We start from the raw sequence: 566,335 nt of genomic DNA on the forward strand, positions 1-566,335 counted from the left end.
CCAAGGCCTACTTTAAAGCCATATTAATCAATGAAACGTCGTATTGGTGACACAATGGCCATATAGCTCAATGGAATGGAAAAGTGTCCAGAAATGGGCCCCCATGTATTTGGTCAATTGATTTTCAACAAAAGTCCCAAGGCAATTGGATGGGGGAAAGAAAGTCTTTTCAACAAATGATAACTGGAAAAACTGAATATCTGTATGGGAAAAATGAAGATAAAAAATAAATCATCATGCCATAAATAAAAATTAACTTGAAATAGATCCCAGACCTGAATGTAAAAGCTAAAGCTACAAAAAGTCTAAAACATAGGATAAAATCTTTGTGACAATGGAAGTAGGCTAGTGTTTCTTTGTCATGTTTTGAAAAGCAACAAACACAAATGAAAAAATTGATGTTTGTCTTCATCAAAATTCAAAACTTCTGCTCAAAAAAGGATACTTGCAAGGATATCCATAAGCAAACCACAGACTGAGGAAAAAAACTTCAAAACATATTACCTGATAAAGGACTGGTATACAGGATATCAAAACAACTCGAACAACTCAGTAATAAAAAGGCAAATAATCCATTTTTCAAATGGGAAATATTTAAAAAGAAGATCTATGATTGACCATAAGTGCATGAAGAACTACTTCACAGCATTAGTCATCAGGGAAATTGTGGTTGTCATCTCAAAAAATTTTATATGTCAACTTGGACAGGCTACAATGCCAGATTATTTAAATGCTAATCTAGTGTTACTGTGAAGGTATCATGTAGATGTGATTGCAGTTTATAATCAGTTGACTATAAATAAGAGAGATTATCGTAGATAATCTGGGTGGGCTTGGTTCCATCCGTTGAAAGGCCTTAGGAACAGATCTGAGGCTTCCCTGATGAAGAAGAAATTCCCCCTGTGGACAGCAGCTCCTGCCCATGCCCAGGAGTCCCGGTCTGCCCTTCCTGACAGTCTGCCCCACACATTTCAGGCTGGCTCGGCTGGAGAGTGCGAAGGTGAAGGGTAGGAAGAATGTCATCTGGCAGCCTTCAGGAACCCCTACAGGAGACAGCTGACTCCATCTGAAGAATGCTGTACTGCTGCTCTCATGTGGGTCTCCTGGCACATTAGGGTCACTGTATTCCAAAGGAGGGACTACATGGGGCCATGTAAGGAGCAGGGAATATTCTGAGGCTCCATGGCCAATGTCAGATGTTTGCCTACTTTCCATTTTCAGCAACCAGCCTAAATAAGGGGCTGTGTTCCTTTACTTTCCCAAGGGCTAGGATTTATCCAGAGGATGGTGGTCCAGGGACTTTAGAATCCTGGGACTGCTCTGGGAGGTTAATTGAATAATGCTCTCCCTCTCCATTCTTTTCCACGTCTCTTCTCTTTATTAATATTTTTATCCTGCACCTCATGCCCCTTAGAGAAACACCTTGTTTGCTGTTTTGCTATGAGATCCTGAAAAACATGTCAAGTTCCACCAACACTCAATTCCTAAGGCACATCTCATGTCTCAGCTCCCTGGGCACTGATCTGCCTTCAGTCTACTTTCTGTATGAATTATCTGTGTTCATGTTTTAATTGTTCCAGACACCTCTGGAGAGGCCTCTATGGTTTCTACTCACTCCCCGTCAAATCTTGGAAGCCTAGGCAAGGTGGCATTTAATCAGGAGTCTGCTTTAGGTGAGCCTTCTCTGAACTTTGCAAGAGTGTATTACTGCAAAAGCTTTGTTTCTGATGCAAAGGCTGGGTGCCTCATGCCCCCTGAGTTGCCCCTTTTTCACTTTTTTCTAATTATGATAAAAAATGCCCAACAAAATTTATGATTTTTAAGTGTACAGTTCAATAGTGGTAAGTATATTCCCGTTGTGTAATTTCACTTTTGTTTTAAAAACAACTCTACCATCATGTGGATTTACACACGGTCTGCTGGAGAGTGTCATAAGGTCTTAAACCTTTCTCTGGGACTTTTTGGAGGTACAATATAACAAACTTATCCACATTATCAGAAGCCTCCATGTATGTCTCTTTGCTCTCAGGATATATTTGAATATAAATGATTCACCTCCTGCCAGGAATCCAAATGATATTCCTTACACATGAGTCTTCCCAATACTCCATCTGTACCTGTAGAACAAAATATAAACTGTCCCAGGTGGCAATTACTCCCTACAGCGCAGGTGTGCAACTTTAATATGCTCATACATTGCCTCGTTAACAGTGCAGAATCCCAGGCCCCCTTCCCAGAGATTTGAATTTAGTGGGTCTGGTGTGGTACCTGGCAGTCTGTATTTTTCACAAGCTCCTGAGCAGGATGTCAGCAAATCCTATTTGGGGAACCCAAACCTAAGCAAGTGCTCAGAGAGGAGGTACACCTGCCCACTCTGTTTCTTCCCTCTCAGGTCTGAGCCTCAAGCATCCTCCAAGTGATCTCGTGGGTCCCAGGAGAGGTCAAGGGGCTCCTAGACCCAGAATCTGTTTTATTAATACTTCTTGATTTGCAGGCTTGTGATCTGACAGAAGATCCTCTAGGCACCCCTGTGAGAACCGTGCCTGCCTCACAGGACTGTCATGAGGAAAAAATGGATAGAGAGCTTAAAACAGGGCATGGCACACAATGAGAACTCAATAAATGTTAGCTACTGCTCTACACATGATCACTGTCACTGCGTGTGCCATGACTAACACTCCTGCGGAAAGATGGCAGGGAAAGCCTCCTAAATGCCTCCTCTTCCCTCGTACCACGTGAGGAAGAGGGCACCACTCTGAGCAGCAGGAGCCAAGCAGAACAAATCCTAGTCATGGTTCCAGCATCAGCGCCACACCCCTTCCTCCTGGTGCCCCTCACACTGGGAGACCTTCCCAGGGCTCTCGCCTCTGCAGGGGCAGACCAAGCAGCCCCACCCAGCAGGAACCATCATCCACTGAGAGGACAGTATCTCCTTGTTGCCTCCTCAAGACTGTTTTCTTCCCACGTGCCACTGCAATCCCAAATCCCCTTTCTGTCATCCCAGACACACGCAATGACCTCACCCTGATCCAATTCCCTCCATCATCAAGTGGAGGCCCTCACCAAGCCCCCTTTTGGAGTCAAAGTACCCCAAGACATCAGTGACTGTGTTGAACTTTACCCACTTCCTAGAGTTTTCAAATCCATCCTTCAAGCCAGGGAACACATGGCTGTGTGATGCATGATCTTCAGGCTCCCCTGTCTGTGCACAGAGTAGGAAGTCTTTCTCAGAATGTGATGAAGTGGGCATACTGTACAGAGAGTCAAGCACATAGTAGGTGCTCAATACATATTTGTGGAATTTTAAGCAACCTTGCTTGTGGGCTTCAGAATTCTCCGACGGCAGCATGTGTACTCCAGAGAAGTAACTCACTCTAGGTGTCAGCAATGGCCAGCCTGCCCCATCAGTGCATCTGAGAAGGAATGGGGAGTTGAGAGGAAAATCTACAGGGAGCCTGCGGGAAGACCCTCCCCTGTTAATTCTGATTTGGCCTTGGGTAAAGAGTCACATGTACCATGGCCTGGCCATACACGTCCCATTACAAGATCTATAGTCACCAGCCGCTTGTCCCCTAATGGATGGCATTTTGCATATTATGCCCAATATCCTATGGCTAATATGACAAGTACAGAAGGGCGAGATGCTACAGTCAGGAACAAACTGGGGGACCCCATTCTTGGAGAGTGTGGCCAGGGAATACTGTAAATGTGCCCACCCAAAAGGAAGACATCCAATCAAGTCCTCAGCAATTCACAGCTGATTGCTGTTTGGAGGCAACCAATGGGATAAGGCAGGACATCTCAACTTCATTCACAGTGGGGAGATGAGCATCAGGGATTCCTTAGTAGTTAACCCATCTGAAAGCTGGTCATTTCGGATAAGGTCAAACTGATCATGCGCCCTCATTTCTCTCAACCTGTTAACTTTTTCAGGCCAGAGTGTGTCTAACCCTGCAAGCAGGTTTGGATGGACCAAGGACTTCACAGCCACATCAACACCCTTTTTTGTGGCTGAGAGCTCACATTCTGCTGGGTGTCTGGTGAAGGATTCCAAGTCCTAGAAGGGCTTGGAGGCCCAGCTTCCTGGTGTGAGAGAGACTGCAAGGACATAGTTTAAATGTGCGGTTAAGAACCCACTCTGTGATGGTGGGCACCTCAACTGTGCCTCAGTTTCCCCTCATGTTGTTATGAAAATTATTATAAATGAATTAACTTAAAAGTTTTTTTTGCAAATGTTTGAGGGATGGTCACACTTGAAGCTCTGACTCGGGGGCAGGGGGATGGCATGGGCAATATACGTAACCTTAACATTTGTACCCCCATAATATGCTGAAATTTAAAAGTGTTTTGCACAGTGTGTGGCACAGAGTTAAGTGCTATGGACTTGTTGACTATTATCACCACCAGTGCTCATGTTTTCTCAGCATCTCTCTAAAGTAACAAACAGCTTTCATCCCTGTAGGATTGTTACAAGCAATTTTCTATGAAACAGTCAATGCCTTAGCGCTTCAAAAATCACAAAGCTGTCAGTCCATGTGATAGTCCTGCAAAAACCTGTGCTTGCCTTTTAATAAATTGGAGGCATAATCCAAACCTATTGGGCTCACCATCTCCTGACACAACATCAGGGGACATGTAGGGCAGGAGACCCAGCTAGAGAGAGAGTCAGGACCTGCTTACAAAAGGCAGCCATTGGTGAATAGCAAATCAAATTCATTGCTTAACATTGATCTGGTCAGTTCCTACTCCAAGTCTCTGTTTTCCCATCCTACAGTGGGTAGGTTTGAGAAATAGGTCAGATGTGTGCAAGGAGACCTATTGCAGCCAGTGACCCCAAAAGAACCTCCAAGTCTACCTCCTATGAACCCTCTCCCCATTCTTCTTTGACAACCTAAACAAGCATCAACAGCAACCGTGGAGCCCATGCAATACGCGAGAGTGTGAGCTCATACGAGGCAGGAGGACATGGTGATGATGTCCTCCCCCAAAGGTAGGTGGAAGCCTTGGCAGGGACAGGGTGGTGTGTTGTGGGGGGAGCAGAGAGGAAGGAGCAATGAAAAGGAGTGAGAGAAAGGAGGAAGCAAGGATAAATATTGAAACGTGGAAGGAATGGAAGAAGGAAGGAGAGAGAAAGGCAGAAAAAAAAAAGATAATTCTTTTTTTTGAGACAGAGTCTCACTCTGTTACCCAGGCTAGAGTGCCGTGGCATCAGCCTAGCTCACAGCAACCTCAAACTCCTGGGCTCAAGCGATCCTTCTGCCTCAGCCTCCTGAGTAGCTGGGACTACAGGCATGCGCCACCATGCCTGGCTAATTTTTTTCTGTATATTTTTAGTTGGCCAATTAATTTCTATTTTTAGTAGAGACAGAGTCTTGCTCTTGCTCAGGCTGGTTTTGAACTCCTGAGCTCAAATGATCCACCCACCTTGGCCTCCCAGAGTGCTAAGATTACAGGTGTGAACCAACGCACCCGGCCAAGACAAATTCTTCTATGTATCCACTTGGTAAGAAATAAGAATTCAAATAGAGAAGGAAAATTCAAAGGCTGCACTTCACAAAGAGTCAAATGGAAATGTAAAATACGTTTGTCTCCTCTAAAATATATTATTCATTGCTCCATGTCACTGCAAATGTGTGTGCTGTATCCACTCACAGATAAGCAGAATTCATTTGCATGATTTAAATGTCACCTAGATCGTGTGAATAATAAACTATGTGAGCCATTCCAGAGGGTCTGAATCTTGTTCCCTGATGTCCTCAATCAGCTAAGCCCCCATGCTGGAGTTTGTAGTTCTGGGTGCCCACGACTTGGTGTTGTGCTATCTCATTACTCATGAAGGCAGCAAGGCAAAACAAACTGTTGTCCTTATCAGTAGCTTTCAAACACCCACTGTACATGGGGCCACCTCATCATAATATCAACTAAGTTAGACATAGTCCCTGTGCCCCAGGGAATTTTACCATCCAGCGTTGAAAGAGGCATGACAACAAAGATCTGCAGGAAGAGAAACAAACTAGGTAGTTATGCATGGGCAGGGGAAAATGATGGTCTTTTTCCAGAGTAGCATTCACTGAAATTTGATTACTGTTTTATGATTTTCAAGGCATTTGGACATGTGTCATTTCCATTATCCATGTAATGGGGAAAAACTTCTCCCTCCACTTGCTTTCCTGGAGGTTGGTATCCAGAGCTGGAATTCTCATATTTGGCAAGTATTTCTGGAGTTACTACTATGTGCTGACTTTATTCCAGGCACTAGGAGGTGTAATAATAAACAGGGGAGACAAAAATCTCTGTCCTGGTCGTGCTTACAGCCTAGTGGGGGGAGATAGAAAATAAACAAATAAAATATGTAGAACATCAGATGGAGATAAGTGCCATGGAGAAAAATAAATCAGAAAAGGGAGCTGGAAAGAGCAGGTGGGATGGGAGAGGGGTCTTGACCTTGTGAGCAGGGTGTACAGGAAATGCCTTTGTGAGAAAATGATATATGAGCAAAGGTGAAGGAAGTGAGGGGAGGGAGCCACAGGGATGGTGGGCCAGGCAGAAGGAAAAGCCAGTGAGGTGCAAAAGCCTTGAGGCAGAGGCACACCTGGGGTTGGAGGCCGCTAGTGAAGGGGGGAGGGGTGGAAGCCAGTAGTGGGATCACTTAGTAGGAGATTGCAGTGATCCAGGCCAGACATGAGGACGACTTGGACAAAAAGGGTAACAATGGAGGCAGCAAGAAGTGGTCTGAGTCTAGATTTATTTTGAAGGTGGAACAAGTGAGACATGCCACTAGAGTGGAAAAGAAATAGAGGAGTCAGAGATGACTCTAAGGTTTTAGGTCTGAGCTGTCTGAAAGTTGGCACTGCCATAACAGGAAGGTCGTTAGCAGTACAGTTTAAATAGGAGGAGGCCACGACTCTTGCAGCATGATAACACTTCTGGGAAGGGAGCTGTGGGAGAGGGAGAGGTTGAGACCTGACTCTGGGGATGAATTTCCACCCTTCTTCAGCCATAGGTACCAAAGACACCCCAAAACCCCATTTTCACCCCACCTCTTTCCCCTTTTTAGTGGACATGATTTTTTTTAATATTTAATACAATTTTTAAATGAAGTATATCTAATTTACTTTCAATATAAGCCATGACTCTTTTAGGTGCTCAGTTCAATGAGTTTTGACAGTCATATACACCTCTGACACCAACACCCCATAGCAGATATAGAATATTGCCTTCACCCCAGAAAGGTCTTTCTTTCCAGCCCTGTTGCAATCAGCCCCCATCCTGACCCCCAGGCAATCAATGTTCTGATTTTTTCCCACCCTATTCTAGAACTTCATATAAATGCAATCACACTATGTGCACTCTTCTCTGTCTGGCTTATTTGACTCAACATAATGTTTTTGAGAATGATCCCGGTTGTTGCCTGTATCCGTAGTCCTTTCTTCTTGGTACTGAGAATACCAATTCCATGTTTGAATAAGTCACAATCTGCTTATCCATTCATCTATCAGTGGTCATTTGGATCATTTCCAGTTCGGGCAATTATAAATAAAGCTTCTGTGAACATTTGTGTACAAACCATTTTGATGACATATGTTTTCATTTCTCTTAGGAAAATACCTAGGAGTGGAAATGCTGATTCATGTGTTAAGTGTACATCTAACTTCATGAGAAAGTTCCAAATAGTTTTCCAAATTGGTTGTACCTTTTTACATTCCCATCAGCAAGGTATGTGTTGCTCCACATCCTCTGCAAATTTTAGTGCTGTCAGTCTTTTCAACATTAGTCATTCTTGTGGATATGTGTAGTAGGATCTCATTGTGGTTTTAATTTTCATTTCTAATTTGTAGTCAGTATTTCGACTACTGATGACATTGAGTTTTTTCATGTGTATATTTTTCATCCACATATCTTTGGTGAAATGTCTGTTCAAATATTTGTCCCATTTGTAAATTAGGTTTTCTTTTTATTAATCATATTATACATTTTTATATACTTTGAAAATGAGTTCCTTGTTAGATATATGTATTATGAATATTTTCTCTCTATCTGGGGATTATCTATGCATTTCTTTTTAAAAACATTCATTTCTAAGTAATTGAAGACTTCCAGAAAAGTTTCAAAAATAGCCCAAAGGGCCGGGCGAGGTGGCTCATGCCTGTAATCCTAGCACTCTGGGAGGCTGAGGAGGTGGAGAGGATCACTCGAGTTCAGGAGTTCAAAACCAGCCTGAGCAAGAGCAAGACCCGTCTCTACTATAAATAGAAAGAAATTAATTGGCCAACTAATATATATAGAAAAAATTAGCCGAGTATGGTGGCGCATGCCTGTAGTCCCAGCTACTTGGGAGGCTGAGGCAGGAGGATCGCTTGAGCCCAGGAGTTTGAGGTTGCTGTGAGCTAGGCTGACACCACAACACTCACTCTAGCCTGAGGAACAAAGTGAGACTCTGTCTCAAAAAAAAAAAGAAGTCATCCAGGGACCGCATGTTGTAGGTAAGTGGCCAGGATGGAGCATCACCAAACATTCCCACACCTGCATTGTTCACCAACAGTGCAGCTACCAGAAATAGCAGGAGAACCTCCTCCTACTTTGGTGTCACTCCAGCATCCTCAACATTTAACATCATGCTCACTGCAATACCCAAAGAAATCCTGTCCATTCCTGTAGAGCAGGTATTGAAGGGTACTTTTAGAGCTGGAAGACAATGAATTGATTAGCTGACACAGCATAGCTGAGGAATGGGGTTTTCTAAACAAGATGTATTTGACCTACCTAATATTCCATTGGAGATTCTAAAATAAAGGTGAAAAGTGGATTCATTTTTTAATAAGTGAGGAACCTGATTTCCACATTAGATTTAATTTTGTTCACAGTTAAAGAGATTTCAAGTAAAATTGTCTAGACCTTATGTCAAAATAGGCTCAATTGTATTAAAAAGCATTACATTGTATTAAAAATAAAAACATATAAGACTGCTAAAAAAAGAGTAGATAGCATGTATGTAGGAGAATTATGCATGTCTAGGCTCTCAATGAATTGAATGAACCTTAGAGGGAAATGTTTACAAATCTCTAGAATAAATATTGTCAGAACTCAAATAAAAAGGCAAGCAGACTGGGGAAAATATTTTCATAAAATATTAATAGATCAGAAAAAAGTTTCTGTCAGTATTGCATAAAAATCTCATGAAAATTGAAAGGAAAAATACCAAAACGGTAATGTAAATGGACAAAGGACATGAACAGATGATTCACAAAGAGGACACACAAGTAATGAATAGACATAAAATTTTCAACTTTACTACCTCTTATTGAGATGCAAATTAAAACTGTAATGGGGCATAGCTTATGCATTAAATTTGAAAAATAAAATAGGATACTGGTAAAAATAAAACATGGTGGAACTTATAAATGATTGATGGTGGTAGAAATTGCTAAAACTTCTCTTGAATTCAGATGTTCATATCCCTGGAGTAATCCTACTTCTGAGACTATAACTGAAGGAAATAATTACAAAAAATAGGAAAAGATTTTATGCATGTGTTTAATGGAAAGCATTTAAAAGAGTGAAAGAATGGGAAGTAATTGAAATGTACATAAAAAGGTCAACAACTGTGTAAATCATGCTACTAATTATGTAACTATGATCATGGCCAGGTAAATGATTTGGCTATGACCAAAAATCATTGGAAATTAATGCAGCACAATAGGCTATATCTCAAGCTGTAATGCCTAATTTAAGCAGAATAGCAAAGTTATATTTACATCACTTTCATTATCACTGTGAAAGAGAATATGTGTATGTGAAGAAAAACTAGAAAGTAACAAAAAAAATGTACAATTGACTTATTAGATTGATTTTTAAAGTCCTGTTATTACTAATATAAGGTTGCTTATGCAACTCTTTTTTAATGGGGCAACTAAAATGAAAATAATCCAGGCACATCGACAAGAGCAGAGCTGAGCAAGGCTTACCTCTTTCTACATGATACACTTCTATTGAGTTGGCCTTATTTCTCGTTTGCTTTTTGCCAATTTTTGTGGAGACACATCAACCCAAGGCCTCACATCATACTGAGAGAGGTTTCCTAAGCCACATCTCCTCTTCCTGTACTTGGGTGGCTGATTTTTGGACCCTGGTGTAGAACCTTTCATTTGTTCCTGTTAACGTCTTTTCTTGGTCTATATATTTGGCCCATTGTTGAAGGCTCTCAAGATTTTTCTGGATCCTGTTTACATCTGTTATTCGGCATATTCCCTGAGTACATGCTTGTTAGTCATACATTCTATCCATATTAAAATATACAAGAAACACAGTATGTTTAACCTAGTCCCCAATGACAGTATTGAACTGAGCAGGACTGAGCCCAGAGCACATCACATCTATAACCAACACTTTGATGACATTCACTTTATAATCCACTAAAACAGCCTGGCAGCTTGTGCCAGCTTTAACAGGCAGCAAAAGTGATTGTCCTCCTTTTGTGGGTGGAAAATGAAGGTTTTAGGCTTACACGAAAGCACAGGTGGTTTTCCTAGGGCAGGGTCAGGCTTGTCCTCCTGTTCAGTGTCCATTATCTGAGCCCTTGCCCCCTATCCTACCCAACCCCTGCCATGGCATCCACTCCAGGCCACCCTCCTTGGTCTACAGGATCATCAAACGCTCTTCTCAAATTTTCCTACCACAACTTTTTGATTCAATATCCACACTCTTATCTCCTGGAGTTATTTGCATTTTAAAAGGGATCAAAGTTTGAAAATAGAAAGATGACATTCCAACAGTGGGATTTCAGACACTTATGGTCAGATAGTGGAGATTTGGATGGAGTGGGGAGGCTGGCATTAGGGTCTTTCAGGCAACCCTTACCTATCCACTGTCTGCAAGGCTGACCTGAAAGTAGGAGGTGGGTCCCCAGGGGACAAGGTAGATTAGATCCCACGGCCCCCAGTCCTCCTCAGGCTCTTAATGGTATTTGGATAGACCTTTTAACTCTTCAAATCTCATTCATTAATTTAATTTTATTTTCCTTCTGTTCTTCCAACTGCTAGGGAAGTAAGGGAAATAGATGCCATCACCTCTGTTGCCTGAGAAGGAAGCAGGCAAAGTGGGCCTTAAAGACTGAAACAACTGCTTCTCCCTACTTTGGGGCCTTTTCCCCCCAATCATCTTTGCACTCACTGAGAGAATTCCTGCAGGAGAAATTGATACATCTTTGCTTCTCATGTGAACCTTGCCTGCCTCCTGATAACTATTTTATTTACCAAAAGCCATTCCTACAAATTGCCTTATCATTTGCCAAAGATCTAGACCACCTGCCGAAGCAAGCCCATACACCCTCCCTTACTGATAACTGGGTTTATCTGTTTGCATTTCTGCTTATCGTCTATTAGTCTGGCTTATCTACTTATCAGGTTGTGTGTTCTTTAATACACTGGGCACCATATGGCCCTAGCTGTTCTGTTGCCCGCCCGTGGGAAAAATATTATATGTGCCTTTCAACACTAACCTTTAAATATCAGGTCCCCAGTACATCTAAAATTTGTTTGAACTGAGATTTTACATAATTTATAGCTAAAATTCAGTTACCCTGGACCCCATTTTTTAAAACAACATGTATAATATGCATGCAGAATAAATAACAAATTGCATATTTACATGGTGGAACTGAATGAACTAAAGATATAAGCACCATCACTCAAACATACTAACCTGATATTGATTGACAAAAGCAATTCCCAAAAGACTATATAGACCATCACACTATTTCTATGTTTCAAAAATAATTAAAATTAAATATCACTGGGGAGTCCCCTAAGCCACACATGTGCGTGCTCATACTCAGACGCAATCCTTCTGGCACAGCACCTAACTCACAGGTGGGTAGAGTCTGTCTCACCAGGTTTCCTGGCTTCAGCCTTCCTCAGCTCCTGATGGCTGGGTGCCACTCACTTCCCCACAGACCCCTTCCCATTTCCTAAGTGTGCCCTGACTGAGGCTGAAGCAATTTAGGGTCCACCTGATCCCCACCCCTCCATCCCAATCTCACCTGCCCTGTCAGAAAGAGGAAGTGATACCTTCTCCCTTCTCCATAGTGCTGTGGTTTCCTTATTCTGGCATAAGACTTTGAGTTTCTGTGGATTGCTCTCCTGGATCTTTTGGTGCCATGGGTTTGTTTGGGCATCCCACTAATTCATCTGGGATTGCCTGGTGCTGGTTGTGTCCTGCATCTTGACAAAACATTGCTGACTCTTCCAACTGTGCCATTCTTCAATTGAAACTTGAGCAATAGGATAGGTCCCCAGAAGCCACCCCACTGAGTGGGTCTTGGGCCAAATCTGGACTCTCCATCCTGGTAGCCTAGTATCTTACAGCTGGATGCTTTTTGCAGGCAAATTCACAGATATATCCCCTTCAGGCCCTTCTCTACTCATTCTGTTGTGTATTTCCATTATGTGTTTCTACCTTTCAGGTACCCAAGTTCTTCAGTGATAACTATTGAACACACATCATTTCCTAAGGGCCAAGTATATGCCCAATACTGTGCTAAATGACCTATCTCATCAGCCTCAATGACTTCTTCATTTTATGATTAATTTTGTAAGGTCCTGTTTTCTCCCTCAAATCTTAGAAATCGTGTGCATTTCAGAAACAAAGTCTAGAGGGATTTTTCATTTTTCAGAATGATGCCTTAAAATTATCTCATGATAAGAATTACTTTCTCCAAAATCAGCATTAAAGATTCTTTTGAAACTTTGAAATGTTCCCAGACAACAGAACAGAATCATCTGCTTCTGGTCTTCCCTCAGGACAAGCCAGCAGGAAACAGCTTTGACTTGTAGTATAAATTACAGGGATTAGAGGGAAGAAAGCATTTCCTGACAAAAAAAAAAAAAAAAAATTGCACATGGTAACTGAGGTATGTTGTAGATTCCCTGGAATAAGGACACTAAAGTCCTTGATGAAGCTCAGTCTCATAAATTATGTTTTCTCTTGTACTAAATTAATTTCAGATTCCTTCCAGAAGCCCAGATAACAAAACAAGAATTCACCTCTCCTTCAATTTCTGTGGCTTCAGCTTCATTTTGTTGATTCACCTCTTCCATTTATTTGCTCTCTCACTCCCAGAATCCCTTGAATCTGAACAATTAAACCTAACTTTTCTCTGAGGAAAATTTTTCTTGGTTTTATTTCCCTTCTTTAAGATGAGTGTATGTGTGTGCATGCGAGTGTGTACATGCACCATCCTAATTTCTCCATTGAATAGTATACACTTCACCTCTCCCATCAAGTGTTGCATGAACTCAAAGATTTACAACTTCCGAAGATAATCTGTTCCCAAAACAGACAAGTTGATAGGTATGTTCAAGAAGGGCCATGAGCTCCAAATCCTCAGAGAAGCTCCAATTGGCTGGCTGCTGTGGGATCTGCTTTTGTGGTATTTCTTCCCAAGAGGGTGTCAGCCTTGAGAACCTGGAACCGGAGAGAGTGTCCAGGCCTTAGCCCAGCCAAGAAGGCTCAGATTTCTCCTGGGACCTGCTCCCACCCTCCAGAACCAGAGAGTGCCAGTGAGCATGACGGTGGGATTAGGTCTCCATTCTTCATGGAGCTGTGTGTCCGTGGAGTATACCTTCTGTGGGGAAATTGAGTTTGGAGACATGTGGAGGTTTCATTATATAAAATTATTTTCTCCAAAAAAAGTTTAAATTCTTTTGGCCTCAGTAGAGGGTAGTGAATACTAGTTGGATTGGTGCGTTTTACTTTTTATGACGGTTCAGAGAGTCTGGTGTTGCCTGCTGTGACAGAAGGAAACAAAAACTCTCCAAGGGAAATGCACATTACCCCAAAGGCAAAAACTTGTTTCTAAAATCTTCTATAAAGTTGTTAACAGGTTTCAGAAACATACACTTAAACTTCAAAGTCCCTGATCTTTGCTGTGTCCTCATCCATTCCGTGTGGATTATACCACTGGTGAAACATCCCAAGGAGTCCGAGGTGGCCGCCCGCCCGGGGTTAGGCGAGAATCCAGAGGTGACAGAAGGACTTGGCTGCTTGCTTGCTCCTGACTCACCCGCTCTTCCTTTGAAGGGGATGGGGGCATGAGTGAGAGGCTTCTACCTCTTTCAGACCGCCTCTGAGGCTCCAGAGCCTCACCTGACTTTCCCAGAGAGGGTGGCAACAGGCTCCTTCCGCCGTCCCCAGAGGAGAGACCGGGCCGGGCGTGGGGGAGGGAGCCAGCTCGAGCTGCTGCCCAGCGCAAGAAGGAGCGACGAGGAGAGGCTGTGCCAGACGGAGGCGCGCCCGCGGAGAAACCAAACTTTGGCAGGGTAAGGATTTTAGGGTTTTGAAGTAGGAGTTCTTGGGACGCTGGGAGGTGTGCTGGGGACGCAGACTCCGGCCAGGGGCTGGGTTAAAGAACTACACGCCAGGGAGTGGGGCGGTGGCGCGCAAGGGCGGGAGGGCGCTGTCCGCAGCCCCCGGTGCTGAAACGGGACGCGTCTTGGCTGAAGAGAAAAGGGAGAAGTAAGGGCCGGCCCGGCCTCTGCTCCCACCCTGAACCTCTCCTGGCCGGTCAAAGAACAAGGAGGCGTCCTCCATGCTCCCCAAGCCTACGGCATCCCCTTTTACTCACGTCCGAGCCGCCCTGGGCGGAGCCCGCTGAGCCGTCGGGGGCGAAAGGCAGAAGAAGCGGGGCTGGCTCCTGCTTGGGACAGAAAGGGTGTCCAGCTGCGATCCCTCCACACTCAATGACACCTCCCCCAGACACATTGTACCCGGAGGTCGCGGCCCGCGCCTTCACTGTCTGCAGTCCAGGAGGGGGCTTCCCGGCCGCCTCGCTCCTTGCTCCAGGTGTGGGGGTGGGGTGCAGAGTCTCCCCAAGTCTGTGCCACGCGGGGCAGCGGGGAACAAGTTGTGTCTGCGGCTTGGAAGGAGCATGGACCCAGGGGAAGCAGCGAGCTGGGGGCGCAGGGCTGCGTCCGGCCCACTCAGCCTGGGGATCCGAAGAGACTGGTGGACTGAGGAGGGCAAGGAATGAAAATTCTTTTGAGGAGTGACCAGCTACTTTTTGTTGTTGTTGTTGTTGTTGTTAATGATAAAACCATACCCCAGTCTTGGCCTCTCCTGGCCTCTGGGCTTAGTGCTAGGGTAGCGCAGAGAAGGGGCGGCGGGCCCTCTGAGCCTTCGCAATCCCCTAACCGGATAAAGGCGCAGGCTTGGGTTCTCAGGCTTTTCTTCAAAGCTCAGCCCCCCCACCCTCCCCGACGCCCCCAGGGGGCTGGGTCTCCTGGCGCCTGTGCTGCGACCACCCCAGGCTGCAGCTGGGGCACTGGGGGCGGAGAGGGTTGTTTCATTTTCTCCCCTTGCAATCTCGCTACTTTATGCTGCTGTTGGGACTTTAAACTGTCACTCTGAGGTGAGCATCTCTGGCTAGACGTGGCCCGTGGCCTAGGGTGGAGGCCTATTGACACGCTAGAGCAGAGAGGACCTGGCCCGCGACTCAGCACTCTCCCCACGGCTCTGGGGGCGCAGCCGCCCGCCGCGAATCCCAGAAGCTGGAAGGCGGATGCTCCCAGCCAGATCTCCTGGAGGGGCGAGGCCCCGTCGGTGTCGCGTTCCCTGGTGCTTCAAACCCTTAGGGAGTGACCCCCGCCCTGGGTTCGGACTCCGTTCCGGAGTGGACAGCTCAGTCCCCTCCAACCTTCTCTATCTGCCCCTTCACACACTTTCATTCACAAAAAAACGAGCAACAACGTAGTTGTCTGGGCGTGGCGGTCACAATTTGCTGCGTGCTTTCGGACACCCCCTAAGTGAGAGCTCATGGGGGGCGCGGAGCCGGGACGGCGGAACGTTGCGAAACAGGGGAGATGGTCACTCTGGCGTGCTATAGCCAAACCAGGTCTTCTATGCCAAAGTCTCGGTTGTAGAAAAGTCTACTGGATCTCAGGACCCAGCTGGGATTTCACCGAGTTGGTGGGAGCTTCTTGGGCGGGGGTAGGACATGAACTGTCCCTTGCTTCACACGAATGCACAGACACACACACACACACACTTCTTCAGCCTCTGTTCAGCCACAGAGGGGTCCTCACCGGCGCGGCTGCCGGGAGGGGGTGAATGGCAGCTCTCAGAGTAACTCACTGGTCAGCGTAGAATCTCAATCACTTTAGCAGGGACTTTGGCCATGACTGCGCGTGGCCCTTGCCTTTGATGCTTCTGTTTTAATGCCTTTTCTGTCCTCATTCACTGTCTGCCAGTGATCACTGCGTCTGGTTAATAATGGGGTTGCCATGGTGATCAGTCTCTCCAGTCACCATGGTACCCAGGAGGTAAACAGTTGGAAGCTGCCAGGCTCTTCTCTGGCTCTCCGTGATTGCCTGTCGCTGGTTTCCCGCTGGAGGGAGGAGGAGTGGCCAGGACTAGAGTTCAGAGCCTTTCTCCAGGCCTACACCCCTCTGCCTCCCCAAGGGTCCTGCTCACCTGAAACCCTCTCTAATCCCACACCACCACCCAACAACACCGTGGCCTCAAGGTTGAGATGGGTCAAGTTTTTTTTCTCCAACCCCCATTATATACACTGAGGCCAGAGGGTAAATAGTTTTCCCTCTGATCTATTTCATTTCAGTTGCACACTGACTGCTCCTGAGTACAAAGCACAAGGCTAACTCCAGTAGGAGAAACAGAGTTAAATTAATTAAACAGACACAATCCTTGCCCTCTGGGACCTCACGGTGTGGTGTGGGAGATAAACCCTCCTACAACCTACCAGCCTGCCTGTGCTCTGGTTGGAAATGGAGGTGATAACAGAGCCTTTCTCTACTGATAGAGGTGGGAGTGATTGGTTCCTGGTCAGGGAGTGCCTCCCAGGGGAAGTCATGTTGGAGTTGAAACTTGAAACCAGCTGGCCAGAAAGAGGGAAAAAGTCTATCTAGACAGAGGGCCCAGTGGGAGCAAAGATGTGTGGATTAGCTGGGAGAGCAGGCCATGCTGTGGTAGCAGAGACCCGAACATCTTGCATCTTAGCCCATCGCTTACGCAAAGTCTGAGATGATGAGGTTTTGCAGGTTCTGCATCAAGGAGGAGTCCACTGGCTAGAGCCTGTCATTCAGCCCTTACCTGGCCCAAAAGCGGGGCTGGGGAAAACAGGAGGCACAGGCTGAGCTTTGGGGAGCACCGTCTCTGCCAACAGGTGGGGCAGGAAAATCAATGAGACACATAAGGAAAGGGTAAGGAATTTGGTGTAGATGGAGCATCCTGTTTAGGCTGATTGGATCCAGGTTATAAAAAGTCTTGAATGTCAGGCTAAGAAATGGGGACAGTGTGCTCGAGAAAATAGGCAACCTCTGAAAGTTTCTGAGAAGAATGACATGATTAGAATTACCTTTTAGAAAGACCCTGTGGACACTCTGAAAGGTTCATTCATTCACTCATTCGTTCATTCCACACCCATTGAACACCTCCTAAGTACCAGGCACTGAATGGATTGCAGAAGTGAGAGACTGAAGATGGGAGATGAGCAAAGAATCATTTCAACAATCCTGGGGAGGGAGACAGGGCCTAGACAAAGGTAGAAACAGCACTCGAAGAGGCCAGTAACTGCTTCTCTCTGGTTCAGCCCTGTACACCCACTGCCCAGCAGAGACCCTGGCACATGGTTAGTGCTCATTCCTTTTCTGAATTAGTAAATGAATGGGTGGAAGTGGGCAGGACTTGGTGATGTTGGCTCTGGGGCAGTGAAGGAGAGGGAGGGGTAAGAGCTCTCACAGAATTTTAGCCAAGTGGTCAGTTGGCTCTGGGTGTCATTCATGGCATTAGCCAAGACAGGGGTTGAGGAAGGAAGAGCACACCTCACAGTAGTTGGGGCAGTGCCATTTGGAACAGTTTTGCACCAAAGAAAACTCTTCCCTGGACATGCTGCACCCCTCACACAGTCTGCTCCCAGACCTCTCCTAGTCCCCAGAACACCTCTTTTGTCCTCCTTTGCAGGGTTCATACATTTCACCTTCAATTATAATGCAGTGTAGGGATTAAAGTTAAACAGACGTTCACCCTCTAATTCTGCCACTGGGTGACTCTGAACAAGTTATTTAATCATTCTTAGTCTCAGCTTCTTAATGTATAAATTGGAAGTAATAGTTGTGACACCTGCCACATCGGGTTGTTGAGGGGATTAAATGAACTGAAGTGAATTCTTTAGCACAGTGCCTGACGCATGGCCAGTGCTCAAAATTGGATATGACCATCTTACCACTTCCTATAATGGCAATGTATTACTTTTATAATCATACCACAAAAGTTCATTAAGAAAAATAAAAACCCTCCTGTGCTTGCAGCTAGGCTTGGTGAAGCAGGTCCTTGGAGAAGGAAGGCGATCCTTAGCTTGGCCTTGCTGGCCCAGGTTTTGTGGTGGGGGGAGTGGGTTGGGGAGAGAGTGTCTATAGGACTGGTTACAGAGATCTAGGTTCCCCAGCTCCAATATGATCTGGAAAGTACATTCAAACTCTTGGAATCTCAATCTGAGCAGCTGGATCTTATCACAAAGCATTAATTTCAAAACTGAGTACACTCAGAGCTGAGGAACTCGGAGTCCCATGAATCCTGAATCGCCTCTGCAGATGACCAAGACACTTTCTAGGCATGAGACAGGTTCTTGACTCCTCGTTAAGTAACATAATTGATAACTTTGTTCCAATTTCAGTGAGGCTAAATCCCTTCCTGTTCTTGGGAACAATGTTAATTTTTCTTCTGAGGCAGGAATTGAAAATTTGCAGCTGGCATTTGGAAGCTTCCTTTTGCTTATGTCATAGAAATGCAGAGTTGGGAGGAGAGAGAACTTCACCTTTCAGGCATGAGAAGATTTCTTTGGGAAACAAGACTCAAGTCCCCTAACTCAGACTGATTACTTCCATTTTGGTGCAGGGACATTCTGGGTTTGGGGCATCCTCTAGTCTACTCTGCAGAGAGAGGAGAATGGGATTCTGAACTGCATCTCCCCCCATCACCTCACATCTGGATACACTCTCGTTGTCTAAGGCCTGCACTGTCAGTGGGTCCTTTCTTGGGCAGGTAGAGAAAGCCTGATACCAACTGGTCCCAGAAGTTGGCCTTGTCTCTTGAGAGGCAGGAAATTAAAAGCTTGCAGGCTCTAAAATTAGATTGTATGTTAGAGTCCTGACTGTATGAACTGTGTATCTCTGTTTGCTCATCTGTAAAATGGGGATCGTAATAGTACTTACCTCATGGGGTTATTGTAAGGATAAAGTGAGTTCCTATAGGTAAAAAGCCGTGGATAAGTGACTGGCCTGATGTAAATCCTCAGAAATGTGAATTAATTATTATTAATGTGATATTTTGACATTTCTCCCCTTTATTGCATTTATATTTTGTGAGACTTCCTTGTAGCTGATATTGTGAGTTTTGCATTTTAAAAAGTATTTTTATTTTAGATTTAACATTAATTCTTTTTTTAGGATATAATTAACATTCCATAAAAGTCACCCATATAAAATGTACATTCAGTGGCTTTTAGTATATTCACAGTTGTGCAACCATCACCACAATGTAATTTTAGACGTTTCAACTTCAATACCCCCCAAAGTAACCGGTACCCATTAGCAGTCACTCCCCTCTCTCAATCCCTCCATTTCTGCCCCAAGCAACCTCTAGTCTACTTTCTGTCTCTGTAGATTTGCCTGTTCTGGACATTTCATGTAAATGAAATCATGCAATATGCGGCCCTTTGTGTCTGGCTCCTCCCACTTAACATAACAGCTTCAAGGTCCATCCACATTTAGCATGTATCAATATTTTCTTTTTTTCTGTTGCCAAATAAGATCCCACCTGAATAGTGTTCCATTATGTGGCTCTACCACAGTTTGTTTATTCATTTTTCAGGTGGTAAGCATTTAGATTATTTCCACTGTGAGCTATTATATATAATGCCGCTAGTAACATACATGTACAAGTTTCTGTGTGGACATATGTTTTTATTTCTCTTAGGTATGTGCTTGGCAGCAGAATTGCAGGGTCATGTGGTAACTCTCTCTTTAGCATTTTGAGGAACTGCCAAACAGTTTCCCAAAGTGGCTACACCATTTACATTCCCATCAGCAATGAATGAGGCTTCCAGTTTCTCCACAGCCTCATCATGATGGTTAATTTTATGTGTCAGCTTGACCCAGACATGGGGTGCCCAGATTAAATGCTTTCTGGTGTATTTATGAGGATTTTTAGATGAGATAAGCATTTGAATCGGCAAACTGAGTAAAGCAGATTGCCCTCCCCAGTCTTGGTTGGGCACTGTTCAATCCACTGAGGGCCTGCATAGAACAAAAAGGTAGAGAAAGGGGGAATTCGCTCTCTGCCAGACTGTTTGGGCCAAGACACCATTGGGCTTCTCCTGCCCTCGACTGGGATTTATACCATTGGCCCTCTGGTTCTCAGAACTGCATCACTGGCTTTTCTGCTCTGCAACTTGCAGACAGCAGATCATGGACTTCTCAGCCTCCATAATTATCAGCCTCCAATTCCCTATAATAAATTATATGTATATGTACAGTTGACCCTTGAACAACATAGGGGCTAGGGGTGTTGACCCTCCCATGCAATCGAAATCCACATATAATTTTTGACTCCCCCAAAACTAACTACTAACAGCTTTCTTTTGACCTGAAGCCTTACCAGTAACATACAAAGTTGATTAACACATATTTTGTATGTTATATACATATACCCCAAGTGGTATATGTAATGTATACTGTATTCTTACAATAAAGTAAGCTAGAGAAAGAGTTTTTTCAAATAATTTCAAATCTCAAAAAAATTTTCAATATATTTATTTTAAAAATCCATGTATATACAGGACCTGTGTGATTCAACCTGTGTTGTTCAAGGATCAACTGTATACACACACACACACACACACATATATCCTATTGTCCTATTTCTCTGGAGAACCCTAACGCAATCATCAACACTTGTCATTGTCTGCCTCTTCTATTGCAGTCATCCCAGTCAGTGACAAGTGCAGTCATATGTCAGTACCCATGGAGGATCTGTTCCAGGACCCATCACAAATATCAAAATCCGCACATGTTCCCTTATATAAAATGACATTGTATTACTATCTGCAAATAACCTACATATATCCTCTTGTGTACTGTACTTGAAATCATCTCTAGATTGCTTATAATACCTAATACAATGCAAATGCTATGTAAAAGGTGCTGTTTCACCATTAACTACGGTAGCTGTGGTTTTCCCATAGACCCCCTTTATTAGGTGGAGAAAGTTTCCCTCTACTTCTAGTGCTTTTTAATTTTGTTCATCAGGAAAGCATGTTGGATTTTTGTCAAATGCTTTTTCTATGTCCATGGTTTCTATGTCATGTGGTTTTTGCCCTTAAGCCTGTTAATATGGTATATTTACATTGATTTTGGAAGTTGAATCAACTTTGCATTCTTGGGGTAAATATCAGTTGGCTTTAGCGCAAAATCCTTCTTATGTGCTGCTGGATTCAGTGTGGTAGTATTTTGTTGTGGATTTTTGCATATCATATGGTTTTCAAAGTTCCCTCTCATGTAAGTTCTGACACTCAAATTGTTTTCACTTATATTGTATAATTTCCAAAAAGATATTAATGTTATATTTCTTCTTTCTGTTTTTGAAGCTCTGGAATATTTTTATTTTGTCCACATAGGTTCACATTCACACACAAAATATGAGAGAGGACCCTCAAGTATAATATTTACATTGTAGTATTTTTCTCCATCATGAAACTTCTGGAACACAAGGACCTTTAATAATCAACTGGGTCTATGGTTTTCAACTCTGTTTCACAGAGTTTACGATGTTTTGCATACATTTTAAGTTTTTTAAATGTATACTTAAATATTTAAAAAATTCAAATATATAAAGACAGCACTGACATGGGTCCCATACCAAACTTTAGTATACTGGGTATCATGTTCAAAATTAACTTGTGTCTCCCTGATTATGTTTATAAAAGTTACAAAATACATTTAAATAAAATGCTACAAGTGAATATTTATGCATTAGAGTTCTGTGTAAGGTGTCATTTGCAATGAGGCCATGTCTGTCATTAGATGAAGAAACTAAAGTGCCAGTCACTTACCCAAATGGAGGCTGAGCTGAGAAGAGAATCCATCTCTCCTTTCTCAGTCCAGCACCCTTGACTACTTATCCTGTCTTTCAAATATCATTTGTGTCAAACAAAAGATATTCCACTCAGGGTTTTCCCTCCACACGTACCTACGAGTGCTCAAAATCTCCATGCCTCGTCACTGGGTGTAGTGATGTCTGTCTTATGCCCTGTGTCTGTTCTGGGGACTGGTTCACAGGTCTCAAAGTGATTAAGTGATTCAGTGTTGGAGAATTTCCCTTCCAAATTGCAGTTCTCAGGTGAGATAGAGGAGGAAGGGGAAAGCAATTAGAAGTGTGCTTTAGAAAAGGTTCCAAGGCATGTAGACCCTGTGGGAGTTATGGACTTGACTTTGGAATTTACTTAGACAAAGTGAGACTGTTCAGCCTCACATTTACTGACAATTTGCTGGGTGCATTTGTAAGAGATGATGATGAGAATGTTGAGTTTTGGAGGACTAAAATGGATGAAACCCAGAGAGTGATTACTTCTGAGAAGTAAGATCAAAGACCCCAAGTGGTAAAAGTGACCCATCTCAGCTGGAGAAAACAGTGGCATTGGCAAAGTGTGTCTGTCCCCCAAGACTCTGGGCTCTCCCTTGACTGGGGTTTCCACATGTTTGCCCATGGCTTTGTGTCCAGACTTGGTGCCTCACTTGGACCTTCTAAGCCCTGCTGAATGGGAGTCCCATAACCAAGAACGATGGTAACTCAGAAAGATCCCTTGAGTGGGCTAGCGGTGCACCTATGGTGGGCTGTAGGCTCCTGTCCAGTGTCTCCCCATTGTCAGCCACATTCATGGCTTGACACAAATTGGACCAGGATTAGTTTTCATGTTTAAGTCATGATGGAAAAGAGGACAGAGCAGGGCAGTATTTTATGAGTGTAAGGGGTTAGTCTTCATGAGTGTGAACCAAGATTGTTTTCCCAGAAGCACATTTAATACAGAGCAAAGGGCTGTACATGTTTCGACCTCCTGTGTTGTGTTCTTGATCTCTGCCTCATAAATGCCCATCCTTTTTCAAGTGGGATGGAAATTTTCAGTGTGACTCACTCACATGATTATTGTGAGGATCAAATGAGTTAATAATATATATTTAAAGTTTTTAGAACAGTAACAGGCAAAGAGTAAATGCTTGATAAATATGCCTTTGTTGTCATCAGTGTGACTATGCAGCCATTCCTCCAGTTATGCCACATGTTTTTTGTTATCTACTATGTGTATGTGGTGGGTATTTGCAGAATAAAATATTTTTTAAGCAAAAGGAGATAATTCTTGCCTTCAAGTTTTTTTGGAGTTAGTAGAGGAGCAAGAAGAGTACATGAATAACTGGAATACAGGTGAGCGTATTAAATGCCTGGCTACTCAGGTGTCCAGCCCAACGACCATGGAGAGAGTTAAAGATGATCCCAGAGTGTGAAAGTCACAATCCTTGGCTGGGTGTGGTGGCTCACACCTGTAATCCTAGCACTTTAGGAGGCCGAGGCAGGAGGATCACTTGAGCTCAGGAATTTGAGACCAGCTTGAGCCCTGAGCAGAGTGAGACCCTGTCTCTACTAAAAATAGAAAAAATTAACCAGGTATGGTGGTACACCTAGTCCCAGCTACTCAGGAGGCTGAGGCAGGAGGATCTCTTGAGCCCAGGAGTTTGTGGTTGTCATGAGCTAGGTTCATGCCACTGCACTCTAGCCCAGAGCAAGACTCCGTCTCAAAAAAAAAAAAGTCACAATTCTTTAAGGTACACAGCACAATGGTTAACACATGGTAAATGTCGAAGGGTGTTAAGTAAATATCGTGATTGCTTCTCAGCCGGGAAGCCTCTTCCATAGTCCCTGAAGCAGAATCAGGGGTTCCCTCCCCTATCCGCATTGCACTCCATCATGCTTCTGCCTTTGTTGCAACACCTCTTGCACTCCCCTAGCCCTACTGTTTTATACACCTGTTTCCCCCATGCAATTTTGTGCTCTCAACAGCAGAAACCTGTCTTCATTTTCATAATCCTTAGAGCCAGGTACAGTACCTGGGACATTATTGGCCAGGTCAGTAAGGGGGTATGGGGGACATGTCAAGTTTAGTCATCTTTTTTTTGAAAAAAAATGGAAATTGACTGAAACAGTGTGTTCTTAGTTCCCCAGTCAAGTCCTAGAAAACACACTTTCATCTGGGAGGCGCTCACACACCACTCCTAGACTCACGCCTGAGATCCACTTCAAGGTCACCTTCATAGCTGGCAGAATGCATCTTCTTGCTGCTTTTGAAAATTAAAATTATATGTGTGCATTTCTAATTCCCTGCAGCGGCTGTGATAAACAAAACAAACCGCAACTGGACTTCAGAGTCAGACAGCCCCCAGGCTCCATTCCTCATCTGCAAAGTCACATCACAGTTCCCTCTTGGGGTTTCTGAAGATTAACGAGCAGTGGACGTGGACGTGCCCACGCTCAGGGGCCTCACTGATGGCAGTTCTCATTGTCAGCAGAGCCTCAGGATAACCGACTGGGATTTCATGATCTCGTTTGTGAGTTCTCCTAGGGTATCAGCACCAGGAGATGTGAAAACATGTAGCAGGGTGGGTAAGCTCTTAAGATGTCATGATTCCAAAACTGGTAAATAAAAGGGAAAGAATTAAGTGTTTATTCTGCCTTTCCCGTATGAACTGTACCACTGACCAACCAAATAATGAAGGAGTAAAATTTTCTCTTTTAAAAATGCCTCAGCTACTTGAGGAAAGAACGATAAAATTACCACCAACTTGCAGCCTCTGACCAATCAATGGATTCAGTTAATAATTACCAGCTTCTAAAATCACCCCAAGAAATACAGTCAGATATTATGAGCCTTCTGATGGCAGAGCACAGCACCCCCTATGAAATAGTCTTATTAAAACACAAAGATTGAACCTAAATTTGACCAAGATTCTGGGTATAACTTCCAGAATGTAGGAAACGTTTGTAGAATTGGAATCAGCACAAATCCATCCAGTAGAAAACTCTGTAAGGCAAACAATTAAATCTCTGCCCAACGAGAAAAAAGGAAAATGCATAGAAAACTTTAGATTTAAAGATACCAATGAGATATATCAACAAAGCAAAATATATAGACATTATTTGGATCCTGGTTTTTTTAATTTATTTTTCTAAAAGACAGCCATTTATGAGATAATTGGGGAGAAAAGATCTTATGAGTTGTCTTGAACTTACATTTCTCTTTAATGATACACATTTTCTTCTGCCCAACCGCAATACCATTCTCCTGGTAAAACTCAATACCATTCTCCTGGTAAAGAACACAGAATTGAAAGGAAAATTAAGTCATGCCTAAACCTTGAGAGGCCTGGGCCAAGAGTACAAATATCCCACTTACTGTATGTGTAAATATCTAGAAGTTAAACATGCTCTTAGCTGTGGCTAAGTTGTCTGCACACACACTACCTAACCGCCAAAAACAGAGCCTTGGAGAGGGGACACCATTGTGAGGATTAAGAAAGTGTTACACAGCATCTACCCTGTGCCTGGCACCAAGTGGCCCTTTCCAAGAGGCAGATCTGTGAAGGGACAGAAGTGCTGCCTCCACACAATGAGACCAGGGCCAGGGTTTGTGCCCAGGGCAGTGGATGCAGCTTCAGGGACTGAGAGAAGAGGCACAGGCTGAAGGTAATGTACCTTATTTGGTGCAATTGGCCTGGAAATGTACAAAAAAGAATAATTTGATAGTTTTCCCATAGAGTCCCAAAACTTCTTCTTTAAGACTTGCTCTGCACCTGACTGCACTGTGAGCGCCTTGAAGACAGAGCCGCATATTTCTCTCTGGTAAATCCCCAGCTCCTAGCATTTTACCTGGCACATAGTAAGTGCTCAATGCAAAAGTGTTGAGTAAACAATTTCAAATCAGGTTTATTGCTTTTAATGGAAGACTGTTTCATATGTTGGCTCTAAAGTCTCATAGGCATGTCAAATTGGAATCATTTTCTTCCTCAAACCTGTGCCTCCCCCAGTTCCCTGCATTGGTGGGTGGGCAGCACTGCACCACCCCCACCCCACCCCCTCCCCCAACCCCCCCACCCCCCACCCCACCCCTGTCAAGCCAGCACCTCCTCCTCACCACCCCTTATACCCATTGCCATTTCCTGGTGAGTCCACCCACTTGGTAGCTGTTGAATGTATCTGATTCACTACTGCAGAGCTAGTTCAGGCAGCTGTTCTCTCTCTCTCCTGAGACACTGTGGCAGCCTTCTAGCTGCTCACTTCACACCCACTCATGTTCCCTGAATGCGTCCTCCCCAGTGCAGCAGAGTGACCTTCACACCTTTGGCCGCTTCCCTCCTGGGCTGTACGGTAAGACCCATGCCCCTTGGCACACCCTGCGGGGCCCTGTGGTGTCATCCGCCCTGCTAGACTGTCAGATCCCTGGGAATAGGCTTTGTCTTATTTCTCTTTGTAGCTCCTGCAATCAGCCAGAAACTTACTCATTCCTACATAAATGAAAAAATGTTTAAAAATTTTAAAAATGTTTTTGATCTATTGAGAAAACTGGAAATTTAAACTCATAGACAAACTACCCAACATCAGAGATGAGTCAGGCCAGCTGGCGGTGCCTGGAGTAGCACGTGGTGAGTCGGCCGTGCCAGGCAGGCCCACACACAGGGGCTGCTTTGGTGCCAGGCCTTGGGCTCCTTGCCCTGACCTTCCTTGGTATATGGAATTAATTTACTCCCAGAGTGAGCTGGGCTATTTCTAGAAATAGCCATTTCTAGCCATTTCTAGAAATTGCCATCTTTCTCTGGAGTGATCTCTACTGATATCTGACACACTTAAGACATGTGGCTGCTTGGAGAGCCTGTGCTAGTCTATTTTGGAGAACCTGTCCCCAGGAGTTCATCTTCCAGCTGGAAGAGTTATCCAGAAATCATGGAACTGGCTGATCACACCAGCCCTGCCCACACATAAGCTTTACTTTCTCTTCATTCACAGGGGCACTTTCCAATGTTTGCTGAAGGGAAAGTGTTCATGGCCTGATTTCTGCTACAAGTGTCCTGCCATTGACAGATGTTATCTGTTTGTCTGGTTGGACAATCTACTTAATACCTCTGAGAATCAATTTACTCATCTCTGAATGGGGATAAAAATCATAAAGAGGTTATTGTGAGGATTAAATGAGATGAGTGTGCATTGGGTTTAGCATCCCATTGTAAAGGTTTTCTGAATGCCAAGTATTATTAGTTATTTGTTTACACTTTGTTTTAAAGAAGTATTTGGGGGAGCTACAAAAACATATGGCAAATTATTATAAGATAAAAACAAGGAAATGAGAAAACCAGGGTCAAGAGGGACATTGCATCATCCCAGAAAATTATAAGGGTTTTAGATTCCTTACATCAGATACCTACCTGGCCATTCATGCATTCATTTGCTCATTCAGCTCGCTCAGCTTAACCCTGAGCAGCTTTTCAGCATGGTGATACATACAAAGGAGTGAAAGACCTTGTTTGTGCCTCAGGCTGAGAAGAAGAACCCAGAGATGTCCAACTAAAACACAGCACAGCAGGAACTACAAGAGACGGAGGACAGTGCGGCCGACCAGGACTTGCTGGGAAGCCACGTGGAGCGGCGGTTGTCCATGATGAGCTGGGTTTGTGGTTACTTCCCTGTCCTGATGACATATTTGCCTTGTGTTCACAGTTTAGCAATCATCTTGGAGACTAAATGTGACAACCCAGAAGATGGCCAAGATCAACACCCAATACTCCCACCCCTCCCTGACCCGCCCTGCAGTAAAGGCCTCGGACAGAGATCTCGACTGTGCTGAAAATGGCCTCAGCAGGTAAGACAGCTTTTCATTCTGTGCCAGGCCCGGGTCATTTCCATAGCTGGTCCAGACCGTGGGGAAGAACGCCTCAGGTTGGCCAGCCACAGGTGGGAGGGCAGAGGGTATTATTCACAGAGCTGCCGACTTCCTTTTTCATTTCACTTAATCCTCCCAACTCGGGCAAAGTAGTTTTTATTCTTATTTTAGAGATATGGAAAAAGAGGCTCAAAAAGTTACATAATTGCTAGAAGGCAAGAAAATGAAGATTCAAACGCAGCAGACTAAATTCTGCTGTATAAACTCCCCCAAACTGCCTCACTCTCCTGTGTATACATCAAAAATGTATTGAACTCTGGCTGTGGCCAGGCCAGCGTCCCGGGCACCAAGTGTGTAGTATAAATCCCATGCCCTTCCCTCGCCTCCAGGGGACACGGAGGAGGCAGGCTGTGCTCAGGGCCTGTGTAAGGAGTGGGTCCTGCCTTGCCAGCCAAGCCATCAGCCCCAATAACGACATCCTGACACGGGCCACCATATGGAAACCTGGGGCCTTGAGATCTGGTCACAGATGAAGTCTCCACATAAGACTGATTTAAACAAAAGACTGCAGCACATGCACATAAACATTTTAAAGTTTCAAATTACCATAAGGGGCCAGGGCTGGAGCAATAGTGTTTGGACAAACCATACGTTTTTGCCTTGAAATTCTAGTCCTTTTAGAAAGCTTTCGAGATAAATAATTGAGAACTGTGTACGTAAATATGAATCACACTTTCTCTTCCATGCTGTCCAGAGCCTGCCTTGGGACCCTGTGTGCTGGTGTGGCCCTCTGCTGAGTGTCCCCAGGAAGGAGGAGCCACTATGTCTCTGTCCCCTGAGACATCCTTGCCCTCAGGTTTTTTGCAAAATTGGAGGCCCAGTTTTGTGTTTCTCTCTTTTAAATTATTGGAATTATTTTCACAGTGGAAAGTCAGAAGGAAGGGTGAAAACACTTCATTTGAATGAAAACATTTTTTTTACACCCTGAAATACCAAAAATAAAAATGTCTTGAGTTTTTCTTTTCCACTTAGATCTGTTTAGTTGGCTCAATTATTTAAGAGTTGTCTGGCATATTTTTGAGGATAATGCAATAGAGAAAGATGATTCTCTGCTACAGGGAATTGCAGCTAGGGCCAAGGACACCTCAAATCCCAGATCCGTCTCCTGGTGCAGCTATTTTGAGTGAGCGTTTGGGCATAGGGGTTTGTGTCCTACAGAACAGAGGCCTTCGTGCTACTCCTGGAGAGGATCCCAAAGCAATTATCACCAAAGAAAGCCATTTTCCACCTGCTACTCCAGGACCAAAGCCTTAAAAATGCATTGGCTTCTGTTCCCAGGTCATGTGTGGCCACCGAAAGTGGATTTTGATCATTCAGGTTCCTCAGGGCTTGAAGAGGAAAAGAAAAATAAGGCGTCACCTCCTCCAGTCCAGTGCTAAAAAGTCACCTCTGTTGATTCTCATGTTCCCAAACCCACTGGAGGAAGACACTGGTTCTCGTAGGAACATCTGTCCCCACCTAATGACAGGAAGCCTTCACTTCACCAGCATTAAATCTCTCTACAAATAAACTTAGAAGTTGAGCATCACACGTTGAAATTTATCTCATCTTTCAAAAGTCTCTTCATTGTACTAGTTCTTGTTCTTGCTAATTACCAACTTCAGAGGGGCTCTTCCTTGGAAGGCATCACCCCCACGTTGAATTGGAGGGAAGTTTCTGGGTTGGCCTGGCCTGGTTGGCTCATTTTACAGAGACTGAGGCGCTGCCGAGCCCTTGCCCCAGGCCTCTGAGCCTGGCCCCCAGCCCTCTCTCTGCCTCTCCACATCCTTGGGAGGTCCTGGCTCCCCATTCTTGCATTGGTGGCCAGAAGTCTCTCCCTTTTTCCAGTGTTTATGTCTCCTTGGGGGCTCAGAATGTCACTTCAAACATTCGGCTCATCTCTTCTCTTCCCATCTCCCCTCCATCTGCTTGGTAAAATCAGTTTTTTTGGAGAAGTAGCTAATCGGTTTTACTATTTAAATACCCCAAGGCATTTAACAAGGGTAAAGACTCTGGGGCTAAAAGAAAGACGCTGATTTGGCAGAATTTCAGGCATCAAGAAACAAGTGGGGGCACGGTGGCTCACGCCTGTAATCCTAGCACTCTGGGAGGCCGAGACAGGTGGATTGCTCCAGGTCAGGAGTTCGAAACCAGCCTGAGCAAGAGCGAGACCCCGTCTCTACCATAAATAGAAAGAAATTAATTGGCCAATTAATATATACAGAAAAAATTAGCCGGGCATGGTGGCGCATGCCTGTAGTCCCAGCTACTTGGGAGGCTGAGGCAGGAGGATCGCTTGAGCCCAGGAGTGTGAGGTTTCTGTGAGCTAGGCTGATGCCATGGCACTCACTGTAGCCTGGGCAACAAAGTGAGACTCTGTCTTAAAAAAAAGAAAGAAACAAGTGGGGAGATGCATTGGGAAGAAAAGGCCCTTGAGCCCCTAGTACTTAGGTCGGTCACATAAGGCTCTCCCTGTTCCTCACAGCCAAGTGTGCCTTTCTGGGCATGGGTGTTTGGACAGTACTTAAATCAGCATGAAATGGCCAATTTTTTCTTTATTTCCTTTACAAAGATTGGGAAACATAAGCTAAGAGAGGAAAGTGACTAGCCCACAAAACACCCAGCCAATAGGTGCTGGAATAGGGATTCGAACCTGGGCCTGCCGGCTCCAACTCTGCCGTCTCCCCCTCAAGCGAGCATCATAGATCCAGTCCACAAGCAGTAGCTCTTGGGGCTGCCAGTGCAGGCCTTCTTTGAAATTCCCACCTGCCCACCAGCTCAGATGTCATGGCTATTGATTCCTTTTCTATGAATGCAAATAAATCTGGTCTCAGGGTGTGCCCTCATGTAATTAACAGAGACCAGACTAGGCCAAAATGCTGGGCCAACTGCTTGGTGCCCAGAGCTCCATGCAGACCTGCAGGTGGGGACAGAACACCTCCATCCTTGGGGTTGCCTCCAGATCTTCCAGATTTGCATGCTGTGACAGAGCCTCAGCCCAGCTGTCAGCTTCCACCACCACCACCTGCATGCCAGCTGCTCAGATCCAAGGACGTGAGAGATTAACTCCCTTTTCCCCCTGCCACCTCCTCCCATGTTGTAGTATGGAGAATATTAGCAGGGTAAGGGAATCGTAGCTTCTGAACTACAGCAGGGCCTCTGGCAGGGTCTCTTGTGTGTATATGAATGAGATGTGAGTGGGTCTCTTGTGTGCACAGCGGGAGAATTCAATCCGGTGGTTTGGAAGTAAAGAGCCACGCCCACACAGTGTGGCCACATGGATCAGAGCATTCTCTAGTGACATTCCACATGGCTGAGTCCTCAGCCACATCCTATTAACTTTTGTTTTTATCTGTGCCATATATGAAATTACAAAGGGCCTTCATAGAGTGAGTAAGAACTGGTTTTGAAATGAGATGGAATAACATTGGAATCTCAGCCTCGTCACTTGGCTGGTGACCTCAGCAAAGTTACTTAATCTTTCTGAACTTCCATTTCCTCTCTTATGGGATTTTTATGTGCATGAAATGATAAAATGTATGTGGCTGACATACAGTAAGCAGTCAATAAAACCATGCCAATGTGGTCTGTGTATGCATTTGTGGATAAGATGGTTTCCTGAGGAGAGGGGAGTATGATTCCTCTGCATACCTAGGGTGCTAAAACATCAAGTGACTCAAATAAAGGGGAAGATCCAACACTTAATTCCAAAAAAAAAAAAAATCAATTGCACATGCAAAAGCTAGGGTCGTCTGGCTCAGCTGCAAGCCTGGACTTTGGGTTTTTGCTGATGGTAGCTGGTGACCACCAAAAACACACACACCAACAGTCATCTGAGCTTGGGCTGCACTAACAGTAGGGTGGTCTCAATCTCCCTGCCCAGTCAAGCAAGAACCCAGGTACCTGCTCGCAGGTGAATGATCGTGATGGGAAATAGACTTGAACCCACGGAGGAATGGCTGGTGAGCTGGGGGTTCTGGCCTGGGAAGCCAGGCACAGTGCAGGTCCCCCTGATTGAAGGCACCACAAAAAAGATGACGCTACTTAACTCCATGTGGTTTCAGCAGAAAAGGTAGCCCTGATGAGGGAAAGCTGAGGAAGGGAAGAACCTGCAGGCAGCTGGGGCTGTCCAAAGATGCCCCAAGGGGCCACAGCAGGATAGTGAGCCCCCTGCTGCTGGAGATGGCAGGGGCATTGCAGAAAGGAGGAGGCTGCAGCTCAGCAGCTAGGATTCAACAACACTCCCTTCTAATCACTCACAGGAGAGACTGAAGCTTTCCCTGACGTTCATCCTGCCTCCTGCTTCAGCTGTGTCACCCCCTTGTTAAGAAGGCTGATTAGGTTGGGACAGGCCACGTGGTAGAATTAATTGTCTTGCCCAGGCTCCTCAGCACTTGGAGAATGAAGTGCAAATCCCTAGAGGTCAATGCCTGGATGACTTTTAATCAAGCTGATCAAACATCAGCCCTAGGAATGTTTTTAAAAAAGAAAAGTATTCCCAAACACATTCCTGGTCTTATTCCAGGCAATTCAGTAAACACCAGGCTCTGCTGATGTGACTGGTGTTCGTTTTGAGTTGTGGACACCTGTCCCATCTCTGCTCACACTTTGCACTCTGAATTGCACGAGGGAGGTCACCACCCTTACCTCTGTGTTGTGGGGGGAGAGTCTAGGGTTTGACAAAAGGGCCAAGTGGAAGTGGATTTTTATTTGAATGTACTGTACAAATTATTTGAACTGTATGTGGAGGTCTAGGCCTGTTCTGTACGATATTCTAGAATATTAACCAGTGGGTTCCCAGGAAGGCTGCCAGACAAGCGCACGAATATCTGCTCAGGTAGTGTGACTGCAGCACATGCAGTGGGGAGGGAGCACAGCCTCTAAGGAGCTGGCATTCAATCTGGCCTTAGAAGATGGGATTCCAGTAGGCAGAGATGTGCTGGAACCAAAATCCTTATTCTGAAATCACTTTTCGGAAACAGCTGCTATGGCTTGAGATGACAGGCACTGGGGCCTCCCGCCACCCAGTGCTCTGATGAGGTCATGCCAACATTTGCTGCCACCCTCCCCCCTTCATTTAGCCCATGGACAACAGCTGGACATGAGCTACCTTCCTTGGTCAGACTTGCTCTAAGGGAAAAGCCATATTTATCCCAAAGGCCAGAATCTGCTGGAGGTGAACCAAAATGGGGAACCGCTGAGACGGGGATCGGTGACAGCAGCTTTCCTCATGGAGCGGGGCATCTGGCATCTCACATTTGACTGTGTCCAGGAGGCGCTAACAGTAGGGTGAAATCAATTCAGCACGCTGCATATTTCATTTCCTAGAGCCCACTCGCCGCTGGAAGAGGCGTCGTCAGCACTGCAGACAGGGATCGCCATGGACACCAGAGGACTGGCTGTGGCCAGCCAAAGCCCCTTCACCGGCCAGGGGCCCGCCAGGTAACTGACTGGGCTCAGCCCTCACCTTGGGATGGGAGAGCCCAGGGAAGAAAGAAGGTAGATACATCTCGGAAAGAGGTGCAGGGTAGAGGTGGAGTTGAGGATTTGGAAAAAGATCAGAGCAGCCTGAAATTTGTCAGTGAGTAATTTACTCTTAGGTCAGGTGTTCTGAGCTCAGAAAAGTCTGAGAAAACCTGCCTTTATCTGAAATTGTTTTAATAAAAGCTGACACTGAGATGCTTGCTCAATTCTGGAAGAATTCAGAAAAGAGACAAGTGTTGAGAGCAGCCAGCCATGGGAGACCACCGGGTGGACACGGTGCTCTGCCGCGGGCAATGGCGACGCCAGCTGGCACAGTGCTGGCACGTTCCCACAGGTGCATATCCGGGCTCCGTAGCAGGTGTCCTTGCAAAAGCATTTGAAAGATTAGCCAGACTCCAAGCTTCGTCTCCCTCTGATGATGTCAGTACTCCAGCTTCACCAGCTGCACCACCTGGAGGAAGTCATTTCACCTTTCTAAGCCTCATCTAGAAAGGCCCCTCACAGCACCTGCCCCACAGGTAGCTTGGGGGCTGCCTCAGAGCCAAGTGCACCTGTGGCAGGTGCTCAGCAAACATCGGGCTCATCATTTCCTTCTGCCACATTTTTTTTACTAACACCATGGTTATATATAGTTGTGTCTTCTGTGCTTTTTACTTAATATTGTTGCAAAAAAAATTCACTTTTCTATTTATTCTTCATCCTTTCATCGCAGAAAATACTACTCTATCATTATTTATTTAATTAGTCCATTGTAGCTGGACATTTAAGTGATGTTCACTGTTTTTGTTTTGCTAAGATAATGCTGCCTTAAGGTTCTTTGGTTGCAAGGAAGAGAACATCTTCAAATCAGCTCACATGGGGAGGCCTTGGGGAGGCCAGCATGGGGGAGGGGGGCAGTTGGGAGCCAGCGGTACAGCCCATCTCCTCATGGAAATGGAGCCAACGGGGCTCCAGGGCAGGGAGCTGGGGAGGCCACCGCCTTTTCCCTCTTATTTCCACATGGAGTTTCTCGGTCTTTGTACATTTTTCTGTGTGTCTCCTCCACTCTGGCTTCTCTGCATATTCTCAGGCACAAAGCCAAAAATGGCCTTCACCATGTGATCTTGAGTTGAAACACCCAACCGCATCTTGGAGTGGCTCTTGGTTCAGAGGCTTGAGTGACTCGCTGCGGGTCAGTTGTCCATCCCTGCTCCTATTGCTGAGGCTGGAGGGGGAGCGTGACCTCGGTTCTACCCCGTCAGCAAAGGAAGGGTGTGTGTCCAGAGCAGAGAGGTTGGGCTGGGCAGACCCCTCAAAATATGTCTGCAGCAGCAGCTACAAGTGTCTGTCTACATGGGGCATTTTCTTGCTCCAAGTTATTCCCTTAGGCTAAAGTCACAAGTGTGTGCTTAGGGTCAAGGTATGTGACAATCCATGGCTTAGTTTCAGGTCATCTAGTGCTGACTGTAACAGGGGAAGCCCCGTCAGTGGAGGGCACTGCAGATGCCAAATCAGGGACATGAGAAGCCAAGAAGCAGAGTTGAGTGTCTGTCCTCGTCCCCTGTGGCGGAGGCACGGGCAGTGGCAGGCAAGGCTGAAGGAAGGCCACTCACAGGCAAGCTCAAGCGAGGACGAGCCCCGGGCACTGGGGCTCTGGTCTCAGGTGCCTGAGACTGGGGCACGTTCCTGGTAGGTCTGGCTCCAGGAGAGGGGCCGGGACAAGTGGCAAATGAAATTCTCCACAAACCTGGGGAGAAAACTGGAGTTTGTATAAGAAAAAATTAATAAGTGTGGGAAAAGACTGTATGCTGCATCCGGATGCTTATTCCTTTATACCTTGCTCTACGTTTATCATCATTTGGACACTGTCTTGTTTTACTACCCTGTGCTTAGTGGGCATAACAAATCGCTCTCTGTTGGGCAAGAGGAATGAAGATAGAAGAGCTCACTAATCCCCATTTGAAGGATCATGCCTTAGGCAGAGTCCAAGTTCAAAAGGACAAAGCCATAATAAAGAGAGTGTCCTTTAGGAGGAAGCTCTGCCACAGACTGCAGGGTAGAGGGAGAAGGGGAGAGAGGCCCCCACAGAGTGGAGACGCAAACTGGAACCGCAGCCCCAGCACCCACACCCTGCTGGTCTTCTCTGCTTCTGCCCAGCCCTTCAGGATGAGAGAGAGAGAGAGAGAGAGAGAGAGAGAGAGAGAGAGAGAGAGAGAGAGAGAGAGACACAGAGAGAGAGAGAGAGAGAGAGACACAGAGAGAGAGAGACAGAGAGACAGAGAGACAGAGAGAGAGAGAGAGAAATGAATCTTTCCTCCTTCTTCTACTGCTCAGCGCCTGTCCATGTCCTTCCAGGTTGTCACGCCTCATCGTCTCGCTGCGCACATGGGCCGCCAGGCACTTACATCCTGAGGACCAGAGACCTGACTCTTTTCTGGAGCGTTTCCGTGGAGCCGAGCTCAAGGAGGTGTCCAGCCAAGAAAGTAATGCCCAGGCAAGCATGGGCAGCCAGGAGCCACCAGACAGAGGGACAGGGTAAGGAACGGAAAAGGAGGGTGGGCCTGTGCCAGCCATGATGGCGTGGGAAAAACCTGCTTTGCAGGGTCCTGCTTGGATGCCCCACAGGTGGCCCCAAGCCTGAGCCATTCCTTGGAGGAATGTCTTTTGGCTTGGGGAAAAGCTCTCTTTTGGCCGAATCCTCTAGCTAATGCCAAGATTTATAAGATGGAACAGTGGAAATAAGCATGATTGCTGCAAGACAGACAGTCCTAGATAATTTGCTAGGGAAAATGCCATCTGTTTTGATGTCACTGCAGAGAGGATGGGCTCAGGCTGGGGCTTCTCAGATGGGCACTTGGGGCCCCTGGGGGCGGGTGACAGTGATGGAGCCATAGGGGAGACATGGTAGAGCTTCCTGGAGCTTCCATTTTATTTCCATATGGGGGATATTTTTATATCATAGATTATGTCAGGGATTGCAAAATGTTCAGGCATTTTTAAGATAAAATATGAGAAACCAAGGGCATTTCTTGCCGCTGGCTGCTTTAGGAGATGTAGGTTCGGTCTTCTCTCCCCCTGGGAAAGGTGTGAGAGAGGCCCTCCGGCTAAGATGCGAGGGCCCACTGAGGAGGCATCCCCAGGCCAGAGTTTTCACGTGAACTTGGACTGCAAACTCTCAGGCTCCCTGGGCTGTGGGGAGGAGACTGGGTACTAGCCAGGACAAGGCAGGGCAGCCCCAGGATCCCAGAGCCGACATCCCAGACCCCCATGGGGTGCCGTGAGCGCAAGGCTTGCATGCTGCTCGCTGCTGAGACAGAAAGACAGGAGGGACAGCAGACAGATAAGGAAAAAGAGAGTTTGGAGAAGAGAGGATGGAGAAGGAGGAAGAAGGGAGGAGGAGGAGGGCGGGAGGGAGGAGAAAGAGGTTTCTTAGCAAGCCAGACAGACTGATTCAATTTCTAATGGGCAAGCAAAGACTTCCTTCGCTAAACTGATCAAATTATCTTCCTACATCCTTGGAGATGAATATTAGACTCTTTGTCCATTTCCCAATGTGACTAGATGAGCGGAGAGTTGAGCTAGGATTGCGTCAGGGCAGGCCCGACGACATCACAGATACCCAGTCACTCGCCAGAAGGTTCAGGCGGGCAGATGAATGTGATGGAGTAGGATGGTAGCTGTTCAATCAGTGAGGCTTCCTGGGGGAGGAGGATTTTAAACTTTTGGAGGCTAAGTCCCAACTGCAAAGCAAAGTGTATGCAGAGACAAATCTTAGTTACCGTGTGGGCTCGGCCTTGCAAGATTACAAGGACAAAGGTGTGGTGAACACGGGCCAATGCATCCCCTGGAGCTCAACTTGCCCTCCATCACAATCTCACAGGGATTTTCAGATGTGAAGAGCCAATCCAGAAACAAGCAGTTACAGCCACATCTGAGACAAGGAAGGGAAGGCTGGGAGACAAGCAGAAGTAGCCAAAATGGCATTTAGCTGCATGTCCAGCATCATAGAAGAGACACCCTGAGAGCCAGGCAGGGATGTCACTGGCTGGCCACGAGCTACAGTCCCTGTGGTCTACAGTGACCATGGACAGGCAAGCCACCCTCCAGCTCTAGGAGGCCAACTGGCTTTCTTAATGAAACCAGCCATGTCAAACTTGTACTGACACTTGAGCACTTAGAGATATACCTTTTCTTATAGGGCACCATGAAGTATGCAAAATTCAACTTTAAATAAACATCCAGTTTGTGCCAAACCAACACTGTCTTCTACCAGATTCTCACACAGGTCATGGGTGGCAGGCCCTGAGGTTATAAGATTTTTGCATAGGGCAGGTCAGACAGATTAAAAACTGAAACAATTCTGCCCCTGGTCAATTTTTGGCGCTGTTGATTGGAAGAGGTTACCATGGTTGAACTTTCGGGGGAGTGCACTCTTTGAGAGCCTTTGCGGATGACGGTAGCAAGTTGCTGCTGTGGAATGTGTCTGCCCTGGTGCAGAAGGTGTGAGACCTTCACCTGAGAGGCATGGACGCACCCAGAGGCCATGTCAGGTCCATGTCTGTGCCCCATGTAGTGCCTGTCACCCTGCCCCGCACAGGGCAGAATGGAGTGAAATCAAATGGAATCTGAGGCCGGGCAGCTGGAAGGGATCCAAACGATTAATCCTCATTTACTCAGAAGCCTCGTGTTCATCCTCTCTTCCCTCAAGGCTTTTACCAGAGCTAACTAGTCACAAAAAACATTTGGTCTTGACAAAAACAAAACCCTGTGTTCTTCAAGTTGTGGGCAGAGGGGCCCAGAAGAAGGGGCTAGAGGTACCCAAATAATCACCTGGGGAGAGATGGTCCCACATCATGGAAGCTGAGCTCAGATTGCCATACTGTTCTCTCTACCTCCCCGCAGCACCTGGCCCCTGGCCAAACACAATGCCAACGCCAGCAACAACTCGGAGGAGGAGTAAGTACCCGGCTCCCAGCAGAGCCTCACCTCCCAGTGCCGGGGGCCACCCTCCTCCCTGTAGAAGCCCCAGCTTTGCCTCCCTCCTTAAGTGCCCCTCCTCCCCCCTTCCAAAACACCAGTAGGCCATGCTAGAATCCTGCTCCTTCCCTTGGAAATCCATCCCTGTGGACAGATGGGGGAGAATGGACGAGGTCTATGTGACTTCTTTGAGAAAGTCATTTTATGTCTTTGGCTGTCATTTTTCTCATCTATAAACAAAGAGGTTGGATTAGATAAACGCTTTAAACTTTAACATTCTACATCGCTGTATATTTAAGGGTGTAAAACTGAGTTCCTTTACAGACCAAGGGATATGTTCCTTAATGATGAGAACACATTTTTTTTTTCATTCTACAACCTCAAGTTTCTGTGGGCCAGTGAAATGCCAATTCTTAAGGATAATTCAGGCCAATTTCAAGGGCATAATCAGGACAGTGAAAAGAGGAAATTTAAATATTTGCAGTGAGCAGCCTCTTGAAAGGATGACCTGTTGTAACTACTTTCTATCACCAGATGCTAAACTGAAAGATTAGTTTGATGTGTGATTTTTGCAAATGCCACCCAAGAGCCCGGGGAGTGTGTGGCATGTGTGTGAGATTGCACATGTGCATTAACACACGAGTGTCGTGTGCACACATTTCTCTATTCTCACCACTTTGTGGAATGCTGTGACTGTGAGGTCTCAGTTGGAGGTTAGGGGAAAAACATCAATATCAGCAAGAAATGCCAATTTCTTGACTTCCAATTGACAGAGAAATGTAGCTAGGGTTTTTCTTATTTCCCTCTTTGTTCCTTGTGTGGAACATTTTTCCATTTCTCTCCATGAAGGAATCATGTATTTCATTTACATAAATTTGGACATCAAATCCAGAGACTCAAATACCAGCAATCAAAAAAAGAAAAAAAAAAGTGAAATGATGTCATCTACAAAAGAATAGCTATTGTGATATGTGCTTGATTTAAAGTCAGACCTGAGATTAAAGACCTTTGAAAGTCTAGTATTGAGTCTCTTTGGGGCAGGGAAGGGCTTGGAGCACTGGGAACCATGGACAGAGGTCTTGTGGGTCTCTGGGCTCCTTTGTCCTGCAGCTGTGGTGTGGGCAAGGATAGGGCTGGCTTTGGGTTGGCTTTGTTGGCTGCACCAGGCTCTTAAGTCTTTTCATATACATGGCTCTCTTCATGGATCCACACTGAAGCCAAGGGCAGAGGTACAAAATTGGGAACTGTCCCAAAATGAGGACACCTAGGCACAGAAAATGACTCTTTATGAATGACTTTCCTCCACTCTTCCACCACATTTCTGGCATTTTCACTTAGCCCCATGGGTTCTGAATAATTTTTTCCTCCCCCATCAAACTGTTCCCAGCCAAACTCAGCATCATTTTGCAGCTCTGTGCATGTTCTTTTGGGATAGTGCAGGGTGGACTTAGGTACATGACTGGATGGTGCTTTCCTAGGCCCTCACATGGTAGCCAGAGGAAAGGCCAAGGTCTATAACCCAGGGCCACAAATCCTGGACAAGGCAAGCTGAGCCTGGTATAATTAAACTCCACGCAGGGCTAAGCATGCTCAATAAGCTTGTGGGCAGCGCCCTCTGCTGGTTGGTTGGCATTAATTCTCCAGTGGCAGAAAAGACTCCAGGGTTCTTACCACAATAGATTCAGGAAGACAGAAGATAGGTAACTGTCCTTGCTCTTTTCATGTCACAATTTTAATAATCTTTTATTCTTTTCCACTTTACTGAAATACTCACTGCTAAAAACGTTGAAGACAAGAAAAGACCCTGTGTGCCTACACATTTCATATGAACAGTGGAATTCCACTACCAGAGGTAACCCCTCTAATGTGTTGGCAAATATGCCTCCAACTTTTTTCTAGGCATACATATTGTGTAGATAGACAGATACAATACATTTAATATATATACTTGTTAAGAGCATTTGTATCCCCATTTAGTCACCTGAGAGCTTTGTGACCTTGGGCAAGTTATCTGACTTGTGTCAGTTTCCTGGCTTATAAAACAGGGACTATAATAGTATGTTATTTTCAGGGGGATATGAAAAATAAATGTGGTGATATATATAAAGTTCTTAGAGCACTGTCTAGTATATAGTAGGTGCTCAATAAATATTAACTAGTGTGGTTGACAGAATAGCCCCCCATAAAAATGTCTGCCATCCTAAGCCCTAGAACCTGTAAATAGGTTGTCTTGTATGGCAATGGGGACTTTGCAGATGTGATTAAATTTAAGGTCCTTGAGATTGGGAGATGATCTTAGATTTTCAGGGTGGGCACAATATAATCCATGAGTCCTTAAAAGCAGAAGAGGGAGGTTGGAGAGTGGGTCAGAGAAGTAAGATGGAAGAATAGGACAGAGTCACATTGTGAGAGAAACTCGATCCATGATTGCTGGCTTTGCAGATGGAGGAAGGGGGGCACGAGCTTCAGGAAGCAGCAGCCTCTAAAAGCTGGGAATCGCCCTTCATTTATGGCCAACAAGAAAACAGTGACTTGGGTCCTACAGCTCCAAGGAACTGAATTCTACCAACAGTTCAAATGAGCAGGAAGCAGACACTCCCCTAGAACCTCTAGAAAGGACCGTAGCCCTGCGGACACCTTGATTTTAGTCTGCTGAGACCTGTACTGGACTTCTGGCCTACAGATCTGCAAGATGATAACTCTTGTGTTGTTTTCAGCTGCTAAGTTTGTGATGATTTGTTTTGGCAGCAATAGAGAACTGATATAGCTGTTATTGTGAACTCTTGCAGTCTGCTTTTTAACTTAGCAAAATATTAAGAACAATTTTCCCATGTCACCAGCTATTCTTTGACAACATCATTTTTGATTTTTTGTTTTGCTTTGTGTTGTTTTGAGTTGGGGTCTCGCTATGTTTCCCAGGCTGGCAGGCCTCAAACTCCTGGGCTCAAGTGATTCTTCTGCCTCAGCCTCGTGAATAGCTGGGACTACAGGCACACACCACGATGCCTGACTCACAACTTCATTTTAATCGACCTTGTAGAATTTCATTGTTGATAATGAATCTCCTACTGTTACATGATTAGACTGCTTACGCTTTTCGACTATTATGAACAATGGTAGTGATTACTCCTCTATAAGCACGCTTGTACATATCCTTGATTATTTCTTTTAGGAAGTGCTAGGTAAAAGTGGACTGGTCTTTTTCAATGAGTGTTAATTAGCAGACGTTTATTTCTCACCCCATGCCTTCCTCCAGACTGTGGAAGAGCAGAATCAGAGGGGCCCAAAGGTGGTTCCAAGGGTGCCCCCTTCAGCAGGCAAGGCCTTAACCTTTCACTTTAGTTTCCTCAACTGTTCCATGGGGCATTAACGCCTGCCTTGCAAAACTATTACAACTATTCATTAGGTCACTTTGTAAGAGTACCTACCCTTAAAAACACACATTAAGGAAGAAGAAGCAGAGTAAAGCCATGTGTAGAGGAGACACCTGCCCCAGCAGGCTCTGCACACACAGGCAGAACTGCCTCGCAGCCCAACACGGGATGAACACACGTCCCACCTGGCTGCGCTGCAAGCTTCCAATAATGCTGAGATTTGCCGCAACCTCCATCTCAAACCTGCCTATTTGGATTTTGCTTTCCTTCTGCTGACTGGCTTTCTCACCAAGGCCCAGGTTTTCATTTTGGTCCAGAGACAGGTTTTGAGAGCAGCAGGCAGATGCTTGGCACATGACTTTCAAAACTCTGAGCGACTTTTCTACCCTCGGGATGTGGATTTAGGTTTATTTCCCATGACCACAAAATGTCTCCAGTCTCAGGCTGTTTATGACCTGCCAGGAATTCATGAAAATAGGTCAGAAATTATACAACGTTAACTGAACCACAGGGCAACGTATACTTCGATGGGGTAGTTTACCTCACACATCAGGAATAATAATAATAATGGTAATGAATCAATAACCCCATTTCATCCCAGTGTGCTGAAGTATCCGTTTCCTATGCCATGTCCTCTCTCATGCCACTGCCGCCTTCCCTTTCTACTGTGGTAATGTCCTCGGTATATAAAGTCTGCTGCATGTCACCTGCATCAGCCAATGACGAGGTAAAAAAGGAGGAGCAAGAGAAAAAGGAATAAGAAAGAAAGGAGTGTCTAAAACACTGAGAGAAGCTGCCTGCAAAGAGTGGATCCAATGGTCACAGCAGGCCAGCCCCCTCCCTGTGGGGTCCAGGACTGGGTGTCTTGGAGCAATGCTTCAGTTAGCAACATCCTATGGGGGGAAGGAGCTGGTCCCAGGCCGGAGACCAGGCTTCCTGAGACCATGTGAGGTCTTGTTCTGTAGGCCAAGGCCTCTCCCAGCTCTGGGAACCCAAGGGGATTTCCCATTAAAGAGGGTTGTTTGTCTGCAGCCTTGGGTAGCTGGAGGCTATCTCTGTGAACCTGCTCATGCCCCCCCCCAAGCATTTTGTTTGCCCACACATGTGGGCTGCATAGTCAGGATAAGCCAAGGCCTTCTTTGGGGCACTAGAAGATACTATATTCACAAAACCTGCGTCCAACCCCAAAGACAATGAGAATTGTTGGGGACATTCTAAAGCCCTGACAATGAGTCGTTGATCTTGCACTTGGTGAGTCCAGGCCAAGGCAGGAGGTCACCAAGGTCTCCTCTGGGCCACAGGAGCAGCTCTGCAGGCCTGGGCTAGCGTATAGGGCATATGGAAGGAATGGTGGTGGTGGGGACACATGAACCCCAAGAAAAGGAAGAGTCTCTGGTACTGCCTGTAAACTCGAATCTCAGGAAATCTTGAAAATAAAAGCTAAGCACTCTAAGCAATGCCCTTCATTCAGTGTGGGCCCACGTAACCTGGATTATTCCCAGGGCCATGGCTTTTCATGCAGAGGCAGGATCCAAGTGTTGGAAACGAGCCTTTGAGACATCAGCACAAATGCAGCGCGGATGTGGAGAGGATTCCCAAGGGAATACTCCGGAGCTCCCAAATTCAGTCCAGAGAGGAGCTGCCTCAGAACCGCCTGGGCAAGGTTTAAATGCACATTTCCAGGCCCCAGCCCTGGATGGGGTGTGGGTGGGCCCCGGGAATCGGCATGTTCACAGAGCTCCCCTAGACCTCATTCGACCTCAGTGACATCGCCACACTGTTTTCATCCCCAGCATCCTGAAAGGCATGGATGTTGCCACGGCACATGGGGAAGCCATCACCATGATCCTGTATCCGCTGTGTCTTCCTGGGGAGCTGAGGTGGGAGGGAAGGACCTCCAGAGCTGGCCCCACCTCCCAGCCTGACTTCCCACATAGGGGCACCCCATGTGACCCTCTGAGACTAAGAGGACCCTGCTGATAGGCACTTCTGGAGCTTCAGACTGAAGTGCCCTAGGGTCTCTAAACTAACCCAGGTCTCTAAAGCCCTCCAAAGCTAGAGCGCTTGTGTGTGTCACATCTGCAGGAAGAAGAAGGACCCAGTCATGGTGGACCCTTCCAGCAACATGTACTACCGCTGGCTGACTGTCATTGCCCTGCCCGTCTTCTACAACTGGTGTCTGCTCGTGTGCAGGTAGCGGGGACGGAACAAAGGCACCCATCCCAGGACACAGAATTCTGATTCTCACTCAGGAGGCCTGAGTTCTGGTCTCCTCACAGCCACCCTTTAGCTCTTGTGCCTCAGTTTCTCCATCCATAAAAATAAGAGGTTCTCAAAGAGGACCATCAGGGTGCTCTGGTGGGGAACTGAGCTTGACATGGACAGCGAGGGTTCTGGCATTTGGGGGCCTCCTTGAGCTGGTTATAGGAGGAGGACAAAGGGGCGAACTGCTCCTCTTCCAGTAAGCAGGAGGGGTGTTGAGGGCTCTCTTAGGAGGGTGCTGTTTGTGGATGCAGGGGCGAGATGCTGCTTCTCTGAGGGGAAGCCAGGGGCTTGGGCTTTCCCGAGCAAGCCTACAAGGTACAAGGTTTTCTGAGGGCAAACAAGGCTTCGGAGCATCCCGGACTTGCTGCCAGGCAAGGATGCAGGCGGGCTCCTGCTGCTCTGTGGGCAGGCAGGGGCTTTGGGCATTTCTGAGCACAGCTGCAGAGCCAGGGGCAGGGGTGAGTGGCTACTCTCTTGGGGCCCTTCCTAACCAGGCCTGCAAGACAGGTGTGCAGAGGCAGGTCACTGCCCTCCTGAGAGTTAGCAAGGCCTTTGGGGCTCTCCCAAACCAGCACACAAAAACACAGGGGCGAGTCCTACCCTTCTGAGAGTAGTCAGTGGGCTGTTCCTGAGCAAGCCTGCAAGACAGAGCCACTGCTCCTCGAGGCTGTGCAGTGAGTTATGGGGGATTTCTGATCACTCTGCACGACAGGGATGCAGAGCAGACCTGATGCCATCTGAGCGTGAGCAGAAGCTTTCAGAATGATCTGAGCGAAGGATGACCTCCTGCTCATCTAAGGGTTTGCAGGTCAGGTGGAAAGGGTAAGAACTTGGGGCCTGTCTTAGCAAGTGGTCAAGATGGTGTGCAAAGGCAAGCTGCTGCTCTCTGAGGGGAGCCAGGCCCTGGGAAAGCAGAGGGAGCTGGGCAGGGGACTCTGAGGTTGCTGAGCAGGCTGTGGGTGGGCTGCAGGGTGGGCTACAGGGCGGGCTGCTGCTCTCCTGAGGCTAGCAGGGGAGGCTGGGGGTGTTGTCTGTGTGAGCCTAAAGATGAAAAAGGTCAAATATAGTTACTGGCCTGTTCAATTGTTAATCTCTTAAAAATTCTCCTATTTTTATTGGCATTTGATCCTAGAAAGGGCAAATCCTTAGCCCCTTACCTCACTTCTCCCATGAGGTCTGGGAAACTGCACCTCCTGGGGTTCCGCTCTCTGCTGAGAGGAACAGGGCTGCCCTTTGGGTTCAATCCCAGCTTTTCTTCCCAGGAGCGCTGTGACCATGGGACAGAAAAGCTTCCCAGAGCCTGGGCCTCCTGGTCAGATGCTGGGGTGACTGTGCTGGGGTAGTCACACCGGAGGTAGGGCCGCACCTGGAGGAAATGATCCCATGTTTGCAGCACAGAGCCGGTACCCACACACGGATGGCCCATGCTCCAGATATGTAGCACGCAACCATCCATCTCTCGCTTGGCTTGTTTAGGGCCTGTTTTGATGAGCTTCAGTCTGAGTACCTGATGCTGTGGCTGGTCCTGGACTACTCGGCAGATGTCATCTATGGCTTGGATGTGCTGGTACGAGCCCGGACAGGTGAGTGTGCCCTAGGCCTGAAGTCTTCTCTGGTCCAGGTCATAGACCCTAAGAAGGGGGACATGGGGACCACGGGAGTGTTCAGGGAGATCCAAGGTAGGTTGGACATTACCTGTCTTAGGCCATGAGAGGCCAGCAGGTCTGGGGACTTCCAGCTGTGAGGGTGGGTGGTGCTGCCTCAAGCCCTCTACACCGAGCCCTTGGGTAGGACCCTGAGCATGGATCAGCACACTGGGCTCTGTTCTACCCATGAGCTATGTGACCTTGAGCAAGGCAAGCTGTCTGTATCACCCTGGGCAACAGGTGATATCTGGGCCCCGTTTGTATCACCTGTGAAAATAAGAAGACCAAACTGCAATTTCGAAGACCCCTCCCACTCTGACTACCCAACATCCGAGGGAGTGGCCCGGAGAGCTTGCTCAATCTTGGAGTTTCTCTTCTCAGACATTGAGGGGATCCAAGACATGTTACTCTGTGGCTTTCAGGGGAGTTTTAATATGTGGGAAACTAATCTAAAACCAGGCCTAGGCAGGTATGACTTCCTTCAACTCACCTCTGGTTGGGGTTGGGGAATGACACCCACCCACACCGTAGGCTCCAAGCTGTGCGCCAGCAGGCACCTTTTTCTGATTTGTCCATAAATATCATCTAACCTGGTAAAGGACCTGCTTGTCTCTTCCAAGATTTTTGAACTTAAAACTGTGCATAGTTGTCAATGTAAACACCACCAGCTCACAGCAACCAGCCTTGGCTTGGCCCCATGTGCAAAGCATTTCAAGCACATCTTGCTTTCTCTTTAGAACAGCTGCTTGAGACAGGAAGTGCAGAAATGATTTTATCTCCATCTTGCTGATTTACAAACCTAGGCCAGAGATGATGAGTGACTTGCCCAAAGTCCACAGTCACTACCCAGCCATGCCAGACTGGCACCCAACTGCTTCCACACTGGTGCCCAGCATCATAACTTAGAAGACTTTGAATGCACAGCTTGAGGCTTATGTGGGTGACCCAGCCAGCCCTGGCAGTCTGTCCCTCTGCCATAGTCACGTTAGCCTGTGTAGACATGAGAGCTCCATGAGTGGCCCATTGGGCCAACTGTCCCCTGTCTTAGCCGAGCCCCTTCAGTGGGCCAAGGTGCCCTCACTCAGACATCTATCCCACCCCTTCTTGTGCTTGGGTCCTGTGCTTGTCAACCCAAGATTCAGCAAGAAGCTGAGGGAGAGGGAGACACAGAAACCAAGTGGCCAAGAATCATAGATACCCCACAGAAAAAACTCACTGGAATTGAGGGAAGACATCTTAAAGAAGCAACAAGGAGGCCGCAGGCACAAGGAGGACTACTAAGGATCTAGGCACTCTGTAAACTCACAAGTGACAAAAGAATGCTGTGAGGAATGGAGCTGGAGGCCAGGTGTCCCTTGTATGTAAATCAGAAAACTGATTTCCAATGGTAAAAGACGGGGGCAGTCCTGCCCTCAGTCTAGCCTCAAAGCGTGGCCTGGACTGCAGCAGCCTCTGCTGAAACTTTCGAGAAGCTCCCAGACCAGCTCTGGGAGCGGCTGGGCAGGCACTCTGTTTCACAGAGCCCTCGGGTAATTCTGATGCTCTCTAAAACTTAAAAAACATTCATCATATTATTCTCACCACTGTTGTGCCTGTCTGAAAATATAAACAAAATAAATAAAAAGAACATAGGGCACGGCCTACTTGACTGATTTCAGCAGATGTGACGCCCATCACCCCCAGTGTCCAGTCCCCTTCCAGGCCAGTCTGAGTCTTTGGGGGTGGATCCCAGACTTCGTATGTTTTAAAAGCCTCCTGGGTGATAGTAATGTGCGACCAAGAAGGAGAACCACGTTCCCGCACAGTGTTGTGAAAAGCCAGGTTGTGTCCATTAGTGACCAGTGAGATGAGTTTCGTAGGCCATGCCCTGTGTTTTTAAAATTTCTATTACTAACATTTTGAAACATACAAAAAAAACCAGAGAATAGTATTATGAGTCTCATGTGCCTTTACCCAGCTTCAACAGTTAACAACATTTTGCCCATCTAGTTTCATCCGTCCCCCTACTATCCCCTTTCCCTGGCTGAAATGTTTTCAAGCAAATCCCAGGCAATAATCACTTCAGCGTGTATCTCTAACTTTAAAGGACCTATATATATATATATATATAGTTTCCATTTATCTATTAAAATTTAATAATCATTTCTTGCTATCATCTAATACCCAATCCATATTCAAATTTACCCTGTTGACCTAATAGATTAGAACATCATAGAACAGAAAATATCAGAGTGCATTTCCTGTAGTAATGGTAAGTGTTGGTTTTGGTACTATTTCTATCAGTGTCACTACCTATTGTTTAATCATGATGTAAAATGTCTTTACATGGACATGTAAAATGTCTTTACATTAACAGAAGAGATAATGAGGCTCACACTTTGGAAAGGAAAGCTTTGTTTCTCCTAAAGGGTTGCAGCCTGCGGCGGCCATTCCAACAGACTGGAGAGCAGAGCCCCAGCCAGATGCTGGGAACATGTGCTTCAAGGCAGGGACAATGGGAACGGGAATTTATACTGAGCAGGATGGCCAAATATACATATTTAACAAGCCAAAGGAGGAGTCATGAATATTTATGAAAGGAGAAACATGCACCTGTGCAATTGAGCTTTATCCCCTTTTATGAGGTCCATGTTTGGAAATGGGACCCCCCTCTGCCAAAGAGGTAAAGCCAGGACACAAAACCTCCCTCTGCTCATGCTCTGTAGACTGGTTAAACTCACCTTGTGGTTGGTGGTCTCTTATCAGGAAAGAATGCTGGTCTGGATCACAAGATTGGTTTCTGTTTAGCCCTTAGGAAAATAGCCTGATGGCCATTAGCAAGGGAGAGGGTACAGTGATGCTTGTCTGACCTTCTATCCCATCATGGCTGGAAACTCAGTTTTAAGGTTATTCTGGGGTCCCCTTGGCTGAGAGGGGGTCAGTTCAGTCAGTAGGGAGCTTATGGTTTTATTTTAGTTCACAGGACCATGGTCAAAACAGTTAGCCTCTCTGATGCCCAAGTGACCTCCATCTTCTTCTTTAGGTTTCCTTGAGCAAGGCTTAGTGGTCAGGGATGTTCGCAGGCTGTGGAAGCATTACACAAAGACCTTGCACTTCAAGTTGGACGTGTTGTCCCTGGTACCCACGGACCTGGCTTACTTAAAGCTGGGCATGAACTACCCAGAACTGAGGTTCAACCGCCTACTGAAGATTTCCCGGCTCTTCGAATTCTTTGACCGCACAGAGACAAGGACCAACTACCCCAATGTGTTCAGGATTGGGAACTTGGTCCTGTATATCCTTGTCATCATCCACTGGAATGCTTGCATCTACTTTGCCATTTCCAAGTTTATTGGTTTCGGGACAGACTCCTGGGTCTACCCAAACATCTCAATCCCAGAGTATGGGCGCCTCTCCAGGAAGTATATTTATAGTCTCTATTGGTCCACCTTGACCTTGACCACCATCGGTGAGACCCCACCTCCTGTGAAAGATGAGGAGTATCTCTTTGTGGTCATAGACTTCCTGGTGGGTGTTCTGATTTTTGCCACCATTGTGGGAAATGTGGGCTCCATGATCTCGAATATGAATGCTTCACGGGCAGAATTCCAGGCCAAGATTGACTCCATCAAGCAGTACATGCAGTTCCGCAAGGTGACCAAGGATTTGGAGACACGGGTTATCCGGTGGTTTGACTATCTGTGGGCCAACAGGAAGACAGTGGATGAGAAGGAGGTGCTCAAGAGCCTCCCAGACAAGCTGAAGGCCGAGATCGCCATCAACGTGCACCTGGACACTCTGAAGAAAGTTCGCATCTTCCAGGACTGTGAGGCAGGGCTGCTGGTGGAGCTGGTGCTGAAGCTGCGGCCCACTGTGTTCAGCCCGGGGGATTATATCTGCAAGAAGGGTGACATTGGGAAGGAGATGTACATCATCAAGGAGGGCAAGCTGGCTGTGGTGGCTGATGATGGGATCACTCAGTTTGTAGTCCTCAGTGATGGCAGTTACTTTGGGGAAATCAGCATCTTAAACATCAAAGGGAGCAAGTCAGGGAACCGCAGGACGGCCAACATCAGGAGCATTGGCTACTCGGATCTCTTCTGCCTTTCAAAGGATGACCTGATGGAGGCCCTCACCGAATACCCTGAAGCCAAGAAGGCCCTGGAGGAGAAGGGACGGCAGATCCTGATGAAGGACAACCTGATCGATGAGGAGGTGGCCAAGGCTGGGGAAGATCCCAAGGACATCGAGGAGAAGGTGGAGCACCTGGAGTCCTCCCTGGACACCCTGCAGACCAGGTTTGCGCGGCTCCTGGCTGAGTACAATGCCACCCAGATGAAGGTGAAGCAGCGCCTGAGCCAGCTGGAGAGCCAGGTGAAGAGCTGCAAGAGCGGCCTCCTGTCTGATGGGGAGGCTCCTGTGGAGGCAGCAAAAACAGAGGACAAACAGCAGTGAAAATGCAGTGTCTGTCTCCTGCTTCACAGGGTCAGCTTCAGTATGACGCTCTGTGGCCATAGCTGGGTGGCATGGAAATCCGCCAGGGTTAATTCCAGCTCTCCTCAGCCTTTGAAAGCTGTGTGGCTGCAGGAGAGAGCCGTGGTTTCCTCACCTAGAAAGTGCCAGGTTATCGTGAGGTCCACAGGAAACACTACCGGAGGCAGGGCCATGTAAAGTCCTCAGTATCCCCAATCCAAGGATAGGAAAGTGTGCACACAGGACTCTACTTATTTTTTATGGAGTCCACAAGGAGTTTTTAGGCTTTTTAATCTAATTTTCTTATAAATGGAAGAGTATTTCACCACCCTCCTCCTCGCCAACCCCACTCCACCACCATCTGATAACAGATACAGAACAGGAAGCTGAAGGTTCAAAGTAGTGACTCAAAGTCAACCTTACACAAAGCAGTTGAGGGTGTACTACCACCCAAAGCTGGGCATTTGTATTCCTGAATCTGGTATCTCCTTGTGTGTCCTTTGGGACCCTAGACACCCTGGCCTTTGGTAGTTCCATGGCAAGTAGAAGTTCTGTGGGCTGAAGGAAGACCACCCCACTGGAGGTCACTTCAAGCCCATGAAGCTAATCTAGACTCCCTGCCATGCAGCCGCTGTGAAACCAGCATCTGTTTCCTAGAAAAGAGCAGCTTAGTGAGGAGAAGAGACATCCCCTCCTTCTCATTTGCCAAAGAGATTCAAAGACAGCCTCTACCCTTGCCCTGGAGTCAGGGCCCTGGGGCAACCTATTCTAGCTCAAAGAGAGGAGCTGAGTCTTTTAGGTTGAAGGAAGGAATGATGTCCTAAACCAAAAAGTCTGACAATTAGGACTTTTGGAAGATGAGACCTTTAGGCTGTATCTTTGCAAACTGCCCCTTCACCGGTGAAGAGGAAACCTCAAGCCCCCTTAGAATTACATCCTGAGGCAAAGCTTTTAGCTAGCTGAAAGCTTACAGATTGTAGAAATTAGTTTTCTTTTAAACTCAGTAAATAGAATTCCATTAACAGTTTATAACTGATTTATATTTTTACGTTCCATGATTTTGAATTCTGACCTCATCCTTCTCTTACATACATGTTGCAAATTACACAGTAATAAGTCTTTCTTTCTTTTCTTTTCTCCTTGCTATCTTTCTCTCTCTTTCTTTCTCTTCCTCCTCTTCTTCCCCTTCCTCTTCTGCTTCCACTGCCTCCTCCTCCTTCTTCTTATTCCTCTTCTCATTAGACAAAATGCTCCACTTTTTTTTTTTTTAACAACTTTGACGTCTCTGTGGTCTGATGTTATAACTCATATGTTACACAATTGGGCTTAATGTAGTTCATGCAAAAGGTGCTGCATTTCCAAGTATGTATTTTGGATTTATGTGGGTCTCTTCTTGTTGTTATTGGGGGTCACTTGACCATTTTAACTTTTTTAATGGTCTATTAAAGATCATATATCCGAGCTTATATCATCAGCAAAATGTAATTAGCAATTATTCTCAAAATGTATATATTTTAAAAGCCTTAACTATTAGTCATGACTGCATTTGTATTTGCACAGCAAAAATAAAGACCTGGATTAAAAAATATGAATGACTCTTGCTTCAGCTCTTGCTGTAAGAGAAGATTCAGTCCCAGAGTATGTTTTTAGGGCAATGGCTTCCCTAGAAGGAAGGAATGCTGAGGAACAGAGAATGGCATACACTTCACATGAGAGCATATGCACAACCAGAAGCTGGTGAGACAGTGCACATACGTGTATCCAGAGATAGGTACAAATGTTTACTGCAGCATTGTTTTAATAGCCATAATAACCCCCTAAATATCAGAATATAATGTTTTAAGAGAAATCAAAGATGAAAAGGAGGAATGCTTTAAAAATCAAAAAGATATTACAGGTATATTACATTCTGGCAGAGACAAACTATGGAGAGAGTAAAAAGATCAGTGGTTGCCAGGGTTTAGGGGGAGGGAAGGATGAACAGGTGGAGCACAGAGAATTTTTAGGGCACTGAAAATACTCTGTATGTTACTATAATGGTGTGTACATGTCATTGTACATTTTTCAAAACCCATAGAATATACATCACCAAGCTGTGAGCTCTAACGTAAACTACAGATTTCAGGTGATAATAATATGTCAATGTATGTTCATCGATTGTAACAAATGTGCCACTCTGGTGGGAGATGCTGAGAGTGGGGGAAGAAGGGAGGGGGTATCAGATAGATGGGAACTCTTTGTACTTTCCACTCAATTTTGCTGTGAACCTAAAACTGTTCTAAAAAATAAAGTCTATTTCTTAAAAATCAAAAAGAAATGAAGGAAAAAAATTTGAGAGAAAAGTGATAGATATACAGAATAAATGACAAAGATCTAACATGTTAGTAAGAGTCCCCAAACAAGTAAACCAAAGCATAGGAATAGGAGCAGACAGTAAAACTTACAACTTAAGAAAAGTGTCCTGAATACAAGTTAGCTGGAATATTGAAAAAATATTCTGTGTTCTGGGAAAATTGACCCAGAAAGCTGGCACTGAGACATAGTATAGTAAAACTTACAGACTTCAAAGGAAAAGAAAAAACATTTTAGACATTCAAGCAAAAAGACCAAGTCACTTGTAAGGTGGAAAAATCAGATTGCCACAGACTGTTATGAAATAGCACTTTATGCTTGAAGACAACGAAGTGACACATTTAATATATTCAAAGAGAAAATGTAAGCCACAGATTTTATAGCCAACCTAACTGACCTTGAGGCATAAACGCTGCAGATAAACAGTTACAAACATACAAAAACTCAGAAATATTGTTTTCATGAGCCCTTCCTAACTAATCTACAAGAGAACAACCTCAGAAGATCAAAAGACTGAGAAAATACTGACATAAGGCAGTGTACTCAGCTGGTAGAAAGCTCAAAACAATAAGTTAGTAGCAATAAGTACCCACAGTACAACCATAGAACCAGTTCAGTCTGGTTTAACCTTGTCAGTAACAAAAAGTAACAAAAGAGAAGTTGGTTTTTTTAGTAACAATAGATCCCACTTGCAAGTCACATAACCTGAGCACACCCAGATGAACCAAGTGTGCCCAATTCTTGGCCATAGAGCCAGCCAGAACAAAAAACAAAAGCAACCACAGGTAAACCCGAGTACTTGGGATCAAGGAACAGGGACTTAATAAAGAAGCAAGGGGTGCCTGTTTTGTTGCAGTAGAGACTTAAAAGCCACGGACCTGACACTGCCCCTTTGTGTGACCCAACCAGATCATGCTTCTTTGCATTTCCTATCTCTCTCATGGTTACCCTCTGCCGAGCTGGAGCTCGAGGAGACAGATTTGAGTGTTGCCTCTTGTTTCTTTACCAGTAAACTTGCAATAAAGCCCTTCTGTTCTCAAAAGCCAGTGCCATAGTATTGGCTTCTATCCCTGTCCAGAAGTGAGCCCATTGCTCGGTAACAATAGCACCCAGATCATGGTCTATAAATACAGTTTCACATTTTAAAGAAGCAAGATGAGCCTGAAACATTTTATTTTTGCCAGAAAGCAAAGGAACTATCAAAGACTACTGGTGTTATGTCAGTGGAACATAAGATCCAATTTGAATACACTTCCACTGGCTGAAGATGGGAGAATTTGAACATCACAAGGAAAAATAACTGCAACTACATGAACTAAAGCAAATATATTTTGTAAATTTAATCGTTGGTAATAATACTTAAAAGTAACCCACTGATTACCATGGCTACTTATTCTGAAAGTGGTCAAAGGTAAAGAATCAGGCATTTATGCTGACTTTCCTATAGGAACTATATTTCAGAGTAACATAAACAGTTGAGGAAGAAAAGTTCTTCTTTATGGAAGAATTCTAACTAAAAAGTATCCCCTCATAGAATATTGGATCTAGGCAATGAGATAAAATGGGTGTCAAAACTATTAACTGCAAAGCTGATGGGAACTCTATAATGGAAAGATGAGGCTGACAAACCTGAACTCAGTGATCATTCTCAACATCACTAAGGGGGGGGGGGCAATCAGGTGTATGTAATAAGAAGTACATGTCACTAGCTATGAAATGTTTTCACCAAAAGTGAAAGAAGGCTGGGCGCGGTGGCTCACGCCTGTAATCCTAGCTCTCTGGGAGGCCGAGGCGGGCGGATTGCTCGGGGTCAGGAGTTCAAAACCAGCCTGACCCCGTCTCCACTATAAATAGAAAGAAATTAATTGGCCAACTAATATATACAAAAAATTAGCCAGGCATGGTGGCGAATGCCTGTAGTCCCAGCTACTTGGGAGGCTGAGGCAGGAGGATCGCTTGAGCCCAGGAGTTTGAGGTTGCTGTGAGCTAGGCTGACGCCACGGCACTCACTCTAGCCTGGGCAACAAAGCGAGACTCTGTCTCAAAAAAAAAAAAAAAAAAAGTGAAAGAAAAAAGAATGAATGAATGAAAAAGGGAAGAGAGATGGGGGAGGAAAATGGGAGAGAGAGGGAAGAAAGGAAGAAAGAAACAAATTAAGCCTCTAAATCTAAGGACCAATTTATGAAGGATGGAAGAACAAGGAAAACACACCACAAAGAAGTGATTGGCCAAATCCACAATATGGGACATTCTACAGGAAAAATGGCCTTCAACAAATAAAGAGCATAAAATAAAAAAGACGAGGGAATGGTTATTGATTTAAAGACTTAAGAGTAAATACAAGCAAACAAAAACCCGCACTGTTTAACTCAAGTCACAGGAGCTACCAAAATTATTTACTGGATAGATTTTCCAGGAGAACACTAGATCCAAGCTAGAGTTGATTTGGATTTGGAATAAATAGATCACTCCAGAAAAAAAGTTCTTTCTTGGGTAACTATCCTGAGAAGAGCCACATGGTATGGACTGCAAAGTGAAGGGGGGAGGGGAGAGGAGTGTTTTCAGATGCTATTTGCTCTCCCACATGGGTCATCATTGCTGTTTATTCTAGGTAGGGATGCCGCTTGCTATTCTTTCTTGTTTTTAAGCCCTACAGCCGACCTTTTCTCTGATATAGTATGACTCTTCACCTGGAATGACAACAGCCAATCTCGTAAAAAACAGACAGTATTAGTCTGCTGGCTGAATTTTATAGAAAATAAACTTTTAGCTTATATAATATGAAGACGGCAATTTGATCCGTAGAGTTTATAAAGCAATTTTAGAAAATACACCTGAAACCAACAAGATCACTATTCAGATGAGGCCCCTTTACCAGCAGCATCAGGATCACCTGGAATGATGTTAGAAAAATGCAGAATCTTGGGCAACCCCAGGTTACTTAGTCAGAATTTGCATTTTGACAAGACCTCAGGAGATTCATATTGTCCCTTAAAATGTAAGAGGCACTGGTCTGGAGTACCCAAAACTCTTGTCTGCAAGTACATTGTCTGAATCTTTCCAACTTGCACCTAGATCAATGGTTTGCTGAACTAAAAAAAATTGTTCGAATAGTTAAAATGTAACAGGATAGCAACATTATTCTTAGCCATTCCAGTGCAGAAATGGCATCTTGGAATAGGTACCACTGCTCTGGCTCACCCAGCATGTGGCTCACGGGCTCAGGCTCAGTGGTCACACCGTGATGTGAACTTGTCCTAACATGCTTGTATGTCTGCTGGGTCATGGAAGGTGATTACACTAAAACCACTTTACTCTGTAATTTGAAGTATAATTTCTCACCTGTGATGTACAGTTAGCAGCTACTCTGTGGAAAATTCTTCCAGCCATCAGACTTGTATAATTGTAAGCAGTTCTCACCAGTACCTAGTCAAATGGAATATATGTCAGAAATATACTTGATAACGTAAGGACAATTTTAAGTACCTCACAGTGTTTTTCCTTCTTTGATGAGAATCATGTGAAATTAGTCAGAATTCCTGTGTTTTGAAGTTTGCAAACCTGCAGCAGGTCTATAATAGTGAGCACAGGAAGGGGCAGAGCAAGGTGGCCGAATAGAAACCTCCAGCGAACATCCCTCAGCATGAACACCAAATTCAACAACTGTCCACGCAAGCAAGCACCTTCAGAAGAACCAAAAGTCAGGTGAGTGATCATATTACCTAGTTTTAACATTTTATCAAGGAAAGAGGCACTGAAGAAGGCAGGAAAGACAATCTTGCATTGCCTATACCATCGTTTCCCCATCCCCTGGCAGTGCCACTCCAGTGAGCCAAGTGGAGAGAGAATCTGGGTCCCCAGGGGAAAGAGAGTGAAGTGATTGTGGGGCTTTGAATTGAAACTCAGGGCTGCCCTGGCACAGGGAACACAGCACTGGGCAGAATTCTGTTGGCACCCACGTAGGGAGCATTTTGACCAGCCCAGCCACAGGCAAATCCTTCACCTCAAAATCCAAGTTCCACTTAGCCCCACCACCAGCTGACAAAAAGCAGCCCGGGGCCTGGACTAAATTCATAAGGCAGGTGGGCCACAAAGGCTGCAGTCCTTGGGCAACTCCTGCAGCTGTGCTGGCCCAGAGCCAGTGGACTTGGGGTGCCTATGACCCAGTGAGACACCAATAGTCATGGCCAACTCTGTGTCACACCTCCCCAGACTCCACACGGTGCAGCTCAGGGAGAGTCTACTTCCACTCGGGGAAAGGAAAGGGAAGAGCTCAGAGGACTTTGTTTTGAAACTTGGGCACCAGCTCAGCCACAGTAAAATGAAGCACCAAGCAAACTCCTGAAGCCACTGAATCCAGGTCTTAGTTCCTGGATGGCATTTCTGGACCCACCCTGGGCCAGAAGGAAACATGTCTTCCAGAAGAGAAGGACCCAGTCCTAGAAGGATTCACCGCATGCCTACAAAAGAGCCCTCAGTCTTTGAATAAACATCACAGGTAGCCAGGCAACAGTCAGAGTAGGCTTTGGGTGGGACCAGACTGGCTTCAGGTGAGACCTGGCACTGGTGGCCACAAGAGAAGACCCATGTCACTCCTCCCCCAAATCCAACAGCTCAGCATAGAGAATGAGGGAAGAGAGAGACTTTGCCTGGCAAGCCAGGGAATTCTCTTGTATCTTACCCAAGTCCTCCAAAGTGGTACCACTGGGAGTCTGCAAGAGTCACAGTATTACTGTACTTGGGGCACCCTGAGTGCTGATGTGACTGCAGTGACCAGAGACTTAGATCACAACACTCAATCCCTTCCAATATCTGGGCAGCTTTGTCAAGAAGGATGGGTTCAAACAAGCCTAGAATGCTAAGATTAAATAAATATCTAACTCTTCAATGCCCAGACATTGATGAACACCCACAAGCATCAAGAACATCCAGGAAGACATGACCTGACCAAACGGACCTCACCAAATAAGGTACCAGTGACCAATCCTGGGGTAATGGAAATAGTGACCCTTCAAGCAAATGATTCAAAATAGCTGGCAGTGAAGCTCGATGAACTTCAAGACAACACAGAGAAAGAATTCAGAAGCCTAGCAGAGAATTTAACAAAGAGATTAAAACAAATTGTGTTATAGGCCGGGCGCGGTGGCTCACGCCTGTAATCCTAGCTCTCTGGGAGGCCGAGACGGGCGGATTGCTCAAGGTCAGGAGTTCGAAACCAGCCTGAGCAAGAGTGAGACCTCGTCTCTACTATAAATAGAAAGAAATTAATTGGCCAACTAATATATATAGAAAAAATTAGCCGGGCATGGTGGCGCATGCCTGTAGTCCCAGCTACTCGGGAGGCTGAGGCAGGAGGATTGCTTGAGCCCAGGAGATTGAGGTTGCTGTGAGCTAGGCTGATGCCACGGCACTCATTCTAGCCTGGGCAACAAGTGAGACTCTGTCTCAAAAAAAAAAAAATTGTGTTATAAACCACTTATAGCTTATCTAGGAAGACTAAATGACAAACTTATTAAAAACAGCTACAAGTTTTTGAGAGATGGTATAAAAAGATATGGATGGAAACAAAAAGTTAAAAAGCGGGGAGGGGGGGTTGGAGTTAAAGAGTAGAATTTCTGTTAGATTTCTCTTTCCTTATTTATTTGTTTGTTTGTTTGTAAGCAGAAAAGTATTCCAGGCTTATGGATTGGAGGAATCAATATTGTTAAAATTTCTGTACTACCCAAAACAATCTACAGATTCAATGCAATCCTCATCAAAATACCAATAACATTCTTCACATAAATAGAAAAAATAATCCTAAAATTTATATGGAACCACAAAAAACCAGAATAGCCAAAGCCACCTTGAGTGAAAGGAACAAAACTGGAGGAATCACATTACCTGACTTCAAATTATCCTACAGAGCATTTGTAACCAAAGCAGCATGGGACTGGCATAAAAACAGCCACACAAACCAATGAAATAGAACAGAGACCCCAGAAATAAACCCACAGATCTATAGTGAACTTATCTTCCACAAAGGTGCCAAGAACATACAGTGGGAAAAGGATGAACTCTTTAATTAAAGGTGCCAGGAAACTGGAAATCCATATGCAGAGGAATAAAACTAAACCTTTATCTCTCACTATATACAAAAATCAAATCAAAATGTATTAAAGACTTAAATCTAAGACCTGAAACTATGAAACTACTAAAAGAAAACACTGGGTAAACACTTCAGGACATTGGTCTGGGCAAGGACTTCTTGAGTAATACCCCCCAAAACAGATAACCAAGCAAAATTGGACAAATGGAATCACATCAAGCTAAAAAGCTTCTGCACAGTAAAGGAAACAATCAACAAAGGGAAGAGACAACCCACAGAACAGGAGAAAATATCTGCAAACTACTCATCTGACACAGTATTAATAACTAGGATATATTAAAAGCTTCAACAATTCAATAGGAAAACAATCAAATAATTCAATTAAAAAATAGGCAAAGGATCTAAATAGACACTTCTCAAGAAAACATACAAATGGCCAGCAGGTGAAAAATGTGAAAAAATGTTCAATGACATCATTAATGACTAATGACATCATTAGTCACTAGAGAAATGCAAATCAAAACTACAAGAGATAACATCTCACCCCAGTTAAAATGGCTTTTATCAAAAAGGCAATAATGAATGCCAATGAGGATGTGGAGAAAGAAAAACCCTTGTAATCTGTTAGTGGGAATGTAAATTAGTACAATTATGAAGAATATTGTGGACATTCCTTATAAAAACTAAAAATAGAACAACCATATGACCCAGCAATCCCACTGCTGGATATACATCCAAAGGAGGGGAATTCAGTATATCGAAAAGATATCTTTCCTCCCATGTTTACTGCAGCATTATTCACAATAGCCAAGACTTGGAATCAACATAAGTGTCCATCAACAGATGAATGGATAAAGAAATTGTGGTGCATATACACGATGGAATATTACATAACCATAAAAATGAATGAAATCCTGCCATTTGCAATAACATGTATGGAACTGGAGAACATTATGTTAAGTGAAATAAGCCAAGCACAGAAAGACAAATCTCACATGTTCTCACTCATATGTGGAAGCTAAATATTAAAAATAATTGATCTCACAGAGACAGAGAGTAGAATGATGGTTACCAGAGACTGGGAAGGGTAGCAGGGAAGGGGGGATAAAGTGGGGATGGTTAGTGGGTACAAAAATATAATTAGATAGAATGAATAATATTTGGTAGCACAAGTTTCTATAATCACTAATAAGTTAGGATATACTTTAAAATAACTAAAAAAGTAGAATTGGAATGTTCCTAACACAAATAAATGACAAATGCCTGAGGTGATGGATACCCCAATTACCCTGATTTGATTAATATACATTATATGCCTGTATCAAAACATCACATGTACCCTATAAATATATACAATATTATGTACTCACAATATTTTTTTAATTATGAGTACAGCTGTGCTAGTTCACAGAGGAAAGAAACTTGATGAAGGCTTCCCCAAAGTTAACAGCAATCCTAAAAGTATATATAATTTTACCAATAACAAGTTGTGAAGCTAAAGGAAACCTTTCTAAAATATCAATAATAAAAAAAATCACAACTTTGGATCAACCATTCCAGAGGAAACTTAAAATTGCTTTCCTATTCTTTCTATCCAAAAGTATATGGATTGTTGCTATATAAAGAGGTAATCGGAGGAGACAGCCAAAACATGCAGCAAACATGTTGTATCAGCCAATTGACTAATAATATGGTAAGAAAATTCTAATAAAGTATTTCTGGATTTTGTGATGTTTGTGGCATTTTAAATTTGTAATACATTGTAATTTTTCTCATTCATGGTTTTGAATTTGTGATTTGGTATTCTTTTTCTAAATAGTCTCCCCACAGTGTACAAAATTAAGGCTCTCCAAATCCTGGATCCTGCTTTAATCACTAGTGTGCTCTTCTGTGGTTTTTAGCAGTGAGTTTGTTATAATGAAATTAGATGATGAGCTTTAAATACTGAGGCTAGGTGTCTAGATATTAAAATTAAATGACAGGCAGGCATCTATGTAAGATAGTCACTTTAATGCAATGGTTTCAAATGCTAATACAGGTGAGAAGTTATACTGCAGAGTATATGGTGATCTTAACATAACTATTTGCCATGTCTATTAATCATGAATTTAGAGGTTAGAGATTGAATCAATTAATAACAGTGAAACCTTGCCCTGGCTCCCTAACAATAATGCTAAACCCGAATGAGTAAGCTAGAGAAGTTCCCTAATCAGCGATAAGCAAGGAGAACCTATGCTCTGAGCTCCAAAGGGGCTAGATATCCAGGTAGCAGAATGCAAGCACTTGGACCCATTCATGTGGTGATGTTGACCTAGGATTTCACTGGAATTCACATTTAGATGCAGTGTACTGTGGCACTTCCTCCCCATCACCTCATTCTCTGAAATATGATAATCTTTATAGAGAAGAGAGCTTTGGAGATGTTCCAGGCCCTCACACTCTGTGCTTGAGTCAGGTGAGAGTGAACCTGCAATAATAAGGATCATCAGAGAGAGGCCCGGCCAGGGTGGCCTTTCTGCCACACCCCGTGTACACCGCCACACGTCCCATTCTCCAGAAAGAATGAGGAGCAGAAAGCGGCCCTCCAAATAGCCTGCTCAGGGGTTCACAAAACCGTACTCCCAGGCAATACCTGTGTGGGTTACACTAGTACTTGACTCTGAAATTTGGGAATAGTCCTTTGCCATTTACAGAAGGAAGTAATGCCTCAGTTTTTTCATTTGTCCTTCATAAAGGTTGCTGTAACTTTGCTCCTTGGTGTCCCTACTACTGTGTTTCCCCAAAAATAAGACAGGGTCTTATATTATTTTTCCTCAAGAAGACACCCTAGGGCTTATTTTCAGGGGATGTGTTATTTTCCCCTCAAAGCCTCAGCTTGCAGCACGCACAGGATGGCAGGGACCTGACAGGGGCCCAACCTTATTGGTGGGGCTGCCCACACCTCCGGTCACCTCTGGGATAGTAGTAGCTGTCACGATGGGGCAGATGAGAAGATGCTCGTCTTCTTTACGACTCCACAACAAAATGCACGGGTTGTGCAGATGCGCTGCATAGCCACACCCATCACTAGGTCTTATTTTCGGGGTAGGGCTTATATTGCACAAATGCTTAGAAATCCTGCTAGGGCCTATTTTATGGGCAGGTCTTATTTTCGGGGAAACATGGTAGTCTGCTTCCAGAGGACAAATGCATTACTAGCCAATCGTATTAATCAAGGTAATGCTAGCCACTGTGATGAATAAACTCCCAATGTTTGGTGGCTTGAGGCAATAAAAGTTTCCCCGCTCTGCAACAGTGCAGTGTGGATGTACCGTCCAGCTGGCAGGGATCCGGGCACTATTTTACATCTTTGCCTTCCACTCAGGGCTCAGAGCTCTGCAGGCAGCCTGCAGATAGGGCGGGGAGATGGAGAAGGCACCTCTGCTTCACAATCATCTTAGCCTAGAAGTGGCATATATTATTTATATTGGTGCTGCGGGGCTAGGGTGGGTGGGAATTGGAAAAGGGGGAATGAAATTGTGATCTTTGACTAGGTAGTCACTTCCCAGTGACAACTCTACACTCTGGAAAGGGAGCAAAATCTCTGAATAGACATCTAGTCCATGCAAACTAAAATTGGCTGAGAAAACCATCAAAATTCATGTATTTCAACAGCTTCCTTTCATGTGTTCATGCTTGCTCTCGAATCTGATGCTATTTCGTGTGTGTGTGTGTGTGTGTGTGTGTATGTGTGTAGAGAAAGAGAGAGAGAGTCAGTCATGTTTTCTGCTGACAAAACATGCCAGGGAAACAGAGTCACCCCTTATGTAAGTGCTGGCTAAGGGGAAGATTAAGTATAGTCAAAATTACCCTAGGACAGTGGTCCCCAACCTTTTTGGCACCAGGGCCCGTTTTCATGGAAGACAATTTTTCCATGGACTAAGGAGTGGGGGATGGTTTCAGGATGATTCAAACACATTACATTTATCATGCACTTTATTTCTATTATTATTACATTGTAATATATAATAAATAATTATACAACTCTCTGTGGGTTGGGGACCCCTGCGCCTAGGAAATCTCTTGAATTGTCTTCTGCATATTCAACTATCTATTGCGTCTGGCATAGCTGGCATTCCCTTCAGTGGAACAGATTGTTCATTCTTTGGCTGCAAACCAGAGGAAGGAGTTGGCTTGTTTTTAGTGACCATATCCAGGGCTGCCACATATGGTTGCTCTAGTTGTGCACTGCCCAAAAGGGCCCTTCTAAACAGGCGTCCTACATGGTCTTGCATCGTGGATTTTTTTGTGTGTATATTTATTATGGCAGTTTCCAACAGATGGCAGTAGAGGGTCTTATGCTAATGGTCAGTCTAGCATGACACTTCTGAATAGGGGAGGTAAAGAGTCTTATCTAGACAGGGCTGCTGTGAATTATTCCCTTTCCCTTGGCAGCAGAGACGTGGGTTCTTAATCAGAAGCCATTTTTCTGACTCTCACTGGACTGTCACAGCATACTTGTGGCAATAATTTACTGGGTTCATTTCTGAGTTCTTCAGTATATATTTAACTTTGTCAGTGTCAGTTGCCAAGGGAGAACGTAGCTTCTCAAAATTGAAATTACTTTAAACCTCCTTAGGATTTACAACGTCACAGGAAAAACTGGCAAGTGCAGTGATCATTTCTATAGAAAAAGAGATAATGGGACACATAAGCATTAAAACTGTCAAAGAATTTCATTTCCACAAAAGCAAAATGTATATCTATTTTATAAGCAATTAATATATCCTAGTGATTTTGAGATCCTAACTATGACCAAGAATTCAAAGTTTCTATTTTGTGTTGGATAATATGTTTGGCATAATTTTAAACAATGCCTTTGTGTTTGTTACTGTTGTCCCTATTGAAAAATAAATAATGTATTAATTTAAAAAATAAATAATGTTTGCCCTGGTGCTGGGGTGTTGACTGTCAGTGTGGTGAGCTGCTCACACCCTGAGATACTCTTGGGATCTCTGATCACTTCAGCAGCGGAACAGTGGGCCAAATCCTCACTCTGTTCAGATAACTCCCCTCATGCCTCCCCTCCCACTCAGCCCCAGACTCAGAGAGCTGGATTTGCAGAGGTTAAATGAGCAAGTGGTGCCACGTTTCCAGATGTTTTGTCAGCTAAGGGTACTGTGTTCAGGGCTCTGGGGCTATTGCAGTTGGTCAATATTGCTGCCAATAGGTGACATCAGGACTATTGCATCTCTCTGTGCCTGGGGCAGGGCCAGGGGAGTTGGGTCAGCCAGTCTCCAAGGATTCTCCAGTTCTGCTGAGTCTGATCCTACTAGGAAAGAAGAGGACTCTGGTCCTTGTGTGTTATAGGGAACTCTGGTGGCCACCGGTCCCATGACTGACGTTGCTCTGGAACTTAAAATGGACCCAGTGTTTCCTGAGAACATTAAAAACATGTTCATGACGGGAACTGTAAGTGGTTGGTTCTGAGTGATCACTGCCATGCGTTTTGCAGCTGTCATTTGGGGCAGGGCCTCATTCTACTGAGAACACGGAGCGTCTGGTCTCTCCCCTACACACTAAATGCCGTTAGCACCTGCAGTCACCCTGACAACCCAGCACCCTCTCCACACATTGCCACTACACCTTCACAGCTGGTTGAGAAGTGTAAAGATATGCATTCTAATTTCAGAAATTAATTTGGCTTTTTAAAAGTTATTTTTTTGGGGAAAAATTCTATTTACCTCCCTATTTTAAGTTAGACAAACATTGTGCAATATAGAGTTCTGTCCTTGTGGTTTAGTTTTGTTTTCTATAAGTCATTCAATAATTCTGGCCAGATGCTCTTAAAATTAATACCGTTTTCAGCTGAAAGTCTCACTATTTAGAAATTTTATTCACCCTTAGATCAAGGCCCACTTATTTAGAGCAAAGGACAAATCCTCAGGCTTGGGAGTGGGCAAGAAGGAAGGGGGAGAAGTTGCCAACAGAGGTCACTTGGCGTCCTGTCCTCACGCCCTTGTCTCCACCAAGGCCAAGCTTTGCTCCACATCCCCCTGACTCACAACCCTAATTCAGGACATTTCCTCCTCACCAGTGGCAGAAGGCTTGGGTTGCCACTCTGCCCAAGACCAACAAATGGGCAACGAGCAAGGTGGGAGGGGCATGGCAGGAGCCTGATGGCAGCAGAGGAGAGACAGAGCTTGCTAGAGTAGCTGAATTCTGCTTTTATTTTCTAATAGAAACATTGTTATAATATCAATAAAATAAAAATCTGTAAGCTTGAGATATAGAATCAACCTAAGCATCCATTGGCAGATGAATGGACTTATAAAATGCATTGTGTGTGTGTGTGTGTGTGTGTGTGTGTGTGTGTGTGTGTGTGTGTACCTTCAGAGAATGAAGAGGAACACAAATAGGTTGAAATGTGGCCAAAGTCAAGAAGATGGAAGCTCAAGAAGGAGGATGTGGTCCACATGCCAACATTTTGGGAAAAGTTGAAAAGCGTGCTTTGGATTTGCTAACAGGGAGGACACTGGTGACATTGCATGGGTTCTGGTATAGCCACTGAAGCATATGGACACTCTTCACCAGTTCTTCATGACAGACGGCAGCAGCGCTAAACCCTAGACCCAGATAACAGAGTCTGTTTTGACAAAATGATTGAATTCTTCCATTCATTTCAGGTGGGTATGCAAAATTCATACTGTTAATAGACATTAGTGTTCACAGATTTGATGATAATGTTGAACTCTTTCATGGTTTAAGCACAGCCCACATCTTTCCTAAAATGCATCAGAGGAGAAAAATCTTGTGTGTGTGATTATAGTGTACAAAGTTAGGCTAATAATCAGGGGAGAAGATTCCAAGGGCACTTCTGCTGGTACTTGGAGTGGTTTTCCACTATAAGGGAAGGATTGGGCTGAGCTGTACACATCTTCCCACTCAGTACCTCCCCCTTGTGCAGGGAACATGAGTTAAAGACAGATATAACTGCTTAGAGTGGGAAGCAACAGCTCTTCTCCGTTAGTTCTCAGGGCTGTCAACAAGGCATGGTTTGGTCTTTTTAGCAGATCCTTTTCAGTAATTAAGTCAAGATGCCAAAGTAAGAATGCCCCTGACATCATTTGTAGGATTTCAGACCCAATGACTGATGAGAAATGAACTCCTACGTGTTTTTCCCTCTTGGTGGGTGGGATGGCTTTTGGTGATAGGGTGATGATCGCATCACCTTCTCTCCCTCCCCATCTCTATGGTGAAGCAGTGAGGGAGGTCCTTACCCTCATTGCACCAACATCGTGGCCTCCTCACCTCTCAGCCACCCTTGCAGGTAGATTGGTCAGGCGAGCAGAAATGGTGCAGGTGTCTGAGTGTGCCTGTCTCATGCTCTTCTCCTCATTTTCAGCGACTGTGCAGGCCTTGTGTGAAAGAGCCTAGATCTCTGAGCCACTGCTGCAGCCCACTGGACTGTGATATGAGTAAGAAACAAACCTTCACTTTGTAAAGCCAATGACATTTGGTATTTGTTTATAAATTTTTATAATATCTGCCTTTGATTTCTTTTTGGCAGATATTATAAAAATTTCGTGTAAAAAAGCCAAGGGATACCAGGAAACTTTTGGAGGTGATGGTTATGTTTATTATCTTGATTGTGGTGACAATATCACAGGTATATGCATATGTCCAAACCCATCAAATTGCATACATTAAATATTTGCAGTTTTTGTGTATCAATTGTACCTTGATAAACTGTAAAAAAAAAATCTGTCTTTGAGTATGGAAGGAAGTATGTTCTTTGCCAAGCCAGCAGGTCAGGGTTAAATTTTTATATACGTCATTTCCAAACCTGCCTCCTCAGCCGCAATGCCCCTGACGGTGCTATCTTTGTCCTCAGGCTCCAGTGGTGCACTCTGCCCACCGCTGCACATGATGCCTTGGATCCAGAGGCCTGTCAGTTATCATACCTGTGGGACAGCCAAGGGTGAGCTCAGGCAGGGGAGAGATGTAGGGAGGAGGGATGGATTTTTTCAGATGGGGAACGAGGCTTAACAAGATGAAGCCACTTGTCCAGAACATACAGCTTTGAAATCTCAGGCAGGGATTTCAGAAGCCACGTATTTAACCTCTATGCTAAACTAGGCCAAAAGGAGTTGGGCGAGATGGACAAGTTCAATCAGAATGCGTCCAACTACTTTCCTTGCAAATTTACCACGAGTCTGTGGAAAACATTTTTTTTTTTAAATTGTGGGTTGCAATCCATTATTGAGTCATGAAATCAACCTAATAACAAGTTGTAAGGGAATATGCTAGAAAATAACAGACTGCATTGGCACCGTTCTTAGAAGTATTGCCCCATGAAAATCGCGTTGTTATGCACATATACACGCACGTTTGATTGAGGTGTAACAGCATATCTTGCTACGGATGGCAGTTAACAGAGTCTGAAAGCACTGCAAGAAGAATTAGGCTTTATTTATTTGTAAAGTTAATGGATTTTTTAAAATGTTACATTTGTGGGTAACCTGTGACTCCCAATGGGTCAGCCCTTGAAAATGCCCCACTATTCATCAATCCCAAATGCATGAGGTGAACAAAACTGCTTTATTCACCCTACCTTGAAAGGCACCAATGCCAGTATGCTCTCTGACAATGAGATCTGCTCCATCCCTCCAGCACACAGACCCCAGCATTCCCTTACAACACTTGGATCATTCCCAAGGAATTGGCTATATCAGAAATGGGGGTCATCCTCTCCAAAAGCAAATCCCAAAGACCTCCCATACTGCTGATCCCGCATGTGCCAAGAAATGCTTCTATCTCCCCAAGAGCCAACCACACCTTTCTTCTTCCCACCACACCCAGGGAATTCTCTCCTCACAATCTCATCTCATCCCTCCCTAGTCTCAACCTGCTTTGGACTAGACTGTCCATTTTAGCTGGAGAAGAGAATGTGATATGATACCCTTTTAAAGGAAAGCAAAACAGAGTAAATAAGAAAAGAAATAACATTCACAGTGAGCAAGAAATTTGGCATTTGTGTGATATTTACAGCACTGTTTCTTAGACCTTAATGTGTCCGCAAATCACCTGGGGATCATGTTAAATGCAGAATCTGACTCAGCAGGTTGCGGTGCAGCCCAACATTCCATCCGCCTAAGTTCCCTGGTGATGCTAAAGCCGCTGGTCCTCAGAACATGCTTTAAGTAGGAAGATCCTGTCTACACAATGGCTGGCACAGAGTGGGCACTCAAAAACATTTGCTAAATTGAGTTAAATTGCATTGAATTTGGGTTTTATGCCAGGACACACCATGAAGAACAAGTGTGATAAAGGGAAGCCATCAGTTAAACCAGTGGTTCACAACCCTGGATACACATCATCATCACCCGTAATCCTAGTGCTTAGTTTCCCCCCACCCCTTCAGATGCTGGTTTAATTAGTCTGGGATGAAGCCTGGGCAACCAAAAATTTTTAAAATTCTCTATGTGTGGGCTGGGCATGGTGGCTCATGCCTGTAATCCCAGCATTTGGGGAGGTTGAGGCAGGTGAATCACTTGTGCCCAAGAGTTTGAAGCTACAGTGAGCTATGATTGCACCACTGCACTCCAGCCTGGGTAACAGAGCAAGAGCCTACCTCTAAAAGACAAAAAACAAAAAAAGCCTCTCTAGGTGATCCTAATATGCAGAGCCAGGTTAGAGAACCAGTGAATTCAATAAAACTTTGTCATTGCCTGCTATGCGCCAGGTGTTGTGCTCTTAGAAAGGCATTGGAAGTCTAGAGTTGACAGAGGCCAGGTCCTTGCCCTGAGCAAACTAACAGGGGAAATCAGTCCACACATGACTATAATGTAAAAAGTGCTATAGTATACTTATATAAACTGTTTTGGAGATATAGATGAAGGAGAAACTGATTCAGCCTAGGGGAAGTGGGAGGAAAAAAGGACAGTGACCAAGAATTAAGATATTTGGATCTTAAAGGATGCGTAGGGGTTTGGCAGGCAGATATGGGAAGTGGCTGTTCCAAATCTCTGTTCTTCCATTATTAGCCATAGGTAGATAATGCTTGGCCAGAACCCAGGCTCCCAAATTCTTCACCAGATGCTTACTGCTGCCACAGGATTATGAGGAAGATCTATGCACAGAGAATAAGGTCAATCCAATGCATATCCTTTTTTTACCAGCTGGGGATATTTGTAAGGCCAAGTGTAAGGTGTCAACATGCTGTCTCAATCAGAGTACAGCCAGGAAAACAACCCACATCAGATACTCAATAGAGAGAATTTAATGGAGAACTAGTCACTGGATAGAGTTGCTAAAAATCCACATGGGCAATCATAAGGGCAACCCATAGATGAGAAAATACAGGGTGCCCAAAAGCTCAAGGGATGCAAGGAGGTGGTGGAATTACCAAAACCCAGGGGTCAGAGCTCTCTGGCAGGAGCTAGAATCATAACAAGGACGGCACAGAGATAGCTGGACTGCCCAAGGAGATGAATCCACTGCCAATGATGCAGAGATGACTCCAAGGGAGAGGCCAGAGGGAGATAGCTGCCTTTTCCCTTCCTCCTGCTCTATAGTCTCCCAATAATGCATCCCATTGGCCAAACCAGAACCCAGAAGTTGGCAAAGAAGCCTAGGTGATGTAGTTTTCATGTGTTAGCCTCTGAAGGGTGGGGACTGAATCTGAGCGCTTCTAGGCTTAGCTTACATATTCTGTATTTATGGCACAAGGCATACATTAAAAGCAGGATGAGTAATCTCTCTGTCCTTTTCCTCTGCTCCTAAAACTTTATCGTGGCCCAGAGCAGATGCTCTCAGCTGCTGTACTGGAGACACTTCCCAGACAGGGTCTGGGGAGGCCGGAATCCCCAAGCAGGTTATCTCTAGCTACAAGTGGCTTCTTACCTATACCCCAGTGTGCTAGACAAGTATATATTGTCTGTGTGCCGTGCAGTAATCATATTTCAGAAGCAATGTTATAAGAATAAGCAAAGAAAGAGGGATTGGAGGAAGCCCACACCTAGGATGCTTCTAGAGCAGCATGAGTCTCAACTGTCAACCTGATGAGTTCCAAGGTGAGGCAGTCCAGACTCATCTAATTTACTAGCAAAAAGGAAAGCAATCAAAGAAGGTGGCCGATATTGAAAGAGAGGATTATGGTCAAAATCCATTTTCTTCACAGAATCCTGGTGAAAGAGGACTTGAAATAAAACCAAAATTTCCCCAAGCCTCAGGTTTTGGAAGAAGTAAAAGGATACTATAGAATGTTTTGGATCCTGAGCAATTGTTCTTTTCAGTTCCTATATCCAAAGAAAGAGAAAGTGTGACCCATACATAGGGTGGTGGGACAGGGGGGTTTACAAGCAATGGAAACCACTTAAGAGTGGGCCCAGGTTGAATTTATCAAATACTTTAAATCTCTCATTATAAATATGTTCAAAGCACAAAGGAAAACAGCCTTAAAAAAGTTAAAAAAATTATGACAATGTTTCATCAAACAGACAATAACAATACAGAGACATTATAAAAAAGAAAAAATAAAAATTCTGACATTGAAAAGTATAGCAACTGATGTGAAAAATTCATTAGAAGGGCTCAACTGTAGATGTAAACTGGCAGAAGAAAAGATCAGCAAACATGAAGGTAGATCAATAGAGAGTATGAAATCCAAAAAACAGAGATAATAAAGGATGAAGGAAAATAAATAGAACCTCTGAGAAATATGGGACACTATCAAGCATACCAACATACACTTACTAGGAGAAGCAGAAAGAGAGGAGAAAAGAAAGAAGCAGAAAAATTCACGCATCCAAAACTATCAACCAACCCCAAGTAGGGTTAAAGCAAAGAGATCCATACACAAAACATCTTGGTAAATATGCTAAAAACAAAAGACAAAGGGAAAATATCAAAAGCAGCAAGAGAAAATGACTTGTCACATACAAAGAATCCCTAACAAAATTAATAGCTGACTTATCATAAATAATAGAAGACAGGAAGCAGTGGGATAGCATATTCAAAGTGCTCCAAAAAACAAAAACAAAAAATTGTCAACCAAGAATGTTATATCCAACAAACTGTCTTTTAAAACTAAAGATGAAATAAAAACATTCTGAGAGAAACAAAAAACTGAGAAAATTCATTACTAGCAGACCTTTTCGACAAGAAATACCAAAGCAATTTTTATGCTGAAAGCATTAAAAACACCAGATAGTATTTCATAATAGAAAGAAATTGAGACATTCACAAATATATAAAAATTTTAAAACAAATTCTTAAATAACCAATGGATCACTGAAAAAAATCACAAGTGAAATTATAAAATATTTGAGATGAATGGAAATGTCTGTCCAGAAAGTATCCAGCCATGTAACATGAAAAATAGAGACATTTATTGCAGAGGATACAAGGTATAAGAAACATTGTCTATAGGACAATGACACTTCATTCCCCTTTGAAGTAGGCACCTTGGGACCTCACACAGTTCTCCCACTGGCTCTTAACCTAACCCATCCATGTTCACCATTTTCAGGTATTCTGCTTGTTGCAGGTGTTCTGCTTGTTCCAGAACATGGATCACTTTCAACAGATTCTCGACCATCTTTGTAGCATTTGTGCCACACTTTTATTTGCGCTGCATTCATTACATCGTCCCCAAAAGCCTTCTGAGTCATCCGAATAGTTTCCACAGAGGAACGTCCAAGCTTAATGCAAAATTTGATGCAAATTCATTGCTCTGCTTGCTCAATCATGTTTAATGCGATGGTCACACTGTAGACATGCTCACTCAGTGGGATCTAGCGCCCCACTGACTAGTACAGTGAAGTTGTCATTGTTCAAGCATGTGCATTACAGTTCACTCTCCTTGGCTGCCAGGCCTCATGATGTCATGCAAACCATTCTCATTATATCAACAATGGCTGGGTACTTTCTGGACAGCCCTTGTAAAAACATGAGTCAGCTAATGCAGTGCTTAGAGGGAAGCTTATACTTATAAATGTCTGTATTAAGAGAAGAAGAAGGAAAAACATTTCAAATCAACAGTCTAAACTTCCACTTTCCAAACTGAATAAAAAAGCAAAAACCTAAAGCAAGCAGAAGGAAGGAAATAATGAGTATTAGAGCGGAAATTAATAAAATAGATTACAGAATAACAATAGAAAATTATCATTGAAAATGAAACTAAAAGTTGCTTCTTTGAAATGATCACAACAAATCAGATGGCCTAAATGAAATGAACTTGTTCCTAGAATGATACAAAACTGACTCTAAAATAAATGGAAAATCTGAATACATCTATCATAAGTAAAAACATTGAAATGGAATTTAAACACTACTCAGAAAGAAAAGCCAAAGTATAGATGACTTCACTGGTGAATTCTACCAACTTTTAAAGATGAACTAATATACTCTTCTATAAATTCTTTGAAAAATAGAAGAGGAGAAAACACTTCTCAGCTCATTCTATGAGGCCTGCATTACCCTGATACCATATCCAAACAAGGACACAATAAGAAAATCAATCTTTATGCCAATATCTCTTATGCACATAGATGTAAAAATCATCAACATAATACTAACAGATCAAATCTAGCAATATATAAAAGACAATTTCTATATAAATTTTAGATCAGCTTCCTAATTTCTGCAAAGATGGCAACTGGGATTTAAATAGGGATTGCTTCAAATTTTAGATCAAGCAGGAGAATATTGCCATCTTAAAAATATACAATCTGGCCGGGCGCGGTGGCTCACGCCTGTAATCCTAGCTCTCTGGGAGGCCGAGGCGGGCGGATTGCTCGAGGTCAGGAGTTCGAAACCAGCCTGAGCAAGAGGGAGACCCCGTCTCTACTATAAAATAGAAAGAAATTAATTGGCCAACTAATATATATACAAAAAATTAGCCGGGCATGGTGGCGAATGCCTGTAGTCCCAGCTACTCGGGAGGCTGAGGCAGGAGGATTGCTTGAGCCAGGAGTTTGAGGTTGCTATGAGCTAGGCTGACGCCATGGCACTCACTCTAGCCTGGGCAACAAAGCGAGACTCTGTCTCAAAAAAAAAAAAAAAAAAAAACAAAAACAAAAAAAAATATACAATCTTTTGATTCATTAACACAAGATGTCTTTCTATTTATTTGGGTCTCCTTTAATTTCTTTTAATTAATAATATTTTGTATTTTCAGTGCACAAGTTTTGGGCTTTTTCCTTAAATATATTCCTAAGTATTTTATTCTTTTTGAAACTATTATTAATGGAGTTTTTTCTTAATTCCATGTACAAATTGGTCACTGCTACTTTATAGAAATATTGGTATCCCAACTGAATTGGTTTATTAGTTCTAATAGGTTTTTTTTTTTGGTAAATCTCTTAGGATTTTCCTTATACAAGATCATGTATATAGAATGTATTTATGTACAAGTATCTTATATACATGAGTCTATACACAGGATCATGTAATCTGCAAATAGAGATGGTTTACTTTTATCTTTTCATTATGGATGCTTTTATTTATTTATTTATTTTTTCTTTGCCTACTAGCCTTTGCTAGAACTTCCAATACAATGTTGCATGGAAGTGGCAAGAGGGAATATTCTTATGTTGTTTCTGGTCTTAGAGGTAAAGCCATCAGTCTTTCATCAGTGAGTATAATATTAACTGTGGGTTTTTGTCAGTGTTTTTTTAGTGGATTATTCTTTTTCAGTTTGAGGAAGCTCTCTTCTATTCTAAGTTTGTTGACCCATGGATGCATGGTGAATTTCTGCATATAATTATGTAGTTTTTTGTTTTTTATTTTATTAATATGATGTATTACATTAATTGATTTTCAGATATTAAACTAGCCTGTATGCCTGTGATAATCCCTTTTGGTCATGCTGTATAATCCTTTTCTTGTGTTACCAGGGTCAATTTGGTACTGTTTTTTGGAGGATTTTTATATCTATGTTAATAAGGGCTATTAGTCTATAGCAGGCGTCCTCAAACTACGGCCCACGGGCCACATATGGGCCGCCTAGCACATTTATCCGGCCCGCCAGGTGTTTTTGCAGCTGCTGCCTGTCCTGCTTAGCAGCCGACTCGTCCTGGGCCCACAGTGTGCACTCTCCAACGGTCTGAGGGACAGTGAACTGGCCCCCTGTTTAAAAAGTTTGAGGACTCCTGGTCTATAGTTTTCTTTTATGATGATGTCTATTGTTTTGGTATGAGGATCGTAAATGTCTCATAAGTGAGTTTGGAAGTGTTCTTTTCTCTTCTAATTTTTATAACAGTTTATAAAGGATTCTTTTTTTTTTATTATTTATTTTTTTTTTAGTTCAGTCTCCGTAGAGACTGTCAAAAATTGCCAATGCCGACTATATTTCAAGTCGTCATGGCGGGGTATTGGGAAAAGTTTTCAATTAGCAATAATCGCGCCTCGGATAAACCTCATTGGCTACGATACTGCCACTGCGCAAAGCTTCTTTTTTTTTTTTGAGACAAAGTCTTACTCTCTTGCCCAGGCTAGAGTGCTGTGGTGTCAGCCCAGCTCATAGCACCCTCAAACTCCTGGGCTCAAGAGATCCTTCTGCCTCAGCCTCTGGAGCAACTGGGACTACAGATATGCGCCACCATGCCCAGCTAATTTTTTCTATGAATTTGTAGTCATCCAGCTAATTTCTTTATTATTTTAGTAGAGACAGGGTCTCACTGTTGCTCAGGCTGGTCTCAAACTCCTGAGCTCAAACAATCCATCCACCTCGGCCACCCAGAGTGCTAGGATTACAGGCATGAGCCACCGTGCCCAGCCTAAGGATTCTTAAGTATTTGTTAAAATTCACCAGTAAGGATGTCTGGGTCTGAGTTTTTCTTTATGGGATGTTTTAAAATTACTAATTCAAGTATTTTTTCTTGTTATAAGTCTATTCATATCTTCTGTTTCTTCTTGAGTTGGTTTTGTTAATTTGTTTCTTTCTGGGAATTTCTTCACTTCCTCTAAGTTATATAATTTGTTGACATATGGGTTGTTTAGAGTTTTTCTTTACACTTCTTGTTATTTATATAAGGAGAGTGATGTCTTCTTTCTCAATTCTAATTTCAGTATCTTCTCTCTCCTTTTTTCTTGGTCAGTCTAGCTAAAGATTTGTCAAAATTATTAATATTTTCAAAGAACCAAGTCTTGATTTTGTTGATTTTCTCTGTTATTTTTCTATTCTGTATTTCATTTATTTTCATTCAAATCTTTATTATTTCCTTTCTTCTGCTTGCTTTGAGTTTAATTTCTTATTTTTCTATTTCTTAGAAGTAAGTTTAGATTGCTGATTTTTTTAGATCTTTGTTATTTTTAAATATAGTTTTTTCCAACTATAAATTTCCTTCTGAGCATTGCTTTAGCTGGATCCCAAAAGTTTTGGTATGTTGAGTTTTCATTTTAATTTTTCTCAAAATATTTTCTGATTTCCCTCTTAGTTCTTCTTTGACCTTTGGTTATAGAAGACTGTGTTGTTTAATTTCCATTTACTTGTAAATTTCCTAAATTTCCTTCTGTTGTTTATTCCTATTTTAATTCCATCTGCTCAGAGAACATACTTTGTGTAACTTCAATCCTTTTTTATTTATTTAGGCTTTTTTATGTCCTACCATATAATCTCTCCTGGAGGATGTTTCATGTGCAATTGAACACTACAGTGTGTCCTGCTATTGTTGGGTGGAATATTCTACAGATATGTTAAGTCTAGTTGGCTTATAGTATTGTCCAAGTTTTCTATTTCCTTATTGGTCTTCTACTTCATTGTTTTATTCATTATTTAAAGTGGCATACTGAAATCTTCAATTATTACTATTACATCATCACTTCTCACTTCAATTCTGTCAGTTTTTGCTATGTGTATTTTGGGGCTCTATTGTGGATGCAAATAGATTGAGGAAGATATTTGTGGTTTTTCTCTTTGCTTTTTTTTCTTTGTGTGAATTTGAGTTACTCTCTAGTGTCATTTCATGTCAGCCTAAAGGACTCTCTTTTGTATTTCTTAGAGGGTAGAACAGCTAGCAGTGAATTCTTTCCATTTTTGTTTATCTGGGGATGTCTTAATTTCTCCTCCATTTTTCAAGGAGAGTTTTGCTTAATATAGAATTCTAGGTTTCTGGCCTTTTCCTTTCATTACGTTGAATATGTCATCTCACTGCCTTCTAGTCTCCATGGTTACTGGTGAGAAAACAGCTGTTAATTTTATTGAGGATCCCTTGTACTTGATGAATTGATTCTTTCTTGCTGCTTTCATGATTCTCTCCATATTTGGCTTTTGATAATTTGATTATGATGCATCTAGATGTGGCTCTTTTATTCAGTCCATTCTACTTGGAGTTTGTTGAAATTTTTAGATGCATAGATTAATTTTTTAAGCTAAGTTTGGGAAGTTTTTAGTGATTATTTGTTGAAATATTCTTTCTGCAACTTTATCTCTCCTGTCTCCTTCTGGGACTCTCATTATGTGTATCTTAGTGTACTTGATGGTGTCCACAGAACTCTTAGGTTCTGTTCATTTGTTTTCATTGTTTTTTTCTGTATGTTCCTCAGACTATGCAACATCAATTGACCTATCCTCAAGTTTGCTAATTCTTTCTTCTGCCAGCTCAATCCTGCTATTGTACCCCTCTAATAGAGTTTTCATTTCAGTTATAACTTTGAATGACAGAGTTTCTTTTTTAAATAAAATTCTCATATCGTAATCTATATTCTTGTTTTGGTAAGATATTGTTCTCATACTTTCCTTTAAATTTTGAGACATGGTTTCCATTATTTTATTTTATTTTTTTGAGACAGAGTCTCACTTTGTTGCCCAGGCTAGAGTGAGTGCCATGGCGTCAGCCTAGCTCACAACAACCTCAAACTCCTGAGCTCAAGCAATCCTTCTGCCTCAGCCTCCCAAGTAGCTGGGACTACAGGCATGCGCCACCATGCCCGGCTAATTTTTTCTATATATATTAGTTGGCCAATTAATTTCTTTCTATTTATAGTAGAGACAGGGTCTTGCTCTTGCTCAGGCTAGTTTCGAACTCCTGACCTCGAGCAATCCACCCACCTCGGCTTCCCAGAGTGCTAGGATTACAGACGTGAGCCACTGTGCCTGGCCTCCATTAGTTCTTTGAACATATTTATAATGGTTGGATTAAAGTCTCTGTCTAGTACGGCCAACATGTGTGTATTTTCGAGGATGGTCAATTGACTGCCTTTTAACCTGCGTCCTTTCCTGCTTCTTTATGTGTCTTGAAAATTTTTGTCAAAATCTGGACATTTTAAATAATTTAATATGGCAACTCTAAAAATCATATTTCCCTCCTCCCCAGGGTTTGTTGTTGTTACTGTTTATTGTTTTGCTTTTAGTGCCTCTCTTGGACTAATTTTGTAAAGTCTGTATTCTTTGTCATTTGGATAAAGGTTGTGCAGAGTTGTGTACATGAGCATGTCCTTTTAGATTTCTAGAAATATGTTAAATCATTTTTTTTTTTTTTTTTTTTTTTTTTTTAGTTTTGAGATGGGGTCTTGTTATGTTGTCCAGGCTGGAGTGCAGAGGCTAATCACAGGTGCAATCACAACACTCTACAGCTTCAAACTCCTGGGCTCAAGCAATTCTCCTGCCAGTCTCCCAAGTAGCTGGGACTACAGGTGTGCACCACTGCACCAGCTTATGTTAAACCATTTTAGAAAACCCCTATGGATTTCTCATTCCTAATTTTTTCCTTTCAAGTTTTTCAGTCATCCTCTTGTTAGCTCCAATTGTGTCAACACCTCAGGCAGCTGTAATGTTAAACAATTGTTGCTGATTATTGTCAACAAATGCACTGTGAATAGGGCCATTTGCACACAGCAAACTTAATCATGTCAATGAATGACAAACCCTGAGATTGGAGCTTTTCCAGGAAGGTACTAGATTAAGTAAAATAGTGACAAGACTCTGGGGATAGGGTTCTCCTTTTTACTCCTTCAGTGGCTGCTAGACTGCTGGTTTTTACAGCTACTATGACTACAGGGCAGTTGGATTTCAATGCTGCATATATTCTCTGATGAAACCATATAGTTATCCCTCAGTATCCATGGGGAATTGGTTCCGGGACCCATGGATACAAAAGTCCATTGATGTTCAAGTCCCTTATAAATGGGATGTTTAATATATATATAACATGTGCTATATAAAATGACATAGTTTTTTCATATAACTTATGTACATCCTCCTGTATACTTTAAATTATGTCTAGATTACTTATAATACTGAAAACAATGTAAAAGCTATGTAAACAGTTATGCTGTATTGTTTGTGGAATAATAACAAGAGAAAAAAATTCTGTACTAGTACAAATGCAACTTTTTTCCAGATATTTTTGATCCAAGATTGGTTGAATCCACAGATGTAGAACCCATGGATATGAAGGTAGATGTTTAATGGCCTGAAGAGAAATTCTTGTGTAGGATGGTACTAGTCCTAATCACTGCTCAGCTCTTAATTTTTGTATATAAATTATCTAAATCAGCTTAGTTATTGTATATAGATTATTTAAGTCAGTATGTTCATCAGAATCCCCTCTAGGGCTTGTTAAATCACAGATCACTTGACTCCACTTTCAGTGTTTCTGATTCAGTGCATATGGGGTGGGGTCTGGGAATTTGCATTTCTAGCAAGTACTGAGAAGATGCTGATGCCAATGGTTGGGGACCCACATGTTGAGAACTTCTGAAGGACTGGGATCCTTTACCACCAGCATACTTCTAGGATAATTTCTTCTGTCATGCTGTGATGCTTAGGGAATACGTATAGCATCATATTTACCAACAAACTTGGCTCCCTTTTCACTTGATACTTTTCTTTCCACACTGGAATTTGGGCCTCATTCTTTGCCACCCTGAAAACATGATTGATCTTTTAAGATCATCCATAATTATACATCAATCAAGTGACAAATGTTATTGGAAGCCTGATCCTCATTCAGTGTTTGTTACTGTGCTAAATGAATGGATGTTGAAATTAGACCAATGTCTATTTTTAAATTTTGTGAATTTAAGGCCGGGCGCTGTGGCTCACGCCTGTAATCCTAGCTCTTGGGAGGCCGAGGCGGGCGGATTGCTCAAGGTCAGGAGTTCAAAACCAGCCTGAGCAAGAGCGAGACCCCGTCTCTACTATAAACAGAAAGAAATTAATTGGCCAACTGATATATATATATATATATAAAAAAAAAATTAGCCGGGCATAGTGGCACATGCCTGTAGTCCCAGCTACTGGGGAGGCTGAGGCAGAAGGATCACTCGAGCCCAGGAGTTTGAGGTTGCTGTGAGCTAGGCTGACGCCACGGCACTCACTCTAGCCTGGACAACAAAGTGAGACTCTGTCTCCAAAAAAAAAAAAAAAAAAATTTTGTGAATTTAAATTTGTTTCTTTTTAAAAGCTACTGTTTAAAAACTCTTTTAGCTTGATAATAAATAGCATGGCCATCATATGTACTGTCTGACTAGGAATACTTTTGACAGTGAAAGAGGTTCCTATTAATAATTTTGCTGGAAGCCTGGTATGGTGGTGTGTACTTGTAGTCTCAGGGAATTGGGAGGCTGAGATGAGAGGATTGCTTGAGGCCAGCAGTTCGAGGCTGTAGTGTGCTCTGATTGTGGCTGTGTGAATAGCCACTGTGCTTCAGCCTAGGCAATATAGTGAGACTCCATCTCTAAAAATGAAGAACTAAAAAAAATTCTGCTGGATAAAACATGTAAGCTGGGGCTGTCCCAGGCTTACTCTTGGTCACATTAATTTAAAAAATAAAATATAGAAATATTTTACCTTTCTACAAATTTGTTTGATATTCTTGGCTTTAACTTTGTACTAGGGTCAAAGTTCTGTCAATATTTCCTTTCATTTATCTGAAGAAACAATAAGAGGAAACTATTTTGTTAATAAGTTACTTTTCAGAAGAGAAATAAAATGAGAAGTCAGAAAAGAAATAAAAATTTAAAAATAGTTTTATATGTGTTTATTTTTATTTCAGACTATTGTCTGCATTTGGCTTTTTGGTGACATGGGGAGTATCAGATGTAATTCTAAATAAATTCAGAGAATTTTTGTTTAATTTTCATTTCTAACAGATTATTCACTTCTTTTTAAAGCAAATTACTGGCATAAATGCTTACCTGTTTTTTAAACCTGAGTGTGTGAACTCTGAAAAGTATTCTGGTTTATTGAATTAAAATTGTTTTCATTTAAGAATTCTTAAGGAGAAAGCTTTTTTTTTTTTTTTCTGATAACATGTAAAGGCTCAAAGATAAGGAAAATATTTATGTTCAGTCCAGTACTTACCCTTGCTCAAGCAGACATGTTAAGTTTTAAAGTCAAATTAAAGTGTAAATTTTCTCTTAAAACTTCTAACTGCCTAAATTTTTCCCCTATGGAAAAACAGAATTTTGGGGGAGAGGTGTAAGGAACTGATATTTGCTGGGAGTCTCTTAGTGTGATTTATGTACATATGCCAGAACAGGTATGGAAGGGTATACACTCAGAGGTTAGCAGTCTCTCTTTGTTTTGCAAATTTGTATTTTCCAAGTATTGTAATGTCAATTTTGTGCTTCTTTCTGGTTAGAAATTTTTTGCTTCTTTGTGGTTTTCGCTTCTTTCCTAAGCGTCTTCTAGGGAGTGAGCACACCTGCACTTGGGAGGTGCGCTCACTGGGAGGGCAAATGGCCTGAGAAGGTCACTGGGTTGCGGCTCCTCCACAGAACCCTCCTCCTTGGGGATATGCCAGGGCGTCAGAGGCCTAAGTGTATGTGAAGGTGAAAAATGCTATCGCTCGGTTGAGTACGGAAGTTCAAGAACTCCCTGCAGGTGACGCAGTCAGAGGGGAGGTGTGACCTTGTGGGAACTCAAGAGTAGAGGTCAGCGCTAGCCGCTGAACCACCCGGCTCTGCTGCCGCCCGGGGAGGTGGATCCAGCTGTGGGCGGGGCGCGAGCAGGGCCGGGGCTCGCGCTGTGCGCATGCGCGGCCAGTGGGCGGGGCCGGGGCGGGGCTGCGCGCGGCGTCCAGAGCGGTAGCGGCTGCGGCGGCGGCGGCGGCGTCAAGGTTCGGGCTGTGGCGCGGGCGGCGGGTTCGCAGCCGGGCGGACGCCGCGGGGCCGGGGCAGAAGAACTAGCACCTGAGGCCGGGCCTGCAGCCCGCGACTTCGCGACCAGGCGGCGGCTCTGCTGCTGTGGGGCTCGGGCGCGCGGGCGGGCGGGTCGGAGGACTGCGAGACAGCTGGGCGGCGGGCGCCGCGGGCCGGGCCAGCCAGGTAGGTGGGCTGGGCCGGGCCGGGCTGGGCCGGGCCGGGCCGGGCGGCGGGCGACGCGGCAGCTGCGGGGACCCGGGGACTGGGGTGGGCCGCGGGTGCTGGGGGCGAGTCCCGGTACCCGCTGGGCAGGACAGGGATGGCGCCCGTCGTTGTCATGGAAATTGCACAGCCTAGCGGTTCACCTGCGGTGGCGTCTTTTAAGAACAATCCAAGCTTGGCAGAGCCCTAGCCCCAGGAAGACCTGGCCGCCCCGCGCTGGGGGCAGGTGCCGAGGGGTGGTGGCGGGGAGCCCGGGATGCGGGACTCGGTGCACCGAGCCCAGGTCGCGGTGCTTGCCCGGTGCGTCTCCAGGGCTAGATCTAGTGAGTCCTGAGGCTGAAGGCCTTGCAGTGTTTTGGGTGTAAACATAACCCAGTAAAAGTGAACATGCATTTCAATGCAGGAAATCTGGACTCCTTCCTCACAACTCTTCCCTTTTCTGCCGGCCCATAGCCCCACACAACATTTCTTGCATCTTTGCTTTTTATATTATATTTCTCTATGGCTTTGCTAGTCAATTTATTGAGGCCTGAGGAATTTTAGGGGATCTATGGCTATGTCTTGAAAACCCAGTCCATGAATGGGAAGGCCGTAGAAGACTGAGACACTCAAAATGTCAAAGGTAAATTTATGTCTTTGTGGGCGAAGGAAGGGAGCAGTTGATGGGCTGGCTTCTCTCCTTCTTGTCGCCTGCCCTCTGACATTACATAATGATGTGTTCTTCCTATTCAGAGTTCATCCATAATGACAGATCATGCAAATAATTCCCCTAGATAAGAAAGAAGTATAGGTGGTTGTAAAGCCCATTTTCTTGTCTTTCGCTTTGCCACTGAATGTGTTTTGTGTTGGGAGGCTGCCTAAGAGTAGAATTTGATTTGTCACCTGCCACTTAGGGCATCTGGACCAAGAGAATGGGGGGTGGGGTGGCAGTTTGGATGTTGCAGTGAAATTCTGCCTGGTTTATCTTTTTCACAGTGGGTCGTGTGGACCATGGGGAAGCTAAGTGGGGTTGGGGACAGAGCAGGTTGACCTTGGTGTGAATCCTGGTTTTGTTGCTTGCCAACTCTGGTTCTCAGTGTTCTCATCTCTAAAAGGCAAGAACAGAACCTCCTTTGCTGAGTTTGTTTTGGAATCTAGATGCTGTTGGCATTGGTCAGTGCATATAGGGTAGCTGTAGGTTGTCCTGGAATTAAGCCTAAACATACATACATACATATATATGTGCATATATATGTATGTATGTATGTATGTGTATATATGTATGTTTAGGCTTAATTCCAGGACAACATACAGCTACCCTATATGCATTGACATTCATACATACATACATACATACATACGTACATATATATATATGTTGAAAACAGGCTTTCTTTAACAGGAATTTAATTTTGGATCTAGGCTAGGGCTTTTGTTTTAGGGGTTCTTTGCTGAAAGATTTACTCCAGGAAGATTTAAATCACTGTTTTCTTTGAAGAAGGATGAATGATGAGGTCCATGTTAGAAGGTCTGTGTGGTTTTTCTGTTGGAGGATTGCTGTCAGGAAACCATGATGCTGTCCCAGGGGTGGCGTTGCATGGGAACAGAGCCTCCCAAGGCCTTGTTCCCTGTGATGTCTTGTAAAAATACACCTCTAAAGCCAAAGTTACTAGGAGGGGTTGGCTTGAGAACACAGCTTAAAGGAATGGATGCTAGGCCGGGCGCGGTGGCTCAAGCCTGTAATCCTAGCACTTTGGGAGGCTGAGGCGGGTGGATTGCTCCAGGTCAGGAGTTCGAAACCAGCCTGAGCAAGAGCGAGACCCTGTCTCTACTATAAATAGAAAGAAATTAATTGGCTAACTAATATATATATATAGAAAAAAGATTAGCCGGGCATGGTGGCACAGCCACTCGGGAGGCTGAAGCAGTAGGATTGCTTGAGCCCAGGAGTTTGAGGTTGTTGTGAGCTAGGCTGACGCCATGGCACTCACTCTAGCCTGGGCAACAAAGTGAGACTCTGTCTCAAAAAAAAAAAAAAAAGGAATGGATGCTGGATAAATACAAAGAGAAAGGAGCACTGTATTTCTACCAAGCTCCTTGATAGAATCGTTGTGCTTACCTAGCCACTTCAGTTATGCAGCTGCTTTTTATTTGGCATATTCTGCCTCAGAGTGTTTATTTGCTTAGGTAAGTCTTGTCTCCCAGCTAGACTCGGAGCCAAGGACAGACATTATAGTTTAATCCCATTGTTTTGGAAATTGGTATTATGTAGTATTGCTGTTAAACTGAATATTAGGTTTTTTAAAAATTACTTTAAGGAAAGGATGAAATGAAATAATACATATGAGAGCTTTTTGTAAACCGTAGAATGCACCAGAGAGATGGGATGTGTATGACAGAACTACTAGCCCTGCAAGTCCTGTTAGCCAGTGACTGCCTGGGCACATTCTCAGCCAGCATCTCTGCAAATGCACACACAATGAATGGACTGAAAAGGCACTGTGGAGCAAGTGATCCCTGACCCCCACTCCATGGCTTAACATCTTAAGAATTCAATAAAGCAGAGTAGAAGGAAGGCTTTTGACCATGACTCTTTCATCCTGTTTTTGTATATTAGTGAAAAACTCCTTTTTAAAAGCTTATGTATTCCAGAAAAGTTCTCATAGCATCATCAACTACTCATACTGTCAGGAGGCTTTGACTTTCACTGAGTAAAAAATAGCACAAGTCTTCAATGAAGAAGGCTTGATTATGTTGGTGCTTCTTTTGTAGAACTTGATTAATGAGCTGGTCTTGAGAGATCCTTCAAAACAGCTTTTTTTTTTTAAGTGTCCTGGAACAGGAAGTTTGTGAGGAGAGCATATTTTGGGGAAACCAATATTAACACCTGAGCAGGCTTGCTTCTTTTTGTCTCTCTGTGCTGTTAAGGCAAATGCCATCATGAACCCAATCCCAAGAAATTTACCTGTATTTGTATTAATATGCACACTTTGCTCTCTTTAATTTTTTTTTGTGTGTGTATATATTTTGATATGATTTCAGACTCACAGAAAAGTTGCAAGAATAAGCCAAGGGATTCTCAGGTACGTTTTACCCACATTCTCCAAATGTTGACATTTTGCTACCCTGCTTTAACCATCTCTCATATCCATGTGTGTGATTGTTTTTTTCTGAAGTATTTAATAGTAAATTGCAGACTGGATACCCTTTTACTTCTAAATACTTCAATATGTATTTCCTAAAAAACAAGGACATTCTCTTATATAACAATAGTACAGTTATTAAAAAATCAGGAAATTAATCTTGATACATCACTGTTATTTAGTGTACAGGTCTTGTTTGGGTCTTGCAAATTGCCTCAATATTGTCCTTTCTTACTGGCAAGATAAAATCCTAGATCATTCATTTTGCATTAAGTTGTTCTGACTCTCCTTCAATCTGAAACAGTTCCTGAATCTTTCTTTGTATTTCATGACATTGACAAATTCGAAGACTACTGATTTTTTTAGATAATGTCCCTCAATTTGAGTTTCCTTACGCTTAGATTCAATTTATGCATGTCTGGCAGGAGCAGCACAGTGTTGATGCTGCAGTCTTAGTATGTCCCCTCAGGAGGTACATGCTTTGAGTATCCCATTCACTGGCCTTGTTAACTTTGATTGCTTCATTAAGGTGGTGTGTAACTCTTTGAAAAATTACCATTTTCCCCTTTGTAGTTTAATATGTATCTCATAGGAAGAGAATCTGAGACTATGTAAATATGCTGTTACTCCTCATACTTTCACCTACTAGTTTTAGAATCCATTGGTGCTTCTTACCTGAATCAGTTATTATGATAGTCAACAGATGGTGATTTTCTAATTCCATGTTTCCTCTTATACTTGTTAGTTGGAATTGTACTGAAAGGAAGAACTTTTGTTTCTTATTCATTTTTGCTTTAGATCTCTGGACTCATGAATTATTTGCTTTATTTAATAGATTACGGTCTGTTACTCTTGTTACTCATTTTATTGCTCAAATTGTCCCAGATTTGGCCAGTGGGAGTCTCTTCAAGCTGGCTCTTATGTCCTTTTGACAAGTGGCCATCGTTCTCTGAGGATTTCTTTTCTTTCTAGCACAAAGCTTTCAAGACTTAGCTTGTACTTTCCTTGCCCCAGCCCTGGAATTAGCCATTTCTCCAAAGAACCCTGGTTCCTTTTAGTGGAGAATGATATTAAAAACCAAGATGCGGGCACTAGGCTCATTGTTACTGAGGTAACACTGCTTCTAGATTCTCAGGGGACAGATGCTCTTGTTGTAAATGTAAGTACAGTCACATTACACAAAATTTTCTGTGATTTGCTTTTAAAATTTAATGCTGTATCCTGAAGATTTATATGTACTGACATGAGAAGTTTGCCCTTTTTCTTTTGGTCTATATTCCAGAGTATGGATTTACCATAACTTATTTTACCATTCCTTATTGATGGACATTTAGGTTGTATTTGATTTTTTGCTCTGAAAATAGTGAACTACATCACTTTAAAACTCACAAATATTTTAGTCTTCTAGATCCCTAGAAGTAGAGTTTCTGGGTCAAAGACTAATTTTAAATTGATAGTTTTGCCACATTGCCCCCAAGAGGCTTTATCAGTCTGTACTTCCTCTATTAGTGTGTGAAACTGCTTGTTTCCCTTTAACTTGGCTAACATAGAAGAGAATAAATCTTGTTAATTTTGCCAATCTGATGGACAAAGAAGACAATGCTGTTTTAATTACATTTACAGAATTGCCAAAAAATTGAAAACCTTTTGCTAATTTATATTCTAGCTTCTGTGAGTTCCCTATTCAGATCTTTTGTCCATTTTTTCTTATTAGGCTGTTTTTCTTTATCTTATTGGATTGTGGGTGTTGCTATAACTTTGGAGTTTGTTCTTGGCAGCCTTAGAATGTTCCTTTTTGACACCTTTTTTAATCCTGAAGAAGAAGGAGCCTACCCTTTTCTGAGCACTCCCTGCACACCAGGCCTGGGGCAGCTCTCCCTAGACATCCTCTGAGAGGTGCTGTCAGGAGTGAGCTGTGGTGTTGAGGAGGGTGCTGAGGTGAGGTGTGGTTAGGGCACCCACCTGAAAGTAGTTGGAGGAGGCTCAGCTGGGTTTAAACCCAGGTCTGCTTGGATCTAGTGCCCTTTCCATGAAATCACATAACTTCCTGTATAAGATTTTTAAATAAGTGCTTTACTTTATGTATCAAGGTATGGATGAAAATTAATTACCTGGACTGCCCAATATCAACAATTCATATCTTGAGTATTTTACTTTATAAATCAGGAACTTCTTTTACTAAATCCTGTTTGCTGGGCATACACATCTTTCAAAACCATTTATTTTATTCCTAGAACTATTGTGGACTCTGGAGCTGAACTTCCTGTGAGGCACCAACGATCTGTTTGACTTTGGGCAAGTAGCTTAATCTTTCTGTGCCTTGACTATCTCACCCACAAAGCTGGGCTGATAGTGGTAGCAGCTCCAGAGGCTTATTGGGGGATTAAATGAATTAATACAGGTCAAGTGCTTGGAGCGGTGCCTGGTGCCTAGTGAGCACTCAGGAACATGAACCGTTATGATGAGTTCACATACAGAGCGTGCGCGGTCAGCAGGACTTGGAATTAGACCAGCTTTTCCTCTGTGAGTTTAATCTCTTAACCATCCATTTCATCATCATCTGGCTGGGGATGGGGAAACTGGGGCCCTGGGTGTGGCATGCATGTCTCCTCTTTTGGTCTTTGCATACACCTTCATCATGCCCTGTCAGGCCGTGGGGCCCATGCCCACCCGCCCAGCTGGCCTCTGGTGTTTGCCCACGGCCCCAACCTGGGGCAAATGTGAGACTGTGGGCCTTTTAATATGGAGTCTGTTCAGTGAGAGCCCTGGAAGCAGGAAGGCAAATGTGTGTGATGGGAGCAGTGGGCAGCTCATGCTATAGTGATAAAGATGAGGTGCCCCTTTTCTGAAATAGGGTCAGGAAGACAGAGGGGTATTCCCTGACCTCCAGGAGGAGTGGCAGGACCTCTGAAGGAGAAAAGACTTCACCCTTTCCCAGCTCCCTTCCTGGGACCCCTCCTCTCCCCAACCCTTTCTCTTGGCACCTGCTAGGTTGTTGCAGTGCCCCTCTTGTTTTGTACTTTACTGGGTAGGATTCTGAGGTCTCTTGAAAATCCCCAGCCCACTTCCTAATACCCCCATAGCCCTCACACAGCTGGTATCAGCTGCTGTTATGGAAGCTGTCTGATAAAATTAATTCACTCCAAGATGTGGAATGCCTTTCTCTCCCATGTTGCTTGCATTTTTAAATGGCCTATTCTCTAACCATTCATTTGAATTTTCAAGAAGGATGATCTAGGTATGTAAACTCTGGAAATGTGAAGGCAGCATAGGTAGGTGGTTGTTTTTGGGGAACAGGGTCCTATTAGGAAATAGGGATGCCCAGTCCAAAGGTCTCCCCAGATTATAGGGTGCATCAGTTGGAATGGTTTTGGCTGCCAAGTCAACAATGACATTTATTATTTCAGATAACCAGAGTCTCACTCTATCAGTAGTGTAGCAGTTTCCTCAAGGGTCTAGATTCTTCTCCTCTTTCCAGCCATCACTGCTGCTTTCATCCTAGGATCAGTCTCCTCATGATTGTGAGATGGTTGTTGGGGTCAGTGGGACTGCATGCTTCCTTGTTCCTGTCCAGGAGCAGGGAAGGAGACAAACCAGCTGAGTCCCCGGCCTCAGTGCCCACCAGTCCTTCCCTCTGGTGTGTGGGAGCAGAGGGTCCTGTGGCCTCCGCTGGACCAGTGCCACGAGGCTATGAGTGCTGTGTGCTGATTGGCTTAGGTTAGTGGTTCTTGAGGCTTAGTCCCCAGACCAGCAGCATCAGTGTCACCTGAGAACTTGGAGATTCTTGGGTCCTTCCCAACCTGCTGAATCAGAAGCTCTGGAATGGGGCCCACCAAGCCATGTTTTAACTAGTCTTCCAGGTGATTCTGATGCAGATTTGAGACCTGCTCTCTTTAATCAGTACTAACCCCACTCCCAGCTAGAGATGAGGCTGGCTTTTCCTGAAGAATGAGGAGGAGGATAGGGCCTAGAATAGGAAGAAAGGAGAGTTGATGTTGGGTGGTCAGCCCACAGTGTGAACTGAGTAGCATGGCGAGTGGTTAAGGACATGTAGGGCAGCTTTGATCTCCTTGGTCCCCCTTGTGCCCCAGCTTGTCTGCCCACGTGAGTTTCTTAGCCCCTGTGCCTGCTGCCTCTCCTGCTCCTGTGAGTATGGCCCATACCCTTCCTGTAGGACTCGGTGCTAAAAGCAGCAGCATTGATAATATCCCAGCCCCTGGTGTCCTTCTGGCCCAGCATGGATGGAGTCCACTGGGCTGGAGTCAGGGATCTGGGTTGGTTCTTATGAGTCACACTCTCTGAAGCCATTCCTGAAATGTGTACAGATCTGTAGGGTTTGCATAGTCTGCTACTCTTTGCTCAGAAAAAATAGTAGTACAATTAGTAGGGGCTTGAAAAATATTTAGGGAATTGGTTTGGAGACAGCCCAAGCGACTACTTTCAGTGGTGGTTTATAGCTCTTTGGTTTTGGCTAGTATGACCTGCTTTATGTGCCTATTTTTTTTCAAGTACAGCTCCAGCTTTATGTTTGGGTGAAATCAATAGCCACTTTCATGGTGTAATTTGTGAGACCACAATAGCCCACTGTTCCAGATTTTCCTGAAACTAGTGAATTGAGGTATTTATATTTTCTTGACTTTCTAAGGCTTTAAAGTTTCATCTTAATACATAAAAATACTTTTTACAGTTACTTGAATGCAGTATATTTTGGGCATTGTTACAATGTGAATGTTTCTTATAGTGCGTTTTGTAAAGATGTGTCAAACCCTAGGGTTGAGTGCAGGCAGTTCTAATCTGCAGGGAAGAGGGAGCTGCACTGATGTGTGTACACATGGGGTCTTTCCTTGGGGGCAAGTCATGTGGCTCTCATCAGAACCTGGGGGCCTGTGACTCACCATAGATACAGAGCCATCGGTCTAAAATAAGAGGGGCCTTTCAGGGTGTGGGCCCCTAGAGTGGAGCTGGTCCCAACGGACAGCAGTGAAAAAGCCCTGGCCTTCTGGTCTCACTCTGGTTTGTTGCCTGTGGTATTTGGCCACGTGGGCCAGATTCTCCTGATGATGGTAGGGGTCCTTAGCACAGCCACTCTGAGTGACAGGGCAGACAATGGCAGGGAGTGTGCTGACTTGTCAGAGGCCTTACAAATTCACCTAACCAGGTGGATCAGTATGTGTCTGCCTACAGAGATAGACAGAGAGTCTCCTTGTTTGAGGTTGGCCCCAATGAAACCATTACTGCCTGTGATTCCCTCTGGAGTCCTTTCTGCCTTAACAATGGCAGGAAGATTTCCTAGTCACTTGGGCTGGTTTAGGGTCGGATGTGATATGCGTTATTTAATGCAGGCATTAGCCTGGTTTGCACCACAAAGCTTACATAATAATGTCTTTGGCATATCTATGTCTTTTTGGGTGGGGGCAGGGCGGGGAGCAAGTTGGATCCAAGGAAGAAAAAGTGCTGGACGTGAACCTGAGTCAACTCTCTCATCTGTCAAGTGGGGAAAGTGCTTGCTCACAGTGGGGTGGTGGGGATTAATACTGTAAGTGGGAGAGACCTGTGAACCGTGGTACAATGGGCCGGTGTAGGTGGTCACCAGCTCAACTTGACAGTCTTGGTAACTGCTTTCCTCACAGTGCTTCTATTTTTAAAATGTGTTCAAAGGCCTACAGTACATCCCATCTCTGATTCCTACTCAGGGCACCTCTGAGGGGAAATATTGCAAAAGAAGGAGGTGCTTAGAGGCAGGGAAGGGCCGGCAGAGGTCAAAGGGGAAGGATGTGGGCAGAGTAGAAGAAGGAAGTGGGAGAGGCCTGGACGCCATAATCTCTCAGTCAGGTGGTCATTGACCCAGCTGAGTCTTCTACTGACACTTTTTTTTTTTTTTTAAAAACACAGAAGGACCTGTGATTGTATGTGATGAATTGTTGAGTATTTTCACATTTCTCATTCCTTGTTTTGACTGTGTTCTTTATATACAAATGTAAAACAAAATGATCACATTACATAATTGGGTAATAATCAAAAAGCAATTAAATAGAATGATTGATGGAGGCCAAATAGGATAGGGCTAGGTGCCAAGAAATATAAAGATACCCTAGAATCTTCCAGACATTGTTACTCCAAACTGTAGAAGAAGTAGAGAGTGGGTGAATGGATTGGTCTTAGGGGAGACACCTTGCTTGTAGGCTGGACTCACCTCAGGTGCAAGGGACGGGTTAGCAGTTTCATTTGGGTTTTGTCCCCATCTTGCCAGTGACTTGGGGAAGTCATACCTGAATCTCACCCTCCTCCTCCTTCATTCATCTAGTGAAGGTGATTCCCTTTGTTTCTCCCCCAACCCCCATCGTTTCCTACAGTGGAATGGAAGTTGCTGTAGTGCCTGAGGGCTGCATGGATGAAGTGATGTGTGTTCTTGATTTAGTTGGCATTGGGCTGAGACACACATACGTACACAGTGTCTATTTAGGGAAGTACTTCTTTAGTCTGTTGCCTTGGAAATCATGTCTCTTTATTCTTTCACTTTCTCTCCTCTCTACAGTGATTCAGCAGTAGCTTTCTAGAGTAGAAGAAACTACTTAGTGTCAGAGACCCTGGAATATCCAGTGTATGTCGATGTAGATTGAAGCAGCCTGTGTGTCACTCAGACCAAACTCTTCCTGATCCAACTGGAGCATCCAGTGCCTTCCCCTGACTCCTCCAGCTGCTCCCATCCCTCCTTCTGAGGCCCTTTGCAGATAGTCCCCCAGTACAGCTACTTGTTTTATGGCAGAGACCACTCTACTCTGCACAGTATACCTTGATAATTTATGCACACTTGTGTTCTGCTTAGGTCTGGACTATGTTTCCCTTTCTGGCTTGACATCCTTCCCTGATTTTTCCACCCACCTCTCTCTCACATGTGTTTATCTTATTTTTGACCTGTTTTATTTTCTGTTAGCCATTCCTGACCTGTTGCAAAAAGGATATATGGGTTTAAAGTTGCTAGGTAAAGCATAAAGTGAATAAAAAGAGTTTCAGATGTATACAATTATATGAGTGCTACCCTTCAAGAAGAGAAGGGGCAGCACTGAAGCTGTGAACACATTTCAGGGATGTTGTCATTGCTAAAAGCTTTTCTGTCCTTCATTTGTATACCTTTCTCCTTAAAACACTGCAGAGGCTACGAGAACAGGAGCCTGTCTTACTTGAGAGTGCAAGACTTTGCAAATAGTCATTGTTCAACCAGCAATTGCCCAAACACGTGTTCTGGGATTATTGTTATAGATGCCATTGAAATGTATGGTATTTTGAATAACTTCATTGAAGGGAGAAAGATCTTTGTGTTTTGAGTCAACTTAATTATTTAATCATTCCTTAATTAGCCAAATATCTTTACAGAGCTGAGTATTAAACACTTTCATCAAAGAGAGAAGAAAAGCCAGTGGATGGGTTGTGAAGTAGTGAGGACTTTTGTGTGGGTGGGTTGACTGGCTCAAAGAGAAAGGATGTTTCCGTGACATCAGAGTCACTGAAAATGACTCTTATACTGCTGGGTTTTTAAGAAGCATCCAGGTTTTAAGGTTAATCTCAGTCACTTTCTCCTACATGATGACGCTGGCCTTTTGTATTGGGAATTTGACTCTTGGGCTCATCCCTATGGGTGCCAGCCACACCAGTCAGGGGGTAGTGCTGGCCTCCTTGTCTGATGTGCAGGTCCATCCTTGTTATGGTGGCCAGTGCAGCCTCAGCCCTGTCTAGAGCAAAGACGGTTCTAAGCTGTAGTGGGTGTGACTCATTTCAAACAGAATGAGGTGAGATGTGACTGAATTCCAGGGCAGTAATCACTGTGTTGCTCCTTGGGAACTGGGCATCACAGTATTTGACCACTGTTACATACCCTTAGGTTGGCTGTTTTGTGAACTGTTAAGGATTGTGCCAGTGTTTGTCATGGCCAGTGGTAGCCCGTGGCTTAGAATGTGAACCTATCTTAATGGACTAACTGTAGTGAATAAAAAAGGGCTATTTTTACCTCATAACCTAGGTTTGTCTGCACTAGATATGCAAGTCAAGCTATTAAACGTTTGAGACAGTAAACAGGAACTTGGTATATTAAAGCTGTTTGAGCTTGCTACTCAAATAGGCCTAGAAATAGGAATGGATAGCTTTTTTTAGGATTATAAATATTGATTATATTAGGGATAAACTGTTTCATAAAATAACTACAACAAAATGAATCTTACTGTGCATAAAAGGTCTTATGAGAATATACTTGCCCTAGCCTGGAACTCACAGTAAATTTGAAAATGCCTTATTTAAAGGCTTCTTTCTACCAAAATGGGAAAGATGGGACTGTTAATGAACTTAAATCTAAAATTGTATCCTTCCTTATTCCCAGTTCTCAGCATTTCAGGATGGTGACATTCTGTGCCATTGAATATAAATGGGGAATGGTAAAATTATTAGGGCTAGATTTGGCTGCATGCAACAGAAAAAAACCTGAAGAGAAGAGACTTAGTAAAGATTGTTATTAATTTCCCTGTCATATACTGAGTTCTGGAGGAAGCAGTCAGGACTTAGGCCCTCTCATCCCAGACTGAGGCTGGGGGCCTCATCATCAGGATGGCAGTCAGAGGTGCAGCCAGCTCTTGAGCATTCCAAACGCCAGGCTGGAGGAAGGCAAACTTCTCCAGCGTTCCTTGTGAAACTTCAGCCTTATATCTCATTGGCAAGAACTGAACCTCTGGCCACGGTTAGCTGCAAGGGAGGCAGATAGTCCTGTGCCAACTGAAAGTCACAGTTCTGGACCCGTTACAAAGGAGGAAAGGAGGAGAAGGGACATTGCAGGCAACTAGCTATGTTTTTTCTGCAAGTTGTTATCTTTTTTGGAAGATGAGCTTTTGTACTTGTTGGGAAAATATTGGCAGAGTATTGGGGAAATTTCTGTATGGAAACTATGGGTTTGGATGGCTAGCTAAATTTTCACTTCCCTATGTGCTTTCTTACTGGAGCCTGAAAGAGGTCACTTGGTTCCTTTGTGCCTTAATTTCCTCATTTAAAGAATAGAAATGGTAGAATTCTAATCTAAATTTTCAGGGCCAGTGCCAAGGATCTTAGACTAGAGCTACTTTCCACCAAGAACCCCCTTGTTATTTATGGACCCATGGGGTGGTTCCAGAAGGGAAGGGCTGCCCAGGTAGGGGATGGATTTCAGGAAGAGCTCTAGGTCCAGGCTAGGGCCAGCGGATGACATACCCTGGGCTGGTAGGGGCCCTGCAGTGGAGCGGCCCAGAAGGAGGCTGGTAAGCGTCTCCCGTAGTGGCCTCTAGGGTAGGAGGGGCTTACTCTCTCCTCTTCCTGAGTCCTCCATATAGCACCCAGCTCCCCAGCCCCTACTGTGGGGAGGGCAGCCTCACTGGCTGAACTGAGGATGGCAGTTGGTCTGTCTGTACATCCATTCTGCCTCTTTCCTATCCATTCCACTTTTTCCTTTCAGGAGGGCAATCCCAAGTGATCTGATCTCTGTTGGAAAGAGGATCTAACAACCAGTTTACTCCAGTTTACCATAGGCGTTAGTGAAATTAAATGTGTTCTTTTGGGGACTTTTGCCTTTTAGGAAGGATATAAGTGCTGGCAGTTCCTAAAGTCAAGAAAGCCTCTCTGATGGTGGGGTGTCAGACCCAGGAACAGGCACGGATTGGGAGAAGTCCAGGGCCTTCCTGTGGGCACAAACATTTGCTCCCCATCTGGGTATTGCTGGACAGGTTACCTGCCCCTGTCACCTGCTATCCACCCCAGCACCATGCAAATGTGCAAGCATACCACTTACATACACTCGCCTGACAAGGCAGCGGTCCAGCAAGTTGAGCTCCCTGGAGGATCTGTGCTTTGCTTCCAGACTGACTAGAGTCCTCTGGGGTTACAGGTATAAACATGCTTGTATTGAAGAATCTTTACAGAGAAACACTCCCTGAATGCATACTTCTAAAATAAGGAAATTTCTGATTATGCTTTCAAAGCTAATGCTGAAAATTTTCTCATCTGTAATAACTATTTTTCCCAGCCTTGAATTTTTTTAACTTCACACTTAAAAAAGACTTGAATTATCAAATACCCCTTTCTCACCTTCTCTCCTTGGGTGTTGCTACTGATAGGCAGCGGACGAACACAACATCTTTCCTGGTGTCCCAAAATGAGTTATTGCTGCCTTAGATGCCTAAGCCTACTGATTATTTTCCAGATTGTTTTGCTAGCCATTTCTTTCCCAGTAAAAACATGTATATTTTATAATCTTTGTGAGTAAATATTTTATGTAAGGGAGCTGACCACCAAACTTCATAGACATACCTTTCGGCCCCCTTCAGGGGTGTGCTGGTCTGTGGGTGTTCGGGGCTGCTTCCCCATTCTGCTGGTGTCCTGGGTGGGCGTCTGGTCCCCATGAATGGGGTGCTGCACATTTTTTTCAGAGGAAACTAAGGCTGTTGGGACACCCTAAGGATGCAGCATATGTGCAGAGAGTGAGGCATGGCCAGGAGGGAAGTGGCTCGATTTCCACATTTCATCTCCAGCTGTTAGAGGGGAAAATGCTCTCAGTGGAGTAGCAGGGAGAGAAATGCAGAGGCGATGGAAGTCCTTGAAAGCGTGGCCAACTGTAGCCACTGGCGCCGGTAATGCCTGTCAGGGACATAGTAGGCACAAGTTCAAGGTGGCGACAATCACAGGCCCATAAACACCTGAAGCACTTGGTTTTGACTTTTGCCACATTTGCCACAGTGTTATGGGAGCATCCACAGGGCACAAAATATGGTACTGGGTCAGGATTGTATAGTGCTCAGGCAGAGCTTTGTCCTTTGGGAACAATGCTCCTGTGTGAGACAAGATGGATGGTTCAGGTCTGGAATGGCCCAGGGGAAGCCATTACACTGACTGAGTGGACCTAGGTCACGTGCTTGCCCCTAAAGCAGTGGTTCCTGCTACTGAGGAAGTCAGCACTCAGACTGCCTAGCCTGGTCTTCTGCCCACCCCTCCCCACTGCAGCAGAGTGGCCTGAGAGAGGGTGGGTGGGACAGTCCCCTTAATGGAGTTCAAGGAACTGCTATTAGGAGGAAGGAGGCCAGTGCTGGGAGCTAAAAGGAAAAACAACATAAGAGTAAAATAATTACCAAGGGCACGTGGAGGGCTGGTGTGTGTGGAATGTTGAGTAGCTGACTCACCTGTGCCTGTGTTTGGGAAGCTTTCTTACCCTTTCCTCCTTGGTGTGTGACTCCTTAACAGTGACTCCTTAAGGGTCTGGAGAAATCACTTAAAGTGTTAGATTCTGCTTTACTGTATTTTGTGGGGAGGAATTGTGTTCCACAGTAGCATTCACAGTGTGAATTGCCAGAGCTCTCTGTGAACATCATTTATCTGGGATGCCTAAGACTTGAGTGTCCTTCGGAGCAGGGACAATAGCTCAGTTTTCCTTGTATCTCCAGTGTCCCACTGTGCCTGGCACAAAATAGGTATATAATCAATGTTTGTTGACTGAATGAATGAACAAAGCTACTATGTCGTTGTCAAAAGCAAGAAAAGTCTCAGCCTCTCTTGGGAACAGTCTGCTTCCCTGAGGTTAAGTTGGGATTCAGTCTAACTTAGAACAGGGTGAGACCGGAACCTGTGGCACAGCTGTTGCCCCAGTAAGTTCTCAGGGAGAAACCAGAACCGTCAGCTTGTCCCACTATGCCTGTCAAAGGCAGAAGCCTGTTCTCGGCAGTGGCCTTTTGTGTCTTTGGCACACGAGCCCCTCAGGTCCACATAGCTGGAACCTGGGACTGCATCTGCTCCTCTGGGTCAGAAGGTGCCACACCTTTAAGTTTGGTGATGTGGTTTTTGTTTGTTTGTTTGTTTTTGTTTCATTTAATCAACTTAAAGGAGTAAATTTTTCCGTGTGTGTGTGTGTGTGTGTGTGTATAAGTGTGATATTATAGGTGTTTGAGGATAAACAGAAGCCTGGTAGGGTGGGGCACACTGAAAAGGTGGCCTCTTCCTCTCCTGGGTTTTGGGGAGCATCACAGGGCCTCATGGAAGAGTGATTTACGTGTTGGGGGCAGTGGCTTGTGCTGGGATGGAGCAGCAGGCAGGTGGCTCAGGAGAGCAGAGAGCAGGGCCAGATCACCCAGGGCTCAAGGCCCGTGGGACCTTTGGAAGGTCAGGGACTTCATTCATCCCAGGCAGCAGAGGCTTCAGACTTTTTTTGCTTTTTAATTCTGTTTTGCTTGTATCCTTATTATCATTTTAAGTGACAAAAGCAATTTTATTGTCATTTCATGGTTTGGGGAGACCCTTTCTTGGATTGTAATGATTATTACAACCATACCTGTGTTCTATCTAACCACCCAGTTTTAGATATTTGGGGGCCAAGATTTGGCTTCCTTGTCTCCACTCAGGATTGCCCCTGCAGTTGTGGGTGTCACGGCTCACTGGGCACTGCATGGCAGCGGGTCCTGATGCGGGGGGGCCACGATGCCAAACTACAGAGCAGGGTGTCCCTGGCACCCATGGTGTCAGATGTGAAGCTGTGTCTGTGAAATGATAGAAGTGAAACCCAGCACTGGGGGAGAATAGTCTACACCCCCTCCAAGCCACCTGTGAAATATGGGGCTGTGAGGAAGAGGAAGCACTGGGGTGTAAAGAACCCCAGAAATACTGGTTTCTAGAAACAGTATTAATTGTCTTAGGGGCTCTCCCTGCAGTGAAATATTAAATAGCTGACTGGGCAGCTTCTGTTGGCCCCGCCTTCTCCATAGCCATACTCTTCCCGTGCCTCGTGGGGTCTCTGTGCAGGGGGTGTGGTGCGAACACAAACATCGTCCAGCCTGTCGGTCCGTGGCTGGCGAGAGCATGGTTTGGTAATGAGAGAACATAGGGACAGGGGTTGGCTTGTGATTCTGCTAAACTACCCTCCATCCCTAAGATTTTGGGACTCTGGGACCTGAAGCGTAGACGTCACCGTGCAGCCTGCTGCAGTGATGTGGCAGGGGAGGCAAACAGGGTGCAAGGAGCCAGGTCAGAGAAGAGGGAAGCGACAGACAGAGAGCAAGGGGGCTCACACGCCAAGGTGGCGGCCCTCTCTGTGAGTCTCTCATCCGTGGGGATGACACTGCCCCAGAGAAGGGGCCCTTAAAATCCTCCACTCTCTTATTAGTGGCTGTGCACTAATGTCTCTTGATGAAGTCCTCAAAAACCTGCCTGTGTTTAGCTTGATTTGACAAATTTTATAACATTTTGTTTTATTTTTTCAATAGGCAAACATTTTCTTGGCTTAAGAGTTGCTTTATGACAAATAGAAAAAGCTGTGGAAAAAGAAAAAAGAATTGTAAGGTACAGCAGAATATATGGTAAAGTCTGTCCCCTACCCCATCCTCCAGCCATTCAGATCCTCTCCCTGGACACACTAATGCCATGTGCTGCTTGCGTGTTCTTCCCAAATTGTGCTGTGTGTATGCTAGCAGACATGTATATGCACACATTAATTTTGCATGCCATGGCATCATGCTGCATGCTCACTGTGCACCTCGCCTTTGCCACTATCATTGGAACGTGAGGAGTTGTGCATTCTTTTGTCCAGCTGCATGCCATCCCACTGCCAGGCTGTGCTGGTAGATTCTTTGGCCAGTGCTCTCTGGGTGCCTGTTTGGTGCTTTGCGGACTGTGCTTGGCACTAATGTGTTAGCCTTTGGAAGAGGCAGCACCTGCCTTGTTCTGAGGCCTGGGGCCTGAGCTCTGGCTGGATTGAGTGTCACCTGGCTGGAAGGAGAGTGACGGGTTAGGTGATGTTATGGAACTTCTCCCCAATTATCTCAGTTATGACCTGGCATGTAACTTTTTCTTTGTGGGGTTGGACAGCAGTTAATGATTAGATATTATTTGTTGCAAGATACATATATTTAAAATATTACCTTCTAGTGACACGTAGACCTTTTAAACTAACCTGTCGCATCCCGAATGAGGCTTGTCAAGGATGCCTTTGACCCTAGCTTTGGGAACAGTAGGTCTGAGGGGCTTTCGTCTTCCTGGCCCAGTGAAGAGCCAGCCGAGCTATGGGTGCAAGGAGAGAGATGGTTCTGGAAGGGCCTCACGGACGGCTAGGACCAAGAGTACGCTGTGCTTTCAGAACTCTGGACTTCCACCTGTGATGGTGTCTGGCTGAGGCTGGTTCTGGCTACACCCTCCCGGTATGTCAGCTACTCCAGCCAGCGTGCCCTGTGCCTCAGAGAGAAGGGGACAGCCCAGGCACGATCATCATAAATATGTTTTGGAGTCTTGTTGGATGGTTGTCTTCAGCTTCTGAATGTGCGAGACGGCATGTAGTTTATCACAGGTGGAGTAGGTATGAAATGACATTGCACAGCAACGCCGTGGAGGCAGGGGACTTCTGTGAGGCACTGCCCTGAGGACTGGGAGGTAGAGGAGCAGTGGGCTCCCCAGAGCACACCTGTCCCTTCTCATTTACTCCAGCAGGCAGTTTTCAGGCACAAGGGAGGCAACTGTTGCTGAGCTGACCCTGGGGATCCGCAGGAGAGCAGGATGTCTGTGTGTGTCTGTGAGGCTGCTCACAAGGCTTGTGTAGGATTTAGGAGAGATCAGAGCCATGAGCCTCCATTGGCGAGTTGAAGGTCTGGTAGATGTTACGTCAGCCCCCCAGGTCTACTGTGTGCAGTGCCAGTGGCCCAGGAACCCTGAGGTGACTCTTCCTCCAGGTCTTGGCTCTCTCCATGCACACCCATTGGCTCCTTTCTGCCCTGGTGGTGGGTATTAGCTAGCTTAGGGTACATAATCTCTACTGAGTGAACCTAGCCCTGGCAGAAGTGGAGAAGAATGGGTGCAAAGAAGACAGCTCAGAGGGCCTGCAGATGGCTGCTTTCAGGAAGTAAATAACCTTCTTTCTGTTCATTTTTTTCTTTAAAATACTCTTGAGGTTTTGAGGCTCCACCCTGAGCCCTTCGTGGCTGAGGGCTGCTGTGGCTTGGTGAAAAAGATGGTCTTCAAATCTTGCATAGGCTGGGGAAGAAGGCTGGAACAACACAGCCCTGACTCTGGAATCAAATGGGGCAGACGAGAGGGCAGGAGAGCCATTAGGATCCTGCTGCCTCATCCTCCCAGCCACCCAGGGGAAGCTGAGGCTGCAGAGTCTGCACGGAGGAGGCTGAGCACAATGGAGGAAGTGGAATTATTGCACATCGTGGGTTTCGACACTTGGGACTCACCCCTTAAGAAGGAAAACTGAGAGTGGGGGTGCGTGGAGCAAGGGTTGAAGAAACGCAAAGAAGGAGGCTTTAGGGGAGAAGGAAACCTCTGCATGAAAAGGAGCTGAAAAGCAGTTTGGGGGATCAAATGCTAGCAGCCCCGTCTTTTGCTGGTCTAACCCACCCTTCTTCCATGTTGGCCCAAGCTGGGGCAGAGCTCTCAGGCTCACATCAGGAATGCAGGCACCAGCTTGTCTTCTGGCAGCTGCAGGGCCTATGGCCGAGAGAAGTGCATGTGCTGTGTTTATTCAGAGTAAGGTGGCTCATCATGCCTGAGGTCAGGAGGATCTACCCCATGGGATATCACCAAAAGCTGTCCATGAAATATTTGAATTGTCCTGAATGTTTTAGATAAATACTTGTGGCAAAATCATATTTATATGGGGTGAGCTAAGAGTTCTTGGGCAGCCTTGGAAACTCTCCTTTTTAGGACAGAATCAAGTGAGACGGTATACGTGAAGGAGCTTTTCTAAGCGGGGCACAAAGCTTGTTGTTTATTACAGCGTAAGGTTGTAGCTTTTCACACAGCTTTTGAGAATGGGCTGGTGGCCCAGGGAGGGTGGCAGGTACTATCCTTCACCAATTGGGATTTCTTGAGTTTCTATGATGTGCCAGGCAGCATGCTGATTGCTTCATATCCACTTCCCATTTAATACCCTGTATTAGCTTCCTGTGGCTGCTGTGACAAACTTGGTGGCTTAAAACAGTAGAAATTTTATTTTCTTGCTATTCTGGAGGCCAGAGTCCAGAATCAGCATCACTGGGCTGAATCAAGGTGTCAGCAAGGCCATGCTCCCTGTGGTAGCTGTAGGGAGAATCCATTTCTTGCCTCTTGGCCGTTGGTGGCTGCCGGCATGCCTTGGCTCACAGTCCCCTTCATAGCCAGCTATGTAGCAGATTCTCTTTCTGACTCTGTTTCCCTCTGCTCCTGTCACATGGCCTGTCTCTCTCAAGTCTCCCTCAGTCTCTCTTTTTTTTTTTCTTACATTTGCCAAGGACCCAATAAGGAAGAAGTCTCCATCTCCTTCTTATAAGGGTATTTGTGAGGGGATTTAGGGCCTACCAGGATAATCTGTATCTCAAGATCCTCAATCACATCTGCAAAGCTTTTGCCACATGAGGTAACATTTATAGGTGCCTGGGATTAGAAAGCAGACATCTTTTGGGGGAGCATTATTTGACTTACCACATCTCCCAGCATCCTTCGGAGGGCTGTCCTACCCCGTGCACTGTGGGCATAGTGAGGAAGCTGAGGCTTGGGGAGGCTGAGTGGTGGCCATGGTGCTTTCCTCTGCCAGACTCTGGCCATTCTGTGATATTGCTGGGCACTCCGTGAACAGATGACCCCTGTTATTTTACTGTGTTGTTACATTGGTTTGAAAAAATGAGAGCTTCAGGGTTAAGGGGTCATGGCTGCGCCTTGCTAGGGGCACGTTTGTTGAATAAGTGAATTCTAGTTTCACCGTGTCTGAGTGGCCTTAGGCAGCTTCCTCCTCCTCTGTACATTGATGACAGAACAACCTGTGGTGAAGATGAGATGGAATCACATGGGTAAAATGGCCTAGCATGGGTGGCCCAGCAAGGGTCTGTGTGCTGGATCCTCATTCACTGGTTCCAGCCAAAGAGAAGTCACATGAGCAAGGCAGGCCTGGTGACTTGAGGACAGACTGTGTTTGTACCTGAAAGAGTGCATTGGGAGGGTGTGCGAATTGTTATTAACTCATTTATTGAATGCTTACTCTGTGCCAGGCAGTCTAGTAGGCAAAGAGAATGGGTAGCCAGGGAAGGGAATAAAGGAAGAAGGGGAATAAAAACCAAACCCAAGTAAGTGCTGTGTAGTGTGTGGCTGATGGGTTGTGCTTCTGAGCGTGTGGCATTTCTTTTGTGATGGTTCTGTTGATCCTGAACCCAGTGAGACTTCAGTTTGTGAAGGAGAAACAACACACTGTTTGGATGAGGAGGATAGAAATCTGTCACCCCTCATGGTTCACCATGGGACGATGAGTCCAGCTGAGACCAGATGCAGAGCTCATGGCTGACGTCAAGGGCCAGAGAGACCCAGAGTCCTGTATCACTCCCACGCTGGGACTCCTAGCCTGGGAGGGTTCGGATGCCTCCCGACGTTGTTGCTGAGAGGAGCCAGCTGTCTCGGGACAAATGTGAACGGCCTGGGAAAGGCTGTTGGGGGTGGGGGTGGGGGTGCGAGTGGGGTCTTTTGAAACACATGGAAGCCTGCCCTCCACCTCACCAAAGGCTAACTAATGTAATCTGGCTGGGGGCAGCGCTGACACTCGTCACCTTTCCCATGAGGTGATTTTGAGGTGCAGCCAGGGTGGGGAGTGATGGGCTCTAGAGGCTCAGAACTTGGGCTCCTGATGAACTGGGCCAACCTGTTTCAGATCCCCACAAGCTGTGTTGAGCCTTAGATGCCAAGCCTCCGTGCCCTCCATCTCTCAGGGGCTGCGAAGAGGAAACGAGGTGCTGTACGGAGGTGTGTTGTTCTCTGCCGGGCACCGAGGAAGGCTCCGTGGCAGCAGTGGCTTGGTTATGACTGATGCGAAAGGGCCCATGGCACTTCAGTGTTCTCTTGTATGTGCAGTTGTTGGTTTGAGCTCTTGTTTCCCCAAGAAACGTCCTCCTCAGCTGCCCCCTTCCTGCTGCTTACCCTGCACACTCTCCTCGCCGTAGACAGTCACGGGCAGTGTATGTCTTAAATCTTCCCACAGGTGCCCAGAAAGCCTGTCAGCCTAAAGAGGGGAAAACACAGGTTATTCTCTGCACAGTCCTTCAGGGAACCACCAGGCAGGCCCGAGGCATGACCATAGTTTTAAGATGAGTCCGTATAAACTCCCTGTTACCAACTAGCCACACCAGGAATGTGGCCCTGCCCCCATGAATGCTGTCACTGGGCTGGGGAATGGAGGATGTTAGGCTTGTAGGTGCTTTCTTACCAAAATTTAGCTGCCATTTTCCTCTTTAAGCAGCCTCTTGGGAACTATGAAGTTTGGATTAGATTTCAGAGTTCCAAAAAAGTTAGTTCCATCAGTCTTTTCCAGGTGATCTTTATTTAAGTGGGGGGACCAATTCTTTTTTTTTTTTTTTTTTTTTTTTTTTTTTTTTTTTTTGAGACAGAGTCTCACTTTGTTGCCCAGGCTAGAGTGAGTGCCGTGGCGTCAGCCTGGCTCACAGCAACCTCAATCTCCGGGGCTCAGCGATCCTACTGCCTCAGCCTCCCGAGTAGCTGGGACTACAGGCATGCGCCACCATGCCCGGCTAATTTTTTGTATATATATTTTTAGTTGGTCAATTAATTTATTTCTATTTTTGGTAGAGACAGGGTCTCGCTCAGGCTGGTTTCGAACTCCTGACCTCGAGCAATCCACCCGCCTCGGCCTCCCAAAGTGCTAGGATTACAGGCGTGAGCCACCGCGCCCGGCAAGGGACCAATTCTTTAAGCACCCTTTTCTGTGATGTCACAGTCTGTGGCCTACATTTATTTCTTATTTGTTACCTTTATTGCCCAGTGAACATGAAATTTGCTTTTTTACTCCACAAGAGGATCTTATCATGTAATTGTTGAATGAATGGTTAAAAAAATAAAAAACCTGAGCACCATAGAAAGACCCTGTCTTTACAAAAAATAGAAAAATTAGCTGGCATGGTGGCGCACACCTGTAGTCCCAGCTCTTCTGGAGGCTGAGGCAGGAGGATCACTTGAGCCCAGGAGTTTGAGGTTGCAGTGAGCTGTGATGGTGCCACTGCACTCCACCCTGGGCAATAGTGTGAGACCCTGTCTCAAAAAAAAAAAAAAAAAAAAAAAAAAAAAAAAGGTCCAGTGGCAAATGACCTCCTGGCTCCTTTTCCTTCACAGTCTTACATGGTAAAATTATAATGGTTATAGCCACTTCTCTGCACAGTGGCCTGTGGCTGGGGAAGAACACATGCCCATGTTGATGGATCTTTATAAATTTGTGGCCATAGAACCCCTCCAGTGAGCCATTGGGATGCTTGGCACTGACAGCATATTTTCCTATAGTCCTAGGGCAGGGAATGGCCCTTGGATCTCAAGGAGCCCACCTCTGGATTGGGTGGTACAAATGGGGTGAGCTGGTCTGTGGGGGCTGACCCAGAGCAGTGCAGCTCCTGACTGGAGCCCTGTATACTTCATGCTCCCGCTGCATGGAGGGACGGGCATGAGGCCCACCTGCCGCAGGTTCTGAGCTCTAAGGAGATGGAGCAGCTGGCACAGCTGGCGTGAGTCTGTGTCCCTGAGTGGCCTTTCCCTTCCCCTCCACTGGGAGGCATGGCCCCATGTTCTTTGGCTCCATGCAGGGAGGCCTGCTTGGGCTTTTCTTCTTTTTGGCCAGGCACTGACGGAGCAGGAAGGGGAAAAAATATGCCAGGACCAGAGGAAGAAGTGGTGGCAAGTTGGGTGGTCATTGTCTTGTGCTGACTCAGATTAGGTGTGGTTCAGGGCCATGCTGCAGGAGGAGCTGGAAGACATTTCTAAAAAAACCTTCACCATCCTTATTTGAATAAGTTTCAGTGAAGTTTTATTTTTTGCTACAACCTTGTTTACCTGTAGTTTCAGAAACCAGAATGCTTTGGGCTGAGCTTTTGATTTGAGGTCACACTAAAATAGTTGTTGTAGCTGTGGGTGTTAGAGGTACCTCCTATGTGTGTGTGTGTCTGGGTGGTGTGTGTGAGTATGCATGTGTGCGTGCATATAGTGTGTACATGCATGTGTGTCTATGTGGTGTGTGAGTGTGCATGTGTGCATCCATGTCGTGTGTGCACATATATGTAGTGTATGTGTGCATGCATGTGTGTCTGTGTGAGTATCTATGTGGTGTGTGTCTGTGGTTCCACCGTGGATGGTTCATGTGAGCAACACCTTGACCTGAGTCCTGTGAGAAACACTGTTTAGTTATTTTACAGTCATTCCACATAGGAAAAAAAATGAATGACCCTGTGGGGTTAAAAACTTATTTGAGTTTGTAAAAAAAATTTTTCCCTTTAAACTTGGCGATCTTGCTAAGCTATCAGGAGAAAATGTAGAATTAAAATATATAACAGGTGGGAGTGTGTTTTTTTAGCTTACACTTAAGGTTTCTATGGTATCTCATCATGTGTGGAACATTTCTGTAGACCATCTGAGAATTTTAAAGTCTGTGTGGATGAAAGTGAGGCTGGTTTTGAACACAAGGCCTTGCTGTGCTGCTGCTTCTCAGAGGCTCAGCCTCAGGCTGAACTTTCAGGAACCAGGGACAAACAGACACCCAGTGTTTGTTTGCTAAGTAGATCGTGCAGATTTGAAGTGCTTAGTCTGGCAGTCTGCAAGCATTTTTTATTTCTCTATTGAGTACTCCGTAAATGTTGAAGCCTCCCAAGATGATGTTGTCTCTGTTAGTAAATTTGCCCCAGATCCAAGGAGTGCCCTAGAACCCCCAGCAGCACTAAAGTCACAGTACCATGGAGCTCAAAACTATAGATCTGGATTCTCATGCCAGGCAAACTGCCAGAGGTGTCCAGGCGGGGTCGTGGGCTAGTTTAAGGAGGAACAGTCTTGGGTGACTTTGAAAGGCTCTGAGGAGGTCCATTAACTGTGGTGTTGCTGGGATTGCAGTAGAAGACCACCTGTCCTTGTTCCTCTTTTTATCTCCCAGAAGGAGTATGTAGCAATCAAGAGTTTCAACTGAGCCATGCTCCAGTCAAACGAGGCCCCTTTTTGATCTTCTGTCTGATTCATTTTTCTCATTCTCTCCTGCAGCCAGGCCTGTTTCTGCCCCTCCCAGAGCAGCAGCATTGTCCACATGGGCAGGGACCTGGGAGTTTAGGAGGGCTAGGCCTTGGAGGCGGTGAGCTTGAGCCCTGGGTGAGGTCTGTGGTGGCTGGAGGAGGGCACAGGGTACACAGCATGGCTTGAGCCTGGCACTGCTCCTGATAGTTCCTTTAAAGCGTGTCCAGAGCAGAGGGATCAGTGGTGGGAGCACACGGAAGATATGATCTGCTGTCCTGCATGCCAGGCCCTGCTCCCGGCACCTCTGGGTACTATTGGGAGGATGGAAACGGAGTAAAATTCCTTTGGGGAATGCAGAGTCCAGTGGAGAAGCCAACCCAACATGGAGAGATGATCTCTTGTGGCATGTGGCCAAGGAAGCAGCCCACTTGTGCAGGTGTCTGTTCCCTTCCCCAGCTCCTTCTGCCTCATGCAACCTCTCCTTGTGTGTTACCTTGTCTTCTGGACAATGACTTCCTAATGGAGAGGCCACAGTGGATACTTCTGTGGCACCTGCTCCAGCCGCAGCCCAGGCCTCTCTAATGGTCTGCGGTAGGCCTTCAAATCCATGCATCCTCAGCACAAAGCATCTGCAGAAAGGGGGAAGTGAGAATTGGAATCTGAGATACTCTTGTTACAGAAGAGGGAACCGAGGCCCAGAAAGAACAAATGACTTGCACGGAGTCTCATAGCTTAGCCAGGCAGTGCTGGCTCTGGAGTCCAGGCTGTGGGGCCTGCCGCTCTCTCTGTGGTGCTCTTTTCTACTGCCTTGAGCTGCACTTGTGCTTGCCACAGAGTGAGAGTGCCCTAGGCAGGTGTAAGGGAGGGCATCGTAGGTGCAATACAGAGAAGGTGACAGCCCTCTTGTTGGCCACTCGCTTCCCCCTCTGTTCTCTGGGCACTGGCCTTGATGGGCCACATTCAAAACCCTGTGGTGTGGTCAGAGCCTCCTAGAAGGTGCCACTCAGCGGGCAACCTCACCTGGGCTGGATGGTGGCCACTGGGCTGGTTGCTACCTCTTGAGCCTTGGAGAGTGGGTGGATACCTGTGACACCTTGCAAGCCCAGGCTGGAACACCCTCGCTCCTGTCCCACTTCCCTTCCCAACTTCCTGGGGTTCATCCACCCATTTGTGTGTCATCTGTCCCAGGTTCTGGAGGTGCCCTGCCTCCCATTGTTCAGTGTCTTATGCCCACCTTTTTGTCCATTCCAGCTGCCCTTGGGGACAGCAGGGTGCAGAGTTCATTTGTTTTGCAGAAGCAGGTGGTGAGACTTTCATGAAATGCCCACCCAAGGAAACAGAGCATTGGAAAGCCAATTTGGGCCTTAATTATCTTGACTATTTTTCCACTTTACCAGGCAGTTGAATGAAAACATGTTGGAGAGTTAATACATGTAATTGGGAAAGATACGATTATTTACTGTGGGGCATTTTCATAACTTTTGTTTGATGGTATTACATACCTTACATAGTTACACACCATGAGGGTATGACTGACCTGTGGTATCCAAAAGTTACGAAAGAATATATAGAAAAAAATCACCCCTCCCACCTTGTTCTCAAGTTCCCCTCCCAGCCATAGAGAGGGCTATGTCACAATAAGCAGAGGGTATTTATTTTTATTTATTTCTGCCTAGAAGTGGGGGAAGCTTCACAGAGGAATTGTTATTTAAATTGGTGATGAAGCACGAGTAGGAATTGCCAGGCAGACAAAAACAGAAAGGGCATTCCAGGTGGAGAGCATACGTTTGAGAGGCTTTAAGAAGTAGCCTGTGAGTGTGGTACTCAGGAAGCTTGGGTGAGATAGGTGGGCCAGAGGACCCGTCCTGGGTGGGGCTTTGTTCTGTGTCCTGTTTGTGCTGAGAGCCATAGAGGGGATTTTAGCCAGGAAGTTAGCCCATCAGATTTACAAATTAAGAGAGCCCTCTAAAACCCCACGTGTGGTGTTTCAAGCACCATGGGGCATCAGCTCTTGACCAACTGAGATGACAGAAGAGATAGGAATGAAATCAAAATCATGAGTAACACAAAAGGAATCAGAATATAGTACAAAATAAACTTAATCTGGTTAAAAGTCCACATGAAATTTAGCAGTACATTAAACTCTTACAGATATGTTGTTTTTATACTTTAGGCGTCAATATTACATCCAATGACGAAAGACGGTCACCATAGCCTGCTGGTGGCTGTGGCAGGCTGGGCTGCTGAACAGGGAGCATCCTGCAGCCCACTTGCTGCTCCCTGTTTCCCTCCCTGGGTGGGGGCGAGGAGAGGGGAGCAGTATTACCCATGGTGGGGAAGGACAGGACTTGGGGGGGGGGCTGTGTATTCCTCTTGGTCACTAGTAATTCCAAATAACAGTATAATACAGTTATAATGGTTTTTGTTTTTAAATTTTTTTCCACAAATGCACTATTTCTCATTTGTTTACTGAGGCTAATCCACAAATGTCTAATCTGCACACAGGTAATACCGATTTGTTGGCAGAATCTTATTAAAAATCAGCTCCAAATAGTTTTGTGGTAATAAGTCTTCTTTGCAATGAGATCTTGCCCATGTTTTTCTCCTTAATAAAATGAGTCAGACTTGCCACATAAAATTTTTATTAACTCAAAACTTATTGAAGCATTTAATTAGAATGGGTGCATAGGATAATGAAGATTCATATTGTAGAAACTTTTTTTAAAATTTCGGTTTTGATTATTTCTAGAATTTTGATTTTGCTCATTTGGTGTTAGAGTGACTCCCAGCTTTGGGAGGTCAGGTGCTGCCAGGACACACAGGCCAGTGATAATTTCTCTAAGTTTTAGGGTTATATATTAACCTGATCTCAGTCACTCTAAACGGCTCCACATTTCAGTGGTAATGGTCTTGCCTGCCAGCCCTCAGGAGGGTTTGAGTACAGGAGCTCCTTAGAGCGGGCACTTTCTCCCCCAGGGGTGGACCCTGTGCCCTGGAGAAAAGCCCTCCTGAAAACCTCCCCCTTCCCACATTCCCAGCTGTAGAATTGGGAGGCTCTCAAGTGTAGGGCCTTGGCCCAGCACTGGATATAGGGTCCCAGGGTGAGCTTCCTGGACACCTCTCCTTGCTCTAGAGTGGCTCCAACAGGGTCCACCTTCATCAGAGTTCATGGTTACCAAAGTGGTTTTCCCTTACACATCATCCCTGGGTGTGGTCAAGATTGCTTTGCTCTCTTCCTGTCCTCCACAAAGTCTCACAGGCCCTCTGGCGCATTCTCTTCCTGGCCTGTGAGGACAGTAGGTTAAGTTTGTACTTGTAATAGATTGTTGACCTTCACTAAGGCCTTGTTTCCTGTTGTAAATTTTGCCTATTCTCTGGGTGCTTCCTTGCTGTCCTTGAACCAGTGGCATGGCCTGAGTGCTCCTTCCAGAGCCCTGTTTCTGAATAGATAGAAGAGTCCTGGGATTGCCAGATGGGCTTAGCAGGCAAGATAGTAATAATAGCAGCAACCACTTATGTAGTATTTCTGTGTGCCAGGCACATTTATAGGGATTAAATAATCTAGTTCTTGCATTAGCCCCATGAGGTGTAGATGGTTCTGTGACACCCATTTCGCAGAGGGGGAAAACTGAGGAGCAGAAGGTTAAATGAGTTACCCCTGGTTAGGTGTAGCCTGGTGATTGCAGAGCCAAGATTGGAACACAGATGATTAGGCTCCAGAGTCTGTGCCCCTAACTCCAAGGCTACATGAATCTTGCTGCTGTTGCAGCTTACTTCCCTGAACTGCCCGCCGCAGGCATTTCTGTTGGCTTTGTCCTAAGCAGGTATGGTGGTGCATCCCTGGATTGGGGAGACCATGGCCAATAGAGTCCCTGTACTGAGCAAGTGACTGCTCCAGGCCCTGTTTCCAGACTCTAGCAGCAGCTACAATGGCCTTTCTCTGAGATACTCAGAGACTGTGTTCCCTGACCACAGCCTAACAACAGAGGAGTAACCAAAGCCTCAATTTTGGGGGGTCTTGGACAATTTTGGCTGACGATCACCTCTTTCCTGCCCTGTATCTCCAGGAACTTCCCTGTATCTCCAGGAACTGCCAACATTGGTCTTGTGGGAACTGTCCTGTCTTTGTGAGAAGTAAGACCATGACTGTCTCAGTCCCTTCATTAGTGACTGTCCTCATTCAGCCTGGAGTCCAGGTGTCTGATGAGCAGAGATATTCTTCCTCCACTCACCCCTCACCTCACATTGCTCCCTGCCTGGCACCCACTTCCTTGAGGAGTGTGGGTGCTGCCCAGGAGACCACAGTTAAATGGGGGAGGAAAGGCCAAGGGCCCTCTGATGTGCACAGCCTGGGCCCTGCATTGGGAGGAGAGCCACATGGCATGCATCCGAAGTGGAGAGGATGGAATTTGGCTCAGGAGGACTTACAAGGCCATGGTAGCTCTTGGGGCCTCAGTCTCCTGGCCCTTAAAACAGGGCTGGGGTGGGAGTGGGGTTCGATGCTGCATGGAGTCCCTGTGGCCTCCACATTCTGTATTGTGCAGAGCTGGTCTCCAAACTCTGGGTCTATTTTGTGGTCTGTTTAGGAGCTGCCTTTGATCTTCCTAAAATAGGATGTTCTATTTTGGACACTGCTGTCTGTGAGAGGGATGTGTGTTTAAAGCTAAAATCAAGTGCACTTTTTAATTTGCGGGTGTTTCCTTTTTCTGTCTCAGCCACACTGTGTTTAAGTCATTGTGTCCTCCCCTTACCCAGGAGGATAGCCTCAGGCAGGCTGCAGTTGGTGAAGGCCTCATCATGACAAGGGAGGCGGCCACCAGAGAGAAAGACTCCTGCTTGCTCAGGACCCAGGATGCCTCCACGACCAGGGAGCTTTTACAGGGTTCTGTTCCTAGATGGCTTGTCTGTTGATCTGAGGACCAGTTCATTAGTCCAGGAGCTTGAGGGAGTCCAGGGTGTGAGTCCAGCCTTACAGTCTAGCTGACTGGTTTTCCACCGGATCTGTGCTGCATTTAGAGTCAGGGTGGGAGGGGGATAGACCACACCACTGATTCTCAGTTAACAGAGTTAGCTTTGAGCAGGTCAAGATTCCCTCCTCCACTTTCTTTGCAACAAACCACGGTGATCTCTTTTGGCTTTTTTGATAGTTACCAATGTGGCTGTGAAGAGGGTCCCTCCCCCAAATGAGAAGGATTAGTTGGAAAGGGTGAGAGGTGAGGTAGGAGATTGGGACAGACTGCTGAGAAGGGAGTGGCTATCTGTCCCATTCCATCCTGGCCTATTCTGCATTCAGTTCTAGCATCTCTGAGCATGAACATAGCCCAGGCCCGTGACTTTCTGGTGCTGTGCTGCTTTCCTGTTTATTGAAAGGAAGGAGGTCTTCAGTTTTTTGTAGATTTTTTGGACATAACTGGAAGTAATTGTGTGAAGCTTCAGGCATCTTTCTAAGATTGCAGGCTGGAGACAGCTACTGAAATGTTAGTGTGCAGCAGTCACCTGGAGGACTTGTTCAATTCAGATTTCTGGGCTCCACTCCAAGGGAGTTGGCTTTAATCTATCAGGCACTTCCTTGAAGCACCCAGGTGTTGCTGCCTGTCCATGGGCCGCACCGCCAATTGCCCTGTGGTGCTTGTTCCTGTTCCACTCCCTACTCAAGATAGTAGCTTATTTTTATCACCTTCCAAAAACTTGGATACTTCTTTTAGTGCTAATTGATAGCAACTCTAATTCTAGGAGCCTAGGGCCGGGCTTCTGTCCCTGGCAGGCTGACAGCAGTGCCAATCAGGGGAACTTGCTGTGTCCCGAGGAGGAGTTACTCCTGTGTGTGCCTCATGAGGCTTCCTGAGGCTACTGTACGTTGATGAGTTGTGTAAACTATCTTAAAAGCCAGGAGCTGGCTGCTTTGCCATAATAATTACATGCCAGTTAGAGTTAAATAGTAATAAATAGTATGGTCAGTGGCATCTTTGCGTAGGAATCACTGGTTTGAACCAGCTTGTCCCAGCCACGAGAAGTGGAGTTGTGACCTTTCTGTTTATGAACCCACAATGTGGGCTGCATCAGGGTATTCTCAGGTGTGTCAGGAAGCACAGAACCTACTGGTAGCCTGTAGCCCACAGTTTCCGTGATACACAAAGTGTGGCCGAATGGCAGGAAACCATGTGGACACATGGGGGTGGGGGGCGTCCCAGGTGATTGTCCTTGTCTGATTCATAAAACATATGACATGTGCTAGCTTCTCTGAAAGAAATAACAGTTGCAAATGGAATTTGGAGTACAAAGGGTAACAACAGATTTGCTCCCCTTTCTGAAGAGGATAGTCACTTATACTGAAAACTGAGCCCAGCTGTCTCCTTGGGTCCCGGTTGTCCAGCCTGGATTGAGCCACTTCCTCAGTGATGATCTCTGGGCCCTTTATGTCTGACCCTGGGCTGGCTGCTCCCTCAGGTTCTCTCTGTCAGGGTACCTGGGTCAGTTCTCCCTTAGGCTGTCCCGGTGTCTGAAACTGACCCCAGGCCTCCAGTTTGTGACTTCCTAGAAAGACTCTGCCAGGTTGCTGTCTTCTCAAGCCTTTAGAAACTGCCTCTAAACAGGCTGCTGCCTTTAGGGAGTGCTGCCTGAGGTCTTCTACTCCTAGCTTGAGCTGTGGGCTTCCTCATCCTGCTGGATTGAAGTTCTTGCCACCACTCCCTCTGATGTGAGCCATCTGGCTGCCACCCTCCCGGATGGTCCTGGGGCCCTGCCCTCCCAGCTTCTTCTGAAACCTAAGCCTTTTTTTTGTTTGTTTGTTTCTGCAGGGCACCTGGTTCTCTCTGACTGGCTTGGGTGGGCGGGGAACTCAGTTCTGATACATTGGCTCACTGAGCATTTACCGTGTACTGGGCATTGTGCCACATGTCTGTCTAGGATCAGTTTATTAATCCCCAGCTACCTGATAAGGTAATTATTTCCATTTGCAGAGGAGGGAAGGGATGTTCAGAGAGAGGTGGTGTGACTTGCCCAGATTTTTATCTGGTGCCCTATAATATGTTTTTGTGGCACAGTGTAGCTTTTTGCTGTAGGAAGGACTGTTGTAATTTTACCTGGGTTAGGAACATCATTGCCGGCTGTGGTTCCTGTTCCCCTGAACTGTCATTTCCGGAGGCAAGGGTCTTCGTCTGTTTCGCTGTCCTTTGGGTCTCTGCCCTCTCACTTGGTGCCAGGCCTTGATGGGCTCTCTGTGTACCAAAAGAGTAAGTGACCGAGGCTAGCCAGCTTCATGCACATTTGGCCCCTCACTCCTGGCCAGTAGCCTGCCAGGCAGAATGTGCCCCATCCGCAGCCCCCTGAGTGGTCGGCAACCTCAGACCCTCCAGGACACTGAATCTCCAACCATTCTGCCTTGTTTCTGGCTGTGGCCCCTGGGCCCATGCATCTGTCTCCCCAGCCAGACTTCCCTGGACTGGCCTGCGGAGGGCAAGTGGGCAGGTGGGAGTGCCACATGCCTCAGACCTTTCTACCCCCAGGAAGGAGTGGTGGAGCCACATGTGTCCCATCCTCACAAGCTGGTCAGGCTGCAGTTTCGAGGGGAACCCTGCTGGCCATCCCCTGAAGCAGGCTTGCCAATGCGCAGATGAAGAAACTGAGGCTCAGAGAGAGTAAAGAAGTATTTGAGGATTGACCTTGGGTTACACCGGTGTGCTGCAAGTTCTCCTGCACTTACTTGTCAACTCTAACACTCATTAGAGGTGAGGATCCTAACAAAACAGAATTTAACTAGAGCACCTATGAAATTTTCCTGCATTTGATACATCCATCCTAAGGTCAAGGGTGTTCCTGAGTGTTTGCCCTCACCCCACAGAGAGTCCATGGAGTGAACAGTAGAGTTGGAGGAACATTGTAGACCTGGTATGACCTTTAAGTGGAGTGAACTTGTCTTTCTCTGAAAATTCTCCAGAGAAAAGAAACTATATGCCTTTCCCCAAATCCTTGCAGCATTTCTTGTGCCAGTGCCAGCTCAATCCCTTAGCATGTGTGAACCACACCATGCTTAGCAACCAGAAGCCTTCCTTGCTCATGCACTCACTTATTGTGATCACTAGTCACCCCTGGATAACCTTCTGGTCTCTTGAAGCTACTAGTTTCTTAGGGAACTACATTGGGCTTAAGATGGCATGTTTTACCTGTCTGATGTGGTTTAGGTATAAAGATGCAGTGACACAATTCTCCATATAAAATGATCTCATGACATTGAGCCAGATTTATGAGTAGGGCGTGCCTTATTATATTTCTAAGGGATCCAGCGTAAGCAAGCAGGCTTATACCGGCACAGGATTCTAAACGATTGATGTCCTCCCTGGTGAACCGTGCTTTGCAAATCCCAGGAAGACAAAGGAGATGGCTGCAGCCTATAAGTGTGTTTCTTGGTGGCTTTGAGCATCAGACAGTCTTTGCAGTGCCCTCACCCACCCCTACTGCCTCTGCTGAGCTTTCCAGCCAGGTGAAAGGTTCCCTCAGCAGCACCTTTTGCCTTTCCTTCTCCCTTTATTATGAGTTTGCCATGGTGGAATTGGGTTAATATCTTTCCTGGCTTAATAGCTCAACATTATGTGCTTTAGAAACTTGAAAAGTTTAAATAAGCAGAAGCAGTGTGAACGAAAGTGGCACATCAGGGACGAGGGACCGTGTTGGGCCACCTCACTGTAAAATGTTTCCTGTATCCTGGTCTCTTTCTTCTCTGCCTTTACGCCTGTGATTCCCATATTATCACATTCTGGGGCTAAGGCTTTGGTGGCCTGGGTAAAATTTCACCCCAGAGGGATGGCAGATTAAATTGCTTCTCATGACTCTCTCCTCCAGGTGTTGTGTTGTGTTTTGTTTTGAGACAGGGTCTCTCTCTGTTGCCCTGGGTAGAGTGCAGTGGCATCATCAATAGCTCACTTCAACCTTAAACTCCTGGGCTCAAGAGATCCTGCTGCCTTAGCCTCCTGAATAGCTGGAACTACAGGTTCGTGCTGTCATGCCCGGCTAAGTTTTTCTATGTTTGGTAGAGATGGGGTTTTGCTCTTGCTCAGGCTATGGGGCTATGGCCAGGCATTTTTTAGCTTATTGGAACCAGTTAAAGGAGGGCCTTGATGGATGTCAGGGGTTGGTTGCAACTGTTTCCAAGTATGAGGCCCCTGGAGGGAGGAGGTTAGACATGAATGCAGCCAGCAGAAAGGCGGGCACCTCGAGGCAGGTATGACTGGCTTACGTGGAAGGCAGAAAGGGGCAGGCTGTGGGCAGATGTGCAGTGGCCCTTTCACTTGTCACACCTGGCAGTATGGAGGTGTCTCCCTGTTGGCCCTGTCATGGGGCATGCTAGCAACCGGCAGGTCAAAGTTGACAGTGGGCAAGTGTGGTAGACATCCAGGGATGAACCTCTGAACACCAGGACGTGATCCCAAATGATATGTGTGTACTCTCCCATTTAAAAGAAAAGCATGGCTTCTGATCCAACCTTTACAAAAAATTTTAATTATATTCACATTGCTTTTTTGAAAAGAAAAGTTAATAAGTGAAAATATAATATAGGTTGAGCATTCCTGATCCAAAGATCCAAAATCCAAATGCTCCAAAATCCAAAACTTTTAAGCACTGATGTAATGCTTAAAGGGAATGCTCACTGGAGGACTTTTGATTTTTGGATTAGGGATGCTCAACTGGTACGTATATATTACAAAGATTCCAAAATTTTAAAAACTTCCAAATCTAAAATACTTCTTGCTGCAAGCTTTTTGAGATACTCAACCTGTACTAATAGTGATTTTGGGGTATACCTTTTTTTTTTTTTTTTTTTTTTTGAGACAGAGTCTCCCTTTGTTGCCCAGGCTAGAGTGAGTGCCGTGGCATCAGCCTAGCTCACAGCAACCTCAAACTCCTGGCTCAAGCAATCCTCCTGTCTCAGCCTCCCAAGTAGCTGGGACTACAGGCATTCGCCACCATGCCTGGCTAATTTTTTTTTTTTTTTTTGTATATATTAGTTGGCCAATTAATTTCTTTCTATTTATAGTAGAGACGGGGTCTCGCTCTTGCTCAGGCTGGTTTCGAACTCCTGACCTCGAGCAATCCGCCCGCCTCAGCCTCCCAGAGAGCTAGGATTACAGGCGTGAGCCACCGCGCCCGGCCTGGGGTATACCTTTTTATGCCTTATGACAAAAATGTTTTTAGGCAATACCTTGTGAAAAATGATAGGAAGAATAAATAATACAGTGAATGCCCTATCAGCTTAAGACATTTTCATTACTAGCACAATTGTAACCACACACACCTCCCAACCCTCTAAGTTACCATTACCCTGAATTTGCTTTTTATTTTTTCCATTCCTTTAATTCTTTATATTTTGTGACCGAGTCTTCACAGGTTCTGTGCCGGAGAAATAAGCAGGGCATATTAGTTCTCAGTTTTGGTCTTGTGATGCTTGTGGTCAGAAACAGCTATTTCTTGAAACTGGGCCTATGACTGCAGGGCTGCCCCAAGTGGGACAGGGAGAGCAAAGTGCAAGGTTGGGCTCCCATGGGGTATGTCCCAATGGATCATGCTCCCTCCGCATCTCATCCTTCTGCCTGCTTTCCTTTCTTGGCACATGTGCGTTGCTAGGGTGGGCATGGCCTTGTCCCTGCTGCCATTAGGAAGGGCAGACTGGTCTGTGTCCACCTTGCAGAGTTTGCTTCCTTCAGGCAAGTTCTCTCTGCCACTAAGCATCCCTGTGGTTTTGCCTCAACACCTTGTCATTAATATCACTCCTGAGTCCTGCCCTAAATGTAGCAGCCTGGACCAGCAGTCTGTCCCTTCTCTTCCTGGACCTATTCCACCTTCCTGTCAGCCACTTTGCTCCCATGGATGATTAGACAGGTAGATGCTCTGTTGTTTACCCATAAAAGATGAAGAGAACAGCTGTGCCCCACAGGCAGACTTCATTCACAGTCTGTGAAGTCTGCTCTTCCTTCCATCCTCCTGCCTGAGTCTCCACCTCTGCAGAAAGATGCTCCTGTACCCCCATCCCTCCTTGTGGGTGCCCCGCCTCTTCACGTTAACTGGAACATGGCTGCTTCTCCCAGGAGGGCCTTTTTCTCTGCACATCCTGAATCTCTTTTCAGAGGTGGGCTTGGAGTCCCTTCCTCCTTGAGCCATGACTGTGCTATCCTCTCCACTTCTGTCACTGCCTCGGGTCACTCTAGAGAGGCTGGGCACCTGTCTCTGTGGTCCCGTCTTGTGATGACCCCGTGTCTGTGGGGATGAGTCTAGCATCACCAAGCCCATGGCCTTCAGCTTCCTCTCCCATAGTCATTCCTGAGATATCCCCAAACCCTCCCCCAGATCCTGGCTTCTGAACCCCCAGCCTCCCTCCTGTATGGCCTGTTCTTGGCTCCCTTTTCTCCTTGTTTACCAGGCCCACTGGAGCTTCCTTTCTGTTGGCTCTGCAGTCAGGGATGACAGGCCCCTGTCACTGTCCTTATGAGCCCAAGGTCTGGGGTATGGTCATGTGACCAGGGTCATGGAGTTTGGCACTGAGAGGTTGGGAAGTGGGTGAGGTGTTTAAGGTGGCCTCTGGAAGGAGAGCCCTTCCAGCTGAGTCTGGAGGGATGCAGAGAGAGGAATTTGTCCCCTGAGTGAGGTGGGCACAGCATGGAGGCACTAAACAACCTAATGTGCGTGTACAATTCCCTATTTAGTAAAACTTCATGTACTTATTGTAAAAGGCATAGTAAAACATGATCCAGAAGAATAAAAAAAAATGATACACCCACTACCAGTGTTAACATCTTTATACATTGTCTTCTAATCTCTTCCATTTTGCATGTGCTTCTGTGTATTATATTAGTAAATCTTAGAATCTTACTTTTTTACTTGTCAAGTTGTTATTAATAAAAACTCAGTGATTTCCATTTCAAACATCTGCATAGTATTTCACCATATGACTGAATCATTATTTACTGTTTCCCTGGCAGGCACTTAGACTGCTAGTAAATCTTGCATTTTATAGGGTCAAATCCTTTATGACATAAGTAACACTGCAGTGAGCATCCTTGTCTGAGATCCTGCCAAGAACAGTGACTTCAGTCTTCTAATCAGTGGCTTTTTTCTCACCGTGTGGCTAACCTCTTGTAGCAAAAGTTGTATGTGTGTGTGTGTCTGTCTGTCCATCCCCTAGTGGCTGAGTAACTCCAGCTGCTACACGTCCACTTTGTGGGATGATCTGGATCTAAGTAAGTGTGAACTCATCCCACCTAGAGATCTAGCTTTCCTGCAGTGGAGACCCTCCAGATCACACTGGGTCCTTGCTACTCCGCAGGCCTGTGGGTGCTGATCAGCTGAAGAAATGTCACCTTCTTTGTAAGAAATATTTTAGATTACAATAAAAAACCATGATGATCATGCAGTCTGTCAGCAGCACGAAATATGTTTACAACCTAACATTTATGTGAAAAGATAGGATATTAAATGTTTGTGCTCACTGATCTTATCTATGTAAAATATGGAAATAAAAAAAAAATCTTGTTTTTTATTTAAGGTGTGATTATGGATGGGGTTTCCCTCCCTATATTTAAATTTGCAGTAACAGAACCATGGCAATAATTTTTCTTTTTAAAATTTCTGTCCTGGCCGGGTGTGGTGGCTCACGACTGTAATCCTAGCACTCTGGGAGGCCTAGGTGGGCGGATTGCTCGAGGTTAGGAGTTCAAACCAGCCTGAGCGAGACCCCATCTCTACTAAAAATAGGAAGAAATTAATTGACCAACTAAAAAAGATGTATATACAACAAATTAACCGGGCATGGTGGTGCATGCCTGTAGTCCCAGATACTCAGGAGGCTGAGGCAGAAGGATCACTTGAGCCCAGGAGATTGAGGTTGCTGTGAGCTAGGCTGTTGCCACAGCACTCACTCTAGCCTGGGCAACAAAGTGCGACTCTGTCTCAAATAAATAAATAAATAAATAAAATTTCTGTCCTTGGTTGACCTTAAGGTCAAATGTCTTGACAACCTGGCGGGTCAAGGCATTGTATTTGTCCCTCTGACACGTAGGGCCGGCTCTCACTTAGGGAACACAACTACAGCTCTGGTGGTGGGAACCCAGTTGTGGATTCCTTTATTTTGTTAATTTCAAGGTATAGGTATTTTATAATTTGAAATAGATTTGAAAGTATTTTGATTTTTAAATGACACTTCTGGGAGTGTTTTCACAAATCATCATTTCAATGGTTAATCCAGAGTTTCGTTGTTATAATCCTCTTTTCTTGAGGTAAATCTGTAACTGAGAAAATAGAAATCTGTTGGAAAACCTTATCTAAAGTACTAAACATGCTATTAGCTAACCACCTAAATTACATATTTTTCTTCATAAACATTATTTAAGCTTTATTCAAAGTTATTGTCGTTTCCTGTTGCTCCTCTTTAATGCTTATTAAAATAAGGGAAGGGGCCCTGGATGAGAGGGTTAAATTAGAAGCATGTTTTTAAGTCTTTATCGGGAGGTTTGCCAGAGCTCCACATGGGGGGCACAGCCTGCCCTGGAGGTGGCTTCTCCTCCCTGACTCCTCTCTGCAAGGCCAGGCTCCATTTCTAGTTGTTTTTCTGGGTGTCCTCCTGGGATAGTGTAGTTGTGTTGACTGATGGATATTCTTTCCTGGAGTCTTGTGCATCAGTTAGGCCAAGTTCTTTGGAAATGCACAGACATTATGGGCATTCTCACAACATGGCCTGAGAATCAGCCCTGTCCTGGTGACGCTTCATGAAACAGCAGAACTGCTATGACTCTCTGGGCTCCTGAGAATCTAAGAAGTTTGGAAAACCTTCCTTCTTGTCCAGGCCTGTGCTTCCCTGCCCTCTCTCCCCTTTTGCTTTGTTTCCTCTGTCCATCTCCTTTCCTTTTTCTTGGACTTTCAGGCCTTTCTCATTGGCCCATGTATCCTCTTTCCCCAAAGCAGTGATGAATCTGTGGCCTAAAAAAGGCATGAAGGCCACTGGGTTCGGGATGTGGCAGAAGCTCCTCAGTTGCCCAGAGTGCCTGAAGTCTAGGGTGGAGAAAATAGGTCCGGAGGAGCTTTTAGATGTGGGGCTGGATTTTTATGTACAGGTTACATCAGAAGGAGTCTAGGAATAGAAGGAAATTTTTAGAAGGCCAGGTTGCATTAAAGGGCAAGGCAAAAAGGGTTCTACAAACACCAGCTGCTTCTCAGATGTCTGATTACTCTTTTTTTGTGTGTGTTTGTTTTGAGACAGGGTCTCACTTCGTCCCCCAGGCTAGAGTACAGTGGAATGAACTTAGCTCACTGCAGCCTCTAATTCCTGGGTTTAATCAATCTTCCCGCTTTAGCCTCCCCAGAAGCCTTCCTGCTTCGCGTCCCAGAGTTCCCAGAGTTCTGGGATTACCAGCATTAGGCACCCACCACCTACTTCTGATGGCCACAGCCTGAGAGTCACAGACATGTAAGGAATGTCCGAGTGCCTCAACCTGGCGTGGTTTACACAGTGACCTCAGCCAATGGTGGCAGGTTGGCAAAGGTGAGTTGTAAGCAAACTCCAGCTCCCAGATGTGCATTGATTGGCTCCTACAAAGGCCAGAGATAGCTAAGTACTGTGGGGAGATAAAGTATGAATTATTATCCCTACTCTTTAAAAAAATAAAAAAGGAAAGGCTAGTTGATTCAGAACTAAGTTTATTTTTTAAATAAACTTTAATAGTTTTAGATTTACAGAAAAGTTGCAAAGAGAGTATAAAGAGTTCCCCTATAGCCTCCCTCCTGCCCAGTTTCCCCTGTTAATATCTTAATTGCCACAGTACATTGTGGTACATTAGTCATAATCAAAATTGATACATTATTAACTACAGTCCATATTTTATTTAGATCTCCTTAGTTTTTTACCTAATATTCTTTTTATGTTCCAGGGTCCTATCCAGGACACCACATAACATTTATTTGTTACGTCTCCCTTAGGCTCTTCTTGGTTGTGACAGTTTCTCAGAATTTCCTTGTTTTTGATACCTGGATAGTTTTGAGGAGCAATGTCCAGGTATTTATTTGTATTAATAAAATGCCATTCAATTTGTCTTTGGTGTTTTTCTAAAATCATTAGACAGCGATTATGGGTTTTTGGGATAAAGACCACAGAGGCAAAGTGCCTTTCTCATCACATCAAGAGTGCATACTATTACCATGACTTGGTGGCCTGTCTGCAGTAGTACTTGCGGTGTCTCCATTGTAAAGTTACACTCTCGACACCCCCTCTGCATACCGTATTCTTTGGGAAGAAGTCAGTATGTTCAGCGTACATGTAAGGGGGTAGGGAGTTATGTTCCACCTCTTTGGGGGAGGAGTATCTATATAAATTATTTAGAATACTTCTATGTGGGAGAATTGTCTGTTGTCCCCCACTTATTTATTTATTCAGTCATTTATAACAATATGGACTCACAGATATTTATTTTATCCTTTGGCTTATAATTGTTGAAATCAAAATATAGGACAAATCTCTAAATTTAAAACACTTGTGAAGAAGAAATTATAATTCAGGGCATACACACAGACTGGGTGGGCTTCAGTATGAAGAAAGAGAAGGTTGGAGGTTTTATATAAAGGAGAAATATTATCCGTTGTTTTGAAAGACAGTTCATTGGCACTAATAAAGTTTTTGGGAGCTGGCAAGCTCTGACGGGTGAGTGGCAGTGGTGGGCACAGCTAGTCTTAGAGCTGCAGCAAGTCATTTCAGTAGCTATAGATAAAACTGGTTTGGGGTTACAGCAGGCAGTTTTAGCAGCCAGTCTTGCAGAGAATTAGATTCTTGGGGCAATGTTATGTGTCCTGAGTGCTTTTTCCCCCGGCTTCTCTACTCTGTTTCAATTGAGTATGACAAGAATGACCCAATTCATATGATCAACTTTTACAGGATCTAGTATGAGGTTATTTATTTCATTGCTCAAGTTATTCCAGCGTTAGCCATTGGGAACTCTTTCAGTTAGCTCCTATGTACCATTGACATACCCTCATTATTATGGGGGGTTTTTTGGTTTGTTTTTTCATTTTTTTTTTTTTTTTAGCACTTCCTTACTTTTTGGCACTCTAAGGTGCTATAGGTTCATCTTGTATATTCCTGTCCCAGCCCTAGAATCATCCATTTATCCGAAGAGCTCTCATCCCTTTTATTGGAGAATAGTCTTAGAAACCAGGACCTGGGCACCAAGTGGCTGAAGTTATTACTATTTCAATTTATGTGTACTCAATTGAACATCAAAAGCAAAGCATCTAAGTAAGCAATAGCAGCAAGAAATAACTGAAAATCTTCATTTGCCAGTTCTAGTCTCCTTTCTTGTGCTATACCTACATAGTTTTGTGGTTGCAAACCTGATGTGCACCTCATTCTGAGTTCTGTACCTGAAATTGTTTCCATCCTGGTGATATCTTTATGCACAGGCTCTCATTCTCACTCTGAAGTCACTCACCCTCTTATCAGCTCATGGTGGAGATACAGTAAAAAGATCTTGGATGAATGAGTCCTGCTTGTTGCTCTCTAAGTCCTGCAGTGGCTCTGGTACTCTTTCTTATCCTATAGAAAGCAGTTAAATTTAATCTGAGGGAAAAACCCTGAGGGGGAAAAAGGTTGATACATGATGAGCTATGTACACAGGTAACAAGTGGGAGCTCCCTGTAGAGAGGGGTTGCTTGAGGCTAGTGTTCCGGGGAAGGGTTAAGAGTTGAGGTTGGGGCTGGTTTTTGCAGGCCGGATGGGGTGGGATGGTGAGTGTTGTGAAAGCTGCAAGTGCAGAGGCCTGAATGGAAGCCTCACACTGCAACCTAAGGACTTTGGATTTTGGCCTTTAAGTGAGTGCATGTACACATACGTGTGTGTATAAAAGTGTGGTCTGCAGCTGTCAGCCTCACTAGGAGTCCGGTTCAAAGCCTGTTGCCTTAGCTCTGTGGGTGGTGGTGGGAAAAGAAGGTGACAAAAGCAGAGAAGTCTCAAAGGAAGTGGGGACACAACTCAGTGGCCAGTTTGGCTGATGGTTAGAAAGAGGTGTCAGATGTATCTGAACTCCCAAGGATGGTGGTACTCTGAAGGGAGAGAATTCAGGAGCCAGTTCTGGAGGGAATGTGGCCTCTGGTTTCAGTGGGTGCCAGCAGTCCAGAGGAGGTGGCTGGGTGACTTGGAAATGTGGGACTGGGCCTTGGAAGAGGTATTTGGGCCAGCATGAGAGGGATGTAGGCATCATCTGCTGGATGGCTTTAGTGGAAAAATTGGCAAGGCCAAAGAGTGGAAGGATAGCCCAAGGATCAGGCCTGGCCTAAACCTGTCCCTCAATATTGGAAAAGAGATATGCTCCATCATGCTGAATAACCCAGATGGGCCTGGAACACTGAAGCACCAAGTGGGAGCTGTCATTTACACAGCATCTGTTGACACTATTGGTACCAAGTGGTATAGGGTCATTTACCTTGGAGATTCTGGGCTGCTCTGCTGGAAGCCTGAGATGCCCATTTCCTTTGGCAACCCCATTCTGAGGATAAATTTGGCCCTAATGCTTTCTTTTTGGCATAGCAAACTCTGTTCCTTCTCCTTCTTGGGAGGATGCGCAGAAATGTGTTTTCTACACTGTAACTATGTGGAGGGATAATTTGTTTCTGGAAGGGAGATGGAGTGGAGGCATCTTTATTTGGTCTGAGTTTTTGTCCTTGGATGACATAGTATTTCATATAGGGTTTATGCATCCTCCCCCTCTGCAGATGCAAAATTCTAACTGCCTTTTCCTCTCCTTCCATATAGAATTAGCATCTTGGTAGGATCCATGTGCTTGTGGAGTGACCTGGATAGTCTGCAAAGGCCCAGGTGACAGAGTATATCCAGAACTGCTTGTAGCCTCTTAAGACTCAGTAGCTGGGGCCGAGGCAAGAAGTGCCCCAGTTGTGGTGTATCACCAGGTCTAGTTGGTTGGGTATGAGGGAGGGAGGGACTGATAGAGAAAGCAGGAAGACTCCACGTTTGGCATGGCCACCTGGAAAATGGTGGTGCAATTGGCTGAGATGGAGAAGACAATGGGTGGGGCAGGCGGGGGCAGGCGCAACACTGACGTCTCAGAAAGGCAGGTGTCTCCGCTCAGAGTGCTGAGTTTTTCTGCTGGTTTCCTTTTTCTGACCATGTTGCTTATCACATGGGAATCTCTTTGAGGAGAGGAAAAAAAGGGGGTTTCAGAAACAGTACTTGGAGGTGGAGAAAGGAGACACATGAAAGTCGAGGTGCCCGTATGGGAGGGTGTGGTGGTCTCCTCGTTGGGCCTTGCAGAGGTACTGCACATCCCTGTACCCTGGTGCTGTGGTTAAATATGGAAGTGGAAGTTGGGGTTTCTGGTGAAGGAGTTTGACACTTTCTTGGCTGTTTGAGCCCCTCTGGAGGTATTTGCAGCCTGGTTCGGTGCTAACCCCTTTATTGCCCTCATGGGGATGCCTTCCTCCCTCTTTTGTTCTGTTTGAAACTAGGACTCCATATCTCCTTGCCCTAGAATTGTCAGCCACCTGTGACACCAGGGCCTCCCAGTAGATGAGGCCAGAATCCAGACAGCTACTGCCTCTCCTGCTGGTGGCCACAGCGAGGCGAGGGGTGGAGACATTGTACCCACGTCTGGATAACAGTTTGAGTTTGAACTGTCAGTCCTTTGTGTGTCATAGCAGATCATGAGGGGTTTTTGTTTGTTTTCCAAGATCATTATTTTACCATACGGGGATTCTTTCTGCTTAGAAAGCAAAACCCTTTTTAAAGGGAATAAGCATTTTAATGATAGCTGTTTAATTTTAAAAAGTTACAGTGGAGAGAAATAAAATGAGGTTACATTTCTTTATGTTGATGGAGAAAAAAAATCAAAACCCAAACTGGGTCAGGCAGACAATAGTAGGAACAATAAGTTCTGCCTGGATCTACTTACAGCAGAGACCAGTTAACAAAAAACAAACTATTTCCAAAAGGGGCTAGAAGAAGAGCTTTGTGTACTCACAGAGGATTTTCAAATTATTGCATAGTCAGATGGTGGATTTTTCTAAGTTTGGAGTAAGGTTTCTATTTTCAGCAACCTCTTCTGTGAAAGCACTCTGCTCCCTGAACCTGTATCACAGTGACACCTGAGGCAGGAGGGTCTTTTGAGCAGCCAGCCTGGACCAGCACAGGGCGAGGTCTGGAGCAAAACTTAAACAAGTGCCCCTTCACCTGTGAAATAGGAAGTGAGAAAAAGAAAAAAGAAAGTAAAGGAGTGCCCTTGTTCCCCCCTTCAGCCCTGGGCCCTCAGCCACTGGCTGTTTTCTTTAAAGCTTGCACACACACTCTCATCTAAATGGTTTGGTTTCCATGACCCTAGCCAGAAAGCTACAGCACATTTCTCTCAACTAGAACATTGAAAGCTGGTGACCTGGTGGCAGGTGAAGAGGGTGAGCCCATCATAATGAGTAGCTGGGAAACTGAAACGGAGCAGCAAGCCAGCTCTGTGCACCCCCAGAGAAGGTGCATTTGTATAATATACACTCCCCTGCCTGAGTCCTGTTCATTTTATTCCCCATATCGCAGATGGGCAGGCAAAGGAGCCCCAGGAAAATGACCCTTAAGGGGCACACAGTCATGGACAGGATTGGATCCATATTCTACTTTAACTGTTATGATTTTTTAGTTCAGAATAGTCCTGAAAATCAAGAAAGAGTGTACAGGTGCACCCTGACTTACGATGGGGCTAGGTCTGGATAAGCTCATTGTAAGCTGAAAATACTGTAAGTCAAAGGTGCATTTTCGACTTACAGTATTTTCAATTTATGGCAGGTTTATCTGAATGGCACCTCATCATAAGTCACAGAGCATACTGAATGCTTATTCACGCCATCCTAAAGTTGAACAATCAATCTTAAGTTAAACCACTGTAAGTTGGGGACTGTCTATAATACATTTTAGAACAGTTTTCTTCTAGTGAGGTTTGATTTTTTAAAATTTCCATCCAAGTCATATCTCAGTAGCCTGAAGCAGCTGCTGGAGATTTTCCTACTATAACACCTGTCTTGTCTGAAGGGGTTGGCTGCCCTGGGAGGGCCAGTGCATGGGGCCATTATCATTCATTCCTATCTTCTGTCCTCCCTGGGCAGTCTGGGAGGATCTCAGAGGGGTGTGAGGGCAGGAGTCTGGAGGCCCTGAGGTCCTTCCAAGATGACTGCATTGATGTGATTATGAAGGTGAGCACAGCCACCTATAAATGGCATTCTATAAATATTTCTTCATTTGCTCTATGCCTTTAGGACATACAGCAAGTTTCCACAGACTTTAATTGGTTCTTTTCTCAAAGTAATTTTTACCAGTTATTGTTGTTTCGATGAGGTCGCGGGGAAGGTGCAGGTGGGCGCCGACTCTGATGGTGCCTACGCTCCCTGTATGGGAAGCATAACCCTGAATGTTTTAGCATCAGTTTGATATTCAGAGGTACTCGTTGGGGAAACATAGCCCAGCCAAGGCTCCTGTCCAGAATAATAGCAGATACAGTTTGCCAAGTAGTGACTTTGGATTTTGTGGTTTATTGAGAATTCCCATTTAATAGACAAGGAGTCTGGACCTGGCAGGGGTCCAGGGTCCAATCCAGTTCTGTAGCACCTCCTACTTGGCAAAGCTGACATTGGAGCCAGTGTCTCTGGTCTCCCCCTGACATTATGGGGCAATGGGTTTATCCTGGAGCTTCAACCTGAGAACCCTCTGCCAACTGCCCATTAGGGCAGAATCCTCCTTAATTCGGATTCTGAGAACACTGTCTTCTGCCCTTGGGGAGTGGGCAACACTTGGAGGCTTCCAAGAACATGCTGGCAAGCCCTCTTCCCTATGCATGGTTACGTGAGCCACGTGTTTCTAGTGAGTGGTGAGCACCACATTTCTTTGGGATGTTAATTGGAACCCTTTTAGGCTTCTCGGGTGAGTGGCCCAGGATGAAATGAGCCCCTGTGTGTGGAGGGGGATTTACTTCTGAGGACTGAACTCTGATCTTTTTCTTTTGCTAAAAACTCTTTCCTAAGGAGGCCAGTTGGGTTAGGCTGACAAATGGTAAATTCCTACTAAGCGGCTTTTGTTAACCAAATAAAGCAGTGGTTTACTTCCCAACCTGATTCTGGTATGGCATTAACATCACCTAAAAGATAGGAAGCCCCTGTCTTAACTCAAGCACCCTAGCAGATGCCTATCATAAATTTAAAATATCTTAACTCAAGCATCCTAGCAGGTGCCTATTGTAAATTTAAAATGTCCTCCTGTCTGGACCTCCCAGAGTGCTCATACCCTTATCTTAAAGTAAGCATATCCTTTCTGGTCTTCTAGATAAAGTCTAACTCTCTCAGCCAATTGCCAGCCAAAGAATCTTTAAACCCACCTATAACCTGTAAGGGCCCCCCCCCCCTTCGAGATGTCCCACCTTTTTGGGCCAAACCAATGTATGCCTCTCATGTATTGATTTGAGACTTTGCCTGTAACCCCTGTCTCTCTGAAAATGTATAAAACTAAACTGTAACCCAGCCACAGCGAGTCCACTTGCCCAAGGCCTCTTGGCAGTGGCTCCAGGTCATGGTCCTCAAATTTGGCTCAGAATAAATCTCTTTAAAATTATTTTACAGAGTTTGGCTTTTTTCCGTCGACACTTCTGAGGGAGCTGTGTGGCTTCTCTGCTTACTCTGAGTGCCTGATGATCGGAGATCTCACACTTCTCATGAAACTAAATTTTTCTCACATTTTACAAATGACTTGCTAATGAGGATATGTGTGGGTGACTGTTATTTTTAACGAAAATATTGTCTTTTTAAAGGTGTGTCTTAGTTCTGGCTGGCCAGGGGATAATTCCCCCATAGTGTGTAGAGTTCATAGTCTGGTTAGTGCCAGCTTCCCTGACATGGAGTTAGGAAAGGAGCTTTGAGCATAATATTTTGTTGATTAAAAATAAAGAAACTAAGAATAAATTTGATTGGGATCCACATCAGGAATAGTGGTGTTAGCTGCTCCATGGACCCATTGCTTAGTGAAACAACAACTGGCAAAAATTATTTTAAGAAAACCAATTGAAGTGTCTGGAAACTTGCTGTATGTCGTAAGGGCATACAGCAAACGAAGAAACAGTTATTCAAGAAAATATGCCAAATTCCAGTGAGAACAGATATCTGTGGCACTTGTGCCATGACTTGCTCCTTTCTTCCACCAACTCATCATGACAAGCCACACTGTGGTCAAGTGTGACCTAGAAGACTGGGCTCCCTTTCCTCCAAGTTCCCATCAAGGGCTATGGCATCTCCCCAGGAGGGCAGCCTATCTCATCCCCTGCCCCTTCAACAGAGTGCTGTGTTGCAGAGGCTAAATCCAGGAGAGTGTGGCCAGTCCCTACTCACAGGTAAGATTCTACCTCAGGCTGAGAATACTGGGGCCCCAGCTGCCCTTTGTCACTTCAGCTTGCTTGTAGGGCAGAGGTTCCATCCTAGGAGAGTAAAGCTAAGAAGTACAGAGGTTACTGCCCCAACCCTGCTCTTAAAATGGAAGTAGCCCTCTGGGAGAAGTGGAACACTGTCCCTGCCCCCAGCTATAAAAGCAGGGATTTTGCCAAGTAGAAGAGGTAGGATGTAAGAACGGAAAGCTCTGAAATTATCCCCAAAGATATTGACTTTATTTATAACAGATTTTGGGGGAAGTTAAAGCCTAAGGATGTTCTAAAGAAAAATGGAGATTTGGTGTTAATCAGTTAAGAGGACGGGTAGCTTCATTAAAGTAACAGGCAAAACCTGGAACAGGGATGATCAGAGAAAGAGATAGCTTAGAAAAGTCATCCTGGGGTCAGAACAAGCCTCAAACATTGTCATCAAAACTATGCCTGCTAAAGGTCTGCATTTAATTAGTTCAGTAGGTAGAACAGTGCTCCCAGGCAGTTATCAAAAACAATAGAGCAGGCCGGGCGCAGTGGCTCACGCCTGTAATCCTAGCTCTCTGGGAGGCCGAGGCGGGCGGATTGCTCGAGGTCAGGAGTTCGAAACCAGCCTGAGCAAGAGCGAGACCCCGTCTCTACTATAAAATAGAAAGAAATTAATTGGCCAACTAATATATATACAAAAAATTAGCCGGGCATGGTGGCGAATGCCTGTAGTCCCAGCTACTCGGGAGGCTGAGGCAGGAGGATTGCTTGAGCCAGGAGTTTGAGGTTGCTATGAGCTAGGCTGACGCCATGGCACTCACTCTAGCCTGGGCAACAAAGCGAGACTCTGTCTCAAAAAAAAAAAACAAACAAACAAAAAAAAAAAACAATAGAGCAATCAACCAGCAATTAGTGGGGTCTAACCTGTGAGTATGATAAGGAAAACATCAGGGAAGATACAAAGACAGCCCAGGTAAAGTAATTGTCATTCCAAAGAACACACTCAAGGCTGTGTTCTCTGAGGAGCAAAATCAGAGGTTGCACCTGGGAGGAGGGTAAGGGATAGACTTCACTAAATTAGTCCAGCCAAGTCACTAAAAAAAAATAAAAGCCCTGGGGGAGAGGCGGTCAGTATCCAGAGTTGCTAAAATGCCATTTTCTACACAAAGTTATAAGACGTGCCAAGAAATAGGAAAGTATGACAGAAAAAAAGCAGCCAACAGAAGCTGCTTGGAAGAGGATCCAGATGTTGGACTTAACAAAGACTTCAAAACTGTCATTGTGTTCTGTTCCATTGGTCTATGTGTCTGTTTTTATGCCAGTACTATGTTGTTTTGGTGCCCGGAAATAAATCTGTACATTTATAGCCAACTGATTTTTGACAGAGCACAATGGGGAAAGGACATTCTCTTCAATAAATGCCATTGGGAAAACTGTATCCATATGCCGAAGAATGAAATTAGACCCTTATCTCTCACCTTATACAAAAATCAATTCAAAATGGATTAAGGACTTAAATGTAAGACTCCAAACTATGAAACTAGTTTGGAAGAAAACATAGGGAAAATGCTTCAAGACATTAGTCTGGACAAGACTTTTTGGGTAAGACCTCAGAGCACAGGCAACAAAAGCAAAATAGACAAGTGAGATTACATCAAACTAAAAAAGCTTCTGCATAGCAAAAGAAACATTTAGCAGAGTGAAAGACTATAGAATAGAAGAAAATTTTTGCAAACTATACATCAGGCAAGGAGTTAATATCCAAAATAAATAAGAACTCAATTGCAAAAAAAAAATAATCTGATTTAAAAAATGGGCCAATGACCTGAGTAAGCATTCCTCAAAAGAAGACATGCAAATGGCCAACCTGTATAAGAAAAAATATTCAACATCATTAATCATCAGGGAAATGCAAGTCAAGGAAGCAGCTGTGGAGTGAGGGAGAAGCTTAGAGCCTGGAGTTTGCAGTCTAGGGTTGGAGTGTCCTGGTTCTACTGCTGTCCGCTTTGTGACCTTGAGGTGGTTGCTTTTCCCTCTCTGACACTGGGTTTCAAATGTCACCCTGAGCACACTATGAGATAATGACTGAGTGCTTGATGATAGCTCTTCCCCCTCTCTGCCCCTCATCAGGTGGAGGGAGAGGTAATTAGTTTGTCTGCCTCACTGTAAGGCCCTTGCACCCTCTCTGCAAGCAGAAGTGGGCTCTTCTGGCTCTTGACCTCTCCCTAGCAGCACCCTCCAACTCAGGTACTGGATTCGTGCAGTGATTAGGTAGAAGATGGAGGTATAATCCATAAGGCATGTTGTTATGGACTGAATTGTGTCTACCCTCCAAATACATTTGTTGAAACCCTAACCCCCAATATGACTGTATTTGGAGATAGGGTCTGTAAAGAGATAATTAAGTCTAGATGAGGTCATAAGGGTGTAGCCTTAATCAAATAGGATTGGTGTCCTTATAAGAAGAGACACTGGGAAAGAGGCATACAGATGAAAGGCCATGTGAGGACATAGCAAGAGGGCGGCTGTCTGCAAGCCAGGGAAAGAGCCCTCACCAGGAACCGAATCAACTGGCACCTTGATCTTGGACTTCCAGCCTCCAGAACTGTGAGAAAATAAATGTCTCTTATTTAAAACCCCTACCTCCACTGCATCTGAGGTATTTGTTATGGCAACCTTAACAGACTAATCAACATGTCTAATGTGGAATCTCAGTGTTCTTTCTCAGTACCCAGAAGCATCACTGCCAAGTTCTGCCTCCTGAACTAGGGAAGCAGTCCCACTCAAAATTCTAAATTCACAAGTATGAAAGATGATTATGAATTAAGAGTCTGTTTAGAAGATTGTTTCTCTCTGCCCTCCTTCAGACCTGTTGACTGACCAGCCTGGTGACAGAAGCCATCTGTTGACCTGATACAGGGTCTGGTTGGCGTGTGTGGTGGTACATGGGAGCAGGATTGTATGTCAGTGGTTATCTGAGAAATGCCAGGTTTGCTTTGCCTTTTGATCCCTTCCCTATTTTTGCCCCCTAAAACAGTGGTGGTGGATCATCACACGGTATTTTTAGACCTGCTTTGCAGTTTCTCTTTGCAAACCTTTCCTCGGGTGCATGGTTTAATCCTCTCATCTAGCCTTAAGATCTACAGAGTGCTATATTTATTTGACTTTATTTGAAATTTCAAGGCTTTTCTGAATGTTGTTCCAAGTAATCTGATGAATGCAGAACTTTAGAATTTATGCCTTAAAAGGCTTAACTACTGATATGTTTGAAGCCTTTCTCTTATGACTTATTTTCTCCCTTTATTCTAGACCATATAGGGCAGGGTAGCTAAAAACCCTCTTGGAATTAGTGCTAGTAAGTCTGTTTTTCTTTTTTTTTTGTTTTTGTTTTTATTAATAAACTTTATTTTTTAGACCAGTTTTAGTTTCACAGTAAAATTGAGTGGAAGGTACAGAGAGTTCCAATATGCTCTTGTCTCCACACAGAAAGTCTTAATTATGCTATTGTAACCTTCAAGGACAAAAGACAGACTTCTCATTTTTAGAGAAGTACTCAGTTTCTTGGCTAGGTTGATGGCCTTCAGTGTGTGGTACAAGCGCCAGACTTCCCACCCTAGCCTGCAGCTTGAATGAAGAGGGGCCCAGGCCTCAGCAGTGTCATTGTAGGTATCTGGGGGCCTCCTGGCTGGGGAAGCCTCCCCATTGGTCTCAACCTCAGGCTTAGACACAATTTGTCATTTAAAGATTTGAATCCTGGCTTCTACCTTTTAAAAGTATTTTTGTCTTTTGTATTTGATTTGATCCTTAGCAAGGCCTAGTGTCATGAAAATTTAACTTAGTAACTTAAGTTACCGAGCCGCCCACCCCACACGCTTTCTTACCTGAGATCACAGCAAACCTCGAAGGTGGGAATATCACCCCCACTTTGTGAAAGTGGACATGGACTCAGAGTCAGACTCTCCCACAGTCAGACAGCTAGGTGGTGGCTGTGGATGGGAATGGCATGCTGTGTTCCATGTGCCCTGCACCAGGCCCAGTGTCCCCTAAAGGGTATGTCTGCTGTTAAAAAATCATTCTTTGGTACTTGTTAAAGCTTATAAATAAGGGAGAACTTATTCAGGACCATCATATTAGGTATGGGGGACCACTGCAATGGGGTCTTGCAGTGAGGGAGAATGACTGGGCTCAACTGTGAATACAGCATCGGCAAGGGGGAATTTATAGCCATAGAGCAGGGTAGAGGCAGTGGATGGAAAATTGCTAAGAGGAGACATCAGGGATGTAAGGGGGGTTCTGGCTAAACTCACCCAACAGGATTCTTGCTGAAGACAGGCCAGGGTGATTACACATCACCTGGGGGATGGCGGAGGATGAGGAACCAGATCAGGTGTCAAGGGTGATGAGATATTGAGGATGGGAGGTTCTTTACCAAAACTGGATTTTACAAGGAAGTGCACAGGTGGGCCAGAGAGAAGAAGGGTCAGGAGCCTGACTAAAGTTTGGCTAAGCTAAGAATTTTTGTTCCTGCCATTCGTGGGATGACCGTAACCCTTATATTTCAAGAATTAAATGTGTTTATATATGAACTTAAACACACATAGCTAGTTCAAAATATTCCATGTAGTAAATTTATGTTATAAAATGTATTTAAAGAAAAATCCATGGACCACAATACAAGGTCCAAGGGATGACTCCCTGAGTGCCTGCAGTATCCTCACTGGTGGTTGATGAGCATCCCTGTGCGCTGCTGAGCTGAACAAAGCTGCGAGAGCATTCAGCTGCATTGCTGTCAGGATCGTCGGCCCAATCTGCAACCATGAAGTTATGGTCTTCATATGAAGAATATGAAGTTTTCTTCATATGTCAGCGCCCACCCCCACCCTGTACAGCATTCTGGAATAGTGTCAGTGTGCTTGCAGCTGCCCGATTGCTGTGCATCTGGCTCTCCGTGAGCCCAGTCCTCACTGAACCCTGGGTATGGGGCCAGATGATTGTCCTGAGGGTGTTAGGCAATACCTGTGGTTCTCCTTGGCTGGCTGAGTTCTCCAGATGATAGAGAATATTCCATCTGGTAGAGAAGCCTGCTCACACTGGCTTTCACTGTCAGTGTCCTGGCTCATGGCTAAGGAGGCGCAGGGCCTTAAAGTTGGCTGGTAAGGGGGAAGCTTGAGGTGGCTTGGAGAGTGTACCTGTTACATGCTGGTGTCCAGTTTTTAGCTTTAAGTTTCTTCCAGTGAGAGATGGGAATAGTTCTGAAAAATTAATTTTGAAGGCACATTTTCCCTGATCTCTTTATTACCCAACTGCCATGAATGTTTTCTTAAAATGTAAGAGTGCAAGCAGAGATTTTAATTAGTTTTCACTGTCACTGGTGATTGTAACTGTACATATGATATGTGACAGGGAGATACTTTGTGGGGGCCTCTGTTCTCAATGTGTTCTTTCCATTTCAGAACTCAGCTGCAAATTTTGGAGAAAAAGAAATAATGGTGAAAGTTTCTTTTGACATTTTTTCTTGTTATTACATAGATACCCTGACTTGTTAGCTTTTTCTTTGGAAATAAAAGCACAAGCAGCTTAGGAATCTTTCTGGAACAAGGCCACAGTGAAACAAAGGGAAGATAGTTGTTAAAACTTTCTTGAGCAATTTCACTACCACACTGTTTAAGGTGAGACCCAGCTCAAAGGCAAAAGATGGCCCTGATATAAAGTTTCCTAGTAGACCTGAAATTGCTTGGCCTCTTGAATTACCAAGTGGTGCTAGATTCTTTTGTTGTTGATGATGTTGTTGGGTTTTATTTTATGTTTGCAGAATCAGTGCTTCCTTCAGAGACAGTGAGTGTGGCCTGACTTTAGGTTTAGTTGTGCTGATGACAGACTTACCTTTGGAACCCTCTGGAGACTTGCTGGGACATAAGAGCTGCTCTTTTATGTGTTAGTTGTCATGGGTGGGTACCTGTTCATTCTGTGATGGGTGCCTTCTTGACCCAGCTTTACCAGGCCTGAGCAGAGGTCACTCTTTGCTCTATTGGTGAGGAATGATGCTCATTGCAATCCTTGTAGACTGGGAAGATTCCTCCCTGGTTTGTGCCAAGTGATTAAGAGGTTTGTCTTCAAAAGCCCAGTAGAATAGTCCAAGAGAGTACCAGGACTTTTCAGATTTATTTGAGCAAATTAAGATCCCAAGGAGTTCCTCATTGCCTACAAGCTGAAACTCAGCTTTGTGGTCTGGTCTTAGAGGCTCCCAAGAATTGATCCTGTCATTGCTCTCCATCCCATTCTCTCTTGTCTCTTAGAACAGCAATCCCCAACCTTTGTGGAACCAGGGACCAGTTTCATGGAAGACAATTTTTCAATAGACGAGGGATGAGGATGATTCAAGCACATTATGTTTATTGTGTATTTTATTATTATTATTACAATGTAATATATAATGAAATAATTATATAATTCACCATAATGCAGAAATCAGTGGAAACCCTGAGTATGTTTTCTTGCAACTAGACGGGTCCCATCTAGGGTTGATGGGAGACAGTGGCATCTGAAGTGTGTTGCTTATGTCCAGTCTACTCCGTAGTCTCATTTTTGTTGCTGTCACTGCAGAAAACCCTGCTTCACAAAGATAGAATGTTGAAAATGGGAACAGGCTTTCAGTGCTTTTGTGGCAATCTCAGGATATTCTGCCTTGATTTTAATCCGGAATGTATGGAGATTTGAAGGTGTCTCAAACATATTTTTAAGGCCACTGTCATTTGCAGTCTCAAGCAAGTTGACCTTCTTCTAGCCACAGACAAAGTTGATTCACCTGGCTTATTCACAAATAGGACATGGATCCGTTCTTTCATAGTTTGGGGATCTTTTGTGGTTGGGAAGTAATGCTCAAACGCATTTGAAAGCTGAGATAGGTGATCATGCACCAGCTGGGAGAAAGAAGGCCCTGGCTCAGTCTCATTAAAAATCTCTGCTAATGTTTGAAACATGTCAAAAATCCCAATATTCACTCATTGCTCCCATAATTCCAGTTTGGCTTTGAATGCAAAGCCACTTTATCTGCTGACTTGAACACAGTTGTCGTTCTCCCCTGAAGTGACAGATTTAGTTCATTGAGCAGGTTGAAAATGTCACACAATGAGCAAGTTTTGTGACCCATTCTGCGTCACTGAGATGTGCTGCCAGTGTTGACTGTTTTTCTAAAATCTCTGGAGAGGCTCTCATAACTCAAAAACTCTGGCCAGTGATCTACCTTTAGAAAGCCACCTCACTTCTGTGTATAAGAGAAGACGTGTGCTCTGTGTCCATCTCCTCACAGAGCTGCGAGAACAGATTGGAGTTAAGGACATGTACTTTAATGTGGTTGATAATCACATCCTGCAAAACGTTGTGTAGTTCAGGTAACATTTTATGGCAAGTTAGCATTTCTCTATGGATGACACAGTGCGTAGACTCACATTCACTACTTCTTGACCCAAGTAGTGAAACCAGAAAGCCATCCAGTCATGGCAGCCTCTCTGTCTGTGCATATACCTACACAAAATGACCAATTCAGTTTTCCTGATTTATAGTCAATTAAAGACAAGTTCTGCAGCTGTGGTGTTTGTTGGCAACAAAAATGTACATAACATATCCTCATGCACAACCTCCTGAAAAATATTGCACAAAAACAAGCATCGTTGCCTTGTTGTCAACATGGGTAGACTCCTCAACCTGGATTGCATACCGTGGTGATTCATTAATCCTAACAGTTGTGCCTCATTATATTCTGTTTCATCAATTCATCTAGTTATGGTGCCAGCTGAAAGAGGAACATGTGCCACCTTTTGAACTGCAGCCTCTCTTAAAAGTTCAGGGCAAATGTCCTTAGCAGCAGGTAGGACCAACTCTTCACCAAACAGTAAAGGGCTTATTGGCTTTAACAATGCGATTAGCCACTAAGAATGATGCTCCCAGTGCAGAAACAGGGGTACAAACGTTTAGGTTACATTATGTTGCCTTTGTACCACCCGAGTCAGAGCTACAAGTGTGCCCATCTCTCAAACAGTGTGTGTTGAATCCATTAGGTGTAAATTTACCCATCCCCTCCCCCCACTCCCAGCTGCTGGACACCTGATGAATACTACTTCCATGTGTCATAAGTGTTGATCAGTTAATACCAATTTAATGGTGAATACATGTGGTGCTTGATTTCCATTCTTGTGATACTTCACTTAGAAGAATGGGCTCTAGCTCCATCCAGGATAATATAAGAGGTATTAGTTCACCATTGTTTTTTTATGGCTGAGTAGTACTTTGTGGTATACATACACCATATTTTATTAATCCACTCCTGTATTGATGGGCACTTGGGTTTCCATATCTTTACAGTTGTGAATTGTGCTGCTGTAAGCATTTGGGTGCAGATGTCCTTATTATAGAATGTCTCTTTTTCTTTTGGGTAAACACTGAGTAGTGGGATTGCTGGATCAAATGGTAGTTATACTTTTAGCTCTTTGAGATATCTCCGTATTACTTTCCACAGAGGTTGTACTAGTTTGCAGCCCCACCAGCAGTGTATGAGTGTTCCTCCACGCCAACATTTGTTGTTTTGAGACTTTTTGATAAAAGGTATTCTCACTGGAGTTAAGTGATACCTCATTGTGGTTTTAATTTGTATTTGCCTGGTGATTAAAGATATGTTTGCTGGCCATGAGTCTATATTCTTTTGAAAAGTTTCTGTTCATGTCCTTTGCCCACCTTTTAATGGGATGGTTTGATTTTTTTCTGGTTGATTTTCCTGAGTTCTGTATAGATTCTGGTTATCAGCCCTTTATCAGATGTATAGTATGCAATTAATTTTTTCCATTCTGTAGGTTATCTATTCACTCTAGTGGTAGTTTCTTTGGCTGTGCAGAAGCTTTTCAATTTGATCAAGTCACATTTATTTATTTTCGTTGTTGCTATGATTGCTTTTGGAGTCTTCTTTATAAAATCTTTGCCTAGGTTGATGTCTGTATGAGTTTTTCCAACATTTCTTCTATAATTCTTATGATTTCATGCCTTAGGTTTAAGTCTATTATCCATCATGAGTTGATTTTTATGAGAGGTGAAAGGTGTGGATCCTGTTTCAATTTTCTACATGTGACTATCCGATTTTCCCAGCACCATTTATTGAAAAGGGGTTCTTTTCTCCAGGGTATGTTTTTTTTTGGTTTTTTTTTTTGAGACAGAGTCTCACTTTGTTGCCCAGGCTAGAGTGAGTACCATGGCATCAGCCTAGCTCACAGCAACCTCAAACTCCTGGGCTCAAGCAATCCTGCTGCCTCAGCCTCCTGAGTAGCTGGGACTACAGGCATGTGCCACCATGCCCAGCTAATTTTTTCTATATATATTAGTTGGCCAATTAATTTCTTTCTTTTTATAGTAGAGACAGGGTCTTGCTCTTGCTCAGGCTGGTTTCAAACCCCTGACCTTGAGCAGTCCACCCGCCTCGGCCTCCCAGAGAGCTAGGATTACAGGCGTGAGCCACTGGGCCCCACCCCCAGTGTATGTTTTTGTCTGCTTTGTCAAAAATCAGATGGCTATATGAGGATGGTTTTATATCTGAGTTCTCAATCCTGTTCCATTGGTCTATGTCTCTATTCTTGTGTCAATCTCATGCTGTTTTGGTTACTATAGCCTTATATTGTTGCTTGAGGTCTGGTAAATTGATGCCTCTCAAGTTTTTCTTTTTGCTTAAGATTGCTTTGGCTATATGGGGTCTTCTCTGGTTCTATGAAGCATAGAACTATTTTTTTTAGATCTGTGAACAATGATGTTGGTATTTTAATAGGGATTGCATTGAATCTGTGAGTCACTTTGGGTAGTATAGATATTTTAACAATACTGATTCCACCAACCCATGAGCATGATATGATTTTCCATTTGTTTGCATCTTCTGCTATTTCCTTCCTCAGTGTTTTGTAGGTGCAGACACATTTGATGAAATGGTAGCCTTCATTAATTGCTTCTGTTCTTCATGTTCACATTTTTTCTTTTGAAAAACTCCAAAGGCTTGTCTTTGAATGCAGGGTGCTTGGTCTCTATGCGGTGAAGCAGTCTTGAAGATTTCATGGCTTCCTTGGGTAGCTGGTCACCATATACTATACAAAGCACCTTGGAGAATGTGAATCACCTGTTGCAATGAACCCATAATTTAAGTAGGGCTCTTGGTATATTCTTTTAAAACCAGCTTTCATTTTGTTGACAATCTTAGAGTCTGCTGCTTTCTCATTATCGGGTCTTGCTCCCTTTTCAAAGAAGCTCTCCAGTGATGTTTGTTTTTTTACTCATTTTTGCCAGGGTTAGCTTGTGGGCTTACCAAAATTGTGACTGAGACAAGTGTGCAGTGAGAGAAAGAGGTGTGAATGGAAGTGGTAGATATAATAATGGGCAGGCCATTCATGGACTAAAATAAGTGTCAGATTCTGACTTAAAGCCTGCCACCAGATGCAGCTTAATTGTTACTTGCCATTCACTGATAGCGTTTTGATATAAGTCTGCAAGTAGTTGATTTATTTTGGTCTCTGTGTAGTCAGACCTGTCTGGTAATGATAATCTGCATTTACAGCCATTCCCCAGAGCATCATCACCTCAGCTCCACCTCAGATCATCAGGCATCAGATTCTCATAAGGAGTGCACAACCTAGATCCCTCGCATGAGCGGTTTATAGTAGGGTTTGCCTTCCTATAAGAATCTAATGCTTCTGCTGATCTGACAGGAGGTGGAGCTCAGGCAGTGATGCCAGTGATGGGGAGTGGCTATAAATACAGATGAAGCTTCACTCACAGGCCTGTGGCTCACCTCTGTAGCCCAGTTCCTAAAAGGCCACAGACTGATGCTAGTGATTGGGGACTGTAGCCTTAGCCTTAGAACACTGTGCATTCGTGTTCCCTGAATTAATGCTTGTCCCTGAGTGTGTCCATATATTTTGTTAAATATATATGTCAAATTTCTTCATACCTTGTCTGGTTCATCTTTTACCAGATTTCGAGCTTCTTCCTCACCTCCCTTGCAGCATGAGGCATGCATTTCATTTTGTCTCGGAGTTGTCTTACCTGAATGTCATACTCTATCATTAAGCTGTTGGATTCTCGCAGGCAGTGTTCATCTCTGACTCACTGTCTGTCCTTTGTAAGTGCCTGGCTCAGTACCTGTTGAAAAAATGAATGAACAGTTCCAGATTACAGGTTCTTGTGGACACCCCGATCAGAGGATGTTTCTGGCCATTGGGCCAGGCTTGCTAGGAGGACAGAAACACTTCCTACAGAGGCCCCAGGACTGCCTGCCCTCTCTGTCTTCTCCCCCTGCTTCGTCCCTGTTGGCCTGACCTTCACTGGTAGTTGAGAAGTGATGCCACATGTGAAGAAGGCAGATACTGTTGAACACGAGGCTGCTGAGTGTCACTTGGTTCCTCTCCCTGCCTACTTGAACTTAGCAGCAGCAGTGGTCGGCAGCTTTGGAGCACTGCCTGGGGAAGTGTGCTGGCCTCAGAGTCACTGCTCATGGTTCTTTTTAAGATTGCTTTTCTTCTTTTTCGGTCTTCATCATTCCTGCTACTGTCAGCTTTACAATAGTGCTGTGATGGGGCCACCATGGGAGAGGGCCCTGGAAGGCTGCTGGTGGGGGTGCTCCCTCACCAAACAACATCAAACACTGAACAGCCAACAGCACAGCTGGGTAGCTGAAGCAGTATAACCCTCTCTCCAGAGGTGTCCTACATAAAGATCAGGATTGCTTGCTGATTTTTTTTTTTTCTTTTTTTAATGAGACTGTGGAGCACTGAAGTCCTTTCAGAGTCTTTGCGTTTCACCAGCAGTGACTGGTTGAAACAATATTCCATTTTAACAGGTAAAGTAAGCAGATTAATATAGCATTTTGCCAGAGATCTGCATGTAGTAAAGTCTGCCAAATGTGTGACTCGTTTTATGTTTGCAAAGTACCTGGAGGACTAAGATCTCTCTCCCTGATCTCCTTTTGTTGATAAGGAAGCTATAAACAGAGTTGGTAGGTGCTGCCCACTTGGAGGTCCTGGGCAGGTCATCCCCAGCCTCCTGGCTTACTGCCCTGTTCTAAAATAACTTGTCTTCCTGGCATTTCATTGATCTGTGGTGGTTGTTTCACATTTATAGCCCTTTATAGAATTTTGTTGCTACTCAGAAAATTTTATATTTTCTCTTGAAGACAACTTTGACACTTGTGAATTAGAAAACAGGCTTTGCTAGTGAATATAAAAATAGAACCTGCCTAACTCAAGTCATCTGAAGCACATGGAACTTTCAAAGTATTATTAGTCCTGCTTTTTCAGTGGCGGTCTAGAAGGGAATAATGTATTTGGAGTGAGCCAGCCAGTACCTCTTCAGGCGCGTGTGCCATCCTGGTGAAGGTGCTGGAGCGGCGATGGCGATGGGTCGGCAAGAGCAGGTGAGGGCTGGGCTGCATGTGTGTCTGGCTGGCCCAGAAATCTACACAGTGGGATGCCAGCACATAGATGCCAGTACTTGCAGTGAAGCTGAGACCATCCTACTAGATAATCCCTGGGAACTATATCTTCCCTTTGTTTTCCCAAAGCTCCATTAGCATGGAGTTTTGAAAGGAGCCTGGATATTAAAGTACTGCCCTAATAGTTTGCTTTCTAGTGAACAAGACCAAAGGCTGGCTTTACAGTTGCTCACTGACCTGGCATAAACTAGAACGTGGACCTTCTCATTTAGAGAATGCCTGGGCAGCCTCCAGCCTGGGTCTGCCCTACCTCTGTGGGAGGTGGCATGGACACCCAGCTCCCTTTTCAAGAGCACACCTTACTTTTAGGTTTGGTGAAAAGTCCTGGGTGGGTCTTTGGGACTGTTGTGTCTCATGAGTGGACTGACCTTGGTCAAGGCCTGTGTTTCCTCACATCAGGCCTGCTATTTTTGTGTGTCCAGCCCCTGTCCAGGTGGTGAGATGGTTCACTTTCCCTGAAGCACTTCCCTTGATAACCGTGAAAGAGGACGTGGGAGTTTCGGTAGGAAAGGGAGGACACATGCTTTATTCTGCACTGTGGGAGGTGTGTCACCAGAGTGAACTGGAGACAGTGCAAGAGTTTCAAGAGAAGCACCTTGACACATTCTTCTCTTACCAAAACCAGGAATGAATAAAACCTATTGGGAACAGTGAAGAGGAGGAAATTACAAATAAAACATAGTAATCATACAAAAAGAGCAGAGGAGCCCTGCCCATAGAGCCAACCTGTGACCACAGAAGCCCAGTCTTGAGTCATGACTTAATGATTCAGGGTGGAGGGTGGGTGCATTACGCATTCCACTTTCCCATTGAAATTTACCGTTTTTGCACAGTATCTGTGTCCCCCACAGAAATACAGAACATTTTGCTTTTTTGCTTTACTGTTAGTTGGTATTCATTGGCTAGGTTTTGTTGCTTATCATGTTTACACATTTTTGTTTTTTAAAAAATTATTTTGAAATATTTTAAAAAAATAATTGACAATATTTTTTCAAGGCACTTAATTTCAGCTGAGGAAAAGGAAATCAAACACGAATGATGCAAAAAAGAATCTGCTTTCATCCTAAAGTTTTCTCTTTTGCCTTCTCTGGGAAGACTCATTCCTTCTCCAGTATCCACTGTTGCTTAATATGAAAATTGGAGATGGAGTCAGAGACTGAGTAACCTAAGGGGATACTTGTAAAGATTATGGGTGGTGACAGAGAGGGAAATATAGAGTGTCTTGAATCTGAAATGTTGTCTTCCAAGGGATCCTGGAAAGGTGTGACAGGGAAAAATAATATTCAAATAAACAATGTAAGATTAAATTAATATATGTGAAAGTACTTTGAAAATGAGGAACTCTACAACTGAAGGAGATCATGCTTTTTATTAGCATTTGATTGTAGCTTGAATTAATGTCTTCTGTGCTCTGTTCTGCATAGCGAAAAGAGCACTGGACTAGTAAGCCTGCTTTCAGGTCCTGACTTCCCTCTGCAGCTCTTGACCTTGAGGGAGCCCCTCTATCACTGGGAGCCTGGCTCCCAGTGTCAAGAATGGCCAGCCCTCACCACCCAGAGCTGCAGTGTGAGGACCACCCAGTCCAGGGACATGGATGGCATTTGCAAGCTGATCATTGTTGGTCACACTTGCACTTCTTCCCCGGTGAGGTTTTTTTTTTTTTACATAAGATCTCTAGACAAGGTGTTTCTCTCGACAGAGACCAGATGAGGCAGGTGTGCGGCCAGAAGGCATCTTGGGCTGAGCAATTCTTGGTGTCTTCCTCTCTTGTCCCTCTTCCATGGGTTAGAAACATTATGAGAAACTTGTCCTTTTATGTGCAGCAGCAACAGATATTGATTAAATCATGGAAGAACATAATGCTGTAAACAGACCGAAGGGAGGGATGATGGCTGCTCTTCACAAAAGGAAGGAGTCGTGGGCACCGTCTTAAGTTTGCCACCTAGAGGGGCCCACGGTGCGAGAGCCCTCTGCAAGGGGCAAGGAGTCAAGGAACGGTGACAGGAATTTTCAGAGTTGCATTTTTACCTGGCAATTCATAAAACTGTGTGTGTGTGTGTGTGTGTGTGTTTTCTGTAACTGTCTTGATTTCATTCAAAGGAGGAAAAAGGACATGTTGGAATGTGCCATCTGGGATCCTTCAACCCCTTGTTCACAGTCTGGGAAGGGGTATTGCATGCCCCTTTCTCTGCCTTGCCTGGCAACTCACCTTTTTTGGGAATGGTAGCTATGGCCACTGGTATTTTCACCAAATAGATGCTGGGTGCACCCTGAAGTGGCCATTCTGGCCATTTCTGGCCTCAGGCCAAGCAAGGGTAGAGTAGAGGGTGTGGCAGAAGAGGCTTCGGGAGTCAGTCAAGGTTATGTGTGTGTGATCATTTTTGTAAAACAGTTCCATCCATCACATTAAAGTGACTAAGACTGAGTTCATTTGTGTGGGGGTTTTGTTTGTGTTCATTTGAAGATCTCTTTTAGTTTTATAATAGCTTAGGAGCTCTTAGGAGCTCTTAAAGCAAAAAGAGTTTTGCCTATTTCTATGTTTGTGTTATATATTTTAAACAATGTAACATCTATTTAGTTAACACTGAGAATTCTTTGATTTTTCTCTTTCAAGTTTAGAAAACACCTATTATAGGGGAATCTCCATTTGGGTTCTGAAAGTTGTGATGTTCTGCCCAGCCTCCCCCCACTTCTCACACCTGGCTGGAGCTGAGCCCTTGGATTCCCTGCTGTGGAGAGAGCTAGGAGAGAATCTATGCAGTTGGTCTCTGTGGCAGCTAGGGCTGGAGAGTTTAAAGTTGGGGGTTGCCTTAGGTCCCACCTTGTGGACCGGCTTGCTTGTAGAGAGGGGCAGATGACTGATGTGGCTAATCAGAGGGCAGCCTAAAAGAGTTGTATGTGTTGCTGGCATTGGAGTCCACGGGCCAGCCCAGCCATGCACCTTGTTGGGTTTTTAAGGTAGCCTAGACCTTTATGACAAACGTGCATTTCTGCTTAAGCTCATGTGAGTCTCTCCACCCAGTGCACAGGGGTCCAGCTGTTATATATGGTGTTTTGGCCAGGATGCCTGCCCTCACCATGATGGCCTCGTTACTGAACCCCCCTGCGGTGAATGGAAATCACTGTTGGGGCAAAGCAAGGGATGTTGCTGTGGCTGGGATGTAGGCCACCATCTGGGGAGGTTGCCTGCTCCTTGTACTGCTTTCCTTAGGAGTCTGAGCAGCTGTGGCCACACCCCTTCCAGAGGGGAATGAGAAAAGGCGGAGCTTGGGCCAGTCCTGGAGGGGAGGTAGGAGCAGGCGCCAGGCCAGGCCTGACAGCCTTAGGTTTGGGTGGGAGAAGAAAAGGGAAGAGAAACGCCCCCTTAGGCAGTGAATGGGGTGCACCCAGCCCACCACTGTGGTTTAGATTCCTCCCACCTAGCCATAGAGGAGCCAGAGGGTGTTCATGCTCTTCAGTCTTCTGGCTATGTCTCCTAGACCCAAGCTTGCAGGCAGGGAACATCTGGGTGTGTGATGATACCTTCCTTCATTACGGACCCCACTCAGAGTGAAGCTGACCACAGGTCCCAGGGAGGCCATTGTCCATATCACTTCAGCTCTTGGCCCTCTGGAGCTGCATGTCTTTGTTGACATGGGAGTTGATAAATACTGGATGGTTTCCTCAGTTCTTTAATACACCTATTTGGAAATTTCCATGGTACTGGAAGACTTTCCTGGCCAACATACGGGTGAACTTTTCAGTTGTGTGAGGGCTTTAAGTGGCTGAGTTGACAATAGAGCAATAAATGAGACTTGTTAAAGTCTCAAGTTGTAGGAGAGAGAACAGCACCGACCCTGCTGTATGCTGTCTCCAGTCCTAAACAGGCAGCCCTCACAGTGGACTGCCGTGCTCAGCACAGTGTTCCCATGATCTTTGTTTGTTTGTGGTATTGGGAAACTTGTGTGGTAATCAAATTACAAATGAAGCCTGGTGCATAGGAGTGAGGGGGTGATGTGTAGGAACACTGGGTTGATTCACCCTAAGAAGAGCCTCCAGAGTCCCTGGTTCTGGCCCCTGGGGGTGCAAGCTAGCCCTTCACACAGGGGAAGGTTTCAGAAGAGGTTTGGCCACCCCCACCATAGCACTCAGCTTGTACACCATTCATGGCTTTGTTACATTTCTTATGATGTAGCTCCAGACCAAGCCTCCCTGTTCATCTTTGTGTCCCTAAGGCCTGGTCCATAAGAGACACTCAGCTGCTTGTTAAAGAGACTGCCGGTTATGGAGAAGAAACAGCATGAGGTGCAGAAGTGAGGAAGTGGAGGGGTTGAAGAAAAAGTGGCTACAGTGTGCTCTGTGGGAGGGCATGTCAGAGGGGAGGCCCCAGAGGAGCCTCCCCAGGCTGGGGCTGCGCCTGGCACTTCCCCACCATTGCAGCTGCTGTCATGGACAGGTCTCCCCCATCCCCAGATTGTGAGAGCCTGGGGCTGGTACACTAAGACGCCTTGCTCAGCACATTCTAAAGCAGTTTTTTCAGAGTGGTTTATTTTCAAACTACTTCCTATAGAAAGTCCCATAAGGGTTCATAATTTATAGTAGAACCACAGGGGCCGAGCTGCAGTTCTAAACCAGGTTGTCCTGAGGACCTCTGAGAGAAGCTGGGCTTCGGGAAGGACCTGAAGGAATTGAGTGAGCTACCCTTTGTGTGGTCTGAGGAAGAGCATTGCTGGAGAGGGTGGCTGGTGCGAAGGCCATACCAGGAGAGGTCCAGACAGCTCAGAGGCCAGGGTGGGAACAGGATGGAGACACTGCTGGGAGGTTCACAGGCCTCACCACTGCCACTGGACACAAACTTGGGGGCTGTAGGAGGGACACTGGTCAGAAGCCCAGGGTATGGGGGCTGCGGTGCTAAGTGTTGAAGCCGTGTCTATGTCTGTGGGGAAGACCGAGCTGACAGAATTGGGCATGGGCGCAAGAGGAAGAGGTGGCCTGGAGACCTGCATGGATTTTGTTACTTGTTGGAGTAAGTGGAACAATGGGACTGCCATGGGCTGAGATGGGAACATTTGAGGGAGGGGAAAAAGCTGAAACAGTCTGGGTTTGTTCTGCTCTGGGACTACCCTCCTCGGCCCTGTTGTTTAAAGGGGTATTCATGCACCTATCCAAGGTGTCTCAGTCTGCTCGGGCTGCTATAGCAAAAAACCTGAGAATAGGTAATTTATTACGTAAACGACAGAAATTTATTTCCTACAGAGTTTTTTTGTTTATTTTTTTTTTTTTTTTGAGACTGAGTCTAACTCTGTTGCTCAGACTAGAGTGCTGTGGTGTCAGCCTAGCTCACAGCAACTTCAAACTCCTGGGCTTAAGCAATCCTTCTGCCTCATCCTCCCGAGTAGCTGGGACTACAGGCATGCATCACCATGCCTGGCTAATTTTTTCTCTATATATTTTTAGTTGTCCAGCTAATTTCTTTCTATTATTTTTTTTTTTCTTTCTTTTTAGTAGACAGGGTCTCACTCTTGCTCAGGCTGGTCTCAAACTCCTGAGCTCAAAAGATCCGCCCGTCTCGGCCTCCCAGAGTGCTAGGATTACAGGCATGAGCCACCACCCCCGGCCTATTTCCTACAGTTTTGGAGGCTGGGAGGTTGAGAGCAAGGTGCAGGCATTTAGTGTCTGGTGAGGCCCTTCTTGCACTGGCCTCACATGGTGGAAGGTGGAAAGGCAAAAAATGGACTAGCTAGTTCCCCCCACCCTTTTATAAATCACTAATCTCATCCATGAGGGTGGAGCCCTCGTGGCCTCATCACCTCCTGAAGGCCTTACTTCTTAATACTATCATACTGATAAGGTTAAGTTTCAACATACGAAATTTGGGGGACATTCAGACCACAGCGCAAAGTGACTGACTCCTTTGGAGTCTGGGATGTGCATTTGCATTGAGGTTCAGGCATTATATTATAACAGTCACCATGTTTATTAAATTAATGAGGCATGTTTGTTGTTTAAATGAGATTAGCTCATTGCCATTGCTATCAATTCACTGTCACTGGCAGGGAGCAGGGCTTGGGGAATGTAAGCAGGAGGTTAAGGATTAAATGTCTCCTGGTGAGCACAGACTCAGGGGGAACCTGAGTCCGGTGGTTTGTGGATGAGAAGGAATGCAAATTGCTAGCTTGTTTCTTGTCTTCCTGTGCTTGATTTTCTAAAGCAGATTACTTTCTCGCATTTAACCACCAGTGGCACTGGACTAATGTTTTGCAGCCTGCTCATGTGTTAAATGTTCTTTGAGTCAGAGCTTCACTCACATCAACTTTCTTTCTCCCTCCTTCAGCCCTGTATAGATATGGGGGGCAGGAAGTGGGAGAGAGCTGGGCCCTGCTCTGAGGGGCAGGAGGAAGCAGGCCTCTCTAGCACAGGAGGGCTGTGTACCATCCTCTCAGAACATGATCCTGATAGTGTCTACCCTGGAGGGACAGAGCATCCACCCCAAATCCCTAGGGCCATTGGATCTGCCTCCATACTCCCCTGATTGGAGGGCCATAAATTCCTTCCAACAGCAGTTCTATCTTTGTTTTACAGGTGAGGAAACTGAGACACAGAAATGGTGCCTTGTGGAAGGTCACATGCTCCTTCATGGCTCACAAGGTCTGATGCCAGTGCCTGGGCTCCCCCTATCAAGCCATATCGCTGTGAGGAAAAGTCCTCTGTTCGCATGTTCCTTCCCACAACAACCTATAGACCTAAGTTTTTGGTTTAAAAATACAGTCACTATAAACTGCAGTACAAGCAAAGCACCGTGGACCTTGGTGAAGAGCTCTGGTTGGAAGAGTTAGAGAAGGCTGGAAAATTGGGTAAAACTCAAGTAGATTTTGCTCTGGAAAAAGGCTTTTCAGGCTCACAGATGGCCCCAGTACAAGTGCGGTAGGGGCTGGTCTCAGGGGAGGTTAGGAAAAGCCGAGGCGAGAACTCAGCATGGCTGACAGCCTGTGTGCCAAGCTCTGTGTGCGTGTTTTATGTGTTTCTTTACGTATGTGCTTGTTCCTCAGTGTGTCCTGGTGAGGCTGGTGTTATTCCTCGTATACAGATTGTGAAACAGGCTGAGAGAAGCTTGGCAATCTTGCACAGTCACTTGTGGAGAAGGAGGGTTCTAAAGAGGCATGCACTGAGCAAGTGGTTGGATTCCTGAGTCCGGCTCTGGGCCTGGCAGGTTGATCCAAGGGTCCAGGTTGTAGGAGGGCAGTTGTTGAGAGCTGTCTTAGTCCATTTGGTGTAGCTATAACAATACCACAGCCTGGGTAGTTTATAAAGAAAAGGAATTTATTTCTCATAGTTCTGGAGGCTGGGAAGTCCAAGAGGATGCTGCCCGTATCCGGTGAGCAGAAGGGGGGGAGGTGGAAGCCAGCATGGGAGACAGGAAATCAGGCCAAACTCGGCCTTTTTATTAGGAGCGACTGTTCTCACTCCAGCATTAACTTATCGACGAGGGCAGAGCCCTCATGGCCTAATCACCTCTTTTTTTTTTGTCTATTTTTTTTTTTGAGACAGAGTCTCACTTGCCCAGGCTAGAGTGAGTGCCGTGGCGTCAGCTTGGCTCACAGCAACCTCAATCTCCGGGGCTCAGCGATCCTACTGCCTCAGCCTCCCGAGTAGTTGGGACTACAGGCATGCACCACCATGCCCGGCTAATTTTTTGTATATATATTTTTAGTTGGTCAATTAATTTATTTCTATTTTTGGTAGAGACGGGGTCTCACTCAGGCTGGTTTTGAACTCCTGACCTTGAGCAATCCGCCCGCCTCGGCCTCCCTAAGTGCTAGGATTACAGGCGTGAGCCACCACGCCCAGCTTTTTTTTTTTTTTTTTGAGACAGAGTTTCACTCTGTTGCCCAGGCTAGAGTGCCATGGTGTCAGCCTAGCTCACAGCAACCTCAAACTCCTGGGCTCAAGTGATCCTCCTGTCTCAGCCTCCCAGGTAGCTGGGACTACAGGCATGCGCCACCATGCCCAGCCAATTTTTTCTATTTTTAGTTGTTTGGCTAATTTCTTTCTATTTATAGTAGAGACTAGAGACGGGGTATCACTCTTGCTTAGGCTGGTCTCGAACTCCGAACTCCCGGGCTTAATCAGTCCTCACGCCTTGGCCTCCCAGAGTGTTAGGATTATAGGCGTGAGCCACTGGGCCTGGCCCTAATCACCTCTTAAAGGCCCTACCTCCCCAAACTGTTACAATGGCAATTAAGTTTAGGGGGACACATTGGAACCACAGCAATAGCCTTCTGTGGACGGGAGTGCCTGGGGGGGGTGGTGGGCTTGGGGCCAGAGCACAGGATTTTGCGGGCCCTTTCCTTAGAGCTCTCCCAGGTCCCTTCCACCCTCATCCTTGTTCCTGGGACAGCTGGCCTTTCCCACCCATTTAAGACCCAAAGCCTTTGAGGCAGACAACATTCCTGGCATATTTGACTTTGTTTTAAAGGTTAAGATCTTTTCTAGGCAGTTGGCTTTTGTTTGAAAGAGAAAGCAAAAGATCTGCTTGCTTTCACCATTCTCATATATTGTTGGGTGTGGAGGGGTAGAACAGCTAATGGGTAAAGAAGTCTTCAAAGTGGGCACATTAAAATAAAAGAACCCTTGTTGCTATCCCTGCCTCCCAGAACCTGTGCCTTTGCTTTTAATGACCCATACCGACCCCAAACCCCTCTCAACTTTACATCCCACAGCATTTTCTCTAGTGTTTAACCTTCTCTTCTTTGCCTTTCTGGGTGGTCCCCTCAAGTTGACCTTATTTAAGGAAGAATGAGTTTTGGTGTGTTCACTTCACTGAGGTCACATACTCCTTCTCACACTCATTGTATTATTTCTTTTGCATTAAAACTTGATTCATGGCCAGGCACGGTGGCTCACGCCTGTAATCATAGCCCTCTGGGAGGCCAAGATAGGAGGATTGCTCAAGGTCAGGAGTTCGAAACCAGCCTGAGCAAGAGTGAGACCCTGTCTCTACTATAAATAGAAAGAAATGAATCGTCCAACTAAAAACATATAGAAAAAATTAGCCGGGCATGGTGGCGCATGCCTGTAGTCTCAGCTACTCGGGAGGCTGAGGCAGGAGGATTGGTTGAGCCCAGGAGTTTGAGGTTGCTGTGAGCTAGGCTGATGCCACAGCACTCTAGCCAGGGCAACAGAGTGAGACTCTGTCTCAAAAACAAACAAACAAACAAACACCTTTAAAAAAAGAAAAACTTGATTCATAGCATTTAAAATTCTAAGTTGTCATGTAGAGGCATTCATTCATCCATTTATTCATTCCTTCATTCATTCCAAATATAAGCCAGAAGAGTTTCTGCTGCCATTGGCTATTGCTCTGCAATGATCAGAAACCAGGCCTTCCTGGTCCTTGCCAAGTGCTGTGTGTTCCTTTGCTGGTGACCAACCTGAGCGGTTGCTCGGGGCAGAATGTGAGCTGTGGTGGTAGTGCGTGTGCTGAGCCTGCACACTGCACGCAGCTGCCTTTTCCCTGAAGTGGAACCTCCAGTTGGCTGGCCACCCTTACCCTTGGCCATTCTGGAGATGCTGTCCCTGTTGCCCATCCCTGTCACTGCAGCTATCTGGCTCTGACCCATTCAGTTTGTGTCATCGAGAGCTGTCCTCCACCCACACTATGCCCACCCCAGGTTTGTGCACCAATGCTGCTGCGGTTCTCTTATTTGCTGGGCTTCAAGAATTGGTGGCCCTGAAGCTCCCAAGGGTCCCAAGACTCCTGTTGGGTATAGACCACGTCTGGATGGAGCCCTGGGTAGCCTCAATTCCCAGCTGGCTCTAGGAGACCTATGGAAATGAGGCTGATCTGAGATGGTAGTGATTAGGTTACTTTTGGGTTGGATTAGCAGCTCTGGGGCCACTTCAGTGAACCTGCCTTGTTGACTTTAAGGCCATCACCACACCATGGAGTGTCTGGAGTGGTGAGGTCCCAGCCTAGCCCAGGGAATATTGGGGGTGGGGGAGACACAGGAGATGTCTTCAGGATGTCCTGAGCCTGACCTGAAGTTACAGAGGGGGTGTGATGTTGTGAAATATATATTTAATCTTCCTCCCCCTTTTCCTGACACCTAGTTCCTATAGCCCTTGGAATCTCTGGAGTGGTGAGAGTTGTTTGTATGTTAATGAGGTGACTGGTGTCTGGGGACTTCTAGATTGCCTTAGGGTGGGTCTGGTTGCCAGGGGAACCACATGGCTAGAGGGCTGGAACTTTCAAGTCCCCCACCCTCCTACCTCCAGGGAGCAGTGAGGGGCTGAAGGTTGAGTTCCTAAAGCGGTGGCCAGTGATTTAATCAATCATGTGTGTGATGAAGCTTTCATTAAAAACCCAAAAGGGGTCTTCTTCATAAATTCTTTGCCTAGGCCTATGTCTAGAAGAGTATTTCCAACATTTTCCTCTAGAATTCGAATAGTTTCACACCTAAGGTTCAAGTCTGTTACCCAGCATGAATTGATTTTTGTGAGAGGTCAAAAGTGTGGGTCTTGTTTCAGTCTTCTACATGTGGCTATCCAGTTTTCCCAGCACCATTTATTGAATAAGGATTCTTTTCCTCAGTGTATGTTTTTGTCTGCTTTGTTGAAGATTAGTTGGCTATATGAGGATGGTTTTATATCTGGGTTCTCTGTTCTGTTCCACTGGTCAATGTCCCTGTTCTTGTGCCAGTAAAAAGCTGTTTTAATGACTATAGCCTTGTAGTATAGTTTGAAGTCTGATAAATTGATACCTCCTATTTTGTTTTTATTGCCTAGGATTGATTTTGCTATACAGGGTCTTCTCTGGTTCCATATGAAGCGTAAAATTATTTTTTCTATATCTGTGAAAAATGATGATGGTATTTTTTCTCTCTCTCTCTCTCTTTTTTTTTTTTTTTTGTTGAAGCCACTGCATTTGAGATGATGGTATTTTGATAGGGATTGCGTTAACTCTGTAGACTTTGGGTAGTATAGACATTTTAACAATGGTGATTCTGCCGACCCATGAGCATGGTATATTCTTCTATCTGTTTATGTCCTCTGCTATTTCTTTCTTCAGTGTTTCATAGTTCTCCCTGTAGAGGTCTTTTATCTCCTTAAATACATTCCCAGGTACTTTATTTTGTTTGTTGCTATTTTGAAGGGAATTGAATCTTTGATTTAGTTCTCACTTTTATTGGCATTGGGAATTGAGTCTTTGATTTAGTTCTCACTTTTGTTGGCATATATGAATGCCTCTGATTTCTATGCATTGATTTTGTATCCTGAGACTTTACCAAATTCATTTATCAATTCGAGGAGTCTCTTCGTTGAATCCTTGGGGTTTTCTAGGTATAATATCATGTCATCAGCAGAGTGAGAGTTTGATCTCTTCTGCTCCCATTTGGACACTCTTAATTCTGTTCTCTTGTCTGATTGCTATAGCAAGGACTTCCAGCACTATGTTGAATAGTAGTGGAGATAGTGGGCAACCTTGTCTAGTTCCAGTTCTAAGTGGGAATGCTTTCAATTTTTCCCCATTCAGTATGATATTGGCTGCAGGTTTGTCATATATGGCTTGTAACATTTTTAGGTAAGCCCCAAGTATGCCTATTTTGTTGAGCGTTCTTATGATAAAAGGGTGTTGAATTTTATCAGATGTGTAGCTTGCAAAAATGGAGAAAATTTTTGCAAGCTACACATCTGATAAAGGGCTGATAACCAGAATCTATTTAGAACTCAGGAAAATCAGCAAGAAAAAAATCAAACAACCCTATCAAAAAATGGGCAAAGGATATGAACAGAAACTTCTCAAAACAAGACAGAATAATGGCCAACAAACATATGAAAGAATGTTCAACATCTCTAATCATCAGGGAAATGCAAATCAAAACCACAATGAGATATCACTTAACCCCAGTGAGAATGGCCTTTATCAAAAAGTCTCCAAACAATAAATGCTGGTGTGGATGTGGAGAGAGAGGAACACTCCTGCACTGCTGGTGGGACTGCAAACTAGTTCAACCTCTGTGGAAAGCAATATGGAGATACCTCAAAGCGATACAAGTAGATCTACCATTTGATCCAGCAATTCCACTCCTGGGCACCTACCCAAAAGATCAAAAGTCACTTTATGAAAAAGACACCTGCACTCGAATGTTTATAGCAGCACAATTCACAATTGCAAAGCTGTGGAAACAACCCAATTGCCCATCAATTCATGAGTGGATTAATAAAATGTGGTATATGTATACCATGGAGTACTACTCAGCTTTAAGAAACAATGGTGATATAGCACCTCTTGTATATTCCTGGATAGAGCTGGAACCCATTCTACTAAGTGAAGTATCTCAAGAATGGAAAAACCAGCACCACATATACTCACCAGCAAATTGGTATTAACAGATTAACACCTAATTGGACATATAGGAGTAACATTTATCCGGTGTCAGGAATGTGGGAGGGGGGAGGAGGGGATGGGTATATACAACCACAATGAATAAGATGTGCAACGTTTAGGGGATGGGCATGCTTTAAGCTCTTACTTGAGGGGGGAGGGAGGCATTAACACTTGTACCCCCATAATACGCTAAAATAAGAAAGAAAGAAAGAAAGAAAGGAAGAAAGGAAGAAAGAAAAGAAAAAGAAAGAAAAACCCAAAAGGACTGAGTTCTGGGAGCATCCAGAGATAGCTGAATGTGTGGAGGTTCTCAGAGGGTGGCACACTGGAGAGGGTACAGAGGCTACATCCCTTCTCATTTGTAAAAATAAGTAAATGTTTTCCTGAGTTCTGTGAGCCACTCTAGCAAATTAGTTGAACCCAAGGAAGGCGTTTTAGGAATCTCTGATTTATAGCTGTTCTATCAGAGGCACAGGTGACAACCTGGACTTGTGACTGGCCTCTGTAGTGGGGGGCAGTTGTGGGACTGAGCCCTCAGCCTGTGGGATCTGACACTATCTCCAGTTAGGTGGTGTTGGAATCTGAGTTAGAGGATATCCAGCAGTTGTCCACTGGAGAATGTTTGGTACGTGGGGAAGTATCTGTCCAGCTGGGCTCACGGAAGTGTTTTGTCTTGTGAGAGTATAGTAGGAGAAACTGAGTTTGATTTTTTTCCTGTATCAGGGGCAGAAGGTTTGTTTGATTAACTACCTACTAAAGTGGAATTTTTATTTCTTATGCTCTTCTCATTTCCTGGAGCCCTGTGGTAGTCTCCCTACTCCCTCTGGGCTCTTTTCTCATGGATTTGCCGTAGCTTATCCAGAGAACAAAGCATCATTTTTCCCCAAGCATTGTGCAGTATTAATTGGTGGTTGTAATTCTTTATAGCCATTTATTGAGTGCCTGGTATGTGCCAGACTTTATAACACTAGCCGCTGTAACAAAACCCTGAAATCCTCAGTGCCTTCATACAACAAAGGTTTATTTACTTTACTCAAGTTAAGCCCGATGTTGGTTGCATGTGGGGAAAGGAGTGGGGGCTCTGCTCCACACAATCTCAGGGACATAGTTTCCTTCCGTCTAGTGATTCCATGTTCCTTGGAATTATCCACCCAATTCATTGCATCCAGCCAGGAATCCAGGGAAGAGAGAGCTGTAGGAATGCATAAGCGGTTTTACCATCTACGTCTAGGCAGGTGCCCATCCCTTCCGTGCTCAGACACACAGCTTACCTACCTAGAAGGGGGCTGGAGAGAATCTTCTGTCCCTGTGCCCAGGAAGAGGAGGGAGAAGCCAGACGTGGGGTTGAGCAAGTGCAGCCTCTGCCGCAGACCTTGACGGGTTGCCTACTCAGCAGGTGTCTGTTAGACACCCTGGTCTATGGTTAGGCTTGAGCTGGGCACCCAGGAAGCTGTAGAAGAAGCAAGAAGTTTAAGTCTGGTGCTCAGAAGGCACGTGGTGCCCAGATGGTCGTTCCACGGTCACACAGGGCAGTACATTATCATGAGGTATAGACCGGGTTGGTCAGCCAGGGGAAGGCTCCGTGCAGGAAGGTGGTATTTGTCTCAGGTTGTTACTAAGTAATTTTCACTGCCAGTGAGTGGTGTGACACCTCATTGATCTATGATTTTAGCTATCCTGGATTTGGGGTTTTTGAGAGAAAATTCTTCCTCTTTCTACCTCCTAAAGGAGCCCCTTTCTCAGGGGCTGCTGACTCATGCTCTGTCGCACTCAACCTTTTCATTTTCCTTTCACTCCTGCGTTTGGAGAGCAGAGGCACAGTGAAGGTTCTCAGCCCACTTACTGCCCATAGAGACAGCAGTGGGAGGGTATTCAGGGAGGGGTGCCCCCAGTTGTACTTGGGCTTTTTGCTTTGGGTCAGTTATGACAGTTCATTCTTCACCTCCATGTGACCTTGAAAAAATCACCTGTCTGTGCTTCCATGACCTTATCTGTGCAACTCCTTTTAAAAATGACTCTCAGAAGAACCCCAGTGAGTAAGACGGACAAAAGTGGAGCTCTTATGGTTGATAATCTTTCCCCCTCACCTCCAGCTCAGGGACCCCTGAGAGGTTACCCAGGCAGAGGGGCCTCCAGGACTCCAGGCCTGAGATTCCTTAGTTCTGTAGGGGCGTAGGGCAGGCAGACCTTTCCAAGACTGCTTCTGAGGGTCCTTGCCACCTCACCAGTTCCACTGCCTGTGCGAGTCCTAACACCTCTCCCATCTCACCAGTGCTACCTCCACCCTCTCCCCTGCCCCCACGGGTGAAAGGGACATTAGTGGAATGGAACCTCGGGTTTGCTGTCGTTTTGATGACTTGCATCCTCTTGTCAGAAGGTCCTTGCATCCTCTTGTCACATGACCCCACAGAGTGAGGAAAGGAAGCAGTTGGTTTCATGAATTATTGCTTCTTTCTTTCTTCTTTACCCCAAGAAAAAATTCCAGTCCTCTAGACAGCTCCCACACACTTCTCTGTCCTTTTTGATTTAAGTGCAGTTTTTCTTCCTAATGAGCTCTTGTCTTCAAATGGAGCTGGGAGGAAAAATGGGACCTTGGGAATATAGGAATCCTCGGTGAATTACTTCAAATTAATGAGAGCAAGAAGGGAAATCAAATTCAGTTGTGCAAATTAGCTTCGTGTTCTGGGTCTTGATGACTTAAATTGCATATGCTAATTAAATGGCCCCAAATAACTATGAAGTGGCTTCTAAGGTCTTTTTGACCTAAAAGTTTCTCTGACCTGTGAACTCTCTGAAGTGTAAAATTAGTTTGTAGATATTTCTCTTTAAGCATTTCTATGTCTAGAAACCTCAGGATGCCCATAATGCAAACCACCCTCCCAAGGGAAGGGCAGGCAGGTAGAGAGGGCAAGGACCCTGAAGGGGGAAGGGGAGGGGGACACATGGGTGGTTTGGGAGCCTCCCTAGGGCTGGTAAGATGTTGAGGTTCACATGTGGCCCTCTGTTAGGTAGTTGTCTGCACTGTCCCAGATGAAGGCGATGACTGGCACCTTCACCAGCAAGCTGAGCAGGGCAGCAAGGCAGACAGCAGGATGCTGAAATAACACTACAGTAAGCCAATAAGCGTCTTTGCTTAGGAGTCTTTTCCATGTTCTGGATTATTAGGGAGAATTTTGTTACTGTTTATAAATTTTGATAATTAATGCCAAGTTGCTTTCTTAATGCTTGTACCACTCTAAAATATGATCAACAATATAGGAGAGCCTTAGACAGTTTCCCCCAGGTCCTCCAGCAATGCTTATTCCCATTAGAAGAACAAATAAACCTCTTCAAGGACTAATTTAGGTGAAGATAGGTATATTTAGCATTACTCTAATTGTTACTAATGAATTTGGTCATTTTTCCAAAATGTTTACCATATGTGTTTATCTTTTATGAATTCATACCTTTTGCCACTTGCATTTTGGTGAGGTTTTTTTGTTCATTTGTACAAGCATTACTGTAAAATACAGATGTTAGTACTACAAGTACTTTCCCAGTTTTACCATTTGCATCGCATTCTGTTTGACTTGGACAACTTTTGACAACGGCAAAACATCGAATCTTCCCCTGGGTGATTTTTATTGTGGTTCCCCAGCCAGGCCACTGCCCTCTGCTGAGATGCCCAGGCTGAGGGTCCCGTGGCGCCCCTAGTGGCAGGGATGGGAGCACAGCCTGCAAGAGAAACTGTGCCTGCCTGTGGCCAAGTGCACTGCTCTTCCTGTCGGATTCCCAGCCCCTGGCACCAGGTGGCTCAGAGGCCTGCCCTGACAACCCCACAGCAGGGCTGGGACTGAGTGGGGCCTGGGTGTTCAGCTCTACAGGAGAACACCCGAGGGCCAGGCAGCAGCAGCAGGAGTGTGGGAGCCCAGTGCAGAGCCCTCTTCTGTTCTTGCACATTTGGTTCTTATTGCAGCTGGTGAGATGGGTGCAGCTGGCTGTATCTTAGATGCTAAAGAGCAGAATCTCATAGGGCCCTACAGCTTCTCCCGGGGTCATTAGTGGAATGGAACCTCAGGTTTGCTGTCAGTTTGATGACTTGCATCCTCTTGATCAGGGGGAAGTGTGTAAGTGGGGAAAGTAGGACTCAGATTCCTATCTCCTCATTTTCCCTCAACCACACCCAGCTGTCTGCTTACCTCTTTAGGGCGGGCCCAAACTCCCCCAACAGACCTACCACCTCTGCAGGGGAGAGGGACGTGCACTTTCTCATTCTTTTGAGTTTGAGCAAAACTTGTGTTTTTGAGCCAAAGGGTTGGATTGGGGTATGGAGCTCAGACAAACATGGAGAAGCTCTCGGCTTCCCCGCGTTTTTGGCATTGTTTTCTCAGGAACTTTATGCTTGAACAGCTTGTTAAATTTATACTTTTCTATTTTTAGATGATGGATTTGGATGTGCTTTTATGAAGAAATGCCACATGGTTCAAGAACAAACATGTCCAGTAAGTCCGCTTGGTGAATTTACCCAAGGGCAGGAGCCCCAGGTCCTTCAGGTGCAGAGGTGGGGACACCCTTTGAGAAGACAGGGATGTCTCTGGATACAGGGAGGCCTTTGAGGGATGTTTTAAACCCTACCCATTGCTTAGTCTAATTATCTTTATTTCTAAAGGTTGGTGCCTTCTAGAGACAGCAGGAACTGTACAGTTGGAAAAACCCTGAAGCTTGCTTTTTGCTGCTTAACCTACTTCCGAGAGCAGAGTGTGAGGTCTCGCAGTATCTGTCTGACTCAGCCTGTAGTGGCGTTTTGCCCAGAGTCCTCCTCATCCACTGCACAACACCGCTTCAGTTAGGCCTGGATTGTTACTCAATTGCTTTCTGCGAAAGGAAGCCCGAGACTGACATACATGAAGTTTGTGTAGCTTTGGGAAGAAAGCAAGCAGGTTAGAGGTGCAAGCTCTGTTTCCCCAGTGTTCCACCACGCGGCTGTAGCCCGTGGGCAGCAGACTCTCCAGCAGCTCTTAACCTTTCTCACAGAGATTATGGTGAATTGATTTAAAATTTTAAAGGCTCTATGAGACTCATCAACAGAAGAGCATAATAAAGTGAGCAAGAAAATCCCAAAAGCCATGTGTTGTGCTCGTACACACACTGTCATTTACTGTGGCATATCTTTGTTGAAGAGGACATGATTTCCTTATGGGACCCCATGGGCATACCATGTTGGGGAGTGGGGAGGACGTAGGGACCACTAAGGACTGAGAGCAGCAGACACTCCACCCCGATTCCTCATCTGCCAGAGGAACCTGACTTTGCCCATGTCAGGTGACGTTCTGTCTCCATGACAGCACAGGATTTCATCCCCATGGTTTCTTACCAGTGTTTGTCCCTTTTTCTCAGGGCTGCTGCCGCCTTAGGGGACCAGGGCCTGGTAACAGCGCTTCCCCGGGAAACAGGCGTGGTCTGACCCAGGAACAAGAAGCACATCATCACCAATGACATCATGACAGCAAGAGAGCACAGCCCTCGCCATGGCGCCAGGGCCCGTGCGATGCAGCGGGCTTCCACCATTGATGTGGCAGGCGACATGCTGGGCCTCTCTCTGGCAGGTGAGCCTCAGAGCCTGCACCAGGCTCCTGGTGTGAGCTCGCAGCATGTGGGCCCTGCACCGTAGCAGCACCCTGCAGACAGGCAGGATGAGCCCCCCATGACTGCCCCAGGCTGTGGGGTGTCTTGGTATGGCACCCCTCTGGTTGAACCAGGAAATAGGGAGGTGGAAGTCAGCCCTCTTCTTGGAAACTGCTCTGCTGGAATCTGAGTGCCATCAGTTTTCCAGTTTAGGTGGGCACCTCCAGGGCTCATTTGCCAGCAGTAACGTGGGAATCCACAGGGCCTGTTTGGCAAGTGCCCAGACTGTGGTAAGAGCCCTCCCTGTTGTGGGCATGTAGACCTGAAGAGGAGAGGAGGGTTTAGTTCTGGAGTCTGAGACTTCTTAGGAATCTCAAAAGCAAAATATTTAGAAAATAAGAAATCACCTCACATAATTTTTTTGGGGGGGGAAAAAGTAGAGTGTTGATTTTTTTGCTAAATCTAAAAACAGCGAAAAGTTTATTAAGGGTGATTTTGCTGTTAATTTTTTTCTATTCAGGAAATATACAAGATCCAGATGAACCCATTTTGGAATTCAGCTTAGGTAGGTATCTTTTTGTTTTATTTTTAAAAAATATGTTGCTTAAGAACAAAAACATTACCACCAGCACAGGTTTGTCTCAAAGAACTTGCTGCTGCCCTCACATTTCTGAGATGATGGGTAGCCCTAATACAGGTGTTAACTTCCTATGTGTGTTGGGGGGGGGGGACCTCAGAGGCTGTGTGCCCACTGGGATGAGTCTCTTCAGCATGGGGCACTGTCCTTGGGATTGTGCTCTTCACAGGTGGCCTGGGACAGGGATGTGAGCCCACCCAGAGCCTCTGGCATAGGCTGTCCCCCCTTCTCCTCCCCTCCATCTACCTCTCTGGGAGACAAAACTGGGTTTAGGGCTCAGCTTTGTCACCCTTGGCTGTAGGCCTTATGTGGTTGAGTTTAGATCTCTGGCCCTAGTTTCCCGCTCTGTAAAGGGCGATGATGACACCTGCATCCTTTCCTTCTCAGCAAGGATGAGATGAGAATATACTAAATAGTGGATTAGAATTGCCAAAGCCGGGGTCAGGGAAGTGTGGCATTACCGTGGCTTAGCCTGGAGGCCCAAGATGCATTTCCCCAGAGCCCAATGCCGCCCAGTGCTCCTCTCCCTTTCCCCCTGCCCTTGATGGTGATCAGCATTGGTCAGTAGCCTGGCAACAATGTCTGTGAGGTGGTTTGACATAAAAGAGGCACCACCTGCAGAGTCAGATGACTTGGATTCTAATCCCGATGGTTCTAAGCTACCTGCATGGCCTCGAGCCTGCTGTTTGATTTTGCTGGACCAGTTTCCTCTTGTGCTATATGGGGTGTTACTGCTTGTTTGAGACACAAGGAAGATCAAGGCAGTTAAACCCCTCTCACCTGCAAAAAAGACCTAGACAAATTGCAAAACCCATAAAAGTGTAAGTATGTTGTTGTCAAATTGATACTAAATTCTGAAAATGTCCTCATTTCCAATTAAATGCTCCTAAACAAGTTCAGAGGGTTTCTCCAACCTTGACTTGGTGGCTGGTTCTGCAGAAGGGATTGAGTACAGTGCTGTGTACTTGGAATAGGAGGTTTGGGGAGAAGCTGCCTTTACTTCTGCTGGGATTCCCACATCTGCCACCTCCACCTTAGAAGAACTTTATCACTTTTCACAAATTATAGAACTGACTCCAAGGGCTGAAGTTTCATGACAGCAGAGTAAACATATTTCTAAATATTCCCTTATTTTAAATCATTCCAACCATCAGGACAAATAAGAAACCAAAACACAAACTCCGGACAGTGGGACATTTTTGAAACCCCCAGATGTCACCTGGGAGGAGGGAGTAGATGAGCAGATGAAGAAATAATAAGTAGGAGAGAGGAGCAGGGTCACACCTGCATGTGAGAATGCGGAGGCCAGAGCAGGGGGTTTGTCCTAAAGGCACTGAGACAGTCAGGAGACAAAAGCAGAGGCTTATCATAGAGTTTATGTGAGGAAGAGTTTGGGCTCAGGTACCCACCACACCCCTCAGCCCTGCAGGGACAAGAGGTTTCTTCTCTCAAGAGGCTTCAAAAGCAGAGGACCTCTGGGTTGGGTACACCAGCCAGGGTGGGTGTGAGGGGCCAGACAGAAACAGGGATTAAGTGGATGTCTCTATTGAATAAGAAGTTGCCCCAACCTTCTTCACATCCTAATTCTGCCAGGCTTATGCTTCTGGGAGGGAGGCTCTTTCTCTGGAGAAAGTAAACCACTCACTCCCTGCAAAAAGACACAAGCCTTCTAGAGGCCAACCAGAAGCAGGCCTGCCAACCACCTAGTCACTGTTGTGGAGCCCACTGAGCCCACCTATGCACACTTGACATCACATAGCCTTCTAACACCTCATTCTCAAAATCAAGTGGACATGTGTCCCCACAAAGATGGGTACACAGGTGTTCCCTGCAGCATTATTCATAATAGCCAACACTGGAAACAACCCAAATGTTCATCAGCAGAAAAATACACGAACTGTGGTGCATGCATACAAAACATGTGAATACCCTTGAGCAAGGGGAAGGAAGGAATGACTGCTACATGTAACCAAATGGGTGAATCTCAAAAGCATTAGTAAAATGAGAGCGGCTACACACAAAAGGCTATATATTATGTGATTCCATTTATACAAAACTCAAGACGATTAATAAATAGTGATAGAAAACCAATCAGTGCTTGTCTGGAACTGGAAGTGACGGTTGACAGGAAAGGGGGCAGGGAAATCCTTAGGGTGATGAAAATGTTCTTTATCTTGACTGTGGTGGTGGTTATATGGATATATGTACTTTATTAAAGCTCAATGAACTATACACTTATAAGGGGTACATCCTATATATAAATAATACCCCCAAATTGACTTAAAAACAAGATGAAAAAAATAGTCAAAGATCACCAGACCTTTGTGGAATGCCTATAACATGAAAGGAAAGAACAGATAGAAAAAATAGAACTTGGAAGAAACAGAGACATTGCAGAAAATGTTAAAGAAATTATAATTTACATACACAGGAAAAGACAGTGTGTTCATAAGGATAGGATACTATAAAGAATAAAAGGGCTGGGCGCAGTGGCTCACACCTATAATCCCAGCACTTTGGGAGGCTGAGGTGGGAGGATTGCTTAAGCCTAGGAGGTCAAGACCAGCCTGGACAACATAGTGAGACCCCTGTCTCTACAAAAAAAAGTAATAAAAAAAGTTAGCCAGGCATGGTGGTACACAACTGTAGTTACTTGGGAGCCTGAGGCAGGAGAATTGCTTGAGAAATTTGAGGGTACAGTGAACTGTGATTGCGTCACTGCACTCCAGCCTAGGCAACAGAGTGAGACCCTGTCTCTAAAAATAAAAATAAAAAACAAAAAGAAAGAATAATCGAAGAAAAAGGACAATCTTAGAAATTGAAAATATGATAGAGAAAATTTTTTAAATATGAAAATGTTTAGAAGATAGTCAAGGAATTCTCCAAGAAAGTAAAATTTGAAAAACAAAATAGAAAATGGGTAAGAAATAGAAATGAAAAATTAGAAAGTAAATCCAAGAAGTCTAACATTTAGAAGAAAAAAATAGAAAAGAATGTAATAGGGCCAGGCGTGGTGGCTCATGCCTGTAATCCTAGCTTTCTGGGAGGCCAAGGCGGGCGGATTGCTCGAGGTCAGGAGTTCAAAACCGGCCTGACCAAGAGCGAGACCCCGTCTCTATTATATATAGAAAGAAATTAATTGGCCAACTAATATATACAGAAAAAATTAGCCAGGCATGGTGGCACATGCCTGTAGGCCCAGCTACTCGGGAGGCTGAGACAGCAGGATTGCCTTGAGCCCATGAGTTTGAGGTTGCTGTGAGCTAGGCTAATGCCACCGCACTCACTCTAGCCTGGGCAACAAAGCGAGACTCTCTCAAAAAAAAAAAAAAGAACGTAATAGAAGGAATTACAAAGAAATAATAGAAGAAATCTCTCAGAACTGAAGAATGTATTTCTAGGTTAAAAATGCCTGCCAAGGCCCAGCATAATGATGAAGGAGACCCATAACAAGGTTATCATGGTGAAATTTCAGAACACTAGTAATACAATGAAGATCATAAAAACGTCCAGAAAGAAAAGGATCAGGAATAGAACTGGCATGGAGCATCTCAGCGACATTGGAAGCATGAAGACGGAGAGACAACACCTTTAATTACATTTCCAACCTGGAATTCTCTGCCCAACCAGACTATCAATCAAATGTGAGGGTAGAAAGAAACTTGTTTCAGCTATAAAAGTCTCACATGAATTTACTTCCCTTGCATTCTTTTTCTGGAAGTTAGTGGAGGATATGCTCCACCCAAAAGAGGGAATAAATTGAGGAAAAGAAGTGTGGTACTCAGGAAACAGGGTACCACAAGAGAAAAGTACAAGAAGTCCCACATGGCTCATATTGGATAATATTTGCTTAACTTTAATCATGCATAATGTAGATTTAACAAACAAAAAAAAAGCTAAAATTATTCATTATATAGAGAGGATGAGAGTTCATATAAGTGAGTTGAAAATCCTTATCCCCTGTAATAGAACTCAGGACATTTCTGAATCTGGTGAGAACCAAAAGTTGTGATACATGTTAATTAGGAACATGGAGGAAGAAACAGCTTAAAAAGGTGAGGATGAATTAATTTTATGTTAAGTAAATTTTACCACAACTTTTTAAAAAGTAAGGAACAGTAGCTCAATGATTGAATGAGCAAATGTTTTGACTTTTAAAATAAGTAACTGTTGAAAATTTTAAAATTTAGTATGTATTCTTTGTAAAACTTTTAATACAGAAAATGTTAGAGGAAAAGAAAACTATTGGAGAGAGATAATTAGTTGGTATTTTAGGTATATGCCCTTCCAAATGTCTTTTTTTTTTTTTTCTTGTTACTCTCACAGAGTGCTATATAGAAATTTTTAATGAATTTGGTATGGAAGTGATGGGATTATTTACAAACATGTCATCCTAGTGTTCTTCACATGCTTTTTTTCATGTAGCAAAATATATTTTTGCATTAATATACATGGAATCTCTTGCTTCATCATTTTGGATGCCATATAAAGTCTATAATACAGCTGTGCCATGGTTATTTAAACTGGTGTTGGACATTTAGGTTCTTTCCAATTTGCCATTATAAGCACCACCACAGTGAACATACTTGTATATAGGTCTTTCATACATCTTGCTGATTATTTCCTTAGGCTAATCACTTGGATGTAAAATTGCCGAGTCAAATGTATGCACTTGAAATATGTTTTGCCAGTTTGTCTCAACAACATTTAGCTGGGATTGTAGATGATCAGGTTGGAGAGATGAGGCATATATATCAGAGGTTTCTATGGAAATATGCCAAATGAGTGATGTAAATGATGAACAGAAGGGACATGACTGTGGGCTGCTCAGAAAAGACTTCATAGAAGCTATGGAATTTGAGCCAGGAATTAAACATTGTTTGAAATTTAGATAGGCTGGGTGGGCGATGAGGCCAGGAGAGAATGTCACTTGTAGGTAGGCATATTTTGAAGGTGGCTATGGGCCCATCAGCCCTTAAAGTGATATCAGTCTTCCTAGCGTTTGGCCACCTGTTACACCTCAGTCCATCTGCCATCACTAGTGCATGAAAGGCCCAAATATTCTGACCTTGCACAGGTGTCAAGAACCCACATGTGATGGGAGAGCAGGCAGAGAGAGACCACAAGTCATTTAAGGACACTTAGTACCTTAAAGGAGTGAGAGCATGTGGACCAGTCAAATCAGGGGTTTCTACTGAGGCAGACATACTAGAAGAAGCAGACGAGAACTTTAAAAAGTAATAAAACTCTAAAGCCTCTAGAAGAAAACATAGGAAGATTCATAACCTTAGTGTGAGCAAGACTTCTTGGACAGAATGCAAAAATCACTAACTCTTTGTTTTAGTTTGCTATTGGTGCCATAACGAGTTACTACAAATTTACCAACTTAATACAAATCTATTATCTTACAGTTCTGTTATGTAAAAAATCCAATGTACTTTGCTGGGTCCTTTGCTTAGAGCCTCATAGTGCCAAATTAAGGGGCATTAGGGCTGCATTTCTTTCTGAGAGCTCTTGGGGAGATTCTCTTTCCTTGCTCATTCAGGTTGTTGGCAGAATTCAGTTCCTTGTGGTTTTAGGATTCAGGACCCCATTTCTTTGCTAGCTCTCAGTGAAGGCTTATCCCCCACTCACAGAGGTGCCCACATCCCTCTTGTGGGCTTATGGCCTCCTTCCTCCATCTTCAAAGCTGGCAATGGCAGGTTGAGTGCCATGGAAGATGCTTTGACTCTCTCCTGTCTCTTCTTCCATTGTTATATCTTTATGATTCACCTTTCAGTTGTTTCAGGTCTCTGGAAGTTAACCAAAGGCTTTCACTCTGGGGAGCATTCATGCAAGAAAAAAAGTTTTATGGTGCTTTAACTTGCCCTATTTCCATCTTCCTCTCCCCAGTTCCATGATAGACCTGAAAACCAACAGCCCTGAAATCATGGTGAATACCTGCAGCCTATAAGTCACTGGAGGGATTAGAGCCCTTTTTGAAAGAGAATTGTCATTATTTGACCTGTCTGATAGATCCCTGGAAAACCCCACTTACAGCACTTGTCTTTATTTGGCCTAACTCAGAATCTAACCATTGGAACAGCTTTTTCTCTGATAGTGTTTATCAGCTGTTTAACATTCCACTGCCTGAAGCAGTAATGACAGTTGGGGAAAACAAAAGCTGACAAAAAAAAATAAAATAACCTTAAAAGGGAAAGCTGGGGAGTGAGATCTCACAGGGATCTTTGAAAAGCTCTGACATACTCCTGGGAATCTAAAAGCCAGTGCATGTGCAGACTGTGCATATGTCCAGGGCTGTGTGCATGCTCAGGAAGGATTTGAGAAAGCCCTAAGCAGTCACCTCACATTGACCCTGAGGTTCTGTGTAAGCAGCAAGTAAAGGCTAAGACAGAGATGAAACTGCTTGCCTGAACATTGACCATGTACCTCAATAGGCACACAAGGACTCTCAGCAAAAGCTACAAGAAAGGTCTGTGATTCCTGCTGTTTAAGGAAATCTTTGTCTAATCATTATCTGACCAGGAAGCTAACGAAGCTAATGAAGCAGTCACTGCAGTGGCCACATATGACAAAGAATATTACTTTATAGAATTAAATCAGAAAAGTCTGAACAAACAGCAACACAGAAAAGCAGCAACAGCAAATCTCCTAGAAGGGGGAGAATCTGATTTCCAGAGCTTCTACTTTATATTATTTAAAATGTCTAGTTTCAACAAAAGATTATAAGGCATTACAAAAAAGCCAAGAAAGTATGGCCCATACGTGGGTCAGCTGGGGTAGGAGGAACCAAACAGTCACTAAGAACTGTCCCCACGGTAGTACAGATGTTTGACTTAGTAGACAAAGATTTTAAATTAGCTATTTTAACTATGTTCAATGAACTAAAGGAAACCATGTCTACAGAGCTAAAGGAAAGTATGAGAACAATGTTTAAAATGTAATATTCAGTATAACATTATGAATTCTCAGAAATATGAGACAAGAACTGTGAACAGAAATAAACAATAGAAACAGACCCACAAGGGCTCTGGATATTACGTTAATAGATACACTAAAATAACTGTATTAATGTGTATTAGTCAGTTTGGGCTACTATAACAGAGTATCATAGACTGAGTAGCTTAAACAACAGAAATTTATTTCTCACAGTTTTGGAGGTTGGCAAATCCACATTAAGATGCCAGCAGATCTGTTGTCTTGTGAGGGCCAGCTTCCTGGTTTGCAGATAGTTGTCGAGTTGTATCCTCGCATGGCAAAGAGCAGAGCTGAGCGTGCAAGCTCTCATGTCTCTTCTTTGAAAGTCACTAATACCATTCATGAGGACTGTACCCTCATGACCATATCACTTCCCAAAGACTCCATCTCCTAATACCATCACATTGGGAGTTAGGACTTCAACATATAAATTTGGGGAGGGACACAAACATTCAGTCCATAACACTGTAATAGAAGAAGATAAAAACATTATTGAACATTTCATCAGAGATCTAGAAACCATTGAAAGACCCAAATGTATATTCTAGGATTAAAAAAATAAAGTAACTGCGTTTTAAAAATCAACGGATGTGTCTAAGATGCAGATTAGACCCAGTTGAAGAGAAAATTAGTGATTTTAGATATAGGTCAAGAAGAAAATTTCCAAAATGGAGCCAGAGAGATAAAATAATGGGAAAAAAACATTAGAAGAGAGTGGAAAAAGCATAAAGAGCACAATGAGAGAGTCTAATATATATTCATTTGTGTCCAAGAAGGAACACAGAGAAGGGATAGAAGCAATATTTATAATTGAATGCTTCTCTCAAACTAATATTAATAAAATACAGCAAGTCACCAAATAAATAAAAAGAAAATATACCTAAATACATCATAATAAAACCACTGTAAGCCAGATTGAGTGGGAAAACCATAAAAGCTACCAGAAAACACACACAACACTCAAAGTAACAATAATTAGACTGCTGACTTCGTAATAGAAAAAACAGAAACCCAGAGACTCCGTATGTAAGGGGCTTAGAGAAAATAACTACCTAAAGAAAATACCCTTCAAGAATTAAGGTGGAATAATGACATTTTCAAACCATAAAAGCTGAAAGAATATGTCAACACCAGACATGTAGCATAAACAATGCTAGAGATGTTCCTCAGTAGAAGGCAGACGATTCCAGATGTATCTTCACTGATGTAGAAAGGTTTGAAAATCAAAAAACATGAGAAGGGATTTGAGGTAAACACCTGGGTATAGCTACATGAATAGTGTCTACATAAAATATGTACAGAAATGTGCATGGTAACACAGAGATGGCAGATGTGACGATATTAATGTCAAAGTGTAATTAGAGCCAAAAAGAAGAGTTTGACACATGTGTGCAATGGTTAGATCATCACAGCTACTTTTGAAGGACAGGGATGGCCAACAACTTCAAATGAAGGTGATGAAGAAACCTTGACTAAACTCTTTTCAAAACACATCAAGGCATTGCTCTCTCCTACCCTACCAAATTTGTGTCTTCTCATTCCCTTTCTTTGTATTTTCCTAATTGTCTTTTTTTTATTTCAGCATATTATGGGGGTACAGATTTTAAGGTTTCAATAAATGCCCATTTCCTCCCCTCCCCCCACAAGTCTGAGTCTCCATCATGACCATCCCCCAGATGGTGCACATCTCACTCATTATGTATGTATATACTCGCCCCCCCCCCACCTGCCCAATACCCTATTACTGTAGTACCTATGTGTCCACTTAGGTGCTACTCAGTTAATACCAGTTTGCTGGAGAATATATCTGGTGCTTGTTTTTCCATTCTTGGGATACTTCACTTAGTAGTATGGGTTCCAGCTCTAACCAGGAAAATACAAGAGGTGCTATATCACCATTGTTTCTTAGAGCTGAATAGTACTCCATGGTATACATATACCACATTTTATTAATCCATTCTTGGATTGATGGACACTTGGGCTGTTTCCACAGCCTTGCAATTATGAATTGTGCTGCTATAAACATTCGAGTGCAGGTGTCTTTTTTGTAGAGTGTCATTGGATCTTTTGGGTAGATGCCCAGCAATGGGATTGCTGGATCAAATGGTAGATTCACTTGTATCACTTTAAGGTATCTCCATATTGCTTTCCACAGAGGTTGAACTAGTTTGCAGTCCCACCATCAGTGTAGGAGTGTTCCTCTCTCTCCGCAACCACGCCAGCATTTATTGTTTGGAGATTTTTTGATAAAGGCCATTCTCACTGAGGTTAAGTGATATCTCATTGTAGTTTTGATTTGCATTTCCCTGATGATTAGAGATGTTGAGCATTTTTTCATATGTTTGTTGGCCATTCTTCTGTCTTCTTTAGAAAAGTTTCTGTTCAAGTCCTTTGCCCACTTTTTAATGGGGTTATTTGATTTTTTCTTCCTGATTTTTGTGAGTTCTAAGTATATTCTAGTTATCAGTCCCTTATCGGATGTATAGGATGCAAAAATTTTCTCCCATTCTGTAGGTTGTCTGTTTAATTTCATGACTATTTCTTTGGCTGTGCAGAAGCTTTGTAGTTTGATCATGTCCCATTTATTTATTTTTGTTGCTGCTGTGATTGCCTTTGGGGACTTCTTCATAAACTCTTTGCCCAGGCCGATGTCTAGGAGAGTGTTTCCAACTTTTTCCTCTAGAGTTCTAATAGTTTCATACCTTAGGGTTAAGTCTGTTATCCAGCATGAGTTGGTTTTTGTGAGAGGTGAAAGGTGTGGGTCCTGTTTTAGCCTTCTACAGGTGGCTATCCAGTTTTCCCAGCACCATTTATTGAAAAGGGATTCTTTTCCCCAGCGTATGTTTTTGTCTGCTTTGTCAAAGATTAGATGGCTATATGAGGATGGTTTTATATCGGGATTCTCACATCTGTTCCACTGGTCCCTATTCCTATTTTTGTGCCCATACCATATTGATTTAATTACTACAGCTTTGTAGTATAGTTTGATATCTGGCATATTAATGCCTCCCATTTTGTTTTTGTTGCCTAGAATTGCTCTTGATATTCGGGGTCGTCTTTGGTTCCATACGAAGCGTAAAATTATTTTTTCTATATCTGTGAAGAATGCTGATGGGATTCTAATAGGTATTGCATTGAATCTGTAGATCAGTTTGGGTAGTATAGACATTTTGATGATATTGAGTCTGCCAATCCACAAGCATGGTATGGATTTCCATCTGTTTACATCCTCTGCTGTTTCCTTCCTCAGTGTTTCATAGTTCTCCCTGTAGAGGTCTTTTACGTCCTTGGTTAAGTATATTCCTAGGTACTTTAATTTCTTTGTTGCTGTTGTGAAGGGAATTGAGTCTTTGATTTGGTTCTCAATTAGATTGTTGTTGGCGTATATGAATGCCTCTGATTTCTGTGTATTGATTTTGTATCCTGAGACTTTACTAAATTCATTGATCAGTTCCAGGAGTTTCTTGGTTGAATCCTTGGGGTTTTCTAGATACAATATCATATCATCAGCAAACAGTGAAAGTTTGATCTCTTCTGCCCCTATTTGGATACCTTTGATTCCATTTTCCTGTCTGATTGCTGTAGCCAAGACTTCCAGCACTATGTTGAACAGAAGTGGAGATAGTGGGCACCCTTGTCTGGTTCCAGTTTTAAGTGGGAACGATTTCAATTTTTCCCCATTCAGTATGATGTTGGCTATGGGTCTGTCATATATGGCTTGTATCATTTTTAGGTATGTCCCTTCTATGCCTATTTTCTTAAGTGTTCGTATCATGAAAGGGTGTTGAATTTTGTCAAAAGCTTTTTCTGCATCTATTGAAAGAATCATGTGGTCTTTGTTTTTGCTTCTGTTTATGTGGTGAATTGCATTTATAGATTTACGTATGTTGAACCATCCCTGCATCCCTGGGATGAAGCCCACTTGGTCGTGGTGGATTATTTTTTTGATAAGTGTCTGGATTCGGTTAGCTAAGATTTTGTTGAAAATTTTTGCATCTATATTCATTAGGGATATTGGTCTGTAGTTTTCTTTTTTTGTTGCATCCTTTCCTGGTTTTGGTATCAGAGTAATATTCGCTTCATAAAAGGTGTCGGGGAGGTTTCCGTTCTTCTCGATGTTCTGGAATAGTTTCTGCAAGATAGGTACTAGTTCTTCTTTGTAAGTGTGGTAAAATTCAGGTGTGAAGCCATCTGGACCGGGACTTTTCTTTTTAGGGAGATTTGTAATTGCTGTTTCTATTTCAGCTGTTGAGATTGGTCTGTTCAGGGAGTCTGTTTCTTCTTGGTTGAGCCTAGGGAAGCTGTGTGTTTCTAGAAATTTGTCCATTTCCTCCACATTTTCCAGTTTGTGTGCATAAAGATTTTTGTAGTATTCATAAATTGTATCTTGTATCTCTTTGGGATCAGTTGTGATATCTCCTTTTTTATTCCTGATGGAGCTTATTAGAGATTTCTCTTTTCTGCTTTTCGTTAGCTTAGCCAATGGTGTGTCAATTTTGTTTATTTTTTCAAAGAACCAACTATTTGCTTTATTAATCTCCTGAATAGCTTCCCTGTTTTTAATTTCGTTTAGTTCTGATTTGATCTTGTTGATTTCACTTCTTCTGCTGGGTTTGGGGTTGATCTGTTCTTCTTTTTCCAGCTCTTTGAGTCGTTTCATTAGATTGTCTATTCGTGATCTTCTTGTCTTTTTGTTATAGGCATTTATGGAGATAAACTTTCCTCTCAGAACTGCTTTAGCTGTGTCCCAGAGGAGTTGATAACTTGTCTCTCCATTGTCGTTTTCTTCATAGAATTTTTTTATTTCCGTCTTGATTTCTTCATTTATGAAGTAATCATTTAGTAGGAGGTTGTTTAATTTCCACGTTTTTGTGTAGAAATGTGAGTTTCTGTTAGGGTTGATTTCTAGTTTTATTCCACTGTGATCTGAGAAGGTACATGGTATGATTTCTATTTTTTTTAATTTCTTGAGATTTTCTTTGTGTCCTAGGATATGGTCAATCTTAGAGAATGTCCCGTGAGCTGATGAGAAGAACATGTATTCAGTGGATTTTGGGTAGAATGTTCTGTAAATGTCAGTCAGACCCAATTGTTCTAGAGTTTTGTTTAAGTCCATTATTTCTTTATTAATTTTCTGTTTGGAGGATCTGTCTCATGCCGTCAGTGGGGTGTTGAAATCTCCGGTGATTATGGAGTTGCTATTAATCCATTTGCTTAGCTCCAGTAAGGTTTGCTTTATGAATCTGGGTGCCCCTAAGTTGGGTGCATATATATTTAAAATTGTTATCTCTTCTTGTTGAACTGTGCCCTTCACCATTATATAATGACCCTCTTTGTCTTTCACTACTTTTGTTGGTTTAAAAACTAAATCGTCTGAAATTAGAACTGCCACACCAGCCTTCTTTTGGCTTCTATTTGCTTGGAATATTGATCTCCACCCTTTTATTTTTAGTCTATATGCATGCTTGTAGGTCAGATGTGTTTCCTGAAGACAGCATATACTTGGCCTGTATTTTCTTATCCATTCAGCCAGCCTATGTCTCTTGAGTGGAGAGTTTAAGCCATTCACATTTGTTGAGAGAACTGATAGGTAAGGTAGATTACTGATCATTCTGTTGGGTTGGATGTTGTTGGTATGATTTCTGTCTTGAGCCATTGTAATATCTGGCCTTTAATATCTTTGAGTTTTGGTTGTTTTTATATTCGTGGGTTGTTATTATGATGTTCCGTGCGTAACGCTGTTTTAAGTAATTCTTGTAGGGCTGGTCTTGTCTTGGTGAATTCTCTGAGGCTTTGCTTGTTTGAGAATGTTTTTATTTCTCCCTCATATACGAAGCTTAGTTTTGCAGGGAATAGTATTCTAGGCTGGGCATTGTTTTGTTTCAAAAGAGTGAGAGTGGGGCCCCAGTCTCTCCTTGCTTGTGAAGTCTCATTAGAGAAGTCTGATGTTATTCGAATTGGCTTTCCCTTGTATGTTACTTGCTTCTTTTGTCTTACAGCTCTTAGAAGGGCCTCTTTAGTTGATACTTTGGTCAGTCTGATGACTGCATGTCGTGACGTATTCCTGTTTGCATTTAATCTCCCAGGGGTCCTCTGAGCTTCTTAAACTTGTATATCAAGATTTTGAGCAAGGCCTGGGAAATTTTCCTCTATTATATCTTCAAACAGCTTGTCCAACCCTTGAGTGTTGTCTTCTTCCCCTTCTGGTAACCCTATGAGCCTCCCATTAGGTTTCTTCACATAATCCCACAGCTCTTGTAGGCTTTGCTCTTTTCTCTTATTTCTCTGCTCTATTTCTGTGACTGATTTATTTAATTTGAGGGTGTTATCTTCAAGCTCTGAGATTCTTTCTTCTGTTTCATCTACCCTGTTCTTGAGACTTTCCACTGTATTTTGTAGTTCCTTGAATTGATTCTTCATTTCCAGGAGTTCGGTTAAACTTTTCTTCATTGTGTCTATTTCTTTTTCCATATCCTGGAGGCTTTTTGTGGTTTCTTTGTGTTGGTTATTGAGTTGTTGTTGCAGCTGGGTGAGTGTTCTTATGATCCACATATGAAATTCCTCTTCTGTCATATTGGTTGCCGGATTTTGGTTGGTGTCCGTTTCTAGGGGGCTGGTGCTCCTCTTTGGGGATGTGTTTTCTGTTTGGTTCTTCATATTTCCTGAGTTCCTTCGCTGATTTCTTCCCATGTCGATCAGTTGTTGTTTCTTTCCTTTAGGTTATTGTTTGGGTATTCACCCACCTTGTTTAGTTTCTGAGGCGTTAGGTGGTGTCTGTGGGTGAGATTGGACCACTCCCTGTATATTGAGTCAGTGGGTGCCGTGGAGAGGCTGTGCAAGATGCTGTCCCTGTCAGTAGGTGGCATTTGCTTGGAGGAACAGGCTATGCTGTTGATTTTGTGTCCTGTTATCAGCTCTTGTTCTGGGCGGAGCTGGGTTGGGTAAGCCTGCCCTCAGGTAGTTAGCAGGGGTCAAAGTTCTGTTCTCTGCTTCCAGGAAAAGCTGTCAGGGCAGGGCTGGAATGGTCCTGCTCAGCCAGAAAGTCTGGGTGTGGGGATGGGGCTCTCTGAGACCCGCAGTCTGGAGCGGGCCTCGCTTCTTTCCACCCTCCCCAACTCTGCAGCTACTCCTGGGCCTCTGCCAGCAGGCCAGACCACAAGCCACCAGGCCTCTCCGGACCGTGATGCCGGCGGGGAGGTTCCCTGCACAGTAACGCCACCTGGGCTGGGCGCACGGCCTCCTCCTGGGAGGAGGCTTGCCCTCTAGGATGCTGATCCGCCCCTGGGGGCACACAAACCTCAGTAGGCTGTTCACGTATAACCCTTCTGTGCCCCGGGCAATGCTAGCCCTCGGTGCAGGGGATCTGGTCTGCAGGTCCGACCTCTGGGTCCCAGAGTTCAAACTGTATCCCCACCAGGGAGAGGAGTTCCGATTCCAATTCACCCACAGGGAGCCCAAGCTGGGTCTATGTCTCTCAGCCTCTGAGTCAGCACCGTTCTCCTGGGAACATCGTGCCAGCAGCACCTGGGAGAGCTGGCGGGTAGGGAGCTCACAGTCTGAGTTCCCCTGAGTCAGCTGTAGGGTCCCAAAAGGGAAGGTCCCGTTCCCTGGAGGTGCCTCTGGCTGGTGGCTGTATTGTCTCTCTGGGCAGCCACGGGTAGGGTCGGGGGAGGGGAGGAGGAGGCAATATGGCGCTTGCCGCGCAGCTCGGGTCTGTGCACACGGAGGTGCCCGGAGGAAGTTGGGAACCTGGTACCACGTCTGCTACAGGCTCACCGCTGGCTGGTGGCTGCCGTCTCTGGGCTGGTGTCCGCCGGTCTCTCCACCCGCTGGGGAGCCCACCAGCAGTCCCAAATGCAGGGGAGGGGAAACAGCAAATCCAGCTACCCTTGCCACTGGTCTCCGGGCTGCTCCGGTGGTCTCAGTCTCCAGTTCTCCTCCGCAGCCTCTTCCCGTGGAGTCTCCCGGGGTCTCAGGTACCCCTCCTTCCGGCCCTCGTCCGCTGTATGCTCGTCTTCTTGCTTCTTTTTTCTAATTTCTGCTAGAATCTGTCTTTTCTGCAGAGACACTCTGTCTGGCGGTGTTTCTCGTCCGCCATCTTCCTAATTGTCTTTTAACCTGTCATTTTTTTCTCATTTCTTTCATCTCTATTAGTGTCTTCCATCCCATCTCTCTTTAGCTTCTTGCTTTTCCTCTGCGTTTGTCTCACCTGTTATGGATACAAAATGTATTTTTTAATTGTAGTTAATAACTTTTTGTTTTTTCTATGTTTATTTTTAAATCAAGATAAAATATACATGGTATAAAATTTATTCTGCGGCATTATGTACAGTCACATGTTGCTTAACCACAGAGATACATCTGAGAAATGTATCGTTAGGTGATTTCCTTGTGCAAAAATCACAGAGTGTACTTACACGAACCTAGATGGTACAGCCTGCTATACACCTAGGCTGTATGGTATAGCCCATTAGTCCTAAACTTCTAACCTGTACAGCATGTTACTATACTGAGTACTGTAGCAGCTGTAACATAATGGTTAGGTATCTGTGTATCTTAACACGGAAAAGGTAATGGATTGCTATGATGTCACTAGGCAATAGGAATTTTTCAGCTCTGTTATAATCTTATGTGACTGTCATCAAATATGTAGTCCATTATTGACCAAAACATCATTATGTGGCACATGACTGTTTATCCACATTGTTGTACTACCAACACCACCATCTATCTCTATAACTTTTTTCATCATGGTAGACCTAAATAGAGTTAATAAATTCTAATGTTCTTTATTCTTAATTTAAAAGGGAGAAACTGAACATTCTGTTTTTAAATTAATCCCACTGAAAAAGCTAAATATTTTTATTAGTGTTGAACTTAGATTTACCATATATTTCATCAATTCCAAGTTGTCCTTTGTTATCACATTTTAATCTCTCTTTAATGAGGAAACGTCTTACAATTGGTGGCATATCCTAGTTTAATAGCAATGGGCTTTTTTTTCCTTTCATGCATGTTACAGTCAATGAAATATGACCATTTTTTCCTGTGAGTCACTTCTGTGATAGAATTATCTGAGTCTTGTAATCTATTTCAAAATACTTAGTCTAATACATTTTTCTAACTGAAATGGTCCTACAAGGTACTTTAATTCTGAAAAGTAATAATTTTAATAATCTTGTGTTTAATATGAGTTAGGAGAATAAATGACTAATGACTTTTTTATAAAAGCATTAGGCCGATTGCAGTGGCTCATTCCTGTAATTCCCAACACTTTGGGAGGATGAGGCAGGAGGATCATTTGAGCCCAGGAATTCAAGACCAGCCTGGGCAACATAGCGAGATCATGTCTCTACAAAAAAAAAAAATTAGCGGGGCATGGTGGTGCACGCCTGTAGTCCCAGCTACCTAGGAGGCTGAGTCAGGAGAATCGCTTGTAGCCCAGAAGTTGGAGGCTACAGTGAGCTATATGATTGCATTGGTACACTTCTCCAGCCTGAGTGACAGAGTGAGACTCAGCCTCTAAAAGTAACAAGTAAATTTTTAAAAGACTTTGTTTATTTGCTATAAAATTTAAATTTTCTTCTAGCATGCATCTATCTGCACACCAAGATACATGGGGCACCATAAGTTTAGAGTTAGCCAAAGCAGTCATAGGATGCAGGCATATGCAGCTTGTCTTAAATTTCATAGATCCTGTGGCTCCTTAGCTCAGTTGGTTAGAGTTTAGTTTGTTATTGAGGTCAAACTTGAGGGGTCAGACCCCAAATGATATTATTGGCTTTGTGTTCCACTCCATGGACACAGAAAGTCCCCTTCAGTGCAGCCTTCCATTGCAGTTATGGCATTGCTGTCAGGGAGGGTGGTAGATGGGAGGAGGAGTGAGAAGAGATTTGTTTCAATTTTAAAAACCACCTCCCTGTGACAACTGACAATGTGATGATCTCATCCCTTAGAATGTCATTTACTCTTTGTACTTTCTTTGGGTGTATTTGGAACAGAGAACTAACAGGAACTGGTTTTAAAGATTCATTTCTTTCCCTTCTTGGTTCTATCTATAGCTTGCAGTGAGCTGCACACTCCATCGCTAGATCGAAAACCAAATAGTTTTGTGGCAGTGAGTGTAACCACCCCTCCTCAGGCATTCTGGACGAAGCATGCGCAGACGGAGATCATTGAGGTGGGTGTGGCTGGTCTCTCTCCTCAGAGGGATCCTTGAGATAGGCTCAAGTGGTATTTCTAGCCCTGGTGAGAGGTCTGTTCAGTTACCTGAGCACCTGTAGCTGCAGTTATATTTATGTGAGTTGTTGCTATTTCCTCATGCGGTTTTCAATACATTGATATTTTCCATCACACTCATGTGGGTGGCATTTGTATTTGCCATATCCTTTTTAACTCTTAATACCTATTGGCTGGTTATTTTTGAACAATGATCCTATAAGGTTGATTGCCTTTTGAGAAATAAGACCTAAGTCTTCTTTGTCGTCTCCAATTGGCTGCTACTTTTGGTGAGTTGTGCTTATTAATCAATGCTTGGAAGAATGTTAAGTATTAACCAACCCTCTTGCCCAGACATACCCCGTTTTTGTTGGTTTTTGTTTTTACAGCTCTTTCAGTTTTATGGTATGTGTTCAACTCCTTATATTAAATGATACACATTCACCAAGGGAATTTTATAAAAATCCTCTTAGATAATTGAGCATATTACATAAGTTGTGACACTAAGTGTAGGAGTTACTAGCATGAGATTCTGCAGGGTTTTATTTGTAATATGAAGAATTATCAAACAAACTTAAACTGCATTTTCCCTTCTTCCTCAGTTGTACAGTTTAGAAACTAGCCCACTCTTTCAGTCTCTTGGAAACTTGTCCAAGTTCAAGACAACAGTTCTGTTTCCTAGCATTTGTTGAGCACTGCCTACACATCTGGCACAGTGATGGGCACTGCGGATGGTGCAGAGAACACTGGGGCCCGGTTTCTGCCCTGAGGAGTCTCTCAGCCTGTGGGTGAGAGGGCAGAAAAGAATGTGGCTGGTCCTGTACACAGCAGAGTGTGGGAAGTGTCAGAGCACAGAGGAGGCGAGGGTCCCATCCAGCTCTGAGGGTCAGAGCAGCCTTCCTAGGGTGGGGCTTCATGAAGTGCTGCTTCAGTAGGTCTGGGGTGAGGCCCAAGACTGCATTTCCCACAAGCTCCCAGGTAGTGCCTGTGTGGCCAGTCTGGGGACTACATGTTGAAGGGCATGCCAAAGTTCTGGGTAGTTTTGCAAAGGTATGATGATAAGAAAGCAGCTTGCAGATTTGGGGCCTAACAGTATCCTGTTCAGTATGTGTGAAAGGCCCAAGTAGAAGTGCAAGGATGGGATACCTTGAAGGCCAGGCCAGGGAGTTTGTAACACAGCAGCAGGTAGCATGCTCTTGTAGGCTTGTGTGCAGGGGGTGTCACCTGACCTGATGTCCTAACTCAGACAGTTGTTTGGGGAAATGATGCAAGACCTGTCTTTGGCAATGGGAGGGAGGCAAGAAAAATGCACATGAGAGAGGCTCTGGAAATAGAACTTGCAGGAGGGATTCACAGACACTGGGTACAGAGAATGACAGAAAAGAAGGCACCAAAGCAGATGCCCAGGGGGTCAGCTAGGAAAGAGAGTCAGAGTTGGCCTTAACCAAGGGCAGTTCAAGGGTGAGTTTGAAATGGGTTGAAACTTCTGCAGGCCACCCAGGAGGGGCTCTCCAGCAGCTCTGACAGATTCCACCCAGAGCTGCAGAGAGAGTAAGTGGCCAGAGGCATGGACATCACAGCAGCTACAACAGAAACCATGAACAGTTTGGCTGAGATAGTTAACCATTGCCTGAGAAAGAGAATATGGTATTATGGGACTTTGGGGGCAGGGCTAAGCTGCCAGGAAATAGCCACCTAGAAACTAGCAGCTGGCCCTACAAAAAGCATAGCTTTAAAAAAGTCAGGCTGTAATTATTCCAAACACAGGCTTCTAGAAATATATAATAAGCCACTTAAGCCATTGATTTCCTCTTTTATCTGCCTGTTTATCAAAAGGGACAACCCAAGTAGTAGGTCCAAATATGTAACACACCTTAAGTTGTAAACTAAGAATGCATATGGACATTCACCTCATTTCAATTTTAGAAAATTTCTCCTACTGAGTGTGAAACCCTTAGAAACAAGCCCTCAGGCACAGCTTGTGCAATGGGCCTGTTGTATCTGGATCAGTAATGGTCTATGTCAGACTACTTTTTCCTCTTTTAGAAAGCAGTTTTTTGGATGTATGCATTCATTTAAGCTACCATTAGCATTCAAGTCTGTAAGAATGTTAGTTTCTTATTCTAAAAATGTTGGCGTATTTCAAAAGCAAGTACTTTAAAAAATCCCATTCCATATGCTAATGATTTCCTTTTCTGTTCTAGGGAACCAACAATCCTATATTTCTAAGCAGTATTGCCTTCTTTCAAGACTCTCTTATCAATCAGATGACACAAATCAAACTATCTGTATATGATGTCAAAGATAGATCTCAGGGAACAGTTAAGTAACGTGTGGTTTGTGGGATTTTTTTTTCCTTTTTTAAAATTATGTAATCGTTTGAGTGAGAAGCGAACACAGATTGACTACGCTACTGGCTCACAAATTAACTCATGTCTAAACATATTTGTCTTTGGGAATTTCTGAGCATCTCTATTGGCTGCTGACATGAGGGTAAGATGTGTTGTGGGAGCTAGCCAGCCGGACTCCCTGGGGCCATGGTAATTGAATCTGAGGTAAAGCCAGCACACTGATGCAGTCTCTCTTCCCTTCTCTTCCTCAGATGTATTTACTGGGCTCTGGAACATTCATTGTCAAAGATCTGCTCCAGGACAGGCATCATAGGTTACATTTAACACTAAGGTTGGTATTTAATTTTATTGTTTTGAAATGATCTAGAATTATGGGGTCCGGGGACAGATGGGGAGAGGCCCTGTTTCCTATGCTGAGAGCACACCCTACCTCCCACCAGAGGCCAGTTTATCTGGGGATGTAGCTGTCTGTTGAAGCAAAGGAATTAAACTCAGCCTATCAGAGGACCTATCAGGAAATGGAAATTTGTGGCATTTGTAGGAGGTAGGAGCACAGCTATGGTCAGACCTAAAGGAAAGCCTAGATATCTAATAGTACTAAATGTGTTTGCCTGTTACCTGTTCCCTCCCAATAGAAGGTAGTCTCCCAGACAGCAGGGATTTTTGTCTGCTGTTCTTCGTTCCTGTATCCCAAGGACCAAGAACAGTGCCTAGTGCTCAATAAATATTTGTTGACAGAATGAATGAAAGAAAGGGAACCCACACACACACACACTCTGTCCCTGGCTGGGAAGATGAAAGATGCCAAGATGTCAACACTTCCAAATTCATTTTGGAAGGGGAAATTTCCAGCAAAGCTCCTGACATGATGTTCTTTTTTTCAAAATAATGTAAAAAATGGAGATGAGTCCAAAATAGCAAAGGCAGCCTGGCATGGTGGTTCATGCCTGTAATCCCAGCACTTTGGGAGGCCAAGGAGGGAGGATCACTTGAGCCCAGAAGTTTGAGACCAGCCTGGGCAACATATCGAGGCCTTGTCTCTACCAAAAATTTTAAATTAGCCAGGCATGTAGTCCCAGTTACTTGGGAGGGTGAGGCAAGAGAATTACCTGAGCTCAGGAGTTTGAGGCTGCAGTGGGCAATGACTGCACAGGTATGCTCCAGCCTGGGTGACAGAGTAAGACCCTGTCTTCAACAAAAAAAACACCAACAAAGAAAATTTGACAAGATTAAGTCCCTTCAATAGCAAAACATCCTGAAACTGCTGTAAGTAATGACAGTGTTGTATGCATTGGCTGTCCAATCAATGGACAGGACAAGAGCCCTGTGGCAGTCCTTATCATGTATGGAGAACTTGATTCAGGAAAAAGGAAGACTCTTAGGGTAAAATAAGAGGGATTGTGTGAGGAAAGGGGATGTTGGAGAAAAATATTTAAGTACATCATATGCCAGAATTAAATTCTAGTTAGGTTAGAGTTAAATGTGAGAAAGGGACCTCATTATTTGTAAAAAAAAAAAAAAAGAGTTAAAGATGACTATTGAACAGATAGTATGGGGAAGGACCTTTCTAGGCATGAGAACAATGAGAGAGTCACAATGGAAATGGTCAGTACATGTGACCATATAAAAATTTAGAACATGGCTAAGTCAAACAACATAAATAAAAAGTCTGAGACTCCCCTGGATGAATCATGTGGGCCCATGTCAGTTACCCTCAGGGGTCTCGGGGTTAAAGCTGACTAGGTCTAGAGTGGTATCAGCTGTATCATATCAGGATTCAGAGCTTCAGGATGCCCTGGCTGGGCTCAGTTTACTTGGCATGCAGGCATTGGCCTTGGTCTTAGGGCTAAGCAAGGTATGAGAGTAGAGTGGGAAGGAACAGAAGGGGGTCCAGTGCCAGAAAAAGGTGCTCTCCAGTTCTGACTCTGAGATGTGTCCCCATCACCCTCTGGGCTGGGGTGAGCTAAGGGGCTGGTGGCAGCTCAGGAGCGGCATTGGCTCCTCTTCACGGAAGCCCTCCCCAACTTCACCTGGCACGTCCACACTTCTCTATGGTGCTTTGTCCCTTCCCAGTTGCAGCCCTTCTCTGTGCCCCAGGGTTTCCTTGTCTGCGTCCCCTGGAGGGAGACTGTGCATGTAGTAAATGCTGACTGACCTGTTGGCCAGGCCCTGCTGCTCCCAGGATCCCCGATGATCCAGGGAGGCTGGGCTGTGCATTTAAGCAGAAAAGAAGCACAGTTGCCACACTGCTCATCAAAGCACGTTGCTTGTTGCAGGTCTGCAGAGAGCGACCGTGTGGGTAACATCACTGTTATCGGCTGGCAGATGGACGAGAAGTCAGACCAGCGGGCCCCCGTGACCCGGTCTCTGGACACTGTCAATGGGAGGGTCAGTATGCCACCTTCCTCCTCTCCCTTAGAAAGAGCAAGAGGACCTGTCTGTGTGGACTTAGCCTCTGTGCTCAGTGAAGGGCAGGGCCTGCTCCTTAATCCAACCCCCTCCCCACCAACCCACCCAGCAGGATGTTCAGTTCTCCACAGGCACATCTTGCTCCTGGCCTGCCAGGCTCTGCTGCCCTGGGGCCTGCGTCTACTCTGGATACCATACTGGCCATCTCTAAGGGTGGGAGCGAGTAGGCAAGAGCCCTGCCAGAGGAATTGCAGCTGGGAGGGGAGACAGAGATGTGGTGCATGAGCAAAGAGGTCTTTGAGACCTGGGTCATCTGTTATTTTGTTAATGTCCTCCTTTCCCAGATCCATGTGCCCTGCACACACCTCACCTTCTCAGCACCCTTTCCCTCTCCCCCATTATCTCCCCTTATCCAACACACACCCTCCCACATCTCCTCCCATGCACATTCTCACACAGACACTCTCATGCTCTCAAAGGAGAATTCTAATTTAAGAGCCCCAACACGGAGAAGTAGTCATTGTTGTAAAATACAGAGATATCTCATTTTACCCAAAATAAGCCCATAATGTTAGCTCTGAAAATATTCCTTGGCATCATCTATTACCTTGCTTTCATTTTATACATTAGGACACCAAAACACAAGGTGAAATGACCAAGGAGATATGCGTGTCTAGATAATTATGTATGCATGGAATATGTTCAGTACACTGGGAGGTGGATTAATTTGTGGCTTGGGCAGCATGTTTGTTGTAGAGTTAATAGTGGATATTCATTTTAAGAGTTCTTTTATGATGCACTTAGGCCACCATTTCTGCTGAGTGCTCTGCAGCCAGTCGAATCTCACAGTGTTCTTGTACTTGTCTGTACGCATTATTAGATGGTTCTACCCGTGGATGAGAGCTTGACCGAGGCATTGGGAATCCGATCCAAATATGCTTCCTTGCGAAAAGACACTTTACTGAAGTCAGGTAAACAGCTTCCTCCATTGGTACTCTTGCCACTCTTGTGAGTGTCCACTCAGGCCCATGATTGTCACAGCCATGCACCCTTATTCTCACCTGTCTGCTTGTCATCGAGCTGTTCTTTTTGCAGCATAGGAAGGGTTAGTAATACTCCGAGGAAGCCAGGTGCCTCCTTCGTTTCACTCTTTCTTGTTTTGCATTGGGTTTAGTGACCGATAACCTCCCTGTCCACAGCTGCTTGCACTTTAGAGTTAGTTACATGTTGTGGGATGAGAAGATTGTTGCAATGGAGGAACGTTCTGGCTCAGTCACTTGGTGGGTTTTGGTTTAAGTGTTTTAATTCCCTTGAGATGAAAGGTGAGAGGACTTGAAGGTGTCAGCATCATTGAGGGCCAGGGGAGGAGGACCCGCGAGGCAGGTCTGCAGCCAACTTTCACACAGCCTCTGTCTCCCCTGCTTGCCCCTGTCAGTGTTTGGTGGCGCCATCTGCCGCATGTACCGATTTCCAACCACCGATGGCAACCACCTGCGGATCCTGGAGCAGATGGCTGAGAGCGTGCTGTCCCTGCATGTGCCCCGGCAGTTCGTAAAGCTCCTGCTGGAAGAAGATGCAGCCAGGTGAGGCCACATGGAGGAGCTGACAACCCATCACACCCATGCCATGTGCCCCTTCCTGTCTGAGATGTGGTGGGCAGAGCACCAGCATTAGATGGGCTGAACTACAAACCCAGCCTCTGCCCCTTGTCAGCTTTGTGGCCTTGGCTAGCCAGAGCCTCAGCTTGCTCATCTGTATAACAGATTCCTATGCAAGGAGTTCATAAGACAGAATGTTTGAAGCCCCAGATGTTTGCCCAGCACTCAGCACCTCTTCCCTTCCCTTCCCCTTTTCTTTCCCCTCTTGTTCATCCTTCAGAAAGTTAGAAATGGCAGTTATTCTTTGGGCATAGCTGCTTGGATCAGTGGATTCCTAGGTTAGGACCACAAAGATGAGGGCTCCAGAAGACTGAGTATGACCCATACGGCACTCTGGTCCCATGAAGCAAGGGTCTCAACCCCTTTGCATCTCTCATCTCAGGGCATATTTTATTAGTGCTAAGGCAGGGAGATGCCTGACAGGTGGTTCAGGCCTTGCAGATTATGTCTCCTGTCTGTCTCTGTCTTAGTCCATTTTATGCTGCTATAATAGAATACCAGAAACTGGGTAATTTATAATGAACAGAAATTAATTTGGCTCATGGTTCTGGAGGCTGGTAAGTCCAAGAGCATGGTGCTGGCATCTGGCAAAGGCCTTTGTGCTGTGTCATCCCATGGCAGAAGGCATAGCATGTCGAGAGAACTTGTGAGAGGGGGCTGAACTCACTTTTATAATAAACCTACTCCTGCAATAACCAACCCACTGCTGAGATAACGGCATTATTCCATGAGGGCAAAACCCTCATGACCTAATCACGTGTTAAAAGTTCCATCTCACAACACTTGTTACATTGGGGATGAAGTTTCCAACACGTGAACCTTAGGGGACACATTGAAACCATAGCAGTCTCAGACTGTCATTTCTACTTCTTATTCTAAAAAGATGTTAATTATAAGCACAACAGAGGCTTGAAGGAAAACAAGGCAGCCAGAATCCTACTGTTTTAATACAGTTATCTTGTTTTAATTTTTTATCTTGAAAAAAATTAAAAATTATAAATGGTAAGAATAATACAATGAGTGCCCAAATTCCTTTCACCTAAATTTACCAATTCTTAATATCTTGCTAATTGCTTTATCTCTACATATGCATACAGAGCTATTTAAATTTTTTCATTCTAGCTTTGCCTTATTTATATATATTTACATAGTGACAGTCGCCTTTTACATATATCTTCACCTTTCATGTTTTAATTTTTAATGATGGCACAATTTTCCATGATGTGGTATATTACAACTTTAAAGAATACATCCGTTTAACAAGTGCTTTAGTTCAGGGTTTTTTTGTTTATAGCTGCAACCACGTGTCAGGCACTGTGTTCAGTGTGGGAGGCTTCTTGGTGAGCTCGACAGACTGTGGGAGGTGGTCAGACGCAGAGCTGGGAGCCATACGGGAGCTCCAGATGTGTCAGCCTTTGCTGGAAATTAAAAGGGAGCTGCAAGAAGAAACAAGGTGATCGAGCAGGCAGGCCTCTGTGAGATGGTGACATTATGCTGACACAGAGGCATAAGAAGAGCTTCATGAAACACAGGGCAAAGACATTCCAGAGAGAGGAGCCAGCAGCCATGAGGCAGCCCGAGCTCCTGCGCTCAGGGGCAGTCTGAGGCCAGCGGGTTGGAGGCTAGCAGTAGACAGGGCCTCGGCTTCTCCATAGCCCTGCCTGCGCTGGGTGTTCTTTTACATTAATTTTGCTATTTTAATAATAATAAAATAGCACAACTTTATTTTTTTTTAAACTTTAGGCAGTTTAGTAGATTCCCAAGAAGTTTTATGAAATTTGTTTTGTTTTTTTTTCTCAAAGGAAAGCATATGCATAGTATATAAAGCCAAATAGTGTTGAAAGGTTTTTAAAAATATAACTCTTAGGGCCCTCTGCTTCCTGAACTACTTCCCAGAAACAATCACTTTTTAGTGGATTTAGTGTTTACTGCTATATTTCTAAATATATACATATTTTCTTTATTAATCAGTTTCAAGTATTAGCTACTGATTTCCTGTGATGGGGATTTTAGGCCTTTTGTACTTTTCCAGTCCTCATTTTCCTGGTATAGTTATCCTTTTTTCTTTTTTAATCTGTTTTGTGTTTTTTCTATTATGATTATGGAGCTATTATTCATTGCTAAGCTTAAGGAGTTTATATTTCAGTTCTTGTACAGCTTTTATTTTTCTGAAGATAGCAATTCCTCTTTGTTCTTCTCTTCTTCCTCCTACCCCCTGCCCTGCCTCTGTCAAGCACACACATATAGGACATGGCCAAGGCCAGGCCTGTCTGATTTGACCAGAAATGACACAGTAGGCTTCTTTTAGATTCAGGCAGCTCCTTACTTACATAGGCATTGGAAGGAAGAATAGCCAAAGGCACCAGCTCTCATAGTCCTTGTCCTATACCCAAAAAGGACAATGCTGAGACAAAAGTGGCCAATGACTACAGCATGAGCTGAGGAGCCAGCTCTAGGCTGTAGCCAAGAGGTTTTATGTTCTGCAGCTCTGTTCTCATGGGGGCAGGCAGAAGTCTACACCTCATCAGAACCTGGGCAGGCTGCGGTTCCAGCCTATGCCTGAGCAGTTACCTGCAGGGTCACCAGGGCACCATGGTGGAGCCACTCACTGACAGCTTCTTTCCTCCCATCTCTACTCCATTTCCCTTAACACTCAACTGAATTTCTGTAAAAAGCTTCTCCACACACTCCCCCATGTGGTCAGTGGTCTGCCTGTCATGTAAGCTGTCTGTCCTCACCCCCACCCAGTTGCCCTTTAGAACTGGCAGTGTAACCATTGTCCCGGCCTGCCCTGGGCATCAACGATATGTCCATGTACATTTTGTTTTCTCAGGTAGGGCTCTTGGGGCTCCCCAGCAAAGTGAGCTAGCCCCACAGCCTGATGTGTATGTGCCTTGCTTACAGAGTGTGTGAGCTGGAGGAGCTGGGGGAGCTGTCCCCTTGTTGGGAGAGCCTCCGGCGCCAAATCGTCACCCAGTACCAGACCATCATCCTCACGTACCAGGAGAACCTGACTGACCTCCATCAGTACAAAGGTGGGTGCGGTCCCGTCCAGTCACAGGACACCCCACACTCCGTTTCCCCGGCCAGAGGTCTGGAACCCACAGTGGCTTACATACTCCCACTGACAGGCACCTTAATGGATTTTTAAAAATAGCTTCTCATGTAGGTGTGAATTCTTTCAAATATGGGTTTTTCAGACCTTAATTAAAAAGACAAATCTGTGAATTGCAGTGAAAAGTCCTCCTGTGGTGTCATCTGCCAAAACAGGCACTGTAGAATGAAATTTAGGGGAGACAAAATCACCAGGCTATTTCTGGTTTGTGTTATTTCTTCATCTTGGGCTAATATCAGTGAAGTGACCAAAAGGATATAGGACGCTTTCTAGATTTTCTGGTTTAAATAGTTAGTGGTACTTTTATTGAATATGTAAATTGTTAGGGTGGAACTCTCCATTTTAAGGCTCAAAACAGCAAGTGAAGTGCAAACACCTCGCATCGTCTCCTTGAAAGGTGCCATTTGATTTACAAAACAGTCTTAGATTTGGAAGACTGTTCTTGACTGGTTCCTCTTTTAATACAAATGGAATTAATTTTTTTGGTTTTTCATTACTTTATATATTACTTTAGCATTTCAAATTATCCCGTCTTCAGATTCTTCTTTCTATATAATGGAATTTCAGGGTTTAAGGAAAATCGTAGCCCCTTAATATGGTTTTGACATAGAACATATGAGCTTGGATGAGAAGCCAAATGCAGGACTGACAAAGTGGTGTTGCCTAGGGTTGGTTTGAGTGTGAAGAGCACATCATTAAGAGAAGTGGCAGCTTTTGCCTGAAGGAGCCAAGGGACCTCTCTGTGCCAGAATGTCTGTTACCCAGGAACGTCAAAGCCCACACAACCTTGAGTCCTAGAGCAGAGCATCTCAAATGTCAGTGCGCATCTAAATCCCTAAAGGATTTTGTTGAAACATAGGTCTGGGATTCTGCATTTTGAACAGCCTCTTGGGTGCCCATGCTGCTCTGTGGACCACACCTTAAGTATCAGCCTCTAGAGAGCAAGATGCACAACACACACTGCTTGTCTGTGGTTCATATGCTAGCAATATAAATTTATTTTTTTTTCACAAGACGGAATATTTATTTCTTCTACTCTTCTGATTGTCACTTCAATTTGTAATATCTTTGTTTTGCAGGCATGCGTTTCTCCACTTAATTAGCTATGGATTTTGATTATAGAAATAAGATTGTGGGTACTTGTTACAAAACATTGTCCGACCTCCTTAACCAAACAAGGGAACATGTTTAAGTTTGTGTTCCAGAGGGCTGTTTTGCACTTCTTCATCTTGATGGACCTGGGTTCATCAGCAAAGCTTCTCATCGCTTTTCGGAACTGAGAGATGTTGGTCTAGCCAAAGCAGTTTCTTTGATCTTGGATGATGGCCACCCCTAGGTTTGGAACAGGCATTCTCTGGCATGGACCCCTTTGCTTTTTATAGTCAGTAGTGCTGACATCGTGCTGCACAAAATCACATCTTTGTGTCAGATCTCAACTGAGAGCTGAGTCATGGAAGGCCCGGCATCATTACCACAGCCTTCTGAAGCTGGCTCTCCCTGGCTCTATTCGCCACCTAAGCACCCGGAACCAGCCAGCAGGCTGCCCTCCTATCAATGTCTCCCCCACCCTCCATCTGCAAATGAAATGTGCTCTTGGGCAACTCAGAATTTTCTAGGCTACTGCCAACACATAGCTACTCACATGTAGCAGCATCCTCTGAATACCATTTTTCTGCTTCCTACTCAGGAATGCAGGACACATGTTGATGATCTTTGTTTTCTCATGTTCTACTTCTTAGGTCCCTCGTTTAAAGCAAGCAGTTTGAAAGCAGATAAAAAGTTAGAATTTGTTCCTACAAACCTACACATACAAAGGATGAGAGTTCAAGATGATGGAGGATCAGGTACCTATTTTTCTGCCCCTCTTGTTGAATCACATTTCAATTCTTTTCTCCCTGGGTATTTGGTCCCTGAGTGCCCTACACCCACCCCAGCTTCCCTGTATGTTCTGGGTGGCTTGGAGAAGAGACTCATCACCAGGACCTTTGAAAGGTCTCTGTTATTGTCAGGTATTTTCCTGCAGCCCCGTGTGGCTCCACCTGGAGACAGACCCCTCTTTGCTGAGATGATGGTGCTGGGCTCCAACAGGCCCTTGGACAGCCCAAGCTGTGGGATTAAGGGAACCAAAATCTTCTTGGAGATGGGCTGGAGGGACAAGATCCAAGACTTGTGTGCATATCCCTATAGCTGGCTTGTCCACAGGCCTGAGCCCAGAGTAACGGAGGAGAGCTTTCTGTCATTCAGATCAGAACTACGACGTCGTCACCATCGGGGCGCCAGCAGCACACTGCCAAGGTTTTAAGTCAGGAGGTCTCCGCAAAAAGCTGCACAAATTTGAAGAGACCAAGAAACAGTAAGTAGCCAGAGGGAGTTTGTGGTCCTTGTACAGCTATCTGTTGCTTCCTAGTTTAAAAAAAAAAAATCAGAATATGACTGCAAAAACATCTAGCCATCTGATCTGCTTTTGCGTGGCTGGAGGAGCTGCCTGTGGACCTGTGTTGCTGTGTGTGTGTGTGTGCGTGTGTGTGACTGAGCTTTGTGGGTGATGAGGGCACTGGATTCATGGTCCCATTTCTGCAAACTGAACAGCAAATTGTGGTTCACCTTGAGGTGGTGCTCCAGGCAGCCACCCTGTGTGGACTCTCTGCTGGCTCATTGTCCTTTAGAGTCCCCTGGTCAGTCATTTGCACTCCACAAGCATAAAGCCTGAAGCACTTTGTTTTCTTTCCTAAAGGATAGCAGCGATAAACATTCTTGGTTTTTAAAAGATCCAGTTGGGTACACGGAGCTACCATCCTCAGAAGGAAACTGCCAGACCGGCAGAGTGGGGATGGGTGTTTCAGACAAGAACAAGGCAGAAAGACATGGCAGAAGCAGCACATGCGGTGAGGTGTGGCCAGATGCACAGTGCCAGAGGAGAGAGCTAAGGTGGAGAGCTGGCCTTGCTGCCAGCCCTCTCTGTGCTGGGTCCTGCACTGGTGGCCAGGGATGCAGGGCTGCCAGATCTAGGTGTGTCCTGGGAGCAGACAAGTCAGCAAGCACCATTTGGGTGAGCAGGGCCTGAAACATGTGCACAGACGGTGCTGGGAAGCATGGAGTGGGGCACTAGCCCAGCCCTAGGGGCAGCAGGGAGAGAGCCATAACCCTAAGCTGTTTTAGATGTGCAGGAGGCACAGAATGTCACCTATCAAGACTTAAATGAAGTGGAGATGATGAGTATAGATGATCCTGTAAGGTTCTGGGACAGACCACAAAGTAGAGGTCTCAGGTTTGGGGAGAGTAATTATGACTTGAGCATGTGTCTAGGCTGATAGGAAAGATAAAAGTGGGTGAGTGGGTTGAATAAGAAGAGGACATTGGTGAAGCAGGATTCTAAGAGGATGGAAAGAGGCAGGACCAGGGAGTTCACCCAGAAGGGATGAGAGAAGAAGGTGAAGTTGCAGAAAGATTTTTAAGGTGGGAAGGGACAAGCAGAGGTGTTGACTGATGGCCTCTGCAGAATGTGGGTGGAGAGGGTGGGACTTATCAACTGAGAATGGAATGGCTTAAGGGAAGGTGAGCAAAGGCCCAGGGAGTGCCAAGATCATCCTGCGGATGATCAGTGGAGAGCTCCAGCAGTCATGGTGGAGCCTGAGTTGGTGCCGCTGTGGCTGGGAGTCAGGAAACTAACTACTTGAGAAAACTGACCATGGATTGGATCGGGGTTGAGTGAGAGGTCAGGTTCGTGGCTGATTAGTTGCTGAGGGGTCAGGGATGCAGCTAGGAGGATCACAGACAATGGGCAAAGCCAGATGGCTGAGCAGGGAGCAGAGAAGAATTCACCCTGAGAAGTCACTATTCAGATGTGTGTACAGGCCACCCTAGGCCAGCCTGGAGCCCAGCAAATCCTGGAGAGATGGAAGGAAGATAAACTGGGCAGGGCTGTGGTTAGGAAGGGGGATTCCAGCATTTTCCTGGGAGGCCCCCAGCCAGCCTCCTTGACCTTGATTCTTCCCCACCAAGGGTGCTTCCAAGTGCAGACAAACCCCCTTAGCAGAACCTGACTCCAGTAATCCTTAGGGAACTGTGAAGACGACGAAGCTTCCTGTGCCTGCTGCAGCTCTGCACAGCCAGTCACAAAGCGCGTGTCTGTCGCTCTGCTGCATGTTGCCGTGTGGAGATTGTGAGCGTGTGGTGTGAGATGGAGCAGTGCCGTGATGGAGAAAGCCCTTTAATTCTGTGTGGCCAACCAAGAGAATAGCTGCTTGGCTGGCTTTGTCCCAGTAAGGTTGGGGTGTCGATACCTGATAACTCTGCATGTTTATTTCAGAACTTATTTCCCCAAATACCTCTTTAGCGTCTTTCAAGTATATGATATAAACTTTAATTTTCTACTCATGTCATCAAACCACTTACAGGTATGGTTTTCATATTTGAACTTTCCTTTAAATGCAGAGCTCACTTGCCCCCTGGTGGGATGTCTGCCTGGGGCTTGAGCACAGGCAGTGAGGCTGCTCTAATGAACACGTACATTGGACTCTTGAGTGTGATCCTCCTGTGTTGGGGCCGCCACAAATAATTTTAAGTATTTTGACAAAAAAAATAATAGCTTTTTAGTTTTTTGGGTTGCATTTGGTATTTGCTAACAAACTGCTAATATTTCATTTTGGTTTTTTTCTTTAGCAGTTTTGAGGAGTGTTGGTGAGTTTTCTGTCTGTGGAGCGAGTGTCTGTTTGGGTCTTGCTCTCACGCAGAGAAGCCTGTGCTGTTCCCAGCCCCGCCCGTGCAGGTGTCACCCATGGGCCCACCAAGGGCTCCAGTCATACACCTTGGAGACAGAGTTCTCCCTTCCAACTGCAATGTTCTTTAATAATGAATAGCCTGTCTCCAGTCTGCTGTTTTGTCTTTAAAACTGGGCAGCAGTTTGTTGCTTTGCTCACTCTGAGAAAGGACTCAGTTTCTCCCAGGAAGAGGAAGACCTGGCTCAGGAAGCCCCCAGGTGCTGTGGTTGGGAATCCCTTTCTGTCTTCTACAAGAGTCTTGAGGCTTTTCAATTTTCACTTTACCATTACCTCTTGGATGAATGAAGCCAGCCTACATTTTCATGCTTAATAATTTATGCAGATTTTTAAAACATTTTTAAACCAGGGTCAGTTTTATCCCTGGGTTGGTGGTGGGGGGGTGGAGGTTGCAAACCAAAAACTAATACAACTGGGTGATTGTTTCCACCAGAGAATTAGATAGCAGTTAGAAACCACTGTTTCTGTTGCCTCAGGGTCCCTACTGCTGCCCCAGTCCCCAAACAGGGGTTCTGCGTTGGTACTTCATTCAGAGACACCTGCAGCCCTTTGAGAAATGCTGCTGCCAGTGACCAGTGAGGTTCTGGGGCTAGAGCTGGGTCCTGCCAGAGGTGTCAGGGCTCTGCCGTGAGCATCTGACAGCAGGAAGTCTTGTGGATACCCCTGAAACACCCAAGCTGAGGCCTCCAACTCTCCCCTGACGGGGCCCTTCCTTCTGGGGGTATTTTAGGTATAAGGGAGGGTGGAGGGTGTCTGGGGAGGGTCACTGCTGCTCCTGTCTCTGGGAGGGGGAAACCCACAGCCATGTCTATGGAAGTGGCCCCCTCAGGCACCCCTCCCCACCTTTTCTCTACCAGGGCCTCTGTGAAGGCCCCCCTTTTCCCATAACAAAACAAATACTTAGAGGTAGGGCCTGGGAGCTGCAGTAGTGGGCAGTGAGACAGGGAGAGCCAAAGGCCCAGCTGTCCCCAAGGCCTGCCTCTTAGTAAGTCTCAACCCAGGTGGTTTTGGTTGAACTTTGTCTGGAAAGTTCCTGATGAACTAACCTTCCTCAGGTTCTCTCTAAGGACCTTCCACAGCCCAACCTGGGCCTGGTTACTCCTACCCTCTGCACCCTCCTACGATATATAAGATACCCCTGAGAGAGGTGAGGGATGTAAGGGGGGAAAGGAGTGATGAGCTCCGTGGGTGCTCAGACTTTGCATGGGCAATCCTGCTCTACTTCTGATGTCCAGAGTGACAGCTGCTCATCAGCTACTAGCTATCCCTGGCCAGCACCACAAGACTCACTCTTATGCTCATGTGGCATCTTCAGTTTAGCCCATGACCCCAGGTCTGGGTAGGTCTGAGTCAGGCTGGGCTCTGGGGTAGTGGCCTAATGCAAGGTTGAAGGGCTATATCTAGGACACTGCCTCCTGGGGCTGGCCCAGGTGTTTGCCAGAAGAGGTGGAAGCATAGGTAGTGGGACTAGGAGCCTCCCTTCCCTGGAGTTAAGACTCCTGGGAGTGCATGTGAAGCAGCAAGATGTCTACACCCCCCCATCCCTCCTCCTTCATATGGCTACCTCGTTTTTAGAACTAGGTAGTTGAGCACATGTGTTTGTATATTCCTGATCATCCCCAGATAACAGCTGTTTAAAATTTGCCCTTTCTTGCCCCTGCCATATATGCCTTATGCATGATTCCCAGGTACTATTATTAGAACATGACTTGTAAGAACACTGGTGAATAGAGGGTGATGTTTTTATTTTGGCCTCAAGGGAGGGTATGTATTTGTTGAAGTGTACACAACCACCTACATACACAGAAGTAAATCTATATACAGCACATACTACATACCTATTCTAAATTTTGGGGGCCTGGGAAGAATATATTCTTAAAAATCCTAGAATTATATTTTAAAAACTAAATTGTCTTAAATGGCAGCTATTCATTTGGAAGAGTGATTGCAGATTGGAAAGTAGTTGTGTGCACATTGCACTGTGGAATGACTCTCGTGGTACCACGCAGGCTTGGTTGTGGTCTGCTGCATGGGCTTCTGGCAAATCCATCGTTTTTATTGTGGTGTATGGGCTTGTGGTGGTGGTGGTGGTGTTTCTTTCTGGGGTGCTTTGGTTTTTGGTTTTTGCATGTTTGCCCCATAGTCTAGCAAGGGAAGGGGCAGCAGCAGTTTCTTGATGACCCACTTTTAGGTTTCCCTGGAAAGGGTCCAGTGGGGAAGGTTTTCATCCCTGACCGAGTGACCCTCATCTCCAGGAGAAGCGATGGAGGGTATGGTGAGAGGCACCCTCTCTCCTCTACCTTCTTCCTCTTCCCCAGAACTCAAAGGGTGGCCCTTTGAGGGACCCGTCAGGGCTTCTCATTCAATGATCAAAGGGATATCCACTCTACTCAGAGCTCACAACTTCAAATTTTGGGAGGAGACCTCTGAATTGGTGGTTTGTACTTCTCCTTGCTGCTGTCTTTGGCTTAGTCAGATGGTCTGAAAAATAAATGTATAATATCAGATTAATAGGGATCCAAGTTAAAAGGCATGCAATTCATCATCACCATTTAGGAGTACCAAACATGCTGGCCAGGCCCCACACAGCCCAGGGACGTGGAGTTGGTCCTTTAGAGGCTCTAGATTGTGGGCAGTGTCTGGGCCGTAGCTTTGATATCATATTCCTAAATGACACACGCTGTTTGGTGCTGAGAAGAGGGGAAGGAGGAAGAACCAGGATGTCAAACCCAGCGAAGTGTTGTCTTAACATGTTTTCCACTTCCACTTTGTCTGATGGAATGTTATTTTTCAAAGTAGGGGAGTCTGGGAGCAAGAGAGAGGGAAAGGAACCCCAATTTCCTGGGGATTTGCTGGGGTCACACATGTGAGGGAGGAGAACTGTGGGTGTCTTCACAGAAAGCTTGACGTCTGATTGACCAAATGAAAAAACAGGCTTTGGTTTGGGGGGGCAAAGTCTATGATCCACTACAGTCTTTCCCTTCACTGTGTCAACCTGAACCCTCTGGTATAAGCAGACCCCATGTCTCTACTTAACTGCTGCTTATAAGTTAACAGATGAGGTTTGGAGGAGAAAGATTATGAGCACTAGGATAATTACTGGGTTCAGTTGTTCAGTATCTGCACACATTCACATATGCATGGTGAAACTACAGATACATATAAATATAGATGAAAGACTTAGACATTTTTTAATATTTCAAGCTTTTCCCATATAGACCAAAAGGATCTCCTAAGATTTACTCTTGCCCATCAATAACTAGACAACCCTGAGGCTAGGAAAACATCCCTGAGTGCTTTATCTTAGGGTTAGTTATAGTTGGGGTTGGGATGATGCTGTCATCCTCATCAGATTCAAGAAAACTCCTTAGAATCTATTCTTATCCTTTTTAGTACATCATCTAGCTGCCAGTCCATAATCTACATACCACAGGACGTTGTCAGAGCCAAGGAGATCATCGCCCAGATCAACACCCTGAAAACCCAAGTTAGTTACTACGCAGAGCGGCTCTCAAGGGCAGCCAAGGATAGGTCTGCCACTGGCCTTGAGAGGACGCTTGCCATCTTGGCAGATAAGGTAGGAGGGGCTGCCCTGCTGCATGTGGGCTGGGGGGTTCCCTTGGGTTTCTGGAAGCCACTGGACACCACAGGGCAGCCCAGGTGTGCCTAGAGCTGTCCACAAAGAGAGTGACATTGCGATGACCTTGAAGGTCCATTTCCCACAAAGGCTCAGGGAGGCTTGGTGATTTGCCTGTGTCTACAGAACTGCACAGGCCAGGGACAAGTCCCAGGGCTTATGACTCTTAGGTGCTGCTTGATGCAGATGTGTCTTCCAGCAAGTCCATGGGGCTTGCTTTATTGGGGCTGATACAGTTCCACAACTTTCTTAATAGAAAATTGCTTTTTGTTTTACCTCATGTCTATTGCACTTGAATACGGAAAATGAAACTGAGCTATTATACACACATAAGATAAGAACAATATACTTTTATTGGCTTATGTAGTAAACCAGCTTCTAATTAACCATAACTTGATCCTGATTTTAAAATATATAAATATAGGTCCATACTGAGGGAGTGGATATATCAGACCCCTTTGATGGATGGTGCTTTTTCACATTACTCAGTCTCCTTCTCAGCATGCACATGCACACATACACGCACATTCTATTACACCTCCCCACTTTGCTGGGTTGAGTTGCTGTTCTTGATCAGAATGTGTTATATCCTTCATATGTGTTCACACAGCAGAAAGACTGAGAGGTGAGGATTAGATCCACTGGAAAAGAAAGACATAGTTATCAGCAGTAAAATTATGCAGCACAGAAACCCGGTTACAGGTGAAATTCTCCAAAACCAGACATGCTGTGCCAGGAGTCTAGCTGCCCAGAGCCCAGGACTAGGTATTAGGTACTGAGGAGCAAAAAGATAAGGCTTCAGTGATTGAACCAATGTGATGCCTGACCCCTGGAGATTTGCTTCCTGGAAGTTGGAGGACAGCCTAGCAGGTCTGCCAAGGCTGGGGTGATTGGCCCTCTCCTCAGGCCCTTCTCCTAGTGATAGCAGCTCAAAGGCAGGCAGGGTCAGAGAATGTCAGAGATTTCTCAGCCACCTTTCATCTTCCTGTGTTAGTCTAGGTGGGAAATTCCTGCTAAGAATCAGCCCAGCTGGGCCACATGGCAGCCTCTGTACTCTGACATCCTAAGGGATGCAGCTCTGTAGTTGCTTTGTGCTGTGGAGAAGGGCAGGGGCATGGTGGTGGGCCTTGGCCTGTTCTCCTTCTCTGAGGGAAGGCAGGCCTCCCAGGCCCTGGCCTGGGCTCAGCAATCCTGGTTGGTTTGTTCCTGCAGACCCGGCAGCTGGTCACTGTCTGCGACTGCAAGTTGCTGGCCAACTCCATCCACGGGCTGAATGCGGCACGGCCTGACTACATTGCCTCCAAGGCCTCCCCCACGTCGACAGAAGAGGAGCAGGTGATGCTTAGAAATGACCAGGACACCCTCATGGCCAGGTGGACTGGGAGAAACAGCCGCTCTTCCCTGCAGGTGGACTGGCACGAGGAGGAGTGGGTGAGTCTGCTGCTGTGGCCTGCCAGCCGCTGCCCAACTTGGGCTGAAAACCATGAAGCCTTTTGCCAGTCTCTTCCCCTCTGAGGTGCCTAAGTTTCCTTCCCAGGCAGCTTTCGGGCCCCTGATGTAGGGATGGAGACTATTTTCAAACCTTTGTGTCCAGGTGGGGAACAGGGTTGTGCTGAGGGCTGGGCCAGCCTCAGAATGGTTACAGAAAAGGTGGGTTTTCCTCCTGAGCCCTTGTCCTGTTAGAAGTCTCTCCTCTCCCCTGCCTACGTCTCCTGTGACCCTGGCTGCTTGGGGCCAGCCAGCCTCTTCTGCTTCATCAGTGCTCTGTTTGCCGTTAGCCCTTCCAGGGCTATTTATGTCTGGGGAGACTTGGGAGCTCAGGTGCTGGGATAGCTAGGTGAGGATTTTGGAGCCACTGCCCCTGACATTGCATCATGTTATTGTTCCTCCCAGAGTTGGTCCCGGGAGCAGGATCTTGAGGGAGTGACACATTAGTTTTTGTCATTTGTTGGGTCTGCCACTTAGAGGCATTGTTGTGGAAGCACTGAATTATTAATCAGCAGCAAAATGGTCCCCCAGCTCTGGCACCCTGTAGTCTGTGTGGGTGTCTGTAAATACCTCCCCTTCTCCCATCCTAGCTGATCAGGTGTTTCCATTTGCTTCCATCAAAAAGAGACCTCCATCCTGTCCGTTGGCATGGTTGTGGGTCTGCAGTGGCAGGAAGAGGGGATGACACTGGGGACCTGTGCCCTGTGGCCCTTTAGGCAGCACTGGAAGGCTGTCTGCCTCCATGACAGTTACTAGCAAACATCTCCCAGACTTTATAAACAGTGGCTGTGGGGCATTGATTTGTCTTTGAAAAGCAAACACAGTTTATTGGAGAATTTTGAACCATCTGAGCAGGGGGTCCCAGGATGGGGGATTGGCAGAGGGCAGTGCGGTTTGTGTTCTGTTTGTTTTTTCCGTTGAAAGAGCCGACCCAAACAGGCCCCTTTGGTTTGGAAGGAGAAAGTGTGGCTGAACGTCGACAAGAGCCTGGAGTGCATCATCCAGCGTGTGGACAAGCTGCTGCAGAAGGAGCGCCTGCACGGCGAGGGCTGTGAGGACGTCTTCCCCTGTGCAGGCAGCTGCACCAGCAAGAAAGGTAACCGGAACAGCCAAGCCTACTGGATCAGACCGGAGGACCCCTTCTGCGATGCCCCTTCCTCACCATGCCCCTCCACCATGCCCTCCGCTGCATGCCATCCTCACCTGACCACACGTGCGTATGCATCCACGCTTCCACTTGCTCCTCTGCCTCACGCTGCGTCACTCTGTTCGTCTGTGTCTCTGACTCCATGCCCTCTCCCCCGTGCAGACTGCAGGGAGGGCTGTTAGACAGAGCAGGGACCTCTCAGTGCATGAGCAGTGGGCAGTGAGCGCGGAGGCTCCAGCTGACTTTCCATGCAGCCGGAGCCTGTTTATGAATCTGCGTCACTGCCAAAGGCAGAACCTCAGTGCCCTCCTGGGACACACTGCCATAGCTGTAAGGGTTGGGCTCCTGGGCTTTTCAATTTTGTAAACCAGTCTGGGAACCTGGAGGAGGCTGGAATACAGACGCTTTTCTAATGTGATTGTTTATTGCACTGGGAATTGGTAGAATGAAGGGGACAAAGGTGAGTCATGCAGGGACACAGCTGGATGAGGGCGGTTAGCAGGCCCAGGGGACTTGTCTAAAGGTGGCTGGCATTGGCTGGGCACTCTCACCCAGTAGAGGCACGTTGCCTTGGGACTTGGTAACTCAGTCAGTGTGGAACTCTGTTCCTGGGCCTCTGGGAGACTGAGTTACTTTCCTCTTTTTCATACCATGCCTCAAGGTAGGACATTGGCATGAAGCAGCACACTTCAGAAATAGTCTTCTGTCTGCAGAGACACAGAGCATACCCAGGCATCGTGCCCTGTGTGTAGCCTTAATGTAGGAACACATGTTTTGTAAACAAGTGGGTAATGGGTCTCTGTAACTCAGGTGCCTCCCGCCTTTTCCTGTAAGAGCTGGAGAGGGTGATGGGCCAGGCAGCTGAGACCTGGCTGCAGACCTAGCTTCTGCCTCCTGCTTGTTCTCCTGTGGGCATTCTAAACCATAGTAAGGCCCAGATGTACCAGGATCAGGCTTCATACAATGAGGGCTCTTAAATTCTGAATCGGGCAGCTTCCATTTGAGGCAGAATCGCGCTCCTTTGTCAGAGTCTCTTGATAAAGCCTTCTGCAGTTTATAAGATGTCCTTCGCCTCTTTAATCTGCCTGCAGTCTGTGTCCAGGGCCTTGTCTCACATGAGCGCCTGTCTCAGTAGTCTTCACGTCATCCACGTTTCCATCTGTGGGAGATCATAGTCTAACTTTCCCAAACCTGTAATTTGTTCATGAGCTATTTTGTCTCTATTTGTATTCTCTTTCTGGTGTAAATTATATTTCTTTTGAAAATTTTCTGAAAGTTCATTACTTCTTTTTAATATTACTTTGTTTATAAATTTTAATTGTTTTCTGCAGATATTAAAAGTAATTATTGGATTTTTTTTTTTTTTTTTAATTTTAATAGGTTTTTTTTTTTTTTTTTTTAATAATTTTTTTTTATTTTGGCATATTATGGGGGTACAGATTTTAAGGTTTCAATAAATGCCCATTTCCCCCCCTCCCCCCAAAAGTCTGAGTCTCCATCATGACCATCCCCCAGATGTGGATTTTTTTTTAAATGTAGGAGCTAGTTTGTTTAATCAGATGTGCTTTGTATTCATCACTTACATCATTTTTTTCTAGGCACATCCTATATTTAAATATAGACAAATTTCAGTTCACTCTGAAAGTTATTTAAATGAGCATTTATTTATGATATTTAGAGTTTGACTTGTGTGTACCATAAAAATCAGCTCTGTCGTATTAGTGGGAACATGAAGCATACATTTGAGAGAGTCTAACTTGCTGATCAGTACACAAAGACATGTATGAAACCATATGCCACTAAATTAACTGTGGACAGTCCTTAATTTAAAATCTTTTGCGTAGCCAGGAAGGTGTTCAGACCTCGACGTGGGCAGGAGGATCAGGAAGAACCAGTCTGTGAGCTAATTATTGTGGAGAATCCCTGGTTTGCAGTGCCCGAGCTTGGCTCTGTCATGACTTTTTACACCATTCCAAGTTACTGGAGTGGTTGTTTTGGGTTAATGAGCAGGGTATCTTCACATTGACATGTTTATTATATTAGAACAACTCTCTGTGCTTCCAAGGGCATTGTCACTTTTCATTCCAATTCTCTACCCTGTCCTGAGTCCCGCAGAACTGATCAGAGCCCTGCGTGGTAGGTGGGACCTGCTGACAGGTCCCTGCCAGCTGGAACCACAGAGGCCCGTCAGGCCTTTCTCTCCTCCTCACTTCTCCACAAATGCCCTGCACCTGCCCTAGGCCCTACCTGCTGAGGCACACCCACTGCCATTGCCCCACCAGGATTTGGCGGCTTCTGCTGCCTTCCTCGTGCACACTCTCTTGCTTTCCTCATACTCAGTGAGGCATTCAGATCCCAGAGCAGGTTTTTCTTAAACTTGGATCCATAGGTGTACCCCAGGTTTCTTGTATCCCTGAGATTGTTGCTGAAATTTTGCATGTTCATGGAGAGAAAGTTCATAGTGGTCATCAAATTGCAAGGGACTCCACAACTTAAGTCACAACCACTGGTCCAGGAGTACCAGAGGAGACCTCCTCTCTCCTCCTTTGGATTGAAAGATGAATTTAGAAAACTGGGTTTAATCCCTGTGATGCCTCAAAGGAATGGCCCTAACCCAGCTGTTTGGGGTCACTACAGAAGCTCCTAAAACAGGCTCCTGACCTTCCTCCTCCAGAGACTCAGAGTTCTGGAAGAGGGCATATGGGCAGGCAAAATCTTATGTTTTCAAGGCCTATTAGCTAGACCATATGTTATGTCTCAGGACATACGAGTTCTAACAAAGAGGTTGAGCTCTTCAACCTACAGAGGCCTTTATGTTTTCTGTCCCCTCTGCCAGTTCAAGAAGTCATTTCCAAAGGTGATTAGAGAGGAAGGACCCCTTGGCACCCCCTTCTAAACTATCTAGGCTATAAAAGTCTCCATGAAGCTGGATCTGGGTGCTCTTGGAGATCTGAAACCATCTTGTTTCAATATCCTGAAGACATTATTTGAACTGAAAAGCTCAGACAAAATAAAATCTTACTCCCATGATCCCTTTTCAAACTTGTTTTCTCCCAAGTGGCACTCCCAGGTAACCTGGAATTTTAGAGTTTTTAAAAGATGTGAAATTGAAATGATTATATCCTAGTGTGACTCAGTATAGGTAAAATGGAATAAAAACTGGTATTCTTTGAGGACCTTGACCCAAATCATAGAACTTTAACATTTGGTTTAAATTTGAAAGATTGGCAGAGATTTTTGGTATATTGGTTTCATTACTGGCTCTTAATGGTTTGGATCTCAGCTTGGATCCTGAGCCCGGGCTTCCCAGTGAGTGGGGCAGTAGGCTCCGACTTGGGAAGGCTGTTTACTGGTCAGTCTCTCTCAGTACAAGTTTGCTTCCAGATGTTGTGAGCCAACATGGGGCTCTGCCACGCATGTGGTTCACGTGGGTGCTTTCTTCAGTGGCACTTATCACGTTGTAATAAGTCAGTTCGCTTGTCCTGAAGAGCATTCTATGTTGAAGAATCAGCAACATGAATGTTCGCACTGGGGAATCGTCATTGTTTGCCACCGGAGGGCTCAGCTGCCTCGGAGCAGCTGAAGTGCCTTCGTGAGGCTTCTTGGGGAAGAGGCAGCGAGGCAACCAGACCTCTTTTCCGTGTGGTCAGCCACCTTACTGCGAGCTGCAGGTGCAGCTGCTCTAAGACTGAGTTGCTCGTGTTTGAACTGTGTGCTGCTCCTTAACCATCCGTGTTGCCCTCCATTTCTGTGCAGATTGCAGCCCCCCTCCTGAAGAGTCCAGCCCAGGTACGTGGTGTCCATTCAAGGCTCTGCCGATGGCTTTTGAATATTCAGGTAGCATTTGTGCTAAATTGCCAAACATTATTACCTTATGCTCCTGGAGTTGGGAAAATATTTTAGGGCCTCCTTCGTTGTGAGGACTGTAAGACTTTTTGTAGGTTTTGTGAGGGACCAATCGGGCTGAGGGAATTGTGGCCTGAGGCAGGCTGCCACATGTATTTTTTTTTCCTACTTTTACATTCTAAAACCTTTTCAAATGATTAATGTTCCTCAGTGCATTGTGCTTCATGAAGTGGGTGACCTGATTTAGAGAGATACACATTTGGAGATACTTCCTGCATATTCACTTGAACTTGTGAGCGTTACTCTAAGAACACAGTCAGATGATATGTCTCCACCCAAGTGCCTCGACTTTCATTGTCATGCAGCATCCTCTCGTCTGAGTCTGGATGCAGCTTTAGAATTCTTACCAGATGTCACTAGGGACTTCGGTTGGCGCTAGTGCTAGATATGTACTCTTTTTGCTGCATTTGCATGTAGAAACCACATGTATGGTTCTAGTTCAGAGGTTGGTAAGCTATAGCTCTGAGCTAAATCCTGTCCAAAGGATTACAGCCTGCTCTTGTAAAAAACGTTTTACTGGAAACCAGCAGTGTCCAACTGTCTGTGTATCGTCGATGGCTGCTTTTGTGCGGCACTGCCACAGTTGAGTTAGTAGCAGCAGAGGCCCTGTGACCTTCAAAGCCTAAAATATTTCCTACATCGCCCTCTACAAAAAAAGTGTGCCAATCCCTGATCTTGTTCATGTTGAGACTCCTGGATATGGTTTGTGGTTTTCCCACAGTGAGCATGAGCCCTTCCCAAAAAATATGGTTCGATTTCTTTGTTTTCTTATATTCCGAAAATCAGCTACATGATCTGTCTGATGCTTGTGTATTTCTGACTGCATGTAAATGTAAGATAGCAAGACTCCTGCTTTATATCTAGAGTGCAGCAGATCGATGCTTGTGGGACTGACAAAGCTATTCCTGTCAGTTGTTAGTGAAGCCTATCCACTCATGCAGTACGTGAATCAGCTCGCGTGTGACCCCTGGCAGCAACCCCAGAACCCTACTTGAAGTTAGTTCATTGGCAGGCTGATCTGATTGGGTGCATCTTACCCTCCCAGTTTGCTTTTGGTCCCTTCACAGTTTCTCTTTTTCAAAAAGTCAGTGTAGCCTTAAGCAGGTCTTGGGCCTCAGCACCCTCGACCCTCAAGGTCACTGAGGCCTTGGTGGATGCACAGACGGTTAACTTTGGTTTCCTCCTCCTCATTGCCTCTCATGGGCTCGTGCCTGATTCTCCTCCTTCATATCTGTCTCTGGGCTTCCAGTCCTCCTCAGCTGACCTCCACAGCAGGCTTGTGCTTCAGACCATGCCGACTGTCCTCTGAGGCTCAGTGGTGGTGAAGTCTGGGGCCATTCCCAGCAGCCAGGGCCAGGAAAGGGCTGGTGGTGTGTGTACTGCCCCACAGAAGCCCAGGGGTTCTTCTCAATTCTGGACTTCCTGAAGTTTGTACAAATAATAAAAGGCCTCATGGGTTCCCAGGCACACACAGACAGTGCCTGGTTTATAGAACCCTCCTTGTTTTATGTCAGCTGTGCCATTTTCTGAAGCACTGGTGGCTTTTCCACAGTTGATATTAAGTGGTCCCCTGCCAGGAGTTCCGTCTGCTTTTCCAAAAGCTACATTTCATCTAGGTTAAAACATACACACTTACAAACACACACACACATACTCTTTCCCTTTCCCCCTGCCTTACTAATGAGAAAAAAAAGACAGAAGCAGAATGTGGATTTGAAAGATCCTTTTGTAGTTATCTAAAGTAGTATGGTCCATGGATTAACTACCAGGCAGTGAATGTTACAAGTTAGTAACTAGATAAAGAGCTTGTCCCAAAAAGTGGGTCAGCAACATCGTTCAGTTCAGGATATTGTTGGGTTAAGCTGATTTTTTTTCATAGCAAGACTTTCTCAGTGAAATAAGCAGAGGGGAAACCCTTCACCAACTCCAATTTCCCAGACACCTATAGTTGTCCAAGTCCTGGATAGAAATCGTGTTACTGCTCATGAAATTCATTTTGTTTGAAGTTTTTTACTGTTGATTTCTCCTCACATTGAGAAAATGTGTCACCCACCAAGCCCTACTCTCTCCGCAGCAGACGCAGTCTGACATGACAGAAATAACACGGAGCTTGGAGTCAGCCAGACCTGTGCACAGATGCCAGAACTTTCTGTGTGTCTGGGGAAAGCAACCTCTCTGAGCCCGTTTCCTTACCTATATTAATAAACTTCTCTCTGGGAATTAAATGAGAAAACGGTTACAAAGTGAGGGCACTAACAAGTGTTGCATAAGTGATGGTTGGTGTTCTTATTGAACCACTCAGACAAGTCTGAGCCCTTCCCCGGCAGACATCACACTCGCCTCCCACCCTGGTCCACGTCTCCTTTTGTCTGGGACAAACTTCTGAATGCTTTTTTTAACCATTCTTTCTATGCCTCAGTGTTTTTCTTTTTTTCCTAATGGAGCAAAATGGAGTCATTCCTTTATGAATTCAGTGTGAAGAGAAATAGGCAAAATGAAATAGTTGTATGGAGAGAGCTCGCTTAGTCAAATAAGACAATTTGTCTATTCCGAACATTTTCAGAGTAAAATGATGATTTGCATATTAATTATATATGCATGTGCATGATGAGTAGAAAAGCAAAGTAGAATTGACAACAGTTGCTCTAAAAGCATTTACTTCTTAGGGAAGAATAGTCTTTAATGACTGCCTGTCTTTCCCCAAACTATTGGGCTAGAAAAACCTAATCACCATTGGCCTTTATTGATAGGCACTAAATGTAATTGACATGCATTCAACAGAGTTTTTCAAAGAAATAAAAACATGGTCTCTGAGAATCTCAGAGGAAGAGACTAGGACATTATCTAGTGCCACTCTCATGTTTCCCCAGAAAGGACCCCTGTGGCTGAGGGGCTGGGGGACTTTCCTGTGGTCCAACACTGCTCAGTGGTGGCCGGAGCCTGAGACTCACATTTTCCACTTCTCGGTCCAAAGTTCTTTGTCACCATGATTTATTTGCTAAGACCTTTCTGCTATGGACTTTCTAAATTTAAGCCTGCTTTTTTCCATTACAGATATAAATCCTTATCTACATACTGTATATATGCCTGCATATACAGTTAGATCATTTCCAACTTTTAAATATCTACATGTACTTAAAAATCCTCATCAACCAAGTACTGAACATAGGGGAATTCTTTTGCATGTTTTAGGTATTTCTGTAGGTTTGTTTTTTAACACAGTGCTAACCATACAGTTTGAGAGAGCAGAGCCAAGCCTCCCTTCTCTCAGTCTTTTAGATTCTGTTTATCTAAGACGGGTTACCCTCTGGTAGCTGCATGGCTCCCACAGCCCTGTGGCCTTACCTGAGCGTGGTGACATGGTCTGGTGGGGCATCCGGTGGCTCAAACCCTCGCCCTCGGGTGTGCGCTGCCCAGGCTTCACTCCGCAGCCTCCCACCATATTTGGAATGGTGGGTTCACCAAGGGGTGATGATCAAATGCCTATTTCTAGGCTTAGTGACTTGTTAAAAATATAACTGATGAGGGCATGTCTTTTCTTTTAAACGTCTTCTAAATGCAAAGGCAAAAAGAGCCAAAACCAAAGATATCTTTCACCCTGTTTTTCCTCCCTTGAGTTTCTATTTTTAAAAAGTTGTTTTGGGTTAGAGTTTCCTTGTATTTCTAAAAGAAAACTAAGCTAGAAATAAATGGCAACAGGCAAGGAAGGTGGGGGCAGGGTAGAAAATGAGTGAAAACTCAGGAATTGCATGGAATGTCTTTTCCTTCAGACGTGGCAAGTGAGGGTTTAACACAGTTGTACCCAGGCTGGACAAGGGCAGAGTTGGTCCTTTGCACCAGAACAGGGGTCTCTGCCTTAGTACCTGGGTCAATAGAAGTGAAATAACAGAGCTTTCCTGGTGTCCTTCCTTCCTGGGTGGAGGAACCACAGTGTGGTGGAAGGAGATTGGCCTCTGCAGACAGAATATTTTCTGGCCTCATTGTGACTTGAAGAGGCTTTTTTGTTGTTTTCCCCAAAGGGCATAGTCTTAAGTACTTATGTGTAGGGTCCTCAGTGGGTTAGGGAGGTTAGGCATGCGTCTGTGGGACCAAAGTAGACCTGGCGTTTGAGGTTATTGCAAAGACTCAGGGCTGGAGGGTTAGAGACTAGGCTGGCTCCAGGCAGAGTGTGGGGCAAGCAGAGCTAGAAGATGTGGAAGGGGTGGAGAGGGGGAATGGGGAGGATGGTGAGGTGCCTAGGGGTCGGGTGACTTGCTAAATAGCCAGAACCTAATTCTTAGGTCTTCCTTCCTAAACGTCACGACCCCTCCACTGTGCACAGGGGAGTGGAGTGAGGCCCTGTACCCGCTGCTCACCACCCTCACGGACTGCGTGGCCATGATGAGCGACAAGGCCAAGAAGGCAATGGTCTTCCTGCTCATGCAGGACAGCGCGCCCACCATAGCCACCTACTTGAGCCTGCAGCACCGCCGCGACGTGGTCTTTTGCCAGACGGTAAGCTCCAGGAGCACCACCAGAGGCCACAGGGACCTCCACCTCAGAAGGACAAGCGCAGGACGCCCCTTTACCTCCCTGATCACTTGTGAAAAACAACAGGTGGCCATATTTCCTCCTGGCTGTTGTTTTTAAGTTTATTTACTAGAGGTCTAGATTTCAGCACAGGGAGGACACCTGCTCGATCAGTATGCATTTGTCTCCCTAAAGAACTGGCACCTACAGAATTTGCTGGTTCTGCCCCATGCACCAAAATTGCAGATGGCACAGGCCCCATTGCCGCCTTTTTTCCTCTGCAAAGGAGTTCAGTGAGGGCAACATGGATGCTTGCTGTTGGTGTAGTCTTTTTTCTTATAAATAAAATAGTAGATGCCTTAGTTCTATGGCTTATTGCAGAACTCTGTATTTAAGGATTTTTGTTATCTTTCAGAGAAATGAAGAGTTGAAATGAATGTAACAAGTTAAACAGATGCTAGCAAACAAATTAATGAAGTAAACAGTGACTTAGGGTCAGGCTGGTTCTCTGCAGTTCCCCACCCATCCTGGGAGGCCTGTTTCATCCTACAGAAAATAGCCTACTGAGGAAACTTTGAGTGACCGTGTTCTTGTCCACTTCTGTATTTTGTTGTGATTAACTCAGTTTCCAGCCAGAGATGGTATGGATTTGTGAGTAGATAGACCCTTTCACCATGGGTAATTAATTCTGGGCTTCCAGAAGGTTCTAGCCTAGTAATAACCCTAGGCAGGTCAGGTCTGAAGCTGGGCCAAAATCAAACCTAACTTTGGGAGTGACAGGAACAGCAAGCCCAAGGTGTTAGGCATCCTCCCCATGGCCTCTGCCCTCCACAGCCCCAGAGCCAGGGCACTCCCCACTCCCCAGCGTCCCCAGGAGATAGGAGGTGCCACTGCAGCCACTTTGAGCAGTGGAAGCAGAGGAACTTGGGGCTGGGGCGGGCATGAGCCCACTGCTTTTTAGTGAGCGGGTGTCTGACCCCAAAACCACTTCACCCTGTGTCCCTCCAGCTGACTGCTCTCATTTGTGGCTTCATCATCAAGCTGAGGAACTGCCTGCATGATGACGGTTTCCTGCGGCAGCTCTACACCATCGGGCTGCTGGCCCAGTTTGAGAGCCTGCTGAGCACCTACGGTGAGACCCGCGGGCCCTGCGCACCCCCGGCACCTCCGGGGGCTGCATCAGGAGCCACAGTTACCTGTGTGAATTCTATCTTTTCTTCCTAGATAGTTTTCTGATTACACAGGCTTAACGTGTGCTGATCATTAATAAAATAAATCCAAACATCACCAAAATACATAACAAGGAACCAAATGACAGTTATATATACATACCTTGGTTTGGTTTGTGGTTTGTGTGGTATGCATCTTTTTAAAAAAATTATTATGGGTGCATTATAGTTGTTATTTGTTATGTATCTGGTGGGTCTTTCTAGTTGAGGATGGATGATAATTATTTAACCAGTAACTTCCTGTAGGACTGTGGGTTGTTTCTGACTTCTTCCTACTAAGCCAGTGCTGCAGTGGCGTTGGGCATCTGAGGCACTGCTCTCCTTCTGCAGCTACTGAATGACTAGACGGAGAGTTTGCCGGGTCAAAGGGTAGGAATATTCTAAAACGTAATGGATATTTTCAAATTGCCCTCCAAAAAGGCTCTCTTCTTCCTACCCTTGTTTTCTGTTTATTTCTTCTGAGAAGGTGAAAATGAACCATTTTTTTTTTTTTAAGTATTTAGTCTTTGGAGTTCTAGGACATCAAATAGACATCAAGCCCCGTGTAAGGGAGAATCTGTCCGCAGCAATGCTGTTGTACTGTCTCTCTCTATTTTTAAAGAGCTGGCTTTGCCTTCTGAGTTCCACCCATTTCTGTTTCCCCCTTCACGGCCCTGTGCTTGCCCAGAAAAGGGTGAGGAAGGATGGTGCATCTCCTCCAGCTGCATTTTTTAATGTGGCCATGGGATTTCAATAGCAGTCCTCTCAGAGAAGTGAGTCACAGGGAAAAAGGCTCAGAGACCCCTACCTGGTCCACACCTGCACCCTCCCCTGTCACAGCCTGAGCTCGTTGGCTTTCGTCTGCACCTGCCTCAGTGCCTATGCCATGTCTACAGAGAGAGTGGCAGGGTCCTCTGCTGACAGCCCCTTCCCTCCCTTGCATCCAGGTGAGGAGTTGGCGATGCTGGAGGACATGAGCCTTGGAATCATGGACTTGAGGAACGTGACCTTCAAAGTCACTCAGGCTGCTTCTAACACTTCAGCGGACATGCTGCCTGTCATCACAGGAAATCGGTAGAAATGCTGGTTTAAATTTCTCTGGGGTAGAGTGGTGTTTTTCATATGTGTTTATCTCATGGGATGCGCTCTTCCTTTATAAATTTTTATTCTTTTTCATTTTGTTAAAATTCTGGTCACATTCTCTTACGTTGGTGTCAGTCCTTAAAGATCTGGCTGACAGTTTGGCCATCAGTGATCCAGGGGGCCATTCTGGGCTCTGGCACTGAGGCGGGCTCTGGCACCTCCTGGCCCCAAGGTCAGAGCCTCACCCCTGCTTTCCCTCTCTCTGTCTCTCTCCAGCGATGGGTTTAACGTGCGGGTCCCTCTGCCAGGCCCGCTGTTCGACGCCCTGCCCCGGGAGATCCAGAGTGGCATGCTGCTGCGGGTGCAGCCTGTCCTCTTCAACGTGGGCATCAACGAGCAGCAGACGCTGGCTGAGAGGTGCGTGCCAGCCCTCGGGACTGACGTGGCTGGGGGAGCCGTGGAGATGATGTAGAAAGTGTGCTAAGTGCTCTGGGGGGAGTAGAAAGTGTGCTAAGTGCTCAGTGGGGTCTAAGTGCTCTGTGCAGGCTTCCTGGGTGGGGGAGGATGGCTGAAGTGGGTTTTGAAGTATGAGTAGGGGTTAGATAAGAAGGTAGAAGAGAGACTGGACATCTCAGGCCAAGAAGAGTGAGCAAAGGCCTGGGTTCAAAAGGCCTGTAGCAGGAATATGGCATATCATTCTGGAGGCCAAATTTCCCTAACAGCAGGTACTTTAAGATATCTTTTGATACTAAAATACACGTATCATACTAAGTTACACGTGTCACATAAATGACAACACAGGAGAGACTTTCATTTCATTTTGGAGAGAAAAACAGTACAGGGTCCAGGGCCACCAGGTTCTAGGCAGGGATCCACAGTGCTGAGGGCAGAGAGGCCTCGTGTGCCAGGCCGAGTCCTGCCTTGATCCTAAACGCTTATGCCTGGTAAACATTCTTCCAGATCACTTGCATGGAGCAGAGTCATGTGTACCTGTGTGTGCACACACATGTGTGGGGGAGAGAGGCTGAATTGGGTGTGTGTAGCCTATAATGGCTTTCCACTAATAAATGAAAGTCTCTCCTATATTGTCATTTACATGACACGTATGATATGTGTATTTTAGTATCAAAAGATACATTAAAGTGCTTCCTGTTAAGTAAATTTGGCTTCCAGAATGGTATGCCATATTCCTGCTGGGCCTTTTGAACCCAGTGAATGGTCAGTGTCTACTGACCCCTAAGTGTAGGGTCACCCCCACCTAGGAAGTATGTTGTGGTTTCTGGGAGACATTGAAGAACATTCAGTAGGGCAGAACATGATCAGGCTTACATTTTAAGTAGATCATTTTGCTGGCATGCGCCAGGAGAAAGTGAAAGTGCACAGGAGGTGAGGACTGTGATGAGGAGGTTGCTGGCAAGAGTGCAGGCCACATGCAGTCACCCAGGCCAGGGCAGGGAGTGTGGTGCATGTTCTGAGAAGGGACAGACTGGAGAACTATGGAAGTGGTAAATGGAAGGGTGTGGTCTTCCAGTGGGGCCCAATGGGAGAGAGACAGGAGAGTAGACTAGACACACCCAGGCTGCTGGATCTGGGGAGTAAGCGGTGCCACCCACTGAGCTCATGAACCAGGAGAGGGGTCATGTTCAGGTGCAGATGGTGAGCTGAGCTTGGGCTGAGGGCGCCAGCCCAGGAAGCAGAGCCCAAAGGTCTTAGCAGAGCTGAGGAGCCCATGTCAGGGAGGGTGGCAGCCTCACGGGAGCCCCAGCAAGGATGCAGCCCAGGGGAGAGGGAATGTCACTCCCTGTATCCAGCAGCTGTTGATCCCAATGGCTCTGCAAGAGCAGTTTCTAGAGAGGGTTGAGGCAGGACCACATCCAGGGAACAGAGGAGCAGAAAAGAGGACATGCCACTGAGGGTGGGAGGGACTGGAAGAATGTAGGGCTTGGCTTTGTTTCTTCATTTGTTCCCAGGACACTGGCTAGTTGGGCTTGCTTATGAACTGAGGGGAGGGCCCCAGAGAGGGGAGGCCATGGTCCTGGGCTCAGTGACAATCCCTGAGGGAGCAGACACCTAGAGGAAATGCTATCGTGGGTGCCAGGGGTGGAGGAGCTGTGCTCCACAGGGAGTCTTGCTCTCTGAGCTGTGTTGCAGGGCCCTAGAAAGGCTGATACTCAGAAAGTCACTGAGCAGGGAAGTGCTGGGGCTGCCCTGGGGACCCAGGACTTGGACCTCAGAACCTATATTTTTAATGACCACCTTGTGCCTGCCTTGTAGGTTGCATTTCATGACTTTTTCCCTTAGGCATTTGGCATGTGCTCACTTGTAGCTCACAGCGGGGAGGAGATACACAGAGTGAACCTTCGTAATGGGGAAAGAGTGAGGAGGGCCTCCTGTCAGTATGGTCCATCAGACTGGAGTGCACAGTGCTGTGCCCTCACTCTCCAGCCATACCCATTGCCATCCCCTCTGCTGAGTACCCCTGGACAGGAGGACAGAGGGACTGTGAGCTGAATGGCTGTGAGTAGGGGTCGCTGTGCCACATAGGACAGGACCCTTCAGTCTCTGGGTCTGGTGTGGATCATGTTCTGATAATCTCTTGGGAACATCTCTGATAGATCATACATGGTTCCTGCCAATAGAATGTATTTAAACTTCACCAACACTGCAGAGATGACTTCATGCTCAGGTGGAGGAAAGTGGTTTAGAATTTAGATGTGCACAATTATTGTTTGAGAGAATCAACATTGCTAGCTCTCATGCAACTGTGTTCATGTTAGAAGGTGACATTAGCCAACTAATGATGTCCCCTTGTAACTTCCCAAGGTTTGGTGATACATCTTTACAAGAAGTCATCAATGTGGAGAGTTTGGTGCGGTTAAATTCCTACTTTGAGCAGTTTAAGGAAGTTTTGCCTGAGGACTGTGAGTAATTCTTCACTTGCGGTCGGTTTTTCCTGCTGGTCTTTTCCTCACTGAGCGGCCAAGCTCAGGCTGTCTGCTTCCTGACGCTGCCTGGCTTGTCCTGCTTCCGTGTGTCTATGCGCGCCTGCCTAAGCACCTGCGTGTGTACAAGTCTGCACTGTTCCTTTCCTCCCTCCTACCCCAGCATGCACGCACACAGCCTGTTCACCTCTTCAGACTCTGCCTGGCTTGAATTCCACCCAGAGAAGCTCCCCTGGGCTGCAGCCCTCGCTCATCTCTGCTGTTGATTCTCTTTTAACCTGTGTGACGTGGGCTTCCCCACACACTGTCGTAGTCATTGACATTCATGGATGCATTCAGCGGTGTGCATCGTGCACCTGCTGGTAGGACATGAGGGATCACAGAGACAGGAGCCATATTTGGCCAGGTGAGTTGCCCATGCACCTGCCTCCATGGTGCTTAGGAGTAAGATGCTGGGTAAACATTGTTGGGTGTTTGGTGGCAAAATGCCCCCTGTCACAGCCTCCCCTGGAGGTGGTGGAGAGGTGACAATAATCTTCTGTCTGCTGGCACGTAGCTGTATGTCCCCCAGTGCGGATGCTGCAGCAAGGGCTCTGGAGGTCACAGAACTCAGGGAAGAGCCCAGGGGATGCACGGCAGTCACTGTCTTTACACGTGGAATTCTCTCCCAGATTCCACCCAGGGAACATTCCCTGAGCACCTGCCGTGTGTAAAGCACTACAAGACCCAGTGGCAAATGAGACCCTGCTTTGGAGGAAAGGCCACCCAAGAGCATCCCCACCTTGAGTTACACTAGTGTCCTCTAATAGGGGTTTCCACAGAGGGAAGACCGCGTCCACATCACCTGGGAAGACGCGGGCAACTTCATTTGCTTTCTGTTGGGAGGCGTGGTAGATCTTAGAGTTTAGGAATAGTAGAACAGCACTGCTGGTGGACCCCACTACAGGCCACTGATGTGCCAGGCGCCGGCTAAGTGTTCACTCACGTTTCCTCCTGGAATCCCACAGCAGCCCTGTGAGGTCGGCGCTCGTGTCTGTGTCCAGGTGAGGAAAGGTGCTGCCTGGCTCTGAAGCCATCCTGTTAGGAGAGACCGCTGCAGAGGACCCCCAGGGCCAGGCTGGGAGTCCGTATTACTTAAATGGTGTTCAGTAGGGAAGTGGTGTGAAAACACTGCCTTTTCATAGATTCACCAAGCAAGAAAGTGCTGTTGGATGGGAAGAGGGACACAAGCCACTGGCAGATGGGCGACATGTTGTTTCACTCTCTGACTCCAACCAGAGGCAACTGTGGTTTGGAAAGAAGGGGCGAGGCATTGAGGAGGGCTCGGGCTGAGGATGCTGGAGCTAGTGCAGCAGCAGTGGTGGGTGGCTGACAGGAGAGGAGCAAGCACAGCGCAGGCCCCCACTGAGCTTGTGACGTGGACAGACGGCCCATGGGTAGTATGGATGTGGAGCCACAGGGTGGGGTCCTTCGTGGCTGAAGGCACTAAGGGGCAGGACGAGAAGGAGGCTGAGGACAGCATCTGGGTAGGCTGGTTAGGAAGGCTGGTTAGGCTGGCTATTCAATAGAAGGGCCAGAGAGGGTGCCGCTGGCAAGAGGGAAGTAGGTGGCCAAGGAGGCAGAAATCAGGGGCATGGGGGACTGCCCTTGATGTATTGGTTAGTCCCAGTGTTTGAAAATCTCAGAGTGCCTTCAGGAGTGGTTGATTTTCCTAGATTTTGTCCTGGGTTTCATAGGCGAGGCAATCTGATGGATGTTCAGTCTCAAGATGTCCTGGAAGGGCCTGGAGACTGCTGAGTGGAGGAGGAGTGCTGCTAGAGTGAAGAGAGGCCTCCCTGGGCCCATCAGAAATACATTTCTCCAGTTGTAGGCTGAAATCACCCTGGGGAAGGCTACATGCTCCAGGTCCCCCAAGGTTTCCAGGCCCACTCGATGGCCAAGACCTGCTGCCCCAAGTGTGCTTCACCCTGGCAGAAGTTTTGGAGACTAGATGGGTCTCCCTTCCTCCTAACACCCTCCTTTTGGGAGTGGGGCAGGGAGCATGGGTGTTTACAGGAAGTTCATTAGGTGATTTGGTGTCCACTCCCTGGCTCTTTAGAAGAGCTGAGAGGAGATAAAGTAACTGCCCTTCAAAGGGGGCACTAAAATGGCGGTGAAATTGAGTGTTCACCATACCGGTAGCCACGTCCGGTCCCCAGACACCCTCCTCCCTTCTTGCTTTGGCTGCACAGTCAACATGTTAGTGTTTCTGTGCCACAGCAGCTTGCCTGGGTGGCCTCCCACTGTCAGGGGCAAGTTCCTGGGTATGGCACCTACTCCCACAGACTCCTTTTCTCTTCCAGGCCTACCTCGGTCGCGGAGTCAGACGTGCCTGCCAGAGCTGCTGCGGTTTCTGGGTCAGAACGTGCACGCCCGGAAGAATAAGAACGTCGACATCCTCTGGCAAGCCGCTGAGGTACTCTTTATAGTGAGGAAAAGGCAGTTACCGCTGCGCCCACTACCAAAACTCACGACAATAACGTTAACAAATCACAGCCTCAGCGGGCAGTGGAGAAAGCAAACGTCTCCATGTGGGCTCAGAGAACGTCACTGAACATGTTCTAAAACTTGGAAGATGCTGAACCTTCCCTGTGGGTTCATTCCCTTGGGGCTGCCTGAATTCTGATAAGCTTGACACGGTCTGTCCTATGGGGCACTGAATAGCCAGGCTGATGACAGTTGTCACCTTCAGAAGCCTGCATGGTGGGTTGCAGCTAAAACCCTCTGCCTCCTGCCTCTCTTAGTAGGTTCAGAGGGAGACTGTGGCGACCTTTCATGTCTCTTTAAACAGTCTTTATCGTACATTGCAGTTTTGATCTCCTAGTTTTCCCAAGTCCTTACCCTCAAATATTTTCTCATAAATTTACCCGTGGAAATTTTTCAGTCTGAGCCTGGGCATCAGAGCAATTTCAGGCTAGTTGTTCTCTCACCCATGATGAGGGGCTGAAGTTACCTCTTCTGTGCAGCTGATTAACCTGCCCAGCACTGGGACTCGGGCACAAGTGGCCCCAAGTGGCATTCTGGCTCGCTGCCTGAGCCTGAGCAAAGAGAAGAGAGCACAAGAGCGAGGTGGCACCGCACTGCCCACCATGCCTGGGCCACCGCCCTGCATCAGATAGTCCAGGCAGCCCACGGGGGCCTCCCCCGCAGCTGTCCCAAAGCATGACTGTCCTCATCTGGAGAGTGTTTCTCTGAGTCTCTTCCACAGCAGCAGGGGTCTCAGATGGTCATGGTGCTCGTCAGCTGTTCCTAGGGATTTATTAGGTGCCATATTCAAGAGCCTGCTTCCTGAAGTTCGTCTTTTGGAATGTGCTGCATGTTGTGGCTGTGGGAATGGTCGTGGCTGCTGATCGTGTTCTGTTGAATTTAGCTTTAAAGAGTAAACATCCCCTTCTGTGCTGATCTATTCATTTGTCCTGTCAAGGACTCCCTGGAAAGACTGTTGGAAAATGTGGGATGGGTCAGTCTGCCGATCACCCCTCTCTGGGCCAGGCTGCCCTGAGAGTCTTTTAATTACAACAGAACATATTTGGAAGCATCAAGTGACAGAAAGCTCAGCAGGTTTCACAGGCCTCATTTTTCAAGTATTCTCTTGGTTTTGGTACCTCACCTGGCATGGCTCACTCAGGCCAGGCCCAGCACATGTGGCACAGGGTGGGGCACACGCCTGCCATGGGGCTCCTCTACTGCCTTTATTTTGTTTTCTCACGGGTCTGCTGAACATCCCTGGTCAGACTGTTATTGTCTCTTATGCAGGTACCTTTAAGAGACTGTAGACAAAGAGCAAGCCTTTCCCACATGCCACAGAGAGTCCAGAAGGTGGCATGGCTATATCTCTGATCAGTGACAGGGGACATCCACTCACTCATTCTTCTTAGAATAAACATACAGCTTTACAGATGAGAGTAGGTGTGCAGATCTTGGGCATACCTTGTTTGAGAACTGTGGTTCTATTTCTCTAATGTCATATGATAGAAAATCATTAAATATGGAGGCAATGCACCATCTCCTGTCACCAGAACAAAAAATCAGTCCATCCAGTCCTGTATTTTTTTGTTCTCAGTAGAGGCCCCAAGGTATAGAAGCCTAGAATGAGAAGGAAGGCCCTCAGAGGCCCTTGGATGTGTCACTTCTCATGTCAGGCCCACCAAACCCTGGGTGTCCCCAGAGGGACATTGGGGTGGGACAGGTGGATGTAGGGTTAGCAGTGCCACACCACTAAGGTACTGAGTCTTCTCATCCCTGATTTGACCAGAGCTGCTGTCCTTTTCTGGGCCTCATTTCTTATAATTTCTGTGTGTGAACAAAGGGCCCTGGCTAAACAGCTGGGCTGTCTTTAGTCAGGTCTAAGCCCTCATTTCATGGAGGGAGAGACCCAGCCAGCACACCAAAGGTGGCTGGAGCCCCTCTAGGATGGGAATCTGGCACTGCAGCTGCCCTCTTGGACAAGGACCCACCTCTGGCCACCCTGCCTTCCTTCTAGAACCTCATGTTAGCTCTGGATGCACCATCTATGAAGTTAAATGTTCTTTTGAAACCGATTTATAGTTCCAGTCTCTGCCCTGTGTTCGGGTCATGAATTCTACAGCCTGTAGAAAATAGTGAGCATATACCAAGTTCACGCTTGCTCTGCCAATTATGATTTTACAAATTTGATTAAATCACTCTTTACTAGCTTGGGGTCTGCTTGTCTGCCTAGGGTCTTGGTTTTGTTTTGTTTGTTTGTTTGTTTCTCTTTTTGTCTATTCCCAAAAGGAGCTTCCCTTCCTCTTACTTGTCCTGACAGAACTGTGGGCCTTTCCTATTTTGTCTTTTCCTGGACGTGGTTCGCAGGACTGCACCATCTTCCCAGTAGTGGCCAGCATGTTCTTGGCTTTGCTGGCCCTAGAAGCAGGTGTGGTCCTATCTTCAGGGCAGTTGACACAACTCATGTTTTTCTGAAGTATGACAGATAACTGGGAGCCTACCTTTGTATAGTTTGGGTGGTTTTCATAAAATACCACTGTTGCTCTCACAGGACGGTATCCGATAAGGTCCTCAATCCCATGTCGGAAGATCTTGTGGCCAGATGTTTTGAAATTCACGGGTTTTCAGATTTTAGAAAAGTAATACGGCACAGAGTTGACATTTTTTGTATAATATGGCACATATTACACGTGTGTACTATGATATACACATATGATTTAATACCCCCGGGGGAGCCTGGGGCAGTACTCTGGAATCAAACTCATAATATCGCCTCACTGAAAAGTATGAATGTTTACATAAAATGGGATAAATAAAGATTATAAATAGTCTCACATCAGCTCAGATCTGGTTGTGCTGCCAAATGAGGCTGCTACATACTTAGAAAAAGTATGTTTTAGAGCATACTTTTAGAATTTCTGTTCTAAAACAGAAAAGTATGTTTCTGTTTTAGAGCTTGCTGGATTTGGCGACTGTGTACCTAGGATTATCTCTAGTGATGCAGAGGAAATGCCCAAAATCATCCTCTCTCTGGAGAGAGGAGGCACACTGAGATGGCCTTTTCCCAGTCTGGTGGCTTCCTCCACCCCCACCACGTGAGCCGTCCTGTTGTGACGAGGGAAGCCCTTTGGTGCCTAATCCCATGTCTGGGGCAAGGATGACAGGAAGGGCCTGCGGGGCCTGGTGGTCAGGTGGTGGCTAAAAGGAAGTGGAACTCCTCAGCTGTTCCCATCTGTGTGGATGAAGGAGGAGAGTGGGCATCAGCAGGGCTGTCCCCTGTCTTCCAGAAAGGCCTGGACACCTGGCCAGGGGCTTGGGGCCCTGCCCTGAGTGGGTCATTCTCGCTGCCCTCTTTCCCCGAGGGATCAGCAGTGAAGGGGTGAACATGACAGGAGAGCCCAGGCATGGTTTGGAAGGGACAGCTGGTAAGGGTCAGTGAACGGATGGTGATCCCTCAGCAGGCAGGGAGGCTGGACTGAGAGGGAGCATCCTGTGGGAGAAGGCAGGGCACACGAGGCACAGCAGGACCCCCAAAAGCTGGTGTTTGTAAGTGACTCAGTTTCTGTCAGCTCTGACAGGATGTGGAGTTGGGGCACAGAAGGGGAGGGTCTGGCCAGGCCTCGCTGGGCCGGTCAGGAACCTCTCTCGTATGTGAAGGGTGCTGCCTTTCCTCGGAGTCCCCCCTCCTAGACACAGCCCATTTTCCTGTTGCAGATCTGCCGCCGCCTTAATGGGGTCCGGTTCACCAGCTGCAAGAGCGCCAAGGACCGCACGGCCATGTCGGTGACACTGGAGCAGTGCCTGATCCTGCAGCACGAGCACGGCATGGCCCCGCAGGTCTTCACCCAGGCCCTGGAGTGCATGCGCAGGTGAGTGCCACCGCCGGCCCGCGCCCTGCCTGCCCTGGTCCGTGTAAACTGCAGATGAGCTGGCAGCACTGCGCCTTCCCGCAGGGCCTGCCCTGCATGAGCCCCTGATGCCAGCCGCCACACTTGAGTTTGACAAACTAGTCAAACTATTGGCACTGTCAAATTCAGACACCGTTCTCTTGTAAGGCGAGGGGGGAAGAGAGCTGGCAGTCTTTCTGAACAGGACTGCACTGAAAGCTGGTAGACTGAGGGGCAAGCTGAGGGTCAGGCAGCTAAGCGAAGCTTGGCTGCAGCCGTATGATACGTCCCTTCAGCCACCTGCCTGGCTGTGGGTGTGATTTAGGGCCAGGGCTTTCTCAGCAGGCCTCTGCTGTTGACATCGTATAGCCACATGCATACGTACATTTCCAAACTCCAGTAAAGACACGCGTCTGCAGGTTGCACCGGTTTTGCTCTGCTGCTTCTCTAGCAGTCGACACAGTTTGCTTTTATGAGCAAAGTGTCAAATGAGTGTTTTATGGTGACAGCTGTCAGTGTGCCCTGGCAACCTCACCCAATGGTGTTCTGATTCTGAGTCAGCAGGCGTGTTTGCAGAATGAAACCCAGAACTAAAATTGTCCACTATTGATCGATGCCTTGTTTCAAGCACTGCTGGGCAGCCCCTACCTCACATACCAAAAGAAAGGATAAGAAACCTGGTTTTCCCGTCTCCTTCAATGTAGTCACCAATGCTGTTAAAGTCTCGTTTCCAACGGTCACTTCTACTGAATGTTCTGTATCATTTGTCCTCTCACCAAATTCTTTAAAGTGTTCAATTCTCTTATCCTTTCTGTATGTTTCTGCTGTTTGACCTTCTCACAGTAATGCACAAAAGAGAGGCATGAGCTCCTGCCTCTTGATTGATAGCATTTTGTCCCTGTTTTGTCTTTCCAAGTTCATCTAAACCTCTTTGTTAAAGTTCACCATCCCTCTGCCCAGCCTCAGGGGAGCGATAGAGACTCAGAGCCCTGCTCTGCCATTCTTTAATTTTACTTGCCTTGACTAAGGGCCTGCCCCAGGAGTCTGGATGCCCTTCCGGCTCCACGTCCAGTGCGACCCTGCAGCAGTGGGGTGCCTGGTGTGGCAGGATGGCAGCCACATCTGTGCCATCAGCTGCACGGCTTTGAAAGGGGCCGCTGTAGTGAACTGCAGACCTTTGCCAGTGAAGAGATGAGAAGAAGCAGGATTCCTGTGGTTGTGGCAGCAGCGATCAGGATCAGGTCCAGCCAGGAGCTGAGGCCCTGAGTTAGGCACACAGTTGACGCAGGGCCCTCTGTCCAGTTCTTGGGTTCTTGAACAAATTCAACAAAAACAATTCATTCTGACTTCATCTGAGTACAAAGGTCTCAGGAGACCAGGGAGGAAGTGGGCTTGTAGAGAGACACAGCCACGACTGCAGGGCCTGTCACGGAGCCCAGAACCCACACGGCCTCTGCCGGCCTGTAGCCTCCAGGGGTTGTGTGCCCAGAATAATCATTACAGTTGTTACAGTTTACAGCACAAAGCACTTTTTACAACTTTTAATTGTATAAGTAATTGATACCCCTTATAGGAAAATTAGATAATACAGATAAGTGTCTACACTAGTCCTTCACTCTCATGCACATACCCCGCAAGAGAATTCTCCATATTCCTGCTATTAACAGTAGCCATGTTAACATTTTTATCCATGTTCTCTCAGAGAAATGTACATACATACCTACGTACAAGTGTGAGTGTGGTTAATCCACACATTGGTTAGCCAGTCCCTGAATGACACACAAAACAAAAACACGTGCACAAACAAATGCAGTTATATGCACAATTCTGCCTATTGTTTTAGCCTACTTTTTTCCATTTAACTGTCTTGTGAGCATTTTTTCAGGTGAAAAAAATATAGACCTTATCACTCTTAACACATTGTAATTTATCTAATTTGCTATCATTGAATATTTAAACTGTATATGGTTTTCCAGAATTTTAATCAAGAGGCCAGTGAATATCCTTATATATTCTCCTATCCACATTTGTCAATTGACTCCTCAGGTTAAAAAGTACACATCTTTGGAAGGCTTTTTTTTTTAAAGCAAGAGTTTTGCTCTGTCACCCAGGCTGGAATGCACTGGTGTCATCATCGCTCACCTCAAACTCCTGGGCTCAAGTGATCCTACTGCTTCTCAAATAGCTGGGATTATAGACACATACCACCATGCCAGGCTAATTTTTAAAAATTTTTTTAGAGACAGGGTCTTGCTGTATGGCCCAGGCTGGTCTCAAATTCCAGAGCTCAAGTGATCTTCCTGCCTCAGCCTCCCAGAGTGCTGGGATTACAGCCGTGAGCCACCCTGCCCAGTCTGTAAGGCTTTATAATAATTTTAATACAAATCACCAAATTGTTCCCATACCAGCCACACTCCTGCCCACCAGTGTCCCAGAGTGCTCAGGAACTGCTCCCTTGGGCACCGTCATTCCTTTCACTGTTCTGAGTGCTCCTGAGGCTGTAAAGGTGGTGTCATTTTTCTGTTTTACTTACAGGCGAGGACCCTCAGGTGCCCTGAGTGGTGAGGGCCTTCCTCACATGGGAGCAGGCATCATCCCCTTGGCCTCCCTCTGCCTCTGTAAACCCCAGTCCTGCCTCTAATTATGGATGTCTTTTTAAATTTTTTTTTCTGCATTTTCTAAAATCTGTACAGTGAGCACATAATACAAAAATAATTATTTAAAAAGTTATAAAGACGAAACAAAGCTCACTCCTCCTCCACCTCTGCCTGCCCTGGAACCCTCAGCAGCAGCCCAGCCCTGCCAGGGACAGTGCTCACTGCTGCCTTGAATAGCACCTTGCAGGATCTCAGGCTCTCGCTGCAGGTGTTGTTTGAAGGTGACACTGGTACCCCTGACTTTGTGTTTTCTGGATTATCCCATGTGGCGAAGACATGTATCTGTTTAGTCAGCTGCAAGCCCTGTCACCAGCTAGCAGTTCTGGCTGTAGGGTTGGCCAGCGAAAGCCCCGAGGAGGCAGTAGTGAAACTGTACCCTGTCCTGGAGCAGAGGAAGAGGTTTGGTTCCCTTGCACTTTTGCACTTGCCTCTCACCAGATGGGCGGGTAGAGCATGCAGGTGGGGGCAGAGCTGGCACCCACGCTGGCTTCCTCCTGGAGGCCCAGGGCGAGTACTGGTCAGTGCTGTGCTGTAGGCATTCAACAGCCAGTTGTCTCCCCAGAAGCCCTGATCTGTAGTGTTTGCCAATTTCTGTGGCATAAATACCTCCACCGGGGCCCATTTCGAGCTCTTAGTGTGGCAGCACTGAACATGGAGTTGGGAAGAGATTTACACCCTCAGCTCCTGTGAGCCATGCGTGCTGACTCCAGTACACCACTGGGGTATCCCTCTGTGCCCAGTCCAGGGGCTGACACCCTCACTTAGTGGGCTTTTCTGAGTAGCCGCTAAGCTATCCTGCAGGGGATGTGATGACTGGTCAGTGCTGGCCAGCTTGGAAAGTGTCCCCTGTCAGAACGGCACATTCCAGCAGGGCCTTTCCAAGGCTTCAGGGTTCCTCTGGGAACACCAGGGAGGACTCAGCGTGAGGAGGAAGCCTGGGCCTCCTGCCTGCCCCTCTCCACGCGGATCCTTCACAGACTGCCTGCTGTGTCCTAGGACCTCTATTCTGTGTCACTGCTGCCACTCGGTGGCCATGGATGTGGTTCCAGAGTCGTGTGGTTCTAGGTACCATCTCACCTCAGTACATTCCTGCTGTAGCATCAAAAGGGGAAAGAAACCCAAGTTTCTAGTGTGGGGTTGGTTGGGTTCCATCCTTGGGGATCATTGTATAGAACAGTAACTTGCAAAGTTGAGGACAGCAATGGCTCACGGCCTGCTATTGCTGAACCTGAGACCCAAGGTGGGGCTGGGAAGGACCCTGCATTTGGTTCGTACCTGAGGTCAATGGTTTTCATTTGTGTAGTTAATCAAGAGGCAGCTTTGGCCAAATCCATCGCACCACCCTCACTGGGGCATCTGTGAGAAGGTCAAATCCCCAATGGTTCTTCATGTTCAGCTTGCTTCTCAGAACCCCGTCTTTGCAGCATGCGGGAGCATGGCGGGGCGGCATGGAGTTGTGCTTGGCCAGCCGAGAGGGAGTGAACATGGAAAACCATTCATTCAACCTACATGTGTTTATTTTCAGTAGATTACAGTATTTTTTTCTTATTTTCACTTCTCTTTCTCTCCTTTTTTCCTGTAACTGTGCTGGTTTTATTTTGATCTTCCTCTCACACCCTTTTCTGCATATCATCTTTTCTTTCTGTTGTGGCTTCATTCCATTTTTTTTTTTTAAATCTTATCCTTTGGTTCTCCTCTTTTCCCCATGACTTTTTATAAAATCCATCGCATGTGTTTCTTTTTTCTTTATTTTTGTTCCTTTCCTTTTTTCTTTTCCTTTCTCCCAAACTTTTTCCTTTTCACAGCATTGGAACACGGGAGGTAGTCACGCAGAAGAACTTGAGCGGCCTGGTGCCCATCCGAGACTTAAGGCTAGACCCCAGCCTCCTCTGTTCCCTTCCTTTATTAGCTCTGAGCCCCAATTTACTGATTGTGTGGCTCTTTCTGAGCATAGCATACCTGGTGACCAAATTGCGTTGCAAATGAGTATCATTACGAAAAATTCATAAGTCACGAGAAAAAACAAAAGTGCCAGAATATGTCCAGCCACCGTGTACCTAACTGGACAGAAGGAATGTCAAAGCGTGGTCTGCCAAGAAATATCTCATGCCTTACAGTTTGACGTTTTGTTCTTCTGAACTGTAAATATCTGCCAAATTATTTCACCAAGAGGACTTGTTCATTTAAATCATGTCTTCAGTGCTTGTAACATGTTCTCATGGTGTCCCACCACTGCATAATTTAGCTGGCCTGGAATTACTTGTATCACATCTCTTACCTTCTGATGTAAAATTGTTTATTACCTGTACATCTCGTGTGCCCTGTTTCCAAGAGAAGGGAATTCTGTTTGAAAAGAATTTGTATATTTGATACTATTCCTTAAGTGTACTACTAACCTTTCCTTTCCTTTTGAAGAAAAATGAAAAGAAAAAGATAGATGCTTTCTATAACCGGCTCATCTAGACAAGCCTATTTAATAGGACACGTACTTTCTGCTTTCATTTCAAAGCGTAGTCCCCGAAGCACAGTAGCAAACAGTTTGCAGAATCATAACACTCCTTACTGATATTTATTATTTCCAATTGGGGGTGACACAAAACTGTGAGTACAATAGTACATAGTACCAAGTCAAGCACATAAAGATAACCTATTGCATGTGACTTTAGATTTACTCTTAACTCTTTAAGGATCAGTAAACAGGTTCCAGGAAGTAACACATACAGTAACAAAAGGCAGTTGAAGTTACGTACATTCATTTTTCTGAAAGTAGCATTTTTCATTTAAAAATTACATCTTTAATTCGAGATTGAAGTCAGACATCTCTTCTCTCTTACCCATCAAATATGGTTAAAAATGAAAAAAAAAATCAAAGAAAAATTGCCAAAAATTGATTTTGGGTGGGGGAGCTGTGGCAGATGGAGCTGTGAGAGAGAAAGGGCCACTTTGGTTTCTGTTGTTGTTACTCTCCATTTTAACATGGCAATGTCCCTAAAATGGGATGAATTGTAACTTTAACATTCAGATGTGGTGGAGGGTAATTGTACACCTATAAAGGTAACCAAGTAAATCAGGGGAGAGTTCCACACACCCTGCATGAGAATAGTTAGTGGCTTCTCTGTTTTCCAGTTCACATTATTATGACATTGTACTTCTATTTGTGTCCGCAGCTGGTTCCCCTCACAGTGTATTTTATGGAGTGGATTTCTTTTCACCAGTCTAGACAAATTGGAGTCAATTTAGAGAGTCTGGCTTTTCCAGAAACTTGACACCCATTCGCACACACAAACCCAGTCCACCACAAAGTCTGGCTTCTCCATTCTCCAAGATTCCCAGACCTCACTCTGGGATTTCTCTGATTTGGCATCAGCTCAGAGTCCAAGTTCTAGGAATAGCAGAAGCAGTTAGCAACGAGTGGCAAACACCAAACTCAGACTTTTAATTCTAAAGTATAAAACCATCCTCATCACTCCCAGGAGCACCCCTTTTCTAGAGCCCCTGAGCACTGCAGGATCCCTAGGGCAGATGTCACCTCTGTGTACCCTGTAGGTGAGCCCACTCTTCTCCAAGTGCAGAGCGTTCACTTGTCTCTTCTAGAGTAAATGAGGTGGCTGTTGTGTGGCACAGCTCCTGGCATCCTTCAGTGGGGAGTCAGTCACCAAATGCCAGCTGACGGGTGGGGCTGACTTGTAGCAGCATGGCACTAGGCACTGGACAGTGTCCTGGTCAGTCTATGATTCTGTGAAAGGTATGTTCACCACTTGCCCTCTTTCACATTGAGGCGCACACTTCAACTCTCTAGGACATTTTGTCTGCTTGATTTGAAAGAGGGAAAGCAGAGTCCACAGCCTTCTTCGGTTCCCATTCCACAGCTTCCCAGGCCCTGCTCCAGGCGATGCGCTCCTGATGACGCAGTGGTGACAGGTGCACGCCCACCTCCAGGGCAGAGCTTGTGGCCAGGAGAGTCCACACACAGAAGGAGGCCCTCCCACTGCAGACAGCAGCCCTCCTTCCCCCAGGGCCCAAGTGGGCTTCAGTGGTACTCTCCAGGGGCTCCTCCCAGGACTCCGCCACAAAGCACGGGGAAGCCATGGCCAGCCAGAGGACCTCCTCTGAAAGGGCCTCAGGGACACCACAGCCTGATCCTTGGCTGCCGTGGTGCCAGCCACGCCTTCCTGTCCCATATGGGCTGGCTGTTGGGTTGGAAGAGAAATGGGACCAAAGGGAGAGGGGATAAGGTTCTTCGTCTCTCTCCTCCAGGGGCTGGGTCAGAAGGCAGCGCATGGGCCTGCACAGTCTTGGAGGGCTGGCACTAGAGAGGATGCCAGGAGACCAGCCTAGGCCATAGGTTGGTTGTGTTTTGGTTTTTTCGCTTTAAAATATCTGAGAAAAGAAACTTAGTATGATCAACCTTTATGCTGAATTTTAATATCACTAAGGCCTTTTGCTCATGAAATGAGTCTGAATACATAACCAAAATATTTTCTGCTTTAGTGAGAGATAGGATGGAATAAAGGTGGGGAGATGATTCGAGAAGCGGGAGTCATTGATATCTGATGATGGTTTTTAGGTTGCTTCCCAAGTGATACTAGCACTGAGGCATTATTAGTGCCAACCAGCTTGAGGTATTCAGTATTAAATCAGCTTTCTGAAGTGAGAGAAACCACACTGAAGAGAAAGTCTCTTTGGATGGTCACATAAAGTTTTTTCAACAACTGTGACAGTTACCATTCACTCCTATGGCTCCGTTCCCCCAGAGATCTTATCAGCTAGTTCTCCCTCCACAAAGCAACAGGAAAAGCAGCCACTACCCATGACTGCCATAGAATCACTAAGACACTGATGCCACCAGATGAGTTCTAAAGTGGAAGGCCCCACCAGAAAGGGAAAACCAGAGATTTTCCTAAAATCAGTTGTCATTTGGGGTTTCCTTACTAATTTTCATTTCAAAAATGGTTGTCCTGGAAAAGAAATAATTTATGGATATAATAAAAATAATCATGGAGCTTGGAAATAATTAAATCCCTCTTGCTAAACTCTATCCAAGCCCTTCTCAACATGTGTTTTTGACTCCTGGAAATTATGCAGCCAGTGCGGTCAGTGAAGGTGTTCAGCCTTCGGGCAGCAGGCCGGCCGGGGCAGCGGGAAACGCCACTAGCGCAGCACGCCCTCACCGCCTCCACATGCCTTGTCCTGAGCCCCTGCCAGCATCTCCGCACAGACCATGTGACGGCATGTGGACCGGCTGCATCAGCTAGATTTCGTAAATTCAGACATTTGTGGGAAAGGAAATACAATTTGATTTAAAAACTAAATTGAAATGAAAGTATAACCTTGATTATAACTTAATGTCTAATGTATTCAGCCAGCTAAAACAGGCATTAGCTCCTTTACTGTGTAAATAAAACATAATGTCAGAGTTCACATATTATTCTTCCTTGCTCCTCAAGGCAGCTTGTCATTTACTAGTGATAGGTGGTCTTTGAAAAGTTTATAAATTTCTATATAAATGGAGAAGCCATATCTGAAATAGTCTATTAATGTACAAGCGTCCAAAGATGAAAGGAGATTAACTATGCATAGGATCCTATAGTTTCTACTTTAAGTGGAAGGATATTTTTGATTATCGAATGTTGGGCAAACAGCGTTATTCACTCTAGGGGGTCCTGCTCATGTGGCCTAGGTGTTCGGCTCAGATGACACACATCTAGCTGACAGCTTGAGGCACTGTGACAAAAAAAGCATATCTGAGTTACCAAATTAGTTAATAACACAACCAGATAGATAGATACTTTTTTAAAATGCTGGAGCTTATCTTTTGAATAAAAATTACTGTCTTACTGAAAATATTTTACATGTTCTTGATAATAAGACTGTCATTTTCACTTTAAAAGGCTTGAGCAGTTGCCACTGATATTTTTAAAAATGCATGACATACGGTCTTCATACAACTTGAATTTTTTTGTAAACCACTGTTTCTTAGTAACTGCAAATTTTGCGTCTCTTAAGGGGGATTTTTTTACTAAATTTGATAACTTTATTGATTTCGTTGCGAGTCTTAGAATAATATAAAATATCAGGTTATAATGTGCTGTGGGAAGTGATTTATATTTAAAATCACCTTTGCCTGTTAATTTTATGTCTGTACCAGAGAACTGCTCTGATGCTCTCACTGAGGATGGGGGGGCCTGCCTGGCTGCATGGCCTCCCGTGCAGTATCCGCTTTTGCCCACTGGATTGCCATGGCAGCCCTCCATCAGATGCAGCTGGGGATGAGGCTGGTGGCAAGTTTACTAGGGAAGGGCACCTGTGGGCTCTCACTGGTTCAGTGGCACTTGTGCAAGGAGGCAGCCTACCTGGAGAAGGGTGGCTGACTGCCACCAGATCTTGGCGGGCGGGGTGGTCCCCGTCCTTTATGACACTCCTGCCCTGATAGCCAGGCAGACCTGCTCTGCAGACAGTGTGTGGGCCCATTGGCTCGCTTTGCATGTAGAACAGCTGTCCCCTAGGTGGAGATAGCATGTCAGAATGGCCTTCTCAGCCAGAGGACGTTGAATTCTACAAGGAAAGTCAGCATTTTGAATTTGATGTGATTACAGCCTCTTGCTACAGAAAAGTGCAGCTCTTTAAAGGCTTTAGTAAGAGTAGTAATATTTCTGCTTCCATTTAATTTGCTATGTAACAGAACCTTTGAACCACAAGATAGATCTCCAAGTAACTAGACATGAGATCCATGAAATCATTAACTTAAAAAACTTTGCTTCAAGTTAGAAACAGTGCTGCTTTTGGAAATGCAAAACTCACAGCCCCATACAGCATGTGTCCATCTCTGTGCTTCTTAATTGCCTGTTCAGAAACCCACCATCTTACGTATGTATTTGTTGTAAATGAGTCCAGCACCCATTTAAACTAATCAATCTTTTTTTAATGTTATGAAAATAATCAGTTCATTTCATCTTAGTTTTAAGTCTTTTCTTTTTTCCTTTTTTACTGCTGTCATTTCTTGTGCTTGTTTTTTCCCCAGTGAGGGTTGTCGAAGAGAAAATACAATGAAGAATGTTGGAAGTCGCAAATATGCATTTAATTCCCTGCAGCTGAAGGCTTTCCCCAAGCATTACAGGCCTCCCGAAGGGACTTACGGAAAAGTTGAAACATGAACACACGGTTTCCTCTAATTAGCTGTTATATAATAAATGTGGGTACCCTCTAGTGTCATATATGAATTCTTCAAGAGGACCTGAAGGATGGGTTTTTATTTTTGTGGTTTTTTAAAAAATATTTCACTAAAGAGTCTATGGAGCATGTTTTTTTTTTTTTTCCCCCCATTGGAATCAATAGGAGGTAATGTTTGGCTGCGGATAGTAATGACTGCTCATTTATATAGCCTTCGGCTATAACGGCACAGATATCACTGACAGTTACTTGTAAGAATCAAGCTAGGTTTGTCTGAAATGCTAGAAGACTTTTTAAATGCCTACTTAGGCATTGCTCACCTAATTATTTTTCTACTGAGTAACTCAAAAGTGACCATTGAATTACAATCTACTTTTTAAAAATCTGAATGTAAAACAGTAAATAATACATTAAATAATTGGATCCTAGGCATACCAATAAATGTTAAATGTTAACTCAAGTTCCAGGGAAAGAAGCTAGCACTATCTCATGCAGTGAAAGTAATTGGTTCTAATGAATTATCCTACCCATACCAGAACCTGTGAGACCAGAAGTTGAAAAAAAATATTGATAAGTCAGCCAGAGATAAGACTTTATTAGAAGGTAACACCTGCAAAGCAGCCCACACAATTGGGGCCACTCTTCTTTCTGTCCGTCTTGAGTTACAGAAAGGGTGTCTGCTTGAGACATGAAGCCAGCAGTAAGGTCCTTTATGCTGTCTCCTGTTCTCTGAAACTCCACGTCTAGGTGGCCCCACGCCCACTGGGTACCTCTCCCTTACTTCTCTGGATGCCGAGTTATAATCAATTGAGGACCTCAAATGTCTGCGTGACATCACTCTACTGGGGAAGTTATGCCTGTAGAGATAGTAGAAACCTAAATATTTTCAGAACAAGTATTCTTTTTTTTTTTTTTTTTTTGAGACAGAGTCTCGCTTTGTTGCCCAGGCTAGAGTGAGTGCCGTGGCGTCAGCCTAGCTCACAGCAACCTCAAACTCCTGGGCTCGAGTGATCCTTCTGCCTCAGCCTCCCGGGTAGCTGGGACTACAGGCATGCGCCACCATGCCCGGCTAATTTTTTTATATATATATCAGTTGGCCAATTAATTTCTTTCTATTTATAGTAGAGACAGGGTCTCGCTCTTGCTCAGGCTGGTTTTGAACTCCTGACCTTTAGCAATCCGCCCGCCTCGGCCTCCCAAGAGCTAGGATTACAGGCGTGAGCCACAGCGCCCAGCCAGAACAAGTATTCTTTTGCAGGATTTCCAATATATCTTCTAAAAGACAGTACAATCATGTTTGAATGTTGATAAAAGGGTCTTATTTTTAGGTTTGCAGTAATTGTTACTTTCCTATTCTCATTCTGTTATGTCAGATGGCTATTGAGAAACAGTTGAAATTATCTCCTGAAATGATAGTTTGAAAGGGATTTATGGGCCATAAAACTTAGGAATTTTGTAGAAAATTATGTCTTGTCATCTTTTATAAGATGATATCTTTATCTGCACAGTAGCAGAGTTTTTTTCCTTAGGGGTTTATATGTTTTATCGATTCTGTTTATGATGATTATGTTTACATGTTATTTAAAAGTCTGTAAAAGAAATATATGTGGCACATATTAATGATGCTGATCCTAATCATTTGTGAACCTCCTGGAAATTCTTTTTGTCTAAAAGTCTACACAATATTCTTTTAGCTCCTTTAGAAATGCAAAATAAACTTGGGCCCAGGGTGCTGAGGCACAGAGAGGACCACTCATTGGCAGGGACACGGAGTGGGTGGACAGAGCCTGCTGTCTCCCGACGCCTGCTGGGAGGAAGACGTGAGCTGGTGTGGAGGATGGCTAATGGGAGAAGCACTCTGCCCCCCACTCACAGCTGGGTACTGGAGGGTGGGAGGCAGAGAAGCTCCTGTCCACCAAACCCGCTGCACGGGTGGCTGCTGCTGGTGTCAGAGCCTCCTCTTTAAGTGTCGATGCCTATTCAAGACGGTTTTTAATACGGCTGATTTAGCCTTTCACCTTTGCACCATTTCATTTTATTTGTAATTCTTTAGTTCTATCTTTTTCTCATTTTAACATCACTACTTTTTTAAAAAAAATTGCCTTGTTTTTTAAAGTTAAATGTTACCCATACTGTTTTCAGGATTTTGTCTGAAGAGCATTAAATATCTGCATTTATCAAAGGGAATATAGCATATGTTGAGTCATCTGTCAACAATTTTGCATGTGGCACCTTTCTATGAATTATTTTCCCAATTTTTGCTTTATAGTATGAGTCACCAGAAAGCTGTAAGCCTTGGCTAATCATGTAGAAAAGATCCAGGTTTCAGTATTCTCTCTGAAGGTGTTGTTCCTGGGCTCACGGGCATCACATGCTTCCCAAGCTTGCAGGGAGAGGGGCGCATTGTGCAGCCTCGGGGCACTAGCACCTCTCTCCACTTGAGAGCTTTGTGTCTTCAGTTGCACAAGGAAGGCAGTTTTATAGGTTACTGTAAAAGAGAGGTCCCGTCCAATATTCCGCATAAGGCCTCCGTGTTTAAAAAGTGTAATGAGATCTATGGAAAACTGGGAATGTCATTTGGGTTCTGTCAGAGCTCTTGCAGCACAGTTGCCTTTAGTTTCCTTTAAACATGTAAAAATATTGTATAATACAGTTTTGTCCCTACACAATTGTATTTGACAAGCTTAGTGCATTAAAATACTTTTATTTATTTGTTTGGGGCAGTATTAATATACATAAACATATAGTTACTGTTTTATATATTCTTAGCTCATTCAAAGCCATGTATGCTGTAAATGTGCTAGTCTTTAGAATGACAAATAATAAATAACTGACAAGAATATTAAACTTGGTCTTGCCTGATTCATCTTGTCACATTAGAAGGACTAGTTCTATGGCCAGCCTTAGACTGGACCAGCACTGAGTGCTTTGGTGCTGAATGCATATGTTTGTAAACATAAGACTATGTGAGACTTCTGTATTATAACCTTGTTTTCACCTAATTTGAAGTAGAGGGGCAGCAGGCTGTGGGGTTGAGAGCATGGACTTTGGCAGCAGACAGACCCAGGTCCCAATCCTGGTTCTGCTACTCATGGGCCAGTGACTCTGAACTAGTTGCTTGACCTCTCTGAGCCTCTGTTTCCTCATGTGTAAAGTGTAGACAACAACAGTATGTCCCTGATAAGGTGGTTGTGAGGCACCCTGGCAGCAAGTGTTTATAAACATTAGCCATTGTTTTTACTTTGTCTGTAAACTTGGATCACATCATCTCTGTAGTAGCCTGGTCCTTACTGTGTGATTTGTAAAAATGCAATTCCGTGAACATTTGCATTGTTCATTGTCACCAGAATCATCTCATTGTCACCAGGTGCATCTCACACCTTTGCGCCACCTTCTGGGCACACATGCCCGATGAGCTCCCTTGGGTAAATGCCTGGCAGTGGAAATGTACAATTAAAGGATAATTTAAATGTTTTAAACTTTCTGAGTTTTAACATTACCAAAATACTCCCAGAACCTTAAGCTACCACCTGTCAGACATGCCCTTTCCCTTTATTCTCAGTGATGTTGGCAATGGTACCTTGTTTCAATTTCCATGTCTTTGATTACTCTGAACACTAAACATCTTTTTTAACTGTATGTTTTCATTTTTGTGACTTCACTGGAGTATTGATCTTTTCCATATGGATTGAGTGTTTTTAATATACAACATATTAACCCTTTTGTTGTTATGCTGCAGATTTTTTTAACCTATTTATCAGCTGTCACTTGACTTTGTTTATGATAGGGAGTATATGGAAGTTTTATACGTTTATGTAGTCAAATGTATGTCTTTCTTTTTGATGCTTATTTTGAAATCGAGTCCAGGCTTCACCACCGAAGATGGCACAGATGGGGCAGCTGTGCATCCATGAAGTGGGTGTCATGGCATGGTGGCACATCCATGCCAAGGGGCTGGAATGAAGTGCTCATTGGCACCTTCCTTGGTACATGGTCCACGCTTGGTTTAATGCTATTAGTGGTTTCTGCAATAGCTCTCATGCCCCAGGGTTATTTATTAAATATTCACATGTTCTTATTTCTGTTCTTATTTCAGTTTAACATTTAGATCAATCCATCTAGAATTATTTTGGCATAAACCATTTGGAGTCAGAGGGACTCACTCCTCAAAGGCAGCCCTCATTTTGCTTCTTTGAAGTTAAGCAATGGGGAAGACGTGTCAAGACACGTGCCATTCTGGTACTGCTCTTGGTTTCCTTTTTAGCCTCTTAGTCTTATAGATGACAGGCACAGCCTGGCTGCCCAGGTTGAGTTGGCCTAGGGAGGAAAGTAAGCAGGACTAGAGGTTAGAGCTGCCCCATTTGTACTCTGAGGACAGATATGATTAGCCATTGGGAGGCTGTTACTGCATTGCAGGTTCTAATTCTTTACTAATTAGTAACAATATTACACAGCAAGTAGTGCCATTTTTTAATAGAGGTTTCTCCAAAGTCTTCATCAGCATCATCTGTTCCTCGTGTTGTAGTAATGAGTGATGGAGCTTCCTGAGCAAGCACTGTGACCTCTAGGCACAGTAGAGATGCCAGCATTTCTCTCTTTTCTCAGGAAGGGAGGAGAACTGCTTCTGTGCATGAGGTATTGGAAGCCTGTGGCTAGACGGGCCTGGTCTCATGTCTGGATGTCCTGTCATGCCCCTGGGATGGCTCTTCTGGAACCAGCACCTTCTCCTGGCAGCAGGCCCTCATGAAATTCTCCATTTAGAGATGGACAAACTCCCTTTTTTAGGTCACTTTTTTGTTTTTTTCCCTCAAATGTCCTCCCTTACAAGCCCCTATTAAGGATTGATTGTTCAGTAAGTTATAGTGAAGGTACTGCCTGCTGTATACAAACCCCAGCCCGGTCACAAGTTCCCTGGGGGCCTGCAGGGATGACAGAACCAAAGTGGGGAGGGCAGTGGAAAACAGCTCAGGCTGCCTGGCCCAGCTGGACTGCTCATGAAGGCCTCCTAGAGGGATGCGCACAGCTGCCTTATAGGTAGGTACCTAGAATGTTTTTTATACCTTCAAATGTGCCCTCTTCTCAATGATTCTAGGTATTTCCAGAAGTAGAAAGTAATCACATTTCCAGTGCATAAAATCCAGTATTTGAAATCAGTAATGAAGATAGGGAAAAAAAAGCAAAGTAAAAATCTCTTTTTGAGAGGTATATGCTAACCCAAAAGGCCTTTCTTTCATTCTTGTGACCACCAAGCAGCACGGGCTCTAGCAAGGGCAAGAAAGGTGAGTTGTAGAGATGGAAACTTCTATTCAGCAGGCTCTATGTTTCCAATGGGAGCCCTGGAAACAAAACAGCCCTGGCCAGGACTGATTGATCACCTGATGCCGTGCACACACTGACCATGGGCATCAGCACAGTGGACGTTGGCCCCAGGATCAGTCTTTGGTTTGGCTGAAGACCATATGGTGACTTTTAGGTGGGGAGAACAGGTGGGAGCTTCACCGTGCTCTGGAGTGCAGTGGGATCCTGTGAGTTGGCCAACACAAGCGCCCTCTCCCCTGCCAGGGCCACCAGGGAGGCTTCTCCAGCTCCAAGCTGCACCCTCAATAGAACACCCCTCCCCATCCTTTGCTAACCTTTGGCAGATGGGTGATAACTTGGCCTTATTTTTATTAGCCATCACTACCCAAGCTATGACAGATCCCGCAGGTGCAGAATCAGAATATCCACACTCTCCAGATGCCCTCCCCATTGGGCCCCCTGGTGCCTCTACACCGTCTTTGCCATGACTCCTGCCTGCACCAGGCCCCGGTGGCCCTTTCAGGCCAGTCCAGGCAGGTCTGTCACACTCTGTTATACCACTTAACATAAATGCTTAGGAGATAGGTTAGAGAGGGTAGAAAACATGTTTCCATTTCCACAGCTATGAGAGAGATACACATAGAGACAATGCACTTCATTGCCTCCCTCTCCTTGCCACCCTCCCCTCTCTTGGCTTCAGTGGCTTGACTCGCTCTCCTGGTTGTTCTATGTTTGACCATCCTTCACTCTCAGATTTGCTTGTCATCTTCTATCTACCACTAATATTGTGGTGTCCCCAGAGTTGTCTGTAACTGTCTTCTCACACAGGATGTTCTTCCTAAAAAATCTTAGCCATTCCTATGGATTGAATGGCCACTTTCATGCTAATGACTCCCAAACTTCTACGTCCGTCCCAGACTCTCTCCCAAAGTGCAGATCCATCTACACATCCAACCAGATCCTAGTCATTTTGCTTGAGTGTCTCTGGGCATCTCAAACACAGCATGCTCACACACTCCCCTCCTCCACGCTGGCTGAGGCCTCCCTGATAAATGACCTCAGCTTCCACCTGGGGGTTATCATCCTGTCAGCCACTAAGATCTGTATCTCTTCAGCCCATCCCATAATTTCTATGTACACACTCACAGCCCTGGTCTGTGTCTGAGTTCCCTGTGATCTGGACTACTACTGAGCCTCCTCATTCCTCCTCCAAGGCCCATTACAGCCACACTCTCCTATATAGTGATTTCTGCACACAGAATGAATTGGCCCTTAAACAAAATTTTCCCCACACTGAGTGTTGAATATGACTATTACATCATGCATATCCTGCCCATTGTATCTTTTACGTATTCACAAGAGCAAGTATAATGCCTGCTATGAAGGAGCTACTCAGAGTTTATTGAATAAAGAGAGTAAAAAAATGGTATTTTTGTCGTCAATTGAAATCTTTCCTATTTAAGTACTTTACCATATTGCTTTTCTCTATATATAATCAGTTATTCTAAACACATCACAAGGACCCAAATTAACAGGTCCAAGGAAAAGGCAAACTTAAGAGCAGAGCATGACAAACTTGAAGACAATGGGAGGGTTTCTGTTGAAAGGCATTACAGGGGTTTCAGTCAATGGTCTATTTGATCTGGATGGAAGTTACATGATAATTTATAGTTATTTGTTAATATACAAATGTCCTATTCACTTTCCTGTATACTCGTTGTATTTAACAATACAAGTTAAATGTTAGAAACCAACCCACCATTCAATGAACAATCTGAAAAGGAAATTTTAGAAAATAAAATACTTAGGAAACCAAGGACCAAGGAGACAAAAGTCATATATTGAAAACTTCAAGTTTTTGCTGGAAAAAATTAAATACACCAATAAATGGGAAGATACCTTGTATGCATGGACTGAAAGACCTAATATTAAGATGAGAATACTATTCAAAGTGATCTACAGATTCAGTGTACATACTATCAAAATCCCAGCAGCATGTTTTGCAGAAATAGAAAAATCCATCCTAAAATTCACATGAAATCTCAAGGGATTCCCAAATAGCCAGAACAACCTTGAACAGAACAGCCTTGAAAATAACAAAGCTGGAAATCTTATACTTCTTGATTTCAAAACTTATTACAGAGTGACAGTAATCAAAACAGTGTGTCAGTGGCATAAATAAGACACATACAGAGCAACAGGACAGAATATAAAGCTCTGAAATATAAACCCTGGCATATGTAGTCAAATGATTTTCTACAAAGGTGCTAAGACTATTCATTGGGGAAAAGACAGTCTTTTCAACAAATGATGTTTGGAAAACCAGATATCCTCATGCAAAAGAACAAAGTTGGATGCTTACCTTGTACCATAAACAAAAGTTAAAATGGATCAAACATATAACCTAAAAGCTAAAACTATAGAACTCCTAGAAGAAAACACAGGGGAAAAGCTTCATTGGATTGGACAGTGATTTCTTGGATATGACACCAAAATCAGAAATAGACTACATCAAAATTAAAAATTTGTGTGCATCAAAGGATACAATCAACAAAATGAAAAGGCAGCCTACAGAATGTGAGAGAATATTTGCAAATCATGTATCTGATAAGGATTCATATCTAGAATATATAAGGAACTTCAACAACCTAAGAGCAAAGAACCCAACTGAAAAATCAGTCAAAAGACCCGAATATACATGTCTCCAAAGAAGATATACAAATGGCCAACAAGCACATGAAATAATGCTCAACATCACTAGTCATTAGGGAAATGCAAATCAAAACCACAATGAGATGCCACCTCATACTCATCAGATGACCCGTAAACAAACAAACAAAAAAAGAAAATAAGTGTTGGTAAAGCTATGGAAAAATTGGAACCCTTGTACACTGTTGGAAATGTAAACTGGTGCAGCTGCTGTGGAAAACACTAGGACAGTTCTTCAAAAAATTAAAAATTACCATATGATCTGGCAATTCCATTTCTGGTTATAGACCCACAAGAATTGAAAACAGGGTCTCAGAAATATTTTGTACACCCATGTTCATAGCAGCATTATTCACAGTGGCCCAAAGGTGGAAGCAACCCAAGTGTTCATTGATGAATAGAAAAGCAAAATGTGGTATATACATACAATGGAATATTATTTGGCCTTAAAAAGGAAGGAAATTTTGATACATACAACATGGATGAACCTTGAGGACATTATACAAGTGAAATAGGCCAAAGAAAACAAATACGGTATGACCCCACTCCTGAGGCACTTAAGTAGTCAAATTCATAGAGACAGAAAGTAGAATGGTGATTGCCAGGGGTAGACACCAGGAGTAGGGGAAATGCTGGGGGTGAAGGGGAGTTGTCTAATGAACAGAGTTTCATTTTTGCAAGATGAAAAAAGAGTTTTGGGATTGATTGCATAATAATGTGAATGTACTTAACACTACCCAACAGTACTTTTAAAAATAGTTAAGATAGTAAATTTTTTTTACCACATGTATTTACCACAATTAAAAATGTTTTAATATAGGCATTACTAATGTTAAATTGTTACTAATAAAGGCATGAGAAATTATTTTTAAAATAAATCATGGACTTACATGTAAGAGGTAAAACTATAAACTCTTACATGAAAATATAGGAATGAATTTTCACAAGCATACCATTAGGCAATAGTTTCTTATATACACCAAAAGCAAAATAAATTGTAATTTACCAAAATCAGATATTGTGCTTCAAAGGACACCATCAAAAAAGTGAAAAGACATACCACAAATTGGGACAATTTGCCACTTATCTTTAAGGGACTTCCAACTCAACAAAAAGAATGATAACCCAACTGAAAACTGGACTAAGGACTTGAATGTTTATTTCTTCATATACGAATGGCCAATAAGCAAAGGAAAACATGCTAAAATAGTTAGGAAAATGAAAGTGAAAATTCCAATTAGATATTATCTCATACCCAGAATGGCTGTAAACAAATAAATAACAACTGTTGATGATGATGTGGAGAAACTGGAACCCTCATACATTGTTGGGAGAAATGTAAAATGGCACAACCACTATGGAAAATTTTGGCAGGGGATCGAAATGTCAAAGTAGGAATTATACAACCCTATAATTCCAATCTTGGGGAACTAAAACATTATGTCCATGCAAAAGTTGTTCACCAATGTTCATAGTGTTATTCATAATAGCCCCAAAGTGGAAACAACCCAAACTCTACCAACTGATTGGATAAATAAAATGTGGAATATCTATACTATGGTATATTGAGCAATAAAAAGTAATGAAGTACAGATAGATGCTATTCATGGATGAACCTTGAAAACATTATGGTAAGTGAAAGAAGTCAGTCATGAAAGGCTACATATTATATAATTCCATTTATATAACAAGTCCAGAATAGGCAAGTCTATAGAGACAGAAAGTGTAATAGTGATTGTCAGCAGCTGGAAGGAATGAGAAGTGACTGCTAATGGGGGTACAGGTTTCTCTTTGGTAATGAAAATGTTCTGGAATCAGTGGTAATGGTTTCACAACTCTGTGAACATACTAAAATTCACTGAGTTGTACCGTTTAAGGGTGAATTTTATGGTATGTGAATTTCTCCTAATAAAGCTCTCAATAAAGCTGTTACTAAACAAAGATGACAGAGTTTTCTAAAATACATTTTAGAGACTTTCACTTTTAATAAAAGTTGTAGTATTTAAATAAATATGCAACAGTTATTGGAAAAATCCATCATTTTCCCTTTCCTGGTGAATGATAGTACACATAACAGACCTCAGTGATATTCTGCAACAGTGATCCTTGCTGGTGTGGAATTCTCACAGCCTTTTTGGGTGAACCTTTAAAAATGCAAGTGAGCTATATAATACCTTGATTGCTTTAACTCCAATGAACTGTGAAGAATAAAGAAGCTATGGCTCTTCATTCTTCATTAACAAAAATAAAACTGGAAACTTGGATTCCTGTTTGGCTCTCTATTGTATTAAGTGTTAGAATAAAATTACTGTAATGGTAAATTTTTTCCACCACTTTGTGTTTTTTACTCTTGCTTTCTCTAGTGAACACCTGTTATTTCAGTTTGCTCCAAATCCCTTTTAGTATAAGGGCCCCTCATCCAATGTGATTCTGACAGGAGTTACCACTGATAGTGCATCTGAGCCAGGCCTGGCCAAGAGCACAGGTCCCCATCTCTTCTCCACAGGGACTGGTCCAATGCAAGGGCAGACGATCCAGAGATCAGAGTCCTTGTGTAGGATTTGATTTGTGCACCCTGGAAAAGGAAGTTCTCTCATTTTTGGATCATAGATCGTAAGGATGTGGGCTTGTAGCTGACAGTGGCCCATTATGTGGAGAGGGCCAGCCTGCAAATGAAAACAGGAAACAAACAGGAGATGATGGCAACATCATCTGAGGCTTGGCATCCAGCTATACTGGATGATATGAAACTTCTGAGGCTGTAACTTAAGTGAATCAGTGCAAATGAAGTATTTTTTCGTTAAGGAATCAAACATTATTTTAGAACTAAATAAGACAGGTTGAATAAAAGAAAAAGTTTTATGCTAAACTTTCCCAATGGACATCTTCTGGACAGGTTTCATGTTATAGATTGTGTCAGTGGCCTTCAGGATGTACAAATTGTGTAACTTGATTGAAGAGTCAAGTTTGAAAATAACAGTCTGCCCATTCTTTGTGCTTTAGAACAATGCTCAAAACACATTTATTATGCTCCCAGCCCATAACTGTTAAATTTTTCTTCTAAAACTAACTTACATCAAGAGAATCATTTACTTTATATATATTCAAAAACACAACTCATCCATTTTCTCTAGTGTTCCATGGAAGGAAAAAGTGGTTCAACCAAAGAGATGTAGAAAAAACTGTTTCCTATTTTGACTCTGTTTTAATGGCCAGAGAAAATCCTTTGTTGTTTTCATCTTGGTTTCAATAATGGTATCAATAACCTTTTCTTCCTCTGAATCTTGATCTGGCATCCAACTGAAAATAAATGTACAATTAAATCAAATTTGGTACAATATAATTAATTAAACACAACTTTGGTAAGAGGTGTCACTGTATAAGAGAAGTAAACCAATTTCCAGCAAAACCAAAAAGCCAATTTGTCAGAGCTACCACGATCAAACACAATAACAAATGAAGATGGCATTAAAAACAAAAGTTCCACTTAAGGGCGATAACTAAGGATTTTCCTCTCAAGTAGAATCCAAGTCACATTTACTTTTTCTTTGGACTATAGTCAATGCGTGTTCTTTTAGAAAACTTTCTAGGTTTAGGTTAATATTCAAATGTATTTGAAATCTTTAAATAAATTGCAACTGGGAGTGGGGGAAAGAGCGCTAAAAAATGTTAGGTAACACAATCATTTTGGGATTAAAAATCCTTCAAGTCAATTACCTCCTCATAGGCTGACAAAATGTTAACTTAGCCTCACAGTGCAGCTACTTAAGGGTGGGAGGTAAGAGTGGAAGGTTCTCAAGTCAGCTTATAAGGCAAAATTGCATAGTCAATTATCACTCCCCAGAAATTCTACAGGAAGGAATTATTTTGGCAACCAACCCTTACCAATGGGTCCAACACAGCCAGTGTGGGACACCCAGCCATTTATTCATCTGAATACTACATGAAGTAGCTATGAGCCATATTTTCATAAATAATCTTTAAACATGGGAATCATAAGCTGATGAGCTTACTCATACTATATGGGAACAGTTGATTCAAAGTTCCCATATTATCTTCAATGAGACTTAAATAGTAAGCAAAATTATTGGCACAATTGTTGTTTCTGTTTTTTGCCAAGTATGTATGATTGAAGTCATGTTAGTTGTGACATGATTCTGCTCATTCTGGAGAACTAATGGTGAGTCCCGGGGAAAGACTGTAAGAATCTATAGTCTGGTAGAAAGTTCCCTAGAGTGCTCTTTCTAGTGTCAAAGCATAAGTGAAGCTCTGCCTTGTATTGATACTCAGAAATGGTCAGAAGCACTTCTTCCTTTTTATTCCAGATTGCTAGAAATTTCTGCAGAAGGTGGATAAGTTGTAAAAATTAAAGAAATAAAAATTCTGATATCTTAATTTCTTTGGAGATCATGGAGCAGGGAATTTCAGGGAGCTTACTATAAATTCAGTCATTTGATATGATTACATAGTATAATTCACTATCTCTACACTAAGTATTCTTCATGACTTCTCTATTACCTAAACATGTTCTAAAATTCTTAACAAATCTAAAGCCTTGTATTTTACAGGGGTAACAACACTATGGAAAGGGAGGCAAGAAAATCCTTCTCTCTTTTTACATAAAATGACAGGAAAAGATGGCAGAGAACTGTGTCATTGAGAAAGGAAACAGCATGGCCAAATTTAATGTAACTGTATACCCTCCCTGTATCTGGCTAGCATGCTCAAGTTATTTATGACTGCTCCTGGATCATAAATATCTGTACCCTCTGTTTCTTTTGTCAACAACAACAACAACAAAAGGATTTGCAGTGTAACTCCTAAATAAACAAAAGCATGCTCAAGTCCAATGAATGCTTTCTTTAAAAGAATGCTCATATTTCTGATTTCCTTCTTTCCTTTCTCCAAGAAAAGGCTCTCAGTTTCCATTCCAAAGATCTCTATAGATCTTTCAAATCAAAGAATGTTAGAGCAGAACCCAAGAGACCTGTAATGCCTTCCCAGGCCCTTTTCCCACAATCTGTCACTCCAAAATTTGAACACAGATACTGACATTTTCTCCTAGTCACATAAGGCAAAAGTGTATACACCTTAGACCTCCACATCATAGATTTGTGGATGACTGCCAAATGACCTGAGTTCAGAGTGACCAACATCAACTTTCAACCATTTACACTTGCCAAGACTTCATTCTGGTACTTTCAGAAATTCACGCAGGTCAGCAGCTGTGGTTGGCAGTGACAGAATAACAGGACAGTTAGCTCCAGGCTTTCATGAATGCTACCTAATATTCAACTCACCAGAGTAAGAAATACTATCTATATCCTTTTTCTGAACTACATCACTGCAACTTATTTATAACCATTAAGTCACTCATATATTTAACTTCACATAACTAATTTTTAGCATAAGCTTTTAAAAACCTTTATCCACTTACCATTGATCTTTTACACTCAAAAAATGAATATTTCAAAGCTTTGCAGTATCCTTCCTTCAAACACTGCCGAGGGGATTTTCCTTCCTATGACACATAAAAAAATATAAACACCTGGGAAATTTTCTCACAAAGTACAAAATAACTGTCCTTCTGAAAATAGTTTTTTTAAAAATGTTCACAGAGGAAAATAGAAAGTTATATAAGAAATTATTCTCAATTCCTTTTGATTATTGGTGCTTACAGAGAAAAGGGATAGAATAAAATTGTAAAGCAACTTTTATGCACTTTAAGGACACAATCTTGAGTCCTTGAAAACACTAGTTTCCATGGGATACTTTTCTTTAGAATGTTTATATAAAATTGATAAATGGATATCTTCATTTTCTTACAGATGAGAACTGTGAATTAAATGCAGTAAAAATCAGAAGATTTTTAGTGTTGGTACTAAACACTTCCCATAGATGTTAATGAGGTAGGCTGGAGTACTTAAACTTGGAAAAACATAACCCAGATTTCACCTGCTCTGCACACTCAGGGACTTTCCCTCAATCAGATTTTGACTCTCCAACCCCATCACTGCAACCACTCCCCCAACCTTGATTTTGCAGGTGCCACACTTCCCTAGTTTTTACTATGAAAAAAGCTACAGGGTACCACATCCATGGTGTTCCTGTTCCCTAGGAATCTTGGCCACTTTCTAGTCTGTTGTCTGCCTGGATCCTATACATCAGTGATTCTCATAAGTGGATCATAATAGCAAGCTACCTCTCACTAGTACATTCCTCCCCAAACTCTGCAATACTGATGGAGTATGTTGCCCACGTGAACAAGGTGGAGGCAGACAAGACTATCACTATATAAAAGACTAATTTATTAAGCTGATGCCTCTTCAAACTGTATCTAAGATGCTACCTTATTCACAAGCTTTCAACCTATATTCCAATTGCCTGGTGGAAAGATCCATCTAGATACACTAAAGCTAAGAAACATTAATTCATCATCCCCTCCCCTGAATGGCAGACTGCTAGTTGTCCGTTAATATCTACTCTTCCTTTTTATCCAGCATATGGCTGGGCTACATTTCCCAGCCACCCTTGCAGCTGGATGTGGTCATGTGACTAAATTATAGCCAATACAGTGTATGGGAAACAGGGTATAAAATTTCTGGATTGGTTCTGAAAGGAAAAAGGCTTGTCCCCTTTCCCCACTTTACTCCATAAGGTTACTAGAACTGATGATAGAAAGCAGAGCGATCTTGGACCAGAAGTATGAGAGTAACATGCTATCTCCTACCATAGCACCTAGAGCCACAAGATCAAGTACCTGGGTTCATGGAATATTGAGGGAAATGACACAGGCCCTCACTTACAGGCACTAGAGCAAGAGAGAGAATTTTCTTAATTCTCTTAAGCCAGTTATTCTGGGTCTCCGTGACATGCACTCCCAGTTTTTTTTGTTTTGTTTTTAGCCTTTTGAGGTCAAGATCAATCAGTGCTCCCAAACATGCCTATGCCCAAGAACCAACCCAGGAAACTTAACTTATTGGAGGTGGGGTGAGGGCAGCAGTGGAATCTATTTTTCAGCTGCCTCTACCTCCAGAGGTGATTCTGATGAAGAGTCACCAGGTCTGGAAGCTGTTAATGGAGACACAAAGGAGATACCTTGTGATGAGTGAGGTTCCTCTGGCATAGTTTCAATGTTTTTGATCTCTCTCCTAAGAGTAATTAAATCCTAAGAAGTCTATCCAAGAGATGCCTATTGAATCTGCGTTTTCCTTGTTTCTCATCTCCTTCCCCCAAAGAATTTACATCCTTTTCACCATTGCCTTGAGTTTCTCTGAGCTCCTCAAGCTCCTCGACTATCTCCCAAGGCAGCACCTAGAACTACAGTATTTACATTGAATTTCTCCCTACAATGAGGTGCCACAGGTTTCAGGTGGTTTAAAGATGAGCAAGAAGAGAAGACAGCATCTATCTGCCATGAGATCAGATTAACTACTTTAATCAGTAAGTTAAGAAATCAAACAAGGTGGCCATACAGAACAGGCACAGACCTCAGCAGAGGTTCCTTTGGTCTTCAGAGCCCCGAGTGGGGAGTGGTGGGTGGTAGATGCCCTTTTAGACTGCAGATGAAGACAACGTCAGGATGAATTTAACGAAAACTAAATGAACTTCCATTAAAAGGGCTGTTTATAAACATTAGGTTCTTCTACTTGCACAAATCCGGCATCAATAAGACCATATACTCAATTGAGGGGGGGGGCGGGGAAGCAAAGTCTGTAACAGGTGTCCTGGTCATAATCTCTGCCTTCAGCTTTCTAACCTTCCAGAGATCCACTTTCTACACAGGTCAGATTATGTCCTATTCATCAGTATTTGGTTCCTGAATTAGAGTTTGGCACCCAATAAAGGTTTGCTAAATCAACCAATGCAAAAAATCAACTTGGAATTCTCCTAGCCACCAGTAGTCCTTCATTGCCACAATTTCTTTCCTCATTCCTACTCTGTACTTTCTTTGTTGATGCTCATCTCTGAGGCCTTCCTGATGCTGAATGTCAGGAGGAAATCCAAGCTCCTCACCCTGACACACACGGGCCTTCACATCTGGCTGCAACCTTCCTCCCAAGCCTTCTGTCACGTCGCTGGGCACTAACTACTTCCGGATGGCCCACATCTCCCTGCCTCTGCACTTGCTGTTCTTTCAGATTTTACCCTAAACAACCACACTCCCCACTCCTTTACTTGAGAAACTACTACTCAACCTTTTTCAGCTCAAATGTCACCTCTTCTCTGAGACGTTACCCAGAACGACTAACGCTAAGTGGGGCTATTGACCGACACCGCGGGCCGACGAGGAGGCTTTCGTCGGGCCCTGCCTCCCGGTTGCAGACTGGGCCATCACCGCCCGTAGCGTCGGCCGCGCTACCTGGAGCACACAGTCCGACTCCAGCAGGCATGCACCCAGGTCCTCCTTCACGCCCGCGCATGCAGCGCCCTCCGGCTTGTCTTCGTAATACCGGGGCATGACGGCGCCTGCCACCCGCTGCAGCCCCCAGCCTCGTCGACCCTACTCGTCTGCAACGTCTGCGACCAGGTAGGGAGCGAGGCAAAGCCCGCGGCGGCGGACCGGAAGCCAGCCGCAATAACTTCCGGAGGACCTCAGGGACTACGGAAGCCTGAGAGGCTGGGCATCCGCGGCGGAAGTGGGCGCAGGTGACGCGGCGCGTCCGGAGAGCCTGCTGCGCTGCCGGAAGGGAAGACGGCCTGGCGGGGGTTGGGCCCGGCTGCTGGGCGGAGGTGGTTGGCTGCAGCGGACCCGTGACAAGGTCGCCACAGTGCTCCAGGTGAGGCCCGAGGACTGCTCTGCCCGCCCGTGGCCCGGGCTCACGGCTGGGCGGTTTCCTGCGACAGCGCGCGGCTCGGCGTCTCTGCGGCCGGGGAGTGTTGGTCCGGCCCTTCGGCCCGCAGCAGAGTTGCCGGAGAAAACAAGGACGCTAAGTTACGCTTGAATCTCAGATAAAGGAATAACTTTTAGTATAAGCATGTCCGAGATAGTGCATGAGACATACTCATACCAAAAAATCATTCGTTCCTTGTTTGAAATTCTAATGTAACTGGGCGTTCTGCGTTTTTAGTTGCTAAATCTGGCAGCCACACCTGCGGCCCAGGGCGGGTAGGGGACAGCGAGGGCCGTCGCGGTGCTGCCTGTGTCCCGGAGGCCTATGAAGTGGAGTGGGGGACTGGGCGGCCGGGCGGTGACCTGCGCTCACTGGGCTTCGGACTGGTTGGACTGGACTCCTATGCTGTCGTTGCTCTGAGGATAAAACACTAGGAGCTGGAGTGCTTTGTTCTTATATCACATTCTGGTGACGGGGAGCTTGCTGGCCATCAGCGGAGGGATGGGAAACAGAAGCACAAGAAGGTGAAGTATGGGGAGGGCGTGGCCCTTGGCTAAGTGTTATGGAGTGGTTCAGACGGTGGTTCAGAAAAGCGAGGTGTTGCTCTTACCTGCGGTGCTGTCTGCAGTTCTCCAGCCCCCAGATGAGCCTCAGAACCAGCTGCATTTGCTTTTGACTCCTGACGCTTCCCTAGGGTTGTGGAGAACATGCTCTTGCTAAATAACTGAGAAGAGGGGTGCTGGCAGCCAAAAGTTTCTTCAGATTATATGTAAAAGAATGTTTTTTCTTCATCTAGGAAGATGTTACCAAGTACTTCAGTGAATTCCTCAATGCATGGGAATGGAGTCTTGAATTCCAGGGATGCGGCCAGACACACGGCTGGAGCAAAACGGTACAAATACCTGAGAAGGCTTTTTCGTTTCCGGCAGATGGACTTTGAGTTTGCGGCTTGGCAGATGCTCTACCTGTTCACTTCCCCACAGAGGGTTTATAGAAACTTTCATTACCGAAAGCAGACAAAGGACCAGTGGGCCAGAGATGACCCTGCGTTCTTGGTCCTATTAAGTATCTGGCTCTGTGGTAAGTGTCAGTTTACCTGCAATAGAGTTGAAGAACACATTGAGCGGTTGTCTTTGGAGGATCCCTTGTTATAAATGTGTAGTAGGTCAGAATCTGGGGATGTTTGAAGCTGTTTCTTCCTTTTTTTATAAAGCCTCAAAAATCTCACAGAAAAAAGGTTGTATTCTTCCTTTTTCTACAGGTCCAAGCAGATGCCAGAGTACACTGTTACCTCAGGGGGGTTGAAAAGCAGGGGACAATATTCACTCCATGGCTTTTAACTCATATGAATTGGTACCCAATTGCCAATTTACTATGAAAAGGAATGTGGAGATTAGAGATTGCATTTCACGATCAGGCAAATCCAGAGCAAGAGTTCTTAAAGTACTGATGTGAACTTGAGAAACTACTTTTAAGTTCTCCAGTGCTGTAATGCAAGGGTTCTGATCACCTTTAAGGTGTTGAAGTTTATGAGACGTTGAAGTTTGTAGGGTGTTGTGCACCTTTAAACTTAATTGGACAAAAAATATCTGAATGCCTTCTCTGTACTGGTGCTGTTCTAAATGCTGGGGGTACTTTGGTGAACTAGGCTGGCAAGGGCCCTCCTCAGTCAACTTAAAATATCTCAGTGGCCATGCTGTGTTCCCAGGTGGTATGAATTTCTACATCAGTTACAAATCACACACCTGGGACTCGTTGTCCCAGTCTCCTCTTTTGTGAAATGGAGTTAATTGCCTATTTTGTCAGGTTTTTGAGGAGGATTGTGGTGTGAAAATTACCCGGCTGGCACATAGTTAAGTGTTTAACATGTGGTAGCTATTAGTATTTTAAACAAAACTCTGATGCTGTAACTTCTGATATCAGTCTTTTACAGGCATACCTCAGAGATATCATAGGTTCTGTTCCAGCCCACTGTAATAAAGCAAATATCAAAATGAAGCAAGTCATACAAATTTGTTTGCCAGTGCATATTGAAGTTATATGCATGTTATACTGTAGTCTATTAAGTATGCAATAACATCATGTCATGGGAGTTTTATTCCCATGTCTGTCTCCCCCACTAGACTATGAGCATTTGGAGGACAGGGATTGTGTTCTGTATCCTCAGAACCGAGGAGAGTGCCTTAATGAATCTTGTAAATCTTTCTTTCAGTGTCCACTATAGGATTTGGCTTTGTGCTGGACATGGGATTTTTTGAGACAATAAAGCTGCTCCTTTGGGTTGTATTCATAGATTGTGTAGGTGTTGGTCTTCTGATATCAACTTTAATGTGGTAAGTACCCTACCTTTGGTTTTTCAGATGCTGCTGTAGAGTCTCCATTTGTTTGCTTCAGAAGTACAATAGCTGATGGAAATTGAAACCAAAATAGATTATCTGAAACAGTCAATTTTGACTGCCAAGATTATTATAACTTGCCCTCCTGTATTGGTACTTATATCAAAAATACACAATGGTCTATATTGTAAAAGTGCAGTAAATAATTGAAATAATTATTGTCATTCTAACAAAATCCCTGATTTTCAAAAATATAATATTATGCATTTAGCCAAATCCTCTTGAGTTGTCTGGATGATAGCATGGTTTTCTGCATTTGTCAGTAAGGACCACTTCTAGATGTTTAAATGTTCCATAGTTTTTAGATCTGGAGGACTATTTTATGGAATCTGACTTTGAACTTTTGACATTTGAAGTATACTTGAAAAAGAAAGATTAAAAAAAAAAAAACTTTTGGTGCCTTCCTGCTGAGAGAAAACACACACAGGTTTCATTGAAAGGGTTCTCGGTATTACTTCATTTGGGGTTGACTGGACAACAGCAGTGTACTGAGTATAAACCTGGGGTTTGGTTTTTCAGTTATCTCACAGATGAAATACTCCTGTGTGGTTGGCATGCTGGATGAAGGGCAGTGGATGTGGCCAGTGATCTCAGTAGGAGGCCAGTGGTTGAGCATTGAGCAGGGGTGGCGGTCATCGTATATTATAGAAAACACTGTGGAACATTTTAGTCACAGGGAAACGGGTTCAAATGCCAGCTTGGTCATTTGTATAACTCTTTGTCCCAGTCTCCTCTTTTGTAAAATGGAGTTAATTGCCTATTTTGTCAGGTTTTTGAGGAGGATTGTGGTGTGAAAATTACCTGGCTGGCACATAGTTAAGTGTTCAACATGTGGTAGCTATTAATATTTTAAATAAAACTCTGAAACTGTAACTTCTGATGATGCCAGTCTTTTACAGGCATACCCCAGAGATATCATAGGTTCTGTTCCAGCCCACTGCAGTAAACCAAATAGCAAAATGAAGCGAGTCTCACAATTTGTTTCCCAGTGCACATTGATGTTATATGCACATTATACTGTAGTCTATTAAGTGTGTAATACCATTATGTCTAAAAATATGCATACTTTAACTTAAAAATACTTTATTGCTAAAAAAATGTTGACACAGACACATGCTGTTGAAAAAAATGGCACCACTGGACTTGCTTGACACAGGGTTGCCACAAACCTTCAATTTGTAAAAAATGCAATATATGCAAGGCACAATAAAGCAAAGCTCAATAAAATGAGATATGCATGTGTTTTCCTTTGTAACTTCTGACTAGTATGGAACAGGTTTTATATGCGCTAGTCAATAAATGCTATGTACCACTAATCTAAAATTCTGAATCTGGCCTAAAATTAATATTGCTAACTAATGTGAGTCATGTATTCATCATCAAGAAATCAATGAGAAACACATGGTATATGAAAAAATTCGATAAATAAGATTTTCAAGGGAATAATTTGGTTTGTAGCAAGCATTCTACCATGAATGTATTGATTCTGGAGGACCACAGAAACCAGGTCAATCTGGTGTTTCACACCTTTCGTATGAGTATGTCATTGTTTGAGTTAAATGGCAGAGGACTCCATGTATTTTTGAGAATCTATGTTGTGCTGTGAAATGTGTGAGGCACTAGAAATAGAAATGATTACATACACTTGTGATCATCTCAGAGGTGCCACAGGAACTAACATGAGGAGGTATTTTGGGGAGATGTGGGAATCGCAAGTGCAAAAGCGTAGAAGTGTGGAACACCATGCTGGGTGTGGGAGCATAGGGTGACACTGAATGCCTAGGGAAAAGATATGACTAGAGAAATTGGCCTTAGTGCAATTCAGGGGAAAAATTGGACTTAATCTCATAGGCTGCCTCTGTAAGTTGGGGGTGGAGGGGAGGTGGGAAGCTTGGAGGCTTTGAAGTAGGAGAATCATCAGATTCACACCTTATGAAAAATCGTTTCTATGGCCTTGGAGGAGTTGGAGAAGTGGGCAAGCCTGGATACAATTGCAAGGGTCTGCCTAAGAGTAGAGGATTCCCAGAGTAGCATGGTGATAATAGGGATAGAGAGGAGAGATGGATTCAAGAGCTTCCTGTGATAACAAGATAGGAGGAGGAGGAGAAAGAGGCTGAGGCCTCTTTGGGGATGGCTTGCAAGCTTTGGGCTTAGGTGACTAAGTAAGTGGCAGATGTAGGTGAGGCATTCCATGTGGGCTGTGTTGAGTTCAGGAAGCTTGTTGAGAATTTAGTGGAAATACGAAGGACAGTGGACTGAGGTAGCTGATACTAGACCTAGAGATAACAACCTGGGCCATGACATGGGCATGACTATCTTATTAACTTGGAGGTAGGGGGTGAAAACCACAGTGCCTTTGTGAGTGCTCTCAGGAGGCGTATCCGCGTTCTGGAGTTAAGACTCAGACTGAGGACAGAAGCTTGGAAAGCACCTATTTAAAGGATAAGCAGAGGGACCAGGAGCAACAGGGGATGACTGCAGAAAGGGATCCATTGGAGAGTGAGCTACATGTTAATTCCATAAAATTTTAATAGCATGTGTTCTTGGTTAAAACAAAATGTTTTGGTAAGCTCCAGTTTGCTCAAGTGAACTAGTAGTAGGTTGACATTTTTAGACAACTAAGTGTGGGGTTATTAGTACTATACTATATTTATCCTCTTTCTTTTCTATTTTAATTTCTACTGTAGGAACAGCATTTTCTTAATTACATCCTTGAATTGAAATGAAATGACACAAAAAAGTACATTGACTTTCTAAGATGTTTATAATACAAATTGTGTTCTTTTTCTTTGAAGATCTACTTTTCTATTACCTGGATATTTTACTTTTTATTCATTTAACTGAACAACTAGTAGGCTGTGTTGTGAACAGTGACAAAAGCTTGAACACGATCCTGATGGCTAGGTGTGTCTGGTCACTCTTTCCTTACTGGTTCCTCTTGTTTCCCTCACCTTTCCATAGGAGGTTGACCCAGGTCTTAGACCTTGAACCTACTTGCTATCCATATTCATTTTCATTTTTTGGTGATACCATTTGGGCCCATGGATTTAAGTATCATCTACACACTGATGAGTTTATATGTACAGTTTGGACCTCTGCTCTGAACTCAAGACTTTATATATAACTTCTTACTCCATACTAATAGGCATCTTCAACATACTAGGTCCAAATCCAAGCTCTTGTGCTGTCCTACCTGTCTTAAAGCCACTCCTGCAGCCAGCCCACTGCAGTTACTGGCAGCTCCATCTTCCATTTGTTCACAGCAAAAATCTCTGTCACGCCCAGTACTTAACCCCATCCCCCATCGGCTCTACCTTCCCCCACTTTAGTGTGTCCCACATCTCCTCACCCCCAGTCACCAGCTGCACTGCACTGTTCATCTCCTCCTGGCCATAGCCTTCTAACTGCAGTCCCTGACCTGTCAGGGATGGGGCCCAAGAGCTTCATGGCCTTCCCCCTCCCTTCCCATGGAGTCATTATCTTCCATGAAACTTAGGAATGGGGTTAGGGGGCACCCAGCAGGAAGTGAGCAGCAGTAGCTGCTTCCATGAAACTGATCCCTGGTGCCAAAAAGGTTGGGGACCACTGTACTGGTCTCTGCTTCTACTCTTGTCCCTAGAGTCTATTCTTTTATCTGCCACCAGGAGACCCTGTCAAAACATTAAAGTCAGGCACTCTTCTCACAATTCCATGATGGCTTCTCATTTCACCAAGAATAAAAGCCAAAGATTTTAAAACGGCTACAGGCTCCATAAGACCTGGCTCCCCATTTCTTTTCTGACTTCATTTCCTGTTCCTTTTCTTCTTTCCTCTTACAGGCACACTGGTCTCCTTGCCCATTCCTCACACGTGTCAGGTACCATCACTGCCCTTGGGTCTTTACCCAAATGTTACCCACATGAGTGTCATATTTAAAATTGCATCTCAAGTTTGTGTTCTCTCTCCTTTACTGCCTTATCTTTTCTGTAGTAGTACCATCTGACATGTTTATGTCATTGTCAGTCTTCCCCACTAGATTAAAGGCAAGGATTTTTGTCTGTTTTGTTTACTGTTGGATCTCCTGAATTTAGAATAATGTCTGGCACACACGAGGTAGTCATTAAGTATTTATAGAAGTAATTTTATCCAATTATGAAAGAAATTTTAATTTTGCATTTCAGGTTCATCTCTAACAAGTACTTAGTGAAACGGCAGAGCAGAGACTATGATGTGGAGTGGGGCTACGCCTTTGATGTGCATCTGAATGCTTTTTATCCACTCCTAGTCATTTTGCATTTTATTCAGCTTTTTTTCATTAACCGTAAGTAGTAGTTACTTCTCAGAATATTATCAAAGTCTTTGTTGTATGCATTGTTAAAGAGACTCATTGTGTGCATCTCTTCTGGCAGATGTTATCCTAACAGATACATTTATTGGATATTTGGTTGGAAATACCTTATGGCTGATTGCAGTTGGCTATTACATCTATGTAACCTTCCTAGGATACAGTGGTAAGTAATTAAAAAAATGTTTTTGGTTGCTTGAGAACATTAACAAGAGGGGAAAAGTTGCAATACTAACAGCCTGCCTACAGTGCCTGTAATATTAATAGCACTTACAGACACTGTCCCAAGTATTTTATATGAATTGTCTCATTTAATTCATAACAATTATATAGATTTACTTGTCCCCATTTTTCAAATGAGGAAACTAAGGCACAGAGCGATTAAATAACTTGTCCATGGTTGTGCAGCTGGAAAGCAACATCTGGTATATAACAGATTTTATAATTTCCAGGAACCACGTTAAACCACACTGTTATCTCCAAGTTGCTGGCAGGAATGCAACCCCATTTTTCTCTTCTTTTTCTCCTGTGCTTTTAGGTTCTGGGTTAGCACAGTAAAAGTAGAAAGTGAGGAAAGGCTAGGGCCCAACCTATGATCACATAGGTATATGAACTGAATTTGTTCAAAAGCATTTTGAATCATACTTTTGCCTCATTTTTAGTTTTTATGCTCACTGTATGGTAGCTGGTTGTGTAGCTGAACACACAAGATCAGGCCCAGGATTTACTGTCCTCAAGATATATTTGTAAATTTACTCTTAAATACTGTTGTGAATTCATTTATGCATTTTTCTTCATTTACATTAAAAAATGACCACCATTAAATAAAGCTAAATAAAATCTAGAAACTTTGGTAGCGTTATGTATGCATACTTTTTTAAGCCCGCCCTTCCTTGTTCTCTGGATGGTTAGGACCTCACTGGACACAAAGAGCTCTTACTTGTATGACTGGCTCCTCTAGTCAGGGTTGTTCCACTTAACCCCCCTCATTTTAAGGCCTTGATTTGGATACTGGGAGTCCTTTTAGTCCAGGGAAGTTGTTTATGACATTTCATCTTCAGGTTTCTAAAGAATTTTCAAATATTTTGAGAAAGTGTTTTGTGATTACAACACTCCAACACTGTGGTTCTCTGAGTGGATGTTTGAACACTCTTCTGGTAACTCCCTCCCATGTGGAACATTTTGCTTAAGAACTTCTATGAGAAATATTTAGGTCAGAATGCATGGGGTAGGGTCCCACTAACTAAGCAATGAGCAAGAAACATGGATATTTGGGGACAGATTTAAGAGTTTTAGTTCTTTCCTAAAGCTTGGGCTATTAGCTGAGCTGACAGTGTCTCAAAGTGGGGGTGTGATGCTTTTTTTTGAGACAGAGTCTCACTTTGTTGCCCAGGCTAGAGTGAGTGCCGTGGCATCATCCGAGCTCACAGCAACCTCAATCTCCTGGGCTCAAGCAATCCTTCTGCCTCAGCCTCCCGAGTAGTTGGGACTAACTGGCATGTGCCACCATGCCTGGCTAATTTTTTTTGTATATATATTTTTAGTTGGTCAATTAATTTCTTTCTGTTTTTATTAGAGACAGGGTCTCACTCTTGCTCAGGCTGGTTTTGAACTCCTGACCTCGAGTGATCCACCCACCTCAGCTTCCCAGAGTGCTAGGATTATAGGCATGAGCCACGGCACCTGGTGTGATGCTTTTTACACTGGAAAATCTTACTAATAGTTAAAAGCGGGGTTTTTTTTCCTTACATCATCTGTGTACTGTGAGATGGACTCATAGAGGCTTCTGAGGCAGTCACAAGTTTTAATTCACCAGTTTTCATGAGTATTTGTGAGGTTTGTCTCTCACTCTTAACCTCTCCATCCCAGCGTGTTTCCTACTCAGCCACAGTGCTGGAATCCTGTGCCTCAGTTTGGTCACAGCACAAAACGAGGGAGGCAACACAGAAGAGTAGTATTGTTCTGGTATAAATAGCAAAATCTTACCGACTCAAGTATGCATTCTTTTTTTGCCCCACATGTTAAAGAGCTGTCTTTCCAAATATTAGTCACATATTGTTTTTAAAAAAGCAAATATATTTGTTTCTTTTCCAGCACTGCCATTTTTGAAAAATACAGTAATTCTTCTCTATCCATTCGCACCTCTCATCCTACTCTACGGGCTGTCACTAGCACTGGGATGGAACTTTACCCGTGCTCTGTGTTCTTTCTACAAGTACAGGGTGAAATGAAAAAGCATATCCAGTCTTTACTGTGTCAACAGTATTGATGAAGTGATTTCTTGTAAAACTTGTAAATAAATTCTTTGTAGATATCTTAAAGGTGTAAAGTTTGCAAATTTGAAGAAATATATGTTAACACTATTGCCAAGTACATTCCCTGAAACTAATTAAATGTAAATTTCTATAATAAATATTTTTTAAACTAAAGCATGCATTTTATTGATTATATTTGTACACCCAAGAGCTATATATTAAATACTAAGGGCATGGGAAAAACAGAAATGTAAACTAACATGAAGTATTTGAGAGAATATCTATTAATATTTAGAGTGAGATAATAAGCATGCACTCACCTTTCTCCTGATTGTTCCTGGCAAGGTACATAATCTACCTGATTTCTAACAAGCTGTATTTTAAACATGTATATAGGTCACCTGATCCCAACCTAACCTTCAAAAGCCTCTTCAATCTGTAACATCATTCAAACAGGAGTCACTATACTACAGGCCCTAAACATCACAACATTTTCTCTGCTTTAAAAAAAAATTTTTTTAAAGCAAACACTTGAAAATAGATTAAAGAGGCCCATGGTGGGTACTTTTATTTGTGGAACTGTATAGTATATATAATAAAGTGAACACCTGTGTGATATTGATAATCACAGTCTTAATAAGGCTTTTTTCCCCTTCTTTAAAGACTTTATAAGACCCAAATAAAGGATCCATTCCATTAAAAATATTGTATTGATGTTAAATAATCAGAACTACTCATTAAGTTTCACCTAATTGTATTAGAAGGAATCTGAATTCAACATGGCTTTTGAAACTTCTTTATTTCAAATACACATGAACAGCTGTGGCACAGAGAAACAGTGATGAAAGGCACAATCAACAAGACCAGTTATTGGGTTTTCAATTATAGCAGCAAATCTGAAAATAAATAATCTTTCTTTCTTTAAAAATCTGACAGATACCTAAAATATTACTACAGATATTAACTATTCAACTAATGAAGACATTTTAAGGAAAATATGTACAATACATTTAAGAAGAAAAACACTCTGGTACAACCTGGCAGAGATTCCTCAGCTTCTCCATGAGATGCTTCCAGAAACAACCCTAAATGCAAAGACAACCTTTCCAAAGTGTTCTGAATGAGACACGCTTTAGTTTTTTATTCCATGAATGAAACACAATTGTTACACTTAGGCTGATCTCTAAAATCTTTCTTAGAAAATACTACTGTCTATACTGAAATAAAAAGTATCAAATCTGCTGGCAGTGCATCTTACAGTACTGTCGATATCAGCCATTTTTAAGGCTCAGAGAATATGCCTTCAAAAGATATTTTCACCAGATTTGAGCAAACACTGAGCATTTCAAATAAAGAATGGAATGCCAACCAAGCTAATGTACCAAACCTTTGATTCCAGGACAGTTTAGTAATTACTAATACAGTGAAACAGCCAGGAGCGAGTAATACATAAAATAGCCTCCCTAATGGCGAGTATTAAAATATTCCCCACAACAAACAAGCCTTATTTTAGGACAAATTTAGCACCACTATATTTTACATTTTTACTGCAATGTTAACAGTGGGAATGACACAAAGTGCTTCCCTTCAACACTCAGTTTACTTTCTAGAACACTGTCTTCTAAATTCTCAGCTCACATGCACAGTGGAGTGCCAGCTCACTCCTTCCTGTTTGTTCCTTTGAAAACGACCTATTTAGTGCCTGAACTGGTGAAGTGAGTGTTTCGGGTAAAAAAAAAAAGAATTAACATATAGGTATCGATGATATGGAGATATATAACAAAATCCTTGGTTTGGTTTCTTTTTAAATAATATTGTCTTTTTATTTTAGCATTGTATGTTCACATGCATTAAAGAAAGCATACTAGTTATCATAGCATATATCTAAGATTAATAATTTATAAAATTTCACAACTATCAAACTAAATTTTACACACTATAAATATTGCTACATAGCTTGGAAAAGTTTCCTTTTCTATAAAGGGATTGGATATCTAAGTTCTCTTACAACACTAAGATATGATTATGACTCAAATTTCCCATATTTTTAGTCTGTAGCCTTATTTTTCTTCCTTTAGCTCTACTTGGTCTTACATCAATCAAGGCCATAGCAGTATATAAAAATAAGCACAAAAATTAAAGGATAAACCAAAATAAACATTAGCAAGTAATGGCTTGGATGCAGAGAGGTATTTGGGGAAAATACTCTTTAAGTAATAAAAATTTAGTTGGCCCACATAGGATCTGATCTGTGTTAGATGATTAGGTTTTAGTCTAGAAGAAAATTGTCTGTCAGTACAGAGTAGATTATCTGATGTTTACATAAAGGCATAAGTTTTGTTTTCTTAATGTTGTAATTAATACCACTGTTTATCATTCTTTAATATATTCTTGACAGGCTCAGAGCAGCCTGGATTGGTATAAGGTAACACCAAAAAAAAAAAAAAAAAAAAGATTCCTTATACACTGTTTTGATCCTATTCGTACAATTTCATTCTAGCAGTTCCTTTACAAAGTGCTACTAAGATGCTGCAACTTTGCCGACATATTTCCAGTGAAGACTATTTAAGATCTCTGGCAGAGCACATCCCAGATGAGGCCCAGATATATGATTTGCTAGTAAAGACTTTATTTGTGCATTTACCAAGAAATATCCAACATATGAAAGGAATCAAGTATGAAGACTTCCTCTATCTCTTTTAAATATTACATTCATTTTCTATCACTGCATAACAAATTGAGCAGCTTAAAACACAACTCTATTTATTTATTAGTTCCGTAGGTCAGAAGTCCAAGCAGGCTTAACTGTGTTCTCTGCTTAGGGTCTCACAAAGCTGGAATCGAGGTGTTGGTCTGGCTGGGTCTTATCTGGAGATGCATTTCCAAGCCCATGAATGACCTTTGTGGGCTGAATTCAGTTCCTGTGGCTGTAGGACTGCAGTTCCCATTTTGCCTCTCTCAGCTCCTACTTAAGGCCACCTATATTCCTTCTCATGTGGCCCCTTCTACCTTAAAACAGCAGTGGTGCCTTGAGTCCTTCTGCTTTGAGTCTCTGACTTCTGCTACCAGCCTGAGAAAACTCTTGCTTTTAATGGTCCCACAAGATTTGATTAGACACTCCCAGATAATCTTCCTTTTGCTCTATAATGTGATATAATCATGGATTATACAAGTTCCACCCACACTCAAAGGGGAGGATATTATACAAGGTCATTGGTGGGGGCAGTACAGGGTTGGGGGTCATTTTTAGAATTCTGCCTACCACACATATACTGCTATTCATTAGAACAATCTCTGCAAACATGCTGTTTCCACATAACCAAACTTTTGAGGGATAGAATTGTTGGCAATTTTTTTCATTATTATAACAGATTTAAAAGAAGCTTTCATAACTTTGCTTATGGTTTTTAAAATAACCATAATTTTTAATTATTTATTTGTGCAACCACTAATTTGAAAAAGCTATACCTTGTTCAGAGACATCTCCAATGGTTAAATTAATATACACATACATGTCTATAGCCTATGTGCTAAATAATCCATTTGCACTAAACTTTTCCCAAAGCTTTTCAATCACACTATCTTTTTTGACTACATAGTACAATACAATGCATGCTGTGGAAAATGCAATAAGATTGTAATAAAGAACTTAGAAATCATAAAATCCTAGAAATAGGTCCTCAGAAATCATAAAATCCTAGAAATAGGTCCTCAACTTTCTCTTCTTTCCCACATATATTTGCATTATGATATATTCACATTTGCTATTAACCTCATGAGAATTCATTAATTCTGGTTTCTAAATGTTCACATTAGCACTCTTGACACAGTACTTCCCAACAGAACTTTCTGTAATGACGAAAACCTTCTGTACCTGTGGTGTCCAGTGTGGTGGCCACTAGCCACACATAACCATTAAGCACTTCAACTGCAGCTAGTGTGACTGCAGAGCTGAATTTTTAAAATTAATTTAAATAGCCCCATGTGGTTAGTGGCTACTGTATAGGCCAGCACAGCTCAAAAGCCTAACAGGTTATGTGAAATACACACCAGATGACAAACCAAACCATGCTCCAATTTATATGTGTGTGTGCATGTGTGTAAAATAAGTCCCAAAATTTGACACTGGTCAAGTGGCTCAGTGCCCTCTCAAGGTCAAGAATTTACCTTCTTTCACTTCCAGGCACTCTGCACCTCATCCAATCTTCTACCCTAACACTGCTCCCAGTCCAGTTTCTTGCGTGGGGACAGCACGGCTTCCTCTCCTTGACTAGTGTAGAACTGGGCAAAAAGGAGGGAGCAACTAACCATGACATCCCATGAGCACCTGCTGCATCAGACGACAAAAGTATGAACTGTGGGTGTGCCTCAGGAGCTTGAACTTTGGTCAGAAAGATAACACACAGCCCACATAGAAATGTACCCCAGAAACAAGCAAAAACTAGACAGTTGAGTCTGTATAGAAGCATGCAGCAAGGACAACAGAGAAAGGCGATAAGAAAGACAAAGAGGAGGGTGGGCTGGAACAGCTGGTCCCCTCATCCAGACACTGACTGGCCACCTGCCATGTGCCAGGCACATCCTAAGCACTGATAAATTCAAGGGGAAGAGAACACAAGAAAGGCCTGGAATGATGGGAAAGATCTGGCTAAAAGGATTCTTACGAACAGGAGGGATGAGAAAAGCCTGGGCAAGGAGACCACAAGAAACCAGGAAGCAGCTGGCTAGACAGTCTGAGCATCTTTAGAGGCCAAAACAAATGGCACCAGGAGCTGCTATAACTTTCTCCTCCCTAGATTTTCAGAGCATGGCCTTTCTTCCTGACACCGGAGTTGGCAACTAAGGAACAAGGGACCCAAGGGGACTCCTAAACCCATCTGTACAGATTTTTATCTTCTGTTACTCAGTCATTTTAGCAGTAACTTAGTATGCTAAACCAGTTCCTATGTTTTACACAATGAAAAGGATATACCTCTTCTTTAATGAAATTTGCTTGTGGGTACTTGGCCAAAATAATTTGAGAAGAAAATAAAAAGTAAATTCAAGAACATGAAAATTATATCGAAAAAACCCTAATAAAAAATTTCAACTGGACTTTGACATAAAAATCATTATCGGCAAACATGATTGACTTTTCAATCAAGAAAAATAACTAAAAATTATTACAATGTGGACTGATGGAAATAATTGTAGTATATCAGTGTTTCCCAACCTTTTCCACTTCATGACACTGCACAGAAAATACTGCTGTTTGATGCAATTTGTCCAGCACACTGGCCAAGCAGCTGAAGCTCCTCCATGCTTTAGGCAACCAGCTAGAACCTCCTCCCCACCTGAGGCCCTGGAAAGCTCAGGGGAACCAAACTCTGCACATCTGTAACCAACACACAACCCACCTGAGGCACACCAGCGTGTCAGACTAGACTGGCTGGGAACTGAAGTTGATAATTCATCATTATTTTAAAGTACTTTTATAAAGATCACTGATTGCTGAGGCGGATAACATTCTTTGTTTGTAGAAGTAACATTATTTGGAATTGCATGTTTAAGAATACTAAACATACTTTTGGACATGGAATTTACTTATAAGTTCATAATGCAATAGAATAAATCATTTTGGAAAAATATATGACTGCTACAATACCTTTCGCCCAAAACAGTATTACAATTTTTCTTTAAAATTGTACCAATGATGACTTAACACAATAATATCACCTAGAAAACATTTTGTCAGAACTCATAAAATGAGTGCAGATATAAAAGAATCAACAAGAGATAATGCATCTAACTCATGAGTTAAAGACAATGATTAAAAAGGAAAGAAGAGTTTGTCATTTTACATATCAGAGGAAATGTAATGACTTAAGTTTACAATAATTCAAGTTGAATGCATCACACTTGCACATTGAAATTTATCAGACTGATTTTTCGTGGCTATACACCATACACAGTATAGTAAAATAACCCCCAAGAAGGACATTGGTCTTTAAAATCTTGGCTTTAAGGAATGACAAATGTCTTTGAAAATATTTTGTTCAGAATCACTGTGATTATAAAAGTACTTCAGTTAAGAAATCCATCTATAATCAATCTTAAATGGCAGTGCATTTGAAAAATGGCATTGATTTGTAATGTCTGCATTTTCCAAAGAAAAAGATAGAAAGAACTTAAAAAAGCAAGTTAATTGGTTTTCAAAAAATGTATCAATTCAAAAATTTACTGCACAAAAATATGTACTTCTTAAGTGTTTCTAATAAATTAACTTCATAACATTTTTATGTATATTTATATATTTATATATATAATCCCTGATAATCTATAAAAGAGGGTCTATAATAGTAAAATAAGTGAACCTCAAAAGTACCCCCTTCATAAAATGTATTTAACATTAGTTTTTCTCAAATTTAAGGAATGTAACAATATGTACAACTCTTATGTATTAGTATAATACCAAAATAGTACAAGTCATATTAACAGGCTGTCATAATTGTAAAATGTTTGAGACAAGTTAAAATCGGAGGACAGCGTAGTTTCAAATGAATGCAATTATCATGGGAGATTCACTTTCCAAGTGGAAATGACAATCATCTTATCTACAGTAGATTTCACAAGAGGTAGTGTTCAAGTAAAAAAAAAAAAAAAGACATGCTTAACTATCTTTAATCAATAAATTCACTAGAAAAAAATGTTGATTTCTTAGATGATCAGTTGGCGGCTTTTTTAATATGAATCTGAAATACAAAATAATTAAAAGTATGATAAGGTAATTAATTTTCAATTCCAAAAAGGCCTTAAATACAAAATTGAAATGTAATTTAAAAAATTAGTATCTAAGATGTTTCACTGATTTAATATATTCTTACCTCATTAAGAATGGCCCAAACAGCAGAATTCTGAATAACTGAAAGTCGAAAGGTTGAAATGGGATTTAGACTAGGATCCACCATTCCTTCTGCAACACCATTCTCAAATTTTCCTTCAAAATAAAAATTAATACTTGTTGGATAGACCGAGATGAGCACACATAAAATGTCACTGACTTAAGGCAGGAAAGGAGGACACCAAAATATTTCTATTAATAGTAGATGTCTTTAGATAGGGCATAGGTGATTTTTTTTATTTCTACTTTTATTCAACTTTTAAATTTTTCATGAAGTAATCCATGCTTAAAAAGATACGATGCAACCTATTTAATTAGGCAGAGCAAACAAAACAAATTTGTTCTTGTATCAACAATGTTTTACCCTACAGGTTTTTAGCAAATTGTGACTTACCCAAACCCAAAACATAATCTGTGATCTCAGTCTGTCTTCTCTGACAATTAAATCAATCAAAACAAATTGTAATGTCTTAATTAGACATACATACAGTTGCTAGCCTTGAGCAGGGGCTCAAAGTGTACTCTTTCCAAGGGCACATTTAAAAGGAATTAAGAAGTAATGCCTCCTCTGCAGTTTCCGTATAAAGCTGCATTAAAAATGACAAGCTAAAAAAAGCTCTCCTATAAAAATAAGGACCAAGAACTTCTATAAAAGGTAACATACACTGTACTAAATTTTTCTTGCTGTAAGGAAAATCCTTCTTAAAACAAAACCCAAAAATGCTGTTAGAAAAGTGACAGGAAAATAGTTCATTCTGAGCCAAATTTCTCTAAGCCAGGGATTTGACAAACTGCCCTTTTTTATAAAGGGCAGTCTTTGTGGGCCAAGAGGAAACTCAAGGATACTAGGTAAGTACTTTAAAGAGAGAAAAAAATATCCACAGATTTTTTAATGATGAAATTCAATATAGTAATATAACAACAACTGATTGCAATTTTGTTTTTTGTTTTTGAGACAGAGTCTCACTTTGTTGCCCAGGCTAGAGTGAGTGCCATGGCATCAGCCTGGCTCACAGCAACCTCAATCTCCGGGGCTCAGCGATCCTACTGCCTCAGCCTCCCGAGTAGCTGGGACTACAGGCATGCGCCACCATGCCCAGCTAATTTTTTGTATATATATTTTTAGTTGGTCAATTAATTTATTTCTATTTTTGGTAGAGACGGGGTCTCGCTCAGGCTGGTTTCGAACTCCTGACCTTGAGCAATCCGCCCGCCTCGGCCTCCCAAAGTGCTAGGATTACAGGCATGAGCCACCATGCCCGGCCTTGCAATTTTGTTTTTGTAATGTAGGTATACTAAGGAGAAGAATGTAATTCCTTTTGGAAGGGGATAACATTTCATTGAATTGGGGTTCAAAGTTAGTGTTTCCCTTATCATCAAACTGACTCCAAATGTTCACCTGCTGATGCTGATCTGTAATCTTGTACACATATCTTTGAAATGTCATTTCACACAGCCTAGGTAGGGCCAAATACTGATATCCAGCTACAAACACATAATTTTAATGGAACGTATTCATCAGTTGGAAGGTATTTTTTGGAATCCTACCAGATTTTTCTCTTTGCTATAGGCCTTCTGGTGCATTAGTACATTGCAGATGAGTTCACTCTAACAGAAGATGAGGTGAAAGCTCTTCAAATGCACATTAAATAGATTTTGAAATATGGAAATTACTTTTTCACTTACATTGAGGTTAAAAAATGTTGCTGCAACTATAGTTAGAAATTGAAAATGTACCCACTGTTAATTTGTGTGGGATAGAGATCATGCTTCCTACTTTAATTTCTGACAGCATGGGACGTATATAAAGAGCTTGGTATTATTTATAGTTCGGACAATATTAGTTGCCATTAAAGTGACTTGTCCGCAATGTACATTTTGCATATGAGTACCATTTTGTCTTGTAATTTAGGTGGAATTCATTAAGAAACATTATCAACCCTGAAGCAAAAACCAATTTTCAAAGTGATAGTTGTTAAGACAGTTCTCATTTGGAAAAATTTTAATTTTGGTCCTAAGCTCAAAAAAAAACTTCAATCAAGCTTTACCACTGCTAAGCCACTGAATTGCTGTGTGGTGGGGCCAGGTCAGGATATTCAAGTTCCCATTTTTGACAAAAATTCACAGAACTGATAATACCTAAATCCATGAGAGTGAATATAGTTCACAGTCGACACTTTGGTTCAATGATACACCATACATACAAATATTTTCTGCAAAGTATACCTGGCTTATATATAATAAAATAAATAACAATAGGCTTTAAATTCCTTACATTTCCACAAGCTTCATAAGTTAATATAACTAAGCCGCCTTCTCCTCCACGTTTTAAACATATTTGTTGTAACACAGCAGATTCTACTTTAGGTTGAACTTGTGTTTCCTCAACCTATGTGAAAATATTCTTGCCTGTAGTTGTTCCAAACAGACTATTCTTAGGCACCAAAACTCTTTAGTCACTTCTTGACACTGATTCTAAGTAACAACTGAGAGGTGTCAGAGACATGTATCGACTTAACAAGAAGCAAGAAAACCACTCAAAATAATTTGCTTTGCTTTTTGACTACTGACACTGCTTTCAATGTCCTCAACTCTTCAAGTAATTGCTGTTTCTGAAATCCTCACAGTCCTTAAATAAGTTTATTTTCTCTGCACATATTTCTTTAGCTGCTGCAATTAAATATTATTTAATTAACTCACTATTGGTAAGTGGGTTTTCTTGCTTAGCTAAACAAGCCACTTGGAAACTATGGTAACAGTTTCATTTCTATTTTTTATTTTTGTGAGGAAATTCTGTTGTAATGAGATATTTCATTTTAAATTCCCTAATTTTTCTAATCATTGCTTTCCTGTAACTTAGAAATACTGCTGTAAGTTCCTAGTCTGGTAATGTACAGCTTTCATGTAGCTGCACAATAACCACAGTGATTTGCCACCTAATTTTGTAAAATAATTCACATTCCCTTTTGTTAAAAAGCACAGTGTTCAAAGTCTACTTTTCTTGTTTTGACATGATAGATAGATTGCACTAATAATTGTTAAAAAGCCACAGTATGGTGACTCAAAACACTCAAATTAAAAATGCATCATTGTGATTTAGAGTACACTGAGAAGGAATACAAAGCCATGAGAGCATGACCTCATTCTCTATTGCAACTACTCACTCATCTCTGCTATTGTAGCAAAAAAGCGTACATAGACAATACATTAAAAAATATAAACATGGCCGTGTTTCAATAAAACTTTATTTACAGATATTAAAATTTAAATTGTATATAATTTTTACATATCACAATATATTCTTTTTATTTTTTTCAACAATTTAAAAAGAAAAAAATTTTTTTAAAAAACATTCTTAGTTCATGGACCAAAAACAGGCGTCGGGCCAGATTTGGCCCATGGGCTATAGTTTGCTGATCCCTGTGCTATGAAATTACGCAGTGTATTCTCAAGTCTCACAATACAGTTCATCGGCTAATAGTAAGATAAGGTACATTCGAATTGAAAACCACAGCAGAGAAGGCTTAAACTCATTTGTATAGTAAGTGCTGAACCTATCAGTAACCAAAGTAATGTTTTTATTCAAAAATTGTTGATAAACTTATTTCATAAAGTTTTGTCCATATTTGGTGCGGGACTAGGGGGAGAAGGTATGTGCTACAAAAAAACTATTACTGAGTATTGAACTAGGCAGGGGATTCAGAGCTGAAAAATACTGTGAAGCCTTGAAACATTTTAACTAATGTAACATCTAATACTGTCATCTGATGAGCTCATTTCATTAGGAAAAGATTACCAAATGGCCTAACTAGGTTCATTAGAACACTTTCACTCAGCAAATTTGTCCAGCAGATATACTGTGACATGAAACTGCAAACAACCTAGATGTCCATCACTAGGAAACTGTCTAAATAAATTAAGATATGCTAATATAAGGGAATTCCAGGCATCCAATTAAAAGACTGAAGGAAAATAAAAAGAATGAAATAAAGTTGAAGATGAAAATTTACTTCTATTCCTAAGTATATGTTGTAGAGAAACTCCCACACACATGCATAAATGTTCAAAGCAGCATTGTTTATAATAGCAAAAAGATGGAAACAAACTTTATGACCAAACAGGACAGACAGGGACATATTCACCCATGGAATCTACCTAGGAGTGGAAACGAACAAGCCACAAATACAACACGCATCCACATGGACGAATCTCACAGTGGTGAGGAGAAAAAACAAGTTGCAGACTACTGAAAGATATTTCTATCAAATTTAAAAACAAGCAAAAGAACGCTGTGCATTGTTTAGGGATATATTGCATATATATAGTAACAACATAAATGGAAATGGTAACCATAACATTCAGGATAGTAGCCACCTTTGCGTTGAAGGGGAAAAGAAGCTACCAGGGAAGGACAGCTGAATTGACAAATCTTTTTTTTTTTTTTATCTTTTTTAATCAAAGAAACTGGAAGTGAATGAATTGACAAATCTTAAGCTGGTTGATGGAGACACAGACATTCCTTGCACTATTATTGTATCTTTTTATGTATCTGAAATATTTATAATTTTTAAATGCTCATGTTCTATATACATATTTTGTTCAATGAAAAACAAGATGGAGAATAGGATTGTAGAATATATCATGTGTGTGTGTGTTTAAAGACTATACTTACACCTTGCTATTTATGCACAGAATGCCTCTGGAAGGACACAAATCATTACAGGAATGACCTCTAGGAAACACAGGGTAGGAAGGGAGAGAAAAGGGAAAAAGGCTTAGGTCTACCCTTTTAAATTTGTATTTGGTACCATGTGCATGTATTATCTTTTCAAACAACAAATTTTACCCTTGTCCTTAACCTAATGGCCTAATCAGTAAGCATTGAAGGACAAGGAGAGAAAAAGTGGAGAAAATTACCAAAGAGTGACTAGAACAGGGGTCCTCAAACTTTTTAAACAGGGGGCCAGTTCACTGTCCCTCAGACTGTTGGAGAGTGCGCACTGTGGGCCCTGGACGAGTCGGCTGCTGAGCAGGACAGGCAGCAGTGGCAAAAACACCCGCAGGGCCAGATAAATGTGCTAGGCGGCCGCATGTGGCCCACGGGCCGTAGTTTGAGGGCTCCTGGACTAGAATCTCAGGTTCCTGGCATCGCAGGACCTTCCAAGGCCTGGCAGTCCCTGGACCTTCCACCAAGCCTGACCAGTGGCCTTTTCCTCGTCCACAGGTTCTCTGCAGAAGGTTCTTTTGCTTTCTCATAACTTTAACCAACTGAAATAAATCTAGTATTTCTTTTACAAAGCCCATCCTTAGCTATCATGCCCCCCACCTCAACCACCAGGCCTCCACTAATTGCCAGCTGACTGTGTATTGTTTTGGACAATGCCTTCAGGCGTAAGCTGCTGCACAGTATGATCCAATTAAATTTAGGCCCCTTTGCTGGGCCAGTCTTGGCTGTCCCACCCCAAGCTCTTATTAGCTCTCTCCTTGCCTCGTTCTCCCTGTAAAACTTCTAGCTGGGCTCCAGTTTAGCTTGTACTGTGTTTCCCCGAAAATAAGACCTACCCATAAAATAAGACCTAGCAGGATGTCTAAGCATTTGCGCAATATAAGCCCTGCCCCGAAAATAAGACCTAGTGATGGGCCTGGCTACGCAGCGTAACTGCACAACCCACGCAGTTCCTCACGGAGCGGTAAAGAAGACGGGCAGCCCCTCTCATCTGCCCCATCGTGACAGCTACTATCCCAGAGGTGACCGGAAAGGTGCGGGCAGCCCCACCACCAACGTCGGCTCCCCTGTCAGGTCCCGGCCATCAAGCTGAGGCTTTGAAGGGAAAATAACACATCCCCTGAAAGTAAGCCCTAGGGTGTCTTCTTGAGGAAAAATAAATATAAGACCCTGTCTTATTTTCGGGGAAACACGGATGTAGCCACCACTCTCTAACTGCTTCACATCAAAACCGTCATTGTGCTCCACAGCACCCTTAGTCTTGACCTCTCCCCAGTAATATTTCAAATGAATCAGTCAGTCTCTTCAGGGAGGGCTACAGAGCTTTCTGTTCTATGGCCCGCCTCTCCCCCAGGAGAATCTCTGCAACAGTGCTCAGGGTCTTTGGCAGGGACAGCGGTCCCTTCCCTCTTGGTGTGACACCCTGCTTTACCAGCAGGGCACTGGTTGTGGCAGTAGCCCTGGGTTTTCTCAGCTTGCTTCTCCAGGGCACTGGGGTGCGTGTGATCAGGGCCAAACATTCTTGCTCTGGGTAAAGCTTCTGCCCTGTGAACGGAAGTTGGGTGGAAGGAGGGAACCTCAGATCTATCAGCTGTCCTCTTCTCTGGAACAGCTATTCTGCAACAGAGCAGGGGTGACGACGAATTCTGGCAGCTTGCCTTTCCTAGGGAGATACCATAGCCCTCGACTACAAGCTGACAGGAGCGAGAGTCCCATTTTGGCTGGGCCCCTTGAAATTTCAGTACCTCAGCTTTTTATTTATTTAATTTTTTTGAGACAGAGTCTCACTCTGTTGCCCCAGCTGGAGTGCAGTGATGTCATCATCATCACAGCTCACTGCAACCTCAAACTCCTGGGCTCAAGCGCTCCTCCTGCCTCAGCCTCCTTAGTAGCTGGGACTACAGGTGCATGCCACCATGCCCAGCTAAATTTTTTTTTGTAGAGACATGGCCTTGCTCTTGCTCAGGCTGATCTCGAATCCCTGACCTCAAGTGAACCTCCTGCCTTGGCCTCCCACAGCACTAGGATGCCAGGACCCCAGCATTTTTAATGACTTAACTAAGGTAAAATTGGACTAGGCCCTTGGTTGTTTGCACACATCAACTGCTTGCTTCCTGCTCAACACCCCTGTTCTCACAGTGATTACTAACTGCAGTTCCATTGCTTCTCTGTCAAGCAGGAGGAGATAACTCCAGGATCAGGAGGAAAATCTATGAGCTTGTTTTGCCCAAGGAATAGATGCCCCTCACAAGGCTGCCACTAGCTGCTGACACCCAGAAGTCTGGTTACTCAAGGTGTTATCTGAGGCTAAAAGCAACACAGGCTTCCCCCTTTGGACAATCTTCAGAGATTTTAAACAGGTTTTTAAAAAATAATTTTCAATATAGTTGTTTTGCTAGAGAGAAGCTCAATGAAGCCCCTCACATCCCCATTCCACTAAAGTATGCTTCTTAAGAGAGCAAGACTTATATGTCCAGTTGAAAAATATCAGTTACTCTGTTTCTGATGGGTATTTTTGGTTACAAGGTCCTAGGTTTAACGATCCATAAGTTCTCTTCTGGTTCTAAGCAGATATGAGTCAATGTTTCAGATTGGTCATTTTATTCAGATTACTACAAAGACATTTAATGTAGATACCTCTGTTTCCTATGCTCCTTACATAATCTAGAACATGACGTTCCCAGAAATTAGATAACTGACAGGTAATAGGGGTAATAAATGTCTTGGATACCCAGCTAATTTTAAGTTCATTTCTAGAGATGGGCTAAGGCACAGCCCCACTATGAAAATAACTAAACTCATTTATCCACCAAAACTACATAGAAAGTAGTCAGGGTCATTGTGCAAGCCTTTTAGCGGCAGCTGAATGACACTCACCAAATGTAACACTGCTCTAGAAAGAGCTATGAAAATGCATCTCTACTCTGTAAACCTACAACATTAATTTACCAACATTCTCTTTTGCCTCATTCTAAGAAAAGCATTAGTTTGTTCTCAGTAAAAGAAAATGTATAATCATTCATTGAGTCAATACCTGCCAAGTGACAGGCCCCGGGGAAAGACAATGCCCCTCCCTTTCCAGGGTGGGCACGTAGAGTGGAGCCACAAAACTCCACTGTCACCCAGTGAAGGACGCCCAGGCCGGTGTGAGGCGCTGAGAAGAGGGGCAGCTGCACTGGCTAATTAAGGGTGAGAAAGTACCACTAGGAGGAGAACTATCAACCCATCATTGCAGGCAGAGAAAATGCTAGAGAAACTGTCCACAGAGCATGGGGCTTTAATTAGAGGAACAATAGTCTGAGGGCTGGAGAGAGAAAAAGCGAGGGGAAAGTTACAAGACACAAAGGTGGGTGGGAGCTAAGGAATCAGACAGTAGAAAGTCACTGAGGTTTTTTTACCCAGGTGGATAGAGTTATAGCTACGTTTTGAAACAAGAACTGCAGTAGCTCTGGAAAGCCAACAAGAGGACATGTGGTCCCTCACAGATCGGGTGGCTCAAGACGTTCAGAGGCAAAACGGATAGGGTTTATGCTAACGGAGAGTAAGGGGAGGGCAGTCAGCCCCAAGGTTAGGCTTCAGGGACTAGATAAATAGGGACAGCAAAAACCATGGTGACCAATAAAGAAATGGCTGTTATAGATGCTCGTTGTAGGTGGCTATGTGGCCACCAGGCGTAAGGCTATGTCAGTGGGCATCCATTACAAATGCGACGCTCAGGAGAAGATGGGGGCCAGAAGCACAGACTCTGGCATGTGGGTGTCAGCTGAGGTCACCAGAGTAGCTAAGCTTGTCCAGGAAGAGACACACAGCAAGAGGCAGCCAAAGGCAGAGTCTCTATCAGCGGTGACTATCAACAAGGGCAGGTAGCACCTAAGTGGACACATAGGTACTACAGTAATAGGGTATTGGGGAGGGGGGAGGGGAGAGGAGGTTGGGTATATACATACATAATGAGTGACATGTGCACCATCTGAGGGATGGTCATGCTGGAAACTCAGACTTGTGGGGAGAGGGAGGGAAAGGGCATTGATTGAAACCTTAAAATCTGTACCCCCATAATATGCCGAAATAAAACAAAAATCTAAAAAAAAAAAAACAAGGGCAGGGCGGACGTAGAAAGAAGAGGAAGTAGTGAATGAACCTGTGATCTGAAATCCTAGTTCAGTCAAGATACTAAAAGTAAGAACTAACACACAAGAGTAAATAAAATTTGGAATACATTAGTAATTGTAATCCTCAAGTCGCTCAACATCAGAAAAGAATTCAAAAGTACTGTAGGAGTAAGCCCAGAAAAAGAAAGGATACTTTACTAAAGTAGATCTTACCTATTCTGAAATAGCCATCTTCTAATCGTTTGTCTTTGGTTTCCTTGCTTATTTCCAAACCTTCACTCTAAAATAAAACAAAAGCATTAATTTTACAAAGAATTCCTTCTATCAAAAACAAATCTAAGTTATGAATATATCTTAATACCTATAAAGTGGCATTAGTGGCACACCTATCTCTAAAAAGAGAAATGTCATCTCAGTCTTGAACTTTAAAAAATGTAATAAAAGTTGTTTCTTTAACCATCATCTGAATCTCTATATATTGCTTCTTAGAAAATGAAACATTAAATCATTTAATAGAATACTATTTGCTATTAAAAATATATATGGAAGTAAAGAACTATGTGTTAACTTGAAAGAAATCTAGGTATTCCTTAGAGACCAATACATTAATTTTGTGTATTAATCAACAGGCATTACAACCACATGGGGTTTTAGGACTCAAAATACAAACAGGGAGCAAACACTTAAGTAAAAGAATGATTCATTTATTTTCCTAGTATAAAATTCCATATTATTTTTCAACAGAATACGAAATGAAGGCTTTTCTATGAATTAGGTAAATGGGCCAATATATCAGATGTTCCATATTTCCAAAAAAATTAATATTACTCACCACAGAGTCCTGCACATCACGAGACTTTTCTTTCACCTCATAAACAACAAGAGTCTCAAACCAAATCTATTGGTATCTGTTCTTAAGGAAAGATAAGGGGAAAATAGTCATACCTTAAAAGGCAAAACCTCCACAGTTGTATTGAGCAGAATATCTCCTGGATGTTCTTGGTTGCCACTATGGAACAAGTAACTGAAAATACAAACATGAAAATACTAGGCTTTACACAGACGCAAGAAGATGATCTTACCTCAAAAGGAAGCCTTTCTAAACCACACTCTAATTCAGGGGTCCTCAAACTTTTTGAACAGGGGGCCAGTTCACTGTCCCTCAAACCATTGGAGAGTGCGCACTGTGGGCCCGGGATGAGTCGGCTGCTAAGCAGGACAGGCAGCGGCGGCAAAAACACCCGGCGGGCCGGATAAACGTCCTAAGCCGGCGGCATGTGGCCTGTGGGCCGTAGTTTGAGAACGCCTGCGGTCTAACTACACAAAGTTGACTCTAGAATGTGTAGTAACAGCACAGTATGCACTCTGAATAGCTGTAGGAAATTTAAAAATTTAAGGGTAGGTAAACCCCTAAGTGATATGTTAATTCCTTCTGTCAGAAATAAGACCATTGCTGCTTAATATAACATACTTGACAGATTTTTAAAAAAAGATGACAGTTTTATGTTGCTTAAAATGCTTTAAATATTTAAGGAATAATCGAAATTGTAGTACCTACATAATACTGCTGTATCTTGTATCGGAGAAAAATTTCACTAGGACAAACATTAGTCATGGCAAGTTTAAAGTCTGGTTTTATTAAATATAAATAATTTTAGCATTAGTAGACTGAAAGTAAATTAACCTCTTTCAAATATCTGAATAATTCCATTTGTCAATATTAAAAAAATTGAGTAATGGTAAATTATAGCATAATATATTGTGAAAAATCTAAAATACTCTCTGGGTATGAGTATAATGTTCTATGTTTTCATACTTTGAAAATGAACTAGTATGTGTAAGTGTGCAGGAAAAGGTGGAAAGTAGATAGGACATACAATATGTCTAAATCTAAAACTAACTCTAGTTAAATGGTTAAAAGTTTAGGGTTAGGAGTCTGAAAGACCTGGGTTCAAATCCTAGTCTCTGACTCACTAGAATTTTTACCTTTAACAAGCTACTTTAGCTTTCTGAGCAGGAGTTTCTTCTACATAATGCAGATTCCCACTTACCTTAAATGACTGTCCCAAAGAGTTTATAAGAACTGATAAAAAGCCCCCTGCATATTAAAAATGCTCAGCCAAGTCACAGGTACATGATGGTTATAATATGGTTACAGCAGGGTACTTGTGGGCAAAAATCATCTGTGATAATGATTTGATTTTCAAATGTTAAACAGCATGAGGAACCCTGATAAAAGGCTCTTTCTACTACAACAAAAATTACTTTCAGCATTTGCAGATGAAAGATGCTTTTTTATTTTTATTTTTTGTTGAGACAGGGTCTCACCCTGTTGCCCAGAGCCTCAATCATAGCTCACTGCAACTTTGAACTTGTGGGCTCACGCAATCCTCTTGCCTAAGCCTGCCCACTAGCTAGCACTACAGGCATGTGCTACCACATCCGGCTATTGTTCACATTTTTTATAGTGATGGGATCTTGCTATGTTGCCCAGGCTGGTCTAGAACTCCTGGCCTCAGCGATCCTCCTGCCTTGGCCTCCCAAAGTGCTAGGATTACAGGTGTGAGACACTATCCCTGGCTGAAAGATGCTTTCTTAAAGGACACCCTTAACTGGGAATGCTGATTCACACAGCCAGGCAGCACTCAATACCACAGCTGAAGATGTGAAAGAATGGGAGGAGGGAAGCCACTAATAAGAGCCCAGGAATAGAATCCAGAGTTCAGGCAGATTGATTCAGAGATGTTCACCACCTGATTATGTATGATGAAAAACTCAGTACCACCTAAACTGTTTAACATTAGGTGAAGAAAGTGCACAAAATTAGCCAAAAAAAAATTTAAAAAAAGGCCAATGTGGTCACCGTGGTAGCCTTGGGGTTGTGATTTTTCCCATGATTCTTCACACTTTTAAGTTTGTGTACAATGAACACAGATTGTGTTATGTAGTCACAAAATCTTTTCATAACATTTCATTTCTGTATTTATAAATAAAACTTCCACCTTTCCCCCCTCAGCAAATAAGTTATTGTGAAAAACAAAACAAAAGGTGATTCCTTTTCTCTGTCCTAGGAAGGGTGGGTATTTCCATAAATTCTAAGAAAGTTCATATATAGTATAATTTTAGATAAATTGTGTTTTACTATAAATGTGCTCTTAGCTGGGCCACACAAACATTACCTTACAGAGGTTTATTGTAAAAATATTTGTTGTAAAAAAATTTAATCTCCAATATATGTGTTCTGTAGCTGATTCTTTGATGGGTATTTTTTCAATTGTTAAATTGTGTGTGTGTGTGTGTGTGTGTGTATATATATATATATTTTATAAATATATATATTTTTTCTTTTTCCTGATTACAAAAGTAAATCTCTTTTTGAGACTTCTACTTCTGGGAAGGTGGAAGTCTTTTTCCCTATTCCTTCTCCTAAGTACAACTAAAAACCCTGGACATTGTGCACTACATAAAACAAGCACAAGCAGACGCTGGGAGGTGGAGAGACGATGACACACTGACTAGGGCTTTGGGATCCGAGGAACAACAGGGTGGGGAGTTTCCTGGGTTTTCTTTGTACGTCCCAGACTTGGAGCTGACAAACTCAGAAACCTGGAAATGCCAATGGGAGCAGACAAAAAAAATGACACCCCCCCCCAAAAGCATTCCTTGTCTAGCCAAAGGATCGGGAAAAGAGCAGCCTAGTGAGACATAACACTTGTAGACAATACTCTACTCCAGCCAAACACCACAGAAAAAATGTGGCCCCAGCCCAACGACAGCCACAAAGGCTGAAGGGGTGTCTAACGGGTAATAACAAGGCCCTCCCCAATGACAACACTGGAGGACACACAGCAGTAAGGAGGACCCCTGCCCTGCCCAGCCAGGACGGCATGGGCATCCCTACCCAGCAGGGATGGAGAGCCTCTGCCCTCCTTGGGTGCCGACAGAGCACATGGGGCAACCGAACTTCTGCCACCCCCACCTGGAAGTAACGAGGCATTACCACCCCCCACCCTTCCCCTGCTGCGGCCACGCTGGGAGAAGCTACAACAGATGGTTTAGAGAAGACCCAGTCTCAGAACATTATACCCCAAACATTACGGTTTCAATCAAAACTCACTCATCACACCAACAAGGAGAAGAATCTCAACTTGAATGAAAAAAAAAAGACCATCAATAAAGACTAACCAAGATAACAGAGATGTTAGAATTATCTGGAAAAGATTTTAAGAGCAGCCATCATAAAAATGCTTCAACAGCACAAATATCTTGCAAACAAATGAAAAATTAGAAAGTTCCAACAAGGAAACAGAAGATATATATTAAAAAAAAAAAAGGACCAAATGGAACTTGTATACCTGAAAACACAATAACCCAAAATGAGAAACTCCATGGATGGACTCAACAGCAGAATGAAGGCCACAGAGAGGAAAGGGACAATACATCTAAAGACAGAACAACAGAAATGACCCAATCTGAAGACTACAGAGAAAACAGACTTTTAAAAAAATGAGCAGAGCCCTAGGAACCTGTAGAACTATAACAAAAGATCTAATATGAGTGCCCAACTGATTTTTGACAAAGGTGCAAAGGCAATTCAATGGAGAAAAGACAACCTTACCAGCAAATTATGCTAGAGCAACTGTATACCAAAGACAAAAGAAAAAAATAAAGTGAACCCTGAACCTAAACCCCACCTCTTGTACAAAAATTAACTCGAAATGGATCATGGACTTAAATATAAAATGTAAAACTATAAAAATTATAGAAAAAAGCATAGGAGAAAATCCTTGGGCCCTAGAGCTAGGCCAAGAGTTATTGGACTCAATATCAAAAGATTTATAAAAGAAAAAACTGATAAACTGGATTTCATGAAAATTATAAACTTTTGCTCTACAAAGACACTATTAGAATGAAAGGACAAGCTACAGACTGGGAGAAAATATCTGCAAACCACATATCTGACAAAAAACCAGTATCTACAGCCAGGCACAGTGGCTCATGCCTGTAATCCTAGCACTCTAGGAGGCCAAGGCAGGAGGATTGCTTGAGCTTGAGCTCAGGAGTTCCAGACCAGCCTAGGCAACATAGCAAGACCCCATGTCTACAAAAAAAATAGAAAAAAAAAAAAAAATCAGCCGAGCACAGTGGCATACGCCTATAGTCCCAGCTACTCAGGAGGCTGAGGCAGAAGAATCAGTTGAGCCCAGGAGTTTGAGTTTGAGGTTACAATGAGCTATGAGGAGGCCACTGCACTCTTGCCATGGTGACGGAGTGAGAGACTATCTCAAAAAAAGAGCTACATGACATGAGAATTCTTGGGGTAATGGAAATGTTCCTTATCCTGAATACTGGTGTCAAATCCTAGTTATGAAGTTTTACTATAGTCTGCAAGATGTTACCACTGGGTACCAGTGGAAACTGGGTAATAGGTACACAGGATCACTCAGTTTTATTTCTTACAGCTGCATGTGGATATGTATTTTCTCAAAAAAAATCAAAGTTTAACTTACTTTAAGAAAAAGTAAATTGAGGAAAAAAAGCATACGAAATAAATGTATCAAGTCAAAATGAAATAGTCCCTGTTATCCCACCTCAATTAACAGTTTGATATATTTCTTCCAAATTTTTTCTATGTACAGAATACATGTGAAATATTACTTCAAAAAATCCTTCCATAACCTATAATTCTATACTCTCTCTATATAATTCCACATATTCTAGAACTCTATACATATAGAAAGCTATAGCCTATAGAATGATCTATAAGGATATTCTATACATTACAAATTTGCTTTTTCCTCCCACTTAGTATACATACAGAAACATTTTCATGTTGATACATATTGATCTATGCCATTATTTTTAATGGCTGCTTATAGCATTCCAATGTATGGCAACATCACCATTTACTTAACCAAATAAATACCTACTAATACACGACATCTATGTTGTTCCTAATTCTATGATGACTCTCTAAGAGTGATAAATAATATCTCAAAGTGCAGAGTATTAATAATAGTATAAAAATGAACATTAAACAATACATGCTCATCCAAGTATAATATATTATTCAAAACTATTTTTACATATTTTCCCAGTGGTATTCTCATTGAATGACATGCTTTTATGACTTAAATTCCTCTGTGGAATCAGTTTAGAGTAATAAAAAATTAGTAACACCACGTCACAGTTACAAATGGTTTTTGACCCCCTTGAATGGAATTATTCCAAATGATTTTTGGTGGATTCTAAAAATCAAATCAGCCCTCCCATTAGAACATATAAAGTAATATGCCACAGGGTAGAGAATTATATTCTACTAAGGATGTCATGGGCAATCTAGGGAACATGTCTAAAACTGAGGAAAGGTGGAATGAATCATGACTGTTAAACTAAAAACAGGGAGATGAAAGTCTTAAATTTTGTAAAACAAACAAATGCTGGAAAACATAAAAGTGTTGTAAATTCCTCTATGGTGTACTAATAATGATCCAGGATTTGTAAAGCCTCTGACTAGGAATAGTCATACTCTGTCATGTTTATCATTTCAGCCAAACTGCACGGATGTTCAAGGGTAAGAATGTGAACACTAATTTGAGATATTTTGAGAGAGATTTCTACACATAAAGTATTTTAAAAAAATTATACTAGAAGTCCAGAAACACCAATAGAATTTACTGAACATGTTTAAATGCCGATATCATATCTGAAAACAGCACACCCATTTTACTACTGAGTTGTATTACACATAATTTACAACCCAATATTTTGGGTCCTGCCATCCACTCTTATCTGTTATGTACACACACACAAAATCCATCATAAATCGTATTATGAATAAGAGCTCTGAAGTGTAGGACCAAATATATTTCCATAATCACCAACCTTTCTACATTGACTGGCTTGTCAAATTTAAATAAGATGTAGTCTCCGGCGACTGGGGTGATGGCCCAGAAGAAATCCTCCCCCATGTAAGTCTTCTCCAGCGTATGTCCTTGGTAGACCTTTAAGGAAGTGGACACCTCTGCAGGGGGGTTTACATGGATTTTAAGAAGTAATGGTTTCATGTAATCCTTATCCTAGGAGGAAAGACATATATGCTATTAAATAACATACAGTTTCTTTCTAGTTAAGAAGAAAAGCAATAATTACACACCAAACAAATTGTGTGTCCATGAGAAAATAAAATTACCAACCGTGAGTTTCTGAATTTTTCCTGATAGCGACGAATGCAGACCAACATGTTGGAAAAGGGAAGGCTTGAAGCGAATTCGCAGATTTGCTTTTTGTCTATCACAATGTTTCTAAACATTAAAAAAAAAAATCATGTTAATGTCACATAATAAAGTGAAATCTTGTCCTCCTCTGGAAAATGAGAAATCCTTTAGAAGGATATTGAAAAGAAAATATAACTTCAAGTCATAATTCCAAGTCGTATGTTTTTTATGGTCTTCTTTGAGGCATTAACAGATATGCTGCCTACTTGATAAACAGCCATGATCTGGAAATTAAAAATTAAGCACAGCTAAGGGAAGAGTGAGGGGTTTAATTTCAACCATCCTTCAAGACATGTCAATAAAGATTTGACTTTTAATATTAAAATGCACAAATTATAGACTAGAGGTTTGGTTCAAATATACAAAATATTTTTAATTAGGTAATATAATGAAGAATTTGCAAATAATAACAGGGGCAAAAAAGTTGAATATGTGAGGCAATAGCTTGACTATATGCAAGTTAATGACATTAAAAGTTCCACAGACAAATCCATCTCAACATAGGTAAAGGAAATCTATGTTTCAACTCGCAGTGCCTGCTGGCCCACATGCCATGTCACAGCCTGTCCTCATGCCCTGTCAAGGTGTGTAGTGGCTGCAGAACTTGAAGGGACCCATAATGCCAGCAGGGCTCTGGGGGTCAAGTTAGTCCAGGGCTTCCAGAAAGCCATGGCTGTCTTGACATGGTTTAAAAACTTTTCCTTTCTAGTGACTTGTATAAGTTTTGGGCCCTTGCCATCCTAGGGGAAGCACCTGAAGAATTAGGGGCCACAGAAAAGCATGGGCTAACGAAGGGTGAAGGAACAGATAACACTGTCCAAAGGTTTGTGTGCTCAAATTTATGGATGACTTAGAGGGTTTCCATGGTTTTAATTTTTGCAACCACTTTGGATCTTTTTAGAACCTAACCACATATTAAATAAAACTGGAAAGGATGAATTAAATAGAGGAATATTGGAGGAGGACATTAACCATTCTGTGTCCTGCAATATAAATTCCTATAAATCACAATGAAAATACAAGTACAGGTTTAGACCTTAAAAATGACTTGTTCAAATCAATTATATGTTCGACCACTGTTATAAAGTTGACACTCTGCCATTTTGCTATATCTTGCATGATTTGCTCTAAGAATGTGTTATTTGTTGTTTTATTTTTTGAACAGAATGCAATGATAGCTTATAGACATCAGAAAGTAGTATCCTAAAAACTGGCAGGTAGGACAATCAAACTATTCTAGGCAAATGGTCATGAAGTTAAATTAAATGCTTATCAGTTACAATGACTAAGTGACCCTAAAATGACATCTGCTTATAATAAATATTACTTATGAAGGTGTCCAAATTGGCATTCATTTTTAAGAATTTGTACATTCATGGTTTATGCTACACCTATTAAATAAAAAGTTGTATTTTTCCCCAAAGGAACAATTCAAATTGGACAATGAAAATGTATCTAATTATGTTTTACAATAAGATTTCTAAGGAAATAACTTGCTATCTGAATGATCAAAGCAAAAATTATCATTCGTTTACTTGCCTGCCACCATCCCAAAGGTAAGCGTATTACTATGAAAACTGGTTTCTTGCAAGTAACACACTGAAAGGTACTTTGACTTCATTGTTTTGATATAAGGTATTACTTCTATTTTATTCCTTATTACCATATGTGTTAGGATCGCATATTGCCCCCAAAATATTTGAAAAAAGAGAGCTGACAGAGAAAATGAAGAAATAAACTGAAAAGACAGCCCACACAGGACAGATATGACCAATCTATAGCCAACAGTTGACAACATACCAGAGCCTACAGACACTGTAAACATTTATCACCAACTCAGAGAAAGGCCATAGTCCTGCCACAGGCGTCCCTGCTTTCCAGGATTTCCCACTGCTATCTGAACATCTTTCTAATACAGGAACTTTTTATCAGCTCAAGGAAGTAGTTTCCTTTCAACTGCCTATTTACTGTTCACTTCCAAAATCCGGCTCCCTAGAAATCACTTTCATGGAGTACAGAAAACAAGCCCCCTCCACCCTCATGAGGAATTAACTTACTGCATCTTTTTCAGGGTTGCAGACTTTCACCCAGAGAATATGATCCAAGAGCCAATCGATGGGTTTCTCCTTATAGAACATGAATATGAATTCTACAATCAGAGTGAGGTCTGGAGCTTGAAACATTTTACCTGAAAAGATATCTCCAGTCAATAGCTGTAAATAAAGAAACGAAGTATCAAAACAGCTTAAATAAGTGAAATCTTGTAACTAAATACACTGACACATGTGCTGTCAACTATAAATCATTGTAAGCAATTGCCCCACTTGTATTATCAAAAGCAAACTAACTTGCTTTTGCTAAACATTCTCTTGCGCTGTCACCTGGGTATAAACGGAAGTAGTGAAATCCTGACATTATTGTAAAATCTGTGCTACAACTACTGGCTCAAAGCATTCAAAAAAGCAAGTCAGAGATTTTTCTTTCATGGCTTATTAAGATTCTTCCCATAACAATAAAAAAAGGAACATTGAAAGGTTTAGGTAAAAAGTTTTTATCTAAATCAATAAATATAAAAACAAGGACTCGGCCGGGCGCTGTGGCTCACGCCTGTAATCCTAGCTCTTGGGAGGCCGAGGCGGGCGGATTGCTCAAGGTCAGGAGTTCAAAACCAGCCTGAGCAAGAGCGAGACCCCGTCTCTACTATAAATAGAAAGAAATTAATTGGCCAACTGATATATATATATAAAAAAAAAAAAAAAATTAGCCGGGCATGGTGGCGCATGCCTGTAGTCCCAGCTACCCGGGAGGCTGAGGCAGAAGGATCACTCGAGCCCAGGAGTTTGAGGTTGCTGTGAGCTAGGCTGACGCCACGGCACTCACTCTAGCCTGGGCAAGAAAGCGAGACTCTGTCTCAAAAAAAAAAAAAAAAAAAAACAAGGACTCTTAATTTTGTTTTGACTGAAGCCTTCACAAGTAAAGATGTCTTTTGACACTTACGTTTTGAGTGAAATCATCAATAAGGTCAAAGGTCAGCCTCTAATGCTGAAAGTTTTAAAATACCCTAGGAAAGTGAAATGTCATCTTCTGGGTGTTTTTTTTTTAAACCTGTAATTTCCTTCAATTCTTCAAATTTAAGCATCTTCATTTTACTTGGCCAATTTAGGAACATCGGCAACAAAAAAAGGTTTTAAAATGAGTGCCCCAACTAGTTAATAAAGAAATGAATAAAAATTAATTACTGAATGAGAATTTCATGCACTGCATGAAAATGCCAGGAATTCATGAGAAAATCCAATATTGTGATGACAAAAGAACTGGAAGTGTCAGAGATGAAATCCAACATGCTCACCAGGCTCATGGTTGGCACTGCACAGAACTTGAGAGTAAACACCACAGTGTTAAAGCTTCCAAAGTCTAAATTGGGTTGACTTTCATCATTTCACATAAAAAAGTTTACCTGATTTAAATTTTTTCAAAAACAATCCATTTCCATTGGAAAAAAAAAAAAAAGACTTTAGGACCAAAAAAACCAATTGGCTTAATATTCTAAGAGTCATAGTTATTTTTGAAAAATGGATAAATCTGACACTTTTCTTACCAATGAAGCCAAGCTGGGAAAACTCTAGAATCATCCATTCCTCAGAAGAAAGTTGAAGTGCAAAATTTTTTATAATATTAAAATAATTCTGTTTGACAACGATGTCATCTTCAAGCTAGAGAAAATTGAACAAGCAATTAATAAATCAAAAAGAGAAGGAAAGAGGTAGACAGAAGGATATTATTATGGAAAAGTTCAAGTACACTTCCATCATGAAAGTCAAGGAAACAACGGTCAAAAACAATGAAAATATAAAAAAGCCAACCGCTTTTCCTTCCCCCACCCTCTACCCTGCTGACTGAGGTGACCAATGTGAAAAGTTGGGTGTGCATCCATTTGACACCTTCTGTATGTGCATACAGCACATACAGATCCATATATAAGGTCCGCATCCCCCTTTTCATTTTTATAAAAAGGGATACTATGAAACTAGTACTCTTCTCTTAATATATGATGAACATCTTTCCACATTAATAAATATCTATTTAAACCATTCAATTTAACGATGCTTACTATTCCCTGGTATAGATGTACTACCATTTGTTCAGCTCTTCCCTGCTCATAGATGGGCATTCAGATTGTTTCCCAGTTTTTGTGGATGCAAACAATGCTGTGATAAATGAGCTTGTACCTACATGTCAGTGCATTTCATTACTGTAGGACAGATTCCTAAAAGTCCCCGTTTTATATTTCAATAGACACCTATGTGATACTTGAGGTGTGGCAATCAGAGGGCCGGGTACACCACATGCACTCTGCTTGGTGTTGTCACCAGGGCTACAGGCAGCTGACAGATCAGGGGTCCCGACATACACAACAGCTGCCACCACGCAATCTCCCCCATCAAACTTTAAAGTCACAAGAATATTTTAATATCCTAAAAACACTTTTCCTTTTCTTAGTTTCATCTTATTATTTCTCATTACCTAAGCAGTTTTTATTTGTTCTAGCATTTGATTTTTCATGCATTTAAGTAGTGTAGGCTTTCTTCTTCCTATCTATGAAGAAACAGTAGCAGTATTTGTAAAGATACGATATTGACCGACTTGCCAACTACATTATTATACTACTGACTGACTCATTTCTATCATGTTTCAGACATTATCCAAAACCCTGGGGATAGGTCAGTTAACATGAAAAAAATACATGATTTATGCCCTCAGAGCTTTAAGAGAGGCTAGAGGGAAAATCAGACAAGCACAGAGCTACGCTGTCATTTAACCTTGCTTTCTGAACGCAAAGATGCCTATGCTCAAACCTAAATATTCACCGAGCATGTGCAAATGAAAGATGATCCCTGCTATCAGGAAATTCTAAATGCCTACTTAAAATTTAGTGCACTAATTTTGATTATCACATAGATTTAAATTCACATTTGATATGAGAAAATTTGTTTTGTTTCACTCTCATATCTCACCAAATAATTTCAACTTTTAAAAAACTTTTTAAGATATAATTGCAGACTCACATGCAGTGAGATAGTGAATACCCTTCACCCAGTCTTCCCCAATATCACATCCTCCAATACGACTGCGCACACTATCACAACGAATAAGTTGGCTTTGATACAATTCACCAAACTTATTCAAATGTCACTGGTTTTACATGCACTCAGTTGTATTTACTTCTATGCGATTTTATCACATGCGTATCTTGGTGACTACCATGCAGGAAGCATGTACAACAGCTCCCACGAGGATCCCTAGAGCTGCCCTTTTACACCCACCTCTGCTGCCTTCCTAACCTCTGGCAACCAATAACCTGCTCTCCATCTCTGCGGTTTTGTCATTTCGAGAATGCCATATAAATGGAATCCTACAGTATGTAACCTTCTGAGATTGATTTTTTAAACTCAGCATAATTCCCTTGAGATAATCCAAGTTGTTGGGTGCATCCAGTTTGTTTCTTAAGCCATGGTATAAAATGTTTAGTAATAAAATTGTTTAGTAAGCCACAGTATAAAATGTCCCACAGTGTGTTTAACCAGTCACCTGCTGAAGGATGTCTGGGTTGGTTCCAGTTTGGGGCCATGGCTAACAAAGCTGCTATGAACATTCATGTATAGGTTTTTAGTGAACACAAATACTCCTCTGACATCAGTATTTTGTCATAGCAAGAGCCACTCTGAAAAATCTAACACACCTCCCATTACTGATTGCTAATTTACAGAAGGAAGCTGAAAAGATGCAAAATATTGTTTTTACAGTATGTAAATGTAGTATCAGAAAGAGGTGTGGTGTTACACACACGTATGTTTAAGTTTTTTAGAAGTACGAGGAGAAACCAAAAACAAATGATGGTACCCACAGGGGAGGGAGGAAACAGGGTGAAGGGGATGGGATAAAAACGAGACTTCTGGGAATGTATCTTGTTTCACATGAGTTTTGATTTGGAAGGTTATGCTTTATATAGCTAAAGAGGAAAAGAAGGAACTTAAAAACTGAATACAAACCAAAGCAAATGAATCTAGTTGCATATCAAGTGGTGGCATGGCCACACAAGATAAAAAAAATTACTTCAAGTAACTTCCAAACACAGTACATTGACTACACATCCTATCAGGGAACATTCCATGGGGATAAAAAGCACAAAGAAAGTCTAAACTGCGTTTAGTCGTCTTGTCGTTAGTAGTGATAATGGTATTGATATTTTAAAACTATCTGGGGTATACTATCGAATAAAAGAATTATGCTATTAGGATAATCTCACTAAAAACCAAGACTTTAAGAGAAAATAGAAAGGAAATGTATGTATGAATTCAAAAAGTAAAAACCCTATAATCTTACTATAACCCTATCATCTTATATCTTAACACTTTGTACTCACTTGCTTTTTTCTCGATTCCTTTATTCTACTTGGAATTTAATTTTTTAAATATCCCAGATTTTACAAAGTGCGGCAGTAGAATAAAAAACTGAAGTTTCTTTTCATACAAATATATTTATTTGGATTTTTTTTTTTTTTTTAGCAATCAAGACCCTAGTGAATATTTGGATTTTTTTATATTTCAAATTATTGATACATTCAAAGAGTAATTTTAATCTCTATAATTTTTGCTAACCGTGTCGAGTCAAACTTGACATCCTAGTGCAAAGGGTTAATCCAACATGAATTGGAACTATGAATATCAATACAAATGTGTGATTTTTTGCCTCTGAAAAATAAAATACACTTTTCGTTGCTGAAATTCCTAGAAGCAAAGACAACGCAATAGCAACCAGCATCTCAAGTGTCTAGGCTGTTCCTACATACCATCGCCTCTAAGAGCAACAATGCTCCTTAGAGAAATGATCTGGGACAGGAAATGTGCAACATCTGAAAGCAAAGAAGTGATCAAAGATGACTGGACTTACACAGAAAGGACACAAGAGCCAATCTGAAGAGGTTCCCACTGGATTATGATGTATCAATGTGAGCATCAATAAGAATGATGATTGCAATGGATTGAGGCAAATCAAATATATTTTTAAAATCCATGAGTTCACAATGATACTTTTAAGATGACCACTCCTGGAGACTGCTAGGGCATCAACTTTAAAAATTAATAAAGAGAAAGAATCAAGGATTTATTCTGTTTTTTTTTTCTTTATGAACTATATTCGAGAAACCCTAATAGTTAAGGAGGGAAATTTTTTTTTAAATTTCAGAATACTACAGGGGTACAAACATTTTGGTTACATGAAATTCTTTTGTACAGTTTGACTCAAAGCTATAAGTGTGTCCACCACCCAGATAGTGTACACTGTACCCATTAGGTGTGAATTTACCTATCCCCCTTCTCCAGGAGGGAAAACTCTTTATAGAAGAATGCAGCTCATAGGAGCATTAGAAATTACAGAATTAGAAAATCACCACTTGGAAACTTCTAATGAAATAACTGATGTCAGGGAAAAATCATCCATGGATGCTGAGACCATGCGCAGAATGGCCGCTGGGGAGCTTTACGATGGATTGATGAGCTGGCGCACTGAGCCCAGCGACAGTGAATGTGTGGACGCCCGACACAATGCACTTCACTCTGTGTATAGTAAGGGTTACACAGTACCACCCGTGAAGGGCCTGCACCATCCAACGGTTTTCTAGAAGACGCTGTCTCCAACTCTGAGTTGTTTGTGATAAAGCAACTTTGTGAAGCTGTGTATGATGCTGTCACTGGAAACTACATTCCAAGCCACGGGCATAACACCAGGACAGGTGGCATTTACCTCCTCCCTTTGGGTGTATGTCTGTGATGACCACAAAGTAACCCCAGACTTTTAAAGCAATTCTTTAAAAAGTCTTGGGTATGATACATCCCCAACACATGCAACCACGAAGTCATGTCCCTAGGGGACAATTATGACATCTAGGATAAATTCCTTTGCTTCCTTCCTCCTCACCCTGCTTTCCCCCAAATTTTCCCAGGTAAAATTTAACTTTTATCAACATTCAAAACTGGCATTAAACTGAGGACTTTTGAGTCTAATAAGTTTATCCCACTAATATTTGCAGACCACGGTGGAATCATTGAGAGAATTCCACATAAGATTGTTTAAAGGCTTCAACATAAAGCAACTCCCTTTTTCCTGAGGTGTAATTTTTGGGCAAAGATGATAATTTTAAGAATGTTCATTGAATTTGTCTTTGAAACAGCAGAAAAGTTAGTAACAATCTAAATGACCAATAATAAGGTGATTATGATATCTGAACAATGATACTTCAAGAAGCAATTTAAAAATCACGCAAATTTATCAGCATCTAAAGGTGTGTATCTATCATATGTTAAGTGACAGGAAAACAGGTTATCATCCTGTCATCGTAAAAGAGCACTGTTTCAGAGTGATGTCAGCAAGATGGTGGAACAGGAGACTCCAGATGCTTCTTCCCCTACAGAGACACGGATTTAAAATCAGAGCGCTCCACAGCCAGAGCCTCTCCCCTCAGGCACAGGACAGGGTGAGTGGGAGGAAACACCCAAGTCTTGGCTTTTCTCTGGGGAGAGAAAAGAGTAGACACACACCCAGTGTTTTTGACTTCTAGGGGTGCCAGAAGTCAATACCCCACTTTCAGTTATGGATAGAACCACCAGTCATGAGATCAAAACGAAAACAGTGGACTTCAACCAGGGGCTGGTTTCTCGTCTTGTCTAAATCCAAGCAGTGGCACGAACAGGGTGCCAAGCTGAGGGCCAAGAACAAAGGCCATCAGTTGGCAGCAGAAGCTGCAGTACCAAAGCAGACACTAGGTGGCGCTCCAATACTGTAGCTTATTACAACATTGGCGAGACCACAATATTGCAGACAGGCGCCAGAACGTGCAGCTAAACAGAACCAGTAAACTCAATTAGGAGATTACAGCCACAAACGCAGAGAGGACTAGGCCTCAGAAAAGGTTCCAAGGGCTCCAGGATCTCCATCTAGTTTGGAGAAAGTCCTTCCAGTAAAAAAATCAGATTGCAAAGACTGGGAGACATTGTTAGTTTTTCAAATGTCAAAATCACAACAAACAAAAACAAGACGTACAAAGAAATAGAAAAACTGGGCATTTCTAAAGGAACAAATTAAATCTCCAGAAACCAACCTCAAATAAACAAAGACATATGAATTACCAGAGAATTAAAAATAACTTTTTATATTGAAAAATAATAACTGACAGGCTTAGTGTGCTATATTTCTGAAGGGTATTTGCATTTTGAACAAGGAACGAAGACACTCTTTGGTTAAAGAAATGAAATTCCAATTGTGGAATTTAAGCTTAAGTCATCAAGGAGAATGAGATTTGGAGGAAGTAAGAGCTTCCTAGAATTCTTTAAGCTGCTGCCTACCTGACTAACTTAAAACCCGTATCATCATAGGATTATGCTACTTGTATAGTGTTAGGGTTATGCTGCTACAAATTGGAGTGTTAGAATTAAAACTCAATTTTATTATCTTCAATATAAATGGAACTGTATTATGGCCTACAAAAAATCATTTTATCATAAGATCACTAAAAAAAAAAAGTATAAGAAAATCCTTCTTTAAAACTTGCCAAATAATTAAATCTCACTTCTTTTTAACAGGGGAGAGAGGGAGAGAGAGAAGATGGAGGAATGGGGTTAAAAGAAGGAGATGAGCGAGCTGCACACGTTCACCCGCTAAGTGGAAAGCTGGTGCCTGTGCTCACTGGAGAAGAAACCTCAGAGCCCACATTCTCAGTTACCATGGAGACCCCTCTGCTCTCTGAGATACCGTTATCATCTTACAGATCTTAGAGGGCTCCTGCTATCAAAACTTCCTGTTTTAATGAAAATATACCCTTGATAATACTTTTTCTTTAGAAGTGAGGAAAACATTAAAGGAAAAACCATACTTACCTGAATATAATAGATGCCCTTTTCCTGAGCATACATCATTAGAAAACAATAATCCAGGTTTTGCTTTGTTCTCCACCTGAAACAGACATTTGCAAAAGATAAGTTGGGAATCAGACTCAAATTTAGTCAAATAAGATTAGATGTGTTAATATGAGCCTCAAGTGTCCATATAACATGTCACATATGTATATATACACACACTTAGGAGAGAGATTCAAAGACAATTTACTTTCCTCGAATGAAGACTTTATTAAAGTATCTTCCCAAGAACACTAATCCTAAAGATGTTCTGAGGGAAAAGAAGCCAATTGTCAAGTAAGTTTGGGAAACTCTGTATACATATTCCCCCTTCTAGAAACATACTAGCATGTTAGAGGCACTAAAACATTCAGCAGTAAAGATACTTGTTGAAAAAAATTGTCTTATTCCAGTATTTTCCAAATTTACTTGACCATGGGCCCTTTTTTCAGTAACATCTTAATGTCTCATCAACCCAGAGCTTCAAGAATGACACTTTAGGGATGACTGCTCTGGTGCCTAGGACTGTGTTTTGCATACAGACAGAAATTAATAAATGTGCCTCGAATACTTTAAAAATAACACCATATTAAAATTTAAAATATTAAGTCTTTTCAGTGAATTCCTGGTAGCCTTCAGAAGCACAGTGACAAACGCAGAATAAGAGAAGTGGCTCTAAAAGCCATTTTAAGAAAAACACAATAAAAGCTCACAATAAACTTTTATTCATACTAACAAAACTTCTCCAGAATATGTCACAAGCTGTCCTGAACTTAATGACACTACCCAGAATATTCTACCAAGTTCAACCCTAAAAGAAATTTTTTTGAAAAAACAATAAAATAGTCTTTATACAATTGACAAAGATTTTTAAAAGTCTAGCATTGGGAAGGCTGTGAAGTATTGGGAACTGTCATACAATATTGGTGTTGTATATAAAGTGTTAAGTGCCAACCCTAAAATTTTTTAAGCTTCAATAAGCAATAACTGCATTTATTAGATAGTACACTCACATGGGTGCAAGACATTGAATGACAACGTGGCTCACCTTACTCTTTCTTTAGAATCTCCAAATGTCTCCTTCAAGTTTGTCAAGTCAGGATAGTAGCTTTCAGGAGGTGATATTACTTCCACCAGGCCAGAACTGATTTCTTTAGAAAATCTATCGTAAGAAAGGTTAACTGAGTTATTTAAGTTCTGTGGGAGTTGATTTATCTTAATGCTTAATTTACTGTTTTTAACATAAAACACATCAGTAATCATTTGTAGCAGGGAAGAATGTTGTGGTCATAGTGTGTTAAATGGAGCAGCTCATCACTGATTTTATTTACCAGAAAATACAGATTTTTCCCCTTTTTAAAGTAATGCTTTAAAAACATTGTAAAACGCACTATCCTTATACTAGTAGCATAGAAATCCTAGGCAAACTTCAGGCATTACATGCCTAAAATGTATCAGAATTTAAAGGAAAAAAAAACAAGGTCTTACAGAAAACAGGGAACCGAAGAAAAACAAACGAATGTATGTGCATATCTAAATATATATGTCTTTATACAAACATAAAAGTTCCTCAATTTTCAGAAAGTTTTAGTTGTGGGTTATAGACTACTTGTCATTCTAAACTAGTGTTTCTCAGTGGGGGACAAGGGGTGATTTTATTCCTCCCAAGGACATTTAGCAAAATCTGGAGATGTTGCAAAGTTGCCACTGTAGGCAGTACTACTGACATCCAGTGGGTAGACACCAGGGACCCTGCTAAACATTCTATAATGCACAGGACAGCCCCTACAACAAAAAAATTATCTGGCCCAAAATGTCAATAGTGCTGAGGTTGAGAAACTCTTTTCTATGGTTTTTAAATTAGTCTGTACTGACTCAAATGTAATTTCTTTCACATTTGCATTCTCCCCTCTTTCATTTTCGAAAATCTCCACAAATTTGTGTGCAACTACCTGCCTTTGCACAAAATGCTCTTAGTGCTTAACTGAACTTTTTTTCTGGCCTTGGTTTTCTACACAGTGAGGAAGAAATAAATCAACAGAATTATTATACCGCACAAGCCCCACAGCCCTGCCCATGTGGTCTATGGGAAGGTACAGGAAGGGGGAACAAACGATAATTATCGTGCCATTCCTTTACTTAAGGAGCCTGTACCAAATTGTGCTTCTGTAAAGACTGCCAAGAAATTCAGCACTTGAGGAAAACCTAACAAATGACAATTTAATCCTGAACTATGCATTTGTTTAAATCTCCAGTTTTAACATTTTGATAGACAAGGAGAGCCACGTTATTTTAAATCTACAGTTAGCAAATAATTGTTGCTTCTCTTGTCATTTTAAGTAGAAGGCATGTCTTTTAGGGACAAAAACAGATACAATTCAATGAAAGAAACCTCTATCAAGAATAATTTTTATATCACTATTAAAATTGCTAAAGGCAGTATTATGCAAAGAAATAATACCTGAAACTTACTAAGCTTTCCATCTGTCACCTGCTATGTGCCTTGCTCATAGCAAACTGGTATTCAGTCTTTACAGAATAGAAGACCAAATTAAGACATAGTTTAGCATTGAAGTCTGAAATTGCTACATGAAAATCTGCCTGGATAGCAGAAAAAATTTTGCCTGGTAAACACAGTGTGAAAGATTTAAATAATCTCATATGACTCTCTCTGTATTCACTGTCTTCAAGATTAGAGACTGTTATTTGATAGTGTTACATACATATGACATTCAAGTCTTTGCCATAATGAAATACCATTAGATAACTAGATATAGATGTACCTACTTTATGACAGTGTAAAAGACCAGTGATAGGTGTCTAATTAACATGAACTTCACAGAGAAATGAACTATAAAAAGGCACTTTCTTTTAGCAAAAAACCAAGAGATAATAGTAACTAAAATATTTTCATGTTTTTAATTAAGAAGGACTTACTCTTTCTCCAGGTTGGCAACAACACCATGTACGTAATCAGCATCTGTCTGGGAAAGAAAAGAAAATGTACCTACATTCGTGTTTTTATATTTTTATTTAAACTTTTAATATTATATTCAAACTTAAATGATGAAAACATTCATGAAAAATATTATGTTAAGGTTTTTGACAATGTAAGAGATTTTCATTTCTGTGGTTTTGTATTATGTTGCACTACTAAATGTCATTGAGTACTTACCAATACAGTAAGCAGAAGTTTGTATTATTTTTCATTGTCTATGTTCAATTCACTAGAAAAACTGAGCACAGACACTACACTTCTTTGGAAACATCCAAACTATAAATAATGAATAGCAGTAGTAATAGTTCTTGCAGGATGCTGTCAAGATTTTTCCACCTTGAATCATAAAACCTTGGTCAAAATTTGCCTCTTTGCTACCAGACTGAAAGTAAGTCACTTCTCTGAGTTTCAGTTTTCTGTTCTATTAAAAACAAAACAAAAGGTAGGAAGAAATACCTTAGAGATTATGAGATTAAATGATAAAGCTATGTAAGAAAAAGCTGTGTTGTTATATTATTATTATTAAATACTGATACTGAGAACCCAAATCAAGAACACTTTAACTATTCATTATTTATATAGTTTGGATGTTTCCAAAGAAGTATAGTTTCTGTGCTCAGTTTTTCTAGTGAATTGAACATAGACAATTAAAAATAATAACTTAAAAATCTGCCTACTATATTGGCAAGTACTCAATGATATTTAGTAGTGCAATATAACAGAACAACACAGAAATGCAAATCTCTTAAATAGTCAAAAACTTTAATGCAAGAAAGTTATACGTTAGAAATAAATGTTTATCAGACCTGTGTACTTTTAAAATTATGAACAAGTGAAAATACAATACTATTAATTTTACTTTTTTTCCTTATTCATTTAATGAAAAACATAGTCACATTTCACAAACATTTACTGAGTAACTCCACTAGGCCAGGCTAGAACCACTGCAGTGAACAAGATAGTCTAAGTATGGCCGAAATATGTTTAAATAGACATTTTCAACTGAGTTCAGACCTAACCCAGCCTGGAGGAGTATAGGGGCATCAGAGGAGGCTGCCTGGAGGAGGTGACACTCAACAGTAGTAACTGTCTTGTTCCAAGGCTCTGGTTCCCAGGTGTCTAACAGAGATGAACACCTTCAGCTCCTCCCTTCTAAGGGGTAAACTGAGTCTGGCCCTGTTGGTATGGCAAAGACCATGGAATTGGACCAAAGTGAGAATTCCAACTTTGGCTCTTGCTAGCTGAATAACCTAGGGGAAGCTGCTAAACCTCTCTGGCCCTCTCAGTTCCTTGGTAAAATGGAGACAATAGGAGAAACTGCCTTCTCGGATTGCTGCAGGGTTTAAGAAAGTGGGGCACAGACAGTGGACAAATGCAAATAATTATTACTATTACTTCTCTGGCACGTGTGTCCAGACACCATGTTCCTCCTAACCCCACACTGAGTCAGGACCCTCAGAGATCTTTGCCTTCCAAGGACCCCAGGAAGTTGAAGGGCAACCAAGCCTAGGACATGGTGGGCCAGCAGCATGGGCTGCAGCCACATTTCCAAGCCAGCCAGAGCCCTATTAGTGTTACATTTGGTGACAACTTATATTAAAAATGCTCAACTGTTAAAAGACATCAATGATATATAACATATGATCTATGTTATAAAGACTGACAAAACACTTAATACTTGAGGAAAACAAACAAGAAAAAGTACAGTTTAACCCTAGAAATTATAAAACTATAGGATTATCTTCCCAATAGTAGTTTGTATGATTTATAACCAATACATAAATAAATATCTTAAAATCTAGCTGCTGAAAACTTACAGCCCAAAATACTGATTCATCAATATAGTAATCTATAGTTTAAAATCAAGAATAGAGGCACCTAAAAACCAGATAGATAATCAGCAAGGATATAGAAGACTTGAACAAAATTTTCAACCAACTGGACCTAATAGACATCTGCAGAAAGAACACTCCACTCGGTAACACCACAATCCATTCTTTTTAAGCACACATGGAACACTGTCTAGCACAGACCATACACTAGGCCATAAACAAGTATTGATAAATTTTAAAGGACTGAAGTCATACAAAATATATTCTCTGATGACAATGCAGTAAAATTAGAAATCAACAACAGAAGGAGATTTGGGGAAATCCTCAGAGAGAAATTTAAAAAATATTTTTCTAAATAATCCAATGGGTTGAAGAAGAAATTACAAGAAGATTTATAAAGTAGTTTGATCTGAATGAAAATAGAAACATGACATATCGAAATTGATGGGATGCAGCTGAAGTGGTATTTAGACATTTATAGCTTTAAATTGCCTATATTAGAAAACAAGAAAGATCTTCAACCAATAATCTACACATTTGTCTTAAAAAATTTAGACAAAGAAGAGTAGACCAAACTAAAAGCAAGCAGAAGGAAGGGAATAATTAAGATTAGAGTGAAAATTTAATAAAATAGAAAGCAGAGGAACGATAAAGTCACAGAGAGTTCTTCTACCTTTCTTGTCAGTGAGCCAGAGCTAAAGAAACAACTAGAATTTCTCAAAGGAGGAGGAATCTGGGGAGAGAAAAGCAAAGGAAACAGGAACTAGGGGCTGGATGGAGGGAGCAGAGAATGAAGACAGGAGACTATCGAGTGTAACAAACTTTGTAGAAAACTGGACTCTTTAGCCATGTACATATTTTTTTTCAAAAAGCAAAAAACAAATATAGCCAATGGTATAGAAAAAAATAATATCCTGTGTATTGCTAGACTTCAATTTAGGAACATCATCTCTTATCTAAATGGATTTTTAAAGATTTTTTAGTCTCTAGTACGTCCCTTAATGTAGCACTTAATTGAATACTTGTTCACTGAGTAAAAGAATACTTAGAATGAAGTCTATTAAAAAGTATGACTAACAGGTAACTATGAGAGCTTGCACTGTTTTTCTAAGGCTGTTGTACTTCCCAAGTGCTTTGGGGTAGAAAAATGTCCAAAAACATTCGGGTAACTAAACCCTGGCTAAAAGCACACTGGAAAAGACTAACCCACCTACACAGAGTTCAGGGAGGAACAGGGCATTGACGGCATTTCCCATCTTCCTTCCTGGAAATTATATGCAATTATCAATGACAACCAGACACAAAAACTGCAAACTTTATTTTAAAATATTAATATTAATAGCCAAAATTCTCAAGCTCAAATGGGATCCAATTTTCCTCCAATAACCAGAGGTAACACGAAGAACTGCGCAGATTAACTGTATTTGCAGGAAGCAGCCCGACAAAGTCATTATTCAAAAAAACCCCAACTATTCTAGGTTACATACACTCTGTTCCCTCATCCTCCTATAAACCAGTAACCTAGAGAAAAAACTCATCTGCTTCAATGACAATTCATAAAAAAGGAACCATGTGTCTGATCTGAGTGTAGGAAAAAGAAAATATATAAAAAAAAAAAAAAGGAACCAGCATAGCAACTACACAAAATACATAAAAGGGGGAAATTCAGCAAAACCTATGAACAAGAACTACATGCGCCACCCCCAATCAATTGAAAACTAGTGACCAAACATTTCCTTATTAATTTAAAAGGAAAAAAAATGCATAATTGAAGCAGTTGCCACTGGGAAGCAAAATTCATATTACTTCTTAAATTAAAAAAATAATGAAAATAAATCAATTTAGCATTTGGGTCAAGATGTTTGAAAAATAAAAAAAACAAAACTAAAAAAGACAAAAAAAAATAATAATGTTAAAAGCAGACATTAATGAATTAGAAAACAAAAAAAGGAAATAATAAATAAGTCCAAAGACAGTTTGAGGAGTAACAAATAAAAGCAGATCCACTAACCAACCAGTCAAAAACAGTGAAGTGGACATAAATACATACACACGCACAAGAAATCAGGGGAAACAACCACAAAAAGAATGAGAGTCTACTTGGCTTGACTCTCTGTATAAAGCAAATTTTAAAACCTGGAGGATATGGATAATTTTCTAGGAAAATATTTTATCAAAATTGGAAGGAAGTACAACTACCTCTTTATATTCTAATATGAAACATTAACATTATCCCACCTGTATAGAAATGGGGCCATTAAATATCTCGAAACGGGTACAACTAATAACAGTCATCACCTGTGCAGAGGTGAGTTGGATGGCTATGGCACATCACTGGAAGGAATGTATACTCTTCAATGTATACAACACATCATACAGAATTTTAAAACCATGTGATCATATTATCTATCCAAAAAATTAATTTAAATAAATAAGAAATGTTCACTAATATAAAGAAAATATATGACAGAAAATAAAAACTAAAAATGCCACAGCAATTTGATCAATTGGTTGATCAGTTTCTGTATTCAATTATAAGTATATCTACTTTGCAAATTTCTGATCAGAGGCCAGCTAACTAGCCCTGTTCAACCAACTTAAATCAAAGAATTTAGAGAAGGCATACATAGTAAAGGCTTCAAGCACTCTTACTGTAAAACACAGACTAGAATGTGCACAATAGTAAAATGAGAAAACTGAATGAAAAGCAAAACTTTTCATACCATACACTAAACACTCCATTTAGGAAATTCTCTAAACTCAGTTTTTCAGAGACTAACTGTAGGCACTATTCCAACATGATGAATTGGTTATTTCATTATAAAATCTTAACTCAAATCCTACAGTTTAGGAACTTAAAAATTAAATAGGCCTTTGGAATGCTTCTAGGCAAACTACAGAAATGATGTGAATAAATACGATATAAAAAATATTCTATCTAAAGTTCTCTTTCCAATCCTCGGCAATCTTTATGGTTATCACCAACATCATCTGACTGTTATGGTTCAGGCAATATTCTGCTTGAAACCCACCTCAAAAACTCATTTTGTCTTGTCCAAGCCCTTTGGAATAGCATTTAGTCATCTACCCCGCACACACATTGACTATCTATTCTGTTTGGTGGCAATTACTGTGTTTCCCCGAAAATAAGACCTACCCATAAAATAAGCCCTAGCAGGATTTCTAAGCATTTGCGCAATATAAGCCCTACCCCGAAAATAAGACCTAGTGATGCAGTGTTTCTGCACAAAGCATGCATTTCGTCGTGGAATGGTAAAGACTGACGAGCAGCCCTTCTCATCTGCCCCATTGTGGCAGCTACTATCCCAGAGGCGGCCAGAAAGGTACGGGCAGCCCCACCAACAAGGTCAGCTCCCCCTGTCAGGACCCAGCCATCCTGTGCGTGCTGCAAGCTGAGGCTTCGAGGGGAAGTCTCCTCAGTGAAGTGAGGAGCAGGACGCTCCACTTTAGGTATTGTGTGTCCCCAGGGGGCAGAAGGAAAGCTGTGGCTGCCATTTTACTCAGCACTGTGGGCCTCTCTCAGCCCCCACAAACACCAGGGTATAGGGGAAAAGCTTCAGCAAGCAGTCTCCTACTGAGCCCAGAGGGATCATTTCTGCTGCACTGTGCAGATTGGATCCAGTGCTCACTGGATCTCTGATAAACAAGCCAGCCCTGCTCACTTAAAGAGAGCTCTGTTCCTCGACATGGGAGATTGAGGCCAATGGTTCTAAAGGAAATAGATTCACAAGAAATTCAGGATGGAATTCAGGGTTTGAAGAGTTATGATGATGTTCCAGAAGACGACTTAACTATATTTGAATAAATGTAGATTGTTGTACCGTACTTCAAAAAAAATAACACATCCCCTGAAAATAAGCCCTAGAGTGTCTTCTTGAGGAAAGATAAATATAAGACCCTGTCTTATTTTCAGGGAAACACAGTATATAAAATTCAGGTATTCTTTAACAAGATACAACCTGTATCAGACAGGATCTTAGTTACAGCCAACAAAAACTGACTCTGACAAAATAGTTTAAAAATGATTTACTGAAAGATGACTAGGTAGAACCCACAGAACCCCCAGTTAGGCTAGGAAGGTGCAGCACAAAGGCTCTGTCACAGCCAAAAAGCACAGAGTGCCTCCCAATGCCACAGCCACACCCCGCCTGCCTCTGCCCTGCGGGCCCTGAAAAGACACTTGCCGCCACCACCGCCCTCTATCATCGCAATGACTGTCCACAGTCCCAGCTCGCTTATGTTGTCTTATTTGTTGCTACTGGCATATAGAAATATAAGTTGAGCCTACATCCAACCACCTTGCTAAATTCCCCTGTTATTTCTAATAATCTTGTCTGTTCATTCTTTTGGATTTTCTGTGTCATCTGAAAATGACACTACTCAAAGTTCAGGATAAGAATATCCAAGTAGCTGAGGCCAGGTCGCAGGCCTGGACAGGCAGAGCAAATATCTGCCTTTTTAGTTTCCATGGTGGCAGGAAGAAGTGCCTTCTTCCCACCAAGATTTGTAAGATGGGGAATTCCCCAAACTTAAACATGGAGCAGAAATAGTTTTGGTGTTTTGTTTTTTTTTTGCCAGAATCCAGAGTACATTCTAGAGAAATATTTTGCCAGAAATGATCATGAGTAATAGAAATAGTGTATATGACACATATTATAAAATACATAAAAATATGAGGCATGCAGACAACAAAAGATTAGAATATAAAAAATATAATTAAAGTTCAAATAAACACAGGAATGATACAATCTTAAAATCTGAACACCACACTTGGATCCCACCATGGATAGTTCAGGACAGCTAGAATTCATTCCTCTCAACCTCTTCCGAAATTCCAGAGTAGAATCAGTGAATTTTCAAATAATGCGTCAATAGTCAACTGTTGGAAATTTTGCATGTTTTACGAATGTTTCATCAAATATGCCCAATGGACCACTACAGATGAAATGGCCAGAGAGCAACAAAGAACAAGAATATAGCTAATTATTAGTTGTCTGTCTCTCCTTTCCCTCCAGTGGCGTATCTTATGGTTCTTACTTTTTAAGAAAAAAAAAATACAAAGAACAAAGTCAAATAGGAAAGAAAAAATTATAAGCCTAGATTGCCTATGTATATCCTTCTCCAGTTCTATTTCATTCTTAATTTTCTCCTCATATGTTAAAATGAACCAGAGATAATTCATGCCTTTATATAAATTCCTGATTTATTTGAAAATATTTGCAAAGGACATGTTTATTTTTGCCTATTAACTCTAGATTAATTTCAAATGGGAAAGGAGATGGCTTCACAAAAGGGATAAACTGGGACTTGAAGGATGACAGGGAAAGGGAGAGGCAACCTTTCAGACAAGGGGACGGCACCAATGGAACTGAGTACACATGAGACCCATACAATGAACTGGGATAGGATGACTGCAGCATGGACCTATTAATTCTACATTGTAAAGAACCTTTAATAGAGAGACCTGGAAGAGCAGCACTTTGAGAAAGCCAGATTAATTTAGTTATGGACACATTAAGAGTTTCCCATAAAACAGTCAAATATGTCATCAAGTAGACAGAGGGCAATATGGGCTCCTGAAGAGGCAGAGGTCTAGAACTACCTACGGGGTAGATCACAGTCAAAGCCACAGAATACGCATTTATTACTAGTGTTAAATGGGCCCCAGTCTACCAGAACACTTAGGTAAAAAACTACTAATCAAGGTAGAATCAAGTATCGTGATTAATAATTTTAAATTGCCTAAAGGCAATTTAGTGAACTCTTTTAATTTTTCTATTCAGAATAGACTTTCTTGATCAAGGTTCTATGTAGATACATATATAAATACTGCAATCCAAGAAAGGATTCTTCAGAGATGGGAATACTGCTGACACTTGCCCCACATTTTCCATTTACAACACCTCTCCATGTGTGATCTCATCATGCCCCACACTGTGCAACAACACTGAGCTCAAAAAGGTCAACAGCACTATTCTTACTGAGGAGATGAAGAAACTGAGGCTCAAGAGAGTGGCCAGGCATGGTGGTTCATTCCCGTAACCCTAGCACTTTAAAAGAGGTGGAGGAGGGAGAAACGCCTGTGGCTAGGAGTTAGAGACCAGCCCAGGCAACATAGCAAGACCAGGTCTCCAGGGAAAAGAAAAAAAAAATTAGCTGGGTGTGGTGGTGCATGTCTGTAGTCCCAGCTACTCAAGTGGCTTAGGATTGATTGAGCACAGAAGTTCAAGGCTGCAGTGAGCTATGATCACACCACTGTACTCCAGTGTTGGCAACAGAGTGAGACCTTGGCTCAAAAAAAAAAAAAAGAGAGAGAAAGAAACAACCTGCTCAAGTGGCAGAATCCAGCCCTGACACAGGTCCTCTGACTCCAAACCCAGCATTTCTGCATCTTAGTGACCAGATGAACGGCTATAGCAAGAGGGTCTTGAATCCATATGTATACTAATCTCTGTCTTTAGACTGAATACCATTTGTATAAGGATAGTTTTTTTCTTTTATAGTTTTAAGGCTTTTTAAAATTAGAAATCAATACATGCTCACTGTAAATAAATTCTAATTTTACAAAACTGTATACAACAGAAAATAGTATCACCATAATTCCAACTCTCAAGATATCTACTACTTACAGTTTGGAGTAAATTTCACAAGACAATTTTCCTTATATATTTTATTAATGCACAGGTGAGAGCTATGTAAATGTATTTATGTGCTTGAATATATTTCTATACTAGCAGATGTTTCTATTGGATCAGTTTTCAGAAGCAAAATGTTAGGTCACAGCATATACTTTAAATTTTAATAGCTATTACCAAGTTGCTTTCCAAAGATCTTATAATCATTTCTACTGGTATATAGTATGTGATTGACAAATTTGATTACTTAAAATGTAAAAACTTCTATAAAAGACAAAAAACATCATAAACAATTAATACAAATAAACTGGATAAAATATTTCAAAGAGTTAATTCCCCTCATATGAAAATTTCTTACTAATCAAAAATCACAACTAAAAAATGAGCAAAAGTTATAATAATTATAAATACAAATGGTCAAAAAACACATAAGTCGACATTTAATCCCACTCAGTAAATGAATACAAATTAAACAAAAACAAGGTATTGTTTTTTAACCAAATTGGCAAAAAAAAAATATTCAAAGATTAATAGTACCTATGGGAACAGAGAAACAAGCTCTGTCGGACAGACTGTTGGAAGGGCAATAAAACTGATTTAACTTCTGCAAGGCATTTGGGCCATGTACAAATATTTTAATGTATTACTATATGGACTCTAAACCAGGAGCAATTCCACAGTTAAGAATTAATACCAACTCAGTAACTGCACAAGTACACAAAAATTCATTTACAGAAATTCTCTCCTATAATAGATGAACCAGAGATAATTCATATGAACCAGAGATAATTCATGCCTTTATAAAAATTTTGTTTGGAAATGTTTGCAAAAGATATATTCTATGGCTAATAACAGCAAAAATTCAGAAATAGCCTAAATGTCTATCAATCAGAAATTATGTGAAAACCGTATTTCATAGCCATAAAAAATGCTTTGATATTTTTAGCATCGAAAAATGTCCGTATTAAAATATGTATAAAATGATCTCATTCTCTCATATATATATATGTAAGCACAAAAGTCATAGAAAAAATTAAGCTATATTTTGAAATAATAATTATAGCTTCATGGAATAACAGGTAATTCTTCATTATACATTTATGTAATTGTTTTGAACAGTATGCATGTGTTTACTTTTCTGTTTAGAAAATAATTAAGACCATTTTCATTTAAAAGGAGATGGGGAACTCATCTCATCAAGTGGGGAATCGGTGGGTCAGAACTAGAATGTGTCCTAGGTCCTTTCCCAATCTGAAATTCCACATGGTAATTAAGGAAACGTTGACTCTAGGGATCTTATTCCTCATGATTTAAGAAAAACTTGCTGAAGATTTATTCTTTCCCTAGATCTTTTGAGGAGACTAAAATATAAGAAATATAATATTTCTCATTCACGTGACTTCTTGGGAGGATAGAAGAGGGGAGGAGAGAATAAAGAGATGATAAAGGCCGAGTGTGGGGGCTCAAGCCTGTAATCCTAGCACTCTGGGAGGCTGAGGCAGGCGGATCACTCAAGGTCAGGAGTTCGAAACCAGCCTGAGCAAGAGTGAGACCCCGTCTCTACTAAAAATTGAAAGAAATTAATTGGCCAACTAAAAATATATAGAAAAAATTAGCCAGGCATGGTGACACATGCCTGTAGTCCCAGCTAGTCGGGAAGCTAAGGCAGAAGGATTGCTTGAGCCCAGGAGTTTGAGGTTGCTGTGAGCTAGGCTGACACCATGGTACTCTAGCTCGGGCAACAGAGTGAGACTGTGTCTCAAAAAAAAAAGATGATAAAACCTCAGCTGAGGCTAAACCTTTTTTTAGGTTTCAGGACTCCCAAAGAACATCAGTGCAAATATCCAAATTTAGGTATTAGAGCTAGAAATGGGGACACATTCCTAAAGATTTGTGTGAATAATATTATCCTATTGACAACAAAGATTACTATTTCTGGTTTGTAACAGCAGGAGAGAAATGAATGCAAACATAACAAGTTAGACTTTCATTAAACTATCAGATGGAATATATTACATAACCTTTATTCATCACATTTTTAATATATGCTTATAAAAGCATATTCAAATATTCAATTATGGTTTCAACTCTTATAGATTATACACAGTAAAAACATAACAATTAAATAATTACCTCTCCTATGAAGACTACTATAACACAGTCCATCTTCTCTTCAGGATACAAATTATCAATAAGGGAATGAAGAGTTTCTATGAGGTATGATTTAACTTCTCTCTTCACTGTGGGAATTCCCATTACTATTGAAACTGAAACAAAATAATATAGCAATTATGTAAAAGGATTTTAGAAGGACAATATAGATAAACACTACTGTTTCAAAAGTATTATGCCCTCTCAAATTGATAGGAATAATTAAGAGATAAAAATATATTAAGTTTCAGAAAGAAAAATAATCAAAGAATACAAGTCCATAATACTGTAATTTTTTTCCACATGGCTTAACCATAAGAAAAAAATGTAAAAGAAATGATAAAAATGAAAGACATTAAGCCTCACACACTAAAAATGGCTGTGAACAGCAAATTTTATTATACAACTTAGAAATACTAAGCACATCTTCAGAATTAACATCTTACATATCAGCTTCAATTACATAATGTATTGAGAAGAATACAAAAATCACTTTTGTGGTTCTCTTGCCAAAAATGCATAATCTCAGTCTAACCACAAAGCAACAGGAGACAAATCCAAACTGGGATGGTAACTCCACAAAATAACCAGCCAGTACTTTTTAAAGTATCAAGGTCATAAAAGACAAAGAAAGGATAAGAAATTGTCCCAGATTGGAAAAGACCAGGGAAACATGACAATTAAATGAAATATGGGATCCTGAGTTAGATTTTGTAACAAAAAAATAATGAAACAAATGACAAAATCTGAATAAGAGCTAAGGTTAGTTAATAGTAGAGCATCAATGTTAATTTCCTAGTTTTGATCACTGTACTATGATCATGTAGGATGTGAATATTTAGGAACACTGGGTAAGGGTCTGTTAAAACTTTGTGTACTATTTGTGAAACTTTTTTTAAGTCTAAAATTTCAGTCATCCTACTATAATGCTTGTTTTGAATGCAAATTTGTTCCTACGTGATTAATATATTAGGGACCCATTTGGGCATAAGGTGAATTTCACATTTGCTTATGTGCAATTTCTCCTCTAAGACAAACATTCCACAGCTGAAACAGAAAATTGCACCGAACTCTGAAGAAATACTGCACACAAACGCACACACCTCAAACACCCACCAGCTGCTTCAGTTCGCCACAGGCTGCCAGCCACACCCACCACACCAGGTGCTGCAAATTCACATCAGTTTTCAGACAACCCACCTTAAACCACTTCACAGTAACTTAAAAGCTGCAACCCTTTTGCAGCCCACTCTAAGAAAACCTCAGGTCTTTTTCAAGGAAGAATGCCATATTTATGTATTTTTTAATCATTTAACCTGCATAAAATTGTGCTACCATTATTAGGTTTTTATCCTTTTTTATGTGTAACTTAAAAAGTTTCTGAATGTTGTGATCCTAACCTCATTTTTCTCATTTTATTGCACAATTTTGCATAGTGCAGTGATTTTTTAGAACGCACATTGTATTACAGAACTGACTGTATTTCAAAGCTAATTTTTAAAAATGTGTCTTAAGTCTTAGTATTCTAAATGTTATATATCAATAGAAAAGTGTCTTGCAAATGTTAAAGAATTTAGTCTTAATTATGTAATAGTTTATTGGAGATGCTACAAAATATTTAGAAGTCATAAAATTGTAAAGCTAAAAGAAAGCATAAAGGTCACCTAGTCTACCACCATGATTCTGCAGGTAAATACTAAGGTAACAAAGGGTTTAAGTGACTGTCCTGAAATTCCATGTCAGATCTCTCTTTCCATTTTAGAGAAGAAGAGTTGTCAACGACTCAAAACAAGATTTGTTCTATTTGTTCTGCACACATTTGTTACACAGCTATTAAATACAAGGCATTATTCTGGTATTAGGCATATAATGGTGAACAACATAAAGCCCCTGCCCTCATGGAATTTACATTCTAAGAGGAGGAAAAGATAAACAAAATCTTAGAGGATGCTATGTACTATACAAAATAAAATGGTGGTGATGTTAGAAAGAGTGAAGAATTTGGGGGGTAGGGGCTACTCTACAGACAGTGTGGTCCTGGAAAGCCTCTCTGATATCAAGTGAGCTGCTAACTAATGATGAGGAAAAGCTGAGGAAGAACATTCCAAAAGAGGAAACAGTAAGGCTCTAAAGACAGAATAGTCTTGACGCAGTCAAGAAATAGCAAGAACAGAATGTATCTAAAGCAGAAGAAGCCTAGATTCAGAGAATCAGGGATCAGACTGCATATAACAAATCTCGTTTTAATTCTGAGTGCAGGAGAAAGACATTGTAAGGTCTTAAGTAGGGTAGTGACACTATTTCAAGAGATTATCAAATTTTGTGGGGAATAAAAGCACTATTTTAAAAGTACAAGCATTCTGGAGAGATCGGTTAGGAAGTTACTAAACTAATTAAAGGAAAAGATAGTGGTTTCAATTAGGATGTGTGAAGAGATGGAGACCAGTGGATGGATTTGGAATACATTCTGGAGACTCTCCCCAGCAGGGATTCAGACTGGGAGAGCCAAGGGGAAAAAAAAAAAAAATCAACGACTTAAGTAAGTCCTATGGTGTCTTTTACTTAGAAAAACACATTTGAAGGAGAGAGGGCTCCCAATCGAGTGTGAGTGTGAGTGTGTGTGTGTGTGTGTGTGTGAGAGAGAGAGAGAGAGAGAGAGAGAGCAAGAGACAGCGACCAAGCGGGAGATTGGGTTTTGCTCTGTCACCCCAACTAGAATGCAATGGTGCAATCATAGCTCACTGCAACCTCAAACTCCGGAGCTCAAGGAATCCTCCTACCTCAGCCTCCCGAGTTACTGGGACGACAGACTCATGCCACCACACCTGACTAATTTTTTTATTTTTTTATTTTTTGCATAGATGGGGTCTCACTATTGCCCAGGCTGGCAAATGAAGATGTCCGTTTTGACTATGTTACTCTAAGATGCCAAAAGACAGGATGAGTTATCCTGGAAGCAAATTTCCACATACTTCAATCTACCTCTGAATTTAAATAGAAAAGATTTAAATGTTTAGAATATTGCCTAAACGTGTAACAACTATGATGGGATGCATTCATAGAAAATGTTAACTTATATGGAGTGTAAAGACTTTGTTTACGAAAAAAGCAAAACACATGCAGATCCAGAGTATGCAAACAAAATGGTATAAATGATAATGCAAATTCTGTACTCCCTACCACATTCTTAGGGGTTTGTTTCTGTTTTGCTTTAAGTTTAGATGGCCTGCTTAGAGAATAAGCCATTTTTCCCACATATACTCTTTTTTAAAGCTGAAATTTAAATTCTTTAGTTTAAGCCAAGGATTCCAAAAGCACTAAAAATGAAAGTACTAACTTTGGCCAAAACTACAGAATTAAAGTAACCAAGCTTGTGTTAATTGACAAAATTACAACAAAAACAGCAGTTTTCCCTGCCTTCTGATCCCCCTGGTGAGATTGCACTTCTTGGTCCCTATATGGCTGGGGACACTGTGGGGAGGGGACCCGTGATTAGCAATAGTCCCTGAACCACCAGCAGGTGTAACCTATGTGCTGAGCACGATAGCTGTAGTGTGGATCCTTCAGGGTGCCTTTGCCTTTAGCAGAGTCTCCATAAGACTGAAGGTGGCAACTGCTCTGTCAGTCTGGATCCCTGGGTGATGGGTAATGAACAAAGCACTCTGTCAACTGTCACCGACATGTACCATGAACAAAAAAAAAAAAAACAAACACTGGTTACTTCAACCACTAAGATTTGGGGCTGGTTACCAAAACATAACCCAGTTCATCCTGTCTGACTTACAAATCCACAAAATGTATGTATTCTAAGGGGTTAGAGTTCAGAAGAAATCCACCAGCAAAATGAAGAATTATGGTCAAATCACCCTCTTAGGGAGGAGCAAAGTAGACCAAGGACCAAAGAGAAATAGAGCCAAAGGGTTGGGTTAAGTTCTTTGTCCTATTGACTACCCAGTATTTTCAATTCAAGTATTAATGGTGCATACATATTTGTTAAGTACTAGACAATATGAAATACAGTCATAAGACAGATAATGCTCTTGCCCCATGGTGTTTATAATGTGGCAGAGCTATCAGTATTAGCTATCAGCTAATAGCTATCAGCTATTTCAGTAATAGCCATCAGCTATTTCAGTTTTCTTTCACTTTCCTGGGAAGTTTACAAATTCTAGTATGAAATCAAGAGAAATTTAGGAACAATCAGCATATTCAATCTTCAATAACTCAAGCTACCTTCAGTTATAACTAAATTATGTTCTTTTCAAATATCTGTTGCTAGTCAAATGTTTTTAGCCTATCATATTTCCTTATGATTTGACTTCAGTCATTTATTCCTCATTTCTTTCCTTACATTCCATAAGAATATGTTTTTCCTTCTACTGTCTAGTTGCACTTTCTCTGTCTCTGTCTTCCCCAGGTTCAACTTTCTCTAGCCCCGGAAATTAACCGCTGGCCAACCTTCAAAGCTCAATCCGAGGCCCTAGGTCAGGTGTCCTCAAACTTTTTAAACAGGGGGAAAGTTCACTGTCCCTCAGACCGTTGGAGGGCTGGACTATAGTTTAAAAAAAAAACTATGAACAAATTCCTATGCACACTGCATGTATCTTATTTTGAAGTAAAAAAACAAACGAACAAAAACACCCGCATGTGGCCCGCGGGCCGTAGTTTGAGGATGCCTGCCCTAGGTGATCTCATCCATACCTGAGTCTTCAACAACCACTTACTCATAAAATTAAATCTAACTCAGATCTCTCTTCTGAGTCCCAGACCTAAACATCAAACTGCTTGGTTGACATTTCAACTGTGGTATCTCAAAATTACCTTCGAACTTACCATATCCAAATTTTATACAAATTTAATCTATGATCTTTTCTTGTAAAATAATGCTGGGAAACATTTTCTATGGTCACCTACCTAAGTGAAAGCACCCACGATGCACCCAGTCACTCGATCCCGAAACCTAGGACTTATCTTTGACCACTCCCTTCACCTCGGTCCACAAATCCAGTCCATGACTATGTCCCTCCTTTATACATTCCCATATATCCAAACCACTCTTAAATCCACCTTCTTTCCATCTCTACTGCTACACTACCTAGTTCGACTTTATCTTCTCTCAAGTAAATCACTGAAACAGCCTCTCATCTGGTCTTTCACAAACTACTCGTCTTCCCACAACCACATCCTTCCCGTTGCACAAAATGTGATCTTCACAAAATCTTACAAAGTCATCCTAAAAAAGTCCTGTTGAAAACCCTTCGATGGCTTCCTACTGCACTTAGGATAAAAACCAATATCCTATAAATGGTCTGGAAGGCCCTACGCTGTCAGGCCTCAACTTATTGTATCTCCAGCTTCATCCTGTTCCACATCTCCCCTCACTCTACACTTCAGCCACAGTGGCCTTCTTTCATCTTCTAAAACGTTCCATGTTCCCTTCCATCACAGGGCTTTTGTAGTGCTCTTTCCATATTCTGGAATACTCTTTTCTCCCACTGCGGTAGATAGAATAATGGTCTCCCAAAGATACCCATGCCCTAATTGCTGGAACCTGTGAAGATGTTACCTCACATTGCAAAAGGGACTTTGCACATGTGATTGAGCTAAGGATCTGGAGGTGAGATTACTGCTGGATTACTCAGTGGGCCCAATGTAATCACAAGGGTCTTTATGAGAGGAAGGCAGGAAGGCCAGAGTGAGATGGAGACATAGCAAGAGGGTCACAGTCGGAGAGAGACTGGAAGATACTATGCTTTGAAGATGAAGAAAGAGGCCAGAGGAATGTAGGCAGCTGGAAAACAGAAGGAAACAAATCCTTCCCTAGAGCTTCCAGAAGGAACACACCCCTCTTGGCACCTTGATGTTAGGACTCCACCTTCTAAAACTGTGAGATAATGATTTTGTGTTGTTTTAAGTCATTGAGCTTGTGATAGTTTGTTACATCGGCAATAGGAAACAACTCACCCATCTTCACCAGTAAACTACACATTCTACTGGTCTCAGGTACTTTTTAAGACTTCCCTAAACTCTCCCATTAGGTTAAATGCCCCTTTTCTACATTCTCAAAGCATCCTTTATATCACTTATTAAAGTTGAACTTGTACCAGTATTTCTATAATCGATTATTGGACTAATGCATGTCTCCTTTACTAGACTGCAGCTCTCAAACTAAATACCACATCTAATTTTGTGCACAAAGCACCTGGCACACAGCAGGTGCTCAGACTTTTACTTCAGCAAATACTTCAAGTATTACCTGCTGTCCTCTATCAACCAACAGTGTCGTTTTGGTAGATAACCTGACCTGGGTCTTTTCTTAGCCATCTTTGCTCTGTCCTGCATGGGCCCTTAATCTGAAGACCTGTAGTTTCTGAAGAAACACACAGTTTCTTCAACTCAGGGAAATTTTCTTCTATTATTTACTTCTTCCCTTCACTCTTTGTTCTCTTCTTCTGAAATTTCTACCATACGGATATTAAAATTTTTGTCTACTTCCATTCTTTATACACTTTATACTGCATTCTGGAAGAACCACACACAGCTCAATCTTTCTGATCACTAATTTGATCTTTAGCTGTGTCTACTCTTAATCAGCCCATCTATATGGAAATTTAAAATATAATCACTGAAATGAAAGACACAAAGATTTCTAACTGATCCCATCATAAAATAGTCAGCTATTGTTTTATGGGTGAGTTGTCTTCTCTCATCTCTATAAAAATGTGTTATGTTTTATTTTTAAATTATATTGTTTGCTCTACAAACTAAATTTTCTTGAGTATGAAGTAATTCAGTGGTGATATTCTTAAATATTTGGCAACTCCTAGTTACAGCAGATGCCCATTTACCCTTCTGTAGTTGCTGTGTCTGTTTACGGTACCTGCCTTTGCAAATTTTGTGGGAAGATACAGATGTGGTGCTGGGTGGGTGAGCTGGCAGGTTTTTGTTCTGGACGTGAGAATTCTGGCCCTTCTCTTGGCATCAGTAGCCACATGAGCACTGCTCTCCCTCTTTAGCTTTAGGAAGGGTTAGCTGCTCTGAAAGCTATTCCCTAGTTAATCAGCCTGATCACTTAAGAATAGAATTTTTAACAAGAAGCAGGTTTTCTTTGATCTAAGAAACAGAAGTTCTTAAGATGAAGTCCCTAGATTGGGGATTTTTATGGAACCTCAGAACCTAACTGCATACAAAATTATTTTTTCTATGGCCATTTTTCTAAGAAGTTGATAGCTTTCCTAGGATATTCAAAGGGTTCTGCAACTCTAAAGATATTAGGATCCATTGCCCTAAAGATTTAGGAAGAAAACTTTTAACATGAACAATGCTTGTCTTTTTTTCCTCCAAGCCGTCTGCTTTTTCTACCTTTCAAAATAACATCAGCTTTATAAGAATGTTTAAAGAAATAATAAAATAAAAAATATTGATTGATTGACAGTCTCACTCCCTTGCCCTGGGTAGAGTGTAGTGGCATCATCATGGCTCACTGTAACCTGAAACACCTGGGCTCAAGGGAGCCTCTCGCCTCAGCCTCCCGAGTAGCTGAGGCTGCAGGTGCACACTATGACACCCGGCTAATTTTTTCTATTTTTAGTAGAGACTGAGTCTTGCTCAGGCTGGTGTCTAACTCCCGAGTCCAAGTAATCCTCACATCTTGGCCTCCCAGGGTGCTAGGATTAAAGTCATGAGCCACCATGCCTGGTCTAAAATAGTGATTATTAAAGGGAGAGATATAATAACAGCTTCAAAAATAATTAACAATCAATATTTCAAAAAATATAGAGTACCCTACACATCTGTTAGTCTTTGTACATCTGGCACCTGCAGAGTACTTGGGCTCAATAAATATTTTTTGAATCAATAAAGAGAAGAATGAGTTCATCTGAATATGATATTTTAAGAGTTTCCACCTCCTTAGGAGAGAAGATAGTATATTATTTCTAGTGAGTAGTAAAATAGAAAGATGGCAGAACTAAAGCAAGATGAATGTAAAAGCTTACAGTTATAGATCAAATAACATGAGAAAACATGACCAGAAAACAGGACACTTAAATACTTAAGAATCCTATTAATTTAAGCAGAATAAACCAGCATTTCAAAAACAAACACAAAAATTTTGATATCTATGAAATAATCATTTTGTCACTTGTTAAAGACTTGTAGGAAAACACAGTTATTACTTTAGGCTCTGCCTACAAAGATTAATAAAGCCAAAACTGAGGAATAAAAAGTATAAAAGAGGGCTAAATAGTAATAGGTCCTATAAGGAAAATACAAGCAGCTCTAGTTGTTTTGACAATGGGAGAAAAAAAAAAAGCTATCAATTATCTTTTGGGTAAATTAAAAAAAAAAAAAGCAAACCAAAGTATTCCTATTATCACATGAAAAGTTAAATAAAAGCTACTATCTACTTACATCTCTGTAAGAAAAAGTAGGGCCGATATAAGAAAACCCTTCTTGACATGACCGTAAGAGCTATTAATGTTGAAATAAGATATAAGGGGGGAAAAAGTCATCTCTTCCAAATTTTTAAGACAAAAATTATAAAGGTGTAAACATTTGCCTGCCTGGAGATGGAGCCTGAACTAGATTTCTCATGGTCCTTTTGGGCAACATTACTTCGGCCTATGAAGGAAAACATCCAACTCCTTTCAACATGAAGTTTAGAATGAGTCTGAAGTTACTGTGCACAGATAAAGAATTTTTGTTCTTTGACCTGCCGGACTTCCAATGGTCAACATAATATTCTAAGACACAATTAAGACCAGTAGTATAATACAACCACACTAGGAAACAAAATAAACAAACCTCCTGTTCTTCCATTGCCAATCTGCACAGCAGGTTGAAGGCTTCCTTCATTTTGCAATAAATGGGGCAAATGATAATAAATACTTGGCACTTGAAGAGATTTTTTGCTTGTTAACTCCTTTAGTAGCTTTAGGGTATTATCTGAAACACAGAAGTATAATTAATCCACAGGAAAACGTTACCTTATAAAAATAGTAGTACAATTTCTAAGAAGGAGAGAACTAAAGAATTTTCTTTCCTAGTTTCATACTTTGGTGAATGATATCTCCATTTAAAATGAAAAGGGCTTTCACAACCAGTCTCACAGGTCATGATGTTGATTAAAACAGGCTGCAGGAAGCCAGAAGGGTTAGTCAAACTGCTGTGAGAAGCTGGAATGCCAACCACGTACCTTCACAATGTGCCAGAACTCAAGATTACTGAACACACTCTAAATACACTATCCACTTATGAAAATGCAATGATAATGTGTACCTTGACCACCAGTAACTTCCACTTTCTTTATGCATTTACATTTTCTCACAATTTCACATGAAAGTATATTTTTTCTAAAAAAAATTCAAGTAAAATAATTTAAACAGCATAAGTGGAGACTGTTCAGTACAGATCACAATTTTCAAATAGTTTGTTTTTATGATAAACTAAATAAAAACTTGATAGTATAAGCAACATTATTTTAAAATTTAATTAAACTAGAATTGAACCTTTGAAACAGGAAGTTAGCAGTAAGAACTTGTAGCCTTAGCTCCATTAAAAATACAAGAAACAAAAATTCACATAAGAAATGCAAGTAATTGTTATATATGAAATGAAACTTTAATCTCATTAATAGGGAAACAATTACAAATTACAATGTATCAATTTCTACGTATAAAGTTAGATTAATATTAAATATTGGTGATAAAGTGAAAAGTGTTTCAGCTGTTCAGAGCAGCAGCAAAGATCCTAAAATATTTGTCCTATTACTCAGTAACTTTCCTTTTAAGAATTTAACTTTTACACATTCAACAAATATTTAGAGATTACCTATTGTGTTCCAGCAATACTATACCATGTGTTTGAAAATCAGCAGTTGTCAAAACATAGATTCTGTTTTTAAGAAAGTCATAATCTTATGAAAATAACTTAAAGGCTACTGGAATTATGATCGTTCTATAAGCAAAGATGTTCATCACAGGGTTATAAACTGAGGAGAAAAAACCACCCATAAAAAAAAAAAAAAAGCATTTGACTAATTGTCAAATGTTGACAAAATGTAGGAAATGTTTAATATATTAGGGTATATGATTAGCTGGCATATTTACAATCATGAAAAATAGTATTTTGAAACACTATTTGAAATATTTAATGATAGTTTAAAAACACTCATACTGTAATCTCTAGAGTAAAAATCAGGCTATAACATATGATCACAATTTTGAATAAAAATACGCATGAGAAAAAAAACTAGAAGGAAACATAAAATGTTAGCAGGAATCACTTGGTAACAGGCTTATGGGTGATTTATTGTTTGTCTTTACCATCCCATAATTTTAAATGCTACTGGAACATAAATTTTGTCAGCAGGAAACAAAGAGCATGAAACTTTAAAAGTAAGGTGGGGTAATGGATCTCAAAATGAGAGGAATTCATGGTTTTTTACAATAGGTGAAGCTAAATGAAAAAGTATGCTAATCTAGAAAGGTTATGCAAATTTGGAGCCAATTGATTATATACATATATCAATTTAATTATCAGAATAAAAAGAGCACAAAAACAGAGGAGATAACTGGCATTCATCTTACTCTGACCTGACATTCTCAGAGAAGGAATCAGATGTTCCCAAAGTATCTATTATAAACCTAGGTATCTTCTTTATTACAAATCAGATTTAAGAGCACTAATTGCTTCAAAAAGCTCAAAGATTTCTCCAGAGTCCATCTGAAGTCCACACATAAGTCACAACATAAACACAAAGTTAAATTTCAATCTCATTTTGAATATATTTTAAAAGATGCAGCTTCTTCACTATTGCCAATGAAATTTATACAACTGAAATTTAAGTTAACATTACTCTTAAAATGGAATTTAGCAATTAATAAAAATTGTTTTATAATTTACCAGAATGGAAAGTTTTGTGTGATTATCTCTCTGAAAAGGGTAACGAATGCTGGCTGATAAACCATGCAACTTTCAAATAAAATATTTCACATAACCCTTTGAAAATACAATCTTTTGTCATGCAAAAAAAATGTGTTTATACCTGAAAATTTATTCACTGTAGCCTTACTTCCATTTGTTTCGGCTCCTACACGCCTGAACTGTTGCACAATGGTATTTAATTCAGAAGAGCGCTGAGAGATTCTATGCTCAGCTATTCGAAGACGTTCTTTCAAAGCAAGAAATTCTCGTTGATAAGCAATAAGTTTTTCTAGAAGCAAAACCAAAAAAGTTATTAGTATTTGTCTTTAAAAAAAAAAAAAAGTCCTTTCATGGAAGACGTGGTCGCAGGTGCAGTGGCCATGGCGTGCCCGCTTGCTGCTCCCTCTTGCCAAGGAACAAGCCAGTCAGGAAGCCGCGCCACAGCCATGGCTTGTAAAGATACCAGAAAAACACCTGTGGAGCCACAGGTGGCGTTCACCGAATTGGAATTCCCCTAACCAGCCGCAACGTAAAGTCCCTGGAGAAGGTGTGTGCTGACTTCATCGGAGGCTCAAAGGAAAAGAATCTCAAAGTAAAAAGACCAGTTCGGATGCCTACCAAGACTTTGAGAATCACTGAAAGAAAAACTCCTTGTGGTGAAGGTTCTAAGACTTGGGAGAGCTTCCAGGTTAGAAACCACAAGCGACTATCGACTTGCACAGTCCTTCTGAGATTGCTTACACAGATTACTTCCATTGGTACTGAGAAAGCAGCTGCCGTTAAAGTCACCATTACAGATGCTTAAGGCAACTGTTTTAACAAACTGATTACCAGTTGAAGAAAGAAAAGAAATCCAAAGAGAACTATAGGATTGGAAATGTTAAAGTCAAATTTTTCAGAAGAAAATATGTATTCATTGATACATAACTAAAAACAAAAAAAAGAGGCCAGGCATCCTGGTTATAATTCCAGCACTTTGGGAAGCCAAGGTGGGAAGATTGCTTGAGCCCAGAATATGAGGTTACAGTGACCTATGGTCACACCACTGACCCCAGCCTGGGTGACAGAGCAAGACCTTGTCTCTTAAAAAAAGAATGGTGGGAGTTTGGGGGGTGGGGGTGAGACTACAAGCCCTGACTTCTCATCACAATGCAGCTATTAACTTAGTCCTCCTATTATTTGTAAGAATGTGATCACTCTCTAGTTGGCACTTTGGAAATTTAAAGATGGAAAAGGATAAAAGTTTTTAGAATTAACACTTTATGTATAATACTAACATCATTTGGTTAAAAGGGTCAAACAACTATAAGACCATATTTATATCAACCAGACATAGACGTGAGGCAGAAATTGATGATAGTATACATAATACAATAATAAACATATCATATTTGATAGCATGATCATTAATTTCCATTGGCTAAATATTTCCTCTGTGCTTCCTATCCTACAAAGAATTTCTCTAAGGCAGGCTTTGGTCAAATTCATGATCTCTAAAAACTCAATGAGCCAAAAGTACAACGAACCTAGTTAAAAAGTAATTCATTTTACTAATTTGAGACAATCACAGGTCAAGAAAAACCTGTTATGGGAAATAAAAGTGGAAATAAAAGTGTGAAAAGGACAAAGGAGGGTACCTGAGAGGCTCCCCCTGGCCAAATGGGGGACAATTTAAGTAACAAAACAGATACTGATGGTAATGGATTATGACCTATTACATAAGAATCCATGAGTCCATACCAGTAACAAATAAATAAAAATTAAGAGACATGGGCAAGGTGTTTCTTACAGTAGAATGCCAACTAGTAAACATAGAGGGAATGAGCCAGGTGTGGTGGCTTATACCTATAATCCTAGCACTTTGGGAGGCCCAGGTGGGAGGATTGCTCGAGGCTAGCAGTTCAACAGCAACCTAAGCAAGAGTGAGACCCTGTCTTTACAAAAAATATAAAAATTAGCTGGGCGTGAGGGTGCACTACTGTAGTCCTAGCTACTCAGGAGGCTGAGGCAGGAGGATCACTTGAGTCCACAAGTTTGAGGTTACAGTGAGCTATGATCACACCATTGCACTCCAGCCTGGGAGACAGAATGAGTGCTTGCCTCAAAAAAAAAAAAAAAAAAGTAGAAGGAATGATGAATGTTGGAAAAAAAATCACCATTTTGCAACCATCACAGCAATAACTCAGGCGAGAATCAAAAATGAAAAGTTATCTCCCCACATAGTGCTCACTAATTTACAAAGGGAAAAATGCTAATTTCACAGTGGAGAAAGCTGGGAGACAGCATCTTAATCAAGTGTTGGACATTCCCGTTGACGATAATGGGACTTAATGAGACCACGTGCCTCCTGAAGTGACGCTCAGAGGACACCCCTCGTTAGGTGGTATTCCTGCCAAAAAAGCATAATCTGAGTCTAATCTTGAGGAAACATCAGACACATCCAAATTGAGGGATTATGTATAAAACAAATGGCTTGTCCTTTAAAAAAATGCCAAGGTCATCAAACACAAAGGCTGAGGAAATGCCCGAGAATACAAAAGACTAAAGCAGAATGGACAGCTAACTGCAAAGAGCAATCCTGGACTGGATCTTGGACCAGAAAAAATAAATGCTATCAAGAACATTACAGGAAAAATGACATAATATAGACTACACCAGGTGTCCTCAAACTACGGCCCACGGGCCACATGCCGTGTGTTTTTGTCCGTTTGTTTTTTTACTTTCAAAATAAGATATGTGCAGTGTGTGTAGGAATTTGTTGATAGTTTTTTTTTAAACTATAGTCCGGCCCTCCAACGGTCTGAGGGACAGTGAACTAGCCCCCTGTTTAAAAAGTTTGAGGACCCCCTGGACTATATAATAGATAATACTGTGCAAACGTTAAATTGTCTGAATTTGACACTTGTATTATGGTAATGTAAGACAGTGTCCTTGTTTTTAGGAAATAAACGCTAAATTATTTGATGGTAAAGAGACGCGATTTCTGCAATTTACTCTTAAATGGTTCTGAAAAGAAACAAAGATCCATAAATGAGAGGCAAAATGTTCACAGCAGGTGAAACGTGTAGAGAAGTTGTTTGTACTATCCTTGTAACTTTTCATTTGATTTTTTTTGAATAAAAATTTTCCTACAGTAAGCGGAAGGATTGGGTGGCAGATACAGGCTCAATCTTTAAGCAGCTCTTGAGAGGCAGGGAAAGATATGGATGCAAGGGCAGTCTCTGTCCCCACATGCATTTTCTTGGTATTTTTTGAAACCACCTTCCCAGAGACCAGCTTCAACAATTAGGGAGAATAATCAGTCTCGTTACCCCACCCCTAATTGCAAAATCCTCCTCTGCTTTGAGGTGAACTGGCTATGTGTTTAGAAATGTAGTCTAGTAAACATCCTTTGGGCCTGAGGACTATTGAGTAAGGTGTAGATGCTATTGCTGTTCTTAGTCCAAAGCCTATAGCTATCAAAAGGATCCAGATAGACCACTTCTCATCTCTCTCACATCCATCCTTTGTTTCTGACGACACCCTTCCATTTTAAAAGTGTTCTCCACAACATCAGGGCAAGTTCATATTCCATCTAGAAAGCCAAGTCAGCTTTCTAGAACTTACCAGCATTTTCCCTAGAATATCCTCCATTTATATTTCCCAAAATTCTATTCAGCTCTCTTGAGAAGGAGAATGGTATATCAGCTCCCAGCAGCTTAGTTCAAACTTTAACATGGTAGACAAAAAATTCTTCCAAATTAATGATGTATCTTTGACAATTCCCTATTTTCAACATTTAGTAGCAAAATTCCTATTTCTGCTTTTCTTTGAATCATTTAAATCAATTTCTTTGTGGGATTGCAAAGATGTGGAAACAACCCAAGTGCTCATCAATAGATGAGTGAATTAATAAAATGTGGTATATGTATACCAAGTAGTACTATTCAGCTATAAGAAACAACTGTGATGTAGCACCTCTTGTATTTTCCCGGATAGATCTGGAACTCATTCTACTAAGTGAAATATCCCAAGAATGGAAAAATAAGCACCACATGTACTCACCAGCAAATTGGTCTCACTGATCAACATCTAAGTATACATATAGGAATAACATTTATCAGGCATCGAGCAGATGGGAGGGAGGAGGGGATGTGCACCATCTGGGGGATAGACACGCTTGAAGCTCTGACTCGGGGTGGGGTGGGGCAGGGCATCATACGTAACCTAAACATTTGTACCCCCATAATATGCTGAAAAGAAATTCCTTTGTGGGGATATAGCAGGAAACTGTGAAGGAACTCTTACACTACTCATCTTACTGGGAAGTATTTGGTTTTGTTTGTTGTTTTGTTTTTATTGTAAACAAAATCTAACTTTTTTAATTATACAAAATTATATATATCTAGTCTAGACAACCAAAGCACAAATGGTTTGTGCAAATCATGTTTTGTGAACCTAAGATTATAAAACATATAAAATTTCCAAGGGACCCATTTTAATTCCTTCAATTCTAATAATCAGATCCATTTTCTAGTGAAAATGGTAACTTTGGGCTTTCAAAGACTTATTAGGTTGAACCATATGAAACCATTAATATTTGATCCTTTTTGACAAAAATGGCAATTTCACATGGTTCAACAATTTAACAGATTTGGACTTAACAATTTAATTAAAAAATTGATCAACAGTATGGACAAATAATTAACACAAAGAAGTACTAAAAACACCCAATGTGTAGTACATAAAAAAGAGACTAGGAAACTTTTATTTGTCAAACAACAGTAACTTACTAGAAGATATGGAGGATACTACTAAATTCTATGAGCTAGCATTAAAAACTGGCTTTTAGGTTGAAATCAAAATTATAAAAAAGTAAGCCCACTTTTAACTTTTTAATTTTCAAAATTTTAATATTTATTGAACAATAAAATTAAGAAACTAAAAAGAATATTGATAAGTCATCTGGTTTATCTCTCTTTTCTTCAGTACTACATTTAACTTTTTTACAAAGATCATTTTTTTTTTAATATGAATGAGTGAGAGGCTACAGTGGGAAGATCATTTGAGGCCAGGAGTTCAAGACCAGCCTGGGCAACATAAGGAGACCTTGTCTCTAAATAAATAAATAAATAAATCTGGGCACAGTGTTGTGCACTTGTAGCCACAACTACTCAGGAGTCTGAGTCAGGAGGCTACCTTGAGGCCAGGAGTTCAAGACCAGCCTGGGCGAGACATAGCAAGACCTCATCTCAAGGAAAAAAAATGAGGAACTCCTTTAGTAATAGATTCCAAAATTTAACAAGCTTTACTTTTCAGGAAGTCACTGTCTTTGCAAAACATTTTATTTTACTTTTTAAAATTTCACATTCATCACTCTTATACAACCATTCTAAAATAGAAAGAACATGGCCTAGATGAAAGTGAAGGCAATTTCCCACTTACAAACCTCTTAAACATAAAGAAAAAATAACAGAACTGGATGCAGAGGGCAGTTTAGGAGAACTAAAGCCTTCTAAGCCAAAAGACACAGTGAACAGGAATCCATATGAAACAGGGTGAAAGAATGGAATTCTAATTAGAAGAGATAGCTAAAAAATTACAAACAAGACTAGGTATCTCACTGTTTCCCAAACTTTACCATATCCCACCAGGAAGGGCTTGTTAAACACAGAGTTCTGGACTTCACTTTCAGAGATTCTGATTCCATACTCAGAGATGGTGCCTGAGAATTTCTAACAAGCTTCAAGGTGGTACTGGGTGGTACTAGTCCAAGGTTCACCCATCCAGGAGCCCAGAGGCAGCCAATGTTGTCCTTGGGGTAGGTCTAAACTCCAGCAGCCTGGAAATTCATGCAGTTCTGGTCTACCAGCCCCTTCTCCGCTTCTCTCCTCTGGCCCACATGTTAAGGGATCCAGGGACAAGAAGGGCTCATTTAAATGTTTAGGGCCGTAATCATCTAGATTATTCTTGGAGTCAAGAGGGAGTTCAAAATATGCAGTGGACACCTATTTCAAAGGGCTCTTTTAAGAGTTATGTGGTAGTACCAAGATCATTCTCTGTTTTTGGAGTACTCTAGTCAGGATCTGTCACATAAGCATGGATTCTGAAAAGACCTGCATCCTTTTAAGCTCAGAAGGGAAAATAGGGCTCATAGATACATAAGATGATATGTTTTATTTAAGTTAAAACAAAGAATATAAGTCACGTGTTCCTTTTCATGATGTGTTCAGTATACTTACAAAATAGGATCCTTACTAGTGAATAGGAGATATGCTACGGTTCAAAAGTTTTCTAGAACACAATCACTCCTTCTCTTCAGTTATCCCCTAAGTAATCTAATCATTAACAGTGTTATTCAAAACAAACTTGCAGGTAGAGGTTTAATAAGTTAAAATCTATCCAATGACCTTGCAAAGCACAATAATACCTTAAGACAAGCAAATGGGGCTGCCTATACCTAGAATGTACACTTTCTTAGACATATTTTCTTAATCTAAATAGCTGCAATTATTTTCCTTGATTTCCCTTAGGGAAAGGGCAATTTCTTTTTTGTAATTTCACCACAAAGTCCCAAATTCTAATACTATAGTGAAATGAGGTGAAAAAAACCCAATAAATTGTATAACTAAGGAAAACACTCATTAGAATATACTTAACTATATGTTTATAACAGTTCTTTACTTTTAAAAAATATTGGCAGGCCGGGCGCTGTGGCTCACGCCTGTAATCCTAGCTCTTGGGAGGCCGAGGCGGGCGGATTGCTCAAGGTCAGGAGTTCAAAACCAGCCTGAGCAAGAGCGAGACCCCGTCTCTACTATAAATAGAAAGAAATTAATTGGCCAACTGATATATATATATATAAATTAGCCGGGCATGGTGGCGCATGCCTGTAGTCCCAGCTACCCGGGAGGCTGAGGCAGAAGGATCACTCGAGCCCAGGAGTTTGAGGTTGCTGTGAGCTAGGCTGACGCCACGGCACTCACTCTAGCCTGGGCAACAAAGCGAGACTCTGTCTCAAAAAAAAAAAAAAATAAATAAATAAATAAATAAATAAATAAAAAATATTGGCAATGATTTTATTCAATCTGATATTTTGAAATTCAACAACCATAAGGAACTTGGAATAAAAATTATCATACGGCTTCAAACTATTTTTCTTAAGTACTTGAAACATATTGGCAGATACTTTTCTATAAAGGTGTTGATTCATTCTCAAAGGAAAACAAAACAAAACAAAAAAACCATTTTGTATTCTTAAAGATATAATGCCATATATTTTCCTATGAAGAATTCCTCCAGACAGAGCATTTTATTCTCCATTAGAACTATCTTTATCTAAAAAGCAGAGTACTGAAAATTAACCAATCACACACTATGGAGTAGCTCCACCAACACACATGGTGTTCTCCTATTGCACCTCCCTAGCTAGCTCTGGTTATTTATGACCTATTTCATGCTTGCTTCTTCCCTCTTCTCACTTTCCGTTTGTCTGTTAATTTCCACCTGCCCCTCCTAATATTCTTCTGCAAAATTCTTTTCAAATTCTTCTTCTGTGTTTCTTTTTTAGACTTTTCATTTTTAACCACAAACTTCACTCTTCTTACCTCTTTCTTCTTTCATATTATTCATGCTCCCCCTATTCCCACTCACAATAGCCCCATATCCTCTGTTTTCTTTATTTCAAATTACAGGAGATTTTTCCTCCAACTGAATGGTTTAAATAGTCTACTCACCTACCTCCCAGCCATAGATTAAAATCACAGTAAAGACCATTTCCAATACCAACTAGTGCTTCTTGGCTGTTGCAAGCTCCCCTGTAACTGTGGGAATTCAACAGACTCACTCTGCTGCCTTATGAAGGGACCTTGTGAACCCAAAGATGGCTCAGACCAAAAAAGAAAAACAAATGAGGGCCTGGCTGAGGGTGAAGCAATAGTGAGAACACTGAGCTACCGCCCAGTCCTCCCTCATCTGACCCTTCAAATGCAGAGGCAAGTATAGACCCAGGCCCACTGAGTACGATACGGGTGAGGACACAGGTTATCAAGATTTTGTCTTTACTTCCCTTCCCATCCTACTCCCCTTGAACCCTCAGTATGCCATCAGGGTCCACTGCACCCAAATTTAGCTGTTCAGTTTCTTTTCTGAAATCTTCTATTTTTAAGGACTGACATTTCATGAGTTTTGGTCTTTTCTAGAAGTCTTCCATAATATAAAGGGAACATTTGTTTTTTAAGAAGGAATAAAACTCATTCTATCATACAATTACTGTGTGAGTCCATCAAACTGTTTACAGATCTAAGATTCTGTAACAAAAGGACTCTAAGGTGACCCCAGGGATCCCCGCCCTTCTGGTGCTCAGGCTTCTACAATTCTCCTCCCCTTGAATGTGGGCAGAACTGTGACTTGCTTCTAATGAACAGAATGTGGCAGAGGTGATGGATGTCACTTCTGGGATGATGTCATATTGCCAGAGAGAGACTCTGTCTCTCTATAACATCTATAGTGTACGGTACATGGTGTCTATAGACACTCTCTCTAGAGACTCTCTCCCTGGCTGGCTTAGAAGAAGCAAACAACTGTACTGGAAATCCCATGTGACAGAGAGCTTAGAGCTACCTCTAGCCAATAAGACGCCAGGACTCTCCTATAGCAACAAGGAAATGAATTCAGTCAACAGTTCAAGCTCTGAATGGGCTTAGACGTGTATTCTTTCCCGGTCAAGTCTCAAAATGACAGTGCAGTCCAACTGACACCTTCCTTTTGAGACCCTAAGCAGAGGACCCACTTAAACCATGCCCATACTCCTGGCCTACAGAAACTGTGAGAAAATAAATGCATGTCATTTTAAGCCACTAACTTTGTGGTCATTTGTTATATACCAATAGATAACTGATACAGATATATTATGGGATCTGAATGATCTAATTTTTCCTATATTTTAAAACTTTTTGCTATTTTATTTTCCTAAAAATTACTTTATAATTACTCATCAATTATTCCTAATCAGGCTTTAAAAAATGGAAAAATAATAATAATAAATAAATAATAATAATTAATAAAATGGAAAAATGATACAATCACCTAGAAGGATAGTGCATAGTGACACATAAATACTACTATGGCATAATCTTTCTTCTTTCTTATGTTGCTCAAACTATATTGCATCATCTTTCAAGATAGTATAAAAGAAGTTTGAAATCACTAACTTTGTAAGTCTTTTGTAACTTTCAGTCAAAACAATTGGGAATTTAGGATTTTTCCTTTTTGTACCTATAATGGCAAAGAGGAAGAAATTGTCAGAGGAAAACATTTCAGAATTGCTGGACAAATCAGAAAGTCACTGCAGAAAAACAGGTAGTATCACTCTAATAATGTCGGTAAAGTTGATCATAAAAGCAAAATCTCAGACTATGAGTCTTCAGATGACAACATCCTTGAAGAACTGTCTCTAGTTTAAGATGAGAATTCTAGTTCTAGACCAAGATGGAATAGATATGTCTCTCTCTATTCTTGGAGTTTATAAGTCTAATAGTGAAAACATTTTGCAACTGTGAAGCAAAGAAGATGGCCATCTTCTCTTCAACAAAATAACTGTCAGTTTTCAAAAGTTTTGCATTTGGTGATACAAGTGCAGAAAAACTAGAAGCAATGATAAGCTAGAACCTATTGGAGATGTGTTTGAAATCTGGAATTAGAATTTACAAGTGGGATGTGTTCCAGGTTCACGCATGACAGCTGATAAGCAGTTCACTGTATTCAAAGGACAATGCCCATTTCAGTTCACATAGCTACCAAACCAGAAATATATGAACTAAAAATTTAAATTCTTATTAAAACTTATAGTAAAGTTGTTTGCCACTATCCCTTTATTCTTACTTCTGAATTATTCATAAAATTACTTATAATAAAAATAAATAAAAGGGGTCCATGGGCACAGATGGTCAATAATGATGTCTACTTCTCCCAGTATGGCAAGAGCTTCAAGACTCAATTTAAGGGAAATGTCACTTCCTTCCCTCCATAATTCACCCCTTCCCACACTGTCCACAGCTAACTTTAGAACCACAATGTGTACGGGTAGAAAGGTTCAAGGAGACCAACAAATAACTCATGATTTAGCCTAATAGCTCCTAAAAGGTCATCAACAGTGTTAAGCCAACTCTAATTCTTATTCATCTATAAGGTAAGGGACAGAGAAGATGGCCCTACTCCTGCAGGTATCAGGGGTTGCAGCTCCAACAAAAAAATACATACTCTCAAGTTCTCATATATAGGCTGAGTCTCAAAAACTCATCAGGCTTCACCCATCCATCTTTCTGAATTTTTCACTTAAGTTTAAATGCACTCCATCACATTTGCTTGCTTTGGTGCTCATCTATCCTCTCTCCTCCACACGGATGCCACTCTAAGCCCTCATGCTATTCCTCACCTGCATGAAGACAACAACTGTTCCGCATGCCTTTTTGTATTTCCCTGAATTATTCTCTGCACATCGTATTTTATAACCGGAAACCCTTAAATGAGTCCCTGCTTACCTCTCCAGCATGATCTCCTGACGTTATACAGGATCATTCCTTGCTTCAACATTACCAAACTACTTGGAGCTCTCCAAACACACCACACTATGAATCTTATCCCTCTCAGCTCATGCTATCTGCCTCCAGACTCCCTTTCTCTTTCTTCACTTGAATCCCATTCATCCTTCACAATACTCTCTGGTTATCTCTCCTGGAAGCTCTCTCTGACCTCTGTCCTCTGTTTAGCTCCTCTTTATCTTGCTAATTGCACTCCTATTTTATATCCACTACACTGTACTATCATTACATATATATTTCTTTTTCCCTGTTCAACTGTGAGTTCCTTGACAGCGTGTGTGTCTGGAGTTCCCAAAACCACCCCCAGGTTCAGTGATTCACTAGAAGGATTCACAGGACTCAGCATATAGTTGTATCAGCAAAGAGAAAAGACACATGCATAGCAGTCTGGAGGAAACCAGGTACAAGCTTCTCAGAGTCTTCTCCCAGTGGAGTCGTACAGGATACACTGAATTCCATAAGCAATGAGTGTCAACAACATGTGCAAAGTGTCATCTCTCAGGGAAGCTGGTCGGAGACTCAGTGCCCAAGGCTGTTACTGGTGTCTGGTCATGTAGGCACCCTCTGCCTAGCACAAAATTTCAGACTCCATTAAGGAAAGCAGGTGTTCAGCATAAGCCACATGGATTGTACAAACAACTGACGCACAATGAGCCACTCTTTTCCGGTAGAGAAAGTTTTTTATCAGCCTTTACTAGACAAGTTCCTAGATGCCAGCTAAGGACCAACCCAGCTGGCCTTTCTGATGATAAGTGGTCTCAGACCTCCCATGTTAACTCTTTTCTGCACAGCAGGAATCATATTTTAGTCTTTTTTTCCCTAAATGTTATTGCCTTACAGAGTGCAAGTGAAATGAGGCAAATCCTCTTAAATTAAAAAAAAAAAAAAATTAGCCAGGCATGGTGGCACCCATTTGTGGTCCCAGCTACTTGGGAGGCTGAGGCAGGAGGATCCCCTGAGCCCAGGAACTCGGGGCTGCAGTGAGCTGTGACTGTGCCACTGCACTCCAGCCTGGGTAAAAGAGACTCCATCTCTTAAAAAAATAAAATTAGTAAAATTTTAAAAATTATAAGAAATAGATCAAAAATATGTGCAAAATGTATTATACTATTATTTATAAGATTAAGTTAATTTTGGCAATTATATAATGAGATTTTATGGACCCACTAAAATGTACAGTATGGGAAATATTTGTGACATGTTAAGCAGAAAATATAGATTATACAATATGCACAGTATGAGTTCAATCATATTTATTTATTTATTTTTTAGAGACAGAGTCTTGCTGTCCAGGTTGGAGTGCCGTGGTGCAAGCTTAGTTCACTGTAGCCTTGAACTACTGGGCTCAAGTAAAACACTCCTCCTGTCTTAGCCTTCTGAGTAGCTAGGACTACAGATGCATGTCACCACACCCAGCTAATATTTAAAATTTCTTTGTAGAGACAAGGTTTTGATATGTTGCACAGGCTGGTCTCAAACTCCTATTCCTCAAGCTATCCTCCTGCCTCAGCCTCCCAAAGAGCTGGGATTACAGGTGTGAGCCACCATGCCCAGCCTCAATCACATGTTGTAAAGGAGATATATATTAATATATATAGTATTGTGAGACACAGTACAACAGCAAACTTAAGAAGCCATGTTTGCTCATGTCTGCCTAAACCCCTGACTTTGTGACAAAATGCAGCTCTCTGGAAGAATGCTTTGAAGACAAAACAGGATAGAGCACACAGTCCCCCATGTCTCTTACCTGAGTCACTATATTCCTCAAAAGATAAATTACCTAGTCCTTGCCACTTTCTGTACATAAAATAAGGTCTGAGGAGGATAGTGACTATACCACTAATCTATAACCAGGTGCATTCTCACACCCAAACTTGTTGTGATTCTGCTTCAAAGTAACTTCCAAGCCCATCTGATGTGATTTTGCATGTACTGAACCCCCAGCACCTGTATCGAAGCAGTAGGCCAAAATACTATGCAGGAGCCGTCTGACAGAACTGCTCTGGGGCTATAGACCTCAGTCCACAGACCTCAGTAAGACCTCTGAAACAAATTAACTTTAATTCTTTAAAAGCTTGATTTTTTTTTTCTTTACTCGACAGTATATAGTGTGTGTGTAGTACAGACTTTTTGGTCTCAGAACCCCTTTATATTCTTCAAAATTAGAAGACCCCAAAGACCTTTGGTTTGTGTGAATTATATCTATCGACATCTCCTATTTTGGAAATTAAAACCAATGGACTTATAAACATTATTTAAAAGTCATTTAAAAACCTATTACATGTTAGCATCAATTACATTTTATTTTAAAAATCACTATTTTCTAAAAAAAAAAAATAGTGGAAAGAATGACATCTACTCAAATCTCTTTAATGTCTGGTTTAATAGAATACAACTAAATTCTCATATCTGCTTCCACTATTTCTTTGTAAGAATGAAAGAGGCAAATAACCAAGTAACATTTCAGTATTATTATAAAAATAGTCTTGACTTCATGAAACTCTTGAGAGGGTCTAGAGATGCCCGCAGGTCCTTGGATCACATTTGAGAACCACTAATCCAGAAAAATGAAAGAAAATTGCTCTAATGACTAAATTTAGTTCATTAGTACTATATTTAAGATTTCTATGCATTTGCTTTCTATTAAGTAGGACTGATCTATTCGTGTCTTTTTTATGCTATTCTTGTCCACTACTGGTTTAAGAGGCCCGTGTACCTTTATCTATTGTATTCACTGTAATTCTTATACAGTGGGTCTAGAACTGGACAATTACTTATATCCCCAAAACTGATTGGTAATCTTCTAAAGCAGCACACACACACACACACACAAAATTCTGTTAGCTAATGTTCTGTAATAACCCAATGTTCTCAATTTAGTCTCCTCTAATATGTCATCCATGAATAATATCCTTTCAGAGTTAAGAATACATCAAGCACAGATTCCAGACAACCTCTAGCACAGCACACGTACTGCTTAAAAAGCTTTCCAACCTGGAAAAATGAAATTGGAAATCTGTTTCAGGAAATGCATGCTAGCCAACTAAGCCGAACATAAAATAATACCATACCAAGTCCAAGGGATAAATCTGCCAACTCTAATATATAAACAAGAAAGGCTGGCCAGGACTCTCTTTAGGTCCTATTTTAAAATTAGGTCCTTATTTATAATACCTGAGACATTAAAGACTTAAAAAAAAAAAGTTAATATGGCAAAAACTTTACTATGCCGTGATTTTCCGTGTCCCCCGAGGAGCTGGGATTACAGGTACATGCTCTCTACACTTTGGTTTTCATTTGTTTTTATTTCTAAGCCTGGTTTCCTAAGCCTGCTGCAATGTAACATCCAGCTTGCAGAGGCCCAGGTGTAATGGTTTTCAATCCTGGACACCTAACAGAACCACCTGGGGGAACATTCTAAAAATGCCCAGGGGGCATCTAACTTCTGGCAAAACAGACTGAGGAAGCTCACAAATCCTCCTCCCAAAAAGCAACTGTAAAGCTGGTCAAAAAAATTCAAAAACAACCATTTCAGTGCTCTGGCACTCAACCAAAGACATTCAACAAACTGAGAAGTGTTTATTCATGAAAACGGCTGAACTTTGGATAGGAACAGGTCTGTGACTTTCTTGCCAGTTGCTGCCCTCATTCCTCCCTAGCTTTGTCACTTCAGAAGTTTAACAAGGGTGGGGCGGGCCACTGCCAGAGGGAACGCATTAGATTTGGAGTATTGTTAGTCAAAGCAGCAATCTCAGGGCAAACAAACAGTGGAGGCCTGGGGTGCTGCTACCCTGAGGCTGCTGTTCTATTTGGGGCAAGCAGTGGACTGGCTGACCAGCCTGACTTAACAGGAAGTTCGAGGAGGTGAGACAGCTGCAGGGGGCTTAAAAACTCTTCACATATCCCAGGTTGACTGCAGGCCACAAGCATGCACAGCAGAGACCAGAATGGGCCCACGCCACCCACTCTCGCCTGGCCAGCAGAGACCAGAGGAAAGTAAGAAAACAGCCTGTATAGTCTGATGTGCTCCAAGTCCACCAGCTCCATCAGCAGAGAGGGGCCTTACTGGCTTGAGGTGTCTGACCAATCTGTGGCTAAACACTATCCTATGCAGACACGGGAATAACCCCTCTAGGAAATGAGGCTTAAAAATAAAAACAAAATCAGGACCAAAGCATATAGAGCATGCACCTGTAATCCCAGCTACTCAGGAGGCTGAGGCCAAGAGTTTGAGACCAGCCTGGGGAACACATTGAGACCCTGTCTCTAAAAAAATAAAAAATTAAAAAAAAAATTTTAAATGTAGAGACATCAGTAGGCAGATACTGTGGGTGGGACAGAATTTGGAGATCCAGTCTAGTCCAGTTACTTAATGAGCAAACAGAACCACCACCACCACCTTCAGGAGTAAAAAGTAAGCATCCAGAACTGCATCAATATATTATCTAAAATATACAGTAGTCAACAAAAATTTATAAGACAGGCAAAGAAAAAAAAAAAAAGTGTGACCATAACTAAGGGGAGAAAAACTAAAGGCCATCAATAGAAAGCATCTCTAAGTGCTCCCAGATGCTGGGCTTAACAGATGAAGACTTCAAAACAGCTACTATAAATAAGTTAGAGAACTAATAAAACCAAGGTTAAAGTATTAAAGGAAAATGTGATGAAACTGACTCAATGAACAGGGACTAGAAAATATAAAACAAAATGGAAATCCTGGAGTTGTTGTGACAACTTAAATGAAAATTTCACTGGAGAGGCTCAACAGCTGGTTTCAGATGACAGACGAGCAGAAGAAAGAATCAACAAACTTGATGTTAGCTTAACAGAAATCATTCAATCTAAAGAACAGAGAAAAAAAGATCGAAGAAAACTGAACAGAACCTCAGAGTATGAGATACCATCAAATGTGCACAGAAGGAAAGAGACAAAAAGTAGTAGAAAAATACATGAAAAAGAAATAGTGGGCCAGGCACGGTGGCTCACGCCTGTAATCCTAGCACTCTGAGAGGCCAAGGCGGGCGGATTGCTCGAGGTCAGGAGTTCGAAACCAGCCTGAGCGAGACCCCATTTCTACTAAAAATAGAAAGAAAGTAATTGACCGACTAAAAATATATATACAAAATATTAGCCAGGCATGATGGCGCATGCCTGTAGTCTCAGCTACTCGGGAGGCTGAGGCAGGAGGATCGCTTGAGCCCAGGACTTTGAGGTTGCTGTGAGCTGGGCTGACGCCACGGCACTCACTCTAGCCTGGGCAACAGAGTGAGACTCTGTCTCAAAAAAAAAAAAAAAAAAAAAAAAGAAAGAAAGAAATGGCTTTCCACAAACTAGAAATACAAGAGAAACTTCCTTAACTTGATAAAGAATATCTACAAAAAACCTACAGCTAAATCGCACTTAATGCAATGGGAAATTGGATGCTTTCCCACTAAGATGAGGAACAAGGCAAGGATATCTGTTCTCACTACTTCTATTTAACATTGTGCTGGAAGTCCTAGCTAATGTAATAAAACAAGAAAAGGAAAGGGGGGAGGGCATGGGGAAGGGCATTTATTGAAACTTTAAAATCTGTACCCCCATAATATGCCAAAATAAAAAAAAAAAAAAGAAAAGGAAACAAAAGGTATACAGATTGGGAAGGAAGAAATAAAAACTGTCTTTAGAGATGATATGATTATCTACATAGAAAATCCCAAAGAATTAACAAAAAAAACTCCAAGAACTAATTAGTAATTATAGCAAAGCTACAGGATACAAGGTTACAATGTACAATATACAAAAACCAATTGCTTTCTTTTATGTTAGCAATGAACTAGAATTCAAACTAAAAATATTATACCATTTATATTAGCACCCCCAAAATTAAAACACTTAGGTATAAATCTAACAAAATGTGTACAGGATATATATGCAGAAAACTATAAAACTTTGCTGAAAGAAATCAAACATTTGAATAAATAGATATTTCACAATGCCAGTTCTTTCCAACTTAATGTATAAAGAAAAACCAATAAAACCAAAAGTTAGTTCTTTGTAAAAAAAAATCTTCCCACAGAAAAAAAACCAGATTCAGGTGGTAGTGAATACATGTAACATCAGAAATCAATTAATATCCAATACTGTATTAATTGAATAAAGGACAAAAACCACATGAAAATTTCAACAGATGTATTAAAAGCATTTGACAAAATCTAACACTCATTCATAATTAAAAAAAAAAAAAGCCTATCAATAAGTTAGGAACTTCCTAGTTCCATGCTGGAAACTTCCTCAACATACTAAAGGGTATCTATTAAAAAACCTATAATTCACATCAGACTTAATGGGAACAAGGCCAGGATGTCTACTCTTGTCACTTGTATTCAACACTGTACTGGAGTTTCTAGGCAGTACGATAAAGACAAAAAAAGAGAGGGAAAGAAGAATATAAAATAAATTTTTAAAAGTTCCTAAAGAGAAAAAGTAATATACAAAGAACACAGGGCTCATCTCAATAGCCACGAGAAGACATGTGCAGCTAGAAGTAGTGGCTGCTAGAAGACAGTGAAGGCATGTCTTAAAAATTCAGAGGACACACAATTTTCAATCTAAAGTTCTTTGACTAGCTATCAACCAAGTGTGAATCTAGAATAATAAAATATTTGAACAAATACCCATTTAGGGAGCTACTGGAGAATATGTTGCAGCAAAGCAAAGAAATAAGTCAGGAAAGAGACAAACTGGGGACCCAGAAAACAGGGGATCCCAAGAGGGAGATGAAGGGAACTCCCAGAATGACAGCTCTGCAGGAGGCCTAGAACAACACCTGTCCCAACTGGAGAAGGACAGAGCTTCAAGAGAAAACTAGCTGGAAAAAAAATAAAATCAATAGGTTATCTAGTATATTAGAGCATTTGTAAAGAACTAATGATAGACATAAGGCATATCTAAAGAAGCAACTAGGGAAAAAACAGAAAAGTATACAAGAGAAGAATGAAAGTGATTAACACCAGAAAAAACAAGAAGTTTTTAGGAAAGGTACAATACTTGACTCAAAAGTATCCAGTCACAATAATATAAACACAGGAAAATAACTTAGCTAAAAATTGTGATGTAACTATGTTGAAAGAAATGAGAAGGGAAGAGGGAACAAGAGGTAAATTTTCGTCTGCATTAGGAAGTCCACAGATGATGTCTAAAACTGAAAAAAAGTCAAGAAATAGCAGTATATGTATATAATTTAGAAATATGCAAATATCAAAAAGAACAGCCAAGAATTGAAAATAGCTCCTTCTGGGAAATGAGACGGGGACAGTACAGAAAAATGAAGTTCCAGACGTTTTCACTACAATCTTTCAGTGTTATTAGATTTTTTTAAACTATGAGCATATTTTCACTTTAACAAAAATTTAATTTAAAAATCATACAACACACGAACAAATAGCAATAATATGCTTTCATTGAAGGACCAGAAAACAAACACAGAAGGTCCACTTTGCTTAATAAGGGTACCAGAAGAAACAAACACGAGAAACTCATGATCAAAGCACCCAGGGGTCGTGCTGAGGGCACTGAAAGAAAGGAGTGAAGAGGCAGCAGGATGCCACATCCTGGGAGATGCTGACAGGAGGCTCAGGGGACTACTGGCTTCTGAGATGTGCTCTTGGCCATCATGGTGCACAGGTGACATGCAGGCAAGCAGTTGCCACAAAGGTCAAAGGGACAGACAGCTACAGATCATGGAAGTGCCAAGGCATTTAAACTAAACCTAGGGAACAGGTAAGGCTCTGGCAAAGAGGGTTAGGGAAGGAACGTTCTGGTACCTGTAGGGGTTACAGCAAGAGCAACGAAGGCCAACGATTTGGGGTTAATATTAAGTCTCAAGATTGTGAGACCTTAGAAGATGAAAATAAGCTAGATTCTTATTTCTCAAACTCCAGAGATGTCAGGATGAGAAATTTAGAGTTGTAACTAAAAGTGATCTGTTCTCACCTTACATAACATCCTCAGCCACGTTCTATGTTGTGACTGAACACTTTTCCCCTTCTTGAAACACAGACCTCCATTAATTTCTTTGGCATCACAATTTCATCACATCCCTCCTACTTCACTACCTGCCTCTTTCCCTCTACTTGATCTCTCTCTCAGTGATAGACTGCACCTACCCTCTAGGGCAGGCTCAAACTACAGCTCTCCGGCCACATACGGGCCGCCTAGCACATTTATCCAGACCCGCAGCTGCCTGTCCTGCTTAGCAGCCGACTCCTCCCGGTCCCACAGTGCTCACTCTCCAACAGTCTGAGGGACAGTGAACTGGCCCCCTGTTTAAAAAGTTTGAGGACCCCTTCTCTAGGGAATCTCATCCATTGCCATGGCTTTCGATTTCATCTATATGCCAGTAATACCAAAATGTACACATCTGTGACCTGCACATCTCAACTTTATCACAGAACTCTTGGTGCCCACCTCTAAGAAGCGTTCTTCTCCTACTCTCCCCACCACTATCCATCCAGCCTCTCAGATCCAAGCGTAAGAACCATCCTCGATCGCTCTATTCCCTCATCTTCTATTTGGTACGACAACACATTGGCCAGGCCTACGGATTCACACAGGTGAATCCATCCACTACCACCCTACCCATGCCAATGACCTGTCTCACCTAATGGGAAAAAACCTCTAATGGAATTGCCCTATTTCCACTTTTGCCTCCTTAGCAGCAGAGGGGTCTCTGAACAATGTAAATCAGATTGTGCTACACTCTTGGCATAACACTTCCAAGTGGCTTCCCACTATGGATAAAATCAAAAGGTGTCATCACAGTGTCTCAGGCCAATGCGATCTAAACCTACCTACTTTTCCAGCGTCATCACCTGCAATACTCTCTGCACTCCCTGTCTCCTACTTTATCCACGCTGACATTCTCCCTGTCCTTTTAGCACACCTCGCTCACTCTTGCCTCAGGACTTTTGTACTTGCTATTCTACTGCGGGGCTCCTTTTCGCTCTCCTTCTCTGGCTTCTTACCATTCGGGCCTCAATTCAACTGTCACCTCCTCTGAGAGGCCCTCTCTGACTACAGGCATCTAAGAAGCCCTCATTCCCATCCCACTCACTCCCCAAAACATGGGCTTGTTCTATGTCAAGATTCATCCCTTGAAATAGCTTAGTCTATCTAGCTGCTCAACTATTATTGTTAATTCCTGCCCTTGCTTAGCATATCTGTAAATAGGCCCTATGATAGCAAGGATGTCACCTATCAGCACTTACTGTGTTTCCCCCAAAATAAAACCTACCCATAAAATAAGCCCTAGCAGGATTTCTAAGCATTTGCGCAATAGAAGCCCTACCCCGAAAATAAGACCTAGTGATGGGCATGGCTACGCAGCGTATCTGCACAACCCATGCATTTCCTTGTGGAGTGGTCAAGAAGCAGCCCTTCCCATCTGCCCCAATAGAGCCCCATGAGAGCTCTATTGCTTGACATGAGAGATTGGGGCCAATGGTTCTGAAGAAAATAGAGTCGCAAGAAATTCAGGATGGAATTCGGGGTTTGGAGAGTTATGATGATGTTGCAGAAGAAGACGACTTAACTATATTTGAATAAATGTAGATTGTTGTACCGTACTTAAAAAAATAACACATCCCCTGAAAATAAGCCCTGGGGTGTCTTCTTGAGGAAAAATAAATATAAGACCCTGTCTTATTTTCGGGGAATCACAGTACTATATGCTCAATAAACACCAGGTGAATGAATAAGTTCACTAAGCTGAAGACAGAAAAAGGAGCAATAGGAATGAAAGACATCATGCTAATAAACCACTAAACCCTGTATCTAGGATTAGTAAATTTCCCTCAAGATCAAATTTGTTATTGCAGTAGCACTATGCTAAGCATTAAGCACTAAGCCCAATAAAGTCACTGTTCAATTACTCTACCACACAGCACATTAGCTTCTGGAAAATACATCAAAGGAATACAATTCACATAGGGGAAGAAATGTCCCTTAAGGTAGGTGATAGGAGGACATCTGGGGTGCCCTATTTCTACTTTATTTTTAATCCTAGATTTCTGATACGGTTACCTTACTCTAAGGTCAGAAAGGGCAAAGCTCATTTCTCTTAAGAAGAGGGTTTATTAAGCTTCTAGATCTTAATCAGCTCACTACAAGGTAACTTCCTTTCATTATGGCCTCCGCAAATTGCTTGCCACCCCCTCAGGGAACACTTGCCCTCTTGCCGCTGGCAGTCCATGTGTACTTGCATCTTAAAGCATTAACTGCAACTGTGCTGGTTTCACATGTGTGATTAATTCATTACACTGGGCACTCTCTCAGGTACAGAGGCTCACAGTGATCCTGAATGATGGTTCTAGATCTCAGAGACCTTCGTTTCCCAGCATGACTAAACCAGTTCAACAGTGTCCAAGTCCCCTGTTCCTTCTGAACATGGCCATTTTCTACCATTGGCTTTTACTTAATTAACAGGGTGACCACATACACATCTTGCCTAGGACAGTTCCAATTTATACCTCTTATCCCAGCATAATTGTTAACAGTGCTCCCTTTGCTTTCAACTGCCCTAGTATGGACCATAAACTATATGATCACCCTAACTGCAGAAGAAATAAATAATGTTTATTTTTAAAGTATCTATAGTCAAACAACTGGTTAGATGATCATGGAATAGTCTGAACTTAATGAAAATCAACTAACAATAAAATTCCCATTACTAGACACAAAGAACTACATGTAACTAAACTCTGAAAATGAGGAATACAATGCAGATGTTCAACAGACTGATAAAAGTAATACAGGGGTTTTAGCATTGTGTCCCAAACGTTATCTACCATGTTTGCAGGGTCAAAAAAGCCCAGTCTACTTGTTCATGTTGCAACTAAGTCCTAAAAGTCAAGCTTATGAGTGAATAAGAATGAAAATGCTACACAATAACCAGTTTAGAAGAATTTGGACCAGAATCTTGCTAGGAACTAGAGAACGGAATGATGTAAAATGTGACTACACAGTGACATCAGCAAAAAAATGGTAGAGCAGGGACTGTCGGGTACGTCCCTCCCCAGAAACACCAAAATGATGTGGGTAAAAAGAAAAGCGAGATGTAGAATATATATAGCATAATACTACCTGAGTAAATTCTTTTAAACACACAGTATTATATGTATACACATACATAATTAATGGACAATCACATACATAAATCAACTTATAAAAATGGACTAGAAGAGCACACACATGATGTGGTTTGCCTCAGTCAAGGCAAGGGGGGGGTGAGCGTGGAAAACAGGTGAGATTTTAGGTAGATCTGCCATGCTTTATTTATTTAAAATGAAAAGAAATACTAAAAGTAAATATGGAAAATGTGGGTAATGGGAATACAGGTGTTTACTATGTCTTTCTGTATAATTTTAAAAAATTTTAATAGGTTAGAGTGGGATAGGGGCTTGGCCTCTGTGCTTAAGAAGCTCATTGTTTAGACTCAATTCTAGGTCATCTTTGCTGGCTGTCAGCAATCACTGCTGCTTTTTCATATGTGTTCATGCTCACAAAGTACCCAATGAGTATTGGTCCCCAAATGTCCCCAATTTGCAGTACCTACTTTCTTGTTCTTTAATAATAATAATAATAATCCTGTTTGCTTACATTTTGCCTTCTAGCACTTCTCCCAATCTTTACAATTCCCCTATGATCATCAACAGTAGAATGGGGGGGGGGGGGGGGAATAGCAGTTTCAAGAGAATTTTTCCAAGACGAAAGAGCAAGCTCCAAGAGAACCAAGGTCTCCAGACTCTTATTTCTCCCCAGTAATTACACTGTCATGATTCCTCAGGAAAAGAAAACCATGAAACACATCTGAAGAAACCTCTACATCCACCCTGCCTTTCCCTTCTGACAAGGGACCAAATACTACCACTCCAGAGCAAGGCTGGTCATCCGTAATCTCCAGAGTTCTTTCTGGATCTTCTCAATGACTTAATCCAAATAGTGAAACATGTGTTAGATGTCAAAAATTCCACACATTCCACAACATACCTAACCCGCAATATGACTTGCTCTTAGAAAATGGTTTCAAAATAGCTTAAGTTCCTGCAAATCTACATTTTCTACCTACCACTACACTGCAAATCTACATTTTCTACCTATCAGTTTTTTGCCAGTTCAAGTTTACCTTAATCAACTCTGTTACAGCCCAAAATATGTCAAGACAATGACATCCTTCCCTGTGATTTAATCAATGTCAAGGTTATTTCAGTGAGCACAATTAACAACAGGCTGCTTCTTAGGTCCATGATAAAAGGAAGATTTATAAGATTAATGATACTTACTAAATTGGAAATAGGCATTGAAAATGTCTTTTATTTTAATCAAAAGCCAGAAGAGCTAAAAGTACCTTCTTCTGCATCAAAACAATAAACCTAAAATCCTAAAGTCTAATAACATGTAATTATTTCTAGAACCAAAAACAAACAAAGAAAAAAAGGTTATATTTACCCTACACTTTGACACACATTTTGCTAGGCAGACATGCTAACGGTTACAACTCAGTAACAAAACAAAGATCCACCACCATCACTCAAGTTAATGCACACCTCTTCCAGAAATACCTGCAACCAACCACATAGACGCTTCAATTTAATGGGAATTTTGCTAGAGTACACAATAGATTTTTTGTATGATTGAAGTATCCTTTAACTAATGGTCCCATGAACTTATTTCTAATACAATCGCACTAAACTGGGTTTCTGTTAAATTTCTTAAATTGAAACTGTATACTTTTTAAAATATATTGCAGCATAAATTAGGCAAGAATATGATTAAATGCTAAATGTTAAAAAGATACAATTTTGAAAAAGGTATATAAAGAAGTTACATTAAGTGACAGAGATTTCTAGAAGCTCCTCAAGAGAGCTTGTGTTTAGGTACCACGGCTCCACTGCACAGGAGTGAATGGGCATTCTCTGAGAGCCAATGTAGGTGGTACAAACCCTGAAGTCAGACACCCCTGGATTACGACCTCGTTTCTATCACTCTCTATCTTACATCATAGAGCAGGATTAAGTAATCTGCTAATTGCCTGAGTGTCTTCATGTCAAATAGGGATATTAATATTCACTTACTTCCTTAGAGTTGTTGGGAGGACCAAATGAGACCATGAATATAAAAGCTGTCAACAAATGGTTCTCTTCATTGCTCCCAAATACCAACCTTATGCTTAGTCTCAGTTTAGAAACTATAGGCTCATTCATTTTTCCTGAAGTGTCAACAAATGGGAACAGTATATACCAATATGGAGGTCCAATCGGTCCTAGTATTTCTCTGCAAAACTGTCTGCAAACAACTGAGACTTTACCACTGATTAAAAGTAAAAGGAAATGGATAAGAGAGATTTGGGGGAATGCTGCAGAGTTACAAAAGAGACAACTTGAGATAAATGCAAATTATGAGGCACAACCAAAATAAGAAACTTTACACCACAAACCTTGAAGGTCAAGTTTTTAAGTTTAACTTCCACTGACTTAACGAAAGAACACAGCAGAGGGGGAAAAAATCTAACATGGCAGCAAACCACTAGACATCCAGTTTACGAAAATCACATTTCCTGGAACGTTTAGCTCCTTTTTCCACAACTCACACACAGGATTTGTGAGGAAAAAAAAATTTTTTTTTTGGTACATTGAAATAGCAACCAAGCTGCCAACAGAAGCTTCTTTACACAGAAGTTTGCCAGGACAAACAAAAGGGAAAATTCAAGTAATGACTGGCCATTTGCCACTGTGTAAAGAAAGAGATGAACTGCTTGGCAAACTCCTTTGCTGGCCCACAAAACCTTTCACATTCTCCTTTAAGTAATAGTTCCAGGCTACCCAGTCTCCCTACAAAACTCCAGTCCTATTGGAACAGGACAAAGTCTTAGCGATCCACGAAGCCTCAACTGGAAAGGAGAGTACAGCAAAATGATTGGTTAAACTGGGAAAACCAACCAATGACCATTTCCTAAGAAATAACAGCAACCCTTTTGTCCATCACTAAGTCCACGGGCACCCAAGTTTTTGGTCTATAATACGATTCCTAGTGAAAGGCACTAAGACTCTTAAGGCACACATAAACCCGCACCTTCTGATAGAAAAATAAAAACCAGGATAGGTCTGGAAGGATGGAAACAGGATAAGAAAGCAAGCATGCTCTCAAGGATGTCAGGGAAAGTACGGAAGATACAAAGTAAACAGCCTAAGAGGGCCCCGAGTACCCAAGTAGTGACAATGCAGATGTTAAAAGAAAACACAGATATAAATTTATTTTATAAATAGCACTGAAAAAGGGAAAAAATAAAATATTCAGAAAAGGCTGAAATTCAAAAAAGTAAAGATAGAATATGGTTAATATTTTTTGTTAATTTGAATAAGTGGAAGACTGTCAATATACTTGAATATTTTCTTCCACTACTAAGCACGTCTGCTTATAAAGTGTAGATAGAAACTTGTGTATATCTGTATACACAACAGAAATGAGGGAAAAGGGGATATTCTGTACAAGCCCAGAGTTTTGGAACAAGGTACAACGTGTAATAAGAACAGAAAAAAAAAAAAAAAAAAACAGCACAGTGGGTCACACAAAGAAACTGAGTACAAAAAGAATATTCATTGATCTTTCCTAAAATGATTAAGATCCTGGACTAACTCCTTTACCTCAAAAGAAGAAAACTCTAAGTGGCCTTCTAAATCAGAAGATTCTAACAAGGAATTCTTAAGTTTACAATATCTCTACTAAGTCAGGGTAATGACAAGAGAATAAGGAACCCTATAGCAGAGGGGAAACACCAGCATGAAAAAACTAAAACCTATATGCCCAATGTTAGCTTACAAGGCCTTATTAACCTAACAAGCCAAGTTTAATTTCAAAAAAGGACTCAACCAGATGACAAGTAGCCTAGATTTAAATTTTGTTGGGAGAGGCAAGGAGGTCCCCTGCCCCACTCAACACTCGGTCAGTGACCCTGACCATGTTTGGCATGAGTGATTTAAGTAGACATTCACTTTTTTCTTTTTTCTAGCCTGGTCAGATTTATAAAATCTGGTCAAATTTCTAAAATACCCCACAAAGGTATAAAAATAAGAATTACCACAAGTTAGGAACGTTCCAATATAAAAAAATGAATGAAGCCCATGGCATTGACAGTTTAGAATAAGTTTGAACATACACATGAGAGTAACTTTTACAATATTTGCACTTGTTTTGTTGATCGATTGAAGTCTTTGAAGTTCAAAACAATTGGTTGTCCTTGTAAATTATAAGAGAAAAAAGACATGTTCACACACATGCATAAAAGTACCACGTTGGCATCAACCAAAAACGTATACCTGAGTCTCAAGAGATAGGATATTTCACAGGAAGTAAAATTTAGGATAAAGTAATAAAATAATGACATTCTTCATCACAAACTCCTCCCTGGCCCTTTGGATCTCTTGTTCCCTTCACTGCCACCATCCCTACTCTTAGTTCTAACAGAAGTTTCCAGCCCTAGCCCCACTCATCCTCTCAGTCTCTTCCCCCTCTTCTTCCATGCTCGTGCTTCTGGATCTCTGGTCCATCAGTCCAAACACTACCACCATCCAAAGTTCTGCCACCTGCCCACACCTTGGTTCATCCAACAACCACCTTCTCTGATATTGCAGGGAATACCTTTCTCCCCCTATCAAATCCTTAGGTACCTTTCAGATGAACTCAAATGTTACTTCGTGTAAGAAGCCTTTCCAAAAGCCTTTATCAGAATGAACTTTTTATCTTGATGCTATTGCAGCACTGAATCCATACCTCTACAAACCAAGGAGTAGTACCACTGATTATTATTATTTGTCTTTTCCCAGGACAGTAACCTCCTTCAAAGGGCAGGTGTTTCTGTCTTAATCATCCTTGCCTTCCCATCACTTATTACAAGGGCAGACAGATAGCACCCTATAATGTTGAGGAAAAGACAGGCAGGAAGGCTAAATACAAACTATAATAAAGAAATGAAATCCAAGAACTGGTTCTTTCAGAGAAGCACCATTAGAAAGACTCTTTATAAAAAAGAATTTGCTGACCCAACTTCTAGCTAAAATGTCTCAAAAATTGTCCACCAATGTACACACCAAGACAGGTAGGGCTGAAATCTTCTTCTGGTCTGTTACAAGTATACCCACTGTGTGATAACTCATAGAGCTGTACACTTAAGATTTGTACACTTTTTATATGTGTGTTAAATTTAAACATTACTTAAAGAAAAGAAACTGTTCTGAAGACAATAAATATCTAAACCTGTTGAACTGAAGATAAGATTCACATGCCAGATTTTCATCCTCTTGGCTAGAAAATGGTATCATCTCAACTGTGGACAGGGAAAAAAACCTGGCATGTGAACACTTACTACTTCTTAAATTGGAAAAATAAACTTTAAAAAATGAATACTGACTGCAATTTGCTTTAAGTTACTTTCCAGGTCCTATTGGAAAGGTATAGAATAAAGCTCCTAAAAATTTGGTCTACCTTTTATTTTTAGGTTTTAAAAACTAAATATTAATTTTAGTAGGCAAACAGAATATACATTAGCAAAAGAGAGATACAATTTATTTTTCTTGAATAAGTTATTTAAATCTAAATATTAATCCAACCAATTGTATCCCCAGAACTTCATGTTTACAACATAAGTGGCGACTTTCCAGAAATTAACTTCTTGATTTTCTATGCTTTGGATAAAAAACTAAGGCTAAAACTAAACTTTTTTAAAAAAATTGTAAACTAGATTTCCATTACTCAAGGCCCAGCATAATGATTAGATAAAAATATGCACTAAAAAAATATTTGACTGAATGGGTATATGAATAAAAACCTAAATGCCCCAGGAGAAGAGTGGTTGAATAAATTACTGTACATCCACAACACAATGAGGTATTCTGTAGCTGTAAAAAAGAATAAGGAAGCTCTCTATGGATGAATATAGAGTGATTTCAAGGATACACTGTTAAGTGAAAAAAGTATAGTTGGCATACATATACTCTACAGATAAAAGAGTATCTGTAGGATGCTACCTTTTGTATAAGAAAGAAGAGGATATAAGGAAATGTTCATCTGTCTTCTCAATTTGTGCAACAAGAAATCCAGGAAGGATAACAGAAAATAATGAGATTGAATATCTACAAGGGATAGATGGGAACTGGGTACAAAGAAGGGAAGAATGAAAATAGGATAAAAGTAATGAGAAGAGACACTTTTCTCAGCATACTTTTTAATTTTTACAGTTCTAACTCAAAATCAAGATATGTTTCAAGTATGCAAATGTAAACAACTGCAATTAAACAAGACATGGGGAAAACCCAAAATGGAATACAAACAGTAATAAATGAATCTAAGTGTATTATAAGTAAATAATATAACCACAGGGAAGAGGAAGTGACTAAGATAAAAAAAAATAAGCTAAGTAACTTGGGAAAATAGCATTTGACTACATATTACAAGACTAAATACAAAAAGAACTGTGCACAAATATATCCTAGTAAATTTACTTTTCACTTGAAATGAGTTAGCAATTCTGAAACTACTGTATTTATTACTGGGATTGAGATAAATAACTATACTGGGATAGTAAGAGCCATGTTTTTTACCTTCAGAGACAGGAGTTACAAATAAGGAAAAGCAGAGACTAGCATGAACACTCTAGTATTAGGTTAAAATTAGAGTGGTCACCATGAACTTATGGTGTTTAGCTGTTAGGTATGCAGGTAAATATCTAATAGATAGACATGTGTATATATGCATACATGTATTTTCTTGCTCTGTCCTTTAGCAGGGACAAGAAGTAGTGATGCCATACTAGGAACAAGCACACCAAGACTCCATTCTCCAGAGCAACTAGAGGCTTCTTAGAGAAATGATTGCTTCCAGGGCTAGGGTAGGGGAAATATAAGTTGAGGCTGGAGCATATTATGGCACCAGAAAGTAAAAAATTGCTCCAAAATGATGGGAACTAGATAGAGGCAGTGGTTACACAACATTGTGAATGTACTAAATGTCACTAAATTGTTCACTTTAAAATGATTAATTTCATCTTATGTGAATTCCACCTCAATAAATTTGAAAAACAAAGACAGGGGTATGTCAAAATGCCCATGAGCCAACTTGAAGAAGCTCCCAATACCACAGCTGGGGCAATTTAAACAACAAAATAATTAATAACGATGATAATAATTTTGATGCGAAAATGAATTACAATTGTCCCTGTCCCCTGAGGATATCAAAATCTCCAGATGCTCAAGTCCCTTATATAAAATGGCAGAGTATTTGCATATAACCTACGAACTTCCTCCCATATACTTTAAATCATCTCTAAATTACTAATACTACAAGGTAAATGTATTATAAGTGAAAAAAGTCTGCACCATTCAGTACAGACACAACCATTTGTAGACCTAACTACATTTTCAATCCATGGTTGGCTGAATCCATGTAGACGCAAGGCTGACTGTACCTCAATCTAACCATGAAAAATCATCAGACAAATTCAAATTAAGGGACATTTTACAAAATAACTGACTAAATCTCTTCAAAAGTGCCAAAGGCATAAAAGACAAAGAAAGGCTGAGAAAATGCCCCATAATGGAAGAAACTAAGAAGACATGACAACTAAATGCAAAGTGGGATCCCTGGGTTAGACCCTGGAACAGAAGAAGGATGCTAGAGGGACAACTGGTAGAATTCAAATAAGGTTTATAGATTAGTTAATAGTATTGTATTAACTTTGGCTAAGTTTTTGGTTTAGAAATTGTACTACTCTGGTTATGGAAGTTGTTACTACTGGGGGAAGCTGGGTGAGGGGTATAAGGGAATGCTACTATTTTTACAAATTTATCATATATCTAAAATTATTTCAAAATAGGGTGGACAATGAGAAATTATTTAATGGGTACAATGTACATTACTCCAATGATGGATATACATAAAGCTGTGATTTCACCACAATGCAATCTATCAATGTAACAAAATTATACCCCATACATTTATACAAGTAAAATAAAATTATTTCAAAATAAAAAGTTCTTAAAACACATTGATAACTGTTCAACTTACTGTTTAATTGTTCTTATTTGTTTTTCAGCTCTTCCCCATCCTCCTCCCCTACAATAGAACAGGGGTTTTTCTCTGGCACATTCACTAACACATCCCAGCCCTCTAACAGTGCCTGGCACACAGAGACACCCAAACACACAAGTAGACAATTTCAGGAAGCCAGAGTGATGATGGCGTACCCCATGTCCTAGACTTACTATTAATTTTCCTTATATCCTATTTGAAAGCAGCTTTGCTTATTCTGTAAAGGAAAAAATCTAAAAACTTTTCCTCACTGTTTTTGTTTATAAGAACGAACCATGGTTCTCAATAAAATGCTTTGTTCATAGTTTATATTGTTATACCTAACAGGATATGATCTTCCATGCGCTACTTTTTTTCTATGAATAAGCTGTAGTCTATTGATTCAAAGATGTACCTTTTCTCTATATTTCAATAACTGAAATCAAGTGAGTCTTATACATGATGGTGTGTCATAATTTAATCAGCAACCACTTTTCCTGCTTAGGAGTACTTTAAAATAATTGTACATCTTACAACTGATTAGATTTGATGAAATATGGTAATGAATAAAGCATTTAAAAAATATTTTTTGCCAGGCACAGTAGCTCATGCCTGTAATCCCAGCTACTCAGGAGACTGAGGCAGGAGACTCACTTGAGCCCAGGAGTTCAAGGCTGCAGTGAGCTATGATGACGCCACTGCATTCCAGCCTGGGCAACAGAGACTCTGTCTCCTAAAAACAAAAAAAAAGAAAGAAAGAAAAATGGAGCTCAATTTTCAGCATGACAGCATGAGCTCTGCTGACCTAGTCGCCAGTGAAACTGGTGAAAAAAATATTTTAGAAAACCACTTAGAGCATCTAGAAATCATACTAAAGGCAAACAACAAATTAAGAAACATCTATACAAGAAAATCTATGAAGATTCATTGAGAAAGGTGAGAGTATAGTATTTGAACCAAGACCACTACCTCTCTCTCCCCTCCCAAAGCAGCAAGATAGAGACCCCACTCCAGATTACTGCCACCAAGAACACAGGGCTCCCTTGCTCCCCAGCACCAGGGTGGGGGATTTCATCCTAGGACAAGCAGGACTTCAGCTTTTCTCATGCTGTCCCCAGATGCCTGTTGTTGAGGCTAAGTCCTAGGAAAGTACAGTTGAGAAGTGGGTGGGCAAGGAGGGGGTCCCTTATCCCAGCCAATCCCCATGGGTAGAATGGAGGCTCTGCCTTGGGTGCAGTAGACTGAAACTATTAGGGCCCTGGTAGCCCTTCCTGGGGCTTGTAAGGCAGTGGTTCTACACCCAGAGAGGCAGTACCAAGAGAGCCTCAACACCTACCCCCCACCCATCTAGTGCTCAGCTCCTAAAATCGGGTGTCACTCAGAGAAAAGCCTTTCATTGTTCCCACTCCCATCTCCAGGGCCCTGGCTCAGAAATCTTACCTGGAGCCACAAAAGAGCTCCAAATCTCTTCCAAAGAACTGGCTTCATTTGCAACAGAACATAGAGAAGTTTAGGCCTGAGAGTTATGGTGAAGGGAACGGGGGAGAGAAAGAGCCCTCCTGGGATCAGATAAACCTCAGATACTGACTTCAGAAGCTATTTCTTCAGAGGAACCACAGTTTGATTAGATTAGTTTGTAGCAGAATTTATGCCTCAGAGAATTGTTATGAACAATAAAACAATCAGCTTGCAATTAGTGTGTAGAGTTTCAGAAAGAGCAGAAGAGATCTCTACTAATGACAAGTCATCCCAGGTGACTGTGGGCATAGCAAGAGCTGTGGCTCTAGCCAGTTGCTAAACAAACAAACAAGCAAATAATAACAGGGGTGAGAAGGGGGAGACTCCCAGTACTCAGAGTTGCTAAAATATATTTATTTACAATGTCCAGTTTCCAACAAAAAAGTTGATGTACAAAGAGATGTACAAAGAAATGGAAAATACAACCCATACAAAAAAAGAAAAAAAAAAAAAAAAGCAGGCAATGGCAAATGTCTCTGAGTACAATTAGCTGTCGGATTTAAGAGGAAAATTCAAAGTAGCCATTATAAATACACTCACAGAACTGAAGGAAAACTTAATGATACAAACCTCAATAGATTTGGAGGAAGGTTTGACAATGTTGCATCAAATACAGAATACTAATAAGGAAAGAGAAATTTTAAGAATGAACCAAATGAAAAATCTTGAGTTAAAAGGTATAATAACAGAAGTAAAAATTCACTAGAGGACCTTGTGATGATTAATTTTATGTGTCACTTTGACTGGGCTAAGGGATAACCAGAGAGCTGGTAAAACATTATTTCTGGGCATGTCTATAAAGATATTTCTAGAAGAGATTAGCACTTGAATCTGCAGACTGAGGAAAGAAGATCGCCCAGTCTATTGAGGGCCAAAATAGATCAAAAAGGTGGAAGAAGCTAGGACATCCTGCTCTCAGACATCTGCTTCTTGGGCCTTCAAACTTAGACTGGAACTTACACCATTGGCTCCCCTATTCTTAGGCCTTTGGACTAAGACTGAATTACACCCCTGGCTTTCTGGTTCTCCAGCTTACAAACAGCAGATTGTGGGACTTCTCAGTCTCCATAATCACATGAGCCAATCCCCATAATAAATTTCTTCATATATATATTGGTTCTGTTTCTCTGAAGAGCCCTGACTAATGCTAGGAGTCTCAACAGTAGATTTGAACTGGCAGAAGAAAGAATTAGCAAACTTGAGGACAGATAATAGAGATTATGTAAACTAAAGAGAGAAAAGAATGAAGAAAAACAAAGCCTCAGAGAAATGTGGGACACCATTAAGCACATCACCATATGTTTAATGGGAATACCTGAGGAGAGGAGGGAGAAAGGTAAAGAAAAAAATATTCAAAAATTAACAACAATACTTCCCAAGTTTATTGAAAAACAATAAACTATGCATCTAGAAAGCCCAACTCCAAGTAGGATAACCAACAAAGAGATCCACAGACACATCATGATAAAAATGATAAAAGTCAAGCATTAGAAAATCTTGAAAGCTGCAAAAGAAAAATGACACATCACGTATAAGGGAACCCCAAGAAGATTAATAGCTGACTTCTCAGCAGAAATAACAGAGGCCAGAGGCCTCAGCAGAAATAACAGAGGCCAGAGGCCTCCCTCTATAATGGGATAACACACAGTGCTCAAAAACAAAACAAAACCCCCAACAACCAAGAATCCTAATGTCCAGAAAAACTATCTTTCAAAAACCAAGGTGAAATAAAGACATACCAAAATAAATTAAAACTGATTGTTTGCAGACCTGTCTTATAAGAATTCTAAAGGAAGTTCTTCAGGCTGAAAGGGAGTAACCACCCCTCCCCCCACAGTGATTCAAATCCACACGAAGAGCAACAGTAATTATGTAATTGTAACAGACACTGATAAGTATATTTTTTCTTCTCTCTGTTAACTGATTTTAAAAGCAATTATATAAAATAATACATATATAATGTATTGCTGGGTCTATATCATATGGAAATACATCAGTAGTATAACAGCACAAAGGATGTGGGTAGAAATAAAACCGTAATGGATAAGGAAATAATGACATAATAAAATCTATAAAATAATAATATAACAATACATTGTTTGGTTTGTAACAATAGCTGCAGTATGTATAACAATAATATCACCAAAAAAGGGTAAAAAGGGAATAAAACTATATAGGAGTAACATTTCTATATATTGCTAGAACTATACAGTTATTAGGCTTATATAGCTACCATAAATCTAAAATTGATTCTGACAAGTTGAGACACTACTAAACAATACTTTAAAAATAGTGAAAAAAATCATTAATGAAATTAAAATGCTACCTTAGAATTCAATCAATGCAAAAAAAAAAAAAAACAGGAACAAAAAAGACTTGAGACATGAAAAACAAAAAGATGACAAATACAACTACATCAATAACATTAAATATGAATGAATAAACAACCCAATCAAAAGACAGAGACTGTCAAATTGGATTTTAAAAAGCATGATCCAACCATATGTTGTCTAAAGGAGACACACTAGATTGAAAGACACAAATAGATTGAAGTAAAAGAATGAAATAAGAATGTGTAATGGTCCAGCCACTTTGGAAAACAGTCTGGAAGTATCCTCAAGTGATAGAGTTATGATATGACCCAGCAGTTCACTCCTAGATAAATACCCAAGAGAAATGAAAACATATGTCCACACAGAAACATGTACATGAATGTTTATAGCAGCATTATTCATAATAACCAAAAGGCAGAAACAACCCAATCTCCATCAATGGATAAATAGATGAACAAATGTAGTATATCCATATAAGGGATCATTATTCCACTATAAGAAGGACTGAAGCACTGACATACGGCACAACATGGATGAACTTTGAAAACATCCTGCTAAGTGAAAGAAGCCAGTCACAAAAGACCACATACTATATGATCCCATTTATATGAACCCAGAATAGGGAAATCTATAGAAATAGAAAGATTAGTGGTTGTTTAATCACAAGGATGGAATGGGAAGGGTATAGGGACTAGGGTAGTAATAGCAAAAGGGTACAGGATTTCATTATGAGGTGATGAAAATGCTCTAAAATTGAATGTGGTGATGGATACATGCATCTGTGAATATACCAAAAACCACTGAATTGTACACTTTAAATGGGTGAATTGTATAGCATGTAAATTACATATCAAAAAAGCCATTTAAACAAATTTTAAATATTATTTTTGCTGAAGGAATCATTTATCTAACAAATGTCTGTTAACGTTTACCAAGCATCAAACTCTGGATCACGAACTACAAATATATCGGTCTCTGTCCCCAGGAACAGGGATCTATGACTGCTTAATCAGTGTGGCTCAGTTTCTGGATTGTGGGGATCAGAGTAGGAGATTCATCAGGAGCCCTACCCCCACTGGCAAGTAAGACTCGTAATCACTCTTGCCCCACTCGCACAACTCATGCCTACAACTTTCCCAATCTGCCCTCTCACATAACTGGAATTCTGTCTTATTTATATGTGGGAATCCTGTATACCCTGCTGAAACTGGTACCCTGCCCTGCACCCCAGCTTCCCTGGCAGGACTCCAGACATCCTCCCAACCTATGCCAATCCCACAGACCAGATCCTGTGTTCTTCCAAGTGGTGAGTGAAGCTTATGACAAACTAGTACTCCTAGGAACTGTACTGTGATTACCCGCTAAACCTTGAGACAGCCTAGGAATCCTATGTGCTGGTCATAATGAGCATCTCAGAATTCCAAAGCATAAATCCTCTATTCCCTTTCAGAACTTGTAGCTGTACATGCAGCTCCCTGTCCCTGATATCCCCACTGTCCCCTACTTGCCTGACATGGCCTTCATATTCATCCTTCATAGTCTACCTCTTCTGTGAAGCACATGAAGAATTAGTAGCCTCTGTCTTTGCTCTTCTGGGCAGTACAGCAATAGCCAAGAGCATAAGTTCTTGAATTAGCCTGCCTGAGTTCAAACTTCAACTGTACCATTTAATGAATGACCTTGGTAAGTTTCTCAACCACTTTGCTTTGGCTTCCCTTCCCCATCTACAGAAAGAAGGTAATAATAACCTCCCAGGGTTGTTATGAGGATTAAATGGGCTAATACATGTAATATGCTTATAACAAGACAAGCACTCTATTGTTGTTTCTATCCCATTCTATCTGATGGTATCACATTTGTTTACATGCATCTTTCTCATCCAGTCCCTGAGCTACTCAAAGGCATGAAATTTCTTATTTCTTTTCTTATTCATAGCACATAATACAGTGCTAGGCACAGGATAGGTACAGGTAAGGAACCAATGAATGAATGAAAACTAAAAGCTATTATTCTAACAATGTCAAAGATTATGGAAATCACAGTTTCAAAATAAAAATTCAGAGCACATGATTTGTGGGTATACTGGAATTAAATATCTGAAATCAGGTGTGCCTTGGAAAATCCAGGCTGTCTGACCGTCAGAACTATCTAGAAAGAATCCAAATGCTCAACAGTTAGATTGGATGGATAAAGAACAAAATTTAAACACAAGAGATTTTATATAACCATAACTGGAAAGTTTTGCTGATACCTGAAAGAGTATGGACAAAATAGTAAGCAGAAAGAGCAGAAAAGTTTGCACAGGATTACAGAGCTGTTCAAAGAGTGATCAAAGAGAACAGAGGTATGTACCTCACACTACATGGTGAAAGAAACTTTGTTCTTTTTTTTAGCATATAGGATTAAAAAAAAGAAACTCTGTGTCTTTAAATTAATTTTGATTCTAAAGACAGCTTAATAAAATAACAATAATGTTTATAATGCTTTTACATAGAAACAAGAAACTGGAGATTCCAAGACTTTTAATCTCTTAAATAATACACAGTAAGAAAGGTCAAGTTTCTTCATTACTATGACTCTCTGAATAGATACATTTTCTGACCAGAAAAAAATTCACATATCTTCCTTATAGAGGAATTCTCTTACTTCATAAGCAGACTTTTAATGGCCCTTTATTTTACTCATGTCAGGGACCTTCAATAGTTTGATTAAATTAACTATTCAAAGTTCTTCCTCATTAAGTCTTCTCATTTTGTACAATTAGAACATATGAAATCTAAAATTTATATATTTGTACACAAAGAAAAAAGGTCTTTAACAAGGATTTAATTCATTTCTCACCAAGAGTTCTCCCCAAAACTAGAACCTAATTAAGAGAAAGACAAAGAGTAGGAAAATAATACCACACTTGCTCAAAGCACAGAAACATATGTTTTTACTTATATCAGCTTATTTTATACATATATACGCCCACACAGATATATACATATCCAATATGTATATATACACATAAATATAAACACAAGTCAGAAAAAAAATGAGGTCATGAAACAATCTTTTCAGTTGTCTTCATATTTAGTCAATAAAATAATGTCAGCAATAGCATCTTCAAATAGCACAGGTGTCAAGACTATTCTAACTTAACTCTAACAAACCAAATATGCAATCATCTCAACACCTCCATCCTTCTCACCATCGGCATTCCTTAAATTAACAGAAAGAAAGGCTATAGGTAAAAAAGTATGGGTGGTAATTTACTCCAAATATTTTCTCTTCCAAAAAAAGCAAAGAAATGCATTATCCCTGAATACAATTCTAATCAATGAACAGGTAACTTTCCTTTAAAACACAGTTCAATAACCTAAACATAATTTTAAATGTTTTTTTTAATTCCAATCAGAATTTCTCCTCACCCCTTCTTAAATACTTGCTTAAAGAGCAATCTGTCAATGCATGCAGTTTAAATCATTAACTACATAGCACCAAATCACTAGCATAATTAGCATGTAAATTTCATGAAGGCACTGTGTTCTTTTAAGTGTTTTATACAACACTCAGTACAAAGAAGCTTATTAAACACTTATTATGTTTAGTAAAAAAACTAAAATGCCAAAACAAAAGTCTTTATTATTCAACTTGGCTGTCATATATCTGTTTCTCCAAGTGCAATTACAAGAAACTGAAAACAAACCCCATTATACTATTGTAATTAGAAATCCTGTCTCCTCTGTCCAAGAACACTGTTTCATTTTATTGTAAGAAAGAAACTGCCAGCAGATAGCATGCAGAGTGCAGACTGCTAGGGTATTTAACCTAAGCACGTTTACAAAACAAAAGCCTACTACGTTTCAGGCACATTTTCAGAGTCATTTTCCTTACCTTTCCCATTTTGCCATGTAGTATACCAAGATAAAGTAAGGAACGAAGTGATAAATGCTAAAGCAGTGGCTACAGTTCCATTTCGGAGCCTCATCTCATTTCACCATCACACTGGTTCATATGTTTGTGATGATAACCAGGACTGTTTTCTTTTTACCCTGAAGTCAACTAAATCCAGTACTCCTGATTCTAGGCCAATAAAAACAATCAATAAGAGAGGTTCATTTCAGATGCTCTGCAGAAGGAGCCCAGCAGCGGTACCATTCATAATTGAGATTGTCTTCACAGTCTTCATATGATGATGTCTCAGGCCTTTTGCGTCCTATGCAGGGGGGAAACAGAAAGAAAAACTCTGTTCAGCAAAGCAAAATGTAAGAATCTTCATTTATTATTCACCATTCTAAATAGACTTTTGGCAGAGCTAAACTGTATCTATAGGGACTATTCCTACATCTACTCATTTAATACACTAGAATCATATGGTCCTTCTCCTCCAGGGAAAAAAGCTTTAAACTATATTCCCTCACCACTGTTTTTATTTTGTCTGTGAAAAGAAAGTTATGTTTAGTTATATAAAGGGAGAAGTTTGTGGGCCTCACAGATTCCAAGATGAGAACTCTAATGATCACACAATGGTTCCTGAGTAACATAATCTTTACTCTCCTCAGTTTTCCTATTGCACAATAATAGGTAATGTTAAAAAAAAAAAAAGGTAAGAAAACTGACAGACTACAATACATAAAGAGTCAAAAGACCTGACTGAGTCCTAGACCCAGCTCTTGTCATTACTTACATGACTTATCTGGGTATGTCATTTATCTAGTCCTCGAGGTTTCAACCACATGAGAAAACAACCTGTCTGCTCTTGCACATATTATCATAAATAATAAAGAGGTTACAGTTATTATTGCTACTTATCATCATCATAAAATAAATGTAGCTTTTCCAGTGATTAACCTATTCCCAGGGTATAAATTGGGAATATTTAAGCATTTAGAAAATGCAGCAATCAGCCAGGGACAGTTAAAGTGGGAGTGAGCCCAGGAGTTTGAGACTAGCCTGGGGGATATAGCAAGGCCCCATCTCAAAATAAATAAATAAAGAAAAGAAAGAAAAAAGAAAATGCAGCAATCCAACCAGAATACTGTATGACCACGGGCCTATCACTCTGCATTGCTTCAACTCAAGAAATCTGGGGAATTTCCCAACAAAGCTGTTGGGGAAATGGAAAAAAAATGAAGTTGTTAGAAGTATTTAAGCACAGTGCCCAGCAAACAATAGGTTCTCAATAAATGCTAACTGTATGAAAGAAAAAGAAAAAAAAAAACAACAAAAAACTCTGCCAACCACTGGTTAAGTCTGTAGTCAGTTTCATTCCCCAGGGGTATGTCAGGACCTCCCAGATGTGCATGGATTACTCTTGGCCTCAGGGATACCACAAGGTGAAATGACACTCCAGTGAGGTGAGTTAATGGACTTACAAAAATGGCTAATGATCCCAACAGCCAATTCTCTCAGTGGAAGAGTACAGCTGATTAAAGCAGCCATTTGAAGCCAATACAGAAACTACCACCTTGTCTACTACTTAACACCAAATATTACTAGAAATCTCCACTAGTAAAGAAAGATCATAGAGGTATAGTATTAATAATAATGATGATGGTGGCCACTACAGCTTGTTAAATGTTTCCTAGATGCTGGGTCTACTATATGTTTAAATCTTCACAAAATCCTATGAGGTAGGCATTATTAACTCTATTTTACACATGAGGAAATGAACTCAGAGAGAGAACCCTAATTTGCATGACTCCATAGTCCAAGCTTTCATCTAATACTCTTTCCCTCTCAATCAGGCCACTGTACCATGGCAGTATGAAGAGAAGTGCCAGGGATACTCCAAGTCTCAAGTTAAACAGGAGAATCTTCCTGGAGTATTAATTACACCCAACAGTAAGTGTAAATCTAAAACTTTTATATTCCATAATGAACATAGATCTATTATGAAATAAATTACAAAATTCATAGAAATTTTCAAAGTCTAAACATGCAACTTTACACGAATTTCTCTAATCCCTCTATCACGAATCCTCCACCAAAGCATATCTGTTAACTCTGTCTGGCCAGCAGTTCTAACTTCCATATAATATTCTAGAAGCATCTAACCTCTCTTACTACCTGAACACAAGGAGCTCCAAAAATATTCTCACTTATAAAGCCATCATTGTTTACTAAGCCCACATTTATTCACCTTCTACATTAAGAGAAGTTAACATCAAACATGCCCATATCTACAGTTGAGAATTAGAATCTTCACAGCAAAAATCCTATAATTTTAACTAAACTCCATAAAGTGTTAAATATATATTGTCTTAAATCAATAAGCACCTAATAATGCATTCTGAATATAAAAATAGAGGTCATAACCCACTGAATTTTACAACTTGGAATTTTAATCGTGGTGCAGCATTATATAAAAATGCTTATAACTTTGTTGCTACATACTTAGCCTTATCTTCAGAAAAAAAATTGATCCAGTAAAAGATCTAAAAGGCATATAAACACTCAATAATAATTGGGAAATATAGAAGCACAGAATCATAAAATAAAGGATATTTTAAAAGTTTTATTAAATACAAATAAAGCCTATATGGTAAAATTCAGTATAAATGCAGAGACAAGTAAAAGTAAATGAACTCTAAAATCAAAGTAGACTATTGATATGCTACTCATAATACACATAAAGGAAAACATAAGGAAAATTAAATATTGAATCCTGAATGTTATTAAACTCTGGATCCAATATTTAAAGAAGATACAATGTTGTTTAGAGAAGATACTTATAATGAATTGTACTAATAAGCCCTGAAATTTTGCAAGAAAAATACAAGACTGTTTTACTCAGTAAGAATGTAGTCATACATTTTTAATTAGGGTTTCCAAATATGTTTAACTGCAAAACACAAGTGAATGAAGTCTCCAGACAAGAGTAAAACTAAGGATCTACATGCTCTTAAATCATGAGATGCAGTTCATAAGCTGGCTTCTAAGACACAAGTGACCCACACTTTTATTAGTGTCCATATTTATAAAACCTTTAATCTAGCACCTTAATATTCTCCGAGACTATCACTTAAAACATTCGAATCTTTAACAACAACAAAAAAGGCAGTGTCTAAAATTTCTAGTCATTTCTCTACCCTCCCAAAAATGAATGGAACTTTCAACTCCAGACCTCTACTGAAATCTGTTTTCTTAACAGTCTTTAAAGGCTGCAGTCTTGTATTTTATAATTGGACACAAAACCTTATTTTATTTTAGAGTGTCCTCTGAGCAATTCAGCATGGTCCATGGCTGAGAACACTTTGCTGAACATTTGGCATATTCCTTAATCAGCATCCCACAGACAGGACAGAGGTGCCTGAAGAATGTAAGGCACAATCCACGATATCCAGAATCAATAAAAGCCATGACGTAAGCCTACAGAATTTTATACACCACAATTGTGGAAAAATTCACTTGTTTTCCATTTATAAAAGGGTTGGTATTTTTCTTTAATACAGCTTACATAATATCATCTTCCAGTGTGTTTTCACATTTACACTTGTGGGTTAAAGAAACCTATGTCAGGATAACCTCTTAATAAAACTATTAACATTCAGAAAAAGAAACATAAACTACAAAGCGCATATTCTTTGATTCTAAATTTAGATTCTACATTCAAACCAACCACTTTGTCATTTTTTATCCTCTATCAAAGAATTCATCTGACAGCAAAAGCACAACAGCAAAATATATGGAAAGCATTAAAACCATACATTGTGACTACTTTTGTTTCACAATTCACAATGTAAGCAATTAACGTGCTACAGAGAAACACAATGTTGCAAGAAATAAAAGCGGGCATGAGAGCGGTACCACTTCCAGCTCATAAAAGCACACCTTCGCGATGTCACCTGGCACACTTACTGGAATCACCTACACCGAACCTAAGGGTCCTCCTACTTGCAGCTTCCTCACTACGGAGGGAACTGAGGCCTGGGGGCATGGAGTACTCTTTCACACTGGACTGTCAGGTCTTCACTGAGCATGAAAATTCCCCGCTGCAACTGTTCCAGCAAGCGTACAGCAGGTGTTACAGCAAGTGTTAACAGTGACTGACCAGGGAAAGAACCGAGCGGCACACAGAGGGTCGGAGAATCAGCCTTTATTCCTCCTGCGGGCTCAGAGGGGCATGCCACCAAATTCTGAGCACCACTTCCTTGTTCTCCTCCAGTTTTACACACATCTTGGGCTTACACACAACCAATCAACTATGAGCATGAGGAGTTATCCAATCAGTGGTGGGATTCAAAAAGTATCTAATTAGCAACAACCTTTACATATCCAATCAGCAGTGGGACCAAAAAGCATCCAATTAACAACAAGCTTTACATATCCAATCAGCAACAAGCTTTATATCCAATCAGCAATAAGCTTTACATATCCAATCAGCAGTGAGTTCAGCCATGAGGCCCCAGGGTGGGGTTTTTTCCCTGCCATTCCCCTCTCTTGATGCCCTTATCAGTTTACATAGCAGCATCAACCTTTCTATGAATGTAATAACTGCATTGAGCAAGCAGGGTCCCATGGTTACCATCAGCCAGCTAGGGGCAATAAAGCCCCAAAACTGTTCTACCTCCTGTTTTCTCTTGTGGATCCTTTCTTTTAGCCCTTTGACTTTAGTAGTTACAATTCCTGATTGGTTTACATAGTAACAGCATTCTTCCCCCGGAGAGACACAAGCCCCCCCACCCCCTTTTCAAGTGGCCGTCTATTCTGCAGGGTTTGCCAGTGAGTATAGCAGACTCTGGAGGGATAGCAAGGAGTCCTATCCCAGCCGCTATCACTCCCCCTATAGGGCTCATTTGCTCTGAATGGAGCAGGGGCCCAGAGAGCCCCAACCAAGAACAACACAGAGGCACCCCATGTAGACCCAGAAAAGGATTACCAAGAAGCATGTTAGTCCAATCTCTTGGGGCACAGGCCCCAAGTCCAATTCCCAAGAAGACTGTCAGTATTCCTATAAGAGTCCAGGCCAGTGGTCCCATTCAGTCCTTGGCTTCTAGTCAGACTCAGGGGCCTTAGTGGGCAGGCATCTGAGCCAGATCTTCAGCGGTCTTGTTGACTTTGTCGCATCGGCTCGTTTCACTTGGGAATGGTAGATCCATGGGGTGACACCTGCAACTTTGACAGCAGTGGGGGTAACTAATATCACAATATAGGGCCCCTTCCAGGTTGGCTCTAGGGGTTCCTTCTTCCAATCATTTACCCAGACAAGGTCCCCAGGTCAATGGGGGTGGACTGAGAGTCCCACTCCAATTTGGTTTCTCTTTTGAATAGTCTGGTCTATAGTGGCCATGCTTTTTGCTAAGGCCTGGAGCTGTCGGTCTAGGTTTAATTCTCCCAGCTGTCTCCCAAACTCCTTTCAGGAGTTTGATAATGTGTGTGTGTGGGGGGGGGTGGCCTGCCACATAGGATCTCAAAGGGTGAGTATCCAGTGGGGCCAGGAGTGCATCTTACCCGCAGTAAGGTGATAATTAACATATCTACCCAAGGTAGTTGTGTCTCCTGACAGAGTTTGGCCAACGTAACCTTGAGGGTTTGGTTCATGCGCTCCACTTTCCCTGAGCTCTGTGGCCTATAGGCCATGTGCAACTGAATACCTAATGCTTTGGAGAGGATCTGTGTAACTTCTGCAGTGAAGCTGGGTCCGTTATCGCTGCTGATGGAGAGAGGCAAGCCATACCGGAGGATGACCTCCCTCAGCAAGAGCTTCACTACTTCTCTGGCCTTCTCAGTTTGAGTGGGGACAGCCTCAACCCAACCTGAGAAAGTACATATCATAACAAGCAATAACTTGTATCCCCGGCTTGGTTTGATTTCGGTGAAATCCACCTCCACATCCTCGAACGGGGACACCCCAGTGTGCTGAATTCCTGGGGTTGGCCTTGGTTTAGCCACTGCGTTGTTCCTGGCACAGGTCTGGCACCGGGCACTAACTGTCACTGCCACTGAGGGGAGTTTGGCTATATAATAGTATCAGGCAAGCAGCTGGGTGAGGGCTGTTTTTCCCAGATGAGTCAGATTATGATACCGAGACACAATGGGATAGGCCAGCTTTCCTGGATTGAAGATGGTTTGGTTGGGCAACTGCCACCATCCATCTGTGTTTTTCCTGGCCTGTGCCTGCTCTGCCCATTGGTCTTCCTCTAGAGTGTACCTGGGTTTCTCTGGCCACTTGGGGGCCAGGAGGATCTGGCATTTGGTGGTGGGATCCTCTGGTTGTCCCATACTGGCCGCCTGTCTAGCTGCCTGGTCTGCTAGATGGTTACCATTGGTGACTGAGTCTGTGCCCTTCTGGTGTCCCCTGCAATGGATGACTGCAATCTCCTTCGGTGCCCACACTGCTTCCAATAGGTGAAGAATTTCTTCCTTATTCTTCATTTCTTTTACTCCCGTGGTCAATAGCCCTCTCTCCTTGTAGATTGTCCCGTGTACGTCACCGTAGCAAAGGCATATTTGGAGTCTGTTTATACATTGGCCTCTTTGTCTTGGGCATACCCGAGGGCTTGGATGAGCCCCCATAACTCTGCCCTCTGGGCTGACCATTCTGAGGCAGGGGGGCTGACATGATGACGTCGTTCCCCGTGGTGACTGCGTAGCCAGCCAACCGTTTGCCATCCTGGATATAGCTGCTGCCTCCCGTGTAGAGCTCCAGGTCTGGCGCCGCCAACAGACTATCTTTCAAGTCTGGCAGGCTTGCATAGACTCCCTCCATGGCCTCAGCACAGTCATGGTCCGGGGCCCTGGCTCGGTAGGAAGGGTTTAAGGTCCACACAGTCTCAATGGTGACTCGTTTGGTTTTCACACAGCAGTCCCTGGTACCCCGCCAGCCAACTGCTAGAAAGCCATTGGTGCCCTGATGTGTTCATCAAAGCCACTACTGTGTGCGGTACCTGCACACGGATATTTTGCTCAAGCGAAATCTTGTCCGCCTCCTTGATTAGCAAGACGGTTGCTGCCAGTGCTCACAGGCAAGGCGGCCATCCCGATGCTGCCGAGTCCAGCTGTTTGGACAGATAGGCTACTGGCCTCTGCCAAGGGCCCACAGTCTGCGAAAGTACCCCCATAGCTACCTGCTTCTCGTGCAGGAACAGGTTGAAGTTCTTGGTGAGGTCTGGCAAGCCCAACGCTGGGACCTTCTTGAGCAACTCTTTTAGTTCATGAAAAGCCTCCTCCTGGCTTTCAGTCCATTCTAGTTCCCCCACCATCGCCCCCATAATGCCTCATATAACAGCTTAGCTTTCGCCACCGCCCCACCTGCCCCGTGGCCCGCCAGGGCACCGACTCCCCTAAGGGCGACTGACGTGGGCTCTCCGGACGCAGGGTCCCGCGGGCAACTCTCCCTTCCCCCGCACCCCCCAAACCCACACTTTGCTCCACTTTCCCCCAAAGTCGACTAGCCCCGCCGCGCGGCGGAGCCCCGGGAACGCACTAGGCTGCTGCGGCGTCCGCGCGGAGCGGGCGGCGCGGGGAGGACGCCCCTGCCCCCGCCCCGCCTCCCAGGCCCAGCCCGCGCCGAGCGCCGGCCCCGCGCACCGCAGGCTCGAGCAGCTCTCGGTGCCCAAGCTCCGGCCCGGCCGCGACGCGGGCGGCTCCGTTACCAGCAGGTGGATCTCCCGCAACCCGGGCGCCGCAGAGCCCGCCGCCGGCGCCGCCCTTCATCCCGCGCCCCTCCGCGCAGCCGCCCTGCGCTCCCCCAGGCCGCCCGCGCGCCGCCGCCGCCGAGAGCCCCTCACCCGCCGCTGGCGTCGGCAGTTCTCCCGCGGCCGCCGGCCGAGCTGCTGTGGCCGCCACTGGCCCTGCCGCCGCCCCACCCTCCCCGCGCGGCTCCGCCTCCGCCGCCGGAGCCCGGCCGCCCCGCCCCGGCCCCGCCCCGGCCCCGCCAGCCATTGGCCGCGGGCTGCGGCGCCGCCGGCCGCAGCGCGCCCCGCACGGCCCGCCGCGCCCGCCAGTGGCCCGCCCGGCTGTCACTTAGGGGCGCCGCTGCGCAGCGTATATAACTCGGGAGCCCCTCCCTTCATTTAATGTCACCGGGAGGTCTGGAGCGGCGCCGCAGTCCGGGGTCCCAGCTCCGGGCGCCCGCTCGCGCCCGCCGCCACATCTGGCTCTAATCCGCTCCGGGTGTGCGGAGGCAGCTCGGCCGCCAACAAAGGCCCGGCGAGCCCTCGGCCTCCGCCTGGGCGCGCGGCCCGGCCGCCCGGTGCCCCGGCGCCGACTCGCCTGCCCAGCCTGCGCCGGCCCCCGCCCCACTGGCGGGTCCGGGTCCCTGGCCGTCCAGCCCGGGCAGCCTTCCCGGCGACAGGTCCCACCCGGCCCAGCAAGAGCTGACGAGGCCCCGCAGTCCCAGGCGCCTCACCGACTGTCGCGGACTGTCGCGACAGCTCCAGGACGGGCGCCGTTATCCCCGCTCACGGAGGAGACCGCGACTCGGGGAAAGGGGCAGACTTAAGCAACTAGGAAGAAGAAATACAGCTAAGACTTTAGTGCTCTCTCTTTGGGGACTAATGCCCCTGATTTTCCCGCTACACCACGCTGTTCTGCCCCTTTCTCCTGAGTCCCTGATATCGTAATCTATCACGTTTCATAAGGATGAGGTTAACTTCAGAACCAAAATAGACAGTCATCTGTAAAAAGCTCGGGTGGTCTGCCCCTCTTTTTATTAGTACCCATATTTACTTCATCCTTTTTCTTAGCATCCATATGACTTGTGCTAACTACCCTTGGGCACCTCATATTTTGGATATTTAACGTATACCAGGCACAGTGTTAAGATCTTTCATTGCATCATCTCCTATTTTTCATATGAGAATATGAACTCAGAGAGATTAAAGAACTTACTCAAGGTCACACAGCTAAGTGGTTCGAATACAAGGGACGTGTTATCTTTACTGCTACAAATAATCCTTAAAACAACCCTGCAAGGTAACATTTGCAGGGAATTGGCTTCAGAGATCAAGAAGTCAGCCTGTGCCTGCCGAGCTCCCAAAGTAATAAGCAGATTCTTTCCATAAAACAATAATTCAAAGATTGAAAACTCTAAGAGACATCAATCAGAATGAGTTTTTTCCCCCCTCAGGAAAAAAAAATCCATTATTTTGGCCTCAAGATAACAGTAGTAATCAGCTATGATATGCATGGGTTTATCAGCTGTCCTATAGTGAAATTTCTCTCCATAACTGTCAAACTGCTTTAAAGGTTCAAGAAGAGCCACATGACATCCCTCCTCCCATAGTTTCCCACAGTTTAGAAGGACCAGACAAAAGGAGGTCTGTCCACTGTCCTGCACCTTGGACACAACTTGGGCGTGACAGCCATGGTATCCAAAGACAACTTTTCTCTCTACTTGGGGGACTGAGAGACAGATTTCTTGTACTCCGTGGCAAAGACATTGCCAAGTAGCAAGCTAGTGACAGATATCATGACTAGATGTAAACAATGAAGTCTGAGGCCATTCCAGGATAAAACTTTTGATTCATATTCCTTGTTGGATATATCTTGCCCAAATTATCACATGGGAATGAATGGCCCTAGGCCTTGCTATCCAGCGCTGTTAATGACAGACAAGCAATCTACTTCTTGCAGTTGAAGAATGTACTGCCCTCTGGACAAAATAATGGAGAATGCCCCCGAGCCATTTCCACAGGGTCACTCAAAAGACCAAATAGCACAGGTAGCTATTGTCTCTATTTTGTAGAGGAAGAAGCTGAGGGCCTAATAAAGTAAGTAATTTAGCAGATACAAATAGTAAAGTAGGCAACTTGTAAATGATCAAATCAGAATTCAAATCCAGATCTGTCTGATTTTGAAGCCCCTATACTACACCACCACACTACCTCTCTGCTTGCATCTTTAACAAGTGACAAAATTGTGTTAATGGGTGAATATTAAAAAGATATGTTTCTCTCCACTTTCTCCAGTTTTTTCTTTTGGTTAAGGAAGGAAAAGAAAGCATTCATTTTCTATAAGCAGAGGCCTATGTCAGAGGAGAAAGGAAAGTGGGGAAAGACAAGCTTCAGTTACTGACTCAACTGGTTTATTCAGGAAGATAGTAGAACTCCCCCAGGACTATGACTACTGGAGAACACTCATGGCAGAAGACAAAAAGCAAACAGAAAAATATAACTGCTTGCTTTGGGGGGAGCTTTTTGACACTTTGTTGCTACTCCAACTGGCAGCAGAAGGGCAGATTGTGAAAGAAATCTGGTGATACAGTTACACTTGTCTCAAACCATTCACATTGTAGCTCAGGAAAGTCTGGATTTCAATTATTGTCCTAAGAAATTGGAATGCCATGGAATATATACCTCCAAGGAATGGGTTAGAATTGGTTGATGATTCATCTTAACTGTGCAGAGTACATGACACTGTATTTTCCAAGTAGTTCACGGTACCTGTTTAATTAACATCGAAGATAGTCAATCAAAATCCCACTGAGTCCCACATATTTATTTTTCTCTTTCATGGTGACTCTTTCCAATCACTCCCTTTTTTTCTTCTTCTCTACTTCTGCAGTGTCTCTCTTGCCTTCTCCAGCCCTTTATTTCACACTGTCAGAGGAATTATAGCTAAAAGTTCTGCCTATAACCTTACCATGCTGTCCCTAACAAAGCTGGTGTGTTGTGGCTGTTCTTTCCACAAATATTTTCACTATTCCACAAACTTTCTCTGAGTGCCTGTGATTACAGAGGCAGCCAATACCTAACTACAAATGCTCACAGACTAATGGGAGAGGTGAGTAAGTAATTAAACCACAAGATAGTGCCACAATCTCCTGGTGTTGGGACAGCAGATAGGATGGGCCATCTCAGGTCAGGAAAGGCTTCCTGGAAGTGACATCTGAGCTCAAAGCAGAGCACACACAGGAAGTGAATCTTTTCCTTTTATCTCTTTGGCGGTGAATAGCTGTTAGTGGGGCCATTCCCACAACAGACAGCTTCCAAGAAATCAAGCACAGGATCTCTGGTTCTCTTTTCCCTACCCCAGCCCTCTCCATGCATTAAACTTTCATCATCCATCAGTATTTACAAATGTTATGACTCTGGTTTCTTGGCTGCTATTATAGCTCTAGTGGGATCTTTTTTCAGCACAAAGGCTTCAAGAGAAATCACACCAGGAGGCTCTCCTTGGCTTTTTAACCACTTCGGTACGGCGCTCACAAGCCATGAAACCTTGCCCACAGCCAGCACTCATAGTCCGCACAGTAGTCTGTGCTGTGCATTGACGACGAATCCATTTTGCTCTTGTGTGATGAGGAAAGCTTTAAAGCACTGAAAGCTTGTTTTACTTTACAGGCAGCTTTACTTGTACTGTAAATCAGAATAGGTAACATATACATATATGTTTTCATTACGTTATTTTTAAATGTTCACAATTTTATTTTGATAAATGAAAAATTAGAAAAGTCATATCACAGCTGTCGGCTAAAGTAGCTGTGTGCGTTCATCTGTGGCTATTGACTGTAGTCTATGCTGGTGCCAGAGTGGTTAAAGTGCTATATGTACAGGTGGTAGGAGACCTCTCATTTTAATTGACAAATAGTTTATCACTTTTATCTAGAAACTAGACAAACTGGGACCAGGATGGGCAATAGAGTCTATTAACTCTTTGTTAGGAGTGGCATGTTTTAGACACAGTGTGCAAAATTATTTCTGTTTTAATCAGAGAGGGCACATGAGGCCTAAGAAATTAATGAGAGAAAATTCAAATAGAACCAACTACCATGTGTAATACTTAACTCTAGGTGGACATTATGGTCCATCCAGATGAAGGATCATATAGAGACTTAGCAGAGAGCTAAATTATTCTTATTTTTTATTTTTATTCTTCCTCCTCACACCTTTGACCATCACTATTTGAGAGAACCCTTTAAAGGTTCCTTTCCTTTGTCACATTCACACCATTGGGGAAGATGCATCTATCATGTTGTTCACAAAATGCCAGGTTGTGATGTCATGTAATTATGGAATCATAACACTTTACAATACTTAAGTGTGTGGCCAGTGTTTTTTACATACTATATACTGGGCACAACTAAAAATTTTCAAGAAAACTGTATAACAAAGGAGAATCCAACTGCCTTACTGGGAACAGGCTCCCGTCCATGTATTGCTAGAACAATCGGCAATGCCTTATGGCAGTCTCCACCAAGATGGTTTAGAAGGCTTACTCATCCCTTGTAAGTGACTTAACTACACCATTAAAGCTGACTCACTTGTTTTTATTGTACTTGATGTATACTCAAAAGGCATAATGGAAGAAGTGAGTTGTATGCCAGAGAATTATAGAGCTTGGGGGATTTTTTCTTTTCTTTTTCTTTCTTTGTAAATTTGATACTTGTAAAAGATACTAGATTGCTGGACATGAGGGCATGTGCCAATCCCAGCTACGCCAGAGGCTGAAGCAAGAGGATCACTTGAGCCCAGGAGTTTCAAGGCCAGTCTGGGCAACATAGCAAGACTCCGTCTCTTAAAAAAACAAACAAACTTACCAACAAAAAAAGGTACTGGATCAACAGCCCTGCATCTGAAATACATCCATGCATAAAAGCAATTCAAGTAGTTCAATGTGCTACTCTATCAATACATTTCAAATAGGATAAAATCTCTATTCACATGATATACCCAGGACCATGACTGCCAATATTGGAGTTATTGGTATCTGGATGACAGAATCTATGCTACCTTTTCATGGCCTCAGATGTTTCTTTATTCTCTTTTAGGGCAACTGAACATATCCCTAAAAGTAGATGTCTTTATTGGCCAGAGTCCAGTCAGGAAAAGGGGGAGGAGGAAGAAGAGAAGGAGAAGAAGAGGAAAGAGAAGAAGAAGAAAAAGAAACCTCTAGGTATTTGGACAGAGGGAGTATCATACAGGGAATTGGTGGCAAAAGTTTTGGAAGGGCTGAAAGAACAAAGCAAAGACAGAAGCAAGCTGAAGGCAAAGAGGGAGCAGAGTGGATACCCAGGCTCAGAGCTGCTCAGGCCCCTGGACTGGAGACACTGAGCTTACATCTGCTGATGCCAGAGAACCATTGCTGTTGGTTCTAGAACCCTGAAAAGCTGCTGCCTCAGCCTGGACTGCTGGAGGGAGAAATCACCCCACCCCACTGCTCTTCCAGCTATTGCCAACAAATTCCAGCAACTGCTCTGCTGTTGGAGCTTCTCTCCTTCCTCTGCCTTGCAATCCCCTACCAGTGCCTCCTCCTGGCAGAACCTAACCGAAAGCCAGCTGGCCACGGAGCCCTGGAAATGCACCACAGGGTGGACTATAGGAAGTGTGTGAAGCTCGAGGCAATGGTTAATAACTAACCCAGTGTCAGAGTGAAAAAACCATGCAAGACATTCTTTCAAACTAAACCAGAAGCCTGTCCTGGAAACATAAGGGAATAGAGAACTATAAGCTCCTCAGATCTTTCAGCTCCAGTGGGACTTACACAAGTTCTAGAAAACACCCCTCACATTCACATTGCTCCTGAAAGACTGTTCACATGACCCATGGCAGCCATCAGGACAGGGTCACTAGTAAGGAGAAACTTTTCTATCAAACAATGACTCTGTATTGAGCTCTCATCATGTGATCAGCAGTTTGAAAGACACAGAATTGTAAAATGTGGTCTCAACCCTCAAGGAGTTCACAGTCTGGTTAGAGCAACACCCAAGAAGAGGGGTGGGGAACAGGCAGGCTTAAGGCCACGTGTGGCCTTCTAGGTCCTTAAATGTAGCCTTTTGACTGAATCCAAATTTTATAGAACAAATCCTTTCATTTTTTATTAATATATTTTTGCTCATCTTTCATATTTTTATTTTATTTTTAAAATGAACATATTTAAAATACCAAAGAAAAAAATAAGTTTCAACAAAATAATCCTCCCAAATTGATCAGCACAATTAGAACATTAGTAAGCCATAAGGGCTAAACTGATGGCTGCTATGCTCATGGTTTCCTTCTAACTTCCGTGCCTGACCGGTGCCACTACCACACAAAGCTGGTTGGCGAGAGTTTATGGGGGTCAAGTACACAGTCTGTTATTGGCTTTTGACACTGTTTGAAGTGGAATTTGTGAATAGTTGCACAGCTCAACAGTATTTTTTAATTCTATCTGTTTAATAGCCCATCATGTCAAAGAAGACCCAGAGAACACTAAAGGAAGAAAACAGATTTTTTATGAGGATTGGGAATTACAGTATTATCTTGTTTCTGCTAAAAAGAAATAAGATGATTTGCTTGCTTTGTGATACTACAATATCAACATTAAAGAAATTCAATGCTCATCAGCATTAAAACACTCCTAAGGACCACAAATAAAATTTAAATTAGAGGGAAAGGTGTGAAAGGTTGTACTGCAGAAATTAAAAGACAAAAAGCAAAAGCAAAGACAATTCTTTCAAGCACAAGTGAGACCTGGAAATAATGCCATTGAAGCAACTTATAAAGTAGCTTTATAACCGGGGGGGGGAAAGGAAGCTACTCAGTGATGTAGAAATTGTGAAAAAATGCATTGTTGAAGTTGTAAGATGATTAGACCCTGATAATGTTTCAAAATACAAACAACTGCCTGTTTCAGGGAGAACCATAACTGATGGGTAGCATGAATTAGCCATCAACTTAACAGAAAAACTTAATGCAATACTTCAAAAGGAAAATATATAGTAGTCAATCTATTTGGATGAATCAACTGATACTATGTTAGAGGCAAGGACCCTCAAAGACCCTCAACTCCCCTATGACTGGTCCTACGCACGGACTTCACCCTGGAAAATTCCAGCTATAGCTCCGAGAAGAATGCATTCCATGACGTGCTGACCACGGAATGCTCCAGGGAGTGCTGACTGCAATTGTTCCCGACCACCTGCCAGGTTGGGGTTGAGTAATCAGTCACAAACAGCTTCGATACCGATAAGACGCTGATTGGGGCTGATTGCCCCAGACCCAAGCCTCATCGTCGCCCACTCTATTTTTTTGTTTCTACTTCCTTGTTTCTGTATGCTTATAAAACCAGCAGAAAATCTAAGTAAAGTAGACCTTGACAACCATTTGCTTGGTCTCGTTCCTTTCTCTCACCCATCTCTTTCAGGCAAGGTCCCTCTTGACCCCCTCGAGTAACAGAAGGTCCCGAGGGTCGGGACAAGTGGCGCCCAACGTGGGGCCCGAGGTACGGACCTTTGTCAGATGACGCCGCGGTTCGCTCTTCGGCCGAAGGAAACCCTACAGAGACCCTCGTTCTGCTGCTCACAGAGTCGACGGTTTGGTGAGTAAATTTTTACATTGTCATCCCATCGAGATAGGCCATTCATTGTCTAAAGAGGCTGTTTTTATTAAGGATCTCAAGGCCTCACTCAGAGAGAGAGGAATTAGAGTTAAGAAAAAGGATCTAGTAAAGTTTTTTGTGTTCATTGATCGTGCTTGTCCTTGGTTTATTGTTAGTGGACCTGAGATTCACCCACGCAAATGGCAGAAGGTAGGCAGAGAGTTAAACAATTTACTTCTGAATCAAGGCCCAGATGCCGTCCCTGTATATGTTTTCTCGTACTGGGGGACTAATCAGAGATACTGTTGAAGGGGCAGATTCAGACCCCAATAAGAAGCAGCTACTCTCCGTAGCGGACTTTTGCCTCTGACCCGTGTCACGGTCTGCTTCGAGAACGTCGTTAGAGGCGGCCAAAGGGTCAACTTCCCCTAATAATCCTGAGGGACCAACATGCCCTTCCCCTTGCCCCTCGTTTGTATTAATATGCCCCCTCAGGACCCCTTGGCTGAGCTCCAGACATCTAGGGACGAGCCCCCGATTAGTAAGCCAGACACCAAGACCCTCTATCCTCCCTTACCCGAGGGTACAGCCCCTCATGCATTTAATTACCCGGTATTCAAGAAACAACCCCTCCATAGTAGATAGTGACTTCACCGGAGAAATTAACATCTTAGCCAGTGCGCTTATAGGCCCTGTGTATGTCTCTAAGGGGCAGCGCTTAGCTCAGGCATTACCCTTGCCCCTTAATACATCCTTCCCAGCCATCGCCTCTAACCGAGGTGCTTCCTGGCCTGGCTCTTCTGATCTCTATTGGGTCCAAGCTATCACCAAAGAACGGCCCACCCTGCGGCTAAAATTAGATGGTAAACTTTTTGAAGGCCTTCTTGATTCAGGCGCCAATTCCACGGTTATTGCCCAAGACGCCTGGCCCGATTCATGGCCACTGCAGCCCTCCCTTACGCACTTACAAGGTATAGGACAGTCTAGAGATACTCTCCAGAGCTCAAAAATTTTGACATGGGAAGACTCTGAGGGAAACAGAGGTACTACTCAACCCTTTGTAGTCCCAAACCTACCCGTTAACTTATGGGGGCGTGATATCCTTGCACAAATGAATGTCATTATGTGTAGCCCCAATGAAGTTGTAGCCAGCCAAATGCTTAAGCAGGGATTCCTCCCAGGACAGGGTTTAGGCAAAGAGGGTCAGGGACTAAGAGCACCCCTAACCACCCTCCCTAAGTCAGACAGATCAGGACTAGGGTTCAAAGACCATTTTTCGTAAGGGCCATTGATTCCCCCTGCACTTCAGGCAGATAAAATCACTTGGAAGAGTGACTCACCTGTCTGGATTGATCAGTGGCCCCTCCCATCTAACAAGCTAGCCACAGCTACAGCGTTAGTGCAGGAACAATTAGCTGCCAGACACATAGAGCCCTCTACTTCACCATGGAACACCCCTATTTTCGTCATCCAAAAAAGGACTCGCAAGTGGCAGCTGCTACAAGACTTACGGGCTGTTAACCAAACAATGGTTCCCATGGGGGCACTCCAGCCTGGTTTGCCTTCGCCCGTAGCCATCCCCAAAGGCTACTATAAAATAGTTATTGACCTAAAAGACTGCTTCTTCTCCATACCATTGCACCCAGATGACTGCAAACGCTTTGCGTTCAGTCATTGTATAGGATCCTCTCCGCGCTTTCAATGGCGAGTATTGCCTCAAGGCATGGCCAACAGCCCTACCCTTTGCCAAAAATATGTAGCTCAGACAATTGATTCTTTTAGAATTCAACATCCTCAGCTATATATAATTCATTATATGGATGACATTCTTCTCGCCGGGGCCAATGAGGCAACCTTACATCAAGTTACCATGCAGGTTGTCTTGGCCTTACAAGCTCGAGGCCTTCGCCTGTCCCCTGAAAAAATTCAGGTCTGCTCCCCTCACCTGTTTCTAGGCTTTAAATTGTTCCCCAATAAGATCCTCTCCCAAAAGGTGCAAATCAGAAAAGACTCTCTTCAATGCCTTAATGATTTTCAGCGCCTTCTAGGCGACATTAATTGGCTTCGCCCATATTTAAAACTCACCACAGGACAGTTAAAACCCCCATTTGACATCCTGCAGGGAGATGCCAATCCAACCTCTCCCCGCTCCCTAACTAAAGAAGGGCAGCAAGCGCTTAGTTTGGTCGAGCAGGCCATAAATGCCCAGGCCATTGGCTACTTCTCCCCCGACTCCCCCTTGTACTTCATTGTCCTCCCTACCCCCTTTTCACCCACGGGACTCTTTTGGCAGGGCAAGCCTCTCTTTTGGGTTCACCTGTCGGCTTCCTCCCCTAAAGTCCTTCCCACCTACCTTACTTAGTAGCTAAGATTATTCGCTTAGGGTGAGAAAACTCCCTTAAACTCTTTGGAAAGGATCCAGATATCATAATACTCCCTTACAATGCTTCTCAAATTCAGTGGCTAATACAGAATGATGATGACTGGGCGGTTAACTGTACGTCTTTCCAGGGCAAACTAGATAATCATTACCCCCCTGATAAACTAATTCAGTTCCTCTATCGGACACCTGTAATATTTCCCAAAAGAACAAGAGTCTCCCCCATTCCAGGATTATTTACTAATGACACCAGCAAACTCAGATGGGACCTGGAGACCCATGATGGCCTGACACTCAGCCAAGTCACAGGCCTAGGCCTTTGCCTTCTTAGCCCAAGAATGCTTCCCCCCGCACCCTTAGAAACAATATGCAATCAGTCAATTACTGTCAACTCCACCTTTCAGTATATTCAGGCATCTAACACCTCTTATTTTGCTTGTTCTTCCGGTCTTACCCCGTATGTAGTCACTGCAACGTTTCTTGAGCATAGGGAATATTGTGTGTTAGTCATGCTCCTCCCCAGACTCACTATACATCCTGCTGACGAATTGCTCAGACTTTGGGAACGCGGCACCACAATGCCCCGGAAAAAGAGGGAGCCCATCACGGCCATAACACTCGCAGTTGTTCTAGGCCTTGGTGCCACAGGGGCTGGAACAGGCATAGCCTCTCTAGTCACCTCCAACCAGCAGTACCTGCAGCTCTCTGCTGCCATCGATAATGATCTCCGAGAGCTACAGCAGGGCCTAAAATATCTCAAAGAATCCCTCGCTTCGCTTTCTGAGGTAGTGTTGCAAAATAGAAGAGGTCTAGACTTAGTGTTCCTCCAAGAGGGAGGTTTGTGCGTGGCACTTAAAGAGGAATGTTGCTTTTACGCAGACAAGACAGGTCTGGTAGAAGATAGCACTGAGAGAGTTATACAGAGCCTAGAAGATAGAAAAAAACGGAGAGAACAAAGTGAGGCATGGTATCAAAATTGGTTTTCTACATCCCCCTGGCTATCCACATTGCTTCCCAGTGTCTTAGGGCCGCTTGTAGGCTTTCTGTTGCTCCTCACCTTTGGGACTTGGGCTTTCAAAAAACTAACTAATTTTGTCAAGTCACGGATAGACGCAGCCACACAAAAATCGGTCTCCGTGTTTTACCAACGGCTAGAACAAAGAGGCTCCAGAGAAGACCTCCATGAAGAGTCTCCCAATACACCCACTGAAGGTCTAAATTTCTCAGACCTTGCCTCAGACATGGAACGCAGTTGGTTCCAAAGGCTGTAGAGATGCCCATGACGGGATTATCGCGATGCCGTGTACCAGATGCACACCCCGCCAGCAGTGAGGTAACTCCATGATGGGAATATTGTAGGTCCATGCCTGGGGGTACACTTCATAATTAGAAGTGCTGGAGCAGGATGCCACCTACATAGCCTAAGACAGAGGCCTCACCTTCACATTAATCGCCAGATCTTATATTTGGGGTGCTGGTCGCGGAAGCACATCGCATAGCCTAAGACAGGCTCTCCACCAACTTATATAAACCTCCCTCATATTAATAAAGAGAGGGGGAGATGTTAGAGGCAAGGACCCTCAAAGACCCTCAACTCCCCTATGACTCATCCTACGCACGGACTTCGCCCTGGAAAATTCCAGCTATAGCTCCGAGAAGAATGCATTCCATGACGTGCTGACCACGGAATGCTCCAGGGAGTGCTGACTGCAATTGTTCCCGACCACCTGCCAGGTTGGAGATGAGTAACCAGTCAAAGACAGGATACCGATAAGACGCTGATTGGGGCTGATTAACCCAGACCCAAGCCTCATCGTCGCCCACTCTATTTTTTTGTTTCTACTTCCTTGTTTCTGTATGCTTATAAAACCAGCAGAAAATCTAAGTAAAGTAGACCTTGACAATCATTTGCTTGGTCTCGTTCCTTTCTCTCGCCCATGTCTTTCAGGCAAGGTCCCCCTTGACCCCCGCGAGTAACAGAAGGTCCCGCGGGCCGGGACAATACTACTGATTTGCTGCAGGTTTTATATTAATACTTTATTTGGGTGGTAACGGAAGATTTTCTTTGCTATGAAGGGTTACTAACTTTGGGCAATTTGTGAACAAAACACAAGGAATAGATATCTTCAATAACTTTCAAGATAAATGTCATGGAGTTGAACTGAAGTTGGTAAATTTGGTGAGTGTATGTACAGACAGTGCACGTTCCATGACAAGAAAACATGAAGAGTTATTGCACAGATAAAAAAATATTAACAGATCCAGATGTTCTCATTTCTTTTCATTGTATCTTGCATCAGCAAAATTTCTGTGCTAAAGCTACTATTTTAAGTGACACTTTGGAACAAGTTGTAAGTGTTGTTAACTATATTCTTGCAAATGCAACATGGCATGGTTAGTTTCATAACATGCTAAAGTGGAATGATAAGGTATTCAGTGTGGATTTGCTGTATCATTCTAAGGTGCATTGGCTATTGCAGGAACAGGTGTTAGCCAAAATTTTATCTCTGTGAGAACAGATAGTTAAATTTTATGAAGGACAGAATCAGCAATGTGAATTATTGAAAGAAGATTTCTATAGGAATACAGCATTTCTGTGTGATATCATGTCAAATCAAAATGACTTGAATATTTCTTTGCAAGGTAAAACTAAGTGTATACATAATATCTGCCAAAATATTTAAGTATTTTGGGGGGAAAAGTTATCTTTTTTCAAAACACTTCTTCAAAAAGGAAATTTTGGATAAACATTTTCCCCAGTTAGCAAAGGTCATTGATGAGCAGGATGATCGATATGAATCATTTGAAGAATACATAGCTGTTATAGACTTATTATTAATAGTTGGAGAATATAATGAAAGGTTCCCTGACTTTGAGAACCATGACATCATACTCAAATTAGCATTTCAACCTCACCGAGGCACCCAAAGAACTATAGATGGAATTGAGTTCTTAGTACATGACATCTTAAACTCATTGCTTGATGCTAAGAAAGAGCCAATTGAAATGTGGAAAAATGAGTAGAATACCCATGCCATTGGAAACATGCCCCAAAATTGCTTTCTTGCTTTTCAACCACTTATTGCTATAAATCTACATTTTCCTACCTGACCCAAATCAAGATGCCTGTAAGGTTACAGATGACTGATACCCATCTAGAGGATCAACTGAAACTATGGACCGACATGCTGCAACCAAATATTCAAATGCTTTCCAACAAAAAGCAGACACAACAAATTCATTTAGTTAACTTTAAAACTTACAAATAGTTTTCATTTTTAAAATTATTAAGTACATAGTAGTTAGAGTTTTCCCAAATAATGTACATTTTAAGTCTATTTTTAAGTTTCTTGAATGTAGCCTTATTTGATTACAACTAAATTAATACAACCTTCCAACATGAAAATGTCCCCCACCCCTGCCCAAGACCCTCCTCTTCTCATGCCTGCTCACCACTAGAGCCACATCTAACCTCTGCCCCTCAAGCTGAGCCATGTCCTCTCTTCCATGCAGTGGCACATGCAGCTGCCTCTGGCAAACTCACTGCCCATGCCCACTCCCCTTCCCTCTTTGGCTACCTAACACTCTTCAAGACCCAGCTTGAAGCCATCTTCCCAGGAAGCCTTCCTTTACTCCATGCCTGGGGGAGGGACCCATGACACTCTGTCCCTACCCCTACCTGTGCATTTATCATACTGTAGCATTGCCCTGAGTTTCCAAGCTGGTGTGCCACAAACAGGTTAGAGGGAGGGCAGGTTTGACAGCCTCTCAGCCTTTAGAGTGGCTGGGTGGATCCTGGGGCCAGCTACAAGCAGGCTAGGGGCCAGTGATGAATATTATCATTTTCTCATGTTTTATTAGAAAAAGGCTAGGCAGCACTGGTGTAATCATCTGCTGATGTATCTGCCTCATTCACTCAGCTCTTATGCTGCTTGAGGGCAGGAACTGTCTTATTCATCCATCTATCTTAGACACCTGGGAACCATATTGCAAATGTTCACTGGCAGAATAAAGGAGAATTTTGTGGAAGAGGACTTGATCTGAGCCTTGAAGATCAGGTGTATAGAGAAGAAGGAAATATGCATTACAAGAGAAGGAGCACACACATACAGGGTCACAAGAAGGCAGGGCATGCTCAGTGTTCCTGGCTCCTGAGAAGGATGGCCTGGCCAACGAGGGCAGAGTAAGCAGAGGCATCATGGAAAATACGGTAGGCCATGGAAGCTGTGCAGGAAGGGCTGTACCCAGGCTTGGGTAAGAGGAGAGCACTGAAGATTTCTGAATAGAGAAGCAACATTATAACAAAAATATTCAAAGGTGATTCTGAAGATTCTGAAAGGACACATTGAATAGAGAAAACCTGATGTCATAGACACCAGCTAGAGTTGCTGTAAAATTTTTACCTGAATAAAAAGAAATGGGCTTTGTGACCATGAAAACAATATCTCCTGAGCCACTGTGATATGCCCAGTCTACATACTAGAGGCACTTAATAAATATTTGCTCATTGGTTTGCTTTGCTTCTTACTTTAAATTTTACATTGGTCTAGGATTAAAGTCAAGGCTTAAGGTAGGATAAAGGAGAGTAGAGAAGGAGAGGTCTCTTCAGCACATGACTGAATATTCTAATATTAGTATCTCAGGGGCAATGGAAAATGCCATATCACTCCAGAAATGAAGTATAGTGAAAAAACTAAGGTGTGTCTTCAGAGAAAAGAATCTTCCAGAATTCTGAGCACTCCATTCAATAGACTTGTTCAAGTCAGGATCTATATAAGGAATACAGAGACCACATACAAAATCAAGACTGCTCTCTGAAAATAAAATCTTGGTTCATGGAAGTGTCAATAAGACAGTCCAAGATAATTTCCACATAGTACACTGTAAACCCAATTTTTAAAAAATTCTTTAAAAACTTTCTGACAGCAACTTGCTTTGTGTCCCTAACAAACACTTATCAAAGCCACACATTATAAAGTGAATCACCTCTGGTTCTGTCTGGGAACAGAATAGACAAACGACATTTGGATCTTATCCTGGAGGTGAGGGCAATGGCCGCAAGTTCTTCCCAGGTTAGCGAGCAAGAGAATAATTTTAAGAGAAGTGCGGAAATCCTGAACACCATTGAGATACAACACAGAGGCCTCATTCTAGAGGAACTCAAGTCTTGCAGCAGTAGGGTTCCCCTTCCTTTTCCTCTGGGCCCCTAGGCTGGTTCATAGCCTTGAGCTACCTTCCAGCCAGCCCACTTGCCTTTCCTCAAAGTTGACTTCTTTCACCAACTCAACCATTAATTGCTCCATCCTTTCATCCCCAAGACCTTTTTGTTCCTGTTAGTCTTCCTCCCAAAGACTCCATGTTATCTGAAGCTTTTGCACACCAAACACACGAATTTCTTATCATTTCCCTAATATTAATTGAATTATATACAGACCGACAATCAGAAGTTGGATTCACGATAGTGGGATGGCTGGCACAAAGATGATTAGCTATTTATAGGCTGTAGGACCTTAGCACTTGGACCCCGCTCCAAAGGGATGATTTCAGCTAGAAATCATCCAACTGAACTCATCACATCTCTTCTTTGAAGGCCTTTGAAACAGATATGTGATCTCATTCAGTGTCACAATAGAAACAGAAACACAAAGGATGGAGCAGGCAGCAGCCACAAGCTGGTCAAGAGGAAGCCGAAAGGCTGAGAGGAAAGCAGAGGGAGAAGTGAGTAGCTGAAAGGGAAGAAGCAGCAGAGTGAGCGAGAAACAGGCTGAGGGACTGAGGCACAAGTGAGGCGGTTGCTGTGGGACAACAGGAGTGTCTGCTGCTGGCAGGACAGGGCTAGCCAGACTCAAATTCGTCTGTGGGGCTGCAGGACCCTCCTGCTTGGATTCTGCACTTCTCAAGACTTATCATCAAATGCCTCCGTGTGACAGGTAGAGCAGAGTGGCCAGGGAGTTGAGGAAGGGTGTAGGCTCTTCATAGCAGGACTCGGTTGATTTTTCATGAAAGACTGTGAGTTCTTATAATATTGCATGTGCAGATTCAAATGCAAACAATACAACATTCTAGAATCAAAGACATACATATGCTTTTTAGATTATCTGCGGTTTGTGTTATGTGCTCTGTTATTCCATACTCCCATCACCCATGAATTTTAAAAAGTAGTAGGTAATTAGGTAATTATACTTATTTTCATTTTTGAAACTTGAATATAAGAAAATTAGGCATGAATTGAAGGAGTAGAGAAACCAAGCTTCCGAATCTCATTAAGGCAACCAGAGATCCAGTAAGGTCAATGCCTGATAAATATGTGACTTATTGATACAGATTCTGAAACCATCATGTAAGGGACAAAGTGATTTATTTCTAATAATTATGATCATAATTTTTCTGTTCCATTCATTTTATCAAAAGCCAAAATACTATAAAATGATCAGATCACACAGATAAATCCTCTTTCATTTCAGCATTCACTGGAACCACCTATGTGATATTATTTTAAAATAATTTTTCTAATTTTGTAACCTGAATCCTATCTCACTGGCCACATTTATGTTGCAATAACAATGGGGGTGATATTCAGAAGTATTGGGGAGTTGGACTCTGAAACTTCTAGCAGGATGTGGATTTGGCACCATGGTTTTGTAATGAAAAAAAATATAAAAACTGCTCCCAGCTAGTGGAAAAATAAATTGGAATTGTATTGGAAAAGTGCTCAAAAGAATTTGACTCAAATGAAATTGGGTTTTATTAGAAAAATCTGATAGAAGTAAAAAAATTTATATTCCTCCTCCAATCATCTAATGGTCTTTATATTTTATTGTTTCATTGTCCTCCTATAAAAGGACATTACACTTTAATTTCTATGAAATATTTTCATAATTATGGAAGTACCCTCTGCCCAGCAACCTGAAATAATTTCTCATTTCAAATGAAAGCCTCAATCTTGTAGTGAAAAGTACATCTTCTAAGCATTAGAGGAAAAGCCATCATTTTGACCTCTGCAGAGAAGAACAAATATTTAGGAAGCTTCTTCCTCATGGACTTTAGTACTTGCCATAGTCACTATTCGATTATGTATCATATTTCTTTCCTGTTCAACAAACATTTACTGAGAGCTTTCCTTGTGTTGGGCGCTAAGAACCGTGTGGCACCCACTGCTGAACACGTCTCTTCATTGTGCTGTGTATAAGCAAGAAATGAAGTCACACAAAGATTTGGACTGGGATCAGTTGTTTTGTTTTTTGTAAAGAGGAAAGAAGGAAACATTAGTGCTAGCATAGAGAGTTTGGATGCTGTTCAGTAGGTCATATGAAGTCATTGGACATTGTTTAGCATGACAGAGCTGTGGATCAGGAGATCCTCCTGGTGTCAGCCTGCACAGTGGGTGGGACGAGAGGGAAGGGGGATCCTCTGAGCAAGAGCTGATCCGTTCTGACTTAGAGCTGCTGAGGGAACAGGTGAGAGGAGATGAGCAAAAGAGGCATTGAGATTATGAGCCCAGTGTGGGGCTGATGGTATAGTCCCAACCCAAGCAGAGACTGCACTGAAGATATTTGGGAGGAAGATGACTTCAATGCTGGTTCTACTGAATCTGAGTTGTTAAGAGACACATCAATAGGTGTTGCTCTTTGGCAGGAGTGGAAAATTTCTCTTAAGTTCCAGATAATCACTAGAACTTAAGAGAAAGACCAGGTGGCACCAGCAAGAGATGACAGGTGAGTAGAAGCCATGGAGTTTACCAACGTGGCCACTGGTCACCTTCATGAGAGTCATTTCAGTGGAGCAGCGTTGGCTAAAGGCCATGTGGCCATTTGTCAAGGATGAGCGAAGACAGTGAGTTTGGGCTATGCTTTTGCAAGGTGGAGTGAAAGCTTTCTGGGTATTGTTTCTTTTTTTTTGCCTCAAATTTTTATTTTTTTGTTTTGTCTTTAAGATAAGAAACAGGAAGATTAATAAAAAGGGGATCCCATGTAACAAAAAATACGTGTACCTCCTAAATCTATTGAAATGTTTAAAAAGAAAAAAAGGGGAGGTCTAATGGAGGAATCACAATCTTCCCCATAACTGGTTACATCCTCCTGAGTATTCCCTTTGCATTTGCCAGTTTAGGATTCCTAACCACTCTTAATATACCTTTGCCGTTTTTCTATAATTGTAGGTAAGAATGACATAATTTTAAAAACAGCTAGTATTCTCAGAGTGTTCATACTCTGCCGGGTATCACACTAAGAACATTACACATACTAATTAATTAATCTACCCAAGAGCCTTGAAATGTTGGGACTCTCATTTTGCCTATTTTACAGATGAGGAAACTGAGGCAAGAGAAGTTAAATAACTTACGCAAGTTCACACAACTAGGAAGCAGGTGAGCTGGGATTCAGCCCAGGTGATCAGCTGGAGTCTGTGCTCTTAATTGAGATGTTGTCACCTCCAACCACTGCACATGTATAAAAGGAGTCCTAGGAGTCTTGCAAAAACTAAACACAATCGTAGGAAGCTTCCAAATATTCGCTTTGTTTATATACTGGCTCATTTTAGAGAGTGACATGGTCTAAGTTCAACATCACTGTTACTTCAGGGCCAGTTGCTATGTAGGAGAGCTGAAAAATCTTTCAACATCAGAAGCCTAGGACTGAGGATTCTTGGAGCATGGAAGGACTTAAGGCATCTGGGGTTAAGAGCCTTCTTTTACATGAGAAGAGACCACCACCCACAGCAGTTGATGGCTTGGCCGAGGTCACTTCACTGCTAAGCAGCCAACTGAGACTGGAACTCAATGTCCCAAGTCTTTCCACTGCACCCCAAGGGGCTACAGGAGCAGGAGGAGAAAGGGAGAGTGTGCAGTGAGAGAGGAAGGAGGTAGCTGGGTGGAGGCTACATCCTAGATCAGGTCCACAATGCGGCTGTGTAGCACTGGCCTGCCCACTGGCTGTACCTATTTCAAGCTTCTTCTGCAAGGTTCTCCGAGTTCTCACGTTCCCCTCAGTCATTTAGCACAATTTCCTTTCCCTCTCCCCAGAGTTTTAGACTATCTATGCCCCAGAACAAAGTGTTGATGAGGCCTGGCACATGAGTGCATAATTAACGTTTTTAAATTAATTAATTGATCCACAGAGGAGTGAATGGTCATAGGAGAAATGCAGAGGAAAAGTAGCTCCATGGATCTCCCCTGGATCTATTAGGGAAGTGAGAAAATAACTTTAGTTATTTTCTGAAAATAATCGCCATGAATCCTACAGAAGAAAAAACACATGGTCTGCACCAGTGACTGGAACTGTGCAATATTGGTTCTGGTCTTTTTTAAGATCTGTCCACTTTCTTTTTAACATTGAAGCTTCCAGTGTACGAGCTGCAGTTGGTAGCTTTCACCTTTTAATGGCATTTCAACTTGCTGCCAACAGGGATGCAGTAATGTGCAAACACTAAATGTGTGTCTTTTGCAAAAACAACTTTCCACAAAAAAAAAAAAAAAAAAAAAAAACTTACTGTGCAAACAGTGCTGCTCCCTAAATGGCCCTACACATAGACCAAGAAACAAAAAGCACATTTTGAAAAATAACTGCCTCTCCCAAAACTGTTACAGCTTTCTGGTTGGTGCTAAATCTTGTAAGCAGGAGAAGGAAAAATTATTACCATCCAAGGATCATCTTTTGCATTCAACTTGGAGATGTATTACACTTAGAGGCTATTCTAATTTGTATAATGAGGCTACATGACTTAAAGAAAATACAAATACATTTATTTTTCACATCTAATATATGACTCATTTCTGGTTTGAATTTGAGAGTATGCAGAATAGACAGTTATTTATACTGATTTATTTGGAGACACTAGGGCAAACCCTGGACAAAAAGTACTTTTGGGGGGGAATTCTCTGATGCCTGAACATCAGCACTTCATTATGACTTGTTAATTCAGCTTAAGGATTTTCCCTTTGTTAAACAATGAACGCTCCTGGAGCAGAGACTGCATTACACCAAGATTGACGAAGGCCTATGGGCAATAGACAGGTCATCAAAACAAGTGAGGAGAGCTGGGCCTGAGGATATTTCCAGCTTGAGCACAATGTTAAATGACAACTGAGCTTGGCCCCCAAGTCAGGGGGACAGTAGGGAGGAGGAGGGTGACAGGTGAGCACCATCTGGACTGAAAGGGCCCCGGCACACAGCTCCAGACGATCTGGCAGCTCCTGGGGATGGAAGCCCAGAGTAGTCACATCTCCTGCTGTTTCGGAAGAAATCGAAATTCTAATTCTAACGTTAATTTTCCCCATTTTAAAACAGCAAGAGTACTTAGAGAAGACGTTTTCTAGCCCTACCTGCCTTGTGGCCTCAGCTTCCAACCTCTGTGATACCCTCTCAGATTCTGTTTGTCTTAATTCGAACCAATGGATTGGGTCCTTAGACCTAGTTTCAGTCCTACACTTTCCTCTCAGTATCCACGTTATATACGAATGAATATATGGTATGTACAGCCATGCATCACTTAAAGACAAAGGTACATTTTGAGAAATGTGTCAGTAGGTGGTTTCATTGTTGTGTGAAGCATCAGTGTCCTTAGGCCTAGTTGGTACAGACTATTACACACCTAGGCTACAAACTTGGGCAGCATGCTACGGTACCGAACACTTTAGGCAACTGTAGCACAATGGTAAACATTTGTGAATCTAAAAATATCTGAAGATAGAAAAGGTACTATAAAAATATGGTATAAAAGATTCAGAAAGTGGTACACCTATGTAGGGCACTTACCATGAATGGATCTTGCAGGACTGTAAGTTGCTCTGAGTGAGTGGTGAGTGAATATGAAGGCCTAGGGCATTGCTTTGCACTACTACAGACTTTAGAAACACTGTATACTTACACTAAATTTATTTTTGAAAAATTAATTACCCTACAACATTGAGACAGCCACGATATCACTAGGTGATAGCAATCTTTCCACTACATTATAATTGTATGGGAGCACCATCGTAAATGCAGTCCGAAGTATTTTATTAATATATGTGTTGCATAATAATAAGTTATACATTATGTTGTATGTTATATTAATATACTATTAATATAACAGCATATTAGAAGCCTAGTTTTTGCATCTGTAGAATAAATATGACATCAGCCACCTTGCAGGGATGTTGCATTTATTGCAAACATTCTTTTCCATTCTTTGAATGTTCTAGGGGAGCTACCTGAAACCGGGGTTCTTCTAGGCTTGATATTTTGTGGAAAAGCTTGTTCGTAAAGCCAGAGTAAGGCAGGTGGGAGTAGGATTTGGAATTGATGAACACAGGGAAAATTTGGAGCAGCCACAGAAGGGAATGATGGAGATTGGATATATGTTCTTATCTTCAGCTCTTGTCTCTGTTTTTCAGGCCTGTCTTGAGCCTTTGCGAATCTTGGTGTAATGCACATCCTTCCCAGGAGTGTTCACCACTAAAAATGGAACAGAAGATGAACAGGAAGAGTGATGGATGTCAGGGAGGGGCTGGGGCAGGAAGTGGCCCTGGTCAGCCTGGGAGGGTGGTTTTTCCCTCTGTGCTTTGCAGCCTTGGGGCACATGCAGCCCTCCTGTATTCCCTAAGTTCTGTCCTAGCCCAGACCTGTCCAGCTTGTGTGGTGATCACATTACGCTCCGTTTAATAAAAGCAGGTTATAGTCAATGCGTACTAGTATTCTAACTTTGTGAAAAGAAAAATTCACGTATGCAAGTATGATGAATTCCCTGTCGGGAGGATGCCAAACTGTGGGTGGTAGGGCTGGTGGGAGAGTTGTGTGTTTCCCTTTATGCTTGCCAAGCGGACAGTTTTTCCAAGGCCCCGTGAAGTCCCCAGTCTGAGGTTCTTCTGTGTCTGGATTTCCCACAGGGCTCAGCAGCACCGAGTTCTGCTGGGCCCCTTCTGAGACTTCCTCTGCTCCTGCTGTGGGTGGCTCTTTGCGGAGCACATGCACCTCCTGATTTTGAGCCTTCAGCCCCTTCTGTGTTTCCCTGTGACCTTTATGCCTCCCCCTGCCCTGCCAGGCGAATGGACCCTGACTGAGATCAAGCCCTCAGCCCAAGGCCCCTGTCCTCTTTCTCTCTGAGCACACTTCCTCCTACCCAAGCATTCCTCCATTCCCTCCTCTGTCCTTAGGGTGCCATCCCGGGTCAGGGCCACTTGCTGCAAGTTTATCTGACTATCCCACGCTGTAGAGTGTCTAACACAGAACTAGCCCAAAGTGGACTCTCTCTCAGTCAATGAGAGGGCCCGGCTCCCGTCTCCTTCCTTTCTACAACCAAACTCATCATCTTTCCCCAAAGTACATCTTCTTCTCCCAGTTTCCCCATTTGGGGTGTAGTATCCTCTTGCTCAGTGACTATGGCTCAAATCTCAGAGGCTCTCTCTCTCTCTCTCTTTCTCCTCCCTTCCCTGTACTTCAAGTCAGCTGCCAGATCCTAGCTGTCTGCCTTTCGTAAACTGCCTTGGGTACGTGCATCTTCCCTTGTTCCTCCTTGTCTCCTCATTAGGACCAAGCCTCCTGACCTCAGCCTTCTGGTAAAGTGTATGGAAGCTCCCACAATCTAGCTTCAACATGAAAATGGAGAACATCTGGACTTCATGAGCGGCTAAAAGCAGGAACTGAAACCAAGAACTGGAGAGCATCTGGGAATAAGAAGTTAAGGAGAGAAGGTGAGGGGGTGGGAGGCCTCGATCTGCTCTGGAGGATGAGTCCCCAGCCCTGGCACTCAAAGCCTGCCACGGATGTGCAGTTCCCAACCTTACCAACAGTACCTTATACAAATGTTTCCTCAAAATCACCATGAACATTCTTGCTGCTTTTCCTCATACCATCCAGAAAAATATGATTTTAAATGATAAGGGGCCTTATGAAGTAAAAATGTCACATAAAGATGGATTCCTCATTTTTAATAAGACATATGTAAACATGAGGCTTAATATGTCCTGATCTCTTTAGAAAACACATTTTAATTTTATTTATAATTACATTGTATGGTAAAGTTTCTTCCACTATCTACTGAAGGGGTCCCAGAGATATGAAGGTGCTATGGTCTGAATGTTTATGTTACCCCCAGAATCCTATGTGGAAGCCCTTACCCCCAAGGGGATAGTTTTAGGAAATGGGAGATGATTATCTCATGAGAGGGTAGAGCCCTCATGAATGGGATTAGTGTCCTTATAAAAGGGACCCCAGAGAGATTCCTCATCCCTTCCACCATGTGAGAACAAGGCAAAAAGACTATGAATCAGGGATCAAGTCCCCACCAAACACCAAATCTGCCAGTGCCTTGATCTTGGACTCCCCAGCCTCTAGAACCATGAGATATAAATTTCTATTGTTTATAAGCTACCCAGTCTATGGTATTTTATTACATCAGCCCAAATGGACTAAGACACAAAAGAACTCTCTAGTGGGCATGTGTTGGTTTTTGTTTAATAAGCATCTTTGTGGTAGAAATAGATAGTAGTCTGTCCAATATCAATCCTCCATCATTCTAAAACCATAATTTTATTGGGCATGATAATGTGCCCAACTACATAAATTCCTGTCCCAGTCTCCCTTGAAGATATGGGTGACAATATGAGGAGGGGCCTGCCATTGATAATTAAGGAGCAGCTAGTAGGTAAAGCTCCTACCCTTGGCTCTTCCTCTTTTATGTTGTGTGGAATGTAGACCTGATGTCTGGGGATTTGGCAGTTATTTTATGATGAAGAGGACAAAGGCCTCACCCACAGGATAGCAGAATTGAAAGCAAGGAGAAACCTGGGTCCCTGATCCTTCATGAAGCTGCCACACAAGCCCTGAACTACCTAACTTCAGATTTCTTGTCATGTAAAACCCCTATTTCCTGGTTCCCAGATTTGACAGCATCTTTGGACTGACTCACGAGAGAAGCTTTAAAAATTATTGTTGCCTGGATCTCACCTCAAAAGATTATGTTGTAATTGATATGGGGTGAAGCTCAGACATTTGGTTTTTTAAAAGTTTCCAGATGATTCTAGTATGCATCAAAAGTTGAGAACCACTGCCCTACTTTGTTCAAGACACTGCTTTCCCAGGTTTTGTTACTTGCTGCCAAACGAAATGTCTCTTGGATATTACCTTCTTTCTCTAAGGAATTGCCTATTCCTGCCACCCAGTGTGTTTCTGGCCACATGAGAATTGGGAGGATACATGAGAAGCACACAAGATCCCACATAGAGTTAGTCTGTGGGACCATGGAGTGGACAGATGGCCTGACATGGGCTCGTAAAACAAACAAACAACAACAAACAAATAAAAAACTTTCAGAAGCAAATAGAGGAGAATAACTTCATGACCTTAGGGCTCTTAAGCAAAATATATAAAGCACTAACTATGAAAGAAAAAAATGGAAAGATTTTTCTTTTCATTAAAATAAAAAACCCTGTTAACTGAAAGACACTGATAAGAGAATGAAAAGGAAAGCCATGTATTAGAGAAGATATTTGCAATACATATATCCAACAGAGGACTTATAACCAGAATATATAATGAACCTTAATCAATCAATAAGTAAGAGGCAGTCAACCCAACAGGAAAATGGGCAAAAAGCTTGAACAGGTATTTTATGAAATACAATATCTAACTGGCCACAAACATATGAACAGGTGCCCAATATCCATGGTCATCAGGAAAATGCAAATTAAAACTATAATATGGTCCGAGCGCGGTGGCTCATGCCTGTAATCCTAGCACTCTGGGAGGCCGAGGCGGGCGGATTGCTAGAGGTCAGGAGTTCGAAACCAGCCTGAGCAAGAGCGAGACCTTGTCTCTACTATAAATAGAAAGAAATTAATTGGCCAACTAATATATATAGAAAAAACTAGCCGGGCATGGTGGTGCATGCCTGTAGTCCCAGCTACTTGGGAGGCTGAGGCAGCAGGATTGCTTGAGCTCAGGAGTGTGAGGTTGCTGTGAGCTAGGCTGATGCCATGGCACTCACTCTAGCCTGGGCAACAAAACGAGACTCTGTCTCAAAAAACAACACACACAAAAAAAACTATAATACGACACCACTACACACCTGATGTCTAACGGTATAAAATGACTAAAATGAAAAAGACTGACAATAACAAATGTTGCTGAAAATATGGAGTACCTGGTAGTGGGAGGGTAACTAACACTACCATCTTGGAAAACTTTTTTGGCAATATTTGTAAAAGCTAAATCTTGGATTTTTGAAGGGAGGACTGTGGAAGAATTTGGAGGCATCTTTTATAACCACCAAAAATTCTCTCCTCAACCCCAAATTTAAGATACTTAAAAAGAAGGAAAGAAAATGCTAAACCTTTGACACATTCAGTTTAAAGTACTGATGGTGGTGCCATCTTGGCTGGGAAACAGAGACACCCATCCAGTATAAATTATAAAAGATCTTTAGAAACACTCTCCTGGCACAAAATACAATTGCTGTATACTTGTTCATATTGGCAGCATATGATCTAACTTCACTATAATGATGAGGACGACTTTGGTGTCAAGTGGCAGAACCCAGTTTAACTAGAAGGGTGAGTTTATGGAAGGATGCTGGGTTAGAGGCTGTGAGAGAGTAGGGACGGCTGGACTGAAACACTCCTGGAATGCCCGTCCTGCCTCAGTTCTGCCTCTCCCCCTCCCTGGCAGTGGCTTTACCAGTTGCTAATTGCAGATCTTCCTCTGTCTGCATAGTACCATGTTACAGTTCCATCCACTGGGCAGACACTCATTCTTTCTCATTTCCAGTTTGAAAATCCCAGGGAAGGAAGCTGATTAGCCCAGTGCAGCTCAAGCCCCCACCCTTGGATCACCCGCCTGTGGCCTGGAGGGGAGGCCTGGCAAAGACACCATGAATGGCCAGCTCCAGCCAGGATCCCCACTCCATGTCAGTCAGCTGTGGCCAGGAGGCAGGTTTTCAAAGAGCTTTTCAAAGTGTGTATTGCCCAAGACAAAATACACAAGCAAAAATATGTGCACTCAAATATTAAACGCAGTCTCTGAATATACCATATCCATTAAAGTGGGGATTAGGCTGTTCCTCTGATCACCAGAGAGAAATTTTGAAATGTCTTTATTTGTGTCACTAGACACAAAAATCTAAGAAATCCCTACAAGCTCCAAGACAGAAAGGACAACTCCTTAAAGAAACAAATTCCATGAATGTGACTGGAACACTCAGAACAGCGGTAAAACTTTATACTTTCGTATGTTGTGTTTCATCTACAGGTAAAGTGTTTTACAGAAAATTGTTCTTCCTGTACATTTACCAGTGAAGTGGATGCACTGTTTGCAGATGCCAGTCTGACACTGGCCACCAAAAATACTCTATCTACTCATTGTGTGGCCTGTGAGTGGACCAACATGGCAGACTTTCTGCTGCTTGTCTGGGTTTGTGAACAGGTAGAGCTAATCTTGCTTCATCAACTGTTTCTCAATCCATGTCCTGAAAATGTAGCTGTCTTCTTTCAATTGCCCCCCCCCCCAAATGCTTTAACATTTTTATAGTAACATTGTAGTTCCCAAAACTTTGACTTCTGGGCATCAATAAAGAAAGTATATGTGGAGAAAAGGGACCTTGCTACACTATTAGAGGAAATGTAAAGTAGTATAGTCATTACTGAAAAAGTATGGAAGTTCCCCCTAAAATTAAAAATAGAACTACCATAGGACCCAGCAATCCCACTACTGGGTATACACCCAAAGGAAATGGAATCAGTATATCAAAGAGATATCTACATTCCCTTGTTCACTGCAGCATTATTCACAATAGCCAAGATAATGGAATCAACCTAAGGGTCCATAAATGGATGAATGGATAAAAATAAATGTTGTCTATATAAACATAATGGAATGCTATTAGTAAGGAAGGAAATCCTGTCATTTGTAACAACATGCATGGACCTGAAGGACATTATGCTAAGTGAAATAAGCCAAGCACAGAAAGACAAATACAGCCTGATCTCACTTATATGTGGAATCTCAAAATGTCATACTCAGCAGCAGAGTAGAATGATGGTTACCAGGGGTTGGGGGCAGTGTGATGGGGACTGGGGAGATATTGGTCAAAAGATATAAAATTTCAGCTAGACAGGCGGAATAAGTTCAAGAATCTATTGTACAACATGGTGACTATAGTTACTATCAAGGTATTGTATATTTGGAAATTGCTGAGAGTAGATTGCATATGTTAATTAGAGTGATTAGGCCATTCCACAACGTGTACATATATCAGAACATCATGTGGTATGCCACAAATATGTATAATATTTATTTGGCAATTTAAAAAAGTAGTCTGGATGTGCTTCCTGTTGACAGAGTCAATTTATGTCTTCATTAAAACTGCAGGAAAAAAAAAAGAACCAACCAAACTACCTGGTAGACTCAAAATAGCCAATTACCTAACTGAAGTCTACTAAAAAACTTCACTTACTTGTGCATGTTACCAAAAGCTCAGTACCTGTTTCGAAAGCCAAATAAAAAAAAACAAGAACAAGTGGGTTGAGGGGAAAGGAGAGGAAGATTTATTAATTTGCCAGCAGATGAAGAGGACATCAGGCTCTCATCTTAAAGAACCACTGTCCTGTTGAGAAGAGTTTAGGCTCTTTTATAGGCCCATGGTTCTTCAGTTAACTCAGGGTCTTCAAGACCTGTGCTTCACACTGTTCCCACAGGGCCCCTGGTGGCTGGACTGTTCCTCATCTGATCTAATCTTGCGGTTTCTCCATCATTTGCCTTGTGACCACTGAGCCATCCCCTGAAGTGAGAAGAAGAGAACCAGCAAACCAGCACAAACAGTTAAGCTTGCAAGTTAAGCTTCTTAGGATTGTTATACTGAGAGATTACAGTAGCCCTTTGGCTTAATTAATTTTTAACCCTATAACATGCAGAAACAGCCTGGGTTTTTCTAGGAGCTCAGGGCTTGTCATCAAAGACAAAGTATCTGGTGGAGTTGGGAAGCACATTAGTGGCTCTCATCACAGAACAAGCCCCAGAAAAAAAAAAAGAGTGTCCCCAAAGATGGCTGACACATGAGAGCTGGGAGCAGGTAGGCTGGGAGTTCAGTCACCCGTGGTGGAGGTTGTATAGCAGTGGGTCTGGCACGCCTTTAACTGCTCTACTGCTGCCTTCAAACAAAGGAGAGACCTTCTGGACCCTAGCCTGGAATTCTTCCACTCTTCTCTTCTGAGCTCCTGCCATGCTGGCAATGCCCTGGCAATACAGAAGATAAAACATGAAATGGTAGATTTAGCCACATCTTCTTGCAGATGAGGGCATTTGGTCAGAAAAGAGCTATTACTAACTCCTGTCCTTGCTTTCTCTCCTCTCTTGGAGTCTGGAGAACCTGGAGAAACAAGGAGAAGGACACAAAAAGGAATAACTAACACGAATCTAGAACAACTATCAAGATGGTAAATTGGTGTCTAATTTTGAAAATTGTAACTGGCATAAATACCATGTACTATGTAAGGAGGGATGAGGCATAGAAGGCACAAAAAAGAATATGGGAGAAATAGAAGTTAGAAACCTTTCCCGTGAAAGCCTGCCTTTTACGCATGTAATCAAACAAGATCAGAGATGACAAGCAGTCTGGCTTGTTAGACTGGACCAATAGGCAGGCTCATCCAGCCTGATATTTCAAAAATCAGGAGATTTCCATGTTAAAATCTGGGAACCTGACTTTTTGTGACAATCAGAGGATTTGCAACACCCTCTGGGTGCTTGCACCAGGTGCATCATCGTAAGGCCACAACCTTCTTGGCTGGGCAGCAGCTGGCTCTGCAGATGAGTCAGGTGCTCTTCAGTTGGGCACAGTCCCCACCACTCCCTGTTGCCACACTCTTCATCAATATAACTATTTGGGCCCTATAGCATATTAATTTGTCACCCCAGACCAGGACATCTACAGCATGAGATTAGAGGACAATTTTTAATAAATTCAACAAAAGGCCACTTATCTTACATAGCCACCATAAATTCTTTGTGGAAAGAGGAACAGCATAAATCAATTCCATAAATTATCTCGAGTTGTTTACTCAGGAAAACTGGGCCAGCTGCTGGACAAATTCATCTGTCTTCTGGCAATGGGATAAGGAAACCTAATTGTAGGTTAGAAGTCAATGGCAGCCTCTGAGCCTGCTCGGGTGAACCCTCACCATGGGGAGGATGGAAGCTGATTCTAGGGTGGGGTGTCCTACACATGGCCACTCCACACGGGGGTCAGAGCTAAGGGTCCTTCTCTGACATCAGTCTCCAAAATAAGGGTGGCATGGAGGAACCCATGAATAATTCATATCACAACCAGATTGATGCTCAGTGAGCTTCAATGGGAATGAATTACCTTGTGTGCATTTCCTGCCTAAATGTCAGTGTATCTTTTCACAGGCGCCTGTGACGAGTTTATGAATAGGTGCATTCTCTGATGCCTCTGCTTTGGGCAAGGCAGTTTCGGGATCTTGGCCTGAGGTTCCCATTTCTGACTTGCTGCTTACAAACAGTAATCATAAGATTTCAAATAACACATGACTGAAAAAAACCATGCCCCTACTAAAGAGAAATCTGGATGGAAATACAACAATGGTTTTGAATGTATCTGTATCATGCAAGGGAAAGTCAGGAGGCTGAGTGTTCTGGTGAGAAAAAGTGATAGGGGAAGAAAACGAACATTTCCAGAACACTTACTGCCTTGGGAACTTTTACATGTATTCTCATCATTAACGTCATTTAACAGATGAAGAGACAGAATTCTGAGACATCATTGTTCAAGGGAAATTTACTGTTAGCCACATTGTAATTTAAGATTTTCTAGTAACTTTATTATAAAAGGTAAAAATGAAAAAGGGTGAAAGTGATTTTAATGATATATTTTATTTAATTCAATATACCCCAAATAAACATTTAAATATGTAATTGATATAAAAAATTACTAATGAGATATTTTACATTCTTTTTTCAGACTAAGACTTTGAATTCCAGGGCATAGTTTATATTTAGCGCATATCTCAGTTCAGACAGCCACATTTCAAGTGCTCACCAGTCTCATGTGACAGTTCCTATGACTCATGCACTTAAAGTTGCAGGCAATGTGGGGAAATTGCTTAACTTCTCTGATTCCCCATTTCCTGATCGTAAAATGTGAAGAAGAATAATTGGGTTTTGCCCACCTCAGGTATATCTGCTCAGTACCTCCTCGGCGATAAGATGGGATAAGCATGACACAATGGTCATTTTTACATGGTGGCAGGGTATCTGCAGATGCAGACAAGTGGCAAAATTACACATGTGACATAATTAGAGTTGTATCTCAGATCCAGGTAACGTGGATTATTAAAGGCTGTTTTCACAACCCTATTCATTTTGTGGTCATGTGGTAGGAGTATTCAGTGTCAATGGAAAAGAATCCAAACTCTGTAAAATAATTTAAGGAGGTTTATTTTGAGCCAAATATGTGTGACCATGGCCCAGAGGGCCACACCCAAGAAGCCTTGAGCAAGGGGTCTCACCGTGGGTAGGTTACAGTTCGATTTTATACATTTCAGGAAGAAAGGAATTACACTTCATAATCAATATTACAATTCATAAATCATATTACAAGTCATAAATCAATATATGGGGGGCATATATTGGTTGGCCTGAAAAGATAGGGCATTTCAAAGTGGGGGATTACAGGTTGTAGGAGGGTTTAAAGATTTTTTGATTTATAATTGGTTAAAGAAATGAAGCTTTGTCTAAAGGCATGGAATGTTAAGAAGTCTGTTAATCAGAGACAAACTACTGGACTATACTGGACATAGACTCAAGTGATCTGTTGAGTTATCCATTTAGTTTTATCTATTTTAAAAAAAATTTATTTAATTTAAAATAATTTTTATAAACCTTTAAATCAGGCAAAATTAATTTTCATTTAACAAAACCATATTTCTATTTTTTTATATAACCTTTTATCAAAAACAACCCTGCCTTTTAATGGAGTTTGCATACAGAATTTTAAAAATATCTACTACTTTTTTATTTATATATAGTAATAACAATGTTAATTATTATTAACTTTTGTTTTTAATGAAAAACCTAGGAAGTTAAAGTAACTTTGACCTGTGATCAGTCCCCAATAAATCTAAATATTTTTAGCCTTTTATATCATGTTAAAGTAAGATATTAAAGTGTATAAATTTAAAATTATGTTTCAGTTACTTCAGTATTTTAATTTACCTAGAAATGACTCAGACATTTTATGATTATCTACTATTTAATTTAACATGACTTTAAGATTTTAAATTACTGAAAAGAATCTCAAAACTATGACATACAGACACAGTGAAGCAGATCTTAGAGATTTATAAGATTTTTTATTTGCCAGTTTTTAAAATAGTTTTTCTCCTCCACTTTAGATTTAATGATCTCTTGATTATTTGTTTTGGTTGCCCTAGACAATTGTTGTTAGACAATTCTAAATTTGCATTTCTAAAGACATGAACCCAGGTAGAAATTTTACATCTCAAAACACAGAACTTAGACCTAAACATAGGTAAAATTTGTTAGGTAAATTTTGAGTCACTGTCCTTTTTTTTTTTTTTTTTTTTTTTTACTGTCCTTTTTATCCTAAAAGTTTGCAGTGGTTTAGGTGCAGAGAGGAAGACGTCCTTACAAAGGGAGAGGTTTTTTTATAGAGGTAAAATTTCTAATAAAGAGTTTTAAAATAGCCAGCTAACCATACACTGCTACAGTTTGATTGGTGGTCTTTTCAATTTAGCTAGTTTCTAAATTAGATCACTGGCTTTAGGGCGGAGCCCCTTTAGGGAGCTGGGTGAAGAAAGCCTGCAATTTTAGCACCAGTACAGCTGGAAGACAGAATACTTAGATCCCTCAAAATCAAGGATTTCATTTCTACACTGAGTCCTGGATGCCCTGAAAGAGGGAAATGTTACAGGACTGGACAGTGCAATGTGGCCATAGCGCACCTCACCATAAGGACAGTTTCCAAGGCTAGTGAGCAACCCAACGTCATCAGCCCGCTCTGAGGACAATTCATCCCCCATAAAGTCTTATCCCTCAGTGGGGAGCCTCTATGTGCCTAAGCTGTGCTTTTCTTACCTGAACTCGAAAAGAGTAGCCCCTGAAACAATAACTATTAAGTAATGGTATTTAGCCACCCCTAACATTGCCACTTTCTATAGCCGTTATAATATCAAAAATTTTTTTTTCATGATACAAAATAATTTCTAGTAGCCCTGTCAGGTTTCAGTCTGAAATGTCAGTTTTTAGCACAGTTATGGCCAAAGAATGACCAAATGCACCAAAGTTAGGCAAGCACAAAAATGAAATTTATTGAGGACAGAAAGATAGGATTATAGGGCAAGAGCAAGATACAGGTTTACAGAGCATGGTACACACGCCACAGATGATGACCAGACCCACTGTTGTACCAAAAGTAGAGCAAAATGAAGGGCACAAAAGGGCCTGGCTATGGTCTGCATCCTGCTTTATAGTGGCTGGATTGGGGTCTCCCTCATGGTTCAGAGGTCACCATGGAACCACTTTGATTGGATAGTTGGGAGTCACATGACCTGAGCCTTAACTATGCACACGGGTTGTTCTAGTTCAATTTCTGGACTCTGTGGTACCTATGCTGCTTGGCCCATGGGCTAGAGAGTCCTCTGCATTCTTTTGCAGCTGGCATGCTAAGTTATGATTGGCAGATTCATAGGGTATTCCCTCCTCCCCCAGTTATGGCAGTAGCTCAGGGCAGGATTAGGGTGGGACAGGACCAAGATGGGCACAACAGCACCCACTTTAATCCCCAGCAGATCCAGAATCCCTCACTATCTACCTAACATCCCTAAAAGCCAAAGAGGTAATGTGATACCAAAAAAAAAAGCAGAGTTTTATGCCTGAGGAGAATCTGTTCATGACTCTTTAGACTCCACAAAGAAGACAGAGACCTCGAAGAAAAAGAGGTGAGTGCAACAGAGAAAACAGCCTGAAAAGGGGTATAAATGTTTTCTGTCTCTTCAAAACCCCCTCACCCTTTTTGAGAACTAAAACCTACATCCCTGTCTCAGGCCAGTGGTCGGGAGGGGCAGGAGAGTGTCCTTTGTACTTTGTGCCACAGGAGAGATGGCTCAAGGGAATTGTCCCAGTGGAGGTCATGAGATTGTTTTAGCCAAACATGGGATTAATCAGAACCTTTAAAAGCCCTGTATTTCCGCTCAGAAACAGGACTGGTACTTTGAGACGGGAATCTGCCAACCATCTCATTTACTGGCAAATTAATAAACTCCTCTTTTCTCACACCACTTGTCCTCATTCTTTTGATGCAGCCTCAGGGACAAAGTGCTGAACTTTCGGTAACATGAATAGCACGTTTTTCTGGGTTCCTTAAAGGGTCTCCGTAATTAGAAGTTCCCTCTAGGTTCTTTTATGGGGTACAGAAGGTGGCAAAAAGGAAGAAGTAAGGAGGAATGAAAGCAAATGCTTCACATAAATATCAGTTTATTCTCTGACTGGAAATTGAAACTTGGTTGCCACAGGAAAAGCATAGAATTTTAACCATTAAGCCACAAGGTACTTTTGTGGTAAAATAGGTTCTAGGAGGTTCGGAGAAATGAGGAATTTGTTGAGGGACAATAAAAGATTACCAGAGAAGATGGGCGGATAGGGAGTGAAGATGAACTGGCAGGGATAGGACTTTAAAGAGTCTTATTCAGATGTGATTGATCTCCTGGGTGGGTCAGGATGGAAGGGGTGTGAGGAGGCATGTCTGACCTCCCTCCTCATGGCTAGCAACTCAGCTTTAGAGTGTTTCTGGGGTCCCTTTGGCCAAGAGGGTGTCCATTTATTTGGCTGGGGGCTTAAGATTTTTATTTTCATCCACACAAAGCCTGGTCGGCTCCCACCTGAGGCTCCCGGCAACATTTAAGGCCTTCACCTGGATAGGTAGAACTCTAATGCCGCCAGCTAGGAGCAACCAGCTGGCATTAGAATGAGGAGCTGGGGAGATGACAACTTCAACCTTGTCACGCTACCATTACTTTTCTAACATTTGTGTACCAGGCACTCCTTTATGATAATGACTGTACTAAATAATAAGGCACAAGCAAACACAACGCACCCTGCTTGTTTGAACAATTGCGGTTGTTCAATTTCATCTAGGCCAATTAGGCTGTATTTTTGGTATAATCATTCAAAGCATTGGCACTATTTAGACAAACTCCTAGCTAATAAAAGTTAGCTAGAATGAAAATTTTACAGAAGGTAGAGTATCTTTGTTATCAAAGGGAAGTTTATCCAAGGGAATTTCTGATCAAATTGTAACAAAGAAAATGGCCTGAAAAGGGGTAAAGATGTTTCCTATCTCTTCAAAACCTCTTCACCCCTTTTGAGAACTAAAACCTACATCCCTGCCACAGGCCAGTGGTTGGGAGGGGCAGGAGAGTGTCCTTTGTTCTTTGTGCCACAGGAGAGATGGCTCAAGGAAATTGTCTGAGCGGAGGTCATGAGATTGTCTTAGCCTAGGATGGCATTAGTCCAGGCATAGGTCATGAGATTGTCTTAGCAGAAGATAGGATGAATCTGGGCAGAGGTCACGAGATTGTTTTAGCCAAAAATGGGATTATGGGATTAATTAGAATGTTTAAAATCTCTGTACTTCTGTTCAAAGGCAGGACATTGGTGCTTTGAGACAGGAGTCTGCCAACCTCCCCCTTTGCCAGCAAATTAATAAACTCATCTTTCCTTCTCCTCAAACCACTTGTACTCATTTTTCCAATGAGGCCTTGGGGGAAAAGTGCCAAACTTTTGGTAGCAAAATGAGAGCATCCACATACAGAAAAAGATACAACTTAAAAATATCACAAGTGTGGACATGAGAAGAACATGTCTTTGGAGCCAGTGGACTTCCACTCACATCTTGTTTTTCCCACCATTTTTTTTATGTGACTTTATTTCCTTTCCTTTAAAAAGGGAAAGATGTGTCTCCCTCTTCCAGAATTATAAGAAGGATTTACATACTGAGTACCACAAACGTTAGTTCCTCTTTCTTCTACATCAAAGAGAAAGGCTGGGGTGAAACAATTAAGAAGAAAACAAGCAAGGGCCTTCATGTTTTTGTTCGTTTTTGCTTTTTCGTGGCCTAATTTCTTTTAACAGATACCAATTATTGTTTTTCTGATTAGGAAAGTAACACATTCATTGTAGAATATTTGAAAAATACAGAAAAATATGTTTTTAAAATCCCCACTAATTCTGTCACCCAGACATAAATACTATTAATGTTTTCCCTAAGCATGCCTGCATGCAAATATTTCTCCTCTTTACAAAATTGGGATATGATTACCTAAAGTATTATATCCCACTTTTCACTTATTTTTAAAAGATTCTTCAAGCATTTTAGAATTTTCCTTATTTTAAAAATGTTGTTCAAAAACATAACTTAATGGTTATATAATATTTCACTATATTGATGTACCATGTTTTATTTAGTCCTGTTTTTGGACAGTTAGGCTGTCTCTAAATTTTCTCAATACAGAAATTCTGCATATTCTTGCACATAAATTTTGGTGCACATATGTTGATATCTTTAGAATGAATTCTTAGGAGTAGAATGAGCAGTTCTAAGGATTTTTAAGTGGCCCTGACGTGCATTACTAAACTACTTTTCTGAAAGATTGTGACAATTGGTGACTTTGTCATGAATGATCATTTTTGTGTCATCTGGCCACAGAACCAAATGATCAACTACATTTTGAAAGGAACAAATTGAGAATGGGAGAATTGTAGGCACATATAGGGGGTTCTGTATATCTTTCTGTGGGACTCTAGATATGATTTTCTAATTTTTGTAATTAGGAAGCAGGGCTACAGAAAATTGGGAGTGGGGCATTCTAAGTTTTGTAATTAGGATGTAGGTCTACAGAAAATTGGGAGTGGGACAGATAGTTTCTCAAGAAGGAAACTGTGTCAAGGCCAGGAAACACTCGTCAGCCCTGGGGGGGGTCAAACACAATTATGTACTAAGAGTGAGGAAACCCTATACAAAATGGCAAGATGCTGGGTTAGCTCACAGTCTTAGGAGGGGAGCCTGTTCCAGACATGACTTCTGCCCTTGGCAGATGAAGCTTCTGGTCGCCTGCTAATTATAATCAGTTGGAAACAGAGCACCAGGGGAGAAAGAGTAAACCAAGGGAAGGTGACGGCATGAGGCCATGCGTGGGGCCCAAGAGCCAGGAGAGGAGCAGGAGGCAGGGAAAAGCCTCAAGCTGGGTCTAGACCAGCTGGACATCCTGCTATGGCCAGTAGTCCAGCCTGCTAGAGAAGAATGACAAGCTTTCTAGAAAGGCACGTGTTCTCATGTGCAATAGTGAAAGCAGTTCTGTGGGTTCCTGGGAGAGTCAGGAGGAAGTCAGGATCGAGTGGGGTGTACCTAGAAGGCAGCTCCCTACCCCAGATTTACCAGGTGGGCTCAGGATCATATGAAAATTCAACATTAGAATCAGGAATTTGGAGAAGATAAAACAGAAATAGAGACATAGTTTATTTATGTATTTTCAAATGACAGACATGCACAAACCATAAGCCCTGGAGATTTAGAATACCTAAACCATTGCCATTGTTTTAATAACCTTGGGAGAATTAGCAAGGTAACTAAAAATAAGAATTGGTGACAATAATTCTCCAATCCTCACAAAGGAAAATATCTGATCCTGGTTCTTGTGGCTCTCTCACTACTTAACCCTCCCAAGGAATAAACATAAAGGACTCTTCAATATGGCTATGTGCATAATGAATCCTGCTGAATTAGTACAACTTTAACCACTGGTTCTAAGTTTGGTAAATCAATGGTGGTTGTTTATATCTCTGGTCCGCAACCCCAGGGCTGAGGACTGATGCTGGTCTGTGGCCTGTTAGGAACTGGGCAGTACAGCAGGAGGTGAGCGTGGGTGAGTGAGCAAAGCTTCATCTGTATCTACAGCCGCCCCCCATCACTTGCATCACTGCATAAGCTCCGCCTCCTGTCAGATCAGCTGCGGCATTAGATTCTCATAGGAGCACAAACCCTATTGTAAATTGCACATATGAGGGGACTGGGTTGCACACTCCTTATGAGACTCTAATGCCTGATGATCTGAGGTGGAGCTGAGGCGGTGATGCCAGCGCTGGGGAGCAGCTGCAAATACAGATTATCATTAACAGAGAGGTTTGACTGCACAATAAATGTAATGCCCTTGAATCATCCCAAAACAATCCCCCCTACCCATCCATGGAAAAATTGTCTTCCATGGAACTAGTCCCTGGTGCCAAAAAGGTTGGGGGCTGCTGGGTCATATGATGTATCTTAACTTCAACAAGGGGTTTAAACTTGTCCCACATAAACCACTTGACAAACCAGAAAAATATGGTCACAGTGTTGGCATGAGAGAACGTATAAAGAGTGTTTTCAGAGGCTGGGCTTGAGCCAATATATCTTAAATTTTTGTCAGTGATGATAGAAGAGCGTGCATGAATAAGTGAATAAAAGAGATAATCCAGTATGGGGTTAAAAATACTAACAATAAACTAGAAAGAGTTAACTAACTAACAAACTAGTTAACTAACAATAAACAATAAAGCTGAGATAAAGAGAGAAATTTAAAAGAAATCAGTAGTACAGACATATAGAATGAAGTTTGATAGCATAAAGAACAAATTAAACAAATGAAAGAGGGAGTGAACACACAGTAAAACGCCCACCATCTGGAGTCCTTAAGACCAGGTCACCCTAGAAAGCTAGGTTTCCAGCAGCTAAGATGCCTTTAAGCACTAACCTTAGGTTTTGTCTATTCTCAATGGAAAAATTTTAAAAATGTATCATTCACTTACCTGCTTTCTTAAAGAATGCGATGAGTATAATGTAGCCTTTTCCTGATGACTCAGGGCATTCATTTGTGATCAGAAATTGTATTTCAATTCAATAAGCATTTGTTGAGCCTCTTTACTGTGGGCCAAGTACTGCACATTGGCCTTTAATCATTTTTTATTTACTTTAAAGCCAGGTCTTGAAAACATTATGAGCCAGTCACAAAGGACCATAAATTGTATGATTCCATGTATATGAAATGTCCAGAACAGGCAAATCTGTAAAGACACAAAGTAGATTAGTAGCTGCCTACGGCTGGGTGGATTGGAGCACGATGGCTAAGGGGTCTGGGGTGGTGACGATGTTCTAATGACTGTGGGGTGGCTACCCAACTTTGTGAATACGGTAATGATACAGGAAATTGGACCCCCAAACTGGGGTCTGTTTGAAGGCCAAGTGGGTTCTTGGCTCCACATGGGAAAGAATTCAAGAGTGGGACAACAAGCAAAGTAAAAGCAAGTTTATTAAAGTAAGAAAATTAAAAAAAAAAAAAGGAGGCTGCCCCATAGACAGCAGTGGCTATTTCTCAGAGCAACAGAGAGTAGCACCTTGTGAGTTTCTGGGATGTTATTTTATACCTTCTATTTAAATTTATGCTAAGCAGAGGGGGGATTATTCATAAGATGTCTGGAAAAGGGGTAGGGAGTTCTGGGAATTGAGGGTTCCTCCTCTTTTAAACTTTATAGGGTAACTTCTGGGAGTTGCCATGGCATTTGTAAACTGTCATGGCACTGGTGGAAGTTTCTTTATAAGCAGGGTATAATGAGCAGCGAGGGTAATCTGAGGTCATTTTTCACACTCATCTGGGTTCTGGGTGCTTTTGGCCAGTTTCTCTGTGTCTCTTGCTTTATCAGAGACCTTGGTTCAGGGCCTGCCGCTTCCCTGTCTCAGGAAAAAGCCACTGCATTGCACACTGTAAACAGGTGAATTGTATGGCATGTGAAATATATGTCAATAAAGATGCTTTTTTAAAAAAACAGGTTGGCAGTGTTCGGAACATAGAAAAAGACAGCATTTGAACAAGCATGGGGAAGGCAGGACAATGGGGGGAGGCGCTGAGTCAACACTGCCTGGTTCCTGCTCATCTCTGCGGGATTCTCAGCCCCTGGGATTTCCCTGCTACTCTGCCGTCTCCTCTGCCTCCTGTCCTCGTGCCTGCCTGTGGCTGGTTCTGTGGCATCAGCTGCTTCCAGTCGGCCCTGGTTCTGGAAACCACAGAGGTTCAGGGCTAGGCTCTGAAAGACCTGGTTTCATGACTGGAGTGTGATCTTGGGCAAATTCTTTAACCTCTTAAAGCTCCAGTTTCCTCATCTATAAAACAAGGATGATAATATCTACTTCATAGTGTTGGCAGGATTAAATGAGATAAAGCTCAGAATGTGGCTCACTTTGTGTCTGATTCATAGTAAGTAACCAAAAGAACTTTGCCTCGGGGAAGAGGAAATCAGCACGCTGTTGGTGACATTTCACTACAAACAAAGCCGGATTCCTTAGACCATGGCTTTGGTGATATTTATTCTGGCTACTTGGCTGTATTTAGATGTTAAGGATATTGGTATCAATGAATGCTCCTGCCAGATGAGGTGTTACTGAATTAGCAGTGTTTCTTAAGGTAGTGGAAAGAGAAAAGGAACAAACATTAGTTGAAGACTTACTATGTGCCACCTGCTTGACATTCAGCATCTCATTTAATCCTTATGATAATCATATAAAGTAGGCATTGATAGCTCCATGCTATAGATGGGGAAACCAAGGCTCATATAGCTAATCACAATGATAATGCTGCTAAGTACTCTTACCATGTGCAAAGGTCACGTACTCATTCATTTAACCCTCACCAGAGTCTATGAGGGGGTTACCATTATTTGTCGCGCCCGCCTCGCCAGCAAGGAAGACGCGGCAACTGGAGTTCTTCTGACAGTGCTTTAATGGGGTTCCCTTTAGACTTACATGATGCAGAAGACCCAGCCCGGCAGCGCGCAGGCTGCTATATACCCTAGAAGCACAACCCCTAAGCTGGGATAGGCCGCTCAGCTGTCGAGCCACCAAAGCATTAGTCCATAGCAGGACCCTTCGTTTGCATGCTTGCGCCACAGGGCAACCGACAATTGTGCGTGCGCTGAACTTGTTTGCTGCTCTAGGCAAAGCCGGAAACAGGCGCCAACTTGTAATGGCGTTGACACCGCGCCCCACAATTATTATCCCATTTTATATATGAGGAAACTGAGGCACAGAAAGTCCAAGTAACTCACCTGGGGTCACACATATTAAGTCACAGATCTGAGATACAAATGGAAATAAATCTGACTGCAGAGCCCATGTCTATGCTGTCCACTAAGAACCCAGCAAAGGGTCCTCATGGTCACCATGTCCAACAGGAAGACATGCTGTGAATGGTGCAGTCTTTGAGATGCCGGATAAGTTAAAGATGACAGTCCCTAGCTTTAATCAGGTTGTTGGCTTTGGGGATGGCTTGAGGGGCACTAAGGCGGCTTCACTGGGCTCTTCTAAACCTTCCTACTCGAGAATACATACTTAGAATTTCATTTTGTAGCTTAAAGCTATTTGCAGTTTGAGGTTTGTCAAAATGCCTCTTAACACCTGTGAGCTACTGCAAGGTGGCAGGTGGCTGAATTTCCAATCTTTCCCTGGCTTCCCCCCTGCCACACACACACACAGTTTTGATAACCAAGAAGAGAAGATGATCTTGAAGACCCTGAGGAGGCCAGGTGAACTCTGAGAATCTTGGGCCTCATCCACCACCCTATCTGCACTCAAAAGCCAGGGGAGTCTGAGCGGCTTATGCATAGCGTGGGCAGAAGGTCAGGACGTGCTCCGATGAGATCCATCCGTCTCCTAATCTCCAAGGCCGCTCTGAATGGGGAAGGCCAGAGTCCTTTCCCTGTTGCTTCTCCTCTGGGGTGGTTAATTCAATGTTGGTGGCCTCTAAATGCTAGAGCAGGGACGTTTTCTTCCTCGCAGACATGCTGGGATAAAGGAGGAGAGTGGCACACCAGGGCACCAGGCGTGGTGGAAGGGATGGGTGCGCATGGTGCGTTACACAGGTCGAGTGGCCGTAACAAAGCACAACAGACCGCGTGGCTTAAACAGCAGACATTTATTCTCTGACAGTTCTGGAGGCTGGAAGCCCAAGATCAAAGAGTCAGCAGGGTTGGTTTATCCTGAGGCCTTTCTTCTTGGCTTGTAGATGGTCATCTTCACCTGTGTCTTCCGTGGTCTTCCCTCTGTGTGAGTCTGTGTCCAAATTTCTTCTTACAGGGACACCAGTCACAGGGGATTAGGGCCTGGCCCATCTTAATTTAATCACCTTTTAAAGGCCCTATTTCCAAATATAATCACATTCTGAGGTATTGGGGATTAAGGCTTCAACATGCAAATTTTAGGGGGACGTAATTCAGCCCATGACGAATGGTGAGGGGGGCAAACTCCAAAGGCAGGCTCCTGCCCCAGCTTGTGGAGAATATCGGGGTCACGTGTCCCTGCAGGAATTCCTTGGGAGATGGGTTCATCCTTCCATTCAAGAGGAAGTCCTAGGCCTGGGGTGCCCCCTCCCAGGTGCCCTGCAGGGTGGGGGCAGTGGCCGTGGGGTCAGTGCTGGCCCATGTGGGGACGCCCACGTGCCTGGGCAGGGTTCGGCTTTGTCTGAGCAGGAGACCCAAGAGGGAGCAGAGGCTCTGTTCCTGCCCTGCTGTTCTGGAACATACTTAGGGGAGAACCAAGCTCCATGCTAATTTAACAGTTATTAATAATTGATAACTCCCATTCCTCCAGGATTGTTTGCACAGTGCTTGGAGGCCCGAGAATTAGCGATAATAAAATTTTAGCCTAAGATAAAACTGGGTTAAGAGTTTTTCTGCCTCTGTTTAAAATGTTTCTGTATAAAATATTCATTTTAAGTTATAAACTAATAAACAAAGATGTCCCCCGGAGGCTCCCATGTGTGCAAATCTAATGTGATAATGAAAGTAAAAATAGTAATAAACAAATGATAAGAAATTGATCACTTGGTAGACAATGAATAAATTTTTAGAATAATAGATTAACACGAAGAACTCGTGCAGGACAGGAAGGGGAAGCAGCTGGCCTCTGCCTCCCGATCTGTCCGTCCTCGGTGTTGTGTGACTTGGTGCCAGCAGCTCTTCCCTGTGTCCTTCCAGCGGGCCTCGTTGAGCAGTGACGATTTGACAGCTGCTGGGGTGATCTCACCTGACCCGTGTTCCTGACTCACCCTCCTCTGCTCCTCTTCTTTTTAAAAGTGATTCCATGAACACCAGAAGAGAAAAGGTAAAATGCAAATCCTTTGAGTCCTTAGTCCTGCCAAGACTTCCCTATGGCTGACAATGGATGCCTACCTCTCCCTCCTCCCCTTGTTCTTTCTACCCAGTCCCTAAGTATCCCATCCCTTAGGCCTCTTCCTAGATCTTCTCCTCTCCTCTCTATATACCTGCTTCTCGTAGCCTTAAAAAACGCCCGAGCTGACAGCTCCCAATTGATACCCCATGCCCAGACCCACCTCTGAGCCCCAGCCTCACACATCCCACCGTCTCCGAGACGCCTCCTTGGTGACACTCGGCCTTCTCAGTCTCAACAGCCCCCTCCATTGCTCCTTCTGTCAACATGAATGGCGACACAAGCCACTCACTTGCTCAAGACATAACCCCAAGGGTCATGCATGATGCCGCCTTCCCCTCACTTCCGTATCCAAGCCACCCAAAAGTTTCTGCAGTCCTACCTTCCAAGTGTGCTGGGATCTGCCCACCTCCCAGTCACCATCCTGGTCCAGCCACCATCGCCATCACCTCTGGCTAAGATTTGTGCAGTAGCCTCCCAACGGGTCTCCCCACTGTCATTTTGCCTATGCAACCAGCAACTAGAGTGATTTAGAAAGAAAAAGTAGACTGGGCACTGTGGCTCTCACCTATAATCCTAGCACTCTGGAAGGCTGAGGCAGGAGGATCTCTTGAGGCCAGATGTTTGAGACCAGTCTGAGCAAGAGCGAGACCCTGTCTCTACAAAAAATAGAAAAATTAACTGGGTGTGGTGGTGAGCACCTGTGGTCCTGGCTACTCAGGAGGCTGAAGCAGAAGGATCACTTGAGCCCAGGAGTTGGAGGTTGCAGTGAGCTATGATGACACCACTGCACTCTAGCTTGGGCAACAGAGTAAGACTGCTGTCTCAAAAAAAAAAAAAAAGAAGAAGAAAAGAAAAAAAAAAAAGTAGATCATGTAATACCACTCCCATCCCCAGTCTGCATAAAACCCCAGTGAGTTCCTATTGCACTTACAAAACCACCCAATCTTCTTACTGCACCCCAAGGCCCTGACTGAGGATGCCCCACCTGCCTCTCCAGCCTTGCCTCAACCCATTCTTCCCTCTTGTAGGGCATTCTGGCCAGACTGGCCTCTAATGGTCCCCTAGGACTTTATTTACCACTCAGAGTGAGATCCAGACCAGCGGAGTCAGCGTTACCCGGAACTGGTTAGAAATGTCAACCACCACCCCAGACCTCCTACGTCAGAGTCAGGATTTCAACATGATAGCCAGGTGGTTTGTGTGCAAATGAAAGTTGGGGAGCACTGCTGCAGATCAAGACATGCAGGCCCTTTCTACCTCGGGGCCTTTGCACGTGCCCATCTTTACCCTGGCTCTTCAAACGGCTTGTTCCTAGACTACCTCTGGAAATGGATGAGGTAAACCCTGGCTGCTTCTGGGAAGAGAAGTTTTGGAGACTAGTGCCAGGGATGGGAGAATTACTTTTTATTATATACTCTTAGTCACCTTTAAACAAACAAACAAAACACACCATTTTAACGGCTTTCTCTTTTTCAATCGTCAGTTCTGTTTACAGATTCTTAGAATCTCCCATCCTTACTTGGTATCACAGTGTCCTTTTATTTATTTCCTTCATAGTGCTCACCATAATTTGGTCATTGTTAGCTTTCTTCACTCATTGCCTGCCTCCCTGGCGGGGTCGCAGGGAGGTGAGGACAGTGTCTCTGCTGCTCTCCACCGTGCCTGCTGGCTTCAGGTCAGCGCTGCACGTCGGAAGCTCTGAAATGCTTACAAATGAGCTTCTCTGAAATCTTACAAACACACTCCTCTCTTCCTCTCCACGCAGTTTGCGTACTAGTTTTCTCCCCCGACTCCTGTTTCATACCTCCTGAGGGTCTCGGGTCCCCTGATGGCCCTGTCCTCTGTCTAGAAGCTCTGATCTTCCACTGGCCTTCCTGGTTTGGACCTTCGGTTCTGAGCAGCTTTCTTCTCCGGCTCCTGCACACAGAGCAGCTGACCTCACCCCAGGGTAACAGAGAGAAATGGAAGTCATCAGAAAAACTTCCTCACTTACCTGCCATGAAGCCCACAAACCTCTTCATGTTTGCGGCTATCTTTTTCTCCCTTTTGTTTGCTAAAATGACATTACTCTCTCTCTGCCAGTGCTCTGATCGCCCTCCTCCAGCGGTGTGCTGGTAAATGTTTAACAACTGGCTCTCCAGGAATAAAAGGCTCTGATTTGTGGAGTTTGCTCATTTTCATGGTGGAAATATTCCCACCAGCCAGTTTCAAGCCACCAAGGAGATACCAGTAAATGCAGAATTGGAAGAGATGCTCAGAGGTGCATCATTAGGTAGTCTCCACCATACATACACAGTGGGTAGAAATACACTCAATAATTTTTTATAAAATGTAGTAAAATAAGAAGGGATGAGTTTTCAGTATTTATTGCTTTGCTTTTTAATATAATCTATTTAACCGCAAGTTCCCATCATTTCATTTTTAATACTGGCAATGTTTGACGCCGGGCTCAGAAATTCCTGCAAAGTGAACAGTGGGCTTTCCCACCTGTGTTTGTCCTCACTGCCCATTTTACAGTTCCCATCAGTTCTCCAGCCACCACTGCCTGGCTTTTGCCCTGCACGCCGAGGAAACCTCTCTCACCTCCTGTTGCTCACCCTCTCGGATCTAAGGCCGTCGGACTCTGTGACCACTACTTCCAGGGCCCACAGAGCCCGGACTTCCTCCTCCCACTGTGGCTGTCCTATTGCTCACACTCCTTCCTCAACTCCTCTCCTCTGTGCATCTCAGCCCCTTCTCCCTCTGCACTCCCTCTCCCGCCCCGTCATCTCCTCTCTGTGGGTGACCCTCTGCTCTCTCTGCCTGCAGCCCAGTCTCCAGCTTCTGCTGCAGCAGGAGCCACCGTGTGCTGTGGCATTCATGAGCCAGGGAAGGAAAGGGTCACTGCAATGGCCTCGCGTCCCCATTCTCACTGGCCACCAGTCCATTCTCCACGTTTATCCAGAAACCCACCTTTCTAAAATGCAAGTTTTCAATACTGCTTACGAGCCTTCAGGAGGACTGCTGAAGTGGCCCGGTGAGCCCAGGCTTGGACCAGGTTGGTGAGAGTGAAGATGGAGATGAAGATGGAGGTGTCGTCACAGATGGGGCAGGCACTCACTGTGGGGGCTGGGGGATGGTTCACAGGTGTCTGGTGGAGGCACCAAGGTGGAGACGAACCATTCATTGAAATAGGGACTTGGAACTATTTCTACTCACAACACCTGTGACACCAAACGTGTGGGTTTGTTCCTCAAATCACCAATTCGCCAATACTCTGGACACCAGCTGGGTGCCCTACACGTCAATTCCATTTTGACACCACCCATTGGGAGTAAGCGTCAGCTCCCCCAGGTATAGGGCTCAGTCCCACAAGACCACCCCCTGCTGAGGCCAGTCACCAGTCCTGGACCCACATACTCCCAAGAGGCTATAAATCGGTGGGGAACCACAGCGCCCTCCTCACGTTTGATAATTTGCTATAACAGCTCGGAGAACTCAGGAAAACATTTTACTTACATTTACTGTTTATTATAAAGGCTGCTGTAACTCAGGAACAGCCAGACAAAAGGGTTGCAGAGGACAGGTATTGGGGTGGGGGTGGAGCGTCCATGCCCCCTCTGGACACGCCACCCTCTGGCACATCCGTGTGTTCACCAACCCTGCATTTAGGGGTTTCGTGGAGGTTACATCACTTAGGTGTGATGATGACATCACTGGCCATTGGTGTTTAGCTCAATCTCCCGTCTTCAACCTCCTTGGAGGGTGGAGGGTGGGGCTGAAAGTTCCAACCCTGTCATCAGTGGTCGGTTCCTCTGGCAACCAGCCCCATGCCGTGGCTACCTAGGGGCCTGCCTTAAACTCAGGCGTGGTGGAGAGGGGCTCATTGCGGATGACAAAGATATTTCTCTCACCTCTGTTACTCGAGAAATGTGAAGAGTTCTTGTGCTAGGAACCAGGGTTGAAGAAGAAACATGTATTTCTTACGATATCGCACTATTACAGGGGCTATCACAGGAAGACCAGATTTATACGCAGGGCAGGCGTCTAGATCTCCTGGTGTCTGCTGGGCAGGAGGCGGGTGGTGTTCAGGACAGAGGTCTGGGAAGGAGAAGTCAAGTTGGGAGTTGTTAGCTTGTAGGTGATAGTAACGTCACATAGATTGAAACAAAACTTTTCTGTGATTTTTCATGGATTTTAGAATAAATTCTAAACCCCTAGACGTTGTCTCCCACAGTGCCCACTCCCAGCTCAGTCTTGCTTTTGGTTTGGATCTGCATGCCAGCGTCCCTCCCTCCACCCTCCCGCCCCTCTCCTTCCTCCACCTCCTGCGAGATGGAGACGGCCTGCCTTCGTCAGCGTGGCTGCTGTGCCAAAATAGCCACGGTGGGTGGCTCAGAAACAACAGAAACTGATTTCTTACCGTCCTGGAGGCTGGGAAGTCCAAGATCAAGGTGCCAGCATTTTCAATGCCTGGTGAGGTCCTCTTTCTGGTTCATGGATGGTGCCTTCCAGCTGTGTCCTCATGTGGCAGAAGGGACGAGAGAGCTCTCTGGGGCCTCTTATTACATGGGCATGAATCTCATCACCGGGGCTCCAGCCTCATGACCTAATCACCTCCCCAAGGCCACCCCCCCCCATATCATCCTTTTGGGGGTTAGGTTTCCACATATGAATTTGGGGGACAGACACGTTCAGGCCACAGCAGTGCCCCTCCGGCCCGCTGCAGCAGAATCCTCTCTCGTCTCTCACTGCAGTTGTTACCCTGTGCCACCGCACGGGACGGCCACGCTGTCTCTGCCGCCACACACTGTCTGACTCCTCTTCCCGGAGAGCCAAGCGCCAGCTGGGGGCAGGGACCTCCTTGTTTGTCTCCCCTGTGCTTGCCTAGGGTATACCCAGTGCCTACCTAGTGGTGGGTGTTGAACGAATGTTGTGTCAGAGGAAGATGTTGTGACACAGCTTCCTGAGGCCTGGGAGCTGGCCCGGGGGGGATGCAAGCGCCTGGTCACCGGTCCTGGCCGGTTTCCCCCGGCCGCTGCACACGGCGTTCTCAGGGAGAAACCAGGACTTTCAGAGGATGCCTGGGACACGTGCCCGTTCCTCCCTTCAGTGTCGGCCTCACCTTTTCCTGCCACGTTTCAAACAGGTCTCGAAAGCCTGACCACTCCGTGAAACTTTCCCCAGACCCACCTTGAGTAAATACACAGCCGCCACCTCGCCCTCACTGAGCTCCAACTTATTATTATTTTTCTATTGTGCCCTCGTGTGTGGCTTGGCTACACACAAGGTGTGCTCTGCCTCGCCACGGAAGTGTTGTGGCTCTTGGATTATGAGCTGCTCTGGGGAAAGGTGAGGACGGGACTTTGGGGATTTAGCAGTTGGCAAGAGGCCTCCTGGAGCAACTCCAGGGTCCCTCAGGGGAGTTTCGATGGTGGTGACAGGGAAGAACGTCCCTTCATTCCAGATTTACCCTCGGAGGCTATGCTAGGTGCCAAGCAGAGCAGAATATGCCAAGTTCCTGGAATTGGGTATTAAGTATTCCAATTAAGCAGGAAACGTCTGTACCTGTTCTTTGTTATGATGCATTCCTTGCTGAGCATCAAGGTGCCCGCAGAGTATCCTGGGGATGAGAACGGCCTTGGGAGGCTGAGAGAGCTCCAGGTATCTGGCCTGTCTTCCCGCCACACCCCGGGCCACACCCCAGGCCATGCTGAGCAGCGCCCTGCAGACTGCTCTCTGGCAACAGAGGAAACCATCAGGGCCGCGCCTCCCCACGGGGCAGCTCTTCCAGCAACCCTGCAGGGCTTGCTGTAATGAAGGTGGAAGACCCTAATAGCTGGTCATGAGTAGGGCCATGAGTGTGTTGGACGTTCCTGATCCCCTCCCTCACCTCACAGCCTTCCTCCTCCTGGGCTGGAGGCCAACCTCAAAACAGGCTTGGGTGGGTTCTTACCTTTCTCGGAGCCGGCTGAGAACCACAGAGGCAATTCCCAAGTCAATTAAACACACAGCCTCTGTTTTTAAAGGAGATGTCATCGTAACGCTCCCCCTGGACACCCTCCTGTGCCCACAGTCCCACTCCCATATCTAAACTTGCCTCTCAGTGGACACACTTCTTTGTTGATCATGCTTCACCACCCTGTTTCTGAAGCAGGGGGACATCATAGCTGGTAAATTCTATCTGGACAACACACAGTGCCATTCCACAATAAAATGTGTGAGGACAGACAAGATAGTTATTGTCCTTGAAATGCAACATTAGAAATCAGACAGGTGTTGTCCTAGTCTGGGTTCTCAGAGAAACAGACCCAATAGGCTATATATATATATATATATATATATATATATATTCATGTATATCATACACACAGAGACACACAGAGTCATGTGCTACATGACAACATTTCAGTCCTTGACCAACTTCATATACAATGGTGGTCCCATAAGATTATAAAACTGTATTTTTACTCTACCTTTTCTGTGTTTAGATACACAAGATACACTACCGCTTACCATGGTGTTACAATTGCCTACAGCATTCAGTACAGTCAAGTGCTGTACTGGTTTGTGGCTAGGAGCAACAGGCCATGCCATAAAGCCTAGGTGTGTAGTCACTGTACCATCTAGGTTTGTGTAAGTACCACTCTGTGATGTTTGCACAATGACAAAATGGCCTAATGATGCATTTCTCAGGATGTATCCCTGCCATTGAGCTATGCATGGCTTATACAAGGAGATTTATTATACGGTGTTGATTCACATGATGATGGAGGTTGAGTTCCACAATCTGCTGTCTGCAAGCTGGAGATCCAGGAAGGCTGATGGTGTAGCTCAGAGGCCTCAGAGCTGGAGGGCCAGTGGTGTAGGTTCCAGTCTCAGCCTGCAGGCTGGGCACACTGAGGGCAGGAGAAGACCCACGTCCCAGCTCAAGCAGTCAGGCAGAGAAGAGGCAAGTCTGCCCTTCCTCCACAGTTTCTGTTCTATTCAGGTCCTCACTACATTGGTGAGGGATCTTCTCCAAATGCTAATATCTTCTGGAAACACCCTCACAGACACAGCCAGGAATAATGTTTAACCAGCTATCTGGGCAACCCATGGCCCAGTCAAATTGACACATAAAATTAACTATCACAAGTGGTCATGGTAGTTTTTTCCCTCAAAGTAGTGAAAATAAAGGTTAGACAACGGCCATTTCACAGTGAACCAATGAACTCCTACACTTCTTGGCATTCTGAAAACAAAGTGCCCAGCCTGGTGTGTCCCTGTGTCAGCACCAGCTGCTGTTTTTCATTCCCCAGGAATGACCTGGGGGAATGTCATAAATTGTCCCACCCTGTTATAAAAGCTCAAGCTGAGCACTTACAATTTGCAGAGAATATTTAAGTGATACCTTAGAGGGGAAATAAAGAAAGAACAAAATGCCTTTTTTTCCTACTTTAAGTTACATTCTTGGCAATATGATTATGCATTTTGTACAGAGAACATAAGTAAATATTGTGGAAGACACATTTTATTTCTTCCAAGGCCTTAATAATCATGGCAGTTATCAAAGGCCCCAAAAGGCCTCAGCGGCCTGACCTAAATCATGTGGCTTCAGAAATGCAGTGATAAATCTGTAGTCAAGTCCTACCAGAGGAAATGTGAACTACAAATCAACTGACCTCATAAAATTCATTTATTTAATTTATCCTTTGGATTTATAAAGAGATTCAATTAATTTAAAGATGCTTCCATTGGCGCTGGGCTTGCTGCTCTGGCTGGTCCTTCGTGGAGAATATTAAGTTCTTGGAACCAGTGACTCACAGCTTGTACTTCTGCGTGTGCCCAGCCCTCCCAACTCAGCTTTCTCTATCTTGGGAGGTCAAGGGATTAACCACTTCAGCACTTTAAAGGGGACTCATCCCCTGCATTGAGGTGCTAAAAAGACTTTTCCCCCAAGGGAGAACCCTTTAAGCTGATAGGCCTGGCTCAGAAAACACCCACTTGATCACCAAATATTGACTGAGGCTTAAAGAGAGCTCCCAGGGCCTCTTCTGCGAGCACCAAGCCTGGCATCACACGAGCCAGTGTGTGTTTGAGCTCAAAAGTCGGCAGGAGTGATTCACCTCACTCCTCATTTAGTGCGGCTGAGACTGTCGACATCGCTCTCAGCTTTCCAGGTTGCAATAATATCAATACCCAGGGAAAGAGGAGAAAACAGTTCTGCCTAAGGAGTGACTCATCTTCTTTTGAATAAATACCCCTAGAATATGAAGAATTGAAACTTTCATTGAGATAGCCTTGAGGAAAACAAACAGCTTCAAAGAGAAGGACTAAGACAAGCGACCCAAGGATGGTTCGAAGGGAAAGCAGTGAGGATTCCAAAAGTGGATGTCTCTAAGCACGGTGTGAGGGCATTGCTTCGAAGAAACAACAGCAGGTTGACCTGAAAAGGGAGCAGAGAACAGAGTTCTGGAAGATTATCAATAAGATCACCAGGATAGGACTGAGAATGGAGATGTGACATGGTTTTGGGTGTTTCCTGAAGAACAAGAAAAAAACCATCCATGTGGCTTTGAAGCTTGGAACATTCTCTGTGGAGAGATAGATTTAGTGCCAGTGGATTATATTTATTTCTCCAATCACACTACTTAGTTCTGCAGTGACTAATATTTACATATTTAAAATATTGTGAATGCTGTTTCTTGGTTTGCAATTTTTAGAATCAACTCCTGGCAGAGCACCAAAGACCCAGTTAATTTACAAAACAGAATGCAAACATTATAACACGGGTGTTGTAAAAGTAATAATGGAGCTAACAGTAGCAGACAAGGATGGGGAGGAGTGTAAGGCAAAGAAGGAATAAGAAGATTCTTGCTCCTGGCCCTAGGGAAAGCATCAAGAGGAAAAGTCTTGTTAATGGAAAAAGAAACAGGAAAGTTATAAAGGTAAACAAACAAACTATTAATAAATATGTTTATAAAAGACAAGTCTTGGGGAGTTGTGGAAGGAAGAGTGTAGGAAAACAGTCTGTTCCATGGCAAGAGTAACGCCATCTTGACATGAAACCGCCATAATGACTGACGTTTGACTTCCGCATACCAAGGCATTCCTGCAGCTAGATCAAGACACAATGCCTGTACATAGATAACCCCTCATAAAGATGCTTCTCTAACGTCTCCAGCAGTTATGAGTTTTTCAAGAGGGTCTGAGACATGACCAGTTGCACATGTTTTACAAAAAAAAAAAAGGGGGGGGCTTATTATATAAAGAATACTTTCAGGAGGGCAAGTGCAGGTATCAGCCATCTCTCAGGCACCAGAGACATTGCTTCTGTTTGTAAGTCCCTATTAAATGTTTCTTTCTGAGAAACTGGATTTGTCAGCCTCTTTCTTCAGCCTCTCAGCTCCTTTGACCTTTGGGAGTAGATTTGCATGTAGTAGTTTGCTCACTGTGGAACAAGGAAATAATGTAAGTCAGGCCATTTTCTCATGTTTCATGATGGGGAGAGGGGACTCAGTAGATATCGTGTAAAATTAATAAGTCAAGAAATAGAGTTACAAGCATATTATGTAGAATTATGGGTGTATTTACCCAAAGAATACAGTTAAATATGGTTACTCTAGAGAGTGGGACTGCCTCTTGGAGAGGAAAGCTTTGTTCATTTAATATTATTCTATAGCTCAGAAGTCAGTAAATTGTGGCCCACAGGCTGGCTGCCCATTTTGTAAATAAAGTGTTATTGGGACACAGTCACATTCATTTGTATTATGTATGGCTGATTGTGCGCTAACAATGGCAGAGTTGAGTGGTTGTAACAGAGACTGCCTGGCCCACAAGGCTAAAATATTTACCATCAGGCCTTTTACAGAAAAAGTTTGCTGACTTCTGCTCTAGACTATGACTTTTTAAAAACATGTTTATGCTTTATCTTGATTTTGAAAAAAGAAAACTAAAGTCGGGAAAAAGTCTAAACTTCTCACTTTTCTAAGCCTATTTCCAAACCACTGTAGGCTTGAACTCTAGGTTATCAAAACCTCTATATAACTTCTTTTCATTCTTAAGTTTGTCACTAAGCATATGCATTTGATCCTGGAAATGGATTACTCATCATAGAAGCCAGGAGAAGATGCCAAAACAGAGAAGAAGTTGGTTTGCCCTCTGCTTAATTCTTCCCCCAATAAAGAGTCCAGTTTTCCAGAAGGTCTTTAGAAAGTCAGTTTTTGTTTTTATTCCCCATGACAATCTTGTAAAAAGTCTTTTTAAATCAAAGGAAGTACAAGTAAGGAACACAAGGAAATAGAGATTGTAGATAAGATGCTGTTGCCTAACAACCAAATAATGACTTATGTTAGAACACAGCAGATTAAGTAGGTAAGGGCAGGAAAGTTTCCAAGTGTGGCTGAATGGAGCCACAGTGTCAACGACTTATAGACTGACACTTGTTTGCTCTGAGAAAACAACTCATTGCACCATGATTTCAGGTGATAATGAAGATATAAAGGTAAAAGCTATAGTCTTGGGGCACTAAATATGATGAAGTGCCTTTTCTCTTACTGAAACATTTTTCCAGTTTATGGATTTTGACACATGCAACAGGAAATACTAGAAATCAGACATTTGTTTATATATATATATATATATACTTTTTTTTTTTTTTTACCTAGGGCATTGTGTTATTTAAAATGCCAATGTAGACTTCTACTTTCAGCTTGGAGATGTAGAGAGCTTGAGAAAGAGTTGCTGCTACCCTTATAATAAGAAAATACCAAGACAAATTAATTTTTCACCCATCAGAAAACTGAGGTTGCTAGACAAAACAGGACCTCAGTTTTTGCTTATGCAGGACAGAAGCTACTGAATGCTGTACAAAGTGATAAGATGATTCAGTTAGAAAATTTTAACAAATTGCTAACAGCTGAATGTGGGCTAATAAAAAAGTATGAAGTCCTCTCTCATAGGATTTTCCTCCAGGAGTTCCACTAGGCACTTACAGCCATGATTGGAAAAGAATCCCAAGAAAGCCTTCCTGTGGTATGACTGGGAGAGGGGAACAGCAGACACTGCTAAAATTGGCCAGACCCACATCCCCTATCATTCCTGTGGAACAAAAGTGTTCATCTGCAGATGGAAGGTGACAAAAAATTATGGCTGAGGTTATGATGGAAGTCTGCCGCAGTTGAGGAAGGGAACAGATAACAAAAGGCTCTACCTCTAGGGAGGAGCAGGATATTTGTGAAAATCACACCTCTATGATCCAGGTTCACAGTGCCTGCCTAGGACTGAGGCTTCATCAAAACATCAGAGAATGCCCCACCTACCACCTTCCTTCACATGTGCTAGTGAACACCCAGTAAAAATAATGGTGACATATAGCCAGTAGAGCTACAAGAGACAGATTCTCTCTGGGGAGCACTGAGAAGACCCAAAGTCAAAACAAGAGCACATATTCAGAAAAGCCCTCTGGCAAATTAGCCCATGCCGTAAATACAAGATAACTAGAGGAACTTAAAGCCTCTGGTGCACTGAAGGTAGCTATACCAACAAGAAATTTCAATAAGTCCAACTCCTGACTAGATTACTACAACTTCCCACACTAAAGGTCTAGGAGAAGGAAAGGCAAGTTCATCTCCAAACATTAAAAAAAAAAAAACAAAAAAAAAACATTTATCTTAATATTATTCTATTCAATTTTTCCAGCTCTCAACAAGAACAAAAAATTGTGTGGCACACCAAAAGTCAAGAAAAATATAGTCTAAAGAGATGAAGAAATCATTGGAAACAGACTCCCATATAACACAGATGTTGGAATTATCAGATATTAACTATGATTAATATGTTAAAGGATATAAAGGAAAAGGTAGACAGCATGCAAGACCAGATAGGTAATTTCAGTAGAGAAATGAAAATCATTATTAAGAATCAAATGAAAATGTTAAAAACAAAACAAAACACAGTAACAGAGATGAAATATACTTCTGATGGGCTCATCAGTATAACTGATAGAGCTTAGGAATTAGGAAATTTGAAGAAGGGCCAATGGAAATTATCCAAAATAAAATACAATGAGAAAAAAGTAAAAAAAATCCCCCAAACAGTACAGATTATTCAAGAACTTTAGGACAATATCAGAAATATCCAAGATAAGCTTAATTCTAATTCCAAAAGGAGAAGAAAGAGAAAATTGGGCAGAAGAGATATTTGAGAAAAACGATGGCTGAAAATTTTCCAAAATTAGTGACAGACACAAAATCACAGATCTAAGAATATCAGAGAATACCAGCAGAATACTAAAAACAAAGAAACAAACACATTTAGACATATCATATTCACACTACTATAAATCAATGACAATGGGAAAATTTTTAAGGCAGTCAGAGAAAATAGACATGCTATCTATGGATGAACAAGGATAAGAATTGAAACACACATCTCTCAGAAACCATACAAGCCAGAAGACAATGGATTAAGATCTTTAAAGTACTGAATAAAAAAAAATCCAGCAATCCAAAGTTTTATACCTGGTTAGAATGTCCTTAAAAGTTGAAAGATATAACAGGCATTCTCAAACTACAGCCCGGGGGGCCACATGTGGGTGTTTTTGCCCGTTTGTTTTTTTATTTCAGAATAAGATGTGTGCAGTGTGCATAGGAATTTGTTCATAGTTTTTTTTAAAACTATAGTCCAGCGCTCCAATGGTCTGAGGGACAGTGAACTGGCCCCTCTTTAAAAAGTTTGAGGACCTCTGATATAAGAATTAAAACTTTCTCTGACAGAGAAAAAAAAAATATTGAAGGAATTCACTGCCAACAAACCTACTCTACCATAAATGTTAAAGGAACATCTTTAGGCAGAAGCAATATGAGAAGAGTATCAGAAACACAAAGTGAATGAAGGCAAAGTAAAATATTTTTTCTCTATTTTTACTTGCTCTAAAAGATACTAACTGCTAAAAGAAAACATAGTTACAATGGAATATGTGTTTACAGCATATGGAAAAGTGAAATGTATGGCAATTATGGCACAAGAGAGGGAAAGGAAAAATTGGAAATATACTGTTATAAAGTCCTTACAATACCTGTGAAATAGCGTAACATTATTTGAAGGTATACTCAGATTATTTTTAAAATGTATATTGTAAACCCTAGAGCAATCACTAAAAATGATTTTTAAAGAGGTATAAACAGTAAGTCAATAAAGGAAATAAAATTAAATCATAAAAGAATACTTAAACCCTTAAGTTCCTAAAAAGAACAAATAGAAAACAACTAGTAAAATGGTATATTTTAATCCAACTATATCATAATCATTTAAAATATAGATGGTCTAAACACACCAATTAAAAGACTGAGATTGAGTAAAAAAAAACGCCTCAACTATATGCTGTCTACAATAAACCCCCTTTAAATAGAAAGATATACATAGCTTAAAAGTAAAAGGAAGGAGAAAGATATACCATATAAACACTAACCAAAAGAAATCCAGAGTAACTATTTATTTGTAAAGTAAACTTCAGAATAAGAGAGATTATCAGGGATAAAAAGAGCCATTACATAGTGAAAAATGGGTCAATTCTCCAAGAATAGTCCTCTATGTGTTTGCACCTAACCACAGAGGTTTCAAAATATACAAGGCAAAAATTGATAAATTTGAAAGGAGAAATACACAAATCCACAATTACATTTGGAGAGTTCAACACTTCTCTTTCAGTAAGTGATAGAACATGTAGGCAGAAAATCAGTAAAGGTATATATGACCCAAACAACATTATCAACCAATTTGATCTAATTGACATTTATAGAACATCCCACCCAACAACAGAACTTCCCACAGTGCACATAGAACATTCACCAAAAACGTTCATTATATTCTGTGTCACGAAATGGTGATGGAAAGGCAGTATTCCATATACCGGGTAGTTTTGGTCTGACATTCACTAGAGAACAGCAGGCTTGGGTAGTTTGGAAAAAGCTCCTCAACTATTTCTGATTCTTTTCCCTACCTCCTCCTTTCCATCTCTAGTGCCCCTCCACTCCCACTAAGAAACTTTGGGATGAATTCTGACAAACAGGGAAGGAATGAGGATGGGGTGTACGTGACTGGAATGATGTTTTCTTATAGACTGACCCTGCATAGAAAAATGCATGTAGCTAAATACCTTGTTTATTCATCCATTCAATAGACATTAGCAGAACATCTACTCTGTTCTAGGTACCCCACTGTGCAGGCTACTGATGGGGCACACAGTAAAATGTGGCACTTCCAGGGCTGAGGGGTGCCTTGCAAGTGGAACCTGCAGCCTTCTGCAGACTCAACCAAAGCAATGTCCTGAGAACTAGTGAGGGGTAGAGAGACTGAAGTTATTGGAAATTAAGGAGACAAAAGAAAATTTAAAACTGAAGATTGTTCTCTTTTTCTTAATAAACAACCATCTGTCAGAAATATCAAAGCTTGGCCTAGTGTAGTGGCTCATGCCTGTAATCCTAGCACTCTGGGAGGCCGAGGCAGGTGGATTGCTCAAGGTCAGGAGTTCGAAACCAGCCTGAGCAAGAGCAAGACCCCATTTCTACTATAAATAGAAATCAATTGGCCAACTAATATATATAGAAAAAATTAGCCTGGCATGGTGGCGCACGCCTGTAGTCCCAACTACTTGGAAGGCTGAGGCAGCAGGATTGCTTGAGCCCAGGAGTTTGAGGCTGCTGTGAGCCAGGCTAAAGCCACGGCATTCACTCTAGCCTGGGCAACAAAGCAAGACTCTGCCTCAAAAAAGAAAAAATATATATATCAAAGCTTTGCTCAAGCAAATAAGCTGGCCTTGCTTGTGGCTCTCCACAAAGGCTCAGAGTTGGTGGATCCCAAGAGGTCTCTTCTCTCTCTCAGACCAAAGAGGCAACACTGATCCTAAATGTAGACCACATTAGATTTGTATATTAGTTTCTTAGGGCTGCCACAACAAAGTGCCAAGGCTGGGCGGTTTAAACAACAGAAGTTTATTTTCTCATAATAATGAAGGATAGAAGTCAGAAGTTAAAGTGTTGGCAGAGTTGTGTTCTTGGGAGGCGTCTCTCCTGGCCTTGCAGATGCCATCTTCTCTGTATCTTCACATGGTCTTCCCTGTGTGTGCATCTGTGTCCTAAATTCCTCTCCTTACCCCAACACCAGTCATACTGGATTAGGGGCCCTCTCTGGTGACCTTATTTTACCTTGATTACATCTTTAAAGACCTGATCTCCAAATACAGTCACATTCTGAGGTACGAGGGTTAGAACATTCACATATGTATTTTGAGAGACACAATTCAGGCTGCATTAATGGCTTTGTAGCCCAGCATCCTGTGGGGAGATGTCATAAAGAGAAGAGAGCTCTGAAAAGCTGCTATGGTCAGTGCAGACATGTCTGGCGAATGCACAGAATTGCAGCCTGCAGAGGCGGGAGCTGCTGAGAGCCAGGCTCCTTGCAGTTACATTCAGGGTCCCTGGGGGACCAAGGCCATATCTGGCTCCAGCCAGTGCCAGGAAAGCTGGCTCCAAACTTGGCCACTTTGAATCGAGTGCCCAGTCCTGCATCTTTTATAGACTCCTCATGTGCTCTGATCATTTCAGCATCACCGGTGGGCAGTGCTCCGGGAGGGCAGGGCAATTCGAGGCAGAGGCTCCTGAGGCCTGCCCCCGACTCAGCATCGTGGTGGGTGTCCAGCTCTGCCTCCTGCTCCTGCCTCCTGGGAGCCTGGGCCGCCCCCTGAGGAAGCATCTGATCCTCACAGATGAGATGGTAGCTGGGGCGGCGGTTGTGGGCGATAATGAAAACAACTTGATAATTTCCTTCCGCCTGCTCCTTGGGAAGAAAGATGGAGAATCTAAATTTAAAGTCTTCTGCTTCTGAAAGATTGGGTTTATTTTGTCTAAAGGACTCCCTAGTGATTTGCTTCTGCTTCCTTTCCCTCCGCAGCGGTTTGCATTTTCCTGTTTGATACCAGAATTCTTATCGCCACGGGGAATCTTTCGGGGGCAACTTGTTCTTCATTGGATAGTGGGCTAAATGTTGAATTTCTGTTGTTTTGCGAATGTGATAGCAACTGTCAAACGAGCTACTTGGCAGGGAGGCCTGCTCAGGCCACGAGGCCTCTGGCCTGCCTGCCTGCAGATACTCTAAGTCACTCCCCGGAGAGGTTGCTGAGCAAGCTCCTAAGGCCCCCAGCAGCCAGCCTGACTTCTGTTCTTGGTAAAAATCTTCTGGGCATCACAAACACATCTCTCCTTTATTTCCATGCTAATGAAGATAATGTCCCACTGGAGAAGGCAGGAAGGAAACTAGACAATGCATAAAAAGCAAATGTCAACCACCGCCTGAACACCTGTGCTATTACCCAAAACACACGCATTCAGCCTGCATTATTTCTGCTATTTGATCCTAAAAAGCCTATTCACTAGGGATTATTTTCATCTACTAAGGAATAAATATTTCCCTCTATGTAGGAGTTAGATAGAACTGTGGAAGTTTCAGCAGTGGGCTTGCAGGGAACAGATCTGTGCTCCTTTTCCACCAAGTACATCTGTAGAGAGGAGCCTAGAAAGCTCCAACTCTGACCAGCTGGTTCTGCGTGGCTTCCTTCTGATAATGAAAGGCTTTCAAAGCACTCTAGACAACTACATTCTAAGCCAGGTGCGGTGGCTCACACCTGTAATCCTAGCACTCTGGGAGGCTAAGGTGGGAGGATCGCTTGAGCTCAGGAGTTCAAGACCAGCCAGTTCAAGAGCAAGACCCTGTCTGTACTAAAAATAGAAAAATGAGCCAGGCATGGTGGTTCACACCTGTAGTCCCAGCTACTCGGGAGGCTGAGGCAGGAGGATTACTTGAGCCCAGGAATTTGAGGTTGCAGTGAGTTAGGCTGATGCCACGGCACTCTAGCCCGGGCAACACAGACCCTACTTCAATCAATCAATAACAGACAACTACTATTGCGGCCGCTTTTTCCCTCCTGAGCTCCGTAGCGAAGGAACAAATAATTCTCTCTAAACACTATGTTTAGAGAGAAGAGACCAAAATCTGAAGGAGAAAATGGCTTCCTCAGCTAAGCTCCTCCCCATGTTTATTTCCCAGGACACGTGCAAAGGGTCAGGGCCGTTTGCTAATGTCTTTAACAACTTCCATACAGGTCAGCTGAAAACAGCTAACCTTGGCGCTCAGCAAACAGGCAGCTCCGGGCAGGCATTTTCGCCTGACCCTTCATTCACCTCGCTCACGTTCTTTCCATTTATCCATCCTTTCTTCTAGGCCCAGCCCCTATAAACTACCAACTACATTCTGTATAAAAGCCTATTTGGATTACTTTCTGGATAATTCTCCAAATACTACATGTTGTAGTTATAGATACAGAGTAGCTCCAGGCTGGGGTGGCCGTTTGGTCCAAACTTCTTGCAAGGGTGGGAATCTATAGAGCATCGCCCTCCCTCACTTGTGCACTTTGGGTGTCAGGGAGCTCACTCCTGACTGGGCATCCTGTCCCGTCCTGAACAGCTCCACAGTTAAAACATTTCTTCCTCTGTCCTTCCCTTGAACTTTCATTTGCTGTCCTGGTTTGTTCCCTGCGGAATTACAAGAACAAAGCCAATTCTCTCTTCCTCCTTCAAACATCTGATGAAGACACCTCTCCTGCCTCCCCTTCATCTCTCCGAGCTAAACATCTCCCTTCTCTCAAGTCTCACCCGCAGGAGAATTTCTCGCTTGCTGTCCTGGTTGTCCTCCCCTGAACCCTCTTTAGAAAGTTAGGGATCTGTGTGTGGGGTACATCACTTCTGCCCACACTCCGTTAGCCGGAGCTCGCTTGCAGGGTGAGAGGTGTGTGTTGGGTGGGAGGCTGGAGACGCAGCCCCCAGCTGGGCATCTGCTTCCGGGCAACAACTCCACCCTGTGCAAGGCCACCGCAGGTCCTTGCTGGACCCCTCTCGCTATCTCTGCCACTCAGCCGAGACAGACTGCAGTTTGGGAGGTATCAAATATAATTCTCTCATACTGTGCTTATGCTTATGTGCTTAGCCCCACTGAAAAATTAGCTTTTAATACAAGTAGGGAGTTTTCACTTTAGACCCCAGAAAAACATGAAAACCCCTGTATTAATAACAAATTAACAAACAAAACTTACTGACTTGAAACAATCATAAGCAACGTTGCAGTGGGTCAGGATTTGGGAGCAGCCTCGCTGGGCAGTGTGGCCTGAGATCTCTCAGGAGGCTGCAGACACCTGAAGGCAGGGCTGGGGCCGGAGGAGTCAGTTCCAAGGCAGCTCCTTCAACATGGCCGGCGGGGGTGTCCTCAGCCACCAGCACCAACTTGTCAGCCACGTGAGTGAGCTGCATGGGGCCTCTCCACAGGCTGCTTGAGTGCCCTCAGGATGTGGTGACTAACTTCCCTTAGAGCGAACACTCCAAGACATGCCAGGCGAAAGCAGGGATGTCTTTCGTGACCTCGCTCGGACACACGTCGTCACGTCTGCTGCGTTCTACAGTTGGAAGTGAGCCCTCTGTCTGCTCCACACTCAAGGGAGGGGGACTTAGGCTCCCCATGTTGAAGAGAGGATTGTCAAAGAGTTTGTGGGCAAATTTTAAAATCACTTCCTAAAATACTTAATTTAAATTTCAAACCACCACCATAAAAATATGTCCCTATTGTTTTCTCCTGGGAGCGAAAATAATATAAAGAGTGCTGTCTTTGAATGTTTTTCTTCCTCAGTTTTCCATTTAAAATTGATACAGGCGGGGCGTGGTGGTGGCTCACGCCTGTCATCCTAGCACTCTGGGAGGCCGAGGCGGGTGGATTGTTTGAGCTCAGGGGATCGAGACCAGCCTGAGCAAGAGCAAAACGCCGTCTCTACTAAAACATAGAAAAAATTAGCCGGGCATGGTGGCGCATGCCTGTAGTCCCAGCTACTCGGGAGGCTGAGGCAGGAGGATTGCCTGAGCCCAGGAGTTTGAGGTTGCTGTGAGCTAGGCTGACGTCATGGCACTCTAGCCTGGGCAGCAGAGTGAGACTCTGTCTCAAAAAAACCCAAACAAAATAAAATTTATACAAATCTAGAGTCCACCTCCCTGACTGCATTTTCCTTAAATTTTCAGGGGCACATATATTTGCTCCCTGCTTTTTCTTCTTCCCGTTTGCCAGATGAAAGAGTGTGCTTTGCTCAGCATGTGTGAGGAGGACTTGGTTATCCTCAAATTGGCAGCCTCGCCCGTGTTAGAATTGGCGCCTGTCATCTTACAGAGCAGCTTATTCAGACCTGGGAGGAGTAGGGAAGAAGAGTATCTTCAGGGCTCAGTCATTCTGAGAAATGTGACAACACAGGAGGGATCCTGTTTCTTGTGGTTTTAAGCATTAATCACAGGACAGGCTTGAATCAGGTGGAGAAAATTTTATTCATCACAATTACTTTCAGTGAGAAGACTCCATTTGTTTTGAAGTAATTCTCTGCTAAGCTGCTTGGAGTGGTGTGTGAGCCCAAGGCAGGCCTCATGTCCTTGAGAGAGCGAAAGGCTCTGTGTCCTGCTGGGGGCAGGTGGAGCTGTGGGACTGGGAATGTAGGGAGGGCTATGTCCTCTGGGATGCGTCCCCTCCTTGTGACCTTACCCCAAAATATTTAATAGGCTTGACCAGGACAAAGAATGCCAGGTGTGCATGGAGTGCTTCTGCAGACCGCTGAAGGGGCCAAGTTCTGGAGAAAGACAGCAACAACCACCACGAATGCGTGGTCCCAGGTGCAAACGGGGCTGTGGGAACACAAGACCCCGGAATCAAGGGGAAAGCTTTGCATTTTCCCAAGCATAGAATCTGCTGGCGTCTAAGCTGATTTTACTGAGCTCTGTGAGGTGAAAGGAGAACCCTGGGGTATAAGCCACGTGTGCTGTTAATGTGCCCTGGGCTATCAGAGCTCTGTACATGCAAATAACACTCCATACCATTCTCCCTGAATAGGACAGCTTAGCACTAACACGCAAAGGAAGGAGAGGAAAATTGGTCAGTGACCACAATTTAGCCAGGGCAAGCAGGGTAAGGACCTGACCATGTTGTCATCACAGTGGGCCCTTCCTTATCAGCTGGACCAAAACATGGGGCTCCTATTTCCAGGAAGAGTAAGAACAACTTACAGGTGTGGGCATTTCATCCCTGTCTGAATCTCTGGGCAGTGAGGTTCGCTTCAGAACGTCCTGATTCAGCAATGTTCCCTTATCTCCTACAAGTTTGTTCCCATCCACACATAAACCCACTTTTAAAAAAACCTTATTTTTATTGAGAAGGGGAAGGGGGGTGTCTGGTTTCCAGCTCCTGGTCTCAAGGGATGTCGCCTCAGCCTCCTGAGTAGCTGGTATTACAGGCATGAGCCACCATGCCTGGCCCTAAACCACTCTTGTATACCTCTTCTAACAAATGGAAAAACAAAAACCCTCTGTCGGCTACCCCCACCTCTAGCTACTGCCGTTTCTTCTCCCATTCACAAAGAATTTCTTGAAAGTTGGTTATAGCTGATGTAGCAACAGGCTGGCTGGCTTCGACTTACCTTACCTGTGCTTCTTGCCCCCAACTTTCTACTGAAAGGGTTCTTGTCAGGTCACCTATGACTTCCGTGTTCCAAAAACTGATGGCCACTCTTGTTCTCATCTGGAGGGGTCTCTAGCAGTTCCAGCCAACACAGCTGATTCTTCCCTCTTTCTTCGAACCCTTTCCTCTTGCCTGGCTCCTGCCTGCTTTACCCTTCCTTCACAGACCCTTTCTGCCTTCCCTTTCTCAGATCTCTAGTATTGGAGTGTCCTATGATCAATCCTGACCCTCTTCTCCTCCTCTTCTAGACTCCTGAATTCCCATCTCATCTAAATGCTGACAACTTTCAACTGTATTAACTCGATCTACCGATTTGATATTTCTACTTGAATGCTTAAAGGGAATCTCAAATTTAAAATGTCCAGGTTGGTGTGGTGGTTCACACCTGTAATCCCAGCACTTCGGAGGCCAGGAGCTGAAAACCAGCCTGGGTGACATAGTGAGACCCCCATCTCTACAAAATATAAGAAAAATTAGCTGGGAATGGTGGTGTGCCCCTGCAGTCCAAGCTACTTGGGAGGCTTAGGCAGGAGGATCACTTGAGCTCAGGAGTTTGAGGTTGCAGTGAGCTACGGTGACACCACTACACCCCAGCCTGGGCAACAGAGCAAGACTCTTGTCTCAAAAAAAAAAATAAGATGTCCAAAACTGAACTCCTTTCTGTGGGTTTTGCCCTCCACTCCCATTTCTGTAAGTGATATTTCTACTCATCCGGGAGCACCCGCCAATAATCTAAATGTCATCTCTACCTCTACACTTTCCTTCTCACACTACATCAAACCCACCTTTGGAATTGTTGGATTTGACATTGCCTTTAAAGTGTATTTTGAATCCATCTGCTCCTCTCCACCTCCACCATTACCTTAGACCAGGCCTCTATGATTGTGTTTATAATTAGTCACCTCCTCAGCAAACCCTACGCTGACCACCAACCTGAAGTGGCCCTTCTGCCATGGCCACATCCCTCTGTTTTAGGTTCGTCACTACACATGTTGCTGTTTTTCTTTGTTTTCTTCTTTGTGTTGCATATTTATTTATTGTGTCCCCACTCCAAAAAGAAAAACCTGTGTGCCCCAAGATTAGGTTGCTACTTGTTTGCTCATCAGGTGCCCACAGGCCCCCGTAAAGTGTCCACATGGAAGTGTCACCTGGATGAAGGAATGAATGGAAAGCTGCATAGTCCAGGCAGGTGCTCATGATTAAAAACCACAAAAAAAATCCCCTCACACTTTCTTCAGTTTTAAGGACTTGAAAGGATGAGGGTGTCTCCATGACATAGAAGCCCTCAAGGTCAAGTTCAGCACTCCCATGTCTGTGTTGTCTTTGAGGATACAGATTCACCTCTGCTCCTGCTGTGGGATCTTTCTCCCAATGCCTCAGTTTCCTCCCCTGCAAAGTGGAGATAAGTTCTGAGCACCAAAGCACTATGATGAGGATTGTAAATAACACACACGCAGCACTCAGAGCAGTGGAGAGCACTGCTATCTCTCTTCTTAGAAAAAGCAAGGTAATTCCCTGCAGGCTTTTTCCATCTCTGTGTCACTCCGACTTCCCAATCATGCCCCAGTTTTGGTCACTGTCTCAGCTTCTCTTGTCACAGCATTAGGGTTGCAGCAGAAGGGACTCCCCCCCCCCAGTGAATTCTCCCCTTGTCCTAAAAACCTGCACCCTTCTCACTCGCCAGGTGCCAGAGAAAATTAAACCAAATCCTGAAACACACAGAGAATATCAACATCTATTTGAATAAAACTGAACCAAATACTTTTGATCTTACACTGATATCTACTGCCTCAAAATGTTTAATCTGAAGTGTTCTACAAATAGGAGAAATAATGGTTTGGGAGAATAACAGCCAATGTGATTTTCCAGTTAAACTATTCATGTCTATCTGTACCCGAATATTTTTGGCAGCACAATTCACGATTGCAAGAATGTGGAAATAACCCAAGTGCCCGTCAATTCATGAGTGGATTATTTAACTTTGATATATGTATACAATGGAATATTACTCAATTATAAGAAATGACAGTGAACTAGCACCTCGTATATTTTCCTGGATAGAGCCTGAGCCTATCCTCTGTAGTAAGGTGTCACAAGAACAGAATAGGCTCCACATGTACTCACCATCAAATTGGCACTAACTGATCAACACTATGGTGCTCACACGATAGTAATATTCTCCAGGGATTAGGTGGGTAAACTCACAACTAATGAACCTGGTGAGCATTGTGGGGGGGGCACACCCCAAATCATGGTTTGGGTGTGGCAAAGTCGTAACACATATCCAAAATGTTTATACTCCCATAATATCCTGAAATAAATAATTTTTAACAAACTATTCATGTCTAAGCTTTTGGAGCAAGGCTAGATGGATGGAGTTCTTGTTCAGAACATACGTGCCATGGAATTCAGTACTGACGTTCTCTAAGAGAATGCAATCATTAATAATAAATCAATTTCATTGGGGAAAAAATTGTTCCAGGATTTTTTTCAACATATGTAGACTTGATCAACTTGTATAGTACTAACAGCTAGAAAAATAATATTCATGAAGATGGAAAATGCAATAAAAGCAGCAAGACCCTAGGGTATATAAAATCATATTACAATATATCGTGAAGTTGTAATGATTCTGCTGGCTAAATACCCCCAGATATACATATCCCCATGGAGATTAGCTTGTTCAAAGGAACAAACTGAAACTGGTTTCTTTTTAATACAGAGGAATTATATAACTGAGACATAATTCTTTTTATTTTTAAAAACTTTTGGCAGAGATGGGGTCTCACTATGTTGTCCAGGCTGGTCTCAAACTCCTGGGGTCAAGTGATCCTCCCGCCTCATCCTCTCAAATTGCTGGGAATACAGGCATGAGCCACACCATGCCCAGCTGAACAATTCTGTGATTTCGAATGAGTCTTCCTTTCTCCTGGCTTCTCCACATTCTGGATTCATGAGTCATACTGGCTAATGCACTGGCAACCAGTTTTCAATAGAAATATGCCGGTTAGATTAATTAAATGCTAAAGAATAACTTCTTAGCAAATTTTATATATTAATATGTTGTACCAAATAGATGAAAAGACCAAAAATACCCCACACTACCTTCTGTCTTCCAAAAATGAATACCAACATTTTTATCAGATTAAAAAAAAACCTCAAAAAACTAAAATCTAAAAATTCTAAAATCAACCCAGTTGAGATTTGAAATGAGGTATATATGAAGTGAAACTCCATTCGCCGCATTGAACTCAGTGTTGGAGGATGTTCTCTAAATGTGAGTAGAAACAACATTTACACAAATAACAGAGGCATGTTTGAAACCTTTTATTAAACAGGCAATGCATTGTGCAATGGTTTAAGGACACAGATGCCTAGTGGAAAAGTTTAAAAATCGGTTAAACAATTTTTAAATTGCTGGAAACAGTCTATGAATTGATGAACCCTGCTATGGTCCCTCCTCTCCTTCTCAGAGTGGCTATCTTCAGGGAAACAGATTGTTTTGTAGCTGCTCTTGGAAACGGCATCCCTGTTTTACCACGAATGTCATGCCTAGTAGTAAACATGAAAGGAGAAGACAGAATCCACAGGCAAGATAGCGGCCAGAGACATGGGCTGATCTCAAGTGCAAGTGCAGACGCTCTTCTCCGGGAACGGCTGCTCTTCTGGTCTTGCAGGGCATCCTAGCTATGTGTCCAATTTCATTTCTGGTTTCTTCCTTGTCTGAGGCCTCTTTATCAAGGGAATTCTAAAAGACTCACATTCATACCTTTGGGCACAGGAACTTGTTCCTGGATTTTTTTTTTTTTTTTCAATGTTGTTCTTGTTTCTGGGCCCCTCTGGCCCAGGGTTATGGCTGTGTGTTTATCCTCTCTGTTTTGCCTGGTTCCTTCCTCTTCCCCGAGCTCATCATAACTAGATGATAAAATCAATCTTCAGTTTCACAGTTTGTTTGCCATGATTTACTGGCAGTTTTTAACTAAGTAACCCTTCAAGACAGTGGACATGCTTTATCAGCACACTGCCAACCTATTTTATAATTTGGGGCATGTCACTCCAAGCTTGAGATTTCTTTCTGGCAAGTTCCATCCAGGAGGGCTGATCTGCACTGGCATAACTGGCTCTCTTCAGCTGATGCAATTCCTTCTCCGTCATCCCTGCAGACTGAGCTGCTGGAAAGGAGACAGAGCAAACAGAAACATGAGAAACGAGTTTGGGTTTTCGCTTAAGCTTCTTGAATTTCTTGAAATATACGTCGCTGTCTTAACTGTGTTCTCAAACATAAAATGAACATGTAAGCATGTAAAAAAGACTTGGGGAAAGGATACGTAATATATGTGATAAAAGAGCTTAAGGGGAGGCTCAAACAGTTCTGGGTATGCAGTGAGGAAAGACTTTTGGAATAACACTGCGGGAACGCAGGAGATGGGCTGCACAACAGTGTCACTATACTTAAAACTACTGAACTGTACACTTACAAATGGTTAAGATGGCACGTTTCTGTTACCTGCACTCGAATGTTTATAGCAGCACAATTCATAATTGCAAGGCTGTGGAAACAGCCCAAGTGCCCATCAATCCAAGAATGGATTAATAAAATGTGGTATATGTATACCATGGAGTACTGTTCAGCTCTAAGAAACAATGGTGATATAGCACATCTTATATTTTCCTGGTTAGAGCTGGAACCCATACTACTAAGTGAAGTATCCCAAGAATGGAAAAATAAGCACCAGATATATTCTCCAGCAAACTGGTATTAACTGAGTAGCACCTAAGTGGACACATAGGTGCTACAGTAATAGGGTATTGGGCAGGTGGGAGGGGGGAGGGGGGCGGGTATATACATACATAATGAGTGAGATGCACACCATCTAGGGGATGGTCATGATGGAGACTCAGACTTTTGGGGGGAGGGGGGAAATGGGCATTTATTGAAACCTTAAAATCTGTACCCCCATAATATGCCGAAATAAAAAAAATATATATATATGAAATTTAAAAAATACTGCTACAGGCAACAACAGCAATGGACCTGAAAAACTACGCTCCAGTGAAAGAGGCCAGATGTAAAAGGGCACCTATTTTATGATTCCATTTATAAGGAATGTCCAAATAAGGCAAATCTATAGAGACAGAAAGTAGATTAATGGTCGCCTAGAGTTAGGGGTGGGAGTGGGGAATGATTGTTAATGGGCATGAGGTTTCTTTTTGGTGTGAAGGAGATGTTCTAAAATGAGATTGTCATGATGGTGGTCCAACTCTGTAAATACATACTCATTGCAAATATACAGCTGTCCCTCGGTATATGTGGGGGATTGGTTCCAGGACCCCCCTCTCCTGCATATACCAAAATAAACCCAAGTTTGGGTTGGTCCTGCAGAACCCGCATATACGAAAGGTCAACCCTTCGTATACTCAGGTTTTGCAGACTGAGAATACAATATTTCCTATCTGAATTTTGATAGAAAAAAATTATAATATTTTAATATATAAACATATTTTAAATATTTATAAAATAAATATTATTTATTTATGGACCTGCACAGCTCAAACCCATGTTGTTTATGGGTCAACCATATACTTAATGAACTGTGCATTTAAAATGGGTGGGTTTTATGACATGCAAATTGTATTATATCCCAATAAAAGCTGTGTAAAAAAACTCAATGTGGCAAGTAATTCAGGAAAACAGAACAAAGGCCCCAAACCCAAAACTGTAGGAACAACTCCAGAAGTGATTCCCAGGTGTTTGGTACTATCTGCAGACTGCACACCTAGGTTCTGGTGGGACAGCGAGATCCCTCTCTGCAGCCCCTCCTGCAGGCTGAGCTCCACCCCCCGCCTCCGCTCCAGGGGGGGCTTCGCAGGGGTGATCAGGAACGACTTGCTTCGGACGAAGTCCAGGTGCTTCACGGGCTCCTGCTGGGACACAAGAAAGACACCTGTGATTCAGATGGGCGGCAAACACAACCCACGTGAACGAGCCACAAAGTGTCTCCCCCAGGACAAACTGTGCCACTGACACTTTCTTGGGAGAACTCTGGAGTGTCAACTCACTGACATCGGGTGCAGAGTTCAGAAGGGGCTCAGACCAGCACACGGCCTTATCCCAGACCCACACGTGCTTCACGGCTTCTTCCCTGTCCCCACCCCTGGCCTCAGTCCCAGAGGCTGGACGGCAGGGATTCCATTTGCAATCAAAATGAATTGTGTGTGTTTGGAAATAAGTTTTGTGGTTTTTATGACAGTTGGTACGATCACTGATGCCCCAAACTGGTTAATATGTCGTGTTCAAATCCCCCAAGCCTGCATGAGCATCTTCAAGTCTGGGTACAGCTGAAGTTTGGGTTAAGATGAAGGCTGCAGGCTCAGGCCCCCTCCCGCCACGGCGGAAGCACACTTCTGGAGTTACCCTGACGCTACTGGGGAAATACAAAAGCCGTGAGTCTCAGGCTGCTTCTAAGCATAGTAGTTTGGGTTGGTGAAAACTGTTTTCAGTCCAGAGTGCAAAATGGAACCCCAGATTCCAGCCCTGCAGCCAAAGTGGGGAATAGGGAGCCCCAGCAGGTGCCAGGCACGGCAGCAAGAGCAGGACTTGCCCCTTACCTAACAACGAGCACAGATGGAGCTGTTGATATCCTCACTGTGTGTCTAACCCAGAAGTTATTTTAACCTCCTTCCATTTTTCTAGATGGATTGTGTGTTGCCTAGGAGGCACAGAGCAGAGAGGTGTCCCTACTGTCTGAGTGACTCACATGCTTTCTCTGAGTCCCTAATAGTCCAGCACAGGGGAAGGGCGGGCAGACTGCTCCACCAGGGAGGTTGTAACTTGGCAAATCATTGATTTTGCTTCACTGGCCTCAAGCACACATCAGTAGTCATCACAGGTGACGGGTTCTGTGATGCCCATGCAGGATGTGTGGTCCCCACTGGGGTCCCAGCCCCGGGCCTGTACCCACAGAAACAGTAAGTATTTGCTCTGAGCACCTGGGGTCTCTCGGGCGGCTTGGCTTGCTTTCCGAGTTCAGGCTTCGGGCTCCGTGCGCCAGGCTTGTCCTCCTGGGTGGGCGGCTGGTCGGAGGCCCCTCGCCGCTTCTGCCGAGCGATGGTGATCCAGGGCGGGGCGGGCTGCCCGTTCGCTCCAGGCCCTGTAGCTGCAGGAGGCAGACCTTTTTCTGTGGGTAAAGGAATAAGGTTATGCAAGGCAGTCCTATTTCCACTTCAGGTGCACCCTTTGCTTCTGCACACAGAGAAAACTGCACGGCTTTGGCCCTGGGTGGCGGTGGGGGTGGGGGAAGTAGGTCTGGAAGCCCCTCTGGTTCGACTGTTACTTTTCTTTAGGGAACTTTGTTTTCTCTTTAAAGATGCACCTGTAGTCAGAGCCACAAAAAATTAAGTGCAACTGCTTCTAGAAGGTCAATGTGCATTTTAAAGCCAATTTCCTCTTAGGGAACTCTTTCTGGAAAGAGATAAAAATAAGTACATAAGTAAATAAGATTTCTCTAATATAATCCTATCATTTTGGACCAGTACTTACACACTACCTGATTTCCCGATTTGCTTGAATGTTGTAGACACACTATTGTTGTCTTTTAAAAACATAACCTTCCCTTTGTGGACAGAGTGACAGACACCAAACACTAGCCACAGTTGTTTTCCTCAATGTTCTAGAGAGAAGAGAAATAGTGTCTTTAAACCATGGTTTGTTGAATTTTCTTCCACTTTTACAGTGGTTATCCTTGGGTGACAAAACTGTGGTCCATCCCCCTGCCCTACTTTTCAACACTTGTTACCTTTCAACGCCCAGACCTTTCAACTATGTTTTCATAGTTTCTGTGATGAGAATTTATGACCTTCCTCAGCAGGAAAAGGAAAGCTGTGGATTAAATAAGTGGCTTCTTACAGGTACATCAAAAGGATAGAATCTAAAGGGTCCCCAACAAGCCAGCCTCTGAATCTTCGCCTGCCCCCAGACAAAACCAAGGCAGTAGTTCCCCCCTCCCCCCCGCCAACCTGGCGCCTTTTTGCGTTTCCCTTCCACACACAGTGCACCTGAGCGGTGAGGCCAGGGCCGTTTCACAGCGACAGTGTGGACATCCAGGATGCATTAATGCCATTGTTCTTTGTGCCCTGACATACCCCATTTCTCGCTCAGCGTGTGGAGGACATTAATTGCGTTGCTTTTGTTTGTGCCTCCAGTTCGACCTGGAGTTCTTCTCTCTCAGTCCCTTGGTCACCAAGGAGGGGCAAGGGACAGGAGTCGCTGCTTTGCAAGCTGGGGTTGAGAAGGGCCTTCGGCCTCCCCTCCACAGACCTCCCCGCAAGCACGAGTGGCGGGGGATGGGGCTCACTCTTCTCCTGGCTACCGCAACCCTGAGGCTGCTCCCTGCAGGTCCCCTGGGAATCCTGCTCCATCTCTTGGACTCATCCCTGTCCCCTTCCTGCCTCTTCAGTCTCTCCCTGGCCACTGATGTCTTCCCTGCTGCTTTGTGAAGCGCCTGCAGCTCTCACGGCTTGAAAGAAAGACAGTCTCCACTGAGTCTCACTGTCCCCCAAAGCCCCAGTTCTCCTTCTTCTGTGCCCTCAACTCAAATGGCCTCTACCTGTGTCTCATCAGCTGGTTCCTGACCCAGCCAGGAGATGAACGCTGCTCTCTCCAGCCTCCTGACAACTGAACCACAAGCCCCAAGGTCTTGCCCTGTCCTCAACCTGCTTCCCACCCTGCAGCTCTCACATGGCCACACATCCTCTCTGGGGGTCCTGTCCTCCTTGTCGGGTGTGTGGGGGGGTGTCCTCCTGAGGCCTTCCTCCCCTCCAGCCTCCTACACCCTTCTCTAGGTCTTCGTCTGACTTTTGCTTCCAAACCTGGGAATTCCTCCTTGTTCTTACCCCTCAGCCTTCGTCTCTTCCTCCTCAAATGTTCTCTCTCTTCCGCTCCTGATTCCAACACTCAGGTCTGCTAAGATTACTTTGAAATGCACAGTGCAGCCCTACTTTCTATTCTTAGCTGTAGCCCTGCACTCCCCGGCTCCACCTTTCTTTCTCCAGTCCATTCATTCATACATTCATTCGAGTCAGTCAGTGAGTGTCTGCTATGGGCAAGATTATGTTAAATTCTGAGACGGAAAAATAAACAAATTGTTCCTTCAAACAGCTCAAAGTCTAGACACAAATAACTGTGGTGGAAATTGGAAGATGCTAAAATTTATTATACAAAGTGCTCTGTGGACACAGGGTCTAATGCTAGTGGGAGGGGATGGTCTGCCGCCTGGGGCTGGGACCTGGAGAAGGAAAACGAATCTTCCAGCACAGGCAAGGCCTCGAAGGCAGAGAGGGCGGCATGAAGAGGTGTGTGCAGACTCTCTTCCAGGTCTGCCTTTTCCTTTCTATCTATAGTAAGCAGCCCCGGGAGCTTTAAACCATGACCACATTCTGGAAGTTGTGTGGAGTCTGACCCGGGAGGGGTGAGAGGCTGGGGCGCTGGGGAAAGGCTGTGGCCACAGTCCAGAGGGGTGATGAGGGCTTTTCCAGCAGGGCCCTGCCTGGATGCCACCTCCTTGTCACCCTCTCTCCTGATTCTTTTGCAACTCTCTTGAGACACCGACCCCACCAAGCCTGGCACTAGGCGTATTTGCTAGCTGGCCATTTGCCCCACTGGTGTATGCCTTCGGTCATAAGCACTAGTCTATTGAACAAAACCATGCCACAGAGTGTGTACAGTAAAAAAGCCGTGTTTCAGAAATTTCTGAATCTGTGGTCTTATTTCAACCACGATTGCTCTACTTCTAGGTAGGAACGCCAAAGTATTTGATGAATGAATGAATGAATGAGGAGATGAATAGAGTGCAGCATGACCCCGAATGGCTGCATTCTTCAGTCTGTGCCAGGGAAGGTACTAAACCCATCTCTGCATGTAGGCACCTGCTATGGGAAGCTGATGTCAACAGCAGACAACAGCAGAATGGGCTTTGAGCTATACGGCTCTAGTACCAGCTTGTTTACAATGTCATTTCATGTTTTATCCCTGGTCCAGAGAACCCAGCAGTAGCCAGGCACACAGACGGTGCTAGGTGGCTGCATGTTTATATAAAGTCTGTATTTCTCGTCCCTCATTCTCAAAAAGAGTTCCACAGAGTCCTGATAGCCTCTTTCTGGATTTTTACTTTTTTCTTAAAAGGATCCTTCCTTCTCTCCTGTGATCTTTTCCCCACACTCAGGGACCATTGTGCCCTCTGCTCCCTGCAGGCCTCAGGTGTCTGGGTCCTGCCCCCCTCAGTCCCCTCCTGTGTGTGCTGGCCAGGCGCCTTTTGCCCAGCTGCACCGGCTGACAGGAGAGAGGGATTTCACCATGGCCTAAACGAATTGCCTCCGTCAGCACTGTACTCTGGATAATTCTGTCAAGACTAAGTGAGCGGGAAGGGAAAATTTCCACCTTGGGTTTTAAATCAGAGGCAGAACGGCAGCTGTTAAATGCCAAGGTAGCCCCAGCATGTCTGGAGTGCTCGAGCTGACTCCCCACCCCCCCTGCAGCTCAGTGTAGGGCACCTGCCACTGGGGTCCCTTCCTACCATGAGGGTGCAAGACATGGTTCTGGTAAATTCCTTATGCTATACACGCGGATTATTCTATTTGAGCCAAAAGAAATACTTTACAAATAAGCAGAGAAGGTTCTATGGAACAGCATATGCAGCATTCCTGGGGGCCACAGTGACAGGAGGCCCTAGAGAGACGCTGGGGACCCCAAAGGTGGGCAAAGATGGGGGCCCCTGTGGATCATGCCCAAGGCTGACATCTCAGGGGACCCAAGGCAAATCATATTCTCCCTTCCAGTCTGTTCATGGGAACTGCAATGTTATAAACAATGTAGCTAGGTTGAGCTTGGCAAGAGGTAATTTTTTCTTCCCTTATACGAGAGTGAGCTGGCAGAATCCCCTCCCAAGCACAGAAGGGCCACCTGCTGCACTGCCTATCTGTCGGGTAGCAATGTTCCCAGCTGTGCTGTCGGTGCACGCGTGTGTCTGTTCATACACAGACCCAGAGGGGTGAGCGAGTGTCCTAGCTGTGCCAGACAGTGCCAACGTGGGACAAGGCAGCCTACAATGGCAGAGTCATCAAGCACTGGGCCATGCATATGGCCAAGATCTTTCACCACTCATTTCTCTCCTTTTTGGTTCCTACCTCTACCTTGAGTGCTGGTCTTTCCTTATAATTGGTGCTCTCTTCTTTCCCACCTTCCTCCTGGTCAGGAATGCAAATGAGCCAGAGGCCCTCATACCCTCCAGACCCTTCCACAGGGACCACCCAGGGCCAGCCTCATGGCTAGGGGTGCAGGAGTGGTGAACGGGGGTCTAGACACCAGGAAGGAGGGAGAAAAACTACTCTAGCTCTCTAACGTGGTTCACAGAGGCCTAATATTCCACCTGGAGCCTCTCAGCAGGTAACCTGAGAAAGGAGTGATGGACTGAACACCGTAACCACAATGCCGCGCTGCAGACAGGTGGCATCTTTGTCCCAGGTGAGTACAGCCATAGCAGCTGGATGACAAGCCATTCTGTTCTGTGGCAGGAGGCCTAGGTGGCCTCTCCGATCTACAACCCCCACCTCCTACACTCGGCACCCACACTGGGGGCAGGCGCTCTGGGGTCTGAGCCATACTCCACCTGGGGAGGGCGGGAGAAGGGAATGAAGACACAAGCAACCTGCAGGCTGAGGCAGGCTCCAGAGGACACAGACCTTACAACATGACAGCTCTAAAGCATGAATATTCAGGGTCAGGCTGCACCATGAAATACCTCCTGAGATTAAACATGTTCAAAATGGCATTAATCCCAGGATAATGTAGATGTGGCATCAGTTCAGATAAAATCAGTTGAAAACACTCCTTTGTTTACCTCGTCCTGCCTCAACACACAGACAACCTTAATCTCTCAGGGATTTGGCTAAAGGCTCTGACATCTCAATTTCTCCTCCCCAGATAGCAACAGGCTTAAGCTGTCAAGTGTGCCTGGGTTTGCACCAAACAACCTATGAGTGTGTGGCACAGAGCAGAGACTAGCATGGGCGTGACCCCCCTCTGCTGAGAGTCTGGGAGACCCTTGAAGGAAAGGCAGCGAATCTGGTCTGCTGAAGAGCAAGTGCCACATGACACTTTCGGAAGGCACACGCAACGGTGCAGGAAGCTGTGACAGCTGCAAAGCTCATCCTGATTGAATTTCATGCGAAAACAACTTTTGATCAGAGAAGATAATTTTTTTTTTTTTTTGGTATTTAAGAATAGGATTCCTTCAAAGGAGCAGTTGGTAGGTTTGTTCTTCTCCAGATTCCTTCCTTCTCTGTAAACATGCTTCCCTAGTGCAAGGACCTATTTTCAAAAGTATATTGTGCAAGCACTAATTTCCAAGAGATCCTGTTCTTGGGCTGGGTTCAGTGGGCTGTGGCAATGAGAACTGCTTCCTCCCCGGGGCCAGGGAGCTGGGCGCTGATGATGTGGCCCTGGGGCCTGCAGAGCCAACTTTAGGGCCTCAGGCTGGCGACATGCTCTTGGGAAAATTGCAGAAATTCTCTGAGACTCAATTTCAGTGTAAAATGAGGAAAATGGCAGTATGCACACCTCCTGGTGTGGTTGTGAAGATTCAGAGATAAGCCACTGTCTACACTTCCCAGTGTGACTATGAAGATTCTATGCGATAACCCACTATGAACACCTCCCAGTGTGGCTCTGAAGACCTGTTGAGCTAATCCACTATCTGGACCTCCCAGTGTGGTCGTGAGGATCCCATGAGTTAACCCAGGGAAAGCATTTAGCACAGTGCCTGGCACTTAAGAGTGTTAGCTGCTGCCACTGCTGCTGCTGCTGTTATTTTGTTGTTGCTAGTACTGTTGTATTGTTCCCACTTGAACAAAGTCTACACTTTGGTCAAATCTTACCCTGGACCTGATGGAGATCATGAGCCATTCGGCCATGAAAATGAGCCCTCGTCTGCCAATGTGGCAAGAAAACCAGAGTAGGCGCTGGGCTATACCCCAGCCTCTCGCTGGCCCAGGAAGCCAGACTGACTCTTGGATGCCTGAGGACACTGTCGAGAAGGGTTCCAGCAGACCACACCTTAATGCCATGGGTGCCTGTCTGCTTTTGTAAGCCCCGTGAGGGCAGGCGCCTCGTCTTGGTCATCTCTGCACCTGCTGTACCCAGCACGGGCTGGGCGGCGAGTGAGAGCCAGCAGGGTCTGAGTGAGGCTGCCCTGCCCATGCTGCACGCCAGGCCTGCTGCATCTGGGAGAAGTCTGGCCCAAGTCACACCAGTGTGCGCTGCTCGTCAGAACGGCACCCTGCTCCTCTGTACACGTGGCACGTGTGACCGACAGCGAGGCCGGCTCTGATGAGGAACTCGCTGCCCAAGACGGTAGCCCAGTTTTTGTCTGTATTCCCTGGAGCCACACCCATCTATCACTTTAAAAATATCCTCCCACACAGAACTCCCTGGGGAAGAGAACGACAAAATTTCCAGACCGACCCAGGTTTGGCATTATGTCTATTTGTATTCAGAAAGACCTAAAATGAATCGCTGGGAAAAATCCTCAACTTTAAACCATTTCTAGAGATGTTCAACCACCCCTACATGGGACAGATGCTCTCATCACTTCATTCTGACTTGCTCATTGGTGATGGTTCTTTTTTTTTTTTTTTTTTGGTGCCTGTTAAAATTTAGCCTTAAAATACTGTTTCTTTCATTCAGAAAGACTTCTGTAATGACCAGCTCAGGGGGCCAAGGTGAGACTCTGATGGGGGACCATGCCCCAGATGACATGCGGGACACAGCTGTGGGTCTGGAGGCTGAGTGAGAGGCGATGGGCCACACACTGCAAACTCCCGGGTTCCTTGCGCTTTGCCCTGCCTATGGGAACACACGGCAGGATTCCCGGGCCTCTTATTTGGTATCCGCTGTCCTTTGTGAAGCAGCAACTTTTAAAACCTTTTACCTTTCAGGAAATTCCTTTATTGTTTATAAAAGTACAAATGCAAATTGTACAGATTTAGAAAGTAGATAAAATTATAAAGAAGGAGAAGAAAGTTTCCTATAAATCAACAACCCAAGGGAGCTGTGCAAACACTTTAGCAGACTACTTCCCATTTTTCTCTGCTACGCTGTCATCTTATAAATACACATCCACAGCTCATTCCCAGGTCTTCAAACATTCTCTGTGGAAGCAGAGGCCTGAGTTTGCTCTCCAAGACTTCTAATTTAAGTGCATACATCATCACCATTCCTTATAACTAGTGGAAGCCAGAATGGTCGACTATGCCTTGGTGCTTCACTAAATAGAGCGACAGTCCTGTTTCTGCCTGTCCTCCAGGTCCTCTGCCATGGCCCAGGCTCACGTGGTGGGAATGGGGCACGTAGACAGACACTAAGAGGACGCCTGGACGAGAGCTGGGTCCCAGGGACACAGCGGGGCTCACCCACGCTGCAGGGTTTATGTCAGGCTTCCTACATGAAGAGGAAGCACCTTTTGTTTTGGTTGTTTTTTTTTTAAGCATTTATTGATCTGTTGTCAGTCTTGACTTACACAGCCTGGTGAATTTGTACACGCTGGCAGAGCTGCAGTTGCTCTGTCTGCCCGCGAGCCAGGCTGTGTGATCTTACCATAGAACCTGGGCTTCTCACACCCACCCCAGGCTTCACCACAAAACTGTGCTGAGCATTTTGAGAGTGAGCGAGGGCTTTTCACAGGGCAATCTCCCATTGTTAAACACACAAGATGGGGCTGTGTCCCAGATCCGCTTCCAGATTAAACTTATTGCCACTCCTTCCTCCTTCCTCATTCAACAAATACAGTCAATCCTCACTGTTCGCTAATTTCCGTATATGAGAATTTGCTTATTTGCTAAAATGCATTTATAATCCCTAAATCAATACTCATGGTGTTTTCATGGTCATTTGTAGACATGCGCAGGGCAGTAAAAAATGTTTTGAGTTACCCGATATACACGTTCCCAGCCGAGGTCAAATAGGGCAGTGCTCTGCCTTCTTGTTTCAACTCTTATACTGTATACAAGTGCCCTTTTTGCCATCTACTTAGTGCCATATTTTTGGGCTTGTTCTTGGTGATTTTGCTGTTTGAAATGGCCCCCAGGTGTAGTGCTGAATGCAGTCTAGTGTTCCTAAGCTCGAGGAGGCTGGGTTTGCCTTATGGAGATAACGTGGGCCTCAGACATGCGTCATTCATCACGACCTATAGTGCTGCTGGTCATGTTCAATGTCAGCGAAGCAACGATATATGTTAATTAAATAAAGTGTCTTTAAACAGAAGCACATATAAAACTAGGTTATATGTTGACCTATCGATGTTGTGAGCAGAGGCTCAAAGGAGCCTCACCTTGTGTTTCCCCCAGTAGGCATGGCTCAGTACTTTCTAAGTCAGTGTTTGCAGCAACTTCCCGGAACTTAAATGCCTCAGTCAATGAGAATGGACTATGCTTGGTGAGTGACCACCAGCTGCCAGGCCCCATGGGAGACACTGAGTCTACAAACAGAAAGGACTTTTTGAATCTCTCCTTCCAGTGTGTGCACACAGGCTCTCTTGCAAGAGCCATCAGGACTAGAGGATCCTTCAACAGCCAACACATCATCCACAATCGGGAGTTCAAGAGTCCACCTAAAGGGGCTGGTCTCATTCTGTTTCTCGGTCTGGTGTGCTGAGTGTATGCAAATTCACTGAGCTGTGCACAAGCGATCTGTGCAAGTCTCTGCACGTACATTATTCTTCAATAAAAAGTAAACACACACAACCACCAAAAAACCCTCTAAGGCTCACCAAGTGCTTGACAGTAACCAGGAAGAAGAGTCTACCTCCCTATCCACATAGAGAAAGGAGGCAAGTGTGCACCACAGAGCTGTTTCCACTGCGATTAGGCAAGGTACCCAAGGATGCCCTGAGAATACCTTCACCCTTGCCAGCAGACTCTCCTCATTCTGGTGACTTCCCCTGTGTGTGTCAAAGGCACCCTGGGGTCCTGGCCCACCTGCCTTCACAAACTGCTGCCCCCCCCACCCGCCCCTTCCCTCCCTCCTCTGGAGGCTTCCCTCCATCTGCCTCCACTTCCTCTCCTGAGTGGGACTCTACAACTCAGCCAGGGCAGGCAATGGCCTCTCCATACACAGACTCCCTTTCAGCCTTGTGGTGAAATGGAGATCTCAGGAGGGACAACTGCTATGTCTGGGAGCCTCTTTCCCAGCCACCAGCATGCGCAGCCAGGACCCAACTCCCCCCCCACCCCCCCGCTCCAGGTCAGGAGGCGCCACTGGGGCCCCTCTGCCAGCTCCCTGCTTCTCCAGGCCAGGCTTTCTGTGGTTGGGATTTCCCAGCGGGTACTCAGAAACCTGCCTTTCCCTGACCCACATATCTCTTCTCGAGCAATCTTCAAATCCACGTGGCAGGGGAAAAGGCACCATTGCTTTAAATGGCCCTGGCAGCACATGTATGTCACAGGAGGTAAGGGCCAGCGAGGGCCAGCGAGAGCCTTCTTCCTCATGCCATGGACAGTCTCTACGAGCATCTCACACTCACTCATCCACAGAGCGCACGCTCAGTTAAACATCGGCAAGAATTAGCAGCACATTGTAGTTTTATAACTAATCCAGTCAAGGTGAAAAGGCTGATGGAGTTGGAAAGCTTCCCAATGGCAGTGTGTACAGGGGCCTCACGACTCAGCGTATTCGTCGTGGGGGGGCAGGGGTTTGCTCAGGTTTCCCAGATGGGAGCCTGGGGTCTGCTTTGTTTGTTGTTATAGTCCCAGCGATACCTGTTTTAGGGCTCTATTGCACACAGGCAGCACTTGGGAGAGGGCATTCATACAGAAAAACCATGCGTGAATCACATCTAGATTTGGATATATGGAGCAAGGCCAGGAATCTGGTCACCCGTGTGCAGCCGCGTTTATCGGTGGTGCCCCAAGGGGCAGATGCCTTGCCGGGCTCTCTTCCTGATTTCCAGTGCAGCTGCCCAGCACTTGGCACATCAAGGCTGCAGACATTCCAGGGTGGCCCCCGCATCTCACAGTGGAGACCCCTGGGGAGCCAGGGCTGAGCTCACTGGCACGGAGCTCAGCTGTGCCGTGGAGGAGCTGCGTTGAAAGTACGTTTGCTCAACTGCCACTGTCTGTGCAACTAAAACCAGCAGCACAATTCACAAGTGCAAAGATGTGGAAACAACCCAAGTGCCCATCAATACATGAGTGGATTAATAAAATGTGGCATATGTATAGCATGGAGTACTATTCAGCTATAATAAGCAACGGTGATCTAGCACCTCTTGTATTTTCCTGGATAGAGCTGGAACCCATTCTACTAAGTGAAGTATCTCAAGAATGGAAAAACAAGCACCACGTGTACTCACCATCAAATTCGTATTAACTGATCAACATTTAAGTGCACATATAGTAATAACATTCATCGGGTGTCAGGCAGGTGCGGGGGAGGAGAGGATGAGTATATTCACACCTAATGGGTGTGAATGGACCCACCTGAAGCTCTGACTCAGGTGGGGCAAAGGCAATATATGTAACCTAAACATTTGTACCCCTGTAATATGCTGAAATTAAAACAAAAACAAAAACAGCCTCTCAGCAGAAGGCAATGACAGAAGTCCATCTCTGAGCACAGAGACAGGTGCTCTCCATTACCAACCAGGAGATATACTGGGAACTTACATGGATATGGGATGGAAATACAGTGTTATTTTAAAATAACTTTGAGCTATAGCAGATGAATTAGAAAAGGCAGGAAAATGATACTACATGGCACCTCACAATGTGAAATGTATACAACGCCTTCCCTTGGATTCCTTGCCCTTCTACCCTGCGAAACAGCTGGAATTCTACAAGAACCGTCTCAAGTGGCCAACAGAGAACAGTAATCAATTTCAGGGATGGCCCTTGTAGCTAAGGATTAGTCAGTCTTGATTTTTTAGAGCAGTATCATATTCATGATGAGTGAGCCTCCCAAACCTCCTCGTAATGTAAGGACATCTCCAATCCCCATTTTAAGCACAGGACCACAGGGTCTCCTGGAGTAAAGTGACCCATCCAGGGTCACTCAGCCAATAAGTAACAAAGCTGGGATTTGAACACAGACCTTTTGATCTCTTACCTTCATTCACTACATCACATACCGTCTCGTTGTGGGGTACAACCCCACAACTTTCCAACACAACCACTCCCTCCCCATTATAAGGTAGGATGTTCAGCATCTCTACCTGCCAGGTGCCTGCAGTATCTACCCCCCCACCTTCCCCACACTTACGACAAACATGTCTCCAGACACTGCGTGTCTTCTGGGGGACAAAATTGCCCCCAGTTGACACCCACTGCAGTGGAGCATGTAGGTGAGGAGTGGTGGCTACAGCGTCAGTCTAAGCGGCCCCAAACTCTCCTCCAGTTTATGACTCTGTGCCTTTAGGCAACACTTTGATCTAATTTTTAGCTTTCCTATTTATTAAATAGGACTGTTGTTGGAAATTAATATGTAAAGCATTCAAAATGATACTTGGCACTTAGGAGGTGCCTAATATACAACAATTTAGCTATTGTTGAAATCGTTTATCCATTTACTAAATGAGTAAATGTGCTGCAGACCCTGACCTCAGGAAGCTGACGTAGAGAGGGAGACAGACATACAGACAGAAAGGAAAAGTATTATGGTGCCTTGACACCTGAGACATTTTTGGGAAGGGTGAAACCTTTACAGGGTCTAAGAAAGATGCTGTTTGCTAATGACAGCCCTGAAATGGCGCATCATCTACATGAGAGCTGTCCGGTAGAACTTTCTGTGGTCATGGAAATGTTCTCTGTGCTGTCAACTAGTCACATGTGGCTCTTGAGCCCTTGAAATGTGGCTTGTGTGACTGAAGAACTGAATTTTCAGTTTAATTTCAATGCATTTAAATTTACATTTCAACAGCTACATGCAGACAGTGGTTCTGAGTCGGACAGCGCGGACCTGGATCCTCACTGTTCCAAGTGTGGTCTGTGGACCAGCAGTGCTGTCACAGCTCAGAGTCACAGCTGCCCCACAGCAGGAGTTCTCAACGCTGGCCATGCATCAGAACCACGTGGGGGCTTTTAACACCCTCATTACCCGGGACTCACCTAGGCCTCCACCAGACTCTATGGAGGTAGCCTCCGAGGTGACCCCAATGGGCAGCCAGTACTGCCAACTGCTGATCTCAATGCTTCTCTGAGCTTCTGCCCTAGGGAACCTTGAAGAGAGGGTGTTCCCTTTCTGGCTAATGCAAAATGCCCAGCTGACGAGATGGCCCAGTTCCTGAGAACTGGGCTGACTCGCTGGACCCCACTCCAGGCCTGGCGGGCCCTCCTTTAACCAGCAGAGCCCCTGGCCCCAAGACACCCATCCCCAGGCCTGCCCACGCTGTGTGTCCACACAGTCCCTGCCCCAGGCCTTGCCTCCTGCCATGTCCTCTGGCTTTCAGGAGCCTGTGTCCTCTGCCCTGCTCAGATGGGCCTGGAGTACTTGCCCCTTCGTTATGAAGACGCCGCCTCCTCGTCTTCAAACCTGAGCCCTGAGGTGGGCACACAGGTGGCTTCAGCCCCTTGAACAGGGTTAATGGTTGCCCTGGAGAAAACACTGAAGCTGTCCCTCTGCAGTGGAACCAGCGCAGCTGACAAAGCATGGGTGGCACTGCTTGTCTGTCCCCAGGAGTGTGCTGCACGCACAGGTTCTGCACAAAGCACTGCTCAGTCCTGGCCTCCCACAGTCCCCCTGCCCCAAATGGACCTTCCTTGTCTTTCTCAGCAGTCACCATGGTCACTTTGGTTATAATTAGTTTTAATTCAGTAATCAGAACTTGCAGCATCTGAACTGGGTCAGGTTAGGTCCCTCTGAATGCAGGGTGTCTGGGCTGGGTTGGGGACTCCTTTCCCAAGGGCTAAGGGTCCAGGAAGGAGGAGAGGTGGGGAGGATCATCAGGGCTCTCCTTCAACTGGCACCTGCCACTGTCTTAGTGGCTTTTCCCTTCTGGGCCTGGCAGGCACCTGAAACTGATGCTAGGGGATTCCTGCCCACCACTGGGCTTCTCTGCTGTGACTCTACTCCATGGTGTTCCCGTGTCCTTTTAGCTGGCCCATCAGGCAGGGCTCTGGGAGCACAGGTGGGTCATTGGGCAGCCCTGTCTGCCCCGTGGCGACAGGTGACCTAAGTCTAGCACCATCCTCCATGTCTCTCAACTGCATGTGTCTCTCAACACATGTCCAGCTTCCAAAATAGTCCCATGGGAGTCCCCTGGTAGAGTCTGGGCGAGGGAAGTTCCCCTGGTCCCATCCCTCTGCGCTGAGCTGGGGGCTCCAAATCTCCTTTATTCCTCCCCCTTCGATGTACATCCCTAGGTGGGGTGGTGAGTGGCTGGTGACTCTCGGCAGATTCTGCACACAGGCGCTCTCTGGTGTCTTACATCTAGGCGTTGGTGCCTCATTCAAAACCGGGACAAGGAGATCCCCATTCTCACATAGCGTGCTGTGCAGCTGAGATGAGGATATTTTGGTATATGCTTAGGAGAATATAACTGTACTCTACGAACTGTAGCACAGTTTGTAGTTAAAATGCTTTTGCTGCCCTGTGTACCATTATTAATAATAACCTCATGTTATGCAGGAAAAAATTATGACTCAGAGGTTAAGAAACCCAACTTGCTCAGAATTCCACAGACCCTGACGGTGCTCTTTGGAGTAAAACCTCCAAATCCACGCTCTTCCATCTCACTGGTCAGACCCCTGCCTGGCTTGCTTCCTTCCCTTGTCCCTGTCCTGGTCATGCAAACATAGTCTGGCCCAAGGACAACCCACTGCAGGCCAGAAGCTCCTGGGCACAGGTACAGGTGCTCAACGGAGGAAGAAAAACCCAACGGATGAAGAAAAATCCTGCTCAGGAGCTCAGGATCTATTAATAGTTCAGGGCTGGGGTGAAGTGAGCTCAATGCAGGCAGAGGTGTGTGCGGAGTGCCAGGAAGCCGGCAGCAGGGGTGGGGCTGGAGGAGACATCAGAGGGAGTGGAGGGGTGGCTGACGAATTTGGAGAGGCAGAAATGTCAATTTGGGCCAGAATCTAAAAAGCCTTAAATGCCTTACCTAGGAGTTTGAGCTTTATTTTCTTTGTGATGGGAAGGCATCAAGAGTTTTTAGAGGAAAGCTGCACGGTTACGCCCACGACTTGGGAAGAGAGGGTGAGAAGAGAGTTGGAGGGAGGAGGTGCTGCAGGCGTCCGGGTAACAAGGAGGCTGCCATGGGGACAAGCAGGATGAGGTCACTGCACATTAGGGTGACCACAACTTGCTCAACAACATGTTCAACGCTATGACATTTTCCATCCATCGGACTGGAGGGGAAAAAAAAAAGACTGACGACACCTAGTCCTGATGAGGAGGTGGAGAAACAGTCTCTATCCTGCTGGAAGAAGTGTAAACCGGATAACCTTTACGGAGAGTAATTTGAAGTTCTCTAGTCAATTAAAACTGCACATGCCCTGAGAGCCAGGAAATCCACTTTTAGGACTGCATCCTGGAGAAAGAGCAGTGTGAATACATAGGGAAAGAACGGACAACCATGGTTACTGCAGCACTGTTAGCAAGAAGAAAAAAACTCAAAATGAGCAGAATGCCCTTCAGGATAGGAACGTTAAATAAGATATGGTACACACACTGTGTAGCCCTTTTTAAAAAAGGGCAACTCATCTGATCAAAAAAGATGTCCAAGCTTTATTGTGGAGTGAAAATATCAGATTGCAAGCCAAGATGCACAGCATTTTTCTGATTAAAAGAAAGGATTCGTGTGCCTGTGTTGCATGTCCATACTGACATGGTTATGACTACAGTATACACGGGAAAGGCTTGGGATGAACCTGTTAGTGGTATAATGGTATCACATCAGGGTTTTAATTTGGGTCTCCCTCATGGCTAGTGATGTTTTCACGTGCTTATTGGCCATCTGTATACCCTCTTTGGTGAACTGTCTGGTTGTGTCTTTTGCCTATTTTCTAATTGGTTTGTTTTACTGTCGATTTTTGAGAATAAATTCTACACAAATACTATTGGATATGTGGTTTGCATATATTTTCTTGCAGTTTGTCTTTTCACCTTCTTAACAAGGTCTTTTGTAAAGCAAACATTTTTACTTTTAATACAGTCCAATTTGTCAAATTTTCCTTTTTATATCATGCTTTGATATCAAGCCTAAGGACTCTTTGCCTTGCCCAATGTAACAAATATTTTCTGCTGTTTTTTTTTTCCTGAAAGTTTTATAGTTTTCATTTTACATTTAAGTCTGTGACCTCTTGAGTTAATTTTTGTATATAACATGAGTTGTAGGTCAATCCTCGTACTTTTGTTCCTATGCTCCAGAACTGTTCAGCTGTGATGTACAATTTGATATTATTTTGTTAAGGATTTTGCCTCTAAATTAATGACGGATACTGGTCTATAATTTCCTGTGTTGTTTTTAATTCTGGCATTTTAGACATGCTGCCCTCGTAAAATGAGCTGAGAAGTATTCCTTCTTCTATTTTTGCATGAGACTGTGTATAATTGGTGTTCTTTTCTTTCTTAAATGTTTGGTAGAAAATACCAGTGAAACCATATGGGCCTGGCGTTTTCTTTTCTGGAAGGTTGTAAACTACAGATTTTATTTCTTTAACAGATACAAGATTTTTCAGTCTATCAATTTCTTCTTTGTAAATTTGATAGCTTGTATCCTTCAAGGAATTGGTCTTTTTCTCCTCATTTCTCAAATTTATGTGCATAGGATTGTTCATAGTGTTCCCTTATTATCCTTTTAATGTTTGGGGGGTCAGTAGTGGTACTCCCAATGTTGGTAATTTTTTTTTTGGTCAGTCTGGCTAGAGATTGACCATTTTATTGGGTGTTTTAGAAAACTATCTTTTGGTTTCATTATTTTTTCTATTATTTTTATATTTTCATTTTCATTTATGTTTGCTCTTTATTATTTCTTTCCTTCTTGCTTGTGGGATTAGTTCACACTTCTTTTTCTAGTTTCTTAAAGTGGAAGCTTAAATTGTTGCTTTGAAGCCTTTTTTCTTTCTAATATGATTAAATGCTATAAATTTCCCTAAGTACCACTTCATCTGCATTCCTGAAATTTTAATATGTTGTATTTTCATTTTAATTCAGTGTTCCAATTTCCCTTGAGACTTCCTCTTTGACACATGTATTATTTAGTGGTGTAGTGTTTAATTTCAAGTATTTGATGATTTTTCAAATATCTTTCCAGATATCTTTCAGATATGTTATCGAATTGTTGTTTAATTCGTTAAGGGCAGAGAACAAGCTTTGAATAATTTCAATTCCTTTAAATTTAGTAAGGGCTGTTTAGTGACTTAGAATATGGTCTATCTTTGTGAATGTTCTGTGCACTCAAAAGAACATGTATTTTGCTGTGGTTGGTGGAGTGTTCTATAAATATCAATTAGGGCACACTGGTGGATGATGCTATTCAAGACATCTATATCCTTCTTGATTTTTCTGTCTGCTACTCTTCTTAACTACTAACGGAGAAGTATCAAAGTTTCTATCTTACTGTGGATTCACCTATTTTTCCTTTCAGTTCTATCGGTTTTTGCTTCCTGTATTTTGAAGCTCTGTTGTTAGGAGCATACACATTTAGGATTGTTATGCATTCTTGCCAAATTGACCATTATCAATTCACCAATATTACTAAAATTATCATTACATAATTTTCCATTTTATACTTATAATTGTCCCTTTCTTGAAGTATTCTTTGTGTGATATAATATAGTCACTCCAGCTTTTCTAGTTCTAAAGTTCTGGTTTTTTTTAACAGAGAATTCCTATCTTCCCATTCATTTTAAGAGTGCTCACTCTTACTTCTTGGAACGTGGTATAATGGCTGCTTGGTCTAAAATAATTTTAACATTTGGATCCTCTCAAGGTTGGTGTTCATTGATTGCCTTTTTCCTTGAGAATTTCTTAGGTTTTCCTGGTTATTTGTATATTGCATAATTTTGGTTCATATCCTAGATGTTTTGAATATTATGCTGAGACCTATTAAAATCCTCAAAGGTTTTGCTGTGCTGATTCTAGCAAACTTCATGCACGAGCACTCAGGGATGAGCCCAGGACTTCATACACAGATTTAAAGGATCCCTGATTCAGGTTTCTCCTTTTTGTAATTCCCACCACCAAGGTTCCCTGACCAGGAAGCCAGCATTCAGCCTCTCTGCACAGTGGCACACTCTTGTGACGGGGACCATGGTGGGGCAGAGTGACAAGAAAAAGAAGCCGACAGGGCCACCAATCACCACACCTGTCGCTGCTGTCTGTGCTGATGAGGGAGAATAGCTTCATCACTGGGTTTCTCCAGGGACAGTGTCTGGAGAGTCAAAAGGGCTCTGACCCATAGGTGCTGCTGTTGGGGGAGGCAGGGCCTGTTTGCTGGCGCTCACTTGGAGTAGGGCTGACAGTGTTAACGGAGCTCCGCCCTGCAGAGGGTATTGCTACCATCTTCAGCAAGGTGAGGGCTGGGCCACTTCATGACTGGCCCTCATCCTGAGTAGGACTGAGAGTCGAGAGTTCTGCTCCACAAGGGACACTATTGCCACTGCCACTAAGGCAAGCAATTCCAGCTTGTTGCTGGCATTTTCCTGGCATAGGAATGAAAGAATCAAAAGAACTCCATCCTGCAGGGATGCTGCCGCCAAGAGGGGTTTGCTGCTCTGTTGCTGGAGTAGGACCAGGACTGTCAAACAAGCTCTGTTCTAGGGGGCTGGTGGTGGTGGGGTGGAGCAGGAGCAGGCCTGGGAGAGTCGCAGGAGCTCTGGCTTGCAGGGATTGTTGGTACCACCAAAAGCAGGGCGAGGAGGTGCTGCTTCACTGCTCACACTTGCTGCCAAGTCAGCGCTAGGGTCCCGCTCTACCTGCCCAATGCACCACCTCTTGTTCACCTTTCAGAGTCCTCTGATATTTACTTGATGCATGCTGCACAGGGTCTTAAGTTGCATTAATATCAGTGGAAGAGATAGGGCGGTGTGTGCTTACTCCAGCTTGGTCAGGACTGCCAGTCTCTTTTTATGCAATTTTTTAAGCAGTGGGATTATAAGGTGATTTGGCTATCATCTTTAGGCCTTTCAGAATTGTTCATATAAAATATTTTTAATGATTCTGAGGTTTCTGGCTTGAGTAGCTGGATAGACAGGGTACTGAGAAGGAAAGAGAACGGGGTGGGGGAGGCATCGGTGAATGGAATTATGAATGTCGAGGTTGCTCACAGGGGTGCTCGCAGATGGGCAGGTGGCTGGTGCTGCGGCGAGGGAGTCAGGGAAGAGAGAACGTGAGGAAACAGGTGGAGTCTGTGACATGCCTTGTGTGAGGGGAGCTGAGAAGAGGTCACTGCACTGGGAGGCTTGCAAGGATAAGACACGCGTGGTCGAGCACGTGAAAGGTGGGGAAAGAGCACAGGAAAGGTGGGGAAATAGAAGCCACACTGCTGAGGACGCTCACTCAGGAAGGGACTGTGAAAGGAAGGATAAGGCTAAAAAGAAAGGCAGATGTGAACAAAGTTGGTTTTCTTTAAAAATTCAAGATATAGCCACATATAATGGGCTCCACATATACTCGCCATCAAATTAGTACTGACTGATTAACACTATGGTGCTCAAAGGCTGGTGGTGTTCACCAGGGATTCGGGGGTTGGAGGGGGAGACCCACATCTGAGGGATGCGGTGAACACTGTGGAGGGGAAGGGCACACCTCTAACCCTTGCTAGGGAGAGGCAAAGATATAAAACGTACCCAAAATGTTAACAAAAAAAGGAAAACAAGCATTTGTCGGGTGTGGGGCGGGTGGGAGGGGGGAGGAGGGGATGGGTATTTACATACACAGTGAGTGAGATGCGCACCGTCTGGGGGATGGACACGCTTGAAGCTCTGACTCGAGGGGGCAGGGGAGACAAGGGCAATGGATGTAACCTTAACATCTGTACCCCCATAATATGCTGAAATTAAAAAAAAGAAAAATAAATAAAAGTTTAAAAAATTCAAGATATATGTGGGTATTTATCCAAAAGAATGGAAATCAGGGTCTCAGAAATATCAGCACTCCATGTTCACTGCAGCACCATTCCACAATCGCCAGGCTATGGGAACAACCTAAACGGCCTCAGATGGAGGAATGGATGAGGACAATGTCGTGTATACATAGAATAAAATGTTACTCAGCCTTAGAAACCAAGGTGATTCTGCACCATGCAGCAACATGGATGAACCCTGAGGACAACATGCTAAGTGAAAAAGCCAGTCACAGAAGGACAAGTACTGTGTGATTACACTTATAGGTGGAATCTAAAATAGTCGAATTCATAGAATCAAAGAGTGGAATGGCGGTTGCTAGGAGCTGGGGGGACTGGTGAAATGGGGAGCTAACTAATCAGTTATGTAAGATACATAAGTTTTAGAGATCTGCTGTACAACACTGTAATTACAGACAACACTACTGGATTATACATTTAAAAAATTTGTTAAGAGGGTAGATCTCATGTTATGAGTCCTTACCACAATAAAATACAATTTTTAAAAATTCAAGAGATATTCATGTATTTTTAGCATGACACACACACACAAAACCAAAAAACAAAACAAAAAAAATCCTCCACAACTTGTGTTCTACCCAAATGCTACCCAAATAAACCTGACTATATCTGAACTAACCATGTCATCAGAGAAGGGTGACAGTCTCTTTCAGTTCTTTTCCTCCAGAAAATGCCTCTGACATCCAAATAGAAGGTGGGCATCTACCTACACTCCCCCGTGGCATCCAGCTACTGCCTCCTCTGTCTAGTAAGCTCCTGAGAGTGAGTTCCCCATGCCTTTCCTCTCTTTTGGGGTCAGCACAGTGCTTGCCTATGGCAGAAGTACATTAAATATTTGTCAAAAGAATAAATGCATGAATGAGTACCAGAGTCTAGAAAAAGAGGGTCAGAGACTCGGGTGTATCACTTTGCCACCAGCCCTGTCTGGAGGGACCAAGCTTGTATTGGAGGCCAATGCTGGTTATCAAATGCAGTCCCCAGGGGAGAATGGCAATGTGTTGATCTACCCTCCACACCACCAACGTGATCACGACTTTGTAAAGAATAAATCTCACACCCGCACAACCAGAAACAAGACAGGCTAGAGGGAAAGTTCAACAGGAAAACATCTAGAGAATGGTCTTAGGAGTGATTATTTTTTCTACATTCTTCATGTACTGTATGATTTTTCCACAAGACCCTCTAACTCCTTTGTCCTCAGTCTAACCCTGTGTGCAGAAAGCTGCTTTCTGACTTGGAATTTAGACTCTGGGAGGGACTGGGCCAGCAGGAGGATGTACGGTGCCCTGCAATAATGAACAAGGCTGATAACCCTGGTCCATTTACCTCCTAGGACCTGGGACAGATCGGCAAATTGTGGACCAGGTCTACACGCAGGTCTCCTCTGTGTGGGGGAGCTTTGCAGTGACCACTCCAAAATGGTCCCCGCGAGGCTCAGCCCCTGAAACAAGCCGGGCTCTGCTGTTTATGACAACCACCATTGCATCTCCCTCTGCTGAAGGGTTTCTCCATTCCTCCAGAGAAGGGGGCACGGGTGTGGAAGAAGGGAGGAGGACTAGGCAGGAGTGCTGGGGACGAAGCCGTCTGAATCCCCACGGCAGAACCACCATGCACCCATCTGAGAGCTTCGACAATCTGGTTTTATGCTGTGCGCCCTGGAAGGGGAACTGGGGGGACAGCAGACACTCTTGGAGCACCCAGCAAGGTACTTGCCACCCGTAAGATAATAAACAGCAACAATTAGGTCTTTCCGGAAAATACAGTAATAATGTTATTAAAACTTTAATATCTGTATGTTTCATATGAATTGAATTGCCTCCAACTAATATAATTGGGGAGCAATAAGGATGACAGTGGAAGTAATAATAATGAATGAAACTGTAAACAGATCCAGTGTCTAGGGAAGGTCTGGGGGCAGCTTCACTGTTGGGGTCTGACAGCACAGACCCCGGGAGTCTGCTCCGCTGTGCCTGAGGCGGCCCCTCGAGGTCCATTTGGGACCAGGCACTTGCCCTGCCCTGTCCTTCTAGTACCACCCCCTGGAAGGATTGGTTCCCTGTAGAATGTGGGTAATTCCTCCCCTCCTCTCTTTGCATTCAAAGGAAAATCATTACCCATGCCTGTAAAGTAACCTAGTTCTTCTTTCACTTCGGGATTCATCTAATTCTATTATTTCTGTAGCTTAAAGAATGGTATTAAACATAGATGGATGAGGCAATCCTCTTCTACTGTTTAAGCAAAGCTGTTAAATAAGAACTATGTTACATTTTATAAACCAAAGAAAAATGCACAAGGTCTTTAACTACAGACCATCCCAGGTGTTTGATACCGAAGAAAGCCTCACTTAGGCAGAAGTTATACATAATTAAGGGGCCAAGCATCGCCCTCTGAGGCTTCTTTTCCAGATCTGACTATGAACCTGAGTATCCTGTTCTTAAGTTCCATCCATTCAGCAAGCCCTGGAGAGACATTTCCAATTCCAGGCCATGACGGTGGACGGTGCTGATGCCAGGATTTCGTGTGCACAGAGCAATTCCTTCCTCCCTTGCTTTTTCAACGGACTTTTGAATCACTCTACAGGAGCCTGCAATAACCTTGTGGGAAATTTGCAGAGTGGATCATCAGCTACAGCTTGAACATCCTCCAGAACTCCCTCACTGATTATCCTAAGGCAGTGGCAGCAACAAAAAATCATGGCTGAACCAAGGGGCCCTTGGGTCAGGAAGGCCATACATGTGGGGTCTTAGGAACTACCCGAATCCTTGGATGTCACCAGAGGAATTTAAAGCACTTTACATACCATACTTTAACTAACTTTCCAGAAGGGAGCCAGAAAAGATAAGAAGATCGTTGGATCTGTTTTTATGTTGTTTTGTATGAGCTAATTTTCCCTCCTGTGTGTGCATCTTCCTCTTAGGGTCCAGGATTCCCCAAGAGCCACAAGGTTCTGTTTCCTCTCGGGCCCACAATGCAGTGCTTAAGCAGAGTCCTGGATTTCTAGTAGCCACTTAAAATAGCCTGAAACATTTTTTTAAAAAATAAAATTTGCCCCAAAAAAACTTCTCCCTAGGGCCCTCATCGCAAGCACACACAACTCATTCGTGCAGTTTCATGCTCTGGCACACAGATTTCCATTAATAAAAGAATCCAGCAATGAAAGATTCTTCAGCTCTTCTGCAAATACCCATTTCCAACAGATCTCTCATTTCATCTGAAACACTATAAATAAGAAGTGACAAATGTCAAAGGCAGAGAAAGGTCATTTTTCTCTCTTCTTGTGTTAAAAGACAGTTGCTTTCAAAGATTCTTACATTCTGCACCAATCTTAACACCAGCTCCCTTTTGGGACAGGAAGTAAATGCCCACACTCTTGAGGGGCTTACCTTTTACCAAGACTTGTGACTCCAACATATGGGATGCTGTCCACGTGAGGCCAGGCCACGTGAGCCTGGGCCATGTGAGGCGGGGCCACGTGAACCTTGTTATGAAATGGGAAGAATTTCTTCCTTGGGTGAAAAAGGTCACAAGGACGATAAAGGATAGCAGGGAGAGATGCTTCATTTATAGCTAAGAAGTATAACAGCTTAGGCCCTGGAAGAACTTGCATCAAAATGAGTACACATGTCTTGGGATTTGGGACTTTGCTGAGTTTCTCGAGAGAAAAGCAAGAGGAGCATTTGAGCAATCCACTGATGCTACAACATCCGTGTTTACATTTCCCTTGTTACCTGGCATCTGCACACCTGATTTCTCTGTACTTACACAAAATCCTGGTATCATTTCCCCTTCTCTCTATTCCCTACTCTTAATCAAACATGATGTCAGTGGAACTAAGAGGAATTTTGACTCCTTCTTCCAATTCCCCTGCAACAAAGTTTATACCCAGAGAGGATGTCAAACAAGATATGTCAACTAATACAGATTTCCCCACTGCCCTGCCCTTCCCCGATACCCTCAGCAGGCTCTTACCAGCTCCCCTGCGCAGCGACCTCTTCTCCTTCCTGGGCTCCGGCTCTCTGGGGCTGGCATCGGGGAGCGAGGACGAGTGCGGCAGGGTGAGGCTCTGCAGGAGCGGCTTCCTGGGCAGGGGTGGTTTGGAGCTGAGCTGCTCAGGTGACCGGGCCTTCCCCTTTCCTTGGTCGCTGGGGGACCTGGCACCTCGAATGGCTGGGGCTGTCCCGAGGTGACATTTCTCATCTTTCGGAAGCAAAGTCAGTCCTCCTTTTTCTAACCTGACCTCGGCACTGTATCTCTTTATCCCTCTTGCCTCCTGGGCCGAGCTGTCTCGGTATTTGAGAGAGAGGGAGGTGGACCGGAGCTTGACCGGGAAGGGGTTTCTGTCCTCACCTGGGGACGGCTCCTGGGCGGCCGGGCAGGGCTCTTTTGCACCTGGTGTGGTAGGGCTGGCCACTCTGTCCCCTGAGTCCTGAGAGTCACACTCCGATGGCTTCTGAGGGTCAGGTTTCCGGCTCTGGGGCTCAGGAGGCCCCTGGAGGTCATCGAGAGCCGCCTCGCTCCTCCAGGCAGGGCCGCTTCTCCCCAGGGGCAGGCGGCCGCTGGAAGCCCCCGGATGCTCCAGCAGGCGGGAGCTGCCCGGGCGCTGCCGCCCCCGGCACGAGGACACTGAGAACTTCTTCGCACCCCGCCCCTCGCTGCCCCCTCTCTCGGTTTTCCGCTCTGGCACTACCCTGTCTCCCTGTGGGGACTCAACCTGCTCAGCCTTGGGGCGCTCCGGCGGGGCGACCTCTCTGTCCAGGGTGCAGGGGCCTGGTTCCCTCAGAGGCGACCCCGCAGGGGACTCGCTGAGGCCTGTGCTGGCAGCCGACGCCCTGCGCTTCAGGCAGCTCTTGGGCGGTGGTGGGCTCGGGCTGGGGGCCGCAGGGGGCTCTTTCCCTGCTCCCTGGGGCTCTGGCACCACCAGTGTCAGTTCCACTTCTTTTGGGACATCTTGGTCTGGGACATCTTGGTTTGAGACATCTTTGTCTAGGACATCTTGGTTTGGGACATCTTGGTGTGGGGCACCTTGGTTTGAGACATCTTGGTCTGGGACATCTTGGTTTGAGGCATCTTTGTCTAGGACATCTTGGTTTGGGACATCTTGGTTTGAGATATCTTGGTTTGAGACATCTTGGTCTGGGACATCTTGGTTTGGTACATCTTGGTTTGAGACATCTTGGTCTGGGACATTTTGGTTTGGTACATCTTGGTTTGAGACATCTTGGTCTGGGACATCTTGGTTTGAGACATCTTGGTCTGGGACATCTTGGTCTGGCCCGTCTGGACCAGCCAGCGTCTCCAAGGTGACTGCTATGACAGTCTCAGGAGGTGTCGTGTCCTCCTCAGGGACATCAGTAGATAACGGACTTACGGCACCTTCAGAAGCACAAACCCCCTCCTCAGCTGTGTCTGCAGCCTGGGGGCTTGGGCCTGTGATGGACGGCACCTCCTCCTGGGGGCTTGGGCCTATGGTGGACAGCACTTCCTCCTGGGGGCTCAGGCCTGTGCTGGACAGTACCTCCTCCTGGTGTTCGCTGTTGGGATTAGGGTGCAGTGAGCCTTCTGGCAGAGAAGGGGACTCCACGCTTGAAGCCGGGACTGACACGGGCTCAGTGACCTCTGGGGTGGCCGGGCGGCTGGAGGGCTCATGCCCAGGGGAGCTCGCCTCCTCCATGCTGGCACTGAGTGCCGGGGAGTGCTGCAGGCGGGTGCGTCTGGCTCGGGCCCCTCCAGGCTGCAGCAAGATGGCCCGCAGTGCAGGCCCAGGGCCTCTGTCCAGCACCACGTCCCGCTGCACAGCGCTGGGGCTCTCTTCCTTGAAGGCTTGGGGTAATGGCTTCTCCTCAAATTCCTCCTCCTCTAGGGTCCATGTCAGATCACTCAGGCATTCAGACTGTGCACGCTGGCAATAAAGATAGAAGAAATTGTCACTACAGCAAATATGAGGAAGCTATGACCTCCCTGTTGTCTTCAAGGTTGAATATGGTTTAGAAAGCTGCACTTTAGACACGGTACTTTATGCACAGTAGACATACCCATGCGGGTAATTCTTCTCAATCCCTCCCTACTGGTCTACTTGGAATCCTGGCTCCCAAGGCTTCCAAGCTATGCCCTCAAAATAAATGTGACCTATAGCCCATCTGGCAGAGCCTCAAAACCAACAGACTAGAAAGTGAAGCAAAGGGAAGGGGACTGATGGCAGCTGGGTGTCTGCCACACTTTGTGCTCTGCACTTATTTCATTTAATCTTCGGTTCATCCCAGCGAGGAAGGGTTTGTCATTCCATTTTTGCACTTGTGAACCAGGAGCTCAGAGAGCTTGATGCCTTGGTCAAGGTTGAGCCAACAGGTGGCCCAGCTAAACACCTGATGCCTGCCCTATGACCCCGAGTTTCTCCAAGCCAGTCTCCCAAGTCAACACTCTTTAGGGATGTGCCCTCATAGCAAAGCCAGACTGGTTTTCCTAAAAGATGATTCTGATCATGTCAAACACAGTCAATAGATAACAACAGTTCATAGGATAAAACCCCATGTTTTCAGCTAAATTTAAAGTCCTATATTCTCTGGTCTTAAGTTGTTCTTTCCACTACCTACTCAGGTCAAATCGAAGCCCCAACTCTGTGCCAGGCGCTTGGTCTGAGTGACTGTTGGGCTCTCCCAACACTTCCAGGCTGCTCCACCAGCACCAAGGCCTGTCTCAAACTCTGCCTGCTATACAGGAGGTCTCGTCTGCCCCTGCAGCCACCAGCTCCCTTGTCTGGCCTCCTGAAGCCCCGCTGGCTTAACAACCCTACACTACCTTGTGGTATTTTTCTTCTGAGAGATTCTAGAATTCAGATTCTAGTCCAGCTTCCTCCTTCTTGTCATGAAGTCAGTTCCTGCTCTCTCAGGAAGGGAAGGAGATCAAGGTGGTCACGAATCAGTTAAAAGTAATATGTGAAAATAAGGGTGTTGAAGGGTGTTGAAGTTGATCTTTTTTTCACGTCATCAGACCCCAAGAGTCACCCAGGCTGTTCTTCTCTCCTTCCCTTTTTCTAAAGTAGACAATGTGACACTTGGGGATGTATTTGCAATAGGGTTTTTGTTGTTGTTTGTTGTTATGTTAACATTTTTCAGCTGGTATCTGCTTGCTAAGAGAGACCAAGATGACTGAGATGTTTGTGATAATGCCTAAGCTAACTCTTGCCAAAATGTACAATCCTATTCTTTTGGATTTGAAAAGAGGAAGACGTGCAAAGAAATCTGCAGCAGAAGAATTTTCAAAAGCTGTAGGTTCTTGACATTGCGTGTCACTGATCGTTTGCTACTACAGGAAACTGTTGATGTGGAAACATTTTTAGGATGTGGGTCATGTCTTAAAACTGTCAGTCACAGAACCCACAAAAGGCAGTAGAGGGTGCAGCATGGCCCCTCCTTCACACCCTTGGGGCAGTTAGGGGGCATCTGACAGCATCTTGATCCCTGAGAGGGGGCCAGGGAGCCCCTGAAATCCTGAGAGGCACCAGCCCACTGCCTCCAGCCAAAGCACCTATTTTGTCCTGGCGACTTCATCAACACCCTGCAATTGTCTCATGAGGGAAAGACAGAGGACATTAGCCTGCAAGCATCTTTTTCTCTGTGGCCATGCTGGCCCCATAACTTGCTCCTGGCTGTCTCCTGGGGTGGGGTGTCGTGGGCTCGGTCAGGCAGGGGAGATGGTAACAACCCTATGTGGACCCTGAAACCACTGGTACCACTACGCCAAAGTATTCCATGAGCCAGTTTCTCAGCTTCTAGGACTGTGAGGTGGCGACATCTCCAGGCAGCGTACCCAAAGAGGCCCCTGTCTTTACAGAGGCAGGATCCCCATGCTACTAAGTGGATCCTTGCTCAAGGCTGGTGTTCACTCCAGTGGTTCAGCTTCTTCTTCTGTCATTTATTCATTCATTCATCCATCTATCCATTCAACAACTCTGTGACTAGCATTGTTCTAGGGGCTGGAAGTACAGCCAGGCCAGTGTCAAAGGAGACTGACAACAACCAGTGGGCACGTAAGTTTACAAAGGTCACTTCAGTGTGTGGCAAGTGCTCTGAAGGAAGCGAATGGTCAGGCTGAGCCCCTCTGGGGAGAGGACCTCTGGGCGGAGACCCCAAGGCGGAGACCTCAAGGCGGAGGAGCAGCCAGCCAGGAGAAGAGCATCTAGCCAGGGGATATAGCAGTCTCAAGGCCCAGGGCCAGCGACAGCCTGGGGAGCTGCAGAAGCAGAAAGGAGGCCAAAGTGCTGATTAAGAAAGAGGGTAAGAGAAGTCTAAGAGGTAGGCAGAGCCTGACTGTGCCAGGCCTGGGGTACGGACTATACACTGAGAGCAATGAGAAGGCCACCGGCATACAATGAATGCATAGTAGGTTCTTGGAAAGTGCATGAGGAAGGAGGGAAGGAAGAAATAAATGAATAAATGGAATGTTTCTAGAAGAGAGATATATCTGATTTATGTTGAAAAAGATGAGCAACTCCAGCTCCAGCAGTGTGGTTCCCTCAGCTAGGGGTGCTCAGAGGGATCATGAGACCCTGTGGGGGACAGAGGAGGATGGGGGAGGGGGGTGCTGACCCTGCCCAGCCTGCCTTTACATGGAGAACAAAACCCAATTACCGACGACAGCCGCCTCAGTTTACTCGACCGCTGGTTGCGGGGCTTAACCAGGAGCTTGTGCTTCGCTGCGGAGTTGTCCAGGCAGGAGGAGGATTCTGCAGGATGACTGAAGTCAGCCACAGGCGCCAGGCTGCCGTCTGAGCTCCTCGGGGAGACAGTGGTGTCACTTGCGTGGTCTGGAGACAGTGGCCGGGGTGAGGACACTAAAGAGACCTTCACGGGACAAGAAACAAACACACCAGGCATTAACTTCACGATGTGAAACAGGTACAGCCAACGTAACCACTCTCTCCTTTCACCATGCTCCGTCTTCCCTCGCTGTCCCTGGGCTTTACACGTGCAGAAATACTTCCAATTTGCCTCTCCCCAGGGTCCACATGGGATACTCCCTGCGGAGGGCAAATGGCCGGGAGTTGTAAGTGCTGGGCCAAGCCCTGGACGCCTGCCACTCCTTTCGAAGGCCATGCAGAGAACCTGCGTCTCAGCCTCCCACGGCCGGATGGCTCTGCCCTCGTCCCCCTGTGGCAGCCAGCACAGGCGCTTCAGCCAAAAGAACCTTCTCTGATGAAACAGACCAGTCCGACCTGTCCACGGGCAGAGGCACCTGGTCCTGTCTCTGGACGCATAGAGGGAGGCCCGGAGGTGTCATTTTAGGGGCTGGGGCCCCGGGATGTGCCAAGCCCACCACCCCACAATCCATCTCTGGAGCTGTACTGGTTTCTTCCTGAAGCTCTCTGTATCCTCGTGTGACCTCTTGGAGAACTCTGGCTTTAAGTAACCATCTGTTAAGTTATAGATATTTTGCTAGTTTATACCTTGGCAGGGAAGAAGTGACCATCAGCAAAGAGCAATCATGTCACTGGGGGGGGGCGGGGAGAAAGGGGATGCTGGCAGTGACACGGAAGAATGAGAGCCACACCCTAAGATACATGCCCACCGAGCTTGGCAAGCTCCAGCGAGTGAGGTCTAAGTGGGGTCTCCTACCAAGACACACATCTGGATAGAGCCTGCAGCCCCCACAAGCACAGTCAGCCCAGATGAGGGCCAAGGTGCAGAGGGAGAACCCGGGAGGGGCTGGGCTTTGTGTGTTCCAAGATCACAGAGTTGTACCCAAACAGCAAACAAAGCTTTCTATTTGAGCATGGTGCTCAGTGTTAGCATTAAGTTTACATTTCAATTTAAGAACATAATTTTGGGCTGGGCGCGGTGGCTCACGCCTGTAATCCTAGCACTTTGGGAGGCCGAGGCGGGCGGATTGCTCGAGGTCAGGAGTTCGAAACCAGCCTGAGCGAGACCCCGTCTCTACCAAAAATAGAAATAAATTAATTGACCAACTAAAAATATATATACAAAAAATTAGCCGGGCATGGTGGCGCATGCCTGTAGTCCCAGCTACTCAGGAGGCTGAGGCAGTAGGATCGCTGAGCCCCGGAGATTGAGGTTGCTGTGAGCCAGGCTGACGCCACGGCACTCACTCTAGCCTGGGCAACAAAGTGAGACTCTGTCTCAAAAAAAAAAAAAAAAAAAAGAACATAATTTTGTTTATCCCCTACCGGATCAGTAAGCCCTCGTGAAAACGGTCTACCCACAGGTGCCGGCCTCAACAGCTGTTTCTTTTCTACAAACCGGGAACCTCACACACAGGTGCCCAGTAGCCTTTGCTAAACTGGATGGGGAGCCAGAAGGATGACACTAGTAGAGACACAAGCTCCGACACAGGGACTGGACTGTCCCTGCAAAGGAATGACCTCAGAGAAGAACTTATTTTCCCTGTTCACGTAAAGGTCCCTCATATTTTCTAATGAAAGTATATGTTTATCCCGAAACTGGTAGGATACAATTACTAAAAAGAGGGAGAGTGAGTAAGTAGACATGATCTATTTTGGTTCCCTTCTAGCTACTCAGATATTTACAGGAATAAAGCAAGAAAAAAATATTCTAAAAATAAACCACACGACTCCTGGCCGCAATTGCATCTGTGCCTGTGGCTTTGACTTCCACGGTTGCAGCTGATGACTCAGGAAGTTGCTTTAGATTGAGAGATCAATACCTTTCCCAGATATCTTCCTTAAAGGTCACAAACAGAATGTGTACATCTCAAACATCATGCAGTTGCCTGAGTCTAGAGAAACAATGCCCAAACATTTGGAAACATTTTTTTCTCACTGCCTAGGACCCATGATAACAGACAAGATGAGGCACCTCGCAAATGCAGTGACTCTACAAATGAGAATGATTATGTCATTTGTGATTGTTACAACACAGGCCTTCAGTCCCCCTTATAAACCCACTACTCTGAAGGCAACAAAGGGCAAACAGCCCCCTGCTCCTCCTCTGTGTGGGTCGCCCGAGTTTGCACTGCCGGGGTATAAGGTCTTGGGCTCAGCCCCACTCTGGCTCCTAGGTTGGGGACCCTTGGCGTGGAGCTTAACTTCTGTGACCTCTGTCCCATGTGCAAACCCTGCGCTGGCTGTCCCGGCTGATCACCTCACAACCCCTGCCCGAGGGAACTCAGCTCTTCTGTCCTCAGAACCCTCACCTCAGTCTCCACTGTTCTTTGAGAGCTCTGGGGGTCTAGAGAGACCCCTGCCTTCATGACCAAGGAGAATCACCAGTTCTGTCTTTGCTCAGTGATGTAACTGCATGGGGTGGGGTGGGGTCTTGGGGAGGAGGCCGGGGTCCGGGGGCTGGCTTGTGTCTTCGTGAGCCGGCTGGCAGCATTCAAAAAGCATTCACAGCTACTTCGCTTGCTCCTAGTCACCCAATTTTTCCTGAAATCTGTGCTTCTGGATGATTCTAGAAGCAAGAGGATTTAGGTCTAATCTTTTGTTGGGGGGAATGTGGCTTAAAGGACCTGAGGAAATGGCCTAGGGTTCAGAAGCTGTTTCTGGGATGATGCTGCGTGACAGCTGCTTTACAGTGTTTGTCCTCAAAAAGAGGGGCTCAGCCACCGAGGAGGAGGAGCTGGGAGGCACCCGCAGGCAGGGCTGTCAGACAGGAAGCAGGGGCGGCGGCTGTGGTGGGTGGTGATGAGAAGCCCACTGGCCCTGCTGGGAAGGGCAGGGACTGATCTACCTGATCTCATTTATCCTCCCCCAAACCCTCTGAGGACACAGATTCCAACAGGTGACAAACCTGCCCAGGGCCTCGCTCCATGGTGGTGAGCAAGGACTTGTCCCTTTGTCACCAGAGCTGTGTCTCTCCACCACCTTCCCTTCCCTCATCCCAGGAGCAAGACAGACTTAAGAGACTCACCAGTTTGTCACCTTCTACCCAGTATTTCCTATTAAGCAGGAAACCTAGAATATGACCGGATAGATGTAATTTTACCTTGAAAATCATCAGGTAGAGTTTCATCAGTGGTTATCTCATGTGATAGTGAAGTTTAAAAAAAATTCCGCTGAAAACCTTATTTTGCCAGGAAATGTCACCTTGGCTGTATCATCAAACACTTGCTACTAAAGACTTTTTCTCACAATAATCTGAAGTTTCTCTGTCAAATATGTAGGCCTGTGGAAGGCGTCACATAGAAAAAAAAATTAAACAGCTCGTAATCCCATCCTTTTGGGATTTAAGGCGCCCTTTATATCAAATGCCATGTGTTATATAAGCGCACCTTAAAGTGTGTATTGTTTTTCCCTCTCAATCAGCCAATTTGTGCACAAAAAAACTTTGAGGCCTCAAAATGTGATCACTGTTTCTTCAAAACCACAATGATAAAGATTACCTTTTTTTTTTTTTAATTCTCAAAGACCCACAGTTTGGTTTCCTATGAAGCTAATGGATTGTTCATATTATCCAACAATTGATAAAATCTCAGAACATTTTTTAAAAAACAAAGTAACCAGAGGAGGGATGCCACGAAAGACAAGGTCAGCCCTGGCCCAACGTGAGTGGAATTTGTGCATCCTGGAGCCCTGCGGGTTGGGAGCTGGGCTTGCTCTTTAATGATGAACAAGGTTAGAAACTATCTGTTCTTCTTCCTGCCTGTTCTGGCTGAAGGCAGAGAACAGGATGCTGTGAGAAGCAGGGATCTGTGGGATGGGAGGAGGCAGAGTCAGTCAACACTGAGTAACAAGGCAGCTCCCAACAGACATCTCCCTTCCATGTGGCCCAGAAATACACAAGTCACATCTGCTCCCAAGAAGGGGATGCGGAAATGGCACACCTGAGTGTTTCAAGGTGTTAAGGGGTGCAAGATCAGCTTGGTGGAGTTCAGGAAATAGGCTACACCCTCCTTCCCAGCCTCCCTCCCGTCTCTGCAGGGCTGAAGAGCAAGCATGGGTAGCCCACCGTCTTCAGACCCCAGTCCTGGAGTGAGAAAGGACAGGTTCAACCTGCAACGGAATTCTGGAGGGAATAATTCTCTAGCCAGCTTCATGGGAGCCCCCCATGCCTGGGGCTTAGACCACAGTCCTCCTTCTGCCTTTTCATCAGTGACACTCTGGAACCCACATATGTGCACAAAAATCAGATCTGGCGAGGCTTCTAGGCGTCCCAGTTGAAGTGGCTGTTGAATATAATTCAGAGCAGCATAGGGTCTGCCAGGCAGTGGCTCGCAACGAACCCCCCACTTCACTGTGAACAGCCCCTCACCCAGGCCAGAGGTGACAGTGTTCCAAAGACGCACAGAGCAGGTATGTGGCTATAAAAAATAAACTCTGGCCTTTATTTGTTTTTCAAGTGTCAGCATAACTCAGATAACTCCAACTCTGTCCACCCCCACAGCAAGACTTGTCTACATGGGAAAAATAATAATCTATTTTTATCATCTATGTACAATTACCTCGTATGGGTGTTAAGTATTTTTACCACAATAAAATAAAACTTTTAAAAGTCGGCAGCACCACGAGCTATGTTGTTAATGTGTGAGACAGAGCTCAACTCCTCAGCCGCCGCCTCTGGGTTCTAACGAAGGTGGTATGTTCCTCCACCCTGCTGAGGTCATAAACTCCTCTCCTGCTTGTCAGCCCATCCCTGCTGCCCTGTTTGCCGGCAACATACCTCGCATTACTGCCCCTAAACCACCTTCTTCTCGTGGTCATAAGACTCGGATTTGGGGGCCTAGATTAAGTGTTATATGTTTGCTACTCTCCTCTCCCTACGGCCAATCGTCATGACAACAGGAGACAGACACAAAGGTGTTTCCCTTCTCCCTTCTTTCAAATGGGTTGTGGGTCTGCCCATCTGCTCAGACAGGAAAGACGAGGTATGGGGTTGATTGTATCAGACCTGTCACCATCACGAAAAATGTTACCAAAACCACATCTCCTAACCAGACCTGAATTTCTGCCCAAAGAAATTGCCTAATGAAAAATAAATACAGTGCAAGGGCTGACTGTGGGTGCCAGTGACCCGGCCTGCCACAGGTCCACAGCCTCATCCACCCAGGGAGATCTTAGGGAGACAGACAAGGGTCCCTCGATCTCTGGTGCCCTCCATGGCAGAGGCAGGTGCGACCCGCAGTGGGACAGGCTGCACTTGCCTTTATGGTCGGGCCAGTAACCACGTCGTGCAGCAGGGACATCTCCGGGGGGCTCCTGGGCAGCCCGTCGTCCTCAGAGCTCATGCCGGCATCTTCTCCCCGCTTGGCGGGAAGCACCCCTGGAGGAGGCGGCGGCCCCATTTTCACATTACACTGTATTTTTAACTAGATTGGAATAAAGAACATTTGCTCTTATTTTCATCAACGACATTTATCAACAAATCCTCTTGATCCAATTCATTCATTCATTCATTCAGGAAATGTCTCTGGTGCCCTTGCGTGGCACAGGGAACTGAACTGAACGTGCGCCCGCACCAGCCCTGGCTGCCATCTCTTGCTCATTCATCTGAGAAGGAATCAAGATGCAGTTGTAACTCATTCGGCGTGTCTTGGGAGGGTTATGATGTGTGTGCAATTCTACTTTACAGTATATCAAATAAACGGGGCGGGAATCATTCAAACACTTCTCAATTGATATTGGACAGACATACCAAGTGACACAGCTGAGGAAGGGTTTACCTGCAGAGCTTTAATCCGATCACACACATTTTCTTGGGAGAAGACTCGCACAGGCCGAGCAGGGTCCTGACCGGACTCAGGAATGAAAATACTGTCATGGGAGAGGGCCCGGCTGCCCATCGTGCCCCTCGACTCCCTAGGATGAAAGAGCTGCTGTAAGATTCTGCCCTCCTCCGCCTCTTCCCGGCCCCCGGGGGACTCGGAACGAGAAAGGGGGAGGTGGGTTAATATCACATCGTACAACACCCCCTCTGCTGCGTTTGCTTGTGGGTAGCCCCTGATGTCAGTTCAGCCCCCCACTGTCCAACGCCACAGTCAAATATTAGGAGCATTGTAGAGGTAGGAATTTTCCTAATAGATCTAAAGGTTGTGTGAATTCTTTAATTCTTTTTACTGATGGAAAAACCAAGGTCTGGCGAGGTGTGGGGTCTGAGACAGGCCTGCAGAAAGGGAGGGCTGGCAGGGCCGGGATCTGAGGAAGCCTGTCATGGATGCCCAGGGAGGGGGAGACCATGCCTTGTGGGCAAACACGCAGCTGCTCCTACGTGGGCAGGAGGCTGTGTTTGCACAGCGAGCCGAGGGCCTGCCTGCCTCACAAGACGGTCCAAAACATACATCCATGGCCGGTTTGCAATGAGAGCTACGGATTTGCAAAGCCGTGGCCTCCTTTTATAACCTGGCACCATCCGTGCAACCCTACCTCTGTGTGCCTAGGTCCTGGAGCAGAGGCAGCAGGCCCTTCTGTCATCACCAACCCAGCTCCGAGCTCAAGGATCTGATTTGGAACTGCACCCACAGGACATGTGATGCACCATCCGTGCAACCCTACCTCTGTGTGCCTAGGTCCTGGAGCAGAGGCAGCAGGCCCTTCTGTCATCACCAACCCAGCTCCGAGCTCAAGGATCTGATTTGGAACTGCACCCACAGAACATTCACATGTCCTGAGAGGATGTGGGAATTAGCCATCGGATTTTCCTAGCAGCGGTGGCTGCCTGAACAATAGGTGGAAGGAGATGATTGAGGCCTGGCAGACAGGGAAGGAAAGCCTGCCTCTGCGCAGATGGGGCGTCTTGCGCACACCAGCCCCACCCCGTCCTCCGGCCTCCCCCCCCCTTCCCCAGGCATCCTGTCCACTGCGGGCCATTAGGGGTTCTGAGGTGTGGCCCTGCTCCCCTGCAGATCAAATTGTGTTGGTTACTAATGCTTCCTTGTAAACTCCTTCCAAGCCTGCAACAGTGAGGCGTGGCTCCCAGAAGGGTGTGTCCCCACATTTCTGGGAGGAATCAAGCCAAATGAAGGAACCAGGCTCTCCCTGCCGGGGGCAGCTCTTCACCTAAAGGTCACACATGCACCTGGAGTCCCCTCCTACAGTGGACACCCTTGGCCTCACCCTCTGGAAACCACAACCACCACCCAACCACCTCATTCCAGGGGTAGCCAGGAGCAGGGCACGGAGAGGCCTCCATAAAAACACACTGGCAAGAACACAAAATGCCACAGGCACCAGGCCATTCAATACAGCAATATTTATAAAAGCAAAAGACAGAAACCAAACCAAATGTCCCACAGTTGGTGTCTAACTAAGTAAAATATGGACTGTCATATAATGCAGGACTCTGCAGCTGACAAAATGGGTGAGGAAGATCTCGATATACCTTACACAGGCATTGCCAGATTACACTAAGGAAAATAATAACAAATGGTGCAGAACTACATTCATGGAGTGTTTGCTCTGTGTGGGAAAACGGAGTACGAATAGATATATGAATATACACATGTGTGTTTGCTTATAATTCTAAAAATAAAAATAGAAAGATAAATAACAAACGAATAAAATTAGTTTCCTTTGGGAAACAGAGAAAACCAGATATGGACACAGGGTGCAAAGGTATCTACATTTACAATTTTATCTTTGAAACTATGCAAATGTTTTACATAATTAAAAGATAAAAATCAAACAAAACGGGAAATGAAACAATCTCTAAAACTAGAAAGCAAACAGAAACAAACAAACCTAATTCTATATAAGATTGTAGGCACGATCACACAGAGGAAAGAATGATTTCAAGTGACTTTGACTCTACATTCAGAATAGGATAAATTCTAAGAACAACAACAAAAACCCCAAAGATATCAAATTGCACTCAGTAGTACCAATGGTAACATTAGTTGTAACAGTGATAAAAATAGCAAAGATATCGAATTATACTCTGTAGTCTTCTTAGTAGTGACTCCGATTAAAAGACAAGAGTGCAAAACAATGTTTATAGTATATAACTTCTGTGTAGGAAAGGGGATAGTGAAATTATTATAAATATATGATAGGATAAATAAGTAATTTTGTTACCGTCATAAGGAGCCAAGGTTTCCATGTAAGAGAGAAGAGAATACAAAGAATCAAAGAAGTAAAAATGTTGCCTTATTAAACTTGAACTGAAATATCAGGGAATTAATGATTTATTTTTCTCTCAGGAAATAAAACATATTTCCTAGCTATATCCTGGAAAGGTCTAGGATATAGACCAATGGCAGGCAACTAGCAATCATCACCGGGCAGCCAGACTGTGGTCTCTAAAAACCATTTCACACTACAAGGAAGGAACCGGGGCCCTGTGAGGAAAGTGCTGATTCCTGGTCTGGGGCAGGGAATGTGCAAAATAAACCCGATATTTCCCATTGTGCAAGAAAGCAAGGAAGCTTTCAAAGATGAATAGGGTCACATCAAAAGAACCCAGGAGCTAATCTGAAACGACTCTCACTAGCCTAAAATGGAACAATTTGAACATTTTTTTAAAGGCTGGTCAAGTGAAATTTGAACATTAAAGTGAATATAGACTGTCATGGATTAAAGCAAATCAAATATATAAAAATCAACACATTCACAATGATACTTGAGGGGGGAAAAGAAAAGAAAAAACAAAACTCACTGGTCACTACTGGAAATTGCTAGGGTACCAGGTCATTACCCTGAGGGTGGATCAATAGAAGGAGAACCAAGCATTGTCCTGACTTTCCTGCACAAATTGCATCTCAGAGTAACCAACCAAGCAGCTGATGAAGGTTGGTGCAGGGATAACAATGACACCCCGAACCCACTGCTGGGAAGCGTGATGCGATGTGACAACACCAGCATCATCTCAAACCTAATCTAATCAAACCTCTAGATTCATCTAACGGTTTATGAGGACTCGAGGGATTACAGGAAAGGGGTTATCAAACCGAGAGAAAGCAAATTCAGAATGTGGGACATTCTGCAGGGCAAACAGCCGGCCCTGCTCCTCCATCAGATTAGACATGAAACAAAGGGAGGAGGGTGGAGGGAAGCTTACAGTTTAAGAGACTTAAAGAAGCACAATCACACGGACACAGACGGGATAAATGGGCATCACCTTTTCAACCCACAGGGTCCCATGTGGTTTGGCAGCACTAACATGCTTTAGCAACTAGAGCTGTTTTGATGAATGGGAAGTTGCCATAGCAGGGTGTGGTGGCTCACGCCTGTAATCCTAGCACTCTGGGGCCAAGGTGGGTGGATCGCTCAAGGTCAGGAGTTCGAAACCAGCCTGAGCAAGAGCGAGACCCCGTCTCTACTAAAAAGAGAAAGAAATTAATTGGCCAATTAAAAATGCATAGAAAAAATTAGCCGGGCGTGGTGGCGCATGCATGTAGTCCCAGCTATTCGGAGGCTGAGGCAGGAGGATCACTTGAGTCCAGGAGTTTGAGGTTGCTGTGAGCTAGGCTAACGCCACAGCACTCTAGCCTGGGCAACAAAGTAAGACTCTGTCTCAAAAAAAAAAAAAGAAAAGAAAAGAAAAGAGAAGTTGCCACAGACTTATGCAGGAGTCAAGAGTACCTTTACTATCTCACCTCTTCCTCTGGACCACCCTCTAAAAATGTCATCTGCACTTCCCAGGGCTCATCATACCCCACCCCCATTCTTGCCTGCTTAGCATCCATCCCAGCAGACTGCTACTAGTAACTGAGGGCCCAGTCCCTGTTAGGTGCTGGGAATACAAAGATAAACAGGACACTGTCCCCCTGTTTCTGAGGGCGCCTATGAAGGGAAGACATGGAGAAGTGAACAGGTCACTTCCCCCTGGCTCGCCCCTCCAGCTGGGCTCCTGCCTGTGGTCGGAGGGGCCACTCTCAGGCCTGTCTCCCCAACACCAGAACTGTGTGCTGTAGTCAAGAGACAGGGGTGGGTAGGATGGGTGCTATAGCTTCCATGGGGCTGGACAATAATTAAGTGATGGTATTTAATAATTAGTAATATTATTACAATAACATCTTGCTCCCCAAGGGTTCAGAGCACACTGCCCAGAAAATGCATGCATGGTCTACATCCCTTCCACGCTTCACAAGGTACAATGTGAGTCTATCAGGCTCCCTGCTGGCACGCACATGCATGCACACACACACAAAACCCAAAACAAAACAAAAAAACTGGGGAAAAAAAAATCCAATCTCCTCTTCAGTCATTTGGCGCCACCAAGTGGCCAGTATAATTGCTGCTCCTCTGAAAACTGCAAGGATGCTGGGGAGGGGATAGGATACCATTACTGGGTGCTAAGGCCTGGGACCCCATCTCAGCCCGGTCTGTACCCCAAACCCAAAAGATATTATGTTTTCTGAATACTTTGTCCTCAAATTAAAAGGCCAATGTTGTTTAAAAGAAAATGTCGAAGCTGGCATAGCAACAAACCTGTTTCTTTTCCTCTTAGGCACAGAAATAACTGCTGGAATAACTGGAGCATATGTAATGTAACTATATTTTGATGACATGCAAGTTACAAAAATAAGGATTTCTTCACTAAATCTCCCCAAATTTTCATACCTATTGGGTCTTCTCTTCCTAATGATATTTTTGGATGATTTTTCTAAGACTGAAAAGCAAGAAGCCTTTTTTCCCTTCTCTTTCTCTGTCTAGTGAAAATCTTATTAGATTGTTTAATGTTCAAGTTTAGAGAAATGTATTTTTATAGTACAGTATCCAGGTCCTCCAAAGAGTTTTTTTTTTTTTTTTTAATTTGAGACAGAGTCTCACTTTGTTGCCCAGGCTAGAGTGAGTGCCGTGGCATCAGCCTAGCTCACAGCAACCTCAAACTCCTGGGCTCAAGCAATCCTGCTGCCTCAGCCTCCCGAGTAGCTGGGACTACAGGCATGTGCCACCATGCCCGGCTATTTTTTTTTTTTTTTCTATATTAGTTAGCCAATTAATTTCTTTCTATTTATAGTAGAGACGGGGTCTCGCTCTTGCTCAGGCTGGTCTCGAACTCCTGACCTCGAGCAATCCGCCCGCCTCGGCCTCCCAGAGAGCTAGGATTACAGGCTTGAGCCACCGCGCCCGGCCCTCCAAAGAGTTTTAAGTCAAATTAAACCAGGACCTACATCCCAATCCTGCCTGTCACTTTCAGCTGTAGGAAGTTGGGCAAGTTCCAAATTTTCTCTAAAGCTTATTTTGCTCATTTATAAGATGGCACATAGCACTCCCTCTCCCACAATTATTGTGGACTTTAAATATATACAGTGCCTGGCACACAGCAAGTACCTACTCATGTTCCCCCTCAATTTTCTACATCACTATGTTTGAAAAGACAGAAAACACAATTCATATGCAAGAACCTCTAACGGAATTGCCCAGGTCGGGAGGCTCAGAACCCAGCAAGGGACCATGATAATGAAGCGGAGTATTCGGGTTCTCCTGTGCCCAGACACCACCCGCTTCCAGTTGGAGCACACAAGCCCGAGGAATGTCAAAGGCAACTTACTCCAGTTCATCCTCGGAGTCATAGCCCACCGGCCCTGACTCGATGGCAATGACCTCAGTCCTCGCCTGACTTTGTTTCCAGGTGCTACTTCCTGTGGACGATGGAGATTCCTTTCTCTTCTTCTTCCCAAAGAATTTCTTAAAGGTTTTGAATTTCGATTTTTTCTTTCCTGTACAGATTTTTAAAAACACCAAATAAATAAGCAAGAGCACATGTTCATGTGCATGTGTGAAATGTGCACATAAAGGAAAGAATGCAAGAGTTCTATCCATGCATCAGTCATTTGCTTCTGAAAAGTCCTTTTTCCATACAGAAACACATGGTATGCCGGTTTTGCACGCTTGAAAACAAAGCTTAATTTCTGTTTTATTTAGGATATTTAAATATATGAGCCAAGAACACTTTGGAGCATGATCACAAAATCAAAACAAGCAACTTTCCTCTCATGTGAAATCAAGTTTTACTGTCTAAAACATACATAGTGAACAATAAAAGTCCTGATGAGGTGAAGGCTGTGCGACTACCCAAATTATTTTCAAAAATAATTTTCAAATGCTTCACCTAGCGTGGACATAGCGCCAAGGACAATCAGAGGATTGCTCTCGTGTGCAAGAGGTGGCTCAATGGGGCGCTGATGCTTGATGAGCCAACAACTCTTGGTGAGAAAAGTTAGCCAGCAGTGGTCAGCCCCAGGGTGGGAGGGTGTGGCCAAGCTGAGCCTGACTCTACCATGCTTCCTAGACAGTTAGAATTTATAACACTTTTTTAACAGTTTGTGATTGCTTCTCTGCTGTCACCTTCACCCACAAATTCTATCATATCCAGGACTCCATGATTTCACATTAGCAGTTCAGCAAACTTCATTCCTTTTCTTCAGAATATTCATGAGAACTGACAGTAGAAGGAGGCCTAGATTTAGGATCCTGTCTAGTGAAAATTTGTTAAAGCAATTTTTAATTATTAGTTTTATAAGTAAATAATGTAAAAAAAACTGAATTTCTTTAGGCAAAAACCAGGATCTTTCTATTACGTTTATATTAATGCCACCTTGGAAAGTTTGCATGACCTTGACCTCACGTGGAGAATTACTCGGGATTACTCTTGTAGGAGTTCTTACATCATTTTAGGTGGAGCAAACCCTGCTCCAAAGGAAAATTAGTTCTACGGTAAAGATTTCATAACTTCTAGTGGAAGTTTTCCTACTTTTATAAATGCAAAATGTTTATGTTGTTAATGTATGGTTCTCAAGGAGCATTTATGATTTTTTAAAATTTATTTATTTTCTTTTTTTAAATTTGAGGATATTATGGGGGCATTTACTATTTTGAAAGACTCTGAAGAGTTTTCTGCACTTGGTCAGGACACCATGTGACTTTTACCTAGGCAACAAATCAGCATGTATCCCTGAAGGCCAGAATAAATAATACAGCCTCAGTATCCTACTGCCTCGGCCTCCTGAGTAGCTTGGACTACAGGCTTATGCCACTATGCCCGGCTAATTTTTCTATATATTTTTAGTTGGCCAATTAATTTCTTTCTATGTTTAGTGGAAATGGGGTCACTCTTGCTCAGGCTGGTTTCGAACTCCTGACCTTGAGTGATCTGCCTGCCTCGGCCTCCCGGAGTGCTAGGATTACAGGTGTGAGCCACCGTGCCTGGCCCAGTTTTCTATTTCTTAAATCTATTTTATTATGGAACATTTTTTTCTAGCTTATCTTTCCCCAAATCTTTAAATTTATCAGCAGTTATTAATAATATCCTTTTACTGTTCTAGCATTTGTAACACCTATAGTGATGCCTCCTTTCTATTATTTGTGCCTCCTCTTTTTTCTTTGATCAATTGCACCAGAAGTTTCTCCATTTTATTTGTCTTTAAAAAGTTTGGCTTTGTTAATTCTCTCCATTGAATGCTTACTTTATACTGTTTAATTTCTGTTCTTATCTTTATTCTTTCCTCCCTCCTACTTTCCTCAGATTTACTTTGCTATTTTTCAAGAAACTTCTTGAGAGGAACACTTAGCTTATTAATTTTTAGACTTTCTGTTTTTATAATATATATATTTAAAGCAATACATTTCCTTTTAAATCTGTTTGAGCTGTATCTATATATTGTGAAATATAGTATTTCCATTACTATTTGGTTGAAAATATCTTTTAATTTCCATTATAATAGACCTATGGGTTATTTAGGAAAGTATGTCTTCATTTCTAAGCAGCTGGGGATTTTCTAACTATCTTCCTGTTATTAATTTCTGGCTTAATTGCACTGTGGTCAGATAATGTGCTCTGAATTATCTGAATCAATCAAATCTTGAGACTTGCTTTATGGCTTACCATATGAACAAATTTTGTAACTGTTTCTGGTGTGTTTGAAAATAATGTATTTTCTTCGATGTTGTATATATGTCAATTAGGATAAGACTTTCATTATATTGCCTAAATACTTTATATCTTTACTGTTTTTTTAAGATGTTTGTTCTATCAATTACTGAGAGATATGTTAAAAATAACCCACTCTATAGATTTGCTTACTTATCTTTATTTAGTTGTCAATTTCTATTTCACAGCTTTTGACATTATGTTACTGCATAGAAATGTAAACTTATTATCTTGCTGGGGAATTGAAACTTTTATGAAATGGCCCTTTTCTAGCTATGTCTTTTGCCTTAAATTTTATTTTGACTGCTATTAATATAGGTCGAGCATCCCAAATCAGAAAAGCTCCAAAATCTGAAACTTTTTGAGTGCCCACATGATGCCCAAAGGAAATATTTATTAGAGTGTTTCAGATTTTGGATGTTCAAATTTGGGGTGCTCAGCTGGTAAGCATAATGCAAATATTCCAAAATCTGAAAAACTCCACAATCTAAAACACTTCTGGTCCCAAGCATTTTGGATAAGCTCTACCTGAAACAGCTATGCCACTTTCTTTGTAGCCAGTGTAGCCATGGCATGTTTTTGTATCCTATTACTATCCTTACTTTTCTGAATCCTTATCTGTAAGATTTATTTAGAGTTTTTGAAATCTAATCTGATAATCCTTAACTCTTAGCTGGAACAATTAATTAATTAGTCCACTTACACTCACTGAAATTACTGACACATTAATAAAAACAAGTCTCCCATCCTAGATGTACTTCCTAAATGTTCTTTCTTGTCTTCTTTTAGATTAGTGGACTATAAAAAAAATAATTCTATTTCCTCCCACAATTAGTTTATAAGCCTTAACTTTTGTTTCTATTCTTTCAGTGGTTACTGAATTATACAACACACTGAATTACAGAAGAATACAAGGACCTTACAATACTTTAACCCCATTTTTATGCCCTATTATTTTCATTCTGATTATTCAAAAACCCAAGATATTATTCCATAATCATGTAAATGTATACTCATGTTTATTGTTTTCTTTGCTCTTTGTATTCTTTGCTCTTCCTTCTAGTATTCCTTCCAGACCTTACACTTGGAAGATTTTCTTTTGGCCTGAGGGCAGATTCCTTTAGAATCTGCTTTATTTAGGGTCTACTGGTGGAAAACTCAGTTTTTGTTTGTCTGGAAATGCCTTTATTTCTCCCTCATTCCTGAAGTATATTTTTCCTAGACATTACATTCTAGGTTGAAAGTTATTTTTTTCTAAAAATATTGAAGCTATTATTTCACTGTTTTATGACTTATATTGTGTTGTTGAGAAGTTTGTCATCAGTTTTTTGCTCCTCTGAAGGCAATGGGTCTCTTTTTCTCAGACTGATTATAAGATTTTTCATTCTGTCTTTGGTTTTCTGCAGTTTACTCTGTATGGATTTCCTTTTGTTCATCCTTCTTAGGATTCATAAAGTTCTTAAACCTATGGATTGAGTCACTTTAAAAAAAAAATCAAATCCAGAAAATTCTGAGCCATTTTCTTGACTCCTGAGACTGTGCTCAAATGTTACATCCTTTACTTAATCTCTATGCCTCTTCTTCTCTTTTCTGTATTTTCTATCTTTTTACCATTCCATGCTACATTTTGCATAATTTCTTGTGCTCTATCTTGAGCTGATATAATCTATTGTTACATACATCTTTTTAAATAATTACATTTATTTTAATTTACATAAAATACATTTAAAATAAAATTTTATTAATCAAATATGAAATGTCTGATTTCAAATCAAAATTTAATTTATTCTATCTCAAACAAGAAGTAGTACAATTAACAAGAGTATGCACCTACACTATCAACACAATTTTGCTATCTTAACAGTAGCTTGTCTATGCCAGCAGTGAAGAACCATAGAGAGCAAGTAGCGATGAAATTCAGAAAGGCATTTTCCACAGCTTGTTGAGAATCGAACTCTCTTCTTTGCAAGAAGTGGTCCAAAGCCCAGAAGAAGTGATAATCAGTTGGTGCAAGGGCTGGTGAATATGGTGGATGACAGAGAGTTTCCAAGTCCAGCCTCTGAAGTTTGAACAGCATTATTTGTGCAACATGTGGACGAGCATTGTCTTCCAAGAGGATTGGTCTATTTCTATTGACCAATCTCGGCTGCTTAACCACAAGCATCCTCATCATTTCATCCAATTGGTTGCAGTCGACATCCGCTGTCATCCATTGACCAGGTTTCATGAAGCTGTAGTGGATAATACCAGTGCTGGACCACCAGACAGCATTAGCTTTCTTTTTGATGAATATTCAATTTTGAACTTTGTTTTGGCACTTCATCTTTATCCCACGATTGTGCCAAACACTTGCGATTGTCAAAAATAATCTGTTTTTCATCACACGTAACAATACAGTGTAGATATGGTTTGCCTTTATGTTGTGACAGCAAAGAAAGACAAGCTTCAAGATGATTTATCTTCTGACACACATTTAATTCATAGGGTACCCATCTACCCAGCTTCTTTATCTTTCCAATGTATTTCAAATGGTCCAATATTGCTGAAACAGTAACGTCAAACCTCACTGCTAATTCTCATGTAGGTTGAGATGGATTCACTTCCACTACAGCTTTTAGCTCGTCATTATCCACTTTGTTGTCAGGTTGCCCATGTGGCTCATTTTCAAGATTAAAATCACCAGAATGGAACTTCTCAGACCATTGACAGACTGTGCATTCATTCATTCATTAGCCATATCCTTCTCAAACATTTCATTGATATTTCGAGCTGTCTGTGCTGCATTGGTTCCACAACAGAACTCACATTCAAAAATAACAGAAATTTTTGACTTCCCCATGGTTTCACAAAAATTGCTCTAAAAAAACCTTTGAAAGATAATCACAAGCCAAACTGTGCATTTGAAAGAAAGAGGATGTACCTTCTCAATAAAAATAAAACAAGTGTCAAAATGAAATGTCAGCGATATCAACTGCCTAACTTAGTACTTAAGGAAATAGGACATTTCATACTTAATAACCTAATAATATTTATTTATAGAAATTCACTTTGTTGTTTTTCAAATCTGCTACATCATTTAAAAATATTTTAAGGCCGGGCGCTGTGGCTCACGCCTGTAATCCTAGCTCTTGGGAGGCCGAGGCGGGCGGATTGCTCAAGGTCAGGAGTTCAAAACCAGCCTGAGCAAGAGCGAGACCCCGTCTCTACTATAAATAGAAAGAAATTAATTGGCCAATTGATATATATATAAAAATTTAGCCGGGCATAGTGGCGCATGCCTGTAGTCCCAGCTACTCGGGAGGCTGAGGCAGAAGGATCGCTCGAGCCCAGGAGTTTGAGGTTGCTGTGAGCTAGGCTGACGCCATGGCACTCACTCTAGCCTGGACAACAAAGGGAGACTCTGTCTCAAAAAAAAAAAAAAAAATATTTTAAATTAAATACAATAAAATTCACTTTTTGGTGTACATAGAGTTACATAATTATCACCATAATCAAGACATAGAACTGTATCATCACCCCCAAAATTTCTACATGCTGCTCTTTCGCAGTCAAAACCCCTGGCAGCCACTGATAACTGCTCTGTCCCTATAGTTTTGAATTTTCCAGAATGTCATATAGAATGAGTCATACAGCACGCAGACTTCTGATTCTGGCTTCTTTCACTCAACACAGCACATAGGAGACTCATTCATGTTATATCAATCAAGAGTTTGCTCCTTTTAACTGCTGAGTGGCATACCAATTGTATGGATTTATCAGTTTGTTGAACCATTTCAAGCAGTTGAAAGACATTTGGGTTCTTTCCAATTTTTAGCAAGTATGAATAATGTGGCTATGAGCTTTGGTGTAAACGTAAGTTTTCATTGCTCTTAAGTAAATACCTACGAGTGGGATTGCTGGGTCATAGGCTAAGCATATGTTTAACTTTATAAGAAATTGCCAAAATGTTTTCCAAAGTGACTTTACCATATTGCATTTCTATCAGCAATGAATCCTCACCAGCTCTTGTTGTTGTCAAGGTTTTTTGTTTTTTTTTTTAGACATTCTAATAGGTGTGTAGTGGTATCTCATTGTAGTTCTAATTTGTATCACCTAATGGTTATAGATGTTGAGTATTTCTTCATGTGTATCTGCCATCTGTCCATCTTCTTAGGTAAAACATCATTTAAAATCTTCTGCCCATTTTGTAACTGGGTTGTATTCTTATTTTCGAATTTTGCAAGTTCTCCATATATGCAGGATATAAGTCCTTTATCAAGTGTGATTTATAAATATTTTCTCCCAGTCTGTGACTTGTCTTTTCATTTTCTTAACAGTGTCTTTCATAGAGCCAATTTTTAAATTTTGATGAAGTCCAATTTATCAATTAAATTTTGATGAAGTCCAATTTATCAATTTCTTCTTTTATGGATTCAGGTGTCACATCTAAGAATCCTTGCCCAATGCTATCATAAATATCTTATCCTATGTTTTCTTGTAAAGGCTTTAGAGCTTTACATTTATGTCTGTAATATGTTTTGAGTTAATTTTTGTATAATCTGTGAGATAGAAGTCAATGTTCATTTTTTTAACATATGAATGTCCAATTGTTGAAAATACTATCCTTTCTCCATTGACGTGCCTTTGCAACTTTGTCAAAATCAATTAATCATGTTTTATGGCTCTGTTTTGAGGCTCTATTCTCCTCTGTCTCTGTGCATCTATGCTTTTGCCAATACCACACTGTCTTGATTACTTAGCTTTATAGTAAGCCTTGAATTCAGGTAGTGTGAGTCCTCCAACTTTGTTCTTTTTCAAAATTGTTTTACCTATTCCAGTTCTTTGCTTTTTAATTTAAATTTTAGAATCAGCTTGTCCAAATCTGTAAAACATCCTGCTGGAATTTTGATTTCTTCATCTTTTCTCCACCTCCTCTCCATTCCCAATAGGTTATTTCAAAACAAATAATCCCAGACACTATTATCATTACATCCATATGTATTTGGCTTCTTCCTAAATAACAAAATCTCTGACTCTTCATGAAGATCATATAAATGATTACTTGTCAATATTCCTACCATGGAATATTGAACTAACTGTATCTGCCTTCCATAGTTGACTTTTAAACAGTGCATTCACCATGTCCTAACATATTATTTTGCAATTCAGTCTGGGGAAAATTAACAGCAACACTGAGTCTTTTAATTCATACACATGGTATCTTTTTCCATGTATTTAGGTCTTTGTGAATTTCTTTAAACAATTATTTGTATTTTTCAGTATGTGGATCCTGATTATATTTTGTTCTATATTTACCTAAGTATTTCAATTTTTTGGTATTATAAATGGAACTTTTAAAAATTCAATTTGTCATTTATTCATTATTAGTACATAGAAATACAATTAATTTTTGTATATTGACCTTGTATCTTATAACCATGATAAACTTGTTTAAGAGTTCTGGGTGGTTTTTTTTACATATTTTGTATAATCATGTCATCTGCAAATAAAGATAGCTTTACTTCTTCCTTCCATCTCTATGCCTTTTATTTCTTTTTCTTACCTTATTGCACTGGCAGGGTGCTATGTCACTTTTTCCAGTTACATAGATCTTCCAACATAGTATGCATAGTTGTTTTATACCAGGTATTTGATAATTCTGATATATGATGCCTCATGTGTCTGTTTCTCTTATTTCTGTTGTGTATTAGTTTGCTATTGTTGCTGTAACAAAGTACCAAAAACTGGGTGGCTTACAGAACAGAAATGCATTGTCTCACAGTTCAAGAGTAAGAGGCTGAAATCAAGGTGTTGTTGGCATGGTTGGTTCCTTCTGAGGGCTGTGATGGAGGAATCTGTTCTGTGTCTATCCCGTAACTTCTGGTGGTTTAGTGTTCTCTTTGTATGCATGTTTGTGTCCAAGTTTTCCCTTTCTATAAGGATTCCAGTCATATTGGATTAGGAGTCCACCCAGTAAGATGTAACAAATTACATCTGCAATGACCCCATTTCCAAATAAAGTCACATGAGATACTGGAGACTTCAACATATGAATTTGGGGGGACATAATTCAACCCATAGCATGTTGGTTCTCATTCATGGTGTCCTGCTGCTTTATATGTCTGGTTATCACTCACTATATACTTATCATAGTACTGAAAATATTATTTTCTCTAATAATTTGAAATCTAAATAGAAGGCACCTTCCTTTATAGAACATTGTTTGTTTCTGGAAAGTATCTGGGGTTCCTTCCAGTCTAATAGCACTATTAACCAAGTTCAAGGGTTGAGGTTCTCTGAACTACCCAAGTGATGCAAATTCAAGCTACAAATCTACACAAGGGTTTGTTTACTCCTGGTTTACACTTATTCAGATTTTGCAGTTCCTTGGGCTACCACCTAATTATAGGGAGCATCCTCTATTAGACAGTCTACCTGCATAGGTCTTATACTTTTATACCTGATCCTCTCCCTTACCTTCCACCCCATGAAGACATAAGAATGAAATGCAAAATTTCCAAGACTGGTAAATGATCTAAAGACCAAAGTAGATTTTATGCTCAACTATCTCTCTGGGTTACCATTTGTCTTTCAATTTTGGCCTCATTATTTCTTACTTTTAAAAATCTTTTAAAGAATATTCTTATCTAGAATTTTAAATTTTAAGTAGGAGAGGGTTGATCTGAATAACTTAAGCTCATTATTTGAGAAAAGAATACTTAGTGTCTCTTTTCTAAAACTGATTCTTCATGGTGACCTTTGTAAATATTCAGAACTAGCATTTATTGAAGTTGTTTCAGGCTAATAAAATATTTATTCAAAGAGTACTTTCTTATTTAAAATAAGTAATAATTCAGTGTCCCATAATATGAGAAAATTTGAAAGTGCATTTTTTCTCTGGGCTAACTGAAAACCCTTACCTTATATTTGGGTTTATTTGATATGCATTGAAATATAATAGAGGAAAAGTGGGTCTAACATAGAATATTAAGAAAAACCTATCTATAATATATTAAATAGAGTCATTACTGGAATTAGTATCTGAAGATAGTGGCTAGCAGCTAGGATTTAATACTATTGGAAGCTGTTCCTCCTGAATTGTATCAAAGAAAATAACTACTGGCATTTTGACTTTAAACAAGAGAGAGCTAAAGACCTTTGTTACCAAAATAAGGGGAATATAAATGGCTAATCTAGGGAAAAGGTACCTTGTGGGAAGATCAATTTTTTTAATGTCAATTTTACAACTCTATCAAGACGTAAATAGCACTATGTTTGGAAAACAGTATAAACCAATCACATAATTGGATAACTCTTGCAATGTATTATGGGATGATGATTCATGGGCCTGGAATTTAGCTCAGTAGAGAATATAACAGAGGTCTCCTGAAGGAGAATAAGAGTCATAAAACAGAGGGATCAAAGTCTTGCTTTTGATGTAATTATTTTTATGGATGATCAGGCCGTCCTGTACTTTGCCCAACCTCCTACTGATACCGTTGGTATTTTTAGATGATAAATGAATCCATTTAGTCCCTCTTCCTTCCCTTTCAAGTCACCCAAACATGGGGACACAGTTACCTCCAGGAATGAGGAAAATGAGGTTAAAAGTCTCCATGATTGACAGAGAAGCAAAGAAGCATGGCCTTTGTGTGGCCCTAATTTGTATGTGCCGTCAGTCACAGTGTAAGGGCCCTGGGGGTGTCTGAGCACACTGGGACCTGAACTCCACTCAGAGAACCCCAAAGGCCTGGCTCCATCAGCCCCTGTCCCTCTGCCCCACAACCAAACATGAGCTCTTCCCAGAGCCAGGGGAGTCAGGGCCTTACCTGTGCTGTCCTCTCCAAGGCCTTCTGCGGCCTCCCGAAGCTTAATGTCCATCACCCTCGTGGAAATCATGTCCAGCTCGCTGAAATCAGATGGAAATACATGTTATAGAAACATGTTCAGCAGAAGTTACCAAGGAGTTAAGTGGTGGTGACAACTGCCTTCAGCATGACCTCATCTGCACACACCCCAGCAAAGAGTCCCGGGCAGAGTACAGGACAGTACAGGCCAAACACACATCCACAGCCACAAGTTAGTAACCACACACTCCTTTAATCACTGACCGGAGCAATTTAATGGAAAACAGATCCCTGGAACAAATGCTTCACTAATTTATACAATGCAGATTAGCTTCCCTTTTTTCAAAAAAGTTTTTCTCAAATTGTGGGAAATTATGTGTTCCTCTTGTTTACTATAGAAAGTGTGGAAAATACAGAAAATGAAAACTACTCATAATCCCACCAATGCAGGTTAAGCACAGGTCATGTTTTCATCTCCTTCCAGTATTTTTTCTTTGCAAATATTTTATGTCCATGAACATGCACATTGCATTAGGCAGCTTGACTTCCTGATTTTCTTATTTATACCACATCATTAAAATTCTTCCTAAGTGTTACTTTAATGGCTACATAATATTCTGATATATTGCTGCACCATCATATATTTACATTGAGTTTCTCTTTTGAACTTAATGAAAATTTCAAATAGATACATGAAATGCACTTAACATATGGCTAATCTTGCTTCATCTTTTTCCCCACTCCTACTAGGTTATTTCCAAGCAAATCATCTCAGACACTATTATCATTTCAACCATTTGGATTTGGCTTCTTCCTAAATAAAAAAGTCTCTGACTTTTCTTGGAAATCAAATAAATAACTACTGGTCACTATTCCTGCTACAGAATATTGAGCTGACTGTGTCTCTGCCTTCTACAGCTGACTATTAACAGTATGTTCTACCTACGTGGACTCACACACTATTTATTTAGAAAGCTATTTCTTACTGGTAGTTACTATGAATCCTCATACTTGAAAACAAAGGCTCAAATATTTAATTACCCAATTTATATTTACCACTTGTACACCGCACATAGCAGGAAATGACGGGAGAAACACAAAGAAAATACGTAACAGAGGAAAGGAGTCTCGGGTCTGTGCCAGAGTTGGTTCTACAATTTAGATCTTTTTTAATGTCAACGCCAAAATGTCCATCTTCCCTACCAGCCAATTCCTTAAAAGCTGAAAAAAAACACCCTTCCCCAGCTTCGGTTTTCAATTTTCATACAATTTGGCTTTATAAAAATGTCAGCTCCGCCAAAAATTCTTCATTGGAACCTCACCAAATTTGACTCATGATCATGCTATCATTATATATAAAATGAGGGTTGGACAGATATAATATTTTTCAAATCCTTTACCACTGTTTTAGGCTTCAAAGAACATCACTGCTTCCATTATCTCTGTTCACTGTCAAAGTAACAGACAATGCTGTTAAATAGCAGAAGGATCATACTGGTTCTAGGCTGGTGGCCCAATACAAAGGCCCAGGTGTTCTGAAAGGTCACCCCTCAAACACCCCCACTATGTTAGAGTCAGTCAGCGAGCTCCTGATCCCCAGGTGTCTTCTGCCCAAGGACACTGATGGAGAAGGGGCAGCCACCAGGGCATTCAGGGAGAGGCAATGGGGAAGGGAAATATTAGGAGCAAGAGGGAGTGTGAAAATGGTGAGGGTTGGCTGAGAGACACCAATTATCACCCTGGGTACCACCTCCTAGGGCTGCTACTGAGGTAGAAAGTAGAAGAGGAAGAGCATTCCACAGCTTGAATTTGCAGTTAGCCACAACAACTGCACATGACTCATCAAGCATGCAGCAAATTACCTGAATTATCTCATTTAATCCCCAAGAAATTTGAGTATTCCCCTTGTGGAGATGAGAACATATATTAGGCAATTTATTAACTTGCCCAGGGTAGCAAAGCTGACACGGGCCTCCATACTCATGTTGACTTTACACTCAGCATGGGCAGGTGCTTCCAAGGCCCTGGAATACAGTGACAGATGAGACCCATGTGGTCCCTGCCCCTTGCATGTTCTGACCCAGTGAAGGGGACAGTCCTGAGCTGTCCCCGGAGGAGCTCAAGGGAAGCTGGGGAATTCAAAGGACAGAATCTCCCACTGAAACAGCTCTGTCTGCCAAGCAGCCCTGCCCAGGGTCAAGCCAGGACCCAGAGGCTGACGGAGCCCTGGGAGACCACCCATTGGTCTTGGTCTGAAAGAAGGCATTTGAGACTGCCACGATGTGTCAACTAACCTGAAAAGGATAACACCCTAGAGAAACCAGGATGTTACCCATAAAACATCCAGTCACCTGTAGCAAATGAAAGCGTCCCTGCTGGGAAGTGCTGGGAACGTGCAGGGGTGTGTGTGGAAGTGTGTGAGAGAGCCCCCAGCGTGGGTGTGCAGCAGGGCACCCCATCCCGCCAAACCTGGAGCACCCCAGAGACTCAGATTTGCTCCTCCCTGGGTTGAAGGATGTGGCTGCAAGAAAGCCACTCAGGGCAGAGGGTTCAGGAGGGCAGGAGAATCAAGGGGTCCCAGTGTCCCCTGTGTAGGTCTTTTCACCTTCCTCCTGGCAGGCAGATGCAGAGAGCACCCCAGACTGTTGAGACTGCCAGCAGACTCATACAGGGAGACGAAGGTCACCCTCAGATGAAGGGACAGCAATGGGCTCACGTCATGTGGGAGGTTTTAGAACCTGCTCATGTTTTATGTCCCAAATGTCTTCACACTAATAATGCGGGGCAGAGGAAAAGGAGCTGAGACTTGGATATCAGGCAGCCCTGGGATTGTTTCTTCACCCCACCTACAGGCACTGGGCCTCATGCATGAAAGGGGGATAAAAATGCTGTGTTTAAATGGGACCCGGACACGGCACACAGCAGGCACCAGCTGAGAACTGCTGTCGGTCAATGCAGCCCATTCTTTGCCGCGTGCTCCTGTCTGTGCACAAACACACCCAAGTATACGTGAGCGACACGCCCCGGCAGCAGGTGAGGTCAGTCTCCTTGAGCAAATGGTTCACCTTAGAGTCACTGTTAAGGTCACGAGGGGACGTCTGCCCTGTGAGAATACAGAGTGCACAGATGGAGAACCGTCCCCTCCGGGTGGACATTCCCGCTGGAAATACCTCACAGCTGTGACAATGACACATTGTCTCTGCTGGGCCCAGTAACCTGCCCTTCTGGACATACATTCCCCACGCCAGGTCAAATTCACAGAAAAGCCAGAAGGAAAACCCCAGTGAGAAAGGCAGCGTTGCAAATACTTGACCTCTCTCAACACGCCTTTTGCGTCTCACATGAAGACAGTGCTTCTCGCTGGAACTCACAGTTCAAGTCAGGCCACCCAGTGGCTCCTCAACCAGGGTCTGCTTTTTCCCCTCCCAACCCCGTTGTCATGACAGCTCCAAGCCCAAGTCAAGGAAAACTTATTCTTCAAACTAAATCTGGACCTGAGAGGTCCCTTCAGGGGTCCTAGTTAACTCACAAGGGTGCTGAGCCTCCAGCCATCTCTGATGTGCACCGCACTTACCAGTGTGTACCTGGACGCCTACACAATCCAGGGGAGTCCTGCAACCAAAACAGACTCCATGTGGGGCTACCCCACCCCTTCTCTCTCCACCCTGACTGTGACCACAGGCTCTTCGCAGCTTCCAGCAGAATTCCATCATTACTTGCAATTTCTATTGAAAAATTCTACAAAAGTTTGTTCACATGAAGAATGAGAATAGATTTTAATGTGGCATTTCTAAGGTTTCAATCTTATAGTACTGCTGATGCAAAGAAAAGTATGTGTACCCTGGCTGTATGCATCTGCACACATAATTACATATGAAAGCTTTAGTGTTCACCCCTACAGATTGGCTAATTCCACACTAACCGCCAGGCTATGTTCGGACCCCCGTGGAGCCTTTCTTAGCCGCCTGTGCTCTGCTTTCCCGACACCCACCAATGTTGTCATCAATAACTTGTTTGGGAGCTGTTTGCTTAGCATCCCCTTGCTCCCAAAACTGCGGGTTTCAAGGGGTGAGCTCTATGTCTATTATATTCACTGCTCTCTTACCAGGGTCTGGAAAGTGGCCGAGCAAACAGCTGAACCCAGCACACACACAGTAACCAACAAACTAGAGCGGCTGCTGGGTGTTAGCATCCTTCAAGATTTTTGAATAGATTTTTAGGGCGGAGCAAGACGGTCAAATAGAAACCTCCAGTGATCATCCACCTGCACGAACACCTAATGCAACAACTATCCACACAAGCAAGCACCTTCTTGGCAGGGCGCAGTGGCTCACACCTGTAATCCTAGCACTGTGGAAGTTTGAGGCAGGAGGCTCGCTTGAGCTCAGGAGTTCCAGACCAGCCTGAGCAAAAGAGAGACTCCATCTCTACAAAAAACAAACAAACAAAAGCAAGCACCTTCAGAAGAACCAAAAGTCAGGTGAGCGATCACACTACCTCATTTTAACATTATGTCAAGGAAAAGGCACTGAAGAGGTCAGAAAAGACGATCTTGCATGGCCTACACCACCCCTCTCCCACCCCCAGCAGTGTGGCATCAGCACCTGGAGTGGAGAGAGAATCTGTGTGCCTGGGAGAGGGAGCCTTAAGTGATCGTGGGGCTTCGAGTTGAAACTCAGGGCTGCCCTGACACAGGGCAGAACTCTGCTGGTGCCCATGGAGGGAGCATTCTGATCAGCCAGGCCAGAGGGAAATCCTCCAGCAGAAGCCCGAGTTCCTGCTAACCCCACCACCGGCTGACAAAAACAGGCTGGGGCTTGGACTAAATTAACAAGGCAGTTGGGCCACAAGGGCTGCAGTCCTTGGGTAATTCCTGTGGCTGTGCTGGCGGGAGCCAGTGAACCTGGGGTGCACGTGACCCAGTGAGGCACCAGCAGCTGCGGCCGAGCCAGTGCCTGTGTCACCCCTCCCCCAACTCCAGACAGTGCTGCTCAGGGAGAGTCTTCTTCCACTGGAGGACAGGCAAGGGAAGAGCTCAGAGGACTTTGTTTTGCAATTTGGGTACCAGCTCAGCCACAGTAAAATAAAGTACCCAGCAAACTCCTGAAGCCACTGAATCTAGGTCTGAGTTCCTGCATGGCATTTCTGGACCCACCCTGGGCCAGAAAGAAACACACTGCCTTGAAGGGAAGGACCCAGACCTGGCAGGATTCACCACCAGCTGATGAAAGAGCACTTGGGCTTTGAATAAACATCAGAGGTAGCCAGGCAACAGTCACTACAGGCTTTAGGTGAGACTAGGCTGGCTTTAGGTGTGACCTGGCACTGGTGACCACAAGGGAGTGCCCACGTCACTCTTCCCCCAACTCCAGCAACCCAGCACAGAGAGTGAGGGAAGAAGAGTGAGAGACTTTGCCTGGTAATCCAGGGAATTCTCTTGTATCTTACCCAAGTCCACCAAGACAGTACCACCAGGAGTCTGCAAGAGTCACAGCAGCACTGGGCTTGGGGTGTCCGCAAGGGCTGATATGGCTACAATGACCAGAGACTTACACCACAACACTCAATTCCCTTTGAGTATCTGGAAAGCCTTTTCAAGAAGGACAGGTTCAGACGAGCCCAGACTATGAAGATTAAAATAAATACCTAACTCGTCAATGCCCAGACATCAACGAACATCTATAAGCATCAAGAACATCCAGGAAGACGTGACCTCACCAAATGAACTAAATGAGGTACCAGTAGCCAATCCTGGAGTGATGGAGATGTGCGATGTTTCAGACAAAAAATTCAAAAATAGCTGTCCTGAAGAAGCTCAGTAAACTTCAAGACAACACAGAGAAGGAATTCAGAAGCCTATCAGAGAAATTTAATAAAGAGATTGAAATAATTTTTAAAAATCAAGCAGAAATTCTAAAGCTTAAGAATTCAACTGACAAACTGAGAAATGCACCAGAGTCTCTCAACAGCAGAACTGATCAAGCAGAAGAAAGAATTAGTGATTTTGAAGACAGGCTATTTGAAAATACATAGTCGGAAGAGAAAAAAGAATAAATAAGAATGAAGCACACCTACAAGATCTAGAAAATACCCTCAAAAGAGCAAATCTAATAAGAGAAATTGGCTTTAAAGAGAAGGTAGAGAGAGAGATTGGGCTAGAAAGTTTACTTAAAGAAATAATAACAAAGAACTTTGCAAACTTAGATAATGATATCAATATTTTGGTACAAGAAGGTCATAGAACACAAAGCAGATTTAACCCAAACAAGGGTACCTCGAGGCATTTAGTCATAAAGCTTCCAAAGGTGATGAACCATATGATCAGACCAGGCACAGTGGCTCATGCCTGTAATTCTGGGACTTTGGGAGGCCAAGGTGGATCATTTCAGTCCAGGAGTTCAAGACCAGTCTGAGCAACATAGCGAGACATTATCTCTCAAAAAAATAGAAAAATTAGCTGGGTGTGGTGATGCATGACTGTAGTCTCAGCTATTCGGGAGGCTGAGGCAGGAGGATGGCTTGAGCCCAGGAGTCTGAGGATGCAGTGAGCTATGATGACACTACTGCACTCTAACCTAGGCAACAACAGAGTGAGACCCTGTCTAAAAAAAAAACCCAAAATAAAAAAAAAAACAAATAAAAAACCCCATATGATCACTTCGATGGATATACAAAATATGAGGGAACAAATAAAAATGCTTAACAGAATATTGGCAAAATTAATGTAGCAACATATAAAAAAGATCATATATCATATCATGACCAAATGGGATTTACTGAGAGATGCAAAGTTGGTTCAACATATGAAAAATAGGCCGGTCGCGGTGGCTCACGCCTGTAATCCTAGCTCTCTGGGAGGCCGAGGCGGGCGGATTGCTCGAGGTCAGGAATTCGAAACCACCCTGAGCAAGAGCGAGGCCCCGTCTCTACTATAAATAGAAAGAAATTAATTGGCCAAATAATATATATAGAAAAAATTAGCCAGGCAGGCATGGTGGCCCATGCCTGTAGTCCCAGCCACTTGGGAGGCTGAGGCAGAAGGATTGCTTGAGCCCAGGAGTTTGAGGTTGCTGTGAGCTAGGCTGACGCCACGGCACTCATTCTAGCCTAGGCAACAAAGCGAGACTCTGTCTCAAAAAAAAAATAAAAATATGAAAAATAACGCAATAACCCATACTACATGATTCTCTCAGTAGATGCATAAAAAGCATTTGACAAAATCAAACACCCTTTTATGATACAAACACTCAACAAACTAAGAATAGAAGGAAACTTCCTCAACATGATAAAGGGCATCTACAAAAACCTTCAGTTAACATAACATTCAATGGTGAAAGACTGAATGCTTTCCCCCTAACATGAGAAAAAAGACAACGATATCCACTGTCACACTGATATGCAACTTTGTACTGGAGATTCTGGCAGGGCAAGTAGGCAAGGAAAAGAATAAAAAGCACTGAGACTGGAAAAGAGGAAATAAACTATCTCTTTTTGTAGATGACATGATCATGTACCCAGAATATGTTAAGGAATCCATTAAAAAACTATCATAACTAAAGTTGGCAAGGTTTCAGGATTTAAGATCAATATAGAAAAGTCTACTGTATTTCTACATACTAGAAATGGATAATCTAAAGGTGAAATTAAGAAAATAATTTCATTTAAAATATCATCCAAAAGAATAAAATAGGAATAAATTTACCAAGGAGGCAAAACACTTGTATATTAAAAACAATAAAATAATGTTGAGAGAAATTAAAGAAAATGTAAATAAATGGAAAGACATCCTGTGTTCATGGATCAAAAGAATTAATATAATTAAAATGGCAATACTCCCCAAATTGACCTACAGAATCAACACAATCCCCATCAAAATCTCAGCTGGATTTTTGGCAAAAATTGACAAGTTTATCTGAAAACTGATATAGAAATGCAAGGAACCTAGAATAGCAAAATACTCTTGAAAAATAAAAGCAAAGATGGAATACTCATACTTTCCATTTTCAAAACTTACCAAAAGCTACAGTAATCTAGGCTGCATCATACTAGCATATGGATAGACATATAGATCAAAAGAATAGAACTGAGTCCAAAAATAAATGCATACTATTTCAACAAGGGTACCAAAACAATTCAACAGGGAAAAGAATAGTCTTTTTGACAAATCATGATGGAACAAGTGGACATCAATGTGCAAAAAGTATTTGTACTCCTACCTCATATCATACATAAAAATTGCCTCAAAGTGGATCATAGGCTTAAAAAATGTAAGTGCTAAAACTATACAATGCTTAGAAGAAAACTGAGGTAAGTATGTTATCTTAGGTTAGGCAATAATTACTTAAATGTGACACCAAATGTACCCAAAGAGATGATAGAAAAATTTGACATCATCAAAATTATAAGATTTTGTATTAAAGAACTATCAAGAAAGTGTAAAGATAACTCACAGACAAGGAGAAATATTTGCATATTATATATCTGATAAGGATTGACATATAAAGAATGCTTATAACTCAATAGTAAAAAGACAGCCCATTTAAAAACTGACAAAAGATTTGAACAAAAACTTGTACAGAGAAGGCAAATGAATGTCTAATAAGTGCATGAAAAGATGTTCAACACTCTTAGTCATTAGGGAATTGCAAATCAAAACCACAGTGAGATACTATTTTATACTAACTAGAACAGCTATAATCAAAGAGTTATACAATAACAAATGTTTGCAAGGATGTGAAAAATCAGAACCTCATTCACTGCTGGTGGAAATATAAAATGTTGCAGCCACTTTGGAAAAGTTTGGCAGTTCCTCAAAATGTTCAATGTAAAATTACCATACAACCCACCAATTCCATTTATAGATATCTACCTAAGGGAAATAAAAACATATGTCTATTGTGGATTCTGAGAAGAAATCCTGTTTGCAGAGTAGAAAACACCAGGAACCTGTTTTCCCACCTAGACAACAATGGCAGTGGCAGAAACTGTCTGATGTAACTATTTTGAAACTCTGGAGTCTATTGAATGCTTGCAACTTCCAAGGGAAGGCTTGGAAGGTAAATTGTGGTTAATTTCTGTTGATTTCAGCTCTTAGCACAGGAGCATCTACTCATGCCCCCACTTCCCCAGGCCCACAGCAGGCATCTGTATATGTGTTCTGGGAGCACTTGTATGCAGCTTGCAGAGCCAGAGTGTGCAAAAAGTACCCTGTCCTACAAGCACTGGGTATCTATGCCCCAACTGCTGCATCTGATCACAGAAGTGCAGACAAAGAGGTGGTGGCCATTGTTCTTGCACCTCTCCCCACTGTTGCAAGACTCCCTCCAGCCCTATGGTACTTCCCAGGGATTTCATTGGCTGGCACCCTTTCTCCCCTTCACTCTTCTCTTTTCCCATTCTGGGAGCCAGACATTAAAGACTAGCCACTCAAAAACAACTGCATATGGGGAGACATTAATTAGAAAGTCATCCTGCATGCGCAGGTAAAGGCATAGTCTCAGAAAATAGCTGATAAGACCTTAAGTTTATACCTCAAGCTGATCATCAGCACAAAGAATGCCTATAGCAATCAAAACAAAATAACAAACAAACAAAAACCCCAAAAAAACTCTGGGAAAGGGAGAGAATCTGACTTCTCTCAAATGTCCAGTTTTTAACAACAACAAAAAATCAGAAGACATGCAAAGGAACAGGAAAGTATGGTCCATCAAAGGAAAAAAAATAAGTCAACAGCAATGGTCTTGGAAAGAGACCTGATGGTAGATCTATTGGATAAAGACTTCAAAATAATTATCTTAAAGATGTTCAACAAACTAAAGGAAGATGTGGAGAAAACTGATATATAAACAAAATTGAAATATCAATAAAGAGATAAAAAACCTAAAAAGAAACCAAAAAGAAATTCTGGAGCTGAAAAATACAATGATTAAAATGAAAAATTTGGCCGGGTATGGTGGCTCATGCCCGTAATCCTAGCACTCTAGGAGGCTGAGGTGGGCAGATTGCTCAAGGTCAGGAGTTCAAAACCAGCCTGAGCAAGAGTGAGACCCTGTCTCTACTAAAAATAGAAAGAAATTAATTGACCAATTAAAAATATATAGAAAAACTTAGCTGGGCATGGTGGTGCATGCCTGTAGTCCCAGCTACTCGGGAGGCTGAGGCAGGAGGATGGCTTGAGCCCAGGAGTTTGAGGTTGCTGTGAGCTAGGATGATGCCATGGCACTCTAGCCTGGGCAACACAGTGAGACTCTGTCTCAAAAAAAAAAAAAAAGAAAAAGAAAAATTCACTAGAGGGATTCAATGACAGATTTGAGCAGGCAGAAGAATCAGTTAGACTTGAAGATAAGACAAGAGAAATTTCTTTCCACAGAATGGAAAGAAAAAGTACTAAAGAAAGGTGAACAGAGAATAGAGATCTGTGAAACACCATCAAATGAGCTAACATACACATTGTGGGAATTCCAGAAGAGAAGAGAGAAGGAAATGGGAAGAGAGACTATTTGAAGAAACAATGGCTGAAAACTTCCCAAATTTGATGAAAGACATAAACATAAACATCCAATGAGCTCAATAAGATCCAAGTAGGGTGAACTTAGGCACACACGAAGACACATTATAATCAAACAGCTGAAAGACAAGGAGAATCTTGAAATCAGCAAGAGACAAGTGACTTATGACATACAAGGGATCCTCAATAATATTTTGAGTAGATTTCACATCAGAAACTTTAGAAGCCAGAAGGCAGTAGGCTATTATGTTCAAAGTGCTAAAAGAAGAAAAATGTCAACTATGAACCTTTTATCTGGCAAAGGTGTTCTTTAAAAGTAAGGGAGGGCCAAGTATGGTGGCTCATACCTGTAATCCCAGTACTTTAGGAGGCAGAGGGGGGAGGACTGCTTGAGGCCATGAGTTCGAGATCAGCCTGGGCAACATGATGAGATCCTGAAGGAAGGAAGGAAGGAAGGAAGGAAGGAAGGAAGGAAGGAAGGAAGGAAGGAAGGAAGGAAGGAAGGAAGGAAGGAAGATAGCCTGGTGTGGTGATGGACACCTATAGTCCCAGCTACTCAGGAGGCCAAGTCATGAAGATGGCTTATGCCCAGAAGTTCAAGGCTGCAATGAGCTATGATCTCACCACTGCACTCTAGTCTGGGTGACAGAGCCAGACTCTGTCTCTTAAAAAAAAAAAAAGTTAGGGGAAAATAAGATGTTCCCAGACCAACAAAAGCTGAGGGAGTTCATTACACTACTAGAGCTGTCTAGTAAGAAGCGTTAAAGAGAGTCTTCCAAGTTGAAAAGACACTAGACATTAACTTGAAGCTAGATGAAGAAATAAAGATCTCAATAAAGGTAATAACACATGGGAATTATAAAAGCTAGTGTTATTGTAACAATGGTTTGTAACTCTCCTTTTTGTTTTCTATATGATTTAAGAGACTAATACTTTTTTTAAAAGGTACAGATAGCCCTCGACTTATGGCTTGACTTCATTGTTGGGACATAATCCCATTGTAAATGTAAGTCAAGGAGCATCCATAATTATTAGTCTAAAAATTAGTATGTTTGTAATTTCTACATTAAGTGATGCTTTTAAAAAGTTATCAGTTTATAATTTTGGACACATGATATATAAAGATGTAATTTTGTGACATCAATAACTAAAAGAGGTAAGGAAAGAGATGCAAAGGAGCAGAGCTTTTGTCTGTTACTGAAGGTAAGCTGGTATAAATCCAAATTAGAGTGATGTAACTTTAGGATGTCAAGTATAATCCCCATGGTGACAAAGAAAACAGCTATAGAATATGCATAAAAGAGAATGAGAAAGGAACTTAAAGGTTTCATTATTTTAAAAATCAACTAAACATAGAAAAAGACAGTAATGCATGAAATGAGGGATAAAAAAGTTCTCAGGCTTATAGAAAACAGATATCAAAATGACAGAAGTAAGTCCCTCCTTTCTGTCAACCTCAAAAAGGAAGCAAATTTTAACACTGTGGTATAACATGGATAACCCTTGAGGGTACTATGCTTACTGAAATAAGCCAGTCACAAAAAGACAAATATGATTCCACTTATATGAGATACTCAGAGTAGTCAAAATCAGAGAGTCAGGGCATATAGTGGTGGTTTCCAGGGGCTGGGGGAGAGGGAGTTGTGGAGTTGGGTACAGTGTTTCCATTTTGCAAGATGAAAAGAGTTCTGGAGATAGAGAAGTGATGATGATTGCACAACAACCTGAATGTACTCAATCTGAACCATACACTTGAAATATTGGTTAAGATGGTAAGTTTTATGTTACATGTATTTTATCACAATAAAAAAATGAAAAAAAATAGACACACAAAAACTTGTATACCAATGTTCATAGCAGCATTATTTATGTAATAATCAAAAAGAGAAAATAACTCAAATATTCATCTCTGGATGAATTGATTAAAAATGTATTATATACATATAATGAAATAATATTCATCAATGAAAAGGAATAATATAATGATACATGCTACAATCCCTGAACATATTATGCCAAGTGAAAGACACCAGTTGCAAAGGATCACATATATATGATTCTACTTACATGAAATGTCAGAATAGGCAAATCCACAGAGACAGAAAGTATTAATAGGTTCATGTTCACCCAGTGCTGGGGAAATGGAGATGGAATGGGAGGTGACTGCTAATGGGCCCAAGGTTTCTTTTGGGGAAGATGAAAATGCTATAAAATTAAATTGTATTCACAGGTGCACAATTCTGTGAATATGCTAAAACCCATTGATTATACGTTTCAAACAGGTGAACTTTATGGTATGTAAATTATATGTCAACAAAGCTGCTGAAAAAAATTATCAGGGGAAAAAGAGATGAAATAAAGACATTTTCCAAAAAGAAGCCTTGATATAATTTGTTTCCAGCAAACTCACACTAAAACAACTATTAAAGGAAGAAGGATACGATCTTGAATAGAAGCTCGGAGATGCAGGCAGGAACGGGAACAACACAAATGTGGGTAGATGTCAACACCCACAAGAGGAGCAGGTGGGCTGGCCCCACCCAGAGGCCCTGCTCTCCCATCCCCCACAACGCTCCATTTCCTTCCAGCCAGGGCCTTGCAGACGTTGAACATATTCCCTGCCCTCACGCTCCACTTTGATCTCGCTAACTCCTACTCGGCCTTCAGCTTGCAACTTCAACTCCACTTCCTCGAGAAGACCAATCTGTCTCTCCAGGGTGAGTGGAGACCTCCTGCGACATACCGTGGGAGACCCTGTACGTTCCGTGCACGGAGCTTACCGCTCCGAACAGCACATAAGTGTTTGTGTGATTCTTCCTTCCAGTTCCCCTTTACAGCCTTCTGCCCACTTACACTCCCTATATATTTAATCAATTTTTCCTTTTCTTGGGAAAAAAGATGAAAATAAATTATGACTTAACTATTGTTCTCTAGTGAGTCACGCCAGGATCTGCCTGTACCTTTTTTTAGAAAAATAAGTTTCACATTACTGAAACAAATGGAATGTGTAATGCTCACAAAGTTCCTGTGAGAAATCTCTGTTCGAAAATTGTGCCAGCTCGCTGCTTAATGATATTATGATCCTCAAGAGCAGAGGGACTTGACTGCAGTACCCACCCCAAGGAGGCAGTGGCCCCAAGCTTGGACCTCACTGTGGCCCATTATTGCTCCCTGAAGGTGAAGGGCCTCCTGCTTTTGGAAGCTGGCTCCCAGCTGTGTGCAAAACCTCCTCTGTCCACCTGTTGGAAAGGACAGGAAGGGGAGAGAAGGGTAGGTCCACTCTGACAAATGAGAGAAAAGCAAGGAAATCTCATCATCAAAGGGCTGAGACCAGAGAATACTCAGATGCCAGGTGACAGGTCTGTTAAGTACAGCAAGAAGGGAGAGTAAAGGAACGTGGCTGGTCAGTTTTGAAGTCTCCTAGTGTCCTGTAACCAACGTGTACCTTATTTTTAAAAACCAGAAGAAGGCCTGGTCTAGAGAAGTGAGTCATCCCCTTTCTTGCTCAGTATGCAAAACTTAAAGATTAACTCCATGAGGATAGGTTACCAGCATGGCACTGCCACACAGTAGGTGCTCAATAAATATTTTTGAATGAATGAACAAACCAGAGGGCACTTACCAATAACACTAGATTAAAGAATCACTTCCTGTTAACAGTGAGATGGCATCAACTATCCATAACTGGTCCCTAGGTCACCTAGCACACGAAGGTCTCAAGGACAGATTTCCCTCAAAATCTGTGACTTAGCTAGATGATGCCACTATTCTTTATCCTGAGTTCTTCTGGCCCAGTGTCCTCCTTTGGGCATTCCCCACCCTGTAGCCACACGGAGCTGAAGGCTGATGGGCTGTGAAGACACCTCGGATTGGGAGTAAAGGAACATGGACACAGAGGAGGTCCCTGCTTACAGGCCTGGTGCCTTCCTCAGTCTTCCTGTCAGCCACAGGCAGGGCAGGAACAGCGAGGGCATCTAGAGGGAACAGGCAGTGGGCCTCAACTCGCTGGGCTGTTTCTTTGCAAAGAAGTAACCTCAGCATCATCCCAACAAATGCAGTCATCCATGAGATGAACAGCATAGTTTAAAAGCGAATAAACAGTGTGTTATATATTAATAAAATAAACTATACTATATTTTCTGAAAATTACTTACATAACAGTTGATTTAATGGTATTCAAAGACCTCGTAAATGGACAAATTAAGTTACTTAGCTAGGCATGCGTAAGGCTTTCCAATCCGGTGTGTAAGCAAAATATACACATATGCATATCTATTCACACGTGCAGCCTAAGCCTACATGAACACACCTCGATAAAACGCATGTCTTAGACTGCAATGCATGACAGCTTTCATGAGAGCAACCTGTTTTCACTCATCCAGAGGTGAATGCTTTCATATGAGATGTGAAAAACATTTGTTTAGACATTTCCAAGTTATTAGAGTAAAAAAAAAAACCTATTAGAGACTTTTACAAAACCATTATTTCAAAAATAGCTAAGCAGCAGAGCTTCAAACTTCATAACCTTATTTTAGAAATTCTACTTGCATAATTTTTGGGAAAATACAATAGAAATTCATCCTAATGCTGGAGAGTATCTTGCAAAGATGCCATCTGACTTGGAAACTTTCAGTCTCAGAGTGAGAGCTGTATCTTGTGCTGATTGCTGCAAAAACACACAACAAAGGGGATCCCAGAGCCCGGGACACAGGGGACTGTTTTGCAGGGACTGGCTTATTTCTAACTTCATGAGTTTACTCAAGTAATACACTGCCTTTCTTCTGTGCATATATGCCAAAAATAATGCTTAATTTATCTAGAATGCTCCAGTTTTTGCTGGCATTTCTGCAGCACAATGGATGCAAGAGTTGAGTGTTTGTTTTTGTTTTTGTTTTTGTTTCCTAAAAGTAGGAAGTCATGCTCCAAAGCCTATTAACGAGATATAACACTAACACTCTATCCTGGCCTGTTCACAATGGGCAGAATCAGACACTGAGGTTGAGTACGTTTTAGTAAAAAGATTTCAATAAAACAGTAACCATGATGGTGACTTAAATGCACAGGGCTTGTAAGTAGAAGGCCCTGTGTTCACCAGAAATCCTTGAGTTGTTGGGTTACTACCCCTATGTTACAAAAGAAGAAACTGAGGCTTTGGGGATGGACTATCTGCCCCAAATCCCCACGCATCCCCTCATTGCCAGGTGGTAAGTAGGTCTTTCCAAAGATGCAACATCAATTTCCCAAGACTGTCCACCTGGCCCAAGTGATATGCAGACGTCACAACCACCTTGACTGACAGAGGTGGCCATACTGAGAATTTTCCATTTGGGATATGAAAAAACACAAATTGTTTATTCTAAGCAAATGAACTTTCAAAAGAAACCATTAACTCTACTTCCCTCTGCACCACTGAGCACAGAATCAAAATGCACTGGGAGCCAAACACCTTTCAGGGATAAGGTCACCTACAGCGGGACAAGGTGGCTGTGTGCAGGGCCACCGGCCTCTGCTCTGCAGGAGGACGGGCAGCGCATCTCCCAAGCCCATGGCTGTCAGTTGAGAACAAGTCCTTTGGTGCTATTATTTAGGTACAGGAATAATTAAAACATCCTTCTACTTTGACCTCTGCTGTCTTCCGTCCACTCAAAGTATATCAACTGTGCCACAGAGATTCCAACTACGAGCATGGGATAGTAAGAGCGAAATGCTATTTACCCAGCCCTCCTCACCTCTCCCTCTTCCTCTCTAAGAATATGTGTGTGTGTCATAAAGGAAATCAAGAAAATCATCATTTTGGTCCAGAATTCACACAATTCCAAGAGCTAAAACAAGGTCTATAAAGGAAGGTCATAAACATTCTAGAACATAAGACAGTAAATGCTGAAGGTTTGTCCCGAGGCCACAGGGGATGGTGGCCACCCCTCCCTGGAAGTCCAGCTGGCCTCCCTCCCTCCCCTCTCCCCCCACCACCTCTCAGAGCCCACCTGGGGTCAGCAGGCCTGACGCACTGGTAAAAGGCAGCCATCTTCCCGAGCCTGGCCTGCGCCTCCGGCTCTCTCATCCTCCTGGAGGCTCCAGCAGGGAGCACAGCAGGCCTCCTGTCTTCCTCCACGTGGCCTAGGGCCCTCGGGACACCGCTGGGTGCTGATCAGGAGTGCTCATGCCCATCTCCCCCCGCAGCTCCACCGCGCCTGGCGGCACCTATGGGCCACCAGGAAGTGTGGCTTCTGCCAACCTCGGCACTCCCGGACCCGGAGAGCTCCTTGGGCAGGTGTGCAGGCACACGCAGTGAAAGCTGCCCGAGAAACACACGTACTTCCTTCTTCCACTCTGAGCCCTGAAGGCCAGGGGTGGGGGTGGCCAGGCTCTTCAGGGAGTTGGTCACCTGCCTCCCTGTGATTGGAGTCACTGCTGAATGGCTGAGGATGAGAAACCACAAACCTGGGCTTTGTTTTATGACGGTCGCCATGGAAGCAGGCAGAGGGCAATGCTGGGCTGAGGCTGCACTCCCCACCTGAGCAGGGCAGGTCCCAGGAAGAAGACCTACTGCTGAGAAAATCCGGGACAGATTCTGAGCCAAACACACCCACGCCCGGGGCTCACCTCTCATTCCAGCACTAAAGCCACACAGTTCCTCCTGCCGCCCCTTGATGAGCACTTGCTAGCTACAGAGCGAGGGACTGTGTGCGGGACACATTCATCTCTGCCCCTTCAGCTTTCTTTTTGTTTTTCCTTAAAGGCCCACCATGCTACTTCAGGTCCTAGATATGTTTTGTGAACTGCTTTTGCAGGACCTTCCAAACTCCTGTTAGCCAGGCACCTGCTTACCCCATTCATTGTGGCACCGACAGGATTTCTAGCCCTCCCCACTGGAGACCACACCCGGCAGGTGCACAGGCCACACCCACCCAAGAAAATCACCAACTGAGCCTGCCTGGCCAGGTTCAGCCTCCCCACATGACAAAGCCATTGGCCCTGGTGATGTCCTCCCTGATTACCTGCAGCTGCCACTTCAAAATAATAGACTCCTGCAACCGGCATTGCAACTCCACCTAACTCAAGTTCCTCCCAAGTCTGAAGGCTCCAACCACAACCAGCTACAGTCAGCAGTTTCCAGGCAACAGATGGCTCTGGGCGGCGGGTGTGATTCTGTGTTACTAAAACCCAGGAGCAGGCAGGCAGCAAGGGCGACTTCTGAAGATGGTTCTAAAAAAGTCCTAGCTTGCTTTTCTGTTTTCCAAAATGCAACTGTATGTAGAGTTCTAGTCAAATGGTCTACAGTTTAAATAAAGCATTAACAATACATCTGACGATGACAAAAGAAAGAAGAACTCAGATGACAATTACTGAATGTTTTGAAGTGAGTTTCCATACATGTGCCCTTGTATGCATTTACAGTCTGTAGGCTCACTCTCCTGCCAACAACTCAGTTTTCTCCCGCAGAGAGGGACAGAAGGTTGGCATGGAGTCATATCTCCAGGGAGGCTGTCCAGGGGACCACACAGCAAGGTGGATTGCTGATGGGACAGGGGCTGGGCCCCAGGACTGACGCTTCTAACAAGTGTTCCCAGCTAGCAGCACTCTTTGCCCTATGGCACAAGCAGGCCAAACCCCACAAGACCCACTGTGGCAATTCCATCCTGCTCAGTAAGCCAGATGGAGCCTGCAGCCTACCTGTGCCAGTTGCTACTGCCTGCCCTGGGCATGTGACCCACCCTCTCTCAGAGGCAGTGGCCCCTCAGAAGCCTCATCAGTGCTTTGGCACCGCGGTAGCCCAGCATCCAGGACGGTACCCAGCATGGGATGGCCCAATGCCCTAACAAGATACAACCCCAGATGGACCCAAGTCCTGAAAAGGGAGGTGGCATGGCATCATGTGGTTGCACTGCTGAATGCCCAGGGACTGAGAGGCTCGCTGGGGGGCAGGGGCAGCCAGACACACTGCAGGCTTTGATGCAGCCCGGGCACATGCACACATGTGCCAGCACACCCCCCCTCACTGCCACTTCCCAGCATGCTCTCCACAGCATGCTTTGTACATTTTACATCTCTGCTCTATTTTAAACATTTAAGAAATGTTTAGGAATCTCCTTGACTTCCTTTGCCTGCTTTTGCAATGCCCAAGCCAGGCATCCCCTGGGACATTGGAGAACTAAACTAAAATGCCAATGAACCTATGTGCATCTATTAAAATACAATTTATTAACTCAAAAGATAATCTTTTATGCTAGCAAATCTAAGGGCTCTGCGATGATAGGATCTCCTTAAGCCCCGGGGCTCATTTCATTTAGAGGGAAGAGAATGAACGTTTTTAAAGCATGTCTCAGGTCCCACGTGGTTTATACTGACTCTTGTTTAAGGCTCACGACCACCCGTGAGTGAAATGACACATCTTGTTTTTGCAGGTGAGGAAATAGAGGATCTCACACATTAGGCAACCAGTCCAAGATGACCAAGCCAATAAGTGGAAAATCCGACACTGAGATCAAGGCCTGTACCTCACCCAAGTGGGAGCTCTCCCCCTCGACAGCAGCTGCCTCCTAGGAAACCCAAGCTAAGAATTTAAGTGATCAGTAAAGCTGCATTCCTTCTGGGCTGGCAATGTGGTGGCATCTATCAAACCTTGCTGCTCTAGTAAATCCACTCCTGGGGAATTTTTCCTAAGGAGATAATTAAATATTCCCTTATAACAGTGTCCTACAGACAACCTAAAGGCCCACCCATCAAAGGGAGACAAACAGGAGACTGGCCATGGTGTTGCGACATAGCCATCCGAGGGAAGGTTGTGCAGTCACCAAACATCGTAACACAGGAAAACATTACGGACATGGGAGACTGCCCACGATACATTGCAAGGGGGGAAGGTAGGCTACGCCTGTGCTTCTAAAACTAAGCCCGTATCCCTGTCGTCTGAAGAGCGTGTGCAACACCGATTCTGCCTCAGAAAGTCCGGGCTGGGGCCTGAGATCCTTGCATTTCTAACAAGCTCCCAGGTGATGCTGACGATGCTGCCCATGGGTCTTCCTTTGATGAGCATCGTGCTGCAAAATACTGTGCAGGAAGAACCCATTCTTTTTAATGAGAAAACATTTTAATCATATTTCTGAAAATGAGTTAATTCAAAGAAAACTCTGTCCAAATATGATAAGATCCCCTGGGATTTTTTTTCAGCATATTTTGGGGTTATAAATTTTAAGGTTTCAAATAATGCCCTTCCCTCCCTCCCCCCACAAATCTGAGTTTCCAGCATGACCATCCCCCAGATGGTGCACATCTCACTCATTATGTATGTATATACCCGCCCCCCTCCCCCCTCCCACCTGACCAATACCCAATTACTGTAGATCCTATGTGTCCACTCAGGTGCTGCTCAGTTAATACCAGTTTGCTGGTGAGTATATGTGGTGCTTGTTTTTCCATTCTTGGGATACTTCACTTAGTAGTGTGGGTTCCAGCTCTAACCAGGAAAATACAAGGTGTGCTATGTCACCATTGTTTCTTAGAGCTGAATAGTACTCCATGGTATACATATACCACATTTTATTAATCCACTCATGGATTGATGGGCACTTGGGTTGTTTCCACAGCTTTGCAATTATGAATTTTTATTTTTAAAAATTCTTAGTTCATAGAAAGAACAAAGGAAGGACCACAGGAAGATGTGAACTGAAGTTATCTCTGGGTCACGGAATTATGTACATCTTAAACTTTCTTATTGTGCTTTTCTATGCTTTGTAAGTTTTCTGACTAAATGTGTGTTTTTTCATAGTTAGAAGAAGCTCCAATCGTTTCTTTTAATAAAGGCAAGGCAGTGTGATGTAAATATACTAGGCTCTGGGGCCCAGGGTTTGGAGTTAAGTTACTTTCTGTCTCTGAGGCTCAGTTTCCTAACTTGGAAACCTCACACCTAAGAGGTTGTGAGAATTAAAGCAGATCCCCTGTGTAAGAGTCTACCCAGGGCCTGGCACACAGAAGGAATGCTCGATCTCAGGCCCTGCCCCCTCCACTGCTGGAAACAAGAGCTTGCATCTACAAAAAGCAGTTTCTGTCATTTTTCCAAAGTACTTGTGCACTGTCTCCCTCATTTGTCTCCACATCACCTCTGTGACAGAGCTGGAGGAGGAACAATCATTGCAGAGCTTTAGAGCACTGAATTGCAAGAAACGCAACCAAGTTTCCCCAGGCTGCAAGGCAAGTCAGCACGGGGCAGCCTAGCACTTCTGTTCCCAGAACACAGCTTCCCCTCTTGGTTCCATTACCTCTAACTAACCTTGCAGCTCCACACACAGGGACCACAGTGGCTGTGCTCTGACCTGAAGGTAGGAACGGGTCCCCTATTGAACTGGCCTGGGACAGGGATGCAGAGCTGGGGTCTCTCTGGGCATGCCAGGAAACAGGCATGCCTCTAAGAGTAACCATCTCTTACCCATGTGATTTAAAAAACATCATAATGTGCTTTTCTTCACGTACTATTTTGAACAATCAGGCTGTTTAAATAACTCCAAGAGATGGGCTTGCCATTGATAAGTTCTTTCCAGCTGCAAAGGCAATCAAACATCTGTCACCCCATTACCCCACCATTACAGGTAGCTCAAGGTGCAGGTGACAAAAATGCTGGTGGCTTCTACAAAGAAAGCCTCATCCAGGAGTCACCAACTCAGACCCTCAGCTCGACGAAGGTAATATATACTCACCTAGCCCTGTCCTTTGGGCCACCTGTGAGGAAGGCAAGATGTCCTCTCCAAAATGACCCACCGTAGCAACTCCCACCTTCAGGCCTCGCTAGACAACTTGTTCTTCATTTCACTCTCACCTAGGGTCCACGTGCTGCATGCGGAGCAGGCACGGTTTGCATAATAAGTATCTTATGAGATCAAACCCTTAAGCAGGAGTGCCATGCAAATATCATTTTCCAAAGTACTTTGTCACTCTGCATCACTCTACACAGCTGTGGAGTGAAGCGCCTCGCTGTCAGGGGCAGGCGTGGCTCCCGGCCCACGTACAACACAAGTCAAGGGGAGAGTGTGGTCTGGCCCCTCACTCAGCAGATGCGGACCCAGCTGCAGAGACAGACTCGGCTGCTTGCTCAGGTTCACGGTTAGTTAGCAGCAAAGGCACAACCAGATGCTGATCCCTAACACCCAGTTCCCTGTGCCTCCTCCCACGTTGCAGCCCAGCAAGGCAGCAACTCCTGGCGTCATGAGCTCAGACGCTGTGCGCCTCAGGACACACTGCACGGGTGTGACGAGGCAGGCCCCTGCTACCCCTGACAGGGGAAGAAGGAAGGTCCCAGCTGACAGACAGGAGCAGGAAAGAACACAGCGAGCCTGGGACAGTAGCATTCTGTCGTCTGGCATTCTGTCAGCTGGCACCTCGGTGCAGAACTTCATTCAGGAACCTTGTGGCCTGGTAAGACACACAGACATAAATGATTCAACACGGCCCATCAAGAATCCCTAGGAAATAACTCATTGCAAGAGACTAAGAAAATAGGCTTCAGCACTAAGGACAGAAATAAAGAGGTGCCACACAGAGCAAGTGTCTGTATTTATAAAAATAAATAAATAAATAAACAGGAGAGGAATGAGTCAGCTAATGAGATTACATATTTGCCCCTGGCAGGCTGGCTCTCTGGAAATCTGATCACACACAGGCTGCAGATGCCAATGCTTTGCCCCCGTGAGCATGTAGAACACCGTCCGTCAGCACACAGGCGTGGCCTTCCTGCCTGCCCACTCGCCTCTTGGTCAACTCTCAGGTGTTCCCTCTGCCAGCCTGATCCCAGATTAAGCCACAGGCCTGCAAAAGGGCTTCTCAATGGGAGCAAAAGCCAGTGTGCTCCAGGGATCTCCCTGGCCTGGGAGAACATTCAGGTTTGGAGTTGGAAGAGATCTGAGGAGATTATACAACTACTGAAATCAAATTGTATGTCTGGACTTGTCTGTCTTTACTTTTTAAAGTTGAGAGTAAAAATACAGGTCATATGCCATAATAGGTATTATAAAAGGTATTAATTTAGTTTTCATTTTAAGTCAATTTAAAAATAGTTTAGACAACCAGTACAAATGCCCTACAGAGTTTAACCTGCTGTTAAATTATTTTCACATTTTCCCATTCTGTAACAAGCTGTTGACATTTAAGGAGAGTTCCTTACGGAATAAGGTTTTTGCCCTAAGACTGTGAACTTAGTAGTGGCCAGGCTATATGGAATTCCACTTTGTGCTCACAGCCCTGGGAGCCTTGGGTTAGACCCAAATAAATGTTACAGAATTAAATGAAAGTACTATAAGTCTAATTTTTAAAGTTATCACTAAGCACAGCTTCTGCTTCTGGAGATGCTTTGTTTTCATCACCACAAGGAAAAACAAGGCAAAATGGCAATACCTGGCTCACCTGTTGCCACACTCCCAACCCCTGCCCTTGGCAGGCATTAATAATCAACCACAGCATCATTCTCGGGATTGCTCACAGCACAGTATATCCAGGCAGCTACTGCCAGTGGCTCAGAGCAGCTCTCAGCTGGAAGCCTGCCACTACTGCTGGTAGAAATAGCAATAAATCTGCAGAACTGGGTTCTAGCCTTGGCTCTGCCACTAACACTAACAAGCTACTAACTAGCTGAGCAACCTGTGACCAATCACTTCTCCTCTCTGGGCCTCAACTGTAATATAAGTGGTTTGGACTCTGATATCTAACATTCTGTTACAGTCATGCACCATGTAACAGCACTGTGATCAATGACAGACTGCATATATGGCGGTGGTCCCATAAGATTATAATAGAGCTGAAAAATTCCTATTGCCTAGTGACATAGCCACTGTAACATTCTAGCCTAATTATTTTATTTTTTTATAAATTTAGTGTAGCTTAAGTGTACAGTAGCATACACTAACATCCTAGGCCTTCACATTCACTCACCACTCACTCACTGGCTCACTCAAAGCAACTTCCAGTCCTATAAGCTTCATTCATGGGAAGTGCTCTATATAGGCATACTTTTTTATTTTATCTTTTATACCATATTTTTACCATGATTTTTCTATATTTAGATATATTTAGATATACAAATACTTACCATGTGTTACAAATGCCTACAGTCTTCAGCACAGTAACATGCTGCAGAGGTTTGCAGCCTAAGAGCAATGGCCCACACTGCATAGCCTAGGTGTGCACAAGGCTATGCCATCTAGGTTTGTGTAAGTCCACTCTATGATGTTTGCACAGCATGGAAATTACCTAAGGACGTATTTCTCAGAACACACCCACACTGCTAACCAATGCATGCCTACATTTTACTTTTGAAAAATAAAGATCTATAAAATTGGCACGAACTTCTTTTTATGTGAAGACGTTTTAGTTAGCCAACATATGAAACATGTTTGAGCTCACAGCAACATATACAGGTGCTGCTCGACCTACGATGAGTCTACATTCCATAAATCCATCATAAGTTGAAAACGATGTAGGCTGCAAGCGCGAGGCTGATGGGGAGCCATGGCTCACTGCTGCCGCAGCCCAGCATCAAAAGAGAAGCACCGATTCTGCTGACTATGTATGGCGATTGCACCATCCTAAAGTTGAAAAATCCTAAGTTGAACCATTGTAAGTTAGGGAACATCTGTATTGAGGATATATTTTCAGAATCCAGTTCTCAGTATACTGCTTGTTTGTGACCCAGAAAAATGAATGGTATTACCACAGAAAGTCCCCTTGGTCTGGCCCCGTCCACTTCACCTTCTGCCATCCCTGCCACCTGTCCACACACAGCCACGCCTGATACTCTGCAATCTGTTTCCTGAGAATGCCTGCCCTTTGCCTCCGTCACACACATCAGCAACTTTTACCATCCCCCTGGCCATGAGAAATCCGCCTGCTCCCTGGGCCACCGGCCCCCTTCCTCTGAGGCCCTGCCCACGCACCACAAATAATGTTCACAAGTCTCCCTCCTGGACTGTGAGCTCCCTGGGGGCACAGATCGGTTCCCCAACACCTGTGAATGGTAGGGGCTGGATCGATATTTCATGAAGAAGTGAGCCTCATCACCTATGCTTATAAAACTTAAGGACAGCATTCATGAGATAATAAACCTGTACTCTCTTTGAATAAGGTCTTGCACTGTTAACTTTCTTCTGAACTTCTAAGGAAAAAAATATTCTCAAGCACTTGCATTTACTTGAGCATTTGGTAAGATTCTCTGACAAAGTGCCCCTGTCTGACTCAGATGTGGGGCTTGGCGTGACATAAACATCTTCCTATTCTGTGAGTCTGAGACGTCACATTTGAAGAGCGAGGACACGGAGCAATATGGAAACGCACCTGGCTCATTATGTGAAAACATCTAATATTTCAAACCACTCCAGCTTCTGGATTTTGAAGATCTAAAAAACAAAAAGCAGCAAAGTCCCCATTTTCTGAAATATTTCAATAGGCACAGATGCCCCATACCATTCGGCACTTAATCCACATTGTCTTGTGGGTCATGGCTGGCCACCTCAACTAGACTGCAAAATGTCAGAGGACACTATCAATAAACTTGATAATGTCTGTATATCCCACAGTGCTGAGTACACAGTAGGTACTTAATAAATGCAGTTATTCATATAATGCAACATATGAACTGCGTAATCCTATCGGCAAGGGTCACCTGCAGACACTTGGTGCCGCAGTCACCAAGGAGCGTGTGCATAGTTCTTGACTGATGCCCAGTGCAGTGCCCAGGGGAGGGCAGGCTGGGTGGGTCGGGCAAGATCCCGTGAATAAGCGAGGACACTGGACTTTACTCTCCAGTAAACTAAGGCACGATGAGGATGGCATCTTACCATGTGCCAGGAGCTATTCTAAATAGTTGACACATGGTAGCTGAATTGAATATTATGAGCATTTCGTCCAAGCCAGGCAACTCTGGGTCCTTAATCAAACCAGGTGACAATAACAACAGGAAGCATGGGGCATGAGTGGGCAGGGGTGCCCCACTGTCTACTGGCATCCCGAGTCCCATGGGCAGCGGGAGGAGCATGTTTCTGCGTGGTGTTTGCTGGGTGCCTTGCTCCGAGATAATAACCGCATTTCCACTTCTCTGGCAGTGCTGTCAGGTGGCCACACAGCCAGGAAGGAGCCAACAAGGCTCTTCCCGCACCTCTGTCGAGTCACACTTCTCTGCCCTTCTCAATCACACTGCCATGCCCTTGAGAAGTGATACTTCTCAAGGGCACGGCAGCAAAACGCAATCCCGAACAGCAGCAATGAATGCCTGACAGACACCCTGTAGTGCTGAGCTCCCAGGAAAGACAGCGGTGCCAGGAGAGCCCCCAGTCCCGAGTACTCTCTGGCAGTTGTGACAGGTAACCATGTGGACAAGTCTGACGCACCCACCTCCCTGCAAGGGAGGAAACTGCACCTCTCCCCGCTGACTCTGCCGCTCAGGGTTGCTGAGGCGGAAGGAAAATCTGCTGAGCCTTCACTTTAACAGCTTGAGGTGCTGCAAGCTCAACCAACCCGGAGAGGCCCGAGCTTCCCTCTCCCGCAAGCCCACCCTTGGGATGGCTGTCACTGCTGTCTCAGGGATCCTAGTGACTTCGTGGCTGACGCGTCAGCTGAGCTGGACTCAGTACCTGCCCGAAACCAAGTGGACTCCGGCGTCTCAGGAGGCCATGGCTCTGATTTCCACCTGGAGGCAGCCCTGTGGATGGAGCCCACCTGCCAGGGGATGTTCAGAAGTCTCACGGAGGCACCTCTGTGCCCTGCCACTCGAAGTGCAGCCCCCGCCCCGCTGCAGGAGTTGGGCAGAGGTGCCCTCTCAGGCTCCTCCCAGACCTTTGGAACCCAAATCTGCATATTCATGAGAACCAGGGCTCTCCTGTTCAAAGTCCTGGTTGCATATCAGGATCCCCTGGGAGCTTGTAAAAATCCTGATAGTCAGGTCATGCCCCAGCCCAGTTGCTGGCAGTGGGGCCCAGGTGTCAGTCATTTTTAGAGCTCCTGGGGAGATTTCAGAATGCAGCAGGGTAGAGAGCCACTGTGTGACCACGTGAGCACCTGTGGGAACACTCCCTACATAGAAGCACACAGTGCTCCCCAGCAAGGACAAGCAGCTGCCACAAGCTTGGCGCCTGCACCATCTAAGTGATGGAAGCCATTCATGGCCAGTGAGTGTCTTCCGGATCTGTGAACTGGCAGTGGAAGCTGGGCACACAAAGTCACTGGGGGAGGGGGAGGGGACCCTCAAAGTTGAGCCAGTCCACCTCCTAGGGGTGCTTCTTACAATACAGGCTTAGGGCAGCCCAGAAAGATGCACCCTCTCATCATGGCTAGGCTGCACTCGGAAGGGCTGGACAGTCCGAGTTCCCTGGAAAGGGGCATGAGGCTTTCCAACCCCTGGGTGAGGGTCTGGAAACAGCAGGGGTGATGATCTAAACCCAAAATGTGGGCAGGGTGGGATCACACGGGTCCACGTCTGATGCTACACAGAAACAAAAAGGTTTTCCTTTGAGTCACTGAAGGCCAAATAAAGGAGAACTGAGGGACTATAGTCTCCCAGAGATGGGAACTCATTGAAGGGCTAAAGGCCATTCAGGCTGCATTCCACTCAAAGCGGGTGGTGAGGCAGCAGCTCCACTCCGGGCACCATGCAAAGGGGATGACTTCACCAGCAGGGCTGGAGACTGTTCACCCAGGTCCAGACACCCAGGGATCTGGTTAGAACCTGCCAAAGCCAGACTCTTAATACACAGTACAGCCCAAAACAGGAGCCACAAACACGACCCAGGCCCAAGCCAGTCAATGCAGTTCCATCCCCCAGGCAAGGCTGGTCATTTCAGGGACAGGCACATGACTGGTCTCAGGCCAAGGAGAGTGAGGCTCGGGGCTTTCTGGAATTGCTGAAAGAGAATGTTTCTTTTTTGCTGGGCCTGGAAGGATGTGAGTCTATAGAGGAAAGAACCACCAAGAGCTGGAGAAAGAAAAGCAAAACATACCTGGGGACTCTTAAGTCCTGGATCCAGCCATTCCTGAAGCTAGCTGTGCCTTTCCAGTTATATGAGCCATAAAATCTGTCTCTCTGGTTTTTAAAAAGCCAAACAAGCCTTTGCAAGCCTTACCTGTAAAAAAAAAAAAAAGAGTCCCACCTTCCCTGAGCAAACAGGGGCTGGCTGAGTGATGTATTTGAACCCTCTGAAGCTGCCTAGACACGCTCTGTTTGGTTCCATCTTAAATGCATGGGACAAAGGGGTTTGATACACTTTTAGGACTTTCAGCTGCAGCCAGGACAGGCTGACACAAACTGTAAGGCAGGTATCATTATGGGAAGAGTCTATCTATTGTAGATTTACACAGGGCAGAGGCATGATCCCTTTGTATCAGAGTCACTTTTTTTTTTTTTTTTTTTTTTTTGAGACAGAGTCTCACTTTGTTGTCCAGGCTAGAGTGAGTGCCGTGGCATCAGCCTAGCTCACAGCAACCTCAAACTCCTGGGCTTGAGTGATCCTTCTGCCTCAGCCTCCCGAGTAGCTGGGACTACAGGCATGCGCCACCATGCCCGGCTAATTTTTTTTTTTATATATATATATCAGTTGGCCAATTAATTTCTTTCTATTTATAGTAGAGACGGGGTCTCGCTCTTGCTCAGGCTGGTTTTGAACTCCTGACCTTGAGCAATCCGCCCGCCTCGGCCTCCCAAGAGCTAGGATTACAGGCGTGAGCCACAGCGCCCGGCCAGAGTCACTTTTGAATAGCACAGTAACAGCAGAATAAGCAAACTCCAAGCTCTGGCCCATTCCCTGCATCTGCCCAGTGCATCTTGATGGCTTCTCTTCTCCCAGCAGGTAGGAAAGAATCCAGCAAAGGACAAAGGGCCTTAGAGTGAGGTAGACATAAGTAGCAGCAGCAAGGTGCTCAGGTAGAAAGAGCTATGAGGGGCATTTAGGAAAGCCTCACATGGTGTCCTGAGGCTCAGGAGGAGTGGGGTGGGGGGTATGCCTTTAGGTGGGGCAGGTCACCAAATGCAAAGGGACCAATGACAAAGACTCAACACCAACCCAGAGTGACTGGCACAGAGGTGGGAGGATGGAGGTCTTGATGGATTAGACAAACGGCACGGAGGTCCGGCAGCGTTTCTCCCTTCCCGATATCCGGGCACCACAATCCGCCTCCCAGCATGTAGGTGTCACCCCCTGGGTGCTGAAGGCCAGCAGAAACACCAGGTTGGCTGAGATTAGACTGGCAGGCAGTCAGCCCGGGGGCCCAAAGCAGCAATGAAGCTGAAAGTTGTGCTTCTCGGGCACTTGCACTGGTGGCCTGAGACCTGCCCCTGGGGAGCCCCGCCAGGGGCTCTGCACACATCAGGTGCTCAGTCAGTGTGGGGCAGCAGCATGTTGCTCCCACTGGTTCTGTGCCACCCTGGCAAGAACGTGTTTGTACAAAGCTAACACAAGTGCAACTAGTGTGACAAACCAGACGTGACAAAACTCAACCATCCAAATGGAGGGATAAACCTGACCCTGAGTAGAACAGAGAGAATTCCAACTTCTGTCTACACTAGTGTCCCAGCGTCACTCACCAGCCTGGGCCTGGTAAATTTCTCATCTATCAAAAGAGGACAACAAGGCTTGTTGTACAGGCTGCTGTTTAGGGCCGAGTAGATGATGTAATGTACAAAGGAGGGATGGAGCTAATGGAAGGGATTATTGCTCACTGTTATTTTTGGCACCTCTCAAAATGCAGCACATGGGCACCCACCCACACCACCTCCGCACAGGCCTGCTCTGGCTGTCCCATCCCAACTCACTGGGTTCAGAAATAGCACCACCCACACAAGATGATCTGTGGCTGAGGAGCAGCCTGTGCTGGAGGGAGGGGGCAGCAGACCCACAGGTGCCCCTACCCACCTGGGACACAGGCCAGCAGGGGGCGTGAGGCATGGTGGGATACAACCTGGTGCTAAGGAGGCCGTGGAAACACATGGCAAACACCTGCCCCTTCCTGCCATGGACGAGTGACACTGAGGGCAAGGCAGGGCCTCGATCAGCAGCAAATTTGCAGCCAAATAACTCAGAGGCCTACCCAACTCCCAGGGCGAGGATGGAGGGCTCAACACAGAGGGACAGGTAGGGCCATGGCTGGATGTTGCCAGGGACCCACCATAACCTCCTGCACAGGCCTTCAGAGAAGAAACAGGTGAGAAAGGAATTAAGACGGTGGGACTGGACCTGAACCCCATCCCCTCCCATAGTGCCAGCCAGCCAGCCTGTCCTCACCACCAGGACATCCCTACCCATAACTGCCACCCAACCCAACTCCACTGGAGAGGGGAACACAAGGATGATTCCGCTATAGACAAAATTATTGTGCCCCCATGCCCAGATTCACGTGTTGAAATCCTAAGGTGATGGTATTAGGATGTGGAGCCTTTGGGAGACGATTATGTCATGAGGGTAGAGCCCTCATAAGTGGACTCAGTGCCCTTATAAAAGAGGCCCCAGAACGCTCTCATTCCTTCTGCCATGTGAGGACACAGCAAGAAGACGGCCTTCCATGAGCCACAGAGTGGACTCTCACCAGACACCAAATCTGCCAGTACTTTGATCTTGAACTTCCCAGCCCCCAGAACCGTGAGAAATGAATTTCTGCTGTTTATGGTATTCTGTTATAGTAGCCAGAATGCACTGAGACAGATCCCTACTTGTAGGCACCTGAAAAATGGGAGAATGAATTGAACTTGGGCCTTCCAGAGAGTGGCATCAGGTCTGTTGCCCCCTTCCTCAAACCCTGGAACAAGTGTGCATGGAGGCAGCTTCAGCTCACCAGGAGGGGCGTGAGAGGGCACTGGGCACAGAATGGCATGGGGGTGTGGGAAGGTGTGTATCTATGCCGATGAGGTGCCTGTACTATGAAACTGTCAGAAGGAAGCTGAAGCTCGTATACAGGCTCTGCAGTTTATGGAGATGAGCCAGTCAAGACAGTGTCTGAAAAAATCTGCTGCTGGGCTCAATTCTTCAGCAACCATAAAGGATGCACAAGACATGTGGCTCAGATAATATGACACCTGATAGGTGTCTAGACCTGATATCAATACCCTGTACTAAGACTTCCTTAAATCTCCCCCTTCAACATTGTGCCAAAGAGCTGCTAAACCAAGGGGAGGATCCTGGTGGCAAGAGCAACTGCTTTTTCCCACCACATTTTTTATGATGGTAGAATACATAGCAACTGCATTTTAAAAGTTTCTCAGCAGGAATAAATAACAGCCAAGAGCCATATGATGCTATTGGATGAATGTTTACAATTCAGAATGAAATAATTATCGAAAAAATATGATTGACAGGATGTGGTAAGAACTAAAAAAATAAACTCAGTAAAACTGAATAAGGAAAAATAGAAAACATGGATGAAAATATGGCTCTTAAAAGCTCAGAATCTCAGAAATGGCAAAAACTGGAGCTCTTATTTGACAGCCAACCAAAAAGTTTTCAAGCAGTGGAACTGAGGTTGACAGGTTTTATAACTTGCCCCAGGACACGGAGCGAACTAGTGGTAAAAGTGAGCTCTCTCAGCTAATCAAATATGATGATACCAAACATTCGGTGTGATGCAAAACACTTTTAATAATAAAAACAAAAGCAAGTGACATCAGCAAAAAGTCTTCCCCATAAAAGTACTGAGAAAACTTGGGGGCAGGGGGAGTCAGAATTAACTTTTGAGAACTCTGGGGATTAATGCAGCGATTCAGGAAGCAGTTATTCAAGAGAAACAGCTGAATCTTGTTGAGAACTGTGAGCTTTGTGGCATTTTCACTTGCCATATTCCAATCCCCTGCTGTCTACCTTCATGAGAGCCTTCTTGAAAACCAACAGCTTCACGCTGACTATGTAAACCAGCAGCCTGGCAGCCACTGCAGGGGGAAGAACAGGGTTGAAGCTGCTTCAAAATTCCACTCCCAAAGAATTGTCCATTACTTGGCCTGTCTGGTGGTTCCCTGGAAAATCACACCTGCAAGAGGGAAAATCCACTCTGACCAGAGTCAGAGGTCACCAGTATGAAAAGGCCCACTGAAGTACTTGTTGAAGACAATTATGGGCAAATATTTAATTTTACAGCTAGCTCTTACAGGCAGTGGATAACAGTTGGGGCATACAATAGACTAATGAAAAAACTTCAAAGGGAAGCCCAGCAAGTTCCTGGGAATCTAGAATATCGCATGTAAGGCTGTGCACATACTCAGGAAAAACATGAGAAGGCCTTAAGCTCTCCCTTCTGACCAATCCTGAGGCTCTACACAAGCAGGAAGTGAGGGTTAGACAGAGTTGTCAACTGCTTAGTTGAGTGTTGCCCACACAGAGTCTCTCAACAAAGATTGGGAGGTTTATTGGTTGTAAATGTTAATCTCTGTCCAATCATTAGCTTATCACTAAGCTAATCAAGTGAATTCCATGGCCACAGATGACAAAAATGTAGACTTTGCAAAATTAATTTAGAAAAGTCAATAAACCATGATATCAACAAACCCTGGGGAGGGAAGATGAATCTGACATCCAAAGTTGCTATAATGACAAGACATAAAAAGAAGCACAAAATATAATCTATACACAGAAAGCTCAGGTGTCAGATTTATTAGAGAAAGAACTTAATTATTTTAAATATATTCAAAAAATCAAGAAAACATATATAAAGGAAAGTATGAGAATGATATCTCACCAAATAGAGAATACAAATAAAGAGATTAATTTTTAAAAGGAATACAAATAGTCATTCTGGAGTTGAAAAGTACAATAACTGAAATTTTAAAAAATCACTGGAAGGGTTCAATAGCATATCTGAACTGGCAGAAAAAATATTTAGTAAACTTGAAGACAGATCAATCCTCTCTAAGGAACAGAAAGAAACAACAATGAAGAAAAATAAACAGAGCTCAAAGACCTGTGAGAGGCCACTGAGCATGCCAACATGGCATATTGAGTCTCAGAGAGAAAGAGAGAAAAATATAGAAAGAACATTTGAAAAATAATTGAGCACTTCCAAAATTTGAGGAATCTATGCATCCTCCCAGAAGCCCAATGAACTCCAAGTAAGGCAGATTCAAAGAGATCAATACCTAGATATGTCATAATAAAACTATCAAAACAAAGATTCTTGAAAGTAGTAAGAGAGAAGTGACTTATCACATACAAGGGATCCTAAGTAAGATCAGTAACTGATTTCTCAGGAGAAGCCAGGGAGGCCAGAAGGTAGTGAGATGAACTATTCAAAGTGCTGAAATAAAAAGACTTGGACCAAAAACACTAGATCTAGCAAAACTATCCTTCAAAAATAAAAAAAAAAATGGGGAGTAACTGCTTAATAGATACAGAGTTTCCTTTTGGAGTGAAGAAAATGTACTCATTCTTTGATCCAGCAGTTCTACTGGGAATTTATTCTATAGAAATATTCATGGAAGCACATATAGATAAATAGACAAATATGTTCCCTGCTGTCGTTTGTATTAAAACATTGGACATACCATAAATACTTCTTTACATGGGAATGGTTAACTACTAAAGAGTGGTTAAAAGAAATGAGATAGATCTATTTACTGACATAGAAGTATCTATAAAATATATTGTGAATTTTAAAGAAGATCTGCAGAAAAACATGCAAATTATGATTTTTATTTTTGCATAAAAAGTGAACTCCAATATGCATATATACATATATGTAAATGTAACCAGTTATAGACCCAACTAGACTTCCTAGAGTGAAAGCAGAAACCCATTGTACCTTCTTCATACTCTTACTAAACTTGTTCTGTGGACCTGCCTCTGCCACCTGCAGAGATGTCAGCTATAGTTTTTCTGGTCTCTCTGAGACCTGGTCCCGGCCCCCCAATGCCAGCCCACAAACCTTCTGGCCCTTTGGCTGAATCCCTTGTCCACCTCTGGCAAGAGCATTGCCAGTCCTAAGAGGCCTTTCCCAGGGCCACCCCCAATCTCCAGGCACACCAGGGTAAGGGGACACAGGGAAGGAAACAGGCTCCCTGTAACATTCTCTCCACCTAAGATTGTACTTCCTCAGCAGGCTGGAGTAGGCTAGAGCTGATCTGCCTTCACCACACCATGGAACTTGGGGGCACCTGGCCCCACAAAATTGTCCTCAGTCAAGAGTGCAGAAGCCCTATTTTCATGTCTTGTTGTGTAAATGTGTACAAAAGATCTGAAATGATATATAATGGCTTTATTTCTGGGGACTATAACTTTTTACTTCTGTTGCTTCTGTAGTATTTTTTTTTTCACAGTAACTCCTGTTATTAAAAGAAAATTAAGAAGAAAAAAGTCTCCTGAGTCTATTTCTGTCCTCCTCATGTTGAACAGATTGTCTTTTCCCAAGGAAACCCATGCCGTCAGGGGTAATGCAGTCAAGGCTCTGAATCGGCAAATAGTTAGGATCACCTGAACTCCCATGAACTAGACACTAGAGTCACCCGAATGCTACTCCTAGAGAATCCGACTGAATTAGCTGAGGATGGGTTTGGGCATCAGGCTGGGTTAAAGCTCCCCAGGTGACTGCTATGGGCAGCCAAGGTCAAGAAACAATGGCCTTGGGTCTTAACCACACTCAGCCCCCACCCCTCCTCTTTCTCACTCAGTGGAGCTGCCTATTACATGTTCCAATCAGCAGTACTTCTGCTCAAACTTTGATTCAAGACGCTGTGTTTTCCAAGTGCAAAGCTACCTTTTTAGATGTAGCGGGGAGGGAAAGCAGAGTGGGAAGAGGGAAGCAGCAGAGAACACCCCCTCCCACCACATCTCTATAAAGGATCTGGCTCCAGAACCACTCTGCAGGAGAGTGACAGCTCATGAGAGGCCACAGTGGGAAGCGTTTCAACGCTAATTAGAGCAGAGAAGCACAACACAACCTCAACCCTTGAACGCAGCATGAGGTGCGAGAGATGCTGGGCAAAGTGGCCACGTACAACAGCCACAGATGTGATCGCTTATGAGACAGAAGAACCTTGGAGCTACCTGCAGTCACTCCCAAAGGGGCGTGTGGTGGGCCCTCGTGGCCCAGCTTTGGTGAGTGGGCAGCAATCTGTATAGTGTGAGAAGTGAGGTAAATCTACATGTTATGAGAAAACAGGCAAAGAAAGGTTTGGGGGAAGGAGCTCTGTGAAACTTTCTCCAACAGCCTCAACTCCGGTCTCTGCCTTCTCCCTTGCTGGATCTGGAGATCATGGCGTATGACTTAACACAATTAATTATTGTTCAAATATTTCAGCAGTTATGATCTCCCTAACCAGATTGTCAGCACCTGCACCTACATGTCACTCATTAAATCCCTGATGGTCGCTGGCCCTGGGATTTTACAGATGCCTCTGCCCATTCATCGAAAAATCTGTCCTCAGCACCTTCTGGCTATAGGCACCATGCCAGGTGCCCAGGACACATTAGCAAGAACAGAGTGAGGGTTCTGCCTGCAAAGATCTTGCAGCCTAGATCCAGGAGCAATTACAACACAGTGTGGCAGGTGCCAGGGGAGAGGAATCAGTGGCTTTGAGAGCAGGAAGGAAGGACACTTAGCCCAGAAGAAGTGAGAGCTAGGCTGAGGCTGGATGGGTGAACAGAAAGTCTGTCAGACAAACACTGTGTGTGGTGGCAGCAGGGTGTGGGGGGCAAGATGCCAAGTATAGGGAATAGTATATGCAGAGGCTAAGAGGCAAGAGGATAGAACCTGCTCAAGGCGCTGTAATAAGTTCAGTATCACTCAGGTTTTGAGTGTTGGGTTAGGGTGGGGAAGGGAACTACTACTAGATAAGTAGTAGATGATTCAAGAATAGTAAGCCACATGAAGGTATTTGGACTCTATTTTAAAGGTAATGAGAGCATGGTAAGATTGTCAGCTGGAGGATCACATGATCAAATTCAAGTGTCAGGAAGACCCCTTGGGTACAAGGCTGCTATGGTCTGAATGTTTGTGTCCCCCTAATCTTCCTATGTTGGAATCTTAACCCCCAGGGTGATGGCATGAGGGAGTGGGGCCTTTGGGAGGTGACTAGGTCATGACAGTGGAGCCCTCATGATGGGATTAGTGTTCTCACAAAAGAGACCGCAGAAAGCCCTCTCACTCCTTCTGCCATGAGAGCACAAAGCGAGAAGATGGCACCTATGAACCAGAAGGTGGGCCCTGACCAGTGCCGAGTCTGCTGGTGTTTTGATCTAGGACTTCCCCGTCTCCACAACTGTGGGAAACAAATGCCTGCTGTTTAGAAGCCACCCATTCTGTGGAAGTCTGTTACAGAAGCTCAAACAGGTTAAGCCAAGAGCAGTGCCAGGGATGGAGGGCTGTGGCAGGAGGGCTGGGTGATGGCAGGGCACAGGCAGGAGTGGGCCAGCTTGAGGACAGAATGCACAGGACGTGGTGCCTGAAGTCGGGCTGGGAAGTGAGGAGGAGAGGTGGCAAGGATCCACCCAGGTTTCCAGTGGGGCAGGTGAGCGGACGGTGCAGTCCCTCACCAAGAGGCACAGCTGTGCTGGGGGGAGGGAAACAAAGTCACACTCACAGCTTGGGACACGTGGACGGCTTCAGACAAGGAAATATTTCAAAGGAAGAAATCAAGAGCTGAAAAGGAGTAATTGTTCTAAACTCATCAATCTCATAGAAACAAACACATCCCCATGAACATTCACACAAACACTCACAAAAGGAGAGAAATAAAAAAAAACCTCCACTCAAACCTGGACCCTCCATACACCTTAAGGGGCAAGACTGAAGCAGAGGTACAAACTCTACAACCTTTTATGTAGCAAAGGAAACCAGATCGGGACCTTGAGCGAGTCCTGACAACTGTCATCAGTGGAAAGGTTGATGCTCATGACATGAAGCTCGCGACATGAAGTGAGCCCCCAAGCTGGGGATGTGTCTGAGCCCCAGCACAGAGAGGATGCTTCCAGGGGAGGGGAAGGTCTGAGCCTGTTGTCAGTGACCAAGCCAGTTAGGCATTGTTCACCCCTCTGCTATTATTTTCTGTTATTTTTAAATGATCACACCGTAAACCTGACTTGGTTTTGGTGTACAGGTCCACAAGTTTTGACACATGTGTAGACCCATGTAGCCACCACCACAGTCAGGATACAGAGCTGTCCCACCACCCTCCAAAAAATCCTCCCCTGTGCTGCGCCTTTATAATCTCTCTCTCTCTCTCTCTCTCACACACACACACACACTCACACACACACACTGGCACCCACTGATCTGTTCTCCATCACTATCATTCTGTCTTTTTGAGAATGTCACAAAAATGGAACCGTCCAGTACATAACATTTTGAGACTGGCTTCTCTCCTGCAGCGTGATGCTTTTGAGATTCAGCCAAGCTGTTGCATGTATCAGTGGTCTGTTCCTTTCACCCTTCTGGTATTCAACATGAAAGCACTGACAGCATTGCTTAAATGCATGGATGCCAAAGAAATCGTCTCCCTGTCACAGGTTCCCTGATCGCAGCAAACCAAATTCAGAACGTGCAGTACGCAGAACATCAGTGACTTATGCAGAAACAGATTAGTAAAACACTAAAGCCTTGAAGGTTTTGTGGGATATAACTTTCTTAATTCCTAAAATAGGGATGTAATGTTCCATGTAATCTAACAAAAAAGAGAAAAAGTAACCCTTATTTTCTTTATTTACAAACCTAACTTGGGATATACAGTCAAGGCTTAGTTATTGTTTCTCCTCCCCTTCCCACGCAGTAAGAGGGGACTAGGGGTGCGTATCAATTGTGTATTCAGCTATTCACAGAATTTTGAGCTAGAAGGCAACTCAGGATGTCACCCTCATTTGACAAATTATCCAGCAAACACTTATTGAGTGCCTGCACGTGCACAGCACAGCACTGAGAACAGAGACGGGAGGTGCATCCTCCGTCCTCCAGGGAGACAGTCCCAGATGATCCTACGGCCATGGAGCCCACTGTGAGGTTGCCGGCAGCTGGCACTTTGCTTAGGTCCCACTAAAATCACGGTGCTCCCCAAGCTTTCACCATCGGTGGGTTGGATCAGGGAGCCTTGAAGCCTGCTGAGCAGTTGGGGAAGCAGAGACAGGATTTACAGTTTATCACATATAATCTACAACAGTGAATTCTTAGATAACTAATCAAGAGTTGACTGTATTAGGCTTTAGCTACTATAAAGACCAAGATACAAGGGCAGACACAGTGGCTCACACCTGTAATCCCAAGGCCAAGGTGGGAGGAAGGCTTGAGGCCAGGAGTTTGAGACCAGCCCGGGCAACATAGTGATACCCTGTCTCAAAAAAAAAAAAAATTAAAAAAAAAAAAGATTATAGAATCAACTGAAAGAAAATTCTCTGTTTCACTTGGCTGGTATGTGAGGCTTAATTGCCAGAGAGTATTTCACACCTAAGAAAGAAGAAACAGTCGATGATCAATACTCACTTAATGGGACATGGGCAAGCCAACTTAGTATGCAGCGTGCACGCCCCAAGGAGATTTAAGAACATAGTCCTCACTTCCCTAAGATTGAGGGCAGAGAAGATGTGCCCACAATAAAAAAAAATCAAAGCATGATGTCATGTGATGAGTGACAGATGTGAGGCTCAGATGATAAATGTCACTTAAGTTCAGAAAAGGGAGGGCCAGAGTGCAGCCAGCTCTCTGCATCTCGGTTAGGCAGGGCACACCAAAACTCTCCTTGCCTGGTCAAAGGGAGCGTGCTCTGGGCCCAGGGCACATGCGCCTGGCTTCCATGGGCTTGCTGGAGCTGAGAGTCTGATCTGCCCAGCCAGGCTCGCCTGCCCAGGCCCACGACATCTGCCTGTGGCTCCCACACTGTCTAGAGCCCAGTAGGGCCCACCAGGCCCTGAACGCCTTCCCGACAGCCTGGGCCTGGCTCCTCATCCACCCCAGCAGCATGGCTGGCGCTAAAGCTGAGCTTCTGTGGATGTGAGGAATGGAGCCACGTATCCCATCACCATGTACCATAAAGGCAAGTGGAATAGAAATGCCCCTGCTGTGCTCTGCGAGGCAAAGGCAGACCTGTTCTCATGCCTAGAACAGCAAAAGCCCATTTCAAAGACAACCTTTTTTTTTTCCTTAAATAAAAGCAGCATGCACTAATTTCTACCAGAAAGTAACTTTCTTCCAAAAGGGGGAAGACAGGCTGAAATCCAGAGAGGGGTCACAGTTAGCCTCCTCTGTAGTGACTGAAACAAAAAACAGTGACAGTTCACAGGAACCACCCGACCCTCCAAATCAAGACGCCAGTGACATATTGTCTATCTTGTTGAATCAAAGAGGGACCTGCTCATAGAAGAGCTGGTGTGCCTCTCCCACCCCCCTAGGGCGGTGACAGAGAGCATCAAATTCACCTGCCACCATGCGTGGAAGGCCACTTAGCCCCGACTCCAGTCCCAGCGAGTCTCGGAGTCTCCGCAGCCCCCACCCAGCCTGCGGGTCCACCCGAGCAGCGAGGGAGGAGCCCCACATGAGGCTGTCCACTGGCCGTGCAAAGTAGGGAGACCAGCTCTCTCAACCTCAAGACATTAATCCTTTTAAAAATGTACAAATATGTAATAAGCACCTAAGTATGACCAAGAATCTTCATACAGCCTTGTAGTTAGTGAGAGAGACAGATATAGGTTAAACAGGTCTCTACAAGAAAGGAAAAAAAGAGTCCTTGCGGCAGAACAGGGACGGGTACCAAACGGATATTTCAGTGGCTGAGATCCCTGGGACCACAGCCAGGCCCTGAAGGACAGCTAAGGAATGGCCAGGTGAATGAACAGGGGCCAGGGGTGGCCCTGCAGGCAGGAGGCAGTGCCCGAGCATGGGCTAGATGTGGTCAGCAGATGCAATGGCCCAGTGGACTGGCGTGAAAAACACCTGTCTACAGAGGAAACGAGAGAGAAGCGCTAAAAGGTCAGAACAGGCCTGACAGTGGAGGGAATAAGGGTGTGGCCACCAAAGTGCATCTGAGAAATCTTAGCCCAGCGGGAAGGCAGGTGGACTGATCTCTTGGGAGGGGCACCCTGCTGCTGCCTGTCAGCCCCTTGTCCCAACAGATGGAGGAGGGCTGGCCTCCCAGGGGAACAAAGCATACTCCTTCCAACCCAAAAATGTTGCAGGGGCTGAGCTCAGCCAGGGAGCGAGCTGAGCCCCCCACCCCACTGCCTTGTTGGGCAGAGCAAACCAGCCACAGGAAACAATTAGAGACTCTGGTGTGGCTTTGGGGACAGGGCCTCACCTGGCTCCACCCTCTGTGACAGTGGCAGCAGTGAGAGAATTCAAGTTCCAGAGAAAGGAGCAGCGAGCCTCTCTCCTCACTCAGGACAGGAAATGTTTCAACAAGTAACGGGGTTGGAGTGCCGGGGTTTGGGCTTTAAAATCATGTGGCTTTGCAGTCCCAAGCTTCCATCTTGATTCTGCTACTTAGAGCAATGTGACCTTGGACAGGTTCCATAACTCCTCTCATCTGTGAAAAGGGGCCCATCCCTCTTTGCAGGGTTGTTGAAAATCAAATGCTGATATGTTGGCATAGGGCCTGGCCATAGAGAAGGCTCGATAAACAGTGACAATTTTTATCGTGACGAGGCCCTTGAGACTCTGCCACAGCAGGAAGCTGCCGACACTGCATAATAGGACTTCTGGTTTTGGTTCCCACCAAACGTCTGCCTATGCTTGGGACAACTCTGACCCTATCTATACAGAACACAGGGCTGGGCACAATCACAATCCCAGGAGTCCCTGATTCAGAGCTCAGAGTCCTGAAGGGCAATCTTGGGTGGTCAGCCTGTGTGGCCTGTGGGTCGTGACCTGCAGGTGGGGGGGTGGCATGGGCTGATGTCACAGTATCTTATCCTCAATGTACATCTAAGTATGACATGGCCACACAGGAAGGTGTCACATCAGACTAAATACAGGGCAGTTCTCCAGGAACCTTCTGTGTCTTCTCAAAGTCCTGACGCACAACAGAGGCACAGTCTAGAGACTCCAGTTTACAGTTAGGACCAGGGCCTCTTTACTAAAGTCCAGAATCTGGGGCCAGAATGGTCAAAATTGGGTAAACCCCAACTGGGTGTGCATATCATATGACTCAGTGCCAGCAAGTACTAATGACAGTTTGCTGGGAACACACCACACACATCAAACACAGCCCCTCCTCCCGAGGAGCTTGCAAGCCGGGTGAGCGGTGCGACGTGAGCATAGAGCAGTGAGGAACAACTGAGGGCGCTGTGCTGCATGGCTGGACACCAGCTGAGAATGTGGGACCCCAGAGATGGGAGAGCCCCCTACATGAGGACAGTCAGGAAAGGCCACTCTCCAACAAAAAAAGTTCCAAAGATCTGCAAATGGAACAACCTAGCTATGTGGAGTCTCACCTGTCCAAAAATGTGACTTGGAAACAGTGTACAAATGAGATTCAGATGTCAATCCATATGGCACAAGGGAAAAATGCCATCAATAAAATGACACAGGGTGGGCCCACCTCTCTCAGGTGCTGCCAGCCCTGTGGTGACGGGGTCTCCGTCAACCGCCACACCTGCTCCAGCCTGTAGGGCCCAGAGTCAGGCCCAGAGAGAAGGCAGGTGATAACACTGCCCCTTGGCCAGGAAAAAAATCCCTTCCCTAAGATGGGTTCAAGACCTTTCATTTGAGGACTCCAGCGAAGTCCAGGAAATGATCTTATGAATATTAAGTGGACTCCTTGAGTGTGTGGGTGCCAAGGTCTCCTGGGGTACAAGTGTTCTGGTCTTTGAAGCAGATGTATCCCCCATGCTAGATTCGCAAACCGGGCTGCAGGCTTTCAAAGCAGTTTTGAATGGGCCTGGGTGAGGGTCACTGGTTACTGCCAGGGCCTGATCACCCCTCGAGTTGGAGGGAAAGGTCTACAGGACTGAAGGTCCTGCACTACCTAGGAGTTTCCTCACCAGGCAGAAGCTCCTGAGGAGGCCAGCTCTAGGGACTTGCCATGGCCCAGCCTCTCTGAATTCTGGGGCCCTGAGTCACCTCTCATCTCCGGGGTCAGTATTCCAGGCTCAGCAGTCACTTCTTCATCGAGAGGACACCTTCTGGCCTACAGGTCATCTCTCTAAGGCAAGCAAAGGATTCCCAGCAAACATGCCCCCAAGTTTACGAGATCTACTTAAGAAAACGTACTAAGTGTCCTAGTGTCTACAGCCAGCGTGTACTACTCTTGCCAGGAAGCTTGGCGTTCTGAGATGACAACACTCTTCTCCTTGGGGAGCACCTGAGAGCTGCACCGGCACAGTCCCCCACATCACAGGAGGTAGATGAGGACGCGCACTCACGGGATTTGAACGCTCACTCCCCTTGCCGTGGGGCTGGGCTGGGGCCAGCCTCTCTCCTTTAGGAGAGCGGATCTCAATGGTGCAGAGCCCCGCGGCTTCTCCTGAACCGGCAGAGCAAGCAGCTTGATGGAAACAGCCTGAAGCCACAAGGAGCTCACGCCTGGCCTCAGCTTTCCTGTGCAGACTCAACGCAAGGATCACACCGTGTGGGCTCACTGCTCACCCCTGGCAGCACAGGGACCACGATCGGGCGGGCTGAGGATCGGCCGTCGGAAACCCGACAAATGCCTGCCTTCAAGAAACATCACTTGTAAGAATTCCTTGATTTTAAAACCCATTTTGTACCCCCGCTACTCTTGAAAACCTCATCCAGGAAAAAAATAAAGGGGTCCTCTTACAATTTCTCAGTGAGGCGTAAGAGTGGATGTCATGTTCCAGTCTGTTAAATAATTCCACCTGTGGGATGAAGCCACATCTCTGTGGTCACATGGAAGAGACAGATACTTTAAACTACTGCAAACACTTATCAAGGAATGGATTTTGTTTTTCCTAAAGCACCAATATTCCAATGATGAAAACCACTTGCATTCTGATTAGCCCCAAATGCTGAGAACACACTAAACATTCTTAACATGCCTCACCCTTTAATTGCTTATCAGGTTGGTCTTAATGATAATTTTAATTTCAAATGTGTCACTACATTATGAAGAAAAAACACTCTTTCCATCGTTATCCTTCACCATGCACACGCCCATGCACACATACACGTAGACACACAGTGCGATCCTGTGATTAAGAAAGGCTGCAGAAACAAAACAAAAGGCTGCTGCAGTCAGAAGTTTTGCTTTCTTGGACCTCGATCCAGGTGACACTCCCTTGTCTAATCTCTGGCATGTCACCTAGCCACTCAGTGCCCAGAGTGACATCTGCAAAACAGAGGACTACAGCTCATGTAAGAGAGCCCTGAGCCACTTACATCCAGGTGTCATTGATACTCGGAGCTCCTGTCAGCCTCAAACACTGTGAGGACAAGGTAAAATGATCCCCAAAGAGAGTTACAAAAACAGAGGGAACACCGAGATATCAGACACTGAATGCAAAACAGTGTGAGTTAAAGTGCCCACTTTCCACACACCCTCCACCGAGTTCATTGTAACCCCCTTTTCCTTTAGGTCCACCCTCATTTGTTCTTTGGGAACAAATCTCCAGGAAACCTCCCCACTGCAGTCCTTACAGTGCCACAGTTGCCATACAATTCTCTTTGTCTCAGTCACCCACCCCCGGGGACTTGTTCAACACAGAAAGTCTCTTGGTGGGAGCCCTCCGAAACAGCACTTGTCTTAGAGCTCTAAGACGGGGATCCATGGCCAGGCGCGGTGGCTCAGGCCTGTAATCATAGCACTCTGGAAGGCTGAGGCGGGCAGATTGTTCGAGGTCAGGAGTTCGAAACCAGCCTGGACAAGAGCAAGACCCTGTCTCTACTATAAATAGAAAGAAATTAATTGGCCAACTAATATATATAGAAACAGCTGGGCATGGTGGCTCATGCCTGTAGTCCCAGCTACTCAGGAGGCTGAGGCAGGAGGATTGCTTGAGCCCAGGAGTTTGAGGTTGCTGTGAGCTAGACTGATGCCACGGCACTCACTCTAGCCTGGGCAACAAAGTGAGACTCTGTCTCAAAATAAATAAATAAATAAGACCGGGATCCTTGACCCGGATGTGCCACCTAATATGGGAAGGACCTTGGGAAATCCATGGGATCATTCTCAGCCTGTGTCTTCATCTGAGCAGATGAAGACATTTTTTTTCGTATCCATTTTGAGGATCCAATGAGATACTGCTGCACACATATGCCCAGACTTTGATTTGACAATGCACCCATGAGTGTTTACTGACCTGAATTTCACCCAGAGAAGAAAAAAGCCACCTTTATTTCCCCAGTGAGCACTCACACTGCTCCAGGAGGCATAGGAGACATGAGCCAGGCCCTGCATAATGACTCATGCCCACAGCCCTGCACGGTCCCCTGGGCTGTCCTTGCTGCTGAAGCCACATTGTGGAGCCCCTTTGGCCTGGGTCTGTGGGGCCCTCGCTCCGCCACAGGACTAGCAGGGCCCTTCCTGTGCCTCTTCGCACATGAAAACACCCGAGGCACAGCTGACGCTGGGCTGGTCCCAACCTCCATTCCCACAGGGCCTGCCTCCCAAAACGACCTTGGCAATCTGGAAGATTCTTCTTCCTCTACCTGCTGCCTCGCCCTCACCACATGTGCACCAAACAGAGATGGCAAAACATTTACCCTCATGAAGAGCAGAAACAAGGAGCTGCCTTGCCTGTGGGGATCATGCAAAAACACCCCATTTCCTATCACGGGGTGCAATGGAAAGGAAGCCAGGAGTGAGAGCCAGGACTCCTGACCTTAGCTTATCTGTGCAGCCCCGGGAAGGTAACTGGGTCCCTCTGACTCACTATCCCATCCAGTTTCATCACTGGGCCCTGTGCGGATCCAATGTGGCAATGTCCAGGAAAGCACTTTGCACGTGATGGTGTGCCACACAAACAACGGGTGCCTCCATGACCACCCCAACAGATATGCTCTGTGCTGCCTTGGGACTCAACATAACATCGAAATTTTCAATTGAAAATTTTCTTTCACTGTAAAATTACACAGATTTTCTAAAAAGAAAAGGCAAACGCAAAAGCCTACCACGCCAAGCACTTCAATTTCAGTATGTTTACCCCCAGACTTTGTTCCTATTGGCATTGTATTTTATTTTTCAATTATTCACGAAGCAAATATTTGTTGACTACTAAGTTCCAGGCACTGCACTAGGCACCGCGGATCCAGCAACAGTCAACAACGAAAAACAAAGTCCTTGTTCTCACGTTCAAGGGTAGAGAGAGACAATAAACAAACTGATATCCAACATGTCAGGCGGTGGTGAGGGCTCTGAAAATTAAAGTGGAGTAAGGGGAGATGCTATTTTATGTAAGGTGAGCAGGGAGGACCTTCTCTGAGGAGGGCACAGTTGAGCAGAGGCCTGAATGAAGTGGGGGTGAGCTCCGGAGGTGTGGGGGGAAGAGCACGCAGGCAGTGGGGGGAGCAGAGCCCAGGGAGACTGGAGAGAGGTCAGAGACATGCTGGATGCTGCAGGGAGATGAGGGCTAACAGCAAGGAGGGCTTTACAGCACCTAGATGAGATTCTGGATTTTATTCTGAGTGACGTAAAATGCCATCAGAAAGTTCTAAGCAGAGGGCTGGCACAATGTGACTCATATTTTAATCTCTAATTACTCTTGGCAGGATATCAAAATACAATTAATTTTTGTAATATTGACCATATATCATTATGCCCTTTCTAAATTCACATATTAGATCTAGTAGCAGTTTTATAGATTCGTTAGAATTATGCCTTATGTAAATAAACATCATTTCATGCCTTACTTTCCAACCTTATGCCTTTCACTTATTTTTGTTATTTAGAATGATTTTAGGTCTGGGTTTCTGGAAGATGAACTTGAACAGGGTACAGAAATTTTTCCTACTATTCATAGATTGCTGAGAGTTTTTCATCATAAAGAAGCTATCAATTCCGTCTAAAGCTTTCTTCTGCATCTACTGAATAGATCGTATAATCTTCATTTTTATTCAATGAATGTGGAGAATCACATTCGTTGACTTCCACATGCCAAGCCAACCTTGCATTCCTAAGATAAACCCCATTTGGTCATGAGGTATGATCCTTTTTATGTACTGCTATATTCAATGAGCAACTATTTTGTTGCTTTTTGGGTCCCTATGCTCATGAGAAATATTGGTCTGTAATTTCTTTTTCTTTTTTAAAAATTGTGGTTAAGTTGGCCTCATAAAACTATTTGGGAAGTGTTTCTTCCTCCTCTGAAAGATTTTGAGCAAGATTGGCGCTTTTTTTAAATGTTTCCCAAAATTTACTAGCCATTCAGGCCTTAAGTTTTCTTTGTGGAAAAGTTTTTAATTACAAATTTGATTTTTAAAAAATTCAGGAAAGCACTTTGCAAAAGATGATGTGCCATGCAAACAATAGGTGCCTCTATGACCACTCCTATAAATATGCCCTGTTCATTTTAAAAATGCATTTAAGGCCGGGCGCAGTGGCTCACGCCTGTAATCCTAGCTCTCTGGGAGGCTGAGGCGGGCGGATTGCTCGAGGTCAGGAGTTCGAAACCAGCCTGAGCAAGAGCGAGACCCCGTCTCTACTATAAATAGAAAGAAATTAATTGGCCAACTAATATATATAGAAAAAATTAGCCGGGCATGGTGGCGCATGCCTGTAGTCCCAGCCACTTGGGAGGCTGAGGCAGAAGGATTGCTTGAGCCCAGGAGTTTGAGGTTGCTGTGAGCTAGGCTGATGCCATGGCACTCATTCTAGCCTAGGCAACAAAGCGAGACTCTGTCTCAAAAAAAAAAAAAAAAAAATGCATTTAAATCTTCATTTAAAAAATCAAATTGAGGGCTATTCGTATTTTCACACTTTTCTTATGCCAATTTTATTGGTCTCTCAAGGAATTTACCTATTTCATCTCATTTGTTGAATTTATTGACATAAAGTTGTTATTAATATCCTATTATTATCTCTCATGTGCCTTTTTCCAATGTTTCTTCACTCTGTGATTCAATATGAATGGTTTCTACCAATCTGTCTTCAAATCCACTGACATTTTCTTGTGCCAGTACCCAAACTGCTCTTAGATCCATCCAGTGAATTTTTCATTTCGGATATTTTATTTTCTAGTTCTAGAATTTACATTTCGTTGTTTCTTAATTTCCGTTTTTGTGCTGAAATCCCTATCTGTTCACTCATTATGTTTGTATGCATTGGTATCTATCGACTTTTTTCTCTTTGCTCCTGATCACGTTGTCGCACATGTCCAGTGATTTTTTTATTGTATGCTGGATATGGCAGATAACACTTTGTTTGAAGAGTGTTGAGTTTTACTATGGAAATTAGTGGATTGGCATAGCCTCTTGATCCTAACAAGGCTTGTTTTTAGGTTTTGTTATGGAGGGTCTACTGTGGTCCTTAGTGTAGGCTAGAGTGACCCTATTCCTAAGGTATGACCCTCCTGTAATTCACCTGAGTGAATATGCAAGGTGTTCAGTCAGGTCTGCTCACTGCAGGAGGGTAGAACTCTAAGTCTCCCAGCACTATGTGACTGTCTAGCCTCCATATTCTCTGTTCAGCTTACCACCCTCCCCAATCCCCACCCTGCTCAGTAGTCATTCTCTGCCTCAGTCTTGCCCTTGGGCAAGACTCTAGGGGACCACTCTGAAGTCTTCTCTAGTCTCTTGTCTGCTTAGAACCCTCCTTTCCAATGCCCTGCCCCACAAATCTAGTTGCCTAAGCATCCCCAAGTCTGACCTCTGTTTCTGCTGCTCGGCTCTCTGGTGGTCTCTGCTTCCCTGTACCTTGTTTTTGAAGGCACTTGAGACAGAAAGCCAGGGGCAATGTGGAGCTCACATCACATGCTTCTGACTGTATCAAAGATCTGCAATGGTGTTGTTCCATTCTTCATATATTTTGTCCAATATCATAATTATTAAAGAAGAATAAACATAATATTTATTACTCCATCATGTCTGGGATTAGAAGCCTGATTACATTTTAAAAGGTGGCTGCTGTGTAGAAGAGACTGAAAAAGGAACTACGTATCCTAAGATCACATGGAAAATACTGATGAGGAATTTTTCTTGAAGTAGAAAATGCTAATGCTTTAACACCTGTTCAACACCTGTAAAATCTCACAAGGCATCCAGAGTAACAGTGTACCTTCAGATAAGCCCATGGGAACATGAGCCCAGTGCCCATCTCTGATGCCAGGTAGAAAGGCAGTTCTGAAGGCTGGAGTGAGAGGATGTCTTCTCATGGTTTTTCTGGCCAAGCCTGGCCACAGCTGTAGCAGGAGCTAGCAATCCCAGGAAACTCCTTCTGTGTTCAAAGCAGTAACCAGTGGACTGACTGGCTGTCTCATCTGAGAAACTAGCTACAAGGGCAGAAGAGTATAAACGTGTGGCCTGGAGAGCTCTGAGGTCACCCTCAGGTCTCTTCTAGACAATTCCAAGTCCTCAGCTGTGGGGCAAGAATGGCTCACTCACTGTCCCTCCTGAAAATGCAGTTCCAAGTCAACCCTCCTACGAAAGTTATTTTCCTGGCAAATGCCTGGCCCTGGCACTGCAAGGAGCTTGGGCTGGGGAGAGGCCAGGTCCTTCCTGGCCACACAGCTAGGTGGCTCCGCGGCTCTCCCATCCCACAGCCCGTGGGAAGCTTGTCAACCTAACAGCTTGGAAGTGAACAGAAAGATTTTATCAGCCTAAACAAAAACCCAAAGCCAAACTCACCCTGTCACTGTGAATGCTATCAGGCAGAGATGAATACCTGAAAGGGCCATCCCCGCCCTTCCCTGGTACAAGCTGCCACTTGCCCTGGACAACAGAACCAAGGCTCAGGTTTCCAGGGCGGTTTACAGGCCAGTGACCTTCCCCTCTCTGGTGTTACCCCTATGAGTGGTGCAACAACATTCAGAATCTATGAAAGGCTGGGCCTGCACCTGAGAAGCGGACCGAACCTCGCAATTTCCATGAAAAGTCCATGTGTACAGAAATGAATTTCCTTAATACCTCACCTATGTTCTCTCAGCCTGGACTGTGTCCCTGTATTTATTTGTATAACTAGCCAGAATAATCCTAATGGTTCAGTGGTCTGCACACAGAAAAAGCCCATTGTCCTAAACCTGTCCTGCCCAACCCTATGTGTGAGAGCTTCATGCAAACCTTAAGAGTACAGACTGAATAAATGTGTCCTGATTTTAAGCCTCACAGTGAATCAGCATCTCAAAAGCTCTGCTTCCTCGGAGGCTCCTGGGAGGAGTCTCCAGTAAAGATTCAGAAAAAAAAACTGGCAGAAACCTGTCAAGCAGTTTCTGTGAAAGGCTTCTGTGCACACCATGAAATTCATGAACCCTAGATAGCAACTGCAGATTCTTAAGTTTCCCTTATGCCATTTGCATATCATAGGGATTAGAGTCCCTGTGCTTCTCGAGGGGTACTTATTTGTTCATAAAATTATTCTATACTTTGACTCAATTTTCTTTTGATTTACATGTAACAGCTATGCAAGGCAACGGCTGTAACTTATAAGAAGGGGTAGGCAGGTACAGAGAAACCCCTGTTACCCGTCTGAGAAAGCAGTCATGGTGATTAGACAAAGGACCTAATCCCACAGGAGGGGTTCTCAAAGTTTCCATGTCATCTGGAACCAAGCAACGGCCATGAGACTACTCTTCATGAAATCTGCAAGTGCAAACAAACTGAGCTGTCAGGCTGCAGGGTAAGAGCAAACACTGGCTGGACAAATGGCACTTCCTCCCTCTAGCACATTCCTGCTGCCAGCCTGCCAGCTCTAAGGCCCACTGAAATCTGATGCCCTGACTGGCGGCCTCCCCGGGGAATGGGGCCTGGCACCGAACACTCCATCTGTGAGCATGTCCCAAGCCACCTGGCCTCTTTGCTCTTTAACCCCGGTTCCCTTTCAGCCAGGAGAATCCTGTTCCTGCACCACCTGTGAACTCACAGAGCCCGTCCCGAGGTGCGGAGCCCATCAGTGGGAGTGGCAAAAGGCCAGCGCTGTGGCAACGGAAGCCAACAACAAAAGGAACAGGTAGCAGGGCTCTGGCAGGTATTGAAAAGGGGGAATTTAATTCTGAAAACAGAAACTGCTGCATTTTGCCCAGATTCTCAACCCTCCAGCTTAATACAACGTCGTGAGCAGTCAGTAACGCTGTCTCCTCATTGTGTGGCTTCCTCTCCCGAGGAAGGGAATTCTACTCCTCCTCTAACATGGCGCCACTTCCCACCTCAGCCCCGTCCCCTCCTCCAGCGGCTCCTACCTGCAGGAAGTGGATTTCAGAGACCTCTCGCCAAGGGGACAGCGGGCTGGGCCCTGCACTCAGGCAGGACACCCCACATCCCCTTTGAGAACAGCACACCGTAGCATCTTCTCTGAACATAGTCTGAGAAGTTCCTTGTTTCCCAAATCACTGTTCTGAGGAGCCACCAGAACCAGTGTCAGCTCTGCTCACAGTGACAACCGTTCCCCCCAAAACAAGGAGCAGCCTCGAAGCCAAAAGGGTCAGAGTCAGGTGTTCCCTCCCTCCCACAGCCACCTGTGGCCAGAATGTGGGTTCTGGGGTCCACCAGGCCTGGGCCATTCACCTGTGTGGTGACCTCAGCGAGGGTCTGTCCCGACTAGGCCTGTTTCCTTTTCTGCTAAGTGGAGCCAATAACTGTTCCTGCTCTCACGGCGGGGGGGGGGGGGGGGGGGGGGGACAGGAGAATTAAACGAGCTGATATACCCAAAGTGTTTAGCTCTAGGTTGCACAGAATTACCTCTCAGTAAAAGAGGAGCAGTTCAGGACTCAGGTTCCAATAAGCTTGCTGTGCACAGAGAATTAGAAAATCTAAGATACCTTTTATTTTTTAAGAAAGCTTGAGAATTGTAGGTAGTAAGTCCTGGAAGACAACTCCAGGCAGCAGGTGAGCAGCAGGCACCTGGCAAGGTGCTGAATTAAAGGGTGGGAAACCTCCCACACTCACGATTCTGTTCCCAACACAGGCACGTCCCTTCCGCTTTCTGGGCCTCAGGTACCTCATCCCTCAAAGGGACATAGTAATTCTGGCCCTGCCCGCCTCACAGTGGACAGGGCTCAAGTGAGACTGCTGGGTGCACGCTGTGCCTGGAAGAGATCCCGATGGGAAGGTCTCTTCAGACTGGTGGGACCCTTTGCACAAATGCCCCGGGGCCTGGCCCAGCCTCCAGCAGAGGCCGCGGGCAGGGTGGGAGCCCAGAGCACTCAGCAAGGGGCCTCCACATGCAAAGCGTTACATCAGGCCCTGAAGGGACAAGGCTGATGGAAGCATGGTCCCTGCTCTCAGAGTCTCACAGCTGAGAACATCCCACTTTGTGCGCTAGCTTCAGGTGTTCTCCAAAACCTGTTCCTTTAACCCTCCACGTCCCAGGATCAATGAGGGGGACCAGATCTAAAGTGGGGGCTCCAGTGCCAGGGCAGGAATGGGATGGGACAGTGGGTGGCATGCTCGGCCACACTCTGGAGCCAGCCCGCCGAGGCCACCTGAACCCAAACACTAGTGACCAAGGCCAGGCTGCGACTTGAAGGCAGAAATTACCTGGCTGAGCCTCAAAGCTGGGCCACCCTAAGAACCTTCGGATGCTTTGTTTTCTTCCCCAGACTGTTCTGGTCACATAAGGAAACCCACAGAAACCCCAAACACACCAATCCCTCTGCTCTGTGTGCATTTCACGTGGCAACGGGGAAACCACAACATCGTGCACCCATACTGCATACCAAAACCTTTAAAAATATTTCCTTCTAGAACAATGCTGACACACTTGTGATTAAATATTTTGCCATTCCATCTTGCTGACTCATCTGATGGGGACACAGTGCCTGGCCCCTCCCCACTATGGGAGGCACGAATCCCACCCTTGTGTTTGGCCCTAACGAGCAGCACAGTGACAGGTGTTGCTTCCCTGTGTTCTCTGGTGACAACCACCAGCGTCCTGGGCAACATACCTGTGCCAGAGATTGGGACTAGCAGGAAAAGGCATAAGGGAGCACAAAACATTTTGTAACTTATGAAAGTACCCGTGCTAACAATTCAATGCCAAAAGAGTGAAAGAACGCCAGACAGGAGGGGGTGTTGTCTGGTACTGACCCAGCTGTGGTGCAGTGTGGCTCTGCCTGCCTGGGTGTCCCGTGGGCAGGTCAAGGCACTGAGCTGGCTGTCCCTGTCCAGGGGTGAATGGTGAGCACCGTGATGCCCACACCTATCTGCCACTCCGTCCCCCATTGTGGCCTGGCCATGCCCATACGGCACCACGTGTGTCTCTGTCACTCGGGGGTCACACCAGCTGTGGCCTCGCAAGGCTCCTCTCCCTTGACGCTGGGCTCCTCTCCAATCAGGCTTGTGCCAGGCACGAAGCAGGCCTTCCCCAAACACCCTGAGGCCGGCGATGGCTCCTGAGAGCCGACCCCCGTCTGGCACGGCCTCCCCCTCCCTGCTGCAGCCCTGCTGAAACGCAGCTGAGCTAATTCTGGGCTCCCTGCCACCCGCACAAGCCCACGCTGCACACGCTCTGACTCACCACGGAGGCGCCCAGAGGCGGGGAGTGGAAGGCAGGCTGCGGGGCGCCCGCTGGGCAGCAGCCACAGCCGGGCTCTGTCCTCAGCCTGTCCTCAGCCTGACAGTGGAATCTGGGGGCGGGGCTGGGGCCTCCGACCACCTGCGCCCTTCACACTGGTAGGGGCAGAGCCCACATTTGCAGCTCAATGAATTCCCTCAGACACCCAGCCACACACTCACAGCACACAGCCACAGAGTTAAAGTCTAGAATTAAAAATTAAACTTGTGCAACTCTCTGCCACCAAAACCTATTTCAGCACATAGAAAATTCTTACAAGATCACCAGATCTCTTGAACATAAAAAACATTAGATCAGGGGAAAAAAGGGGGGGCAGTAGATTATTTGCCTCTAGAAGTTCAATTCAACCTTATTAAAAAATGCTTCACTGAAGACCTGTTATGTGTTACTCTTCTGCGTGTCCCCGGACAAGGTGCAGGCCCCACCCTCCAGAAACCCCGTCTGTGGAGGACGCAGACATTTCTGTTACCGACCTGTAAATGACACCTGTCTACAGCAACCAGGCACAGCCACTTCTGCCCAGGATTTGGGGGAGGAGAGCCAGCAAAGCTGCCTCAAGGTGGGCTGTGGGCAGTGGGCCAGGTGGGCAGGCCCCTGGGCAGAGGGGACGCAGCAGTGAGGCCTGTGGTGCATCAAAGCTGGACCCTCCTGCGTGCGTGCGCAGGGTTAGAGGTGGTCAGACCACGAAGGGCCCACGGAGCCCTCTAAGGAGACAGGACTGGAGGGTGCAGGTGGAGGGCCACATGGCCAGGCCGACGGGCTCTCACCAGCTGGTCCCTCAGTCACTGAGGACCACATCTCCTATCCAGAGGGAAGGTCTGGGCATCCAAGGAGTCATGGGAAGTGTGGGCGTCAGAAGCAGAAAGCTCTGACAAATGTATGCAGTGGGGCAAGTGACTTACACACTCCGAGCTCCCACGATAATTAGAATGAACAATCAGGTGCTACCTACCTCGCAGGGCTATTTGCAGGAAGCAATGAGCTAAGCTACGTGGAAATAAAGCACCTGGCCTGCGGCAGGTGATCCTGTGACAACCCAGTAGGACACGATGGGAGAATAGAAGGTTGGCTCAAACCTCAGTGCCACCATTCACCCATAGCTGGACCTGGGGAGAGGTCCTCAACGCATCCCAGCGGAGCCCCGGCTTCCTCCCCCACCCGGCCCAGCATAGTGCAGCACAACAGCCGGGTGACAGGCTGAGACAACACTTCTGTGGCGCAGGCTTTTATCATCGTCTGCCCAGCAAGGTGCTGCCACCTGCCCATGTGCCCCACTCATGCCCAGGAGCCAGGAATTCCAGTTAGGAGCCAGGACAGGGGAGGACACAGGTGCCCAAAGGCCTGGGTGACTATGCTGGTGAAATTTCTCACCTTGGAGGTAACAGTCCCCTCCTCCCGCCTCCTCCTGCACCAGGCAGCAGCCCGGCCTCCTCAGGCAGCAGCACCAGCATTTACCGGAGTCGGCCTCTGCACCGCCACCCGGGCCCCAAGCATCATGGAGCAGGTTTCCAGGGAGAAGGAGATGTCACACCCACATGGAGCCTGGATGCTACGGTAGGTCAACACGTGTAATTGCAGATGCAGAAAGGGGCCCCCTGAGAAGCCCCACAGGGTGCTGCCCACCCCCGCCCCCAGCCAAGGAGCAGCCCCTCCCGCCAGCTCAGTTCCTGGGCTCACCCCCCTGCCTGTGGCCTCAGTCCTCCACCCAGGTGGCTTCCCCGGGCTGCAGCCTCGAGTTACATAAGCTGGGCCCTGTCACCGTGATGAGGGCTCTAAGGTTACATGGCTGGACGCTGGCCAGGCCAGCTTATTGCTTGTTTCCATCCTCGTGGAGGGAGGCTTTTTTAAAAACAGGAGCCCCTGCCAGGCAGAGAGGGACCCTGCCCTCTGTTTTTCTGCAGCCCCCACCTGCCTCTTGGACAGCCGGCTGGGCAGCTCACAGAGCCAGGTCTTCACCTTCATGCTGGCCCCGCAACCAGGGTCCTCCCTTCCTGCTCTGCTGAAACATAAGGCCTGTGGACAGAGGCCTGAGGCCGGTGGCTCTGGGCATAGATGCCGCCAGTGGCCCCCCAGGGGGTGGTGCCAGGCAACCAGCCTCCCTTCCCCCGTGCCCATTTAGGCAGCACCATCCTGGGACGACAGAAAGGGAGGGCTGCTCCTGGGGCAGGGCCCCTGGGGACAGTGTCTACAGTTGGCCCACTGGGCACTGGGCAAAGGAGTGCAGTCCAGAGCCCCCTTCTGGGTCCAGAAGACTCAGGCCCTTGGTGCCACCCCTGTCCATAGTCACAGGTCTCTGCCAGAGGGAGTGGTTTTGGTGAAGGGGTTGGCACACGGAGCTCAGGATAGAGAAATGATGAGAGAAGGGATGTCAGCTAGGATGGGTGTGTCCATTTACTGGCCTGACCCAGGGACTGGGACGAATTTGTGCTCAGAGTGATAAGGCAAAGCAGAAAGAGACATCATATGCCAGACCGTGGGAGACTCAGGCCCATGGACAAGGGGGTACAGAGTGCTAGAGAGGCGTCACCCCGGCTACCCCTTTCTGCATGGAAGCAGCAGTTGCTAAGTCCTTCCTTTGGGCCCTGGCGGCAGTGCTGGGAGGCAGCCAGAATAGGCATCATGATGAACTCACTCCTAAGGACGTTCCATGTCCCGGGAACCCCAAAGATGATGAGGGGGTGACGCATGGGGCATGGGGCACACCACAGGGACCATGGGGGCCAGGGACACCCAGGGATTGGTGGGCAATGACTCTCTGGAGACCTGGGAGTGCCTGGAGCCCTGGAGTTGCTGCCTGGGTTTGTGCTCATCGGGAGGCAGAGGAAACCTCATGAACATCACCGGCAGCAGAACAGGAGGGCCATCTGCTCTGCCAGGGGAAGGTGGGAGCCGCAGGGTGGAGGGGATTGGGGGGCTGCACGGGGCAGGTGAAGAGGGACCACTCTGCAGACAGCGTGGGCTGGGGTGGGGTGGGGAAGAGCCATCAGACACAGGTGCCAGGCAAGGGTGCGAGTGACACGTGGAAGTCAATCGATGCCACTTTGTGACTAGAGGACAAGCTCTTTCAACCCAGCTTTTCCCGCTCCCCGACTGAGGCAGAGCACAGGGCAGCTCTTCAAAATGTCTGTGGACCAGCGCTCAATCTCCCTGGCACCAAAATCAAAACTCTGTGAGCGTGACCATGAGGACACACTTTATATTCTGCTCAAGTGTTCAAAGGCTTGGCCAGGCCTTGTGCTTGGCAAATGACAGCGTGTGTGCTCTCTGTACGCACCAGGCTGCTGCCCTCAGGGCCACTGTACCAGGCCTGGGGAACTTCCCCACACGTCCAGAGACGGGCAGATGGCACAGAACCAAACCCCCAGGCCACAGGCCGCTCTCCGGGTAACCTTAGAAAAAATGAGGATTTTCCTAATTATACAGTAATCCATTGGATTAAAAAAAAAAACCTGTGCTATATCCACATAGAATACTATTCAGTAATAAAAAGGAATAAACAATTGACACATGCAACTACATGAGTGAATCACACACGAAAAATAATTATGGGCTGAAAGAAGCCAAAAAGAATACATACTGCAGGATTCCATTCATATAAAATTCTAGCAAATGCTGCAAATTCAATAATAGTGACAGGGTGTGGGTCATGGGTTGCCCTTTAGGGGTCTGGGGAGGTGAGAGATGGAGGTAGAGATTGAGAGGGGCACAAGGAACTTCTGGGGTGATGGGTATATGCACTATTGTGATTGTGCTCAAAACTTATCAATTTGTGCACTTTACATGTGTACAGATTATATGTCCAAGGCTATGGAAACAGCCCAAGTGCCCATCAATCCAAGAATGGATTAATAAAATGTGGTATATGTATACCATGGAGTACTATTCAGCTCTAGGAAACAACGGTGATATAGCACATCTTATATTTTCCTGGTTAGAGCTGGAACCCATACTACTAAGTGAAGTATCCCAAGAATGGAAAAACAAGTACCACATATACTCACCAGCAAACTGGTATTAACTGAGCAGCACCTAAGTAGACACATGGGTACTACAGTAATAGGGTATTGGGCAGGGGGGAGGGAGGTGGGTATATACATACATAATGAGTGAGATGTGCACCATCTGGGGGATGGTCATGCTGGAAACTCAGACTTGTGGGGGGAGGGGGAGGAAAGGGCATTTATTGAAACCTTAACATCTGTACCCCCATAATACGCCGAAATTAAAAAATATATAAATAAATTAATTAATTAAATAAAATAAAATACAGATTATATGTCAATTAGTCTCAATCAAGCTGTTTTTTAAGAAAATAATCCATGCTTATTATAAAAAATATAGAAACACATGAAATCTCCCATAATTCTATCAGAGCTAACCAGAAATAACAGTTTGATATGTTTCCTTCCAATCTCTTCCCCGTACCCACACACAAATATCAATTTGTTTTTATGTAGAAGACAACTCCTCTTTTAAAAAGTTTTATATCCTGAATTTTTCTTTTTTATTTTTAACTTTAAAAGTTCTACATCCTGGCCAGGTAAGGTGGCTCATGCCTGTAATCCTAGCACTCTGGGAGGCCGAGATGGGAGGATCACTTGAGGTCAGGAGTTCGAGACCAGCCTGAGCAAGAAGGAGACCCTGTCTCTACTAAAAACTTAAAAAGTTAGCCAGGCGTGGTGGTGCATGCCTGTAGTCCCAGCTACTCGGGAGGCTGAGGCAGGAGGATTGCTTGAGCCAAGGAGACTAAGGATGTTGTGAGCTAGGCTGATACCATGGTGTTCTAGCCTGGGCAACAGAGCAAGACACTGCCTCAAAAAATAAAAAGTTCTGTATCCCGAGTTTTGCCCCTCTCCAATCTGTCATGCACACAGGGGACAGGAGGTGAAGACAGCAGCTCCCTGGGGAAGTGGCCGAGTGGCCAGGAGACGGGTGAGTCCCTGCAGAAAAGCCTACCCAGAGGGGCCAGGGACACAGGCCTACCCAGGGTCAGGACCCTTCCTTTGGTAGCATTCATCCAATCCATCTTCTTCTCCAAATGGAAACTAATTAGCAGTAGTCTATATCCAGTACCTGCTCAATCAAATTTGCTAAAGGGAATCTGAACAAAATGGAGCTGGGCATTTCTCTAACGCATCCTGAATCTTCTGTCCCGTCTTTGCACTGGCCCCCGCCTCACTCTCATGGGCTCTCTTCCCCTCCGGCTCCGGCCCACCATCCTTCCTACCTTCTCCATTTAGCCTTAGATCAGGAAGTTCCCTCGCTCCCTTGTGACTAAGCATCCTTCAGAAATGTTCCCAAGGGCTCGGCTGCACTCTGGCAGACGAATGACTCATTCGCCATTATTGGATGTTCAAACTGCTTCCAAATTTTCACCTTCATAAATAACATTGTGATGAACATCCTTGCATAGGAACTTTTGACTGCAGATTTAATTGTTTCCTTGGGATACATTCCTAGAGACAGAATCCTCAGGATAAAGAGAAGAATTCTTTTAAAGGTTTTGAGACATACTGCCAAACTCCTTGGCAGAAAGCTTGTATGTTCCACTCCCAACGCGTGTGAGAGTCCTTGCCACACACCTTCACATGTACAGAGGACCATCGTTCACAAAAACAAACAAAAACAAAGCGCACCAAAAATTTGCTAATTTGAGAGCAAAAAATAGTATCTTATTTTAACATGTACCTATTTGATTAATGTAAGATTGACTTTCTTTCTTATACTTACTACCTTTTATATTTCTCCTTTTGTGAACTAATTCATATCCCTAACCCACTTTCTTATTGGGAAGTTCATTCATAGTAAGAGTTGTTTATATCTATTATTAGCATTGTTTATGTGATAAAGTATTTGTCATATATGTTACAGGCATTTCTTCTATCTCTGGTACCATGCACAGAAAAATGTGTCTCATCCCATAATTGCTTAACTTGTTTAGAAATAATTTATCACTGTGATGATTCATTTTTACATTTAAATCATTAATCCACATGGAATATATTTTGGGGTTTGATATGGGTGAGGGATCTGATGGTTTCCCAAGTGGTTAAATATTAACTAAATCTATTAAATTCCATTTTCCAGACTTTCTAGTCTGTTCCATGGACATGCTATCTACCCTCATCCTAATATTAATATGTTTAAATTATAATAAATTTATAATATGTTTTAATAACTGGTAGGTTATCCACCCAGATTCTGGCTGGGGCTTATACTAATCCATAAATTAATTTGGAAACAATTGAAATATTTAAGATATCGATCACTCCCTGGCTGGAACATGCTAAACATCTCAATTTATGACTGCTCTTTTGTATTTCCAGTACAATTTTGTCATGTCCTTCATGCAGGTTTGACATTTCTGATGAGTGTCATTCCTAGGGATTCCATCTTTCATTCTATCAGGAATAGAATCACTTCTCTGTCACATTTCCTGACTCTTGCAGGCAGAGGACTCCACTGTGCACACTTCTTGCATGTAGGCGCTGTCTCTGCAGCTCCCACCAAGCTGGGTGTAGCTGGTTCCAAAGCCTTAACTGAGCAGTCACCCTGCAGGCCTCCAGGGCCATCACCCCTGAGGGGTGCCAGCTCTTTCCTCCGGGATGCAGAACCTCCCCAGTTTGGCCACAGCCTACTTTGAAACTCCTCTGCCCTCTACAGCCCTCCACACCTTCTGCCCATCCCACCAGACAAGCCCCTCCTGTGCACCCTGAACTCTCCTCCAATTGGAAAAGGGTTTGCCTCTTGCGAGGCAACACTTATTTTAATCTGTTTGAAGGTAAGATTTAGCCACTACCAGGTGATGCTGTGAAGGTGGGCCCAGCCCTTAGCCATCCTGCCTCAAATCACAGCACTGTGCACTCGGCCCCGGCAAATGTGTGTTGACAAACTGGCAATGTGCACCCTGGGTGGAGAGGAGCTGTTCCTCCCGGCTCACTCTGTGAGCCAAAAGGAAGAAGAACTCCAGGAAGATGGGAGGCTGAGGACAAAGGAGTGTTTATGCCTCTGCAGAGCCGATGGGGGTGTGTGTCAGCCAGCCCAGCCCAGCCCATACTTCCAGAATCTCCCTGACAAGGTCTTGGGCTCCCCCCTCTCCCTCGGGAAGGTGGGAACCCCGTTCTCAGAAATCAAGTCAGCCCAACCATGGCCCCAACACGCTCAGGCCAAGTTCCAGCCACACAGCAGATTCACCTGCAAAGTGTGTTAAACACCAGAAGGTCCCACCCAGCCCTCCTGAGTCAGCCTGGCAGGGTGAGGCCAGGCCAGGCACAAGTGGTGCCAATGCCGGGCCAACCTGCTGCCCAGGTAGGCACACCTCCATCTCCCTGGCCTTCCTTGAGTGCTCATTGCTGACAGGCAAAGAAGGAAATCAACATTGGGCAGTGCCTAGAGGCCACCCTGGGCCAGAAACACACTTGACACCTATCATGGAATTCTTCAGCACACCTGTGTGAATTATTGCCCCACATACAAGTGAGGAAACACAGTCAAAGATGTCAGCCTCATCACCGGAGGGACCAGGCCGGGACTATGACCAATTGCACCCTCCCCACCCCCGGGATTTGAGAAATCCATCCTTTTTCTGGTTTAGCTGAAACCCCGAAGGTTCTGAAATTCCCAAGTATCCATCTCTCGGTGAGCCCTAAGCCCAAGGTATGCAAGCACATGGTCCTGAACCTGCAGAAACAGGCGCTGTTTGCCTTCACTGGACGGGCTCTGGCCGAGGTGGGGTCTTTCTGCGTCCCAATGGCACCTCCTGTCCCATGCTGCACACCTGCATGGCTAAATCAAGCCTCTGGGCAAGCCCCTCCTGCACCTCTGCAGTCATTCTGCTCAGGCAGTTGCCCAGGTCACAGGAACCCCCTGTCACACTCCCACGCAGGGCCACGTTAATGACTTCTTCATCCCCGTGCAATTCTGCCCTCGTCACCTTCTTCCTCCATCCAGAAAAAAAATTACAAAAGTGTATTTTACTATTGCATGGCTACAAAGATGAATATTATATATCAATGTTATATATTATTTTCTTTGACCTAAAGATATGTTTTCCTTCTGATACTGGAAAAAATTAAAACACTTTCACAAGCCTCTAAAGCCATGATGGGCCCTCGGCACGGCACCTCCCATGCACAGTCGGCCCCCAGCATCCCCCAGAAATGCCCCACGGAAGACCCAGGTCAAGCATGAGCTAAGTCTGCCACCCAATGTAGCTCAAATTAGCTTCACACCCAGCCATCTCTCACAGGTGAGTACAGGCCAAGGTCCCGGGCAAGACTGGGCTGCTGAGGGAAGGACCTGCCTGCAGAGGTCCCAGAACTCCTGTGAGGATCCAGAGAGAAGAACTGGGTCTAGAGTGTCTCACAGTCCTGAGTGGACAAAACCACCCGTGTATTTCTAATGCTAAAAGGTCTACTGAGCTATGACATTTCAATCCCTTTGGAAGTGATGCAATGGCCAATGCTCAGGATTGCATTTAATGCCTGGAAGCTAAGAAGAAATGAAATCCAGAATTAGATAAAACTGAACAGCAATTTCTCTCTGGAGTTTAGTTATCTTGGCCTGCTACATCTTTTAAATTTGCATTCATGTTCGGTTACCTCATTTAGGCTATAGTCTGCTAATTCATATGTTTTGTTAAAATAAAATAGTTTTGTCATAAAAAGAACACATTTAGGAGTAGAAAACAATACTTTCCCTCCTAGCTGGGGTGAAGCCTCATCACAGCAGAGGCATCATGATCCCAGGCACCCCCTGATGGAGCCTACTGAAATTGCAAGCAAAGAACCTAGGAGGAAAAAGCAAACTGCAAAAGGACAGCCTGCCATGCTCGCTTCTCTGAAGGCTGCAAATGTTAAATCCCTGAACACAGACCCTTATTTCTTTATATGTGAACCCTCGATGTACAAGCACCATCTGAAAATGGAATCAGTACAATGGTACATGCATATACAGGTTATTATTTTTAAATGTGTTAGATGTTGATGTGATTGATAAAATATAATGTCACCTAGAGAAGCCTCAAAATTCAGTGGTTTTTTGTTTTTGTTTTTGTTTTTGGTGATATGTACTTTCTCTGCTGATAGATTGTGAAAACATAGTTACTGTCATATGAAAGGTTTCACAACTGTTAATGTGACAAAGGGACTTTGTGTTCAGAAAAACCGAGAACCTGGCTTTAGGGGAGAGCTGGCAGCTTTTAGGAAACCAAACACCATAGCAGGCCCTCCTGGACATACACCATTGAAAGGAATTCAACAGGAATTCCAATTTGGTTAACAGTGAGGAACTTAAACTGCAACTTTGTACACAAGACTCTATGTCCATCAGAAGAGCAAAGAACTACTGTAATATCAACACGCTATTCCAACAGAAGTGTTTATTTAGGAATTGGGGAGAAACAAGAGCAGATGATGTTTGGGAAGTATCTGCTCCTCAGTTAATCACACCAGCGCATGGTGAGCGGTTCATCCGGGAACACCCCAGGAGCCAGAAAGACTCAGGACGCAACCACCCTGGTACCATATGACCACGGACCCAGTGCCAAGTCAGGACCCTACTGGCAGATGCTGGGCTGGGGCCACTAGCTCTGGACCCCAGCCCTCCTCAGGGGCTTCAGGTGACCACCATCCCCCTGCCCCATCCCAGTCTTCTTGGCTGGGGACAGGCAAGCCACTTTCACCTCCTTAAACTTCAGTTTCTTCACCTAGAAACACGGATAATCATTTCTGCTGTTAATTAGTAGGATAATACAGAAGGGTATAAGACATGCCTTAAGTACCCAACAGTGCTTTGAGTCTAGTACATGCTCAGTGGGGACATTCCTGTCTCCCTCCCTGCAGGTTTTGTTCTCACAAACAGTGGCCATTTGTACAGGACAATGTAACAGCCAGGGCTGGTTATGTGCTATGTGCTCACACTGGGCCCAGCACCGTGCTAAGCACTTTACAGGCACTAGCACCCCATCTACTCCACAAGACAACCCTGGGAGGTGGCACCAGCCCCACACCATTTTCCAGATGGGGAACGGGGCCACTGAGAGCCCCACGGCTGGGGAATGGGAGAGATCAGCTTCACACCAAGAGACCTCCAGCACGTGCCACCCACATTGCAGCAGAGCCCTGCCCCGCTCCCAATGCATGCACCCCCCAAGAAACAGCCCCCCCAAGGCACACCTCCCCCAAGGCATGGCTCGCCACCACCTCACTCCTACTCCTCCCACCTCATCAGGCTGAGTGGCCACTGGTCAGCATCTCCACCCACCAAGTCTCATTCAATTTTAACTAGGAATGCCTTAATCAAAAAAAATAGAGTGGAAGTGGAATAAGGCCTAATTATAATAAAAATTTTCCAACTTACTGCTGGATACTGGTTACAACATATCTGCCATTTTCACACAAATTATTGCCTTTTCTTCTTCCAACAACCCTGGGAGGAAGGTATCACAACCCCCCAGACTGCAGAGGAAGAAAGTGAGCCCGAGGCTTCACCCAAGGCTACCTAAACAGCAGCGGCCCCTGCCAGGATGTGGGCCCAGGTCAGCCCAGCCCCAGCCCGTGCCCCTCCCCACCCTTCATCCTGAGGAAGCTGCTCCAGGCAGAGGCCAGGAAAGGCAGGAGGGAAGGAGGATGGTCTCGTTCTGGACTCCAGCTGGGGGTTAGGTCCCAGGTGAGACTTCAGGGAGGAGGGAGAAGCTGACCAGGTAATAAGGAGCCCCTCCTGCATCCCAGCCCCGCCTCCGGGCCCTGTGCACACCCAGGGGCATAATTTGCCCAAGAGAGTTGATCTGCATTAAGTAAAACCCTGGGCAGGTTACAGTGACCTCCCCTGCACTGTTTCCAAGCTCATAGGCCAAGACAGGTTAAAAACAAGATGATGAGGAAAGGACCCTGGGTTCAAATCCCTGCTCCTCTGTGTGCTAATCACCTACGCAAGTCCCGTAACCTCTCTGTGCCTCAGTTTGCTCCTTTGTAAAATGGGTATAAAGACAGCAGAGGGTGAAGCAATCATGACAGCTCCTGTGTGTTAGCTCAGTAGTCACGACAGTACTGAATGAACCACCACACAGCACACGTGTGACCAGGGCCAAGGGCACCTGCGGCACTCAGGAAAACACAGGCCATGCCTGGGGAGACCGTTTCATGAGGGTAATGAGCTCACAGCTCTGTTGCTCACCAGCTGAGCAGCCCTGGCCCACTGACTTCACTTCTCTGAGCCTCCACCTCTTTATTTATAAAACGCACTGGTTTTATAGTGACCGTGAGGATTAAATGAGATGATAAGGGCGAAATGACCCCAAATGCTGAGCAGTCCTCAACAGGTGGTAAATATCATTGAATCTCTGCTCGAGCATGAGACTCGTGCACACACTTACACTTTATTAATTATTTTAAGGCACAAGACGGGAGGAGAGGAAGCATGCCTTAGGCAGCATAGATGAGCCAGTATTTACATGCCATAAGAAATAACCCTAAGCATCTCATTTTATATACTGAGAAGAATAGAAAGAAAAATAAATAGCTGTTGCTGGTAAAATAATTATTACAGTTTACCTCATGACACACAATCAACGCATACCCCTCCAAATGAAAGCAAAACAGCTGTTACATATAAATCAAATCCTATTTTAAATTCATAAAGAGAAGGTGCCATAGAAACCTAAGGTGACTCATCTGACATATGTCAAATCACTATTATTTTCTTTTTTAAAAAAAATAATATGGGTTTCCCAGATGGACCTAATTCCTGGATGGGCTGAAAGCGTGACTCGCTGTGCCCTCCCAGGACGAGGCCCGACAGCGGGTGGGGAAGGGGTCGCTCCACCCCGCAGGCCGGGGGCCTTGCTCCTTCCCCTCCCACCAGCCCCCCAGGAGCGTGCAAGGCAGGTGCACCAGGCCGTTCTAAATAGTCCATCTCTGTCCTGGCTGTGATGTGAGCACAGGAAAAAATAAATAAATAAACAGTCCATCTCTGAAGGGGTGACATTTACTGCTGGGGTCAGAAGAGTGTGCACCCCAAGGCTGGTGGCTGCCCCCACTGTCCCCAGCCAGCCCCTGGCTGCGCTCTGGGTCGCTAAAGACAACCTCTCTCCCAGAAGCCAACTTCAGCAATGCTCTCTGTGAATAGGAGAAAATACAATGATCCACTCACTCAGAGGGACTCAGCTCGGAACTATATAGACAGTAATTACGCACAAAAGTCTGTGTGAAGTGGCAAAGAGAAATATTGTTCATAAACGGACTATTGATCAATTATGACTCAGGACAAAAAAAATTTGGCTATTAACGCAGCAGCAGGTTAATGCCTGCTGCCCACCCACGCCCAAAAGGAGGGCTGCTCGGCCACAGGGCTGGGAACAGGGCAAAGACAGCAGAGTGTTCTCCTGCATTCAGATAAAATACTGGGACAGCCCCGCACAACCCACACGTCCTCTCATCTGAGGCAGGTCTCCAGGGATCTAATTCTCAAACACTGGGTTTGTGTACAAGGCGAGTCGGCAGGAACTGTCTGCGTGTGGTTTTGCCTTGTTTTTCCACCTGCTTTGAAGCCTCAGGCTGGGGACAAGAGCGCAGGGAGAGAGGTGTCAGTGCTCACGGCAAGAGGCGCACCCTAGAAGCATGTTTTTCCCGCGGGTGGTGGCGGAGGCCCCAGAGCCCTGTCCCTAGCTCTGCTGTCGCTGAGCAGCAGGCAGGACCCTCCACTGGGCAGGTAGATGGCAGGAGGTGCTGGACCTGGAGCCACCAAAGACTCCCCAGCCGGCTAGAGGCAGCATTCCCACAGGCCAGCTCTGCAGTGTGGGTCTGGGGTCGCTGCTGCAGGTCCAGCCAATTCTGTTGGCTTTGAACATCCTGCATTAAATCCTCTTCTGGTTCTACTAATTAGAGTGAATCCTGAATAACACAAATGCTGCCAACTAAGACGCATGAAATCTTGGTAAAAACTCATTTCATGGGGAAAAACTCTGGTGTGAAAGAAATTATTTCAGGCAGGACATATCGAAGGAAGAGTCTTGTATATACACATAACATCTACTTAGGAGATAGTACTTCGAAGGAACTGATCGGAAAATGTGCAAAAAATACAAAGATGCGTGATGCACAAAATGTCACAATTTTAAATGAATGCACAAAGACGTTCATCATCATGTTACTAAAGAGCAAAAGGTTGAAAATGACCCAATGAAACATCAGTCTGAGAGGGGCCTGGGGTGAGGCAGCTGGAATCCACCCCTAAGGCAGAATTCCTCAAAGTCTTAAGGAAGAATGCAGATTAGACACAACACATACTATTCATGGTGAAAAAGTAGCCCACAAAACAGTATAGACATTACCTCTTTTCAGTAAATATGGACCTCTGTGCATACGTATAGATACGTGTATTCAGCACAGACAGATACGCCCTGAAACCTTACAGACAACTCCCCTCCTCGAGCCGTGAGAGCAAGCGGCCAAAGAGCAGCCCAACTGGCATGAGGCGATCTCAAGCCTGGTCCAAGCCCCGAAGGCTGACCGCGCACACAGAGCTTGCGAGCCGCTGGGCCTTCCCTGCCTGCCAACCTGGCCACATCCTGTCTGCAGGGGTCCCTTCCCCACAGAGGGAGCCCCCTGGGATACACTCAGTCGTTTCTGTCCTGGAATGAGGCACCAGATAAGCTGCGCTTACCAGCACCCGTCAACTCAACCAGCCGTCTTTGCTCACGAAGGCCATGAAGGTAACATTGGCCAAGCCTCGAAAAATGGGTGACTCAAACCTTCAAAATTCTTGTGTTTATATACTAAGATCCCATTTTCACGGAGAGAGCACACTGGAAACACTGATACGTGATGATTTAAGAATCTTGATTTCCGATGGAGCATGCAGCTGACGCCCAGCAATCATCCAAAAATACGCCGAAGTCAGTTCCTGTGGAAACGATCACAGTTCAAAGGGACTGAATCACCAAGCACCGTGGAGAGGTGCGGCCACGGGGGTCAGGTCTCAAGCGGGTGGGTCTGACCCACCAATAAACCCTTTCCTCTTCCCTCCTCACCTCTGTTGGCAGAGTTAGCACTGCAGCCTCTAAGTCACAATCTCCCATGCAGAGAAGACCCACAAAAAAATTCTTGCTACCACTCCCTGAGGGGAAAAAAGGGTGAATAGTTAAGGTATTAAAGGAGGATCACAGAACCCGAGGACTAGGTGCTGGGTGTTAAACCCAGGTTAGAGCAGCAGGCGTGGAGTGGAGATGATGCCTCAGAGCTACTCACTGCATCTCCCACGCCGGCTGCGCAGAAGCAAACAGAACTCAGGTCTGAGCTCATTCCCTGGGACGAAGTGCGACCCCTGTCCCACCATACCTGCCACTGCACCTGCCGGGAGCAGGCGTTGTGTGCTGTCGCAGAGCTGCAACCAGACCGAGCGGGGCTAGGACTTGAGCCCAGCTTGCACGAGTCTCACAGCAGCCTGTCCAGGGGGAGGGGCAAGCAGCCCCCGTGGTCACTTCCCTTGCCTGGGGAGCTAAGAGCAGAAGCCAGTCCTGAGCACACAGTTCAGTGTCTGCCCATGAACAGGAAGTGGGTGTGAGGAGAGATTCACAAACCTGTACAGACCCAGACCCCATCCCAGAAGGTCCCCTGGCACCTCAGGCACACCCATCCTGATGAGACAATGGCCTCTCAAAAACATGCCCAACCTAGAAACTGATGCTAAGAGACTAATTTAGTGTCCTCCTATGATGTGCACTTCTTACACTGTTTGAGAACATTCATTCTGAGGAAATGATGACAAATGCGATGGACGGATCTCATAAGATATGTTAAGTACAGGCAAACAGCAAGCCGAGCACTCGTGTATTAAACACAGGTAGGAGGCCATGGGAGGCCCAAGAGATGCCTGCTGTTCCTGAGGCACCAAGTATACCCAAGGCAGCTAATACTCACGATACACGAAGTACAGAAAAGGTGCTCAATATTGGTGACCTATGCACAAGCATGAGACTAAATATACAAGAGGAATCTAATATTCAGTCAAAATCTGGTGACTAACTAGGGGCAGCCACTCAGGTCCTCTGAATCCAAGGCTGTTCGTCAGCCTCACTGGTGACCCAGATGTGGCAGGACAGGACTGTCCCTAAGTCTCTCCAATAGAACAAGTGCATGTGTGTCCTTGGCCCAGAGCACCTTCCGTCTGTGTCCCCACTGCCAGTACTTCAAGTCCGGTCCTTCTTCACACACATTAGTGGGAAGGCTGCTCCTGCAGAGATGGGACGTGTGGATGCCTCATACACCAGGATGCCCTCCTTCACCCTTTTCTACCTGTGTCACCCGTCTCTGGCCCCTGTCTGCCCCCTACCCTACCTGGGTCAGCCACCCCATCTCTGTCCTCTGCCCTATCCTACCTGGGTCACCCATTCCATCTCTGCCCCCTGCCTCTTGTCCTACCTGGGTCACCCACCCCATCTCTGTCCCCTGCTCCCTGTCCTACCTAGGTCACCCAACCCATCTGTCCCCTGGCCCCTGGCCTACCTGGGTCACCCAGCCCAACTCTGTCACCAGCCCCCTGTCCTACCTGGGTCACCCACCCCATCTCTGTCCTCTGCCCTGCCCTACCCGGGTCACCCATCCCATCCCTGTCACCAGCCCCCTGTGGTGTCACCTACCCCATCTCTGTCCCTGCTGCTCACTGTCTATTCTAAACTACATCAAGGTCATTTCCTACATGACAGCTACCACCACTGGCTCTGTTCAGGAGCAGTCTATATAGTGGTTATGCTCATTTTCCTTGAGTGCCATCTGATCTCAAATGCAGAAGGACCCTTTATTGCTTTATAGAACTTTACCATGGGGTCCTATTTGGGAATTTTAACAAATGTCTTTTCATCTTCTTATAAGAAACACAATGGAAGAGTAATACCTACAAATAATTTATGAAGCTTTTTCCATGTTTGTCACATGGCACCTCACGTAATCCTCGTGTGTGTATCTATTACCACCCCTATTCTAAGGAGTGACTGAGGTCACAGGACATCTAAGTGGCAGAGTAGAAACCAGAGTCCAGGTGTACCCCTTGGCTGGACCACCTGCTTTAAGAGAGCAAAGCCCTTCTGACATTGTCACATCCCACCACTGTGGCAGTCTTTCTGAGATCAGTTTTTGGGGAACTGTGCACACCACAGCTAATGGTTTGGGTGCCTCCCACAAACATGACAATTTGGGGGCAGAAACCACAGAGATTGGTGTATAGACCTCAGAGATGAAGGCAAATATTTCTGGAAGTTCTTTAACCACACACATTTAAAAATCAGTCCCAAGCACCATGGCCAGGACGAGGCCTGAACAAATAAGTAACTTTCTACTCCTCACCTTCCAAAAGGATCTTTTGTATTTTCTTTTTACAGATACGTTAATGATAAAAATATATTTTGAACCCTTCCTACCAGGAATCTCCTCAGGAACAGCATCTGAGTCTGCACGAAGCTGGGGGCTGACACTGGCAAGGGCTGTCCCTGGCTATCTGCACACACCCGACTCATTATTTCCCAACAATTTCCTGCTAAATTCACTGAGCACTGACATGGCATCTCTTGTCCATGATCCACTGAGCTCAGGATTATGGGTTGGATCACATTAAAAGCAACACAAAGAATTCCGAGGCAATTTCTCAGAATCACAAATGTGTCTTAAGGACCCTTTACCTGACCTAAAGGTTTGAAATCACTTTCCAGATGCAGAGATCTCAGGATAACAGGATTAAATGAGAATTCATTCACCTGATTTCCATTCAGTCTGGGGAAAATAAAAAGGATTTAGAATGTTGGCTGTCCCTGTTGTCCTACCTACAGGTGACACTAACTGTGCCAGTGTTTTCAGGTATCCAGACAACGAAAAAGACAAGCACAGCAGTGGCCAGAGTCAAGCCACAGGTGGACGTGCAAACAACGTGCCTGGCCAGGTCTCTTCCATCTCATGTCCGTGCGGCTGAGTCTTAAGATTGCTTTAAGTTCCCCCTCCTCCAAGAACCTTCCCCTGACCATATCCTCTTCAAAATCCAGTGAGAACTGAGTGTGAACACAACGCAGAGGCTTGAGTATACAGCCTGAGGCTGTGCCAGGGCTCTTCTTCTCCAGGCAATTCCTTAGCACCCAGAGGAAGCTAATTATGACTTGGACAAATTTTCTGCCTTTCTCCTATAGCTTTTTGTAGGTGCCAAGCACACAGGAGTGACTCTGATGAAGAGGCAGCAGAAGCATGCACAGGGATGGGAGCTGGGAAGATGCTACTCGCCTGGGCTCAGGAACACGTGAGCAGAAACCAATTCTATTCTCCCCCCACCACCGACACCTCAAAGCTGCTCTTGCCCTTGTTTCCTCCCGGCCGGACTGGCATCTCCAGCAGACCACCATGGCTTCTCTAGCCTTTTTCAGGTAATAAAACATCTAGGGCACATCACCCAGGTCAGCCTGCCCAGAGGGATGGTCACACAAAGAGCAGGGTGGAGGGGGGCTTCTAGTCGACTTTCCCAGCTACGCTCCCTGCCTCCACCCACCTCACCAGGGGCTTCTCCTGGGATCTGGTTTCTCCAGCGATGGGGGTGGGAGGAGGAGGATGGTAAATATAAAAATATTTTTTAAGTTCCTTTTCTATATCAAGAGCAAAGCCTGGAAGTTTGAGCTCTACTCTAAGCCATGATGTGCAAACAACAGAGGATACAACATAAGAAACAGTCCTGCCCGACAGATAGGAAAAAACCCCTGGGACTGGGAGATGAACCTGTAGAGACTGAGCTCCTACCACTCTGCACCTCACCTGGAGGAGATGGAGCTGTGAGGGAATGAAAGCCGCTGAAAGGCTGAAGGGGACGTGGAAAGCTCCGGTAATTTCTGTCCTGCTTCCTGCGGGAGCACTGGGTAGAGACAGCACAGGACAGCAGAAATGGCGGCTAGCATGGATCTGCACAACCTGGGTAGGTTCTCAGGTGCCCAGGAGGGCAATGAGAAGAGACCTCAGAGTGTGGGGGCCAATGCAGGAGCCAGGTCCCCAGCTGTGGCTCACCCCAGTGACACCAGCTGAACAATACTCAGGAAACATGAGAAGGAGGCCCAGTGTCGGGGGGTTGGGGGATTCACTGGAGCACAGAGAGGACCAGAGGACCGGCAAGAGGCCACTCCCCCCTGGTGGGGCATGACTATAAAGTCCCCCATGCCCTGGCATGACTACAATCCTCCCCTAGTGCCCAGAGACCACCTGAAGCAGAAGAGAGCCCCCAAGGGGTGACCTGGACAGACTGAGAGGCTGACTCTCAAGAGACCAAGCTACCCTTAAGCTAGGAAGCAACTGAAATAATAGCTTTGAATTAGGCTCAAGAAAACCAGAATCATGAACTGGGACCAGGTATACCAAAAAGGGAACCAAAGGAGTTTGTTTGGGATAGCGAAATTAAGCTCACTCATAAAAAGTTTTGCACCCCTCCACAGTAAACCCCGGGCAGGTTTCCACAGGGTCTACGTGCAACACAAGCAGCATTCATAAGTGTCTGTGCACGACAAGGCAAAGCACTAACTGCCAGAGGGAAAGCACGAGGTTGCAAGCTTGCCAAGTCAAATCCAGGCCCCCCAGGCCATCACAGAAAACTTACCACCCGGGAGGGCCCAGAACCTTCTCATATGTTCTCTCATCTAACCCTCAGAGCACCCCTGCGAGCTTGCTGGCTGAGTTTGTCCGGGCTGTATAACAAAAACCATAAACTGTGTGGCTCATAAACAACAGAAATTTACTTCTTATGGTTCTGGAGGCTGGAAGTCCAAGATCAAGATACTAGAAGATTCAGTGTCTGATGAGGGCCCATTCCTCATAGAAGGCACCTTTTCACTGTGTCTTCACAAGGTAGAAGAGGCGAACACAGCTCTCGTGGGCCTCTTCTATAAGGGCACTAATCCCATTGATGACCTATCACTTCCCAAAGGCCTCATCTCTTAATATTATCACCTTGCGGATTAGGTTTCAACGTATGAATTTTGTGGGGGCTGGGGACACAAACATTCAGACCATAGTACCATCATTATTCCCATTGCCCCAAGTGGTAAACTGAGATGCGGCAAGATTCTTGGCCTAGCCCAAGACAGCCAAGCTGAGTGGTGGTCCGAGTACGGCAGCCACCCTTTAGGATGCCCACGTGCCTGATGCTGTGCAACACCCATGGGTCCTTTATTTTGTAAAGGAGGAAACGGAGGCTTAGAGAGGTTAAGAAACTTGACTTGTACAGCAAGTCCAGAATTAGGGTGAAGCAAGTGAGGAACTTGCTGCAGGCACAAAATTTAAGCAGGTACCAGAAACTCATGTTTAACATGAGTTAAACTCAGATAAACGTGTTTTAACTGCAATACCTTAAAACATCAAAATTAATACAAAAATCTGTGATGTACAAAATATTATTATTTTAAATAAAGACCAGGATCAGTATTCCTGATTCTTCCTCTTGTCTCAGCCTCCAATGTGGCACAGCACTGGGGAAGAACCTGGAAACCAGCCCAGTTGCATGTTTCTCCACCCAGCTCCAACACAGGGACCCCTGATGCCACTATCTCTAGACATCCTCCTCCTTACAATTTTATAACTTCAAGGGGCTCCCAGGATGACCATAATGCTCCATCATTCCAGGTCTAAACAGATTCTTTTCAAAGGCTCTATGTTTATGCAAGTGGAAGCAGCCTGCAGGCTGGAATAATGAATGCAGCAGGATAGATTAAGATCAGTTTGGGAAGGTGTGAGTGGGCTCTGAAAGGGTTACACAGCTACTTGTCTTCCACTTGGATTTGCTGGCTCAAAAGGAAGTGTTCAGTAGTGACCTGATGTCTGTGGTTGACCCATACCAACACGAATCAAATTCATATGGTGGCACTGCTTTTTACTTGCATTTCAAAAGCCAAATATTAGCTCGTTTTCATAACTACTTATGCTCTGATCACATGTGAACGTCATATTAAAACCCTGCCTATAATGAAGCGTTTGTTCAACAAATATTTGATTAAAAATTTGAAGACTTCTTGGATCAACCCCAGAATCCCTTACAGGTGGCATGTAATTAAAGCCTAAAACCTGTTAAATCATTACCTAAAGCATAAGGCAGATGGTTAATGAATCTGTCCACTACTTTCCCCTGCGACAGCCTTAAGAGACAGTAGGCACAAATATCTCGGTATACTAACAGTTTACCCCCGCAAGACATTCTCCCCTTCTCCTTTTATTTTCCTAGCGCATTAAACCGCTGGGCTTTGCCTCACAATTCAAAGTTAAGTCCAGCAAAGTGAGCAAAGGGAAACTTTTGGGCACTTGCACCAGCGCGTCTGGCTCCTGTCGGACCCGCGGGCCCGCGCTGCCCGAGGCGGGGGTCGCGGGACGGCGCCCCTCCCCGGTCCGAGCGGTCCCGCTAGCGTGGCTCTGCCCTCGCCACCCCACCGCGGCCCGGCGTCGGGGCGCCACTCGGTCCCGCGCCGCCACCCGCCCGGGTGCCCCCGCGCCGCCCGGTCTTCGACCCACGCACGCCTTGTGGCCAGGCGATTTCACACCATCCCGGGTACCTGGCACAGGAGCGTGGCCCGGGCTCGGCGAGACGCGCAGGGACGAGCACCGTCCGCGGGTGCGGCGAGCCGGGGCTGCTCCCGCCCGGGTGCGCGCCTGGCCCCGGCCTGAAGCCGCGGCGGCCCGCGGCGCGGCGCGACGCAGCAGGTGGCCGCGCGGCCTCCGGTAGCCGAGCTCGGCGGGAGAGCGGGACCCCGGCGCGGGCACGACCCTTCGCGGCCAGCCCCGGCCCTGCGCTCCGCGCGCGCTCCCAGCTGCCGGCACGCCGACTGGGCTCGGCTCCGCTCGGCTCGGCGGGGGCGGACGCCGCTCCGCTCCGCTCCGCTCGGCTCGCCTCGCCGGCCGCCGCGCGCACCTCCCCCGCGGCGCGCCGCTCCCGCCGCCTCCGCCGCGCCGGCCGGGCCGAGTGCGGCCGGGACCTCGTGGGGCAGGTGCCAGCCTGCCTGGGCGGCCCGCGGGACACAGAGGGCGGGACGGCGACCGAGGTGCGGGCCCCGGCGGGACCCCCACCCCCACCCCGCGCCCGCCCGCGCGCCCCGCCTCGCCCGCCCGCGCGGCGGCGCTGTGGGGGCTCCGGGCCCGGTCGCCCCCAGCTGGGCGGGGCCCGGGTGCTCCGGAGACCCCCGGGCGGCAGACGGTCGGTGGCGACCCGCCGGGAGGGCGACGCGCCCACGCTCGGGGTGGGGGTGGGGGGCACCTGCGCGCCCTCGGGGAGAGGGACTGCACAGGACTCCAGCCTCAACCCTCAGGTCACCCAGGGGCTTCCGGGCGTGGGGCGCTCCGGGTCCGCCTCAGAAGTCGGTGGCCTGCAGGCCTGAGGCCGAGAGGGAGTGGGCGTCGTGGGAAGGAAGTGTGCATTTGAATAAAAGTGAAAGTTTGTTGTTATTTTTTTTTAAATAACCGTGTGGGTCCGGAGCGTCTCCAGGCTAATTAAGGAAGCTGCCGCCCGTCTTGAGGTGAATCATTGTTGTGACACCGGCAAGTGTGGGAAGTAAGGCTGCTGACGACTTCCCAGCCTCCCTCTTTTTTTTTTTTTTTTCTTTTAAAGACAGGGCTGGTCCATTTCGGCAGCCCATGCATTTAGGGAGCGGCCTCGGGTGGTCGCTCAGCGCCCTCGCAGAAGCCTTGGTCTGCGGATTGCACAGCCCAGGACGCCCCCACTCCCACCCTCCCCCGCCAGCGCCCGCCCCTCCCCCGCAGGGCGCCTTTCGGGCCAGGGGATGAGGATGGACTTGAACTGTGTCCCAGTAGGGAACCGAGGCCGCGACTGCGTTCGCAGAAGTCTTCTTGCCCCAGCTGGAAGAGAGAATGCTTATGGCAGACGGTGGCACTCAAGTGTCAGCCGACGTCTGAATTAGCACCGACGTCCGCGCTGCAACCTGCGGAATCACTCGGAACCCGCGCCACGCCCTGAGGCGGTGGATCTGGTGGTTTGTGACGCGGATACTGAAGTCCAGGAAGGCCCACGCTTGCTCAGCTGTCCGCGGCAGAGCGGGCGCTGAACCCTGGAAGGAGCTCTCTCCACCTCTGGCTTTAAACGGGATCAAAGTCCCAAATAGAAGAATGAGAGGCAGGGAAAAGAGGCTAAAGACAGATCCCATTTACTTGGGCATATGAAAGGAAGTTTCCTTTTTAAATTTTTGATGTAATCCCTCGGGCACAAATTCGTTTAAAAGCCCTTTTTGATGGTTAGGTGCTTTAAATTCCCTGTATGAAAGGAACAAAAATAGTGAATCAGTCTTATAGCCCCCCCATATTAATAACCTGCATTCATAATGCACAGGTGATGACTCATGACAATCAGAGACAATGAGTTTATTAGGTGTGTATGTGTTAGCTTTTTTCAAAATACTTGAAACTGAGCAACAAAACTATACTCCTTTCTTTCCTCTCCCACCTTGAGCCTCTGCTCCTTGCTGTTCAAAATCACTTTTATTTTTTGTTGTTGTAACTACTAAATATTTATTGACTCCATAAATTGTCGACCAGAGAATTTTGTTTCCAGAATATCTTAAGCCTCTGGCTTTATTTGTGTGCCGTGGGTGGCTTTTGAAGTTCCTGGAGATTTTGAGAGGACAAAACCCAAGGTTCTTGGTGATTAGTGAAGGCAGAGAACATGGTGTCAACACCCAAAATAGAAAGTGGTGGGGAACTTTGTGAATAGGTTAGGAAAATGGGAAATTATCTGGAGCCTGGTAGAGCAAGCACCTTCATGCTTTAAAAATGTGGAAAGGAAGAATGTTCCTCCCCCACCCCTGTGACTTTCACCTTCCTGCTGAGAACTCTGGTTCCCAAGGCCCTGCCAAGTGGTAGTCAAGGAAGCTCTTTCTCTCTTTTATGCCTCTTGGACCAAACCTTGAAGCCAGGTTGAGAAAAGACAAAAATGTTCAAGTAAGACTTTGCCAAAGGTGCAATGGAAAAATAGACCCCATGTTGAGTTTCTTGCAGCCTGCATAGACAACCATAAAGCTAAGAGTGTGGGGTTGGTTGTTTCCCAGGGCTCCAGAAAAATCTCTGAGCTGTCCCTGAACACTCCATTCCAGGGAAGGAGTACCTCACTAACAAGCCAGAAGAAAGAGGAGTGTGCTGCTTCTGAATATATTGCACCTTACTGGGAACACATTTTTTTAAATTTCAAAATATTAAAGAGGTACAATGTTTTTATTACATGGATACCTTGTATAATGCTTAAGTCAGGACTTTTGGTGTGCCAGTCGCCAGAATAGTGTTCATTGTACTGAATAGGTAAATTTTTATCCCACACCTCTCCTCCCACCCTTCCCACTTCTTGGTTTCCAATGTCCTTTGTGTATGTTTATGCCTGTATCTGTCCATCGTTTAGCTCCCACTTATTAGTGAGAACATATGGTGTTTGGTTTTCCATTCCTGGGATACTTCACTTAGGATAATGGTCTCCAGTTCCATCCAAGTTGCTGCAAAAGAGATATTTTCATTCCTTTTTATGGCTGAGAAGTATTCCATAGCATACACATATCACATTTTGTTAATCCACTCATGAATTGATGGGTGCTTGGGTTGATTCCATATCTGTGCAATTGTGAATTGTGCTGCTATAAACATTTGAGTGCAGGTGACTTTTTGATAAAATGATTTCATTTCCTTTGGGTATATACCCAGCATGGGATTGCTAGATCAAATAGTAGGTCTACATTTATTTCTGTGAGTCATCTCTATACTGTTTTCCATAGTGGTTGTGCTAATTTGCAGTCTCATCAACAGTGTAACATATTTTTATCAAAGGCCAGGCACTATTCTAAGCCATTTACAAATAGTCACTCATTTAAATAATTCACTCAGCAGCAGAACCCTAAGCGAAGACCTGCCATTATCCCCATCTTACAGCTGAGGTTTTGCTGTTACCACCATGTCATGGATGGGGAGACTCAGCATGAAAAGGGCAAGTGCTGCCCCCCAAGTTCACATAGGTAGTAAGTGGCAGAGCCAGGGTTTGAACTCGCTTAAAACTGAGGAGGGGTGCCTTTGTGAAAATGTCATCTCATCCTGCAAACTGAAAACAGTTTTTCAGTTTAGGAAAAAAAGGAGAATCAGTCTTTCCCACACTCAGGAAAAGGCATCCTTTGGGGTCTCAGAAAAACAAGGGTATTTAAACTTTTGATATTTATATTTAGAAATATTTATATTTCCTCCTTCACTCAATCTCAACACCATCATCATCACTAATAAGACTTAACTAGAAATCAGTCCTGAGTCTTCATTTAGTCAAGCCAGATTATCATCAATGGAGTGAAAACTTTAAGCCAAAGGCAACAGGCTTCCTAACCCAGGCCGGTAGTGGGCGCACCGTTAGGATAGACACTGACCCTCAGGACAGTGTTCATTCCAGGATTCTGCTCTTGGGTCTTCATTATACACTCAATCTGCTTGTCTTCATTTGGGCTCAGAAAATACAGGCCCTAGAGGCATAGATATCCCTACCTGGGTAGAAGAATGGAGCCAAAGACCAGCCAAGAACCAATTAGGAAGAATGTCATTTTTCTCATGACAACAGTCCCATCGCCCAGGTGAACCTTGGTGACAGAGGTCAAATTGAGCCGCCTCACTACCAGAGGCTACATGGACCCTACCCCCAAGGGGCTCTCCATAGGCTGGCTATCCATCAGGGCCCAGATCCCAGCTACCATACCTCCCATCCTCCTCCAGCAATAGGGATCGGATCATGTCATTTCCCTCTTTCAAAACCCTTCCCTGGCTTCCCTGCAGGTAGGTTAAACTCCAACCCGCTAAGAGGACCTCATCTGTTTCCTGCCCATCTCTTGGGCCTACTTTCAATACCACCCTCTGGCTCTACTCCAGCCACACCGAACAGTACTGTGAACATCCCAAGCTCTTTCCCACCTTGAGGGCTTTACCCAAGCTGCCCCCTCTCCTGGAATATTTTACCCCACCCTTCACCTGGCTAACTCCCACTCACCCTTCAGATCTTAGCTTAAATGTCTCTTCCTTGGGTTTTTTTTTTTCCTGACCTGTATTTCTCTCTTGCACCTCTTCTTTTCTGTAGAGTACATATTACCTTTGTAGTGGTTTAGTTTTTGATTTCCTATTGGAGCATCCACCAGAGCACAATCACCAGGAAGACAGGGTCTGTAACTGCTTTGAGCATCATTGTTGTGCCCCTGCACAGCTCCTGCCATTCCCCACAGCAAAACTGGCCCTAATTGCTCTCAAGCACAGCATGTTCCTGGTCCCCACCATATTCTTTTCTGAACAGATGGTTTGGCTTCTTTTTCCAGAGAAAATTGGTTACCAGGCATCAACTCTCTCAACACCCCACACCCACTCCAGCCCCATGACACTGATCTCTGATCCTAGATATAAGATGCCATCTCCTTGCTGCTTAGATTTAGATAAGATTGGTTTGCACCCACTTCCTCCAGGAGTACCACCCACGAAGAGGGGTCTTTCTAATGTGCAAATATAATCATGACCCCATCATTTATTGGGTACATATTACATATAAGATATCATGCATTAGTTGCTTCCAAAGATTCCCATTTAAACTTCTGTGAGGGAATTTTTTGAAATTCAGAAATTTAGTGGAATGTTCCCAAAGAACACAGTAAGACTAAGTGTCAGGCCTCATTTATTACTCCAAAATTCTTGACTATTATGTGGTATTTCTAAACATTTCCTGTACATTGGGCTTAACTGTTCCAGATTTGAAAGAGGGTACATCATAATCCCATTTTTCACATGAGTTTGCAAATATGGTCTGGGGATTATAGATTCTACATCATTTAATGTTGATGCTTTGTTCTAATTCTATGAAATTCTATTAATATTTAGACAGGCATCGAGCACCTGTTTGCTCTCTTTTATTTTTCCCACTTCTTTGCCTGTCACTTACATAGCATCATCTGTCACCACAACATCCAGGCAGGTACAGTTTTGTCCACACAATCAAGCAGCAGTGTGCATTTTGGCTCTAACTAGTGATTAACTATTTTCAAGACAATCATAACAGCCATAAGGCTCTGCATTTATTATCGCACCTTTATTTCAGTTGTTCTAAATATTTTTTCTCATAAATCTTTACAACATTTTTTGCAAAATAGGTGATAGATTAAAAAATCAACTGGGTTTATGTCAGAACAAGTTCAAGACAGTCTATATTTTCCCTCGGGGAATGCTTCTTCTTAAATATTATATATCCTATCTGGTCAGTTTTACTGATGTATAGGAAGGTATAAGTGATCTCAGATTTAGTGAGGTGGGAACACAATAGTTCTAGCTTAGTAATGGCTGAGGCCAGAAGGTCACAAGTTTTTAGAAATTTATCATGGATGATAAGTTAACATAAAATCTTATTGTTTTAGGGTTGGGTAAATCTTGGTAGTGTTTGTTCTTTGTTTGCAAGGAGGAATTGATTTGGCTTTTGTTCTCTGAGGTGTAATTGACCTAAACACATATCTTAGGTGTTTATATTGAAACTCCACATATTATTACTCCCGTCATTCACATCAAGATCTAGAATATTCCAGCATCCCAGGAAGCTTTCTTGTGGTCTTTTGCAGTTAATGACAACCCCAAGCTAACCACTATTCTAACCTCTATTACTATAGATTAATTTTGCCTGACGTACGATCTCATAAACAGACATAGACTGATACAGTATACCTTCTTTTGTATCTGACTTCTGTTGTTCAACATTATGTCTATGAGATTTATCCATCTTATGTGTTCATTACTTTTATTGCTGTGTAGTATTCCCTTGTATGGATATATTGCAACTTATCTATGCATCTTCTGGTGCATTTGGGTTGTTTCTAGGTTTGAGCTATTATGATAAATCTGCTATGAACATTCTTATAGATGTTGTTGGTTAGGCACAAGCCCTCAATTTTCCTGAGTAGTACCCAGGAGTGGAATTCTGGGTCATTCGGCGTATGTATGTTTAGCTTTAGCAAGTACTGCCAAACATTTTTCTGGAATGGCTGAACCAATTTATATTACCACCATTCATGTAGACATTTCATATGCTCCACATCCTTGCATATATGATACTGTCATCCTTTTGAATTTAGTCATTTCAGTGGGTGTTGTAGTGATACATTATTGTGCTTTTAATGTTCATTTCTCTAATAACTAATGATGAGCTATTTTAATATCCTCTCCTGTGAAGTGTCTATTTAAGTCTTTTGATCCTTTACTGGGCTATCTTTTTCATATATATATATATATATATATATATATATATATGAAAAATACATATTTATATTTGTAGGAGCTCTTCATATATTCTAGATTGGATTCCTTTATTGGAAATATATTTGTATATATTTATGTCTGTGTGTACGTGTGTGTGTACACACATAGAAAGAGAGACAGGGAGGGAGGAAAGGAGGGAGAGAGAGACAGAGAGCGAGTGAGCATGCACACACACCATCTTCTCCCAGTCTGCAACTTGCTTTTTCAATCTCTATTCCTACAGCCAGGCCCTCCAATGCTGCTAAAGAAACTCACAGACCAATGCAGACCAAAACCACAAAAATGTACAGTCTCCAACCTCATTTGGGCCTTACTACCTTTAATCATTCTCTGAAAAACAAACCAACTGTACATAAAATAAGAAAGAAGGCAAGATCATCAATAATTCCAACCCCAGAGGAAACACTGCTGCTGTTTTGTTTTTTCTTCCAGTCTTTCTTTTATAAAAAAAAGGCATTTGAGGTGGCCTGCAAACTCAAATGGCTTCTACATAGTTGCAATTAAAACAAATAGATAATTTTGTGTCCTGATTTTTTCAAGTACGTTATAACACAAATATCTTCCCATGTGATAATGAAATCTTCATAAATATAAATTTTCTAACTGGCTAATATTCCATCATGTGGATACATCATAATTTATTTATCATTTCTCTACTGCATTGTGTCCAATTTGAAGGTATTATACAAAATTCTTCGACAAGTATCTGAGTGCCTAATTTGTTCACATTTATTTCCTTAGGAGAGATCAGAGAGAAATTCCTGAGTCAACAGATATGAATGGGCCTAAGGCTCTGATTGAGTCATGAGGTACGAATGTGTCTAAGGTTCTAAGGCCCAAATGACATAGCTGGACGTACTTTCATTTGCCCCTGGCACAGCTCCTTCTGCCATTCCCCACAGCAAAACTGGCTCATGCATGGCGTGCTCCTGGTCCCCACCATATTCTCTTCTGAACAGTTGGTTTTGCTTCTTCTTCAGAGAAAATTAGAGTTACCAGGTATAAGATCACTAATCAGCTGACTTCAAAATGGGGAGAGTTTCCTGGATTATCCAGCTGGGCCCAATGTAATCACTGGGGAGTATCAAAGTGGAGGAGGGAAGTAGATGAAGACCAGAGAGAGAGAACAGGGTGGGAAAGGCTCAGTGCAATACTGCTGGCTCTGAGGGTAGAAGAAGAGCCACAAGCCAAAGAAAGTGGGCAGCCTCCAAAAGCTCAATAAAGAAAGGAAACAGAGTCTCCCCTCAGAGCTCCTGAAGGAACACAATTCCACAGACACCTTGATTTTAGCCCAGTGAGACCCATAACAGACTTCTGACTTTCAGAAATGTAACAGAATTAATGTGTTATTTTAAGCCACTAAATTTGTGCTAATTTGTTACCAGAACAATAAGAAACTAATACCAAATTTATTTTAGACCTCCCTAGTCTTATTGCTGGAACCTCCATTTTCCCATTCCTACTCACTGGGACAGTTTGTAGCAGAGGCTCATTAGACACCGTGACTGAATCCTGGCCGAATAAACTCAGTACTTTAAATGGCAGTTGTGATTCAAACCACTCTAATGGAATTCAGACTCTAAGGTAAGGCTCTTCTAGGCACCCACACACACTTGGTTTTTTTTTGTTTTGTTTTGTTTTGACAAATGCTAAACATTGACAGTCTGAGATTTTGGAGTCTTGGGCAGTCATTTAAATACCTTTCAGCAATTTATAGATCCTTCAGCAATCAGTGTCCATCACAGTATCTTCTGGTATCTCAAAAACATTTTCATTGTTAACCTGTCCAAATTTTATAGGATTTATTATTAATTCTTTCCTGTTTAAGAAAAGTATGTTATTTAACAGAGTTTTGCCGGTTTTTAACATTAACAATGTTATTTTCCATAAAACTCTGCACTTTCCTCCTTAACCTTTACTTTCTCCAGTGACACTTATTACTTGCTAGTCCAAGTACTTGCAGTGTCAGCTTCCTGGACTGTGGATGCATCTGGAAGATTATTGTGGAGCAATACCCATAACAATGTCCATTTTGTGTTTATATTCAATAATATTTTAAATGAGGGAAACAAGTACTTTAACTATGGTTATAAAGAGAAAGTCCAAACCACTACTTTCCTTCTGGGCAGAGAGATGAGACGAGCATGTATCTGATTTATGGGCTGGCCCACATAATTCCCTTTGCAAATGTGGCTTTAAACCAGCTAATCTTTTAAATTTACACCGACTAATTTAGAAGCAACGAGAACAAATGTGGGAGTATAAATGTAAGGGACTGAATAAGAGTGGTAATCTCCGCCAATGAGCTCACTGCTGTGTTGCTGGGGGCCCAATACCGTTCACTATTTTCATTTAGATGGAGCTTCCTGGGGCTTGTCTTGCCTCCCCAGCACGATGTGCTCCGTGACTGGAATTCAGATTTGGAAGGTTAGATCAGCCCAGGATCTTAGAGATCATGCTCTTCAGTCTTATTTTCTGGAGGGTGAGAGAGTGACTGGCCCACGGTCAGCATTGATGGCCAAGGGAGGGTGTGTACAGCCCCTGCTGCTGCCCTTACAGACAGGCCCACCTCTCAGTCTGACTCTGCCTCCTCTGAGAGTCTCTCTAGTTGCCAGCAAAATTTTGACAGACAACTGATCTTAGTAGAACAAATTAGCAACATTCTTATTAATTTGATGGGAAAGCAGCATCTTATTCATCTGATAGATTATAAAGGGAAAGGAAATGTAGGGTTTTTCTTAAAGATCAAAACATGTTATAATGGTCAATATTTGGGCAGTTCCTTAATTGTGGCTGAGTTATGAACAAAAAGTATGTTCAGAAAGCAGCTGTTTGGTCCCAAAGCACATACTGTCTTGTGAAAACTGCTTGAGCAGCTCTTCCTCGTCACCGTCAGAAATGCTCTGACATTCAGGAGAAAGAACTAAGCGAATGTTTCTATAGCAAATGGTAACACTAAAAATAGTGTTTGGAGTGAATGTAAGACGTGGAATAATTTCTTCACTGTTTCCATGGAAAAATAGGAAAGTGGGAATGATGTATCCACTGTCTGTGCCTATGAGGCCTCAGACAGATTTGGAGACTTGTTGAAAAGAAATGGGATGGCATCTGTGAACATAACTCTCCAAACAATGGTTAATAATTTCGCCTCTGTGTCCATTATCTCCTCCTGTTCGAAACATCTCGGAGTCTGTGGTTTATTTTATGTATATACAGAATTTTCATCGACTTCTGGTTGCCTATTGCCTCATCAGTGTTGATTCTATGCAAAATTGTATAGAAGGTGACCCTATGTGAAATTGTGATGTAGGTGAAGCTTGTTTTTGGTGCACTTGAAGTCCTCTTGCAGCTCAAAGACCTATGAAGCAAATGCCCTAGACCTGCCTTGTGTAGCAAAGCCCCATTATCTCCCCCATAATTTATTATCTCCCCAGCCTTCATTCAAACATACCCATTATATAAACCTCAGCTTGTAACCAACATCCCAGTAAACCAAATCGCATAGCAGGCCTTCGTAAATGACATGCGTTCCTGCTTAATACTCATAATAGGCCTATAGGATAAATATTATCTCCATTTCAGGAATTAGGAAACTCAGAGGGAACTTGCCAAAGTTCAAGTAGCTAATGTGCGGGGAAGCCAGACCCAACTGGGTCTGACCCCAAAGCAGTTAGTATGAGGCCTAACTCATATGCACTGAGGAGTCACCTCTCTCCCTCTCCATTAAGAAAAACTTGAAGAAATTCTGATAATTAGGTTAAGATAATTTGGTGGTTCTGAACTCGAATGCTTGGTAGAAACTTAAATGTATTTCTTGTTAGCCTGTGGGGCATAACAATAAAACCAGTGAGCTGTGTGAACTGCATATGGCGAAGCTGACTCTTAGGCTTCTCTGGGATTGCCTGAGGCATAGGGATGCCATCCTCTTGTCTCCATGGCTCATCTTCCCACTGCAGCCTAAGAACAGATTTAGCTACACTAACATATTCCTGCTCACTCGTACACAAATGGGGTCTGATTGGGAGAGGACCTGTGATTAATGTCATTAGTAAGCCTTTGTGAGCCTCTGGGAAGAAGGCTCTGCAGTCCTTTTAGCTAAGTTGTGATATGCAAATTGCACATCCCAGTATTCAACGCTCTAAAGACAAAGCTGTGGATTTACATCAATGCAAGTGAGTTTATAGCTCACTATACAGCATCTATATAGCTCTCTTGTTTTAAAAATAAGAGATTTTTCAAAGTTTATTCTGAACTTTTGTTCTTGAGTACTATACTTAACAACTAGAAAACTGAAAAAAAAAATATATGAAACAGTTATGTTCACTGAACTACCAGCAGCATAGTACTATGATCCCTGAGAAAAAGGAAATAAGTAAGTTGAGTCTTAAGATCACCTTGGCTTTCTGCCTGAAGGTGATTTCTGGACTGAGTGGACAAACAAAGGATTCAGAGTCTGGCAGCCTCACTGAGTTAAGGCAATTAAGATCAGAATTCAGGGAGGCTGAATAAGCCGGAATTTGCAGGGAAGAGTACTGGAAAGGAAAAAGCCATGGGGAAAAACAGCTCCAGAAATCTAGTCTCTGCTGAGTACTAGACTGCACATGCATAGGGTGAAACTCCATGAGGCTGGGCAAAGGATGACCAGGGACTTATAAGTTGAACAATTTCCAGTGCTCACACAGATGTGGGCTCAAATTTTGACTGGTTTGTGATCCCCAAGTGGGAGTTCGTGGGGATCACACAGCTCATTCAGTGAAAACATACCTTAGTTGTGGGATTAAACTTTACCTGGATTAGTCTTGACCTACTGTAGAAAAGCATTAGTGGTTAAATTGTGTCCCCTCAAAATTCTTATGTTGAAGTCCTACCCTCTGGTACCTCAGAATGTGACCTTATTTGGAAAAGGGTAATTAGTTAAGATGAGGTCATACTGGAGTAGGGTGGGCCCTAGTCCAGTGTGATTTGTGTCCTTATAAAAAGGCAAAGTTTGGACACAGACACACACACAGGGAAAATGCCAGGGGAGCATGAGAGAAGAGATCATAGTGGTGTGTCCACAAGCCAAGAAACACCAAAGAGTGCCCCCAAACCCCCAGAAGCTAAGGAACAGCCCTGGAACAGATCATCCCTTACAATGCTCAGAAGGAAGCAGCTCTGCCAACACCTCGATTTAGGATTCCCAGCCTCTAGGTCTGTGAGACAATACATTTCTGTTATTCAAGCCACCCAGTTTGTGGTACTTTGTTATGGAAGCCCTAGCAAACTGATACACAAAACTTAAAAGCAGGTGGGGAGCATGGTTAGTCTGGGATTGAGGATGTCACACCCTGCAAGGCACTGCGGTCTGTGCTCTGGCCAGGTCAGTTTGCATTGGCATTGCCTCAACCAGATTCTAAATATCGAAAAACCAAATATCCACCTGATGAATTTCAGTTAAATAAAAACTTTAGATGATCAAGTCTCTCTAGATGAGGCACCTGTGAAAGGCTGGCAGAGGAAATGTTTTTTTGTACATTTAAAGACCTTTAAAGTTTGCAGACAAACTTTATATGTCTGGAGACCATGATGCCTCCTTTGGGAGTGGTGTTGTAACCAGATTTAACCAGTTTTTAACCAGTGGTTAAACTGGTGATATGGGAACCAACAGGCAGCCTCTAAACAAGCAAATCTAGTGTCTTTTCCATCCAGTGGGCTCAACTGTTATGACTGGACTGGAAAAAACTAGGTGTACTCCTGTGGCAGTGTATCTCTCCATGAATTGCTGGCCAGAGAGCAGTTTTAATGAAAGCATTAAAATAAAATCAGACTTGTCTTCTTTAGCCTATTCAAGAAAAGGTAGTTGATGACCAGTCCATTTTTAAAGTCTTTAAAAGCTGCAAATCCAAGTCTGCAGCCTTATCCTGCAGTTGAATTGGTGTGTGATCTTTCCCTTTCCCATTTCGGCAGACAGTCGCACTGTGTGTACCAGCTGAATAAAAAGAACCTAACCTCTCCCATCCCATGCCCAAGTTTTAATTTTTAATCTTCAATGAGTTGTTTTGAATTTTTTGGTTAATTTCCTTCCTCACATGCTCTCTCTTATCTTTTATAGTATCTACATCTACATACCTTAAGATAATAACCTTACAAAAAAGAAAACAGGAAGGAAGAAGCCTGGAAGGTGAAACGAATTGGTTTCACCCTTCATCCTCTGAAAGACAATGCAAAACAGCTAGCCTGACCTTGCCATTTCTTCTCCAGAGGAGGTTCATTAAAGAGTAAATCTCTAACAACTCCATGCCCCTTGAAAGAATAAAACTGCTACTGAAAAAATAAAAAAATAAAACTGCTACTGAGCCCTCTAGTGTTGAAGTGACCAGGCAGCATGGAAATTCTAAAACAGAAGACCCTTCCTCTCGTGACTGCCAATGTGTGGCCTGCAGAGGGACAAGAGAGGGAAACATACTCTGGTTTTCTTTATATATATATATATATAATTTTTTTTAACTTAAGGTTGCTGTGGAAATACTTGGGGTCTGAGAAACAAATATTGAAAAATTTTCCAAGACTCCATGAAAGAAAAGTAGAGGGAGAGGCTATCTCCATAGGATGAATAGTGTGGTGTAATGAACACAGGCACAGAGCTTGGGGGGTGCCTCTTAAATTGAAGGGCACAATAAATGTAAGTAGTGTTAGCAATGGGAAAAATGTAAGTGGTGTTAGCTCCGGTCCTGGACTCAGCTCAGCCCTGAGGTAGCTGTCTGTCTGTGGGGAAGTTTCAAAAACTTCCTGAACTTTAGTTTTCCTAAGAGTAAAAAGGGAAGATTAAACTGTTTAAATTCAGACTTTCAGTAGTTCTGGCAGAAGACTAACAGAGGAGTTTTCATTCTTTCTTGGTAGATGAGTGACTGAAATAAATAATTTTTTTGAAGTTATACATTACATATAGTGTTATTTGGTATTACTGTATTGAAATTTCAGTTGTATTTGTGTTAAAATAATAGCCACTCTTTTAGTGTGCATTTACAATGTGTCATGCACGGTACCAAGCCTGTTATAACCATATTGTCTCATTACATTCTTCACTGATCTACACTGACATCTGAAGAAACAAAGCTTAACAGGTAAGTATCATAGCCAGAATGTAAATTTAGGTCCTACTGGTTCCCAAGTCAGCACTTTCAACCACTGTCCTCTACATGATCTAGTTGTTTCTATTTTAAATCAAATAGGCTTTTTCTCCTCTTATAATAAATCCACTTCTGTTAATTTCTTTTTAAAGATAGACATACATGGGACCTCAAACAGTTATGGAAAATGTAATTAAAAGGTAAAAGTAAAAAGCATAAACTATATTTCCCAGTGTAAGCTCTATCAAGTTCAAGACACTTTTGGCCGGGGGCTTGCGGTGGCTCATGCCTGTAATCCTAGCACTTTGGGAGGCCGAGGTGGTAAGACTGCTTGAGATCATTAGTTCGAGACCAGCCTGAGCAAGAGTGAGACCCTGTCTCTACTATAAATAGAAAGAAATGAGCCAAACAACTGAAAATAGAAAAAATTAGCCAGGCGCAGTGGTGCATGCCTGTAGTCCCAGCTACCCAGGAGGCTGAGGCAGGAGGATCGCTTGAGCCCAAGGAATTTGAGGTTGCTGTGAGCTAGGCTGACGCCATGGCACTCTAGCCCAGGCAACAGAGTGAGACTCTGTCTCAAAAAAAAAAAAAAAAAGTTCAAGACACTTTTGTAAACAATGATAACCACCATTAAGTCCTTCACTAAAGGACTAAAGGTCCTGGGAATTTAACTATATCAATGCAGTCTTTTTTACATTATTAAAGGAAGAAAAATGAGTTCTCTTTAAAGACTTTTTAAGATTAGGAAACGAAGTCAGAAGTAGCCAAATCAGGACTGTAAGGTGGATGCTTACTGCTTTCCCATAGAAACTCACAAAATTGCCTTTGTTTGATGACAGGAATGAGTAGGAGTATTGCTATGGTGGAGAAGGACTCTTGGTAAAGCTGTCTGGGGTGTTTTTCTGCTAAAGCTTTAACTATCTTTTTCAAAACACTCTCATAATAAGTAGGTGTTATTGTTCTTTGGCCCTCCAAGAGGTCAACAAGCAAAATGCCTTGAGCATCCCAGAAAACTGTTGCCATGACGTTTGTTCTTTTTTATTTCAAAATATTAACATGGGGCCGGGCGCTGTGGCTCACGCCTGTAATCCTAGCTCTTGGGAGGCCGAGGCGGGCGGATTGCTCAAGGTCAGGAGTTCAAAACCAGCCTGAGCAAGAGCGAGACCCCGTCTCTACTATAAATAGAAAGAAATTAATTGGCCAACTGATATATATATAAAAAATTAGCCGGGCATGGTGGTGCATGCCTGTAGTCCCAGCTACTCAGGAGGCTGAGGCAGGAGGATCGCTTGAGCTCAGGAGTTTGAGGTTGCTGTGAGCTAGGCTGATGCCACGGCACTCACTCTAGCCTGGGCAACAAAGCGAGACTCTGTCTCAAAAAAAAAAAAAAAAAAAATATTAACATGGTACAAATGTTTTGGTTACATGGGTTGAGTCAGGGCTATAAATGTGTCCATCACCTGAATAGTGTTCATTGTACCCTGTTAGGTGGGTTTTTGCCCCTCCCCTCCTACTTCTCCCTGCTTAATTTCCAATGACTTTTACTTCCTCTGCACGTGTGTGCCCACTGATTAGTTTCAATTTATTAGAGAGTATATATGGTGATTTTTTTTCCATTCTTGAGATACTTCACTTAGGATAATGCTCTCCAATTCCTTCCAAATTGCTGCAAATGCATTAATTCATCCTTTTTATGGTTGAGTAGTACTTGATGGTATACATATATCACATTTTGTTAATTCACTCATGAATCGATGGGCACTTGGGTTGTTTCCAGAATTTTGCAATTGTAAATTGTGCTGCAATAAACATTTGAGTACAGGTGTCTTTTTGACACAATGACTTCTTTTCCTTGGGGTAGATACCCAGTAGTGGGATTGCTGGATCAAATGGTAGGTCTACTTTGAGTTCTTTGAGAAATCTCTATACTGTTTTCCATAGGTTTTATACTAATTTGCAGTCACACCAACAGTGTATAAGTGTTCCTTTCTCTCTGCATTCACACCAGCATCTATTGTTTTGGACTTTTTAATAAAAGCCATTCTAACAGAAATGGCTTGCTGTAATTGCCATTGGGGTCTTAGTCATAAATTCTTTGCCTAGACCGATATTTAGTTTCCTCTATATTTTCTTCTAGAATTCTTATGGTTTCATGCCTTACATGTAAGTATTTTATCCATGTTGAATTGATTTTTGTGAGTAGTGATATGGGTCCTGTTTCATTCTTCTACGTGTGGCTTTCCAATTTTCCCAGCACCATTTATTGAATAGGGCTTCTCTTCTCCAGTGTGCATTGTTGTCTGCTTTGTCAAAGATCAGTTGGCTATAGGTAGGTGGTTTTATATCTAGGTTCTTTATTCTGTTCCATTGTTCTATGTCTTTATTTTTGTACTAATACCATGCTGTTTAGGTTACTATATAGCCTTGTAGTATAGTTTGAAGTCTGGTAACGAGATGCCTCCAGATTTCTTCTTTTTGCATAAGATCGCTTTGGCTATTCAGGCTCTTTTCTGGTTCCAAACAATGCATAGAATTATTTTTTCTAGATTTGTGAAATATGCTGTTGGTATTTTGATGGGGATTTCATTGAATCTGTAAATCACTTTGGGTAGTATGGACATTTTAACAATGTTGATTCTACCAATCCATGAGCATGAAATATTTTTCCATTTGTTTGTATCATCCATAATTTCTTTCCTCAGTGTTTCATAGTTCTCCTTGTAGAGATCTTTCACCTCCTTGGTTAAGTATATTCCTAGGCATTTTATTTTCATTGTAGCTATTGTGAATGATATTGAGTCTTTGATTTGACGCTCAGCTTTACTGTTATTGGTATATACAAATGCTACTGATTTGTGTACATTGATTTGATAACCTGAGACATTGCTGAATTTATTTATCAATTTCAGGAAACTCCTGATAAGAGTCTTTGGGGTTTTTTTAGTACAAGATCATATTGTCAACAAAAGTGATAGTTTGAATTCTTTCCTGATTTGGATACCCGTTATTTCTTTCTCTTGCCTGAATCCTACGGCCAGGACTTCCGGCACTGTGTTGAATAGAAGTAGTGACAGTGGGCACCTTTGTCTTGTTCCAGTTCTTAGAAGGAATGCTTTCAACTTTTCCCCATTCAGCATGATGTTGGCTGTTGACCTTTGCTCTTGACCAGTCTGCTTTTACTTTGACTGGGCCATTTATCTCTTGGTAGCCATTGCTTTGATTGTACTTTGTCTTTAGGATCATACTGGTAAAGCCACGTTTTGTCTCCTGTTATGATTCTTCAAAAAATACTTTAGGATCTTGATCCCACTTGTTTAAAATTTCCATTGAAAGCTCTGCTCTTGTCTGCAGCTGATCTGGGTACAATGTTCTTGGCATCCACTGAGTGGAAAATTTGTTCAACATTAATTTTGCAGTCAGAATTGTGTAAGCTGAAGATGTCTTGAGATGTCTATGGTGTTGGCTATTGTTTCTGTGGTTAATCATCTGTCTTCTTCAATTAGGGCATGAACAAGATGATTTTTTTTCTAACAAATTTGATGTGAATGGTCTGCTGCAGCAGGCTTCATCTTCAACATCATCTCATCCCTTCTTAAAACAAATTATCCATTTGTAAACTGCTGATTTCTTTAGGGCATTGTCCCCATAAACTTTTTTTTTTTTTTGAGACAGAGTCTTGCTCTGTCACCTAGGCTAGAGTGCTGTGTTGTCAGTCTAGTTCACAGCACCCTCAAATTCCTGGGCTCAAGCAATCCTCCACCTCAGCCTCTCAGAGTGCTAGGATTATAGGCATGAGCCACCATGCCCAGCCTCCCATAAACTTCATGTAAAGCATCAATTATTTCACCATCCTTCCACCCAAACTTTACCATAAATTTGGTGTTTGTTCTTGCATTGATTTTAGCAGAATTCATGTTGCGCTGAAAGGGGCTCGTATTCTTCTTAGTTCCTCAAACTGGAACAGTGCTTGCTAAGAGAGGTTATAACAAGTTAAAATAAGTTTATTTTGGTGCAAAAACATTTTGACAACCCTGCATAGTTTTTTTCATAATATGCATTTTCCATGAAATTTTGAAGACCCCTCATATTAGTTATAAGTCTATGTGAATACATAGCATGGGGTTTCCAGTGGGTGAATAGAAATATATATATATTCTATTATAGAAAAATACCCTTACCAAGAGAATAATATCCATGAATGGAAAAAGAATTTAAAATATTTTCTTTCTTCAGAAGTAAGATTATTTTTAAATCTAGTATAAGGAAAACTTTTAAATGTAATAGGTCAGTGCACCTATTACAAATTTCTTTTTCTAAACATGTTTTTGTTTTTCAAAACAAAGAGCAGCCCTGTTTAAAGAAAGACAACAAAATCAAAACCCTCAATCGCATAACATTTAGACTGTCCAGCTTCCAATAAAAGTTTAGTCATGCCAAGAAAAACATGACCTATATTCAGAAGAAAAAAGTCAGCCAATAGAAATAGATGCAGAACTTATAGAGATGAAAAAGCTAACAGACAAGTAAAGCAACTATTATAGCTATGCTCAAGCATTTGAAGAAAAACATGAACATGGATATAATAAAAAAAGAAATATTTATATATGTATGTGTGTATGCATATATATGTGTGTATATATATATTTATATATATCTTCATTGAATCTATCATCTTGCTATTTACTTTCTATTTGTCCCATTTGTTCATTTGTTCAGTATGACACTGTGTATGTGCGTGTGTGTATGTGGGGGGATGTATGAAACTTCTACAAGTGAAAAATATAATATGTGAAATTTAAAATTTACTACATGGGCTTAACAGCAAATTAAACACTGTGGTGGAATAAAAAAAGAGTGATTTTGAAGACATAGCAATAGAATTTATGCAAAGTAAAGCATAGAGAAATTAGACTGAAAAAAAATTGAGCAAAGCCTCAGTGACATGCAGGCCCACATCACATGTTCTAACATACTAGAGTCACAAGTGGAGAGCCAAGAGAAGGAAAAAACAAAAAAGTATTTGAAGGAACAATGGCTTCAAAATGTCCAAATTTGATGAATATTATACAGCAAAACAAAAGTTGTTTATTTGAAAAGATCAATGAAATTGACAAATCTTTAGCTATACTGACCAAGAAAAAAAGAAAGAGGACCAAAATAATTAAAATCAAGAATGAAAAAGGGAGCATCATGACCAACTTTATGGAAATAAAAATGATTATAAGGGAATACTATGAACAATTGTATGGTAACGAACTAAATGCCTAGATGAAATAAAAAAAATCCTGGAAAGATACTCCCAGATCATTCTATCAGGTTAGTATTACTTTGATACTCAAACCAGAAAAGACATCATAAAAAAAGAAAATTACAGACCAATCAATATTCCTTATAAATAAGGATGCAAAAATTCTCAAAAAAATACTAGCAAAATTAATTCAGCAACATATATAAAGGATTATATACCATGAACAAGTAGGATTATCCAGAAATGCAAGGTTGGTTTAACATACGAAAACCAATCAATACAATAAAACATATTAATAGAATATAGAATAAATAGAATAAAGGACAAATACCACATGAGCATCTCATTAGATACAAAAATTTTAAAAACATTTGACAACACCCAATACTTCTTCATAATAA

General features: G+C 43.6%; 6 protein-coding genes, 2 long non-coding RNA genes and 1 other non-coding gene across 25 annotated transcripts; 4 read left to right on the forward strand and 5 right to left on the reverse strand.

The window, feature by feature from the left end:
• The first annotated feature begins 27,863 nt into the window (after positions 1 to 27,863).
• CNGA3 (cyclic nucleotide gated channel subunit alpha 3) lies at positions 27,864 to 50,183 on the forward strand. Of its 2 annotated transcripts, XM_076000489.1 has the most exons (8): positions 27,864 to 27,964; positions 33,353 to 33,466; positions 35,843 to 36,022; positions 38,390 to 38,443; positions 41,913 to 41,921; positions 43,924 to 44,031; positions 45,580 to 45,686; positions 48,772 to 50,183. In XM_076000489.1, exons 1-8 carry the CDS (start codon positions 27,864 to 27,866, stop codon positions 50,181 to 50,183), a joined length of 2,085 nt encoding a protein of 694 aa, XP_075856604.1. The 2 variants fall into 2 exon arrangements, with proteins under 2 accessions (XP_075856604.1, XP_075856605.1); XM_076000490.1 differs by lacking the exons at positions 38,390 to 38,443; positions 41,913 to 41,921 and adding an exon at positions 36,903 to 36,911.
• A 23,751-nt stretch (positions 50,184 to 73,934) lies between these two features.
• LOC142870240 (U4 spliceosomal RNA) lies at positions 73,935 to 74,075 on the reverse strand. The gene has a single exon (XR_012918678.1). It is a non-coding gene; the product is annotated as a U4 spliceosomal RNA (small nuclear RNA).
• A 6,567-nt stretch (positions 74,076 to 80,642) lies between these two features.
• Positions 80,643 to 228,400, forward strand: INPP4A (inositol polyphosphate-4-phosphatase type I A). 10 transcript variants are annotated; one of them, XM_076001009.1, is made up of 27 exons: positions 80,643 to 80,895; positions 83,956 to 83,996; positions 156,760 to 156,821; positions 157,717 to 157,925; positions 158,465 to 158,509; positions 175,621 to 175,739; positions 177,982 to 178,098; positions 178,380 to 178,459; positions 180,405 to 180,516; positions 181,418 to 181,508; positions 181,973 to 182,120; positions 185,100 to 185,230; positions 187,050 to 187,154; positions 187,555 to 187,663; positions 189,973 to 189,990; positions 193,482 to 193,665; positions 194,938 to 195,156; positions 196,171 to 196,426; positions 200,117 to 200,149; positions 204,588 to 204,760; positions 205,784 to 205,907; positions 206,931 to 207,057; positions 207,343 to 207,483; positions 209,890 to 209,987; positions 212,351 to 212,463; positions 216,228 to 216,382; positions 220,863 to 221,403. In XM_076001009.1, the coding sequence occupies exons 4-27, from the start codon at positions 157,820 to 157,822 to the stop codon at positions 221,041 to 221,043; spliced, it is 2,985 nt and encodes a 994-aa protein (XP_075857124.1). In that variant the 5' UTR covers positions 80,643 to 80,895; positions 83,956 to 83,996; positions 156,760 to 156,821; positions 157,717 to 157,819; the 3' UTR covers positions 221,044 to 221,403. The 10 variants fall into 10 exon arrangements, with proteins under 10 accessions (XP_075857124.1, XP_075857126.1, XP_012642437.1 ...); XM_076001011.1 differs by lacking the exons at positions 83,956 to 83,996; positions 220,863 to 221,403 and adding an exon at positions 226,079 to 228,400; XM_012786983.2 differs by lacking the exons at positions 83,956 to 83,996; positions 220,863 to 221,403 and adding an exon at positions 226,079 to 228,400 and having other exon boundaries at positions 196,171 to 196,309.
• On the reverse strand, positions 227,464 to 242,815 carry COA5 (cytochrome c oxidase assembly factor 5). 2 transcript variants are annotated; one of them, XM_012786995.3, is made up of 4 exons: positions 242,597 to 242,815; positions 241,725 to 241,793; positions 239,672 to 239,755; positions 227,464 to 237,534 (listed from the first exon to the last, which is right to left on the reverse strand). In XM_012786995.3, exons 1-4 carry the CDS (start codon positions 242,693 to 242,695, stop codon positions 237,493 to 237,495), a joined length of 294 nt encoding a protein of 97 aa, XP_012642449.1. In that variant the 5' UTR covers positions 242,696 to 242,815; the 3' UTR covers positions 227,464 to 237,492. The 2 variants fall into 2 exon arrangements, with proteins under 2 accessions (XP_012642449.1, XP_012642450.1); XM_012786996.3 differs by lacking the exon at positions 241,725 to 241,793.
• A 33-nt stretch (positions 242,816 to 242,848) lies between these two features.
• UNC50 (unc-50 inner nuclear membrane RNA binding protein) lies at positions 242,849 to 256,366 on the forward strand. 3 transcript variants are annotated; one of them, XM_076001017.1, is made up of 6 exons: positions 242,849 to 243,014; positions 243,865 to 244,148; positions 245,281 to 245,401; positions 249,625 to 249,764; positions 249,853 to 249,954; positions 256,227 to 256,366. In XM_076001017.1, exons 2-6 carry the CDS (start codon positions 243,869 to 243,871, stop codon positions 256,364 to 256,366), a joined length of 783 nt encoding a protein of 260 aa, XP_075857132.1. In that variant the 5' UTR covers positions 242,849 to 243,014; positions 243,865 to 243,868. The 3 variants fall into 3 exon arrangements, with proteins under 3 accessions (XP_075857132.1, XP_075857131.1, XP_012642444.1); XM_076001016.1 differs by lacking the exon at positions 242,849 to 243,014 and adding an exon at positions 243,070 to 243,592; XM_012786990.3 differs by lacking the exons at positions 242,849 to 243,014; positions 256,227 to 256,366 and adding exons at positions 243,084 to 243,592; positions 251,883 to 253,787.
• Positions 252,824 to 354,881, reverse strand: MGAT4A (alpha-1,3-mannosyl-glycoprotein 4-beta-N-acetylglucosaminyltransferase A). Of its 2 annotated transcripts, none has more exons than XM_076001014.1 (16): positions 354,798 to 354,881; positions 346,960 to 347,281; positions 309,673 to 309,840; positions 307,431 to 307,571; positions 298,608 to 298,741; positions 287,926 to 287,972; positions 286,037 to 286,150; positions 284,971 to 285,046; positions 278,637 to 278,751; positions 277,096 to 277,226; positions 274,958 to 275,065; positions 274,647 to 274,840; positions 268,707 to 268,785; positions 267,975 to 268,041; positions 258,907 to 259,019; positions 252,824 to 258,774 (listed from the first exon to the last, which is right to left on the reverse strand). In XM_076001014.1, the coding sequence occupies exons 2-16, from the start codon at positions 347,051 to 347,053 to the stop codon at positions 258,748 to 258,750; spliced, it is 1,608 nt and encodes a 535-aa protein (XP_075857129.1). In that variant the 5' UTR covers positions 347,054 to 347,281; positions 354,798 to 354,881; the 3' UTR covers positions 252,824 to 258,747. The 2 variants fall into 2 exon arrangements, with proteins under 2 accessions (XP_075857129.1, XP_020141860.2); XM_020286271.2 differs by lacking the exon at positions 354,798 to 354,881 and adding an exon at positions 347,487 to 348,239.
• LOC105883674 (uncharacterized) lies at positions 344,675 to 350,432 on the forward strand. The gene is made up of 3 exons (XR_001159866.3): positions 344,675 to 344,763; positions 348,813 to 348,909; positions 350,278 to 350,432. It is a non-coding gene; the product is annotated as an uncharacterized LOC105883674 (long non-coding RNA).
• A 40,779-nt stretch (positions 354,882 to 395,660) lies between the features above and the next one.
• Positions 395,661 to 401,835, reverse strand: LOC105883614 (uncharacterized). Of its 2 annotated transcripts, XR_012918613.1 has the most exons (5): positions 401,349 to 401,835; positions 400,445 to 401,026; positions 398,751 to 398,863; positions 397,512 to 397,602; positions 395,662 to 396,838 (listed from the first exon to the last, which is right to left on the reverse strand). It is a non-coding gene; the product is annotated as an uncharacterized LOC105883614 (long non-coding RNA). The 2 variants fall into 2 exon arrangements; XR_012918612.1 differs by having other exon boundaries at positions 395,661 to 397,602.
• A 19,425-nt stretch (positions 401,836 to 421,260) lies between these two features.
• On the reverse strand, positions 421,261 to 547,103 carry CRACDL (CRACD like). 2 transcript variants are annotated; one of them, XM_012786998.3, is made up of 10 exons: positions 546,830 to 547,103; positions 474,212 to 474,291; positions 464,025 to 464,193; positions 458,257 to 458,392; positions 457,738 to 457,902; positions 452,253 to 452,465; positions 447,595 to 449,524; positions 424,490 to 424,677; positions 423,277 to 423,421; positions 421,261 to 421,668 (listed from the first exon to the last, which is right to left on the reverse strand). In XM_012786998.3, exons 2-10 carry the CDS (start codon positions 474,279 to 474,281, stop codon positions 421,529 to 421,531), a joined length of 3,156 nt encoding a protein of 1,051 aa, XP_012642452.2. In that variant the 5' UTR covers positions 474,282 to 474,291; positions 546,830 to 547,103; the 3' UTR covers positions 421,261 to 421,528. The 2 variants fall into 2 exon arrangements, with proteins under 2 accessions (XP_012642452.2, XP_075857134.1); XM_076001019.1 differs by having other exon boundaries at positions 421,261 to 421,671; positions 546,830 to 547,102.
• Between the last annotated feature and the right edge of the window lie 19,232 nt (positions 547,104 to 566,335).

The sequence above is a fragment of the Microcebus murinus genome, chromosome 3 (genome assembly GCF_040939455.1).
Source record: "Microcebus murinus isolate Inina chromosome 3, M.murinus_Inina_mat1.0, whole genome shotgun sequence".
NCBI classification, from domain to species: domain Eukaryota; kingdom Metazoa; phylum Chordata; class Mammalia; order Primates; family Cheirogaleidae; genus Microcebus; species Microcebus murinus.

Excerpts from the sequence above, each read along its gene's own strand:
- COA5 (XM_012786995.3), bottom strand. The coding sequence starts at position 242,695 with ATGCCCCGGTATTACGAAGACAAGCCGGAGGGCGCTGCATGCGCGGGC. Across the intron at positions 241,794-242,596 it reads AGTCGGACTGTGTGCTCCAG|TCTAAAAGGGCATCTACCAC; the intron begins GTAGCGCGGCCG and ends CTTCATCTGCAG. Across the intron at positions 237,535-239,671 it reads TTGAGTGTAAAAGATCAATG|TTGGATGCCAGATCAAGATT; the intron begins GTAAGTGGATAA and ends ATTTATTTTCAG.
- CRACDL (XM_076001019.1), bottom strand. The coding sequence starts at position 474,281 with ATGATTTCCACGAGGGTGATGGACATTAAGCTTCGGGAGGCCGCAGAA. Across the intron at positions 449,525-452,252 it reads AACTGAGGCGGCTGTCGTCG|CGTGCACAGTCTGAATGCCT; the intron begins GTAATTGGGTTT and ends CTTTATTGCCAG. Across the intron at positions 424,678-447,594 it reads GTCGCTGCGCAGGGGAGCTG|AAAAAGGTCTGCCTCCTGCA; the intron begins GTAAGAGCCTGC and ends CTTTACCCACAG.
- CNGA3 (XM_076000489.1), top strand. The coding sequence starts at position 27,864 with ATGGCCAAGATCAACACCCAATACTCCCACCCCTCCCTGACCCGCCCT. Across the intron at positions 33,467-35,842 it reads ACCGGCCAGGGGCCCGCCAG|GTTGTCACGCCTCATCGTCT; the intron begins GTAACTGACTGG and ends ATGTCCTTCCAG. Across the intron at positions 45,687-48,771 it reads GCTGGTACGAGCCCGGACAG|GTTTCCTTGAGCAAGGCTTA; the intron begins GTGAGTGTGCCC and ends CTTCTTCTTTAG.
- INPP4A (XM_076001009.1), top strand. The coding sequence starts at position 157,820 with ATGACAGCAAGAGAGCACAGCCCTCGCCATGGCGCCAGGGCCCGTGCG. Across the intron at positions 207,058-207,342 it reads CCTGTCATCACAGGAAATCG|CGATGGGTTTAACGTGCGGG; the intron begins GTAGAAATGCTG and ends GTCTCTCTCCAG. Across the intron at positions 212,464-216,227 it reads TCCTCTGGCAAGCCGCTGAG|ATCTGCCGCCGCCTTAATGG; the intron begins GTACTCTTTATA and ends TTCCTGTTGCAG.
- UNC50 (XM_076001016.1), top strand. The coding sequence starts at position 243,570 with ATGGGAAACAGAAGCACAAGAAG. Across the intron at positions 244,149-245,280 it reads ATTAAGTATCTGGCTCTGTG|TGTCCACTATAGGATTTGGC; the intron begins GTAAGTGTCAGT and ends TCTTTCTTTCAG. Across the intron at positions 249,765-249,852 it reads TCAGCTTTTTTTCATTAACC|ATGTTATCCTAACAGATACA; the intron begins GTAAGTAGTAGT and ends CTCTTCTGGCAG.
- MGAT4A (XM_076001014.1), bottom strand. The coding sequence starts at position 347,053 with ATGAGGCTCCGAAATGGAACTGTAGCCACTGCTTTAGCATTTATCACT. Across the intron at positions 277,227-278,636 it reads TTCCCAGCTTGGCTTCATTG|GTAAAATGTTTCAAGCTCCA; the intron begins GTAAGAAAAGTG and ends ATATCTTTTCAG. Across the intron at positions 275,066-277,095 it reads GCAACCCTGAAAAAGATGCA|AAACATTGTGATAGACAAAA; the intron begins GTAAGTTAATTC and ends TTTAATGTTTAG.